This window comes from Acomys minous (genome assembly GCF_964271855.1).
Source record: "Acomys minous genome assembly, chromosome: 6".
Classification (NCBI taxonomy): domain Eukaryota; kingdom Metazoa; phylum Chordata; class Mammalia; order Rodentia; family Muridae; genus Acomys; species Acomys minous.
The window spans coordinates 93,515,571-94,003,911 of record NC_140487.1 but is presented as its reverse complement, the minus strand read 5'-3'; the positions used below and the strand labels follow the sequence as shown (position 1 = coordinate 94,003,911).

At 43.2% G+C, this 488,341-nt stretch overlaps 9 protein-coding genes, 4 long non-coding RNA genes and 4 pseudogenes across 38 annotated transcripts; 7 read left to right on the top strand and 10 right to left on the bottom strand.

Annotated features, from left to right (window-relative positions):
* The first annotated feature begins 25,766 nt into the window (after nt 1–25,766).
* On the top strand, nt 25,767–43,445 carry AKR1A1 (aldo-keto reductase family 1 member A1). Of its 2 annotated transcripts, XM_084786634.1 has the most exons (10): nt 25,767–26,081; nt 32,996–33,085; nt 37,402–37,521; nt 37,962–38,113; nt 39,743–39,938; nt 40,177–40,376; nt 41,302–41,374; nt 41,498–41,584; nt 42,547–42,675; nt 43,287–43,445. In XM_084786634.1, exons 2-9 carry the CDS (start codon nt 33,002–33,004, stop codon nt 42,661–42,663), a joined length of 1,029 nt encoding a protein of 342 aa, XP_084642760.1. In that variant the 5' UTR covers nt 25,767–26,081; nt 32,996–33,001; the 3' UTR covers nt 42,664–42,675; nt 43,287–43,445. The 2 variants fall into 2 exon arrangements, with proteins under 2 accessions (XP_084642760.1, XP_084642761.1); XM_084786635.1 differs by lacking the exon at nt 42,547–42,675 and having other exon boundaries at nt 25,769–26,081.
* LOC311600224 lies at nt 40,237–51,442 on the bottom strand. The gene is made up of 2 exons (XR_014780169.1): nt 51,317–51,442; nt 40,237–40,420 (listed from the first exon to the last, which is right to left on the bottom strand). It is a non-coding gene; the product is annotated as an uncharacterized lncRNA (long non-coding RNA).
* Nucleotides 51,417–78,069, top strand: NASP (nuclear autoantigenic sperm protein). 2 transcript variants are annotated; one of them, XM_084786560.1, is made up of 16 exons: nt 51,417–51,522; nt 51,972–52,069; nt 56,107–56,154; nt 60,654–60,764; nt 64,114–64,194; nt 67,077–67,186; nt 67,940–68,908; nt 74,186–74,265; nt 74,610–74,695; nt 74,807–74,880; nt 75,318–75,506; nt 75,606–75,772; nt 76,553–76,609; nt 76,696–76,773; nt 77,371–77,499; nt 77,885–78,069. In XM_084786560.1, the coding sequence occupies exons 2-16, from the start codon at nt 52,011–52,013 to the stop codon at nt 77,963–77,965; spliced, it is 2,319 nt and encodes a 772-aa protein (XP_084642686.1). In that variant the 5' UTR covers nt 51,417–51,522; nt 51,972–52,010; the 3' UTR covers nt 77,966–78,069. The 2 variants fall into 2 exon arrangements, with proteins under 2 accessions (XP_084642686.1, XP_084642687.1); XM_084786561.1 differs by lacking the exons at nt 51,417–51,522; nt 67,940–68,908 and having other exon boundaries at nt 51,529–52,069.
* On the bottom strand, nt 70,144–74,178 carry LOC311600222. Its single transcript, XR_014780167.1, has 2 exons — nt 72,439–74,178; nt 70,144–71,248 (listed from the first exon to the last, which is right to left on the bottom strand). It is a non-coding gene; the product is annotated as an uncharacterized lncRNA (long non-coding RNA).
* Nucleotides 78,070–79,340: 1,271 nt separating the features above from the next.
* CCDC17 (coiled-coil domain containing 17) lies at nt 79,341–83,262 on the bottom strand. 7 transcript variants are annotated; one of them, XM_084786571.1, is made up of 13 exons: nt 82,812–83,157; nt 82,660–82,731; nt 82,400–82,544; nt 82,161–82,323; nt 82,002–82,085; nt 81,802–81,920; nt 81,464–81,577; nt 81,120–81,247; nt 80,916–81,013; nt 80,602–80,790; nt 80,051–80,255; nt 79,871–79,978; nt 79,341–79,647 (listed from the first exon to the last, which is right to left on the bottom strand). In XM_084786571.1, exons 1-13 carry the CDS (start codon nt 82,983–82,985, stop codon nt 79,513–79,515), a joined length of 1,734 nt encoding a protein of 577 aa, XP_084642697.1. In that variant the 5' UTR covers nt 82,986–83,157; the 3' UTR covers nt 79,341–79,512. The 7 variants fall into 7 exon arrangements, 6 of the variants coding, with proteins under 6 accessions (XP_084642697.1, XP_084642698.1, XP_084642701.1 ...); XM_084786572.1 differs by having other exon boundaries at nt 80,916–81,010; nt 82,812–83,156; XR_014780164.1 differs by having other exon boundaries at nt 79,509–79,647; nt 79,871–79,974; nt 82,812–83,262.
* A 2,484-nt stretch (nt 83,263–85,746) lies between these two features.
* GPBP1L1 (GC-rich promoter binding protein 1 like 1) lies at nt 85,747–128,555 on the bottom strand. 4 transcript variants are annotated; one of them, XM_084786605.1, is made up of 12 exons: nt 128,471–128,555; nt 107,016–108,018; nt 105,857–105,969; nt 104,280–104,409; nt 103,228–103,514; nt 98,479–98,551; nt 95,539–95,732; nt 92,188–92,328; nt 90,892–91,050; nt 89,769–89,893; nt 88,589–88,691; nt 85,747–86,668 (listed from the first exon to the last, which is right to left on the bottom strand). In XM_084786605.1, the coding sequence occupies exons 3-12, from the start codon at nt 105,914–105,916 to the stop codon at nt 86,516–86,518; spliced, it is 1,425 nt and encodes a 474-aa protein (XP_084642731.1). In that variant the 5' UTR covers nt 105,917–105,969; nt 107,016–108,018; nt 128,471–128,555; the 3' UTR covers nt 85,747–86,515. The 4 variants fall into 4 exon arrangements, with proteins under 4 accessions (XP_084642731.1, XP_084642732.1, XP_084642730.1 ...); XM_084786606.1 differs by having other exon boundaries at nt 128,409–128,513; XM_084786604.1 differs by lacking the exon at nt 128,471–128,555 and adding an exon at nt 127,819–127,977.
* LOC311600204 (aldo-keto reductase family 1 member B1-like) lies at nt 118,361–127,358 on the top strand (annotated as a pseudogene). Its single transcript has one exon. The product of its transcript is annotated as an aldo-keto reductase family 1 member B1-like (transcript).
* Nucleotides 128,556–128,703: 148 nt separating the features above from the next.
* Nucleotides 128,704–135,086, top strand: TMEM69 (transmembrane protein 69). Of its 2 annotated transcripts, XM_084786661.1 has the most exons (3): nt 128,704–129,834; nt 130,969–131,102; nt 132,049–135,086. In XM_084786661.1, the coding sequence occupies exons 2-3, from the start codon at nt 131,061–131,063 to the stop codon at nt 132,760–132,762; spliced, it is 756 nt and encodes a 251-aa protein (XP_084642787.1). In that variant the 5' UTR covers nt 128,704–129,834; nt 130,969–131,060; the 3' UTR covers nt 132,763–135,086. The 2 variants fall into 2 exon arrangements, with proteins under 2 accessions (XP_084642787.1, XP_084642788.1); XM_084786662.1 differs by lacking the exon at nt 130,969–131,102.
* A 1,801-nt stretch (nt 135,087–136,887) lies between these two features.
* IPP (intracisternal A particle-promoted polypeptide) lies at nt 136,888–170,680 on the bottom strand. 3 transcript variants are annotated; one of them, XM_084786569.1, is made up of 9 exons: nt 170,603–170,680; nt 165,650–165,991; nt 163,050–163,481; nt 155,331–155,486; nt 152,460–152,627; nt 146,126–146,263; nt 143,818–143,940; nt 142,612–142,832; nt 136,888–140,219 (listed from the first exon to the last, which is right to left on the bottom strand). In XM_084786569.1, exons 2-9 carry the CDS (start codon nt 165,939–165,941, stop codon nt 139,995–139,997), a joined length of 1,755 nt encoding a protein of 584 aa, XP_084642695.1. In that variant the 5' UTR covers nt 165,942–165,991; nt 170,603–170,680; the 3' UTR covers nt 136,888–139,994. The 3 variants fall into 3 exon arrangements, with proteins under 3 accessions (XP_084642695.1, XP_084642694.1, XP_084642696.1); XM_084786568.1 differs by lacking the exon at nt 170,603–170,680 and adding an exon at nt 170,454–170,561; XM_084786570.1 differs by lacking the exon at nt 170,603–170,680 and adding an exon at nt 170,230–170,250.
* A 1,186-nt stretch (nt 170,681–171,866) lies between these two features.
* LOC311600220 (10 kDa heat shock protein, mitochondrial-like) lies at nt 171,867–172,202 on the bottom strand (annotated as a pseudogene). The gene has a single exon. The product of its transcript is annotated as a 10 kDa heat shock protein, mitochondrial-like (transcript).
* Nucleotides 172,203–207,595: 35,393 nt separating this feature from the next.
* On the top strand, nt 207,596–368,986 carry MAST2 (microtubule associated serine/threonine kinase 2). Of its 5 annotated transcripts, XM_084786538.1 has the most exons (31): nt 207,596–208,046; nt 235,717–235,864; nt 240,949–241,091; nt 286,328–286,359; nt 305,096–305,290; nt 323,704–323,795; nt 338,210–338,285; nt 341,804–341,824; nt 345,110–345,188; nt 350,722–350,876; nt 353,000–353,075; nt 353,719–353,928; nt 355,146–355,247; nt 357,166–357,298; nt 358,262–358,323; nt 358,671–358,756; nt 359,196–359,404; nt 360,340–360,478; nt 361,469–361,601; nt 362,236–362,401; nt 362,898–362,999; nt 363,199–363,321; nt 363,446–363,555; nt 363,860–364,014; nt 364,260–364,531; nt 364,625–364,819; nt 365,794–366,020; nt 366,208–366,330; nt 366,719–366,855; nt 366,969–367,159; nt 367,411–368,986. In XM_084786538.1, exons 1-31 carry the CDS (start codon nt 207,873–207,875, stop codon nt 368,931–368,933), a joined length of 5,589 nt encoding a protein of 1,862 aa, XP_084642664.1. In that variant the 5' UTR covers nt 207,596–207,872; the 3' UTR covers nt 368,934–368,986. The 5 variants fall into 5 exon arrangements, with proteins under 5 accessions (XP_084642664.1, XP_084642666.1, XP_084642665.1 ...); XM_084786540.1 differs by lacking the exon at nt 305,096–305,290; XM_084786539.1 differs by lacking the exon at nt 341,804–341,824.
* LOC311600217 (small nuclear ribonucleoprotein E-like) lies at nt 210,840–213,417 on the bottom strand (annotated as a pseudogene). The gene has a single exon. The product of its transcript is annotated as a small nuclear ribonucleoprotein E-like (transcript).
* On the bottom strand, nt 219,770–233,728 carry LOC311600226. Its single transcript, XR_014780171.1, has 2 exons — nt 233,575–233,728; nt 219,770–220,577 (listed from the first exon to the last, which is right to left on the bottom strand). It is a non-coding gene; the product is annotated as an uncharacterized lncRNA (long non-coding RNA).
* LOC311600216 (large ribosomal subunit protein eL34-like) lies at nt 223,798–225,735 on the top strand (annotated as a pseudogene). Its single transcript has one exon. The product of its transcript is annotated as a large ribosomal subunit protein eL34-like (transcript).
* Nucleotides 368,987–372,751: 3,765 nt separating the features above from the next.
* Nucleotides 372,752–446,306, bottom strand: LOC311600182 (phosphatidylinositol 3-kinase regulatory subunit gamma). 4 transcript variants are annotated; one of them, XM_084786602.1, is made up of 11 exons: nt 431,158–431,328; nt 430,048–430,157; nt 407,095–407,203; nt 404,007–404,105; nt 395,303–395,483; nt 393,950–394,075; nt 387,425–387,567; nt 387,168–387,344; nt 384,427–384,498; nt 383,715–383,885; nt 372,752–376,183 (listed from the first exon to the last, which is right to left on the bottom strand). In XM_084786602.1, the coding sequence occupies exons 2-11, from the start codon at nt 430,151–430,153 to the stop codon at nt 375,985–375,987; spliced, it is 1,383 nt and encodes a 460-aa protein (XP_084642728.1). In that variant the 5' UTR covers nt 430,154–430,157; nt 431,158–431,328; the 3' UTR covers nt 372,752–375,984. The 4 variants fall into 4 exon arrangements, with proteins under 4 accessions (XP_084642728.1, XP_084642726.1, XP_084642727.1 ...); XM_084786600.1 differs by lacking the exon at nt 431,158–431,328 and adding an exon at nt 430,398–430,560; XM_084786601.1 differs by lacking the exons at nt 430,048–430,157; nt 431,158–431,328 and adding an exon at nt 446,084–446,306.
* LOC311600225 lies at nt 438,908–453,466 on the top strand. Its single transcript, XR_014780170.1, has 3 exons — nt 438,908–439,097; nt 451,748–451,836; nt 453,186–453,466. It is a non-coding gene; the product is annotated as an uncharacterized lncRNA (long non-coding RNA).
* A 30,333-nt stretch (nt 453,467–483,799) lies between these two features.
* Nucleotides 483,800–484,906, bottom strand: P3R3URF (PIK3R3 upstream open reading frame). The gene is made up of 2 exons (XM_084786678.1): nt 484,634–484,906; nt 483,800–483,955 (listed from the first exon to the last, which is right to left on the bottom strand). The coding sequence occupies exons 1-2, from the start codon at nt 484,863–484,865 to the stop codon at nt 483,912–483,914; spliced, it is 276 nt and encodes a 91-aa protein (XP_084642804.1). The 5' UTR covers nt 484,866–484,906; the 3' UTR covers nt 483,800–483,911.
* Nucleotides 484,907–488,341: the final 3,435 nt, after the last annotated feature.

The following is a 488,341-nucleotide window of genomic DNA, read 5'->3' as shown; positions in this document are numbered from 1 at the left end:
CCTAGACGTATAAACCATTAAAATTAAACCTATAAACTATTAAAGCTAAACACTTTATTTAATTGTAACAACAAGTACAAAAGGAAATCATGGAAGCCAGGACCACAAGATGGCTCTTTTATGAGGTAATCCTGGTGATTCAGAATATGTTTGTGTTAAAGCTGGGCATGACACATCCCTGTAAGAAGGCAAAGGCAAAACCAGAATCTATTACTGCAAATTTGAGACCAATTTGGTTTACATAGTGAGATCCAGGTTAGCTAAGGCAATTATGAGATTTCTTTTTCTTTTCTTCTTTTTTTTTCTTTTTATTTATTTTTTTTGGTTTTTCAAGACGGGGTTTCTCTGTGTAGCCTTGACTGTCCTAGACTCACTTTGTAGACCAGGCTGGCCTCAAACTCCTAGCGATCCACCTGCCTCTGCCTCCCAAGTGCTGGGATTAAAGGTGTGTGCCACTGCTGCCCAGCAGGACTTTTTTTTTTTTTAGGTTGATATTAAATTTCATCTGTGCACCAGAATTAAAACGCACATTTCAAAACCACGTATTTATAAGTAAAAATATTTTTTCTGTTATTTTTCAATCTTGGCACTATTGACACTTAAAATCCTATAATTCCTTATTATGGGGTTGGGGCCTGTCCTGTACATAATAAGATATTTAATAACATCCTGGCCTCTGCCCTCCAAGTTCTATTAGCATACCTGTTACAAAATCATCCTAGGTTGAGAACCACTGAACTAGAGAAAATGAAATAAGTGGCTGGTAGACTTGCAGCCTGTTTTGTCTCCAGCCCATTTAACCTCATGTGTGTAAAGCACGGTTAGTTTTGTTGTCAAGAAGCAAGGAGAAAATATCCTTGTATGCACCTGTATTTTTAGCCCTTTGTTCTTGACACAGCTTCCCAGGAATGCAGGCCTTTCTTGCCAAACCATTACAATTTAAAGAGTAACACTGAGCTAGGACGTGGTGGCGCATGCCTTTAGTCCCAGCACTTGGGAGGCAGAGGCAGGTGGCTCTCTGTGAGTTCGAAGCCAGCCTGGTCTACAGAGGGAGTTCCAGGAGAGCCAGAGCCGTTACACAGAGAAACCTTGTCTCAAAAACCAAATAATAATAATAATAATAATAATAATAATAATAATAATAATAAAAATAAAAGAGTGACAATGAACTAGGGGGTGGTGACACACGCCTTTAATCCCAGCACTTGGGTGGCAGAGTCAGGTGGATCTCTGAGTTTGAGTCCATCCTAGTCTACAGAGTGAGTTCTAGGACAGCCAAGGCTACACCGGGAACTGTGTCTCAAAAAACAAAATAAAACAACAACAACAACAAAATAAAACAGAAAAAAGGAAAAAAAAAAGAGTGATGATGCTGGGACTAGATGCACACTTTATAGTGTCTCTTTGGCTTGCTTCCCCCAACTCACCCACACCACGTCATCCCCACCCTCTTTGGCTTGGTGTGGTGATGTGCACGCCAAGGCTACACAGAGAAACCCTGTCTTGAAAAAACAATAAAACAAAACAAAACAAAACAAAAAGACTGGAAAGCATATGGTTGGAAAAGGAGAGCTTTACCTCTGAGCAAAAATGCCTCAGTAATGCAGTCTTGGTCCCACCACACCTCTAACCAGAAGCAGTGATCTCATCTCCCTTAACGCTTAGTCATTCTCCCTCAGCAGACGACAGACAAGTGGTAATTCTAGAAGCCTCTTTTCCATCCTCTCCTTCCATTTCCCCCTAAGGAATGACAGGACTGACAAATGGACTTTATCTGAAACCAGTAAAACCAAAAAGGGTTCAAAGCAGTCGCGTCATATGGGATACCTGCAAAACAGGCTAGGAGAGGCCTGGGAATCTGTTCCTAAGCCTGCGCATCAGCCCGGCATCCTGCTAACAGGCTAACATCTTTAATCCAAGCACTCTAGAATCAGAGGCAGGCAGACCCTCTGTGAGTTCAAGGCCAGCCTGGTTGAAATAGCATAAGCCAGGAGATGCCCTTTCTAGTTATGTGGTAACAACAACACACACAGAAAACTGTGCACATCAGTGAAGCTGGATTTATATTAAACATTCTATTGTCCCAACTAAACACATGTGACATCATTTTCAAATCTCTACTCCTGCCTCTGGCATTTGCCTCAGCGTCAAGTTCAGCCTCCTTCCTTTTCTTGATACACAAGGCCCTTTACCTTCTGACCCCTTGCCCTCCTCCCTCATCCTGCACACCTGCTGCTGCCCTAGCTATGAAGAACATTTGCATTACCCTGAATGTATTATGACGCTGCAGGCCACTCTGCTGCCCCACATCCTGTTCATTGACTGCTTAAATGCCCTTCAACTCAATAGCTCTTTCTACTTGTAGTGCACATCTCTCTGTCTTCCAGACTTCCTCTCACTCTCTATGTCTTGTTTTGTTTTTTCTTTCTTTCTTTCTTTCTTTCTTTCTTTCTTTCTTTCTTTCTTTCTTTCCTTCTTTTTTTTGGTTTTTCGAGACAGGGTTTCTCTGTGTAGCCTTAGCTGTCCTGGACTCGCTTTGTAGACCAGGTTGGCCTCGAACTCACAGGGATCCACCTGCCTCTCTGCCTCCCGAGTGCTGGGATTAAAGGCGTGCGCCACCATACTGAGCTTTGTTTTTTCTTATGTTCTCTTCCTGTCAATCTGGTTGCCTGCTCTGCCTCTTGACCTAGGGTTAACTTTATTTAATCCTATTTACAGAAAACTCTTGGGTTAGAGGTGTGTGCTAGGGCTGAGCCACACCATAATTACTTGTTTACAGGAAACAGGAAACTCTAGGACCAAGGACTGAGCCACACCACAATTAGAAATAGAAACAGATTTTTTTTTTTTTTTTTTTTTACAGTTTGAAATCTCTGGGCTAACAACGGGATCAAATATCCTACAACAAAATAGCTGAGAAGCAGGTTAAATTCGTAAAGAAAACAGGTTCATTTCATTTAAGTTGTGCACACACCTGTGAAAGCCTCCATTAGCTGTATCACTTCAACAAAACGGCCTTTTCCCTGGCAGTCCTGTGCCGGCAAAGAGCACAATGTGGCGTACTGTCCCTCCTGCTGTTCATCTTATAAAGCCCAAGATTCAATAACTAGTAGTCCTCCCTAATGAACTTACATAAATCTAATAATTTCTAAAAACTACCTCTAAACAAAAAGCCTCAGATTGGCTCATTAGCATATGACTTTAGGTTCAGGGGGCACACCGCATCCAAATCACAGCAGGTTGCTCACTACATATTTGGTGATGTAATTTTTAAGGTGGATGGCATCCTGTCCTGACCCCATTCATCTGTAGTTCTTTCTTTCTTTCTTTTCTTTTCTTTTTTTTTTTTTTGAGACAAGGTTTCTCTGTATAGCCTTGGCTGTCCTGGACTCACTTTGTAGACCATGCTGGCCTCAAACTCACAGCGATCCTCCTGCCTCTGCCTCCCGAGTAAGTGCTGGGATTAAAGGTGTGCACCACCACGCCCGGCCATCTCTTTTTCTTAGATGTGCACAATCCCACACTCTCCAGGCACAAGAAAACACTGACCAAGTATTCACTGAACTCATGTCGTAATTTTCCCGAATGCAAGGACCAAGAAAGCTGCTTTCCTCTCATAGTCTAGGAAGGCAATTAAAATTAAGAAAAAGTACATCTCCCACGAATTTATTACTCCTTTCTCCATTACCAGGCAGCGGAGAGCGTGTGAGCTGCTTAGGTAACCACAGCTATTCTGGACTGGATTGTGGCCCAGAACTGCTGCCAAGACAGAGCTTTACCTTGGCTCCATCACCTGTGATTTCTCTTTTTTTTTTTTTTTTTTTTTTTTTTGGCTTTTTGAGACAGGGTTTCTCTGTGTAGCCTTGGCTGTCCTGGACTCGCTTTGTAGACTCACAGCGATCCGCCTGCCTCTGCCTCCCGAGTGCTGGGATTAAAGGCGTGCGCCACCACGCCCGGCTCACCTGTGATTTCTGAACCCTCTATTTCTCCGGGGGTGGGGGTGGGGAATCCCATAGGAATTTAAGTATGCTAAAAACTGGAACCCAGTATTATAGGTGTGATAACCCAGTACGTAGACGGGTGTGCATGTGTGTGTGTGTGTGTGTGTGTGTGTGTGTGTGCGCGTGCATGTGCATATGCATGTATGCAATGTGCTGAGGACTGCAGGCATGCTAAGCACATACTACTTATTACTACTGACATCCATCCCCAGGTCCCTGTGTGGGGATTTCAGTGTTCCAGGAGTTACAGCCTAAGTTGTCCCCTCCTTCCCTTCTTTCCTCCCTTTAGAGGGAGGCTTGCTACACAGCCCAGACTTCAGACACATTCATGTGTGTTCCACCTGAGCCCGCCTAGGGCAGAGTTTCAGGTTGTGCTGCCACAAGCCACCCCATCCTTAGGATCTACTGTTCTCGTTCTCAAGAGGGTTTCCAGGCAGCACCTGACCAGGGAGTTCCAGAGCTCTAATTACCTACTAATTGCCCACTCAAGAAATAATACCTGCCCAACACTCAGGTCCCAAAAGATTAAGACTAATAAAGAAGCTATTTGGGTTCCTTACCATCTCCCTGAAATCCCAGGCTTATGTGAAACTTAATTAATGTTTCCCTAATACAGTGCCTTAGTTCTTGGGTATCCGAAATTTTCCAAAATAAACTGGCATAGCTCTTCTACAAATGGACAAGATCACAACCAAGCTAAGCAACTTGGTTGTCACTTGGCCTTTAACTGAAAGACTAGCTTCGTAGCTACAGTTTATCGGCTAGATTTCCTTTGAAAAAAAAAAAATAGGTGGGCAGTGGTGGCGCACGCCTTTAATCCCAGCACTCAGGAGGCAGAGGCAGCCAGATCTCTGACAGTTTGAGGCCAGCCTGGTCTACAAAGTGAGTCCAGGACAGGCAAGGCTACACAGAGAAACCCTGTCTTGAAAAAAACAAAGTAATAATAATAACAACAAGAAGAAGAATGATAGAAGAAGAAAAAGATTCAAGAGTCTCAAGGCCCGAGCACCAGCAGAGCTCAGAGAAGTCACCTTCTCCCTAAGGAGTTAGGGAAATTGTCATTAATAAGTGGAGCCTTAACTTTCACCTCCTTTCTGTCTAGACAAGGAAATGCAGGCCGCTCGGCTCAGCCCTGATTGAGACAGAGCTGAGGAAGAAATCCCCACACCCACCCAGGCGAAGGTCAGTCTCCTCCCTCAACTTGCACAATGTCTGTCCAGGGCAGGAACTAGCACCCTGGACTTCTAAAGCTCTTGGACTTTGATCCTTGGAACTGAGTAAACTGAGTATAACTAATACAAAATCCACCCCTGGTCACTGTAACGGTGTGTTTTCTGTTCCCCCCTCTCCACTTAGCATAGCATGGACAGGATTCCATACCAACACTTCCAGATCTATGTGTATTTCCTTTATAGTAAAGAGGAATAATAATTTATTATTAAAAGCATTTAGGTACCTTCCCTCTAATCTAATCAACGCAATAGCTGGGCCTGGTAAAGGCCTGTAGTCCTGTTAGGGAGACTGAAGCAGGAGCATTACAAGTTCAAAGCCAGCTGCAGCAACTTTGGGAGACCGTCTCCAGATAGAAAGTAAAGGAAAAAATAAATAAACAAAAACCATGTTAGTGCTTGTCTGACACATCTAAGGACCTTGGCTCAACCCTAGAGTACAAACAAACACAGTAAACCCTTCAGTTCTCTAATGCTTTCTGTAGATTAAACTCTTAAAAATTGCAGGGTGAGCCGAGTGGTGGCAGCGCACACCTTTAACCCCAGCAGTGGGGAAGCAGAGGCGGGTGGATCACTGTGAGTTCGAAGCCAGCCTGGTCTGCAGAGTGAATTTAGGACAGCCAGGGCTACACAGAGAAAGCCTGTCTCAAAAAAAAAAAAATGCTGGATGAATAGGAAAACATTTAACATGTTAATAACTATTACTAAATTACGCGAAAGAAAGATGGTACTCTATTATTTTTTTCCTTTTTCTCCAAGACAGGGTTTCTCTGTGTAGCTCTAGCTATCTTGGAACTCACTCTGTCTCTGTAGACCAGGCTGGCTTCAAACTCAGAGATCCACCTGCCTCTACCTCCCGAGTGCTGGGATTCAAGGCATATTCCTACTTTAAAAAAATATATTATTATTTATTTTATTTGTATATGTGTGTGAATGCAGAAGTCAGAGGACAACTTACACAAATCAGTTCTCTTCTGGCACCCTGTGGGATCCAGGAATCCAGCCAGGGCGTTTGGCTCCTGCGCAATCTCCCCTCCCAGATAAGCTGCCAATCTGGCTCCTTCTCTCTCTGTCACCAGCTTCATTGAGGATGGAGGGATGGCTTGGTGGGTAAGATCACATGCGGCTCTTGCAGAGGACTCAAGTTCGGATCTCACAACCACCCATAACTCCACTACAAAAGATTCGATTTCCTTTGGCCTCCAAGGCATTTGTACACACAAGCATTTACTCACATGCATGCACGTAACTCAAAAATAAAAATAGAAGCTGGAGAGATGGCTCAGCAGTTAAGAGCACTTGCTGCTCTAGCAGAAGACTCAGGGTTAGCTCTTGGCACCCACATGGCAGCTCACAGCCACCCGTAACTACTGTTCCTGACACCTTCTTCTGGCCTATGGTGCCCATGCCTGCCTGCAGGCAAGACACTCACACACATAGCCCTTTGTTTTTTTGGTTGTCTTTTTTTTTTAGTTGAAGATCATCTTTTAAAAAACAAAAATAGCGAGGGCTGGAGAGATGGCTCAGATGTTAAGGGCACTGTCTGCTCTTCCAGAGGTCCTGAGTTCAATTCCCAGCAACCACATGGTAGCTCACAACCATCTATAATGTGATCTGATGCTCTCTTCAGGCCTGCAGGTGTATGTACAGGCACATTACTGTGTACATAACAGTAAATAAAGATTTAAAAAAAAATAGCGAGGCTGGAGAGATGGCTCAGAGGGTAAGAGCACTGTCTGTTCATTCCAAGGTCCTGAGTTCAATTCCCAGCAACCATATGGTGGCTCACAACCATCTAGAATGAGGTCTGGCGCCCTCTTCTGGCGTGCAGGCAGAATACTGTATAAATAAATAAGTCATTTGTTTAAAAAAAAAAAAATAGCTGCTGGGCATGGTGGCATATGCCTTTAATCCCAGCACTCAGGAGGCAAAAGCAGGTGGATTGCTGTGAATTCGAGGCCAGCCTGGTCTACAAAGCAATTCCAGAACAACCAAGACTAACACAGACAGACTCTGTCTCGAAAAACCAAAAATAAAATAAAATTAATAAAAAACAAAAATAGGAGCCGGGGGCTAGGCGTGGTGGCACACGCCTTTAGTCCCAGCTCTTGGGAGCCAGAGGCGGGCAGATCTCTGAGTTCGAGGCCAGCCTGGTCTATGAAGAGAGTCTAGGATAGCCAAGGCTACACAGAGAAACCCTGTCTCGAAAAAAACAAAACAACAAAAAAGGAGCCGGGCATGGTGGCATATGCCTTTAATCCCAGCACTAGATAGGCAGAGGCAGGTGGATTTCTGTGCATTCGAGGCCAGCCTGGTCTACAGAGCAAGTCCAGGACAGCGAAGGCTACACAGAAAAACCCCATCTCAGAAAAACAAACAAACAAAACAAAAGCAAAATTATTAGCCAGGCATGGTGCCCCATGCCATTAATCCCAACACCCAGGAGGCAGAGGCAGGTGCCTCTCTGTAAATTTGAGGACAGCCTGATCTACAAAGCGAGTTCAGGCTACCCAAGGCTACACGGGGAAACCCTGTCTCGAAAAAACAAAAACACAAAACAAAACAAAATAAACCCAGCCTTCGGGCTGGAGAGATGGCTCAAAGGTTAAGAGCACTGGCTGCTTTTCTAGAGGTGCTGAATTCAATTCCCAGCAACCATATACAAGGTGGCTCACAACCATCTATAATGAGATCTGGCGCCCTCTTCTGGTGTGTAGGCACACATGCAGGCAGAACATTGTATACATAATAAATAAATCTTTTTTTTTTTTTTAAAAGACCAGCCTTATGAGCTATAATGGCTTACAGTAAAAGGTTCCCTTTTACTTCCCCTGCCCTTATTTTGAAACAGAGCCTGCTTGTATGTCTGTGCGCCACATGTGTGTCTGATGTGGTCAAGGTCAGAAGAGGGCTTCGGATCCCTGGAGACTGGAGTTACAGATGGTCGTGAACCACCATGTGGGTGCCGGGAAACAAACAGACCCTCTGAAAGAGCATCCAGTGTTCTTAGGCACTGAACCAACGTTCCAGGTGTGTGTGTGTGTGTGTGTGTGTGTGTGTGTGTGTGTGTGTGTGTGTGCTGGAAATTGGTGTATGTATGGGCAAATCCGTGGATGTATACCTCCATGTGCGTTCGTGTGGAGTCCACAGTGGGATGCTGGGAATCTTCCTTTATCACTCTGTGTCTTATTGCCTTTAGACAGGGTCTCTGGTTTTTTGTTTTGTTTTGTTTTAAGGTTTTTGGAGACAGGGTTTCTCCTGCACTCACTTTGTACACCAGGCCGGCCTCGAACTCACAGTGATCCGCTTGCCTCTGCCTCTGCCTTCTAGAGTGCTGGGATTAAACGTGTGCACCACCACGCCCAGCTTTTGTTTTTGTTTTTTAAATGTAAGATGTACTTATTTTATTCATACTGCTGCTTGTTTTGGCCTACTTGTCTGTCCATACAGTCTGCATGCATGCAGTGCCCCCGAAGGCCAGAAGAGGGCATCTTATACTCTGAAACGGAGCTACTTAGCCCCCTTCTATAGGGGCTGAGAAATGGACTTGGATCCTCTGAAAGAGCAGCTAGTGTTCTTACCACTAAACCTCCTCTCCAGTCCTTCTTCCTTTTCTTTTTTTCTGTTTTTTTTTTCCCCTGTTTTTTCTCTTTTTCATTTTTCTTTTTGAGACAGAAACTCGTGTATCCCAGGCTAGGTTGGAACTTATTACTAAGTAAAAGAATAACATTGGTCTTAATAGGCCGTGGCAGGGTTATTCAGTACCTAAGGGTTTTTTGTTTTGTTTTGTTTTGTTTTTTCGAGACAGGGTCTCTCTGTGTAGCCTTGGCTGTCCTGGACTCACTTTGTAGACCAGGTTGGCCTCGAACTCACAGAGATCCGCCTGCCTCTGCCTCCCAAGTGCTGGGATTAAAGGTGTGCGCCACCACTCCCGGCTTCAGTACCTAAGTTTTAACCCAGGGCCTCATGCATCCTGTGCAGGCAATCTACCAACCAAGCACACTCCCGGTCTCACTCCTGCTTGTTCAACAAGGTGTGGTTCCTGGCTTGTAGGACTCTGTTCTCTTTCTTTTACAAGTTGCCATGTGTTAGTTCTGCCTAGGTTGCTGCTTCCTGGCTTCCTTTAATTCCCTGACTGACAACTGTTTATCCTTCCAGAAAGTGTCCAGCACGTAACATATCATTAAATATACAGAGCGAGTCCAGGACAGCCCAGGCTACACAGAGAAACCCTGTCTCAAAAAAAAAAAAAAGCTGTCAACTGGACAAATAAATTGTACTTCGAGCTTTTATGTCTATGGTACTGAGGAGTGAACTCAAGGTCTTTTTTCTTTTGTTTTGCTTGGAGACAAGGTTTCTCTGTGTAGCCCCGGAAGTCCTGGAACTCACTGAGAACAGGGCAAACACACACACACACACACACACACACACACACACACACACACACGAGCCCCGCATGTGCTCAGTGCTAAGGATGTGCTCCAAGATGCCTGGTGAACTGAGGGTCTTGTTTGTGCTGGGCAAGCACTCTGCTGCTACCTTATATCCCAGCATTTCTCTTTGTTTGTTTGTTTGTTTGTTCGAGACCCAGCACCCCAGCATTTCTTTTAAAAGAGGATTTTACTGTTTATCCCAGGCTGGCCTTGCATTTACAATGTCCTTGGGACTATGGGCAGGCCACAATGCCTGACTAATTCAATCACTCCTACCCACTTCTGACAGAGCATCGTTTGTGGATGGCATTTGCAAGAGAAGTCTGAGAAATCAGGAAATGAAGTTAACAGAGGAAATCAGTACCCACATGACTTGGGCTGTCTGTGCTTCCTCCTGTGGCTTTTCCCCCCTTGCCTTGCCAGCTCCTTCCTCCCCGCCTTCCGGCCACAGGCCAGTGGTTTTAGCTGGCTGAAGTCTCAATCCTACTACCTCTCTTCAGCATTACTCTTCCTGACTGATTCCTGCCGTGATATAACTACATCTTGTATGCCAGCAGCTGTCAATCTCCAGAGAGGCCCGTGCATATTTACATGTGTGAGTGTGCCTGCATGTGTGCGATCATGTAGAGGGAGGGGGAAAGTGTAATCTGCTTAGAGAGTCCTGCATTCCTGATCATCCTGCCCTGTTGGGCTAAACTGCACTTTGAAGGGGGAAGTGGGGGAGGGGAGGTGACAATTCTACCCCAGACTTCTTTGCCGGAGTCTACTCGATGATGAATAATAATAATTATTATTACTCAGTCCCTACTGGTATTCTTGATTGCTTCATTTGTTCCCAACATGACTCAAAAAAGTGTTGTTGGTTTTTTTTTTTTAAATGTCTTATTACTTTATTTATTTTAGGTTTTGGAGACAGGATTTCAAGATTAACACAGGCTGATCTTTATTTCCTATCTTTTATTTTTTCCAAGACAGGGTTTCTCTGTGTAGCCTTGGCTGTCCTGGACTCACTTTGTAGACCAGGCTGGCATTGAACTCATAGAGAGATCTGCCTGCCTCTGACTCGCCAGTGCTGAGATCAAAGTCATGTGTCACCATGTGAGAATTCATATAATATTTTTCTAAGTTTACTCATGTTATGCATATGGGTGTTTTGCCTGAGCGGCTCCCTGTGGATCAATGCATGTAACGCCTCCAGAGGAGAGCATTAGATCCTCTGAAACAGGAGTTACAAATGACTGTCAGCTGTCAGCAGCCAGCCCCCCACCCTCTTTTTTAAAAAACAACCCATTGGGGCTGGAGAGATGGCTCAGTGGTTAAGAGCACTGTCTGTTCTTCCAAAGGTCCCGGGGTCAATTCCCAGCACCCACATGGCAGGCAGCTCACAACTGTCTGTAACTCTAAGATCTGACACCCTCACACCAATTCACATAAATTAAAATTAAATAAAAATATTAAAAAAAAAAAAAAAAGAACAACCCATTGAGTTTCTGCCGCCATACTTATGGGCAGGAGATCATCCCCTGGGATGTGTTAAACGTTTGGAACTGCGCCTTTAAAGGAAACTGACATCCATCCCCTCCCCCAAAAGCTATCCGCTGTCAGTCAGTAATTCCTCAGTTCCGGGTGGATGCTCACAAATCTTTCTCCTCCGAGATAGACTATTGAGTGAGTTGATCACATGCAGATGACCAGGCTGTTGTGGGCTGGTGAGTGGGGCGGTTCCTTCCAGGGCACTCTGCTTTGCTTCTGTCCTCCCCGACTACTTAGCAAGTCCAGGCAAATGCTCCAGAGAGAGAAGGGAGTGGGCTGCCCCGAACTAGGGGTGGTAGCACAGTGGCTGCTGTGTCGTGGATTTTTTATGTGAATATTTATGAAGTAGTGTTGGGGGCAGGCTACATGGCCAATGTTCAGCCATCTTGTCAGAACCTAGGTTCCTATTTCTCCAGAAGTCTGCCATTCTCCAGAAACTAGCTGACCTTGTCATAGGTCGGCAGTTAGACACCTGTTGTGGTTTATTGTGGGGCTGGTCATTCTAGTCTCCTTTTCCAGTGAGACTACTGATAAGATCAGATTAAAGGCCAGCTGCCTGGGAGCAGCAGTTCCGGGAGCTTTTTCCTGACTAAACAGGTCCTTCACGACTTTCCTGGAATTTCTCTCCTGCAATTATAGCAGCTGTAAAGGTAGATACCTACCTGCTGGAGCATTCCAGAGTTAGGTATCCATAGCAACCCTTGCTTACGCAAATACCCATGCCTCTGTGCCTATATAAACTCTGTGAAATTTTTCAATAAACGAGGTTTGATCAGAATGCAGACTTGCCCCCTTCTTCGTGTCTAGTGTTCTGTCTCTATACAGGAAAATTTTCTTCCCGAGCGTTAGTCGAACCCTGGCAGGCCGGGCAAAGTAGGTAGCATATTTATGGGATAAGGAAACATTTTTCCTCTCTCATTTTTTTTGAGACAAGGTTTCTCTGTGTAGCCCTGGCTGTCCTGGAATTGACTCTGTAGACCAGGCTGGTCTTGAACTCAGAGATCTACCTGCCTCTGCCTCCCGAGTGCTGGGATTAAAGGCATCTGTCACCGCAGCCCAGTCTAGATCTCTCTTTTAGGGTATTTTACCTCATGATCCTCTAGGTAGCTCACTAGGGAAGGCTTGGGGGCAAGGTCAGGAAGTAGTGAAGCCAAGGGGTCTCCTACAGTTCCTTCAGGGCACCTGTGGGGACGCGTTGGTACCTGGGTTAAAGACAGTTGTGAGCTGCCATGTAGGTGCTAGGAATTGAACCCAGGTGAGTTACACAATAACCTTATGCCTACCCCCAGATCTTCTGGAAGACTGTCTGTGATGGGGCTGGAACAACCTACGTGCACCTTCAAGGACAGTTAACCAACCTCAGGAGACAGGGCTACTGAGACATAGCTGCAGTGGAACCCACTTAAGGCTACCTGCAGGAATATTCACTAATCTTGTTGGCTCTTCTTGAATCTCTGAGTATAGTTCATGTCTGATGGCATCAACCTTGTATTCCTCCTGGGGCATCTGCGCTGATATAGAACAAACAAACTGCTAATGGTATGCACTTGGTTTTGTTTTGTTTTTGTTTTTTTCTGAGACAGGGTTTCTCTGTGTAGCCTTGGCTGTCCTGGACTCACTTTGTAGACCAGGCTGTCCTCAAACTCACAGTGATCCACCTGCCTCTGCCTCCCTAGTGCTGGGATTAAAGGCGTGTGCTACCATGCCCGGCCTGATGTGCCCTTGTTAAGCAATGAATAAAATCTTCATGCAGAGTCCTTTTTAGAGTATGGAGCACAAATGTATAAAAGTGCCCTTTGGGGGCTGGAGAGATGGCTCAGTGGAAAAGAGGACTGACTACTCTTCCAGAGGACCTGGGTTTAGCGGGGCATGGTGGCACATGCCTTTAATCCCAGCACTGGGGAGGCAGAGGCAGACGGATCACTGTGAGTTTGAGGACAGCCTGGTTCCAGGACAGCCAAGACTACACAGGGAAACTCTGTCTCAAAAACAAAAACAAAAACAAAAACTCCAACAACAGCAAAAACAACACAAAGTGAGTCCAGGACAGCCAAGGTCACACATAGGAAAACCCTGTGTCAAAAAAAAAAAAAAAAGACAAAAAATTTAAAATAGGACATCTCAGCCAGGCTATGGTGATGCACACCTTTAATCTTGGCACTTTGGAGACAGAGGCAGGCAGATCTCTGTGAGTTTGAGGCCAGCCTGGTCTACAGAGTAAGTTACAGGAGAGCCAGGGCTACACAAAGAAGCTCAGTCTCAAAAAACCAAACCAAACAAACAAAAAACCCAAACCAACACACACACACACACACACATCCCTGACTGTCCTGTAACTCATTCTGTAGATCAAGAATCTACCTGCCTCTGCCTTCTGAGTGCTGGGATTAAAGGCATGAGCCAACATCGGCAGGCTTAAAACTGAATGTAATTAGTCAAAGGAGCACCCCCTCTCTCTGTAATGTAACCTGCTTAAAGTCTTTTGCTCTGCTGAGGCCTACTTTAGTTCTTAGCATAGCTCATCTGTTAACACCTGCTTTTTTTTTTTAAGAGTTATTTATTCGCCGGGCGTGGTGGCACACGCCTTTAATCCCAGCACTAGGGAGGCAGAGGCAGGGGGATCGCTGTGAGTTTGAGGCCAGCCTGGTCTACAGAGTGAGTCCAGGACAGCCAAGGCTACACAGAGAGACCCTGTCTGGAAAAAAAAATTCAAAAGAATCATCTTACATTTATTTATTTGTGTGTGTATATGTCTGCAAGTGTGTCACAGTGTACATATGGGGGTTAGAAGACAGCTTCTGGGGGTTGGTTCTTTCCTTCCATAAGGTGTGTCTTGGGAATCAAATTCAGGTCCTCCGTCTTTGCTGTAAGGCTCAGAGGTAGCCCCTTTCCAGTTCCCTCCCCGCCTGTGATCACAAGCCAGCTGGAGTAGTTATCTAAGCCAAAACATTAATAATAAACCTGAATTTCCTAGTTGAACCATTAACACTGTGGCTGACTAGGAAGGAACTCAGCCCCCTCACCTCAGATCTGATTAAAACCCTGGGCTGTTGGAGAGCTGCACTCTTCCCCTTCCCTGATGAGAACCCTTCTCAACTTTATTCTCACTCCTGTAGAGCCGCCTCCTTGTCTTTCTTCTTATATTTGCTGCCCTGTTGGGGGACAGGGGCTGGGACCTCCTTGCAGTCCCAGAAGCCTCAGCAGCTCATCTCAGGCTTACCTCCCGGACCCTGGCTTTCCTTCTGTCCTCCCCGACTCCTTCCTTCTAGCCCCACGGGTGACTGCATGGGAGTTGCTGTCTGCTTGTGGCCACTTCCAGGTCCAGGGCAAGGTCGCTCTGCCAAAACCAAAATCACATGCAGTGTTTAGCAGGTCTTAACCTTGCTGACTTCCCTCTGGGTCATCCATCATGTGATATTTCTCTCTCTCTCTCTCTCTTTTTTTGTTTTTGTTTTTGTTTTTTTTTGAGACAGGGTTTCTCTGTGTAGTCTTGACTGTCCTGACCAGGCCGGCCTTGAACTCACAGCGATCCACCTGCCTCTGCCTCCCAAGTGCTGGGTTTGAAGGCGTGCGCCACCCCCGTTCAGCCAATATTTCTCTCTTTTTCTTCCTGTTCCTCTCCCTTCTTTAGCTTCTGTGGACCTGGGTGTCTTCTTGCTTCTTGTGCTTGTGCCCAACACTGAATTCTTTTTGTTTTTTTTTTTTGTTGTTGTTTTTTGTTTTGTTTTGTTTTTTTGTTTGTTTGTTTTCGAGACAGGGTTTCTCTGTGTAGCCTTGGCTGTCCTGGACTCGCTTTGTAGACCAGGCTGGCCTCGAACTCACAGCGATCCGCCTGCCTCTGCCTCCCGAGTGCTGGGATTAAAGGCGTGCGCCACCATGCCCGGCCTCTGAATTCTTTTTGTTTTTTGTTTTTATTTTTTCAAGACAGGGTTTCTCTGTGTAGCTTTGGCTGTCCTGGACTCGCTCTGTAGACCAGGCTGGCCTCGAACTCATAGCCTCTGCCTACCTAAATGCTGGGATGATGCCCGGCTCCAACATTGGACGTTTATGCACTCCTCCTGTAAGTGACTAGTGATCCCTTCTGTCTGTCTGCTTCTCTTCCGAAAGGCCTGTGAGATTGGTCCCCTGGGCACTGCCTGAGCTAGGAGCTCAGTGTGGTCAAGTTCGGCTGACATTTCTTTTTGTTTTGGTTTGGTTTTGGTTTTTCGAGACAGGGTCTCTCTGTGTAGCCTTGGCTGTCCTGGACTCACTTTGTAGACCAGGCTGGCCTTGAACTCACAGAGATCCGCCTGCCTCTGCCTCCCGAGTGCTGGGATTAAAGGCGTGCGCCACCATTGCACTCAGCCTAGTTCCAGTATAAATTGGTCCAATAGCCTGAAAATGGCATGTTTTCCAGACTCTCAGGGATCTTGATAACATCACTGAGGAGCCCAAAATGACAACTGGCAAGAAGTTCCTTATGTATAAACTCCTTGTATATAGGCCTTTTCTGCTTCTCCTCCTGCTCTCCCCAAGTTCGGATCCAGCTCCCCAGCTTCAGGGCCTCTACATGTTTGTCTTCCTCTTCTCTGCAGGACTTACCAAACCTCTCTGCCCCTTCCTCCCCACATACAGCCGTAGCTTAGCAACCGTGCTTTGATGCTTCAAAGCCAAAACAACTATCTTGCCTCCCTCTGGATAGGCTGAGGCCTCTCTTAGTGGATGGACCACCCCTCTCACCTACAACCCAACCCCTAGAGCCTATGCAAAACAAACAAACAAACAAACAAACAAACAAACAAACCTTGGCTAGTGATCAGTTTAAAACTGGTGTCCCTACTGCCAGCTCAGCCCAGCTGTGCCTGGCTTTTAAAAGCTGCATTTAGTTTCAGTACACTAATCAATCCACAAACTTCCAAACTGCTTCTCTGGCCTGCAGGTGCCTTTCAGGCATAGCCTTTTCTCTCGCCATCCCTGTCCTCTCTTCCCTTTCCTGTCTGCAGTTCAGCTATCAGCCAAGCCACCAAAGCATAGTGAAAATGACCAAAGTAGGGTCTGAGCCATTTAAGAACACTGACTGCTCTTCCAGAGGTCATGAGTTCAATCTCCAGCAACCACATGGTGACTCACAACCATTTATAATGTGATCTGATGCCCTCTTCTGGCCTGCTGGTGTATATGCAGGCAGAGAGCTGTAAAAATCTTAGAAAGAAAATGACCAAAATCACTCCCAGGCACCTGCCCCACCCCTACTCCTTACAGGGAGACTCTTGCTTAAGGCTTATACTATATTCCTAGTACTCATACTAATTTTTTTGCCTTCCATGGTTAAATACAATCATGTTATTTCAACATCTTGCAGTGCTTTTACTCAAGGGGCCATCTTGCTGTCCCCAGCTTGTACATTAAATTGATGTATTGGGGATAAGTTAGCCTAGGTTGTTAGGGCTGCTACGGTCCAGGCTTTTACCTAAAATCTCTGGGAACTCTAAGAGGACAAAAATATAAGTTTTGTTAAAGCAATGACAATTAAAAAAAGATTTATGGGGGGCTGGAGACGTGGCTCAGTGGTTGAGAGCACTGGCTGCTCTTCCAGAGGTCCTGAGTTCAATTCCCGGCAACCACATGGTGGCTCACAACCATCTATAATGAGATCTGGTGCCCTCTTCTAGTAATTAGGTATACCTGCAAATAAAGCATCATATATAATAAATAAAAAAAAAAGATTTATGTATTTATTTTGTGCATATGAGTGCTCTAACTGCATGTACACCTGCATGCCAGAAGAGGGCGTCAGATCCCAGTATGGATGGTTGTGAGCCACCATGAGGTTGTCAGAAATTGAACTCAGGACTTCTGGAAGAGCAGCCGGTGCTCTTAACCTCTGAGCCAAGTGTCTGTGTCTTAATTGATTGCTAACCAGGCCTACAGATAATACAATTTAAAAACAATAGAGGGACCCTCACAGTTGAGGATTTGCCTATATCAGATAGCTTTCTGGGCTTGTCTGTGGGGGCATTTTCTTGATTAATGACTGGTGTGAGGCTACAGCCCAGTGTGCATCCTTGGCCAGGCATTCCTGGGCTGTTTCTGTAAACAAGCTAACAAACCACAGAGACTAAGCCAGTAAGCCATGCTTCTCCATGGTCTCTGAAAGGACCTGCATTGACACAAGGCACCCCAAAACCAAGCTCTCAGCACAAAGGAAATTTATTTTCCCCAGAGGAACAGAGGGTGGGGAATAAGAGGCAGGGACACACATGACGCGTAGAGAAATTTTAATTCAGAATGTGGCCGCTCTGGCAAGAAATCACATCAATCACATCCTAGGTCTGTGTGATCCGGCTGGAATACAGACATGTCTTTAATCCCAGGAGACAGAGACAAGCAGATCTCTGAGTTCAAGGCCAGCCTGGTGTAGAGCAAGTTTCAGGTAAAGGAAAGCTTAGGTCCAGGTGTGGTGATACATGCTTTTATTCCCAGCACTCAGGAGATCTCTGAGTTCTCGTCAGTTCTGTTGAGTCAGTCAGTTGAGAGCCAGCACAATGGAGTTGAATTCATGGAATTCAGAGGCAGTTTTTTTTTTTTTAACCAGGACAGTTTTACAGGGACAGGTTGCAGAAAGAACACGCTAGACACAGGTGAAGACAGAATGAGCCAGAAAATGAGAAAGAGCCAGAAGACGAGAACAGATTTCTAGAGTTAGTATGAGGTCAAGTAGAACAATTCACTCAGAAACTGGAAAGCCAATTTTGAATCAGTCAGCTGGGAAAGCCAGGACAGCTGAGTTGAACCCGTCAGCCAGAATTCAGAAATAGCAGAAAGGGTGAGTTTATTCAGCCGTAAGTCTCGGAGGCTGAAAACATTCTTGGCCTAGATTAGATTGCATGGAGCCTAGAAGCTTCCAGGACTAGGCCTAGATTAGCAGATGGAGGCTGTCAGTCCTGGTGATAACAATTACATCTTTTACAATAGAGGATGAGAGAGAAAGGGGAAGGAACAAGGGGGGAGAGAGAGAGAGAGAGAGAGAGAGAGAGAGAGAGAGAGAGAGAGAGAGAGAGAGAGAGACGTGGTATTTGTCCTGAATGAGGCAAAGGCCTGCCTCTGGATAGAGAGGAGACAAGCCATGAGCCACTGGCAAATGGCAGTTTATAAGTTAAAAGCAGAAACCCATGTGCTAGGAAGAAGGGTCTAATATTAACTAGGGATGTTAATTAGGTGAGCCAAAGAGGGCTTTGATTGTTGGACTGCAATACTTTGATTACTGGACCTTGGTAGGCAGCCTCAGGAGGAGAAAGTGGCCAAATAAGGGGATAGACCTTTAGAAATCTAATGGTTTTCAGCAATGCCAAGGCAATGAGCGAAGGGTAAGGCCAGCCTGTTAGGGCCTGCTCCTTTTGGGTAGCATAATACATATTTCAGGCCCACCAGCCACATCAACTCAACTCCTTGCTGGTGTAAAAGAATCTCTGTACAAGGTCAGGTTGACCATAAACTATGTTTATGATCAACATACCCTATGGCCTTATTAATCAGCAAAAATTCCCCAACTATAAGCCCAGCTGCCCCCAACTGCTAGGAACACTTTCAAGGTTAGCTAGAACTGTTTTTGGGATGAGTGCGAGGGGTTTTCAAGATCTCTCTGTGTTAGCCTTGGCTGTCCTGGAGTTGGCTTTGTAGACCAGGCTTGCCTCGAACTCACAGCGATCCGCCTGCCTCTGCCTCCTGAGTGCTGGGATTAAAGGTATGTGCCACCACACCTGGCTTTCTTTTTTTAAAAAATATTTATTTTTTATTTTATATATATGAGTGTTCTGTCTTCACATACACCAGAAGAGAAAGTCACCACATTACAGATAGTTGTGAGTCACCATATGGTTTCTAGGAATTGAACTCAGGACCTCTGGAAGAGCAGCCAGTGCTCTTAACCTCTGAGCCATTTCTCCAGCCCTACAAATTCTTGTTAGCAAAATACCTTGAGTCACAGCTGACCACCCTGTCCCACCCTCCACCTTCCTGTGTGACTTAATTGCAGTTTTTACCTTTAACTATGCAATACAACTTCTTCTCAAGGCTGTGGTTCAGATCCTGAACTGGCTGTCTCCCTGAGCTCAGAAAATAAAGCTTTCCTTTTAAGCTTCTGTGTCTGAAATGAGTTTTCTTGCTTCCACCTGAACCCTGTCACAGACATGAGGACAAGTTGTAGAGGGTTTGCTTGACAAAGTTCCCGAGATTTCCAGCTGATCACCACTGCCCTTAAATATTATATATGGTCCAGGTGTAATTTTGTCTAAAAATCTGCTTTTTTTTTTCTCCTAAAACTGTCTTTGTCTCTTTATTTCTGCGCCCTAATGAAAATCATACAGGGAAAACTTTTTCTCACAGAGAATGTTGAAAGAGCGCATCTGGCCAAAGGCTTGAGGCAGTGATAGAGTTTTTGGCTTTGACTGTGAGCACCCAAGCAGAAACTGCATGAAAGAAAGTTAAGCCAGGCAGTGGTGGCCCATGCCTTTAATCCCAGCACTCACTCAGGAGGCAGAGGCAGGTGGATCACTGTGAATTCATGGCTAGCCTGGTCTACAAAGCGAGTCCAGGTAGTCAAGGCCACACAGAGAAACCTTGTCTTGAAAAAACAAAAAACAAAACAAAACAAAAGACAGAAAATATGAGGAGGAGAGAGCTAGTAACAATAGACAGCAAGACAGACAGACAAACAGTAAGCATGTGAGAGAGACAGAAAATAAAGTTCTCCTGGGCTTTAAAACCTTCAGCTTGTACTGCATGTGCCTGAGTCCCCCAGTATTTCTTTTTCCTCCATTCCTTAATCACTCCTCAACAGCTAGTTACTATAACTAGTTGGTCCCCAACGGTTGGTTTCCATTAACTAGCTGTTCACTGTCTGCTCAATTCTTCTTACTGTGGATCCACCAAGACTTTCTCTTCTCTCCTCTTTACTGTTCCTGGAGCTGGTCTGCTGGAGGAGTGGAACCCAATAAGCCAGAGCCATGTTTGCCATCCTCGGGCTGGCTAGAGTTCCTTCAGTTCCTGCCTCTAGGTTCCTGCCTCCAGGTTCCTGCCTCCAGGTTCCTGCTTGTGTTCCTGTTGTGACTTCATTCAGTGATAGACTGTGACACGGAAGTGGAAGATGAAATAAGCCTTTTCCTCCCCAAGTTGCTTTTGAGCAGTGTCACATGTACAGGCATAGAAAGCAAACTAGGAGCCAGGTGTGGTGGCACATGCCTTTAATCCCAGCACTCACTTGGGAGGCTGAGGCAGGTGGATCGCTGTGAGTTCCAGGCCAGCCTGGTCTACAACGTGAGTCCAGGACAGCCAAGGCTACACAGAGAGACCCTGTCTCGAAAAACAAAAACAAACAAACAAAAAATCAAACTAGGGTAATGTCCTAAATCATAAACTATAGCATTCAAATTTTTGTTTTTTATTCATTTGTTTTGTGACAGTGTCTCCCATGCCCCACATTTGCCTCTCACTTGTAATACGGCCACGGCTGATCTTGAGCTACTGATCTTGCCTCCTCCACCTGGGATTAGGGACCTGATCCATCACACTCAGCAAACAGATTAGATTTGGAAAACAGTACACATTCTTGGAGGGCTGGGGTTACACTCTGCATGTGACACTTTGTAATCTCAGAATTGGGGAAGGAGGCAGCTGGGTTACAGCAATGACTCAGCAGTTCATTAGTTGGCAAGGTCACTAACGATTGCTGTACTTCAGACTTTCAAGGAGCCAGATTCGGCAGGAAAAAGAACAGAGAGACCATTAGACCTTGCAGCAGGTGGTAGATTTACTAAGATGGGGTATTGTGGGCACAAAGGTCTTCTACTCACAGAGAAGCACAGAGAACCCGGAGTGTTACGTGCAGGGATGTCTCCTCAACGGAGGAGATAAAAACCAAACGCTTGCATTTCCACCCAGAAGGCTGAGAGTGGATTTTGCTAATGCTCTGGTGACCTTTTGCTATCTGTGGAGGCAGACCTCCCAGAATGATTATCCTAGACTCTTTCCTCCCTAGACTGTTACCCATCCTTAGGGGAGATGTACTTTACTGCTTGCTGACCTCTATGCTATTGGCCAGGGACCACACTAGATTCTATACCTTTTAACCATAGAACCAACACTCATGGGGTAGTCAGATCTTAAGCTTTATTATACACCTAGAATTGGCCTTGATTGGCCTCATTGTTGCCTGAAAACCTTTTCCCAAATTGTACTGTGTTTTAAATATTCTGACAGTGAACTGCCTGGCTTTAGACTCCCTGAAGTCTGATGCAAGTTGATGAAGTCAATTGACACAAGGTTTTCTTTTCTTTCTTTCTTTCTTTCTTTTTTTTTTTTTTTTTGAGACAAGGTTTCTCTGTGTAGCCTTGGCTGTCCTGGACTCACTTTGTAGACCAGGCTGGCCTCGAACTCACAGTGATCCGCCTGCCTCTGCCTCCTGAGTGCTGGGATTAAAGGTGTGTGCCACCATGCCTGGCCCAGGGTTTTCATTCTTATCTCTTTGAGGGGTTTCCTTTCCAGTTTGACACCTGCAGGGATTCCCTCAATGGGAGATATAATATGTCTCTTGATGGTAACGCTGCTGTGTTTGAGGGATTCTAATTTCTGATGCAATGAACTGGAATCTGGATTTACTTATTTTTTTTTCCCCAGACAAAGTTTCATTCTAGTTCAGACTGGCCTGCATGATGCTTTGTAGCCCAGCTTAGCTTTAAACCCAAGACAATTCTCCTGCCTCAGCCTTTCTCCCGATCACCCTTTCTATAATAGAGTGACAGGTTGGATGGCTGTGTGGACACCACTCTGGGAAGGGTGGCTGTGCTGAACTATTCTAACCTTAGAAATAAGGCTGCTTAACTTCAAAGTAGGTTGGGCTCGGAGTAGTCCCCTGTTCATTATGACAGCACCAGAAAGAGTTAACCTTAACAATCCCCAGCTGCAGTCTGTCCTGACACTACTGTTGAGAATAAATAAGCAGGCCCAGACTATGAGAAATTTGATACACCACACACACAATGACAAATGCCTGCCCTTGTACAGTCCCTAAAACAGATAACCTACTCTGTAAAACTTATTCCTTGGCAAAATAATGATATGTTCAACTAAAAATCCACATATGAGTGTGCAGTATTATCTAGGTCTAAACAGAGCTCCCCTGACATCAAAACACCACCTGACAGCCCTCACAGAAATGCCTCCAGGAGAGTTGGCTGTTAAAATGCCTCTGCTTCAGTTTCTATTGTCCTGCTCCCTGGGAATGTACCTTAACTCCTTCTCAAAACCAGGAACGTGTTTGATAAGGCCCATGATGGCCTGAAGCCAGGGCCTTGGGAGAGCTGCTACTTCAAATCCTGAGAACCCAACTCTTTCCACTGTATGGGGCTATAGTTATCAGTCCAAAGGCTGCTGTGTGCTTGGTCTATGTTTTTGAGATATCCCGTGTCCTCTTGTGCAACATTGTTTGATTAGCTTTCCTCTAATTTAGTCCCATTGTATGATAGTTTCTGCTGACTATGTCCCATTTCTCCCCTGGAAATAGTATATATGATGCTGTTTTCCCCAGCTGATGCTGTACTTCTTCTTTTTTTACGATTCATTTTTTTTTGAAGATTTATTTATTATTTATACAGTGTTCTGCCTGCGTGTGAGCTTGCACGCCAAAAGAGGGCACCAGATCTTAGTATAGGTGGTTGTGAGCCACCATGTGGTTGTTGGGAATTGAATTCAGGACCTTTGGAAGAGCAGATGGGGCTCTTAACACTGAGCCATCTCTCCAGCCCAAGACTTATTTTTTATTATTATTATATATACAATGCTGTGCCTGCATGTACACCTGCATGACAGAATGAGGCATCAGATCACATTACAGATGGTTGTGAGCCACCATGTGGTTGCTGAGAATTGAACTCAGTACCTCTGGAGGAACAGTCAGTGCTCTTTTTTGTTTTTGTTTTTTGTTTGTTTGTTTGTTTTTAATTTCATGTGCATTGGTGTGAGTGTCAGAATCCCTGGAACTGGAGCTACAGACAGTTGTGAGCCACCATGTGGTTGCTGGGAATTGAACTCAGGACCTTTGGAAGAGCAGACAGTGCTCTTAACCTCTGAGTCATCTCTCCAGCCCCGATGCTGTACTTCTTAATAGACACAGTTTGTGCAAGACCTCCCCATTCCAACCTTTACCTTTCTTCTTACTACAGACTCCAGCTTTTCCAAACCTACTTTATTTGGGGGTTCTTCAAATGCTTATATGTCCCTTCCAACCCACCTACCCTAGATAGGAGAGAAAGGAGGTTTATGGGAACAGGGGAAGTAGACCTTGTTGGATTCAGTTCCCGGGAACGATTCTCCTGGCATAGCTGGCAGGATTTCAGCAGATCAGCAATTCCATCAGAGTTGCTGCTGGAACCTGGAGGAACCCAGAGCCTCAAAGCCTTCCCTGGAGCAGGTCTCTTGGAGCGTCTCGAAGTGGAGCAATGAACAGCCAAACAATACCAAGACCCAAAAAGCCCAGCCTCCTGCTTTGGCTCATATGTATATGTCCTCTCAGAGTCTGTACTATGATGTTTTCAGCTGGCAAAAACCGAGCACCCCCACGAGGTAGCTCGACTTCTAAGTGGATAAACATCACCTGTTTTCTCACAAGTCTGCTCCCCATGCCGTACTTGGGGTCAAAACAAAAACGTGTTTATATCCACTACAGCTTACTTTCTGACCTCCTGGCCCTCTTTCTCAGGACCCTGCCACTGAAGAATGACCCTGCTGGTCCAGGCTACTGCTGACCTCCTCAGGCTCCTGCATGCGTGTGGTTACATAGACACATACTCAGGCGCACACATACACATAGAAATATTTTTTTTTTGTTTTTGTTTTTTGAGACAGGGTTTCTCTGTGTAGCCCTGGCCATCTTGGAACTCACGCTATAGACCATGCTGACATTGAACTCAGAAATCTGCCTGCCTCTAGCTTCTGAGTGCTGGGGTTAATAGCATGTTCCACCACCACCTAGTAATAAAAAGAATTTTTTTTTTCTGAGACAGAGTTTCTCTGTTTTAGTCTTAGCTGTCTTGGCCTTGCTTTGTAGACCAGACTGGCCTCAAACTTAGAATGATAGAGCCCAGTGTGGTGACGCACGCCTTTAATCCCAGCACTCGGGAGACAGAAGCAGGCAGATCCCTGTGAGTTCAAGGCCAGCCTGGTCTACAAAGCGAGTCCAGGACGGCCAAGAGAACATAGAGAAGCCCTGCCTCAAAAAACCAAAACAAACAAAAACAGAAACTCACAGTGATATACCTGGCTCTGCTTCCAGGGTGCTGGGATTAAAGGTATTCGCCACCACGTCCAGCTAATAAAAGAATGTTTTTGTTTTGTTTTGTTTTGAAACAGCGTTTCTCTGTGTAGCCTTGCTTGTCCTGGACTCACTCTGTAGACACACTGTGTGTGTGTGTGTTCTGCATGCAGGTGCTCATGGAGGCCAGAAGAACGTGTTAAATCCTCTGGAGCCCCCCGACATGAGTGCTGGGAACTGAACTTGAGTTCTCTAAAAAAGCAGCAAGTGTTCCTGACACACTGCACCCTACCGCTTACCTTTAGACAGGTTATCATGAATCGCAGACTGGCCTTAAATTCACTGTGAAGGAGGCAAGAAACTTCGACTCTTCTGCTCCTGCTCACCTCCATCTCTCCCGTGTAGGAAAGAATGGCTTTGCACTCCTAGGATTTTTTATTTGTTATTTTTTGACAAGGGTCTCGTGTATCCCAGGCTGGCCTCAAACTCTTTATGTACGTAGGAGAGGATGACCTTGAACTCCTCCTAATTTTCCTGCTCTCACATCCTGAGGGCTCAGATGTAAGTATGTGGCACCATGCCATGCTGAGGTTTGAACCCAGGGCATGATGGGCAAGCACTCTACCAACTGAAGTACATCTTCAGCAGTTTTGAACTTCGGATCTTCCTTGGCTTCCATCTCCCGAGTGGTGGGATCACAACCCGGTTTCATGCAGTGCTGGAAGTCTGAACCCAGAACGTATATCAAGCACGTGCTGTACTAATGTAGCCACACCCTCAGACAATACTTATGAAGTCTCTAGTGCATTGCCAGCGCAAGGTACTGACTGAAACACCAGTAATTTTCTTTCCTTCTTTCTTTTTTTTTTTTTTTTTTTACTTATTTATTTATTTATTATGTATACAGTATTCTGCCTGCAGGCCAGAACAGAGTACCAGATCTCATTACAGATGGTTGTGAGCCACCATGTGGTTGCTGGGAATTGAACTCATGACCTTTGCAAGAGCAGTCAGTGCTCTTAACCTCTGAGCCATCTCTTGCCCCAGTAATTTTCTTGAATGGGGCTTGAAGAGGCGCGATTTCCTGTGTTATGATCAATCTTTGTGTCAGGGCTGCTCTGGGAATCCTTCAAATCCACTTTAGAGAAAGAAGGATGGGCGGCCAGAAGGACCCACCAGGTACCACAGAGGATCGTTTTCTCTAGGAAGCACCGGAATCCATTCCTAGAGAGGTGCCTGCGCGGTGCACTGTGGGCCGGTTGGAGGCGGCGGCCAGCGCCCAGGACTGTCCACGTAGCCTGTGCGCATGCACAGTCTGGGCACTCAGACCCCTTCAGACGTTCGTGGTGGAGCGAGAGGTTCTCGGGAGGAGGGATGTGCAAAGTGCCTGCTCTGGCTTCTACCCCCAGTTCCACTTCGCAGGACAGCGGGGGGCTAGTCCGTCCTGCGCGCGATTCTGGAAGTTGGGCCCTTGCTCCTCCCTGGGGTGGGGCTCCCGCCTCGCCTTCCGACTTAAGCCGAGGCCTGCTGGCCCCGTACTTGAGTGCGGAGCTGAATTCTGGCCACTTTGTCTTCTCCGCAGCCTGCGCTCATTGCCAAGGTGAGTTCTTCCTGCGCCCGGCCCATCTTTTTTTCTTTTTTTTGTGCGAGAGAAGCCGGGGTCCTTCAGGGCCTTGGGGCTGGGCCTCGCGCGGGCCGGGCCCCGGGACTGAGTGGAGAGCGCCTGCGCTTAGAGGGACGCGATGCGGTCTTCGATTTGAGTGCTTCCTCCTAGTCTGTTCCAGATAACGTGTTTCTCTGGACCTGTTTGCTCAGAGTTGCAATGAACAGGCATATCAGTGCTATAGGGAGAACTGGGATAAATCTTTGAATGTGTCTGGTACAAATCAAGTGCTTTGTAAATTTTAGTTGCCATCTCTTTGTTTTCTCTTTTTTATAATTTTTTTTCTCTTTGTTTTCTCTTTTGCACGCTTTTTTTTTTTTTTTAAATGGAGGTGCAGGACTGTTTCCAGGAAGTGGCGTAAATGGAAGCGAGAAATTAGCTTGCTCAAGCCGTTGCCTCTGGTTTGGGAAAACTTGGACATGTTATATAGCCTGTGGCCACGGAGCCCTTTTAAAGTGAAAATACCTGAACCCTTACATCATCGAGCCTGCTATTAATGGACTAACGTTTAGATTGTTTATAGCACTGCAGGACCTGCCTAGGTTCTGATCAGGCCTGTTACTTTTCCAAGGTTCCACTTTCTTCATCTGTAATACAGATTTAATTCCAGCATGATCCTTTCTGGTTTGGTGGAATTGATTATTATTTATATATGCAACAGAGTTTTTTTTCCCCTGAAGATTCACTTGTTTTGTGCTTATTAATGTTTTTGTTTGTGTGTATGTATTTGCATCTTGTGGATGCCTGGTGTCCATGGAGGTCTGAAGAAAGCGACAGATCCCCTGGGACTGGAGTTGTAAGAGGGTTGTGGGTGCTCTGTGCGTGCTCTGCAAGAGAAACAAGAGTTAAGCAGCTGAGTCATCGCTCCAACCTCAGAAGCAGAGCCTCTTGTATCTTAGTCTTGCCTTGAACTGGTGATATGTCGCCAAGGTTACCTTGAATCCCCTGATTTTACTGCCTCCACCTCTGAACCTCTGAGTGCTGGAATTGTAGTCACCATGCAGGGTTTAAGAAGTGCTGGGAGCGCTGGGTGTGGTGGCCCAGCACTTGGGAGGCAGAGGCAGGTGGATCGCTGTGAGTTCGAGGCCAGCCAGGTCTACAAAGTGAGTCCAGAACAGCCAAGGCTACACAGAGAAACCCTGTTTTGAAAAACAAAAATAAATAAATAAACCAAAATAAATAAATAAATAAGTGCTAGGAGTAAAATCTCAGGACAACCACTTTACCAATTGAACTACACCACCAGCCCAGAAGTTTTTTTTTTTCTTCCCCTGAGACAGGGTTTCTCTGTGTAGCCTTAGCTGTTCTAGACTTGCTTTGTAGACTAGGCTGGCTTCGAACTCACAGCAATCTGCCTGTCTCTGCCTCCCAAGTGCTGGGATTAAAGGCTTGTACCACTATGCCCGGCTGATTTATTTTTTATTTTATTTTTTTTAATGCGTGCCAAAGTTAGTAAAATACTAACAGGTGTAGCTTGGTGGTAGAATTGACATGGTTAAGGCATTGGGTTCATTTCCCAGCGTGTGTGTGTACACACACACACACACACACACACATCTGTTTTCCCAAGAAACAATGAAGATGCTGGAATTAGTGGCTTCCTCAGATGCCTCTTCAGCCAGCTAAGTTGCCTAGCTTGCATGGCATGACATCTCATGGCTGCAAAAACAGCACTTGGGTTCTTTTTTTTTTTTTTTTTTTGAGACAGGGTTTCTCTGTGTAGCCCTGGCTGTCCTGGACTCACTTTGTAGACCAGGCTGGCCTCGAACTCACAGTGATCCACCTGCCTCTGCCTCCCGAGTGCTGGGATTAAAGGCATGCGCCACCACGCCCAGCTAAAAACAGCACTTGGAAGGGAAAGGGAGGGAGATTGTGTGTGCAAGGTCATTCTTGTCTACAGACAGTTCAAGACCATCCTGGGCTACATGAGAGCGTAATAAAAAAGAAAATCCCAACATTCAAGGTCTCTCCTTCATTAATTTCTGTGTGCATGGTAAGGGGTTCAGATGAATGACTCAGGTTTTTAGGGGAGACCTTTATATAGACAAAGAGATGCAGTGCCGGGCAGTGGTGGCGCATGCCCAGCACTTGGGAGGCAGAGGCAGGTGGATCGCTGTGAATTTGAGGCCAGCCTGGTCTACAGAGCGAGTCCAGGACAGCCAAGGGTACACAGAGAAACCCTGTCTGGAAAAAACCAAAAAAAGGAAGTTTCAGGGAGGAACTAGAAATTCTAAGTATTAGCTCAGTGGTGAGTAACAGTTAGCTCCGCAAGTGGGAGTTTGGGGAAAGAAAACGTGCAGAGGCCTGGAGTCAAGTGGTGCTCCTTTCACAGAGCCTGAAATGAACCAGCCTGGAGCTACCTCGCACACCTGTAATCCCAGCACTCAGGGAGGCAGAGGCAGGAGGATCTCTGTGAGTTTGAGGCCAACCTGGTCTACAGTCCAGGACAGCTACACAGAGAAACCCTGTCTGGAAAAAACAAAAACAAACAAACAAACAAAACAAAAGAAAGAAATAAAGAAAAAGTGGGGGAATGTCGAGTGTGGGAGCCAAGTTTTAACGGAGTCTGGACTTTAACCTGGGGAGAACTGCAGAACAGTTTGAGCCAAGGAATCACATGATTGAATTTGGTGGATGGATTTTGAATAAGTCCACATTTAATTTTGTTTTAGTTTTTGTTTTTTGAGACAGGGTCTCTCTGTGTAGCCTTGGCTGTCCTGGACTCACTTTGTAGACCAGGCTGGCCTCAAACTCACAGCGATCCGTCTGCCTCTGCCTCCCTAGTGCTGGGATTAGAGGCGTGCGCCACCACTGCTTGGCTCTGTCTGATTAGTTTTAACACTTGCTACCCAGGGCTTTGGGTCTCTAGTGAAGTAGAGGATGCAGAAGGAAGAGACTGAGTCAGGTACTGTGCACACTGCATTAGATGTCATAGGTCTCTTCAAGTGGTGGGGCGGAGGTTCAAGCCCTGGTTTATGCAATTCTGGATCCTGGAGTACTCTGCAGTCTGGCTGATGGATCGATGAGATCATTTTAGTCTCTCTCACAGACACCAGTAGAGCATGCTGATGGAAAGGCTCAGGAGAACTAAACAGCTAACCTGGTGTGGGAAAAGTCAGAGTTTTAGATGGCCCCTGAAAACACAAACTTGACCAAAGGGGAGAAAAGAGGATGTGGAAAAAGCCAAAGGACACCAGCATTGGTAGGAGGCAGGGGAAAGGTTCTCAAAATCCAGGAAACACTTTCCTAAATAGTACTTTCCTTTTGTCTTGTCAGCAGCTCTGCTGGGCTGTGCTGGAAAGCTGTTGCCTAAAGCAGACTACTTAGACAAATCACAAACCAGCCTAGGATTACTTTGTGTCTTGTTGGCAGTCTGTCTCTTCTGTGACCCTTCTCAGAAGTTATTAATTTTTACAGATCTTTGTTCTTCCTGCCTTTTATCCCGTTCCTTTGGTTTTTAGTTTCACCTGCAAAAGGAATGAAGAAACAAGATGAAGGTATCTTCCGTGTTCCCTGTAAGCCAAGGCTTTTGTTCAGTCTCCACCCTGGTAATTTCAGAGCCTTCTCATGTGCTGGGAAAACCTGGGAGAAGTAAACAGGTTATTGTTTGAGATCAAGCCCAGGGACCTAGTCATAGAACCTGCTTGCTTGACCCCTAGGAAATCTGTGGGTACAAAGACCACACCCTCTGCAGTTTGGCTTGCTGCCCGGATTGACCGGTTTTCTGGCAGTTTCAGCAGAAAGAAGACCTTTTATATTCAAGTTTTGCTAGGCTACAAATCCTTTCCATCAGAAAGACCAGGAAAGACAGTCTTGGTGTGTCTGTTTACTCACAACTTAAATAAGTACCTGTCCTCTCACAGATCTTTCAAAATTCGGAAGCAAAGTTCGTATTTATAAAGATATTATTGGCAGTTGGATTAGTCCCAGGAGACTATCTATTGTCCTGATAAAATCAAGGGGAGAGGTTATTTTTACTGGCTCTTGGAGTAAATATTCTCTCTCCCTACTCTTTTTGATAACTGTTCACCTTCCTCCCCACTTACTGGTTATTGACCCTCAAACAGTCTGCTCAGGAGCCTACGTCTTTGTTAGTTACAGAGATGGGAGAAGGACTAGCAACCCAAATCATTATGGCCAAATTAACTAAAGCAAGCGTTTTTTATTCCTGTATACATGCTGTTTCCCCCTGAGGTGGGAAGATAAGTTTTGTTTTTGTTTTTTCCAGACAGGGTTTCTCTGTGTAGCCTTGGCTGTCCTAGACTCACTTTGTAGACCAGACTGGCCTCAAACTCACAGCGATCCACCTGCCTCTGCCTCCTGAGTGCTGGGATTAAAGGCATGCGCCACCACGCCCGGCAAAGATACGTTTCTTATAGCTCAGAGATAGGGGGTTTCAAAATGGGTATTTGGCAGGTCAGTAGGCAGGGTTACACAGCAGAGCGTAACAGGGTAGTCATGGTAACAAAGGTAGGGTTGCAATATGATCATAACACCCTCCTGAGCGCTGGACGTGGTGGCGCACGCCTTTGATTCCAGCGCTCGGGAGGCAGAAGCCAGTTAATCACTGTGAGTTCAAGGCCAGCCTGATCTACAAAGGGAGTCCAGGACAGCCAAGATAACATAGAGAAACTCTGTCTTGAAAAACCAAACAACCAACCTCGTTCAACAAAGGCATGGTTGCCGTTTCCTGGAACAGACAGTACAGAACCATTTGTAGTTAGGTGGAGCGTAGCCTAACCCTTGAGAAAGACAGATTTAATTATAGACAGGAATGATCCAAGCTTGTTGTTATTATAAGATGCCTGTCAAGCCTAAGATGGAGGCAGGGGGTTTTATTATTATATCCCCAGACCTCTTTTTACTCTTTTATTTATTTTGAGCTAAGGTTTCGCTGTATTGCCTAAGCTGCCTTTCAGTTCACTCTGTAGCGCAGGCAGTCCTTGAACTTGCAGTCCTTCTGGCTCATCTTTTCCAGCAGCTGGTATTACAGGCTGGTCACCACTAGGCCTACCTTTTGCTTTGTTTGAGACAGGGTCTTTCTATGCTGTCCTCACTGTGCTTGAACTTGCTATGTAGACCAGGCTGGCCTCAGACTCACAGCGATCCCCCTGCCTCTGCCTTCTGAGTGCTGGGATTAAAAGTGTGCGCCAGAATGCCCAGCAAGGTTATATTTTGTATAGATGTGTTTACCCATCTCCTTCAAAGCTTTTCCTTATGTCCTTAATTCTTCCACTTTGTTGCCTATATGGGGCAAATAAGCCTTCCTTTCTGGTCCTATTTTTTCTTTTCTTTTTTTAAAGATTTATTTATTTATTATGTATACAGTGTTCTGTCTGCATGTAATGACTGTGTGCCAGAAGAGGGCACCAGATCTCATTATAGATGGTTGGGAGCCACCTTGTGGTTGCTGGGAGTTGAACTCATGACCTTTGCAAGAGCAGCCAGTGCTCTTAACCTCTGAGCCGTCTCTCCAGACCTCCAATCCAATTTTTTCATCTGAAAAATGGTCCGTGGCATACTTCGCTTGAAGGAGCCCACTCCAGCCTCTGAACCTGGCCAATCAAACAGACATGTGAGAGGGATTCAGAACGTCTCTGTTATAAAGCTTCAGTTTCTGATGTTGAAATGTTCCTGCTGGGCATGGTGGCACACGCCTTTAATCCCAGCACTTGGGAGACAGGCAGGAGGATCGCTGTGAGTTTGGGGCCAGCCTGGTCTACAAAGCAAGTCTAGAACAGCCAAGGCTACACAGAGAAACCCTGCTTCAAAAAACAAAACAAAACAAAAAAACAAACAAAAAAAGAAAAAGAAAATGTTCCTGCTTTGACATTCATTTCATTTTCAGAGAAGTCCTCCTTTTCTGGGCCTGTTCTGTTATGAAATCTTTGCTTTGTAGTGACCTTTGTCTGTCTTTATTTTTATTTTTTATTTCTTATTTTCCAAGACAAGGTTTCTCTTTGTAGTCCTGGCTGTCTTGCTTCTGCCTCCAAAGTGCTGGAATTAAAGACCTGTGCTCCCACTGCCTGGTGACCTTTGTCTGGCAACATTGGCTTGAGACCTGATTTATTTGTATTTGCTTTGGATATTGGAACTGTTTCTGTTTTGGTTTAGTTTGGGTTGTTTGCTTAATAGCCCTGGCTGTCCTTGAAGACTCAAACTCACAGAGAAGTACCACCAGCCTCCTCTGTTTCCTGAGTGCTAGGAAAGGTTTTGGTTTCTCTTTTTGTTGTTGTTGTTTTGTTTGTTTTTGTTTTTTGCTTTTTGTTTTGTTTTGTTTTGTTTTGTTTTGTTTTTGAAACAGGGTTTCCCTGTGTAGCCTTGGGTATCCTGAACTCACTTTGTAGACCAGGCTGGCTTTGAACTCACAGAGATCTGCCTGCCTCTGCCTCCCTGAGTGCTGGGATTACATGCATGTGCCATCTTGAGACAAGCTGGCTTGGTGCATTTGGTCCTCCTGCCTCAGCTTCCTGATTGCTGCATTCTACACTGTATCTCTATGCTGGGTTTGTAGTTTGTGTGTGTTCCTAGGGATGACATCCAGGGCCTTGTGCATACTAGGCAAGTGTTGTACCGCTGAGCTCTCTCAACCTCAGAAATTGGGGCTTTTGAACACTGGTCTTTAACTTGCTGTGTGAGGGGCAGCCAGGCTAGCAGTCTGTTTGCTTGATTTCAGGTACCTTGTCTCTGTCTCTGCTCACAGGCACTTGTATAATAAGGTGTTTGTTTCCCACATCTGACACCACTCCTCTCTACACCCCTTTTCTGGGCCATGTTTGCAGAAGTAGATGGCTAAGGCTCATGGCAGCACTGACCTCCTCACCGTTTTTTTTTTCTTGTTTGTATTTTAGGGGACAATGACGGCCTCCTGTGTCCTCCTGCACACTGGACAGAAGATGCCTCTGATTGGGCTGGGGACATGGAAGAGTGAGCCTGGCCAGGTGAGGGGTTGGGAAAAGCAGGGAGACTTCTTGAGTCTCTGTCAGGGAGTGGGAGAGGTTTGCAAGAAGGGCCCTGTATTTTCTTCAGTAACCCCCAATTTTGTTTCTGCTAAGGATAAGGGTAGTGAAGCAATGAGGGAAGAAGGGGCGACCACGACGAGCCCTTAGTTTCCCAGCTAGCTCAGGACAGGCTGAGGGCCTAGAGAGCATCTCTACAGAGTGATACGGCCAAGTTGGAGACACTGTTTCTAGGCCTGGGCTCTGGGTCCCAGTACATTACATACCAGCCTGTGTTGTGATCACATCTGCTCTCCTGACACTGGGCTTATTGAGAACTGGGCCTTTCCTAAGTGCATATTTTAGAGTTATGAGCATAGTCCAAAGCTTATGAAGTTACAAGGGTCAACTGCATAGACAAGAATTAGGAAAAAGCTTTTAACTGAATTTTTAAAATTAAGTTAATTCAGGCTGGAGAGATGGCTCAGAGGTTAAGAACAGGGACTATTCTTCCAGAGGTCATGAGTTCAATTCCCAGGAACCACATGGTGACTCACAACCATCTGATGCCCTCTTCTGGTGTGCAGGTGTACATGCAGACAGAACATAATAAAATACATCTTACTTAAAAATTAAATTGATTCTTTGACACTTTCATACATGTAGATAATACAGACTGATCACACTTATCTCCTCTCTCTTTTTTATATACTTTTTTTTTTATTATTTATTTATTTGAGACAAAGCCTTACTTTGTAGCCATGTTGATCTGGAATTCACCAGGCAGCTCAGGCAGTGATGCTAGATGTAGACTACTATGCTTGAAAAATTTTTCTTTTTTCTGATGATTTCGTTTGATGTGTGTGTGTGTGTGTGTGTGTGCGTGCGCGCGTGCGCTTGGAGGCCAGAAGAGATTCCCTGGAGCTAGAGTTACATGTATTTGTGAGCCATCTGATGTCAGTGCTGGGAACTGAACTCCTGTTCTCTGCAGGAGTAACAGGCAGTCTTTTTTGTTTTTGTTTTTGTTTTTGTTTTGTTTTTTGTTTTTTTTTTGAGACAGGGCTTCTCTGTGTGTTCTTAGTTGTCCTGAACTCGCTTTGTAGACCAGGCTGGTCTCGAATTTGCAGAGATCCACCTGCCTCTGCCTCCCAAGTGCTGGGATTAAAGATGTGCACCACCACACCTGGCTGCAACAGGCACTCTTAATTCCTGAGCCATCTCAGTAACTCCCCAAAAAACATTTTGTTTTTCCTCTTTTTTTCTTCGAGACAGGGTTTCCCTGTGTAGCCTTGGCTGTCCTGGACTCACTCACTCTGCTTTCCACCACTGCCCAGCAAAGTTTTTTCTTAATGAACCACATGATTAATATTTTAATTTTGTTAAATGAGAATTAAAATGGAGGATTCTTATTCTTATTGTTGAGACTGCCTTCTTGTGTGGCTGAGGTTGGCCAAAGTGAGGCCTTTCTTTATCCTTTCAAGGGCTGGGCTTGCAGGCCTGTTTCACGATTCCTAGCTGATTTTTTTTTTCTTTTGGGTTTTTTGTTTTGGTTTCTCTGTGTAGCCTTGGCTGTCCTGGACTCACTTTGTAGACCAGGCTGTCCTCAAATGCATAACAATCCTTCTGCCTCTGCCTCCTGAGTACTGGGATTAAAGGTGTGTGCCACCACGCCCAGCCTTCTGATTGTATTCTTTTATTTATTTGTTTGTTTGTTTATTTATTTATTTATTTATTATGATACAGTGCTCTGTCTGCATGTACATCTGCAGGGCAGAAGAAGGCATCAGATCACATTATAGATAGTTGTGAGCCACCATGTGGTGCTGGGAATTGAACTCAGGACCTTTGGAAGGGCAGTCAGTGCTCTTAACCTCTGAGCCACCTCTCCAGCCCCTGATTGTACTCTTATATACATTTAATAGGTAATCATTTAAAAATACCAACCCTGTTTGGCTCATGCCTGTTATCTCAGCACTTGGGAGTGTTGTGTGCTATGTATCCTGGGCTACCTAGCGAGTTCCAAGCCAACTTGGCTACTGAATGAGAACGTGTCTCAGAAAAGCCCCCAAATGAAAATAAAGTAGAAGTCTTAGCTGAGTGTGTAGTTACATGACCATACGTCTCTGCTTTTCCCTTCTTCCTTAGAAATCTGAGTTAGAGTTAATACAGACTTCAGGATTAAGTTTGGGAACTCAGGCCTCCTAGCTATAAGCTAATATCTCCACTGTGGTTGGATAATATCTGCCTTGTTTTTTGCATTCCTTACCATAGATTCCTAGGGCCCTGGAGTATAGTCAGGGTCTCTGTGCTCTAAGTAGGTGCTTGACACAGCCTAGGGATAAGGAACTGGTTGAGGTAGGGGTCTCTCCACCAGGGTTAAGCAGGCGAGAGCAGCAGGAGCCTGGGGAGGGGCATGAGAAAGTGTATGTGTCAGAGAGCCGGATTCTGGTGTAGCCTTTCCTTTTGAGAAGAGGTCTCATGTCATCCAGTTAGGCATTGAGTTTTCAGTGCAGCTGAGAGCAACCTTGAATTTCTGATCCGCCCACCTCTACGTCTAGAGTCCTGCTTGGATTATAGAATACGTCACCATGGCTAGTTCATTTAGGGAACTGAACTTGGACTTCAGGACTTTGTACTTGCTAGGCAAGCACTCTACCAACTAAGCTGTCTTCTCAGCATTTTGTTGTTGTTGTTGAGACAGGGTCCAGTTGAACAGCCTTGGCTGACCTGGTACTCACTTCACTGTGCAGTGAAGGGTATATTTGTATTTTTGGCAATCCTCTTGCCTCAGCCACCTCAGTGGTAGGATTAGTCTGTTGTTTTTGCAGATTAACTGACCTATTCTACTTGGTGTCTCTCTGTCTCTCTCTTTGTCTCTCTCTCTCTCTCTCTCTCTCTCTCTCTCTCTTTTTTTTTTTTTTAAACCAGGCTGGCCTTGAACTCAAAACAATTCACCTGCCTCTGCCTCCCCAGTGCTGGGGTTAAAGGCATGCACCACCACACCCGGCTTTCTCTTGCTGTTTGTTTGTTTGTTTTTTAACAATGTTTTTCTTTTCTTTTCCTCTTTTTTTATGATTTATTTATTATGTATACAGTGTCCTGCTTGCACATACGCCTGCATGCCAGAAGAGGGCACCAGATCTTAGTATAGATGGTTGGGAGCCACCATGTGGTTGCTGGGAATTGAACTCAGGACCTCTGGAAGAGCAGTCAGTGCTCTTAGCTGCTGAGCCATCTCTGCAGCCCCCTCTGGCTGTTTTTTTTAGAAGATTTTTTTAGGAAGCCTGGGAGCAATGTTGGGGAGCTGGAGAGATGGCTCAGCAGTTAAGCGAAGTTGTTGCTTTTGCAGAGGACTGGTTTAATTCCCAGCACCCACACATTGGCTCATAGCATCCATAATTCATCTTTACACTCTACCTCTTTTACCAGTCTGTAGAGCTCACTCTATCTGTGTGGCTCTCTGAGGAACCTCTGCATGGCCTTGGCCCTTAAGCCTAGGGATTGCCTGCCTGCCTTGCCTTTCTCTCACCTTCTCGCCTTCCTTTCTCTTTGTTGTTGTTTCCCTCTCTAACATGCTCTCATTCTGTAGCCCAAGCAGGCCTGGACATCAGTATGTAGTCCAGGATTGCCTTAAACTTGCTGGAAATTCTAAGTGCTGGGATTATAAAATGACCTTGAACTAACTAATTTACTTACTTTCTTTTCAGATTTATTTTACCAGCTGAATGCCTTTAATCCCAACACTTGGGAGACAGAGGCAGGTGGATCTCTGTGAGTTCAAGGCCAGCTTAGTCTACAAATCGAGTCCAGGACAGCCAGGACTATTACAGAGAAACCCTGTCTTAAAAAACAAAACAACAAAAAGATTTATTTTATGTTATGTTCATGAATGTTTTGCCTGTGTGTCTGCATGTGTACCATGTGCATACCTAGTGTCCACAGAAGTCAGAAGACTACATATGGTCCTTTGAAACCAGAGTTTCAGAAGGTTGTGTGCCACCTTGTAGAAGCTGGGAACTGTGCCTACATCCCCTGGAAGAGCAGCCAGGATCTTAGCTGCGCAGCCATCTCTCCAGATTGGAGCTTGGATTTCTGATCCTCCTGCCTTTATCTCTTGATTGTCTGTTTATTCTAGGGACCAAATTCAGGGCTTCATACATGCTAGGCAAGCACTCTACCAACTGAGCTGTCTCCCTGGCCTAGAATCATTTTTCGTCTTCTCACCCCCACCTGCATGGGTGGCCTTCATATAACCTTTCTCCCTTACCAGCTCAGACCAGTGGAACTGAAATCTTTTTTTCCTCCTTTTTTTAATGCAGGTAAAAGCAGCCATTAAATACGCCCTTAGTGTAGGCTACCGCCATATTGATTGTGCTGCTGTCTATGGCAACGAGACTGAGATTGGAGAGGCCCTGAAAGAGAATGTAGGACCAGGCAAGGTGAGAACTGGGGGTACAAAGGAAATGGGGTGTGAGAATTTAGGGCTGAAGCCGGGACTTGGTCTTAGCTATGAAAACTGGCATCAGTTCCCAGTGTGTTGATCCTCCTGGCATTGTTATCTGCAAAGTTCATACTTGAGAATTACATGATGGCATTAAAAAGAAAATCTGGAGGGGTGGTTGTGGTGCACACCTTTAATCCCAGCACTTGGCAGGGAGAGGCAGGCAGATCTCTGAGTTCAAGGCCAGCGTGGGTTATACAGAGAAACCCTGTCTCCAAAAAACAACAAGAAGAAAGAGAGAAACTTGTTACTTTAAGTAAATTTATGGTTTTGCATTGGGTAACATTCCAGGGCACACTCTGTTTCTCTCCCAGAGGTGTGGTAGATAAGCCTGAGTGCTCAGGACTCTCCTTACAGTGGGTTCTGTCTCTGTCACAGGCAGTGCCTCGAGAGGAGCTGTTTGTGACATCCAAGCTGTGGAATACTAAGCACCACCCTGAGGATGTAGAGGCTGCCCTCCGGAAGACACTGGCTGATCTCCAGCTGGAGTATCTGGACCTCTATTTGATGCACTGGCCTTATGCCTTTGAGTAAGCCTTGCCCCTGCGGCCTTTTCTCTAAGTTAAGGTTGGGTGTGGTAGTGTTAGTAATTTATTGTGTTCTAACTGCAGAGCAGTTTACTTCAAATGAGCCTCTTGCCTTTTCTGCAGCCAGGTGTGTAGGTATATGAAGAGGCTAGCACCCAGTGTGAGTGTCCCCTAGCGCTCTGTTGCTCACTCAGGAAACATGCTGCTCTTCTTCTGAAGTCGACCCCAAGGTTTTGGCCATGAGTTTCACAGCAGAGGGTGTGAGAAGTCTTACATCAGATGGATAGAAACCCACCTGAAGAAAGTGGCATTATGGAAGCCGTGCTAGAGAGGAGATCGAATCTGGGCCTTTGAGCAATCGTGGTGGTGCATGTCTCTACTCCCAGCACCTGGGAGGCAGAGGCAGGCTCTGAGCTCAAAGCCAGGCTGCTCTACAGAGCTGATTTAGGACATTCAGGGCCGATATAGAGAAACCCTGGCTTTTTTTTTTTCTAAGATGTATTTATTAATTATGTATACAGTGTTTTGCCTGCATGTACACCTTCATGCCAGAAGAGGGCAACAGATCTCATTATAGATGGTTATGAGGGCACCATGTGGTTGCTGGGGATTGAACTCGAGACCTTTGGAAGAACAGCCAGTGCTCTTAACCTCTGAGCCATCTCTCCAGCTCCCCTTTTTTTTTTTGAGACAGGGTTTCTCTGTGTAGCCCTTGCTGTCCTGGAATTCTTTGTAGACCAGGCTGGCCTCGAACTCAGAGATCTGCCTGCCTCTGCCTCCCAAGTGCTGGGATTAAAGGCGTTTCTGCCTCTTTTCTTTTCTTCTTCTTCTTCTTCTTCTTCTTCTTCTTCTTCTTCTTTGTGTTTTTTTGTTTTGTTTTTTGTTTGTTTTTTGAGACAAGGTCTCTCTATGTTGCCTTGGCTGTCCTGGACTTGCTTTGTAGACCAGGCTGGCCTTGAACTCACAGCAATCCACCTGCCTCTGCCAACCTGCCTCCCGAGTGCTGGAATTAAAGGCAGGTGCCACCATGCCTGGCTTCTTTTCTTTTCTTTTTTTTTTTTTTAAGACTTATTTACTTATTATGTATACAGTGCTCTGCCTTCATGTACACCTGCCCACCAGAAGAGGGCACCAGAAAAAAAATCTGCCTATGAAAAGAAAGGCAACCATGCCATACAGAGAAATACCTGAGTTATAAACTAGAAGAATAGGAAAGCATTGCTGTTTCCAATTCTTGTCACTTTGTCGCTGGTCTTAGGCACATGGAATAGCCAGATGAGCCATAGAGCAGAAGCCTGGCTTGGTTTGTTGTTGTTTACTTATTTACTTATTATGTATACAGTGCTCTGCCTGCATGTACACCTGCCCACCAGAAGAGGGCACCAGAAAAAAATCTGCCTATGAAAAGAAAGGCAACCATGCCATACAGAGAAATACCTGAGTTATAAACTAGAAGAATAGGAAAGCATTGCTGTTTCCAATTCTTGTCACTTTGTCCCTGGTCTTATGGTATGGCACATGGAATAGCCAGATGAGCCATAGAGCAGAAGCCTGGCTTGGTTTGTTGTTGTTGTTGTTGTTGTTGTTGTTGGGTTTTTTTTGCTGACACTTGTGGGGCTCTGTTGCACTCAGGCGGGGAGACAATCCCTTTCCCAAGAATGCCGATGGAACAGTCCGATATGACTCCACCCACTATAAGGAAACCTGGAAGGCTCTGGAGGCTCTGGTGGCAAAGGGGCTGGTGAGAGCCCTCGGCTTGTCCAACTTCAGCAGTCGGCAGATTGACGATGTCCTCAGTGTGGCCTCTGTGCGCCCAGCTGTCTTGCAGGTGAGCACCACAAAGAGACGAGTGGAAGATGTCTTGCAGTCTCTTTAATGACAATCTCTCTGTCAGAGTGTTGTTGAAGGAGTGCTCTGTAAAGGTGGATCTGCAGTCCTGGAAGAGCAGTGCACTCCCAGTGACAACAAGTGGGCTTCGAGGCAGTCGGGGTCAGCAGCGGCGGGTTAGTGGACCCAGAGTTTAGAAGGGCCAGGGAGCCATGCTGGAGGGCTGTTGCTTGTTTCAGGTGGAATGCCATCCGTACCTGGCTCAAAGTGAGCTCATTGCCCACTGTCAAGCTCGAGGCTTAGAAGTGACTGCTTATAGCCCCTTGGGTTCATCTGACCGTGCTTGGCGCCATCCCGATGAGCCAGTCCTGCTTGAGGAACCAGTGGTCTTGGCACTAGCTGAAAAACATGGCCGATCTCCAGCTCAAATCTTGCTCAGGTATGGGACACTTTGGAGAAACATGCCTCTGGTATGGGAAAGACCTGGTTGGGAGGCAAAGAAAGAGGGAATTATTTGTTTGAGATAGTCTGGCCTAGAACTCTATTTAGACAAGGCAACCAGGAACTCACAGATCTACTTGCTTCTGCCTCCAGAGTGCTAGGATTAAAGGTATGAGCCATCATACCCAGCTCAGGGTTTTTTTTGTTTTTTGTTTTGTTTGTTTGTTTGTTTCTTGAGACGTGGCTTCTCTGTTAGACAGAGCCCTAGCTATCCTGGACTCCCCTTGTTTTATTTTGTTTTTGTTTTTGGAGGCAGGGTTTCTCTGTGTGGCCTTGGCTGTCCTAGACTTGCTTTGTAGACCAGGCTGTCTTCGAACTCACAGCAATCTGCTTGCCTCTGCCTCTCGAGTGCTGGGATTAAAGGCGTGCGCCACCAGGCCCTGCCTGGACTCTCTTTGTAGACCAGGCTGATCTCAAACTCACAGCGATCTGCCTGCTTCTGCCTCCCTAGTGCTGGCATTAAAAGTGCACTACCATGCCCAACAGGGCTTTTTGTTTTTAAAAGTTTATTATTTATACAGTATTTTGCCTGCATGTGTGCAGAAGAGGGCATCAGATCTCATGTAGATGGTTGTGAGCCACCATGTGGTTTCTGGGATTTGAACCCAAGACCTTTGGAAGAACAGTCAGCGCTCTTAACCTCTGAGCCATTTCTTCAGGGCTCCCCCCCCTCCTTTTTTTTTTTTTTTTGCCAGAGTAAGGCTGAACACTTTGCCATGTAGTCTAGAGTGAGGCTACCCTGAGGCACCTGTTGCCTATTCCAGTGATGCTCAGGTGTTCTAGCAGTTAGAGAGGGTTGCATTAAGCTTAAGATAATGTTTCTGAGTGCTAACTCCTTTTCCTTGTCTTCCTCCTCCACCTAGATGGCAGGTTCAGCGGAAAGTAATCTGCATCCCCAAAAGCATCACTCCTTCCCGCATCCTTCAGAACATTCAGGTACTTGGCCATTAGGCTCTGTCTTCTTTAGTCTGTTGAGATGTGTTCTGGCCCTGATTCTGCTAAGAAGCCAGCATGGGGGGCTCCAGCTACTACTCACAGGCTGATGTTTCTATCCCCCAGGTGTTTGATTTCACCTTTAGCCCAGAGGAAATGAAGCAATTAGATGCTCTAAACAAAAATTGGCGGTATATCGTGCCCATGATTACGGTAAGGATGTGTAACCGTTTAAAGTTAAGGAGCAGGGAATAGGTGACATGCTTGGGCCTACTTCAGTAGGAGCCTCTTGAGTAAGAGGCTTGGAGTGTGGTGGCCCAGGTCTGGCCTCGGGCTTGCTGGTTGGAAAAGCGACAGAATGTTGGTGGGATTGCTACCCAAAATGTAGTGCTTCTTTTTTTCTTTACTTCCTCCTTCCCTGTCTTCCTTCCTTTCTTCCTTGTTTTATTTTATTCTTTTGAGACAGAGTCTTAACTCTATTGCCTTGACTGCCCAGTCGAGGTGCTGAGTCCATTCTCCCAAATGCTGTAGCCTCTGAAGGACTGGCAAGCTCTCCCACTGTCACATCCTCACCCTCAGGGCTACTCACCAGTGCCTTCGCCAGCATGGCCAGCTCCACTGTACTGCCTAGACAGGGTGCAGGGCCCACACTCTCCTGCGAGCTGCAGCCAGTGAGGGGGAAGGGCTAGCTCTCTTGCTCTCATGGCCCCAGGAGCAGCTCTCCTGGCTGCTGCATGTGGGGAGAGGGTGTTATCCTGCACCCATGCCGCCTCAGGCCAGCTCTTCTGTGTCCCCTCCACCAGCAGCTCTGCTATGCTGTCCAAACAAGGTACAGGGCTCACTCTCCTGAGTGTTGCCGTGGGTGAGGGACAGGGCTCACTCTCCTGAGTGTTGCCGTGGGTGAGGGACAGGGCTCACTCTCCTGAGTGTTGCCGTGGGTGAGGGACAGGGCCAATTCACCCACTCATGACCTCAGGGCCAGTTCTTCTGATTGCCACAGGTGTGATGGGTGAGAGGGGCTCTTTTACCTTTTTTAAGATGATGAATTACACTGTAGTTCATACTTTTGTGGAACTCACTATGTATCTAAGGCTGGTTTTGAACTCCTGCCATTCCTTCTGCCTGATTTCTCTCTCTTTCCTTTTGCCTTTGTCTTTCCCTTTCCTTCCTTTTAGGCATTCTTCATTCTCCATTCTCTTGCCTCAGCCTACCAAGTTCTGGGTTACATCAAGCTCTGCTCCAATGATCTTGTTCTCTTGAAGTTGGAGAAAATTAGTATGGCTCAGGTGTAATGTATATAACCTGTGAGTCTTAGTCCTGCCTCTTGATATTCTTATAACCTATTTTATTTGCCCAGTTAAATAATAAGAGCTCAAAGGGCTGGAGAGACGGCTCAGAGGTTAGGAGCGCCGTCTGCTGTTCCAGAGGTCCTGAGTTCAATCCCCAGCAACCACATGGTGGCTCACAACCATCTATAATGAGATCTGGCGCCCTCTTCTGGTGGGCAGGTGCACAGGCAGGCAGAACATTGTATACATCAATCTTTAAAAACAAACAAACAAACAAAGAAACCTTACCTGCCTTCTATAAAAATAATAATAATAATAATAAGAGCTCAAAAAGCATCTTTGATCTTGTTGAAGTCTGCTACATATAAGGAAGTAAGCAGATTCTGTGCACATTATTCCAGTTGATACTGTGAAATCTTAAGAGCTGGGTCAACCATGTACCAGTCTGTATGTTTGATGCTGGAGATTGTCTTGATGTGACATTGAGCCTTGGGTCCCGCTGATGTCACTTGGCATCACCATATAGATAGGTGAAATTCTTCAGAAGAGTTGGAGGTAATTCTCTGCATCTTTGGAATGTCAGTCAGTGCTTGCTAATGAGTTTATTTATTTGTCTTGCCTTTCAGGTCGATGGAAAGAGGGTCCCCAGAGATGCTGGACACCCTCTGTATCCCTTTAATGACCCATACTGAGGCCATAGTTTCTCAGCCTCCCTTTCAGCTCTCCTGCAAAGTGTTGCCTGCTACACCTGAGAAAGATAAAGTCAATAAAGCTATTGAAGTATATACATTGTTTGCTTGACTTACTTGTCTGGTTAGGTGTGGGGACAGAAGTTGTGCTCAGAGACAACACAGACTTAGCTGCTGGATGTGACTTGCCCTTACCTTTATTGGCTTTAGAGGGACTGTTAGCTGGATTCAGGGAGTTCCATCTAACAGCTTTTTACTTTATATCTATCTACCTATATCTATATCTACATACATAGATACACATATACATGTATAAATATATATATGCGCATATGTGTGTATGTGTATGGTCATATATATTTGAAGCTCTACATGCTTCCCTAGCACTCTACAAAAAAGCCAGAAATGTAACACCTTCGAATTGATATACTGGTACTGACTGAAGTTTTGTTTTTTGTTTTTTAAGATTTTATTTATTATGTGTACAGTGTTTTGCCTGCATGTGTGCCTGCAGGACAGAAGAGGGCATCAGTATAGATGGTTGTGAGCCACCATGTGGTTGCTGGGAATTGAACTCAGGACCTCTGGAAGAGCAGGCAGTGCTCCCAACCTCCGAGCCACCATCTCTGCAGCCCTGCTTACTGAAGTTTAAAGCAAACTCAGATCCTTATTATTTACCTTTCCTGCTCTACTCAGTGCCTACATTTAAGAATAGGAAGGATGCTGTCGTGCGTGTATTAGTAGATGTTTAGGAATCTCAGCTTACAGAATTAGGGAAGGGAGGGGTGGCCTTTTTTCTCTTGGGGACTGCAGTGAGTGTGCATAGGCTATCTGGAGGAGGCAGGTATCAGGTCCAAAGCCCATTACTTAAAGCCTTTACCTAAGATGATAAGTTCCTTATCATCCCATCAGAGGTCACTAATAAATTGTAGGAAGGTTTTTGGTGACTCTCTGTCTTTCAACTCTATATGGTGCCTCCAAATTAAAGCATTTATTTAATATTTATGAGTCCAGGGGGATGAAGTGTAGTGCTTCCCTGGGGATACAGTATAACTAAGACAAACAGGTCCCTGTAGTCTACTTGAAGAGACAGACTTTAAGTAATTGCATAATTAGTTTAATTACAGTTAGGAGAAGTGCATCATGTGAAGCCTACTTATTTAATTAGTTGAGATCTTAAGGATGGATAGAGATTAAAGGCGGCGAGAGTGGGAACCAGTTGCAGATTGGACAGCTTGGGGGAAAGCTTTGAAATTGGAAGGTCTTGGAAAAACCTAAAGAAGATACGACAGAAACTAAAAGTGAGTACAGAGTGTGAACCAGTGATGATGCCAAAATGTAGGAGCCTGTTACTAAAGGGCTTGGTTGGTTAAATTGTGCCAGAGAAGCTGGGAATGCAGTTCAGTCAGTGCCTTGTCTGCCTAGCAAGTTTGAAACCCGGAGTTCGTTAGTGTGTGGATGAGTTTATGTAATCCTAGCACTAGGGAGGTGGAGGCAGGAGGATCAGGTTCGTGGCCATTTGTAGTTACATCGTCATATTTGAGGCCATCCTGAGACTCTGTAAGATTCCTCAAAAAGCAAGCAAAACCTAACAGGCTGTCAAGACGCTTAATGAGGGCCAGTGAGGGAGTTCAACAGTTAAGAGCACATAGTGGCTGGCTGTGGTGCCGCACGCCTGTAACATGTATAGTGTTCTGCCTGCATATATGCCTGCACGCCAGAAGGGGGCATCAGATCTCATTATAGATGGTTCTCAGCCACCATGTGGTTACTGGAAATTCAATTAGAAAAGACTTTAGAAGAACAGCCAGTGCCTTAACCTTTGAGCCATCTCTCCAGCCCTTTATTTTAATTTTTCTGTTTTCTTGTTTTTTTTGTTTTTCGAGACAGGGTCTCTCTGTGTTAGCCTGGGCTGTCCTGGACTCACTTTGTAGACCAGGCTGGCCTCGAACTCACAGTGATCCTCCTGCTTCTGCCTCCCAAGTGCTGGGAATAAAGGCGTGTGCCACCACTGCCTGGCTATTTTCATTGTTCTAGGAAGAAAATTGGCCCCAGATGTATATAAAAGGAAAACAAAGCAGCGTGAAGAAACAGGAAGAAGATGCCCATCTCTCTTAGTTATTGTTTCATTGCAGCCTATAAAAGGAAGTCTCGGGCTGGAGAGATGGCTCAGTGGTTAAGAGCGTCTCCTGCTCTTCTGGAGGTCCTGAGTTCAATTCCCAGCAACCATATGGTGGTTCACAACCATCTAGAGTGAGATCTGATGCCCTCTTCTGGTGAGCAGGTGTACATGCAGGCAGAACACTGTATATGTAATAAATAAATCTTAAAAAAAAAATAAAAATAAAAAAAGGAAGTCTCCAGTTGGGGGCTGGCTTACAGTTTAGAGGACGTGTCCAAGATCATGGTGGTATGGCAGCAGGCAGGCAGAGCAGTTACAGCTTATCAGCAAGCTGGAGGCAGAGAAATAATGAGGCTGGTCCTGGCTTGGGCTTTTAAATCTCAAAGCCCACTTCTAGTGATACAGGTTCATCAATAAGGCCATACTCCCAAAAAACAGTCCCACAAACTAAATCTAAGCATTCAAATAATACGAGCCTATTCAAACCACCACACTAGCTGTATTAGCTACTTTTTGCTGTGTCCAAATACCTGATAAGGAGGGATGTATTTCAACTCATATTTTGGGGGGAAGTGGGGAAGACATGGTGGTAGCACGGTGATAGGAAAATGGGGCAGTTTGCTGACTTCTGAAAGATTAGAAAGTGCCAATAAGACATCAAATGGAGCTGGCTATAAACCTTAAGGTCAAACCAGCAGTGGTAGCACACACCTTTGAACCCAGCACTTGCAAGGTCTCGCAGGGTGGATCTTCTATGAGTTCGAGGCCAGCCTGGTCTACAGAGTGAGTTCCAGGATAGTCAGAACTGTACAGAGAAAACTGTCTGGAAAACCCAAAAAGAAACAAAACCTTAAGGTCCTCCTACAATCACCCACTTCCTCAGGTGCCACTTTCTAAAAATCACTAACTGCTGGCCTCAGTGACCTAGGCCTCTAATCCCAGCACTCAGGAGGCAGAGGCAGGCTGATCGCTGTGAGTTCAAGGCCAGCCTGGTCTACGAAGCAAGTCCAGGACAGCCAGGGCTACATAGGCTACATACCCTGTCTCAGAAAAAACAAAAACAAAAACAAAAACAAAATTGCTGGGCGGTGGTGGCACATGCCTTTAATCCTAGCACTTGGGACCCAGAGGCAGGTGGATTTTCGTGAGTTCGGGGCCAGCAAGTTCCAGGATAGCCAGAGCTATTACACAGAGAAACCCTGTCTCAAAAAACCAGAAACTAAGCTGGGCGTTGTGGTGCACGCCTTTAATCCCAGCACTTGGGAGGCAGAGGCAGGCAGATCGCTGTGAGTTCGAGGACAGCCTGTTCTACAAAGTGAGTCCAGGACAGCCAGGGCCACACAGAGAAACCCTGTTTCGAAAAACCAAAACCAAAAAACAAAATAAAACAAAACAGCAACAACAACAAAAAACCCAGAAACCAAAAACAAAACAAACAAAAAAATCAAAGCCAGGCATGGTGGGCTCATGCCTTTAATCCCAGCACTCGGGAGGCAGAGGCAGGTGGACATATGAGTTCACGGCCAGCCTGGTCTACAAAACCAGTCCAGGACAGCCAAGGCTACACAGAGAAATCCTGTCTTGAACTCCTGCCCCCTAAAAATAATCAAGTCAGGGGGCAGAGATGGAGCTCAATGATAGGGTGCTGTCGAGGTCAGAAGACAATTTCTGGCAGTTAGTTCTCCCTTGACATTTTATGGAATCTGTGGACTGAACTCAGGTCTCTTGCCACATTAACCATATCATCAGCCCTCCCAGTCCCAGTTAATTCCCCCCACCCCATTAGGTCTCACTGCAGGAGCCATTCTGGAACTTGATATGTAGATCATGGTGGCCTTGAACTCACAGCAATCCCCCTGCCTTTGCTTCCTGAGTGCTGGGATTAAAGGTGTGCATGCGCCACCGCACCTGGCCAGCCCCCCCCCCCAATTTCTTTTCTTTTTTTTTTTTCTGAAACAGGGTTTCTCTGTGTAGCCTTGGCTGTCCTGGACTTGCTTTGTAGACCAGGCTGGCCATGAACTCAAACTCACGGCAATCCCCCTGCCTCTGCCTCCTGAGTGCTGGGATTGAAGGTGTTGCACATGCCACCACACCCGGCCAGACCCTCAATTTCTTATCAGCATACCAATCCTAAGATTTAAGAGACATCCTTGTAACTCTGTCTTAACCTTTTTTCTTTTTCATTTTGAGGCAGGGTCTCACTCTGTGTGTCATGCTGACTGTGTGAAAGTTTGCCTCAAAAACCCTAGAAAAGTTGGATGTGATGACACAGCTGTAATCCTAGCACCCGGGAGGGGGAGGCAGGAGGATCAGGACTTCAAGGTCATCTTTGGCTACATAAAGTTGGAAGCTAGGCTCAGCTTTATAAGCCTGCTCAAAAACAATCAAAAGGCATGATGGCACACATCTTTAATCCAGTGCTCAGGAGGCAGAGGCAGAGGCAGGCAGATCTCTGAGTTTGAGGCCAGACTGATCTATATATCAAGTTCTGGTCAGCCAGAGCTACATAATGAGACCTTGTTTTAAAAAAAGAAAGAAACAAACAAAGAAACAGAGAAAGAAACAAAGAAAGAAAGATCACCGGCAAAACAACAACAGAAAAATAAACAAAGCACCTAACTTGGGGAATCTGAGGGCATGGATAGGTTGTAGAATTACTACACAAAACAAAATGCTAGGCACGGTGGTGCATGACTTTAATTACAGCACTCAAAGGCAGAGGAAGGTGAATCCCTGAGTTCAAGGCCAGCCAGAGCTGCATATTGAGACCCTGTCTCAAACAAAACAAAACAACACAGTTTCTAAGAGGCTAATCGGTTCAGTGGTGAATAGGACTTGTTAATCTTGCAGAGGACCTCGGTTTGAGACCCAGCACCCACATATTGGCTTTCAACTGTCGGTAACTCCAGTCTGCAGGGCTCTCACACCCTCCTCTCCTCCATGGGCACCAGGCATAGACATAGCATAAAGTTTTTTTGTTTTTGTTTTTTTTTAAAGACAGGGTTTCTCTGTGTAGCCTTGACTGTTCGGGACTTGCTTTGTAGACCAGGCTGGCCTCAGACTCATAGAGATCTGTCTGCCTCTGCCTCCCAAGTGCTGGGATTAAAGGTGTGTGCCACCACCTCCGGGCCGAAGGTAAAACACTCATAAACATAAAATAAGTAAAAAAAACCAAAAAAACAAAAAAACAAACAAACCAAAATAAGTCAATCTAATTTTTTTTTGAGGCAGGGTTTATCTGTGTAGCCCTGACTGTTTTGAGAACTTGCTTTGTAAACTAGGCTGGCCTCAAACTCAGAGATTCTCCTGCATCCCAAATACTTGGATTAAAGGCATGCACCACCACTACTGGGCCTTAAAATTTTTTATTTTTAAATTCTTGACTCAAATATCTCATCTTGCTTAATATTTAAAAAACACAAACAAATAAACAAAATACAGGTGGCTGGAGAGATGGCTCAGAGGTTAAGAGCACTGGCTGCTCTTCCAAAGTCCTGAGTTCGATTCCCAGCAACCACAAGGTGGTTCATGTTCACCTGTGATGAGATCCAGCGCCCTCTTGTGGAAGGCAGGCCTGCTGTATAAATAAGACGGGGTTTCTCTTTTAGTGCAGGCACACATGCAGGCAGAATACTGTATACATAACAGATAAGCCATTTTTCTTTTTTTGTTTTGATAAATAAATCCTTAAAAACAAAGCAAGGGTCGGGCGTGGTGGCCCACACCTTTAATCCCAGGACTAGGGAAGCAAAGGCAGGCCTATTGCCGTGAGTTCGAGGCCAGCCTCGTCTACAAAGTGAGTTTACGATAATCAAGGCTACATAGAGAAACCCTGTCTCAAAAAGCCAAAAAATAAAAATAAAAGCAAAAAACAAACAAATATACAAACCAAACCAAACAAATAGCCTGGCATGGTGGCCCATGCCTTTTATTCCAGCAGTAGAGGGGCAGAGACAGGTAGATGGCTTTCTGTGAGTTTGAGGACAGCCTGGTCCACAAAGTGAGTCCAGGACAGCCAGTGCTACACAAAGGAAGAAACCTTGATTTGACAAAACACAAACCCTCCCCCAAAACATCCCCAAACCAAACAAAAAAACCAACCAAACAGCCAGGCAATGGTTTAATCCTATCACCTGGGAGGCAGAGGCAGGAGGATCTCTTAAGTTGGAGGCCAGTCTAGTCTATAGAGCAAGTTCAAGGACAGCCAGGGCCATACAGAGAAATACTGTCTTGAAAAACCAGCCAACCACGCTCTGGGCATGGTGGCACACGCCTTTAATTCCAGCATTCAGGAGGCAGAGGCAGGCAGGTTGCTGTGAGTTCCAGGCCAGCCTGGTCTACAAAGTGAGTCCAGGATAGCCAGGGCTACGCACAGGAACTTTGTCTCAAATCAATCGAACACAAACACCCCCCACCTGCAAAAAGAAAAACCAACCAACCAACCAAACCCAAAAGGAAAACTAAGGATCTGACGAACAAAAAAGGGAAAACCTGTTGCTGGAAAAGTGGGTCATCAGTTAGGAACACTTGTTGCATTTCCAGACTTTGGTTCCTAGCTGCTACATCTAGAGGTTCACACCTACCTGTAGAATTCTTGTCTCTGCTTCCCTGCACTCACAATCACAAATCCACACTCAGACACACATTTATATACATAATTTTAAAAATTAAAAATATTTGAGACAGGATCTCACTATGTAGCCTCAGCTGTCTTGGAGCTCCCTATATAGATTAGGCTGCCTCAAACTCAGAGACCCCAACAGCCTCTGCCTTTGGAATGCTGAGACTAAAGGTATTTGTGACCACACTTTGACTTTTATTATTATTGTGATGATTATTTGTTTTGTTTTGTTTTTTTTCAAGACAGTTTCTGTGTATTCCTGGCTGTTCTGGAACTAGCTCTGTAGACCTCATGCTGACCTCAAATTCAAAGAGATAGGCATGTCTCTGCCTCCTAATTGCTGAGATTAAAGGTGTGTGCTAGGGCTGGAGAGATGCCTCAGTGGGTAAAGACCACTGGCTGTTCTCGCAGAGGACCCATATGGCAGCCCACAACTGTCTCTAACTCCTGTTCCAAGGGATCCAACAACCTTTCACAGACATATGCAGGCAAGACACCAATGTACATAAAATACAAATAAATACATTATAAAGACGTGTGCCACCATGCCCCACTAAAAAGTTATTTTTTAAAAAAGAATCCACTTTTTAAAAGATTTATTCCATTTTCTGTAATTAAGTGCTTTACCCAGATATCTATTTGTCTGCCTAAGGAAGTGGTGAGCCTCCATGTAGATGTTGGGAATCGAACCAGTATCCTTTGCAAGAATAACAAGTGCTCTTAACATCTGAGCCAATCTCCAGCCTCATTTACTTTTATTTTACATTTATGAGTGTCTGTTTGAATACATATATGTGTACAATATTGTGTGCATAGTGCTTCTGGAGGCAAGAGGAAGGCATTAAATGCCCTGTAACTGGAGTTACAGACTTTTGTAAAACAAGGTGGGTGTGGTGGTGTTAGTCTGTAATCCTAGCACTTGGGAGACAGAGGAAGGCAGATCTCTGTGAGTTAGAGGTCAGTTCCGACTACATAGCAATTTCCAGGACAACCAGAGATATACTGTGAATTAATATATATATATATACATATAATGATATATATATCATATATACATATGATTAAGTAAAGAAAAAAATAAAGTTAGAGACAGTTATTTAAAGTGTCTTAAGTACAGAGATTTAGCTCAACAACTCACTCGTGGATGTGGGTAGGAAGTGAGATGAGGGCACCACCGGATTGTACCAGTCAAAGGGGGTTAATCTAGAGAGAGGAAATTATTACCCCTCAGAATTTTGAATCAAGCGCGATAGTTTCATCTACAGCCAATCCTGGGCCAGCATCTTCTTTCGTCAGTAGTTGCTAAGGCCCGCAGCCACGCGTCTCTTTGGTCAGTTCTAGCCGTTGCTGTGGTTGGTACTCGTGCTCAGCTCTTGCGTTTCCATCCGTTAAGACTGAGAAGACACAGGGAAGACCCGTCACCTTCTCGGGTATTTCCATCAGAAAGAAACCCTCGGGGCCACTTTTTCCACACTCGCGGAGACTCCCTGCCTCCACCTAATGTGGAAGCCCTAGGCTGCCTCCCATTCAGAAGTTGCAGTACCAAGATTCTGGTGCTTCTAACACCACTAGCTACAAAAGCAGAAAGCTATTTGATTTTCGTTTTCTTTTTCCTTTTTTCTTTCTTCTCCTTTCTTAAGGAAAAACGGGCTAGGGCGGGAAGATACCCAAACGGGAACGGTTCCGGGGAAGTGCCCTTGTGACAGAAAGGTGTTGAGTACTGGCCCTTTAAACCCGAGGAGGAGGATCCGGAAGTCGATGGGCGGGACAAGGGGCCCTGGTATATAAGAGGGCCTCATTGGCGCGGGGTCTCCAATCTGCCATTTTCTGCAGCCGGGGAGGTGTGTGGCGTGCCGAGTTCTCTGTTTTTCCCTCGCAGGCAGTGTTCTTCCCACTGGCCCACCACCCCAGGGGGACGATGGCCACAGATTCCACAGCCGCTGCTGCCGTCGCCGCGGAGCTGGCTTCCGCTGACAAGTAAGCGGGACCCGTGGCGAGCTTGAGGCACTGGCCAGTCCGCAGGGAGAGCTGGCGGACTGGGCTCCGCGGGCGGGACGGACCGGAGGGCGGGACTGTTGCCTTCCCCTCGGCAAGCCGCGGGCGCTCGGAGAGGGTTGGCCTGTGGAGAAGCCCCGCTGGGGAAGAGCCGGCGCCCTAGCGCTAACGGCGGGTGGCTGGCGCCCCCTGCCCGGCTTTTCGCGGCCGCCATCTTGCCGGGGGCTGCGGCGGCGGCGGCGGCTGTCTCCATCGCCTGCCCCTTTTTCTTCCTCCCCCGGTCCCGGGGTGCCGGTAGGAAGGAAGGAAGGCGGGGCTCTCTGGTCCCAGTCAGCTCTCGAGCACCTACTACCCTCGCACTCCCAGCATGGGCCTCTGTAAAGAGTCGGTAGACGAACCTAGGAAAAAAAAAAAATGTCCAACAGATTTGGCGCCAAAAAAAAAAAAAAAAAAAAAAGCCCTACACACGAGGAAGAGGGCTTGGAACGGGGAGGGCGGAGTGGGCGGGGCTTCCCCGAGGGCGGGACTTTGCAAGCGTGCTTTTCACGTCTAGGTTCGGGAAGAGGGGGCGGGGCCTCGAGGAGGCGGGAAAACTCCATTGTTTGGGATTCCGGCAGCTCACGCGTGAGCAATAGGGCGCAGTAAGGTTTATTCAGTACACCTGCTCGTTTACAGTAATTCGGGGGACGTTACGGGCCTGAATCTCTGTGACCCTCAACCTTTGGGGGAAAAGTGTCGTGGCTCTTGAGGTTTTCGGTGTGGGTCAAAGATTCTGTTGTTTCAAGAGACATTTTTACTCTTAGCGTCTTTTGTAAAGGCGGCATGGCGCTTTCAGTCTTAAGCAGTGTTTACTTGCTAATGAGTCCGCCAAGCGAAAGAACCCCAAAGAAGGAAGGAATTGAAAGCTTTACAGTGCTAACCAAACATGAGCTACTATTTTGGATAGTGCACAGACTCATCCGATTAGTTCGAGGAAACAAATGTTTTCCATACCAATGGGCTTGATTTTACAATTTTTCCTGGCCATTTTTAGCCGTCTGCTTCTTATTTTTTTCCGGTCCTTGTGCACTTTAGAAGTTTTGCCTTGCAGCCGGGCGTGGTGGCTCACGCCTTTAGTCCCAGCACTCGGGAGACAGAGGCAGGCGCATCGCTGTGAGTTTGAGGCCAGCCTGGTTTACAATGTGAGTCTAGGACAGCCAAGGCTAGCACAGAGAAGCCTGTCTCGAAAAACAAACAAACAACAACAAGTTTTGCTTTTGGGGCTTGTGATATTTTTTGTTTTGCACTCCTTTTTAGACCAGGCTGGCCTCCAACTCAGAGAGTTGCTCCTTCCTCTGTCTCCCAGTGCTGGAAATAAAGGTGTGCACCACCCCACCCAGCTTATGGCATTTCTCCTATTTATTTATTTATTTATTTATTTATTTATTTTGAGACACGCCCTGCCCGGCTTATGGTTTTTTTGTTTGTTTGGTTTTTTTTTTCAATTACTATTTGTATAATTTTTGAAAAAGGGTTTTACTACATAGTCCTGTCTAGCCTGGAACTCACAATGTAGACAAAGCTGGCTTCAAAGGCAAAGATAGACCTACCTCTGCTTCCCAAGGACTGGAATTAAAAGCAAGGACCATCATGCCAGCCCTGATAATTTATTTAATAAGCTTATTTTAAGCCAGGTGGTGGTGGTGCACACTCCCTTCCTGGCCCGGGTCGTCCCCCTCCCCCAATACCCCCATGGTTTCTGTCTGTGGCCTTGGCTGTTCTGGATTTGTAGAAGAGGCTTGCATTGACCTCAACAGAGACCCACCTGCCTCTGCCTCCTGAGTGCTGGAATTACAGGTGTGCCACCATACCTGGCTGTGGTGGTTCATACCTTTAATCCTAGCACTAGGGAGGCAGAAGTAGGGGGAATCTTTTATGTGTTTGAGGCCAGCCTGGTGTACAGAGATAGTTCCAGGACTGCCAAGGCTACACAGAAACCATGTATCCAAAAAGTATATTTTTGAAAAATATTAAAGTTATTTATTGTTGTGTATATGTGTGTAAGTGGTGCCAGAGCAGTCATGTGGTCAGGGACAACTTTCAGGAGTGAGCTCTGGGGAATCAAACTTAGGTTATCAGTCCTGCACAACCTGTATTGCTGCTTGTTGAGACATCTTGCCAGCCTCACCTCCTGAGTGTTGGGATTACAGCATGAGCCACTAAATTTCTTGCCTCTTCTAGTGATTAAGTTTTAATTACTTGGACTGGAGAGATGGCTTAGAGGTTAAGAGCACTGTCTGTTCTTCCAGAGGTCCTGAGTTCAATTCCCAGCAACCACATGGTGGCTCACAACCATCTATAATGAGATCTGATGCCCTCTTCTGGAGGGCAGGCACACATGCAGGGAGAACATTGTATACATATTGAATAGTAAATTAAAAAAAAAGTTTCAGTCACTTAAAATTATTATTATTGTTGTTATTATTATTATTATTATTATTTTTGGTTTTTTGAGACAAGGTCTCTCTGTGTAGCCTTGGCTGTCCTGGAGTCACTTTGTAGACCAGGCTGGCCTCGAACTCACAGCGATCCACCTGCCTCTGCCTCCCGAGTGCTGGGATTACAGACGTGCGCCACCACACCCGGCTTCAGTCACTTAAAATTAAACACACAATTAGGGATAGATGTGGCACATATGTTTATTAATTCCAGCACTTGGGTGGCAGAGGTAAATTCATAGTGTTTTGTCAACTGTTAATGCCATAAAATGCAACGTGCAAAGCTTTAGTGTATTTAGAAATATGGTGCAATCTGACATTGCCATGTTATATATCTTTTATTTCATCTGTTACATATTAGAAATAAAAACCTAGTCCTTTAATCATGGTAGTTAAATAAATAAATAAATAAACCGGTAGTACCGGTTCCATTGGACCAGTATAATTAAATAGTCCTGAAGGTAGACAGTAGAGGTAATATCTCAGTGGTAGAGCACTTAAAGTATAGCATGTGCAAGACTTTGTTTACTGTCTGTGGAACATAATCAGTGGGAATATAACTAGCTGCTGTAGAGTTTATACATAAGGATCTAAAAGGCCGTTCTTGGATCTGGTAGATAGCCTGCTTTGGTCTATCTTCTACTTGAAAGTACTGCCTTTTATTTTTTCAATTTAATTTTTTAAAAAGGTTTTCTTATTATGTACACAGTGTTTTGCCTGCATGTACACCAGAAGAAGGCACCAGATCCTCATTAGAGATGGTTGTGGCTGTTGGGAATTGAACTCAGGACTTCTGGAAGAGCAGGCAGTGCTCTTAACCTCTGAGCCATCTCTCCAGCCCTGAAAGTACTGCCTTTTAAATTGTGACTGGTTTATTTCCCCCTTCTGGGTTTTGCTATGAAAGTTGCTGCTTATTTCAGTGGTTTGGAATTTTATTTATTAGGCTGCATTTGTTCAATTTTGTATAGCAGTAGGGGGAGCATGTGAGTTGAGGTCAGGAGACAACAGAGTCATTGTTCTCTCATACCATTGGATTCCAGTGATCAGACTTAGGTTGTCAGGCCTGGCAGCAGCTATGTCATTAACCACTAAGCCATCTCTCTGACCCAAGAATTGAATAATGTGTATGATAAACACCTGGCGGGATTGTGTACACCTTTAATCCCAGCAGTTGGGAGGTAGAGGCAGGGGGAATCTCTGAGTTCAAGGCCAGCTTGGTCTACAAATCCAGACAAACTAGGCTACACAGAAACCCTGTGTTGAAAAAACCAAAGAAAAAGAAAGAAAAAAAGTGGGGTGGGGGTGGGGGTTTCCCCTGTGTAGCCCTGGTTGTCCTGGAATTCAGTCTGTAGACCAGGCTGGCCTTGAACTCAGAGTCTCTTGCCTGTGCTGAGATTGAATGTGTGTGCCACCACTATCGGGCTCAGTGTTTAAAACATGAAAATTAATGTTTTATGATTTTGTATTTTTTTATTTTTCTGACATCGCTTAACATCCAACCTAAAATTGCCCTCCATTTTAATTTTTTATTTTTTATTATAGAATTGAAGATGCTCCTGCTCCTTCTACCTCTGCAGATAAAATGGAGAGGTAAGATTATATGGTATAATTGTGTTCGTATCTGGAACAGAAGTGAAGTAATGTACTTGAGGGCAGTTTGCTCATTGTGGATGGAATCCAAGGCCTTACTCATGGTAGTCAAACACTGTCACTGGAACTGTGCCTTTTGCCTCTGAAGTTTTCTTCTTAGATACCTCTAGGGTCTGCAAAACCTTTTCACGGATTCATTTAGATCATTTTTATAAAGAAAATCTGAGCCAGGTGGCAGTGGCGCATGCCTTTGAGTTTGAGGCCAGCCTGGTCTACAAAGCAAGTCCAGAGCAGCTTTTAGGTGAATCAAATGACAGTGACTGTTTAATAGAATTTGAGCTAAATGAAAATTAAGATTTTTGAGGATTGGCTATAGCTTAGTGTTAGTATGCTTTCTTAGCATTCACGAGAACCTAGGTTCAGGGCGGTAGTGGAGCAAGCAGTTAGGAGGAGGCAGTTAGGTGGATCTTTGTGATTTTGAGGCCTGTCTGGTCTACAGAGTGTGTCCAGGATAGCCAGGGCTATTTCACAGAGAAACCCTGTCTGGAAAAACAAACAATAACAAAAACACGATCTAGGTGTCATCTCCAGTAACAGAAAAAGACATTTTTGAGCTTACATTTTGTGATGTAAGCCCAGTTATCTTAGTTTCTTTTCTGCTGGGTATTATAAAACATGGACCAAAGGCAACCTGGGGAAGAAAAGATTTATTTGGCTTAACACTTCAAGTGTCAATAAGGGAAATCACTGGGAGTCATGGAAACACTCCTGGTTCCCTTTGGTTTCCTTATAGGCTCATGCTCAGATAGGTGTTTTTGTAGAGATCTACCTTTTTAGGGAGGGGTACTGCCCTCAGTGGGCTGTCCTACAGGCCAGTCTGATCCTGTGCTATTCTCAATTGTACTCAAATGACTCTAGGGTATGTCTAATTGGCAGAACATGGAATGCTGAGACTGGAGTTATCCTGGTTTATAGAATGAGGCCATATCTCAAAACAACAAAAAACCCCACCACCATCAAAAGCAAAATACCAACCAACCAAAAAACAGCCAGTCAACAAACAAAACTTAAGAATTTAAAATTTGGAAGAGTTTTTTGACCATGGTGAATTTGGTCCCAATACATAAAGTGTTCTGATGAGATTGGAGGTGACTTTAAAGAACTGGTAAGAGATAAGCATAATAATAGCACATCACTGCAATCTTAGCTATTCTAGGAGTTAAAACAGGAAGGTGATTGTCTGTTCATGGCCTGTCTGAAGGTCTTACTTTGTGAGACCCACATCCTATTTTCTACTAAGGATCACAAGCATGCACCACCAACCATGGCTAACTTAAGTTGGTCTTTAACTTGCTATGTAGCTGAAGATTTATACCACCACACCTGGTTTTATGCTATTCTAGCCTTTAAACCTAAGGATTCATACATAGGCAAGCATTTTTCCAACTTTGGCCACATCCCATTCCTAGTGAGGGCACACCTTTAAAACATTTAAAAATAATAATATAACAACAATAATATTGTTGTTATTTATTTTGATTTATTTATTTATTTAGACTGTGTTTCTCTGTGTAGCTTTGGCTGTCTTGGACTTACTTTTGTAGACCAGGCTGGCCTCGAACTCACAGAGATCCGTTTGACTCTGCCTCCTGAGTGCTGGGATTAAAATACACAGCTAAAATTTATTTTTTGAGGGCTGGAGAGATGGCTCAGAGTTAAGAGCACTGTCTGCTCTTTGAAAGTTCCTGAGTTCCATTCCCAGCTACCGCATGGTAGCTCAAAACCATCTATAAAGACATCTGGTGCCCTCTTCTGGTGTGCAGGTGTACATGCAGGCAAGACACTATACATAATAAAATCATTTTTAAAAATATTTTTATATGTATAGGTGTTCTGCCTACATGTATATTTATGTACCACCTGTGTACCTGGTGTCCCTTGGAAGCCAAAATAGGACATTGGATCCTCTAGAACTAAGTTGTGAGATGGCCATGTAGGCACTGGGAATTGAGTGTAGATCCAGTGCTCTTATTGAGCCCTCTCTGGCCTCCTGTATCCCATCCATGTCCCCATGCACTCTTTTTTTTTTCCCTCATGAGAACAGTCTTATTTTATCCCTGGCTGAACTGGAATACAATATATAGACCATGCTGACCTTAAACTTTGAGATTTACTTGCCTCTGCCTCCCAGTGTTGGGATTAAAGACTGCACCACCATACTTTAATTTAAAAAAGAAAAGAAAAAAAATTATGTTTGTGATATGAGTGCCTACTTCTACATGTGCTTGTAAGCTGTGGTTTTTTTTTTTTCTTCCTTCGACACAGGGTTTTTCTGTGTAACAGACCTGTCTGTCCTGGACTCTAGACCAGGCTGTCCTTGAACTCATGAGATCTACCTGCCTCTGCCTCCTGAGTGCTGGGATTAAAGGTGTTCATCACCATGCCCAGCTTTTTAAAAACATTTATTTATTATTATGTATACAGTGTTTGCCTGCATTAGTACCTGCAGGCCAGAAGAGGGCATCAGATCACATTATAGATGGTTGTGAGCCACCATGTGGTTGCTGGGAATTGATCTCAGGACCTCTGGAAGAGCAGACAGTGCTCTTAACCTCTGAGCCATCTCTCCAGCCCCCCTAGACTCACTTTTTATACCAGGCTGGACTCAAACTCACAGAGACCTGCCTGCCTCTTCCTCCCTGATGACAGGCATGCATAACTGCACCTGGCTTGCTTGTAAGCTATCATGTGTACGTGCATGTTCCCTTCATTGAATAAAGTATCTCAATTGAACCCAGATCTTGCTGAGTAGGATCCTTTCTCTGAAGTACATATGCATCTACCCTGCATTTAAGAGGGTACTAAGGAGCTTTATCCGCTGCGTTGATATCCCAGCCTTTTATTTATTTAGTTCTTCCCCCTTCATCTAGAGTCTCTCTGTATAACAGCCCTGCTTTTTTTCTGTGTTGGGTTCAAAGACATGCGCCACCACACCCAGCTTACTTAGATTATTTATTTATTACTATGTTTTGAGAGAGAAGGTTTCACAAAACACTGGTTGGTCTCAATCTCCCAGCATTTCCTGTGATGATCATGAACTTTTAATTCTCTTCCCTCTTAACAGCTAAGATTACAAGTCTATGCTGCTTTACCTGTTTCTATGCACTACTGGAGATTGAACCCAGAGATTTTTGTGTTTGCATACTAGGTAAACACTATCAACTGAGCTATATCCATCCATCCTTTATTCTTTATTTCTTGAGACAGTCTCACAGAGCCCTAGCCATCTTTGAATTTTCAGAGATCAACTTGACTATCTCTCAAATCTGGGATTAAAGTCATACAGCACTCCACTGGTTCTCCTTTTGGTTTTTAAAAGATGTATTTATTACTTATACAATATTGTGCCCACATGTGTATCCGCCCTCTGCAAGAAGGCACCAGATCTCATTACCACCATGTGGGTGCTGGGAATTGAACTCAGGACTTCTGGAAGAGCAGGCAGTGCTCTTAACCGCTGAGCCATCTCCAGCTCCTCCCTTTTGGGTTTATTTATTTATGATTTTTTTTTTTGAGACAAGGTTTCTCTGTATCCTTGGCTATCTTGGAGTTGCTTTATAGACTTTGTAGACCAGGCTGGCCTTAAACTCACAGAGATCCACCTGCCTCTGCCTCCCAGAGTGCTGGGATTACAGGCATATGCTACCATACCTGGCTCAGACAATTTTTAAAAAATGTTTATTCTGGGATTGTTTGCTGTAAAAATTAAACATTTTCCATTGATTGTTTGGTGCCTTTGTCAAATATTTAATTGAATTATGTGAATCTATTTTGTGGTCCGATCTGGTCTGTTTACCTTTATTTATGGCAGTACCATATTGTTTTAATCACCATTTCTTACCTAAGTTTTTTTGTTTGTTTTTTGTCTTTAGCATAGTGCTTTGTAAACCAGAAAGGCCTTGAACTCAGATATGGATCCCAGTAAATATTGTATTTCTAATTCTTGGGGTTTTTGTTTTTGTTTTTTTTCCTTTTTTTAAAAAAATAGTGGTAAATAAGTGTGACGTAGCTAGGGTTTTTTTGTTTTTGTTTTTTCCAGACAGGGTTTCTCTGTGTAACAGAACCCTGGCTGTCCTGGACTCTTTGTAGACCAGACACTGGGCTCGAACTCACAGGCCTGCCTGTGCCTGTGCCTCTGCCTCCCATGTGCTGGGATTAAAGGTGTACTCCACCACCGCCCGGCTTTAGCTAGGTTTTTATCTTTCTTTTTTATATAGGATCTTGGTGTGTAGTTCAAGCAGGCCTCACTCTCAAGTCATCCTACTTTTGCCTTTAGAGTGTTGGGATTATGGGTGGGTGTATGCTTTCATGTCTGGTTAATTTGCTAGGTCTTCCATAGCAGTCCAAACTTAAAACTATTATGGTTTATGTACTTTGTATTATGTATCCAGTGAGTATTGATTTAATATCTGACACTAAATAAAATATTTTTCTTGCAGTTTGGATGTGGATAGTGAAGCTAAGAAACTTCTGGGATTAGGACAGAAACATCTGGTGATGGGAGACATTCCCTCAGCTGTTAATGCATTCCAGGAAGCAGCTAGTCTTTTGTAAGTATATGATTTATTGTAAAGCAGTAATATATTGTAACAAAATTTTAAAAGGTTTTCTATGGGGAGGAAGAAGGAAGAATGAGGGTAGGTATATATAAGGAGTACAGTGGAGGGGTACTTGCCTAATATATGTGTCCAGTTCTTTGGACCACAAAAACAACTCTGGCTTTTTATTTTCTGTGGGTGAGTTAGACTTGTAATTTTAAAACCTAAGTATCACTAGGCAATTTCAGTCTTTAATTTTTTTTAATAAGGTGATTTTTTTTTATCCTAGTCATTAATGATCAAGAAGGGAAAAAACTTGTTTTTTTACTTTTATTGTATAAAATATGCTTGGGAGCCAAGTGGTAGTGGTGCATGCCTTTAATCCCAGTACTTGGGAGGCAGAGGCTAGCAGATCAATTACCAGGACACCCACGGCTACAGAGAGAAATCCTGTCTTGAAAAACAAAAATCAAAACAAACATTATACTTGGGTTCAATTCTAAGACCTTTCACATGGATAGCAAGTTCATTACCATTAAGCTATACCCATAGTCTCCTGGGACTATCAGTTGGTTTTATTTTTTAAAAAGAGTTATTTATTTATTATGTATACAGTATTCTGCCTGTAAGCCGGAAGAGGGCACCAGATTTCATCATAGATGGTTGTGAGCCACCATGTGGTTGCTGTGAGTTGAACTCAGGACCTCTGGAAGAACAGACAGTGCTCTTAACCTCTGAGCCATCTCTCCAGCTCCCAGAGTAGCATTTTTCAAACATTAACATTCATATTTGCTGATGCAACTGACTGGAATATGATGGGAACTGTGAGGTGGACATATATACTTGTATCTTATCGAAACAGGTTAGTTTTATGTATTGCCTTATAGGTGTTTTATTTTTGCCGTAGATTTCAATACTTCTAGAAGTCTTGGAAAAGTGTGAGTCTGACCCGGGCGTGGTGGTGTACTCTTTTAATCCTAGCACTCGGGAGGCAGAGGCAGGGGGATCGCTGTGAGTTCCAGGCCAGCCTGGTCTACAGAGTGAGTCCAGGACAGCCAAGGCTACACAGAGAGACCCTGTCTCTGTGTGAGTCTCCAAACTGTAGTTTTTCCTATAATCACTTTTTGAACTAGTTTTCTTGATGATAGTTAGTAAAATAGAAATTGAAGGTTAGTCATGATTTACATTGCATTTACACTAGGAAAAAAATCTTACAAAAAATTAGAATGAGAATGAAACCTTTTGTAGCTTTCAGGGTTAGTTTTTGCCCACCCCCAATTCCTTCTCACAGCATGCAGAACAGAATGCTATTTCTGGATGTAGACAGCAATCTCTGGGCCGGCCTTTGTTCTTTTCTGTCTGGACTTAATGAATTTGGTGTTATGGTATTTAGTTCTGTGCTATGAATGAAGATCAAATATGTTCTGGTGTCCTAGTTCATTTGTATTGATACACACCATGCCCCACCCGAATCTACTTTAGGTAGGTAGAGAGGGTTTATTTGGTTTACGTGTCCTGATTGTACTCCCGTCATTGGGGGTGTTCAGGGTAGGAAGCTGGATGCAGGGACTTAAGATGGAGACCATGAAGGAACACCACCTACTAGCTTGTTCTCTATGTTTTGCTTAGCTGCTTACTTGGCTTGCTTCCTTCTTGGTTTTACAAATCACGGTTTCTCTGTGTAGATTTGGCTGTCCTGGACTCTGTAGACCAGGTTGCTTGAACTAAGAGATCCCCCTGCCTTTGCCTCCCAGAGTGCAGGAGCCACCACGCCCAGTTTACCCTGTTTTCTTTTTCTTTTTGGTTTTTTTGAGGAAAGGTTTCTCTGTGTAGCCTTGGCTGTCTTGGACTTGCTTTGTAGACCAGGCTGGCCTCGAACTCACAGTGATCCACCTGCTTCTGCCTCCTTACCCTACTGTCGTGACTACCTGCTTAGAGGTGGCACTTCCTATAGTGGGTTGGGCCCTCCCATATTAATCATTAATGCAGAAAATGTCCCACAGACTACAGGTGGTCTGATAGAGGCATTTCACAGTGGAGGTTCCGCTTCGTAGATAACTCTAGCTTGTGTCAAGAAGCCAAAAACTAATCAGTGTAAACTGGTTAAGTATTAGGGGAAATATTTTAAAAGAAAGATTTATTTATTAATTATTAGGTATATAGTGTTCTGCCTGCGTGCATGCCTGTCCTCCAGAAGGGGGCATCAGATCTCATTATAAATGGTTGTGAGCCACCATGAGGTTTCTGGGAATTGAACTCAGGACCTCTGGAAGAGCAGGCAGTGCAGCTCTTAACCACTCATGTTTTTCCAGCCACCTTTTTGTTTTTGCTTTTCAAGACATGGTTTCTCTATTTTCTTGGCCGTGCTGGAACTAATTCTGTAGACCTGGCTGACTGAACTCAAGAGCTTCACTAGCGTGGGATTAAAGGTGGCTGCTTCTCCAGCCACCTTTTTAGTTCTGTTTCTTTTGTTTTTGTTTCTGGAGACAGAGTCTCTCTGTATAATCCTGGTTGTCCTGGAACTTGGCTCTGTAGACTAGGTTGGCCTTGAACTCACAGAGATCCTTCTGCCTCTGCCTCCCAAGTGGTGGGATTAAAGGCACGTGCTAACCATACTGGGCTACCTTTTTAGTTCTTCAATAGCTCTGAGCAGTTAATATTTTCATTTTATTAAAAAAGAAAATTCAAGGACAGGCAGTGGTGGCACACTTCTTTAATCCCAGCACTCAAGAGGCAGAGCTAGGCCAATCTGTTCAAGGCTGTCCTGTCTATAGAGTGAGTTTCAGGGCAGCCAAGGCTACAGAGAGAAACCCTGTTTCAAGGAAGAAAAAAAAAATTTAAGGCACTAAGAAGAATTTGTGTTATAGCTAGTTATGGTTTAAAGATAGGTATCAGTTTAGGTACCTGGTTTCTGAGTTAATGCATTAGGGGGCTCAAAAGATGGTTCAGCAGTTAAGAATACTGGCTGCTCTTCTAGAGTGCCCAGGGTACAATTCCCAGCACCCACGCGGCAGCTTGCAGCTGTCTGTAACTATACTTTTAGGGCTTATGACACCATTATTTAGACACATACATGTAAGCAAAACACCAATGAACAGAAAATACAAATTAAAACCGAATCCAGAAATGATGCTCTATTTCAGTATGGTTCTTTTTCTTCGTGTAAGTCACAACCAAAGGTCTTCTACCTGTTCTAGTCAACAATGGTATTTGTAATGTGGCAGGAAGAATAGTTCTACTTAGTTGGTGGCACTTAAAATATACATTATATATAGATGAAGAACGTTGATGTAACATTAACTTTATGTGCTGTTTACTACCAATTAACAATGTTCAGACTAGGTATTTACTTTCTTTGTAGAGGTAAGAAGTATGGAGAAACAGCTAATGAGTGTGGAGAAGCCTTCTTTTTTTATGGGAAGTCACTTTTGGAGTTGGCCAGGTATGTCTTGGAAAACCTCATTTTATGAATAGAATGTTTTATATCGCTTTGGTCTCTTTAAAGAATTAAAGCTTCCTTGTTAGCTAAAATTATGCAAGAAATAAGTTGAGGTTTTGAATTAGTGGAACAATGATCTTTTCAATAATAGTCAATGGTCAATCAGAATTTAATACAGGGATATGAATATTATGTACTATGAGCTAGCTTTACAGTTACTCAGCAAGAACTTTATAGAGTACAATTTGAATAAGTGATACATGAAAATATCTAGTAAATAAGATTTTCTGTTTGGAATTAAATTTCCCAAAACCTGGGGAAGTCTGAAGGAGAAGGACCAAGTTCAAGTTTTGTAGCCTAACTTGCAAAAGGAGACTTGTCCCAATCCCATATGCCCTTCTCTCCAGTTAAAAAGACTTACTATTAACATTCATGGGGACTGTTCGACAAATCTATTACGTAAGTCAACAAATCTATTACATAAATAATATTTAATTTGTTAATTTACTAATGAGCAGTATTCAGTTATAACTATTCTAAATAAACTATTTTGAGGATATGCAAAATAATAAATTATGAGTCTTTACGCATAATTCTGTTAAGTTTCCTAATTTTGTGATTATTCAGAGCACTTAATGACTTGTATGAAAATGTTGACAGACTGTCACTGGCCATTTAGGGAAATGGGAATGGAGGAGTAGAATTTATGTTTAGAAAACATAGTATTCCTGTTATTAATATAAATGGATAGATGTTTTATTCTGCTGGTGATAATTACTATTTGTACTTTTCAGGGTGACAATTTGCTTTCTCTTAAAATCTTTATTTTTACTTTTCGAGACAGGGTTTCTGTATGTTATCTTGGCTGTCCTGGACTCGCTTTGTAGACCAGGCTGGCCTCGAACATACAGAGATCCTCCTACCTCTGCCTCCCAAGTTGAACATCTTACAGCATTAATTTATGTTACAAGTTATAATGGTTTCATTAGTATATTTTAATTGTTCATAATGGGCTTCATTAGGACATTTTCATACATTGCATCATTTTTACCCACATTCACCCTCATGCCTCTCCCATTCCTGTTAATACTTTTCTTTCCAACTATGTCCTCACTTATGCATTGCTGTATGGTGAGTTTGATTAGGGTTGTTTACTAGCATGGTAGCTCATCAGCGCTCTGGCTTTCCCATCAGTTGTCTGTAGGTAGACAAATTTTAAAGAAGTGAATGAAGCCTATGAGCACCTCCCTTTTTTATGAATGTTGGCAGGCCCAGTCTTGTGGAGATCTTGAATAGGCTTTAAGCACAGTTGCTCTTGAGCGGAAGAGTCTTGTCATACCTCAAGTCAGTGTCCCTACCTTTCCTTTCCCCAGTTTATACATTCTTTTGTGTCTCTTCCTGATGTTCTGAGAGCAATGAAAAGGGTGATACAGATGTCCCACTTATGGCTGGGCATTCATTATTATTAATGTTTTCATTATTAGTTGTCTTCCTTGAGCGTGTAGTTGAGTTTTTTGTGTTCTGTTTTGGTAATGGTGGTGTTTTAGTTGACCAAGGCAACTTATAGAAATGAGTTTATTGGAGGCTTCCAGTTTCAGAGGGTGAATCCATAACTATCATGGCAGAGAGCATGGCCACACAGGGCTGACAGAGATGGCACTGGAGCAGTAGCCGAGAGCTTAGATAGTGCCACAGCAGCTATAGAGCTAACTGGGAATGTCTTGGGTTTTGAAACAACTTCATTTATTTATTATGTATGCAGTTCTCTGCCTGCATGTACACCTGGAGGCCAGAAGAGGGCACCAGATCTCATTATAGATGGTCATGAGCCACCATGTGCTTGCTGGGAATTGTACTCTAGGACCTTTGGAAGAGCAGTCAGTGCTCTTAACCTCTGAGCCATCTCTTCAGCCCAGCTTTTGAAACTTCAATGTACATTCCCAGCGACATTCCTCTTCTAACAACATTATACCTCAGAATCCTTCCCAAGTAGTTCCACTGGCTGGGGATTAAACACTCTAACATGAGCATATTGGAGCCATTCTCACTCAAACCTACTACAGGGGTTTCACAGAGAACTGCCTGATTCTGATGCCTAAGGTAGGATTATAGGCATGTGGCACAAGGTCCGGCCTAGTGGCTTTTTAGTTTTTTTTTCTGGCCGGGCAGTGATATAATGTGTCTTTATTTCCAGCAGTTAGAGGCAGACAGGCCACCAAGTCAAGGTCAGTCTGGTCTATAGAGCTAGTTCCAGGACAGAAGAGCTAAACAAAGGAACTCTGTCTTGAAAAACAAAAAAGAAAACAACCAAAAAAAATTTTTTTTTCTTCATTTATTTTCATTTGGGTGGGGAGGGGAGTTGAGACAGGGTTTCTCTGTGTAGCCTTGGCTGTACTGGACTCACTTTGTAGACCAGGCTGACCTTGAACTCACAGCGATCTGCCTGCCTCTGCCTCCCAAGTGCTGGGATTAAAGGCGTGCGCCACCACGCCTAGCTCCAAAAGTTTTTCTTATTTATGTGTAGATGTAAATATGTGCACATGAGTGCAAGTGTTCCTCAAGGCCAGAGTCCTCAGAGCCCATGGAGCTTGCGTTACATTTGTGAGCTGTCTGATGTGGATGCTAGCAACTGAACTCAGGTCCTCTGGAAGAGCAGCAAGTGCTGTTAACTACTGAGCAATTTCTTCAGCACTGCCTCGTCCCCCTCTTCCTCTCCCCCCCCCCCCCCTTATTTTTAAAGACGATGTCTTGTTCTGTGGACCTAGCTGGCTGGAACATGTAGAACTCCTGGTTTGAATATGTAGTTTTGTATTCTTTTTTTGGTTCATTTTCTAAAAATACATTGTTAGGAACTAGTTATACTTTTGTGCTTTTTCCTCTTATAGAATGGAGAATGGAGTGTTGGGAAATGCCTTAGAAGGAGTGCATGTAGAAGAGGAAGAAGGAGAAAAAACAGAAGATGAATCTTTGGTAGAGAATAATGATAATGTAGATGGTATGTAGAGTTGCATGCTATATTCAAGAGATGCGACGACCTACATTTTCTTTAGATAAGCTATGGAAATAGGGTTCTCCTTTACAGTGGTTGGTGTCTTCAAAGGTACTTGGGCTGATGCAATGGGTGTAAGCCATTACTAAAGTGATAATGAGCTTCGTTAAGAGAATAAGTAAGTGATAGTATCAAGTAGAGAAGGTCTTTTAAATTGGTATACTAAATATTAAGACAATATTAAACACTTTTTTGATCCATATTTTTATAACAACTTGCACAGCCCAGTTATTTTAATAGGAGTCCTTGGAGTACTTTTGTGCTTTATTCATCTTAGAAAAATAAATATTTTCTAAGTTTGTTAGAGCTTTACAAATCAAATAAATATCTATAATGTATAAGAGAAGAAGGAACTCAGGGGCCGAGGCATAGGCAGGGGCTGAGTTGAGGCCAGCCTGGTCTACAAAGAATTCCAGGACAGCCAAGACTACACAGAGAAACTCTGTCTCGGGAAAAAAAAGAGAGAGAGAGAGGGAGGAAAGCTTGATACTTCTTTTCCGACCTGATGTGAAATACACATTTCTTTTGCAAAAAGTTGCTTTGCTAGCTTGGACTCTCCTTTTGCTTTTCTCTTGGGTGGGTATCTGCTAAAATTTAGGCTACTTGAGGGCTTAAAGGGAATGTATTTCTAGTTTTCATTTATGCTTTTATCATTAAACTCGGAGACATGCTTATGCTTCATGTTCTTTAACCATGTAGAGGAAGCAAGGGAAGAATTGAGAGAACAGGTTTATGACGCCATGGGAGAAAAAGAAGCCAAAAAAGCAGAAGGCGAGTCTCTGTCAAAGCCTGAAACTGATGCAGAACAGGAAAGTGAAATGGAAAAGGGTGGAAGAGAAGATATGGATGTCAGTGAGCCTTCAGAGAAGCTACAGGAAAAAGTTGAACCAACTTCAAAACAGTTAACTGAATCCTCTGAAGAGGCAAAAGAAGCAGCAATACCAGGACTGAATGAAGCTGAGGTCACTTCTGGGAAGACAGAACAGGAATCATTGTGTACTGAGGAAGAAAAATCAATTTCTGGAGCTTATGTTCAAAACAAAGAATTCAGAGAAACAGTGCACCAGGGGAAGGGAGAGGAAAAAGTAAGCTTTGAGGAAAAGCCAAAAGAAACTTCAGAAGATCAGCCTGTTGGGGCTCCAGACAAGCAGGGCACTTCAGTGAAGGGAGATGCTGAGACAATAGACCCCACGGTCAAGTCAGTGGGTGGGGAGGAACCCAAAGAGCAGGCAGCTGCCTCTGAGAGCGAAGTAGGAAAGGCTGATCTTGAGCAACTGTCAGGGCAAGATGTTGAAGTGTCACCAGTGGTGGCTGCAGAGGCTGGATCAGAAGCCTCTGAGAAGCCAGGGCAGGAAATTACAGTTCTTCCCAACAATGGTTCAGTTGATGGACCATCAGCTGCAGGAGATCAGACTCTTAGTGAATCACAGACTTCTGCAGAAAAACTGACAGAAACTAAAGATGGCTCAAGTGTAGAAGAGGTCAAGGCAGAGCTGGTTCCTGAACAGGAGGAAGACATGCTACCTGTAGAAGAATCTGAGGCAGCTGGAGATGGGGTTGAGACCAAGGTAGCCCAGAGGGCCATGGAGAAAGCACCTGAAGACAAATTTAAGGTAGCTGCTAATGAAGAGACACAAGAGAGAGACGAACAGATGAAAGAGGGTGAAGGTAACTGGGATATGTCAGAGCTGCCGTGGGTGGAGTGTATTCTAGATTTGACTCACTAATCACTGGTAAAGTCAGCCTTCCATTCAGGATTTTCAGTCTGCCTTTGAATTAGGAAAGGGCATAATGAAAATGAGGTTAGTTTAAGAAAACGATGATAGGTTTAACAAATTAAATCAAGACCACCTAGTCTGGTAACCAATTTTTTACTTTTTACTAACTACAGAGTAGGTCTTCCAATTTCTGAAACTTGGCTAGTTTCAATAACTTGTTATGCCATACTAGCCAACGAGGATATGAAGGGTGGATTAGAAATGTGTGGTGGGATAGATAGGGAAATAGGCAAGGCTGGCAGAGAATGCTGAATGGATGTTCAATTGCATGCCTTTAACTTTTAAAATTTACTGTTCACATGGTTTCTGTGTTGTAGGAGGTAGGACCAGAGCAGTAGAATCCACTGAATTGGTGCACTTAAGCAGGCATGCCATTTAAGTGAAGGCAGAATGTCTAGAGGTTTATTCGCATTAATGTCCGTTGTCCCCTTCAGCAGAAAGTACTTAGCCATTATCCCTTTTGTTGCTTGCTTTCTTCATTTCATGCTTGCTTTGGCTGCTAATCAACTGGAGTGTTATTAGCTTAATTGTGATTCAATTTTATCAAGACTTTTAAGCCTCTAATTACTAATTGGCACGTCTGACTTGAGTTGTGCTCAGTTGGGGATTCTACTGTGTGTACGTTTCATCTAACATTGACATTAATATTGCAGGTATATTTCAGTTTCCTGTGTAATCATTAGACTTATTTCAAGAGTTGTCTTAAGTTATGGGTTTTCAGTGAGCCATCTTTACTACTTGACCATTCTGATACACATCTGCCTATGTGCAGGCCCCTGCACGCCAGCCAGCAGACATAGCTAGAAGTGAACTTGCTAAGTGGTAGCACTGTTGGGCTTCTTGAGCTTCAGGAGTTCTTTAATAGAAAGCACAGGATTTAACTCCTCAGTTTTTGAAAACTCTAATGTCTTGATTCTACCCCCCAAGTGTTGATGATTGAACACAGAGCCTTATTTTAGCCAGGCACTCTAGTATTAAACCCAGTGTTGAGCCCCAAATAAGGTGACACTTTTCAGTGTTATTTGGTACATTTTACACATAAGGAATGGGAGAAATCCTTCCTCACCTAAAAAAGAGATGCGTGAACCTGTCTTTAGGATTTAACCATCTTGTATAGTTGGTCCCTTTATATCTGATAAATGCTAATCTTAATGTGTGTAAAAGGACATGCCATTCCAGTGTGAGAACCTGAGTTTGAATGAATCCCCAGAACCCATACAAAAGTGGTTATGTACTACATCTATAATACCAGCGTACCTAAGGGGAGATAGGAGCTACAGACAGGACAGTTTCCTGGAAGCTTGTGGAACAACTAACCTGACACACCAGAGACCCTTCCAGTGTCTGACCAGACTCCTATGCAGATGCCATAATGCCAGTGCACTCATACTCAAATACATGGGTCTCTACACCCCAGTGCATGGGACGACAGTGAGTGCTGGGATGCTTGCCTGGCACTTGCAAACTTTGATCCTAGTATCACAAATAACCCATTTTGTGGTACTTTTTACAATTTCTGATATATCTATATCCCTCACTGTGTTAGTTTAATTGTCATATTAGATGTGGTTGATAACAAAAATTTAAATTGCAATCATAAAGGTTGGCTATACTCAGACGGTCTGTGCTAACTGATCTGTTGGGTATCTGATTTACCTGTAGAAATCTAGAGTCCGCACTGTTTCATTTATTTGTTTTTAAGGCAGGATCTCACTGTAATCCAGACTGGCCTCAAATGTGGCAGTTCCCCTGCCTGAGTGCCCTCTGTGCTGGGTTTAAAGATGTGAGGATTGCATAGTTTATTAATTGTAATATAATTTTTCTTATTTCTAATTTTGGCTTTGGCATAGTTTAAGGATGTCACAAGATCAGATAAATGGTATAAACAGGAAAATGGAATACATATATGACTAGTAATACTCATTTTCAAGAAGCTCAGAAAGTACTTAAGTTTATATTTGCTGAGGTCATTAGGACATTCCTACTATTGTTTGGTTACTGGTTACTAAGTTTGGGAGTTTTCTAGCTACTGGCTTTCTTATCAACCTAGCTCATCTACACTGTTCCTTAGATTTTTCAAGAGAAACCCATTAGCCTCCAACTTTTAATGAATGATCCCCCTGCCTCAGTCTCCCAAGTGCTGGGATTATATGAGGGACCATGTAATGTCTCTTTAATTAACTTTTTTTGTTTTTTGAGATAGGATTTCTCTGTGCTAGCCTTGGCTGTCCTGTACTCATTTTGTAGACCAGGCTGGCCTTGAACTCACAGCAGTCTGCCTGCCCCCTGCCTCTTCAGTTCTGGGATTAAAGGCATGCGCCACCATACCCGGCTAGTTAACATTTTTAAGAGTATTGTTAAAGCATATGTATCTATTTCTGTACTCTTGAATTATTTTTAAAAAAAGATTTATTTAATATGTATAAAATGTTTTACCTGCATGTACACCCACATACCAGAAGAGGTCACCAGATCTCATTGTAGATGGTTGTGAGCCACCATATGGTTGCCGGGAACTGAACTCAGTACCTTTGGAAGAGCAGGCAATGCTCTTAACCTCTTTCCAACTCCCTCTTGAATTATTTTATGAGAATGAAGAAGTCAAGCTGGATAAATGGCTTAGTGGTTAAGAGCATATACTGCTTTAAAAAAGGACCAGAGTTTGCTTCTTACTACTCACATTGGATCTCGCTCTCTCACACACACACACCAGCCCCCCCCCCCCTTAAAAAATATTTTAGAAAATGCTTTGGAAGAGCCAGGGCATGGTGGCACATACCTTAATCCCAGCACTGGGAGGCAGAGGCAGATTTAATATGAGTTCCAGGACAGCCAAGGCTACACAGAGAAACCCTCTTTTGAAAAAAAAAGGGGGGGGGGGAGAAAATGCTTTGGTTTGGTGTTTTGTTTTTCTTAGAGGGTTCCTCTGTATAGTCTTAATTGTCCTGGACTCACTTTGTAGACCTGACTGGCCTCAAATTCACAAAGATCTGCATGTCTCTGCCTCCTGAGTGCTGGGATTAAAGGCATGCGCCACCACGCCCAGCTAGAAAATGCTTTGGTAGCATTATTTCAGAAGCACTGAATTGCATAGACAGGAAAAAAAAAAAAAACAGTCTTTTTATACCCTGGGAACTAGCCAGTTGTGGAGCTCCAGTTTCTGAAAATAAGGTGGAGAATTATATAGGAAGACACATAACATTGACTTATGGACACACACCTTACATACAAAAATGAACCTTGTGATTAATTAAGGCTTACTTTAGTTGTTGTTTGCAAACAGTCCATGTACTGTGGTTAGTTCTAGCAATTGGCAATATATAAGAATTTTCAGCCGGGTATGCTGGCGCGTGCCTTTAATCCCAGCTCTGGGGAGGAAGAGGCAGGCGGATCACTGAGTTCGAGGCCAGCTTGGTCTACAAAGTAAATCCAGGACAGCCAGGGCTACACAGAGAAACCCTGTCTCAAAAAACAAAAAATTTTCTATGTCCCCATTGTGAAACAATTGGTTTGCAGATAAAATTGCTCACATTTAACCTTGGTTAGATAGGCATTGTGTCACACATTTAGTTGGCCCTTGGGAAGCAGAGGCAGCCTTCATGTTATACATCTCAAGTTTAGAACAGTTAAAGCTACACCACTTCTCAATAAAATACTAAGGCACTTATTTATTTATTTATTTATTTATTTATTTATTTATTTATCTTGGTTTTTCGAGACAGGGTCTCTCTGTTTTAGCCTGGGCTGTCCTGGACTCACATTGTAGACCAGGCTGGCCTCAAACTCACAAAGATCCGCCCGCCTCTGCCTCCCAAGTGTTGGGATTAAAGGTGTGCACCACCACGCCCGGCCTAAGGCACATATTTATTTGTTTTGTTTTTTTCAAGACAGTTTCTTTGTTCAGCCCTGGTGTAAAGTTGTGTGCCACCACCACCCAGCTCTAAGGCATACTTTTTTAATATTTGCATTCCCATAATAGGTTGTTGACTAGTGACATTTGTGATTCTTCCCACCCACCACCCAGTTAAAAATGTCGAGCATATTGAGGCCAACCTGGTCTACAGAGTGAGTTCCAGGGTGGCCAAGGCTATATAGAAACCTTGTCTCAAAAAGCCACTCCCCTCTACACCCCCCCCCCACACACACATGTTGAGCATGCTGGCTGCCGTGTACTCCCGTTTAGTTTAATGAAAGATGGCAATGAGTACTTGCTTAATACATGTGAACCAATTGTACCAACTAAAATAGTTGACATGAATTTTAAGTTGTTTTACAATAAAAGTTTTTTATTAGGTGGGCATGGTGGTGCAGGCCTGTAATCCCAACACTCAGGGAGGCAGAGGAAGATGAATCTTTTAGTTCTAGACCAGTCTGGTCTACAAAGTGAGCCTAAGACTGCCAAGGCCACACAGAAACCCAGTCTTGAAATCAAGAAATAAACAAAGCTTGTACTTGAACAACTGATTTGTGACTGTACATGAGAATAATTATGAGTGTGGCTATACATTGAAGTCCTTTTTTTTTTTTTTTTAAGACCCTGAGACAGGGTTTTTCTGTGTAGCCTTGGCTGTCCTGAACTCACTTTGTAGACCAGCCTAGTCTTGAACTCACAGAGATCTATCTGCCTCTGTCCCCGCCTCCCAGTGCCCAAGGTTTATAGGTGTGTGCCACTTTTAAATCTTAAATTTTAAAGTAACTGGTTTCTTTATTCCCAATTTTTTTGAGCTGAACAGTGTGTGGCATGCTCATTGGGGAGGAATTGATGAGGACATCTCTTCCCATGGCTTTCAGTTGTTCTGAAAAGACTGGAATTACTTAGTTTCTTGGTACTTTGGTAGTCTTAACAAATGTCTAAAAAACTGTTTGCTGAGTGAATGAGAGTTTCTAGCAAGAGGTAATGCATAGTTTTCTTTCTTATTCTGAATCACACCAGGTTTATATTTACAATAAAGTCATTAGTCTTTTTAACAATGACACTTAGATGAATAGACTATAAAGTATTCTGGTCTAGGTTAGATTTGAGTTAGATGGTGACCACTGACTTTATCTTCAGATCAGGTGCTAACTGTTCTCTTTTAGAATGTAGGTTGACAGATATTTATCAGAATGAGACCAGACAGAAAATATCTTTAGTTACACTTCAATACTGAGGAATTTTTGTTTATAGAAACTGAAGGCTCAGAGGAAGAAGACAAAGAAAATGACAAGGCTGAAGAAACACCAAATGAATCCGCTCTTGAAAACAAGGTAAGCTGTTATATCTTGAGTACCATTTCAACTGTGTTACTGTAGGGTTATGGGTTACTACTATAGGGCAAGTTATTGTAGATAGCTGGTGCTTGGTTAGGGCTTAAGGTTCCTTTTTTCCATGAAATACAACATCACAATTATATTTCACTGACATAAAGTGATGTAAGTTAGAGGCCTTGTAATGGGAGCCCATTTGGTAGGTTTTAGAGAAGGCCTGCATTTTGAATTGCAACCAGTATTTTTTCCCCCAAATTATAGTAAATTATACATTTAGATTTATTCTCTAAAAAGATGCTTGTCTTATATTTTTGCCTAATGCCAATGATTTGGATATACTTCAGTCTCTTCAAGAAAATGAAGAGGAGGAGATTGGGAATTTAGAGCTTGCCTGGGATATGCTGGATTTAGCCAAGATCATTTTTAAAAGGTAAAAATTCTTGGTGCTTTTGGGCTCGGGTGGGACTTTGTGGTTGAAAATAGAATCAGTTTTAGGATTACACAATTATTTTAAGGCTATACTAATCTTTCTTTCTTTTAGGCAAGAAACAAAAGAAGCCCAGCTTTATGCTGCACAAGCTCATCTTAAACTTGGAGAAGTTAGTGTTGAGTCTGGTAATGGTGTTTTCCATTTTGCTGTCTCCTATCTTTCCCCATGTTCCTACTCTCCTCATTTTCCTAAGAATTGACCTTGAGCAATGAAAAGTAGAAAGGCAGACTTTCCAGCCCTCTGCTGACTAAAGCAGAAATACATGTTAAGAGTTAGCATTGGCTGTCTATAGTACCTGGAGCAGGGAATAGCCTTGTAAATGGTCTGTTCTGACAGTTAATGCGGGCACCCAGGAGGAGAGGCAGAGATCGGTGCATCTCAGCTCAAGGCAAGCATGGTTTGCATAGGCCAGCCAGAGCTATATAGTGAGACCCTGTTTGGAAAGAAGGGGAGAAAGAGAGGAGGGAGGGAGAGAGAAATATAACATGAAAGTTCATTCCTGGACTGAGTTGATAATGAGTGCTGTCCATCCAATTTTTGGTGTTCTGTCTTTATTCACTAGAGAATTACATCCAAGCTGTGGAGGAGTTCCAGGCTTGCCTAAGCCTACAAGAACAATATTTGGAAGCTCACGACCGTCTCCTTGCAGAGACTCACTACCAGTTGGGCTTAGCCTATGGCTACAACTCTCAGTATGATGAGGCAGTGGCACAGTTTGGCAAATCTATTGAGGTCATTGAGAAGAGAATGGGTGAGTGAACAGCAGCTACTTTATGCTAAGATGATGCAGTGATTTACATTATGAAAAAAATGTCCATTCCTATTAATGACTTAAGCTGGTTCTTTGTAGCTGTATTAAATGAGCAGATGAAAGAGGCTGAAGGCTTATTGACTGAATATGAGAAAGAAATTGAGGAGCTGAAAGAACTGCTGCCTGAAATTAGAGAGAAGATAGAAGATGCCAAGGAATCTCAGCGTAGTGGGAATGTAGCTGAACTGGCCCTGAAAGCTACTCTGGTTTGTTGATTTTTATCTTAAAATTTTCTAAATAGGCTTGTACTACATGCAAGCGGTATATATATGCAGACAAAATACTCATTCACATAAAATAAAAATAAGCACAACTTTAAAAATAAACTTATAGCCGGGCGTGGTGGTGCACACGTTAATTCCAGCACACGGGAGGGACAGGCAGGAGGATCTCTGTCAGTTGAGGCCAGCCTGATCTTCAAGTGAGTCCAGGACAGCCAGGGCTGTTACACAGAAAAACCTGTCTTAAAAAACAAAACAAACAAAAAATCTAAATAAATACTTGTGTGATACAATTAATGTTTATAAGCCATTTGCAAGGAACTTTTCCTCATGGCTTGATGTTGAGAGTGTTGACTAGAACAAGAGCTCATCGCACTGGTATCAAATACTACAGTGTTTGGAAAGTATGCTCGCAGGCAGCATGTTCTGGTGTGGATTCTGTCTCTGCTACTTTGTGTGACCTTGAACATTTCTTTGCCTTTCAGTATAAATACTATTACCTGTGTGAAATGCTTTTGACTACATAGAAAAGGCTTAAGTCGTGGAACCTCTTAGCCCTAAATTGCCTGGTTCTGCTCCTAGCCACTGGCCTGCTGGGGAATGCTCTGTGAAGAGCCTATGAGTTTCCCTGGTGTCTGTGTGGAAGATCTTGCTGTGATGCTAAAAACACAGGCATTTCCCCTTTCAGTTAGGTGCTTGTGTTGTGGGTCACTTAAGCCTGTGTGGCTGGGGTTCTGTGCTGCAACTTGTCTGTGTCTCACACAGGTGGAGAGCTCTACTTCAGGTTTCACTCCTAGTGGAGCGGGTGCCTCAGCTTCCATGGTGCGTATTGTGTTTCTGTCAATAGGCCACTGTGATTCTAACAAGGTGTTCGTAACTTGTCAGTAACACAGGCTTATTTTTGCCAGATTGCCAGTAGAAAACCAACAGATGGTGCTTCCTCATCAAATTGTGTGACTGATATTTCCCATCTTGTCAGAAAAAAGGTAGGTAAAATTTACATGTACTTTCCCCCAGTCTGCATTTGAGGGTGAGTTGTTTGAAATAATATGCTAATAAATATATATATAGTACATATAAGTAAATATATACTATACTTCTAAGTGGTAGAGTGACACACTCTTTTTCAAAAGAGCTAACTAAGGCTTTTTGCACCTTACCTGACAAACTCATGGCTCCTTAACTATTTGGAAAGCTGAGCATTCATCAGATAAGCACAATTCAGGAATCTGGCTGTTTTTCTTCATAAATGTCTGCCAATAGTCCTAATCAGTGATTCTTGCCCTGTGGTGTAAGTCTTCGAATCTGTGTTCAATGACCTAAAGCAGTAACCTGTTTTGTCCTTTACTGTTCACTTCTGCACCACTCACCCTCACACAATTCCGTGTACCTCAATGAGGGGAGTTCTGTGATAAAATACATTGGGGCACTCCTCCTTATTCTTTTGTATAGTGGTCAGCATTGTCCTGTAACTAGAAAGCAGATCCATGGGGCCCGTGAGTCTGGATGTTCAAGATCTTGGCATCACAAGGGTTGTATGATTATTTTTCAATCATCTTAAGCTTTTACAATTCTACTTTTAGAGGAAACCAGAGGAAGAGAGTCCCCAGAAAGATGATGCAAAGAAAGCCAAACAAGAGCCCAAGGTGAATGGAGGCAGTGGGGACACTGTTCCCAGTGGAAATGAAGAGTCAGAAAATATGGAAGCTGAGGTGGGTAGTTTAAGACTTGGCCACTTTCCTCACAAGCTGTTCTTAGGGCTGGAAAGCCAGGCCTCCCTAGTGCACATGTGCCTCTCATAGACAATGACCTCACTGAAAGTAAACTGCATATGAAGCTATAGCATATCTAGGAGATGGGCTCTGTTCGTGATTTTCCTAAAGAATATATGGAAAAGCACTAGGTCAGCAATAGTGTTTGATCATGTCTACTTGAGCCTTCCCATGTAATGTGTGAACTACTGCCTTTGTCAGTGTTACTATCTTGTAGGGAAGTACAGGGCACCTCTGTTTAATTATGACTGGTGCCTGCCTGCTTTGTTAAATATGTTGGTGGCTTATGTCAGGGTAAGTTATACCCAGGCTGTTTGTCTTTCAGGCTGAGAATCAGGCCAAAAGCCGGGCAGCAGCAGAGGGGACAGTGGAGTCTGCAGCTACAGTTGGGAGCACTGCATGCTAAGAGCGCAGAACCTTCCTCCTGAGGGAATGTGGTTTTGTACATAATGTATTTTTTCACTTCGGGGGATTCTTTTTGTATAACTTCAATAAAGATTGTAGACCACAGTGGAGGCTTCGATGGCGTTTTTTCTTAATTACTGGTGGAATCTATGCCTTGGGATATTCTAGATTTTTGTTTTTGGTGTGTTTGTTTACTGTGTATTGCTGTTGCACAACCCACTGTCTCATGTGGAAGTGATCAGGTGTGGCTTCGTCTTCTACTGGTGCTATGTTTCTATTTCCAAACACCTGGCTGAGTTCAGTTGTCTGTAAGCTTTCAACCATGCTAGCCCTTGCTGGCGTCTGCCAAACAAGAGCTGGTGGAATTCTGGTGCTGAAATGGATGATGGAATATGAACCAGGTCTTGGGTTGTGCCTGTCTTCTATTTACCTGGTTTCCATTTAAGGCCACAATCCTATCCTGGGAAAACTGGTGGAAACATGGGAAGGAATCCCTGAGGAAAATAGTCATGTTAGACTCGCTCAGATTGACGTGTGAAACAACTAGAAGAATCTGGAGAGAACTTGTCATGTTATATTCTGTATAGAAAGGTTGCAATATGTCAATAATTGGAATTGTTATATTGTCTGCAGTTTTGTCTATAAAAATAAATATGCTAATTTAAAAAAGCCCTTGTTCTGGAATTATACTTTCTAAGAAGGGTCCTGGGCTGCCTGGAGCACCTACTCATTGTGGGATATGGGGTTGAGTGGCAATCCATCAGTTCTGGGTGCCACTGCCATCCTATTGCGCTGAGACAGTTAGGGTACATGCTGGCTCTTTTCTTTTTTTTTTTTTTTAAAGACAGGGTTTGTTTTCTAGTCCTGGCTATTGTGGACTCAAACTTACAGAGATCTGCCTGCATCTGCCTCTGGAATTCTGGGTTCACACTGGCTCTTTAAAAGTCATTGGAACATTGACTACTCTACTCTCATAGCTTTTATAGAGCTTGGTGTCGATCTAGTGTTGTACTGAATAACATTTTCCAGCTTTCTGGGCTGGTTACTAAGCTTGGCTGCAGTCTATCTGGCTCATCCTGACTTTGAACTTTCTTCTTGGAGATTTTGTATTGTTACAATCCACGTCCTAAAGTGTTTCTCTCCGTCTCTGTAATTGGAACACACTTGATAGGATGAGTACAAGATTCCTTGCTGATTGGACCACCCTCTACTTGGGTGGAATATAACTAGGCTGAGGTGTATCCTGTGATCTAATCTGGAGTTCCCTCTGTTGGAATAGACTGTCTTGAGAAAGCCAGGAGCGGAGGGAAGTTTGGCAATAAAGCTGGCTTTAGTAAAGCTTACTAGCCGTTTTCAGAGATTTGAATGCCAGGCAGTTACTGTAAATATCTGAAACCATTTACTCCATCTGCTTTACAAAAGGAAAACAAGTGCAGGAGAAAACCTAGCCAGCTTGGTTGGAGCTTGACACCGCTTCCAGACCTCATTAGAAAAGCTGCAGGTCTTCTAGAAATAGGCCTTATGCCCCAGAAATATGATGTGTTTGGGTCAAAACTGGTAAGGGCTCAAATGCTCATCTTTATCCTTGTTATTGACAAAAGCCTCTTCTTTGGTAGGTGGGAGGTCAGCAAAGCCACACTTGTGGGGGAAGGAACTAGTTTCCAGGGAAGATGAACTGGATACCTGTAGAACATGAAATGGAAGGTTTTTAGCAAAACAGGTAAAAAAGCAACTTTGGAGTTGAGATATCTCTGGACAGTTTAAAGAAAAGCGGGTTCACGTTAAGTGTTCTTTTTCTGCCATAGCACTTAATGGGTACTAATCAAAAGGATTGTTGCAGGGATCAGTGATACTAGCTAACGAAGCTGGGCGGCCAACTGAGCCTCATCAGCTGCAGGGGACTCACCAGTGGTGGGTACCGGTATTCATCACTTGTTGGGTTGATCTCTACCAGTTTCTGAACATCAGTATCTCTTGCGTTCACCAACCTCAGAAAGAGCTCAGCTTGGCCTGCCTGGGAGAGGTGAAGTGGTATTCTTTCCAGCTGAATCTTGTAGTATATCTAGTCCCTACCGTCTGCACTTACCTGTGGAATCTCATTGAGCTGCCCAAGGCTGAGGCTGGGTTTAGGAGGAAGGATCCGAAGTGGGAGGCGCCAACGGCCACTAAGCACCCGCTGATCTTGGTCAAATAGCAATAGTGAGGCCCAAGCCTTTGGTTGCGGCCCCCATGCAACTCCCTGCCAGGCCTGTAGCTCACAGATTAAAGATACCAGTGGTGATGGAGGCAGCCTGTAGAATAACCAAAGCCATGTTGGAAGACTTAAGATGTAGTCCCTTCCTAGGGATTTCATTTATTATTTATTTATTTGGTGGTGGTGGTGGTGGTGGTGGTTTCGAGACAGGGTTTCTCTGTTTTAGCCTTGGCTGTCCTGGACTCACTTTGTAGATCAGGCCGGCCTTGAACTACAGCGATCCACCTGCCTCTGCCTCCTGAGTGCTGGGATTAAAGGCCAGCTTCACCACACCCAGCATCCTAGGGATTTTTTTTGTAGGACTTGGCTCTCAGGGGCCCACCGGCCCCTGTGTTCAGATTAAACAGAATAAGGTGCACCCTTCATGACTTACACCTACTGACCTGGGCACAGGCTGCCTGCTTGCAAGGATGGCACAGTTGCCCACAGGTCCAGGCAAGCAAAGGGCTGGAGGCAATGCTGTGGTCCCTCCTGTATCCTGTCCATCCCGGGCCAAGCTTGTCATTAGCTGCACCCAAATCCAAGAAGCCTCAAGGCCCCGTAGGAAGTCATAGAAAATGACGAGGCCAGCCCTGAAGAAAAAGTACACAGAGCACCAAATGCCTCCACCCAGCCAGTACTACAACTCTGGATGGCTTTTGTGGGTCTTCTAAAGTGGCTAAGTCAAAGAGGCTGGGAAGGAGGGAGCAGTCCTCACCCAGGATCATAGGATGCAGGGCCTAGAACATCAGATGCTGGTAGGAGGAAGTGGTGATCCAGGCCTAAGTGCCTTGTCATGGTTCCATTAAGTATCTGCTGTGGACAAAAGAGTTCAACCATACACAACTGCAAACTTTCCATGCTCCCCAAACTGCGCGTCAGGATCGCCAGCTATCAACCCCGACTCCGCTGACATCCTCACAGCCTTTGAAGTGCCATGGAAGTTCTGGACATTTGTGGAACTTGTAAGTGGAGGCATTGGGGGTGCAACAGGTGGAGGAAGGAGGGAGTTATCGCTTCTACTCATGCGTCGCCAGAGATCCCTGGGTCCTAGGAACAGAAGAAAGTTGGCTTGAGCTGGAGCTCCAGAAGCAGGAAATTGAAATAAGTCAGGGGGAGTACAGGGTCATATATCAAAGAAGGGTAGATGTATGGACACAAGCTGATGATACAGACACGGGCATCATTCTCCTGGCATGGTCCCTTCACCCCTTCTGAACTGGGTTTCCTGGGAGAGGCTAGGGAGAAGTTGGGTTTTTCACTGACCCCGGGGCGCCAGGCTCAGGTCCTTCTGCCTCTGCAAGGCCAGGATTTCTGCCTCCAGGAGCCGATTTTCGGCTTCCACCATTAGAAGCTCCTCAGAGGTGGCACTTGCTTTTTCTGAAGTGAATTAAAGTGACCTGTCATACTTTATATGTAGTTCTCCAACCTTAGGGTTTTCTGCAGAAGCCTGGATTTGTCAGCTGACAATGGGTTTTCCTACCTTGAGCTCAAGTGGCTACCATTCTAGTGGTGCCCTCCCTCACACCCTTCTCTCCTCCCTAGTCTAGGACCACCCGTGTGGAGAGGCCCTCTAGGAAGGCTGGCTCCTTCTTTCTGTTCACCATCGCTGTTCTGCGACCTCCGCAACTCCAGGGCTGATGACTCCACTTGCAGCTGCCATATTTTGTCCAGAACTCCTGGGTCCCGGCCTCCACCGCGCACGTAGGCCTCCCGTAGGGCTCTAGCAAGAAGGCGGCAGAAAGCAGTTTCCTCAGAGTGAGCAGCCTCCCACCCCTGCCCACCCCGTGCCCGGGGCCCTCACCGGATCGCTGCGGCCAGCTTTCCCCGGTTGGCAGGTGGTGGCGTGTAACACAACTCAGCTTCCCTGCAGGCGTCCCGCGGGTAGCTGGTGCGGGGAGATGACGTCACTGACCACACCCAAGGCCGCCCCGCACCCGCGCAGCCACGTCCCGGAGCTCACCTAGGCTGGTGCTGGAGCGCCAGGATCTGTGCTCCCAGGGTTTGCAGCGCGCCCCGCGTCCGACCGGCCTCTGCCCTGAGCTCCCTGAGCTCGCGCTCCAGGCCGAATGGGCGGGACAATCCTCCCCTGGGTCCTGCTACTCCGAGGAGGCGCCGTTTTAGTTCTGAGTGAGAAAACGGGTGTCAGGGTGAGTCCTAGCACAACGTGAAGGCCCAGAGTCTAAGTCTCCCACCTCTCACCTTCGCTGCGGCGGTCCAGGGCCCGGCTTTGTGCTTCTGTCTCGGCCAGGCGCCTAGCGCGGGTTCCCTGCAGCGCCAGCAGCCTGTCTCCAGGGCTTCCAGCAGTCTGGGAGGTGGGACCCTCGGTCGCCCAGGAACCCATTTCCTGTAGGGACAGGCTTGGTTGGCAACTACTTGCTGGTAACCCGGACCCGCTCTTTGTACTGGGTTATCTCCCTCAAGTATCTACAGACGAGTTTGTAGCCATGTTGGGTGTGTACCTCCTCTGTCAACCTCTTTACAACAGATTTTCTGGACTTCTGATCTGAGAGGCTCTGTTCTTGTGCCATAATCTGGGACAGGGAGACGAAGACTTCTGAGAATCTTGCTTATTGGAGAAACCCTACCCCTGGCCACAGGTGGCCCTTATTACCGTGCTGCCCCGTTGTTCCGTGGTTCCTGAAGGTTGTGTTCCAAGTGTCACCTCCGGAGTCAGTCGGCCAATGCAGAATCGCTGGGTGTGGGTAACGAACAAAGCCCAGGAGCGGAAAACCATATCACAGGACTCACAGGATAGGAGTCCCGACTTCCCAGAGTAATCGGCCATAGGATGGGATCTGTTAGAACCAGCGTCCTATAGTGGTTGTGGCAAAAGAGCAGTGAAAGGGCAGGCTCTTTTACATCTCCAAGTTCTTTAAACTTATGTTTATGTTTGGGGAGGTGCTCTAGCTCCCTGGGCTGCAAGTACAGGCCTGGGCAGGCCAGGACAATGTGCCTCGCCACCGTTGGGAGGAAGTCCAGGTGAGAAAGTGTCACAGTCTGTTCCACCAATTGGAGGAGTTTGGCCAAGTCTGTGATAGCAGCTTTTATTTTCAGCCTCCTCGACCAGCTGGGCCTTGTAACTTCGCTCATCTCATAGCATCTGACCGGCAAGTGTTGTCGGTATCACCGTTGATCTCTGAAATGGACAGAATCCAAGCTGGTGCTGTTCTCCACTGCAAGGAACACTTGAAGCTGCATTCTGCCTGGTTGCCATCTTTCCCACACGAAGGTAAAGCTCATGGAAGCAGTATGCCTCTACAGAAACCCTTTACTTTGACAGAACTAACGGGCTACAGAATGTTTCTTTTCTCTTTTTTCCCTCTTTTTATTTAGTTTTTAATCTATGTGCATTGGTGTGAAAGTGTCAGATCTTGGAGTTACAGACAGTTGTGAGCTGCCGTGTGGGGTGCTGGGAATTGAACCCAGGTCCTTTGGAAGAGCAGGCAGTGCTCTTAACCACCGAGCCATCTCTCCAGCCCCCTGGGCTACAGAATGTAGTAGTCTCCCTAACTCCCATTCTGGGACAGAGACAGACCTGAATAGTTCAAATTACGAGACTGGTGGGTAGGTTGGGGTTTATACAATGTGCCAGAGCCTGGTGTGGTGGCCACGTCTTTAATCCCAGCACTTGGGGGGCAGGCTAGTTGGGGGTAAAGCAAGCACTTTCTGCTGCTCAAATTATCTTTACCTTCACACAAACCCATGCCACCTATCAGAATATGAAGCAGCAGTTTTGTTTTCTGTTACATAAAACCCTGGCTGTCCCTAAACTTTTGTCGACCAAACTGGCCTTGAACTCAGAGATCCTCCTGCCTCTGAGAGTGCTGGGATTAAAGGTGTGTGCCACTGGGTCCACTGAGGCAAGTTTTCAAAGTACTCCTCTCTTTCCTAAACAAAACAGGGCCTTGAAGGTATTTGCACCCCTATCCAAGTATGAGAAGCAAGTTATAAAATGTCTCAGATTCTGTGCTTTCATTTCAGTTTAATTCTAACAGAAAAAAATATTCTGAAAACTAGTAAATATCTAAGCTTTAGTTGTTACCTACTTCTTAGCCCCGTTTAATTCCTTCCAACAATGTATTCATTAATTTAAAGATTTAAAGACACTTTTTTGTTGCCTATGGGTGTTTTGCCTGCCTGTATGTCTGTGCACCAAATAAATGTAGTACCCAAGGAGGCTAGAGTGGGCCGTGAGGACTGGAGTTAGGCTGCGGTTGCTAGTTGGATTCAAACCCTGGACCACTGAAAGAGCAGCTAGTGAGTGCTCCCAGTTCCAGCACATACTTTTTAGGGGTTTAAATGAGCATTATACTGACACTGGTAAATTATTTGGGGGGGGGGGGGGAGAGTAGATCTCAGATCCTTGGGAATGCAACGCAAGTGTTCTGCCAATGAGCAACATCCCCAGCTGCAAATTCCTTAACACATCTTTTAATATTTTAACATTTAGTTTGCACATGTATGAATATGCTAAGGTGTGTAAAGTTCGAAGGCAAACTCAAGGGAGTCCCTTGTCTACTTTCATCATGTGGGTCCAAGGAATCAAACCTAAATTCTCAAACTTGGCGGCATTGATAACTTAGTCACGGAGCCATTTTTGTGCCCCGAAAATAGAGACGGGTGTGAAACCAAAATATGACATGCAGCTCCTCCCAGGGAGGAGGTCAGTCAATGATTCTCATAGTTCCTTATGGGAATGGCTGGCTCACCTACACTGTGAGCAGTACAGGCTGTGCCACTTCCGCAGTGGCCATCAGGCTACATTTCCCTCGATTCTCTTCACTGCCTCGCTGAGCCCACACTGCATTTTCTCTCTGAACACTGTGCTCAGGCTTGCTTACATATTATCCATCTTCCTGTCTTAGTATCTAATGGGGCAGCCTAAGCGTGCTAGTGCCAGATGTTTAACTTCTAGCCCATAAAACTTTGGTCTAAGGTTTCATCTTTTCTAAAACACCTACTCCCTTGGTCAGCAGCCACAGTTTGTTCACATCCCATACACCAGTTCTTCTAAGTAGGAAACTTGCATCAGGCCTTTTAAAAACCACTCCTATGGGAGCTGACACATGGCGCAGGAGTTAGAGCTGCTCTTCCAGAGGATTTGAGGTGTAGTTTTGGCCTCTGCTGGCAACGAGTGAAGCATATAGTTCACAGAGACACACACACACACACACACACACATGCAAAACGCCTACATATAAAACAAAAACAAGGGGTAAAAAGAGCCCCCAAACCCATGCATATTGATTGATTGGTAAACCCTAGGCCCTAAAAAATTCCTTCAGGAAACAAAAATTTTTTATTATTTATTGCACAGGTTCTTCTGCATTGAGAGTTCTGCTGAGTGGAGAAACAGGTGGGGCTGAACTCAGATTTCGTTTTTCTTTCCTTGAGACAAGGTTTCTCTGTGTAGCCTTGGCTGTCCTTAAACTCACACCAATCTACCTGCCTCTGCCTCCCAACTGCTGGGACAATAGGCATGCGCCACCATGCCCATCTTCTCCCAGATTTCCAAAAATATTTCCCCTAAAAAAAGGAATCCACTCTAATTTTAAAGAAAATATATTTCTTACACAAGACAATCCAAACTGATGCAAAATATTTATTCCACGTTAGTTATTTTACGCAGTAGTTTTCCCCCTCAACAGACTTGTGATAACCACATCTTTAAAATCTGTAAATAATGTTATCAAAATAATCTTAATCTTTGAAATCTCACAAAAAGTTCATATTTTACAATCCACCCTGAATATCAAGGCTGCAAGAATAACATCTCCTATATCCAAATATTTTACAGCTGTACCCAAAAGGAAAAAAGAAGAAAAACAAAAAACAAAAAAACAAAAAAAACCAACCACATATGCTTGGTTAGGGCTAAGTTACCCGAGCAGCCAAAAATAAAATAAAATATCCAAATTATTAGCATTAATTTAATACAATTATAACTTCAATAGTCACTTTGTCATTGACAATGATTGCTTGAGCACAGGGGTGAGTGCCCAAGGGCTGGTAGCAGGAGCTGCTGAGTGGAGCAGCGTCTTCCCCCTGCATCTCTGCACTGCCAGCTCCTACTTGTGCACGGCCCCACAGGTACTGTGTGTGTGCTTAAAAAAAAAAAATCCCACCACACAAATGTCTATTAAGCAGATAACAGGGAAGAACAAAAAGCTAAGCAAGACAATTGCTCTCTTTGGGATATGATTATTTCCCTTGTGCATGAAGTATTCAACAACGTAAGAAAAGGAAAAGAACACTTTATATTCTCTAAGGACAAGGCTGAGCTCAGTGGGACATGTCAACTGTGAGCATTTGTAACTATTTCCAGGCGTCGTCATCTGACGTCTCACTGCTGCTCGTCTCTGTGTCTGAGTCCGCGCACTCTGCATTCCAAGTGCTTCTCCAAGGAGAGAACAGGCTGGAATTCTGCTTCTGAAAGAAGCCGTTCTTTCCAAACCCATTTCTTCGTAGCTATGGAGCAAAGAGAAAGAAAATAAAAACTCTTCAGTGACCACACTGGTCCACGAGGACAGAACTGTGGAATATGTGGGAGGGGAGTCATAAGATCTAACATCTCTCTCTCTCTTTTTTTTTTTTTTTGAGACAGGTTTTCTCTGTGTATCCTTGGCTGCCTTGGACTCATTTTGTAGACCAGGACTCAAACTCGCACTGATCCATCTGCCTCTGCCTCTCGAGTGCTAGGATTAAAGGTGTGTGCCACCATGCCTGGCGAGACCTAACATCTCTTAAAGGGGAACTTTTCAAATTTAAATGCAGAGATGAGTTTGTTTGTTTGTTTTCCCCCTTTGGTTTTTTGAGACAGAGTCTCTCTGTGTAGTCCTGGCTGTCCTGGCTTTACTTTGTAGACCTCAAACTCACAGCAATCCACCTGCCTCTGCCTCCCGAGTACTGGGTATAAAGGTATGTGCTACCACGCCCGGCTTGTAGAGATGAGTCTTACAGGGATTTCATTTATTTTATTTAGAGACAGGGTCCCTGGACCTCCTTATATAGATCATGCTGGGCCCATAGTCAGAAATCTGTCTGCCTCTACCTCAAGTACTAGGATTAAAGACGTATGCTACCAAATCTGGGTCATCCCAACATGTTTTTCCCTTTCTTATGAATTCGCAATCTGATTCACTATATCTGGTTTCCGGTCTTAAGAGTCCCTATTTCTTTTTTGTTTGTTTTTTCATTTATTTTATTTTACATACATTGGTGTTTTGCCTGTATGTATGTCTGCGTGAGGGTGTCATATCTTGGAGTTATAGACAGTTGTGAGCTGCCATGTGGGTGCTGGGAATTGAACTCAGGTCCTTCAGAAGAGCAGTCAGTGCTCTTAACCACTGAGCCCTCTCTCCAGCCCCTTGTATTTTTTTGAGACAGGATTTCTCTGTGTGGCCTTTGTTGTCCCGGAGTCACTTTGTAGACCAGACTGGCCTCGAACTCACCTGTCTCTGCCTCCTGAGTGCTGGGATTAAAGGCATGCGCCACCATACTTGGCCAGAGCCCCCATTTCTAAGTGGTGAAATCTTAGGCCAGCCTGCATACTGCCCACTATGGACTTGACAGGTGTTTTAAAGACTTTATGTTTAGTTATATGTGTGGTGCCTATGGACGCTGGAGATCTCAAATCTTTCTAAACCAGGGTTCCGTGTACCTGTGAACCAGTATGGGTGCCATCTCAAGCACTGCGCACATCGTTTAGCTGCAGTGGGAAAGCAAATGAGGTCTAACACTTCCCAGACTTTGTTCATTTTTGTAAACCTATAACCTCATGGTAATTTATTTAAAGAACCCAAGCATTAATTGAGTAATTTACATAGGCTACGTAGCTGTGATCAGACTACTAGAAGGAAACCACAGGGCTGGTTTTCATAAAGACTCAGAGTTCATACCTTAATTTTTGGTAAGGTATTAACAGCTACGAGCATGGAACCTGTTCCTTTCTGAATCTGCTGTTCACTGGCCTAGCCTTATCTCCTGCAATTCCTATAGCACAGGCAGGGAGAGTCTGACACCACGCTACAGCTCTGTGGAGGTAACCCAAGGCTTTCCTCTCAGGTCTACTGTTCCCGGCCTGCTATGGTAGCACACGTTGTACTCTACGCAAGCATGAGGGACAGGCAGCACTGGAATGCTGCAGGTTTTGAAGGTAGCCTGTGTAGTCAGGACTACACGAGATCCTGGCTCTCCTAGAACTGGATCTGTACCCGAGGCTCGTATGATTAAAGGCACACATCACCATACCCGGCAAGATTCTGTCATTAAGGTAGCTTTTAGGTAGCAAAAACTGGTTCCCAAGTGCCAAATAAACACTAAATTTCATAAGGTCAAGGAAACTCTCAGTACTTGGGTGTCAGAAAAGGCTTAGGGCTCAGTACACACCTGCTCTGTCTTCATGTGGAACTCCTTGAGCTCATCCTCTGTGAGTGGAAGGCAACTCTCATCATTTTCAGGGTATTCCTGCCATCCCATTGCTTTTAGTAACCTTGAGGAGGCAAAAGGATAGCAGAGAAAACAAATGCTAAGTAAGCGTGACTGTATAGCCCGGTAGCATCGGTAGGAAATGCCTGCTCAAGGCCAATGGATGTTACAGGAGGATTCTGTCTCTAGTGAGACAAGTTACTCAGTTGTTCATGCTCTGAATGGTTAAAGGGAAAATGACCTATTAGAAAGGAAACCAAAAATAAAATGGCACAAATAAAATCCCAATATCCTCATTGCAAGGAACCTTTCACAGACCCAAAGAATAGGAGGAAGAACTTCCTTTTAAACAAATTTAGCACATTTCTCTGTGTTCCATAGCTTGTTCAGTTTCACAGCACTGATCTGACTAACCTCTGGACCAGTGGTTCTCAACCCGTGGGTCGGGACCCCATTGGGACTTTGAATGGCTCTTTCACAAGGGTCACATGTTTATGTTATGATTCATAACAGTAAGGAAATTACAGTTATGAGATAGCAACAAAAATAATTTTATGGTTGGGGGTCACCATAACATAAGGACTGTATTAAAGGGTCACAGCATTAGGAAAGTTGAGAGCCACAAACTTCCTTTGAGGAAGTACTGCCATACTTGGTAGGTACCATCCGCTAAGCTGCTGTAGAATGCAGATTATTCTCTTTATATGCAAGGCCTTCAGTTAAACAGTCGGTTCCATATATAGAATTCCTGAAGCCTCTTTAAAGATAGTTGCAGTAACTGCTCAGTTGGGCCAGCAACACATCTGTGGAAAATGTCCCCTCCCCTGACGATGTCCCTAAAACTGAGTCTGAGGGGGCTGGAGAGATGGCTCAGTGGTTCAGTGTCTGCTCTTCCAGAGGTCCTGAGTTCAATTCCCAATAACCACATGGTAGTTTACAACCATCTGGCCTGCAGTTTACATGCAAACAGAGCACTCATTTACATAAAATAAATGAATAGATCTTTTTAAAAATTAATAAATCTAAAAACAAAATGAAAAAACTGAGTCTGAAATTAAACTTTACAAAAACTTTGGGGATTTTGAAAAAGTATACAAACGAGAGAATGCCCAGTGGGTAATAGGTTATTTCTTGTCCTTACCTATGTTCTGCTTCCAGTGAGTGGGACAGGACCTCCTCCCCTCCTACCATGGGTAGAGAAAGGCCATTCTGAAGACAAGCCTGCTCTCTGTTTTCCTTTGGTTCAGGTGTGTGGCTGCCCTCCAACTGTAATAAAGCAGCAGATTAAGGCGTGGTGGCGCATGCCTTTAATCCCAGCACTCAGGAGGCAGAGGGAGGTGGATTGCTCTGAGTTCAAGGCTAGCCTGGTCTACAGAGTGACTCTGGGACAGCAAAGGCTACACAAAGAGACTCTGTCTTGAAAAAAAAAAAAGAAAGAAAGAAAAGAAAAAGAAAAAGACTTCGCTCAATCAATCCTTTGTGGCAAGATAAGCAACCACCAATATTGAGTGAGAACACGAATCACTTATCCAAATCTAAAGTGCACAGCACAACTGAAAAAGAGCAGGAGACAACACCAGTCCAGAAAAACCTTAATTGAGCATTGTTAAAACTAGTTTTTGTTGTTGCCACTGTTTGGAGGATGATACAGCATGGTAGCACATGCCGATAATCCCAGTGCTGATGCTAAAGCCAGCAGGGGTCGTTCAGCAAGACACAGTCAGTACCTTATGCTCCAAAAAGGAGGAGATAGGGGAAGACCTATGTGTAAAATCTCATCTATTGAGGAATTATTCTCTATGATATACAATCAACACTTAAAAATTAAGAGTACAGTCAATTATTCTTACCAAATGCTAAAAATTAATGTAAAAATGCTTTCCATTCAAATGTTCCTTGTATACACTAAAGTCTCAAGGCTGGGCTGGATTTTGTGTTGCACACCTCTACTCCCAGCTCTCATGAGGGAAAAGCAGAGAGAGCTATACAAGTTGAGGATAGCCTGCTCTAACAGTGAGATCCAGGGCAGCCTGGGGTGACTGAGACCCTGTTTCAGAAAAACAAAAAGAAAAAAAGAAAGAGGGCTGCTGAAATTGTTCAGTGGATAGAGGCACTTGCAACCAAACCTGGCACAAGTTTCTGACATCCACCAGTTGACTGTGGCACATGGATATACAGCCACATTAAAGAAAAGTTAAAAAAGAAAGTTAACAATACATATAATAAAGAGTTACACAATACAGTAGGAAACCCCACACTCTTACCCCCTCCAGCTTGTCACAGTCTCTACTTTCTGAGCAGTCTCCATTTCGTTCGTCCTTTAGAGTCTTCAGGAACTCACTTTTCCTGTCCGTGGTTCTTCGGGTCAGTTTGGTCAGTCGAGAGGAGCTGATCTCAATCGGAGGGGTAGTACTGGAGGGACTCTGGGAAAACACCACAAATACATTACTCCTACCAGCAAGGGCAAGAGCTATAGGGATCCTGAGTTACCTTCGCTACCATTTTAATTTGTCTTTTGTCTTATAAAAAAAGGGGAGGAGAGGGTTGAAGAGTTGGCTTAGTGGTCAAGAGTACTGGCTATTCTTCTGAAGGACCCAGGTTCAATTCTCAAAACCCATGGAGCAATTCACAACTTTCTGGAACTCTGTGGATCTGAGATACATACACAAGCAAAACACCCATTCAGTAAAATAAACAACAAAAATCTCCTACAAACCGGTTCATTTAAAAATGTCAGTTTTGCCGGGTGGTGGTGGCACATGCCTTTAATCCCAGCACTTGGGAGGAAGGGGCAGGTGGATCACTGTGAGTTCAAGGCCAGCCTGGTCTACAAACGGAATCCAGGACAGCCAAGGCTACACAGAGAGACCCTGTCTCAAAAAACCAAAGAAAAACAAAACCAAAAATCATCAGTTTTAGCTGGGCAGAGGCAGAGGCAGAGGCAGAGGCAGGCAGAGTCCAGGATAGCCAGGACTGCACAGAGAAACCTTGTCTTGAAAAATAACAAAACAACAACCAAAAAACCCTCACCAGTTTTGTAGGATTTTTAGAATACAGGCTCCAGGTTTTTTCCTGAAGAAAGCAGGGGAACACCAACTGTGATCTACTGCATAGACCTGGGTTTGGTTTCCAGCACCCACATAAAACTGTCTGTCACTCCAGAGCCAGGGGATGTGAAAACCTCTTCTGACCTCCAAAGAAACCCGAAAATCATGGGGTTCACACATGCACATCCATGTAAAACACTCATACAAACAAATGGATCTTTTAAAAAGAAAGTCAAGAGAGAGAAATTCCAACTTTGGACTGCAGATGTGACTCAGTGGACAAAGTGCCCACCTACCACCATAAAGGACACCCTGGGTTTGATGCCCAGCAACGCATAAAATTGATCATAGTGGTGTATTTATGTAATCCCAGTACCTGTGAGCTAGGGGCATGGGCAGGAGGATTACTTGTTGAAGGTCATCTTCATAGGCCACACAATGTCATGTCTTTTTTAAAAAAGGAAAAAAGCAGTATGTGAAAAGGCCGTCCTACAGTTAGCTATTCTCACTCACCTCTTTGGGAGAGTTCAGAACCGCACCAGCAGCTAGGACCACTGGTTTAGGAACAGAAACTGGATTGGTAAAAGCAGACTCCCGGCTAGAGGACAGGGATCCTGACTTGTGTTCCATTCTGTTAGCTTTCCATGCGTTGGGCTATATGGGAATAAAAAACATATCAGTCAAAAGTAGCACACAGATAGGAGCTTAGCTTGCAAAATCAAAGGCAAAGTGTGAACCGTGAGGTGGGAATATAAACTCACAGAGCTTCCCATCAGCACACATGTGCTCTTCCTCAACTCAGGTGACAGGCGGGAGCAGAGATCATGAGCTGTGCTGAGTAGGCTCAACAGTTTTATTAAAAAAAAAAATAAAAATAAAAATAAAAAAAAAAAATAAAAAAAAATATGTGTGTGTGTGTGTGTATATATATATATATATATATATATATATATATATATATTTTTTTTTTTTTTTTTTTTTTTTTTTTGTGTTGTCTGTATGTCTATATGACAGTGTTGGATGATCCTGGAGCTACAGACAGTTGTGAGCTGCCATGTAGGTGCTGGGAATTGAACCTGGGTCCTCTGAAAGGGCAGTCAGTTTTTAACTGCTGAGCCATCTCTTCAGCTCCTCAACAGCTATCTTTACCATGTTATTTTTCAAAGAACTTAATTGCATACAAAGCAGAATATTCACTCATTTACAACCCCAACCTCTGTAATTAAAAAAAAAAATGTGTACGATGGTTAATTTCCACAAAGAGCCAGGCAGTGGTGTCGCACGCCTTTAATCCCAGCACTCGGGAGGCAGAGGCAGGCAGATCGCTGTGAGTTCAAGGCCAGCCTGGTCTAAAAAATGAGTCCAGGACAGCCAAGGCTACACAGAGAAACCCTGTCTCAAAAAACAAAACAAAACAAAAATAATTTCCACAAAGCACGTCAGAAAAACTAGTTTTCTAAAGGTTTTGATAGTGCCAGGCTAGTTCTATGCTAGGATGCATATTGTGAATGGCACGAAGTCCTTGTTTAAATCCAAAGGCCCTTCTCTGGCTCAGTTTTGTGGGGTCTGGCCATGGCTATAACAGCTACAGTGTAGCTGGAATGTAATTTAACCAATCACGCTGTCTACACAGACCACAGAAGGCTGGGCATAGTGGCACACACCTTTAATTTGCCTCCCCTTGTCTGCTACTCTCACATCCTGCCTTGCTCAATTCACCTTCCTGACTAGGGCAGAAGCAGGCAGATCTCTGTTAAGATGGAGGCCAGGAATGGTGGCGCACGCCTTTAATCCCAGCACTTGGGAGGCAGAGGCAGGCAGATCTCTGTGAGTTCGAGGCCAGCCTGGTCTACAAAGCGAGTCCAGGACAGCCAAGGCTAATACAGAGAGACCCTGTCTCGAAAACCCAAAAAAGAGATGGAGGATAGATAGCCAGGGCTACACAGAGAAACTCTGTCTTGAAAAACAAAGAATGTGGTAGCCTATGCCTTTAATCCTAGCATCCTAGCATTTGCGAGGCCAACCAAAAAGGATGAGAAAGGTCAACAGAGTGGAAGAGAAGTTAAGCACAAAACCACTTATTTTCGAAGAACAAAACAGTAGCAAGAGACCCACAAGAAACGAGCAGCATGAGTGAATTTTCCTTGTGTTTATGTACATACTCACGGAATTTAGTCTTCAAGGATCAACATGCTCTTACCTTTTAAAATATTATTTATTTTTGGTTTTTCTTGAGAACAGGTTTCTCTGTGTAGCCTTGGCTGTCCTGGAACTCTGTAGTCCAGGCTGGCCTCGAACTCACTGAGATCTGCCTGCCTCTGCCTCCCAAGTGTTGGGATCAAAGGCGTGCACCATCACTGGCTGGCTAATTACTCCAAACCTCAAGGCCAGCCTGGTCTACAGAACAATTAGAGCTACACAGAGAAACTCTGTCTTGATAAACCAATATAAACAAAACCCAAACCTAACCAAAAAAAAAAAAAAAAAAAAAAAAAACAACAACAGCAGCAGCAACAAACAAACAAGAGCCAGGGCATGGTGGCACACACCTTTAATTCCAGCACTCAGGAGGCAGATTGATGTGAGTTTGAGGCCAGTCTGGTCTACAAAGCAAGTCCAGGACAGCCAAGGCTAACATAGAGACCCTGTCTCAAAAAACCAAAAGTAACCAAACAACCAAACAAAAAAGGCAGCTGCAGTAGGGGTGGTAGGGAGGGGGAGAGACGGCTTAGTAGTTAGTAGGGCTGAGTGTTCTGCAGGAGGAGCTCAGCCCCCAGCACCATGTGCATGGCTCACAACTGTCTGTCAGTCCAGCTCCAGGAGCTCTGGTGCCTCTGGCCTCCCAAGGCATGTGTACTCACTACACAGATACAAATGCGTGTGCATAATTAAAACAATAAAAATAGCTCGTTATCACTGATTGCTGACAGGTATAATTCTTCACAGCCTAAGTGGGAGGTTTAAAGGCATGCACCTCTGTGGCTTGTTTTTATAGTTTTAAAGAGACTTAAAAATGAGCAGCAGCAGGACTAATATGTAACAAAGGACAGAACAGACTAAAGCATCTGTGTGGCTCTTCAAAGAAAAAGATTTACCAATCTGATACAGTTTGAAGCCACTGGACAAATTTAGGAGTGCAAGGATACACTACCCCCCTCATACCTCTGTTAGAGATGGAGTTTCTTGATATGTTCCCTAGACCTGAACTCTGAGGCTCAACTGATTTTCCTAAGCCTCAAAACTAGCTGGTGCTACATGTGTATGACAATGTGCCCAACTGTATTACACTATTAAGGATGATTATTTTAGTAGTTCTGTGAAATATGGTGATGAAAAAATACAAGTGTATACATCAACGTAAAAAGTGACTAAGTCCTAAACAAGAACAAAACAAAACAAACCTCATAGGGATCTTGTAATTGCTTGGCTGAGGGAATTAGAGAAGCTGAAGCCAAGTACTCGGCTTGACTGTTCAGACACATGTTCATGCTATTAGAGGAAATGACAATTAAGAAGGGTCAAGCTTACAAAAATGAAGCTAGTGACTTGGCACTGGCAGAGTCGGCTGGGAGTAAAACTCTATAAATAAAACAGACACTGAAGCCGGGCGTGGTGGCGCACGTCTTTAATCCCAGCACTCGGGAGGCAGAGATAGGTGGATCGCTGTGAGTTCGAAGCCAGCCTGGTCTACAAAGTGAGTCCAGGACGGCCAAGGCTACACAGAGAGACCCTATCTCGAAAAACCAAAAACAGACACTGAGTAAATATCTAATGAATAATTTGTCAAAAAATAAAAATATATTAAATGTCCGACTTATTACCAACTCAGCGTTTCAAAGTTCATTTAACGACTGCAACTCATACCTTAGAGGGAGGTGGGGCAGGCTTAGGGACCAAGTTCTTGTAGACACTTGGGACCATGGTTGACACTTTGTTCCCATTTGCATGGTGGGATCCTGATGAGGTGAATGCAGCAGAGAAGGCGGCAGCAGAGTCCTCTTTGGAAACTTTTTTGATGACTAGCATCTTTGAGGGTTGCTTGGCACTAGGTGGATTTTCTGTGAAATGAGTGGAGACATAAAAGAATGACACCTTTGATAAGCAACACAACAGTTTAAACAATAGCCTCACCTTCAACACACATTACTTTGTATTCATTTAACAAATATCCTGGAAAAAATAAAACACAAACCTGAGACTATGGGTGGGGTACACAGACCATGAAAGCGTGAGTATGTGAGCTAACCCCCAGAACCCATGGTTTAAAAAAGCAGGTGCAGCACTGGACAGAGAAATAGGTGAGCCCTAGGATTTCCTGTGAGCCAGTGTAGCATCCTCAGGGGGCATCCAGTGAACGAGACTGTTTCAAATATAAGGTAGATGGCTCCGAAAGACCACCAACCAAGGCTGACCTTCTGCCTTTGTTTATGCATTTGTGTTCACCCCCAAAACTGTCTACCAAGACAAAGAAATATAATATTAAAAAAGTAACCAAAGATTTCAAAATTTCTTTTATTTTCAAAATGTATGTATTTAATGTGCATGAATATTTTCTCTGTATACGACATGCATACCTAGTACCCATGGAGGCCAGAGAAGAATGTGGGATACCCTGGAATTTCAGATGTTGTGAGCTGCCATGTGGGTTTTGGGGATCAAATCCTGGTCTTCTAGTATAGGACCACCAAGAACATCTTCCCCCCCACCCCAAGACAGGGTTTCTCTTGTAGTCATGGCTGGCCTCGAACTCACAAAGATCAGCCTGCCTCTGACTCCTGAATGCTGGGATTACAGGCATACACCACCACGTTGGACCCACCAAGCCAGCTTTCCAAACCCTTCATTTTATTTTTTGAAGACAGGGTCTCACACTGTATAGCTCTGGCTAGCCTGGAAAATCACTGAGGAGAACAGACTGTCACTGACTTCACAGAGATCTAGCCTCCAGCCACGACTATGCTTCTCACGTACTAGGATTAAAGATACATTTTTAAAAATTAACTAATTCATTTTTACTTTGTGTGTACTGGTGTTTTGCCTGCATGAGTGTCTGTGTGATGGTGTCAGATCCCCTGGAACAGGAGTTACAGACAACTGTAAGCAGCCATGTGGGTGTGACAAATTGAACTTGGGTCCTCTGGAAGAACAGTCAGTGCTCTTAACTACTGAGTGAGCCATCTCTCCAGCCCCTACTTTTTTTTTTTAAAGATACTATATGGTAACTGTATGGAAAAAAGCAGCATATGAATTACTGTGTTTATAAAACCAGTCTTGATCCACAAAGATTACCAGTACTTCTGGGCTTTAGCTTGTAAGATGGATAGGATGATCATCAGGCACAACCAAGTAAGAATGCATACTTGTCAGGAAGGTAGGTATCTGTGGTAGAGCATGACTTTAATCCCAGCGAGGCAGAGGCAGAGGCAGAGGCAGAGACAGGTGGATTTCTGAGGCCCTGTCTCTAAAAACCACCACCAACAAAAATCATCAGGCCTAGTGAGATCTCTCAGCGTCTACTGCTCTAGCAGAAGACCTCCTTTCAGGTGGCCAGGACCCATGCCACTTGTCACTCTAGCTCCAGAGGGTCTACTGTCCTAGTCTGAACTTCAATACTATCTGAACTCACAGGCATCTACATACACATGCATGCTCACACACACCTCTCTCCTCAATATGAAAAAAAAAAAACTTAAAAAACAAAACAAAACAAAACCCAAAACCAAAACAAAAACCTTGCAGGGGCGGGAGAAATGGCTCAGTGGTTAAGAACACTGAGTACTGTATGCTCTTCCAGAGGTTCTGAGTTCAATTCCCAGGAAGCAGTTGGTGGCTCATCTATAACGAGATCTGATGCCCTCTTCTGGCATGCAGGGGTACATACTGAGCATTCAAATACATAAAATAAATAAACAAAAACAAATCTTTTAAAAAATAGTTTCTTTAAAACAATAAACTTGCGAAAAAACAAACCGACAACTCAAGCTAAAATTATTAAAACTGCCAGAAAAACCACCTAGTAACAAAAACCCAAGGTTTTGTTAGGGTCCCACAAGCTTTCTATGGTCTATATTCTGTCTCTACCACAATGATTATGCTTGGATGGTTTTATGGGAATAAAATAATCTATTTTACAGATGCTTAGTGAAAAGCTAACAGGTTTAGCTACTCTAGGCAAAGGGATAAAATGAGATACAAGAACTGTATTAATAACAGAAACAAAGCTCGGCATGGTCGTACACATCTTTAATGCTAGCACTTGGGAGGCAGAGGCAGGTGGATCGTTGTGAGTTCGAGGCTAACCTGGTCTACAAATCGAGTATAGGACAGCCAGGGCTACACAGAGAAACCCTGTCTCGAAAAAAACAAAACAAACAAACAAACAAACAAAAAAGGTAAAAAAGATTTATTTATTTATTATTTATATAGTGTTCTGCTTGCCTGTACACCTGGACACCAGAAGAGGGCACTAGATCTCACTATAGATGGTTGTGAGCCACCATGTGGTTGCTGGGAATTGAACTCAGGACCTTCAATGGCGGCCAGTGCTCTTAACCTCTGAGCCACCTCTCTAACCCCTGGCGCACACCTTTAATCCCATCACTTAGGGAAGCAGAGGCAGCTGGATCTGAGTTTGAGGCCAGCCTGGTCTACAGAATGAGTTCCAGAATAGCTGAAGCTACACACAGAGAGACCTTGTCTTAAAAAACAAAACAACAAAAAACTCAAAAAACAAAAACAAAACAAAACAACAACAACAAAAAAAGGATTTCAAGCTGTGCTTTTAAGAGAGCAAAATGTACCTACCCCACACTCCAGAAGGGGTCCCAACAGGTCTGCATGGCTTGTTCTGTTTGCCAGCTTCTGGATTCAAAGAAGGCTAGGAAAAATGAGATATGAACGGCAATACAGAAAGCTCATCAATTTCGAAGTTTTCAAAGTAGCCATCACCATAGAAGCTACTAACTACACTTTATCAGTTCCAACTAATTTAAAAATATTAAAAAATATATCAATATGTTGAAATATAAAATCAATAGGCATTATGTTATTTGTAGCTTGAGTTTTATTTCCTTTGTCATAGGATTTCTTCTTATGCACTTACATATAGTATAAATATACGGCTTGCCATTTTTGTAAAGGGTACATATAGAAAACCACAGAAGAATGTGGGTTGTTTTCCTCAGAATCAAGGAGACTAAAGTAGTAAGTGAAATGCACAGTATTCAGTGAAATTCTAAGACTTCATTAGAGTAGAAGAAAGCCATATTCCAAGCATTGTATGAGGAATACAAAGAAAACTAAAATAGCCCTCATCCTCACAGATTTTCACAAAGATAAAACCAGTAGCCAAGTACGTATCATACCCCATCTCGAAAAAACAAACAAACAAACAAACAAACAAACAAACAAACAAACATAACATCTTCAAATGCCAGATAGAGTTTCACTGGCTGGCTTTGAGATCACAGAGATCCGCTGCTCCTACAGACCAGCTCCGGGAACAGTGAAGAGGAGAGAAGAGCAAAGTCTTGGTGGATCCTTGATAGGGAGAACTGAGCAGGCAGTGAACAGCTGGTTACGAGAAACCAACCACTGGGGACGAACTAGCTAGAGGAACCAGCTGTTGAGGAGGGAGGAGGCACGGTGGGAAAGGAAACACAGGAGACCCCGGCATATGGATACAAACTGAAGGCTTTAAAGCCCAGCAGAGCTTTCTTTTTCTCTCTCACATGCTGCCTCTGTTCCTGTCTCGTTTGCTCTCTGTTTGTCCCTTCTTGCTATCACCTTTACTTTTCTGTGTCTGTCACTTGCTTGCTATTCTCTTTGGGCCAACCCCAGTATTTTATTAAGGTGAAGTTCAACTTTTTTCATTACAGATTACATCATGATTTTTCTCATCTTTTACAATTAATAGAACATTCAAAAATCAACAAAGCAAGAGAACAGTCTAGCAAGGAAATACAAAAAGTTTTGTATAACCTACAATAAAGCATACAGTAAAAATCAATCAATTTCCAAGCAATGATCAGCATAACCTGATTATTATTTCTTAAAAATAATCGGGAAACTTTAATCATAAAATTCCCCATGCTAAAACCATTGTGTTTACAAGATTGTCATAGCAACATAGCTTGAGCTAAATGTTCTCTTAATAAAGAAAAAACTTGACTTACTCCTAGTCCTAAACCACCAGGTGTGCTATCGAAGCCTAGGCTAACTGCCAAGGTCGTCTATTGTAAAATATCTGTAAAGCACTATGTGCCAAGCCTACCTTCCACTGCTCTCAAAGAAGATTCTAAAGAATCTTTTCTACTCTAGCCAGGTACTGTTGTGTCAAGGTCCTAACTTCTTTTCAAGCAGTTTCTGCTTGGGTGCTCACAGTCAGAGCCAAGAACTCTATCATTCATTGTCTCAAGCCTTTGGCCAGATGTCTTCCTTCAACATTCTCTGTTAGAAAAAGTTTTTCCTGTATGACTTTCATAAGGGCTCAGAAATAAAGAGAAAAGGGCAGTTTTAGGAGAAAAGTGAAGATTTTTAGACAGAATTACACCTGGACCATATATAGTATTTATGGGCAGTGGTGATCAGCCAGAGATCTTTGGACCTTTGTCAAGCAAAGCCTCAATAGCCATTCTGAATGTCTAGAGATCATGCTGGACGGTCGGAGGTCTCATGTCTGTGACAGAGATCCACCTGCCTATGCCTCCCCCATGCTAGCATTAGAGGTTTGGCTACTATCGATGCCCTATATTAAATCTTTTTGTTTTGTTTTGTTTTGTTTTTGATCTTTGAGACAGGGTTTCTCAGCATAGCCCTGGCTGTCCTGGACTCACCTTGTAGACCAGGCTGGCCTCTAACTCAGAGAGATCCCCCTCCCTCTGCCTCCTGAGGCTTTTGGTTTTTGTTTGTTTTTCATGAAAGAACAAAAAGGATACTGGATATGTACCTCAGTGGTGAGTGTTCATCTAGCACGTGTGAGGCCTTGAGTTCAGTCCCCAGCACGGGAGGGAAGGAGAGACGATAGAATTTTTTTTTTTTAATCTGATAAAACAGTTTCTACTTTGGACATCACTGTGATTGATCCCTTCTACCCTCTGTACAGTTAGTTAAGTCTAGGCTAAACTTAGCTTAATGAATTTATGGAGCTTTCAGTTCTTGGAATCATCTTACAGCTTTGGAATTAGTCTTTGAGGATAATGTCTGTCTTCACCTGTAGTGAACTGCTCTTTTCTCTTCCTAGGAAGTGCCCTGCCAGTACAGTAGTCCTTCCCCAGTATCAATTTTTGTCATAGCAGACCTTTTTTTTTTTTTTGAGTTTTTTCGAGACAGGGTCTTTGTGTTAGCTTTGGCTGTCCTGGGCTCGCTTTGTAGATGAAGCTGGCCTCGAACTCACAGAGATCCACCTGCTTCTGCCTCCCAAGTGCAGGGGTTAAAGGCTTGTGCCACCATGCCCGGCTCTTTTGTGGTTTTTAAAGTTTAATCTTCATTCTTTCCAAAAATCTCTAATCATTAAGAATGCTACATGTGGGCTGGAGAGATGGCTCGGTGGTTAAGAGCACTGACTGCTCCTCCAGAGGTCCTGAGTTCAATTCCTAGCAACCACATGGTGGCTCACAACCATCTGTAATGTAATCTGATGCCCTCTTCTGGCCTGCAGGTGTATATGCAGGCAGAGCACTGTATACATAGTATTAATAAATTAAAAAAAAAAAAAAAGAAAAACAAAGAATGCTACATTTCTAGCCATTTTCTAAGTAATATTAAATGGGCCAGAAGGCATTGGGTCATCTGAAGCTGAAATCATAAGCAGGTGTGAGATATTTGACATTTGTGTTGGGATTTGAACTCACATCCTCTGAAAGAGACAGAGTGCTCTTAACCAATGAGCTATCTCTCCAGCCCAGTTATATTACTTTTTAAGACAGATTGTACTTTTATGTGCGTGAGTATTTTGCCTGCATGTAAATATGCATGCCACATGGGTGCCCAGTGCCCAGGAAGGTCAGAGACTGTGTTATGTCCCAGAACTGGGTTAGGATGGTTGTGATCCACAATGCAACTGAACCTAGATTTTCTATAAAAGCAAGTCTTCTTAACAGCTGAGCCATTCATCACTCCAGTCCCCATGGACACATCTTACAGGTGTACTTTGCATTGTGCATTAGGATATTACTATGCACTCACCCCTCATTTATAAAAAGGCTGTAGGGGTAGGACTTTGATTTTAAGATTTAATTTTAATCATGTTGTGTATTTACATATTTGAGCGCAGGTGCTCTCAAAAGGCTAGGTTCTTGTGAGCTGCCCGAGCAAGGTGCTGGATCAAAACTGCAATTCCCTGGAGGAGAATTATATGCTCTTAGCCACTGAGCCATCTCTCTAGACCTAAAAAGAAAACCTTGATTCTTCTCAAATCTGACTTTACTTTCTTTAAATCTGCTTCACTTTTATCTGCACTTTTCCACTGTCTATTGTTTCTGTCATGGTGCAGCTCAATCTATTAGTCCTTAGTGAGATGCTTTGTTCTAGACCACAATACTAGGTGATGGTATATAGACCATGCAGGTCTCTAGGTTAGAGATTTGCCTGCTTCTGCCTCCTGGTGTAGCATCAGAGATATGTGCCATCAGGTGTGGTTTGTATTTAAACTAAAACTAAAAATAAAAATGGAAATTACTGGATAAAGATGACAGCAATTTTATGCTAAAAAGATAATACGGTAGATATATTTATTTAAATTAGATCTATTTTTAAAGTTCCTAAGAGGGGTCCAGAGAGATGACTCTGTGGATAAAGGCACTTGCCTAGTGTTCTGAGTTCAACCTCTGGAACTCAAGTGAAGGCAGAAGAACATATGAATTTGTACTTAGACCTGATGTCCTATTTGTACGTGTGCCCCCACACATATACCACCTGTGCACTCAGTTTCAGATGATAATATATACATAATAATATTTTTTTGTTTTGATTTTAGAGACAGGGGTTCTCCGTATAGCCTTGGCTGTTCTGGATCTCACTCTGTATAGATCAGCCTGGCCTCCGAACTCACAGAGTTCCACCTGCCTTTACCTCCCTGAGTGTTGGGATTAAAGGCTTGTGCTACCATGCCCATCTACAATATATAATTTTTAAGGGTGCTCTTGGAACCAGCAAGATGTCTCAGTAGGTAAGGGTCTATGACATCAAGCTTAATGACTTATTACAATCCCCAAGATCCACATGGTAGATTGCTGTCCTCTGATCTCGACACATGTTCATTCACAGAAATAGAATAAGCAGAGTCTATATCCTAAGCATCAAATTTCACTGACTACAGTTTTAATAGAGAAATCATAGCTATTTTATGAAGAGTAAAATCTGCAGAAAACTTTTATGATAAAGGAAACTGAACACAGAAATAAATTCAAATGGGTCCTAGGCTGAGCATACTGGTGCACGACTTTAATCCCAGCACCATGTTGCAAATAAATTATTTAAATTAAATAGGGTCCTGTATTTTTTAAAGATATTATTTGTTTCTTTTAACAGCATGTTTTAAAGCTTCATACTTACAAAGTCTTCCTCTTCAAACTGCAACTTTTCTACTTTATCCTCTTTTTTTTCTTCCCTAATCTCTGTTGGTGGTTTTTCTTGAAAGGTACAGCCTTTCCGGGAGTGGAAGCTGCCATTCCAGTGCCGATGGTTTCCTGTACTCCCTCCACTACGTTGGCTTATGCCATCATGACCTCGAGAGGCGCCATGCCAACCAGATAGATTGCCTGTGGTTCCAGCATATGCTCCCTTAGAGACACCAGAGTCCACAGAATCATGGCGGAATAAGGAGGGTTGGTGCCAAGAATCTAAAAGAACAAAGAAAAGGAAGGTATTAGTTGTTTCTTATAAATTCAGAGATATCTGGGTCACATGCTTCTTGATTGGGCCCAAGTTACTGCCAAAATGGCTTAAGGCAACCTTTTAAAGAAAAATTCCACACAAAGTCGGGCAGAGTGGTTAACGCCTGTGATCCTAGCATTCTGGGAGGCAGAGGCAGGCGGGTCTCTGTGAGTTTCAGGTCAGCCTGGTCTACAAAGTGAGTTCCAGACAGCCAGGGCTACACAGAGAAGCCCTGTCTAGAAAAACCAAAACCAAAAACAGAAAAAAGAAAGAAAAGAAATGCACACTAAGAAACCAATAAATGCATGGTTCTTTGTGAGGCAATTCTCCCAGCCTCCTAGTGTTGGAGGTCCAACTGAGGGCCCTGCTGTAGTACACATACTACCAAGCTAACTAATTCCCCAGCTAGATTAGTTCTTCAACTGAAAAGATAGCTCGTAAAAACATGTAAAGTGTAGAAAATGGGCAATGGCTACTTCTGGATTATGCACATAAACCCAGCCTGAGTTTGGACTAAAGAACAATTTATTGGGTTTTTTTTGGGGGTGGAGTGGGGTGATCTCAATTTTTACCCTTGTCTGTCTTGGAAATAGGTACACTAGGCTGGCCTCAAACTCACCAAGATACACTTGCCCCTGTCTCCTGAGTGCTGGGATTAACAGTGTACACCACCATGCCTGGCTCTTAACAGTCGCTTAAATATACGGTCACAACAGCTGGATATGACTTACCTCCTGTGGTCCGAAGAGGTCCATTGTTAAAAAAGCCATCAGAGGAATTATGCCGACGACGGCTTATTCCAAATCTCCCTTCTCCACGGGACAGGTGCTCTCCGTGTTTGTCGAAGGTGGCTGAAGATGACTAACATTATAAATACAGAGGCAAAAATTCAGTTCCTTTCAATACCTTACTGGGTTCTAAATCAAGTAACAATCAAGTTAGTCAAAACAGGCAACAAATCTGTTGTGGTGCTACAGTGTCTGCAAGGCAGTACTAGGAAGACTGAGACACAACTGCCATGAATTCAAGCCCAGCTCGACAGGTAGACCCAGACAAAAAGTGTATTATAGATGTGAGCTATCAATTTTTGTCTTTTGCGTCAAGGCCTCATTCTGTAACCCAGAACAGCCTACAGTACATTAGCTAACCCAGGATTGCATCAGACCTGGGGCAATTCTCCTACCGTAGCTTCTAGAGTACTGGGATTAGAGCCGTGATCCACCACTTCTGTGTTACCATGGTTTTAAAATACTTCTAAACACTGTTTTCATATCTGTGGCAATACTGTAATGTTAGTATCAGCCCCATTTACTTATTTATACATGAGAGGGAAAAATCAGTCTTTAAATTTATATAAACAAAAGAAAGAAGTTTTTTATTGTTAGTGTCCTCTAAAAGAGCATCACATGACCTTAACTGCTGTTGCCATCTCTCCAGCCCTAACTACTGAATCCTTCTTAATAGACTGGGAAGTCTATGAAGATGTTTAAAATCCCAAGGAAAAGTGGGAGGTATATGAAAAGCAAAACTCTCCCTCTTCAAAATAACCAAAAGAAGAACAGCAACACAGCCTGAAACACAAAACAGAAGTCACACACCAGTCAAGATAAAAAGAACTAGTATGTTTGAGTAGTTACTGCAGGAATGGAAGACAGTAGTAACATTTTTGAGAATTTTGGTTTCTTTAAAATACAGGAAATAAGCCAGGTGGTGGTGGCGCACGCCTTTAATCCCAGCACTTGGGAGGCAGAGGCAGGCAGATCGCTGTGAGTTCAAGGCCTGGTCTACAAAGAGAGTCAGGACAGCCAAGGCTACACAGAGAAACCATGTCTTGAAAAACCAAAAAAAAAAAAAAAAAAAAAAAAAAAAAAAGGAAATATTTTAAGAATGTGTTTTCGTTTTAATCCCAGGTGTAGAAATGTGAGGCTGCTTTGGACTGTCTGCAGCAGAAAGCCCAAAGCAACCGACCATGATTTGCCTTGTGCTCTAGCAGAAGTGATTTTGCCAGTTGCAGACAGTTTCTGTGATTGTGATGTTTGGAGTTCTGGGAACTTTTCAGAGGGTACATAAATGCAAGGGCTCCCACGAGAGGCGGGTGGGCGGGCTTGCTGGTTGTTTAGGAAGGTTGGTGGCAATCTGTTAGTAGCCACAGTCAAAGAAGAAACAAAAGGGAAGGAATTAGATTCAGGGGTTTTCCTAATTCCTCTCTCCCATCTGGTATTAGGAGGTGAAAGGAGGAGGGGGAATAGAGGGGAAATATAAGGTGGGAAAATGAAGAACCCACAAAGTAGCAAAGACCAGCTAGTACCTTAGCTGACTGTGGCGTTGAGAAATTTAGCCAAGCAGGAACAAAGTCATGCTGCGCCATTTAGGTCCAGTGTCTTTTCAGCAAGATGAGGCATCCAACCTCATGGCCAGGATCTACAACAGAGAACACAATCACTCATGCTTAACATTATGTCATCAGTGTGTAAAGGAGTCTGTGATTAATATACAATCCTTATAACAGTATAACAGACCTATGCCCTGAACCTCTCTACAGATTTTTTTTTGGTTGTTGTTGTTTTTTTTTTTTTTTTTAGGTTTAAAGGACAGGGTCTCTCTGTGTAACATCTTGGACTCACTTTGTAGACCAGGCTGGCCTTGACTCACAGAGATCCACCTGCCTCTGTCTCCTGAGTGCTGGGATTAAAGGTGTGCGCTACCATGCCCAGCTAAGACTACTTTCAAGATTCCAAATCTCAGCCAAGATTTGGAGATTGGAAATACACAAGATTACGTGGGAAGGAAGCAAATTCCTTCTTTTTGTTTGAAAGATTTATTTTATTATTATGTATACAGCACTCTGCCTGCATGTACACCTGCAGGCCAGAAGAGGACATCAGATCACACTATAGATGGTTGTGAGCCACTATGTGGTTGTTGGAAATTGAACTCATGACCTCTAGAAGAACAGACAGTGCTCTTAACCTCTGAGCCATCTCTCCAGCCCCGCAAATTCATTCTTAAGTTTTTGTCTAACAATTAAAAAACACAATAAAACAAACACCTACCACAGATACAGAACAGTGGTTCTCAACCTCTGGGTCAGAAGACCCTTCCTTTCACACGGGTTGCATATCAGATAGTTATATTACAATTCACAATAGCAGCAAAATTAGTAATAAAGTAGCAGTGAGAATTTTATAGTTGGAGGGCACCACATGAGGAACTGTATTAGAGTCGACGAAGCACTAAGAAGGTTGAGAATAACTGCTACAGAACGTCTCAAGAGCTTTTCTATTTTCCTTAGGAACACTTCTTTCCACATCAACTTGTGTGTTAAGTTTTCCTGAGATTCATTGGGGCACCCAAATCATTGAAATTCTCCAAAGTTAAAACTTCACAGCATAACAAAACCAATGTTTTCCACAACATATACTCTTGTATATTTTCTCCAAAAGTTAAGACACATGGATGATAGTTACCCTCAGAGTCACCTCTGTGGTCCTGTTTCCAAAGTTGCCAGCTGTATCTTCCACGAGGTTTTCTGGTAAAAAGGGTGCTTAAGTAGCCTGGCCAGCAGCACGCCTTGTGATGAAGCACAAAGAAGCCCAGCTCTGTGTAGCCCACCCTCTCAATCCTCTCAATTGCTCATCCTGAATGCCTAGTTCCTGACACTTTTCCACAGGGGGAAAGGGGTAGGGGAAGGGGGAAGGGGAACATAAAAAAGTTATTTGTTACATTTAAAAAGGGGGGGAAAGGGGGAAAAGCTATGTCTCCGTTCACCTCATTCAACTTCCTTGAGTAATGGCACTATGATGTCGCTTAACTAGGCAAACCATAGACATTTGCACGGTGAGTGCAAATCCTATTCATAACAAGGCCATAACTAGAAAGACAAGTGATGTCTGGTGTGGGCAGGAAATGTCATCAAGGTGGTAGACCAAAAATGCAACAGTAAAGCGCAGTAAGAGATCTTCTGGGCAATCAGTGTCAGTGGGAAAATATCCACACAAACAGCTTTCAAAACACAAATTTCACAACTGCTTAAAACTGTGGGCAGATATATCCTTATATCTGTCTTAGCCTTCAAAATTTAACGATTTAAGAAATCTTGTTTTGTTTTTTGAAAAAGGAATCCAACAGAAACTTGATATATTTTCCCTGCCACACACCAGCAGCTTTCAAGGCAAATTTTTTGGTCTAAAGCTCTTAAATGTATATTCTATTTCTTTGGTCTTTACTATTTATAAATTCAAAGCAAAATTATAAGTAGAAAAGGGTCAAGGAGAAAGAGAATTCCAAAATGAGGGTTTCTTCTTATTAATTTTCTGTATTTCACTTGTTCTCCTCCTTCCCAAAAACTGAACTGAGCTTCCAGAAGTGATATGAAGAATCTTCTATTGCTTTATTGAAGAAATCACTTTCTAATTTGGGTCCATCTCCATCATTACTCAATCATTAAAAAGGCCACTTGAGTCTGCCAATCTATAAATGAGGGAAAACAAACACATAATTAGAGAAGGCAAAACCAGTCATACCTAAATGTTAACAAATATCAAAACAAAAATCTTAAGTTCAATTTACGTATTATTTTTTTGTCACTACTTAAAACAACATTGCTACAAGTTCTTCTATTCAGACAAGGAAATTAGTATGCTGCCCAGTACTTTCTCTGACCTCAACAGCCCCCTGTATCAGTCTTCTAAGCAGCTCAGACTACAGGTATATTCTACCACACCAAACCTTCGTAAGCCCTATTTTATAACCATCACCTGAACATAGGTTTGGTTTGGTTTTTCACTACAACCATTTCTCCAGGTAACCATCAAAGGTAATTCAGAAATACCAATTACTGGGTCTTTTTATATCTAGATTTCCAACTTACCAAATTGGCTGAACCATATAGTGTGTGGAAATACTACCAATGTCATCACTACCTAATTATTAGGTATCACCCAAAGGTAGATCCTTAAGACAACCTGTCTGCCTCATGTATTTAAATTATACATATTTTAAATAACTATCAATTTAGAGGCAAATAAATTTCTTCTGATCTAACTTGGTATGTTCTAAGAGGACACATATATTTCTTTGGCCAATTCCCAACCTTCTTCCAGGAACTACAGACTGCTTTTTCAGACAGGGTTTCACTGTGTAGCCTCAGCTGTCCCTAACTCACTCTGTAGACCAGGCTGGCCTCGACCCACCTGCTTCTGCCTTCCATGGGCTGGGATTCAAGGTATGTGCCACATGTCTATCACAAACTTTGTTGATAGGAGAACTTTTTTATTTTGGGGTAGGTTATGCTTTGCTGACAAATTCTATGCATTACTGTGTTAAAACTGCATGGACTACCAAATACCAACTTCAAGACAATAGACATATCTGTGGGGAAATGAAGAGAAAAGAAGTGCTGGAGGTATTTAACTGTGTAAGGGCTGCTTCTCAGACTAAGTGTTAAGTAAAAGACATTTACTTAGTCTCTTCTTTTTCTATGTGCTTCTAATACTTGAGTATTAAAACAAGTATATATACCACATATTCTTTGAATGTATGTGGAACAGGTCAAAAACTGGAAGGTAGATGGATCTCTGTGAGGTGCAAACCAGATAGGGATACATAATGGGACCTCGTCTCAAGAAGCAAAAACAAATAACAAGACCCACTGGTTGCCTGGCACAGTGGCTCATGCTCCTAATCACAGCACTTGGGAGGCAGAGGCAGGCAGATCTCTTTGAGTTCTAGGCCAGCCTGGTCTACAAAGCAAGAACAGGCCAGACAAGGTACAGAAACCCCGTCTTCAGAAAAACAAAAAACAAGCCGGCTGGTGGTGGGGGTGGGGGTGGGGGTGGTACCAGCGGCGCACACCTTTAATCCCAACACTCGGGAGGCAGAGGCAGGCGGATCACTGTGAGTTTGAGGCCAGCCTGGTCTACAAAGCGAGTCCAGGACAGCCAAGGCTACATAGAGAAAGCCTGTTTCAAAAAACTGAATAAAACAAAAATAAAGTAAACAAATAAAAAAAAAAACCCAAAACAAACCCTCAAACCAAACAAAAACCCCACTGATCATATACTAGTTGGAGAAAACCTCAACCACTTCTAAAGAATATTTACTTTACTATATAGAAATCACAAAATGTCTTGTTCTTGTGCCTTCTACTCTCCTCTTCTTCCTGAAAAAGTTCTGTCAAAAGTCATTAGACAGGTTCCAGCAAGGTCAAGATGTATATTCAGGTGGCAAAAAATGAAGCTGCAAAAACCAGGTGTGGTAGTGTACACCTTTAATCCCAGCATTTGGGAGGCAGAGGCAGGTGGATTTCTGTGAGTTCCAGGCCAGCCTGGTCTATATAGAGTCCAGGACAGCCAAAGCTACACAGAGAAACCCTGTCTCAAAAAAACCAAAAGAAGAAACTTTAAAAAACACTTGTCAGAGAAACTTTGTCTCAAAATAAATAAATAAACAATAAAATAGAAGCGTGCGCGCGCGCGCGCGCGCGCGCACACACACACACACACACACACACACACACACACACACACACACACACACACACACGTCTTAGGCAGGAGTGGTGGCACATGCCTTCAGTCCCAGCACTCAGGAGGCAGAGGTAAGGAACTCATCAGGTAAAGGCACCACCCAACAATCTACATGTTTTTTTGTTTGCTTGCTTGCTTGCTTGTTTGTTTTCTGCTTTTTCCAAACAGGGCTTCTCTGTGTAGCCTTGTCCTGAAATTCACTCCGTACACCAAGCTGGCCTCGAACTCAGAGATCTACCTGCCTCTGACCTGCTGCGGGCAGCGATTATAGGCATGCACATCTCATCTCACTTGCATTCTACAGTTTTCTAAAAAAGATTTGGGGAAAATTACTCTGAAAATATTTTGGTGTTCCAGGCTAGCTAGGGCAACATATTAAGTTTCAAAAGAACTTTTATTTTTATTTATCTGTATGAAGGTGGGGTGTGCATGACTTCCATGCCAGAGGATCTCCCAGAATGAAGTCACAGACCCTCTGTGAGCTGTCTGACATGTTGCTGAGAACTGAACTCCTGTTCTTTACAAAAGGACTTAGCCACTGAGCCCTCGCTCTTGTCCTGAAAGACCACATTTCAATACAAAGAAATTAAAAGCTTACAAAATGTTTATGAAATAAAATTGGCACGGCCATGTGAAACAGAGGCAAGAACAGGATTTTTAAGGTCATCCTTAAAACTTAAGACCCTGCCTCAAACCTTCTCCTTCCAGTCTCCAACAAGTAAAAAGTGGTGGGATCTGACAATTGATGGTATATAGAATAATTAAAGATAAACATAGCCAGTAACAGCTAGGCAGTGCACACCTTTAATCCAGCACTTGGGAGGCCTGGTCTACAAAGCCAGTTAGTTCTAAGATAGCCAGGGTTGAACAGAAGCACTATGTCTCAAAAAACAAAACAACAACAAAAAACATAGCCAGTAATTCCTAGCTTATTCAATTAGGAAAATAAAATTAGTAATAAATTCTGATTGGACACTAGTTCTTCTGTATTAAGTAAAGAATAATTCTTTTTAAATTGTTTTTTATTTATCTGTTCTGTGTATGATGGGTGATGTTGCCACCGCTCACATGTGGAGGTCAGAGTACAAGTTGCTGAAATTGATTCATACTTGTTCTGTTATATAGGTCTCAGGGATGCAGTTAATAAGCCCATAGCAGTTCTTTCACTTTACTTATTTATTTAGTGAAGCTTGGATGTCACTATGTATCTCTAGCTGGCCTGGAGCTCCTTATGTAGACCTCAAATTCACAAAAATTTGCCTGCTTCTGTTTTGAGAGTGCTAATACTAAAGAGTGCTAGGATTAAAGATGATCACCCCCAAACATGGCTGTAACAGTTTCTTTAGAAAAAAGTAACCAAAATGATATCTTTTGCAGAGAAAATTTAATTCAGAATATCTTGCTGCTCTGGCAAGAGATCACAGCCAAAGACCGTCTAGATCTGGCTAGAATACAAACACGCCTTTAACTCTAGGAGACAGAGGCAGTTTTAGCAGGACAGTAAGTAATAAGGTTGCAGAGACATCTCAGTTGAAGACTAAATGAGGCAGAGAATGAGAAGAAGCTGGAAGATTAGAATAGAGTCGGTGGTGGTGCACACCTTTAATCCCAGGTGGATCCCTGTGAGTCCAGGACAGCCAAGGCTATAGAGAAACCCTGTCTCAAAAAACAAACAAAATCCAAACCCCCCCCCCCCAAAAAAAAAATTAGAGTAGATTGCTGGAATTAGTTTGAGGCCAAGCAGAGCAATTAATTCAGGGGCCAAGAGAGAAGCCAGACTGAATAAGTTAGCAGGCAGAGAGGGCTGAGCCAGAACAGCTGAGGTGAACCAGCCAGCCCAGAGCCCAGTAAGTACAAGAAAGGGTGAGTATTAAGCAGTAAGTCTCAGAGGTTGAGACTTAGGCATAGGTTGGCAGACAGTGGCAGTAATGCTGAGACAGCAATTGAACCAGGCAAATATTCCTTTTTACAATGCCATATGGAATAAACATAATTATTATTTTCCCCCCCACTAAGAATTCTGACCAAAATTACAAGAACCTGAAGTTCAAGGCAGGTAAATGAATAACCTTTATAAACACTAAAGTAAACACAAAAGAAAATTCAACTTAAAACATCAATAATCACTGGGTGGTTGTGGCACACACCTTTAATCCCAGGCCTTGGGAGGCAGAGGCAGGTGATCTGGTCTATAGAGCCAGTTCTAGAATAGCCAGGGCTACATAGAGAAACTCTGTCTCAAAAAATAGAAAGGAAAAAAAAAAATCAATAATCTTTCTTTTTAAATAGTTGGCTAGCACTTTACAGAAGACACACAGCAAGCTTTCAGTCCTTTATAGACCTAATCCTAAGATTTTGTAGCCGAGTCCCAGCATGAAAGGCATAAAACTCAAAGTATCTAATAATTACTATTTACCACTTCATTATACAAACTGAACTGGGAGATTCTGGGGGCTAGGAACAAAAGTTTTCAAGAGCAGCAAGCCATTTCTTCAGTCCCTACTTCTTCTGCCTTGTTTTTAAAAAAGTTTTGATCTCGGTATAGTAGTACAGGCCTATAATCCCAGCACTCTGGGAGGCAGATCGCTCTGAGTTCGAGGCCAGCCTGGTCTACAAAGTGAGTCCAAGACAGCAAAGGCAACACAGAGAAACCCTGTCTTGACACCACCACCACTACCAAAAAATAAAAACAAAACAAAAACAAAAAGTTTGGGTTTTTTTAATGCATAGGAATGCTCTGCCTATCACACGCATACCTGGTCAGATCCCTGGAACCAGAGTTACAGTTGAAAGCAAGCTGCCATATATGAATGCTAGGTACTGAACCAAGGTCCTCTGGAAGAGCAACAACTGCTCGTCACTGCTGAGCCATCTCTCTAGCCCTGTTTTGGTATGTATGTATGTATGTATGTATGTATGTATGTATTTATATTTTTTTGGGGGGGGCGAGGCGCACACACTGTTTTGTTTTATAAATTTTATTTTGTTTGTTTTTTGAGACATGGTTCTTCTGTGCAGCTTTGGCTGTCCTATACTCACTTTGTAGACCAGGCTGGCTTCAAACTCAAGAAATCTGACTGCCTCTGCCTCCAGAGTGCTGGAATTAAAAGTGTACTGCCCAGCTTTGTAGTGTAAATTTTTTTTTCTTTCTTTTTCCTAGGTAGGGCTTCTCGGTGCAGCTTTGGCTGTCCTATACTCACTTTGTAGACCAGGCTGGCCTCAAACACACAGCAATCCACCTGCCTCTGCTGGGATTAAAAGCGCATGCCACAATGCCAGCTTGTAATTTAATTTTAACAGAGATACTCTACATGGATAAATGTTTCCCCCACAAGACATGGGTAATTTAATAAAAATCCCGATGCTAATAACTCCATATGAGTTATTGTTCAGGGAGACCAACAGAACCACACAAGCTATTGCTAGTGACATTGTCCACTATTAACTAGATCTTAAGATGCTATTGCTTGTGGAATTCTGTTGGATAAGGCTGAAGTCTGACATCAGTCATTTGCCCTTGGTCTATGATGGTGGACTCCTTTTCTCCCAGATCCTCTAAGGAGTGTCACAAAGCCCTCAGGGAAGATCACAGGCCTGATCCTTTCCTAATATAAACACCTGGGGAGTCCTGGAGTACCCCACCCTATGCTAAGGAGATCCTAGCCTCCAGTAAATGACCTTTAACCATATCTAGAAGTTCTTCCCCTACCCATAGGATAATTAAGTACTGCACCACTGCATGTAGATTAAGTAACCTGACACCCCTATCCCCAGCGAATCAGATACATTCACCCTCAAACCCCTTCCCACTGCCCGAGGACTATAAATGACGCTGGCTGGCTGGAGCTCTCTTGTGCTTGCCATTTCTCTACAATGACCCTCTGAGACTCCATTTATTCTGGGGAAGAATGGCTGGTGCTCAGGCAGCGATGGCAGAACTGTATCTGCAGCTGCTGGAGCCTGCTCCATCACCACCACTAGCTCAGTGCTGACTGCCAGTGAAGCACTGGCCCAGCCTGTGTCTCACAGGAGCTGCCAGCAGCCGGGTGGTTTCAGACATCCACCTACTTCCTCTGCAGTGCTCAGCACAGCAGCTAAGACAAAAGGCTGTTTAACACTTTTGGTATCATTGCAGGCTTGGGGAGCTCCTGAGTCTCCACAGCCATTTGATGCTGGAAATTTCATCCTAAAAGAGCTAACGTTTATCCCTCCCCCACCCACCCTAAGACCTGACCCAGCCCTGGGCCTCGGGGCCTTTGATCTCAATGTCCGTCTACTCTCATCTGGAAGCAAGCAGCACCTCAACCAACTGCTGAAGTGGAACCCAGACTACCTGCCAGATGCTGACAGCTGCTGCAAACACAGTGTACTTTGGTTGCAACATATGGAAAAACCAAATATCTGCACAAAAGCTAGAGCTCAGAGTCTCTAGAGGTAGAGTTACAGGCAGTTGCACAACACCTTTTTGGATGCTAACTCCAGTTAGAATTCTAGAGAAAAGAAGAAATTGTTCTTAACTACTGAGCCAACTTTCCAGCACCAACAGATTATTTCTTTGTCCCAAATATGAAAAGTAGGAAAAGTATGAGTTTGTATTGGTCCTTACGGATTTGCACATGGTGGGAGAAGAATGTCAGAGTTTAAATTCTGGGAAGGTGGAGAAAGGTGGGGGTTCAGAGAGTACTTAAAGGCTGGTCCACAGGGACTTAAAGGGGAAATATCCATTTTGGTTTACAGTTTGTTTCCACTATATGCGGCTATAGTCTTTTAAGTGCAGCAAGTTTTTTCACAGAGCAGTATAATTTGAAAAGTCTTAAGTGCCTGGCAAAGATAGGGGTGATTACCAAGACAGAGAAAAGCACTTGTGAAGTTCTGAACACTTCCCACAATGTTAGTATATCAAGTTTTCCAAATGCCATTTTTCTGGCCACTGGCTATTATTATCAAGTTTGTATTGTGACCACATAGTATTTCTTTTGTGGTTTTTTGTTTTGTTTTTGTTTTTTGGCTTGATCTCACTTTCCCCTAAAGAAAGTAAAGGTTCTGAGTAAGAGAGCCCAATGGGGAGTACAAGGGTTGGTTAATATCACTGGAATGTTTAGTTGACTCTAAGAAAGAAAGAAAAGCCCAGACATCTCTGAGGTCTTTTATACTTACCTTTAAAAGTTAATATTAGAAATGACATATCAGCAAGACAAGTTGACGTAAAAAGTGAGTTCTGTGAATAATCTGTGCTTAAGGAAAGAAAACTCCACAGTTCTAGGCTATACTGTCTTCAAAAGTTCACACAGTAACCATGAACAGGGTTTCTAGGAACCTCAGCATAAGAATTTAAGTTTGTCAATGAGCAACCAAAAGTAAGGCCCTGCCTACTACACACATTTGTGCACGCACACATGAATAAATTAAGGGGCATGGGTAAAGTATAGAGGTCCCTGGTGGTGGTGGGTGTAGGGTGGCTAGAGACACTCTCCCCACAAATCCAGGTCAGTGTACCTTTCATGTACCAGGGTTCAGTACTGTACATTTTAAATATTAAAAAAAAAAAAAGGCTAGGTGTGGCGGTACACACCTTTAATCTCAGCACTTGGGAGGCAGAGAAACTGTGTCTTAAAAAATAAATTCTTTCCAGGAGAGATGTGTTGGCAAGCATTTAGTTTATTAGCTCTTAAATAATGCCCGGCACTCAAAGCAGAATAAACTAGAATATTGTAGACACTTAGCAACAACTCACAAAAAAGTAAAATCTTTATATTTATAGACTTTAGAGACAGGGATCTCTGGTTTTTTGTTGTTTTAAAAGACAAGATCAGTTTGATCACCAGCTGACCTTGGAACTCTGTATGTAGCAGACTAGGACCAGGCTACCCTCCTGAGACAAAGGGTGTGTGTGCGCCACCTCACCTTGCCTAGAGGGGTGTGTGGTCTCTGATCATAAAAGACAAGGATCTCTGGGTTTAACAGATCAGTGAAGGTACAAAGTAAGATACAGTAAGTTAGAAGCAGTAATTTAGGAAGTTAATCCTATTGTCCCAACCTACCTTGGTTTTTTTTTTTTTGAAACAGAGTTTCTCTGTGTAGTCTTGGCTGTACTAGACTCTCTTTGTAGACCAGGCTGGCCTGGAACTCACAGAAATCCACCTGCTTCTGCCTCCTGAGTGCTGGGATTAAAGGTGTGCGCCACCATGCAAGGCTCCCACCCTACCTTGGGACAGCTTCCTACTAGAAATTTAGTTTAGAGGGCTGGAGAGATGGCTCAGAGGTTAAGAGCATTGGTTGTTCTTCCAAAGGTTCTGAGTTCAATTCCCAGCAACCACATGGTGGCTCACCACCACCTATTATGAGATCTAATGCCCTCTTCTGGTGTGTAGGCACACATGCGAGCAAAATACTGTATAAATAATAAATCTTTAAAAAAAAGAAAGAAAGAAAGGAAGAAGGAAAGAAGGAAAGAAAGAAATGTCATTAGAGAAGGTACTAGATAAGCTATAAGGTGTGGCCAATTCCCTCTACTCTGGCAGCCTCTGTGATCTAAAAGATACATTGTAAACATCTATTAATGGTCAAAAGCAAAAGCAAAAAACCTGCCATGGTAGTATGTTTTTATAAAAGGTGCACTTGGGCTGGTAGAAGCAAGTAGACTCCTGGAGCTGATTTACCTGAGTAGTCTATTTGGCCAGTCCCAGGTCAGTGAGACACTCTTGTCCTTTTATTTTATATTTTAATTAATTAATTAATTAATTTATTTATTTATTTTTAAAGAAAAAGGTAGGTAATAGCAACACCTGAGAGCTAGGCGCAGGCACATGCCTGTAATCCCAGCACTAAGGAGGAAAAACCAGGCAGCTCACTGAGTTCAAGGCCAGCCTGGACTACAAAGCAAGTCCAGGACAGCCAAGGCTACATACAGAAACCCTGTCTCAAAAACAAAAAACAAAACAAAACAACAACAACAACAAAAAACAAATGGAAAAAAAAATCCAACACCTGAAGAACAATAGCCAAAGTTGTCCTCTGTCCCCAGCACTCAGGAAGCAGAGGCTGTTGGATTGCTGTGAGTTCGAGGCCAGTCTGGTCTACATAGTGAGTTCAGGACAGCCAGCCGAACAGTCAAAGCTACACAGAGAAACAAAAACAAAACAAAAAACCCCAACCAACCAACCAAACAAACAAACCAAAAAAAAAAAAAAAGGGGGGGGGGGGACGACACAACTCTACATATTTAACAAATACTCCTCAAATAATCTGGCTGTTATATCGTATAACTGCAGTAGCAAGGCCATGCTAGGTTACAACATAAGAACTTATCTCAACATCAAAATGAAGGCTGGTGACATGGCTCAGCAGTAAAGGTGCCTCCCTGCCCGCCAAAGACAGGATTCTCAGGGCAGCACTGGCTGTACTGGAACTTACTATGTAGACACGCTGTCTTGGAACCTGGAGATCTGCCTGCCTCTGCCTCCAGAGTGCTGGATTATGAGCATGGTACTTAATGCTGGACAATACAAATGCAAGTTTGATGACTGACCAGAGTTCAATCCCTGGGACCCATGTCAAAGGAGGGAACCAGATACATTATCTGATTACCTCCACACATGTAAACAAAAACAACAACAACAACAAACAAAAAACCCTAAAATAAAAAAAATCTTTTAAAATTAAAACTCAAATATTTCAAGTGCAATCTAGAAATAAAATGTCTCATACTTAAAAATCCTTCACCCAAGTTTGCCCCTTGGGTGTTGATATGCCATTTTCATTCTGTTAAAAGTATTTTTAAAAATATTTATTTATTACATATACAGTGTTCTGCCTCCATATATACCTGCTCATGAGAAGAGATATCATTATAAATGGTGGTGAGCCACTATGTGGTTGCTGGGAACTGAACTCAGGACCCCTGGAAGAGCAGACAGTGCTCTTAACCTCTGAGCCATCTCTCCAGCTCTGTTAAAAGCATTTCGGCACACTTTCAATCATAAAATCTTTAATTATTAAATGAAATGTCTATTTTATCTCCACTATTGAAATGCTGAAATTTGCCTGCAATGTAGGGATCTTCTTTTAATAAAATATTAGAAAGGTAAACATAGAGTGTTTTCTAGCTAATCTTATCTAAAATTAGCTTTACAAACAAAAAGTCTGTTAAGTGTAAGAATAATAGATATAATTTGGTTGTTGGAGAAATCTTCAGTGAAGACTTCTCAGTAAATTCTAGAACAGCTGTTCTCAACCCTTGGGTAGCACCCCCGAGCGTGCGTGCGTGCGTGCGTGCGTGTGTGTGTGTGTGTGTGTGTGTGTGTGTATTAAACGCCCTTTCACAGGAGTTACTTAGGACCATGGGAAACACAGGTATTTACATTACAATTCCTAATGGTAGCAAAATTAAGTTATAAAGTAACAATGAAAATTATTTTATTGGGGCGTCACAACAACTTTTTTTTGGGGGGGGGGGGAGTTTCGAGACAAGGTCTCTCTGTAGCCTTGGCTGTCCTGGACTTGCTTTATAGACCAGGCTGGCCTCGAACTCACAGCAATCCACCTGCCTCTGCCTCCCGAGTGCTGGGATTAAAGGCGTGCGCCACCACGCCCGCCTACAGCAACATTAATTGTACTCAGGAGGCAGAGGCAGGAGTGCCTAAACAGCTAAGGCCAAAAACCTTGTCTCAAACAAACAAACAAACAAAACATATACAAAAACCTTCAATTTCACGTATTATCGAGAGTACCATAAACAGAAGTAATAAAACTGGGGCCAGAGAGACGGCTAGGCAGTAAAGAACACTGGTTTGCCATTCCAGAAGACATGGGTTCAATTCCCAGAACCCACAATTATCTGTAACTCCTGTTCCAGGAGATCTGACACTCATTCAGGCAAAATACCAATGCACATAAAATAAGTTTTAAAAGTAATAAAACTTACTAGAGAAAGCAAGTTGTACAAATCAAGACCCTTAGCTGGGGGGGAAAAAAAAAGAAAAAGAAAAAAGAAAAAAAAAGAAAAAAAAAAAAAAAAAAAAAGAAACGAAATTTAGGTAACTTAACCAGAAAAGGAATTTACCAAAACACTACTGGAGTTCAGAGAATTATGAGACTTTGATTTGGCAAATATATAAAACAATAGAAACTAAGCAGTTGAAACCAATGCCATCGTCACAACACAGGAAGAGCTGGCTTTGGAAACTGCCTGAGCTAGCAATGCAACCAACTGTCAAAGGAATGAATTCTCAATTGTCTTTACTTTTTGTACCTCAATGGCACAGCCTGGGAATGCATGTTCACGTACACAGCCTCTTCAGCATTCTCCCAGTAAGATTCATGAAAAGCCCATATAAAAGGGCTAAACTGGACAGTTGCCGGTCAGCGTGTGTAGTGTGCAGTGCTCAGGGCTAGCCACCTGGAACTCAACAATGGTGCCAAGATGACCACCCTGGGCCTGGGCACTTGGAAGTCCCCTCCTGGCCAGGTGATTGTGGCCATGAAGGTTGCCTTTGACACTGGGCACTGCGCCCAGGTATACCAGAATGAGGAGGAGGTGGGAGTGGCCCTCCAGGAGAAGCTCAAGGAGCAGGTGGGGAAGCGCCAGGAGCTCTTAATCATCAGCAAGCTGCAGCGCACATTGCCCAACAAGAGCACAGTAAAAGCAGCCTGCCAGAAGGCACTCAGTGACCTGCAGCGGCACTACCTTATTCACTGGCCAACAGGCTTCAAGCTCAGGTCTGACTGTTTCCCACTGGATGCATCAGGGAACGTGATTCCTAGTGACACAGATTTTGTGGACACTTGGATGGACATGGAACAACTAGTGAAGGTTTGGTAAAAGCAATTGGTATCTCCAACTTCAACCCTCTTCAGATTGAGAGAATCCTAAGCAAACGTGGCTTAAAATATGTCTTTGGTTAACCAGACTGAGTGCCACCCATACCTAACTCAAGAGAAGCTGACTGAGTCAGTACTGCCATTCCAAAGGCATCGTGGCGACTGTGTCCAGTCCCCTTGGCTCTCCTGACAGGCCCTGGGCCAAGCCTGAAGATCCTTCTCTCCGGGAGGATCCCAGGATCAAGGCAATTTCAGCCCAAGTTCACCAAGTGGTGGTGATCCCCGCGTCTGTGACACCAGCATGCACTGCTGAGAACTTTAAGGACTTAGATTTTGAGCTGAGCAGCGAGGCTGTGACCATTCTACTCAGCCACAGCAAGAACTGGAGGATGTGCGCCTTGATGAGCTTCCGTGCAGAAGTCTGACGCTTTGGATCCCTGTTCTTCCCCAGTGACTTACACTTGTTCTTCCTGCCTCATCTGTCCTTGCTAGTGTCCTGTGTCCTCTGCACTGGGTGGCACCTTGCAGAGTTTGTTAGTTTGGTGTGGGCTCTGGAGAGCAGTGTTGGTAGCTGAGGTGTTTCTTCCAGCCTTTCTTGGTCTTTCTTCTTCCCCATCTTGCAGCCAAAGAGAACAAGACTTACAGCCCAGGTAGTGCCACTTACAGCCAAGTAGTTTTGAGTGTTTAGATCTGTTATCCTTTGGGTCACACTTCTCTTTGCCTCAAATAAAAACTCCTTTTGTGGGGGGAAAAAGGGGGGGGGCGCTAAAATGGCAGAGACAAAACAAATACTATGGACTAGTAAACCGGCTCTGAGGTTAGAGTCTGATACCAAGCCTAATTTAAGTGAGTGTGATCCCTAGAACCCATAAAGTGAAAAAAGAAAACAGACTTCCAACACACACACACACACACACATACACACACACACACACACACACACTGCCACCATGTGACGTTAGGAAATCATATTTGAGTCCTGTGCTCTTCACTCCTGAGCCCCAGCTCTGTTTGCTTTTTTTAGTACAGGCTGTCCTCAAACTAACTTACTACATATGTGGAAGAGGATGAGTGTGAACCTGGTCCTCCTGCGAGTTACCTGCCTGTTCTGTTTATGAAATTGTAAGGCTATTCACTTTTACTTTTTACAGTGCTGAAAAATGAGCCCAGGATCAAGAATTCTAATATTATGTTAACCCCCCCAAATCTAAATATTAAAATTCTCAAGATCTTAAAACAAGGGGGAAATATGTTTTTGTTTTGACAGCTGCTCCAAAAGTCACTATGCTAAATACATTACAGACAACCAAATTATTCGATAAAAGATTACCTTTTCCCCCCACTCAAACATGTTGGCTCATGCCTGTAGGTCTGCACAAAAGCTGAGGCAAGAGGATTATCAAGAGTCCCTGGCCAGCCTAGACCACACAGTGAAAACTCTGTCACAAACAAACAAACAGAACTAACTTTTACCAATAATCTCAAACTTCATCTACTTTGAAAGGGTATATTTATGTATGAGATGTTTTTAACTTAAGCCGGGTGTGTATAAGACATTTTTACCTCATGTGAAATTTTCTATTTATTCATTCATTCAGTATTCTACCTGCATGCCAGAAGAGGCCACCAGATTTTATGTATACATGGTTATGAGCCACCATGTGGTTGCTGGGAAGTTGAACTCAGGATCTTTGAAAGAGCAGCCAGTGCTAGTAACCACGAGCCAACTCTCCATCCCCGACAGACTTTATAGCTAAAGGAGTTCAGTGAAGGGCCAGGAAGCTGGCTCAGTGAACAGACACACCTGCTGGCAAGCCCAGCAACCTGAGCTCCATGTTTGGGACCCACATGCTAGAAGGAAAGAACTGCTCCCAAAAGTTGTTTTCTGACCTCAACATATGTGCCAAGACATGCATATGACCAAACAAATAAATAAACATAAAAAAATTTAAGAGTCCAATGTGTCGAGGCGGGTGGATCTTTTGAGTTCGAGACCAGTCTGGTCTACAAGTGAGCCCAGGACAGCTGAGGCTACACAGAGAAAAACCCTGTGGGGTGGGGGTGTAAAGGGGGGACAGGACACAAACAAACAAAAAAACACCATAAATAAATAAAGAGTCCAATATGTCAGGCGTAGTAGCAACATGCATTTAATCCCAGCACTGGGAGGCAGAGGCAGGTGGATTTCTGTGAGTCCAGGATAACCACGGCTACCCAGAGGAACCCTGTCTTGAAACAATTCCCCCAAATTCTATAAATGTACATCTACAGATTCCGAGAAAGTATATAAAAATTTAAACAACTAAGTATGATCAAGAGTTTTCAAGCCAAATTAAAAATATAGTCATCTTCAGAAGGGGAAAAAGTACTGACAATCTTAAACCTCATGTTCAATTTTTTTTTCATCCAAGTGCTTTGGCTTTTAGTATTAATTAGTAGTCTGGCTGTTCCCATAAAAGGAAGGTAAACTTAAAGAACATTTTAAAATCAGTTTCTTTCTTTCTTTTTTTTTTTGGTGTTTTGAGACAGGGTTTCTCTGTGTAGCCTTGGCTGTCCTGGACTCCCTTTGTAGACCAGGCTGGCCTCAAACTCACAGCGATCCGCCTGCCTCTGCCTCCTGAATGCTGCGATTAAAGGTGTGCGCCACCACAGCCAGCCTTAAAATCAGTTTCTTTAAGAAAGACTACCGGGCTGCTGGTGTGTCATTCATTGGTAGTGTGTCATATACAAAGCCCTGGGCTTGATCCCCAGAACCAACCCATGCTCCCTCGTCCACCTCCCCCCAACAGGGAACTATAGCTATGCTATTAGCCTGTTTTTTCCTACTTCATCTGGCAAACTGTAAAGTTCTTTGGTTGTGAAAGAATGTTTTATGGTCTACCAGATGCTCCCAGCCACCAGTAACCTAAACTGCCACTAATATTACTGCCTCCTGAGTCTGTTTTGCTGAAAAATTTGCTTGTCAAACAAATCAGTTAAGGGCTGATGATTGCTTTATTAAAGGAAAATAAAGTAATAGTTCCCTTCCTATATCTTTTAGTGTGTTTGAAATCACGTATAAAATTCAATTTACATTACATTAGGCAATGAACCTTACAATTAAAGTATACTTATGGACAAAAGTTCAGCTTCCCTTATAGAACCATCTTAATATTTTGAATGTGGCTAGTTTTGTTTGAGGCAGACTTCAAATAAAACAGAAGTCATTGAGTTTGATTTAGAAGTAACTTAGGGTGTTAGATCTCCAGCTCAAACCACCCCATGCTAAATTCCAGACCACCCCAGCTACAGTACTTATAAAGTAAGTATCATCTGATTGTATATATACTAAGATCCTCCCACAATATAAATCCAAATGTGCCTTTTCATTTTTAAATAATCTGTGTATATGTCGTGTGTGTGTGTGCGCACGCGCGCGTGTGTGTGTATGTATTCTTGTGAATGCAGGTAAACAAATGCCACTTCACACTGGCGTTAAGAGGACAATTCCCAATGTCAAGTTCACTGTATTGAGACACAGGCTCATTTGCTGTTGTGCATGCCAGGCTAATAGGTCCGTCCATGTGCTCCCGGGGACTCTACTGTCTTTGCTTTCACAGGAGCTCTGGCAACACAAATCCAAGTCCCCATGCTTGTGATGCCCTGAGCATTTCCACAACTCAAATTTGCCTTTCTTTTCTTTTTTATGCACAGCACATGTGGAGATCAAAGGACAGTTTACTGGAGTCGGCTCTCTCCTAACAACTATATGGATCTCAGGGATCAAGCTCAGATCCTCTCTGGCTTGGCAGCAAATACCTTTAACCCAACGGAGCTATCTTGCCCACCCTTAATTTGCCTTTTCTATGAACCATTTTTTGTTAGGATACCTTAAAATGGGCTTATGACTCTTAATGTTACAACAGTTTAACTTTCATGGTTAAAGGCAGTCAGGACTGGGAGCAGTTCAATCTCGTCATTGCAAAAATTAAACCAACTAGCTGAGGCCAGATGTGGCACAGGCCTTTACCTTAAGCATTAGAGACAGAAGCAGATCTCTACTGAGTTTGATGCAACTATATCTACACAGCAAATTCCAGGCCAACCAAAGCTACAGGTCTGAAAACAAAACACAACAGAACAAAACCCCTCAACTAACCACACAAGCACAATCACAACAAAAACAAATACACAGCCTGGCATGGTGCATGCTTTAATCCCAGCACTTGGGAGGCAGAGACAGGAAGATTTCTCACATAGAGAAAACCTGTCTCAAAAAAAGTAATATATGATATATTAATTATATTATATACACTCAGCATCCCAGTTAAAGGCAGCAAGCAGTCAAGCACTGTGACAGTTCACTTAGGCTTGAATGCATACTCAATTGTGTAGTAGCCAAATGAGTCCTAGATTCATTTTTCTCAACTATAAAGTAAGGAATAAAAAGTCTGCTTAGCAAAGGACGATGTTACACACATGCAATCATAGCTACTTGAGAAGAGGCGAGGCAGGAGGTTCACAGTTCAGGGCCTGGCATGGCACCTTAGAGACCTTGTCTCATATGACATTAGTGATTCATTAAGGTGTAAAAGCGCTTAATATCCATGAGGTGCTCAGTTCAATCAATCCCCAGTACCAGGAAGGTTAAAAAAAAAAATCACAACATAACGAAGTTAAAAAATAGAAAGTACTCTGAGGTGGTGGCACACACCTTTAGTCCCAGCCCTAGGAAGGCAGAGGCAGGCAGATCTCTTAATTTGAAGCCAGCATGGTCCACATAGCAAGTTCCAGGGCAGCCAGAACTAGTCTTAAAGGAAAAAAAAAAAAAAGCATTTTGTACAACATTCTCTCCCTGGCATATTAGTCTTAAACCATAAAATTAAGATACGCCAAACTGGTTATGGTGGTGTACGCCTATAATCCTAGCACTCTAGGAGGCAGAGGCAGGTGTGTCGCTGTGAGTTCGAGGCCAGCCTGGTCTACAAAGTGAGTTCAGGACAGTCAAGGCTACACAGAGAAACCTTGTCTCAAAAAACCAAAGAAGAAAGAAAAAAAGGAAAAAGAAAAATACTATCTTCTGAAAGAAGATTGAGAACTGTGTTTAAATGAGGATTTTAAAATATATTATAGAGCTAGGCAGTGGTGATACATGACTTTGATCCCAGCACCCGGTAAGCTTCAGATCTCTGAGTTCAAGGCCAGCAGTCTACAAATGGAGTTACAGGACAGTCAGGACTATACAGAGAAACCCTGTCTGGAAATGCCATAAATAAATAAGTAAATTATAGGGGCTGGAGATTTGGCTCAGTGGTTAAGAGAACTTGTTCTCAACCTGTGGGTCATAGGAGTTTGCACATCAGATATTTACAGTTCCTAATAGTAGCAAAATTACAGCTTTAAAGAAGCAACAAAATAATTTTATGGCTGAAGATGACAACATAAAGTGACATACATTAAAGGATCGAAGCTAAGGCTGAGAACCACTGCTCTACAATGAGACCATGTCTAAAACAACCGGTGTGTGCATACATAGGCACACACTACACTGCCAGATTTCTTATCCTGAACAAATTAAAATTATTGAAATGGTTGAATGTACCCTCCTCTTCAACTAAGATTTTAAACAATCAAAGTGTTAAATTAGCAGTACTCTAAAAACCAAAGAAAATAAAACAAAAACAAAGGCCAGGCTTGGTGGTGCATCCTTTAATCCTAGCAATCAAGAGAGGTAAGCAATCTCAAGCTCCAGCACAGCCTGGTCTACAGTGTATGTTCCAAGGCAGCCAGGGATAACAAAAGAATTGTTAAATTAATTAAATATAAAGGCTTTCCATTCCCTCTCCCCAATTTCAAGAATTCTGAAAGCACAGTTCCACAATCAGCTGAAAAACTGGTTAGAGCAACAAATGCAAGCCATTTTGAGACCCCTCAGAAAAAAAAGTGAAATAGTGAATTTAAAGTACGGTCTCTCCCAAATACTGTAATAATGTCAAAACAGAAAGCAATTAACTTGTACTTTCCAGAAAGAACTTTAAATGATTTTCTTCGAAGACCAACGACAAAAACAATTCCTGGGGCTGTAGAGATGGCTCAGAGGTTAAGACAACTGAGCAGCCCAGACTTGAGTCCCAGCACTCCCATGGCAGCTCACAACTGTCTCTTCTAACTCCAGTTCCAGGGGTTCCAATGGCGTCTCTGGGGTCCCTGCACACCCATGCACACAGTTATACATGCAGGCACAATATCCATACACATAAGAAAATAAGATTGCCAGAACAGACAAAAACTTCCCTGTTTAAAAGGATGTATGAAAATAAAAAGGATGTATGAAAACCAACTCTATGAAAGGTGACAGTTTATCCTGTGAATGGATCCACAGATCCACTTTCAACTCGCATTCTATTTTATCTTTTGAATAGACAGCAACTTCAACTCCATCATACTTTTTCCAAAACTTTTCCAAACTTGGATATTGCTTCTGTTACACCTCGTTTTCTTTTAACAGGTTGTCCTTTGTTTAAAAAAAAAAAAAGACACAATCACCTGGCACTTAATTTCTGAAGATGTTTTCACTTGCAAAACTGTGTTTTTATTTTGTAAATATCTAAACTTCATGGAACTTGAGATAAAAAACTACCTTTAGAAAGCCAGCAGTGGTGGTGGAGGCCTTTAATCTCAGCACTCAGGGAGGGATGCAGAGGCAGGTGGATCGCTGTGAGTTCAAGGCCAGCCTGGTCTACAAATCGAGTCCAGGACAGCTAAGGCTACATAGAGAAACCCTGTCTCAAAAATAAAACACAAACAGAAAGACCTTAAAAAAAAAAAATGAGACTTCCAATTACAATTTCTGTCTACAGAATGACTCTACCTTTAGTTTTCGATGAGACTTACAGAGGAAAGGGGCATATTGCTAAACAAAAAACTTAAGCCACCACTAAATACAGGCTTTCCAAGGAAAAAAAAGAAGAATCAAAGTATTCAACATATTATACTAAAGTTACAAAAGCCATAGACAAAATTGACACCACCGCACAGTTTCATAACTATTCACAACTACCAAAACAAAAAACAAAACAAAAACAAAAAAACCGCACCCATTCTTATGTAAACTTCCTGAGTCTCACCTTTGTTTTCACCTATCCTCTCCAAAGTCACCAATACCAAAAACTCCGAAAAGCTCACGTCCCATTGGGAAAACCGACTGAAATGTTATATATAAGCATTTAAACAGGGTACTTCTCCCAGACTACAGCCATTTTATATTCAGCATTTCTTTTTAATGTTACGGGTTGGGGAGATTTAGGATAGAATAAAAAACGACTAGTTAAGCCACTTCAAGACCAATCAAACCTCCTCCCCAATGGGACGGGACTCTGGTAGATTAACTGGTAAAGACAATCGGAAGGAAAAGGTCTCACTATCCCAGAGAGAACCCCGACTCCGGGCGTGGAAGTTCCCTTTCCCCCAGATATCCCACATTTGACTTACAACGACTTTTTCCTCGTTAAGTTTCTCTTAAATGGAAAACAAACTCTTTCGGCTCTTTAAAATAAATAAATAAATAAAATAAAGTAAACCAAGTCACTCAACCACTATCAAGCCGGAGCTTTCGGAAAGGAGCCGGTGCCGGAGCCGCCGCAGGTGAGCGTTTCCGACCGAGAACCGAAGTTGTAGTCGGGCGAGCTCTGGAACCGCCGCGGCGACGACGCCAGTGTGCAAGGCTCCTCCCGCTGGAGGGGGGAGGGGGGAAGGGGGGGGACGTTCCAACCCGGCGACTCCCGGATCCTCCTGCCCACCCTAGGCGGACCGACACCCCAAACACCTGAGCAAGACTTTCTTCCAACTACTTTTCGCAGACGGCCAGTCGAGTCACCCGCGGAGCCCTTGCCGAGGGCCGCTCGGGGTCCCCCCTTTCCGCTCCGTGTCCAGAGCTCGCACTTACCCGGCAAGCGACGCGGCTACGGTCAAGGACGAGTCGCGGAGTCTAAAGGACGCGTCCCCCCAGCTTCGCCGACCAGCAGAGGTGACTAGCCCACAACCATAACAAAGCTCTTCCCAAAATGGCTGCCCGGCCCACAAGGCACAGGAGGCGGGGGGAGGGTGGGGGGTGGGGCGGACAGAGCGGGCGGAGGAGGAGCAACCACCAGCCGGGCCCTCCCTCTGCCGCTCGGGCCCCGCCTCCCGCACGCCCACGAGCCCGAAGCGCGCGCGCATGCGCACGACGACCCAGCCCGGGCGCCCGCGGCTCGCTCGCTCGCTCGCTAGTTCGTTCGCTCGGTCGGTCGGTAAACGTTGGGGCCGAGGCGGCGGCGGCGGCAGCAGCGGTTAGTCCCCTGCCCCAACCCCCGGCGCCCTTCCGCGAAGCCATTCGCCTCTCCTCGCGCCGCTCCTGAGGCAAGGACCAGCCGAATTTCAGCACTCCCCCCCCAATTCAAGCTCCCAGCCGGTCCTCCGGCCCCCGGGAGCGCGAGAATGTGGCGGGCATCCTTGTGCCGGTTCTTGCCCGCCCATTCTTTGTTCGCCTTCTCGCACCTCGCCAACCACCAGAATTAGCAAACCAGTTACGGAGAGCCGGTTTTCCGACCCCTGCACACCTTTCGCTCCTCCTCTCACGTGCGCGCGTCGTTGAGACTACAGCCCTCGGAGTGCCGTAGCCTCCCTCCTTCCACCGCCCCCCAGACCCCCCCCAGCGCTAGAAGGCATGCGCGGCGGTGTCGGGCGCGCTACCTGCCGGGAGTTGTAGTTTTCTTGGGCATCAGAGGCGTCAGGGCGCCGCCCCGGGTTGCAGGGTGGATTTCAGGTTCAAAGATTTCCAAGGAGTCTATCTGCAGTCCATTGGGTATTGCGTGACAGGAAGGGGCGGTACAGCCGCACCAGGGAAGTGAGGAAAAGTGAAAGCTTGGTGGCGGCGAGCCGCGTGTTCCAGAAGCGAACGCTTCTTCGAGTTTTACTACCTAACGAGGAGGAACTGGCTAGAGATGGCCCCTACGTAAATGAGCTCTCCTGTTAGTCTTCGGCTTCTTGCTGGTAGACACTGAAGTTGCTCGGTGCCTGTTCTTTTGGCAAGCGGACGGCAGACGAAGGGTGGGGTGGGAGTAGGAAAACGTAAACACTGACTCGCAGAATGGTGTGGTTTCCTGAATGACCTCCAAGCCCAAGGTCCTTAACGCCACACCTTGATTCGCAGAATTGTAAATTTTGCTCCTGGGGTTCTGTATTTTCTCAATGTAATTTCTAGGTAATAGACTGGAAGTAAAAACAGAATTATCCCTCCATTCCCGCCCAGTAGTATTAATAAAGGATTCAAGTGGGAGAAAGATGTGTCCACGCGACTCAGTCCTGTTGTTTTGCGAAGTTACGAATTGCAGGCCAGCAGTATAGAATGAGATCTTGTCTTAAAAAAAAAAAAAGTTACGTAGACTAATGCGGCCAAATAACATTGGTCTAGCTACAACTTTCCTAGCTTATTACACTACCATTAGTAGGATTGTTTCAGAAATTGTACTCTACCTTCCTGAACTATATATTCTGCTGGTTAGGAATCCTGGAATAGAGACTAGAGAGATACCTTAAAGCCGACTTCAATTAGAATTGATATTTTAGACTAGCCACCAGGGCTGCAGAGGTGGTTCTGTGGTTAAAGGCGCTTACTGCTTTTACAGAGAACCCCAGTTTAGCTCCCAGCGCCTATACTGAGGGGAGATCCAGGCCTCTGACCTCAGTGGGCACATGCACGCAACTGTATGAAGACACACATAAAAATAATATAAAAATAACTGAGGGGCGGAAGTGCCCAAAAACAGAAAGAGGAGAGTCGGAACTTGCTACTGTAAGTTCCCACCCGGACTCATTTTTCGGTTCTCAGGAAGTGGGGGATTACGTGGGTCCAGTTGCCGGAAGTGCTGTTTCTGTGTTTCTGGTTGAAGTTGTCGTTCAGCTTTTCCGCGGCGTGATGGTGGTAAGTACGTGTCGGGGCTGTTAAGGGTACATTTTGGGAAGGAAGTGGTGGGGATCGCTAAGGGCTGGTAAGTAGGAGGCGTATCGTCAGCTCCGGCGTCTCAAGGACCCTTGCGCCTAAATTCCGCTCCTATCTAAAATGTCGGCTTCAGGTTTCCCAGTGTGTGGTTGTTGAGTTGGTGAAATGAAAATATTTGAGCCTTTTCACATAGATTGGGGGGATTGACCGTGGGCTTTCGGCCCCTTGTTTCCGCATCACCCTCAGTCTCAGGGCTCCCGTGGATCACTTTCTTTTAAATACTCCCACAGACGAAACATGTGCAACAAGTTACACAGAGTTGCAAAAGATGGAGAATTATTATATGGAGGACATACCGTTACGTTGCCTGGTTCACACACACACACACACACACACACACACACACACACACACACACACACAAGGCTGTCTCGGTGGCTGCTGTCATCAAGTGTAAAAATTACTGCCCGGCGTGGTGGCGCACGCCTTTAATCCCAGCACTCGGGAGGCAGAGGCAGGCGGATCGCTGTGAGTTCAAGGCCAGCCTGGTCTACAAAGTGAGTCCAGGTCGGCCAAGGCTACACAGAAAGACCCTGTCTCGAAAAACAAACAAACAAAAAATAATAAAAATAAAAATAAATAAATAAAAATAAAAATAAAAATTACTAAGCCCCGAAGTAGACAATAACTAAAGAGGATAGTAGATACTGGGAACCAAAGGTATGACCATCTCATTGATTGATTGATTGGAAAACTAGTGCCTAAACATGTGCGGTAGAAGCCGGGCACACGCCTTTCATCCCAGCACCTGGGAGGCAGAGGCAGGAAGATCGATGTGAGTCTGAGGCCAGCCTGGTGTACAAATTGAGTCCAGGGCAACCAAGGAGACACAGAGAACCCTGTGTTGGGGGGGGGGGGAAAGGATGAGAGATGTTTGCTAAGTACAGATGTTTCTGTGCATTGCTCTGTTGTTAAACCAAACAGGTGTTACTCTTTGGGGGGGTAAATTATTTTTAAGATAAATCATGTTTCATCGAAGAGGTTCTCATGAGTCTATTACTTTTGTAAAATGCATATATAAAATGAGAATTAAGCGATCTCTTCTTTTCTGTATAGCACCTTTGCTTCAAATTCAGCCACCACAGTTAGGTCTTAAAATATATGAATCAGAGTTGCGTCTCCGTGAACAAAACGGAGTAGAGACCAGTATGCTTCACTTCATCCGGAAATCCTCTGGAGCGGCCTCAAAGGTTAGTTGAGTCCTCTCTGTCAGTAACCCTCTGCCTACAGCGGTAGCCGTTTCATATACACACGGCGAGTCATGTATTCAAGTGAAGAAGAACAGTGGGTAAATTATAAATAAGTAGACCCAGGACAGCCAAGGCTACACAGAGAAACCCTGCCCCAAAAAACCAAATAAATAAAAAAAGTAGAATGTTTACTGTGTCGAGTAGTAACTGCTGTGGAGCACTATACATGAGGGAAAGAGAGCAGGGACTATGAAGACGAGAGAGGCCCAGGAGAGAGAGCTCAGCCTTGTTGAGACTGCATGCCTTGCTGAGGCCTCGGTTTGATCCCAGCACCCATGTTTGGGAGCTCACAACCACTTACTCCAGCTTCAGAGGACTTGAAGCACCCTGAGAGCACCCACACACACTTAAGTGAGAACAAGCCCTGCCGTTAAGTAATAGACGGGACTGTACAACATAAATAGAAGGGTCAGAAATGAAGGCCATGTAGGGAGCCGAAGGAAAATCATTCTCACCGGGTACCAAAGGAGTAAAGGCCAACATGGGACCGTTCCCAGCATGTTTTAAGGGCTCACCATGACTCTTAAACAGCCATATTCCTTTTTAATTTCAAAATAACTTTTTTAGGTTTATTTCTTATTTGTGTGGGTGTTTTGTCTGCCTACGTGTGTGTGCGCCACCTGCAGGCAGTGTGTGTGGGGTTTAGAAGAAAGTGTAAGCTCTTTGTGGAACTGGAAATAAAGCCAGTTATAAGCCAGTGTGTGTGGGGGGGGGCAGGGGGGAATCAAACCTGCATCCTCTGAAAGAACAGCCAGTGGCCTTGATCACTCCGCTGTCTCTTCAGCTCCAAAATATTTTATGTATATGTGGTTTTGCCTGCACGTATGTCAGTGCACCATATGTTCTTATTTTTAAACTTTGTCTCCTGGTTCTGTGTCCCTGACAGATGCTGCAGTGCCCTTTTCCAGTGAGACTCAGAGCCAGCAGAATAGATACACTTTCTCCCAAGACATCGCTTCCGCAGAACCTTTTCCCTTTGCCTCCAAGGACTTGGCTGTCCACATCATTTCAAGTGTGTATGAGGAAGATACAGTGCTATCACACATCACCGTGCAACTTTAAAAAGAAGCAGGAGGAGGCAGCCCTTCCCTCCCGGAAACCAAACGCCATGACTTACCTACCTGACAGCCCGAAGCCAGCCTTATATGTCACTCTGGGGGGGTTGCTGCCCTTTGTTGGCCCACCACTCATCATGGTGACTACAAAGTCTTATATCCCTATACTAGCTTATGCGCAGATGGCTTACGGAGCCAGTTTCCTAGCTTTCTTGGGAGGGGTCAGATGGGGCTTTGCTCTGCCAGAAAGCAGTCCAGCCAAACCAGACTACATGAATTTAGCTACTAGTATGAGTCCTGTTCTGTTTTCGTGGGTAGCCATCTTATTTTCTGAGAGACTCAATGAAGCCATAGTCACAGTGATACTAGGCTTAGGGATAGCTTTACACAATGAACTCTTCCTCTTGCCACAATATCCTAACTGGTTCAGAGCCTTAAGGATCATAAGTACTTTAGTAGCTTTTGCCTCATTTGTAGTCACTTTAACATTGACAAATATTTATCCAGAAAAAGGGCCCAAGAGACTTAGTCAAGTAGAAATATAAAACTGCTTGGTATTATTTACATATTGGCTATAAATCTTGTAAACTTGCTTTTGTTTTAAAGATAAAAAGATTGTTGTTATGTTGCGGGAAAGACGTGCACAGAGTGCGGTGTGTGGAGGCAAGAAGAGGGTGTGGAGCTCCCGGAGCTAGAGCTGCAGGTGTTCTGAGCTGCCCAGGGTCTGGGCCGGGAACTAAACTCAGCTCTGCACCAATGCATGGACCACTGAGTCCTCTGTCTCTAGCCTGTTAAGTTGCATTTTAGTATCACGCTTTTTTTTGTTTTTGTTTTTGTTTTTCGAGACAGGGTCTCTCTATGTAGTCTTAGCTATCCTGGGCTCGCTTTGTAGACCAGGCTGGCCTTGAACTCACTGCGATCCATCTGCCTCTACCTCCTGAGTATGGGGATTAAAGGCATGCGCCACCACGCCCGGCCCTAATATCACATTTTTGTTCCTCTTGTTTGGCTCTTTTTTTTTTTTTTTTACTTCCACTGGCAGGAATTTAATCTTCATAACTAGATTTTTTTTTCATTTCTAAAAATTATTTTTTTAGCCAGATGGTGGTGGTACATTACTTTTATCCCAACACTTAGGGAGCAGAAGCATGTGGATCTCTGAGTTTAAAGTCAGCTTGGGCTACAGATGGAGTTCCAGAACAGCAGGGCTACACAGAGAAAGCCTTTCTTGAAAAACCAAACACAAAAAACAAAAGCAAAAGAAAGAAAAAGTTACAGACATCTACCTCCCTCTGGCTCCTGAGTGCTGGAATTGTAAAAATTATTTCTTAGTAATTCATCTTGAAAAAAAATTCTAAGCTGGTTGTGGTGGTACATGCCTGTAATCCCAGCACTCCAGGAGGCAGAGGCAGGCAGATCTCTGTAAATTTGAGGCCAGCCTGGTCTACAAAGCAAGTCTAGGACAGCCAAGGGTACACAGAGAAACCCTGTCTCAAAAAATAAAAATAAAAAAATAAAATAAAATAAATCTAAGTCCTTATTGTTTCATATAAGGTTATTTTACATCATCTTTTTGTGAATTGTATAGTTATGTACTTAAACATTTTAGTGTTTAGCCGGGTGTGGTGGCGCACGCCTTTAATCCCAGCACTCAGGGATGCAGAGGCAGGTGTATCACTATGAGTTCGAGGCCAGCCTGGTATTCAAATTGAGTCCAGGACAGCCAAGGCTACACAGGGAAACCCTGTCTCAAAAAACCAAAACATACAAATATACAACAGCAACAACAACAAAAAAACACATTTTAGTGTTTTGATTATATTGAGAATAGTAAAAGACAAGATAAAAAAAATCCTACTAGAGTCTAGCATCATGAAGTCATATTACGTGAAAAGAATCCTATTTCACTAGGAAGTACACAACACCTTGAAAATATAGGTATTTCTGTCAAGTTTTTATAACTTTTGTTTGGTGTTTCTGAACACACTTAGCCTACAGAAGCTTTTAAAATAATAGCAAAAAGGCTAGAGGAATAGCTAGTGTTCAGGAGCACTCCCTTGTTACAGAACCTGTGTTCAATTGCCAGTACCTACCCTGAACTAACAAGTATGACTACAGTTTCAGGGGTTTGAATGCAGCCTCCTTAGGCATAAGGCACATATGTGGTACACAGACATACACGAAGGCAAAACACCCATAAACATAAAAGTAAAATGTTGTAAATGTTAAAACATGACCAGGTCTGGTGGATTACGTAGATCAGCCTGATCTACTTAGCAAGTCCAGCACTGCCAGTACTACTCTCTCAAATAAGTAAAACAATGGCAAAGCATTGCTTTGGAATTGAACCTAGTGCCTCATGCATTCTATACAAGCTACTGAGCAACACATCCCTGGCCTGACACTTGGAGTTGAGGATGAAAGCTTAGTCTGGGGCTGAGTGCAGTGGCCCAGGCCTGTAATCCCAGCACTCAGGGAGGCAGAGGCAGGTGGATCTCTTAGGTCAAGGCCACACAGAGAAACCTGTCTCAAAAACAAAAACTCGCTTATCATGCACAGAGCCCTCAGTTTGGTCCCTAGTACCCCCACTGACTGGGAGTGGTAACACAAATGTTGAATCCTAGCCCTTGGGAGGTCAAGTCAGGAAGATCAGAGGGAATTATGTCACTTTGAATGTTTTAATAGGGGCTGGAGAGAGAATTCAAAGGCAAAGAGCACTGACTGCCCTTCCAGAGGTCCTGAGTTCAGTTCCCAGCAACCACATGGTGGCTCACAACCATCTGTAATGTGATCTGATGCCCTCGTCATGTAGGTATACATGCAGGCAGAGCACTGTATACATAATAAATAAATCTTTTTTTTAATGTTATAGAGTTTTTTAATTAAATGAGCATGGGGAGAGAAGAAGAGGGGGAAGGAGTACCCTGGGGTAGGGGGAGCAGAGAGCAATAAATAAATCTTAAATGGGAAAAAAAAAGGAATTTTACCTCTGATGATTTTAAGTAGTCACGTTTACAACTGTTACATAAGTTATATATGTAATCACAGACATATAGTCTATTCATTCCTTCTATGAAGATATCTATCATTACAGTGACTGCTTTTGAGAGATGCTTTTAATGTTATGCTAGAACCTATTCCAGCTGTTGATTTAAAAACTAATAAAAATGTAACAGGTGTAACAGTAACAGAACTTTGATGTTCTCTGGGATTTGTTTGTTTTTCGAGACAGGGTTTCTCTGTGTAACAGCTCTGGCTGTCCTGGAACTCAGGCTCTGTAGCCCAGGCTGGCCTCGAACTCACAGAGATCCTCCTGCCCCTGCCTCCCGAGTGCTGGGATTAAAGGCGTGTGCTACCACCGCCCAGCTGTTCTCTGGGATTTTTAATGGAACATGTAGTATGTCTCTATATTTTATTCAGGTGACAGTGGAGCCAAGAAAAGACATTGTTGCTACTGATACTATTATTGGTCATATATAGATATAGATGTATATACATACATACATACATACACATTTGAACCTTTGTTTTGATTTGGTTTTTTCGAGACAGGGTTTCTCTGTGTAGCCTTGGTTGTCCTGGACTCGCTTTATAGACCAGGCTGGCCTGGAACTCACAATGATCCACCTGCCCCTGCCTACCGAGTGCTGGGATTAAAGGTGTGCATCAACTTTGGGAAAGTGTATTTACATGGTAAGTTGGTATAGAACATAAATAAATAGTAATACTGGTGCATATGTATTAATTTTTCCCCACTTGCTCAAGGTTAACACACTGTAGTAAAGTCTATCCTATGTGGGTCTGTTGGGAAACCCTGCTTCTCTGGTCATAGTGTGCCATTACCAGAAAGCCCTGAGGTCAGTGCTAAATGGGGACTCCCTTTGCCAAAGAGGCTTCCTCTTCTCTGCCTGGAAAGCCTTAGGGAAATCACAGGTCTAACTCCCTTTCTCCTGATAAGAACCTGTTCAATACCTGTAATCCCAGCACTCAGGAGGCAGGGGTAGGTGGATCTCCGTGAGTTCCAGGACAGCCAAGGCTACAGAGCAAGTTCCAGGACAGCCAAGGCTACAGAGAGAAGCCATGTGCTCGTGTGTGTGTGTGTGTGTGTGTGTGTGTGTGTGTGTGTGTGTGTGTGTGTGTGTGTGTAGAGAGAGAGCCTGTTCAACAAGCACCTGGAATTCCTGTACTCTCTCTCCATGTTAATGAGGCATCTCAGTACCTTAGCCCTTCAGCCAGTGACATCTGGCCACTCTGGACATCCCACCTCCTCTCCAATGTCTACATAACCCTGTTCACTCCGAATAAAGTTGGTCAGCCTCCCTAGAGCTGATCCCAGAAGGTCATTTCTGTTTGTACTCATGGGCCACTGAACCTTTAGTTCATAGCTTCTGTTCCCTTGTTCCTACGGAGCAGTGGCCAGTGACCTCATTTTTGGGAACTGGTGATCCAAAGAAGGTCCCATTATAATTGGTACCCATGTTACAACAGGTATCTGCCACTACATATAAAATGGACAGAGTATTTAAAAGCATACTGAAACTGCCAAACATTTTGGAGAAAAATCACTTTAAGTTCTCTGATTATATAAGCAAATGTGTACATTTCTAAAGTTAAAAACAAAACCAGGGTAATCCTATTATGGTTTGGTAATTCAAAGAAAAGAATTCAAATTCAAAGAAAAGGAAAAATAGAACTTTATTAGAACATTCTTTCAAAAACAATGTTATCACTTGAGAAATAATACAGAGATAGTTAACTTTTCAGGGGGCTTCTGAATTAATCATACCTATCCAAATACTGAATGTCTTGACATTAGATTTCTCCTAACTATAACATTTAGACTTTCAGGATATTGTATAGAAGGATACACAGCTTTCTGTCTGTGCTGTATGACTAATGTTTCACGCTGATCAAAGATTTTCTACCTAATTAAGGTGTTGCTGCTTCTAACAATACACTGAAAGACCTTAGTTTAAAAAAAAGAGAAATCAGCCAGGCGGTGGTGGCGCACACCTTTAATCCCAGCACTCAGGAGGCAGAGGGAGGTGGATCGACGTGAGTTCGAGGCCAGCCTGGTCTACAAAGTGAGTCCAGGACAGCCAAGGTTACACAGAGAAACACTGTCTCGAAAAACCAGAGAGAGAAGGGAAGGGAGAGAGGGAGAGAGAGAGGGAGAGAAAGAGGGAGAGAAAGAGGGAGAGGGAGAGAAAGAGGGAGAGAGAGAGAGAGAGAGAGAGAGAGAGAGAGAGAGAGATCATAACCTTGAGGCAGCCAGTTAAACCTAAAATATGCAAAACCTCAATGATGTGGCTCTAACTAGCAAAAGCAAAACAGTGATCATAAACTTCAGAGCTATCACAGGGCAACTGTTTATAATGATTGTCAGTGAAAACAAGCTTTAGAAGCAGTTTTAGATCCAAGGGAGTTACAACTCACAATTTTTGTCTATAAAAAAAAAAGTCACATGTACAAGTTAAATCCTTGATAAAGATCTGAAATGCTTGGGACTAGAAGTGTTTGGATTCAGAGTCCACCAGAATTTAGAAGAGTTCTGGAGCATTCATCAGCTGAGCAACCCTAGCCCTAACATCAGAAACCCAAAATTACCCAAAATGTCAAACTTTTTATTTTTATTTTTTATTTTTTGTATTGGATGTCAGCATTCAAAAACTGTGATTTCAGACTAAGGATCAAAACTATACCCACAGGGCCAAGTACGGTGGCTCATGCCTGTTATTCCAGCACTTGGAAGGCTCAAGTGGGAAGACTGTTGAGAGGTCAAAGATAACCTGCTATATACTGAGGCTCTCAAAAACAAAAACAATCAAAACCACAACAACAACAAAGCGAAAGTTGTAACTTCACTTCAGCCTTTTCCAAGGCAGGCAGTAGTGTTATACTAAGCTATTACATAGGCTTACCCAAGTCCAGGTAAACTAAACAAAGCTTGATAATCTAACAAAAGTTGTTCTTCCTAAAGCTAAACAGCTAATTCTGGTGACTATGTAGAAAATAAAGAAGACTCTCATTACATACTGTTTCTTTTCTTTTCTTTTCTTTTTTTTTTTTTTTTTTTTGAGACAGGGTTTCTCTGTGTAGCCCTGGCTGTCCTGGACTCACTTTGTAGACCAGGCTGGCCTCGAACTCACAGCGATCCGCCTGCCTCTGCCTCCCGAGTGCTGGGATTACATACTATTTCAATCAAGAACTGTCATTGAGGGGCTGGAGAGATCGGTCAGCGGTTAGGAGTGCTGGCTGCTCTTCCAGAAGACTCCACACTCCCATGGCAGTTCAAAACCAGCTGTAATGCCAGATCCCAGACAAAACTGCAGGTAACACACACATACACACACACACACACACACACACATTTTTTTTAAAAAACTGTCATCAGAGGGACTAGAGAGATGGCTCAGACGTTAAGAGCACTTGGCATTCTTTCTAAGGACCTGAGGTTCAGCTCCCAGCACAGTATCAGGCAGCTCACAGCACCTGTCACTCCAGTTTCAGGGAATATTACACCTTCTTCTGGCCTCAGCAGGCATCTGCATACACATGGGACACATACATGCACATACACACACACACATACACATCCATGTAAATAAAAGTAAGTAAACTTTTAAAAAAAGAACTTTCACCAAGAACCTATCAATTCCTTTCTTGCATTCTCATATTCAAAACAAAATATTCTCTTAGACTCTCGAAAGCGCAAGCTTACCTCTCTCATTAGCTAGATACTGCTGGGCATAGTGACGCGGGCCTTTAATCCCAGTACTCGGGAAGCAAGGGCAGACAGATCTCTCTGAGTTTCAGGCCAGCTTGGTCTACATAGAAAGTTCCACAACAGTCAGAGCTGCATAGAGAGAGACCCCATCTCAGAAAATAAAAAGGCTGGTTAGATGCTCAGAGGTTAAGAGCACTGGCTGCTCTTCCACAGGTCCTGGGTTCAATTCTCAGCAACCACGTGGTGGCTCATAACAATCTATAAAGGGGTCTGATGCCCTCTTCTGGCCTGCAGGTGTATATGCAGGCAGAACACTCAAATTTAAAAACAGACAAAAACCTAGATATTTACTATATGCCCTTTGCAATATTCTGCTATCAATAAAATATGCGGGGGTAGTGAAAACCCCTGCCACTGAGGGACAGTTTCACTGGCTTTTCTCTGTAGGTTAAATGATACCATAGAAACTACGTTCTGGACCAAATCGTGTATTATAGAAATGTTTAAACTATCTCATGGAGATTATCCTTACATTATACAGGCTTTGTTACAACTTGACTTGCACTGGAGAATCAGGTTTTACAATTAACAATCTATTGAGAACTGAATAACCTTAAGGCATAAATACTGTTTCTATTGTTGCTAAGCTTTACAAACTTTGTATGAATCTATTAATTTAAGATATATTCCATATCCATTCTAACTCAAATTTTTAGAAAAATCACCTAGGCTGGGCGGTGGTGGCGCACACCTTTAATCCCAGCACTCGGGAGGCAGAGGCAGGCGGATCGCTGTGAGTTCGAGGCCAGCCTGGTCTACAGAGTGAGTCGAGGACAGCCAAGGCTACACAGAGAAACCCTGTCTCAAAAAAACAAAACAAAAAAGAAGAAAGAAAGAAAGAAAAAGTAAAATCACTCGTCACTCATCTACCTATTCGATACATGGAATATTCGAAATAATTAGAGGGTCAAATCACAAATATATGTTTGATCTACAAAAGGTCAGAACCTACGTTTTCAAAATGTCCCTTGTGCTTTTGTGCTTTCTGCGTCATAGGACAGCAACACCCCCATCACAACGACTAGTGATCATATTACCAATTTCCGTCCAAGTATCAGAATGAGGGTTGTAAACTTCAACTGAGTCCAAGGTACCCGGGGCCAAGAAATCGTGGCTGAAAGATCGGCCTCCGGAAACATACAGGAGGCCGTTGACTGCTGCCACAGACATGCCTGCTCTGGGCACTTTCATTGGAGCAACTTCAACCCACTTTTCCTAGAAAAGTGAGAAAAGAATTAACATGAGTGGTATCATAAAATGATAATAAAATCTCGGAGAAATCATATATCCTAGACTTTACATATTTAAATTCGGACAACCCAATTAAGTAAATATATAAAACATTCTCAATGTTTGGGTAGGCATGACAAAACAGAGAGAAATAATAGTTAAACCATCTGACTATAAATTTTGATCAGGTGATGACCTAGAAGGCCTGTAGATGGGCTGGAGAGAGGTTTAAGGCACTGGTTAGCCTTGCAGAGGACGGAGGCTCAGTCCCCAGCACCTACATGGTGGCTAACAACTGTCTGCTACTCTAGTTCCAGAAAACCTAACACCCTCTTCTGCACTCTGCAGGCAGTGTATACATGTGGTGCAAGACATGCATGCAGGCAAAACATGCATACAAATGAGGTAAAAATAAAAATGATAGGTTTAAAGGAACAATTCCAGGACAGCCAAGGTTATACAGAGAAACCCTGTCTTGAAAAAAAACAAAAACAAAAACAAAAAGACAGCTGGAAAATCACATATTGGTAAATTAAGTAATATATTCAAATATATACTTATATGTTTTCATGTTATTGCTGTGGATTGGACCCAGAGACTCACAGTGGCTAAGAGTGGGTAACTACTAATTAGTTAACACTCCAAAACTAACGAGATATTTATAACAACACACTGGTCCAAATAAAAATTACTAGAGAAATTAGAAAATATTTTATGTTAGCCGGGTGGGGGTGGTGGCGCACACCTTTAATCCCAACACTTGGGGAGCAGAGGCAGGTGGATCGCTGTGAATTCAAGGACAGCCTGATCTACAAAACAAGTCCAGGGCAGTCAAGGCTGCACAGAGAAACCCTGTCTCGAAAACAAAACAAAGCAAAAAGAAACTATTTTAAGGTAAATATTAATTAGAATACCGCAAGGCCTGAAAAGATAGGTCATTCTCACTACTCTTAAAGAAGACCAAGCTTTGATTCCTAGTACCCACGTTTGACCCCCTGCAACTGTCTATAACAGAAGTTTTAAGGGATCCATTGTTCAGTGGTCTCCAAAGGCATCTACATTCATATGGTACACGCAAACTCATGCAGCCTCAACATACATACACGTACACATACATAAAAAATAAAGGTTTAGGGGCTGGAAAGATGGCTCCAAGGTTAAGAGCACTGGCTGCTCTTCCACAGGTCCTGAGTTCAATGCCCAGAAACCACATGGTGGTTCACAACTATTGATAATGAGACCTGGTGCCCTCTTCTGGCAGAACATTGTATACATAATAAATAAATCTTTAAAAAAATATTTTAAAAATTAAAACATAATCAAATATTGCATATTTGCAATTAAAGTGGTAGCTAAAGAAAATTTACAGGTCTGGCAATGTAGCAGTGTTTAGAGCACTAGCACATACAACCCAACAAAAATTGAATAAATTTAAAAACAATTTTATGCGTATTGTTGTGCCTTCTTGTATGCCTTGCATCACATGTGTGCCCAATAAAGCAAAAAGAAGAGGCTGGATGCCCTGAAGCCGGACCTACAGACAGTGGGAGCCACCACACAAGTGCTAGAAATTGAACCTAGGTTACCCCTGTAAGAACAACTAGTGTTCTTGACCACTAAGGAATCTCTCCACCCCACACCACAATTTAAAATAACATTTATAGTTATAAAAGATAAGAAAATGAGCCAGGAGTGGTGGTGCAGTTTTAATTCCAGACAGAGGCAGGAGGATTACTGTGTTTTCAAGGCCAGCCTGGTCTGCAAAGTGAGTCCAGAACATCGAAAATAGCACAGAGAAACCCTGTCTCAAAAACCTTTTTAAAAAAGAAAAGAAAAGAAAGATTTATAGTCTGTCATCTCAGTTTCTAATTTAATGAACTAGAAAAAGGCAAAAAACCAAAATACATAATAAAACAATGAAAATAGAAATAATTCAATAGAAAACAGAAAGCAATTAACAACAACAAAATAGTAATGCCAAGCCTGGCATGGTGGCACACACCTTTAATCCCAGTACTTGGGAGGCAGAGGCAGGTGGATCTCTATGAGTTGGAGACCAGCCTGGTCTACAGAGTGAGTTCCAGGACAGCCAGACCTATACAGAGAAACCCTGTCTCGAAAAAAAAAAAAAAGTAGTGATGCCTAAAGTTGATTCTTTTTTTAAAAAGAGAGAGAAGCCAGGCGTGGTGGCGCACGCCTTTAATCGCAGCACTCTGGGAGGCAGAGGCAGGAGGATCACTGTGAGTTCGAGGCCAGCCTGTTCTACAGAGTGAGTCCAGGACAGCCAAGGCTACACAGGAAAACCCCGTCTCAAAAAAACCTAAATAAATAAATTAATTAAATAAAATAAATAAACATTTGAAGTCATCCAACCTACCTCTTCAAAGGAGTACTTTTCTACAGTATGAAGAACATCCTGTGTCTCGTTCCACCCCCCAACGGAATAGATGCAGTCATTGAGTGCTGCCACCCCAAGATATGCTCTTCTGGTCCCCATGGGAGGAAGTGGAGACCAGCGCTTGGAAAGTGGATCATAAACTTCAAAAGAACGAAGCTCTAGTCCCTCGTTGTTGATTCCTCCAACTATATAAATTGAACCTGAAAAATAGGAGAGTTATGCTCGGCTTCTACTGAACAGGTATAGACCAACGACGGTGGCGCATGACTTTGATCCCAGCACAGGAGACAGAGGCAGTGCAGTCTCTCTGCGTTCAAGGCCAGCCTGGTCTACTTAGTGGGTTCCAGAACAACAGCTAGAGCTACATAGTGAGACGTATTTAAAAAGTTAATTAAGAAACAATGTTTCATACTCTTTCTCTACTTGTGGAAAAATAACCTAGGTATTGATGTGAGAGAAAATAACAATAATAGAAGAAGACACATCAAATACTTATTTTAAATAAATAGCTACTTCTGATGAAAACAAAAACCAAAAGTCCTTTACCTCCTGAGCCATCTTGTCTACCTTTCAAACTGTTTTATAAATAGCTTTACACACACACACACACACACACACACACACACACACACACACACACAACCACACTCTGCCTCCTGAGTGCTGGAATTAAAGGTATGCACCACCATACCAAGCTCACCAAAAACGACTTTTTTTTTTTTTTTTTTTGGTTTTTTTCGAGACAGGGTCTCTCTGTAGCCTTGGCTGTCCTGGACTCACTTTGTCGACCAGGACGACTTTTTTTTAAAATAAATCTTTTTTGTTGTTGTTTGGTTTTCTTTTTCTCTTTTAAATATTTATTTATCATTATGTATACAGTGCTCTGCCTGCATGTACACCTGCCCGCCAGAAGAGGGCATCAGATCACATTATAGATGGCTGTGAGCCACCATGTGGTTGCTGGGAATTGAACTCAGGACCTCTGGAAGAGCAGGCAGTGCTCTTAACCTCTGAGCTATCTCTCCAGACCCCCAAACTACTTTTTAACATAACTTCTGTATCTTCAAAATTATTATACTAATGATGGTCAATTCTAAGCAAACACACATACATATGTACATAGCAAATGATAAATACTGTATTGCTAATAACTGAACAGAAAAAAATAGTTTATAAAAGCATTACCTTGTATTTCACAGCATCCAAAGTAGTACCGTGACACTCCCATGTTGCCAACAACTTCCCATGTATTTTCATCAGGATCAAATCGTTCAATGGTGTTGCCAATCTCACCTCCAACCCACCCACCTGAAACAAAACAAAAAAATAATCATTTCTGAGACAAAGGAATCTTATTTATGACAAAGGCTTTACAAACCACCTAATTCAACTATTTCATACTACAGAGAAGTCCACATGGACCAGAGAGGTGATCTGTCCAAGTTGACATGAAAATTCAGAATATAATTATAAGTAAAGTTCAGATGTATTCATTACAGAATAAAACAAACATAGAAACAATTAGTAAATTGTATGGGAAATATGATTTTTCCTTAAACCTTTTTTATTTTTTGTCTTTGGAATAGTTGCACAACATAACCCTGGCTATTCTGGAACTCACAGAAATTTGTCCACATCTGCCTCCAGAGTGCTGGGACTGAAGGTGTGCACTAACAGTCAGGTGGTGGCGGCCCGTGACATTAAGCCCAGTACTCAGGAGGCAGATCTCTGAGTGTGAGGAAAGTCTGGTCTATACAGGATACACAGAGAAATCTTGTCTTGAAAAACCTAAAAAACAAAGACAAAAACCACTAATACACTGACCCCAAACCTTTTTTTTCTATATTTTTTTCTTTTTTCTTTCTTTTTTCTTTTTTTGACAAGGTCTCACTAATTAGACCTGGCCTTGAACTCAGAGGCATCCTCCTGCCTCTACCTCCTACACCCCACGCCTCCAAACTTATCAAGGCAAATTCTAAGCCAAATCACAGTACGTTATCTATTTAGGATGAATTTAGGGATTTCAAAAAGGCTTCTCATCCTCAAGTATCATTTTTAAAATATTCTCCAGGGTTGTTTGTTTGAGACCAGTATCACTGTGAATCCATGGCTTCCCTGACACTCACCATGCAGATCAGGCTGGCCTTGAACTCGGAAACATCTGCCTGCCTCTGCCTCCTGTCCAATTATACTTTTTTTTGTTTCTTAAGTTGGTTTATGGATTGTTTTTATTATTTATTTTATTAGCCGAGGTCATAATTACATCATCTCTTCTCTTTTCTTCCTTCAAACTCTAGCGTGTATTCCTCGATCTCTTTAAATGCATGGCCTCTTTTTTCATTAATTACTGTTACATACATATATGTACATGTATTCCTGTGTATACAAATTCCTAAATAAGTACAACCTGTTCAATCTCTATGTTACTTGTAGGTATGTGTTCAGGGCTGACCAGTTGGTATTACATAACCAACTGCTGTGCTTTTTCCTGGAGAAGACTGTTCCTCAGTTGCCTTCTAGGCTTCCCTGCATCCATGTTAGCATGTCCACTGCTGCTGTCCTAAACATGTTCGGCTCATGTATAGGCAGCCATGTTGGTAAGACTTTCTGGGGTATCTTCTGACATTCCCTAGAAGGCAGTCTCATAGCCGACTGACCTATATTTTTCCAATCTCTTCTTTTTCAATGATCACTGAGTATTAGGTGCTGGTGTTTTTGTTTTTGAGACGGGGTTTCTCTGTGTAGCCTTGGCTGTCTTAGAATTCACTGTGGCTGGGTGGTGGTGGGGCACACCTTCAACCCCAGCACTCGGGAGGCAGAGGCAGGTGGATCTCTGTGAGTTCCAGGACAGCCATGACAGCCAGAGCTGTTACACAGAAAAACCCTGTCTCAAAAAAAAAAAAAAAAAAAATCAATCTGTAGACCAGGCTGGCCTTGAACTCACAAAGATCTGTCTTCCTCTTCCTCCCAAATGCTGGGATTAAAGGTGTGTGTGCCACCACCACGTGGCCGGTGTTTTATGTTCTAAGAGAAGGTTTTAGTGTATCCCAGGCTGGCCTAGAACTTTTTGCAGTAATCCTCCAGAGTGCTGGCCCATTCTCCAATTTTTGGAGTTAAAAATATTCTCTTCACCCACGTTATCACAGCCAACACTTACAGTTATAAGCACCGGGAAGGAGAGGCAGTAGGATGGCGAGCTCAGGGATGATAAGGTAGCATTTTTAGGTAGCTACAAAATGAGACTCAAAAAATAAAAAAAAGAATTTCTACAGCTAAAAAGATACACTGTTTGTGTTTGTCTGTTTCCAAAACAAGGCCTTACTATGCAGTCCTTTCTGTCCTGGAACTTACTGTGTGAACCAGCCCAGAGATTCACCCTGCCTCTTCCATCCAGCCCTACATCTTATGTCGTCAGTAAGAACCATCTCTAAAGTTGTCAGATCCCAAGAATTTAATTAATATCAGTTGTTCTTAAATCAAACAGCATAATTACCCAGAGCATAGATAGCCCCGTAACACACGCACACGCCCAGGCCACAGCGGGGGTGGTTCATGGAAGCCACGATTGTCCACTGTTTAGTAACTGGATCGTAACACTCAGTACAGTCAAAAATCATCGAATCCTTTTCACCTGATGTGAAAAAAAGAGGTTTAGTGATGCTAACAGCATAGAATTATAACACAACATTCAGTAGCATTGGCATTTTCTGTTTTCAGAAACCAACCATTACGTCTAATTTAAAAATAGCCATTAAAATCTTTGCCTAGCAAGCAACATTTTAAATTCAAAACACTGTAATTTATTAAAGACCATTTAAGGAACAAAGGCACATGACTTTCTAACTATTTACTCTAATTCTTTTTTTTTTTTTTTTTTTTTTTTTTTGGTTTTTTGAGATAGGGTTTCTCTGTGTAGCCTTGGCTGTCCTGGACTCACTTTGTAGACCAGGCTGGCCTCGAACTCACAGCGATCCGCCTGCCTCTGCCTCCCGAGTGCTGGGATTAAAGGCGTGCACCACCACGCCTGGCTTATTTACTCTAATTCTACCACCTAAACAATTCATATAAACTTTGAGGAAATAATTTTCATCTAACAGTCTCATTACTTTTCAGGTAATAATTTGGATTTATGGCCTGGTACAATTTGAATTTTAATATAATTATAATCCATTTGTAGCAACAAACAGAAATTAAAACTTTAGAAATTATATACTCAAAAAAGAATTTTAAGAGCCAGCCGTGGTGGCACGCCCCTTTAACCCCAGCCCTAGGGAGGCAGAGACAGGTGGATCTTTGAGTTCGAGGCCACCCTTGTCTACAAAGTGAGTTCCAGGACAGCCAGGGCTACACAGAGAAACCCTGTCTCAAAACAACAACAACAACAAAATGGTTTTTTGGTTTCTCGAGACAAGGTCTCTCTGTGTAGCCTTGACTGTCCTGGACTCACTTTGTAGACCAGGCTGGCCTCGAACTCACAGCGATCCACGTGCCTCTGCCTCCCAAGTGCTGGGATTAAAGGCGTGCGCCACCACGCCCGGCTACCAACAACAAAATGTTAATGCACTATACTTAGTATCCTAGGGTAGGGGAAAGTTGTTTTCTTCGATGGTTTAAACACTGGAATATCTATACTCCAGGAAATAACCCATACCTATGTACATTCAAGTGGCTAATTAAACTCAGCAGCCATCCCACACACACCAAAACAAACCAACAAAGCAAAAGAATTAGGTAGGGATTGGTTGGGAAGAAGGAGTATGCGTACCATGCATCCGTGAAGCCTTACGCTCATACATAGACACACACACACACACACACAGACACACACACACACACACACACACACACACACACAGAGACACACACACAGACACACATACACACACACACACACATACAGACACACACACACACACAGACACACACACACACACAGACACACACACAGACACACACATGCACACAGACACACACACATGTACACAGACATACACACACACACACACACACACACACACACTCCATAAATCTCACATAGAATGACAAAGCTCCAATTGACAGAATTTATATACTGAGATATCTGGACATGATGGAACACTACTTTATTCTCAGTATTTGGGAGGTAGAACACTGTGGGTTCAAGGCATGCCTGGTCTACATATTCAGACCTTGTCCCAAAATAAATAAAGTTATTAAAATAAGCTTAGGTGCCAGGCATGGTGACACACACCTGTAACCCCAATACTCGGGTGGCAAAGGTAGGCGGATCTCTGTGCGTTTAAGGCCAGGCTGGTCTACAAAGCAAGTCCAGTACAGCCAAGGGTATACAGAGAAGCCCTGGTTTTTTTTGTTTTTTGTTTGTTTGGGTTTTTTGTTGGTTTTTTGTTTTTTTGTTTTTTGTTTTTTGTTTTTGTGTGTGTGTGTGTGTGTGTGTGTGTGTTTGTTTTTTTGTTTTTGGTTTTTCGAGACAGGGTCTGTGTTAGCCTTGGTTGTCCTGGAGTAGCTTTGTAGACCAGGCTGGACTCGAACTCACAGTGATCCACCTGCCTCTGCCTCCCAAGTGCTGGGATTAAAGGCATATGCCACCACACCCCACTGAGAAACCCTGTTTTGAAAGACCAAAATAAATAAATAAATTTAAAAAATAAACATATAAAATTCTAAACTAAGGAACATCTGAAAAAAAATGAAGGTGTTATCATGTTTATGAACTGCAAGATTCAGTGTGGAGCTGGAGAGATGGATCAACAGTTAAGAACACTTGCTGTTCTTGCAAAGGACTAGGGTTCAGTTGCCAACAGCCACAGGATGGCTCACAAGCATCCATCACTCCAGTTCCAAAGGACTCCACCCTGTGCTGACCTCCTCGGGCACTGCAAACATATGGTGCAATATATATACATATAAGCTAAACACTTACATACAAACAATAAAATAAACAAACCTTTAAAAAACTGTCAATGTAACTCTGAGAGGGAGAAAGAGACTTTAAGCAAGAAGGAAAAAAAAGAAGGGTAATGGAATACATGTGAAATAAAAACAGAGGGAGGACTACTTGGGGATGAAGGAGATCAGCAAGAAGATGGAGGAGAATACTAGAGGAGGAAGTAAAATGCCGTAATGAAATGTAACTGTACGTCAACTTAAAAAAAAATCAACTTGGGGGTCTGGAGAGATGCCTCAGTGATTAAGAGCACCATCTGCTCTTCCAGAAGTCCAGAGTTCAATCCCCAGAAACCTCATGGTGGCTCACAACCATCTATCCTACGATCTGATGCATGCAGGTGAACATGCAGATAAAGCACTCATCATATACATAAAAAGTAAGTAAATAAATCTTTTAAAAAATGAAATTGAAAACACCAATTTAAAGATGACAATTTTCCTTAAACTAATATATAGATCTAACCAATCCCATTTTTATTTTGTGATTTAGCATAACATGTATAAATTTAAATAAAAGTATATGGAAATTGGGGGGGAAAAATGATGCAACCAACCAAGAACTGTCAGAGCCTAACAGAAAAGAATCACGAGAGAAAAAGGGCTCTACCATGTGTTAAGTTGTGTTTTTCCTGTGCAGGAGTAGGAACTTTCAGAGGACAACTTTCAGGAGTTGGTTCTCTTCTTCAACAATGTGGGGAACACGGTGTCTCAGGGCTTCTTTTGATGTGATAAAACACCATGAGTATAGCAACTGGGGGAGGGAACGGGTTTAGCTGATATTACAGTTTGCAGTTTATCGCTGAGGGAAGAAGTCAGAACAGGAACCAGAAGGCAGGAGCTGATATAGAGGCCAGTGTGGTCTAGACTGTCTGAGTTCCAGGGTAGCCAGGATGGTTATAGAGAAATCCTGTCATGAAAAAAAAAAACAAAACAAAACCCAAAGACTACCTATCCTTAGAGAGTTATTTGCAAAGTTGACCCTTGGCTGGAATCTGGAAATATGGCTGATAAACAGTGAAATAAAATAATGAGTGGCTTGCTGTGCCTAAACTGTTTATATCAACAGTGTGGTTTATGCTGAACATGCTTTTCTTTTTTTTTTTTTTTTTTTTTTTGGTTTTTCGAGACAGAGTCTCTCTGTGTAGCCTTGGCTGTCCTGGACTCACTTTGTAGACCAGGCTGGCCTCGAACTCACAGCGATCCACCTGCCTCTGCCTCCCGAGTGCTGGGATTAAAGGCATGCGCCACCACGCCCGGCCCGAACATGCTTTTCATTTACTCATCTATCTATCTAGTTATTTATTTATTTTTGTTTTGTTTTGTTTTGTTTTGGAACAAGGTCTTTCTATTTAGCCCAGGCTATCCCAGATTCCCTTATGTAGACCAAGTGGCCTGCTGGGATAATCTCTTGTGCAGTGTGTAAAGGTTGTCTTTGGAAAGGCAGAGCCAGGTGGATTGCTGTTGAGTTCAAGGCCAGCCTGGTCTACAGAGTGAGTTCCAAGACAGCCAAGGCTACACAGAGAAACCGTGTCTCGAAAAACCAAAAAAAAAAAAAAAAAAAAAAAAAAAAAAAGCAAAGTTAATAATTTGTTATTTATTTATGTACACAAATAAATAATGAAGAAAGTGTGAAAAGAAAGATTCTCATACATGGATCTAACTAGGAACAATTTGCCATTCTTTGTTAAAATTTTAGCCACCACTAAGTATTTAAATTCGTCTTTATGCAATCTTTCTTTCTTTCTTTTTTTCTTTTTCTTTCTTTTTTTTTTTTTTTGCAGGGGTGTGTGTGTGTGTGTGTGTGTGTGTGTGTGTGTGTGTGTTCCAAGACAAGGTCTCTCTGTGTAGCCTTGCCTGTCCTGGACTCACTTTGTAGACCAGGCTGGCCCGGCACTCAGACAGCTGCCTGACTCGGCCTCCCTGAGTGCTGGGATCACAGGCCTGCGCCACAGTCCCTGGCTTACAATCTTTCTTTTACAGCTGGGAAAACTGAAGCAACTAAACTAGAATATGGGTATCTTGTCTGAGAAAAAAAGAAAAAAGTTGGGAAAAGATAAATACAATGAGAGAGAAGATGACAGACAGTGAGATTTTCTTGAAAAACAAAACCAGTATGTATAGAACATGGGAGTTTGTAATGAAAACTGGACTTTTTCCTTTTCTTCTTTCTTTTTTCTTTTTTATTATTATTATTATTATTATTATTATTATTATTATTATTATTATTATTATTATTATTATTATTTTGTTTTTGCTTTTTGTTTTTGAGACAGGATTTCACTGTATAGTCCTGGCTGTCATGGAACTTGCTCTGTAGACCAGGCTGGCCTTGAACTCACAGAGATCCACCTGCCTCCACTTCCTGACTCTTGGGATTAAAGGCATGAACCTCTAGACCTGGCTCTGAATTTTTCTTTTTGTAATTTTTTTTTTTAGAATTTATTTTTATTTTATGTGTGTTTGTATTTGCCTTCATGAACACCTTGAACTACATGTGTGCAGTGTCTGCAGAGGCCAGTAGAGGATGTCAGATCCTCCGGAAATGGAATTACAGAAGGTTGTTAGCCACCATGTGGATGCTGGGAACAGAACCTGGGTCTCCTGGAACAGCAGCCAGTTCTTTTAACTGCCAAGCCATCTCTTTGGTTCCTCCCTCTTTCTTTTTTCTTTTTTTTTTTTTAAAGACTTATTTCTTGATTATTATACAATGTTCTGCCTGCATGTACACCTACACACCTGGAGAGGACCCCACATCTCATTAGAGATGGCTGTGAGCCACCATGTGGTTGCTGGGAATTGAACTCAGGACCTTTGGAAGAACAGCCAGTGCTCTTAACCTCTGAGCCATCTCTCCAGCCTCCCTCCCTCTTTCTTGAGATAGGTCTCACGTATAGCCTTGGCTGGCCTTAAACTACGGGTGTGCTGAGAAAGACTTTGAACTTCTGACCTCCCACCTCTACCTCTTGAGTGTTGTGACTAGAGCCAAGTACTACCACCTGAGATTTATGTAATTAATGCTGAGATGCGAACCTGGGGCCTCCTGCATGTTAAACAAGCACCGTATCAACTAAGCTACATCTTTAGCCTCCAAAATTAGATTTTACCTTCAATAGCAAACAGGGAGCCATTCTAGAGTTGAGAATAGGACAATAAGATCAGATTCATAATGTAAGAACAGACTTCAGAGATTAAAAACAAACATCAAGATTGGCGTGTTAGGGCTGGAGAGATGTCTCAGAGGTTAAGAGCTTTTCCAAAGGTCCTGAGTTCAATTCCCACCAACCACATTATGGCTCATAACCATGTATAATGAGATCTGGTGCCCTCTTCTGGTGTGCGGGCAGAACACTGTATACATAATAAATAAATAAATCTTTAAAAAGAGACTGGGGTGTTATAATGTTGAAGTAGATCTATTTACATAAATACTAGCAGCCTGGATATAGATGTGAAAGAAAGACAGGGAGGAGGATGACTAAGGTTTTGAGGGGGTCTTTACGTCAGTGGCAGTGCTTGCCTTACTTACACGAGGCCACAGGATCAATCACACTGAAGGAACAAAACAGTATGATTACCACTTTGTTCTAACCCACTAAGTAAATCATTGTTACCATCCAGTATATGGCAAATCACGGAAAGAAAATACAGATTTTGGTGTAGACAATATAAAGTACATATTGCATATAGGTCAAGTCCAAAGAGATGGTTATTATATCTTATAAATAAATAATTTTTCATTAAAGACACCTAAGGGAGAGGGGAGAAAACAACAGTGAAGGTGATCAAAGCACATTATTTAACAGGGGAGGGGGGCACATACACAAACACAAACAATGTAGCCAAGTAGTCTAATGAGAGAAGTTAGCTATTTTTATTGTTACCTCCAATAGCGTAGACCATCCCTCCCAAAACTGCTACTCCAAGTCCACACCGAGCCTGATGAAGTGAAGATACAGTGGTCCAGTACTGGCTAAAGGTATCAAAACGTTCCACACAGCTAAGGGCTCTGCAATCACTCCATCGGCCCCCCTGCAGCCGTGTATATCCACCTAAACACAGAAAGGAAAAACACACAGCAAACCACTTATTGCTAAATATGGAGATGTTAGTAATGAAAAAAATTTAGGCCTCTGTATCTAACACTTATATAGCTTAGAAACTGTCACCTCTATAAAAATGGTATATAAAATATGTAACTCAATTATGCCAAGTCCTAGACAATTATAGCTTATATGCAATGAGAATGTTAATCTCAGTGTTTTACTACATAATCTCAGTTATAATAGAAAGCTATCTAAAATATAAGTTGGCGGAAGCCATACATGCAGAAAGGGTCAATGGCAAGCAAGTGAGCTTTTGCAATGAAAGACAGATAAAAATGTTACTTTGAACTTGTGGAGCTAAGAGATAGATAAATGGCCAGGTGTGGTGGTGCACGCCTTAAATGCCAGGACTCAGAGAGGCAGAGGCAGGAGGATCTCTGTGAGTACAAGGCTAGCAAGTGGTCTACAATATCAGTCCAGGACACTCAGGGCTACACAGAGAAACCCTGTCAGAAAAACAAGAGAGAGAGAGAGAGAGAGAGAGAGAGAGAGAGAGAGAGAGAGAGAGAGAGAGAAGTGGGGGAGGTCGGGTTTAGTCAGGTGCTAGTCTTAACGGAGGAACATGTAAACAGTAATCCTGTCATAACTCCTCAAAACTTGACCATCTTAAACCTTGCTAACTATGACATGAAAAATTTTTGCTTTGAACTTACAATGAACTTGAAGAATGAGGAGAGAGATACAATAATGTTTAGTTAGCCACAAATAATCAATAATCCTGCTGTGTAATGACTTTATAATTGCTTTTGTGGCCATGAGGTAATTTTTCTTCTGACGTACAGGACGTTGCTTTAGAGGGTATAAAAGGAACCAAGAAATAATAAATGGTGTTCACTAGACCCTGCTCCTCAGTACTTTGCTTTATCCATCAAATATGTGTCTTTCTGTCTGAATGTTTGTGTGTGTGTGTGTATGTGTGTATGTGTGTGTGTATGTGTGTGCGCGCTTGCGCGCGTGTATGCATGTATGTATGTATGTGGGACGCCCGGCACAAATACACTTTATTTTAATTTAAATTTTTTTGAAAAACAAAGGTCTTGGGCCGGGCGTAGTGGAGCATGCCTTTAATCTCAGCACTCGGGAGGTAGAGGCAGGTGGATCAATGTGAGTTCGAGGCCAGCCTGGCCTACAAAGTGAGTCCAGGACAGCCAAGGCTACACAGAGAAACCCTGTCTCGAAAAACCAAAAAACAAAAAGAAAAAAGAAAGGAAAAAGGTCTCTCTACATAGCCCTATGTACAAGCCTCAAATTCACAGAGATCCTCCTGTCTCTGCCTTCCTAGTGTGGAGACTAAAGTCTTGTAGTACCACGCCTGGCCTAAAAATTCACTTTTCTTTATTTTTCACTAGTTTAAATCTGGGAGGGATACAGCATCACACGGATTCTGGGTCCAATAGCCTTTTTTGGAAGGTTGCTTCGGAATTTGACAGGAATTGTGCCACTGTTCCCATGGACCTGAGTTGCCTTTTCCCTAGGTCACTGTGGCTTGGTTTGGCTTGCCTCCAGGGGTCAGTGTTGTTTTGTGCTTTACTCACATAGACACATCTCTGGCCTGAGTAGAGCTCAGTTTCATCTCAAGTCATAAACACCTTCAGTTTTAAGAAGAGCTGTGTGCAAGGCTGGAGAGATGGCTCAGCGGTTAAGAGCACTGACTGCTCCTCCAGAGGTCCTGAGATCAATTCCCAGCAACCGTATGGTGGCTCACAACCATCTGTAATGTGATCTGATGCCCTCTTCTGGCCTGTAGGTGTACATGCAGGTAGAGCACTGTATACATAATAAATAAATAAATCTTGAAAAAAAGAAAAGAAAAGAACTGTGTGCTCTTTGGTGGTGGAGCCCTTGCTTACAGCCAGCAAAAGTGGCCTTACACCACAGCCTCCTGGACACATTTGCCTTTTAGAACTTTTGCTGCCAGCAGGACTCTACAGGTTCCAAGATGGCAGAAAGAGTCCTCTGATACTATGGATCATGCTGCCAAGGACACTTTGGAAACTACTTATTTTATCATCCCTAATGACTACCTAAGACATTATGAACAGTTTAGTTTTGAGATATATTTCCCTTGTTTTTCATTTGAATTTAAGATTTTTTTGTTTGTTTGTTTGGTTGGTTGGTTTTTCGAGACAGGGTTTCTCTGTGTAGCCTTGGCTGTCCTGGACTCCCTTTGTAGACCAGGCTGGCCTTGAACCTACAGAGATCTGCCTGCCTCTGCCTCTGCCTCTGCCTCTGCCTCTGTGCAGCCTGATGACCTGAATTCAATCCCTCAGCCCTACAGAGTGGGAGGAGTGAACCAGTGCCCATAGACTGTCCTGTCATACACACACACACACACACACACACACACACACACACACGATGGCTCATGGATGTGCATATACACAATAAATAAACCTGTAGACAGTCATTGGAATGGTAACTAATCAGAGACCAAAGATTTAGAACATAGAATAAAATGTTGAATGAAAAGCCAGTAAGTTTTAAATGCATTCATCCTATTATGTAAATTCAATTCACTAATCTTAAGTCTAAACGTGAAATTAATTATGCTTCTTCTGATAGGTTTGCATATTAGTAATACCTGCATAGTAATAAGACCAAAAGCCCTTATCCTAAAAATGAGTTCTCTTATTTTTCAGAGCTTCTTACCTACTGCATACAGGTACTTTCTTGCTTTCTTCCGAGGTCGAACTTTAGATGTCTGCAGAAAACTACAAAACTTGTTCTCTTTGGGAGACTTGCAGACCTCACAGTACTCTTTCAGAAGTGTTTGCAGTGCAACGCGAAGGTTAAAATCAGACAGTCCTGAACAGCAGTTGAAAAGACAATGTTTTAAATGACTTTCAAATAGTACTAAAAAGACACATTTCCTCATCAGTCATAATAGCACATGCTTTAAATCCCAGCATTCAGGAGACAGAGGCAGGAGGATCTCTGTGAGTTCCAGACCAGCCTGGTCTAAATAGTGAGACCCAATCTCAAAAAAGATAAAAAAAAATAAATAAATAAAAATAAAAAAATAAAAGAGAGAGAGAGAAAGAAAGAAAGAGCCCAGCAACCAGCCAGGCATGATGGTACACGCCTTTAATCCCAGCACTTGGGAGACAGGCAAGTGGATCTCTGTTAGTTTGAGGCCAACTTGGTCTACAAAGCAAGTCCAGGACAGCCAAAACTATGGAGAAACCTTGTCTGGGGAAAAAAAAAAAGCTATAACCAAAACTGAGAAAAATACCCTTATCACTGGTGTTGAAGAGAGGGTTAAGAAGTGTAATGCTCTCACAGAGGACGCAGGTTCAGGCCCCAGGACCCATACCTGTAATTTCAGCTCAAAGGCACCCACATCCATGAGCATCCACACCCTGGAGGTACCCAGACTCACATGCACATACCCACACACAGACATATACATTAAGATAAAATAAATCCTTTAAAAAAAAAAAACCCTATCTTATTATGGAACAATGATATGTTTCTTACAATAGAAAAAACATTTAATCACTGCTAAGGAATATACTTCCCTTAAATCTATCCAAAAGTTGTTTTGTTTTGTTTTGGTGTCAGAGACACGAGGGCAAGTCATATAGGCTTTGCCTTACAAACTTCCGAAGACCTCCGACTGCCCAGCACGGTCTTTAGACATCCAGAGTAGCTGTTGAGACTTTGCTTGACAAAGTTCCAGAGATCTCTGGCTGATGACCACTGTCCTTAAATAATATTATCTGTGGTCCATGTTTAATTTTTGCCTAAAAACAACTTTAAAATCTACTTTTTCTCCTAAAACTGCCTTTTTCTCTCTCTCTACTTCTTACTTTTGAGTCCAGCCCTAATGAAATTTATACTAGAAGTTTTCCCCAGAGAGAATGTTGAAAGAAGGCATCTGGCCAAAGGCTTGAGATAAGGAGAGAGTCTTGTCAGCCAGGCAGAGACTACTTGAAAAGAAAGTTAGGACTTTGATATAACAGTACCTGGTTAGAAAAAGAGTCTGCTTTGAGAGCAATAGAAGGTGGTGTTGGAAGGTTATGCTTTACAGACATTTCACAGTAGAGGAGCCCTTGGCAGTTAGCGTAGGCTTGGACAGAGATGGCTAGCACACCTGTTGGTTTGGGATTGGAAGTAAATCAAGTTTTTCCTGTGTTAAGGATATTTAGTTTCAAGCTATGTTGCTAGGACAATGATGTAAACACAATGGGGGTAAAGGCTGGGGCGATTTATGATTAAACTTTCCCTAGTATTGTTTAAGAATTAATAATCAGGTCATGCTGACCATTGCTTGGATATTGACTGATTCTGCTATTGTAGTTATACAGAACTGTTTGTATTTCTTTGTTAGATTGTTTTCCTGCTGTGTTGATTTTTAAATGCTCTGTTGATTATAAAAGATAAAAAAAATCATCATGTGCTGGCATGGTGGCGCACATCTGTGAGTTCAAGGCCAGCCTGGTGTACGTAGTGTATCTAGCACAGCCAAGGTTACACAGAGAAACCCTGTCTCAAAAAACCAAAAGCCAAACAAACAAACAACCCCCCCCCAAAAAAATCATGATGTAATCTATAATGAAAAAATTGAACTTCACTTTATTTGTTTGTTTGGTTTGGTTTTTTTGAAACAGGGTTTCTTTGTGTTAGCCTTGGCTGTCCTGGACTCGCTTTGTAGACCAGGCTGGCCTCAAACAAACAGCAATCCACCTGCCTCTGCCTCCCGAGTGCTGGGATTAAAGGCATGCACCACCACCACCTGACTGAACTTCATTTTAAATAAAGTGCTGGGGTTGGCCCAAGGAGAAATAGAGGAATAGAAGAAAACCAAAGTTCTCCTGGGATAGAAGGCCTTTCAGTTTGGCACTGCAAATTATGCCTGGGCCTCTATTTCTTTTCCCCTCTGTTTCTCAATCTCTCCTCAACAATTGATTCCTTTAACTGTTCCCCACCAGCTCAATTCTCCCCACCATGGAATCACCAAGAAAGTCTCTTATCTAATCCTGAAGCTGCTCCACAGGATTTCTGTTTTTTGTGATAGGGTTTCTCTGTGTAGGCTTGGCTGTCCTGGACTTGCTTTGTAGACCAGGCTGGTCTCAAGCTCATAGCAATCTGCCTGCCTCTGCTGGGATTACAGGCATGCACCATCACCACTGTGCCCGGCTCTATCTAAATGTTTTAAAGGGGCCAATGAGATGGCTTAACAGGTAAAGGCATTTGCCGCCAAGCCTGATAGATGTTCTTAATTTGATTCCTGAGACCTATGTGGTGAAAGAAGAAAACCAACTCCCTCAACTTGTCTGCTGACCTCTATTCACGTGAGGTATGCTCATACACACACACACACACACACACACACACACACACACACACGCAATTTTGAATTTTTAAAAACATTTTAAAAGCCAGGTGGTGGTGGTGGTGCACGCTTTAATCCTAGCACTTGGAAGGCAGAGGCAGGTGGATCGCTGTGAGTTCAAGGCCAGCCAGGTCTACAAAGCGAATCCTACACAGAGAAACCCTGTCTTGAAAAACCAACCAGCCAAACAGAAAAACAAAAAATATTTTAAAAAACGATACTAAAGCCCAGAGGTGGTGGCACCCAGGGGGCAGAGGCAGGTGGATCTCTGAGTTAAAGGGCAGCCTGGTCTACAGAGCAAGTTCCAGGACAGACAGGGCTACACAGAGAAACCCTCTATCTTGAAAGACCAAACAAAACAAAACAAGCAAACAAACAAAACTCCCAAAGATGCTAAAATTGCAGATACATTTATGATGTTTTCTGAATAAAGATGGCGAAGTGAACCACGTTTACAATGATCAGGCTAGGCCCAGTGGGAAGGCACCTGCCCTAGCACATGTGAGTACCTTAGTCCAATACCCAACATTTAAAAAAATTATCTACGAAAACATTTTGAAAGTCACAAGTTCTATACATAAAATCTAATAAAAAAAATACATCTACTGGGGCTGGAGAGATGGCTCAGCGGTTAAGAGCACTATCTGCTCTTCCAAAGGATCTAGGTTCAGTTCCCAGCCACCACATGGCAGCTCACAGCTGTCTGTAATTCCAGTTCCAATGGCTCTGACACCCTCACGCTAAAATAAAATTAAATAAATTATTTTTAAAAAATACATCTACTATGAACCTTCAAAAATGATAAGACAAAGCAAGAAACAAATTAAAATTGTTAAAAAAATTTTTTTACAATTCATTTTACTTATAAGTGGGTATTTTGTCTGCATGTGTGTCTATGCACCATGCATATGCCTTTCTACAGGATATTAATACTGATGTTTCAATTCTCACTGTTTTCTTATTAGTGCATCTCCTCCTGCCCTAATGCTTTATGAAGCGTGTGCGCGTGCACACACACACGCACTTTTTTTTAGTTTTCCTAGACAGGGTTTCTCTGTGTTGCCCTGGTTATCCTGAAACTCACTCTGTAGACCAGGCTGACCTTGAATTTACAGCTATGCACCTGCCTTTGCCTCCTGAGTGCTGAGATTAAAGGCGTGCGCCACCACCACCTGGCTAAATCATATGTTTTTAAAGATTCTACTGTCTGAATTTCGAGAGGAGTGTTATCTGTTCACGGCTAACCCCTGCCGCCTCCCCACCCAGGCTCAACTCCTCCGTTTCTTTCTTTTCTTTTCCCTGGGATCTACTTCAATAGATGCATTTCCCCCCCCCCCCCATCTGTATCTTGTTTCAAACCCTGCTCAGACAAAGAGCTAATTCTCCTTCTCACTCTTTTTATCTTGGTACAATTACTTTGTGTTCTCCAGGAGAAAATTTGAAACAGACATGTGTTCTCGCTGTATCTTTCTAGCATGGAGCAAGAGGGTGGTGGACTAGAGCCCCACCAGGCTCATGTGCTTACTCTGGATCTACCCAGTGCCGCATATAAAGCCGGGCAAGACCCCACTGAGCTCTACGCAGCCAACACGCTGTAATCATTATGTTTGTTCCTCAACTTCCTCTGCTTTGCTTTTCAATTGTTCATTCTGCCTCTAAATTCCAAGATTTTACTAATTAACCTTTCCTCCACATTGTCTCTTGGGATGCAGAGACAAGGCTAGAAGTATATTGATAAGGCTAGGAGACAGTCCCATACTAGTTCTTTATAAAAGTCAGAAAATACTGCTCTTTCAGGGAAGACAAGATGTACTAACAGGGGCTGGAGAGACGGCTCAGTGGGTAAGAGCGCCACTTGCTCTTCCAGAGGTCCTGAGTTCAATTCCCAGCAACCACATGGTGGCTCACAACCATCTATAATGTGATCTGATGCCCTCTTCTGGCCTGCAGGGTACATGCAGACAGAACACTGTTATACATAATAATAAATAAAATCTTAAAAAAAAAAAAAAGGTGTCCTAACAGGCCACTGGTTGGCTTAAATCTCAAGCACACCATCCTTGAGCGGCAACCTACTCAGTCATACCTAAGGGACTTTTAGAAAATTCTCCTCAGGCTGTCAGAATATTTTGTCCCTACACTGGTCATGGCGGTGCCCACCCTGTAAAACTACCACTTGGGAGGTGGAGGCAGGAGGATCAGAAGATCCAGGTTATCCTTGGTTATATGAGATTAAGGCCTGCCCAGGGTACACGAGACCTTATCGCAGAAAGAGGGTGGAATGGAGGGATGGCTCAGTGGCTAAGAGCACTGGCTGCTCTTCCAAAGGAACCAGGTTCGATTCCCAGCACCCACACGGCAGCTCACAACTGTCTGTAACTCCAATTCCAGGGGATATGGCATGTTTTTCTGGCTTCCAAGCGAACAGACATATATGCAAGCAAAACAAAAACAAAAACAAAAACAAAACACAAATTCAATATTTTTTTAAAAAAAGGATATATGAAAGTGTTCAATAATTGCGCATAAAAGTGCTTCCCAAAAAGTGAGAGAAAAATTAAACTTATTGCCGGGGGTAGGTGGGGGTGGTGCACATCTTTAATCCCAGCACTTGGGAGGCAGAGGCAGGTGGATCACTGTGAGTTCGAGGCCAGCCTGGTCTACAAAGTGAGTCCAGGACAGCCAAGGCTACACAGAGAAACCCTGTCTTGAAAAACCAAAAAACAAGAAAAGCAGGAACACCATCATAATTAATTTTCAAATAGGAAAGGGTTCAGGAACTAAAAGATAGTAGAAGTGGTGCACGACCTTAATCCCAGAACTCAGGATGCGGAGGCAGGTGGATTTCTGTGAGCTACAGGCTAGCCTGATCCTCATAGGGAATTCCAGGACAGCCAGAGCTACATAGAGAGACCCTGTCTCAAAGACCAGGCCAAACTAAACAAAAGAAAGAGGTGCTTGATAAAATCTAGCCAAAAAAACCAAAAAACAAACAAAACAAAACAACAACAACAAAACAAAAAATAAAACATAAAAAGCAATACAGCAAACCTATGGGGCTGGAGAGATGGCTCAGCATTTAAGTACACTTACTATTTTTGCAGAAAATCAAGTTCAGTTCCTACAACCTATATGGGGGCTCATAAGCATTCTGTCACTCATGATCCAGAGGATCTGACCCCCTCTTATTGCCTCCTTGGGCACCAGGCATACACATAGACACACATACAGGCAAAATACATGCATTAAAATTTAAAATAAAGGAGCTGGAGAGATGGCTCCGTGGTTAAAGAGCACTGTCTGCTCTTCCAGAGGTTCTGAGTTCAATTCCCGGCACCCAACATGGTGGCTCATAACCATCTGTAATGTGATCTAATGCCCTCTTCTGGCATGTGAGTTCGAGGCCAGCCTGGTCTCCAAAGAGAATCTAGGGCAGCCAAGATAACACAGAGAAACCCTGTCTCAAAAACTGAGCAAAACAAAACAAAAGAAACCTTGTCCAACCCAAACAATCTATTAAAAGAAAAGAAAATTTGGTAATAAAAATAACATACTTGAAGCTGTGTCTGTTACCATATACCTACAACCCAGCACTTGTGAGATACTAGTAGTGTCAGGAGGAGTGGAAGCGTGAGGTCACTCTTGGCTCTATACTGAGTTAATGACCAACCCCAGGTACAGGTCTCCTTGTATATCCCTGGTTGTCCTGGAACTCACTCTATAGGCCAGGCTGGCCTCAAACTCAGAGATCTGTCTGCCTTTGCCTCCCAAGTGCTGGGAATAAAGGCATGTGCCACTACCACCCTGCCAAGAGCCTGTCTTTTTTTTTTTTTTTTTTTTTTTTTTAAGTTTTCTAAGACAAGGTTTCTCTGTGTAGCCTTGGCTGTCCTGGACTCACTTTGTAGACCAGGACGGCCTCGAACTCACAGCGATCCACCTGCCTCTGCCTCCCTGAGTGCTGGAACTACAAGCATGTGCCACCATGCCTGGCAAGATCCTGTCTTAAACACATTAACTACAGCTGAAAATCTGTTAGCGAGCATCAAAATCATCTGAATATAAAGATAAAGGCATGGAGCCAAGGGACTCACGATTGTAAGCATAAATGTAAATAATGGCTATAAACCTTGAAGACTCTGACAGAAAAAGTAGATGGAAAGAAAAGTGAAATACCCAGGGCCTAATTTTTCCTAGCAGAGAGATAACACTGTTTAAAATTGCAACTATAATTTTATTTTTAATGATATTCAACCTTTGTCCTTCATGTTAAAAAAAACAAAACAAAACTGTAAGGTGGCCTGGTGCATGCCTTTAATCCTAGCAGTTGGGAGGCAGAGGCAGGCAGATAGATCTCTGGGTTCATTGCCAGCCTGATCTCCATAGTGAGTTCCAGGACAGCTGGGGCTATCAGAGAAACTCTGTCTTGAAAACAAAACAAAACACCCAAAACCCAAAAGCAAACCAAACCAATCAACCAACCAAAAGTTCATTTTATTTATAATCGTGTGTGTGTGTGTGTGTGTGTGTGTGTGTGTGTGTGTGTGTATGTTTCTGCTGTTAATTCAGAACTAGAAATCCCTTTGGTTGTGGTAGTACACACAGAGAAAATTGTGAATCTGAGCCAGCCCAGACTACACATTAAAACAAACAAACAAAAAAAAACCCCAACTATTAAAAAAATAAAACCGAGACTTGATACCCTATGAGCATACACAGGGGGAGGAGGTCCCCCTCAGTCACAGTCATGTGAAATGCCCAGCATGTGGCATGAGCCTGAAAGTAAGATCCCTGCGGCTTGTTAGCTGGCCAGGCTAGATGAAGCAGCAAGCTCCAGGTTCAGTGGGAGAGCCTGTCTCAAAAAACAAGGCGAAGAGCAATGGAAGAAGAAGACATCTGAGGTCAACCTCTAGCCTTTACGCGCTTGCACACACACCTTCTTCACACTTATTTGCACACGTGTGCACGCACACACACAACACACAAAAGAAAACACTGGTTGGAGATTAACTAGCTTGACATACAGTAAGAGTTACCTTCTATGTACTTTAAGAGCCTCTGAGACGGTAATAAAGGGAACCGAATTGGATCTAATACTTCCACCACGTATTTCCTTCTCCTTCCCAGATCCTTCAGCACCCACTGCATTGCAGCTAAGAAGACCTGGTATTCATCCTCAATGCTGAGCTCCTCACTTCGTAGGATCTTGATCAGCTGATCTTTTGTAAGTGCCAGGAACTCTTCCCCACTGTGAACCTCCAAGAAATGCACATGAATATAGTTTTCCGTAAACTCCAAAAGATCATGGCAAGCTATTTGCTCAGAGAACTGAAAGAGTCCGATGCAGTTCTGTGGGTCGATTTGTCCTTTCAGGAAATCACAGCAAAGGTTAACAACTTCAGTCAGCTGTAGCATGTCGGCTGCGACAATCAGCTCCTGAACGTTAGTCACAGCTATGCTCACTAATCCTAGGGAAGCAGAAAGGTAAAACAGTCAATAAATCAAAACAAGCATTTCGCTTAATAGTTTACTTGACTTCAATAATAGCTTAATTTTTGCAGAGTAGAAACTAAGTAAACAGAATATATGGGAAAAACACAAAACGCAAATGACAACGTATTTAACATTTATGGTATGAGACCTGGTGTGGTGGCAAATCTCGGGAGGCAGAGGCAGGAGGATCTCTGGGTTCAAGGCCAGCCTGGTCTACAGAGTTTCAGGACAGCCAGGACTACACAGGGGAACCCTATCACAAACAAAACAAAACACAGCCCAACAACATGTATAGAACAGCTACAGTAATCCAGGCACTGTCTTAGTTGCTTTATACTCAATTAACATTCATTATGCTCCTAGCTAGCAGTTATCAGTTTTCTTATTATTATATTAAGCAACCAGAATTAGGAAATTTAAATAACTCTTCTCCAGATTATATGACTGAGAGGCTAGAGAGATGGCTAAGCACCTCAGAGCACTTGCTGCTCTTGCAGAAGACCCCAGGTTTATTTCCCAGAATCTACAGGAGGACTCACAGTGATCCATAACTCCAACTCCCGTAGGAATCCAAAGCCCTTTTTGGCCACTGCAGGCAATGCACACACACGTGATGCACATACAGACATGCAGGTAAAAATTCATGCACAGAATATAAAAATGAATAATTCTTGAAAAAATGTTTTGAAAAAAACTGTATGACTGAACAAGTTGCAGATTAGAGTCCGGCATCAAAGCCAACACTCTGCTTGCTGGCTGAAACAAAATCTCATTATCTAGGGCAAGCTGGTCTCCAACTTCCAATCTTCTTGTCTCTGCTTCCAGGTACTGGGATTAAAGGAGTGCATAGTACATCCAGAAAAAAATCCATACTTTTAACATAGATTATATGTATGTAAAAAATTTACTGAGGTACTGGTGAGGGGAAGAAAGCAGTTTTATTATTCATTTATGATATAATGTCATTCTGTGTTAGTTTTGGTTTTGTTGTTGTTGTTTTTGGCTTTTCGAGACAGGATTTCTCTGTGTAGCCTTGGCTGTCCTAGACTCGCTTTGTAGACCAGGCTGGCCTCGAACTCACAGAGATGCACCAGCCTCTGCCCCCTACGTTCTGGGATTAAAGGCGGGTGCCACCACCGCCCGGCCAGTGTTAGTTTTTTTTTTTTTTTATATTTATTTATATGTATACAGTGTTCTGCCTGCATGTACACCTGCGTGCCAGAAGAGGGCATCAGATCACATCATAGACGGTTGTGAGCCATCATGTGGTTGCTGCGAACTGAACTCAGGACCTCTGGAAGAGCATGCAGTGCTCTTAACCACTGAGCCATCTCTCCAGCCCATTCTTTTCTTTTCTAAGGCAGGGTCTCTGTAGCTCAGACTGACCTCAAACTCACTATGTAGCTGAGGATGACTTGAATTCCTGATTCTTCTGCCTCTACCTCCAGCCTGATCCACATGGGAAGTCCAGGACAGCCAAGGCTACATTAAGAAACCCTGTCTCAAAACAAAACTTAACTGAATCTCATAACAATTTTTCCCAAGTAGTTTCTTTTGTAGTTTTTTTTATACTACCCCTGACTCTGACGCCATGTGTGTCTGTGTGTATATACACATCACTATGTCATGCACAGAGGTCAGAGAAGAAGTTCTTGGAGTTAGTTCTTTTCTCCCACCATGCGGGTGTCAAGGATTGAACTAAGGTCATGAGGCTTTGGTAACAGGCACCTTTACCCACTGAGCCATGTCACCAGACCCCTCTGATAATTCCTTTAGGAGAACGTAGTATATTCTCAAAACTATACTAAATAAAGTATGTTTCCTTTTTTATCCCTAACTACAAGCGTAATTAAGGACTGGAGAGATGGTACAGAAGTTAAAAGCAGTGGCCGCTGCATTTCCCGAGGACACGTCTTCAGTTCGCAGCACACACAGTGACACATAACCATCTATAACTCAGTTTGGGGCGCAGGGGGAGGGGGTGTCCAATGCCCTCTTTTGACCTCCATAGGTACTACATGCAAGTGGTACACTTACACATATGCAGACACGTAAAAATAAGCACACCTTTAAAAATAAACTTATATAAGTTACTTTGGTCATGATATGTTATTGCAGCAACAGGAAACCAATTCGGATATACCTGTGTAAATGAAATCTAGAAGTAACTGAAAGATTTCAGGTTCAACTCCTAGAATCTGTACCACATCTTTTGAGGACTCTTTCATTCCTCCGGTGAACAAAGCTGCAAAGTATGGGCTACTGGCAGCCAGAACCAGCCGATGAACTTGAAAGGTTTCCTTCCCAACTTGTAGCTGCACATCACAGAAATGCTGTCCATCTCTCATTTTGTTGATCTGGGCCAAGATGAGCTGGGCATGTTTATCAGAGGAAAATGAACTATCACCAGCCTTGACATCCTCCTCCTTAGACATGATGCGCACAGATAAACTGAAGAGACTGTTGCCTCGTATCTGCTTCTACCCTGAGAAACAAAACACAAAGATCAAACAACATTATCTTTTTGTTAACATATGTCCTATTCACATATAGATGAAACATTCTCTATAATTTATTTAGTACCATAAAACACACAGCAAGCCAGGCACGGTGACGCACGCCTTTAATCCCAGCACTCGGGAGACAGAGGCAGGCGGCTTGATGTGAGTTCGAGGCCAGTCTGGTCTACAAAGTGAGTCCAGGACAGCCAAGGCTACACAGAGAAACCCTGTCTCGAAAACAGAAACAAAAACAAACAAACAAATAAAAACACACACCAAACAAATACGGGCTAAACTCTATGGCAGGGCGTCTAATTTGCTTTCGGACAATGGAATAGGGAGTATGAACCAAAGGATGCTTCATGGAAGAAATACGCACTGAATCGGGCAGTAAAGATAAACAGCAGTAAGGTATGAAGAACGGCCATAGACCCCTCCTCGGGTAAAGAAAATAAGGTGTAAAGGCGTAAAGTTTTACCACTACAGTTAAGAAGTAGACACCTTAGGCAGGTTGAACTTCTAAAGATCAACTGTGACCAGCTCAAATGTCTGCTTAACATCTTTCAATCTGTATCCTTCCCCTAACACACAAAGCCTTTGTGGATCTTTGTTATAACCCAAGACTCTGTCCAAGTATAGCTTTCCCAGACAACACTTTCCTCTAGACTTGTTGGCTACCCTAACCTTACCTATGTTGTAGTCTATATCACATTCAACCGTATTAGGACCCACCAGGACCGGGGGCTGGAGAGATGGCTCAGCAGTTAAGAGCACTGTCTGTTCTTCCAGAGGTCCTGAGTTCAATTCCCAGCAACCACATGGTGGCTCACGACCATCTATAACGTGATCTAATGTGCACTGTATACATAATAAATAAATAAATCTTTTAAAAAAAGAGAACCCACCAGGACCTTAATCTCTGTCTGTCTGTCTGTCTGTCTCTGTCTCTCTCTCTCTCTCTCTCACACACACACACACACACACACATACACACATACAAACACACACATACACACACACATACACACACACACACACATACACACACACACACACACATACACACACACACACATACACATACACACACATACAGAGCTCTCGATAGTCACCTCATGGCAGGAACTAGCTTCCTATGGGATCAGTCTCTAACTCATAGCAGCATTTCAAATGTTTGTGAGATAAGAAATAATAAAAGGCTTGGGTTTTTGTTTCATGGGACAAGGGTCTCAAACGTGTCACGACCCGCCTGCCCCCTGTTACCATGTGCTGGTACTGCAGGCATGGGCCACCATACCTGCCACAAATGCAAGCTTCTCCACAAAACCATGCCATTTGTGGTCTTTGGCTTGTTTGTTTGTTTGTCTGTTTGTAGATCAGGCTGCCCTCAAACTCAAAAACATCCACCTGCCTCTGCCCTCTGAGAGCTGGGGTTAAAGTCCTGTGCCACCATACCTCATCCTCAGTTGTAATTTTTAAAAAAATAACTTATCTAATTTTATGTGCATTGGTGTGAGGGTGTCAGAATCCCTTGGAACTGGACTTGCAGACAGCTCTGAGCTGCCATGTGGGTGCTGGGAATTGAACCCAGGTCCTTTGGAAGAACAGACAGTGCTCTTACCCACCAAGCCATCTCTCTAGCCCCCTCAATTACACTTTTTATGAGAAGAAAATATAATCTCTAAGGTCACAGAAAAGGAGACTATCAAGGTTGCCCCAGCATTAGTATACTGAAAATCTCGGGTTTATTCTAAACCTAGGCTTTTTCCTACCATATCACATAACATAGAAATTATCAGACCATGGGCTGGAGAGATGGCTCAGAGGTTAAGAGCACTGGCTGCTCTTCCAGAGGTCCCGAGTTCAATTCCCAGCACCCACACGGTGACTCACAACCATCTGTAATATGATCTAATGCCCTCTCCTGGAGTGCAGGTGTACATGCAGGCAGAGCACTGTATACATAATAATAAATAAATCTTAAAAAGAAAGAAAGAAATTATCAAACCAGGTTATTGAGCATGAAACCCATGTACAGATTCTTGGACCTAAATCTTTATAGGGTTAACAAAAATAAACATGTCAATAGTCATTTTAGAATTCTTGGGTTCCAGCACTGGGGAGGCATAGGCAGGCAGATCACTGTGAGTTCGAGGGCAGCCAAGGCTACACAGAGAGAGATCCTGTCACGAGAAAAAAAAAAAAAGAACTCTTGGGTTCAAGTAGGCATGAAGTAGGAGATAACAAAAATCTAATCCTTTCATTATTTTTTAAAATGTTATATACACTGGTGTTTTGCCTGCATGTATGTCTGTGTGAGGGTGACAGATGCCCTGGAACAAGAGTTACAGACAGCTGTGAGCTGCCATGTGGGTGCTGGGAATTGAACCCAGGTCCTCTGGAAGAGCAGCCAGTGCTCTCAACTGCTGAGCCATCTCTCCAGCCCCCTCATTATTTATTTCAGAAGCAAAAGTTGAAAATGAGCAACATGATAAATTGCAATAAGAATAAAAGGGATGGGGCTGGAGAGATGGCTCAGAGGTTAAGAACCCTGTCTGTTCTTCCCAAGGTCATGAGTTCAATTCCCAGCAACCACATGGTGACTCACAACCATCTATAATGAAATCTAATGTCCCCTTCTAGTGTGAAAGCTCACATGCGGGCAGAATACTGTATAAATAATAAATAAGTAAATTTAAGAAAAGAATAAAAGGGATATATATATATATATATATATATATATATATATATATATATATATATTCAAGTTACTGAATAAAGAAACCATGAATTCTTGCAAAATAAGATAAAGCAGAGAAAATGTTTGATTAAAGTCTTATAATTTAAGCATCAAAGAAAACTAGCAATAAAATTGAAGAACTAGCCAGGTTCGGTGGCACACACCTGTAATCCCAGCTCTCAGGGAGGCAGAGACAGGCGGATCTCTGTAGTTCGAGGCTAGCCTAGTCTACAAATTAATTCCAGGACAGCCAAGGCTACAGAGAAACCCTGTCTCCAAAAAGAACAACAACAAAAACAAAACAAAACAAAGCCAAACCAAACCAAACAAACAAATTGGAGAACTGCTGTATGCTGACATTAAAAAACAGCTCATTAGCCGGGCCTAGTGGCGCACGCCTTTAATCCCAGCGCTCCGGAGGCAGAGGCAGGCGGATCTCTGTGAATTCGAGGCCAGCCTCGAACAAAGCGAGTCCAGGACAGCCAAGGCTACACAGAGAGACTCTGTCTTGAAAAACCAAACCAACCAAACAACCAAACAAACAACCCCAGTTCATTATATAGCATTCCATCAAAATTATCAGTAAAAACAGGCTGGGGCTGGGCGTGGTGGTGCAGAGGCAGCCAAGACTACATAGTGAGACTTTCTCTTAATAATAACAACAACAATAAAGACGACAGTCGTGGTTACCTAGAGACTAACTTTTTGAGTCTTGAAAGAAGCCACTAAAATCTCAGCTCAGCATGTACATGATACCAACATCTTACAAGGAAACGGCGCATAAACACAACCTATTTCCCTCTCTGTGGCTGTTATTAACCCTGGCAGCAGATTCTGAACCCCGGTGGTGGTGGTGATTCCAGGTTACTTGTGTTTGTCTCTTATTCAAGGTATCAAAACACAACCTACTCTACAGAGGGAGTTCCAAGACAGCCAGGGCTACACTGAGAAACAAAAGCAAAAACAAAACAGAACAAGAAACAGTTCGCGTAATATTCCCTCTGGCAACAGAGAACCGAATCGTTTGGTAACATCCTTCTCAGTAAATGGTGATACTATGCCACTGCCAGCGGAGTACCCCATCCCAAAACGCGGCACGGGGAAATTGTAGTACATAATAGGAAAAGCATAGTTCTGGGATAACGCATAGGGATCCAAGGACTATGCCTCAAAAGATCCAGCTTGGAAGGCAGTTTATTGGCTAAGGATGAAGAAGATCAGAGGAACTAAAGAGGATCTATGCTTTGGTGGCCTCGACTTCCCTCTTAAGAGCATCTGAAAGTTGACTCAGGAAGGGCGCCAGAACTCCAGCTGAGCACCAAAACAACAGAGACTCTTTGTGCCTGAGCTGCAGGCTTCAGCTAGAGTTCTGCCTAAACTGGTCGACACTAAAGGCCGAAAATCAACTCGGTGCTACTGACGGCTCAAGAAGGGAAGACTTTCAGACCACCGAGCAGGCAGAAATCAGGGACAGGGACCGGCCTTGGGTTTCCCGAGTGGGGTCGGGGAGAGTAGAGGCCGCGGCGCTGCAGACGGGAGGAAGCGCCGGTGATGGCGACAACACTTGGACGATCAGAGCACCTCCGGAGGTGGCAGGAGTTAAGCCGAAGCACTGTGCGTTCCAAAGCGCCAGTTACTCGCATCGGACGCAAGGAAGTTCCCAACCCTGTGAGAAACACACAGACGGGGACGCAGTCCCCGCTTACCAGCCACGTCCCTTGCCGCCGGCGCCCTCGCAGGCTCTGCGCGCGCAGTCGCAGGAGCAGCGGAGGGGGCAGGGACAGCCCGTGGTGACCCGCGCAGTTGGGGGCGGGGATGGGGGGGGGGGACGGTGGGGGGAGGGCGGGGTACCTACTGCGCGTGCTCGGCTCCTTCGCCCGCCTCCTCACAGCCGCGGGCGCTGAAGACCTGGGTAGCCGCTAGCCCCGCGCAGGAGCGGGTTGTGCAAGCCTCCTTCCCGCCTTGGGTTGGTGGGCTCCCCTGTCCGTGGCGCGCACTTTTTCCATTCTAGAGAAGTCCCAGGCGGGGCACCGTACGCGAGCACAATGCTTCTCTACCAGTTTCGTTAGATCGTTTCCTGAGCCTCTGTTTGATAGACAGTGTAGAGCATCGTACTGTGTCTCATTAGTGATTTCCGAACTCTTTTTTTAAGATTTTATTTTTAAAACTGCAGGTTTGTGCATGGAAGTGCAGTCAGTGCCCATGGAGGCCAGAGGAGGGTGCTAGATCCGTTGATGCTGAAGTTTCAGGGCAGGGAACAACTCAGGTCCTCCCCAAGCAAAGTGGGTTCTTTGCCAGGAGTTGTGGTGCACACTTGTGATCCCAGCACTCAGGAGGCAGAGGCAGAGGCAGAAGCAGGAGGATCTCTGCGAGCTCATGGCCAGTCCAGTCCACATAGTGCTATGAGTTCCAGGATAGCCAGGGCTATGTAGAGACACCCTTTCTCAAAAATAACATTATCTCTCTAACCCTCAAACTTTTTGTTCTCGTTTTTAAGTCCTAATCTATAGTACGTAAACATAATTTACATTAAACCCAAACCACATATTTGTATATACAGATTATAGCTAAGACAAAAACTTCACAAAAATATGGTTATATTTACTCCTCATCCCTTCGATTTCTATTTAAAATGTCATTATGGGGCTGGAGAGATGGCTCAGCGGTTAAGAGCACTGTCTGCTCTTCCAGAGGTCCTGAGTTCAATTCCCAGCAACCACATGGTGGCTCACAACCATCTATAATGTGATCTGTGCCCTCTTCTGGTCTGCAGGTGTACATACAGGCAGAGCATTGTATTCATAATAATTAATAAATATTTCTTAAAAAATAACTAAAATGTCATTATGAAAAATGCAAAAAATTCTGCAAAAAGTCGCAAAACTCATATTGAGGACATAGAAGCAAGTAAAAGGGCTTCCCGGAGTCCTGTTCAGCGTAAGGCTCGGCACTGGCTGGCCAGTACTGGGAGTCTAGTTCCGTGGGGAGCTCTGACCTATTTCTTTTGTCGTCAATTTCGGCATCACCAGTTTATTATAAAAGGGGAGAAATGGGATTATTTACACGATGAAATAGTTGAGAGCACCAGCAGAGTGGGCAGCTTCATGTGACACCATTTCAACAGTGATCTCAGTCCACACCCTTTCCAAGAATGTCACTATCTCTAAATAAGAAATAATCCTTGTCGTCTAGAACTACTGCGCTGCCTCCAGGTTCCGGAAGAAGAACTTTGTATCCAACTTTCACGCTGACCGGCTGAATCTCTCCACCCTTTCCTTTCGCGCCTGATCCCACAGCCACTACTATTGTTTGCCACCTTTGGTAACAGTTTCGGCGGCACTCCTTTCAACCAATACTTGGTCAAAGAGCGGAAAAAACTTTCTAAACGCTTGTCCGGGCATGACTTGCCGCCATAGCACCGGACTCTGCACTCAGGCCACTGCTGCAAGCTGAGTCCTCCGACCTTCTATCAACTAAGCTAGTTTATGAAGAAGAAAAAAAGGTGGGGGCTAGAGAGATTGCTCAGCGGTTGAGAGCACTGGCTTACCCTCCCAGAGGACGTGAGTTCAGTTCCCAGCACCCACATGGCAGCTCACAGCTGTCTGTAATCCCAGCTGCAGAGTATCTGACAGCCTCATGCAGACATACATGTAGGTAAAACACCAATGCACGTGACATAAAAATAAATACAAATTTAAAAATGCTAACACTTAACCCTTTCACCTCGTAAAAGATACCAAAACACTATTTTACTGATACCAAGGCACTTTTGTCCCTCTAAACACATTCATTTTGATATTCCAGGTTCTTAGAAAATACAACATTCCTGCAATGTTTTACTGATGAAATTGTAAAGTGGTGCAGCTACTGTGCAAATACTCTGGCAGCTCCTCAAAAGGTTAAATAAGCACACACCTGTAATCCCAGCACTCAGGGAGGCAGAGGCAGGCAGATCTCTGTGAGTTTGAAGCCAGCCAGTTTTTCTTTGGTTTTTGAGACAGGCTCTCTCTGTGTAGCCTTGGTTGTCCTGGACTCGGTTTGTAGACCAGGCTGTCTCAATTAAGCCAGGCATGGTGACACATGCTTTTAATCCTAGGACTCGGGAGGCAGAGGCAGGTGGATCTCTGTGAGTTCGAGGCCAGCCTGGTCTACATATCGAGTCCAGGACAGCCAAGCCTACACAGAGAAACCCTGTCTTGAAAAACAAAACAAAACAAAAAAACAAAAACCAGTTTGAACTGTGCTCCCAGGTTTATATCTAATAACTGTGCTCTCGGGTATATGTATCCTAAAGAAATGAAAATAGATGATTATGCAAAACTTGATTATAGAAATGATATAAGCTGATCATCATAATTCATTACACCCACCAAGTGGAAATGAACTTAATGAATACCAACTAATGGATGAATAAACTAAATGTAAATAAAATGTGTGTATATAAAACAGAAAATGATTTGACAATAAAAGGAAGGATAAAAGAGGCAGGCATGGTGGCACACACCTGGAATCTCAGTAGCTAGGGAGGTAGAGGAAGGCGGATCTCCATGAGTTCGAGGTCAGCCTGGTTTACAGAGCGAGTCCAGAACAGCCAGTGCTTCACAGAGAAACCCCGACTTAAAAAACAAAAACAAAGAAAGGATAAGCACGTTTACTGCTGCTTTATTTACTAGATCAAAGAATTGGAACCAACGTAGAGGATCAACAAATGAATGAATAATGAAAATTTGGCATATACAGAAAATGAAATACTATTCAGCCCTAAAGAAGAATGAAATTGCAAAATTTGAAAAAAAAAAAAAAAGGGGTAAACTTAGAATATATGATATTAAGCAAAAATCATACGATCTCAGAAGGGAAAAAGTCAGATTTTCCCCTCATATGCAGAATCTAACCAATAATATATCTTATATGTAAAAACTGTACATATGGGTAAAGTATAAATATAACATATAAAAGAGAATAAAAAGGCTAACTATCAGGGGATAAGAAAGGACTGAATGGACACCGGCTTTGAAGGAGGATATAAAGCTGGCTCTATGCCAGGCAGTGGTGGCACATGCCTTTAATCCCAGCACTCGGGAGGCAGAGGCAGGCGGATCTTTGTGAGTTCGAGGCCAGCCTGGTCTACAAGGTGAGTCTAGGACAGCCAAGGCTAACACAGAGAAACCCTGTCTTGAAAATTAAAAAAAAAAAAAGGAAAGCTAGGTCATTTTCTTGTTCTAATTCTGTCATAGATTTTTTTTTTCACTTTTTGAAAATGAAACTCCACAGGTACAGAATAGCTACTCTAACTGTATAGAAGTCACTGAGAGCCGGCTGGTGGCACACACTGGTAATCCCAGCACTTAGGGAGGCAGAGGCAGGCGGATCTCTGTGAGTTCCAGGACAGCTTGGTCTACAGAGCAGAGTCCAGGCCAGCCAAGGCTACACAGAAAAACCCTGTCTTGCGGGGGTAAAGTCACTGAGATGTTAGACTTTGGGTCTGCTTTGGTTTATTTATATATATATTTTTTTCAAGACAGAGTTTCCCTGTGTAGCCCTGGCTGTCCTTGAACTTGCTTTGTAGATCAGGCTGGCCTCGAACTCACAGAGATCGGCCTGCCTCTGCCTCCCTAGTGCGCCACCACACTTGGTTCGGGTGTGCTTCATTTTAATGTATGATGTTTATTTGCAAAGTTTTTTATTATAAGTTTATAAAATTTAAAAAAGGATGATGGACAGGTACATTCTATAATATGTATGAAAACTTTAAAACTAAATGCTAAAGTTTATGTACTATATATATGTATATACTTTATACAGTATATAGACTATATACTGAAGTATATGCTAAACCCTTATACTACTTTCTACTACAAGCACATCATGAAGAAACATACATTGTATAATTACATTAATATGAAATATTTAGAATAGGCAAATGAACAGAAATAGAAATGAAATTTATGGTTACAAAGGACTGAGCAGGGGCTGGAGAGATGGCTCAGAGGTTAAGAGCACTGTCTGCTCTTCTAGAGGTCCTGAGTTCAATTCCCGGCAACCACATCGTGGCTCCCAACCATCTGTAATGAGATCTGGTGCCCTCTTCTGGCCTGCAGGTGTACACGCAGGCAAGACAGTGTATATATAATAAATAAATTTAAAAAAAAAAGACTGTAGCAGGGAGTCAGAGAGAGAGAGAGAGAGAGAGAGAGAGAGAGAGAGAGAGAGAGAGAGAGAGAGAGAGAGAGAGAGAGAGAGAGAGAGCGCTTAGTGCCCTAGCGCTGGGATTAAAGGTGTGCGCTACCGCCACCGCCGCCGCCACCACCGCCACCACCACCACGACTGCCCGGCTTCTTTCTAGTTTCCTGTTGGAGCTTTTTCCATGCTATAAGCAAACACTCCTGCATGGCAAGCTCTCCTGCCATTTCGTTCAGATCTGTTTCTTCAGATTTTACCTTCTCAGTGAGGCCATCCTGGTATTCTCATTTTAATATATAATATATCTCCCCATGTTCTCATCTATATTTCCCTTCATAAACTTATTGTCTTAGCGTTACTGTTTCTGCGATGAAGCAACATGAGCAAAAGCAAGTTGGGGAGGAAAGGTTTTATTTTGCTCACAGTTCCATATAACAGTTCATTAAAGGCAGTGAGGGTGGGAACTCAAGACAGGGCAGGAACATTGAGGCAGGAGCCAATGCTGAGGCCATGGAGGAGTGCTGCTTACTGGCTTGCTTCCCATGACTTGCTCAGCCTCTTTTTTTTTCCTCTCCAGACAGGGTTTCTCTGTGTAGCCTTGGCTGTCCTGGACTCTCTCTGTAGATCAGACTGGCCTCAAACTCATAGAGATTCACCTGAGTGCTGGGATTACAGGCATGTGCCACTGCAACTGGCTTTCTTTGCATGTACTTTTTTTGAAGATGTACATATGTATGTATGTATGTATGTATGTATGTATGTATGTATGTATGTATGTATAGTGTTCAGAAGGGGGCATCAGATTTCGTTATAAATAGTTTGTTTTTCTTTTTTTTTTTTTTTTTTTGCTTTTTTGAGACAGGGTTTCTCTGTGTAGCCTTGGCTGTCCTGGACTCGCTTTGTAGACCAGGCTGGCCTCGAACTCACAGCGACTCACCTGCCTCTGCCTCCCGAGTGCTGGGATTAAAGGCGTGCGCCACCACGCCCGGCTTCATTATAAATAGTTGTAAGCAACATGTGGTTGCTGGGAATTGAACTCAGGACCTCTGGAAGAATTCTTAACCTATAAGCCATTACTTCTCCAGCCCAGCCTTTTTTTTTTATTTAATAAAATGCTAAATTAAATACTAGCCTGGAATACACGCCTGCATGCATGGTGGTGTACATCTTTAATCCCAGTGCTAGGGAGGTGAGGCAGGCACATCAATGTGAGTTCCAGGCCAGCCTGGTCTACAAAGTCCAAGACAGCCAGGACTACACAGAGAAACCCTGTCTCAAAACAAAACAAAACAAAACAAAACAAAAAATAAGTATACATAAAAGATATTGTTTTTAGGTTTGGATGCAAATTTTGCTGTAAAACTATCAGAGGCAGAGGTGCAGGCAAAACAAAAGAGTTTGAATTGGCCAAAGAAATGTCCAACCCTGAAGTGCAGAGCTGTGGTGGTTTCTAGAGAAGATGACTAAGAAATTAAACCTTCTGTTTTGGGTGCTGAGCCCAGAAATACTCAACCGCTCTGCAGACTTGTTTGAGAAATAAGTCAACAGAAAATCCGAGGACAAGGAACTTCTTTGCTGCAGCAGAACTGAGGTCAAAGTTCCTCGTACACCTCTGTCTTACTTCCCTCATTCCTCAGCCATCCCAGAATAAGTCAGGGCAAGAAAGGCTGGCTTCAGTTTTATGAAACACTCATGGTTTTGTTTTGGTTAACAAGAGAGAGTTAGATGCTGGCTGGATTACATTTCCTGGGGATCTGAGGTCAGTTCCAGTACTTCCAGAAGTTGGGCTTAGCCAGGAATTCACAGTCCAAATGAGCCACAAAGTGCTTTCCAAAGACAATTATCTATTGCAGTGGGCATTGGTTCTCAGCCTTGGCTGCCTGTTAGACTCACCTGGCTTTTTCTCTTTCCTTTTCTTTTCTTTCTTTCTTTCTTTCTTTTTTTTTTTTTTTTTTGGTTTGATTTGGGTTTTTGAGACAGGGTTTCTCTGTGTAGCCCTAGCCCTAGCTGTCCTGGACTCCCTTTGTAGACCAGGCTGGCCTCGAACTCACAGCGATCTGCCTGTATGATAGCCAGTCAAAAATGAGCAGATGGGAACTGGTTAAGAGCACTGGGTGCTCTTGCAGAGGGTCTGGGTTCAGCTCCTGGTGTCCATATGGTGGCTATGACTACCCATAGCTCCAGCTCCAGGGGGCTCTGACACCTTCTCTGACCTCCAAGGGCATCGGGCATGTACATGTAGCACAGTTACACATGCTCGCAAAACATTCATACATATAAACTAAAATAAATTAATCTTTTTTGAAAATTAAAATGATAGGGAATGCAATCAAGCAAGGAATGAAACCTACAATGGAAAAAAAACCCAGCAACTGGACAATAAATCCAGAAATTACACTAGCCTAGGCAATTAAATGACTGTTATAACTCCATTTTATACTTTCAAAATGGTAGATGAACCTGGGACTGGTGACAACTGCTTGTACCCCAGCTAGACAGGAAGCAAGGGGGAATCACAAGTTCACATCCAGCTTATGAAGCAGAATAAGCTCTAGGACACCTCGGGACAATTTAGCAGAGCCTCGTGTCAAATTAAAAGGCGAAAATAGAAATGTAAGGATGCAGCTCGGGGGTAAAGTGTTGGTCTAGCCTGCACTAGGTTCAATCTCCTGCATACCGAAAATAAACGAAAAGAGATAGCTGGACGATACTATTAAAACTGACTCCCAAAACCCGGTACCAAGACTTGTGATACAACTCAAGGGTACAGGGCTTGCCTAGCACACAAGAGGCACCAGGATTGGCCTCCACCACCACAAAAAAAGAAGAAATAAACAAAAACAGAGAGAGAAAGAGAAAGAGAAAAAATGTGTTAGATGGGGCTAACAGCAAATTAACCAGTTAGCCGTAGAGACAATCTGAAAGGAATCATGGGATGAGCAACTCGGAAAAATAATTGCTACAAATACATATGCCTGTAACTGCAGGTGGAACCTACATCATATAATACCCTGTCTGAAAAATAACAGTAAAAAATAAGAGCTTCAAGGACAAGCTAGATGCCTTATGATAGTTACCCTGTATCAGAAAAACTTGTGTCAGTTCCGTTGTCTCTGACCTTTCTAATATCTGTATCAAACCGGAATACTTGAATGACACTATCAACCTTATTACCTAAATGGCACGTAGAAAACCCTAATTCAAGCCAGGCATAGTGGTGAATACCTGGAATCCCACACAGGATTTCTCTGTGTAACAGCCTTGGATGTCCTAGACTCACCAGGCTGGACTTGAACTCACAGAGATCCTCCTGCCTCTGCCTCCTGAGTGCTGGGATTAAAAGTGTACACACCATGCCAGGCTGTGTGTGTTGTATTATACTAAGGATTTAACCTAGAGTTTTGTGCTTGCTAGGAAAGTACTCTACAACTATATCCTGAGCCCTTCACCCCGGCAACAGCAACGGTTTCTTCTCCTCCTCCTCCTCCTCCTCCTCCTCCTTCTCTTCCTCTTCCTGTTTCCCCTCTCTCTCCTACTCCTCCCCTCTTTTCCTCCCCCTCCTCCTCTCTTCCTCCTTCTCCTCCCTCCTTTTGCTGCCCCCTCCTCCTTCTCTCCTCCTCTTCTTCCTCTTCTTCCTCTTCTGGCTTTTCAAGACAGAGTTTCTCTGTGTAGCCCTGGCTGAAACTCATTCAGCTGACCAGGCTAACCTCAAACTCACAAAGATCTTTCTGCCTCTGCCTCCCAAGTTGCTGGGATTAAAAAAGTGCACAAGATCAGCTGGGCGGTGGTGGCGCTCGCCTTTAATCCCAGCACTTGGGAGGCAGAGGCAGGTGGATCTCTGTGAGTTCAAGGCCAGCCTGGTCTACAAAGTGAGTCCAGATAGCCAAGGCTACATAGAGAAACCTTGTCTCAAAAAAAACAAACAAAAAAAGTGCACAAGACCGCAGCCAGGAAATTTAAATTTGTTTATTATTCTATGTTTGCCTGCATATAAATCTGAATACCATGTGCATGTCGTAGGCCCTCAGGGTCACTGGATCCCGTGGGACTGGAGTTACAGACAGTTGTGAGCTGCCATGTGGGTGCTGGGAATTGAACCTGTGACCATCACTCCAGTCCCACCTCAGCTTCTGTAGGTCAGTTCTCTTAGATCATTCATACTGTATCCAGAGATCTAGACCTTTCTGTTGCTGTTATAACTTGCTAGGACCACAAGAAACTCTGGGGCTTTCTGTGACCATTTGACATTTCTATATGACTCTGGGGAACAGTAGAATCTTGTTACTTCCTCTCTGGAGACCCCGGAAATAGGGTGTGCAGAGGCCACAGACTTGTCTCCCCCAAGAACACCACCAAAGCATCTCTATTGAGGCTTGCTGCCTTTTGTATCCTCTATCTAAAAGGATGCCAAGGTTCACGTGGCAACTGGATTCTCTCCAGAACTGAAGGCTCTGCTACAACCACACCCCACCGAGCAAGCCTGGACTCAAGCCATTCTCCCTGCTTCCCCTCAACTCTTTTCTACTTCCTCTACCCAAGCTGGTCTTAGGCATGGGAAGCTTGTTCTTTGCCATCATATGCACTTGCCGTCCAAAGTTTTAACTTCAGAAAGCCAAGGTACAAATTTTTTGATATGCCATGTCATCTCTTTCCAGCAGTAATAAGCGAAGCTATGAGTTCACTGAACTGTTGGAGGAAAAAAAAAAAAAAAAAGACAGGGGAAGGGACTGAAATGAAAAGAGATTGTTTATGCACTCTGGTGCCCATGATTTGGTCACTGCCTCTAGGCAAGACGGCCTTGCGGGCACACAGAGGAAGGGCATGCAGCCTATCCTGATGAGACCTAATAGGCTGTAGCCAGACAGTGGGGTAGGAAGCCCAGCCGCCCCCATCAGAGGTCTAGGGGAGGAGAATAGGGCAGAATGGGGAGGGAGGGAAGGAACGAAAAGATAAGAGCGTGCGGATAATTAATCAGGGTGTAAGATGAATAAATTACAATTAAGAAAAAAGAAAAGAAAAGAGACTGTCTAATTTACTTATTCTCCTATAAATTAGGGTAAATAATATTAGTAATCTAAGACTCTTTAAGAAGAAAACTTGATTTTTTTCTTTTTTTAATTTTATTTTTATTTCATTTTAAAAATAATATTTATTATTTATACAGTATTCTGCCCCTATGTGTGCCTGCCCACCAGATCTTGCTATAGGTGGTTGTGAGCCACCTTGTGGTTGCTGGGAATTGAACTCAGGACCTTTGGAAGAGCCAACGGTGCTCTTAACCTCTGAGCCATATCTCCATCCCTGAAAACTTGATATTTTCATGACCAGGTACTGAGGACATTCAGGTCCCTTCCTGGGATGAGGGATGCAGTACTTGATTCTGATGGAGGATACTAGAGTCACTTTTGCCTTCTCTACCTGAGCTGAAATGAACCAGGACTTGACTATATATAGTCAAGATATCTATCTATCTATCTATCTATCTATCTATCTATCCACATCTATCTATATCTATCTCTGTATCTCTATATATAGACATATATAGAGAGATAAAGGGAGAGAGCAAGATTCCTCACACATCTGAAACTTTCTGTTTACAAATCTTTTGCTTTGCCCAGCTCATACAAGTTTCCCTGGGTAAACATCCAGAAAGAGAGAGAATTGTGTGTGTGAATTGAGGGCAACGTACTTAGACTCACTTGAAAGAGAACCCTGTTTTTCTAGAGGACCCCATGTGTTTCCACAAAGGGAGCAATGAAAAGACCAACGTATGGAAGGGAACAAAAAAGCCAAAAACAAACAAACAAAAAACCCCCCAGATCTCTCTGGCTTTGGAGATACACATCTAAATTCCACTTTCAGCTGTGTCACCAACCAGTTACATAAACACGGGAAACCACTTAACCACTATGCATCGTTTGATCTATCTGTAGGTAGGGCATTGTCTCCAAGGAAACTGAATAAGGTTCAAAAGGGATAATAGGGCTGCCAAGATTGTTCAGTGGGTAAAGGCAAATGACAAACCTCGTGACCTGAGCAACGGAAGAGAGACCTTACTCCTGGAAGCCGTCCTCTGATCTTCACATGCGCACCATGACACGTGTGTGACCTCTACTCCCCGCCCCCCCCCCCCCCCCCCGCCCCACATAAGTAAGCACATTAGAAAGGAAAGTGTGATAACGTAGTTAAAGCACCTCATGCTCTGTTTGTCCCTGTGTAAACACAGCATTGTTACCGCGAGTGTGATTGTTTCCTGTATGGTCAAATAGGTTAATGGATTTCCTGTGCGTGGGGCCTGCATCTGCTCGGGCTCTAGCTGCTATGGAGCTCCCTGGAGAGCCAAGCTCAGTTTCCTCCTTCATGCAAATGGTTTATTTTGCGATGTGGCCCTGCTTCAGCTTGGGCTGGCATTGACCAGACTGCATCCAGGAAGTTCTGCCCGGCGGATTGGCGTATCCTGAGGCAAGCCATTGGAAACTCATTATCTGGATCCTGTGCATCGGAGATAAGGGCTTTGCTGCTCTTGATCTTTAGCTCTAGTTCCCCCCCCCGTCCCCCCCCCCGTCCCCCCCCCCCGTCTCCCCCGAGGCCCCCCCCCCTCCTTTGGAGACAGGATTTCCCTGTAGTAGCCTTGGCTGTCCTGGACTCGCTTTGTAGACCAGGCTGGCCTCGAACTCACAATCATCCCCGCCTGCCTCTGCCTCCCGAGTGCTGGGATTAAAGGCGTGCGCGCCACCAACGCCAGGCTCTTAGCTCTAGTTTTTATGCTGCCTCACCTACCACTGCTTTCCCTGTTTTCTGTTTCTGTTTTCCTGCTCATGCTTATTAATGTGTCCCTATACTCCGGCCCGAGGCTTGGGCCTCTCTCCAGACATAATCAATTTAACCCAATCATCTACTTAGACATTTACCTAGTCTATATTTAGTTGGTTGCAAGCAGAAAGCCTGTTGGGTAATTTACCTCTATACCTTCTTGCCAATATACAGCCATAGGGAAGCTTTGAAGTAGAACCCACTGGCATTGGTAGAAACGATGGAGGAAAGTGGGGGCAATACCGAAATCATGCCTGTCACACATGGACCGACACTCGTGTGCCCTCAGACACGCACATCCCTCACGCGTATTATGCGTATGTATCGAAGATATCTACGGACATGCACACACCTACATAATGACAGAACCCAGCACATACACACGTATACACAAACATGTATACACAGACGCACACTCCTTAGATCAGAGGGTCTCACTCAGTGAAAAGGCAAAGTGATTGTCTCCGATTCGTTTCTATTCCCCACAACTCTGAGCCAGAATAGGAAAGAATTTTACCCAGGAAAAGACCTGGGTGTTTGAAGGATATAACCTCTGTCTTTGTTGACAACCTGTGAATGTTCTGAGATCATACAGAAAAGATGCCCTTTTTTGAATGTGTCTCTGTGCCTTTGTTGCTTTATCCCCTTGGTATATGCTACCTCGAGTACTCACCGAGCTTTGCACGCTGAGAACACTCTTGTCCTTACCAGTTGTAAGATTACGCTAACATGCCTATGCAGTCACTGAGATAGTCACTGCTGATTCATCTAGGACCCTAGTCTTCCTCAGCCGTTCCAAGAGCCTCGGGGGCATCGCTCACACTCAGTGGCGTCTCTCAGTTATTGCTTACTATTGTGTCCCTGTGACTAAATTCCGGACAGAAACATGATGGGGGAATGCAGTGAGAATTTTTGGGGTGTTTTGTTTTGTTTTTTTCAAGACAGGGTTTCTCTGTGTAATAGCCCCACCTGTCCTGGACTTGCTTTGTAGACCAGGCTGGCCTTGAACTCACAGAGATCCGCCTGCCTCTGCCTCCCCAAGTGCTGGGGCTAAAGGTGTGCACCACCACGCCTGGCTCAATTTTTGGTTTCTTTAAAAACACAGAAAAATTTCTAGGCACACCCCTGTAATCCCAGCACTCAGGGAGGCAGAGGCAGGCAGATCTCTGAGAGGCCAGCTTGGTGTACAAAGCGAGTCCAGGACAGCCAAGGCTACACAGAGAACCCCTGTGTCGAAATAACAAACCAACAAGAACCCCACAGAAATGGTATGGAACTATGTTTTTGTTTTAGTCCTAGGTTTGAGAGATGGGGCTGCTCACTATGATTTTGCCTCATGCTCTGGCAGGGGTGTGAAGATAGTTTACCTTTGGAATTCTGGGAACATTTTCAGAGAATAGATAAATGCTAGAGCCCTGAAAAGGGCCTGAGGTGGCTGCTGCTCCCCTTGCTGCTGCTCCCCTTGCTGCTGTTTGCTCCTGCTGTTTCTGGTTGGACATATCCTGATGACAAAGATCAAACTAGCCCCAAGGAACTCGAAGTCCCTAATCAGCAGGAAGTAGTGTAACAATATTGACACCCGCTTCTCCCTCTAACCTTTCTCTTCTACTTAGCATTGGGGGTTGGTAGGGACAGGCATGGTGTAGGGAGGTAGGAAAAATACCCAATAAAATGGCTAAAAGTTTCAGTTACAGGGGAACAAGTTATTTTAGATGACAATTTTAGAGGTGACAGTCGGTGTTGGAAAAGAGGGGCATGGTAGGGCAGAGCAGTTCACGTCCGCATCATTGCATCCAAGAAGTCGAGAAAAGGCATATAGGACCGGGCTAGGATAAGACATACCCCTTAAGGGGCTGGAGAGATGGCTCAGCGGTTAAGAGCACTGACTGCTCCTCCAGAGGTCCTGAGTTCAATTCCCAGCAACCACATGGTGGCTCACAACCATCCGCAATGAGATCTGATGCCCTCTTCTGGCCTGCAGGTGTACATGCAAGCAGAACACTATACATAATTAAATATTAAAAAAAAAAGATATGCCCCTTAAGGACACACCCCTAGTGACCTGCTTCCCCCAGGTAGGACCTACTCCTGTGTTTTACCATCTTCCTGTAACCAGACGTTTTAGGATATAAACCTGGGCTCCAGCAGCCCTAACAAGCTAAGCTTGACCATCCAACCTCAATACTCCAACTGAAGGTAGAGAAAGGAGATTTTCCCACGTTGGGAAAAATGAACAATGGACCTTTCAAGTCCGTCTTTAGGGTTTGGTCATTAAGTTTAGGTTTAAAAAGAGGGCAAGAGGGTGCCTACCCTAGGAGTCCTGGTTAAGGTTGGTTCCACCTTCACCATGAACACATCACCATCTCTACTGCGGTCTGTCCTGCAAATTGATTTCATAAGTTGGCAAAAACTGTGAAATCTCTTCCTGGAAGACAAGTTCCTTCCTCCGGCTACTGCCAGGGATTCCAGTTTTCCCTTGCCTGATCATAAGATTCCTGGAGACATTCCAATTCTTTGGGGTCCTTTGCTCGAGTAATCTGATAGACAAAGGGAGGGGCACGTGTCTTTAGAATATCTTTGCTCCTGCCAAGACCATTTCGGGTAACATCCTTATAATGCCGTGGTATTAGAAATCTGTCAAGGAGTTAATTTGTTCGTTAAGTCAGAATCTTCATGATTTAATTGGTTCTAGGGACGTCCTCACAGATCTACTCAGAGGTTGGCTTTAACACTCTTCCAGGCATTCCTCACCCCGATCAGGCTGACAGTTGAGGCTAAGCATCATACTCAGAAATAAGGGGACTTGTTTCTACTCCTATGCACTAGTCACCTCTTCTGGGAATGTTGTCTTTACCCGGCATGCTTTGCCAGAACTCTCCAGGAGGCACAGGCATTCTCCTGCCTGTTTATAGTCGGGAAGGGAAAGAGGACAATCAATTATCTGTTCCTCAGCTCTGTCACTGGAGCCCCAATGATTCCCCAAGCATGTCACAAATCACACAAATATTTAATTCTCTCTCTCTCTCTCTCTCTCTCTCTCTCTCTCTCTCTCTCTCTCTTCTCTCTCTCTCTCTCTCTTCCTTCCTTCCTTCCTTCCTTTCCTTGCTGTTTGTTTTGTTACTTGGGTTTTTTTTTTCTGTTTGTTTTTGGAGACAGGGTTTCTCTGTGTAGCCTTGGCTGTCCTGGAATTCACTCTGTAGACCAGGCTGGCTTCAAACTTGCAGGGATCCACCTGCCTCTGCCACCCCACCTCCCCTGGCTCTTTGCATATTTTTTGAGACTAGGTCTCACATAGTCCAGGCTGGTTTGGAATTCACTATGTAGCTGAGGATGACCTTGGATTTCTTGTCTTACTGTTTCCACCTCCCTAGAAGTGGAATTAGAGATGAGCACCATTAGGCCAGGTTTAATTCTAGAGATTAAACCCAGGGCTTCACACACATTAAGAACACTGTCTCAGCTGGGCGTGGTGGCGCACACCTTTAATCCCAGCACTTGGGAGACAGAGGCAAGTGGATTGATGTGAGTTCAGGGCCAGCCTGGTCTACAAAGTGAGCCCAGGACAACCAAGGCTACACAGAGAAACCCTGTCTCGAAAAACAAAAACAAAACAAAAAACAAGAACACCGTCTCCTGACCAAGGTACCTCCTTCACCCCATGTCAGTCCATTTCTGCCCTTCCTTTTTTCCTTCTTCCATTCCAAACTCAACTATCTTTTGTTTGTTTGGTTGTTTGGTTGTAGTTGTTGTTGTTTTTGTTTTTTTCAAGATAGGATTTCTCTGTGTAGCCTTAGCTATCCTGGACTCACTTTGTAGACTAGACTGACCTGGAACTCACAGCAATCCACCTTCTCTGCCTCCCTAAGTCTGGGAGTACAGGCGTCCACCACCGTGCCCAGCTAGATCTCAACTCTCCTAATAAACCACTTGCTTTTCGATTCTCTGTTAGTTGTTGTTGTTGTTTTGTCCTAAACTCACCTTGTAGACCAGGCTGGCCTCAAACTCACAGCAATCCACCTGCCTCTGCCTCCTGAGTGCTGGGATTAAAAACATGTGCCACCGTGCCCGGCTGTTTTTGAATTCTTATTTCAGGATCTATTTCTAGGGAATCCAAGTGAAAGTATACACTTTCTAGAGAGAAACTGACCCCTGTGGCATACATAGGAGTGAACCAGGGGTACCTTCCTCCCATCTACCACTCTTGCCTCCTTCCAGGAACACCCTCCTGTGTCTCCTGTGTGTTAACTTAATACACAAAGAACACACATCAGCCCATTGATGAACCGTAATTCAGGTTCTGAGTTCAGTTCAGCCTTATCGGAGACATCCTGCTACATCCCCCAGAGGAAGGACCTGAGGGTTAAGAGGAAGTTGCCTATGTTTGTTGAGGTTTGGTACATATGATATTGGTTGAGAGTATGGGGCTTTATGTTCCTGGATAGGCATTTACATGTGGATGTTAGATGGTGTCATAATGTTGTCATTGGTACCAGTAACATGGTAACATGAGACTAGGACTTTAAGAAGATTTTTCTAAAAAGAAGAAGAAAAAAGAAGAACAAGAACAAGAAGAACAAGAGGAAGAAAGGAAAAATGAAAAGTTTATAAACCAGACTTCCTAATATTTCCACCTATAAACCATTTGTCTCAGAAAATTTTATCTGACCCTGAGTATGTTGGTATGTAAAACAGACATACAAATCAAACATTTACTGATAATAAATCCCAAAGAATTCTATTTTAAAATTTAATTTTGGCCCATTGTGGTGGTGCATGCCTTTAATCCCAGCACTCAGGGGGTGAAAGCAGGCAGATCTTTGTGAGTTTGAGGCTATCCTGGTCTTCAAAGTGAGTCCAGAACAGGCAGGGCTACACAGAGAAACCCTGTCTCAAAAAACAAAAAACAACAAAAAAAATTTTTTTTGTTTTTTCTTTCTTTCTTTCCTTCCTTCTTTCTTTCTTTTTAATTTGAGACAGGGGAGATGGCTTATCAGGTTAAGAACACTTGCTGCTCTTCCAAAGGACCTGAGTTCAGTTCCTAGCACCCATGTTCTGTAACTGTAGCTCCAGGGGATCTGACTTTCTCTTCTGGCCTGCACAGGTGTAGTAGTTTGAATAGGAATGGCCCCCTGGGCTCATCTATTTGAATGTGTGGTCATTAGGGAGTGGCCCTAATGTTCTTGAGAGAGATTAGGAAGCGTGGCCCTGTTGGAGCAGGTGTGGCATTGTGGGAGGAAATGCATGATGGGAGGCAGGACTTGGGGTTACAAAAGCTGAATATCTCATATTGCTTAATGCAAACTATCATCTTCAAACAATTTTAGAGTTGATCAATATGCCAGGTATGGTGACAACATGCCTTTATTTCCATCACTCAGAAAGCAGAGGCAGATAAATTTCTGTGAGTTTGAGGCCACCCTGGTCTATATAGTGAGTTTCAGGGGAAAAAAGTTGATCAATATTTTGAATTTCTTTTTTTTTTTTCTTTTCTGGTTTTTCAAGACAGGGGTTTTCTGTGCTGTCCTGGTCTCAGTTTGTAGACTAGGGTGGTCTTGAACTCACAGTGATCTATCTGCCAGCCTCTGCCACCCAAGTGCTGGGATTAAAGGCACGCGCCACCATTGCCTGGCAATATTTTGAGTTTTTAGTTGTCAATGCTGAGAACATCACTCTGCTTAAATATGTAGCACAAGATGACAGAAGTATGTTCAGTGTTATTTCAGAAAGTGTTGGAAAATTTGTCCCAATCCTCGGCCCATATTCATGTAATGACTTTTTGTTTTTGTTTTTCAAGACAGGGTTTCTCTTTGTAGCTTTGGCTGCCCTAGACTCACTTTGTAGACCAGGCTGGCTTCTAACTCACGGTGATCCTCCTGCTTCTGCCTTCTAAGTGCTGAGATTAAAGGCACGACCATGCCTGGCTCATGTAATGATATATATATATATATATATATATATATATATATATATATATATATATATATATATTATGTTTGTGGGGCCTGGGATCGAGTGTGCCATGGTGCCTTTGTAGACTTCAGAGGACTGCCTGTGGGAGCTGGTTCTTTTCCTTTCACCATGTGAGGCCAAGGGAAAGAACCCAAAAGATCAAGGTTGGTGGTAAACCATTTTGCTGGCCCTCAAGCAGCCAACTTTCTAACACAAACCAATTCAAGGGCATATACTAATTTTATGCATATATGCTGACGATTATGGTAGCAAAATATTAAGAAGATTTTGTTTTCTTTTATTTAACTATTATGTTTCTATAAAAGAACAAAACTTTGTACCTAGCATAAAAACTCCAATCCATAATATATTATGATATAATATATTGAGATATAGCATGTCTCAAATCAGAGCTGATGTGCTTTAGGCAGGCTCATTGCTGGTGTGTAGTAGGATGGCATGTGCAGTGGGAAATGAGCATATCGTATGTTCCAAACCAAGGTCATACTGAAGTTGCATGATACAACACAGTGAACATGCCCAACACACTGAGCATGCCCAAAACAGTGAGCATGCCCAAAACAGTGAGCATGCCCCACACAGTGAGCATGCCCCACACAGTGAGCATGCCCCACACAGTGAGCATGCCCCACACAGTGAGCATGCCCCACACACTGAGCATGCCCCACACAGTGAGCATGCCCCACACAGTGAGCATGCCCCACACACTGAGCATGCCCCACACAGTGAGCATGCCCCACACAGTGAGCATGCCCCACACACTGAGCATGCCCAAAACAGTGAGCATGCCCAACACCGTGAGCATGCCCCACACAGTGAGCATGCCCCACACAGTGAGCATGCCCCACACAGTGAGCATGCCCCACACAGTGAGCATGCCCCACACAGTGAGCATGCCCCACACACTGAGCATGCCCCACACAGTGAGCATGCCCCACACAGTGAGCATGCCCCACACAGTGAGCATGCCCCACACAGTGAGCATGCCCCACACAGTGAGCATGGCTCTTAACCTCTGGGCCATCTCTTCAGCCTGCTTGGCCCACAAGTTAACAGGCTGGGAAGTAGCAGGTTCAAGGCTACTTCCACCAAATACCAGGGCATTATCTCTCGTCTTCCAACCTGCCTGATGTTGGGCTGCAGAGTTTTCATCTCCTGAACACTAGGATTCCTACTCCCCCAAAATATGTGTTGAGCTAGGCTTGGGATTACAGGCCTGTAATTCCAGCACTCAGGAGAGAGAGAGGGAGAGAGAGAGAGAGAGAGAGAGAGAGAGAGAGAGAGAGAGAGAGAATGTGTGTGTGTGTGTGTGTGTGTGTGTGTGTGTGTGTGTGTGTGTGTGTGTGATTTTTGTCTCCTCTGATTCCCATTTGGAGCTTGGGACTGAACCCAGGACCCTGTGCTTGCTAGGCAAGTATTCTACCAACTTGACAAATTCCTAACCCTTTGTCTCCTCTAACAAGGTTTTAGATGTTTTGAAGGCTTTAATTTTGAAGACTGTCTGGTCAACCAGTTGCAACTGTAAACTGTAACACAGAGAGATCCAAGCCAGGTTTGAGAATTCACCAAGTCCTAGGAGAGTCTAGAGAGCACTGCATCTCTGTTTTAAATCATCCAATACCTCTTAACTCTTATCAGCTTTTATTATTCATATAGCCCCATGGTAGCTAGGGAGTAGATTACTCTAGGCAGGAGAAATCAATTTTACTACTTTGTCTGGAAACAGAAGAGAGATAAAGAAGCCCAGGGGACCTATTTGGCTTTACTAAGGAGCCATGGTTGTCAGAGGTACCCGGAGCAACTGGCCTGGGACCTGCCTTGTTATTACTGCTGTTGCTAAGTTATAGAGAGAAACTGTCAGCTGTGCAGACAGCTGCTGAAGTCAGGACCATCCAGCCAAAGAGGATGCTAAATACACATGCTCACACATGCTAAATTAGATCTAGAGAACACGTTCAGAAAAATACTTCTTTTCCAAGCCCCTGGTTGTTAGATAGGTCTATTTATTTGTTTGACTGAAAAAAAGTATTCTGTATTTTTCTTCTTTTGTTTATTTGTTTGTTTGTTTTTTGGTTTTTCGAGACAGGGTTTCTCTGTGTAGCCTTGCCTGTCCTGGACTCATTTGTAGACCACGCTGGCCTCGAACTCATAGCGATCTATCTGCCTCTGCCTCCCGAGTGCTGGGATTAAAGGTGTGTGCACCACCGTGCCCAGCCAGTATTCTGTATTTTTCATGTGACTGAATTTTAAAAGGATTAATGTGGGACAGTAGGACACCACATCACCTAGTGTAAAAATCAGCATTTTCCAGAGAAACAGAGGGTAAAAATACTTACTAACCAAGCCTGACACCCTGTGGGCCATCCCTAGAATCCATTGTAGGAGAAAATTGACTTCTGAACATTATCATTGGCACTGGAGAGATGGCTCAGCAGTTAAGAGCACTGACTGCTTTTCCAAAGGACACAGGTTCAATTTCCAGCACCCACATGGCAGCTCACAACAGTCTGTAGTTCCAATTGTAGGGGGGTATGACACCCTCATACAGACATGCATTCAGGCAGAACACCAATGCACATAAAACCAAAAATATGAAAAGAAGTTTGAAAGTTATCCTTTGGAGCTGGGCGTGGTGGCACACACCTTTAATCCCAGCACTCGGGAGGCAAAGGCAGGCGGATCGCTGTGAGTTCAAGGCCAGCCTGGTCTACAAAGCAAGTCCAGGACAGCCAAGGCTACACAGAGAAACCCTGTCTTGAAAAACCAAAAAAAAAAAAAGAAAGAAAGAAAGAAAGAAATTTATCCTTTGACCTCCACAAGTGCACCTGTGCATATATATACATACATATACATAATATATAATATGTATTTATTTAGAGAGTGGGTTTCACTATGTGGCTCTGGCTGGCTTGGAGCACATACAAACCAGGCTACCCCCAAACTCACAGAAATCTGCCTGCTTCTGTTTGCTAAGCTTTCATACATATGCCACCCCAACTGAGAATAAGTCTATTTGTAAAAGTAAATAGGGAGCTAGAGAGATGGATCAGTTGTTAAGAGCACTTGGTGCTCTTGCAGAGGACCCAAGTTCACTTCCCAGCTCCTACACTATGTCTCAAATACTCTGTGACACATGGGCCACCCCTGCCCACGCCACATTCTCTCTCACTCACAATAAATAAACATTTTTGTTGTTATTGTTGTCATTGTTTTGAGACAGAGTTTCTCTGTGTAGCATTGATTATCTTGGATTTGCTCTGTAGATCAGGCTGGCCTTGAGCTCACAGAGATCCACCTGCCTCTGCCTCCCTGAGTGCTGGGATTACAAGGGTGCACCACCATGCCCAGCTCTATAAATGTTTTTTATTTTAAAGTAAGTGGAGAAAATAGAGGGGAAATCAGTGTAAAGGATCAAGTAATCATGTGTGTGTGTGTGTGTGTGTGTGTCTGTGTGTGTAAAGAGAAGTGAGAAGGAAGTAGGTCACATAAATGGAGTGTGACTGTGTTTTGTCTCAAAACAATCCCAGTTGCTTGGGGACTGATGATTCTGTCTGGGCTTAACATTTCCTGTCTGTCCTAACACCAGTTCTGAAGATCTGGCAACTAGGTTTACTAGCAGATCCAACTAGGTTTACTAACTGTCCTTTCTGCTGGTCTGTTTTGAGATGGAGGACTCTCTATGTTACATAAGCTGGCCTAAAATCTGGTCTGAGAGGATTTTCCTGCCTCAGTCTCCTAAGTGATTGGGATCACAAGCATATACCATCAAACCCAGAATTATTATTATTAGCTTACACAGCCCTAAGGACTAAACCCAGTGACTCATGCATGCTAGACAAATGCTTTCCCCTTAGCCTGAGAGTGGTGGTTTCCGCCTCCTCCTCTTCCTCCTCATCTTTCTCTTTCCCTTTTCTTCTCCTCCTCCTCCTCCTCCTCCCCTTCCTCCATCATTTCCTCCTTCTTTTCCAAACATTCATTTTTCAGGAGCTGGTGAGACATCTCCCATAAGTGTGGAAGTCAGAAGTCAACTTGCAGGATTCAGTTCAGTTCTTCAATCATTCTCGGTTCTCGAGATTGAGCTCAGGTTGTCAGGCTTGCTGCCTTTACCTGTCGAGCCACGTCACTGCTAACAGAGTGTCCTTTTTAACTGTAGTTTCTGAGAGAATGTAAGTCGCCTGGGGATCCTGACTGCTCTCTTTCCCATAGGCAGAGGAGGGGGGAAAAAAACCAACAACCAACCAACCAGCCAACCAGAGCGAGTGGAAGAGAAAGGAACAACACAAATGGCTAGCACTTTGTAATTGGAAAATGTTAGTTTCCCCTTACTTGTTCTTCAGCTTTTTGTATGACAAATAGTCTTTCTTTTTTGTTTTGTTTTGTTTTTTGTTTGTTTGTTTTTGTTTTTGTTTTTCGAGACAGGGTTTCTCTGTGTAGCCTTGACTGTCCTGGACTCACTTTGTATTCCAGGCTAGCCTCGAACTCACAGCGATCCACCTGCCTCTGCCTCCCGAGTACTGGGATTAAAAGCGTGCGCCACCACGCCCGGCCAAATAGTCTTTCTTAGCCTCGTCTTCTCTACCAGGAGTTATCTAAGGGGGCCTGAGCGGTGCTGTCTGTGAAAACTTTGTAGGAGAGTATTCCAGCACTGAGCACAGGAGATAAGCGGCAGGTCAGAGGCAGTCTCTGGCCTTCTGCAGTTGATACTCTGCTGCAGTGGGGCAGAGTTGGAATAAAAGCACAGTGATAGCACAGTGTACCAAGTACACTAGGGGCTGTGGACTGGATGGGCGGGCTTTCATGGAGGGATGCAGGGCAGGGGATGAAGGGTTGGTCTGTGTTCACACTGTCAATATGGATAGGTTCTCCAGGCAGCAGATGGCTCTGGGAGTACAGATAAGAACTCAGCTTCTGTGCTGAACGATAGAATTGCTATATTCTTGACTCTTCCCAATCGCGAATAGAGTTAGGAGATCAGGACAAACACAGCCACGGCTCCTGGGCAAGAGGGAAGGTGGCAGGGGTGGGGCGTGGAACCAGGCAAGAGCCGGTGATGTCTGGAGAGCAGGTATGAACACCCTGGGAGAAACACTGACAGAGGCACAGCTGCTCCACTGGCCCTATCCAGTCGCCTGTCCTATCAGAAATCCAAATTCTGACAGACATTTCTATCAGAAAGCCTTGTAAGGGAGAACTTTAAGGTCTTTGCCAACAGTGTTGGAAGAATAGTTCTAGAACTTGTGTTCATCCGAAGTGTCAGGACACAAAGCTCTGACGAAGCGTTCAATAGTACTAGTGGTTTTTAAAAGTGCAAATTAAGGGCTGGAGAGATGGCTCAGTGGTTAAGGTCATTTACTGATTTTGCAGAGGACCCAGGGCCAGAACCATCTACAACCCTGGTTCCAGGGGAACCAACAGATGCATTCATGCAGGCCCAACACCGTACCCCTAAATAAAAACAAATCTTTTTTGTTGTTTTTGTTTTTGTTTGTTTGTTTTTGAGACAGGGTCTTTCTACATAGCTCTTGCTATTCTGGAATTAGTTATATAGTCCAGGCTGGCCTTGAACTCACAGAGATCTGCCTGTCTGTAACCTCTCCGAGTGCTGGAACCATAGGTGTGCACCACCACGCCAACTCTTTTTTGGAAAAGATTTATTTATTTATTTATTTATTTATTTATTTTTGGTTTTTTCGAGACAGGGTTTCTCTGTGTAGCCTTGGCCGTCCTGGACTCACTTTGTAGACCAGGCTGGCCTCGAACTCACAGCGATCCGCCTGCCTCTGTCTCCCGAGTGCTGGGATTAAAGGCGTGCGCCACCATGCCCGGCAAGATTTATTTTTTTATACGCATTTGGCATTTTACCTACATGTATGTCTGTGTGAGGGTGACAGATCCTCTAGAACTGGAGTTACAGACAGTTGTGAGCTGCTGTGTAGGTCCTGGGAGTTGAACCTGGGTCATTTGGAAGAACGGCCAGTGCTCTAACCACTGAACTATCTTTCCAGGCCCACACTTGCCATAATTTTAATGATTATATAGTTGTTGCATAAGTGGACATCATAACTTGTTAAGCTAGTACTATTAGCATACATATGTACTTATACATGTATGCTTTATATATATATATATATATATATATATATATATATATATATATATTCTTGTTACTATGTTGCAGGATATTTGATCATACTGTGAACTCCTACATTGTGTTGTTTACTGGAAATAAATAAAATACAATCAAGCTTTGCAGGTTATTTTTAAAAAATATCTTATTTAATTTATGTGCATTGGTGTGGGGGTGTCAGATCTTGGAGTTACAGACAGTTATGAGCTGCCATGTGGGTGCTGGGAATTGAACCCGAGTCCTTTGGAAGAGCAGGCACTGCTCTTAACCACTGAGCTGTCTCTCCAGCCCCACAATCAAGCTTTGTATCCAAGTGATCCCCATGTGTATCCTATACTCTCTTTTCTACCAGAGCCAATTTTCTCTCAGCCTTACCTGATAATTTTCTTGGACTTTTAAAGTCCTTATCACTTTGTAAGGTTTCGAAATAAATTACTTAGCTCTTGAAGAGTTAGTCCAATTGTGGGCTGTAGCCTGTGGGGCTCTGCTGCAGCAGTGGAAGTCTGGTGTTTTTGGATAGCCTCTGAGCTACCAGCAACAGCACTCCCTTTCTCAGTGGGGTCTGCTCTCAACCCTAGAAACTCTAAGGAGCATCACATAGCCCTCAGGGAAGATTACAGGCCTGAACCCTTTCCCGATAGAACCTGCTCAGCAAGGCCCTGGGGATTCCTGGAAATAGCCTTCCCTGAACTAATGAGATTCTAGCCTCCAGCAAATGATCATTAATCATACCGGGAAGTTCTTCCCCCACCCATAGAATAATTAGTACTGTTGTTTTTGTGATGTAAATGAAGTACTATGCCACTGCATATAAATCAAGTATCCCTAGCACCCGAGCCCCAGCGATCAGACACATTCACCCTCCTCAAACCCCTTCCCCCTGCCCTGAACCACTGGCAGCAGAAGGAAATTGTGTCCTACTCTGGCTATTCCTTGAGCATATATGACCTCAAAGCCTACCTCCACAGTGACATACTTGCTCCAACAAGAACACAATTAAACTAACAATGCAACACTTCTTAATAGTGCAATTTCCAATCAAGAGGTTTACAAATCCCTGATTCATGAAAATAAAGGCTGGCTGGCTTGTTCTCTCACTCCATAACTCCGCCATGACTGTCTGAGCCTCGTCGTTTACGCTGGGGATGAATCGCCTCTGGACACCCGGGGCTTGACTGCTGGGCAAGGCAGTCAAGGCATCTATGGCAGAGCTGCCTTGGCAGTCGCCGAAGCCCGCTCCATCACCACGGCTAGCTGGGTGCTGACCGCTGCGTCTCGCCACACCTGCCTTTCGGACGGTTCCAGGCATCCGTCTTTCGCTATCCTCTGCCCATGCTCAGCACTGCAGCTTAACCAAGGAGCTGTAACACTTTGGTATCGCCACAGGCCTGTGGAATGCCCACGTTTCCACTGCCATTTATACTCTGTGGAAAACTCTTTCCACCTCCCCGGCTGAGAGTGGGGAACCTGGCCTAGCTCACAGGCCTCACTCTGAGTGCTCTAAGAGTCTTAAGAGCAGAAATGGGACCTTTGATCTTGAGGTTCATCTGTTTTCGTCCAGAAGCAAGCAGTGCCTGGAACCAGCTGCGGAACCTAAAACCCAGGCCACCTGCTGGACGATGAATGATAGTAGCCAGTAATATCTCCCAGCAATTTTTGAAAACCATTAAGAGTTTGTAATTGATCTCTCCTGATTTGTATTTTCTGTATAACTTATCTTGTTGCCTAGATAAGTGATAGGACCTCTTTTTTGTATTTTTTTTTCAGGAGCAATTTGTAATCCTCAACAAAGCAAAATTCTCTTTATTTCATCAAACATTTTTTCCCCTAAGGTTTCTGCATCTGAATCAGCCAATAAGATATCACCCATATAATGATAAATTACAGATTGAGGAAACTGTTCACAAATTATTTCTAGTGGCTGTTGTACAAAATATTGGCACAAGGAAGGACCGTTTAACATTCCTTGTGGTAAGACTCTCCGATGACAGCACTTTATTGCCAACTATTATTATAAGTAGGTGCTGAGAAAGCAAACCTTTCCCTAGCGTACTCATGCAGAGGGATTGTGAAGAAGCGATTTTAAAAAGTCAATTACTATCAAAGGTCACGACTTAGATAATAAAGAAGGCAACAGGATTCCAGGCTATAAAGGCTCATTGGCTCTTATCTATGGCTCTTAAATCTGTTAACATCCTCCATTTTCCTGACTTCTTTTTTAAGACAAGCACGTGGGGGGGGGGGGGGGAGGGGATTCCCTGGATTGGTAGATTCCCGGATGTGTCGAGCAGTTAGCTGCTCCTGTGTCAGCTGCTCTAGTACCTGACATTTTTCTTTTGTCATAGGTCATTGTTGCACTCATACAGACTTGTTAGTTAACCATTTTAAGGGCAGGGCAGTTGGTACTTTTGAGAGACCAACAGCTGTTGTGTCCTGTTTATGTACAACTTGGATAGTCTGTGGTTGTTCTTAGTAATACCTTTTAATATTTTTCTCAGAAGCACTTTTTATTTTATTTTATGGTTTGTTTCTGAGATTGGAGGAATGTTAATCCGTGTTTTCCATTATTGCAACATATCACATCCCTATAAATTCATGTCTATATCAGCCACATATGGTTTTAACTTTCCTATTTGTCCTTCTGGCCCTATACGCGCGCTCAACCCATCTTGCAGTTTGCTTTACCTGAGATTAAAGTTCCAATCCCTAGAGGCTGAGTATTTACCTCCTGAAGAGGGCAATCTGGAGGCCAAGATTTTCATAAAATTATTGTTATACCTGCTCCTGTGTCTATCAAATCTTCGATTTCAATATCATTTATTTGTAGTTTTAGCTTAGGTCTCTGATCATTTATAGCAGTTTGCCAAAATACTTGTTTTCTGGTCTCTTCTGAATCTGTTCTGTCCTTGATTTCATCCAGAGCAGTGTTGTTTTTAACAACAGGCATTAAAAATCTTTTAACTGCTCTGTGGATGAGTTTCTCCAGCTCTGACAGGGACCGACTGAATCAAGTTGGGGCCTGCAGAAAGCCGCCCAGGGCATTTCCTGATGATAAAGGGTTTCCTTGTTTGTCACTTGTTGGTCTGCAGCCATTAGTCCAATACCGGCCTTTGCCAAACCTCCTGCATACTCCAGAAAGCTGGGGCCTTCCTTTCGGATTATCTCTAGAAAAAAAAATTATTTCTAGGAATGCCTTGCCCACAATCCTTTTCAAATTACCTAGTTTACCACAATTAAAACATCTGACATTTGGATTATTCTTTTTTTTTTTTTTTTTTTTTTTTTTTTTTTTTTTTACAGATTTGTTTATTATGTATAGAATTTTCTGCCTGCACATGTGCCTGGCCATCAGAAAAGGGCACCAGATCTCACTGTAGATGGTTGTGAGCCACCATGTAGTTGCTGGGAATTGAACTCAGGACCTCTGGAGGAGCTGTCAGTGCTCTTAACTGCTGAGCCATCTCTCCAGCCCCCTCTACTAAAAAAAAAAAAACTTTACAGTTGTCTCCATGATAATTCAGATCAAAGATGACTTACTTTGCCCTATAAGACTGTCTGTAATCTGGCTGTGTACTGCTGATTTTCTCTTTTCGTTCATGTCTGTTGAGATAATACTTCTTAAAGAAGTCTTTCTTAGGCTGGGCATGGTGGCACATGCCTTTAGTCCCAGCACGTGGGAGGCAGAGGCAGGCACATCGCTGTGAGTTCGGGGTGGGGGCGGGGAGCTGCTAAATGACATAGCATCAATACGTGCTCATCAAATTCAAGCTGCCTACGTAACTCAGCATACGGCCTTCACCTAGTGACTGATCCCGGCAAATGCTAATGCCTCTCGCCCTGTTTTGTTCTTCTAAGGCCCTAGATTCCTCTTTCCACCATGAGTGCCACTGTAACTGAGGACCAGCTTCTAATATTGCTATTGCCAAATCTTTCCAGTCTTGGGGGATAATTCTGTTCTGAGTTGCCAATGAATTTAATATCTGCTTCGCACTGGGTAAAATTCATACCCTATGAAATGATTGTTTCCTCAAATCTCCTCAAATCTAATATTTCTATAGGATTCTACTTAACGTCTTCATAATCTTGGAGGTGACTATCCTCTTCTGGCAGGTCTTATATAGTAACTGGATAAACTAAGGTGGGCTTTCTTTCTTTCTTTCTTTCTTTCTTTTTTTTTTTTTGAGACAGGGTTTCTCTGTGTAGCCTTGGCTGTCCTGGACTCATTCTGTAGATCAGGCTGCCTTGAACTCAGAGATCTGCCTGCCTTGGCCTCCTGAGTGCTGTGTAGGTGGGTTTTCTTTTTTTTTTTTTTAAAGATTTATTTATTACATATACAGTGTTCTACCTGCATTTATGGCTGCAGGCCAGAAGAGGGCGGCAGATCTCACTCTAGATGGTTGTGAGCCACCATGTGGTTGCTGGGTATTGAACTCAGGACCTCTGGAAGAACAGTCAGTGCTCTTAACCTCTGAGCCATCTCTCCAGCCCGTAGGTGGGTTTTCTAACAACCATGGGCCGCCTCCTCTTCAGCTTCATCACGCAGTGCCATGGTAGGTTCTTGTTTACACTCTCCTGTCTGTGTCTGAATATTTTTCTCACTTTTATTTATAAAATCTCTCTAATTTTTCTTCTACGACTTGTATCTTTTTGTTTTCTTTTTCTTTTTAAGATTTATTTATTCGTTATGTATATGGTGTTCTGCCTGCATGTATGCATGCACACCAGAAGAGGGCATTAAGTCACGTTGTAGATGGTTGTGAGCCACCATGTGGTTGCTGGGGATTGAACTCAGGACCTCTGGAAGAGAAGTCAGTGCTCTTAACCTCTGAGCCATCTCTCCAGCCTTGCCACCCCCCCCCCCTTTTTATTTTCGAGACAGGGTTTCTCTGTGTAGTCTTGGCTGTTCTGGTCTCGCTGTGTAGACCAAGCTAGCCTTGAACTCACAGCAATCTGCATGCCTCTGCCTCCTGAGTGCTGGGATTAAAGGCCACTATGCCTGGCCCTTGTATCTTTTTAAAATAGGATTTATTTATTATGTATACAATTTTCTCCCTGCATGTACACCTGCACATCAGAAGAGGGCGCCAGATCTCATTATAGGTGGTTATGAGCCACTATGTGGTTGTGGGAATTGAACTCAGCATATAGTGCTCTTAACCTCTGGGCTATCTCTCCAGCCCTAAGTATCTTATCAACCCACTTTTTACATTTTTCTTTTTTCCTGTATCTCTAAAATTCTTTTCTTTGAGAGGGCACAGAAATCCACTATGGCTATTAAGGATAAAATAGTATATCCCAAAATGATAATAGTCATAATCGGTACTAATCTAATTTCAGTTCCGTCATTTAGATTTTCATTTTCTGCTTCTGTTCCAAGCCACATAAAGTAGTACTATACAGGGGCCTAACGCCGTGTATTATGGTATTTCTCACCCTTAGCTCTCGCCTTGAGGACGTCCCAGGTGACTTACCAAATCCGATTTCTTCTCAGTTTGTCCGCAGCTGAAGTGATTTCTCTGTTCCTGTTTTTGTGTCATGCATTGCAGTGCCTTTTAAAAAACAAAACAAAACAAAATCTCAGTAGGTTGACTTTAGCAATGAAGACTCGGGGGGCAGATGCTGGAGTGAAATCCCGCTAGCTCAGAGAGGCAGGGAGAGCGCCCAGCTGGCATTCCTCCTCAGCTGATGTCCCAAAAGAAGGAAGCCTCCTGTAAAACGCAGTAGTTTTTTTTTTTCTATGCCCACCCTTGCTTTTTGTTTGTTTGTCTTAATTTAATTCTGTTCAAGCAGAAAGCTCTTGGATTAAAGATGTGTGCTAGGGCTGACCTACACCATAACTAGAAACAAGGTTTTTCCAGTAAATAACATAATCTTGGAGGTCATAGTGTGATCAAATATCTTGCAACAATATATTTAAAAATAATTTACATTTATTTATGTGTGGGTTGGGGGGAGTGTGGGCACTGTGTGGCAGCCAGAGAGAACAATCTCGGGAGTCAGTTTTTCACCTTTCACGATGTGCAGTGGTTCTTTCTCAACATGCCCTTCCACAGGGATTTGTATCCTAAATGCCAAGTATTTACACTACAATTCATAACAGTAGCAAAATTAGAGTTATGAAGTAGCAACAAAAATAACTTCATGGTTGTGGGTCACTGCAACATAAGGCATGGTGTTAAAGGGCCACAGCGTTAGGGTGTTGAGACTGCTGATTATGTGGGTTCCAGATAACCAGGGCACCAGGCTTACTGGTTGGCATTTCTGTGTAGCCCTGGCTGTCCTGGAATGTGCTCTGTAGACCAGGCTGGCTTTGAACTCACAGAGATCTGCCTGTGTCTTCCTCCTGAGTGCTAGGATTAAAGGCATGTACCACCACCACCTACCAACAATTTTTGCCTTTTTCCAGACAGGGTTTCTCTGTGTAGCCCTGGCTGTCCTGGACTCACTTTGTAGACTAGACTGGTCTCGAACTCACAAGTTATCTGGCTGCCTCCGCCCCCTCCCCTTCCCCCCCCCCCCCCCCCCGAGTGCTGGGATTAAAGGTGTGTGCCACGATGGTCTGTGAGAGTTTCTTTTTCTTTTTTCTTTTTTAAATATTTTATTTATTTAAGTTTTCTTAATGTATGTGCATTGGTGTGAGGGTGTCAGATCATAGAGTTACAGACAGTTGTGAGCTGCCATGTGGGTGCTGGGAATTGAACCCGGGTCCTTTGGAAGAACAGGCAGTGCTTTTAACCACTGAGCCATTGCTCCAGCCCCCGAGAATTTCTTAAGTTTGATACTCACAGAGCTTCTTAGATCTGGCCACATCCATCTATAGTCCTCATTGCTTTCAGGCTCATATGGCTCTTACTAAACTAAAACACCATTTCACGTCAAACGCCTGTGTTTTCCTAAGGCTGTTTTCGTTGCTGTTGTTGACGATGCTGACGCTGTTGCTTTCATAGCTCTAAACATTGGAATAGGTCAAGGCTAATGGCATATTCTTGAGGTTATTTTGAACTCACAGCTGCAAGTTATCTGCTCTTCCTTTGAGCGCTCACAAAACAGGTGACGCCTATTTCTGATCACTTGCACATGTTTCTCTTCCTGTGCTAGACTCTGGTACCCTTGACTACAAGTACTTGACCTCTTTCCTTTTTTGTGCCTGCCTGGAATACGGCATGAACAACGCTCAAGAACTGAAATATAGAATTCATGATTGAACACTAAAGGAGCGTTTCTACTAGGGAGTTAGCCTAGCTTCCAGCTCCAGAGAGGCATTGTGGGAACAACTCCTGCCTAGTTGCCGGGGCTGGCTCCAGGAGCTCTTCAGTCCTAATGTTCTTCCTTGTACTTCGATGGCTGATGGAGGGGCATTCATTCTTACGGTCTCTTTGTTCTACTTAGTTTAATTATATCTGTCATGTTCTAGTCAGAAAAGCAGAGGCCATGGCGTTGTAGCTAATTTAGATAGCAGGAATTTTACACACACACACACACACACACACACACACACACACACACACACAGTATTCCTTCCAGCGTTTCTAAATCTCAAATTTACAATATAAGCCTTAGACATCAGGCCTTGGTTTGGCATCCTATGATGGCGCAGGAGGATTTAGGGTACAAGGCAAGTGTCTGGGCTATGTACAAAGAGCCTGTCTCAAAGCCAAAAACAAAGGTCAAATGAGGATTCTAATGATAAGGTTATTAAAGTTGTGAATATAAGGCATAAGAGTAGATTTGTAGGTGGTGGTAGAGATTAGCAAAGTACACTGAAGAAATGAGATGCTTCTTTTTTTGGTTTATATGTGGGGGTCCAGACAGGGATTTCTCTCTCTCTCTCTTTTTTCTCTTCAGTTTGTTTGTTTGGTTGTTTTTGAGACAGGGTTTCTCCATGTAGCCCCGGCTGTCCTGGACTTGCTTTGTAGACCAGGCTGGCTTGGAACTCACAGAGATTCACCTGCCTCTGTCCCCTGAGTGCTGGGATTAAAGGCGTGTGCCACCACACCCAGCTTGAATCTCTTATTCTTATTGTTATCATGTGCTTCCTTTAATAATTACTTTTATTTTATGTACATTGGTGTTTTGAGTACATGTATGTCTGTGTGAGGGTGTCAGATCCTACTGGAACAGGAGTTACAGACAGTTGTGAGCTGCCATGTGGATACTGGGCATTGAACCAGGGTTCTCTGGAAGAGCAGTCAGCACTCCTAACCACGGAGCCATCTCTCCAGACTCTACTGCGTGCTTCTTAATATGGGGCACCAGGAAGTACCCAACACCATGTATGGAATATTCCTGCAAAGGAAAACATGTCTATTCTTGTATGGTGATACCTGCCTGTAATCCCAGTATTTGGGACTAAATTAGTTAATTGAGTCTTGTGATAGCTATTCTTGATTTTCAACTTGATTACATCTGGAATTAACTAACACCTCCAAATGGAGGCGTATACTTGTGAAGGCTTTTTGCTTAATTTGAAGTGGAAAAGCACACTTTTAATCCAGATCTTTTGAGGTGGAAAGGATCTGTACTGCAGGCCACACTTTCTAATGGAAGCCTATGTTAGGACATGGAAGAAGGAAGATTTTGCTATGTGTCTGCTTGCTTTCACCTCGCTAGCAAGTCCATTCCTTCACTGGCACGAGAGCCTGCTTCTCTGGGATTCTGGTGTATGCGGAAGACCAGCTGAGGCAGCCAGCCTCATGGACTGAACAACTACTGGATTCTTGGACCTGCTATTCATAGTTAGCTATTGCAGGATTATCTGGACTACAGCCTGTAAGTCATTCTAATACCCACACCCCCCTCTCTCTCTGTATATATATACTGTTATTTTAGAGAACCCTGACTAATGCAGGTCTTATGACATCATTCTTCCCTTCCTAGTGTTTAATAGTATCTAAATGTGTGATGAGATTTAGATTGTTTTCTGGGTCTGGATCTCCCTAAAGTAGCATTCAGCTGGCTTGGAATCATGATCCTTATGCTCACTCTCCCAAGTACTGAGATGTCTGACTTCAACGTGTACATCTTGGAGTAGCACAAACATCTGATCCATAATATAGTTTCAGGAGACAAAAGCTATAATAGGCTCATTCAGTTATGTCTGGACTCAGATTTCAGGGAGAGTCACAGATTTGTCCCTTCCCTCAATCCTCTTTGACACGTAACTTTAGCTCCTTCCCAAAGGACTGTCTTTGGCAGTGACACAGTTGCCAATGTGGAACCAACAGAGACTTGAAATGTACTTTCTTCATAAGTCAAGCTTTCTTCTTGGGATTCCTACTACTGTTGCCATGTGAAGAAGCTCATAGATGCCTAATGGATGGTGCAGCATGTATGCCCTGTTAGCTTTCACTGCTATAACCAATTGCCAGATGTGTGAGAGAGGCCTGATGATCTAGTCATCAGCCGGATCATCCTCAGCTGCCTGCAGAAATATGTGCAAGGCCAGCAACAACCATACAGTTGGCCCACATAAGTGCCAACTAAATAACTATTTGGGAGGGGGGATTTGTAGATGGCTCAGTGGGTTTTGTCGATGCTCAGTACTTCCTATGAAAAATATGAGGACCTAAATTTGAACCCCTAGAACCCAAGCAAAAAGCAAAAAATGGTTATATGTGCTTATAAGCCCAGCATTTGGCAGGGCGTGGGGGGCAGCAAAGATAGGCTGATCCTAGGAATGTGCTGGCTAGCAAGCCAGCCTATCATAAACAGCAAGCTTCTGATTTTATGAGAGACCTTAACTCTGGGGAATAAGAAAGAAAGTGATAGAGAAAGACATCCAAAGTCCTTTGGCCGCTGCATGTAAATGTGAATCCACATACTCACATTCAAGCACCGTATACACATACACATTAAAGAGAAAGAGAGAGAGAGAGAGAGAGAGAGAGAGAGAGAGAGAGAGAGAGAGAAAGTATTTGTTGTTTTCAGACAATTACCTTAATCTCAATCTCTCTCCCTCTCTCTCTCTCTCTCTCTCTCTCCCTGTTCACCAAGTCCGCCTCCTGAATGCTGAGACTAAAAGCATGTGCCACTATATATGCTTGGTTGCATTAAAAAAAATTCTTAGGCTGTGTGGTGGTGGCACGTGCCTTTAATTCCAGCACTTGGGAGGCAGAGGCAGGAGGATAGCTGTGAGTTCAAGGCCAGCATGGTCTACAAAAGTAAGTCCAGGACAGTAAAGACTATATAGAGAAACCCTCTCTCAACAAACAAACAAACAAACAAACAGACAAAAATTCTTATATATGTGTATGAATTTGTGAGTGTGTGTGCACACGTGCGTGCAGGTGCACAGGTGGCCAGAAGAGGGCACGGAATCCCCTGGAGCTGTTATTATAGGTGGTTGTCATTGTCCTGACATGGGTGCTGGGAATCAAACCCAGGTCCTTTACAAGTGCACCAAGTGTTCTTTTTTTTTTTTTTTTTTTTTTTGGTTTTTCGAGACAAGGTTTCTCTGTGTAGCCTTGGCCATCCTGGACTTACTTTGTAGACCAGGCTGGCCTCGAACTCACAGCGATCCGCCTGCCTCTGCCTCCCGAGTGCTGGGATTAAAGGCGTGCGCCACCACGCCCGGCGCACCAAGTGTTCTTAACCACTCCACCACCTCTCTAGCTCTGCTCTAGTTTTTTTTTTTCTTTCTAGTTTGTTCTATATAGTATTGTGATAAAACATCATAACCAAAAGCAACCCGGGGGAGAAAAGGTTTATTTGGATTACACATTCCAATCACAGTCTGTCATGAAAGGGAGTCAGGGCAGGGACTCAAGACAGGAACCTAGAGGCAGGAACAGAAGCAGAGGCCATGGAGGGGTGCTGCATTCTGGCTTGCTTCTCCTGGCTTGCTCAGCCTGCCTTCTTATACAACCCAGGACCGCCTTTCAAGGCATCATTGTACTGCAGTATGTTGGACCCAATCATATCAATCATTAATCAAGAAAATGCCCCGAAGACTTGATCTATATGCCAGTCTGATAGAGGCAACTTTCCAGTTGAGGTTCCCTCTTTCCAGGATACTCAAACTGACCAACAAAACTGACTGGCACAATCTCCTGGGATTATCTCATGGTTCTGGTGGGTTGCAGGTCTGCTTCTGCCTTTGCTGGGTTCTCTGTCTCAGGATCTCGACAGGCTCACCAGGCTTCCATCGAAGCAATGGCTAGGCTTTGTTTTCACTTGGAGAAACAATTGGAAGATGGCTTATTTTCAAACTAACTCTCAATATTGGGCTGTTGGGCACCAGCTATTCCTAATAGTCGAAGATGAGAAATTATGATGCAGTTCTGGTCTCAAGGTTGAGTCAGTGGATTATCTTTGTGGAGATGAATTGGCCTAAGCCTAGAGGAATTTATTTTCTTTTTTTAAAGATGTATTTAGTTCTTATGTATACAACATTGTGCCTGCATGTACACTGCAGGTCAGAAGAGGGCACCAGATCTCATTATAGATGGTTGTGAGCCACCATATGATTGCTGGGAATTGAACTCAGGACCTCTGGAAGAGCAGCCAGTGTTTTTAACCTCTGAGCCATCTCTCCAGCCCAAGGAATTTTTTTTAGAAAAGACCACAGAATCAAACAGAGGTTGCAGAATCAGCCTTATGAAACATCAGCAACAAACCCAGGATACTGTTTGTTTTTGTTTTTTTCCCTTTCCCCCTAGACAGGGGGTTACACTGCTTTGCAGGGGTGCATGGTAATGAATTTTTCTTTCATTTTGTTTTGAGAAGGTCTCCTATCTCTCTTGAATTCTCTTGCCACACTGTTCATGTAGTTCTGGGATCAGACTCAGGACGGTGCATATGCTGGCCAAACGCTCTACCAAGTGAGGTACATTTCCAGGCCCCAAACAAAACTTTTTTTTTTTTTTTTAAAGATTCTAGGGATTGAACTTGAGACCTTGTTCAAGATAGCCAAGCACTCTAGCACTCAGCTATATCTCTAGCCCCTAGGCAGGGGAATTCTAATCTTGTATGGCCATTCTAGATTCCGCATGTGTTTCTGTTGTTTGTCAGCAAGAATGTGCAGGCCCTATCATGTAGCAGGGGTAGCTATAAATAGTGCTAACAGCATGTGCTAGTAGAAGAAAGAGGTAGGCAGAGACTAGAGTTTGGAAAGTATACATTTCATCTTGAGATTTATTTTACGATTCTAAGCAAGACGGTATTACGAAGGGTCCTCTTCTTTTTTTAAAGATTTGTTTGTTTATTATGTGTACAATGTTCTGCCTGCATGTGTGCCTGCTGGCCAGAAGAGGGCACCAGATCTCGTTATAGATGGTTGTGAGCCACCACTGTGGTGGCTGGGAATTGAACTCAGGACCTCTGGAAGAGCAGACAGTGCTCTTAACCTCTGAGCCATCTCTCCAGCCCTTATGAAGGTTCTTATGAGAGTTCTTTGGGAAGGTGGCTCCTAACAGAATAGGACTCGATGCACAGGAACTAGTCTGGAAGAGTTTCCCAGTCAAACAGGTGATGGAAGGTAAAACTGGGCGAGCTAGTGCCAATGGGACGACAAGAGGCGGCTGACTGGACAGATAGTGAGGTTACAGAGCAACAGGCCTTCTTCGTTATTAGATATGAGAGAACCAGAAGGAAGGAGCCAAGGATGGCTTTCTGTTTCTACTTGAGGTAACCGGATGCATGGGGAGGACCTGGGACAGGGAGTGCAGAAGCAAACTGCATGTGTTGTACAACACACAGATTATGTATGTGTGTGGGTTCTGGTATCTCACAGACATATGTTTGTGTCTTCTTTGCTGTTTTCTCAGCTGTAAAATGGAAACTGTAACAACTGACCTCTTTTGTCTGGAATCCAGTAAGCTCCACTGCACTAAGCGGTTATTACTACTTAAGAAAGGATTCAGGGAGGAGGCCAATGACAAACGGATGGAACAGGCAGGAAAGGCTTCTGGAAATGAACTCCGCTTAGGTCAAGGAGGAAAAACAGCGTTGTGGCAGACCAGCTGAAGCCAGGGGGCCAGGCATGGCTGATCTGTCTGCCACGTGTTGTTAAAGCAGATGAGTCATTGGAAGGGGCAGGTCAGGCTGCCCAGGCCGCAGCGGGCTGGACCGTGGCTACAAGATGACTTCATTGTCAGTGAGAAGCTCAGATCTTCCGGAAGCCTTTTTAGTCTCCGCATCCCAAAGAAATACATCATTTTTTTAACCATTTTTTTTTAAAACAGGACTTTACATATACTGTCTCACTATCTGGAAGGGTCAAAGTCAGTGTAAACAAGACAGAACGACAAGAATTGGAATCCTCTCTTATGTGACTGGGTTCGTTTCCCTACACCTCAGTCTGTAACATGAGGGATGAGCTAACTTGTCTCTGAGGCGGGAGGCGACTTCCAGGTGAGCGTCTGCTGGCAAATAGTCTGCTGGCCTCGCCCGTCCCGTTGGAAGTCATTTTCGGATCCCGAGCCTGGCCAGCGCTCGGTCCCGCAGGCACACACTTAAGACCAAAGGGATGAATGGAAGAATCAATGGGGCGTGCCGCGGGGGCAGCGGGCGCGTCGGGAGCCCCGAGCCCCGCCCCCTTCCGTTTCAGACCGCTCGGCGCGGCCGCGGGCGGATCTTCGCGACCGTTCGCCAGCGCGTGCGCGGCAGGCGGGCCGGCGGGCAGGCGGGCGGGCGGGCTCGTCGTGTGCGCGCGCGCGCGCGCGCGCGAGGGGCGGGGCGGGGCGCGGCGGGCAGGCGGGCTGGCGGGCCGGCAGCTGGCGGCGGAGCCCGCGGCGGCGGCGGCGGCGGTGGCGGCGGCGGAGGGTGGCGAGCCGAGCGTGTGCCGTGCGGCAGAGGGCGCGGCGGCGGCGGTGGCGGCTATGTTGCCTCCGTGAGGCGCGCCGGGAAGGTCTCGGCGCCTTGAGCCCACAGGAAGCGCGGAGACGCCGCGGGCCGGGTGCGGGTGGCTTCGAGTGCCCGCCCGGGCCATGGTGGCTGCGGACCGGGCTTGCCGCGGCAGCGCTGCGGCCGGGGGCCGAGCCAGGCCGGCGCAGTCGCGGTGCTGACCGACTCCCCGCGGGGCCCAGACGCGGAGATGAAGCGGAGCCGCTGTCGCGAGCGGCCGCAGCCGCCGCCTGCCCGCCGGGAGGATGCGGCTCCGCGGGCGGCCGAGTTGCCCCAGCCCTTGCCCCCGCGCCGGCGAGCGCCGCCCGGGAGGCAGCGACTGGAGGAGCGGAGCGGGCCTACGGGGCACGACAGCAGGGAGCAGGTAAGGCGGGCAGGGGTCGGCGGGCGAGGGTGGGCGCGGTGGGGGAAGGGACCTCGGGGGGGGGAGGACCGGGCTGCGGCAGAGAGGGGTGGGGACTGAGTCGGTTAGGAGGAGCGGGAGGCCTGAAGAGGTTGAGAAAAGGGGAGTGGAGAAATGAAGGTGGGGGCCTGGGGTTGCAGTGGGCATGGGTAGGGCGGATCGGAGGAATGAATAAAATGTTTTTTTCGGGGGGGGGGGCATTTTTAGTCCGGAGTTCTGGATGGAGAGAAGCAGTGCTGGAATGTAGGCAGGGTGAATGAGCAGCAAAGAGTTAAGTAGTCTTACTAAATTGAGTTATCTCGAGGATAGTTTAAGGAATGCCAGGTTGATAGTGTTGACTGTTTTTAGAGTTAAATCCGCACAGTTATAAAAACGGGGCTTTCCTGAGCATTCAGATTTGGTGGTCATTTTACTTTTTTATAGACACGTGCTCGGAATCGTTAACATTCTCCTCAGTAACCATCTATTTAACGGCAAACCGCTTGTAAAAAGTACCTGCAAAAGTGCAATCTCAAGGCCAGTGATAACATAGATGAAGGCTCTGTCTTCTAGTTTACCTTTAACGGGAAAAGAGAGAGAAACCTAAAAGTACTCGTAGGACTTCGGAATGTACAGGATGTGTTTATATAATTTATTAGACGATAGTGTATTTATGAGTAGGGAATAAAGGTCAGTAATATCAGAAAGGATAAACTGCCACTCACAGCGGTAGGAAGTTCAGTGAAAGGAGATTGGCAAAGGACGTTGGAAGATCCTTGATCTTGGATTTGTAGGAAAAAAAAAGTTGTGTAGTAATGAACTCCAGGCACCGCGTTGCTTTTTATACAGCCCTGCGTCAGACCCGGTTGAGATCCCATCTTTGAGCCTTCAGAGTTCCAGGTCTCCTATCTTGTTTCTCACATAAAATCAACTTTCCTAGGCATCACTTGAGTTAGATGTTAGGCTGTGGTTTTTAATTTTTTTCCACCGCCCCTACTTCCCCGCTTTTTATTATCTGAGCCATGGCTTCTACACTACTGATTTGTGTCAATTGTCTTCTCTTAGTCCCTGTTCTAAACTTCTGAAATGTGTTTCTTCTGGCTTAGTTTACCTGGTGCAGTTGACCTTATTGCATGCTTCTGTGAAGTGCTCAAGGCTACTGGACACTCCCCCCTCCCTTTTTTTCCCTTAAATATGTTTTAATGACTTATTATCAGTTTGTATGTGCATTGGTGTTTTGTCTTCCGATATCTCTGTGTCAGGGTGTCAGATTACCTGGAACTGGAGATACAGTTGGAGCTCCCCTGTAGGTGCTGGGAATTGAACCCCAGTGCTCTGGACGAGCAGCCAGAAGCTGAGCCACCTCTTTAGCCCCCGTTTCCTTCTTTTAAAAAAAGGTCTTGTTTTTATTTTATTTATTTATTAAATTTTATTTATTGCATATGAGTGCTTTATCTCCAGAAGAGGGCATCGGATCACGTTATAGATGGTTGTGAGCCACCATGTGGTTGTTGGAAATTGAACTCAGGACCTCTGGAAGACCAGGCAGTGCTCTTAACCACTCAGCCATCTCTCCAGCCCCCCCCCCCTTTTTTTTTATTTTATTTTTTTTACATATATGTGTTTGCCTGCATGTGTTGGCAGAAGAGGGTTGGAACTAAAGTTACAGACAGTTGTGAGCTGCTGGTGGCTGCTGGGAATTGAACCCATTGAGAATGGCAAGTACTCTTTAATTGTCCCGCTATCTCTGCAGCCAGTTTCCCCCCCCCCCCCTTTCTTTTTGAGGCAGGGTTTCTCTGTAACAGAGCCCTGGCTGTCCTGGACTCTCTTTGTGGACCAGGATGGTCTCAAACTCAGAAATCATGGTGCCTCTGCCTCCGGAGTGCTGGGATTATAGTGTGCACCACCACAGCCTGTCAGTCCCCTCTTTTCAAATGTAAATTTTATGTTCATCTGTAGCAGTTACGGAGGAAGGAGTGTTTATCCTTCTCTCTGAGGCTACATCCTTGATATACATACCCTTTGTATGTTGTAAAAATCTTAGTTATGGGGCTGGAGAGATTGCTCAGTGGTTAAGGGCACTGCTTGTTCTTCCAGAGGTCCTGAATTTAATTCCCAGCAACTACATGGTGGCTCACAACCATCTATAATGTGATCTGAAGCCCTCTTCTGGCATGCAGGTTTACATGCAGATAGAACACTCATGTACATTTAAAAAAAAATCTTAAAAAAGAATCTTAGGATAACCATTGAGATGTAACAAGAATAAATTAAAAAGAAAAAGAAAATAAATAAATAAATAAATGTAAATCAGGAAAAAAGAATCTTAGTTATATTGTTCTCATACCTCAAATAAAATAAAATTAAAATTTTCCTGAAATGTGTAATTCCTTCTCTTCTAATACGCCTTATCTTATTGTCTTACCAGCAACCTTCTTGAAGTTTTCTGTCTCAATTTCTTCACCTTTTATATATAATCCTAATATTATGGTTTGTCTTGGATACTTAACACTTTCCCCAAACTGCCTTTAAGGTCATGAGTTACTTCTTATTATGACTTGCGCTCTCTATCTGTCTGTCTGTCTGCCTGCCTTTTGTATGCATTGGTGTTTTGCCTGCATTTTCTATGTGTGTGTGTGAGGGTGTTGGATTCCCAGGATTGGAGTTAACAGATAGTTGTGAGCTACCATGTGTTTACTGGGGGGGGTGGGAATTGAACTTGGATCCTCTTGAAGAGCAGCCAGTGGTCTTAACTGCTGAGCCATTTCACTAAATGACAGGGTCTCTGTGTAGCCTGTCCTGTCCTGGACTCGGTTTGTAGACCAGGGGATTACAGGTGTGTGCCACCATGCCTGACCTCTTGGCTTGCTTTCTTTGTTTGTTTTTTGAGACAGAGTTTCTCTGCATAGCCTTGGCTGTCCCGGACTCACTTTGTAGACCAGGCTGGCCTTGAACTCACAGAGATCCACCTGCCTTCTGAGTGCTGGGATTACAGACATGCACCACCACGTTCAGCTCTGGCTTGCTTTTTAAATTAAGATTTGAGTTACTTAGTTTAGTGCATACATTTAAGGTTCATTCAACTCATGAATTTTTTTTTTCCCCCAAGACTGGGTTCCTTTGTGTAGCCTTGGCTGTCATGGAGCTCTATTTGTAGACCAGACTGGCCTCAAACTCAGAGATCCACCTGCCTCTGATGGGATTAGAGGTTGTGCCATCACTGCCTGGCCAGCCCATGAACTTTTACAGACTATTATACGCATGTCCATTACTCAGGTTAAGGTGGAGAACATTTCCAGTTCCCAAAATGTTCCCTTGTTCTTTGTCTTGCTTACTACCCTTCTCCAAAGTAAACCACTGCTCCCACCCCTAGCACCACAGATTATTTTTTTAGCTAATGCCTCATATAATAAGATAATGAAGCCGGGCGTGGTGGTGCACACTTTTAGTCTCAGCAGTCGGGAGGCAGAGGCAGGTGGATCACTGTGAGTTCAAGGCCAGCCTGGTCTATAAAGCGGGTCTAGGACAGCCAAAGCTACACAGAGAAACCCTGTCTTGAAAAACCAAGGGAAAAAAAAGATAATGAAGTTTGTGCGATATTACTGAATTACTTCATTCAATTAATTTCTGTGTATTCTTCTGTGTTGTATAATTTTCCACAATGTAGCCATACTAAAATTTATTTTGCAACATAAAATAGGGTGTGGGTACTTGTGAAAAGAGTCATTGTAAAAGAATTACAAAGAGAATCCTGTGAATGGCTCAGAGAACTTTTTTTTTTAATATAATTAAATCTGATTATTTTTCCTTAGTCCTTATCTTCGCAAGCTATGTGACCTATTTGCTACTGTTGACCATGTGTTCTCTTCTTGTCATCCTCCTCCCTCCTCGGCAGACTCATTTCACTGTTGTTTCTTGGATTCTCCCGTGTCTTCTTCTTGTTCTTAAAACATTTCTAGCTGAGTGTGATGGCGCCAGCCTTTAATCCCAGGACTTGGGAGGCAGAGGCAAGTCAATCGCTGCGAATTCGAGGCTAGTGTGGTCTACAAAGTGAGTCCAGGACCATCAAGGCTACACAGGAACACTGTCTTGGAAAAACAAAAACAAAAACAAAACAAATTCCTTGAAGACATGGCCTTGGTTTCACCTTGCTTCTTATTTGTACTCCATTCTGTAGCAAGTGCTAGGGTGCAGAGCAAAGGTCTGTAGTCTTTCATTCATACATTGCATTATAGACCCTTCTGGCAGTTATTTGAGTCTTTAGGCTTGGCTTTCTTTTTAGATCTACCTTGTTAACTTTGTGCTTAGTGTTTCAACCAAAACTCAGTGAGTGAGTGTGTGTGTGTGTGTGAGAGAGAGAGAGAGAGAGAGAGAGAGGGAGGGAGGGAGAGGGAGAGGGAGAAGGGGAGAGTGTGTTTATGTAGAGACAGAGGACACCTTTGGATAGTGCCTCAGGTACCATCTACCTTTTCTCTTTTCTTTTTTTCTTTTATTTTACTTTTAACAAAAACAATCTCACAGCATTTATTATCACTAGATAAGGGGCACTAAACAATACAAATAAACATTTCAGGCTGTTCTTGGAGCAGAAGACACTTTTAAAACCACTGAACTGCCTTCTCAACTTCTCCGGTGCGTGACCATTTCTAGTTGGAAACACTCTGGAGCAGAGTAATGTTATCTCCCTTTAGCATGATCTGACCCAGTTGTTTTCTTGACTTTGTTTTTGAATGAATCTTTTTGCATCATCTAATACGAGGTTCATATACTCATCAAAGCCAACAATACAACCCTCTGTCTGCATGTTCACTTGCTCATCAGCCACACCTGAATCCGAGATCTGTTTTGCAAGTATCTGACGATGAGGTTGATGCGCTGCACCGTCACCTTCTGCGCCTTCTGGCCCTGCCCGCAATACGCCATGGTGGAAGGCACAAAGACCACACGAGTAAGAAGGCCCTACCTTTTCTTTTTAAAAGTTTTTTTTTTCCTTCAGTTTTTTGAGACAGGGTTTCTCTGTGTAGTGCTGTCCCGGAACTCACTCTTTAGACCAGGCTGGCCTCAAACTCAGAGATCTGTCTGTATCTGCCTCCCTAGTGCTGTTATTAAAGGCATATACCACCACTGCCCTGGCTTATTTCATTTTTAAAAGTGAATATCTATACATGTGTGTGTTGCATGTGGGTATGTGTATGGGAATGCAGGTGCCCGTCAAGGTCAGTGAAGGTGTTGGATCTCCCGGAACTGCAGTAATAGGCAGGTGTAAACCACATAGTGAGTGCTGGAAATTCAGTTCAGGCCATCAGAAAGAACAGTGAGCACTTTTAACAGCTGAGCCATTTTTCCAGTTTCTACTTTGTTTTTTGAGACAGGATTCCTCACTGTACTAGAACTGACCAAGTAGGCAGTGTTAGCCAGTGAGCCCTTGAGATGTGCTTCGCTTTGCCCCCCCCCTTTTTTTTTTAATTTTAAAAGGAAAAAAAAAAAGCCTTACCGTATGGCCCTGCCTGGCCTAGTAAATCAGGTTGGAGTCAGACACAGAGATCTGCCAGCCTTTGCCTCCTAAGTGTTGGGATTAAAGGTGTGTGCCATCATGCTTTTTTTTTAAGCTTAAAAAAAAAGCCATTTATATATTTACTTATTTATCTACCTAGCTACCTGTCTCTGTGTGTGTATGTGTATGTGATGTGTATGTGCAGCACCATGTGTTACTGTGCATGTGGCCTAATACACACGTGGAGGTCAGAGGACAACTGTGGAGTTGGTTCTCTCCTTCCACTGTGTGTCTCTTGGTGCTCAAACTCAGGTTGTCAGGCTCAGCAGCAAGTGCCTTAACCCGCTGACCCATCTCACTAGTCTGTGTTTGTGTTGTTATTTTTGATTTCTTTATTTTGGTTTTCTTTCTTTCTTTCTTTCTTTTTTTTTTTTTTTTTTAAGATTTATTTATTGCATGTGAGTGCTTTATCTGTAGAAGAGGATATCAGATCACATTACAGATGGTTGTGAGCCACCATGTGGTTGCTGGGAATTGAACTCAGGACCTCTGGAAGAGCAGGCGGTGCTCTTAACCTCTGAGCCATCTCTCCAGCCCCCTTGTTTTGGTTTTCGAGACAGGGGTTTCTTTGTGTAACAGAGCCCTGCCTGTCCTGGAACTCACTCTGTAGACCAGGCTGTCCTCAAACTCACAGAGATGTGTCTGCCTCTGCCTCCTGCGATCAAAGGTGATAGTGACTGTGAGAGTTTATAACTTGCAAGAACTTAAGAGTTTGAAAAGACACATGTTTCAGGTAAGTATGTTAACAGGCTAGATGGATCCTGTTCATTAATACAATAAATGACACCCTGTCCCCACCTTGACAGGGTCTCATTTAGCCTAGGCTGGCCTTGGACCTCTGTAGGGAGCTGAGGATGATTTTGAACTACCCATCCTGCTTCTACCACCTAAGTGCTTGGCAAATGACCTGCATAGAAGGTGGGTAGGCAGGTGTCATGAAATGCATGTGGAAGTTAGAAGCCGGTCCTGAGTGTCTGTCCTTGCCGTCTACTTAGAGATAGAGTCTCTTGGTGGTTTTCCCACTGTGTATGAGCCTGTCTGTCTGTCTGTCTTAGTCTTTGTTCTGTTGCTGTGAAGAGACACCAAGGTCAAGGCAACTCTTATAAGAGGAAGCAGTTAATTGGAGGCTTTCATGTAGTTTCTTTTGTTTTTTTGTTTTCTTTTTTTAGTTTTTTTTTCTAGATAAGGTTTCTCTGTGTAGTCTTGGCTGCCCTGGATTCTTTGTAGACCAGGCTGGCCTCGAACTCACAGCTATCCGCCTGCCTCTGCCTCCTGAGTGCTGGGATTAAAGGCGTGCGCCACCACTGCCTGGTTCAGTTTCAGAGGTTTACCAGTCCACTATGGCAGGGAGCATAGTGATAAATATGGCAGCATGGTGCTGGAATAATTTCTGAGGGGGGGTATTGAGATTGGGATATTAAAGCCCATTTCCAGTTACACACTTCCTTTAACGAGACGGCACCTGTATGACATTATAGGGGCTTGTCTTGCTCTTCCAGTGATTTTTGTCCTTCATCCAGTAGAAGTAGAGAGATTACAGACTCCGGTCCTGAGTGCCCAGTTCTACGGGTTCTGAGGATTTGCGCTCAGGTCTTTATACTTGCACAGCAGCGTTTTACCCAACTGAACCATCTTCCCAGCAGTACATGTTATACTTCAATTACTGAATATTTATCTTTAGAAGTAAGTGAGGGCTCTCAGAGGCCAATGGCTTATTAGATAATTAAAGTAGATGTGTAGCATTGTTTCTCCTTTGAAATATGCTCCTCTCCATCTGGTCTTTGCCATCTTCTATTCCCTTGTCCTAAGTCAGTCACCTGTTAGGCTATGCTTTCTTCTCCTTTTTGTTTTCTCCAGAGACAGGGTTTCTCTGTGTAGCCCTGGCTGTCCTGGACTTGCCTTGTAGGCCAGGCTGGCCTCGAACTCACAGTGACTCACCTGCCTCTGCTTCCCAAGTGTTGGGATTAAATGTGTGAGCTACCATGCCTGCAGGCTATGCTTTCTTACCTTTTAACCCTTTACCCACTGTCCCTACCTCAGCACATACATATTTCTTGCTTGTTGCAATGGTTTAACTGAATTTATTCAATTGTTTGTTTGCCTTTTTGTTTGTTTATTGAGACAGGGTTTCTCTGTGTAGCCCTGGTTGTCTTCAGACTTGGAGATTTGCCTGCCTTTGCTTGCTTTGTGCTAGGATTAAAGGTGTGTGTCAGCCACCACTGTCTGTCTCACAAATCCACTTTTATTCATTTGCTCTCCATTAGTTTAAATCTCTGTGAAGTACAGCATCGCATGGATTCTGTGTCCAGTGGCTGTTACAAGAGGCTGCTTCGGAATTTGGCAAGAACTATGTTACTGTTCCCATAAGTGGAGCCTCCTTTGGTTTAGTTGGGATCATCTCGGGTATAAACACCTTCAGTTTTGAGAAGAGCTTTAGACCTGGCTGTCTTGGACTCTCTTTGTAGACCAGGCTGGCCTTGAACTTATGGAGATCTGCCTGCCTGTCTTCTGAGTGCTGACCCCAGTTGACAAGTTGATCATTTGTTCAGTTGACTTTTGGCATTAGGATCCGTTGGTTTTCGTCCTGTCTCATTGGGAGTGTTTCCGGGTGGCCAGTGCTAATCTGATTCTTTTATTCTTGTTGTTGATGTCATCAGGCTCTTCTGGCTTGACAGTTCCACATTGATTTCTCTGTTCTTGATCTTTCTCTTGAGGTCAAGATTTATGTTTCTAGGGGTCTAGAGAAATGGCTCAGAGGTTAAGAACACTGGCTGTTCTTCCAGAGGACCCAGGTTCAGTTCCTAGCACCGACACGGCATCTCACAACTGTTTGTAACTCCAGTTCCAGTAGACTTGACACGTACACAGACATACATTCAGGCAAAACACCAGTGTATGTAAAACAAGTTATTACAATAAGATTTATGTTTATAGTTTACTCTACATTTCTTTTTTATTTTTTTTATTTTTTTATTTTTATTTTATTTTTATTTTTTTTATTTTATTTTATTTTTTTATTTTTATTTTATTTTATTTTTTTAACTCTACATTTCTATTTGAATAGTTTTTAGATCTTTTTTTTTTTTTTTTGTTTTTGTTTTTTTGAGACAAGGTTTCTCTGTGTAGCCTTGACTGTCCTGGACTCACTTTGTAGACCAGGCTGGCCTCGAACTCACAGCGATCCGCCTGCCTCTGCCTCCCGAGTGCTGGGATTAAAGGCGTGCGCCACCACGCCCGGCCCAGTTTTTAGATCTTTTAAGCCTAATATTTCCCTAAACTAAACTTTGTTTTAAAGATTTTTTTTTTTTTTTTTTTTTTGGTTTTTCGAGACAAGGTTTCTCTGTGTAGCCTTGCCTGTCCTGGACTAACTTTGTAGACCAGGCTGGCCTTGAACTCACAGCGATCCACCTGCCTCTGCCTCCCGAGTGCTGGGATTAAAGGTGTGGACCACCACCGCCCGGCTGATTTTTTTTTTTCTTTTTATATTTATTTATTTTTGTGTATGGGTGTTTTGCTTGCATATGTGTCTGTGTGTCATATGCGTGCTTGGTTCCCACAGAGGCCAGAAGAGGACATTAGATTTCTTGGAACTGGAGTTACAGATGTTTGTGTGCCACCATGTGGGTACTGGGAATCAAACCCTGGTCCTTTGCAAGAGCCCAAACTAAACTCTTGATGTTCACTTTCCAGTCTGTGTCTTTCCTATTTATATATTTATTTCAGGTACATGTGGAGTTTGTCCTGTTGGGTATTGAACTCCATTCCTCTGGAAGAGCAGTAAGAACTAACAGATGAGCCATTTTTCCATAAATTTTGTTGTTGTATGGGCTGGGAGGTGGTCGCGCACGCCTTTAATCCCAGCGCTTGGGAGGCAGAGGCAGGCAGATCGCTGTGAGTTTGAGGCCAGCCTGGTCTACAAAGCGAGTCCAGGGTAGTCAAGGCAACACAGAGAAACTCTGTCTCGAGAAACAAAACAAATTAAAAAAATTTGTTGTTGTTGATGCAAGGTCTCACTATGTAGCCCAGGGAGGCCAGAGAATCATAATTCTCCTGCCTAAACCTAAAAAGTACTGATTTGATTCATTCCTTTTCTTGTTATAAGACTTCGTTTCTCCTTTTGTTTTTTTGGTTTTTGGAGACAGGGCTTCTTTGTGTAGTCTTGGCTGTCCTGGACCTGATTTGTAGACCAGGCTAGCCTCGAACTCACAGAGATCTGCCTGCCTCTGCCTTCCAGAGTGCTGGGATTACAGGCGTGCGCCACCACACCCCACTTATAAAATTACTTTATTGTGTATCTGTGTGTGTTAGTTAGGGTTTTATCCTGTGAAGAAACACTATGACTATGGCAACTCTTTTTTTTAAAAAAAAATATTTATTTTATTTATTATTTATACACATTCTGCTCGCATGTATGCCTGCATACCAGAAGAGGGTACCAGATCTCATTGTAGGTGGTTGTGAGGCACCATGTGGTTGCTGGGAATTGACTCCGGACCTTTGGAAGAGCAGACAGTGCTCTTAACCTCTGAGCCATCTCCCCAGTCCCAACTATGGCAACTCTTATAAAGGAAAACATTTAATTGAGGCTGGCTTGTAGTTTCAAGGGTTTAGTCCATTGTCGTCATGATGGGAGGCATAGAAGCATGCAGGACAGACATGGTGCTGGAGAGGAGCTGAGAGCTCTACATGGGATCCACAGGCTGAATGAAGGGAGAATGAAATCTCAAAGCCCACCCTCAGTGATACACTTCTTCCAACAAGGCCACACCTCCCAATGGTGCCTATGAGCCTATGAGGGTCCGTTTTCATTGAAAGTATCACAGTGTGTGTGTATGTATGTGTATGGGTGTGCTTGTACCTCTGCACACATGTGAAGGTCACAGGACAAGTTGAAAGAGTTGATTTGCTCCTACTTTGCAGATTTTAAAGATGGAACTCGGTTATCAAGCTGTGTGACAAGCGCCTTTACCCACTGAGCCAATCTGTTATCGTATGATTCTGTTTTTAACCTTTTATTTTACATTCAGTCCCCCATTTCTTTTAGGTACTACATTCAGGTTGAGGAAGCTGCTCTATTTGTTTCCACCATTCTCTATACTATAAGACCAGTTGCTGGTGGCCCCCATGCCTTTAATACCATCACTTAAGAGGGAGAGGCAGGTGGATCTCTGAGTTTGAGGACAGCCAGGGCTACATAGAGAGATCCTATCTCAAAAAAACCAAAACCACCCACCCACCCATCCACCCACCCAAAAAAACCACCAGCACCTTCTCCCCCAAAGACTATAGAGTCTATGGTCTTACCCTATTTTATCTTTCATGTAAGTTACTGTAAGTCTCCTGATTCCTCTGGTTCTAATCTTATTGGTCTCTTCCACATAGAGAATGAACTCTGTAAAACCTAACATATGAGCATGTCAGTTATCTACTAAAAAAACTTAAAAAAAAAAAAAAGATTTATTTATTATGTGTACAGTGCTCTGCCTGCATGTACATTGCAGGTCAGAAGAGGGCATCAGATCACATTATAATTGATGGTTGTGAGCCACCATGTAGTTGCTGGGAATTGAACTCAGGACCTCTGGAGGAGCAGTCAGTGCTCTTAACTCTGAGCCATCTCTACAGCCCCCTCTATTAAAAAACTTTACAGTTGTTTCCATCATAATTTAGATCAAAATCCAAAGTGCTGATCACTTACTTTGCCCTATAAGACTGTCTGTAATCTGGCTGTGTACTGCTGATTTTCTCTTTTCATTCATGTCTGTTGAGATAATACTTCTTAAAGAAGTCTTTCTTGTTGGTTGGTGGCGGCGCACACCTTTAATCCCAGCACTTGGGAGGCAGAGGCAGGTGGATCACTGGGCGTTTGAGGCCAGCCTGGTCTACAATGTGTGTAGGCTCAATTTTCTTTTCTTCCTCCTCCTCCTCCTCCTCCTCCTCCTCCTCCTCCTCCTCCTCCTCCTCCTCCTCTTCTTCTTCTTCTTCTTCTTCTTCTTTTTGGTTTTTTGAGACAGGGTTTCTCTGTGTAGCCTTGGCTGTCCTGGACTCACTTTGTAGACCAGGCTGGCCTCGAACTCACAGCGATCCACCTGCCTCTGCCTCCCGAGTGCTGGGATTAAAGGCGTGCGCCACCACGCCCGGCTCCGGCTCACTTTTCTTTTCTTTTTTCTTTTTTTTTTTTGATTCTTTTGAGACAGGGTTTCTCTGTGTAGTCTTGGCTGTCCTAGACTTGCTTTGTAGTCCAGGCTGGCCTCGAACTCATAGCGATCCGCCTGCCTCTGCCTCCCGAGTGCTGGGATTAAAGGCGTGCGCCACCACGCCCGGCCCCCGGCACATTTTTCTTAACCAATATATTTTATTAACAACTTAGTGACCTAGCATATGTCACTTATAACCCGACTAACCAAAACAATGGGAAATGAGGATTAATGGACACAATAACAAAACCTTAAGGATATCAGTTCGAGGAATGATTCTCTGGGTGTGAGCCACAGGATTTCTTCTGCTGGAACCTGGGGTAACCAGAATCCAGAACCTCAGCAGGAGCCGGAGCCCCTAAGTCTTCCCTTGAGTGGTTTTCTCTAGGAGCGTCTTGAAGTATCATGATGAACAGCCGAATCTATTTCAAGTCTCCAAAAAGCCCCCGCCTCCAATTCTGGGCTCATTTATATATCTCCTCCCAGAGTCAGTTCACGGCATCTTTTCAGCTGGCAACAATTAAGCTCCTGCACGAGGTGGTTGCTCTTCTAGTGAATTAACATCACCTGTTCTCTCACGAGACTGTTCCAATCCCACACTTGGGATCCTAAAAAACAGGTTTATCTCTCCTTCAAATGTGAGTCCGGGACCGTCAAGGCTTCACAGAGAAACCCTGTCTTGAAAAACCAAAAAGAAAAAAAGAAAAGAAAAGAAAAGAAAAAAAGAGAAGTATTTCTTAGGCCGTGCATGGTGGCACATGCCTTTAATCCCAGCACTTGGGAGGCAGAGGCAGGTGGATCACTGTGAGTTCGAGGACAGCCAAGGCTAACACAGAGAGACCCTGTCTTGGGGGGGGGGGTGGTTGTGGGGGGGAGGGGAAAAAGTCTTTCTTGACCATTTTTTCTAAAGTTACTCTTGTCACTCTCTCTTCTCTTTGTCTTCTTATCATGGTATTTATTACTTTTTTTCCACATTAGAACATTTGCTTCTTGAGAGTAGTAATTTGTGTCTGTTTTTCTGAACTCCAGATGTCCATGCTTTTTGAATTCTATTCTTTACAAAAGGTAATAAATATTTCACGGTTGACTATCCAGTGAATGGGATAACAGTCAGGCGCTGGGCTGCTGAGATGGCTCCTATAGGTAGGTGCTTGCTGTGCAAGTCTGGTGACTGGAGTTAGATAACCTGGAGCCAATGTAAAATGCAAACCTGTAATTCTAGCCCTTCTGTGGGCAAGAGGGGATGTGGAAATAGGAGAATGAACCAGAAGCTCATGGTCCATCTAGCGTGAAGAATAAGTTACTGCAGAAACAGCAAGAGAGATCCGCCTTAAAAAAAAAAAGATGGAAGGAGAGAACCAATTCTTGAAAAGTTTTCTCTGACTTTCACACATGCATTGTGGTGAGAGTGTGCCTGCACTTGAAATGGAGGCTTTAATTTGTACATTTTTCCCTTTGGGGAAATGTACAGTTTTCTTTACTAAGAAACTGTCTTAAAATGGGATGTATCTCCATTGATTTGAGAATGTAATTAAGTTCAGAGCTCTAGAGGCCCTCCTGTCTAAATTCTGAGGTATGCTGTGACATCAGTAGCGTTAGGAGGGCTCACCGAGGGGGAAGTTGAGCTGTTGCAAAATCCTTTAATATTTAATCAAAGGAGATTAATTCACTACATAGTACCTCTTGCCTATTTTTCACCAAAGTAGAGCTACTTTCTAGTATTGTTAGGCTTTCTGTTAGGTATTTAGGAATGATTTATGAAGCAGAGCATTTAGATATAGTTGGTAATGGTTTTAAAAGTTATTTCAAAGGGATGTTATTAATATGATTTTGTTCAGGTAACCCTGGATATTTAGTTCCTGCCTTTGACCAGTAAAAGAAAAGGGACAGGCCGGGTGTGGTGGCGCACACCTTTAATCTCAGCACTCGGGAGGCAGAGGCAGGTGGATCACTGTGAGTTTGAGGCCAGCCTGGTCTACAAAACGAGTCCAGGACAGCCAAGGCTACACAGAGAAACCCTGTCTCGAAAAACCAAAAAAAAAAAAAAAAGGGACGTTGTTATTCTAGCGCAGTCTTTTGTCTTTATGTTAGGGAACACTGGTTCCCGTAACAGATGCATTCAGAGTGACCTAGACTGATACACACTTTCCCAGTTTCTGTCCAGGTTCTTGCAAGGTCAGCTGAGGAAAGTGGATGACGGGCCAGCACAATCACTTTCACTTGTGTTTTACTTCTCAGCTCAGTTACAGGCCTATAGCTCAGTGATGGAGAGCTAAAAACATCCAAGAGGAAGGGATATCGTGTTTTATGGACTTCTAGCTACTCTCTGCTGTGGACCTCTAACCCCACTGTATTGGTAGAATTTTAGGTTTTTCTTTTATTCCTTCAGAGCCCACAGAATTTTGAGTCACAGCCATTTTAGGTATATAAAAAAAAAGCCTTACCCCAAAGCCTGCTAGAAATTCTGAAACCGCTTCTTTCCCTTTGTTTTTGGTATAGTAGATCTTTGACACCCCGCCCATGAGCCCTTGATTTTAATCTTTATCCAGTGTTAAATTGTGATAGTCCTATAAAATAATGTCGATGGATTATCTTATAAGAGCTGGGAGGTAACTCAGTATTTAGGGTACTTGCGTAGCATATGTGTGAAGCCCTGGGCTCAATCCCTAGCACTGCAAAAACAGATGTGATGGTGTACTATAATCAGGAGACGGAGACAGGACCATCAGAAATCCAGAGTCATAGAGAGTTTGAGGCCAGCTTGGGAATACATGAGGCCCCATCTTAAAAAAGAAAGGAACAAAAGAAAAAAAAAGTGTTAACTGATCCAGTACATTACATAGTGCCCCTGAAGTTGGAATTTCATGTAACTTCTAAATTTTTCACATTGATAATATTTCATGAAGTAGTATTTTTATTTGCTTTTCAACTTTTAAAACATAAAAAAATACTTTGAGCTTCTTGCCTGGGCCTGATAGGTAGGTTTTGGTTTGCCAGTCCTGTTTTATGTTACTATATTCAAATCAGTTTCTTTAATTTGTAGTAATACTTTGATTGATTCATATTCTCTCCGTCCTTCCCTCTTTCCCTCCCTCTCTCCCTATTTCTTTTTGAGACAAAGTCTTTATACCCTTGGCTAACCTGGAACTCTGTATAGACCAGGGTTGCCTGTCAAGTGCTGGGATTAGAGATGTGCTGCCGGGTGGCGGAGTCACACGCCTTTAATCCCAGCACTTGGGAGGCACTCACCTATGCGCTCCTTTGCCACCATACCACACAGCATGGACAGAGGATGTCACCCAGGGGCTTTCCAATTGCATGGCCAGCCTATAGCTGAACCACCACAGTGTACAAATATATGGTGGACCAATGGGAGCAGCTTGAGCATTATGAAGAGAGATGGAACTGGAGACTGAGGGTGGAGAGGAGTAGCCTGTGGTGAGTGGCCAGCCCCTCCACCAGGGGCCAGGGTGAGGTCCCACCCCAAACTGCTGCTGAGGACCATGTCTAGGTCTGTGGCTGTGAAGCAGCAGCAGAGGTTGGTGCCGATGTCTGTGGCTCATATGACCACTAGAGAACATGGGGATGTCCTTGGTTGGGGCAGCTGCCAAGGACTATGTGGATGTCCAGGGGATGTGCAGAGCTGGCCCCATCCCTCACTGGCTGCAGAACTTTGGAGAACTGGCTACACCTCTCACTGGCAGCAGAACTTGGAAGCGCTGGCGCTTTGCCTCAATGAGGCAGTACAATGGAGCTGGCCCTGGTGGCAGTGGTATGGGAGAGCTGAGTCCAGCAGTTGGGAAAGCTGACCACAGAGTTATAAGCATGGGAGAGCTAGCTTTGCTCTCACCAGCTGCAGCACTCCGGAAGCCACCTTGCCTGGGCAGTACAGTAGTGCTGGCTGTGGTCAAGGAGGTGCAGGTTTGCCAGCCCTGAGGGCAAGAGCCAGGGAGAGCTGGCCCCGCCACTCATCTGCCTTGAGGTGGCATGGTGTAGGTGTATGTGTATGTGTGAGAGAGAGGGAGAGGGAGGGAGGGAGAGAGAGAGAGGGAGAGAGAGAGAGAGAGAGATGCCCCCTCTCCCTTACCCTTCATTACCTTTGGTAGTTGGGACAGCTGGCCCTAGATTTATGAGAGCAGATGAGCTGGCCCTGCCCCTTCCTGGCTGCAGCACTCAGGAGAGCCAGGGTGGGGTGGGGGGCTGTGGGTTTAGTTTGGAGTACTGGCCATGAGAGCAGGAGAGCTATTCCCGCTCCCTCACTGGCTGTAGCACTTAGGAGAGTGGGCTGTGAGCATCTCACCTGGGCAACACAGTGGAGCTGGCCCTGATGGTGAAGGCTTGGTTGTGAGAGCAGGAGAGCTAGTCCAGTCCCTCACAGGTTGCAACACTTTGCACCTTGATTAGAGCTGGCTCTGGAGGTATGGGTGAGGGTGAGCTGCCCTGAGGGCGTGAGAACGGGAGAGCTGACCCTGCTTCCTGCTGATGGTGGCATTAGGTGGCCTAGCTGGAGCAGTGCTAGAGAGCTTGCTCTGGTGGTTTGGCTAGGGGAGAGCAGCTGTGTGGGTGATTGATATGGGTTATGGGAGCACTGTTCCAGTAGACCAAGGAGCATGTCATTTGCTGAGTAGGGCCAGTCCTTGCCTGCTGAGAGGCCTGGGCTACCACCAGCCACTGCTGTTGCCACCCAGTAGCTGGCCTATTTGCCCTGCTGTGGTTAAGAGAGGGAGGCCCTACAGTGTTGCAAGCACAGTGGTCTTACTAGGGAACCATTGGTGTGGCTGGTGCTATGAGGGCAGGGAGGCATACAAAGGCCTGGAACTCTCAAAGCGCTGCCTAGCTGCAAGGTCACCCTGATACTAGCCAACTACAGGATACCCAAAGATGAGTCTCAGTGATAGTCCAGTATTACTTTAGAAACCTTGAACCAGCTCTTCCGGGGATGGTGCTTAGAGGCACTCAGAATGCTCCAGCGTTGGACATACCGTCATAGGCTCCCCTACAGTACAGCCTCTAACAAAACTAGGCTGTCTTGAACCCCCCCGGCAACAGAATTTACCTGTATACCAAGAAGGTTGGGAAAGCACCTAAATCCGCATGTGAGGGGTTCGTGCTGTGAGGCCTAAAGTCCTGATAAGACTGTCCAAGACAAAGAAGCACATCAGCAGGGCCTACGGTGGCTCCATGTGTGCCAAGTGTGTCTGAGACAGATCAAGCAGGCTTTCCTTATTGAGGAGCAGAAAATCGTGAAAGTGTTGAAGGCACAAGCACAGAGTCAGAAAGCAAAATAAATATGCTTTTTTAAGTAGTAAAAGTCAAGGCTTGGTCTATGGTTCTGTTAAAAACAAACAAACAAACAAAAACCTTGAACCAGACCAATGACTTGTTGCGTTAAATATATGTGTGTAAAGATGCTTAGGCAAAAACCAAAAACCAAAACCCCAGAAAGTGTGTGATACATAGCAGTTTGCTATGCTACTTTAAATCATGAGTGTGTGATAGAGAGATGGAAAGATGGTGGAGTGGGTGGGGGAAGCAGCGTGAATGCCTGAGGCAGAGAAGGGTGACAGGTATGGGAGTGTGGCCAGCGGACACAGGAGCATGTCATTGCCAAGTCGTGCAGAGTGGTGTACAGCAGCCAGGAGCTTGAGCAGCTTCTGCCCCCTAACTCTCTGCCCCTCCGTGCTATCACCTTGGCTCTGAGCAGTGACAAGATACCTTGGATGAAGAACGGTTCATCTTCTGGATTAAGCCTCCTCAAAAGACCTCCACGCTGATGTCTGTGGTCCCTGGTGCTACCTTGAGCTGTGTTGATGTCTGTGCTGCTGCCAGAGGACATTTTTTATGTTGATTGACAGAACAGAGCCTCAGGAATCCACCTATCTCTTTCCCTGTCTGTCCCACCCAATACTGGGGTTTCTAATCTTGGAGCCTGGGTTATTTGTTTGTTTTTTTTTAGAGATAGGGTTTCTCTGTGTAGTCTTGGCTGTCCTGGAACTCCCTCTGTAGATCAGGCTGGCCTTGGACTCAGAAATTGACCTGCCTTTGTCTCCCAAGTATTGGGAGTAAAGGAGTGTACCTCCAACTGGCCGAAGCCTCTTTTTTTATATGAGTTTTGGGAATTGGAACTCATAGCATCATGCTTGTGTGGCAGGCACTTTGCCAATTAAGCTAGCTTCCCAGGACACCTTTTAATAAAATTTAAAACCATAGATTACAGAAGGAAAGGCTAATATATTTATTTATCTATGTTATTTTTTTTCCTGATATTCCATGGTTTATTCTTGTATTGTTTTTCTTTTGTTCAGAGAAATTCTCTTAGTTAACTATTAGGCTAAGTCTGCATTAAATTAATTCTCTTATCTTTTCAAAAGATATTTTCATGTGTCTTGCTTCTGGGCTGATTTTTTTTCTTCAACATTTTATAAGTATTCTCCTTCCTCTGGTCTCAACAGTTTTTAATGAGAAATTTGTCATTCAGATGATTTCCCCCTAGAGTGTGATTTTCTTCCAGCTGTTTCATTCTTTTCTCTTTGTTTACATCTGTCTTAGTCAGGGTTTATGTTGTTGTGATGAAAACATCATGACCAAAGAGTTAGTTGGGGAGGAAAGGTTTATTTGGCTTACACTTCCAGATCATGGTCCATCACTGGAGGAAAAGAGGACAGGAACTGAAGCTGGACAAGAACCTGGAGACAGGAACTGATGCAGAAGCCTTGGAAAGTGCTACTTACTGGCCTGCTCCTCATGGCTTCCTTAAAGAACCCAGGATCTCAAGAATGGCTCCACCCACCATGGGCTAGGCCCTAACTTGTGTCAAGTTGACACACAAAGCCAGTCAGTACATGCTTTTTCAGATTTTTTTATTTTATTATTTATTTATTTATTTTTATTTTTATTTTTTAGGCAGGGTTTCTCTGTGTAGCTTTGGCTGTCCTGGACTTGCTTTGTAGACCAGGCTGGCCTCGAACTCACAGCGATCCACCTGCCTCTGCCTCCCGAGTGCTGGGATTAAAGGCGTGTGCCACCACGCCCGGCTTCAGATTTTTTTTTTTTAATTTTAAGACAGGTCTCTCTGGGTAGCCTTGGCTATCCTGGACTCACTTTGTGCATCAGGCTGGCCTCAAACTCACAGAGCTCTGCCTGCCTCTGCCTCCCAGAGTACTGTGATTACAGGTGTGGACCACTATTCCCAGCTGGAATTTTTATTGTGTATCTATCTTTTAAAAAAATTTTATTTATTATTATGTATACAGTGCTCTATCTGCATGTGCACCTGCCTGCCAGAAGAGGGCATCAGATCTCTTTATAGATGGTTGTGAGCCACCATGTAGTTGCTGGAAATTGAACTCAGGACCTCTGGAAGAGCAGCCAGTGTTCTTAACCTCTGAGCCATCTCTCCAGCCCCTATTATTTATCTTTTATGTATTTCTTTAAGTTTTGTTTTTGTTTGATGTTCACTTATCTTCTTTGATTGGTAGGTTTGTGGGTCTTTGGTACATTTGGAGAAAGTAACTTTTTACTCTAGTACCATAAAGCTTGTCTGTTCTTTCCTTTGAAGCTGGAATAATGTGGACTTTAATTTTGTTAATTCTGCAGGTTCTCGAATCTCTTTTAAGTTTTCAATCTTTTCTTTTTCTTTCTTTCTTTTTTTTAATTGTTCTTTTAGAGACAGGGTTTCTCTGTGAAGCCTTGGCTGTCTTGGACTCACTTTGTAGACCAGGTTTGCCTCGAACTCAGAGATCACCTGCTTCTGCCTCCCCCCCCCCCCAGCAAGCTAGGATTAAAAGTGTGGGACACCACTACCCACTAATCTTATTTTTCTCGATTGATCATACTGAATATCTTCTATTCTGTGTTTTCTCAGTGCCCTGCTGATTTTTTTTTTAAAGATGTATTTATTTATTATTATGTATACAGTACTCTGCCTGCATGTACACCTGCAGGCCAGAAGAGGGCATCAGATCACATCACAGATGGTTGTGAGCCACCATGTGGTTGCTGGGAATTGAACTCAGGACCTTTGGAGCAGCAGTCAGTGCCCTTAACCTCTGAGCTATCTCTCCAGCCCCACCCTGCTGATTTTTTAAAAGTATTGTCTTTCTGGTCACTGTGGAGATTATGTATAACATTCTAACTGTATTTGTTTTTATTTTTTGCTGTGCTGGGAATCAAATCCATCATCTTAGATATGCTAGGCAAATGCTGTACCACTGACTTACACTCCTAATCCTTACATTTCTAACAGTCAAAGTTGGATTGGTATCAATTTAACTTTGATTGTATGTAAAACCTACCTCCTTCCTTCCTTTCTTCCTTCCTTCCAAGATTTCTCTGTGCAACAACTCTGGCTGTTTTGGAATCTGCTGTAGACCAGGCTGGCCTCAAACTAGAAGAGATCCACCTGCCTCTGCCTCCTCAGTGCTGGGATTAAAGCTGTGTGCCACCACCATCTGGCAAACTTTTATTTCTTTTCCTTTTGGCTTTTTGAGACAGTTTCTTTGTGTACTAGTCCTGGCTGTCCTGGAACTCTGGCCTGCTGGCATTAAAAGCATGTGTCACCACACTGGTTCCAAAACTTTTAGTTCTATATAGCTTCTTTTCTACCCACGCACATAGGATTTATTTATTTTTTTTGCAAGTTACATTTTTATACATTTATGTCCAATAACATAAATTTCTAATCTTTGAAATGCTCTGCTCTTTAATAATGTAGTTTTTAAAAGTTCTCTGGTATTCTCTTTGGCAGCACGTATACTCAAATTGCAACAATACAGAGATCAGCATGGCCCTTGCACAAGGATGACCTGCAAATTCATGAAGCATTCCATAGTTAAAAAAAAGTTGTCTAGTGCCATAATTGTAGCAGTAAGTACCTGTCTAGTCCCAGTTTCTTAGGGGCTGAAGCAGGAAGATAGTGAGTTTGAGGCCAGCCCAGGCAATATAAGAACCCTTGTCTCGGGGGCTGGAGAGATGGCTCAGAGCTTAAGAGCACTGTCTGCTCTTCTGGAGGTCCTGAGCTCAATTCCCAGCAACCACACGGTAGCTCACAACCATCTGTAATGTGATCTGGTTCCCTCTTCTGGTGTGCATAAAGACAGTGTACTTGTATACATAAAATAAATAAATCTTAAAAAAAAAAAAGAAACCTTAGCCAGGCGTGGTGGCGCACGCCTTTAATCCCAGCACTCGGGAGGCAGAGGCAGGTGGATCGCTGTGAGTTGGAGGCCAGCCCGGTCTACAGAGTGAGTCTAGGACAGCCACGGCTACACAGAGAAACCTTGTCTCAAAAACCCAAAAAACCAAAACCAAACAACAAAAACCCTTTTACTTTCTGAGTTTTGGAGGTGTAATGTATGTAGGCTTGGCTAAGATAATGACTTTGAAAAATATATTTTTTTATTTTTTTGAGACAGGGTTTCTCTGTGTACCCCTGGGTGCTCTGGAACTCACTCTGTAGACCAGGCTGGCCTTGGTGGCACACAGCTTTAATCCCAACACTTAGGAGGCAGAGGCAGGTGGCCAGCCTGGTCAAGAAAGCATGTCCAGGACAGCCAGGCCCATACAGAGAAACCCTGTCTTGAAAAACTAAAATACTAACCACACCACACCACACCACACCACACCACACCACCCCCCAAACCCCTAACCTCTGAGTCAACTCTCTAGTCCTCACCTAGAATTCCCTCTGTAGACCAGGCTGGCTGTAAACTCAGATTAATCTGACTGGGGTGAGAGTGGCAGTGCTGAGACTAGAGGTATGCACCATCAACCACCATGCCTGCCTCAGCCCTCTTAAGTTTTTTTGTCTTCTGAGACAATGTTTCTCTGTTTTCAACAATTTCTTCTTCCTCTGACAGTCTGTAGGCCAGGCTGGCCTTGAACTCACAGAGATCCACTTGCTCCTGATGCTGAGATTAAAGGAATGTGCACCACTGCTGGCCTTTTTTTTTTTTTTTTAAAGATTTATTTATTGTGTATAATGTTCTACTGCATGTGAGCCAGCAGGCCAGAAGAGGGCACCAGATCTCATTATAGATGGCTGTGAGCCAGCACGTGGTTGCTGGGAACTGGGAATTGAACTCTGGTTTTTTGGAAGAGCAGGCAGTGCTCTTAACCTCTCGTCCATCTCTCCAGCCCCTCAGTTTTGTTCTGTGAGAGAGGAAGAAGGGAGACGTAAGGTTCGAGAAGGTAGATTGGAATAGGAGGAAAGCTGGGTACCTGAGAATGTCCCTGTAGTTACAGCCTAGCCCTGGCTACCTGAGAATGTCCCTGTAGTTACAGCCCAGCCCTGGCTACCTGAGAATGTCCCTGTAGTTACAGCCTAGCCCTGGCTACCTGAGAATGTCCCTGTAGTTACAGCCTAGCCCTGGCTACCTGAGAATGTCCCTGTAGTTACAGCCTAGCCCTGGCTACCTGAGAATGTCCCTGTAGTTACAGCCCAGCCCTGGCTACCTGAGAATGTCCCTGTAGTTACAGCCTAGCCCTGGCTACCTGAGAATGTCCCTGTAGTTACAGCCCAGCCCTGGCTACCTGAGAATGTCCCTGTAGTTACAGCCCAGCCCTGGCTACCTGAGAATGTCCCTGTAGTTACAGCCCAGCCCTGGCTACCTGAGAATGTCCCTGTAGTTACAGCCTAGCCCTGGCTACCTGAGAATGTCCCTGTAGTTACAGCCTAGCCCTGGCTACCTGAGAATGTCCCTGTAGTTACAGCCTAGCCCTGGCTACCTGAGAATGTCCCTGTAGTTACAGCCTAGCCCTGGCTACCTGAGAATGTCCCTGTAGTTACAGCCTAGCCCTGGCTACCTGAGAATGTCCCTGTAGTTACAGCCTAGCCCTGGCTACCTGAGAATGTCCCTGTAGTTACAGCCCAGCCCTGGCTACCTGAGAATGTCCCTGTAGTTACAGCCCAGCCCTGGCTACCTGAGAATGTCCCTGTAGTTACAGCCCAGCCCTGGCTACCTGAGAATGTCCCTGTAGTTACAGCCTAGCCCTGGCTACCTGAGAATGTCCCTGTAGTTACAGCCTAGCCCTGGCTACCTGAGAATGTCCCTGTAGTTACAGCCTAGCCCTGGCTACCTGAGAATGTCCCTGTAGTTACAGCCCAGCCCTGGCTACCTGAGAATGTCCCTGTAGTTACAGCCCAGCCCTGGCTACCTGAGAATGTCCCTGTAGTTACAGCCTAGCCCTGGCTACCTGAGAATGTCCCTGTAGTTACAGCCTAGCCCTGGCTACCTGAGAATGTCCCTGTAGTTACAGCCCAGCCCTGGCTACCTGAGAATGTCCCTGTAGTTACAGCCCAGCCCTGGCTACCTGAGAATGTCCCTGTAGTTACAGCCCAGCCCTGGCTACCTGAGAATGTCCCTGTAGTTACAGCCCAGCCCTGGCTACCTGAGAATGTCCCTGTAGTTACAGCCCAGCCCTGGCTACCTGAGAATGTCCCTGTAGTTACAGCCTAGCCCTGGCTACCTGAGAATGTCCCTGTAGTTACAGCCTAGCCCTGGCTACCTGAGAATGTCCCTGTAGTTACAGCCTAGCCCTGGCTACCTGAGAATGTCCCTGTAGTTACAGCCTAGCCCTGGCTACCTGAGAATGTCCCTGTAGTTACAGCCTAGCCCTGGCTACCTGAGAATGTCCCTGTAGTTACAGCCCAGCCCTGGCTACCTGAGAATGTCCCTGTAGTTACAGCCCAGCCCTGGCTACCTGAGAATGTCCCTGTAGTTACAGCCTAGCCCTGGCTACCTGAGAATGTCCCTGTAGTTACAGCCTAGCCCTGGCTACCTGAGAATGTCCCTGTAGTTACAGCCCAGCCCTGGCTACCTGAGAATGTCCCTGTAGTTACAGCCTAGCCCTGGCTACCTGAGAATGTCCCTGTAGTTACAGCCTAGCCCTGGCTACCTGAGAATGTCCCTGTAGTTACAGCCCAGCCCTGGCTACCTGAGAATGTCCCTGTAGTTACAGCCCAGCCCTGGCTACCTGAGAATGTCCCTGTAGTTACAGCCTAGCCCTGGCTACCTGAGAATGTCCCTGTAGTTACAGCCTAGCCCTGGCTACCTGAGAATGTCCCTGTAGTTACAGCCTAGCCCTGGCTACCTGAGAATGTCCCTGTAGTTACAGCCTAGCCCTGGCTACCTGAGAATGTCCCTGTAGTTACAGCCTAGCCCTGGCTACCTGAGAATGTCCCTGTAGTTACAGCCTAGCCCTGGCTACCTGAGAATGTCCCTGTAGTTACAGCCTAGCCCTGGCTACCTGAGAATGTCCCTGTAGTTACAGCCCAGCCCTGGCTACCTGAGAATGTCCCTGTAGTTACAGCCTAGCCCTGGCTACCTGAGAATGTCCCTGTAGTTACAGCCCAGCCCTGGCTACCTGAGAATGTCCCTGTAGTTACAGCCCAGCCCTGGCTACCTGAGAATGTCCCTGTAGTTACAGCCTAGCCCTGGCTACCTGAGAATGTCCCTGTAGTTACAGCCCAGCCCTGGCTACCTGAGAATGTCCCTGTAGTTACAGCCCAGCCCTGGCTACCTGAGAATGTCCCTGTAGTTACAGCCTAGCCCTGGCTACCTGAGAATGTCCCTGTAGTTACAGCCTAGCCCTGGCTACCTGAGAATGTCCCTGTAGTTACAGCCCAGCCCTGGCTACCTGAGAATGTCCCTGTAGTTACAGCCTAGCCCTGGCTACCTGAGAATGTCCCTGTAGTTACAGCCCAGCCCTGGCTACCTGAGAATGTCCCTGTAGTTACAGCCCAGCCCTGGCTACCTGAGAATGTCCCTGTAGTTACAGCCTAGCCCTGGCTACCTGAGAATGTCCCTGTAGTTACAGCCTAGCCCTGGCTACCTGAGAATGTCCCTGTAGTTACAGCCTAGCCCTGGCTACCTGAGAATGTCCCTGTAGTTACAGCCTAGCCCTGGCTACCTGAGAATGTCCCTGTAGTTACAGCCTAGCCCTGGCTACCTGAGAATGTCCCTGTAGTTACAGCCTAGCCCTGGCTACCTGAGAATGTCCCTGTAGTTACAGCCCAGCCCTGGCTACCTGAGAATGTCCCTGTAGTTACAGCCCAGCCCTGGCTACCTGAGAATGTCCCTGTAGTTACAGCCTAGCCCTGGCTACCTGAGAATGTCCCTGTAGTTACAGCCCAGCCCTGGCTACCTGAGAATGTCCCTGTAGTTACAGCCTAGCCCTGGCTACCTGAGAATGTCCCTGTAGTTACAGCCCAGCCCTGGCTACCTGAGAATGTCCCTGTAGGTACAGCCTAGCCCTGGCTACCTGAGAATGTCCCTGTAGTTACAGCCCAGCCTTGGCTATCCTGAATCTCATTCTGCAGATTAGGAAGGCCTCGAACTTAAAAGATCTGCCTACCTCGGCCCCTTGAGTGCTGGGAATAAAGGTATGTGCCATCATACTCGGAAAAGTTTTCGTATTTCCTAGGTATTTTTAACATCTCTTAATCTAGATGTAATTTTAAAAACTCTTGGGTCTGGGGAAATGGTTGAGTGGTTAAGAGCACTGCCTGCTCTTCCGTAGGACCTACATTCCATTCCCAGCACCTACATGGCAGGTTACAGCTATTTGCAACTCCACTTGCAGGGGACCAACACTCTGACACATACATATATGTAGGAAGACACCAGTGCACATAAAGAATGAGACAAGTAAAATTCTTAATTAACGGGGTGGTTTTTTTTGTTTTTGTTTTTGTAGTCCTGGCTGTCCTGGACTTGCTTTGTAAATCATGCTGACTTTGAACCCCCAGAGATCCATCTGCCTTTGCCTCCCAAGTGCTGAGATTAAAGGTGTGCACCACCATCTCTGGCTTTATTAAATACTTTTTATAAATTACCAGTTTTATGATTTTTTAGATGCTTTTGAATTAAAGTAGATTGTCTATACATGATAGCAAAATAGCAGCAGGAATAAAAACCCCACAAAGCCTAATTCAGAAATATCAGTATTTCCCACAGAAGAAAATCTACAGCCAGATTATCTTTAAGTAGATTTTTGTTTGTTTGTTTTTTGTTTTTCGAGACAGGGTTTCTCTGTGTAGCCTTGACTGTCCTGGACTCACTTTGTAGACCAGGCTGGCCTTGAACTCACAGTGATCTACCTGCCTCTGCCTCCCGAGTGCTGGGATTAAAGGCGTGCGCCACCACGCCTGGCTGATTTTTTTCTATTTTTGCAAATATTTGCAACTTTAATCAGTACAACTGTTATATATAAAATCAGCTGGAGTACCAACTGACAGACTTTTTTTTTTTCAAAAATTTCTACTTCCTCTGTTTTATACTTAGAAAAATTAATAGTTCTCTCATTTCCTGAACTCTAGGGTTGCTTCTTTTCACTGAATCTTGGGCTTGTGCTGCACATTTCTGCGAACATGAGGAGGCTGAAGACATTAATTTACTCTTATATGCGTCTTTCTGGCTGAGCCAATAAAGTTCCTGCATCCCTTGAACAGTGGCCTATGTTTTATAGATTTTCTGGTGAGGCAATTACTGTCACCCTGTTGGGATGAATGGGACAAGTGTCTCTTCAGCATCTTCATGATCAGACAGTCAAAAATCTCCTAAACTAAGAAACATTGTAGTAAGCAGCAGCCACAGGAAAATACAGAATTAAATACTGGACCAGGGGCAGAAGAAAAAGACTAGCAAATTAACAAACTGCACGTTTTGAATGCTCTGAAAACATATGACTGGGGTGGTTTATTTTAAAACAAGATTCTGTGTGTGAGCTGGCTCATTGGGTCAAGGCATTTGCCGCCAAGCCTGATGGCCTGAGTTTGAGTCCTGGGACTCACATGGTGGAAGATGAAAACTGACTCTTGCAAGTTTTCCTTTGACTCCTCATGTTTCCATGGTGCCTGTGAGTGTTGGGACCTACACCTGAGCACTCTGCAAGCCCAGTAACTGTACTTAACTGCTGGGGGTTCACTCTGTAGCCCCAAACCTTCTGTTTGGGTTGCTATCACAAAATACCTTAAACCAGTTAGCTTATAAACAGTATAAATTTTTTTTTAAACAGTTCTGGAGACTGGGATGTCTGAGCTCAAAGCGTTGGCAGATTTGGTGTCTGGTGAGGACACTTCTTGCTGTGTACTCATGTAATAGAAGTGGTGATGGGGGCAGGGGTGAGAGAATAAAAAGAGAAGTAAATTAAGTAGACAGAATTGACTTGTATATCAAAATGTTGTAAGCTGTCTTGTGAGCTGATTCTTCCATTGTTCCCTTTGGCATTTTGTGGTTAATACTTCAGGTTCTTGAATAGCACACTAAGCTTTATTTAAGAAATATATTTCTGATTTAGCTGTATCATTCCTAGGTATTTGCCTAAAAGACTTCATATTAGTCTCTCAGGTATTTGGCCACTAGTGTTTATTGTAGTGCTTTTGGGGTCAGCAAGAGGGGTCTGCAAGTAAAGGCACTCGCTGCTCAGCCTGATGACCTGAGTTCTGTTTTTTCCTACCCACACAATGGAAAGAGCGAATAGGTTCCTGAAAGTTGTCTTCTGACGTCTACACTTGTACTGTGTATATGCATAGCCCCTCCAATAACTGAATAAATGTTTTTAAAAATTGATACTTTTAAAATTTATGTTTATTTTATATGTATGAGTCTTTTGCCTACATTTATGTAATGTGCATGCAGTTCCTATGAGGACAGATGAGGGCATTGGATCTTCTGGGTGTGGAGTTACAGCAGGTTGTGAGCTGCCATTTGGATGCTGGCAATTGAATTCCGGTCCTCTGGAAGAGCAGCTAGTGTTTGTGTTCTTAGCTGCGGAGCCATCTCTCTCCGTCTTGCTCTCATGCTCCCTTTTTTATTGGAATGAGTGTTGCATGCATGTTTAATATACAGTTCTTTAGAGAAGATACTAAAGATTCACGTTTTACTCCTTTTTTTCATTGAAGGATATGGTTGCTGGACTTAGTCCCCTGCTCTTCAGGAAGCTTAGTAACCCTGACATATTTTCACCTCCTGGGAAAGCTAAACTCCAGCGACAGCTTAGTCAGGATGACTGTAAGTTACGGAGAGGAAGCCTGGCCAGTTCTCTGTCAGGTAAGTACCAGACTTATTTTTTAATGGAATGTGGGGGAATGAGCATATTAGTATGTGGGGCATAGTGCTTAGCATGCACAGAACCTGCTGGGTTCAAGTTCCAGAACCAAAAAGTGGAGATGGGGATGATTGTGGGACTGTGTTGTTAATACATAAAGAGACATCAGTCGACTTGGCGTCTTGACAGCCTCTTTGATGGAATCACACAGGATACGGTGGGAGAGCCTGTTACCTTTCTACTACGTTATAGATGATCTGAGTGCTAACCACCTGAGCATCATAGGTGGTTGTCAGCTAACTAGTACTCTTGGCTATTCCAGTGTGATTTATGCTCCTTTTGCAACTTTGTAGATCTCACCTCCCTTTCTTCTCACCCCATTGCTCCAGTCCCTGTCTACCCCTACCCAACCGGCCCCCCCCAAGCCATGCTGGAAAACCTGAGGGTCTTGTATATGCTAGGCATGTGCTCTGCTACTGCGCTATAACCCTAGCAAAATCCCATAATTATCTTCTTAATTCATCCAGAGAAAAGGCGATTATCCAAGATACAAAGTTGTAAAAGTCCTGGTCTAAATAGAATTCAGTTAAGATACAGTATAATTTTAATCAATCAATAGACTATGGACTATGAAAAAAAAAAGTATGACCAGTAGTGAAGATCAGTAGAGAAAAAATGTCCTGCTGTGCTTCTTCCCCAATAGTAAACCATTATCAATTCTTTTCTTTTTCTTTTAGATCCTTTTCAGTGATATTCCTCTTGGCTTTATTATCTCATTGTTGCACTGTCATTTTTATTTTGTTATTTCTGCTTTTATTTTTCATAGAGCTTTATTTATCTTTTAAGAGCAGGATTATCTTCTGACTGTTCCTGATAAATTGAACTTTTAACAATCTTACTGATTGGTGTGTGTTTAGGGGTATGTGCCATAGCTTGCGTGTAGAGAGCAGAGGACAATTTTTAGTCATTTCTACCGTGTTCTCTCTCCCATGCTGATCTGGAGGATCATTGAAGTTATCAGTCTTGGCCACAATACCTTTACCCCGAGAGCCATTTCAATAATCCTATAAATTGAGTTTTGAATCAAGAATTAAAAAGAAAAACAAGCTGGGCAGTGGTGGCACACTTCTTTAATTTCAGTACTTGGGGAGGCAGAGTCCAGCAGATCTCTGTGAGTTCGAGGCCAGCCTTGTCTACAAATTGAGTGTAGTCCAGGACAGCCAAGGCTACACAGAAAAACCCGGTCTCAGAAACAAAACAACAGAGCGGGTTGGCGGTGGCACACACGTTTAATCTCAGCATTTGTGAGGTAGAGGCAGGCAGATCTGGCCAGCTTGGTCTGCAGAGTGAGTTCCAGGACAGCCAAGGCTACACAGAGAAACCCTGTTTCAAAATACCAAAAATATATAGAGAAAAAAAGAATATATAATAAATTAATAAATATATTATATAAACAATAACATAATAAATAACACATAAAATATAATAAATATATAAAGAAAAACACAACAAAATAAAACTGGAGTTGAATAGGTAGTGCAGCTGTTAAGCACACTTGTGGCTCTATTTGATTCCCAACACCACATGTTGCTTCATGACCATCTGTAGCTCCACTTTGAGGGAGTCTGACTCTTCTGACTTTTGCAGGCACCAGGCATGCATACACACACACATGCAGGCAAAACACTCATACATTTAGAGTAAATACATTAAAAAATACTTTAAGAAGGAAGAAGACTGTAAGTGTTGGGATAACTGAGTTGATTAGGTCATGTGTGATGGCGTCACTTAGAATCCATGCCAATGTGGAGGTTCCTAGAATTTACTGAACTGTCCAGCACACAGCCCAGCCTATTCAATGAGGTCCAGGTCACTGAGAGACCTTTTCTGTGTCTCACACAAAAGAACCTCCAAAGTTGTCCTCTGTTTTCCACACACATGTATACCTTCATACACACATGCATTTCTATACATAGGCAGGTTTTTTTTTTTTTTTTAAATATAAGACTGGCCTCGAACTCACAGATTCCCACCCCACACCCCTTTCCGAGTTATGAGGATAAAGTATGAGTTACCATGTCTGGGTGGTGGTTTTGTTTTTGTTTTTTTGTTTTGTTTTGTTTTTCTGGGTGTTTTATTTTTTAAGTGGTTAAAATACCTACTCCAAGTGGGTGTCAGGAAGGGAACAAAACTCTGGTCCTCTGAAAGAGCAGCAAGTAGTCTTAGTCATTGAGCCATCTCTTCAGCCCCATTTATTTGTTTGTTTATTGCTTATTTTTTAGAGACAGGGTCTTCGTAGCCCTTGCTAGCCTGGAACTAGCTACATAGACCAGGCTGGCAGCAAACTCACAGTGATCCACCTGCCTTTATCCTTCAAGTGCTGGAATTAAAGGTGTTTACCTCCATACTGGGCTTTTTTTCTTTAGATTAAAAAACATTTTTTTTTCCAAGTCAAGGTTTCTCTGTGTAACCTTCATTGTCCTAGACTCACTTTGTAGACCAGGTTGGCCTTGAACTCACAGAGATCCGCCTGCCTTTGCCTCCCGAGAGCTGGATTACAGGCATGTGTTACCTTGCCTGGCTAGATTTAAATTTTTTATTTTATATGTATGAATGTTTTTCTTGCATGTATGTTTGTCACTTGTGTGCCTGGTTGCTAAGGAGGTCAGAAGTGGGCTGGGTCCCTCAGAAGTTGACTTACAGTTAGTTGTGAGCTGCCCTATAGGTACGAGGAATCAAATTTGGGTTCTCTACAAGAGCAGCAAGTGCTCTTAACTGTTGAACTATCTCTTTAGCCCCTTAACTTTTCTTTTAATTACTTAAGCAACTCTAGTTCATATGTTGTGATTGTAATGTTTGTCACTTCTGTTCTGTGTGGAAGAGTGTTCTAAAATGTGGAAATTGTTTGACTATTCTATTTGTGATATTTTTAGTTAACTTGATTTCAGCCTTGTATCTGTTGTAAAAATGTATTTATGTTCGAGTGTTTTGACTATGTATGTCTGTGCGCCATGTGTATATACTGCCCATAGAGGCTAGAAGAGGCCTTTGAGCTGGACTACAATGTTAGCCGCCATGTAGTTTCTGGGAGTCAAACTGTGGCCTTGACTAGTGTGCCATCTTTTCATTCCCTCAGCCTGCCTCTTGCTTTATGCCTTAGGTGTTTTCATTTTTTTCTCCTTTTCTTTTTGTTTTTGGTTGTTGTTGTTTTGTTTTGTTTTGAGACAGGGTTTGTGTATCCTTGGCTGCTCCAGACTTGATTTTTTCGTTTTAAAAAGCAAAGCAAAATAGTTATAAAAATTTGAGTATAATCCTGGGTGGTGGTGCATGCCTTCAATCTCAACACTCTGGAGGCAGAGGCAGAGTTCATCCCTCCAGGGTGACACAGAGTGACCCTGTCTTGAAAAACTAAACAAAAAGTTTGAATATAAAATAAGTATCATGGGCTGAAGAGATGGATCAGAGGTCAAGAGTACTAACCGTTCTTCCAGAGGTCCTGAGTTCAATTCTCAGCAACCGCATGGTGGCTCACAACCATCTATGATGTGATCTGATGCCCTCTTCTGGTGGGCAGAGCAATGTGTACATAATAATAAATAAAATCTTTATAAAAAAATAAGTATCATGTCAAAGTGAAATCATTTTTTTCCTTTTTAATATATAATTTACTCTTTTATGTGCATTGGTGTTTTGCCTGCATGTATGTCTGTGTGAGGGTGTCAGAAGCCCAGGGACTGGAGAGACAAACAGCTGTGAGCTGTGATGTGGGTGCTGGGAATTGAACCTGGGTCCTTTGGAAGAATAGCTAGTGCTTTAACCACTCAGCCATCTCTCCAGCCCTTGAAGTCATTCTTTTGAAATAGTATTTTTGTTTTGTTTGTGGTGCTGGTTTGGTATAGGGCTTTGATATAGCTAATGCTGTTCTCAAGCTCACTGTGAAGCCCACGTTGGCCTCAGACAGGTCTTGTGCTTTCTCTTTCTCAGTGTTGGGATTATAGCTATTTGCCATCATGCCAAGTAGATTGTAGTCATTCTGAATCTTTATTTTCTCCTGCATTTTAATTTTCTTTGTTTGGTTTTACCAGGTTGCTATTCAAATGAATTGCATCATATTTTGTTTGCAACAAATACAAGAAAAACTCTAAATAGCTGAGATTGTGTCAGGTATAGGAAGAGTTTTCAAGTGAACCGAGTAATCAAGATAAAGCCAATGGAAAGTGCACGGCAAAACAGTCAAGTTAGATAAGGGAAGAATGTGAAATGAGTAGGAGATGAGGCCAGAAATATAATCTGAATTTTGGAGTTCTTTTTAGAATCATTAAATGTTAGGCTTAATTCTTTTAAACATTGGGGAAAGCCATCAGATGGCCTTTAAGGGAAATAAAGGACACAGTCACATTGATTTTTGGTTATCAGCATTATGAAGGATGTGAAGAAAAGGGGGAAAATGGGACATGACATCTCCCGCAAAATCATGGAAATTCTAGGTACTTTGTCTTTATAGGTGACTTTCACTTAGTTGCCCGTCCCCACCCCTAAGATAGGATCTTACTGTATTTTCCTGACTGGCTTGATACTTGGCTGTGTAGCCCAAGCTGGGCCTGAACTCACGTCTCTACTACTGTGTCTAGCTTGACTTTCGTTTATATTTCAGTGAATTAATGTAGTGGGTAAGCCTGGAATGAGCACGTGGAGTCTGCTAGAACGGAATAGGTTCAGAATCTGCCTTCCGGAATCACACTGCTCAAGCTTGTTTTGAATAATATTTCTGCGCCACTCGTTGCCCTTCCTCAGGGTTGCAGAAGGGTTTAGAAAGCTCTTAGACTGCTAGGTGAAGTGTTCAGCTGTGAGGCTGGCATGGTGCTGACTGTTCCCGAGAACTGAATATACCCAACTTGCTTTAGTGTCCCACTTGCACTTCTCATCACTAAGACATTTAGCCCTTTCAAATTCTAACGTGGGTACGGATGAACCTCTTTTGGTTTGGGTCAATATTATTTTGTCTACCTGACACCAGTGTGTTTGTATTTTTTCATTCATTTGCCAACATATAATTACATTAATGTTTTCTGCCTTGTGTTTGAAGGTAAGCAGCTGCTCCCTTTGTCCAGCAGTGTACACAGCAGTGTGGGACAGGTAACTTGGCAGTCTACAGGAGAAGCATCAAATCTGGTTCGAATGAGAAACCAATCCCTTGGACAGTCTGCACCTTCCCTTACGGCTGGCTTGGTAAGTGTAAAGCTATGGGTTGCTCTAGGAATGATTCTTTGACCTTCATTTATCATTGATGTTTGTTCTCTTTTCATTTTTAGGGTTTTTAGTAATTCTTCCAATTGAATAAGATTGACATAATAAAAAAATGTTCTGATCTCTTGATTAGTGATTAACAAGAGAGTAATTGAGTATGGTTGTAACTTTTGTTTGGTTTTTAGAGTCAGAGTTTCTCTGTGCAGCCTTTAGACCAGGCTGGCCTTGAACTCAGAGATCCACCTGCCTCTGCCTCCCAAGTGCTGGGATTAAAGGCGTGCGCCACCACCGCCTAGTTATATTTTGTATATTTATCATTTGTTAGGTACTTCGTCTGCTTCCACCTTTTGACAATTATGAATAACGTTGCTATATTAATAGATTTTTATGTGGACACATGTTTTTATGCTCTTTGTGTGTGCATGAAATTACTGTTTATAAGGTTTAATCATTGAGAATTTTGGTTTCTTGTCATTTTTAGCTATCATTTTGATTTTAGTCATTCATATGAGAGTTAAGTAGTATTTTGTTACTTTGCTTATCTGTTATAACTGATGATGTTCATTGTCTTTCATGTATTTATTGGACAATATATCTTCTTTGAAGTGTCTGAATTCTTTGCAAATTTTAAAAACTGAATACTCTCATTATATTTATTTTCACATTGACTTGATTTTTGTTATTGTTGGCTCTCTGAATTCATGAGAATTCCAGAAGTTTAAAAGATATTCAACTTGAATTTGCTGCATACCAAGCGCTACCCTAACCCCGCTTGAGTGAAGTGATGAGTTGTGGGCACACACAGTTCTTATCTGACCATAATAAACAGTTATATAGCATTGATGTTATAGTAGACATTATAAATAATCTAGAGCTTATTTAAAGTATATGGAGGGATGCGGTTAGGTCCCTTAAACGTAAAAGGTTTTTAAAGATGTTTTTATAGCTGGGTGGTGGTGGTGCATGCTTTTAATCCTAGCATTCAGGAAGCAGAGGCAGGCAGATTGCAGTGAGTTCGAGGCCAGCCTGGTCTACAAAGCAAGTCCAAGACAGTTAAGGCGATACAGAGAAACCCTGTCTCAAAAAAAAAACAAAAACAAAAACAAAAAAAAACAAAAAAGGGGGGAAAAAAGGGATGTTTTTATTTTATATGTATAGTAAATGTTTGCCTGCATGCATGTATATGGCATCACATGTGTGCATGGTGCTGAAGGAGGCTGGAAGAGGATTTTGGATCCTCTGGAACTGGAGTTATTAGATGGTTGTAAACCACTATGTACGTGCTGGGAACTGAACCCAGGAACTCTGCCAAAGCAACAACTACTCTTACGTGCTAAGCCATCTCTCTACTATGTGGAATTTTCTAAAAGGAGTTTAAACCGTCCTCTGATTTTAATATCACTGGGAGATTTTGTAATCAGTGGATGTCTCAAGGAAAGAGTTAATTATTTTATCCAAGCAATCTGCCTTTTATTTTCCCTGGTGCTCTTCTCTTAGTTGTTTACTCATCCACTGTATCCTCAGGCAAGCTTGTTTGATTTCATTGCTTAAAAATTTCCAGTTGGACATTTATGTTTGTTGACACATTTACCTGTTTGTATTCATCTTCTTTCTGCTTTCCTATTGTATATTGAGATGTATGCTCTGGCTGTTATACATCTGAAAATAATCTAAATGAAAATTTATTAGAGTCATTATATATAGAACCAGAGAGCTTTTAGGTTATACATAACAAGATCATATAGAATAAACATCCAATTTCAAAGTAATAAAATGTAACCGTTACAGAAATTATGTGTTGATTATGATTTCAAAAGTGGCTAAAGGGTGGCTGGGGATCTACCTCAGTTGGTAGAGTCCTTCTCTAGCATGCACAGAGTCCTAGGTTGACTCCCAGGCCCTCCATAAACCTGGTGTTGTAGCACGTTTGTATTCCTGCACTCAGGAGATGAAGGCAGAACTTCAGGGTCATCCTTAGCTGTATGATTATAAGCCAGGTTGGGATACATAAGATTCTGTCTCAAAACAAACAAAATTCCTAGACCTAAAAAGTATCCAAAGGCAATCAAGAATCATTCTGGCTATAATTATCTGGGAGGTAACATGGCAAAAGTTAGACCTAATTAGAGTCTGGAAAACAGGGAAGCAAAAGCCTTTAATGAAGCAAACATTTTAATTTTTAGGCCAACTACATGATGCAGCGGTTCTCAAGCTGTGGGTCTTGATCCCTTTGGAGGTCTCACATCAGACATCCTGCTTGCCAGATATTTACATTATGATTCATAACAATAGCAAAACAGTTAAGAAGTAGCAATGAAATGATCTTATGGTTGGGGATCACCACACCATTAGGAACTGTATTAAAAGGTTGAAGCATTAGGAAGGTTGAAAACCACTGATATAATGTGTTTATCAAGTGATATTTGGATGTCTCTCTCATCTAATATTTTAAGCATATATTAAAGGGGACTTGTTGAAGTGTGTGTGTGTGTGTGTGTGTGTGTGTGTGTGTGTGTGTGTGTGTGTGTTTGCATGCATATTTACCATCATGCTTGTAAGGAGGTCCCAAGATTCCAAGATAGCTTCTGAGAACTGGTTCTTTCCTTCCTTAGTGTGGGTCTGGGGGAACAAACATAGGTCATCATCAGGCGTGACAGCAAGCACCTTTACCTACCCTGAGCTGTCGTCACTGCTTCCCCTCTCCTTTTATTTTTTGAGACAAGGTTTCTTTATGTAGCCTTGGCTGTCCTGGACTTGCTTTGTAGACCAGGCTGGCCTTGAACTCACAGCGATCTCCCTGCCTCTGCCTCCCGAGTGCTGGGATTATAGGTGTGCGCCAACCATGCCTGACCACTGGCTCTTTCTTGTTTTGAGAAGACTCCCTTTTTTATAGGTATGATCATTTGTAAGGAGTATGCCTTTCCATTGTTACGTTTCTAGTAACATGAATGTATCTGGCACATAATAATTGTGTTGTTATTAATGGAGTAAAGAACTTTTAGGATATGAATTAAGTATGTGTTATATCTGATTGGGTTTATAAAAGTTGCTTGAAGTATCATGTCCATATAAGAAGGTTGCTTCAGTATGTCCTTACCAGCCTGATATGATGTCACACAGACCTCTCTATTTTCCTTTTACTAATCACTACTTTATAAACTTGCTGAATAATGCATTCTACATGATAAATTTTGTAAAAAATAGTGGTTTAAAAAATGCCCCCTCCCCAAATTACCCTCAGCAATGGGACTAGGACTATAATTTCAGTGGTAGAACTCTTGCTTAATCTATACATACTGAATATGATATGTTATTTCAGAAACCATGTTATTTTGAATTTTTTTTATTAATGTGAAATTGCTAAAGGAAAATTCATTTCAGTTTCTCCTACTATGTATCACAACATAGACTGCTCCTGTGATCCTAGACCGTTTGAAGATCCTACATTTTGAAGGTTCCGTTTAAGACATTAGTTGCCTATCTGGACTCCTGTAATTTCTGATTGACTGGATACAAATTTACATTTTTATGACTGTCTGATTAGGGTTGGTTAATTTGCTAGTCTTGTGGAAGCCAGGGAACTACATATTGTCTGGTTTATTATAAAGGGCATTTAAAGGATAAAATACAAGCTGATAAGAACTAGGTCAGGTGAGGTTTGGAAGAGTCTTGAGTGTAGGAGCTTCTGTCCTTGTGAGTTGGGTGCGCCCTCCTCATGGCACATGGATGAATTCTTGTTGGACTACCTGTAAGCCAGGCCTCCATGTCTTCAGCCATTCAGAAACAGTGGAAACTTTTGGGTTTTAGGGTTTTTATTGAGACTTTATTGCATAGGTGTGATTGAAGAGTCTATAGTTGGTATATAAGTGGTATTATCTGGTGCTAATAGTTTGTGGAAACCCAGCTAAGTTTGTCTGTTTGGATTCTTAGTTTCTTTGTACAGCATTTCTTCTTCTCATATATAAAGCAAAATTCCTTTCAGGGTGGTGGTAGTGGTGGGCTATTACCATTACACAAAGGTGGTCAGACTCTTCATTGGTTCTGTGAATTAGATAATCTCTAATAAGTCTTAGAACATGAACCCCTTGAAATCTGCCTGGGCACATACCACATGTAAATTTTGGTGCTTTGCGAATCTTGGTATAAAGGTAAACAACCCTATTACCAGGGGTTCAAAGACAGTCTAGTTTTGTTAAAGCCTGTATTGTAGGAAAGTTTACAGCAATATGTCTGTAGGGCTTTTTGTTGCCATGGCAGCAGCTGTGGTGCAGATGGTGGCCCACCCCTCTAAGCCCTCTGCCCCTCTGCCTCAAGACATGGTTATTTGCTGCCACACCCACCCTGCCCCCACCTCGGTCATAGTGGCCCGATACACCTCTCCCCTCCTAAGAGCTGTGTCTAGCCCCTGAGCAGCCGCCCACTATAGCTTTAAGTGGCAAGCGGCCAGCCCCTTTTTCCTTCCTTGACACTTGTCAGCCCCTGGTTTGTGCCCTGAGACAGTGGAGACAGGAGACAAAATGACTCCTCCGTGGGAGCTGTCCTTAGTGACCTTTCCTGCCTGGCTTACTGCTATGATGGGGCCCTACACCTTTCCTGCTTCAGAATGCCTACTGCGGCCATGGGAGCTGTCCATGGTAGCAACAGCTTTTCCTGCTTCAGCCTACTGCCTTCACTGGAGCTGTCCACAAGGGCACCATCTCCTCTTCAGTCTGTCAGCTAGTCAGTCATGCTGCAGAAAAAGGCTTCCCTGCTCTGGACTCTCTGTAAATTTTGTATCAGGGTGACTCATTTCCTTCCTTTTGGACACTGGGGCCATTTTTTCTGTTCTGAGTAGTTTTGGGAACCCACTTCTCCTTCTTGTTCCCCTGTTGTCCGAGCAGAGGGACAGCCTTATTGATCCCATATTGTCTCACCACTTAGCTGCAGTTTTAAAGGTTTCCCCTTTACTCACCCCTTTCTAATGATGCCAACCTGTCTTGTTCCTTTATGGGGAAGGGATCTTTTAGCCAAAATGGGAGCCTCTACTATTTCCTTTGCTCACCACATCTGCTTAACTCCAGCCTTCCCAGCTGTTTCTCTCTGTCTTTTCCAAACCATACAACATGACACACTTTTCCTTTACCAGCTTCCCAGGAGGATTTCCAGATATGGAACACCCAAAACCTCTCCATAGCCAAGCACCATCTCCCTTCCATCATTCAATTACAAAGTACCTGTGCTCAATACCCACTCTTTCTCCAAAGCCTCAGGGCACTTATCTTTGACCTTTTAAGAAAAACTGTTCTATGCCCCACATCTTTCCCCTTTAGCACCCATACTTGCAATTAAAAAACCCAGTGGAACCTACCACTTGGTTCAGGATCTCCGGCTTATTAACTCTACAGTGGTTCCTCTTCACCCTGTGGTACCAAACCCCTATACCCTTCTCTCTACCATCCCCTCACAGACTACTCATTTCTACATCACAGCCTCAGGGATATCTTCTTCTCCGTTCCTCGTTACCCACAGTCACACGTTATACTTGCTTTCCTCTGGATCTACCCAGATAATCATCTATCTATCCAAATCACTTGGACTGTCCTATCCCAGGGGTTCTGGGCAGCCCACATTTATTTGGTCTGGCTCTGGCCTCTGACTTTTCCAAAATCCAAGTTTATTCAATGCGTAGATGATCTTCTCCTTTGTAGTCTGACCTTACAAGTTAGTCAGACAGACACCTCTACCTTATTAAACTTTCTGTCCAGCTGGAGATAGAGGGTCTCACCCACCAAGGTCCAGTTGTCCACCTCTCAGGTTACTTATCTGGGACTATATATTACTTCCACTCACAAGGCCGTTACCCTAGATAGAAAACATCTAATCTAGTCACTCACAGTCCCCACCACTAAGGACAAAATTCTATCATTCTTAGGGATGCCTGGTCTCTAATGCTCTTGGATTCGGCCCTTATATGAGGTGGCCCATCGCTCCTCTCATGAACCACTCCTTTCGCCCATTACCAAGCCCTTTCATAGGCTTCAGCAGGCCCTCTTCCAGGCCCCAGCCCTACATCTTCCAGATCCTTTCCCCCCTCTGTTACGGAGAAGGAAGGGTATATCCTGGGAGTCTGTGTCACCACCCAGGACCTTCCTTTGCACCTGTCGCATACCTTTCGGAAAAATTAGACCACACTATGCAAGGATGGGCACCTTGTCTGCAAGCTGAACTTCTTATACGTGAATCAAAGAAGTTAACCTTTGGATTGCCTATCACTGTCTTATCTCCTCACCACCTCTGCCATCTCCTGACATGCAAGGGTCTCCAAACACTGCTACAATCCTTCCTTCCTTCCTTCCTTCCTTCCTTCCATCCATCCATCCATCCATCCATCCTTCCTTCCAGAGTTTCTCTGTGTCACAGCTCTGGCTGTCCTGGCCTTCTCACAGAGGTCCACCTGCCTCTGCCTCCCAAGTGCTGGGATTAAAGGTGTGCGCCACCACCACCCCTGAGTTCTTTCTCTTCAGGTAGCATTAGTGAGGATACCACACTCACCTATCAGCTATGTCCACCTCTGGACATTTCAGATCTTCTTCCCCCACCAATTCTGGAATTTCCCCCATCCCACTCCTGCATTGAAACCCTAGAAGAACTGCTTTCTCATCCCATACACATACATGAGGGATCACTGCCTCAGCCAACCACACATGGTACACAGATGGCCGCTCCTTCCTACATGAAGGAGTATGCAAAGCAGGACGTGCTATTGCTGCAGACACTATGGTGTTTGACGCACAGGCCCTTCTAGCCTGAAGTAGAAACCAATAGGCCAGACTGATAGCTCTTACTCATGCCTTCCAACTAGCAAAGGGACAGTCCCTAAACCTTTAGACAGACTCCAAATATGCTTCCCACATTCTCTTGTCACGTGCAGCTATTTGGAAGGAGTGTGGACTACCAACAGCCAGAGGAGGATCCAAAACCAATTCAGAACAGATTATGGCCCTGATAGAGGCCTCTCCTCTTCCCACAGCCACAGGAATTGTACACTGCCCATCACGCCAAAGGAAACAACGGAGCTGATGAGGCATCTAGAATTGTAGCTCTTAGAAGCTTGAATCTCTCTCACATACCACAAGGCTCCAGAGCTTTCACCCTATTAGCCAGCCTTGCCTCCCTTTATTAAAACTTATTTAGAGTCTACCTCTGAAGATTTATCCTTCCTTAAAACTATCACTGCTTCTTGTAAAAATGGCCAAACCTCTAATGCTACTTCTGGGCTTAGGGAGTCCACCTTTCCCCACTCATCAAGCCAGGGGATCCCTACCTGTGTCAGACTGGCAGCTCGACCTTACCCACATGCCCACAGAGGTTTCAAATACTTCTTGGTCCTGGTATGCACATTCTCGGGATGGGTAGAGGCATTCCCCACCACTAATTAAAGATCACAAACAGTTTCTGATTTTTTTTCAGTGATTGTTCCCTATTTAGGAGTTCCAGCCTCCCTTCAATCAGACAGTGACCCTGGATTTACCTCTCAAATTTCTAGCCAAAGCCCTTAACATCCCATGTCCCTTATCACCTCCAGTCTTCAGGCAAGGTTGAACAAACACCAATTGCTTTCTCAAAAACACTCATTAAACTTTCCCAAGAACTTCATACAGATCGGGCAAAACTACTGTTAGCTCGCCTGCAATTTGGAGCCCTCCCAAAGAAACTCCTCATCTCCCCTTTCGAACTCATGTATGGACAACCTGTTCTGCCTCCTGGCCTCACACCGCAACCGCCACCTCTCCCTAAACCTTCTCAACTCCCTATTATGCTACCTTCGCACTTTCCTTTAGAACTTTCCCCACCACCATTTGTCTCAGCCTCATCCTGATCCTTTTCCCTCTTCAGCCAGTGTTGGAGACTTAGTCTTCCTTTCTCCTCCTGGTCATAATCCTCCCTCCCCCATGGAAGGGCCCTTTAAGGTTGTTCTGACTACCTCAGCGGCTGCCAAGCTCAATGGTTTTCCTCACTGGATTCAACTTTCTCATATCAAGTCCTTTATACTATCATCTCAAAATATTTTTCCTTACATTTCCACCCCAACATGACCTTGTTCTCTCTTGGAAGACACCAAGGTTGACCAGCCTGTTCCTAGTCTCGTACATCTGCTGAAAACCAACCCCGACCCTATTGGGTCATGTTATGCCTCTTTTCATACCTCCTCTTGCTCACAGCCATCGGTAGTGACTATGTACGGATATTTCAGGTTCAGAGAACCTGTACTCAGCAGTTTAAGCAGACCACTCATGTGATGGGGCCTGGAGACTGCTCACTAACCGGTTGCCAAAGGGGACAATTATCCCTTTAACCCCCAAATACATTTCTAGAGCACCTGTCCCCTATGCTTGCTTTCTCTATGATCAAACTAAACCTTACTGTCAACACTGGCCTGAGAGTTATGGAGGCTGTCCCTATTAGTCCTGTGAAGGCACAGTGCATACTTGGTAAGGCAATCTGCCTTAAGGGCTACATAGCTCTTGGGAGTGGTGATAGTGTTAGGCATTCTGGGCCCAAGGACTGGGGGTTGGGGTGGGGGCAGTGGGCTCCCCTCAGCTTGGGGAAGGTATCCTGTCACAGGGCTGGGGTGTGGTGGTGGTTGGTAGTGTTAGGCACAGAGAAATCCCTAAGAGTGTGTGTGTGTGTGTGTGTGTGTGTGTGTGTGTGTGTGTGTGTGTGTTTTGATGGCTGCGATGGCACCTCAGGACTGTCAACCCCTCCTTCCCACCCTACGGTTTTGGAGACCTGAGGAGACAAAATGGCAGCTTCTGTTAGCTTCTCAGCGGGAAACGGCTATGGTTACCTTTCCTGCCTCAGCCTACTGTTAAGATGGGAGCTGACACTTTTCCTACCTCAGAATGCCTTCTGTTGCCATGGGAGGTGTCCATTGTAGCACGAACTTTCCTGCCTCAGCTTACTGCCTTTACTGGAGCTGGGCAGCCTTTATCAGAGGCTGAAATTATGACACTTCCTGATCTTGGACTTTTGGCTCCATTAAGATTGAGCTAAACCTCTTTCTTATATACTATCTAATCTTAGAATCTTAGCTAATAAAGATATATAGGATAGGGGCTGGAGAGATTTTAATTGTAACTTTGATTGGAAAGGTATCATGGCAGTCTGAGAGCCAAGGAATACCACAAAGTGACACTGCACAACCAAACCTCACGAGAGATTTATTGGGAGGAAAAACCCAGGAGGGTGGCTACCTGTTTGGGTGGGAAATAGCAGGGAACTGAGCAGACATAGTATTACATAGGGATTTTTCTGGGGGGCAGAGTGCAGAGCCTTTCCAGTGTGGAGATTCCCAGGGAGAGGATTAGTAGTATTTCAAGCCTTGAGCTTCTGGGAGTTCAGGCTTCGTGCGTTTTCCTGTTTTAGGATTGGTGGATTTCTCTGACAAGCCCAGGTATTCGTGGATTTTTTGTTCAGGGATTGGTTGGATTTTTTTCCCCCTTAGGGCAGGGCCTGGCCATCTCCTGCCTCAGGGTTGGGAATGGCCATTACAGCCATTAGAAAATGACAGTTATGGCCATTAATGAAGTCTTAGCTAGGTCCTGGCTGGAGCTCCTCAGATGGAGGGTGGGTGAGGACCTACTTACTTTTCTGCCTTGAGGGTTTACAAAGGGAGTTCACAACAGAAAGGCTTTCTCTGATACTTAAATGGGAGTAAATAGCCAACAGATGATTCAGTGGTTCAGAGTACTGGCTGTTCACAGAGGACCTGGGTCCAGTTCCCAGCACCTACAAGGTGGTTCACAACTTTCTGTAACTGCAGTTCCAGGGTGTCCAACATATTCTTCTGTGTACCAGGCAGAACATGGTGCACAGACATTCATTATGCAAAATAGCGATACATAGAAGATGAAATAAAATAAAAACACAATTTAAAACATATATACTGTATATATACTGTCCTTCCTGCTATTCCGGTAGAAAGGTGTCCTGGTACTTGGGAGCCCAGGAACAGCACAGCTTGAGTCCACAGCCCTGTGCCTCCTTCTCATTTCCAGCTTCCAGAAGAGAGTTTTCCCCTGCTGAGCTGAGGCGCTCAGGAGCCTCAGGCCCCCACTCCTCCTCCCTACAGCTCCCAGAGGAGGGGCATCTCCAGCTGAGCTGAGGAGCCCAAGAGCTGTAGCCCTGCTTCTCCTCCGGTGTCTTCTTTTTGCTTCTTCCAATGAGTGAGTCATACTAGGCAGTAAATCTCTTAGCAGTAAATCTCTTAAAAGAAAAGTAAGGAGAAATCCACGTGTGGCTGCCTCTGCTCCCTGGAGAAGGCAGAGGGAACTGCGCAGACACAGCCTTTATATAGGACTTCTTAGGGGGCAGAGCTTTCTAAGGCAGTGATTTTCAGAGTGAGGATTGGTGGGATTTCAAGTCCTGAGTTTGAGGAGCTCAGGGATTGGTGTGTTTTTGTCCAGACTTTCAGACTTTTCACCTCAAATTAGCATAATCTCAGGTGGGTCTTGCTGAAGGGCTGGAGATGACCTCAGCGGCAGTTGCAGAGATCTGGGGTAGGGACTAGGCTGCTGGAGCTTCCCTAGGAAGGAGTCTGGCCATTTTCCTGCCTTGAGGGTTTACAAAATTTGTAAAGTTTACAAAGGAAGTCTATGACAATAGGCCGAGGCAGGAAAGGCCACCATGGACATCTCCCGCTGAGGAGGCATCACTCTTTTGACAGGAGATGTCATTTTCTCTGCTCCTGTCTCAGCAGCCTGGTTGGGGAAGAGGGTCTCTGACAGCCTTGAGGCAGGAAAGGAGGGTTTGACAGCCCTGGCAGCACACTGCTTAAAGCCTTTGTGGTGCGCTGCTCAAGGACTACACTAACAGTTCTTGTGGAGGAGGTATGGCGGGCTGCCACATGCTTGCTTTGACTGATCACTGCCACAGCAGCGGTGTTGGGAATATATAGGATTTGGTGCCGTCCATAGTCTTAGCTGTCCACTGGACGTCTTGGAACATAGAGTAGGGGGGAGAGTTATAGTATCGGATTTTACGTATCAGTTTGTCACTTGATGGACTTTTGGATTGCTTTCACTTTTTGGCTGGCTGTCATGAAATAGTACTGCAGTGAGCATGTGCTTTTAGCACTTATGAGTAGATACCTAGGAGTGAAATTGCTAGCTTGTCTGATAATTCTGTGTTTAACTTTCTAAAGAATAACACAGCTAAAAAAAAAAAATAAAGAATTAACACAGCTATGGATTGTCATACCATTTACATTCCTACTAAAATGTAAGTATTTCAATATATATTTGTAAGAATTTCTTACAAATTCATTCTTTCTTTCTTTCTTTCTTTCTTTCTTTCTTTCTTTCTTTCTTTCTTTCTTTCTTTCTTTTTTAGGTCATTAGTGTCACGACTGCTTTGCTCAGTGGAAGGCCAGATCTGAAGCATAGGGAGACCCTATTTAATTTTTGTTTGTTTTCTTTTTCAAGATATGGTTTCTCTGTGTAGCTTTAGGATAGGCTGGCCTCGAACTCACAGAGATCCTCCTGCCTCTGCCTCTCCCGGTGCTGGGATTACAGATGTGTTCCACCATGCTTGGCTGATTTTGTTTTTTTGAGTGAGTATGAATGTCTGTCTCATGAGTGCTCATATGTGGATTCATGTGTGTGGGTGCATGTGGAAATCTGTACCTGGGCTGTTTGACCACTCTACTGGGCTCCTGTATCCACCACCCTTCTCCACTCCCATTTTTTTCCAACCCCCCAACACTAGGTAGATAAGTAAGAAGGTTAGAGGGCAAAGGAGGTGTATTCCCCTCTAGATAAATTCCTGCTGATTAGGGGCATTGAGTTTTATGGGGCAAGTGTAATCTTCATCATCAGGAAACCAGCAACCAGCAATCCAGCAATAGCAAAAGCATCAGCAGAGACCACCAGCTAGGGAAGTAGCAGCTACACAGGCCTTTTCCATTGCTTACATATGCCTTCCAGGAGTCCCCAGAATTCCAAATGTAAACTATCTGTAGCTGGCAAAAATCACACCTCTCCTTGACCATGAGACAAATAGTTAACAGCTCTGGACAATCTGAAGTAGCCACATACCCTACACCTGTGATTAAAAACAAAAACATATTCATATAACACAACTGGTTTTTTGGGGTGTGTTGTTTAAGACAGTTTCTCTGTGTAGTCTTGGATATCCTGGACTCTCTTTGTAGACAGGGCTGGCCCATAACTGGATTTTTAAAGAAACCAAAATTTGTACCTAAATGACTTTCTTATCATAACTTGCATTTACCACCTTTAAAACATCTTAGGCCCTAAAACACTTCCTTAGAGCCTTCACAACTCAAGTTTTTATGTCTTATAAACTGACACCTCTTTTGTGAGTTTTCTTTTTGTATCTGATAACAAGGAAAACTGTGAGACTATAATTGTCTAATCTTCAACCCCATCAGAGACGGAGAAGGATACATTTTATCTGAATTAACAGAAGTCCAGGGCAAGCAGCTTCCATAACTATAGAAATGACAGAGACTGTTGGCTATCTGAACAGTCACTCAAGGTTTCTCTGTATCAGTGAAGGATTCAATCTTTGGCTGACAGGCCCAAAGTATCTGGCAGATTGCTGTGAAGCAGGAATTTTGAAGGACTGGCCTACCTTGTCTCAGCAGCATGTCTAGGCAGCATGCTGTCAGTAGTCTAGGCAAGAACAGTTTTTGGCCCAGTGGCTAGCTTCGCCACATATGAAGCAAACTCCATGTGGAGTTTCTTCATTACCCATTGTCATCTTTGAAGTAGATTGGGGCGCTTCCAGGAGCTCATGTGTCTCTCTTGTCAATCATCATCATCATCATCATCACTGTCATCATTATTATTATTATATCTTAAATGCCATATTCTATAGATCTTTGGAATGTTTGAGGATCACCTATTTATCTCAGTATATCTAAATAGACAAACATTGCTTGTTTGTAGCTATTTACTTCTGCTTAACTTCAAAAACGTACACAGGAGACTAAATAAAGCTTATTTCTGTAATTAACTAAACTAGTACCTAACAAGCCTACTAGTTTGATTATATATTACATTTAAAAAGAAGTTGCATATGTACAATACCTTAAACAAAAGTATGGTATATTATAGCAAATATAACCTTAAATTTCTATCAGTATACAATAATCTATACCAATATAAAATGTTTGAGACTTCCTTCTTTCTTTCTTTCTTTCTTTCTTTCTTTCTTTCTTTCTTTCTTTCTTTCTTTCAGTTTTTGGTGTTTGGTTTTTCGAGACAGGGTTTCTCTGTGTAGCCTTGACTGTCCTGGACTTGCTTTGTAGACCAGGCTGGCCTCAAACTCACAGCGATCCTCCTGTCTCTGCTTCCTGAGTGCTGGGATTAAAGGCGTGCGCCACCACCACCCGGTGACTTGTTGCTTTCTTAATCTCAAAGGAGATGCAGTATTCCACCTTTATTTTTCTTTTTCAAGGAGATGCAATAATTTATCATCCTTCGTTCTTCTATCCCAATATTTCCTCTTTTCCTTTCATCTCTTTTCACCACCCCCACACTAAACAGGAGAGAAAGAAAGATAGAAGGGAGAGTGGGAAAGAGATTCCTAAATCTAATCTGTTTTACTTTGTTTCTTCCATGACCAAGGACATTAAAAACTTGTAGCCAACCCCCTTAAATGATGGTAAACATCCATAACCCACCACATGACCAAAACCCACCACCCCATCTCTTAGGAATGAGACCACCATTTTTTAAAAAACGATTTATTTATTATGTATACAGTGTTGTGTCTGCATGTACAACTGCACACCAGAAAAGGGCACCAGCTCTCATTATAGATGGGTGTAAGCCACCATGTGGTTGTTGGGAATTGAATGAACTCAGGACCTTTGGAAGAGCAGCCAGGGCTTTTAATCTCTCAGTCATCTCTCCAGCCCGAGACCGTCATGTTTTTAAAATTGTTTCCTACTGTCTGGGGGCAAAGGCGTCTTTTGGGAACCTTAAGAAAATTTGGATATTGGCCAAGCTCTGGGAGAGCTAGCTGTTTCACTTGCTTTTCAGTCTTTGTCTGATAGGAACATGCAGGGCTTGATTAAATTTCTGACTGAAGCAGTCTGTGAGGCTGGACCATTTCAGTTGGCCACTTTGAAGTTTTTTGAAGTTTTAAAGGAAACAGCACCTGAGGCAGTCTCTGAGACTGGATCATCTGGGCTACTTGTCTTCATTGGTGTCTGGTTCTTACATTCTGTAAACACACAAACATTTTCATGTAATATTGTATGGGCATTCTGCATTAACACATGTTTGGAATGTGTGATGTGCACAAATTAGTTAATAATGATTCTCTATTCTATGTCTGAGCAGATGAAAAGGCATCTGTGAATATTATAAGTCTGTTTAGATTGCATAACCAAACTAATATAAATCTCCATCCATGCCTATGAAAGGATGGCATGTAATAAATAATACATCATGAGAAGCAGGTAATGAAAAAGATGTATTAGCTGTGTAGAGAGATTCATGTCTCAGCCAGTCTCCTGAGCTGTTCCCATATGAGGGAATTAGCGTTTGTGTCCTCTGTTTTGTTGTACTTCTGGGTCTCTTCTTTCACATCTGGAGCAAAGATTTTCAGGAAATCTTTCCTGATCAAATCTAATCTAAGTTTTTATGGTATCCATAGCTTTTCATTCTCTATAGAAATGAAAGCAAAACAGTGTCCCCAATTGAAAACTATTTCTGGCTTCCACTCTGATATTAGCACAACCTTATTGTATATAGGCTGATTTTATGCTACAGCCTTTTGTATAACCCAGTGTCCCTTAGCTGCTGTTGTTCCTTTTTTATTAACAATAAGAAAATTTAAAGTTAACAAAGCACTATTTAGTCTGTCCTTGGTGGTTTTCACTCTCCCTTTTTGTTTTATAAGCATTTCTTTTAAAGTTCAGTTAGATCTTTCTACAACTGCTCATTTTGTAAGATTCTCTGGTATACCTTTATTGTTCAGAATTGTTTCATCTTACTGTAGACATATGTAGTGGCATTATCAGTCTTAATTTGTGCAAATATTATAATTGCCATTATTTCCAATAATTGTGTAATTGCAGAATCTGGTTTTTCAGAATTAAAAGCAGTTGCCGATTGAAACACCAAACGTATCAATGGTATGGTATATAAACGTTAGTTTTTCAAATTCTGCAAAATGAAATAATCCACCTGCCAGATTTTTTTTTTTTCCCAAGACTGGGTTTCTCTGTGTAGCCTTAGCTGGCCTAGACTCACTTTGTAGTCCAGGCTGGCCTTGAACTCACAGTGATCCACCAGCCTCGGCCTCCCAAGTGCTAGGATTAAAGGCGTGCACCACCACCGCCCAGCCTTCTTTTCTTTTTTTTTTTTTTTCTTTTTTCTTTTCTTTTTTTCTTTTTTTGGTAGCCATTGGGTTACTTCTGGGGGCAATGAAGTTTGGTTATACAGGATCAAGTAGCTACTTTTTCTTACAGTTTCCTTGGCTTGTTGCCAAGTGATAGAAAAAAAATGCCATTACTGTTAACATGGTATTTTTCATGAAATTTTAAATCTTCTATCACATTTTCTAATACCAATTGATGAATTTCCTCATTTTCTTGGGCCAATAGACCTGGCAAACCTCTATGAGACTGAATATGAGTTATTTCTGATTGCCTGTGCAGTAGCATAAATAACAACGCTAATTCTGGAGTATTAGGAATAAATGCAGCATTTTTTTTGTTTTTGTTTTTAAAGATTTATTTATTATGTATACAGTGCTCTGCCTGTGTGCATACCTGACGTCAGAAGAGGGCACCAGATCACCTTATAGATGGTTGTGAGCCACCACATCATTGCTGGGAATTGAACTCAGAAGAGCAGCCCGTGTTCTCCTGAGTGCTGGGATTAAAGGCGTGTATCATTCCAGGACCTAAGCTTTTCTATACCTGGAACTTGCTGTGTACCTGGCTGCCTTTGAACTCAGAGATCTGCTTGCCTCTGTCCCACGGGATTAAAGACTTGTCTATATTCCAGCCCCATCTCATAGACCTAGGTCTTCAAATATGATCCCTAAGAAGATCAGAAGCATTGGATCCTTTTGAATGGCTGTGAGCTATTTGACGTGGGTGCTAGGAACTAGGCTTTTGTTCTCTGGAAGAGCAAGAAATGTTTATTAATCATTGAGCCATTTCTCTTTTTAAATAAACAATTTATCTTTATTTTATGTGCATTGGTGTTTTGCCTGCATTGTATGTATATGTGAGGATTTCAGATCCCCTGGAGCTGAAGTTACAATTGTGAGCTGCCATGTGGATAGTGGGAATTACCTTCTGGGAGAGCAGCCAGTGCTCTTAACTGCTGAGCCATCTCTCGTACCCATGAGCCATCTCTTCAGTTCTTGTTTTGATTCTCATAACAACAGCCTTTAAAGAATAAACGTTCTTAATTTTCTTTCTTTAAAAATTGTTTTTCTATAGCTGGAGAAATGGTTCAGAGATTAAGAACACTGGCTGTTCTTTCAGAAGTTCTGAGTTCAATTCCCAGCAACCACATGGTGGATCATAACCATTTATAGTGAGACCTGATGCTCTCTTCTGGTGTGCAGGCACACATGTAGGCAGCACACTTTATAAATAATAAATAAATTATTATTAAAATTTCCTAGCCAGGCACTGTGGCTCATGCCTGTAATCCCAGCACTGGACTTGGGTGGGGGACAGAGGCAGGCAGATCGGTGTGAGTTTGAGGCCAGCCTGGTCTACAGAGTCCAGGAGTCCAGGATAGCTAAGGCTATACAGAGAAAACCTGTCTTGAAAAAATTTCCCCTTTATTATTGTTGTTGCTACTGTTGTTTTATGTGTACGGGTGTCTTACCTGAATGTATGCATGCATACCACAAGTGTGTCCATGAGGGGTAAGGGACTGGATTTACAGATAGTTGTGAACTGCTGTGCTTGTGCTGGGAATTACCTGGCCCACTGACAGAGCAGCCGGTTCTCTTAACTGTTAAGCCATCTCTTTAGCCCTTTAAAACCTCCACAATTTTCAAATCAAATATATAACTTTTAAAATTTTCTGGTTTGTGCTTTTGATATGTCAAAGATGTCCTTGCCTAATCAAAATTCTATCTGTAACTCCAGCCAAGGGACCTGACACCCTCTTCTTGGCCTCTTTGAGTATCAGGTGTATGTGTGGCTACACAGATACATGTATGTAAAACACTCATACACATTAAATAAATAGATATTTCTTACTCTAAATCATAAAATCATAGTGAGCTTAATGAAAATTGCATTTTACACGTAAGCACTTTTCTGTTTGTTTAGATCTTTGACTTTTTATTTTGAGACAGAGTTTCTACGTAATCTTGGCTCTTCTGGAGCTTACTCTGTATACCTCCAGCTCACAGAGATCTTCCTGCCTCTGCTTCCTGAGTGCTGGGATTAAAGATGTGAGTTACCATACCTAGCAGATAATTGATTTTAAAAAGAGAGAGAGAGGGAGAGAGAAAGTGAGTGAGTGTGTGTGTGTGTGTGTGTGTGTGTGTGTGTGAGAGAGAGAGAGAGAGAGAGAGAGAGAGAGAGAGAGAGAGAGAGAGAGAGAGACAGACAGACAGACAGAGACAGACAGAGACGGACACAGACACAGAGAGACAGAAAGTTTGCTTGCATGCATGTCTATCACTTGTGTGCCTGGTATCTGCTGATGCCAAAGAGGGCATTGGGCCACCTGTACCAGGAGTTTTTGGACCTGCAGTATGGGTGCTGAAAATCAAACTCAGCTGAGCCATCTCTCCAGTCCCACAATGATTATTTTTTTCTCTTCTGAGGCTGGGTGTCTTGAGGGACACATACATACACATAGGCAAAATACCCCTATATATAAAATGATAAATGATAAATTAGTAAAATTTAAAAACTCAGTTAAAGCTGTCTAGATAATTTTATTTACTCTCTTAATTTTCTCATTTTGTACTCATTATGTAGCCCACTGTTTCTGGACTTTGGTTCCTACCACTGACCCAGCCCTTAAATCACTATTATAAAGACACTAGTAGCTTCCAAAACTATTAATTCAAAGGATCTTCTTTGGCAGTGGGCCCCTCTGCAGCTTCTCTTAACTGTTCACTATGCTTATTTTTTATACTATTCAGTCTTGAGTTTCTTCCTACTTCTTTGATAACTCATGTTCAGTTTCCTGTGGTTTAATCAGTAATTACAAATACTATTTTAATACTAAATGTTTATTAGGAGGCTGCAGAGTTTAAAAAAATAAACTTTAACAAAATGTTAGGTTGTAAAGACTCCTGTTGTTCTTACTAAATGTCAATCGTTTGATTTTACCAGTAAAGATTCAGGAGCCAGTTGCTGGAGTGAAAGCCTGCTGGCTCAGAGAGGCAGAGAGGGTACCCAGCTGACCTTCCTCCTCAGTGGGCATCCCCAAAAGATTTCCATGCCATCTCAAAGACACCTCAAACTCAGTGCTCCTCCCTTCTACTTCCTGTGCATCTCTGTCCTGACTCCCTCTTACTCTCTATGGTTTGTTTTTTTTTCAATGTTCACTCCATGTCCACTGGTTGCTAGCTCCGCCTCTTGAGCTATGGTTGATTTTGTTTAATTCAAGCAGAAAACTCCTGGATTAAAGATGTGTGCTAGGGCTGAGCCACACCACAACTAAAACCAGGCTTTTCCAGTAAGCAACACAATCTCAGTGTTCACAGTGTGATCAAACATCTAGTAACAGAATCCAAGTTGTAAGAGGAAATTTTCATCAGCGTGTACACTCTATGCTGTTAGATACTCAAAAAGTTTAAGAAGCATCTGTAAGATGGTTCAGTAAATGGAGGTTCTTACTGCTGCACCTAACAGTGATCTGAGCTTAATGTCCAGAGTCTACATGGTAGAAGGAGATAACCTATTCAGGCAGTCACATGACACATCCCCTCTCACACACAACATAAATGTTTAAAAAAAAAAGGAGCTGGAGAGATGGTTCATTGGTTAAAAGTGCTCAACTGCTCTTGCTGAAGACTTTGGTTTAGTTCCCAGCAGCCATGTGGCAGCTCACAAACAACTCTTACTCTAATTACAGGGTATTTGGCAACTCTGGCCCCTGTGAGCACCTGCACAAACATGGTGCACATAAACTCAATAGGCACACACATACATGAATAAAAGATAAATCTCAAAAAAGAACTTTTTTTTTTTAAAAAAAGGTATTTATAATTTCATTGACCCTTTCTAGCAACCTTATAGGGCAAGCAGCTGAATTCCTGTTTAGTCAAAACGTATTTGAGGGGGATTATGTTCAGAAACAATGTTCTTTCTGATTGAAAAACTAGGTTCCAGTAAGGGATAGAGTTAAACTCCTTTGTGTTGTGGGGCTCTGAGTACCCAGGGAAGGAGCTGTTACTTAGCATGCTTAGGTAGATAGGTGGTGTTTAGACGGTAAGTTGCTTTTATTTTTCAAATCAAAACCCTAACAGGCTCTTACTGTGTAGTCCTGGTTTGTTTGTAACTCTGTAGACTGTGCTGTCTTCAAACTCAGAGGGTTCTACCTGCCTCAGTCCACTGAGAGCTGGGACTAAAGGCATGTGCCGCCATGCCCAATTAAAAGATTTTACATCCTTAAATATGAAGTTCTTTTATAAGCAAGCACTGGTATTTCTATAATATTAAGCATTCAGTAATCAGATGACATTTTCCTTGGAGTCTTTTTGCAGCTTCCCCCATGTAATGAACTAACTCCTCTTACCCCCTGTAGCACTTTGTTTTACTTGTGTTAGTTCATTACTTACTTCTCTTTGGCTTCCACTGTGTATTTGAGCTTTTCTAGAATATACTCAAAAGCTTGTTAGTAATTGGTGTTATAATCTTTTCCATCCCTATTCTAGGAATTAGCATTATATAAATTATTCTTTAGTAAATGAGGAGATGTTTTGAATCTTTGATTTGAACAGCTTATCAGAATGTACTTCAAAAATGTTTCTATAGAGCTGGAGAGATGGCTCAGAGGGTAAGAACACTTACTGTCTGTTCTTCCAAAGGTCCTGAGTTCAGTTCCCAGTAACCATATAGTAGCTTAAAAACATGTATAATGAGATCTGGTGCCCTCTTCTGGCATGCAGGCACACGTGTGGGCAGAATACTGTTTAAATAAATCTTTAAAACAATTTCTGTAAATTGGATTTGAATGAATTAGATATTATTCTTCCTTGATTTCTGCTCATATATGTATGTTTTGGTTAGCAAAGTTATTTTTGATAGATTCTGTGGCTTTCAAAGTCAGTGACTTTGTAGATAGTAATATACCATGTTGCATACCTTATACCAACCAGCTGTCTGCTCAGGTCTTGTTTGTTTTCCACATAGACATACTCTAGTTGTTTAAAAAGCAGCAGATGGACGAAGGGGATTAGAGTTATTAGCTTTCCCAATGAATGGCTACACTAGTTGTGTTAAAGGACTTAAATTTTTTTTCGTGAATGAAAGAGATACACGTTTTGCTTTCTGTGCTATTTTCAGCAGTGAGGATAACTCTTGTTCCTGTGGTCAGCTATAAGAGAACCAGAAAAAGATCTTTAAAATAGAGCTTCCGTTTAAGCCCCAGACTAGGTTGCAGCTGGCATAGCTTTAGGAGGGGCAGCTTTTTCTACTTGCGGGATACATACTGAATCTGCCCTACAGCTATTGCCATGTTTACTCCTTAGGGAATATAAAAGGTTGATTTAGGTGTTCTGTACATACCTTTTTCTGTCAATATAGGAAATTTGGGTAATGGAATCCTTTTGGGCTTAATAACTTAGCAGTATAGCCTATAGTTTAAAAAAACAATGGTTGTAAATTAAAAGGTATTTATTAATCATCTTGATAATGTAATCCTACTTTCATGAATTTCCATATGACTTATTAGAAGAATTACTAATTTGCTTCAGTTTTCTACTTTCTTAGGATTTTTACCATTTTTACAATGTTAGAAAATCTAAACACTTATGAATATTTAAGTGACAGACTCCGATCATAAGAGCTAACCTTTTTGCTCTTGAAATCTAAAAAGATGTGTTTTGATCCATGAGTTAAGGAATTGACATCTTAAACTTGGCTACTTTGAGTATGGCAGGCAGTGACCAAATAAATAATTCTGAGCTTATTATAGCTTGGTGAAGCTAAGCTTTTGCTTGCTGTGTCCTTTTAGACATCTGGTGGAATAGGGAGTGTTTTCTGTGGCAGCACTGTCAGCGATGAATAGATGAATGAATTCATCCATGCTCAGAACTCATAACACGTGTACTTTCTTCTCCCAAGGACATAAAAGAGCCGTGAGACCAACCTTAGCAGTGGTCCAGGCTTCTGGGTGGGGGGTGGGGGAAGAGGCTTTGGGATTGTCCAAGAAGGGAAGATCTGCGTATCTAGCGGTAAAGAAACAAAAGAGCCTGTGACAGTATCGAAAGAATCTGACATTTGCTTTGTCTATACAAAGGATGAAAGGAATTTTGCCGATTTAGCCAAAACAATAACTGGTTTTGTATCATTTTGAGCCTGAAAACAGGCAACAGAATAATATGGGGTTTTTTTTGTTGTTGTTTTTATATTTCTGAAGATTTTTTACCCTAAGAAATGGATGTAGAACAGTTTTATTTTTGGAAAGGAAAACGGGGCACTGAATTTATGGGCTTAGTAGCTATAGGTGGAGATTCTTGTTTGCCAAACCTTTTTATTAATAAGCAGTGAAGTCTAGATAGAAAAGATTGGAATTGTTTTTCCTGGGACCTTTGTTCTTTTCTTGGTATTTAAGATAATTTCAGACAAAGGAGCGCATGTTTGGAAAAGAAAAGCAAATATCAAGTATTTTCTCGGTTTCTGCTTTGATTCTAGTGAGAGCCTTCTGTATTTTTTAGCATTAGGCATAATTGTGTCCTGACGCTGGCTGGGTTAGCAGTGTGCTGGGTTACTAGTCACAGCCTGCTGTTCTGAACGGGCTGTTTACCTCTTTATTCAGCAGCAAGTAGGTGCCAGTAGTTGGTGTCTGGGGAGCCGCCTTTTTTTGGGGGTGTGTGTGTCTGATATTTGCTATGGATGATTCCAGTATTCTGAGAAGGAGAGGGTTACAGGTGAGTAAAAGAAAGCCTCCTTTTTAATACTATTAGTGCCTTTTGAAGATGTTTCAGATTGTTGCAATTTTATTCAGTGAATGGGGGAAGGGAATATCACTAAGTACTTTATTCTTTTATATATGCTTAAGACTAGAAAATCTTTGTTAAAATCTTGTTACTTTGTTTCTTTTGTTTTGTCTTGAAATGGGGTCTTGCTATGTTGATCTCCAACTCCTGGGCTCAAGAGATCCTCCTTTCCCAAGCTTCCCGAATAGCTGGCACTACAGGGAGTGTTACCACACCTTGCTTAGCTATTACTACTTTTGATAGAAAATGCTGCTTGTGTTAAATGAGTGGATCAATTGAGTCAAACCTATGTAGGATACAAATCTAATTTTTAAACATTAGATATGCAAATATTCTGTTTCTGACCATCATGTTTATCCCTACCTCATAATGAAGTCATATGTGTGTGCGTGTGTGTGCCATTTGATTTTGTGTAAAATATTAAGAACTTTTCTGAATCTTTGCTTTGCATTTATGCCATCCATTTATATCTTCCTGCTTCTATGTCTGTCTTTCTAGCCATCTGCCCATCTATTCTTCCATCTTTTTCACTTTCTAGATGTTTAGTACATGAAGAGGCACATAAGGTATTTAAGAATGAGAGGAAATACAGAGACTGACAGGCAACCTAAATCGAATTTTAATCAATACATTTAACATTAAAATAACTTGTCAAATATGGGCTGTAAATCAGATCTTCTTGCCCTATTCTTATTTGTAAAGAACAAGCTTAGCACTGAATGTTTTTGAGAACTGACACAATGAAGGTTCCAGTATAAATTCGAGCTAATCAACCAACTTAGGATGGTCTATCTATGTGAAACATAACAGTTTCTCTTGTTTTTGTTTGGCTTATTTGACAGTGGTAAAACTATTTCCAACCCTCCCCAAAAGCATCTTGACTCCTCTTAAGTCCAATGAATTATTGTTGTTATTATTATTATTATTATTATTATTATTATTATTATTATTATTATTTTATTTCATAAGTATGTTCAGAATGAGTATGTGTAGGATAGGATTAGTAAACTTAAAGCTTAAGGTGGAACAAATGCTACTTGTAGTTATGATTATACTTTTTATTTATTTTTTTCTGTGAGAGTGAGAGAGAGAGAGAGAGAGAGAGAGAGAGAGAGAGAGAGAGAGAGAGTGTGTGTGTGTGTGTGTGTGTGTGTGTGTGTGTGTGAGACTAGTGGAGGCAGACATCAGAGGTCCCTTGGAACTGGAATTGTAGGCATTTGTGAGCCACTGGATGGTGCCAGGATCCAAACTCCAGTCCTCTTAATGGAGCAGTAAATGCTTTTAACCACTGAGCCATCTCTTGACCTCATGCCTGTTTGTGCCTCACTAATATTTTCATATTGCAAACACTCAAAAACCAAGAGGAGCACCTCCTGAGCTCTTCAGCGACGACGATCCAGCATGGCTGGAAGTTGAAGTCATCACAAAGCCTAGCAGGTTATATTGTGTCCTTCTGGTACAGTGGGTTCAGTGACTTGAAGTATAGCTGCTAATTAAAAAGGACTGGTTCTAGAAGCATGTTTAATTGTATTTCCTAATATAAATGCATTTCTCTTTAGTTGCTGGGATTCAAAAATGGAATCTTATTCCTCTGGTGATAAATTTTAGGTTTTTGTTGTTGTTTGTTTTGTTTTGCCTACTTTGTGTTAAATCAAACATCTTTTTTTCCCCCTCTACTGACTAAAGCATTTTCAGGATCTGTTACTTTGTTTATTGATGCCCTCTCTTTTGAATCTATTTTTGTCTAGTAGGAGTACCAAACTGTCAGCTTATATAGCTGGAGGGTGGGTTTGTTTTGTCTTAAATAGCTGTATTATTTTTTTAAAACCTTAAGGTTTATTTTCTAGAAGACAGCACTGGCAGGTTCTGAAATAGAAGCAAATATTTGAAAAGCAGTAGTTAAGATTGTTTAGTTGTACAAAGAAATAAAACTTTCAAGACAAGTGTTAGGTTTATGTCCCTAAGCATACAAAAATTGACTTAATTTTTTCTTTCTTTCTTTCTCTCTTTCTTTCTTTCTTTCTTTTTCTTTTTTGAGACAGGGTTTCTCTGTGTAGCCTTGGCCTAGACTCACTTTGTAGATCAGGCTAGCCTCAAACTCACAGAGATCGCCTGCCTCTGCCTCCCAAGTGCTGGGATTACAGGCCTGCGCCACGGCACCTGCCATAATGCAACCAGTGTTGGTACACACTGGTTTTTGGTTTTGTTTTGTTTTTCAAGACAGGGTTTCTCTGTGTAGCCTTGGCTGTCCTGGACTTACTTTGTAGACCAGGCTGGTCTTGAGCTCACAGCGATCATCTGCCTGCCTCTGCCTCTGAAGTGCTGGGATTAAAGGCGGGTGCCACCACGCCTGGCTCTAAAGTAACTGTGTGCCTAGCTAAGCAAGTACTCATGCTATTTTACAAAATAAGTTAGAGTACCTAAAAGTTTTCCAGAAAAATCAGCCAAGATACAAGCTGTTTTCAACCTACCAGCTTCCTTTACCAAGTTTTTTGGAAGCAGCAACATAGTAAATATTTAGCCAAGAGAAGGGGACATGTCTAATTAGTTTGCCATTCTATAGCCAATGATGAGAATTGGCCAAGTACAAAGCTACATTTGCGGAATGCATGAATAAACACAACATTGACTATCGCTTTTTACCATTGTTACTAATTTTTGTTTGTTTGTTTTTGTTTTTCGAGACAGGCTTTCTCTGTGTATCCTTGGCTGTTCTGACTCAGTGTGTAGACCAGGCTGGCCTCGAACTCACAGAGATCCACCTGCCTCTGTCTCCCAAGTGCTGGGATTAAAGGCGTGCGCCACCACTACCTGGCGTTAACTAAAATTTTAAAAGAGTTCTAGATGGTTGGAAGGTGGTGGCACACTCCTTTAATCCCAGCACGTGAGAGGCAGAGGATGCAGAGGCAGGCGGATCTTAGTTTGAGGCTAGCTCCTCTCCTCTACAGAGTGAGTTCCAGGACAGCCAGGGCTACATAGAAAAACTTGTTTCAGGGTGGTGTTGGTGTTGGTGGTTTTAGACAAGATAATACATGAAAAATAAAGCAATGCATAAATATTGATTAAAAAGAAAAAAGTTCTAATAGATACCATTGAGGTAACTACTGGAAATGTCGAAGGAGTTAACTAAAAGTTATTAAAGTAAAAAGTTCAAGTCTTGATCAGGTACATAGTTCAGCTGGCAGAGTACCTTCTAGGATTCATGTGGCCTTGGGTTGGACCCCAGTACATATAAACTAGGCGTGACTCTCGTGCCTGTAACCAGGAGATGTTAGATGTCCAAAGTATCTTAGCTGTATAGTGAGTTTGTGAGACCAGTCTGGGAAACATGCGATCCTTTTTCAGAAGGAAGATGGGGGAGTTTAGGATAGGAGTGGTGTAATTCCTGCACTGAGGAGGCAGAGGCAGGAATTTCAGAAGTTTATGGGCAGCCCCAGCTATGTAATGAATTTGAGACAGGCCTGAACTACATGAGACTGGTATCAAACAGCTGATGGAAACAGTGCGTACTACTCTTGTGGAAGACCTGAGTTCAGGTTCTAACACCCTTTTAAGATGGCTCACTGTTGTCTTTAACTTTAGCTTTAGGGGGATCTGATGCCTTTGGCCTCTTTGGGCATCTGCACTCATGCTTACATACCCACACACATATACACATAATTAATAATGGTGGTGGTGCTGGTGGTGGTGGTAGTAGTAGTAAATTTTTAAGAATTAAAGAACAACAACAATAACAAAAACCCCGTCAATTATGAGTAAAGGCAGCCTTTGCCAGATCAGCTGCTTTGAAAGTAAAAGAACTAAACCACTATAATCTTGGTACAAAATAGTGATAATAAATACTGAGTAGAAACACACTGGGTTATTTAATCACTTAATATGAAAGAAGACACAAGATGGGAGAATAATAGCTTGGCATTATTGTTCTGTGTTGACCTTATTCTCAGGCTGGAAAATGAAGAGGATAAAAAAGTCATACACTGCACATCCGTGCTTCTTACTGGTAAAAGATGCCTGGAGCTAGTATATCAGCATCTTTTCTAGAGGTATTGGGATTGACTATTTTGCATGAAAAGCAATTTAGACTTAAGTTTTATAGTAAAACTTGACTTTCACCCCCTATTTCTGCTTTCGGAACAGCTGCAACATTTGATGTCAGAGTTCTTTGTGAATTGAAAAGGGTGTTTTTATAGTGCCCTATTTCCCGTTCACTTTGTTGGAAATAATTTTATTTGAACTTTGGAAGTTCAACTGACTTGTCACCACAAACATACATTTTGTTATCAACTCTCAGCATCATCCTTTCCACATCAGATATTTGCCCATAAAGTCTTTATTACATAGAGATTCTAGCTTCAGGCTCTAAATTGAGAATATTTATTGTAGGTGAAATTATTGGCCTCTGGTAAAGATTAACTTGTCACCTCTCGGTCTTTTTCTGCCTGTGCTACTCAGAAATGAGAGTTTTTAAAAGTGCTGTTGTTCAGAAGTATTTAATACTTAGGGCATACTGGGAAACATTACTGCTGCTGAAACTTAATTGGGATTTTTTTTTTTTTTTTTTGAGTTTTTGAGACAGGGTTTCTCTATGTATGTAGCCTTGGCTGTCCTGGACTCACTCTGTAGACCAGGCTGGCCTTGAACTCACAGCGATCTGCCTGCCTCTGCCTCCCAAGTGCTGGGATTAAAGGCGTGCGCCACCACGCCCGGCTTTGGGATTTTTATTTAATAACTTATGGTCATAATATAAAAGGTGATTCAGTTTTCATCCTTAAAAACAAACTCAAGAGGCACAGAATACCAAACATTCTTTTTCTTTTTTTCTTTCTTTGAGATAGGGTTTCTCTGTGTAGCCCTGGCTGTCCTGGAACTCTGTAGACCAGGCTAGCCTCAAACTTAGAAATCCACCTGCCTCTACCTCCTCAGTACTGGGATTAAAGGCGTGTACCACCACTATTTGGCTTCCTTCTATTTTTGCTTTTTAATTATTTTTTTCTTTTCCTGAAAATAGATTCTCAGCAGGGCAGAGGCAGTGCACACCTTTAAACTCAGCACTCAGGCAGAGGCAGATGGATCTCCGAGTTTGAGGCCAGCCTGGTTTACAAAGTGAGTTTCAGGACAGCCAGGAATACACAGTGAAACCCTGTCTCAGGACAAAAAGAAAAGAAAATAGATTCTTTTTCATACAAAGTAAGACCTGATTATAGTTTTCCATCCCTCTACTCCTCCCAGTTCTCCCCACCTCTTCTTCTCTGCATCCACTCCCTTTCTGTCCTTCAGTAGAAAAGAATAGGCTTCTAAAAGATAACTAAACATGACAAAATAAAATAATAGTACGAAGGGAAAACTAAATTAGACACCAGTTTGTATCCTGGGTGCCTAGGTGGAAGGAATAAATAAGGAAGAAGGAAGCTCACTAACACTGAAGTTTGTCTCTATTTCCTGGACACATGATGTGAGTTCTTCTGTATGTCAACCTCTTGCGAGACACCGAAGCCTGTGAAACCCTGAACAGAGGAAATCTTTCCTTAAGATATTTTCTTCCTTCCTTCCTTCCTTCCTTCCTTCCTTCCTTCCTTCCTTCCTTCCTTCTCTCCCACCCCCCACCCCCCGTTTGTCTCTGTCTCCCCTCCCCCCTAGTTGTTTAGGTATTTGGTCACAGGCACAGACATACACAAACCTGCACACTGAGAAGTCTTTAGGAAGTCCTGGGCCGTTCAGGGTGGGAACTGCCTCAGCCAGAAACAGCTTAATTTATAGACCTGAGCTGAACTGAATTGTAGTTTAGAAAGAGAGTGAAGCCCTGGTTTCAGTCTCTAGCACTGGGGGGATAAAACCCAAACCAAACTAAACCCAATCACAAGTCAACCTACCCCTAACTGGTGACTATGGACATAAGGACAAACACCAGCCTATTACTTTTGCTCACATATTGTGGGAGTAATGGATATTATAGCCTTTAGACTGTTGGCTTTTGTCCTTTCTTTGAAAATATTTTAAAGGTGTAAGTATTTCAGTACTGAGTAATGCATATATAGGCAGTGATTCTTTATTGATCTGTCTGGCATCATTTAATGTGTTGTGTAATACCATTAGAGATTTGCTTTATGGGTAGGTAAATGGAATTAAGTGATTTTTTAGGATTTAGTGTGTGTAGTCTGCTCTACAACTTCAGAATATACTTCATGGACTTTTGCTTTATTCAGATGTAATCAGAAAGCTTCCTCCCCCCTGTGGGAAGTATGCAAATGCATGAGTTTGAAGGACTTAAAAGGGTATGAAACTTTAGACTCTTCAGACAATATGTTAGAGTTTTGGGGATAGCAATCGTTTTTAGAGACTAGCATTTTGTTTGCTAGAGTTCGATCTTTTCTAAAAATGTTTAACATATTTTTAGTTATTAAAGTGTGTGTGTGTGTGTGTGTGTGTGTGTGTGTGTAGGCTATATATAGGCATGGGCTCCTCGCAGAGTTTGAGTTACAGGCTACTTAAACCTCCTGGTAGGGCGTGAAAATTGAACTTTGGTACTGAAAAAGTAGCGCCAGCCTTTAACTACTTAGCAGTCCGTCAGTCATGTTAGTCAGATTAGAAAACTTAACTTCTCGTCAGTTATAGTAATTTAAAATGTCTAACTTTAAACTTTTAAAGTACAGTTTCTCATTCTATTTTTGGAAATAATTTGAATATGATTGTTGTTCTTTTGAGGCAGGATCTTTGTCTGTATTGCTGGCTGTCCTGGAACAGTTACATAGACCAGACTAGCCTCGCAGAAATCCTCCTGCCTCTGCCTCCCAAGTGCTGAGATTAAAGGTGTGAGCCATCATGCTTGGCTGTTGCTTTTTATTTCAGCTACGTAGAAAGGAAAAATAAAGTTTAGAAAAGCTTAATTACTACTAAAATTTTATGGAGCATATCAGTAACAGAACTTACTATTTCCTTTGGTTTTGAGCCCTGTGACCTTAATAGCATGTAGAAATAACCTGTTAGGACCATCACACTGTTTCCAAAACTCACCCAAGAGTGACAAGTCTACCACTTATCCATTAAGGTACTTTCATATGCACTGATTGATTTGACTTTTATAAACATTGTTTCTGAGCCTTGGAGATTAATGCAATCCCAGGTTAAATTTTATTAAGCCACGACATGAACCTAATTGAATCATATTCTTCCACTCACTGTGTGTGTGTGTGTGTGTGTGTGTGTGTGTGTGTGTGTGTGTGTGTGTAAATGAAGTCTCCCCGTATAGCCATGGATGTCCTTGAACTCACTTTGCAGACCAGGCTGGCCTCAAACTCACAGAGATCTGTCCGCCGTTGCCTCCTGAATGCTAAGATTAAAGGCCCGGCCTATATGCTTGTGTTCTTAACCACAATTTATTATTTTTTTTCCAAGACAGGGTTTCTCTGAGTTGGTTACCCTGGATTCTCTTGTAGACTAGGCTGGCTTTGAATTCACAGAGTTTTGCCTGTCTCTGCCTCCCAAGTGCTGGGATTAAATGTGTGCACCACCACACCCGGCCTTAACCACATTTAAAAATATTTTTATATACTATAACTTCTCTATATTTTTGTCTTAGTTATTTTTAATTACTGTGATAAGTACTATGACCAAGACAACTTACAGAAGAGTTTATTTTGGACTATTTTTAGAATCCATAATGGCTGGTCAGAGGCAGCAGGCAGCTGAGAGCTTATATTTTGAACCACAAGCAGGAGGCAGAGAGCACTAAATTGAAATGGCAGGAGTCTTTTTGTTTGTTTGTTTTTGTTGTTTTTCAAGACAGGGTCTCTCTATGTAGCCTTGATTGTCCTGGACTCGATTTGTAGACCAGGGTAGCCTTGAACTCACAAAGATCCACCTGCCTCTGCCTCCCAAGTGCTGAGATTAAAGGTGTGTGCCAGCACCACCGGCCGAAATGGCAGGAGTCTTAAGTCCTCAAAGCTTCTCCCCCAGCAAGGCCACACTTCTAATTCTCCCCAAACAGCCACCAAATGGAGACACGGTATTCAAATACTCTCAATTTATAGGTGATATCTTATTCCAAGGAGTGCATCTTGAAACCTGTCTTCAGGATAATACCATGGAGATTTAATGGAGAAAGCAAATGATCAAGAAAAGTAAAATTCATTAGAATTTCAGAGGTTCCATAGCTGCAAATACATTGGCTTCTATCTTGGCCGCTGTCCTCAAGATAGACTTGTTTTAAGCTGTGAATAAGTGAAGCTGTAACACCGCAGTGCTCAGAGCAGGCATGTGGTAAATTATTACATAAAAAAGACAGGCTTTGAGTCATTAAGCAGATTTACTTGCTTCCAAAGCTGAGGAATGCCTATATTTGAAGTAATCATCTGGTTTGTTTGTTTGTTTTTTCTTTCCTTTCTTTCTTTCTTTTTTTTTTCAAGACAGAGTTTCTCTTTGTCGCCTTGGCTGTTCTGGACTAGCTTTGTGGACCAGGCTGGCCTTGAACTCACAGCGATCCGCCTGCCTCTACCTCCCGAGTGCTGGGAGTAAAGGTGTGCGCCTCCACGCCCAGCCTGAGGTAATCATCTTTTAAAGGCCACTTAATAAATGGCATTATAGATTTCCTTGCTAGCTGTTTTTCCTTAAAACATTATTTCTGATGCCTACTATGATAAGTACTAGCAACAAAACTCTGTTATATAGAGATGTGCTGGCTAGTTAATTGTCAACTTGATATAAGCTAGAGTCGTCTTATAAGAAGAAAGCATAATGGAGATTAAGCTGGTGCCCCCAGCAGATTGGCAAATGAACAAGCCTCAGTACATTGTCTTAATTGATGATTGTTTTTTGGAGGTCCCAGCTCAATGTAGGGGAATGTAGAAGGTGTAGATGGTGCCACATCTAGACTGATAGTACTGGGTGCTGTAACAAAACAGGTTGAGTAAGCTGTGAGGAACAAGCCAGTAAGCAGCAGTTCACCACGTCTAGGTTTTTGCCTTGAGTTCCTGTCTTGACATCCCTCAGTGATGGACTTTTGCCTGGAAGTGTAAGCAGAATAAACCCTTTGCTTCCCAAGTTACTTCTGGTTATAGTGTTTTAAGACACGAATAGAAACCCTAACTAAGCCATGTGATAATAATTTTGTTCTTTTGCCAGTGAAGTTTCTTGGTAATCTTAACTGCAGCTGAGAATTCTCATAAATATAACTCCAAATTGGCAGATAGGATCCTATTATGATTCTTAGAATAATGGTGATAATAGCAAGTACCATCAGCTTGTCTATTTATTTATTTATTTGTTGTGCTACTTGGCGCCCATCACTGTAACAAAGTGCTTGAGATAAATCAGTTTATACAGGAGAGTAATTTCACTCAACTGGTCTTCAGGCTTCTGTGGTTCCATTGCTTTTGAGACTGTGGTGAAGCAGCTTATCGTGTAAGCTGAGGGTGGAGAGGGAGCTTGTTGCTCTTCTCATAGTGGCCAAGCCGCAGACAAAGCGTCCAGTGGTTTCTGTCAAGGGACCTAACTTCTTTCTACTTTCACGAGTAATTCAAGATGGAAGAGTAAATAACATTGAATGCTGCGTAGGAGTCAAACATAAGAACTGTGAGCTATAAAGTACATGGCACCTTTAGACTGTTGGTAACTTGGCAGCCTTGTTCCAATGGTGTGTAAGGTGTCTGTTGAGGAATGTGTAGGAAGTGAGAAGCTGGAGACTATGGATATAGATAACATTCAAAAATATGGCATTGAAGGAAGTTGATGAGGTAGTTCTTGAAAAAGGTATATAGGAAGATTTTGCTTTCTTATTTCAAGAGGGATAGGTATTTGGAATGCTAATTGAAAGGTTAAAAAGAATAAGGAGAGTTTGAAGTAATGGGGACAATTCATAGATCAGAGAACGCTGTGGTGAGCTTCTTCTGATATTATAGTGTATTATCAGATAATTCTTACTTTTTTTCTAAGAGAAGATAATCAATCAGAGAATTTGTGGTTAATTACCTAAACGGAAGTGCTGTTAATTCATCCAGGTTTCTGATTATGTAGCTTTTTTTTTTTTAAACCATATGTTCTATTCATATTCCCTGGGATAGGGAAGATGGGGAAGTCATTGATCCTTTTCTTGCCTTTACCAGATTGGAGGCGATTTCTTGTTCTACTAGAATTTAGTCCTTTTATGTACCCAAGACTTTGGCTCAGAATGTGGTAATCCAGAGCGCCAAGCGTGACACGTAGGACTTATGGTACAAGGAATGATAAGGAAAATGGATCGGGAAGGTCAATTTTTATGTATTCATTCTATGGATACATTCTTCTTTATCCCACAAGGGGTTTCATTTTATATTGTTGTGTTTATCACTGTTAACCTAAAATTATGCCCCATGATACCCAGTGAAATTAATTTTTAAAAAGTCAGAAAGTTGCCAGGCATGGTGGTGCACACCTTTAATCCCAGCACTCGGGGGGCAGAAGCAGGCAGATTGCTGTGAGTTCGAGACCAGCCTGGTCTACAAAGTGAGTCTAGGACAGTCAAGACTATATAGAGAAACCCTGTCTCAAAACACCCCCCCCCCCCAAAAAAGTTAGTGTTTTGCAATATTTTGTGTAGATTATTTTAGATGCTAGGAAAAAGGAATATACTTCCCAAGCATTTTCTGAATATCTTTTTCCATTCATGCTGCTATAACAAAATGCCACGGACTGTATAATTTGTAAAAATGAGACATTTTTGTGAGACAGCAATGGTGCATGCCTTTAATCCCAGCACGTGGGAGACAGAGTCAGGGGGAGGATTGCTGAGTTAAGAGGCCAGCCTGGCCTATAGTGTAAGTTCCAGGACAGGCAGGGCTACACAGAGAAACCCTGTCTTGTGGGGGTGGGGAGAGAAGAAGAAGAGGGAGACAGAGGAGAGAGGAGATCCTGAGTTAGGCCTCTAATAAAGGTGTTAATCTCATTTAGGAAGGTAGGACCCCCTATGAGCTATTCCCTTCTGAAGATCCGAGTTTGTATATTGTCACATTGGAGTTTAGCTCAAACATGAATCATGAAAATGAATAGCATAGCAAATGAGGTTAATATAAATAAGAGATAGACAAGAACAATTTGAGAAGAGGAATAATCCATCACTTAGTACAGAGGCCAAAATGCTAAATGTAAAGCTTCCAAGCCTAGATAATTATATATCAAAGTCTAGCTTTGACAGGGTCAAGGAAAACTGAGGCAGGTCGATGTAGAGTCCACGCATGGGGCCAGGGGCTAGTAGCTCCTGGCATCTGGAGTTGGATATTTTCTGTATCCTGACTTTGCCTTAGCTTGAAGTAACAGGCAGTTTAACTCTTTAGGGGCCAGGACTTTACAATTGAAACTCTTCTGAGGTCAGAGTTACAGAACCCCTCCTACTGATTATCAGCAGGTGGCTAAGAAAAGAACCTTAATTACCCAAGCCACCAAAAGACTGTGGCCTCTTTTTCTCAGAGACCAGAGGCCTGGAGCAGGCTGAGAGGAAGAGAAAGAAAAACAAAAACAAAAAAAAGACTGTGCACACACACGCACATTCAGTGGATGAAGCAGAGCAGGCTCCAACACTTCACACATACACCATGCGTACATAAAGAACAAGAAGTACATAGACATGCAGACTTATACACAGTTACACATTGCGTGGAGCAAAGCCCAAACCATTTTACGTGTGTGTGTGTGTGTGTGTGTGTGTGTATATACACGTGTATACACACACGAGCTTATATCTGGGTAGACAGAGCAAAATCAGACAAGCAAGCTCTAACAGTTTCATACACACACACACACAGCATATATACATCTCTATATAAACACATCTGTTGGATAGAGTCAGCTTGAGTGGCTTTAGCAGTCTTTTATTTTTGTCCATGGGCTTATGTACGTGTCACACAGCATTCTTAATGTAAGAAGAAAAATTGCCTCATGGCCATAAAAGCCATGTGTTTACCGATAAGAATCCTATCTAACTAAACATTATCTTTGTCTTCATTCCACAGGTTTATTGTGATTTAAAGCAACTGTTTTTCATGTTATAGATTAGCAACACTTAAGGTTAACAGGACTCAAGGGGTTAAGCAGGATCATTGTTTATATGTCTTTCCATTAAGACTCTGACCAAATGTTCTTCAGCTATCCACGAGTTCATTGAAAGTTCAAAACAACAGGTGTTTTTTTTTGTTGTTGTTGTTGTTGTTGTTTTTTAAATGTCACAGGTTAACAAGGTTTACAAATCTGCTTTATAACAAGAAACGGGTCATCTTTTTGTTTGTTTGGTTTTGGTTTTGGTTTTTCGAGACAGGTTTCTCTGTGTAGCCTTGGCTGTCCTGCTCTGGACTCACTTTGTAGACCAGGCTGGCCTCAAACTCACAGAGATCTGCCTGCCTCTGCCTCTCAAGTGCTGGGATTGAAGGCATGTACCACTATGCCCAGTGAAACAGGTTATCTTATGTCTTATTTTTGAGGTTTTATATAGCATCTTATCTAATTTTCTATTCATGGGTCTCTTACCATGGTGCATGCTGAGACCTGTGACTTTATTTCTGGACCTAGAAGAGTGCATGTTTACTTTTGGTCATAAGTCTGTCCCAAACCTATTATTCCTAGTGCATTTTATGTGCTAGTGACATGTGAAAATTCACAGGCTCTTTATGCAGCCTTTGCTATTCTGCAGGGGGTGGGGGGCTTAAAGTTATTTAAATCAGGAATTCTACAAAATCATTATGAGGAATTATAAAATCAGCAGCAAGAAGCCATCTGGAGAGAAAGTCCCTGAGGCAATGTCTCACCCATTTATCAGCTGTGCAAAAAACAGTGGGCTGCCTCCAGGAAGCTCACTTGCTTGCCACAGGACCTTATCGCATGGTAGTTTTGTTTGTGAGAACAGTTATAATTTAACAAATACATTTTATACAAGTTCATTCAGACAATAGGGAAACCAGCATAATTATAATGCAAAATGTGACAGATCTTATAAAAAAGAAGCTAGATACTATTCTGCATTATCAAAATCAAGGTATAAGCAAGACATGATGCAAACCTAGAATCCTGGTAGTTAGGAGACTTGGGGAGCAGGAAGCTGGCCTGTACAGGAAAATTCTACCTCTGAAATGACAAACATTTCTAAGCAAATGATGCGGTTTTGTTTTGAAAAACTTCTAGCTATCTTAATATTTAGTGGCAACATAATTGAATACTCTCTCTGAGATTAAATGAGAAACAATGCAAGATGTCTGCAGTCATATTCATTTTATAGCAATTACCAAAAGTAGAAAGATGCACAATACTCAGTCTTCATAGAAAACAAGATTGCTTATACAGTAAAATTCTGAAGAATTTACAAAGTAGTTATGATAATGAATTCACCTCATCTGGTAGCATTTTTGTTATTTTGTTTTAACTCCTTCCTTCTCTTTTCTTTTTCCAACCTTGTTTTGTTTAGGCTGGTCTGGAATCTTCTATGTAATCCAGACCAGCTTCAAATTTGCATTCCTCCTGCCTTGATTTCTTAAGTGCTAAAGTTACAAGTGTGTGACTGTCACTATGCCTGGCTATATGATGTTTAATCTTAATTACTAGTTGGTTGAATTGAGAACCATTGAAGAGATTAGTATAGCACATGTTTAGGGAAAGCTGTGGTGGCATGCAAGAGAAAATTACATTAAAATCCTGGTTTAATCATAGTAGAGTCATAATATAATGGCAAAACATATATGACAAAAAGCCTGTATCTACTATACAAGGAAACAATTTTAAAATACTTTACATATGTACTGATGACTAATTATTAACACATGAAAAGAAGATGCCTTGTAGAACCAGCCACAGTCAGATACCATTCTATATCTAATAGATATGTAAGAGTAGCTGAAGTGTATAGGACTATATATTTTATTGGCATGAATATAAAATAGTCAACATTTAACATTCTTACATTAGTAATGTAAGTACAGCAGGTTTTAGCTAGGATATAGAACAGTTAACATTCATGCATTGTTGGTGCTGGAGAGATGGCGCAGAGGTTAAGAGCACTGCCTACTCTTCCAAAGGTCCTGAGTTCAATTCCCAGCAACCACATGGTGGCTCCCAACCATCTTTAATGAGATCTGGTGCCCCCTTCTGGTGTGCAGGAGTACATGCAGGCAAAACACTGTATACGTTATAAATAAATCTTTTTTTAAAACCTCATGCATTGTTAATGAGAATATTACATGTTTGAGTCACTTTAAAAATACTCCTAGTCTCATATAAAACCTCACCTATATAACCAACTAATTCCACATTCTTATATATTTTCCTGAGACAAAACATAATTTATGAAAACATTTGTCAAATAGACCCAAACTGGGAATAACTCAAATGTCTATCAGAAAGAGAAAGCAGTATAATTTGTTACTATTATATGCAGCAACATAGATAATACACTGTGCTAAGTGCGATACAAAACCCTACAAAAAAACTTCCTACACCGAGAAGCTGGGGTGTGCAGAGGAGGAGTGCAAGACACTGGGTTACACAGTAAGGTCCTGCAGGGCAAGGAGGCGTGTCATAGTCCATTCATACAGAATGTCCACGCAGGCAGGACAGGGTCTACAGTAAAAATAGCTGTAGTAGGAAAGTCTTCTCTTTGAGCAGAGGAATGTTGGGGATGGTTATTTACCAAGAAAAGACATGACAGAACTTTCTGATTTGATAGATTTGTTCTGCATTTTAATAGAAATTTTAGTTATAGCATAGTGTGGTGGTGCACGCCTTTAATCCCAGCACTTGGGAGGCAGAGGCAGGTGGATCACTGAGGGTTCAAGGCCAGCCTGGTCTACAAAGTGAGTCCAGGACAGCCAAGGCTACACAGAGAGACCCTGTCACAAACAAACAAACAAACAAACAAACAAACAAACATTTCAGTTGTTATCTGAGTGTGTGCATTTATCAAAGTAACTGATTGACATATTTAACATTTGTTAAGGTCACTATTTGTATGTTGATGAGGCACAGAATCATAGGCACTTACTGAACTTTGCTAATAAATACTTGCTATGGGTATAGAAGTTTACAATCTACTGCAAGATGTATTAACAGATGAGTAGATATGTAATAAGAAAGCAAATATAAGAAACATTAGTTGTACCATTTGGGTTCTATACATAAGTATTACATATAACACAAGGATACACACACTTGCTTATTTGTTTGTTGCTATTGGTGGTATAATGGAATGCAACACAAGTTAATTATAACTTGTAAAAAGATACTATAATTGCTACATATATATACACTAACCTGAAACCAACAGGATTTATATAATATTTATCTGGCAGGTATGAAGCAAATTTTATTAAACAGTAGTTGTTGAGCTAGGATGATGATGGCAGACCCTCCCACTGCCACAAGCTATCAAAGAACAAATAAATGTTATACATATTGAAAAAAATCTAAACAACAATTTAATATGTTCTTTGTTAAGCACTCTCTGTGTTGTAAATATTTGAGCTCTGTCAAGGTCACCTTTAGATTGAGCATGTTGTCAATCAAAGTATATGTCTACAAGGTAATTTGAAAGTGTATATGCAAGAGCTGAGCCTTAAGAGGAGCTCCTATAATTTTGATTAGTAATAAAGAGGTAGGATGGACATTGCCTTATTAGTATAAACATGTAAAGCCAGATTATAGCACTTGAACCATGCGGTGTAGCAGTGTCCGACAGCCCAGTGAGATAGCCAGATTCCTGCACATGATGTGTGATGCTGCGTGTCACTTAAAAATTGGAACATTTGAGGGTAATTGATTTTCTTATAGAAACAAATAGAATGGCATTTCTATCTTTCATATTTCAAAATGTTTCAAGATATTAACAGACTAGGTATATCTTCATGTCTTAGATAGAGAATTGGTTTCTTGCATATACAAAAGATTGTAATATAAAGAAAAGTCTGATACATTTTGAATAGACAAAACCAAAACTTTCCATGGCAACAATTTGATGAGTGCAAAGATTGAGAAAATGTTTTCAATGATTATAACGTACAATAATTATTTAATATTTTATTAGTAATAAAATAAAAATTATTTGGCAATAGTTATTTAATATTTTACCTTTTTAATTGATAGGTTATAAGTGTGCATATTTAAGAATACTAAATGTGCCTGGGGTGGTGGCACACACCTTTAATCCCAGTACTGGGAGGCAGAGAGAGGCAGGTGGAGTTTGAGGCCAACCTGGTCTACAGTGTGAGCTCCAGCACAGCAGGAACTATAGTAAGACCCTGTCTACGAGCAGCCCCCTCTCATTTATACATTACGTGGCAATCAATCTAGAATATTAGGTTATTCATTATACATTATATAAATACATACCATTTCTTTGTAATGAGAAAATTAAAAATCTTAGGTGGCTCAGTGGTTAAGAGCACTTGTTGCTCTTTCAGAGTCTCAGAGTTTGGTTCCTAGTACCCACATCAAGTGACTCGCAACTTCCTGTAACTCTAGCTCCACAGCTTCTGGTGATGCCTTCTGTCTGCTGAGGCATCTGCGTGGGTGTACACACACACACACACACACACACAATAAATCTTAAAAATACTTCTGTAATTATTTTGAATTACACAATTCAAGATTATTGGCTATATACCCGTTTATAATTATTCACTACCACCATTTCTGAAACAGAACAAATAAACTTTTCTATAACTGTAGCTCAGTCTCTTCTCCCCTCTCTTTTTAAACCTGTGATAACCACTGTTCTTCTCTTTACTTGATAAACTTTGCATTTTTAGATTTTGCACGTGTAAAATCACTATGTTTCTATGTCTGGCTTATTTCAGCTAGCATGATTTGTTGTCACAAGTGACAGGATTTTCAGTTTTCATAACTCAATAGTGTTTCTTTGTATGGTTTGTATGTGTTTGTGATTGCATTTTCTTTATCCATTTTCTGTTGATTGATACTTAGGTTGAGCTGGACGTGGTGCCACACGCCTTTAATCCCAGCACATGGGAGGCAGAGACAGAAGCAGGAGGATTGCTGTGAGTTCGAGGCCAGCCTGGTCTACAAAGCAAGTCTAGGATAGCCAAGACTACACAGAGAAAACCTGTTAAAAAAAAAAAAGACACTTAGTTTGATATATGTTTTGGCTATTGTATGGGTTTTAGGAATTAAAATAATGTGGCCAGGGTTGTGCTTTTAGCATCTGAAGCCGTTCTCACCAGACTGCGGATACCATTTCACATACTGATTTTGTATCCTTTGGATGCTACATACCCAGAAATGGGATTGCTGGAGCATATGCTGCCTCTACATTTGTTTTGTTTTGTTTTGTTTTGTTTTGTTTTGTTTTGTTGTTCGAGACAGGGTTTCTCTGTGTAGCTTTGACTGTCCTGGACTCACTTTGTAGACCAGGCTGACCCCAAACTCACAGCGATCCACCTGCCTCTGCCTCCCAAGTGCTGGGATTAAAGGCGTGCGCCACCACCACCCGGCCTATGGTTCTACTTTTAATTAATTTTTGGAGGGGACATTATAATGTTTTCCAGTGGCTGTACTAATTTATATTCATATGAACAATATTTAAGAGTTTACCCTGCTCAACATTCTTAATAGCAGCTGGGTTGTTGGTTTTTGGTTTTTGGTAATTGAGTGTTAACTAAAGACTGATTTTATTTGCCTCTAATAATAATATTGTAAAATTTCTCATGCATTTGTTGGCCATTTGTAAGTCTTTTATTTTAGTTTTCTGCTACTGTGATGTTATTTAGTGTAGTAACATGACCAGAAGCAACTTTAGAAAGAAAGGCTTAATTTATTTTATTTTTTAAAAATTTTAAAATTTAATTTTAATTTATGTGTGAGGGTGTCAGATCTTAAAGTTACAGACAGTTGTGAGTTGCCATGTGGGTGCTGGGAATTGAACCCAGGTCCTTTGGAAAAGCAGGCAGTGCTCTTAACCACTGAGCCTTCTCTCCAGCCTGAAAGGGCTTAATTTAGATAACAATTACAGGTTAGAGTTAGGGAAAAAGTGGCAGGACTTACATCTATGTCTGTCATCGAGAACAGAGAGAAGTCAATTGATTCATGCTTTTTACTTAGCTCGCTTCATTGGCTGCTTGCTATACAGTACGGAACTCAGACTCAGGGAATGATGCAGAACCACAGAAGCTGGTTCTCCCCATATTAAAGTAATCAAGAAAATCCCTCAGACCTGCCCATAGGCCAACTCAACCTTTATTGAGATTCAGTTCCCAGGTAATGCTAGGTTGTATCAAGTTGATGAAATCAATCATTGCAGTTTTTTCAAGTGGTACCTATTTGTTTTAATTCAGATTATAATAATATTTGGCATTTTTTATGTTGAGTTCATTATGCACTCTTTGTCAGATATAGAGATTATGACTGCTCTCATTTGCAGGATGGTAGTAAAGGCCAGGCTGTTAATTTACTCTGTTGCTTTTTTTGTAAAGAATCTTTTAAATTTGATATCCCATTTGTGTATAATTTTCTGTTGTTATATCTCATTCAAATATTCCCCTACCTAGGAAGGCGTGGCATGTACTTTTAGTCCCCACAACTTGAGAGGCTGAGGTGGGAGGATCAGTGGTCCTGAGTTTTAGAGCATCACGGGGAACTGAGCATGACATTATTTCAAACAATTATTTCCCATACCAATATGTAGAACACTTTATGTTTTCTCTTGGTAGTACATACAGTTACATTACCTGAGATGGGATGAAAGACTTAGGGGTAGAATCTGGCTTGATTTTTTAAAAAAAGTTGATTATTGGAAGTTTTAGCCTTGAGATATTATATAGGCAAGTAGTTAGAAGTGTTTAGGATTAGAACTAAGTCGGAGAATGAAGAATGTGCAATGTGTTGGAAGTGGAGGGTTATTTGTCCAGTGATTCTTTGGGAAAATTTGTAATACTGATACTTTATGACTTAACAATACCACATCTGAGTGGGTAATTATTTCTAAGAAACCCTTTTTTTTCCTTTCTTTTTTTTTTTTTTTAGATAGGATCTGATGTAGCCCATGTTGACCTCAGATTTACTATGTATCTGAGGGTTACTTTGAACTCTACTCCTCCTGCCTCTACATTTCCAATGCTGATATTATAAGTTTGCAGCACTTTGCCCAGTATAAGAAATGTTTGGTAGGGCTGGAGAGATGACTCAGTGGTTAAGAGCACTGGCTGATTTTCCAGAGGTCCTGAGTTCAATTCCCAGCAACCACATGGTGGCTCACAACCTTCAACAGTGAGATCTGGTGTCCTGGTGTGCAGCTGTATAGGCAAAACACAACATTGTATACATAATAAATAAATTTTAAAAAAGAAATGTTTTGTAGATGTATCCTAGGAAATAAATACAAGATTTTTTTTAATAGGAGTGTATGGAACTCTGTTGGATAAGGTTGAAGTCTGATGTCTCCAGATAACTGTTTTGTGCTTGGTCTATAATGGGGGACTCCCTTTTTTCAGTGGGGTTCCCACTCCACCTGATCTGGTAACCCCAGATTTGTAAGGAGCCCTCAAACATAGCCTTTAAGGAAGATTACAGGCCAGGCCCCTTCCTGATAAGGAACTTACTCAGCAAGCACAGGGAATTCCTGGAAGTACTTCACCATATGCTAAGGAGATCCTAGCCTCAGCAAATGACCTTTAATAGGACTTAGAAGTTATTCCCTTATCCTTAGGATAATTAAATACTTTGTTTTCCTTCTTGTGATAGGACCCCAGCTACTGCATGTAAATGAGGTACTGTGCCACTGCATGTAGATTAAGTATTCTGGCACCCTTAGCCCAAGCGAATCAGACACATTCTTCCACAAACCCCTCCCCACTGCCCAAGGTTTATAAATAAATGCTGGACATCTTGCTCGCTTGCTCTTGCTTGCCATTCCTTAACTGTGACTGCCTGAGACTCCATTTATTCTGGGGAAGAATCACCTCTGGGCGCCCGGTGTTCAGTCAGTGATGGTGGAACTACCTTGACACGCACTTTGTTGCTGCTAGCTAGGTGGGACCTGTGGTGAAGCACTTTGGGCCTGCATCTCACTGGACCTGCCTTTCGGAGGGGTTGGTTTTGGGCTTCCACCTACTTCCTCTGCTTAGCAGGGCAGAAAGGGTTGTAACACTGATATCAGTTCAGGCTTGTGGAGCTCCTGAGGCTCCACTGCTGTCTGATACTAGCCATCTCATATATTCTCTCTCTTCTCCCCCCCCCCCCCCCCGCACGCCTCTCTCTCTCTCTCTCTCTTCCTCTCCTCTCCTCCCCTCCCCTCCCCTCCCCTCCCCTCCCCTCCCCTCCCCTCCCCTCCCCTCCCCTCCCCTCCCCTCTCCTCTCCTCTCCTCTCCTCTCCTCTCCTTAAATAGCCTTAGTTAACCTGGGGCAGGGCAGATATTAATCCTCTAAACTACTTCCCATTGTGGGGCAGGTATGGGATGCCTGCCCCTAATAATTTCTATCAAGCTACTTCCCATCCATAATCCCAAATACTTGCTAATTATCATCATCTGGGCCAAGTCTCCATCCATGCTGGCCATGTGCTTCACCTCCACCTAACCATGGCCCAGCCTTCTTCTCCTTCCCTCTCCCACCCAAGATTCTCTCTGTCTCCCCAAGTCCTGGAACCTTAGCCACGCCTATTCCATTTGCCCTGCCCAGGTGTGATGGCCTTTTATTGGTCAAACAGGTTATGCTCTTAGGCAAGGTACAGGTGGGGACACAGAGACAGCAAGCTGTAATTAGCATCAATATATACCAGGCCAACCTCCAACAATTCCCCCTTTCTGTGTAAATAAAAAGGCCAGTTTTAAAAATAAATAGTAAGAACAAGTATGAAAAATTATAAAAACCAGTAGGTAGGACTTACATACACAATGTCTAATTGTATTTGGCAACCTTGAAGAAAATATTATCTATTCTAACTTGGTGAGTCAAAAGTTTTGAACCTAAGTCAATATCTATCAAAGCTCCTATTTATCTAGATCTAAAAGTATCTTCTTAACTCCTAAACAAGTAAGCTTAATTTTAAAACTATCTAGTCTTCAACCCCAGCAGACTTGAGAAGGAATAAATTTACCTACCTGAGTAAACAGGAAGTGTAGGTTGGCAGCTTCCAAAACGGAAAAAAAAAAAAATGACAGAGACAGTTTGCTGCCTGAGCAGTCACCCAAAACTGTTGGAGCATCATCTTCAGCCTTCTGGCCTAACATATCTGACAGACATATTTATGAAGCAGGAACTATTGAGGACTTGTTTACCCTGTCTGGCAGAGTTTGGCTGTCGACTCTGCCTGCATTTAAGCTTGCCCATTTTAGGCAGAATTCTGTCTGTGGGAGAAATAAGGACATTTTTTTGCCCAGTGGCTGCTTTGCCATACTCAAAGCCATCTCCACAAGGAGTTTCTTTGATGCTCATCATCTTCTTTGAGGTAGGCTGGTTGTTGCCAAGAGTTAACCTGTGTTAGAGTTGTCAAAGAATCCTTAAAGTAATAAAAACATCTTTAAATGCCATATTCTGTAGGTCTCTGAGGATTTTGAAGACCTTATCTATTTTATCTTATTTATCTATAAAATCATATCTATCTGTTAAACCTAGGATGTATATTCCAATACTTTGATAGTACTATTGCAAGCTGTTTTGGATAATTAAGTAATACAAGTCAATTGTTAGTTGATCAACTCATGGTCAGCTATCTCATTCTAAAAGATCTAAACTGTAACACTGGTGAAAACTCATTTTCCACCTCCTCAGTAAGACCAGGAACCTGGCTTGTCACCCAGGTCATGGGCCTCACATTGAGCTCTCCAAGATGCCCCTAAGTAAGAAATGGGACCTTGAGACCTTTGATCTTAAGGTCCGGACGTGGGACCCAGGCCACCTGCTGAACACTGACCAACAGCAGTGTAGTTCTGATGGGGAATAGAAAGAGAATTAAAGAAAATAATCTTATATTTGAGAATGGATAAATACATATTGGCCTATGTACAAATCAGACTATATGCATAATAATAAGACACATAAAATAACAAAGGAATTATAGTTCTAGTTACTCCACATGACTCAGCTCTGTAATCTAGCTTTCTGGAGATTGAGGCAGAGGATTGCAAGTCTGAAGCCTGCCTGGGCCACAGAATGGTTCAAGGCTGGCACGGACAACTCAATGAGACCCTGCCGTGAAATAAAAAGTAAACTGTGACCTGGGGATATAACTTACTAGCATGTACAAGACCCTAGGTTCAGTTTCTGGACTAGTCAGGGGGATATGGGAGGAATTCTTTTTTTAACAGTTTTTTAAAATTTAAACATTTTTTAATGTATATTTTAATCATATTCTTTCCTGATCCCAGTTTCCTCCTAGGTTCTTCCAGCTTCCAACCCAACCAACTTTATGTTCTCATTGTTGGCTCTGTTTCTTAACAATTAGACTTTATTATACAACCCAGCTGTCCTATATAGGAGGGAAAGAAAAAAGGTTAAATGGAAATAAGAATAAATCTCCTGGGTATCAGCTCCATGGAACGGATCCCTAGGTGTCTCCAGGCCTGCACGCTGATCCTCTCCCTGGCTTAATGAGTACTTTCAAAGCAACATTTTAAGTCTTAGCAATTCATTTGAAATGGAGAGCCTTTGAAGTCCTTAAGTTCTCAATTTTTGTTTTATATTGTTATTTTATTGTTATCTGTATTTTAGCAAAACAGTAAATCTCTTCTGAATGTAAAACATGGCTGAGCATTTGTGTAATGGAGGAATATTTATGAACTAGTACGGACAAGTGAATGGTCAGAACCTTGTGCATCCCTGGCTGGCCTGGAAGTGACTGTTTAGATCAGGCTGGCTTGAAACTCACACAGATCTGCATGTCTTTTTCCTGACTGCAGGAGGAAAAGGCTTGCACCACCATACTTGGCTCTCATAGACTCTTACAGGCAAAGGAAAAGATTACTAAATAGAAACATTTAAATGTGCTATTATTAAGATGATGCTGTAAATTTCTTAGACCATTTAGGCAAGCTCACAGTATTCAAATGCACCTTTATTTGTCTAACTTGTTTATGTGTTTTGTTTTTCAGAAGGAATTGAGCCTTCCAAGGAGAGGCAGCTTGTAAGTAGATGGCCCTTACCATTATGATTTTGTCTATGATGATCTCCTTAAGAACTATTGTTAATGAACTTTCTTAAGAATCTATTGTTAATATCCATTGTATAAATTTCATTTAAGAGTCTTGTTCTCTGGGTGCTGGAAAGATAGATGGCTCAGTGATTTAGAGAAGAGGACCTGTGTTCAATGTCCAGAACCCACACAGTGCCTCACAGCCCCCCACAATTCGAGGGCTAAGGGATCTGATGCCTTTCTCTAACTCCAGAGGCAATAGACATACTCAGGCACACATGTGGTATATAAACATACACACAGATAAAACATTCATATCCATTTAAGAAAAAAAGAATCTTATCTTCTGCTTATGTTTCTCATGAGGTCAGACACTTTTTCCTGAGTAACCTGTGGGAAGGATTGTAAGCATTGTCACAGGTGAAAGCAGTCTTGGCGGGTTTTGCCCTTGGACACACCACAGATACTCCCTGAGATTAACCTTGAGATAGACTGGGTGGAGTCCCCTGGTCGCTTCCTGAATTCCAGGCCCAGGATGGCTCCACCCAGTCTATCTCAAGGTTAATCTCAGGGAGTATCTGTGGTGTGTCCAAGGGCAAAGCCCGCCAAGACTGCTTTCACCTGTGACAATGCTTACAATCCTTCCCACAGTAACCTCCATCACCAAGTCCTCTTCTCTGACCCAAAATTTGCCTAACAGTTTGGTAGAAATGCTGTCACTTAGATACCTGTTACAATTATATTCTTCTGGGGATTTACTTTTTGTAGATTTATTAAGCTAAGAATGTTGGGGTATCATCATCAAATCTGAAATTCTTTGTGTCTGTATTACACAATATTACTACGCTAAGGAGAAGGATTCTTCTAAGTTGGAGCAGGGTAACCATATTTAAAGAGCAAACTGAAATAGGTCACCTCCTCTGTTCTATTCTGAATTCAGGGTTAGTGGAAATTGGAAAGTAATTTTTGTCCTTGGATCTTAATTTCAAGAAATGTCTTATTTTGCTACCTTTTTCCCAAATAATTCTTGGGGGAATTCATTACTGATTTGGCTAATTAGAATCTGTGGAATGTTGTTAAAACCATACTCTGGTGTTGGAGAATTTCTCCGTATTAGCACAGTGTATGTTTAACTGGGGCGTGGCTTGTGTATACAGTTCCATTTCTGGCCGTGCAGAGAAAGAAACTATAGAACGTGAATGCATTGAATAAGAATTGCCATGCTAAGGTCCATCAAGTATCATTTGATGCACCTTTACTAAACTTAAACTCATACCAACATCTACTATGGTTGACTAATAATCAAAATTTGGAAACCACCAGTCTGAGGATACGTCTCAGTGGACAGTGTGCTTGTGACAGAAGCATCACGACCTGATTTCCAGTCTTGCAAACCTATCTAAAGCTGAGTTTGGTACCATGTATGTGTATCCCAGGGTTCTTGTGGGAGACGAGAGGTGAAGGCAAGAGAAGGCCTAGAAAAATGGGGACTTGCTGAGCATGTGTAGTGGTGAACAGTGATTCTGTCAAACACTGGAGGTGGTCCACTGACCTCCACATGTGTTGTTAGATATGTGTGTGCGTTCACACTTACACAGACGTGCATGTACATACACACACACCTATTAAAACACATACATGTACACATATATACAATTTTGGGAACTTTTAAAGAAATAGAACTGCGATAAAACAAGGGGTTTGAAACTTTTTAAATGAAAACATTTAAGTGGGCACAGTGCTATTGTTTATTAAATTACTAAAGACATTTATTTAATGTATGTGTGGATGAATATGCTTATGCCACAGTATGTATGCAGACCAGAAGACAACTAGCGAGAGCCCATTCTCTTCCTGTGGGTTCTGAGGCTTGAACTCAGGTAGTCAGTGTTGAGGGCAAATACCTTTACTTGTTGGCCCACTTGCTAGCCCTTAAGTGTGTGTGTGTGTGTGTGTAAGATAGATAGATAATATACCCCTCCACACACCTTTTAAATGAATTGGTTTAATTCAAGGTGATTCAGAAGTCAGTACAGCAAAGGTGAAGTGGTAGGCTCTGACAGGATTGTGAATTGGGTTTGCCCTGTGTTCACAGCTGAGGGAGGAGCAGCTGAATGAGAACTATAGACAGTAGCCACTTTGGTTTTTTTTTTTAACAGAAGTTAATTAAAATGTACAACAGACTCCATGACAACAGTTCATTCTAACTGTAGATGTTTTGTTGCTGTTTGATGTAGTAACTGACATTTAAACAACTGATCATTCAGTAGATGTTCACTGATAATCCACTGTATGCTGGAAGCCAACTGAGATGATCTGGCTAGAGCTTTGAAGTAGATGCATTGCCTTGAAGGGTTTGCAGGGTTGGCTAAGGCAGACGTTCTTTACTTTCTCACTAGAAACAATATCTGTGTATCAATATCAGCACATGTATGGGCAGGTATTCTTGTATTGTGTATGAGCAGTTATGTGTGCATCTTCATGAGTTGCATGTGCATTTGGAGGCCAGCAGTCAACTTTTGGTGTCATTCAGATTTTTTAAATTTTATGACGAGCTTGCACTTCACCAGTAGACAAGACTATTGGCCAGCGAGCCCCTGAAGTCTATTTTACACTTGTTGTGCTTAAATGTGCAGGCCATCAACCCGGGCTTCTTTGTGTAAATTTTGAGGGTCAGAATCAGATCCATGTTTATACAGTGACCAGTTTACCCACTGATCTGTGTTTCCCAGCCCAGAGTGGCTTTTTGGCTTTTTAAATCTTTAGCTTTGAGATATTACTGTTTTTCTTGTTTTGCTTTCCTGAAAAGAAGAGGAAACATAAATACTGTTTCAAAGAATTGTTGTTGTTGTTGTTGTTGTTGTTGTTGTTGTTGTTGTTCTTCTTCTTCTTCTTCTTCTTCTTCTTCTTGCAATATCTGAGACTGGCTTATTTACAAAGAATAGGATTTTAATTTGGGTTGTTTGTTTGTTTGTTTAAAAACTCGTGCCAACCTCTGCTCAGTTAGCTGTGTAGACTTATGCTACTTCACCTCAGCCCAGGAAGAAGCAGTACTAAGAGTCACATGGAAAAAAGCTTACATAGGAGTGACAGCCTTGTTCCTTTTGAAGTAACTAAATTTAGTGCTAGGATTAATTCTTAGTAACCCAATCATTTTCTGAAAGCCCTCCATAATGTACCTTGGAAATCACATTTCAACATTGGTTTTGTAGGGGATAAGCCATATTTAGACTATAAGAGACACAAATCTGGGCTTTGGCCATTAACAGGTTTTTAAAATACCTTTAAATAAGAATTGTTATCTCAGCATCTTAATTGCCTTACATGAATTGAAATGAATAGTTGCCAGATCTTGGTTCCTGGTTATCTCCTCAGACAACTGAAGCTTCATGGAACTTTTTTTTTTTTTAAAGACAGGGTTTCTCTGTGTAGCCTTGGCTGTCCCAGACTCACTTTGTAGACTAGGCTGGCCTTGAACTCACAGTGATCCACCTGTCTCTGCCTCCTGAGTGCTAGGATTAAAGGTGTGCGCCACCACGCCCAGCCCATGGAACCTTTTTTATACACAGAACTTGACAAAGCTTTTTAGGCAGTGTGTTGTTAGAGGCAAAGTGCTACATAGCATTTTTAGTAAAGAAGCTAGAAAAGTAAGAACCCTAAGACATGAATATAGTGAAAATTTTGTAATTTTGGTTTCTTTGAAAAATAGGTGGGGGGGGATGGGGGACAGGGAGAGGGAGGGAGGATGGGACTGGAAGAAGACAAGGCTGGAGCGGGAGGAGCGGGGAGGCTACAATCACTGTGTAAAGTGAACAAATTAAAAATAAAAACAAAGTAAAGCTGGACATGGTCGTGCACGCCTTTTATCCCAGCACTCGGGAGGCAGAGGCAAGCAGATCTGAGTTCCAAGCCAGCCTGGTCTACATAGAGAGTCTAGGACAGCCAGAACTCTGTATAACAGAGAAACCATGTCTCAAAAAAGCAAAAGCCAAAAACAAAATACAGAAATATTATGGGAATATGTTTTCATTTTAATCCCAGGGGTTATGAGGCTGCTTCACAGCAGCTGACTGTGATTTACCTCATGCTCTTAGCAAAGTCATGATTTTGCCAGCTATAGATAGTTTCTGTAACCATGGGACATCTGGAATTCTGGGGACTTTTCAGAGTGTATATAAATACTAGGGCCCTGAGAGGCAGTGTGGGATGCTGGTTAGTGGTTGGATGCTGTTGGTTGCTGTTTGTTAAGTAGTTGTCCACAATAAATAAACAACAAGACGAAATTAGATGTCCTGACAATGAAGATTAAACTTGCCCCAAGGAGCTCAATACCCCAATCAGCAGGAAGTAGTCACCCCCTTTCCTCTTTATCCTTTTTTCTCTCCTAGTTAGTGTTAGGGGGTTGAAAGGGAAGAAGAAAAGGGGCAGAGAAGGGCGGAAGAAAAGGGAACCTACAAAGTAGGAAACACCGGCTGCACATATACTTTGGTTCAGCTCAGTTAGTACTCAGTTTATAAAAAGTGTAGAGAAACTGATGTCATTGAAGAGTGATTTACAATTTGCTCATTGCTTTGTATCCTTATAACCTCAAATGGAAAGTTTTAGAAGGATTGTACTATTGTCCTCACGAGTTTGTCAGAAGGAGAAGTGTATTGTTTTTGTGTCTTTGTTTGTGTTTTTCCCGTAGTGGTGCTACTGTGTCCCATTTTTATGTGGAACTGTCAGTCTAGATCAGGTTTCATGCTTGCATAGTAGACAGTGTACTCACTGAGCTGTCTCCTTAGCCCTCTCTTTCTACAATGTATACCTCGGTAGTTTTTATATAAATTCAGCTTAATATTTTATTGTATTGTGAAAGGCTTTTCTGACCTCATCACACTTAGACCCTAGACAATTCAGACTAAGTCGAATTTCCTATAATATATCTTTCATGGCTCCTTTTTTGTTGTTTTTTGAGATAGAGTTTTTCTGTGTAGCCTGACTGACCTGAAACTTTTTTGTAAACCAAGCTGGTCTTTCTCCTTCTCCTTTAAGGCAGGGTCGCCTGAAACTCACTATATAATAGACCAGGCTGTGCTCAGACTCATCCATCATTGTTCGGAAGACAAATGTCAAAAAAGAGTTATATTGTATTAGCCTATCGGCTGGATGGCCTAAGCAACAAAATTAGACCATAGTTTTGGAGGCTAGAAGTACAAGATTAAAGTGCATCAGTTTTGGCTTCTTGTAAGGACTCTCTGACGCCATCTGCTTACTTAGCCTTTTAAAAATATAGATGCTGAGAGGTGGAGGGATATATCTTTCCTTTCTTGCTTGATTAGCTTTTAAGTTAAGGTGCTGGAGAGATAATTTAGCATTTAAAAGCACTTATTGCTGTTGTACAGGATCTGGGCCCTGAGATGGCAGCTCTTAGCCACTGTAATTCTAAATCCAAAGGAGCCTGCATCATTGTTGGGACTCTGTCAGCTCCAGGCATGCATATGATGGACATACATGCACAAGACACTTTCATATAAAAATAAACCTTTTTTCATTAAAAGAAAAATATTATACGTATGGGAGTTTTTGCCTGCATGTGTATTTGTGCAGCACTTGTGTGCCTGGTGCCAGGAGAGAGTGCTAGATTACCTGGAGCTGGAGTTATAGATGGTTGCCATGTGAATGCTGAGAATTGAACTGGGTCCTAAAATAGAGTAATACTGTTTTTTTTTTAAACCGAAAATGTATTTTTTCATATAATATACAATGGCTCCCCCTTCCCTAACTCTTCCCAGATCTACCCACCCACCAAAACTCATAACTTTTCTTTCTCTTATTAGAAAACCGACATCTAAAAATAATAATAAAATAAAATAAAACCAAACCAGAACAGAACAAAACAAACAAGAAAAAAAAGTGCCAAAGAAAAAAGTACAAACATACTCTTCCCCCATATATACACATTCCCACATACAGAAATCCCATAAAAACACAAAATCAGAAAACATAACTGACCTCGGTAGGGTTTCTATAGCTGTGAGGACCTGAACTGTGGCGTCCCTTATAAAGGAAAACATTTCATTGGGACTGGCTTAGAGTTTCAGAGGGTTAGTTCATTATCGGTATAGCGGGGAAGCATGGCAGCATGCAGACAGACACAGTGCTGGAGAAGGAGCCGAGAGTTCTCCATGTGGATCCACAGGCAGCAGAAAGAGAGAGTAAGCCATGCACATTTGAAACCTCAAAGCTCACTTCCAGTAACACATTTCCTCCAACAAGGCCACACCTCCTAATAGTGCCACTTGTTGGTGATCAAGCATTCAAATCTATGAGCCTATGGGAGATGTTCCTATTCAAACCACCACATCTTACTCCTTGCCCGGCACCCTAGGCTTGTAGCCATATCATAATGCAGAAATGCATCAGTCCCACCTCAAAAGTCCCCGTAGTCTATAACAGTATCAACACTGTTTAAAAGTCTCTTCTGAGACTCATGGCGATCTTGAAACCCCTGTAAAATCCCCTGTAAAATCAAAACAAAAAGGCAGCTCACATGCATCCAACATACACAATGGCACAGAATATATATTATCCATTTAAAAGGGAAGAAATGGAGCATAGTGAGGAAATACGGGACTAATACTAAAAATCCAGCTGGGCAACCTTCAAACTCTGCATCTCCATGTATGGTGTTCAAAGCATTCCTCAGATCTCCAACTCCTTTCAGCTTTGTTGACTATAACACTCTTCTTTCTCTTGCATTGTGTAGTGACAATTCTGGAATTTTGGTTTCTTTAAAAAACAGTTGTTATAAGAATATATTTTTATTTTAATCTCCCAGTATAGGGATGTTGCGCTGCTTTGAACTGTTCATAGAGGCTGACTGATTTGCCTCATGCTTTAGCACAGGCGTGGTTTTGCCAGCTGCGGATAGTTTTTGTGATTGTGTGACTTTGGAATTCTGGGAACTTTTCAGAGGGTATGTTAATGATAGAGCCCTGATAAAAATAAGGTGGTGATTGTTGGTCATTCAGGACTGTTGGTTGTGATTTGTTAACAGTCATGCTAAAAAACAAAACAAAACAAAAACCCAAAAACCTATTTCTCTCTTGTTGTTTGGTTTGTTTTTTTCAAGATAGAGTCTCTCTGTGTAGCCTTGGCTGTCTTAGACTCGCTTTGTAGACCAGGCTGGCCTCGAACTCAAAGCCTGCCTCTGCCTCCCAATTGCTCGGATTAAAGGCGTGTGCCACCACGACCAGCCCCCTGTTGTTTTTTAACCAACCAAAAATCTCAAACTTAATTTTACCAATGAAGACTCAGGAGCCAGATGCTGGGGTGTAAGCCCATTACCTCAGAGAGGTAGAGAAAGCACCCAGATAACCTTCTTCCACAGTCTCCCAAAAGGAAAAAGCTCCTTTTCCTTCTCCACATTGTCTTAAATACCCTTCAACTCAATGTCCTTCCTTCCTTCCTTCCTGTGTTTACTTAGGTTCACTCTTTGTCAGCTGGTTGCTTGCTCCACCTCTTGACATATGGTTGGCTTTGTTCAGCTCTTGCTTACAGAAAGAAAGCTCTTGTTAAAGGTGTGTGCTAGGGCTGAGCCACACCACAAGAAACAGGTTTTTACAGTTCACAATCTCAGGGTTCACAGTGTGATCAAATATTCTGCAAAACTCTCCTCTATACTCCTTTCTCTCCTAACTGGTGGGTGTGGGAGGAAAAGAACTCACAAAGTATCAAAGACCAACTACAGGGTTACCTGGTGGTTTGACTGAAACTGGCTGTAGAGAGTGGTACTATTAGAAAGTGTGGCCTTGTTGGAGGAAGGGTGTTTTTGCGGGTGGGCTTTAAGGTTTCAGAAGCTCAAGCCAGGCCCAGTGGCTCTTTCTGCTGCCTACCAATTCAGAGGTAGAGCTCGCAGCTGCTTCTCCAGCACCATGTCTGCCAGTTCGCTGTCATGCTTCCTGCCATGATGATAATGGACTAAACCTCTCGAGATGTAAGCCAGCCCCAATTAAATGTTTTCATTTATGACAAGAGCCATAGTTGTGGTGTGTCTCCACAGCAATAAAAGCCCTAACCAAGACAGGTTTGACGCACACCATGTTAGCAGCTCTCCTTGGCAGGAGCCACACAACTATGATTTCTCCAACATCTTGGTGTCTCCGGGGCAATCCAGGCTTCACTTTCACAGCTTCACACAGTGGCCTCCCTTGCCTTCATGCAGGGACACCCCTGTCACACATCTGGCCTTGGCTTGACTCTAAAGCCAGAATTACGTGGTAAAAACTGCCAAGACCTTTTGCTTGCTGAGGCTGGAACATGGCTCCCTTATTTAAATCATTTTCACCAGCTTTATGTTTTCAATGGTTTCCTTCACTGCCTAATCATGGCGAAAGACCTGTAAGGTTAAGTAAATAAATAATTATATAAATAGCCCAGAGAAGGCATTGAGAAAAAAACTTTCAAAAATACCATTGAATTTATCTTGTGTCGGCCACCTACTGCTGGGGATGGGAAATGCCCTTAAGGGTGTTTTGTAGATCCATATACCCAGTGAGACTGTTGGAGAAAACAATTTTTTCTCTGTTAGAGGTTATCAATTGGCCTTAGCTTCTGGGTTATGCATGGGGACTTGTGCCCCTCTCAGTGCTGGGACCCCATCTTAGCCAATATTTTTAACAACTGAGCCATCTCTCCAGCTTCCATATAAATCTTTTTTAAAAAGAAATGTTTTAAATTAAGCTAACAGACTCTAAAGTGCATGTCCTGTGCCTGTATCATGAGAAATATGATCTCAATTCTATACAGAAAAACCCAGCTTTGCAAAATCTTGTAACATAGTAACAAATACAAATGAAATATTCATAAAGGTACTGACTTAAAAGGCAATTTAATTATTTTATCCAATTAATAAGGGAGACAGATACGTTTAACAGTACAAAGAAGTTAAAGAAGTTGATTTATATAAATTGAAGATTAAAATAATGTACAAGTCAAAACTGGGTTCTTGTATGGAAAAGAGAAGTAATTGAATCTTTACAGAACTTATTTGCATATATGTAGACAATATTTTTATTGCCATCAGTTATGTGTAGCTTATGAGTTATAAAAACTAGCTTAAATGCAATAAAAGACTAGAATCAAATAAACAAAAGAATGATTTCTCAACAACACATAGCTTTCCTTTGGAAATAACTAATTTGATTCTTTCCTTTCCTCCTCTCCTTTCTGATCCTCTTTCCTCCTTTACCCTGTTCTTTCCCCACCTTTTTAAAAAATCTAAAATCTTGATTTTCTTGCACGCACGCAGGCACGCACGCACGCCCAGGCTGATTCTTGGTAAATTTAGCCCTTTCATAGATTAGCAATAATATTAGCTTACTATAGTTCTTTTAAAATTTGTTGTAGCTTTTAACAAATCGCAGGTTCTTTGGCTGAAGAGATGTCTTAGTGATTAAGAGCACTTGCAGCTCCAGCTGAAGACTCAAGGTTCTCAAACCCACATGAGGTGGCTCACCACCACCTGTAACTACACTCTCAGAGGATCTGACGCGCGTCTGGCCTCCAAGGACATGTGCGTGTACATGGTGCACAGATAGACAAACAGGCACATACACAAAAATAAAAGTAAATAATTAATCAATTTTTAAAAATCCCACAAAAATGTGAAAACTTCTGGGTTTTTTTTTGTGATTTGAGGCCAGGAAGCCACATCTAAGAAATTTTCCATCAGACTGGGGAGTTTGTCTCCTTTCAAGATCTCAGTTATGTTACAAACCATGGACATTCCAGGAAAAGAACTTTCTGTAAGATTTGACCCTATAAGCCAAGTACCAGGTCAGTTTTCCTGGGAGGATTTTATTTGAACATGCCACACAAAATTATCTGTAATTCCTTAAAAGTGTCTTGTTAAACCTAATTGAATGAATATCATTCTCAAATTGGACATCAGAGACGAGTCCTTGGCTACATAACTTTTTTACAGTTATATTTTAGTGTTAAGAAAAAGAAGAGACTTGTATTACATCTATTCAGATAACTATATTGCTTTGAAAATTGAGGAGACTTAGTAAGCCTTTCTCAATCCTGGATGGAGGTGGGCCAAAGAGAATGAGAAGTGATTTATCAGTGTTTCATTACACAAGAGTTGAGGCTACCAACTTAAGGATTATAAATAGCCTAGGGAGGAAGATAACAGGCTTCTTTTATATATTAGAAAAATAAGCATTAGAAGAATATTGTAACAACTACAATCTTTACTCCTCAGCTTATTCAGTCTTGTATATTCATTTTCATTTTACTAGTTCAGACATTAGCAGTCCTCTTCTCTACCAAAAAGAGTTTTGGAAATTGTGACTCAGCCCACTGGAATGGTCTGGAAGTTCTCCAGTTGTCCTAGTGATACCACAGGAAGCTTGTGCCCAGGAGTCTATTCTTTGACACGTCAATAGTTTTAAAACCCTGCTGACTCCTTTGCAGTGTAGCTCTAAGATAAACTTTCTCTGTTGGAAACACAGACTCTGGCTACTAATTGATTGCATAGCTTTGAAACAAGCATCACTGTGAAGGAAGCTCTCTGTAGATAACAGAGATGTGAAATTATAGTTATTTTATTTTGAAAGGTAATTTTCATATGTGAGCATTCTGTTAAAAATTCATTAAGAGAATACAATTAACAGGTGAATTAACTTGTTTAACACCGTCTAAAGGCAAAACAGCTGGGTAATGGTGGCACATGTATTTAACCAGCACTGAAGAGGCAAATGCAGGCCTTATCCATAGAGAAAGTTCCAGGACAACCAGGATCATACAAAGAAACATAAAGCCAACCCTAGATTTGAGCAAAATGCTTATAGAGTAGTTCTTTCTGAAGATGGTGAATGATGTATCTGATTTACAAAACATGATTATATAGTTATAGCAGAGGAAACAAACCTAATATATGACATGTAGTCTTGTGATACAGTATGTGCACTAAAAGGAACTAGGAATTATCATGTAAAAAGAATCAGGATTGGGGCTGGAGAGATGTTTCAGTGGTTGGAAGCGTTGGATGCTCTTTCAGACGTCGTGGGTTGGTTCCTATCCCCTACATGAGTCAGTTCTCAACCTTCCTCGTGCTGCAGCCCTTTAGAACTGCGTTCCTAGTGTTGTGGTTACCCCCAAACATGAATTATTTCTGTTGCTACTTTTTTGCTGTAATCTTGCTACTGTTATGAATCATAATTAAATATCTGATATCCAGAATATCTGATGTGATCTCAAATTGGTCAAGACCCACAGTTTGAGAACTGTGGGGTCAAAGAGCTGTGTGACTTGGGGATCCAGCTTAGAGCAAGAGCGAGGTTGAGGTGTGTCCAAACCCCGTATTGAGACTGGTGGGAGTAGGACCATTTCCTCCCTGTTCTGACGCTGCATGTCCCAGTATATGTGGTACATGGAGCCTTATGTTCCCCTACCTCTGCCACCCTTGAGGTCTCATAGGCTGGTGGCCAGGTTATGGGTTACACTTCTTCTCTCCTTATTAGGGCATATCCAGCAAGTACCTGGAATTCCTTTTCATGCAAATATGACATTCCCAGTACCTTGGTACCACCCAATGATGTACACTCATCCCGAAAGCTTCTGCCAGCCCCCAAACATTTAAGTAGTGTTTGTTCCCTCCAATAAAGAGCTGTCTCACTGAAGCTGTCTCCAGAGAAGTCAGTTTCTCAGGCGTGCTCACCAGCTCCTGAGGTTTCCATTCCCAGGCCTTTCCTGCCTTGTTCCCCTTCCAAGATCTACCAGTTGTGATCCTGGGTGGTCAGGCCGTTACAAGGAAGCATGCAGGGAAGAGGTGCCAGGAACAGCAGAGAACCTCCATCCTCCATGATGAATAACAACCATTTGAAACTCCAGTTCCAGGATACTTGACATTTGTTTGGCCTCCATAAGCACTGCATGCATGTGGTGCATAGATGTGCATGCAGGCAAAATGCCCATACACATGAAATAAAAATAAATCTTAAAAAGAAAAAAAAAGAGTGATCTAGGAGTCTGGAATAAATATTAGACATCAGTATTTTTATAAAACTTTTATAAAACAAAAATGTTGATCCATTAGATATTTGATGACAAATTTTAAAGCAATGTCATTACTAAATGAGTATATTTATTTATTTATTTATTTATTTATTTATTTATTTATTTTTGAGGCAGGGTTTCTCTATGTAGCCTTAGCTGTCCTGGACTCGCTTTGTAGACCAGGCTGGCCTCGAACTCACAGCGATCCACCTGCCTCTGCCTCCCGAGTGCTGGGATTAAAGGCGTGCACCACCACCGCCCGGCTAAATGAGTATTTTAGACAACTGAAGTCAATATTGAAGATACCGAACTGTTATTTCCTAGTATGATATGACAAGGCACGTTCAGGACATTGGATACCATTCTTCTAACTATATTACAATACGTATAGTTTTGTACAGATATAAACTTCATCATAGACTGCCTGTACTGGTTTACTGAAATAACTGTCCATTTTGGGGAAAGCCTAGGTGTGATAGTTAATGTAGATTGTAAAACCAACAGAATGTAGAATTGCCTCAGAAAACAAGCTTCTGGGCATGCCTGGGAGGGAGTTTCTAGGCACACCTACCCTAAATGTGGGTGGCACATTCCATGGACTGGGCCGCCAGACTGAGTTGTTTTGTTTTTTTTTTAAGAAGCAAGTAGGCGAAACATTAGCATTCTTCTTTCTCTGACTGTGGTTGTGACATGACACTTAATTTTTACTTCTGTGCCATGACTTCTCTGTCATGCTGGACTGTGCTCTCAAACTGTGAGCCTTTCCTTCCTTGGCTGGGTATTTGATTATAACAATGAGAAAAAGTAACTATTAACACTGGGTGAAAAGGAACTTAGAGTAGCTTCTTCTAGGCTTTACAAGGGTAATGTATAGTTGATAGCAGAAAATAGCTAGCATTGTCTTTTTGTTTTGGTTTGTTTTCAAGACAGGGTTTCTCTGTGTAGCCTTGGCTGTCCTGGATTCACTTTGTATGCCAGGCTGGCTTGAAACTTGCAGCAATTCACCTGCCCTTGCCTCCTGAGTGCTGGGATTAAAGTGTGCCCCCATGCCTTACTGGATTATCTTTTTTTTTTTTTTTTTAAACCACAAGGAAATGAATTCTTTCAATGAACTGAGTTTAGAATTGGAATTGTTGTTTCGAGACAGGGTTTCTTTGTGTAGCCTTAGCTGTAGATCAGGCTGGCTTTGACTCACAGAGGTCTGCCAGCCTCTGCCTCCTGAGTGCTGGGCTTAAAGGCATATGCTACCACTGCTCAGCCTAGAATTGTTTTTTTTTTTTTTAATCAAGATTCTTGTGGAGGGAAAAATGTTTAGATAACATCTTTTTAAAAATATTTTTAATTAATTAATTATGTATACTGTGTTCTGCCTGCACATACAACTGCATGCCAGAAGAGGACATCAGATCACATTATAGATGGTTGTGAGCCACCATGTAGTTGCTGGGAATTGAACTCAGGACCTTTGGAAGAACAACCAGTGCTCTTAACCTCTGAGCCATCTCTCCAGCCCTAGATAACATCTTGATTACAGAGTTTTGAGACACTGAATAAGAAACCTAGCTAGGCTGCATTTGCTAATAAATATATGCTGCTTTAAGTGGCCAAGTTTGTAGTCATTTATTATGCAGTAGAAAACCACAGGCATTGATTTTGATTCTTTAAATTATTCATTCATTCATTTATTTACTTAAGGCAGAGTCTTATGTTTCCTAATCAGGCTTTGACCTCTTTGTAGTAGAAGGTGGCTTAAACTACTGATCCTTTTGCCCTCACCTTCTGAGATCTTGGCTTGCAGGTGTGTGCTGACACACCTGGTCAGCTTCAGTTTTTCTGCCCAAATTGTCATTATTCTCAGACAGAGTTCTCTTTCTGGAGTTTCCAATTTCATAGCACATTACTGGCATTCTGACAGTTTTCCCTCCATACCTTTAAGGAAAGAAGAAGAAAGATGTAGTCATCTTCCTGGGTTCTGAATTATAGGTTCTTGGGTGGAATTTTAGCGTTCCATTTTGCCAGTGTAGGTGGCCAGGTCTTGTGACAGAGGCAGCTTCATTTCTTTAAGGAGCTTAGTTTTTGTTTGTAATGTTTAACAGATGTATAACGTGAGTGATGTATTTCACAGGCTCTTTCCCCTGCCTCTGATAACATAGTCCACAAATATTTCTGCAAACGAATAGTGAAAGTTGGATGTCTCATTTGCCATACTACTAAGTAGTAAGCCTTGTTATTAGTTCAGTAAAGCATTAAGCCTTTCCTGTGCTGGCAAATGCACAGGGATAGCACATAGACTCCAGTGCCAATAGATTTACAGTACTCTGTCTGGAGAAGTGTCAGATTCTGGAGGTAGAAGTAGTATCCTCTTTGATGTTAGATAAAAGATATAAGATACGACTTAATCTTTAAAAATCATGTATTTTCCATCTTCAGAATTATTGAAGAAACCATATTGTGCCAGTTTTCCTGCACTAGAGAAAGATCACTTTGCTGCTGTTGTCAGAAATTCGTACTGAAAAGTATAGGTCAGAAAATTCTAACATGGATTCTAGAGATAGAATCTCTGACTCAGCAATTTGGCTGAAGATAGGGATACTTTGGACTAAGAAAATTCATATGAAGGGAAACAAGCATAAATACTGAGAAGACTGATTTTCAGTTTACCAATATGGTTTACTTTCTTTTGTTTGGTTTTAGGTGGTTGTTGTTGCTGTACACAATGGGGGTTTATTTTTTTTTTTTAAGATTTATTTATTATATATACAATGTTCTGCCTGCATGTGTGCCTGCCTGCCAGAAGAGGGCACCAGATCTCATTATAAATGGCTATGAGCCACCATGTGGTTGCTGGGAATTGAACTCAGGACCTCAGGAAAAGCAGCCAGTGCTCTTAACCTCTGAGCCATCTCTCTAGCCCTATAATAAGAATATTAATAGCACATATTTTACAGGGCTACTATGAGTATGGGTATTGCCTGGGAAGAACTTAGGTTTTAACTTACTAGCTAAGCACTTAATAAAGATTGGTTTGGTTTGGTTTGGTTTTTCGAGACAAGGTTTCTCTGTGTAGCCTTGGCTGTCCTGGACTCATTTTGTAGACCAGGCTGGCTTGAACTCACAGAGATCTGTCTGCCTCTGCCTCCCGAGTGCTAGGATTAAAGGCATGTACCACCATGCCTGTCCCTAAAGATTGGTTTTTATGTCATTACTTGTTATTAACCTTGGTTTAGATATTGCAGGACTGGAAAATAACTGGGCAGAAGTGTAAAGCATTTCCATAATAGTAAGCTGAATCTAGGAATGGGGTAGTTTAAGGCTGTGGCTCTTGTGACTGATCCTGATATGGGACCATACTTGTTGAGATTTCTGAGAGCATTCAATTAATTTTAAGATTTGGAGAGAAAATGTGAAGGCCAAGAAATTGAGCTAATATATGGTGGCAAAGTATGTACCTATTGCTACTAGGTGGGGTGGATTTGCCTGGGTGATTAAAACTGAACAGTGGCTTTCAAGTGTTTTAGATTGTTAGTAACAAATAGATTTTGTATTGTGTCTCATCACACATGTTTCACACATATTTTATGTATTCATTATAATTGTAATAAACTAATTTCATAAAACAGCATTTAACCTCACTATGTGTAAATACTCTGACATACTATACTTTTGTTTCTCTTTTTAAAAAAGTGTTGATCCTGCCTTCCTCACTTGCTTTAATGATTTACTAAATGTGTAGTTGCAGAAACGCTGGTTGGAGTACAAATTAATCTTTTGTTGTTCACCTAGAAAGCAGTTGGACATACTTGCTGTGTACGTGAGTGAAGCGCCTGTCACCGTTGGCTGGTTTGCTGTGGCAAGGGCTGAGACTTCTTACTCTTTAGCCCCTGCACACTTTCCTTTGGTTGCTTAGCTTTCTACAGATCAGGCTGGTTTTCTCAGATGATTGCCTGTTACCTAGATGCATCTCCTTTAAAATAGGAAGATATATAATAGCACCCAGCATTTCCATAGTACCTCCTCTGTGCTGTGTGCTTTTATGTTTTACATGTTATTCATCTATATCAGGTACCTTAGTTATCTTCATCTTACAGATGGGAAACTAAAGCATACTCAAGTAGCTTACATTAAAGCCTAGAGTGTCTTTCATGTAAATGGTTTCTGTGATAGTCACTGGATCAAATGTCATTAGTGTCTTGTCTTGCAGTTGTTTGTATGGTTTCATGTATCCCCAGGTGGGCTCAGTTTTCTGTGTAGGAAAAGATGACCTTGAATCTGATCTTTTTGCCACACCTGACTCTTCTGGACTGCTTTTCTTACTGCTTTTCTCAGCACAGGTTATTTAAATGGTAAGAGGATAATGGAATTGAATAAGATTGATGTCAAAATCCTAAGAAATGTAGATTATTTAAATTGGTCAGTTTTAGAATTTGAATAATGGCTACACTTGGAGTCTTAAAATTAATGTCCCGTTATCTTCTACCAGGCCTTGGTCTGAGAATGAATAATGTTGCAGGAATATCTACTTATTCTTAGCTCGTTAATTTACCAATTTGGGATCTGTGAGAGGCTTTTATCCAATCCCTGCCCACTGCAACAGCTGTTTGTATCCTGGCCCATGGCTCCTGGGTTAATAGTATTTCTGACACAGTGTGAGTTTTCAAGTTGGTATGTATAATTTCTGCCAGAGCCTTTGCTGCTGCCAAGTCAGAGGGTGGGAAGGTACAGCTGATTTGTGGGGGAGGGTGCTGTGACTCTGCGGGAACAAGGTGCTCTCTGGGTCTCTGATTTGCTGCAGGCTGAGTGTGAATGATGTCAGGCAGATCAGAGGACAGCTGGTTCATTTAGGATCTGGAACTTTTCGCTCTCTTGTGCTCTTAGTTTTTGTGAGGGGATTCTGACGGTCGTGCTGGTTACTTCTTTCTTCTTTTTTTAGAAAAATACCTTAATGTTCCCCCTGAGTTTTGGGAACGTTTCTAAGTTTTCACTGGCTGAAATGCCCCTTACATAAGAGAAATGTCTGCTGAGATTCCAGTGTGAGAGGGCAGATCTTGAATAGTCAGGAGAATGATGAAACGGAGGAGAGAGAGACTGGGAGCACCATGCCTGCGGATTCAGTAAGGAGGCGGGGGTCTCTGACTTCAAACTGGCAAATGCCAGAAAAGAACTAATGCCACGTAACTCCTTCATTTGCGTGAATGTTAGGAAGAGGGCATACCTGACTTTTGTCAATTCAAGGTCAAAAGAGTGGTCCCTGGTAGGGCTCTATTGTGTTTCCAATTCTGGAAACTGAGTTAGGTGTAATTTTAGAAGTTCCTAGGTGCTTGGGGAAGCTGGGTCAATAATAAACATGGCTTTCCCCTTGTGGAAAGCAAGTTTTTAAAGTTATTGTCAAAGGTGGAAATATAAAAGCCTCAAGACGATGAGGAAGAAGAAATAAAAAGCAAGCCTTCTTTGCCTCAGGCTGTGGAGGGTCACATTTCTGCCCTTGGCCTGTCAGTTCCTAGCCTTAGGTGGCTCTTGCAGATCCTAGTGAGTGGGCCATCTTAAATTTGTTTCTCCTTTGGTTTAAACAGAAACTGTTAGTGAAGATTTCAAGGCTGGGAGGTGAGGAAGGGGGTTCTATCTTCAGGGTAGTTTATCCAAGATCTGCTCAGGTTTATTTAATAAAGAAATGTTGAAAAATTGTTGAGTAAACCATGGACGAGGGGGAGAATTCTAGTGCCCACGTCTCCTCAGTATGTCTTGAGCGGTGCCTTAAGTTTCAGAGTGGAGGGAGCACACTTTCTTCCTGGGTGTTTGTGCTCACAGTGATTTTCTGTAGGTTGGAGCCCTTAACATGCTCGTTAACTGAATTACTAATTATGTCAGTACAAAATATTATTCATTTGAGGGGGGAAAAAGACTGACACTAAAGTGAAAAAAAGTAAAAGGAAGCATAATCAATTGAAGTAGTATTTAATAAGTAACCATGACTTAGCTGAGCATGGATTTTATGTGGTAGTTGTAAGCTTACAAAAATATAAGTGGTCAACAGTAACGATCTTTGAACATTTGTGTACTATGTTGGGAATTGTATATCTGTTTAGAGATGATACCTAAAGTATCAATCAGTATAGCTAGATTATTTTTAGGGATAAGGGGAGCTGAGACACTAAAGTTTTAAGTAGAATCAAAATGTGTTATGCTGCATTAAAAGCTGTTATTAAAACTGCATTAACAGCTAGGCATGGTGTTGGCTTTAATAATCCCAGCACCTGGGAAGCAGAGGTAGGTGGAACTCTTAGTTAGAGGCCAGCCTGGTTTACAGGGTGAGTTCCAGGACAGACAGCCAGGGCTACACAGAGAAACCCTGTCTCAAAAAACAAAACAAAAAGCTGTTACTTGACTCATTAACTGGGGAAAGTTTGCTAAATATACTAGAGTCATGGTAGATGCTACAATTTGTAAACTTTACGAAGTTTAAAAGTACTTTGTCTGAATCCAGTTCTAAACACTTTAAGTAGACAAAGCTGATTTTATTCTCTATGCTGTTTACCAACTGGAGTAGAATAGTTGAGAATGGTTTTTGACTACTTTTCTTAAGCATCTTGAACTAACTCACTTTGAATATGCTTCTTTTTGGTGGAGAAATTAACATGACTTTTTTGTTTTTGTTTTTTGTTTTTTTACTGTGATACCTTGTCAGAATCTCTACTCTTTGCCGAGGAGCCGACGTAAATCAGCACATGTTCTCACCCTCATCGGCTCCAGCCCTCTCCCTGGCTAAAGTCCCATTTAGTGCTGATTGTGTGCTGTCTACTTCTCCTCTTGTCTTTTTCTTGAACCCTCAAGCCCACAGCAGTCCCTGCAGTCCCTGCTCCAGCCGTACACTGCAGTGGAGGTAAGGAAGCCTGCAATGAATTGATTGGGCTACTGGCAGTTTCTTCTAGTTTCATAGATGAAGTCTGTACCTTGCTCCTTAATAATGAGAAGAATTCTGTAAGAAGCTGTAAAAGTGTTTCATGAGTCCCTGTTATATTCCAATTTTCTGAAGTAGGATAGCATATTGGTACTAAGATAGTTTTGTGGACATCCTAACCCTGGGACTATGGCTACCTCAAACCCATGCATATTTTATATAACAGAAGTATCTAAATATAGGGCCTAGAGGGGTGGCTTAGCAGTTGAGAGCACTTGTTCTTGTGGGGGACCTTGGTTTGATTCCTGGCACCCACATAGTAGCTTACAACTGTCAGTAAACCCAGTTATGCAGGCAAAAGATTCATAAAAATAAAGTAAAAGAAGTAAGTGTTTAAAGACCTACTACTATGTCTAAAAGCAAGCTGAATGATTTGATCCAACAGATAAAAATAGCTCTTCTTTTATTTTTTTCTACTTTCCTTTTCATATATCCAGCATTGTTTGATTATATGCTGTCTTTAGGCACTGCATTTGATGCAGAAGACAAAGCAGTGACCACAAAATGATGAAGTCAAGTCCCTATCCTCAGAGAACTTTAGATACAGTGGAAGGAGACAGAGTTAGTGAGTAAATATATAACATAAAAGCAGGATAGAAACATTAGAAATATGAGGATCAAAGATCAGTTGACATTGAGAAAAGACCTGAAAGAAGTACGGTCAGACAGTGGTAGCACACTCCTTTAATCCCACCAGTCAGGAGGCAAGGCAGGTAGATCTCTGTGAGTTCGAGGCCAGCCTGGTCTACAAAGCAAGTTCTAGCCAGAACTGTTACACAGAGAAACCCTGTCTCAAAACAAAACAAAAAGCATAGAAAAATATATATTTCCTCATGATATGGTAACCCTCGGTCATAAAAGTATTCCATTGCTGCTTCATAACTGTAATTTTACTACTATTATGAGTTGTATTATAAATATCTGATATGCAGGATATCTGGTATGCTACCCCTGTGAGGCACTTGTTTGACCCCTGAAGGGTTTGCAACCCGTAGGTTAAGAACCATGGCCTAGGAGCTCCCTTCCTCTGTGATCTGCGCAGTACTCTGGGGAGTGCTGGGAAATGAGATCAGCCAGATTAAGTGGAGGTTTGAAGCCATTGGATGCAGATCTGTTCTTAGCAGGGTGAGGTGAGTAGACGTTGACGTGTTTAAAGCACAAGAATTTATGGATATAAAAGTTCCTCTAATTACCCAGCTGCACAGCTGTTACATGTATGCAGAGGGCATAGGTCCATCCCATACGTGATCTCTGGTTGGCACTTTAGTCTCTATGAGACCTATGGTCCCAGGTTAGTTGATATTTGTGATTTTCTTGTGGTGTTCTTATCTCTCTGGTTCCCTCAATCCTACCTCCCCCTCTTTCACAGGATTCCCCATCTTAATGTTTGGCTGTTGGTTTCTGTAATCTTGGCTAAATATATATAAACTAAAATTTCCATGTATGAAGCTGTGAATTGAAGTTAGCATAACATTTTTCTCCATTTTGTTCAAAACTTTACAAAGTTGTGTCCTGTGTTGATTTTAAATGCATCAGGTCCTAACATCATAAATTTAAAGCGATTATATACACATTTCTATGGCAATACAAGTTTGTGGGGAATTGTGCCTGTATTAGTATATTGTGTATTCACCTATAATAAATTACCTTGCATTTTTAAAAAGTTCCTCTGAAACAGGCATGATGGCATAATTCTGAAATCTCAGCACTTCAGAAGTGGAAGCAAAGAGGGTCAGTAGTTCAAGGCCAACCTGGATACATAGTGTATACATACAAGCCACTCTAGACTACTTTGTCTCAAATGTGATTGAAAGAGGGCTGCATCAATGGCTCAGTGTGTAAATCTAGATAAGATATACTTGTTCTTTGAACCTATGACAGTAGTGATCTTTGAGAACTTATTATTACTTTTAAAATATTTTTAAAAGTTTTTTATTGATTTTTTGGGGGGCATGTATATTTCTGATCATGCATCCTAGTCCCACTCATCTTCCAGCCCCTTCATGGCTGCCTCTGCCCTTGCAACTTACCCCCAAAAACAACAGCAACAAAAACATCTCACAGTGGAAGCTGTAATGTTGTCACAGTGTGTCAACCCTTTTGCCCAAAGAGGTTTACTTACAAAAGCTCATTGCAATGAGCCACTGGTCTCTAGTTTGAGACCTCTGGCTTCTGCTACACCATCAATACTAGACCTTCAACGAGTCTCCTCTCGGATGTACTGTTGTTGCCCCGTGTCATGAAGATCCTGCACCTTTTGTTCTGCAGGACTGGCCCCTTCACACACTCCAGCGGTTCATACATGGGGTAGATGTTGGGGTAGACCAGCTCAAAGCCCTGGTCTCCCAGACTGCTGGGGCTAGCTCTCCCAAGTGGGGCTGGGGGAAGGCAGCTCTCCAGCACTGCCCAGGAGAGGGCCAGGCCAGCTCAGCTCAGCCCTCAGACACCAACATGGTCCTAGGCAGCATCCCAGATCACAGATGTTTGCATGGCCTTTGGTGGTAACATGGGCCTTGGACATCTATACAGACCCGTGCATGGCCCTCGGAGGGAGCACGGGCCTGGATATCACCATGGCCTCAGGTGGCAGGGTAGGCTACTCAGAGCATGCTGTTCCTCACCGATGTTATATCTCCAGTTCTGCCCCTCTTCATAGTGTACAAACTGTTTTCTGCTTTTCTTTCTCTTGCATTTTTCCATTACTTCATCATAGAAGTATGGATGAGTTCCAGAGATCTTCCTGGCTCCATCTTTCCAGCAGTGAGATTACAAGTGCGTGCTGCCATACCTGGGCTTTGCATAGGGTTGCTAGAAACCAGAACTCAGGTCTTCATGCTCACATAAGCACTTTACCCATTGAGCCATCTCCTTAGCCCCAATATGTAATTTTAAAGGTAAAATTGATAGGATTCGCCATTTGTTTAATGGAGTCAGTGTGGGATTTGAGAAAAGGGTAAGTTAGGAATGGCTAAAAACTTTTAGACTTAATAGCCAGAAAATTGGAGTTAAATAACAACAGATTGGAAAAATGCAGGATAACTAATTACATAGTCAGTGAGAAAGAAGCAAAGTGTGGGTTATGAGTAATCTAGTTAGAAACTGAGAGCACAATAGACTTATGAAGTAATCCCTGAGTTTCCATTGATAGAACATGAAAGCATGGCGCAGGACTGAGTGGCCAGTCTGACTTGTAAAAGGTAGGGAGATACGAAGAACCAGAAGAGTAAAGATGGGGAATATAACTTCTCAGAAAGAACCAAGAAGGTATCTTGGAAGCCAGCTGTAGGTAAAAAGAAGATTGTTTAAAAGGTTTTATATTAGGAAAAAAAAAGCAACTGAGAGGTCCAAAGGCTAAGTAATGTTTACTTACAGGGTATTCAGATTTAAACGACATAATTTGATTTTGGAAATCAAAATCTGCAGGTCACTTGGGATAGTGTTAGATACTGGACAGTGCCAGGAGCTTGGTTGTACCTTCAGGCAGCTCTTCATTTGTGAGGTTGACACAAAGAGTTGAATAGCACACACAGGCTGATATGGGTCTAGTCTTGGCACACTGCTTGGATTAGTAGCACCCCTTAATTCTGTAGTTTAGATCACACAACGTTGAGCATTGACAGACATAAACATGTGAAATTTGCAGTTGTTTCCTGATAACCTTGTTTGCATGTTTATTCATTGTATTAGTGTCTTATTTCTTCCCTTTTTTCTATTCAGTACAAAATACTAACTAGTTCAATGTATGACAAAATGGTTTTGATTGTTTACATATTATTTTTGTATTTCTTTAGACAGTCTTAAGATTCTAGGGTGTACTTATTAAACTATTTGATCCTTTGGGGGATTACTTTTAATCTTTGGTATAACTTAAACAGAATATGGAACTCGTTTCCCTGTTTTTTGAGGAAATACTCTGTGCCTAGTTGACCTGGTTTCTGTATATTGTAAGCTCTGAAGTCAGGCTGCTGCCCTGAGTGAGGTGGAGGAGTACACCATCTGCTCAGTTCCCCGGCAGCTTTCTTATCCTCATTCAGTAATACTCAGCCAAGACCTTGGAGGCTGCCGCTGTGCTTTGCAGATTCCATAGTTCTTTCTGTAGTCTTCTCCTTTTGGTACTCTGTCTTGAAACTTGTGGCAGCCTCCGCCTCTCCAAATGTATGTGCTTGATTCAGAGAGCTTTGGGCTCTTTGTGTATCCTCTTTATCTGTTGTTTCCTAGAAATAGTCTCTAGGTGGTGAGCTGGAGCAGTCTTAGTGTTCTTTCTGTGAGTTTCCCTTCTGCTGTATGTCTGCTGTTTTACATACTCTCCCTGATTTTATTTTAAATGAGGTCTGGCTATGTTGCCCAGCCTGGCCTAAAACTAACGTGGTTAAGTGATCCTTCAGCCGCAGCATTCTGAGTGCTTGGAAGTATAGCTACAGACTACCATACCTGGCTGATTGTTGCTTTCTTGATTGGTGGTTGGTTTTAAAGACACAAAAGTAAATCTGGTTAGTTCCCTCATTATCTTGGAGAAGAAAAAATCTAATATTCTTAATATTTGAGCTTATGTTTCTGCTATCTGAAATTGATGTTGACTGATTCACACATTTCTTAAATCTAGTAGAAATGTAACAGATTTTTAAAAATTGCATTTTATCCTGCTTTATCAAGAAAAGTTGTGAGGTGGACATAGTGGTACATGCCTATAATTTCCAATACTCGGGACGTAAGGCCAAGAGGATTGGAGTTCAAGGCTAGCCCAGCCTATATGATATATGAGTCCTTGTCATACACACACAAAAAAAGCAAGAAAAGGTTGAAAAATGAAATTAAGTGGCTTATATATATTGATTTATTTAATCTTTACCAGGATAGATAATACAAGGTGATATTACCAAAGTGGTCATTATGTTTCTGTTCAGTCACTAGCCCAGCTCTAAATCAAAATAGAAGTTTGTTAATAGCAACCTTGTGGGACACAGAACTGTGAGTCAGTTTTTAATTGCTTCAGCAGGTTTGCAGCAAGAAATCTTTGTGGTATTTAAAGGACTCCAGCTTTAGCTCACCTTCTGTTGCATAGTAATTCTTTTCATATAGTGTCTAACAAAATCTCTTCAGTTTTCAATTTCATCAACAGGTAGTTTCTTTCTGAAGCTGCAGGCATTGGTACCATTTCAGTCCACTGGCCCCTCTTCTGCCCCAAGTGAAAGAGACTTCCTGTAGACTTACATGGCAAAAGGATAGGTGCTCTTGTGGGCTTCCTCCAAAATTTTTGAAGCCTCTATTTTGATATTCTTCAAAGACAGTATTACCCTGATAACCAAGCTGAATAAGAATACCAAAAAAAAAAAAAAAAGAAAGAAAGAAAGAAAAGAGAAAAGCACAGACAAATTTCTTTGAGCATAGATACAAGAAAATTGTGATAAAATTCTTTTCGTTTATTTTGTTGTTTTTGAGACAGGGTCTCACTGTATAGCCTTATCTGGCCTGACATCAAAGTCATATGTAGGCGAGGCTGGTTTCAAACTCATAGAGATGTACCTGCTTCAGCCTCCTAGGGGGTGGGATTAAAGGCGTACCACCAAGACCCAACTGCTTACATCTCAGGACTCAAGCTTGACTTGACATACAGAAATTAACAAAGACAATAAAACATGTACATCAGGTTAAGGACAGAAAACACATAGTCATCTCAATAAATGCAGATAAAGCTTTTAACAGAGTTCCATATCCCTTCATGATAAAATCCCTGAAAAGACTTTAAATAGATGGAACATACTTCAACCTACTGAAGACCACATGTGACCCGCCATTAGCCAGCATTGTACTAAATGGGGGGAAACAGAAAGTTTTCCTCTAAAATGAGGGATACCACAAGGATGTCCATCCACTTCTCTGCTCTTAATAAACCATTTATTTTATCTAGAGACAAGAGAGATAAAGGGATATAGATAAATAAGTATAATTATCCTTCTTCACACACGTCATGATCCTAATTTCCTTCACCATTCTTTTGTGTGTGCTTGTGTATGTGTGATAGTATGTCCCATTGCACATATATACTTAAGACAAAACAAAATAAGGAGCATGTAATACAGACTATGTGCAACCTACTAAAGCCAAAACACACTTAAAGAGCAAGCAAGCTCGCAAATACTGCCACCTAACTCACAACCTTAATTCATACTTAAGCTTTTGTCCCCGTAAGGTCTTGCGACACAGAGATCTGATCCAGTATAACCCAAAAAGCAAAGGGAATGAAAACAAAAATAGGTAAGGAGTGTTAAATGAAAAAGCTATAAAGCACAGAAAACAATCCAACAAGAGAAATTATATAATGAGTACAAAAGTAATATAAAAAATACACAAGAAAAACTGGAGAGATGGCTCAGATTTAAGAACACTGGCTTCTCTTTCAGAGGACCTGCATTCAATTTCCAACAGCCATGTGGCAGCTCACAATTATTTGTAACTTTAGTTTCAGGGGACCCAATTACCCTCTTCTGGCCTCTGTGGGAACCAGGCACACGTATGGTACACACCCATACATATAAATTTACATTTTTAATTGAAAATACATATACACAAGGAACTCAAACTACCCCATAACAATAAAGCATTTCACTTTGTTTTGTTTTAAGTTAGTGAAGGACAGCTGGGCGTGTAGCCCAAAGGTAAAGTGCTTGTGTAAAGCCTGAAGTTCAGTCTCTACCGGGCTGAATTATGTATTAACTAGCCTATTAAGTCAGCTGAATAATAATACTTATGTAGGTTTTTTTTTTAAAGACATACAAATTGGCCAATTGATATTTTAAAATATTTTTTAGCCAGGTGTGGTGGAGCACTCCTGTAATCCCAGCACTCGGGAGGCAGAGGCAGGCAGATCTCTATCTCTGTGAGTTCGAGGCCAGCCTGGTCTACAAAATGAGTCTAAGACAGCCAAGGCTACACAGAGAAACCCTGTCTCGAAAAGCAAAAAAATAAAATATGTGTATATATTATCAGCATCTCTATTAGAGAAGTGCAAATAAAAACCACAGTGGCTCTCATCTCACATTTGCTATGCTGATTATAATCAGAAAGATGAGATTTTGTAAAGATTAAAAGACTGAATGGTATCCGCATTGCTGACCACGTGCGCCAGCCAGCTTTTTCACACAGTGCCTGGGAGAAGAGTCAGGATCTAATCTCTACAGCCTTAGCTTTGTGAGAACCCTTACTGTCAAAGACACTGGCTAGTAAAGTCCCCGAGAAGATAGACCCTTGTGGTTCTTCTTGGAATCCCGACATTCTTGAACTAAAGAGGTATGGTATAGAGTCAGCTGTCTTGAAGTAAGGCAGACTCGTGGTTTCTGTGTTCATCTAATATGCTAATGAGAAATACCTGAGCCAACGGCCCAGGAGGTAATAGTAGAACGGTTGCTGAGCAGGATTTAAATATTATGTTTACTGACAAGCCAAAAGCAGGTTAAGGAAGTGCTCTGCGGTGGAGATACAGGACTCTCCTTTTGACTTGGACTATGATCCCAGTGCGATTGTTACGATAAAGGTGTACAGTTACCTAGCACGGGTAGCACCTTTCCTTTTGCTCAGATGATGGTGTCCTTAAACATCAGTGCACACTGGAAAACACCATATGAAGGGCCAAGATAGTTTAATTTCTAAGTGGGGATCTTCCAAGTTTGAAGACTTGAAAGTAGATGACCTAAGGCCAGTAAGAAGCTGACTCAGATAAAACTAAAAGTGGAAAAAACTGGAAAACACTTGAAAAGAACTAACTAGGGGAATGGAGTGGTTGCTCGGTGGTTAAGAACTCTTGCTACTCTTGGAGAGGGTGTGGATTTAGTTCACAGTACCCACGTGGTGGCTCACAACCATCAGTAGCTCCCTGGGAGTTTAATGCCTCTTCTGACCTCCAGAAGTACCAGGCACACAGATGATATACCTTTACTCACAGGCAAAACCCTTGCATACATAAAATTAAATAAAGTAAAAAAAAATTTTTTTAAAGAGCAAACAAGCAATAGTGATGAAGAATGGTAAGTTGTAGAGGACCAGAACAACAGCTTGCTTCCCAAAGAAAGATGAGCCTGCTGTGAAGATGGATTCTGAGGCAGATGCAGATGACTGCTGAGGAGGGAGCCGTGTTGGGGGGTGAGCAGCCTAGAGATAATCAAGATGACGGAAAGAGGCCAAGGAAATAGAGGACAGCTCTTAAGCACAGTGGGTTTAGAAACTGTATCCCATCATTCTTCCTCTTCCCTACTGTCTTCAGCACATGCTATTGTTCTCCTTATCTTTGTCCTCCTCACGTTCATGAGTTCTATTGCTCTGGGCTTGGCTCCTTGTTTATTCTCTTGAACACTTCTGATAAGTACTTAAGTCTTATTCGGTTCTTTTTTGTTTTTATATTTGATGACTTGTTATTACTTAACAATAAAAAGACTTTTGAAAATTAACTGCCTCTAAGATAATCTCTTGTCATTCGCGAAAAACTTTTTTTCTAATAATTTCAGTTGTTGCTTTCTTGGCTGCAAAAGTAATCTCATTTAGTTATAACTCCAAAGAGCAGCTCTGAACTAGAGACTTGTTATACCCTACATATGTTATGGGCCTGATCAACACAACACAATTGTTATAATGGATTTTTGTGAATTAGTTGGTATTTCAATGCATCTTCTAGAAAAATAACTTTAAGGGAAAAACAAAAGAAAGATGAAAATAATGTAGATTAAGAGAATCCTTGGTGTATATACTGTTGGTGGGAATGGACAGTTGGATCAGCTATTTTAAAAACATTGGTCTTGTGTTAGAGAGATGGCTCAGCAGTTAAGAGGACTGACTTCTCTATCAGAGGACCTGGGTTTGATTCGGAGTAGCCATATGGTGATTCACAACTGCTTGTTTTTAACAAACAAGACAAAAAACCAAAACCAAAACATTTTTTAAAACTAATTAAAACAAAAACAAACCCTATGAAAAATAAAAATTGAGACAAAGCTACCAGTTAGTAGAGTACTTAGCTAGTGTCTTAGTTACTTTTCTTCTGTGACAAAGCACCACGACCAAGGCAACTTACAAAAGAAAGTATTTGTTTGGGGCTACAGTTCCATAGTGTTAGGGTCTGTAACCATCGTGGTAGCTGAGAGCTCACATCTGATTCACAAGCAGGGTATTGGGGTGGGGAGAGGGAGGAGGACAGCAAGCATGCTAACTGGGAATGGCCTGGGTTTTTGAAACCTTGAAGCCCACCCCCCAGTGATACCAGCTCCAACAAGGCTAACCTCCTAATCCTTCCCAAACAGTTCCATGCACTGGGGGTGAAACATTCAAATATATGAGCCTATAAGGGTCAGTCTCAGCTAAGCCACCCCAGCTAGCATGAATTAAGCCCGGGGTTGGATTTTCAGCACTGTATAAAAACAGGTGTGGTACAGGTCTAGAACTCGGGAGATAGAGGCAAGAAGATCAGAACGGAGTTTAAAGTCATGCTTGGTTACCTAGCAAGTTTGAGGGCAGGGCTCCCTCCTCCCAAAAAAGTAGCATTATCATTTGAAAGATTAGGGGTTTAACCCAGTTCGGTGGTAGAGCAACTGCCTAGTATATATGGCCTTAATTTATTTCAGAGTTTTATGCATACATCAAAACATCACATTGCACTCTAGAAATACATACAATGTTAAAAGTCTGCTGTGTTGTGGATTTTATCATCTCTGTATTCTCTTATCTGGAGCAACTTTGCTTTCTCCGTGTTCCTTGACCCTTTAGAAAACCAACAACCAGGCCAGAAGGCCAGATGGTGGTGGCGCATGCCTTTAATCCCAGCACTTAGCAGCAGAGGCAGAGCTCTGTGTGTTCAAGACCAGCCTGGTCTACAGAATGAACTCCACCACAAGACTGCACACAGAGAGCCCTGCCTTGAAAAAGCAAAACACAAACCAAAAAAAGAAAAAAGAAAAGAAAGAAAATTACAACCAGTTATTTGAAAGAACATTCATCTGTTCATGTTTGTCTAATACTTCATTACTATTAGATTCAGGTAGGAATGCCATCCAATCAGGTAACAACAGGCTTCATTTTTATACCATTATTTATGAAGTCAGCCTTGATTTGAATAAGGTGATGGCTGCTTGTTTTCAATGTAGTTACCTTTAAAAAAAAAAAAAACTTTGTTTATTTGGCTGGCCATTTATGCAACACCACATATATGGAGGTCAGAGTTCAACTTGGGGGGGTTGGTTCTGGCTTTCTCCATCTTGCTGGTTCTAGAGATAAAATCCAGATCATTAGGCTGAGCAGCAAAGTTCTCTGTCCATGGAACCATCTTACAAGTGCTTTTAAATCTTTCCTAATTGACAGATATCTTGTGAGAATGTTCTTGTAATTACCTGTACCCTATCAAATTTTTAAAATTTAGATTATCTTCATTAATATTTTACCCACTGAGCTGGTGATATCACCCAGTAGCAGAATGTCTGGCCTAGCATGTTCAAGGCGCTGAGCTTGGGACCCAGAATCAATGAAGGATAGATAATAGATAAATAGACAGACAGACAGACACACACACACACACAGAGAGAGAGACAAAAAGACAGATAAATACATAGAAACATAGAATAATAACTTTGCCCACTGATTTTTAGTGTCCACTGATGATTGATGGCATTAAGTGTATTATTATATTACTTGGGTTGCTAAATAATACTTTTCCACTTTAAAAAAGTTTTTCGGGCCAGGCGTGTTGGCGCACACCTTTAATCCCAGCAGTTAGGAGGCAGAGGGAGGCGGATCTCTGTGAGTTCAAGGCCAGCCTGGTCTACAAAGTGAGTCCAGGACAGCAAAGGCTACACGGAGAAACCCTGTCTTGGAAAAACCAAAAATAAATTAATTAATTAAAAAATAAAAAATGTTTTCCTAGCTGGGTGTGGTGGCACAGGCCTTTAATCCCAGCACTCGGGAGGCAGAGGCAGGTGGATCACTGTGAGTTCAAGGCCAGCCTGGTTTAGAAAAGGAGTCCAGTACAGCCAGGGCTACACAGAGGAACCTTGCCTCAAAAAACAAACAAAAAGGATTCTTTTTGTTAATTTTTTTTCACTTGCTATATCACACAAACCCAACAGATTGATACTTTACTCAATATGGTATGATTTGTTTTAAAATTTATTCTCGTTTCTTTGTTTTAGTTTTTCAAGACAGGGTTTCTCTGTGTAGCCTTTGCTGTCCTATACTCACTTTATAGACCAGGCTGGCCCTGAACTCACAGAGATCTGCCTGCCTCTGCCTCCTAAGTGCTGGGATTAAAGGTGTGCACCACCACCACCCGATTCTTAAAATTTATTCTTTTTTTTACATATGTGGATGTTTTGCCTGTGTTTTTGTCTGTGTATCATATGAGGCCAGAAGAAAGTGTCAAACCCCCAGGAACTGACATTAAAGATAGTTGTTAACTGCCATGTAGGTACAGGTAATCAAATCTGGATCCTGTTAACTGCTAAACCATCTCTCAGCCCCATAATCTGTTAATATCCTTATATGTGATGGTGCTGAAGTTATACCATTTGGTCCAGAGGAGTTTCTTCATGTTGGCTTCTATGTCGCTTTGATGTATCATTCTTGGGTAACTTCCTTTTTGGCCCCATAATGTATTCCTGTATGGCTTATCTTTTACATTCCCTTCACTAGCCCTTCGACTAGCATTTCTGTAGAATACATAGTTCTTGTCAGTGGGGAATGTTATTAAAAGAAGTTGCTGATACTTGTATACATAGTTTTTAGGTAATATGTGCATGTATTACACTCCCTTAAAATTCTTGGGGTAGTTCATTTTAGTTTTCTGCTTGTAATTTCTGTTTTTGTAAACCCCCCCCCCCTTTTTTTTTGCTAGTGAGAACCCTGATTCCAATTATCCTCAATATTGTCACTTAACTTATTATTTTTTTCAGTTTACAACTAATCTTTTGTACCCACTGACAATGTGTGGATACAAAAGCTTTTTTTTTTTTTGAACTGTGTTGGTTGTCCAGCACCTTATGACACACCAACACCACTGTTCTTTAAGTATATAACATCTCAACATCTCTGTCAACTCATGCCAAGAACCTCACCACCTACTCTCATCCACATGGCCACCACAAGTATCTAATGGTCTCTACATTGAATTATTAAGGAAGGGAAGGAAAAAGAATCCGTAAGTACACTGAATATACCACAAATAAGTAGGGATGTGGCTTAGTAGTAGAGAGCTTGGAAAAAGGCTTTTAAAATATAATTTGCATATTATTTAGCACAGCAATTAAAGGTGACCTGGTTGCGACATTTAGAGAAATATGCTATTGTTGCCATAATATTCGGTGAGATCATTTCCTTCTCTTGGGAAGTTCCCTTTTACCCATTGTATTTAGTCCTTGTGTTAGTCCTAGCCTTAGACAACAGCTGGCCTGATCTTTTATTATTTTATTTTATTTATTTTGAGATTGGATCTCACAATGTAGTCTTGGCTAGCCTGGAGCTTACCATGTAAACCAAGCTGGGATGACACTCATAGGGATATCTCTGCCTCTGGAATGCTGGGAGTAAAGATACACACCAACACACACAACTTAAACATTTTACATACATGTAATTGTTGCAGTGTTTTGATTCTGGCTTCTTTCATTTGATGTAGTGATTCTGCGGTTTAATCATGTTTGAACATTATTCCTTTTTTGGATAGATAGTATTTTGTTTAGTCACCAGGTGATAGGCATTTGGATTGTTTCCAATTAGGACTATCCCATATGATAACATACGATGTTCCTGTGACCATTTGTATATACCTGTTTCTATCTTCTCTCCCTGCTTTCCAGACCAATTCATACCTTTAAAAACAATTCTATCCTGTCATTTTGAGTGTTGTGGAGGGAGTGTACATGAGTGCAAGGTGCCTGCAGAGGTCAGTACTGGATAGCAGAACCCGCTGGAACTGATAGGGGTGCTGGGAACCAAACTCTTGTCCTGTGCAACAGTAGTAAGTACTGATTGCTGAGCCATCTTTCCAGCCCCTGTCAGAAAAAGGATGAAGAGGCTAGTTAACCTCACACTTTGTTAAGACAAGAATGCAGTTTAATTTTAGGAGAGTTGCTGCTAGCCTTGAAGCAAAGGAATTTTGGACTTCTCTCCAGAGCTCCTGCTAGGTAGTGGGGAGGACTCTGGCTACCCGTGGCTATGGAAATACAGTCATTTGTTGACGATTAGAAGCATTAGTCTGGCACAGTGGCACACTCCTGTAATCCTACCAACTCAGGAAGGCAGAGTCAGGTGGATCTCGTGAGTTCAAGACCAGGTCTACAGAATGAGTGAGTCCAGGACAGCCAAGACCACAAAGAGAAACCCTGTATCAAGAAACAGAAACAAAAAGGGATGTGGTAGTGGAGGAGAAATGGCTCAGTGGTTAAGAGCCCTGTCTGCTCCTCTAAAGGATTGGGGTTCAATTCCCAGCGCCCACGTGGCAGCTCACAACTGTCTGTAGCTCCAGTTCCAGGGGTTCTGACACTGTCATACCAATATATGTAGAATAAAGTTAAATAATTTTTTAAAGTTAAAAAAAAAAAATTAGAAGCATTGACCATGCTGCAGACACTATTTCTGAGTGACAGGGATATCTTTTGGGAATTATTGTAGGAGAAGAAATAGACATTATTCCAATGAATTAGTTTATAATATGTCAGAAGATTATAAGTGCTTCTTGGGAGTAAAGATAAAAGAAAACAGATCCTGGTATCATATAGGGAAATGGGGAAGGTAGCATTTGAATAGTTTTAAAGGAGTAAGAAGTTTTTGCCTTTTATTATTGAAAAAGAAGGGCATCGTAGGTAAAGGGAAAAATTAGTTAACACATTGCACCTAGTAGCAACTTATTTCTATGTAGAATCAATACCCTTGGGAAGATTTTGACTGGAGGAATGAAGTTACGTAATTTAAGAGGATCGCTAGTGGGCTGCTTGTGGGAACAAGTAAGAAAAGAGAATAAATATGAGAGGGAGGGAAATGATCTTTGTAAGAGAAACAGGATGCATCAGTGATGATTACTATTTAATGTTTAAGTAAATGCCTCTTTATGGGCCACAAGTAGCATATTTTCTACTATGTTTATATTTTAGTCTTAACAAAGGCACGATCTTGGTTATTACTCCAGTGTCTGGAAATGCTTGGCCTAAATTGCTCCAGGTTCTCTATCTTATTTACACTGAATGAAACAGATGTGGTCTTTTCCTGACCTTAAAGGAACTAGCCAAGTGCTTAAACAAGAGTTGGACCTCTGAGATTGGAAATTCAGAGATGCTTAAGGGTTCCACAGCAGAGCGTCCTGTCCACACTATGTCGTTTCACAATTCAGTGATGTTTCAGAGACTGCACGGGATGCCTGAGACCCTGGTCACACTGCCCATTGAAATGGCCACAGTGAGGCATGTAAGATGAAATGCCAGGCCTCACTCTGACTGACCACATATTTGTAGTTAGCAGCAGAGCGTCAGCTCACAGAAATTTCAGGTTACTTGCCATTAGTTGATTTAGTATACCTGGCTGTTAGGACACCAAGTACTTTGTTTTCATTGAGATGAAAGAATGAAGCCGTGATCCTCCCTGGTCCTGGGGAAGTGGCTAGAGCCTATTGAAAGGGAAATGCTAGCCAGCTCCTTGTTTTGGATCTCAGCTGATCACAGCGTCTGTACCAAAGCATCTGACCTTTCTTCTCCCTCTGGGAGCTGTTACAGATTAGCCAAGTGAGATTATGTGTACCTTTGTTAAAAGGCATGTGGCCTAGAAATATGATCTTCAGTGTTCTATATTTTAAAGTTTAAAGAAGCAAATGAGTTCAATTATTGATCCCTTAAGTTTCATGGGAGTTTCACTTTATACAATAGTAAGTTTAGATATAATAATTTGATTTACATGTAAATCATACAGGTAAACATGTATTATCTTTATTTTAGTTCTTATAGCAAATCATACTCATGAATTTATTCATTTAGCAAACATTTGAGAGCCTGCCTTACATTGTTGCAGGCCTTTAGCAACCTGCAGTAAGCAAAGCAAGCATAAAAGCCACTGTCCTTCAGGCTCCAATGGGAAAACAGATAGCAAAATGGGTGTGTAAAATAGTGTTGTGATGATGTAGAGAAACTGTAGTGGGAAAGGAGGATAGAGTTGGGGGGGGGGTAGAGTTTTAAATAAAATGCTTAGGGCAGTGGTTCTATACCTGTGGTTTACAACCCTTTTGGTCAAACGGCCCCTACACAGGGGTCACCTAAAGCCTTCGGAAAACAGATATTTAAATTATGATTCATAGCAGTTATGGAAATCAAAATTACATTATAGCAATGAAATAATTTTATAGCTGGGAGGGAGTCACCACAATGAGGAACTGTATTAGAGGGTTGCAGCCCTAGGAAGGTTGAGAACCACTGGCTTATGGAGAAAAAAATTTTTAAAAGCTTGGGAGCCAGGCGCGGTGGCATGCGCCTGTAATCCCAGCACTTTGGGAGGCAGAGGCCAACCTGGTCTACAAAGCGAGTTATAGCACAGCCAAGGCTGTGCCCATGAAGGCTCATAGAGACTGAACCACCAACCAAAGAGCTAGCATAGGATGGACCTAGGACCTCACCATATATATGTAGCAGATGTGCAGCTTGGTCACCATGTGGGTCCCCTAGCAATGGGAGTAGGGGCTGTCTCTGACTCTGTTGCGTGCCCCTGGATCCCTTTCCCCTAGCTAGGCTGCCTTGTCAAGCCTCAGTGGGAGAGGATGTACTTAGTCCTACTGTAACTTGAGCTACCAGAGTGGGTTGGTATCTTTTGAGGGCTTTCCCTTCTCTAAGATGAAGGACAAGGGGAAACGGGGGAGTGTGTGTGAGGGTGGGACTAGGAGGAGAGGAGAGGGAGCGAGATGGGACTGGGCTGTAAAGAGATTAAATAAATAAATAAATAAATAAAGCAAGGGAAATGTCCTTTTAAAGTATTAGAATAGGAGCATGAGGTTTGTATTTATGCCTATTTCTAATGGCTTCTTTTTGTAGTCATCCAGATTTGTATCTGCTATAACTTTCCTTTGGTCTAAGGGGCTACATTTAAGTAATTGTGTATTTGTTTGCTTTAATTTATTTTGAGAAAGAGTCCCCCCCCCCCAACACACACACAAATTTGTTTGTGTGTCTACAATGCCACAAGTGCACAGGTTTTTTCAGAGGCCTGAAGAAGGCATTGCATTCTACTTGGAATTGGAGTTAGGTAGTTAAGAACCATCTGATGTGGGTGGTGAGAATTGAACTCAGGACCTCTAGATGGACAACAACATGGTTTCAACCACTTTCCTGTCTCACCAGCCCAAGGAAGGGCCTTGTGATCTAGCCCAGGTTGCCTGTAACTTCTGCCTGGTGGAAATTTTTTAGGTATCAGAGCAAAAGCTCAGTCCACAAAAGCAAAAATAAGAAATGGAGGTCCACAAACTGTGAAAAGCTCCTGTATAGCAAATGGTTTTTCAAGACAGGGTTTGTCTGTGTAACCTTGGCTGTCCTGGACTCGCTTTGTAGACCAAGCTGGCCTCGAACTCAGCGATCCGCCTGCCTCTGCCTCCTGAGATGAATTCAGTTTTTGAAGAGATTATTCAACAGTATTTAAGCATAGCAAATAGCGTTTTTCTCCATACCTTTACCATTTTTTGGAATCTTGTGTCTGTCATTCAGATTTCTGTTCAAATCTCCTCTCAGGAGTCAAGCTTGCCCTGAGTACAACTCTGCTGCCACTCCCAGCACAGTCTCATTTCCTTTTTCTTTCTCTCTTCTGTACCACTTCTTCCTTATTCTCTTTGGTTGATTGGTTACCTATTTTTTTGTTTTGCTTTGGTTTTTTCCCCCTTTCCATAGCTCTATTCATTCCAGTTACATACTTTATTTCTTACTACCTTCCTAGCACCTGGAACAGTGCCTAGTGTGTAAGAGATTGTCTACTCAGTAAACTCAATGGCACACTTCCCTGCCTTTTTTTTTTTTTTTTTTGGTTTTTTTGAGACAGGGTTTCTCTGTGTAGCCTTGGCTGTCCTGGACTCGCTTTGTAGACCAGGCTGGCCTTGAACTCACAGCGATCCGCCTGCGTCTGCCTCCTGAGTACTGGGATTAAAGACGTGCGCCACCATGCCCGGCTTGTCTTTTTTTTTTAATTGACAAATTCATTTACTAAGTAATGCCAACAATCTGTGCAGAAAAGTTGCAGGCATCTAACCTCACGGAATGTAGTACTTCTCGTGCTTCTCAGACCCATCAGCTTCTTCCAAGTCCTTTCCACTCTCTGGTGTCGGTCGAATATGTCGATATGCGTCCTCCAACCTTCTCTGGCACTCTAGGGTCGTCAGGATTCTGGCATGATTGATCACTGGCTGCTTTTAAATGCCATAATTTTCAGCATCTTCAGCTCTCCTCCCCCCCCCCCCCCCCCAGTCTTTTTATCCTGTTGCTTTGCTTCTTTTCATCTATCGCGTTCTTGTTGGCCATGGTGCTCTTGATCTTGCTCCTCTTCACATGAGGATCTGGTCAGCCTTGAGGGTGGGGGATGGGGTGTGGGGGAAGGGTAGTTGGACACAGGCCGGCCAGCAGGGGCAGCAGAGTTCTTAATGCCTTTTTGTTTTGTGTTTTAAATATATAAAATATAGGCTGGCTTTAAAATAAATTTGTAAATTCTTTTTAGTAACAAATGTGGCCTAAAATGGCGTTTCATCATGATTTGGTTTTCTCTGATCATTGGAAAAACAAGGCTAAGAAAATTTAGTTTTATAGAAAAAACTCCCAATGAGGATGTTAGGTAATTCATCAATTAGCTATTTCACTTAACAGGCTGTGTTAACTAGGTTTATTTTTTTTTTTATGACAGAACATTGAATTTAAGGTAAAAGTGACATCTTTTTTATGTCTTTGCTTGTTTATGCTGACACCAAACTCAGAGGCTTGTTTGCATGTGCTTGACAAGTACCCTGTACCAGCCAAGATAAAGTAGTGTTTTAACACATGCTAAGTTTCCAGATTAAGTTTACAATTTAGAATAGATTGTTGCCTCTAGAGATGCTCTTGGGTTATTTCCAGAAGCAAACTTAATTAACACTGGAAAAATGCAAGTCAGTACAAAAGTCAGGGCACCAGCAACAGATATTCCAAGTAGACCGCATTGAATTATGAAGTCTAAGTGGTTCACATAGTAATTGCTGAGCAGTGACGTTTAAAACACTCCGACGTTCAACCCAGGGGAGCATGCTACTCATGTGCCTCCACAGCCAGCCATTCAGAGCCCTGTGTACAGTTATAACTGACATTTTGTTTTTATTGCAGTTGTCGGACAAGTAACCGCAAGAGCTTGATTGTAACCTCTAGTACATCACCTACACTACCACGGCCACACTCCCCACTCCATGGCCTCACAGGTGAGTGCTTGCATATTTTTAAAAGGTTTGATAAAAACATTTCCACAGACACCAGGTTTCTTTACTGCTCACGTTGTGGGTTCATCATTGTCTAACTAATGCATATTATTAGGATAAAGAGGCAAAATGTACCTTGGCCAGTTGGAGCCAAGGAACACTATGCAGCAGATCTAGTGCAAGAGAGATTTACTGGCTAAGGAGAGAGGGCAAAAGGCCATCTTGGTGTGGGGACATGAGAGAGGGATAGAGGCAGACAGACAGAGAGACCAAGCAACAGAAAGAACGAACAAGACAGAAAGGGGGAGCAGGCGTCCAATGGTATCCAAAGGGACCTTTGAAGAAGTGAGTGCTCATGTTGCTAGCTACTCCTAGTGGGCTGATGACGTAAGCTGCTGCCACTGAGTTGAGACTGGCGGAGCACCAAGTTTACCTCACATAGAGTTCATAGACTTGCTTGCTTTCTATGGAGAATGTGTACAGTAGGCTTTTGACTCCTTACAGTGAACATTACTTCTAGTCTTGTACGTCTCCTGAAGCCACTGTGTCTTCTGATCCGTAGCCTCTGTTCTAATGTTTCCTACCACATACGGCTCGATCTTGGTTCATATGAGGACCATCCAGTAACATTTTGTCCTACTATTGTGTGACAAATTTTTTTCTGGGGAGACACAACACATACACACGTGTACTAACTCCAGATAAAGATCCCCTGACAGACCAAAGTACAGAGACCACCAAAGTCTGCTTGGGGGTGAGCCAATGAATTGTACTGGGGTTACTTACAGGAGTAGAAGTGGCTCACAGACAGCTGCACCACAAAGCTCCACCCCAGCAGAGTAGACGGCTCACAGACGCTGGGAACCTGGAGCGCACTAGACAGCCGCAGGCAGCTCAGCAGGTGGAGAGCACCCTTCCAGTGACTCTGTTTGTTTAAACCTCTTTCAAGCAGCTCTGCTGGCTTGTTTCTTTAACTAGTGAGGTCTCAGAGTCGTTTTCATGGATTGACCAGTTTGAGAATCTTATTATATAACTTGGTTTTGTTTGAGGGACTTTGAGCTCTTATTGTTTACTCTGGCAAAAGGGGCCCTAGAGGAACTGATCAGTTTCAGGGATGTCCTGAAGATATTTTGAGTTGTTCACCTTCCTGTCTAAGGAGCTTCCATTCGGGCTGGAATGTTTTGATTTTTTGAGGAAACTGCTCCACAACACCTACCATGCCCAGGAATAAAGTCTCACAGAGGATTTTCCTACCTTGTGTGACTCATTAATTTTTCCTAGTGAGAGTCAAAGGAAACAAAAATGTGAGAGATGTTTGCTTCATATTGACATTGATTTTACATACTAGAACTTAAGCCCCCATCACTTTGTGTAATCAGTCTTAGCTCCATATAGAATAAGAACATTTTGTTTGTTTGTTTGTTTTTCAAGACACGGTTTCTATGTGTGTAGCTTTGGCTGTCCTGGACTCCCTTTGTAGACCAGGCTGACCTCGAACTCACAGAGGTCCACCTGCTGGGATTAAAGGCATGTGCCACCACGCCAGGCTCAAAATATGAACTTTTATAATGCAAGAATTGATTTATTTGCTTCTGATTAAGGGAGATAAATATTTATAGTGGTGTTTGCACTAACTCGGTCCTGGATTACTTCCTAGGAGAGAAACAGAGACCTTATTTGACTTGGCCAGGTATTTAGTTCTAGGCTTGTGTCATGGGAAGGAACTGCTACAGCACCCTTTTTACAGCAGAGCCTCTTCACATAGGGTTAATGGTAGCAGAGCTTGGAATGATAGGAAATCATTGAAGGATTGCTTCCTGGATTTCCTAATCCCTGGGTCCCCTTATCCTAAGCCTGGCCTTTGCTTGTCTTTGAATAATAAAAAAGAACATTGAGTGAAATAGGTGCATCAGACTCTTAAGACTTGTCTAGTCTTGTTGGTTTGTCTTTTTGCTAGCAGTTAACTGAATCTGATTAAATATCAATACTCTTGAGAGGGATTCTGATTAAATTTCATCTTTGGAGAAGGGGCTTATCACTTTAGAAGACACCACCAGCAATAAAAGGTTTCCATGGAATTAAATATATATTTGACCTTTAAAACAAAGATCTTATTTTTCTTACATAATTCCGTGTGTGTGTGTGTGTGTGTGTGTGTGTGTGTGTGTGTGTGTGTGTTTATTAATGGCTTCTGGCTTTGCTTAAATAGTACCCCTACCCTAGAATTTTGTAAAATTTCAGCATATGTCTGATCTGGATTTTCTTTTTGGTTTTTTTGAGACAGAGTTTCTCTGTGTAGCTTTCTGTGTCCTGGACTTCCTTTTATAGACCAGGCCGGCCTTGAACTCATAGAGATCCGCCTGCCTCTGCTTCCCTAGTGCTGCATTTACAGGCATGCACCAACCACGTCTGGCTTCTAGCCTGGATTTTCATTATAGAGAAATAAATCTGGCTCATCTAGACCCCATACATAGCAATAGAGTGAGTACTGGGCAGTGCTCACTACTGGCTACTTCTCTCTGAGATGAATATCTCTAGATTTCTGACAGAGTTTAGGACTTAAATCTTCCTTATTAGAGTGGCTTTGACTGAGAACACGGCATGGTCTTTTCTGCCTGCTTGGGTCTTTGAACCTTAACTCAATAAGGCAGTATTTACAACATGTCTAGCACTTCATAAATATTTGCGTCATCATCTTTCAGCAAACCACAGCAGAAAACCCAGAGAGGAAGAATTGACACGAAGCCCAGTCGTGGTTGAATGTAGACAGACTTAACCGGCTGTGGGCATCAAACCTGACATCAGTTAGATTGTCAAATCTTAAACATCTAAAGTTTCTAAGTCCTTTTTGCTTTGCTCTTAATATTTGAATTGTTGAATAATAAAAGATCTGTTAATTTGAACGTACATAAATTTTGTACAGTTCAATTTAGTATTAAGTATCTTTTTCTTTTAAATTATGTATCTAAGTATGTGTATATGAGTACAGGTGCTCAAGGAAGCCAGAGCTGTTGGAGTCCCCCTGTAGCTGGAGTTTAAAAACCCATGTGCCACCACCCCCTGAGTATTCTGAACTGAACTGTGGTCCTGGAAGAACAGTATTAGCTCGTAACTGCTGAGCCATCTCTCCAGACCATAGTATTAAACATTTTATAAACAGGTACAGTTTTAGTAAGATTGGTTCAATAGGCATTTAACTATTCTGGAAATGGGCATGTCTTAGTTCTGTTTTATTTTGGGTTATTTTTTTATTGTGTATATATGAGACACACACACACTCTCACACACACACACTCACTCACTCACTCACTCACTCACTATGGGGTTTAATTCCAGTGCCTTCTGCATACTATACCTCCTAGTCTTTTTTCTTTTTTTCTTTTTTAAGTAATCCTTATATTTTAGATTAGTTTTAGGCTAATAGCAAAATTCAACAAGATACATACTCTCTGTCCTGATACATGAAAAGGCTCTCTATTATCAGTATCCTTTACCAGAATGGTACATTTGTTGCACTTGGTAAACCTACACATATATCATTATTATCCAAACAACAGTTTTGCATTTGAGTTTACTACTGATGATACACATTAGACACACTTACAATAATATATGTTCCCCTTTGTAGTACCACACAAAACTATGCTATGCCTATTTTGTTGAATTAGCTTGCGTTACTGAGGTAAGTCCTACTTGGTCATGATGTATAGTTCTTTTTAAGTTAGCTTTGCTAGACTCAACTTGTTAATGCTGTATTGATAATTTTTGCAACTCTTCATGAAAGATAATAGTCTGTGGTTTCTATTTTTGTGTTTGTCTGATTTGGGTATTAAGGTAGATGCTCGCTTTAGAATACATGGGGGTGTAGTCCTTCCACTTCTTTCTTCTGGAAGAACTTGTGAAGAATGGGTGTGTGTATATATACTTGTTGTTGGGGATTGGTGCTTTCTGTCTTGAAAGGTTATTAATTATTGATTCAATTTTTAATAGATTGAGACCTGTTCATATTACCTATTTTTAAATGAATAGTTTTGTCAAATTATGTCTTCTATAAAATTAGTCCATTTTAATTACATTATGATATTTGGGGGCATAGAATTATTCATAGTATTTCCTTTTTAATGCTTTTATTATATGAGATCTTTAGTGATAGCCAACACTTAATTTCTGATATTAGTAATGTGTGTGTTGTTGTCCCCTCCTTCTTGTGTCTCTCACATGCTGTTCTTTAACCTTATTTTGACAAGAGGGTGATCGGTTTCTCTTTTCAAATAACCAGCTTTAGGTCGTACTGGTTTTTCTCTATTTTCTTATTTTTAACTTATTTATATCTCTGAATTTTATTTTCTTCTGCCTAAATAGTCAATAACTTAATTTCCCTTCTTTCCTAGTTTTGAAAAGTGTAAACCTAGAATATGAGTTTGGACTATCTGTTTGATACATGCATTGATGCTCTCAAGCGCTGACTTCACTGCTTCTCACAGTCTGAAACATTGTGTCTTCATTTTTATTTTGTTCTGAATATTTTCTAATGCTTTTGAGGGTATGATTAATATTGTAGACTTTTCCAGCTATCTTTCTTTTACTGAATTTTTTTAACTTAGTTTATTTTGTTCTAAGCAGATAGAAAAGGATTCCGGTTCTTAAAGCTTCGTGAGGTATATTTAGTGGCCAGGAATGTGGTCTGTTTTGATGGCTTTTTCATATGAACATGAAAAAGTATATGTACAATAGACAGTAATGTCCACTATATCCGTATGATTTACTATGATAAGCTCAACTAAATTCAGTAGTTTTCTGCTGAAATAGGATCTGCTGTTTCTGTTGAAAGGACATTAAAATTTCCAACTATTACATCATATTCTGTCAGTCCTGATTCTGTTCATTTTTGCCTTATGCATTTTGATGCTCTGTTGTTTGGCAAATACACTTTAAGACTTGGCATACTCAAGCTGGAGAGATGGCTGCATAGTTTAAGAGCACGTGCTGTGCACTGGGCGTGGTGCCGTGCGCCTTTAATCCCAGCACTTGGGAGGCAGAGGCAGGTGAATCGCTGTAAGTTTGAGGCCAGCCTGGTCTACAAACTGAGTCCAGGACAGCCAAAGCTACACAGAGAAACCCTATCTTGAGAAACAAAACAAACAAACAAAAGTTAGAGAGTAGTTCAGAGTGCCAGCTGCTCTTGCAGAGTACCTGCGTTTGGTTCTCAGCACCCGCGTAACAGCACATAACATCTGTAACTAGTTTCAGGAGATCAGATGCCCGTTGAGCCGTCTCTCCATCCCTGGAGTGTAGTTCATAACCACCACCAGCCCCCCACCCCCTACCCCAATGTAGCCTTGGCTGTCCTGGACATGCTCTGTAGACCAGGCTGGCCTCAAATTCACAGAGATCCACCTGCCTCCGCCTCTGCAAGTACAGGGATTACAGGAGTGTGCCGCTGCGCCCAGCTGGTCCTTACGCCTCACGATAACCTATGCTGCGCTTTGCACAAGTCACCCATTGCATTCAGGCCGTCCTACTTCCTCCACTGCTTCCCATAGAACAGTGGCGTTCTAGTCTTTAAATTCAGATTTTTGTGCATCTGCTTCTTTGTCTCCTCTTGGGGGAGCAGTATTTGTCCTATAACTTCAATTTCTCTGGTAATCTGAGGTTCTTATTTTGTAACCAAACCAAACAAAACATATAGCACTTGACTTATTATATTCTCCTCAGTTCCATTCCTTTGCTATTGGTCATTTCAGTATGCTCATAATTTTAAGCTTCCCAGTTTTGCACCATTCAGCTTTATTTTTTCTACTTTTAACTTTGCAGTGAGCTACCCTCCTCTTGTACTCTAAGCCTATTATTTGGTTTAGACTCTGCCTCCATAGTTTGAGTTCCCTTCGCTGTGCTCTGTAGACACTACCTCCAAGCGCTCTAGTCCTGTCTCCCTGAAACTCCACCTCTGGTCCCAGCACCTCTGGTCCTGTGGTCCTTCTAGTGACATGTCTTCTGTGTTTTTATGTAAGCAGTTGAATGTTTATCTTATTTACATGGAAGACGTAAACAAACATTGCAGATAAGAAGATTGGAAAGCTGTAAGGCTCGATGAGACCCTGGGATAATGAGCAGAAACTGAAAAGATGAAAGGTACATAACGCAGCTGAGGGACATTCTAGTTCTTGAGGCCAAAGAACAGGGAAAGCACAAGGAGAAAAGAAGAATGCTGAGAAACACTAGTGTCCTGGAGCCAACATTAAAAAGAGCAAGTATTTCAAGTGGACATAGAGTGATCCGATGTCTGAGAACGCCCATCCGGAAGGAGCAGTATAAAGGCAGTGTTGGTGTTTGTTAGCTGTTCTGATGTAATACTAGGGGCCACGGCCTGGCTAGGCAGTCAAGAAGAAAGAAAAAGAAAACAACAGTCATAAGTGTAGAAGTATTGCTGTAAAAAGTAGGAAGCACTCTAACTCAAGCGTGTAGAACCCTTACTTTGTATGAACAAGACCCTAGGTGAGTCCCGTAGCACAAAGGGGGAGAGTAGAAATGCGATGTATTGTGTGCAGATGGAAGTCATTCCATACAGAGAGGAAACATGGCTGTCCGTGAGAAGGGGAATGGCTGCCACAGTCCTTACGTGACTGAAAGGAGATGAGATCTAGGATAGAAGCAGAAGATTGGCCTTAACTAGGAAGGAGTGGGAAGATAGCACAGACATTAAAAAGTATAGCCGTAATAAGAGCTTATTGAAGGTGTTTCCTGATTACTATCTGCGGTCGAAAGTGAGGGGATTATCTGAGAGCCGGAGGACAGGAGTAAACTATAGTGTTCGAAACCAACAGGAGAAGCAACATAATAAAGCTTGCTCTAAATCAGAGCCAGTGGGGTCAGTGGATCAGAAGTGTAACACAAAACTGGTCAGCTTCATTGTGTGACGTTCTCTAGAACCTTCCCGAGGCTGGCGTGGTGAACGATTATCTGTGAGGGTGTTGGAATCATTCTTGTCAGAGTCATGATAAGGAGAATGTCAGGGACTTAGGAGTAAAGTCTTTACAATGGAGGACATGGAGAGCTGTGTGTAGTGTGGTTAGCTGACGCCCAGACAGAGGAGTTTCTAATGACATGCTTTCAAACCTGGGCATTCTTATGTCAAAGGAAGGAGAATGCCTAAAAGAGGAAATGGAAGGCTAGCAAGATATTTAGGTCCAGTGTGAGGAGGGCTGTCTGAAAGGAGAGCTGCAGAGGAAGCTGTCACAGGGGACAGCCGAGGTTCAGCCTAAAATCTTAAGGGCTCTATTAAACCTATGCTTATTTAAAAATCCTTCTTTTGATCATTTGTTTGTTTTCCTCGGAATGGGGTTTCTCTGTGTAGCCTTAGTTGTGCGGACTCGCTTTGTAGACCAGGCTGGCCTTGAACTCACAGAGATCCGCTTGCCTCTGCCTCCATGAGTGCTGAGGTTACAGGGGGCTGCCACTGCGCCAGGCTGGTAATGCCTTCTAAAATAGTCGTGAATAAGCAAGGTGTTTACAGAGTTAGCTCAAGCAGATCTGTAAGTATCGAATAGATTGCTATACTTAGGAAATTAAAAATGTAAGCCTTCGTGGTGTATGTTTCCAGATTTTAAAAATGCCAACTGAATTTGGGTAAGAGGGTAAACAGGAAGTTAAGAGTTAAGACATTAATATCTTGTGGCATTTATTTCTTTTACCTAATATCTGTGGACTATGCGTATTTTTATGAAGTCTGTAAGTGTCCTAAGGTTGTATTGCCAGTTTTATACTTACACCTATGTTCATTCTCCTGGAAGGAGAGCTTATGAAATTTTCCAAAGGTTGTTGCTTAATCTAAAAATTGAGCCTGTCATAGTTGCTCATGCCTGTAATCCCGGCACTTGGCGAGGCAGAGGCAGGTGGATTGCTGTGAGTTCGAGGCCAGCCTGGTCTACAAAGCGAGTCCAGGACAGCTAAGGCTACACAGAGAAACCCTGTCTCAAAAAAAAAATTTTAAATTTAATAAAGAAAGTGAGTGTAACTTTAAGGCTTAAATCACAAAGTTGAAGGTTTACATACTTAAATTCCTTTATAGAACTATATAGGAAATAGATTTAATAGGAATGCAAACAAAAGTCTAGAAGAACCGAACCATATTGTCCTAAAAGTGAGCATTTACCACATTAGCAGAAAGATAAAAGCTTTCTGGGCCTTGGAGAGATGTTAAGATCCATTGCTGTCCAGTCCTTGAGGAGAGGACTGAAGTTCAGGTCCTGCCACTCTTGTTCAGTGATTCACAGAGAACCCAGTGCCCTCTTGTGGCTTCTGCAGATGGATGCACATACACACTTTTTGTTGTTGTTGTTGTTGTTGTTATTGTTGTTGTTGTTGCTGTTGTTTTCGAGACAGAGTTTCTCTGTGTAGCCTTAGCTGTCCTAGACTCGCTTTGTAGACCAGGCTGGCCTCAAACTCATAGTGATCTGCCTGCCTCTGCCTCTCGAGTGCTGGGATTAAAGGCGTGCACCACAACGCCTGGCCTATAAAATATTTTTTCAAAAAGAAAAACTGTCTAAGTTACCTGGCAATTGGAAAAAGAGGCCATTACTATTATCCAGGTATAAGAGGTTATTGGAAATGGAGAAATATATGAACACAAGAAAAATGTAAGTGGCTAAAGCAACTAGTGTGCAGTGACTCCATATTTCCTGCTTGGGTAATTACTGGATAAGGATGCCAGTAATTGAGACAAGGAATAATAAGAGAAAGAATAGACGTAAGCTCTTCTTTCAGTGTCCACATAGACACTGACTTATGCCAAAAGTCTCCTTTTTTCTTTTTCTATCTTTCTTTTTTTAATTAATTAATTATTTATTATTTATACAATATTCTGCCCACTTGTGTGCCTGCATGCCAGAAGAGGGCTCCAGATCTCATTATAGGTGGCTGTGAGCCACCATGTGGTTGCTGGGAACCGAACTCAGTCTGGAAGAATAGATTGTGCTCTTAACCTCTGAGCTATTTCTTCAGCCCCAACAAAAGATTTTTTGTTTTGTTTTGTTTTTTGTTTTTCGAGACAGGGTCTCTCTGTGTAGCCTTGGCTGTCCTGGACTCACTTTGTAGACCAGGCTGGCCTTGAACTCACAGTGATCCACCTGCCTCTGCCTCCCGAGTAAAAGATTCTTGTAAAGCAATAACAGAAAGATTGCTTTCATTAAGTGGTGCTGGGATGGTTGAATGTCCATATCAAGAAATATTAAAACTCAGGGCCGAGGAGATGGCTCAGTGAGTACAGTACTTGGTCAGGCAAGCATCTTGAGCCCCAAAACCTACATCAAGGCCTGGCAGTCAAGGCAGCCTGCCTGTAATTCCTGCACTCCCTGCATTCCCTGCAGAACCTGGCTAGCTAGAAAGTTGGAATTGTTGAATGCAAGAGACCCTCCTTCAGCTGGGCATGGTGGAGCACACTTTTAATCCCAGCATTCTGGAGGCAGAGGCAGGCGAGTTCGAGGCCAGCCTAGCCTATAAAGCAAGTCCAGGACAGCTAAGGTTACACAGAGAAACCTTCTCGAAAAACCAGAGAGAGAGAGAGACAGACAGACAGACAGACAGACAGACAGACACTCCTTCAGTAAGTGAAATGGGAAACAATTAAGGAAGACATCCACGCCTACTTTGGGCCTACATATATGATAGAGGGACTGAGTTACATAGTAATCAGAAACTGGGGAGTAGAGGCTTAGCTCCTGCGCTGGAGAAGTTTAGGGTAGAACCAGGATGAGAAGTTCAGCCATAGGTACTGATTAAGACTTGTCCCAACTTTCTTTAGGACTTCACAATAAAAAGATTGATAATTTGACTACTTGAAAATTAAGAATTTTTAGTTATTAAAAGATACTCCAAAGACAAGTGAAACAGAAGATAATTGTGACACATGTGACAATGAGCTCTCTATTCAGAACACTTGTAAATAATAGTATAATTGAGAAATAGCTAAAGGCATGTATGAAAAGATACATTAATTTCATTGATAATTGTGAAATTAAAAAATAGTGTCACAAGATGATTCTCTTATGTGACTCCCTTACTGGCTTACTGAATGGTTGGGGGAGGGGGAGGGGTGGGAAGGAGAGAGAATGGCCCTGATGGTGGGAGTATAAATTGATGACTCTTTTTTTTTTTAAACACAAAGTTGAAAAAATGGACAAATTAGAACACAAAGGCCACTTATATAATTCCATTTCCATGTCCAGGATAGGCATTCTGTAGGAACAGAAAAGAGCCTAGACATTGCCAGAGGTAGAGAGGATTAAAGAATGACTACTGTAGGGGCTGGAGAGATGGCTCAGAGGGTAAGAGCACTGTCTGCCCTTCCAGAGGTCCTGAGTTCAGTTCCCAGCAGCCACACGGTGGCTCACAACCATCTGTAATGTGATCTGGTCCCCTCTTCTGGCATGCACACTGCAGGCTGAGAACTGTATACGTAATAAGTAAATAAATCTTAAAAAAAAAAAAGAATGACTGCTGCAGCAGGCAGAGTTGTAAAAGAGTGAGTTTTATAATACAGTTAGTTTTTTGTTTTATGTGTTTTGTTTTGTTTCGTTTTGTTTTGTTTCGTTTTTGAGATAGGTCTCTCTTTGTAGTCCTGGCTTCCTGGAACTTTCTCTGTAGATGTCTACTTAGTAAAGCTAAAGTGAGGAAGTATTTAAAATCAGGATAATGTTGGCCTTTAGTGGGGAGGGAAAGAGGACTGATTGAGAGTGACTGTGTAGACAGCTTTGGAAGGCAGCGTTGTTACTCTTGCTGCTTTCTACGTGGGTAAGGGAAGCAGCTGATTCAAGGTCAGTTGACTGTTCCTGTTTTGTATGTGGCTGTTATTTCATTATAACTTCTTATGGTTACTTCTCTTTGAACCCTCTTTCCCACCCACTAAATTGCTTGCTAAAGTCCAAAAAACATGTTTCTGTTCTAGATTTTCTTTTTTTCTTTAAAACATTAACATTCTAACATGTTAATCATCCCCAAGATAAGTCTGATTTAAATTATTGATTTTTTGTTATTCTGTTGTAAACTTAAAAATATTCACAACCTTTTAGTTTTTAAGGTAAAATATATATTTGAAAAATAGAGAACTACAATAAAAGTAGTTATACAAATATTCTGTTGGACTTTTGACATGTATAGTATACTAAAATAAATTCCTGGCCGGGCGTGGTGGTACACGCCCATAATCCCAGCACTCATGTAGTTAGAGGCAGGTTCTAGGCAATCCCCGGCACAGGAATGCTTATTTTGTTAAAGTGATGACTCATGGTGAACCCCTAAGTTAGTTTCAGGCGAAGGGCTGGTCACCAGAGAGACTAACCATGTTGTTACAGAGTTGGGACTGTAAGCCATCCTGACCTCCAGGAAAGAGACTGAGCCTCAAGATTGAGTTTAACTATGTAATGAAACCCCAATTTAAAACAAGCAAACTCTGGACACAGAAGCTCAGAGGGGCTTCCTGATTTGTCAGCCCGCTATGTGCTGATAGGCACTGTCTTATTTCACAATACAGGTACTGCAGCTCTGATTTCCCTCACAGACCCTCCCCTCCCCTAGTGTATTCTTTATAGTTTAACCAGAATAAATATATTGCTTTCTTGAGTTGTTCTAGTGACTTATTGAATCCTTAAGGGAAACTATGGGGACTCACAAATTTGTGGCCAGTCAGTTAGAAACACAGGTAGTTGGGACTGTTTTAGAAGCATGGAAGTCTTCTTGAAGAATTTGTTGTTAAATCTCCGCTAAGACCTTAAGCTGCATTATAGTACCTCCCATCAGAAGTGGAGCAGAACAGCTTTGGGAACATACCTTGGCCATCAAAAGGTATGTTTATAATCTCTTAGTCTACCAGGCTATAGGGATGAATCATTTCTGAGTTTGTTTGTTTATTTATTTAGCCAAAAACTTTAGCAGGCCCCCCACACCTACTGCATAACACGATATCTTCTCACTAATTAATAAAAAACAAATCCCAGCTGATCTGTGGTGGCTTATACCTTTAATCCCAGCATTCAGTAGGCAAAGACAGGCAGATCTGAGTTTGAGGACAAACCTGGTCTACAGAGTGAGTTCCAGAACAGCCAGGTCTGAACAGAGAAACCCTGTCTCAAAACAACAACAACAACAACAACAACAACAACAACAAAAAACCAGAGATTTCTCTTATTGTTTCTTTTACTAATTTATCATTAAATTTCAGGATGTTCAAAAATATTTTATATCATTTAAGTTTTTAATGTATTGCATTTTATTATGGCCCTGAGTATGATAATCTTTAATAAACTTTTTCTGCCATTGAAAAGAATGTATAGTCCACTATTGCAGTGTTCTGTGGCAATGAGGTGAAATTGGTTGGTAGTGTTTAAGTTGTCTGTATATTTATTGGTCTTCTTCCACTTGTTAATCAATTTGATTAGTATGAACTAATAGGTATTTAGTGTCTAGTTTGAATCTTATTTACTTATCCGTTTAAAATGTTGTAGCTTTGGCCATTGCAGGGAAGGCCCTTCATTTGCTTCCTGTTCTCCTGTGACACACCTCATCAGTGCTGTTCGGTTTCTGCTTTTGCTTTTTAGTTGGTTGTGACTTCTAACATTATGAAATGCTCACTGCTCATCTTTATTTATTATATCAGTCTTAGAGTCAGTTATTTCTTCAAGAAGCTTGAATTCTTTTTGGAAGGGAGGGTAGTATTAGAAACCAAGACCTGAGTAACAGCTTTGTTGCTGGAGTGTCATCTTTCTTTTAGGCACAGTTTTATTATGCACTCTAAGCATAACCACTGTAAGTGGTTGTGAGCAGGCATCTGTATTTGTTTGAAGCACGAGTTCTTCCTGATGTTTCCGACTCCGCCACAGTGACATGGATCATCACAGTTTCTTCTCTGACCTGGAGATTTACATTCTAACAATGAGAAACCTGGCTCCTACCATCTGCCATCCATACGTAATCACTCATTTACAGTGCACATGTATAGTAATGCCAGAATCTTTAACCTGTACCCTCTAAGAAACTGCTTTGTCAACCTGAATCAGTACTTCGTTTTGTAGTTCCTTTTCCCCTTAGTCTTATAGATTCGTTTCTTTTTTTTTTTTAATGATTTATTTATTCCATGTGCATTGGTGTTTTGCCTACATGAATATGTCTATGTGAGGGTGTAGGATTCCCTAGAATTGGAGTTACAGACGCTATGATCTGCCATGTGGGTGCTAGGAATTGAACCCAGGTTCTGGGAGGTGGTCTTAACTCTGAGCCATCTCTCTAGCCCCCTACAGACTCCATTTCTAAAGTTTCTTATGTCAGCAGTTTTTCCTTCACTCTTTCAGTGATGTTGCTTCATGCATCTGTAATGTGGTTAGATTCCCTTGTCAGTCTGCATTCTTTCTTGGGATCCTCTGACATGATACACAATTTTTTTTGAAATTTGCATATCTTCCTTGGATGGGTAGCAACCTGTAGTCCCAGGTACTTGGAAGGCTGAGCTGGAGGATCACTGAAGCTGAAGAGTTTTAGGCCACCTTAGACATCTTAGTGAGACAAACACACCTCATTTCAAAAATAAAACCTAGCCGGGCGTGGTGGCACATGCCTTTAATCCCAGCACTTGGGAGACAGAGGCTGGCAGATCTCTGAGTTCAAGGCCAGCCTGGTCTACAAAGTGAGTCCAGGACAGCCAAGGCTACACAGAGAAGCCCTGACTCGGGGGGTGGGGTGGGGAGGGGATGAAAACCTCAGGTTATGAATGAATCCCATGCTGAGGCAGAACAACTGAGTTCAGCCTGGGCTTCTGTCTCAAACACTAGTAACTAGCATAAATGAAAACAGCATTTTGTTCAGAGGTTCTGAATTTCTTAGTTACAAAGTTAATGGGAATATGTAAGAACTAATTGAGAAAATGGTAGTTGAGGAGACTGACCATGCTTTATAGACCTCAGAGTTTGGAGTACAAGGCATTTTATGCTATACTTCTATCCTGAATTCCTGGGAAAGAACCTCTGTTTACCCTTCAAGAATGTACATTTTTATTTAGCACTTTAGATGTAGTGTAACTTTCAGACCAGGTGTTCTGTTGTCTTTAAGAAAATCTTTAAGCATTTGAAATAGTGTAACTTGATCTGTTCCTGGGAGGGCAAGAAGCATGTAAATTAGGGCTACATCTAGAATGCATGCCCTTGATACAGCTGTAGTCATAGGCACCTTGAGAGTAACAGAGAAAATCTCTGGGCTGTCAAGCTTTTATCAAGAGTCATAAACTGATGACTGACCTGAGAAAATAATTAAATATACCAGATTAATAATGGGGAAAAGTTTCCTATCAGAAATTAATACCAATTCTACCCAGCCCTCACCCCTCATTCTCAAAGCAAACCTCAAAGAGGTTTCTTTTCCTTTCTCCATCACAGGAAACAGTCCCTTGGACAGCCCCCGGAATTTCTCTCCGAATGCTCCTGCTCACTTTTCCTTTGTTCCTGCCCGTAGGTAAGTTGCTTGAGAACCTCCTATGTGACTGACTGGCATCTGTGTGCGTTGTTGTTGTTGTTGTTGTTGTTTCCCTGGCTGTCATGGAACTTACTCTATACACCAGGCTGGCCTTGAACTCAGAGCTGAGTGCTGGGATTTGGGTGTGCACTGCTGCCACTTGGCTCCTACATGTGCATGTTAGATGACAGAGCCCTACTTTAAATCAGTGCTCTTCCATGGGGATTGGGTTGCCTTGGACTACCAGCTGTCAAAACTCCTTTCTTTCTGTCTTCTCCCAGATTACAACTATCTTCCTCAAGTTTTCCGTTCTAAGTGACTGTGTGTTTGCAGCTGAACAGAAACATAGAAGTATGTTCAGTGGTGCCCTAAGAATATATTCCACAGCACTGTACCTTAATTGAGAGTTATCCTCAGGTGACAGAAGAGAAGATGGACTCTGGTTCCAGGAAGGATCCAAAGTAACACTCTACCTTGTATCCCATTTAGTTCCAAGAAGCTGAAACAGCCTAGTATACCTCTCTTTCTTCTCAGATTTTGTTGGAGTTTTTTATTCTTGCTTTGTTTTGTTTTAAAGACTTGGTCTCGCTATGTAGCCCTGGCTGGCATATGAACTCACTAAGTAGACTATACAGGCTGCCTTATTCACAGAGGTCCACCTTGTCTCTGCCTCCCAAATGCTAGGATTATAAATCTCAGTTTTGAGTTGGGGGTCCAAGTGTGGGTTTAAAAAGACTATACAGTCTTCACTTATTACCTGAGCTTAGAAGGATTCGCTAAGTCCCATTTCTCTCCTGTCTAAAAGTAATACAGTATTGTTTGTGGCTTCTTCTACTTAGCATCCCTGACAGCTCCATAAATGGCAAGGGCACATTAAGTGGCCTCTGGAGAAGTCCATGCTGACAGTCTCTTCAAACCTTTTGCTAAGGCTCTCTATGTATTGTGGCTTCTTTTCAAAACTTTAGAACTCTCTCTTAGCTAAAGCTCAAGTTTGTGAGACTTTTGTTTTTTGTTTTCTTGCTTGTTGTTTAGCTTTGAGATGTTGTTGTTAGAGTTGTCTTTAGTTCTAAATGGGAAAGCCCATTCAAAATAAATAATAAGTCTCTGGCATTGTAACTGTTAATTGCTAGAGAATATAATAATACATCTTGGAATAAGTGCGTTCTTGACCAGGTAGCCATGGCGCATGCATTTAGTCCCAGCAATCAGGAGGCAGAGGCAGGTAAATCTCTGAGTTTGAGGCCAGCCTGGTCTACAGAGCAAGTTCAGGACATTTGGGCTACACAGAGAAACCCAGTTTGGGGGGAGCGGTGTTGTTGGTTGGAAGGACTTCTTTCCTAAAAAGTATAGCAGAAGGCTGGAGCTCAGTTGGTAAAGGACTTGTCTAACATACACAGAACACCACATAAACAATGTGGTGTACTCATACCTGTAATCCCAACACACGAGAGGTAAGAACAAGAGGAAAAGACATTAAAAATCATCCTCAACTACATACTGAATTTGAAGATAGCCTGGGTGATCCTGTCTCAAAAGTATTAAAATAAAATAATAAAAACAAAAAATAAAGGAGAAGGCTGGAGAGTTGGCTCAGAGGTTAAGAGCATTTGTTGTTGTTGCAAAGGACCTGGGTTCGATCCCCAGAACCACATGGAGGCTCACCATCTCCAAAAATATAAATAGAAGTAAAGCAGAAACAGGAGATTGCTGGGACTAGCACTTACTATTCCATTTCAAGCGAGAAGAAATGCATCCCATTCTTCCCTAGAATTCTGTGTGGCTAAAAAGGACAGCAAGGAGGGTCTTGATGGCTAATTTTGGTGCTTTTCCTCACTTAGTAGTTGCCTTACTCTAAAGAAACCTCATGTGGGTTTGTTCTGTGAACTTAGGTCTGTCTCATAGTTCTTCCATCCGGTTAATGAAGGGCTGTGTGTAAACTTAGGATCAGATTAAGTATGAGCTGGAACAATAAAACCTGTTACCAAGCTAGGCAGTGGTGGCACACGCCTTTAATCCCAGTGCTCGAGAGGCAGAGGCAAGTGGATTGCTGTGAGTTCAAGACCAGCCTGGTCTACAAAGTGAGTCCAGGACAGCCAAGGCTACGTAGAAAAACCCTGTCTTAAAAAAACAAAGCAAAGCTGGGCGTGGTGGCGCACGCCTTTAGTCCCAGCACTTAGGAGGCAGAAGCAGGTGGATTGTTGTGAGTTCGAGGCTAGCCTGGTCTACAAAGTGAGTCCAGGGCAGCCAAGGCTAACACAGAAAGACCCTGTCTCGAAAAAACAAAAACAAAAACAAAAAAAAACAAAAACAAAAAGACCCACATAGGTGGCATTGGGTCATTTCCTATTTGTTCAATAAATATTTACTGAGAATAAACTTTGAGCCAGGCTCTTTGGATACTTAGTTATTCCATGGTAGCACAGTGGACATACACTCAGCTTTCTCCAAGTTTCAGTCTTACTAGACAGTTTATTTACTTGTCCTGGCATAAGGAAACTGCTTTAACTTAGTGGACTCATTCATGTCCTTCATATCTCACCTTAAATATTATCTCCTTAGAGAGACCTTTTTTTTTTTTTTTGGTGTGTAGTCTTGGCTGTCCTGGAGAAAGACCTTTTTAACCACACGTTCTTTCTCAGATCATCCCATTTCATCTTCAGTACTTTCTAGTGTGTGATACTTCCTTGTTTTCATGTTTTCTATCTTGCCTGACCTAGAATCAAATCATCTTTTAATTAGAGGTTCCTTAAATATATTAAAAATTGCTGCCTAGTAAATAATAAGCCCTTAGTGCCTATTGGTCCAATGTGTGGTTCAAGTAAGACAGTAAGTGAAGAAGCAAAGGATTGCATAGTTATAAACTGGAGGTTGGAGGTTTAGCTCGGTGAAGGATCTGATTCCATCCTCAACTTTGAATAAAAGGACTGGGAAGACAAAATTATAAACCAATGATTACCATAGAGGGAAGGAACATGATGTTTCATGAAAAAAAAAAAAGAAAAAGAACAGGGTCCCCACTGGGTGGATACACACGGCCCCTCTGAAGACCAAGACATAGCTACTATTGGGCATGAGGACAAAGGCAGAGGGAATGTTCTAAGCAGAGGCATGGCAGGTACTGTTGATGCCCGAGTAACCGCTGCGTTTAGACTTGAAATAGGGACAGCCAACGGCTTTGAAGCCTGGTATCAGCCAGTGTAACCCAAACCTGTCCTGTCTAGGGAGTATGGCATTTGAGTTGTAGTCATGGAATAAGAGCCCCCAGCCTATCCTTTTGTAGAACATACATGAAAAATGGCCACGTGTGTAGAGTAAGGATCCCTTCAGGATCAAAACAACAGCTTTAATGGAATCCTAAGTATAGACCATCTGTAGTACAGTTCCACTTCAAACGGCCACTTATTCTTGAACAAAACATTTGTCTTTGCCAAGCTATACAAAATCTGGGCAGGGGAGGCGGGTTGAATTGCTCACACTGGTTCCCTTTGGTTCTCATAATGTATGTCTTTTCACTACAGCCATGGCCACAGAGCAGACAGGTAATAATGGGTGTGTTGGGGGCATGGGCTGGGCTGCTGCTCTGCATGATCAATCAATATATCTTGTGATTTTTGTGTTTGGTGGGAGAACTGGTTGTTATGATTTTTTTTTTCCTGAACGTGGTTGTGAAAATTGAGCCTTTGCATAAAGAGGCCATATGGGATCTCAGTGCTCTATTTCAATCTGTTCTCACATACTTCCTCAGTCTCTGAGTGAGATGAACAGAGGAAACAGACATCTAGTGATTGCATTTTATACTGGCTTTGGTCTCTGCCCATCAGTCTATACAGAAAAGTAGCTGTCTTACAAGTGGTTTCCTTTTTCATCTAGAGCAGTGGTTCTTAGCCTTCCTAAAGCTGCCAGACTTTAATACAGCTCCTCATGTTGTGGTGACCCCAATTATAACAGTTTTCCATTGCTACTTTATAAACTGCAATTTGCTACTGTTATGAGCATAATGTAAATATCTGTGTTTTTCAGTGGTCTTAGGTGACCCCTGTGAAAGGGTCTTTTACCCCAAAGGGGGTTACAACCCACAGTTTGAGAAATACTGATCTAAAGACTTGAACATCAGCTGTGAAAAAAAATTTGACAAGGGCATAGAAAATCTATCCCAGAGTTATATTTGACTAATCTTTGTTCAGCTTCTCTTCTGGACTTGAGTGACTTTCTTAGAGATCAAAGAGGTAAGAAAGAAAATCATTTTTTTAGCACTCTCTTGGACACAGTTTTGCCTCAGAGTGTGAGTTACAGCAGAGTTCTTACTTACGTGAGCTGGCTGGGCGTGTGAGGTTGCATGTGACATGGAGCTGCCAGCGCTTCCCTTTACACATCATGGTAGAAATGCTAGATAATATTGGGGAGGAAGACTTGAAAATGAAAAGTCCTGCCAGGATTTCTTCTTCTTTTCTTCTTCTCCTTCTCCTCCTCCTCCTCTTCCTCCTCTTCCTCCTCCTCCTTCTTCTTCAATCCCTTGATATAACTAAGACCTTGAACAAATAGACAAATCTATGCAAATCATTGTAATTTGCATCTTAGCTTCTAAAGATCCTATATTGTTGATGGTTTAAGATTCTGTGATTCTGTGGAGGTACATGCCTTTAATCCCAGCACTCAGGAGACAGACAAGTGGATCTCTATGAGTTCAAGACCAGCTTGGTATACAAAGCAGTCTAGAACAGGCAAAGATACAACACAGAGAAACCCTGTCTCAGAAAAACAAAAAAGATTCTGTGGTTCTGCACTGGAGATTTGGATTATTGGTTAATAGCAGTGGCTGCCTTTCTAAAAGAAAAAGATTCAGTTCCCAGCACCCATGTGGCTTCTCTCAACCTTGGTAATTCCAGTCCCAGGGAATCTATACACACACACACACACACACACACACACACACACACACACACACACACACACACGTAAATACCTATACACCTAAAAATAAAATTAAAAATCTAAAAAGTATCCAGTAAATAGTAGCAAACTTGTTTTTATTTAACTTCAACTTGAGAAGGATATGCCACCAAGCTCTGAAAAAAGAATGCTTAGCTGGGTGTGGTGGTGCAGGCCTGCAATCCGGTACTCAGGAGGCAGGGGCAGGGGCAGGTGGATTGCTGTGAGGTCAAGGCCAACCTGGTCTACAAAGTGAGTCTAGGACAGCAGGGCTACACAGAGAAACCTTGTCTCGAAAAACCAAAACCAAACAAACAAACTTTAGAACCAACAACATGGCACAGCAGGTAATGCTACTTGTTGCCAAACTTGACAACGTGAGTTTAATCACCGTAACCCATGCAGTGAAAGGAGAGAACCAACTCCCTCAAGGCTTTCTTGATTTCCATATGCAAACCCCTTAAAGTACCTTTGGTCTTCTCTAGGCCAGTGGGTTGACAGAGGTAGACACTATTTGAGTGTCTGAAATGAGTATCAGTTAATAGCAAATAGTAATAGGCCCTCTAGGATTCATTAGGATCCATTGACTGGCTTCAACAATTTTTTTCCCAAAGAACAGCAATAACCTTGTGAAAGAATAGGGAAGTGACTGTTGGCTATTTATAACTTTGGGGGAGGCTTCCTGCTGGTTTATTCTCCTAAAGCTCTCAACACAAAGAATACAGTTCTTTGCTTTCTGGAAATGGCAGGTTTCTGAGCTGAAGCTTTTATAACATGGATGTGTAATTATTTGTTTGGGTGGTGGGATGTGGCATAAAGTATTTTTTATGTTCCTTACATTTATTTACCAGATGTGCATCTGTGCACGCATGTATGCCACAGAGCACAAGTGGAGGCCAGAGAACAGTCCATATGCTTTAGTTGTCTCTTTCTACCATGTGAGTCCCTGGCATCACACTCAGGCCATCAAGCTTGGTGGCAAGCGCCTTTATTCCATGAGTCATCTCACCAACAGTGTAGCATATGTTCCTTTAAAACATTTTTTTGTTGTTCAGACAAGTTCTCATTTTATAGCCTAGGTTGGCCTGGAACTAACTTGCTTTGTAGACCAGGCTGCCCTCCAACTCACAGAGATCCTCTCCTGCCTCTGCTTCCTGAGTGCTGACATTAAGGTGTGTGCCACCCTGCCCATATTTTTTTTTAATAGTTTTTCTGAGCTATCAAGATGGCTTAGCAGATGTAGGTGCTTATTGACTGTTCAAAGTTTGATCCCTGGGCACTATGTGGTAGAAAGAATCTGTTCCTGCATATTGCCCTCTTATTTCCACGTGCATGCTGTATAGCATAGGGGCTCACACATAGACACACATGCATACAATATAAACTAAATTACAGTCTTTAAAAAAAAAGCTAGAGAGAGAGTGCATGCTGTGTACAGAGGGCAACTTCAGGATCTTCTTCCAGTATATGGATACTGCGTTCAAACTTGGGGTTTGAGTTGTCAGGCTTGGTACCAAACACCTTTACCTACTGAGCCATCTGGCTTATCTATAACTGATGCTGTCATTCAAAGTAGCTATCTCTGAAATAAAAATCACACAGTGGGGCCCACACCGTAGAGAATTGTGAGAACTCATGCCAGACAGACAACATGTCTTGTGTTTTGAGACAGTGAATTAACTGCCTAAAAATGTTAATGGACACAATTAGGCAGGCCTTGAAGTTCAGAGTGTGACATAACATTACTTTTTTTTTTTAAAGTAATTTATTCAGATTACATCTCAATTGTTATCCCCTCACTTGTATCTTCCCGTTCCCTCCTCCCTCTTTCATCCTCTTCCTCTCTAGGTCTGTGATAGATCTTATAGTGGGGCAACATTCCTTTTTTTATGTAGGACTGATGGACGGCGCTGGTCTTTGGCCTCTTTGCCTTCTTCAGGCTATGGAACCAACACGCCTAGCTCCACTGTCTCGGTAAGTAGCCAGAGCTGTAACTAGATGTGGTAATTTGAGTAGGACTGGCCCCCTAGACTCATTTGTTTGAATGCTTGATCCGTAAAGAGTGGCACTTTGAGGAGGTGCGGTCTCACTGAAGGAAGCGTGTCCCTAGGGGCTGACCTTGGAGGTCTCAGAAACTCAGGCTGGGTCTGATTGCTCAGTCTTCCTTCTGCTGCCTACGGCACTAAGACACCACACCGTCTTCACTCTAAAAGTATTTTATTTTATTTATTTATTTATTTATTTATTTATTTATTTATTTATTTATTATGTGCACAGTGCTCTGACTGCATGTACATCTGCAGGCAGAGGAGGACATCAGATCACATTATAGATGGTTGTGAGCCACCATGTGGTTGCTGGGAATTGAACTCATGACCTCTGGAAGAGCAGACAGTGTTTTTAACTGCTGAGCCATCTCTCCAGCCCCCTAAAAGTATTTTCTTACACTTGTTCTCCATCCAGTCCTGGAAATGATACTTCAGCTTTCCTTCCAAATTCAGCTTCTTGAATTTGGTTTCTTGAGTATAGGAGAGGATTTTGTGAGGGGAAGAGCCTTGGTAACTTTCACCTCCATAATATTTATAAGGTCTTCAGAGGATTCGCCAGTTCTCGCCCCAATTTCTCCAAGTGAACTCAGAAAAGAGCTCTCTCTCCCAGTGAGATGAGGTGTCAGAGCTCGTAGGCATGGCTACCTGTCTCCCTCTACTTTATTTGTAGGAGTGCAATAAAGAGTTTATAATTTTTCCGTGTCCCAAAGGCTTGGTAGCCTTCATCATTGTTAAAAACCTTTCAGAAAGGACGAGTGGTTATATGCTGCTTGTTATGTCAACAGAGAGCTGGACCTGTCTCTAAAATGGTTGTTCTAGTGAGCGTTTCAGTTTTTAGACAGTTGTTCTTTCTGATACGCGTTTAAGTTGCCCTCTGTACACATGCATGCACTCTCTCTCTAGCTTTTTTTTTTAAAGACTGAGTATGTACAATGGATCCTGAAATATAGCCTCCTCTTGGAGCAGCTTTTCATCAAAGCTGGGATTACAGAGCTGACAAAAGTTGTCAGCAAACAAACAAGTGATGTCTTAGGATTTGCAACTCATATGCATGATGACTCCATCCTCATTTCTTCTATGGGTCTTTATGTCTTCTCTGCTCCGTTTATCTATAGTCACGAATCACATGGAAAAAACAAACAAACAAACAAAAAAGGACTTTACTTCTTCCATTGGCCCAGTCACTTTAGTCCAGAGGTCTTAGTGGCCTTTGGTAGTTAAAGCTTAAAATTTTTCCCTATAAGCACCCCCCTTAGTCATAATCCTTCACTCAAACAAGTGGTATTTTGTAAACTCTAAAGGAGAGTCATAATTATGTGTCTTTCTGTTGCAGTTAATCTATCTGTAAGGCCTAGGAAGCCAGTAACTGACACAATGAGACTGAAATGTAATTCAAAGCTGTAAGCACGACACTGGGCAGAATCTAAACTGCTACTAATCTACTAGTAAACTAAAATAAACTACTCCAATCCTGTGTCCTCATAACCTACTACATCCCAAGCAGTTGCCAATTTGATCCTCCTAGGGCAGCTTCTCTCCACCAACTGTTCACTTTCAACTGTCAACTCCCAGCTCCTCGGTCTCTCCTTGAAGCCCCGCCTTCCATTTCCTGTCCTTCTGCCCAGCTGATTGGCTAAACAGTGCTTTATTGACAACTGCTACATCCACTCAAGGCATTCCTCCACAATTCCCCTTTTTTAGGCTAATTTAAAAAATTAAAAAGCCTTTATACATTTCTATTATTCACCAATATACAACACACACACACACACACACATATATCAAAAAGAGCCATGAAACAATCATATTCATGTTATACTCATAGTGTTTGCCTGTCCTCAACCCCATCAGAGACTTGAGAAGGAATAAAATTAATTACCTGAGTAAACAGGAAGTGCAGGTTAACAACTTCCTAAATGAAAAAATGACAGAAACACTTTGCTGCCTGAACAGTCACTCAAAACTCTCTTAACACATTGGAGCATCATCTTCAGCCTTCTAGTCCACTATATCTGACAGACATGTTTGTGAAGCAGGGACTATTGAGGACTGGCCTACCCTGTCTTGGCAGAGTTTGGCCATCAACTCCATCTGCATCCAAGCCTGCCCATTTCAGGTAGAAATCTGTCTGTGGCAGAAAACAAGGACATTTTTGCCCAGTGGCTGGCTTTGCCACATCTGAAGCCATCTCCATAAGGAGGTTCCTTGATGCTCATTACCTTCTTTGAGTCAGGCTGGGTGTTGCCAGGAGTCAACTTGTCTAATTTTCAAAAAATCCTCAAAACAGTAAAAAAAAAAAAAAAAAAAAAAAATCTTTAAATGCCATATTCTGTAGGTCTCTGAGGTTTTTGATGACCTTATCTAAATATTTTACCTTATCTATCTATTGAATCTAGGATGTATATTCTTGTGATAAAATTGAGTAGTACTTGACATGACCATGAATTAATCAACCAAAAATTAACTTGTATTACTAATTATCCTAAACAGCCTACAATAGTATCTTCAAAGTATTGAAAATAAACCTTGTATCATAATCGAGTTGTAAGAGAACTATACCTCATATTAGAGTAGAAATATATAATAATCTTAAGTTAGATTTTATACCAATGAATTAAAAATAACCTTGTGAATTACAAATAAGGCCTTAAGTTGAAGAGTAGATTCAATAAACTACCTTTTGTCCTATCATCCCTATATATTTCTATATTTTCAGAGGGAAATCCCTGAGTCCAATCTCATTCTCTCTCTGAATAAGACCAATAATAACGTAACCAACTCACAATGAAAATAAGCATCCATAGCCCAAAACCTTACCCAACCCCCTTAAGGGAAGTGCGCCATCCTTCTCTTTTTAAGGCTTCTTCTGACTGACTTGGGATGAATAATACTTATGTAGGAGCCCAGATGAAAATGGGAAAATGGTTAAACAAACTAGAGATAGCATTTGTGTTCCAGTCTCTAGATGTTGAGAAATTCCAGGCTTAATAAAAGCCTTGTGTCTGAAATGCTGGACCAATTGGAATCAGGAGCTTTCTTGGAAGCTGTCCTGCGAGCGGTTCTGTTCTGATGACAAACAGCAACCGAAGCATGTGACTGGAACATGAAGAATGCCGCTGTCAGCATCTCAGCACACTGGAGGATGAGTCCTGTCGGGTCTGATCCAGCTTCAGTGTCCAGTTCTTTTGTTCTGAAAATGTATAATTTCTCACAAGCATTATACAGTCTAAAACTATAAATGCATGAGGTGTACAGGATGCACACAACAATCAAGGCTGGTTCTCTGCTCCTTGTATGAGCAGAAGACAGACATCTATAATTCTTCACTCGTGCCATGCAAAGAATGGCATGTAATAATATGTCACGGGCATGCTGTAACTAGTAAGAAGCATGGCTATGCATAAATTTTCATGTCACAGTCAGTCTCAGAGTTATTCCCATGTAATGAAATTAGCAATACATGTTACTGCTTGTTGTATAGTTTGGATTCATGTACATATTGACTGACTTCAGTTAGCAGTCTCCCTTTCATCCAGGTCGGTTTCATTCTGAGCTCTTTCAAAGAGGAAGTATAATATTACCATTACCAAAGAACACACAATCATTATCTAATTGAAATCAAAACAGGATTGTATAGTTGTAAATATCCTTTTCTAGGCTCTATGGTGCCTGATGTGCCTGATGGTGCCAGGCCACTTCTGTTTCCCGAGAAAATGTATCTCATTTTAGAGACAAGCCTGTTGCCCTGAGCAAAAGGAAAGGCATTAAACTTAAACACATTTATGCGTACCCTAGGCATCTTGTGCCTGGGTTTTTACATTTGTTGCAGGTTTTGTCTCACTCCTCTCCATAGGGTATGACACATCCCCCTTTTAAACCTTATATAAACTCCCATTTTATTTTAGGGTTTATGCGTACCCTAGGCATCTTGTGCCCGGGTTTTTACGTTTGTTGTGGGTGTTTTTGTCTCGCCCCTTCTCTCCTTAGGGGACGGTCACTTTCACCTTTTAGTTCTGAATGTCCTTCTCTAGGCTCTGTGGCGCCTGATGTACAGGTCAGGCCGCTACCTGTTTCCTGAGAGAATCTATCTCATTTTAGAGACAAGCCGGTTGCCCTAAGAAAAAGAAAAGGCATTAAGCTTAATAGACTCAACCTACATACTCCCTCCACCTAAAACTTTGAAACAGTATCTCAATTTCACTGTGTATTAGGCTGCAGTTAAACATACACCACCACACACAGCTATTGAAATACCGTTTTTTCCAGCGTATAAGATGACCCCAACTTTAACTTTAACCTTTCCACAGGGTGTGCATTGGAAGAGGGGTAGTCTTATACAGCGAGTATATTGCAAATTCTGTATTTTAACTGGGAAAGTTAAAATTGGGGATCATCTTATACTCTGGAAAATACAGTACTTTAAAGTATCAGCTTTGCACACTGTAGCTTACTACATTGCCCACTAGATTCATATCAGCTGTGGTTGAGTGAGTATTCGATTTGCAACTTACTTACAAATCAATCAAAACCCTATAAAAACCACACTAGCTATTTATGACCCCTGCATTAGGAGCTGGCGAGATGGCTCAGGCCTTCAGAGCACTTACTTCTCTTGCAGAAGATCTGTGTTTAGTTTTGAGAGCCCCCATGGCAGTTCACAACTGCCTGCACAGAGCTCATTTCTCCCTTGATGATCCTGCAACAGTAGCTCTAGTGCTAAATAGAGTTAGATGAGTAAACCCCAAGCCCTTGGTTGACTGGTATGTGAAGGTTGGGCCAGTAATGTCTGACATCCCTACTCTTGGGGCCTAGTAAAGGAAGAACTCTGGAGTCCTAAAATCTTGTGTCTTGCCACAGAGTAGCTACATGTGTGGGATTCCCACCATAGGACCAGCTTGCTCCCTCAGATTATTGTGAATAGTGGGCTCTTGTCAGAAATTCTTAGGTTTTAAGCCCTGTTGAGAACTTGAGATTGCTTTTCGTACCAGGTCTAATCTTTAAGCCTAGATCTAAATGCAATTTTCTTTTCTGTTGGATTTTCCTGCTTTATAATGTCCCTGGCATCTCACTACAGTCTTCCTAACCTCAGCAAAACTATTTTTCCTCTGGATAACAAAGAAACAACTAAAAGAAAACATTGCTGGACTGTCAGTAGGGTGGTGCTCCCTGGGTTATGAAAGGGCAAACAAGAGGTACCTCTGCACCTGAACATGCCTGGAATATTTACAGAGCTAGGAAGCGTGGCTGATGAACTGCTATCCCAGCTAGCTAGGAGCTGTATTGAATGAGGCAAAGAGTTTATGTAGAAAAATCTGCTTTACTGACCCGGCTTATTGATTGGCTGCTGAGATCTGAACTCTGGTCCGTATGATAGTGTCACAAGTACTCTTAACCACTGAGCTATTTCTCCAGATCCCTTGCATGTGTCTTTAATGCTGGTGGGTTTGTTTGTTTTCTAGTCATCATGTTCCTCACAAGAAAAGCTTCATCAGTTGCCTTTCCAGCCTACAGCTGATGAACTACACTTTCTGACAAAGCATTTTAGCACAGAGAATGTACCTGATGAGGAAGGGCGACAGTCCCCAGCCATGCGGCCCCGTTCCCGCAGCCTCAGGTAAGGAGTGGTCCAGCCTACTGCCCTAGTACCTGTGGGCCCCAATGTATTTGTACAGAGCAGGGCTCAGTACATATGTCCTGTGGAGAGCTGAGATGGTACGTGCATTAGGTTTTGCTGTCAACTCATTTCTATCACAACTGTGTCACTTTACTGTTGCAGTGCAGTTAACTTGCTTGGGTAATGTCCTTAGACTCGTTCTTTACAAAAACCATGATTTGCTGACTCTTGGTCAGACACAACGGAAGCTTGAGTCAAGTACAGTAACACTTGACTGTTTTGGCTCCAAGTGCAAGGTAGCTGAGTCTTTTCTTCTCTCCAGACTGTACTCAGTAAAGGAGAATCATAGTGTTACCAGTTCTGAAAATGAGTGTGGCTTTAATGACTTAGTTCAGCTTTCCTTGAGTTTCTGGAAAATGATAAACTGCTAAAGTATAGGTTGCAATTCCAGAGGAGTTGTACCTCCCAGGAAGAATCCCATCAAGTAATGTTAGCACCGGGAGTGACACGGGGTTGTTGGCCAGATCTCAAAGGCATAATTCAGACTCACGGACTGATGAAAATGTAACTGGGGCTTCAGTCCAAAGCATCAGGAATGCAATGAAAGTGTGGGTTGTAGGCTCAATTTCCTTAACAATTATACTTTATTATGAACTTATACCTCCCTCACAACCTGACTAGCCTAAACAAGAGGGAAAGGAGATTAAGGAAAACAAGAGTGAAACCTTCTGGGTTCCTAGGAACGATTCTCCTGGGGTAGTCAGCAGGATTTCAGCAGACCAGCAACTCCACCAAGGTTGCTGTTGGAACCTGGAACAACCAGAACTGGAGCCTCAGTGGCAGCGCAAGGCAAAAGCCCAAAGCCTTGAAGCCTTCCCTGGAGCCTAGGAGCGTCTCCAAGTGGAGCAATGAACAGCCACCAATACCAAGTCCCAAAAAAGCCTCCTGTTTGGGGCTGATATATATATATCTCCTCTCAGAGTCTGTACTAGGATGTTTTTCAGCTGACAACAACCAAGCCCCCGAAGTGGTTCAACTTCTAAGTGGATAAACATTACCTGTTCTCTCACAAGTCTATTCCCCATCCCACACTTGGGATCAAAACAAAAGGATGTTTAGCCCCCTACAGTGGACCCCAGGGATTTACTTGATTTCATAAAGGGACACCTAAGTGACAGTGGTCTAACAGCTCTCAGGAACTATGGGTACCTTTTAAGCTAGTTGAGGTTGTAAGGGTCATAGTGACGTTCAGGAAATCCTTAAAACAGGGCCAGAGGACAGTTGGTTTTTGGTTGGTTGGTTTTGGTTTTTCAACACAGGGTTTCTCTGTGTAGTTTTCACTGTCCTAGACTCGCTTTGTAGACCAGGCTGGCCTCGGAACTCACAGCGATCCGCCTGCCTCTGCCTCCCGAGTGCTGGGATTAAAGGCGTGCGCCACCACGCCTGGCTCAAAGGAAAATTCCAAAACCTAAACTAGCTGAAACTGGGTCATGAGTCGGCACCAAACTTGATGTTCAGCTGTTTGACTCAAGATTTGAAATGTCTAAGGAGATGTGTTCACAGTGTGCTGTGTGGAAAGATGCAGGACGGAGAATAATGAAAAAGCTGGAAAGTTACTGTCTACTTTCAATAAAACATCCGGACTTAGACCTCATTATTGCTTTTGTATTCTCTAGGTGACAACCAAAGTAGCCTATTGGCTGTAGCTTGTTTTAGAAATGAAAATTTAAAAAAAAAAATGAAATGAAATTAGATATATGTAGGTTTTCTTTGGTTGCGTGTTTGGTTTGATTCCTAGGACATATCCCACTAACCAAAGCTTGTAAGAACAGGGAGTCATTTGCTGGGAAAGGTTATCCTAGGGAGCCAGTGACTGAATTGACTGGCAAGTTGACTTTTCAGCCATGGCCAGGAAGATAGCTTATTTTCATGTAGCACGATTTTAAAACTATAAACAAGTGCACTAAGAGCTCTAAGAATAAAGAGCTCTTTAGCTTTCATAAATACAGGAATATGTGAGATACTGAAGGCAAGTAGGGCTGAGGGGCTCAAAGAATAGCCATATTTCTCCCTGATTTTTTTCTATGGCACTAAAATAATATGGTTGTTTCTCTTTTATTTAGTCCTGGACGGTCCCCAGTTTCCTACGACAGTGAAATAATAATGATGAATCATGTGTACAAAGAAAGATTCCCCAAGGTAAGGATTTATTTTAAAGGAGAAAATAGTATCCAAGGGCGGCTACCTACAGCCAGCTCAGGAGGACGACTTCAAAATGGAGGGTTCAACTGCAGAGTAACCAGAAAGATCGCCAGCGTTAAAAGCACCTAGAGGGGTCTTTCCTTGCGGAGCGTTCGCTTCTGCCCGCCAGAGCAAGAGGAGTAGAGGAGAAGATCACATTATTTGTTAAAGAGAAAGATCCAGAGGCCTGGCTTCTTACTATGCACATTGCGTCTCTGACCCAAGGCTCTCTGCAGCCTCCCCCCTTTCCCTTTGACATGATTTGCCCTCTGGTCACACCTTCGTGATGCTTGGGGGACATGAGGAGCAATAAGAACGTATAAGGAAGGCCACCCCCAGAGAAGGCTGTAATAAAACGATGGCAAGTACTACCTCAACCCTTGTATGTCACATGTAGCAAGAGACAGGCAAAAGGGTGATAGAGGACCTTGGATCTGTCTTGGAGCTGTCTGACTTACCTGAAGAGATCCCTTTATGCCTTCAGTCTTAGGTTTCCCAATGTAACATGAGGCAGTCAGGCACATGGAGATCTTATCCTTAAGAATTTGCTGCAGCTAAGCTGGGACTGAAAGGAAAATTTTAACTTTCTTATTATTTTCAGGCCACTGCACAGATGGAAGAGCGACTAGCCGAATTCATTTCCTGTAACACTCCAGATAGTGTGTTGCCCTTGGCAGATGGAGCCCTAAGCTTTATTCATCATCAGGTGATTGAGATGGCCCGAGACTGCCTGGATAAGTCTCGGAGTGGCCTCATTACATCACACTATTTCTACGAACTTCAAGAGAATTTGGAAAAGCTTCTGCAAGACGTAAGTGTCTTGATGAGGGGACTGGTGAAACTTCCACGAGGCAGTCTCAGGGATAGCAGTGAACCCACTTTTCCCAACTCCTGGCCACCACCAGCTCTCCTTGCTAGTGTGTAGGAATTTCCAAATTTACTGCCAATGAGCTGGTATCCCTCTCTAGAACTTTACATCACTAAGAGAAGTCAGAGGAACTCAGTTCTGGGAATGGTTTTCTCCTCCTCCTCCTCCTCCTCTTCCTCCTCCTCCTCCTCCTCCTCCTCCTCCTCCTCCAGGCATTTCAAGAGACCATTGATCTACAGACAATGATTCAAACTGATGATGATTATTACTTTCAAATACCAGATCAGTCTTTATGCCCTTGAAGATAGAACTCAGTAGGCAGTAGTTACAGTGAGAAAGTTTTCTTTAAATATGTATTTTAAATTAATTTTATCTATAAAAAATTCTTCCTCTGATTTTGAAGTGAATACTTAAATATAAATGTTGTATAAGAGCAACTTGAAGATGCCAAATCCCCATGAAAAGCAACTGTTTGTTTCTGTACAAAATGAAGTTTGGCGTTGGTAAGATGACTCATCAGATTAAGGAGCCTGCTGCCAGGCCTGACAACAAAGTATGATCCCCAGGGCATACACAAGGGAAGGAGGAGGACCCTTCACACGCACAGCATGGCACAAGCGTGTCCACATGCACACAAAATGAATTAAGTACAAGTGTACCCTCCGAGTGGTATGAGGCTCTAGTAATCCTTAGCACTAGGGCATGGAGATTTCTAACCACAAAACAAAACATGACTGCATGTGGTGGCACCCACCTATAATCCCAGAACTTGGGAGACTGTGTGGTCTGCCCAGGCGACATAGTAAGACTCTATCTTTAAAGAAGAGAAAATGTCATGGGGCTGAGGAGACGGGCCAGTCAGTGAAGTGGCTGCCACATGAGCATGAGGGCCTGATGAGTTTGGACCCCACTGCCCAGGTGTGGCACGTGTTTCTACACCCCTTAGGGGAGGGAGGAGACCCCAGGAGCTCACTGGCTAGCCAGGACAGCCAATCAGTGAATGAAAGGCTCAGTGAGAGACCCAGTCTTAAAAAAAATAAGTTTGAAGTTGACTCTTCAACGTACACTTTCGTATTTCTTTCTTAAGTCTGTACAGTCTGGTTCTGTTTAACCCAACCACATTAGGATAATGGTTTAAGCAGCCCTTCTCTTCTGTGTAGGCTCATGAGCGCTCAGAAAGCTCAGATGTAGCCTTCGTGATACAGCTGGTAAAAAAGTTGATGATTGTCATTGCCCGCCCAGCTCGTCTCCTGGAGTGCCTGGTGAGTCAGCGCGGAAGATCGGGTGTTCTGGCGGGGATTAGGGGATGTAGAGGAAGCAGCTTGCCCAAAACTGGCAGTACAATTAATGTTTTTATTGGTAAATTGTTTATTTAAATATGATTTGCAAGCCCTTGGGGTGGTAATAAATATTAGTCTGGCCTACCTCTGGCTAAGTCAGCATACCTCGTACCCTCACACCCCCAAGTCATGGGAACCTTGTGCAAAGAGCATAAACAGAGCATAGTCCAGTTTAGTTCACATGGGTCCTTCATGTAAGTCTTTCAGTGCACATCACTGAATGCCTACCTTATGTTGGCCACTCAGGGTCCTAATAGTAAAAGCTTCCTGTGCCATAAGCAAGTATAGGGCATGCAGATGTGTGCGTGATGATACTGTTATGAGAAGAGTCGCATCTAGTTAACACAGGGTATAGTGGGAACCTGGTGGAGGACATGTTTCCATTCTCAAAATGAACACGCGTGAAAGGTCCCTGGGAAACCTGGAGTTTATTCAGCAACTTGAGTGCAAACTGCCCAGTGAGGGCCATGAACACAGTAGTGTATTTGGGAAAGTGGTGAGACTGAGGCTGGACAGTAAGCTCTGCAAGATCATGGAGAATGGTAAGCCGTTTGGAGCTGCCAAAAAAGTGAGGCGAGAATGTGGCATGGTCAGATCTATTTTGTTATTTGAGACAGTGTCTCAGGTAACCCCAGCTGGCCTCAGATTCACTGTGTAGCTGAGGCTTTGAACTCCTGATCCTACTATCTCTATCTTCCAAGTACTAAGATTATAAGCATGTATCCATAGATAAGCTTTTTTTTTTATTAATTGACATAAAATACATACTTTTGAGGCATGCCATCCATTGAGTTTTAACAAACATTGAGATATAACTATATGGGCTGGAGAGATGGTTAGAGAAGTGTTTATGATGTAGATGTTCTGATCAGATGGAGCCTGAGAAAGAACAGGAAGTAGAAGGATGCTAGGTGTTAGATTTTACCCTGATTATAATAGTGCAGTCCTCAAATACAGAGACCAGAGAGAATGAAGACAAGCATAAGGAAAGGGCTGCAGATCCAGTCTCTCTTCATAGGAAAGAGTGTGAAGTCTGATCCAGGAATAGCAGTGCACACCTTTAATCCCAACCCTTAGGAGGCAGAGGCAGGAGGATATCTGTGAGTTCAAGACAAGCCTGGTCTACATAGTGAGTTCTAGGACAGCCAGGGCTTTGTAGGAAGACCCTATTCTCCTACCCCCTCAAAAAAGTGTGTGGTCTGTACTAAGGTGTGGGCTTGTAGCCAGCAGCCAGGAGGGTTTGCCTGCTGGATTTCTACTTCTCCCTACCTGTGTGACCATGAGTCAGTGGCAGGTCAGCATACCCTATACAGCTTCGTTTCCGCTCTGAAGTCAAAGAATGGGTAGTGTAGCCCAGAGTGTAACCTAGGGCAGGCAACCAGAAGTAAGTTCCTTATTGTTGTTTGCAAATCATGTTTCATCAACATTAGTACTCCCGGCCTTGCACGTAAGTGCTCAGCAGTGTTTAAAGGCTGTGGGCCAAAGCTCTTGTGAGCTACGATATGCCTGCCAGTGCTCCAAACTGATTGCTAGAACATACCTCGCATAGCTCCCTGGGTAAAAGAATCTGACTTGGAAACAGGTGACTAGGCTAAACTGTCTTAAAGCTAAAAACTCTTGTGCTTGTTACTAGAAAGACTATACTATACTTAGGAAGTCATCTGGAGGTGCTGTGGTAAGGCAGCTGTGTTCTATTATCTATAAATCGTGTTTCTGAATCTTTAGGGACCATCACAAAGAAGTTTAATTTCTTTCTTTCTGGTATGTGCCTTAAATCCAAGAAAGGCAGCAGCATTCACTTGTATCTCAACCCCCTGACCACTTCTTTTCTCTGGCACAGGAGTTTGACCCTGAAGAATTTTACCATCTGTTAGAAGCAGCTGAGGGTCATGCCAAAGAAGGACATGGAATTAAATGTGATATTCCCCGCTACATCGTTAGCCAGCTGGGCCTCACACGGGACCCCCTAGAGGGTGAGCATGCTGCTTAGCAGCTATAAAGAAGAGATTTAGCCTAGACGTAGACATAACGACATAACGTGACCTCAGGGGTCTCAGGCCTACAGAAGATGCTCTCTGGTCTCCACTATTACACAGCCTTTCCTTTGCCTTTGGCCCAGCTAGGTTGCATTCAGAGCCTCAGATCAAACAAGGCCCGTAAGGACCGTAATCACATTGTTTTAAAATGGTCACCTTTCAGAGGCTGGAGAGATGGCTCAGAGGTTAAGAACGTTGTGTTTCTTCCAGAGATTCAGAGTTCAATTTCCCAGCAACCATATGGTGGCTCACAACCATCTATAACGAGATCTGGTGCCCTCTTCTGGTAGGCATGCACACATGCAGGCAGAACACTGTATACATAATAAATAGATAAATCTTTTTTTTTTTTTAAAAGAAAGAAGAAAGCCCACACTTGTCTTTAAAAACAAAACAAAACAAAAAGGTCACCCTCTGTATGTTTTCCCTCTCCGCTGGCCTCCATACAGGCCTTTCTGTTTGCGGCTTGTTCCGTTCTGCTTTAGAGTTTCACTTTAGTCTTCTGAACTCCATGATGAGCCGGTGCATGTCTAGCTCTGTACTTGTTCTGCTCCTGTCTGCTCTCTTCCCTGCCCCAACCCTAAAGGAGGGGTTCCAGAAGCCTCCCTTAGCCCTGTCAGCCAGGAAATGCCCCAAGTTTGAGAGTTTTTCTAGACAGTACCAGGCCTTGTAAATGGCATTGAACTTCTAGAAATAGTCAAGTATCGGCACTTGGATTTATTTCCCTGTCTGAAATCTGTGCCATACTCGGGATAGAGCCATATGACTAGATTTACATCTCAGGCTTATGTAGGAAGTATTCCTCCCCGCCCCACGTGGACCTGTCTGTGACATGAGGATGTTAGCAGAATGCCTACTATTGCTGTGCAATTTTCTCTGGTGTGCTTGCTGTGTTTCTAGAAATGGCCCAGTTGAGCAGCTATGACAGTCCTGATACTCCGGAAACAGATGATTCAGTTGAGGTAAAGATCCTGTGCTCCTGCCTGAATCTTTGAGACCCACACTGGTGACCACAACTACCTGGAACTCTAGTTCCAAGAAATCCAGTGCCCTCCTCTGACCTTCACGGGCACCAGTCACATATCACATGCATGTGGAAAAATATTCAAACACATAAAATAGCATTGAAAGTCTTTTTTTTTTTTTTTTAAGGACCATTTGGGGAATGGGGAGTTGGTGCTACCAACATTAAAAAGTGTCTTTCTCTCTCAGGAGAGAAAGAGTGGGCAGGAGCTGGGGCTACACAGCTTCCCCACGCATACATGCTCTGGAAGCTTACCCACTTCCTTCCTTTTTCTTTGTCTCCCAGGGTCGTGGGGCATCTCAGCAGTCTAAAAAGACTCCCTCTGAAGAGGACTTTGAAACCATTAAGCTCATCAGCAATGGAGCCTATGGGTAAAGGCATGGGTCATGTTTTGTCCAAGACTAGAACTAAATCTTCAGTTCTCTTCCTTAACGTGTATGGTTCCCAATCCCCTGGACCAAAGATAACCCAAGGCAGACCCACTCCCTCCCTGAATTCTCCTGGAATGTCAAGAGTACAGTTTCCCCTGGCATCTGAGCATTTCTTCTTTGCGCAGGCAGATTCCCACCTGTCTTAGTAGCACTCTCTTAGTTCTAGAAATACTGAACGAGGTCCTCAGGACCTAGTCTGCCAGGAAACTAAAGAGTTAATGGGCCAGAAGCCTAGTTCTTCTTAGTAGTAGGCACAGACCCAAGGTCTTTGTTGTCCTGTGCCCCTGTGTGGGATGGAGAGGCAGTTTGGGGCTATGGGATGTACAGCTGAGATGCTGAGAGCCCCTGGGTGCTGGGCTGAGCTGGCTGTCTTTCCCAGGGCTGTCTTTCTGGTGCGGCACAAGTCTACTCGGCAGCGCTTTGCTATGAAGAAGATTAATAAGCAGAATCTGATCCTGCGGAACCAGATCCAGCAGGCCTTTGTGGAGCGCGACATCCTGACTTTCGCTGAAAATCCCTTTGTGGTCAGCATGTTCTGCTCCTTTGAGACCAAGCGTCACTTATGCATGGTGATGGAATATGTTGAAGGTACTGGGGGAAAGGTGGCCTGTGTGGAAGTCAAAGTGCAGTCTGAGACTTAGGCCTAGATAGGGACTGGCTTCTTTGTATGGTAGTGAAGTTTCAGGTTCCAGCTTCCAAGGCCTCTTTGTCATCAATTTCTGCTTAGGAACTCGGAGACCATTGGTCACAGTGAGCTCATAGCTCCACAGTGAGAATGGTGCCCCACTATGAGGCACTCTGGGACTGATGTGGCAGCCCAGCCCTATAGAGTCTTCCCCAGAGTCCGCAAACCCTCAGACAGGGACAGAGGCTTTAGGTGGTAGCCACAAAGCCCAAGATGGGGCTCTGAGAAGATTGCGTCCGGCTGATGACTTGTAAAGGGGCCACCCCAAAACCCAGTCAAATACTCTAGGAATAGACTAGAAGAACAGCATGTGCAGAGCTCTAGAGAAGGGCAGCAGCCTTGTAGTGGCTCTCCCTGTGACGAACACACACACACACACACACACACACTGTGTACAGCTCCAAACATATTTTCCTACGGCTTAAAGTCGAACAGAGCCACACTTTTACTTCAGTGGAAAAGTGACTCTATAGGGCTTTTACTTCCTGGAAAAAAGGAAGTAAGTGAAAAAGCGCGAGTGTTTCAGCAGATGCATTTGTTGTATATGGTATTCCCATCCTAAAAGCCTAAGTCTTATTTCTGTAAGTCATGATGAACGTATGAGCCTGGATTCCTTCCTTCTGCCATCTAAGATATAGTCTTAAAAGCCACTGGCAAATGGCTTCCTAGTAGCAGTCTCCCACCCCTGCTAGTAACAGAAGGGCTGGAGTCACAGGCTCCAACATCAGCTGTTCTGTGAGGCTGTTTCCTTGGGTACTGCAAAGCCTGAGAACTGGTGGGGAGCAGGACCCTATCATGAAGGCCTGCCTTTCTTCATAGTAGCCTGGGCTTTTCACAGGGGGAGACTGTGCCACTCTGCTCAAGAACATCGGGGCCCTGCCTGTAGACATGGTGCGTCTGTACTTTGCGGAAACTGTGCTGGCTTTGGAGTACTTACACAACTATGGCATTGTGCACCGAGACCTCAAGCCTGACAAGTATGCCCGCTGTCTGTGTCTGTTGTTGAAGACTTCCTCTTTAAGTCCCTTGATGAGTGGGACAGACACGTTCGTATCACCTTAGAATGGCAACTAGGAGACAGAAGAAACCAAGCAAAACAAAAGAATCAGCACATGTAGTAATGACTACACGAAATAGCTTTGATATTATGCAGGACCTGTGTTGAGATGGCCACTGGTGCTTGTTAATTCTGAGTCTTTTAACTAAAGTTTTGAGCATCAAATCCCTTCCTTCTAAATTGAAAATGGCTCATTCGCTATCCTTAGTATTCTAGAAATAGGCCCCCTTTTTCCTTCTTTGGTACTGTTTACTAAAGCCAAGGTTGTATGCATACTAGGGAGGTACTGTGCCACTGAACTGCATCTCCAGTTCAGAACAGTGTGGAGACCATCACAGAACTCAGTATGTCAGAACATGTCTCACTCAGGTGATAAGCCAGGCAGGAAACCGGACTTGGGGAGAGTTTGAGTTTATGGCCTGGGCAGCTGGACAGACATGAAACCCATTAAAGAAATCAGGACCTGAGAAAGTAATTTGGGAATCAGTAGAAGAGGGGTGGCAGGGTGAAGCCCTTAGCACCAAATAGAAGGCCCAGGCCGAATATGTAAGGAAGTCTCTGATTTCTGGTTCCTTCCTCCGAAGACATCCGAGGGCATGGAAAAAGATTCTGTTAGTTTTCCTTCTCCCTGAGATGGATAGTGTAAGCCCCTCAGCTTAGGGCAGGATTGTCAGTGACTGCAGCAACTGCTTCAGGACGACTGATCTCAACCCTGAAGGAGGAAGTCTCTTCTACCAGTTCAGTTACAGAATTCAGGCAGAACAACAAAGAGATGCAGTTGCAAGGAGGGACTTGATAGCTGCCCAACTCCCCATTTGTGTCTCTTGGTACCATGCAGAGGCTAACACTAGATCAGCACTAAAGGACAACTGAGAAATAACCCCATGGTTTTATTTCTGTGGTCTCACAGCCTTCTGATTACATCCATGGGGCACATCAAACTCACTGACTTTGGACTTTCCAAAATTGGCCTCATGAGTTTGACAACCAACTTGTATGAGGGCCACATAGAAAAGGATGCCCGGGAGTTCCTAGACAAGCAGGTAAGGAAGTGTGGGGACACCTCAGAGAGTGAAACCCAGGCCTCAGAACAAAGCCTTGGAATCACTTGCTTACCCTGTGCCTGAGTATTAACATGATGACGCCATGGTTTTGCCTTTAGTTCCAGGCAACCATTGAAATAGGTAGCACATTTGGAAAACAGGATGAGCTCTGAGAAAAAGGGAGTACAATTTTTCATGAGGTTTGGATGAAATAGGTGTTTAACTGCTGATGCAGCATCCTGTGAGATCAGCCCGAGGCACAGCTCTCCTGGGCTAGTTGTCCGTGTTTACATTGGATGCTGTGCCATTTTCTAGAGAGCAGCCCCTGGATGTGCTCTGACTTGATATTTCAGGTTATGATGTCCATAGGTGACTGGTAAGCTCTGTTCTGGGGGCAGGAGACAATTCTAAGACCAGATCCAGAAGAGAGTGATAGGCTTGGGTAACTGGTTCCCTGGGATTGCCGTAGGTCCTGTGTATTAGTTAAGATAGGCTGCCTAAAACAAAAAACAAAACAAAACAAAAAAAAGATAAGCTGCCTCTTATTCTCTGCCCCAGCAGTAGGAACATCCCCTACTGCCATGCCAGCAAGCTGTCCTAGGATACTAAGCCAGCCTGGCTTCTCTGTGCTCAGGTATGCGGGACTCCGGAATACATAGCACCTGAGGTGATTCTGCGTCAGGGATATGGGAAGCCGGTGGACTGGTGGGCCATGGGCATAATCCTGTATGAGTTCCTGGTGGGTTGCGTCCCTTTCTTTGGAGACACTCCGGAGGAGCTCTTTGGGCAAGTGATCAGTGGTAGGTACTGTGCCCCGGATCAGTGTATAGTCAGGCTGGGGGGCTCTTCAGCTCTTTTTCCACCCAATGAGTATATGTGTCTGGTAGGCTTCCTGCTTTGGGTACATGTGTGTGTTTGTGCATGCATGCATGAGCACACATCCTTTGTGTCCTACTGGGGCTTTGTCTGTGGTCATGTCACTCTTGTGCCACTGTGCTCTATGCTGTGCTTCTGTCTGCCAGAGTGAGTTCTGTGTCCAGAATAGAACGGCAGGTGGGCTGCAGCTTGAGGAGTGGGGAGTCCCTATCTGCAGCGCCCACACTGGATCGTGGATCAAGCTATGTAGGGACTGTGAGATTGCACTAGGGGTGGGGAACCTATAGGACTTAAGGAACGGGGGTCCCAGACAAGGCTTTGAGGAGCTCTAGCCGGCTTTCCCCTTCCGTATTCTATGCTTCTCTGCATCCCCCATTCTACCCACAGTTTTTCCTTTCTCTCTCACCCATGATATTTCAGATGAGATTGTGTGGCCTGAGGGTGACGATGCCCTGCCCCCCGATGCCCAAGACCTCACGTCTAAACTGCTTCACCAGAACCCACTAGAAAGACTGGGCACAAGTAAGTTGGGCCCCTCTCCTTTTTCTCACCACTTGAAAAAGGGACAGAGATGCTGAGTCTTACGTACCCGGAGGTCTTGATCCCGAAACTCCCCTATTCCTGTAGTCAAAGGAGGAGGAGTACTTGAACTGAGATTCCCAGGCCTGCCTTCCTCTCACAAGACGCCCCCATTCCCTGTCCCCACCCACTCTGTCTGCAGGCAGTGCCTGTGAAGTGAAACAGCACCCGTTCTTCACGGGTCTGGACTGGACAGGACTTCTTCGCCAGAAGGCTGAGTTTATCCCTCAGCTAGAGTCAGAGGATGATACCAGCTACTTTGACAGTAAGACTTCTGGTGGGGTGAAGTGGAACGTGGACTGAATGTGCCCAGAAATGCGTCTGCATCCCTGGGTCAGGATTACACCAACAATGGCACTAAAGCTGACTAAACTGTGTGTTTGGTCCAGCCCGTTCAGAGCGATACCACCATATGGACTCTGAGGATGAAGAGGAAGTGAGTGAGGATGGCTGCCTTGAGATCCGCCAGTTTTCTTCCTGCTCTCCAAGGTTCAGCAAGGTATGACTAAGGAAGCCCAAGCTGCTGGGGAATTGAGAGAAGAGAACCTGTCAAGGGACAGGCCTGAGGCCAGCTCAAGGAATTTTGATAGGACCACTTCCAGAAAATGAGATCAGCAGGCTAGGGTCACCCTAGGTCCTGCCAGGGTCAGGTCAGCAGAGCAGCTTTTGAAGATACGCAGCTTAGATGGAGGGGCCAAAAGGAGGGGCTCCCTCAAATCCCGACTGTCAGACCCCAAAGAGACACCTTGTTCCTCAGAAGGTGTACCTGTCAGAACCATCCCATGTGTTTCCTGTGCCCACAGGTTTATAGTAGCATGGAGCGGCTTTCCCTGCTTGAAGAACGCCGGACACCACCCCCAACCAAGCGCAGCCTGAGTGAGGAGAAGGAAGATCGCTCAGATGGCTTGGCAGGGCTGAAGGGCCGAGACCGCACCTGGGTGATTGGTTCCCCTGAGATGTAAGCATCCAGGGCTCACGCGGGTGGGTAGTGGGTCAGTCATCCTTTAGCTGTTGCGTCACGGGGGAAATTTAGATGCAGGGTGGGGGTGGGTATTGGTAGTTAAATGACACTCTCCAGGGAAGTCTGGCAAAATGTCTAAAGAGGTCTGTGACTGTAATTGTGCTCTTAGGTACCCTCAGCAGAGACAGGAAAGGGCGACCACCTGGGTCAGCTCATCCAGTACCTGGGTCCTCTTTTCACAGATTACGGAAGCGGTTGTCTGTGTCTGAGTCATCCCACACAGAGAGTGATTCAAGTCCTCCAATGACAGTACGACACCGTTGTTCAGGCCTCCCAGATGTGCCTCGTCCTGAGGAAACCAGTAGCACCCCTCGGAGGCAACAGCAGGAGGGTATATGGGTCCTCTCACCCCCATCCGGAGAGGGCTCATCTGGGCCTGGCCCTGAACGACCAGTGGAGAGGCAGCTCAAGCTGGAGGAGGAACCTCCTGGCCACAGCAGCGGGTCTTGTCCAGGTACGGTGGCCCAGATGGTGCTGAAAGGCTGGGGTATAGGACAGGGAGGGCAGCCCAGCTGCATTGCACGTCTCACTGTGCTTGGGCCCACAGCCATGGATACACGAGGCCGGGAGACTGCACAGCTAGCTGAAGAAGCTGCGGCCAAAGCCATCAGTGACCTAGCTGTGCGCAGAGCCCGTCACCGGCTGCTCTCTGGGGATTCTATAGAGAAGCGCACCAGTCGCCCTGCCAACAAAGTAATCAAGTCGGCTTCAGCTACAGCCCTTTCCCTCCTCATTCCTTCAGGTAAGGCCACCAAGGAACTAAGCTAAAACTCTACATGACAAGCTGGAGCTGGCAGGGGTCTCCTGGGTAAAGGAGGAATCTGAGAGGCTGCCTCCTTTCCATGCAAGTGAGGTCTCTGAAGATTGGCTTGATGTCTATGGTGTGCATGCACGTGCAGCAGAGGGCAGGATTGTAGTGGCATAAGGAGTCCGGGCTCTGAGGCAAACAGCTATAGCCAAATCATCAGTGCTAAAGGCTCTTGACCTTGAATACATTGTCTGACATTTTAAACTTTTTGTTTGTTTGTTTTTTGTTTTGTTTTTCATGACAGGGTTTCTCTGTGAAGCCTTGGCTGTCCTGGACACACTTTGTAGACCAGGCTGTCCTCGAACTCACAGAGATCTGCCTGCCTCTGCCTCCCGAGTGCTGGGATTAAAGGCGAGCGCCACCACACTTGGCCTTATGGGTTTTGTTTTGTTCTCTTAAGTTCTTATTTTTAAAATATGCTTATATTTGGGGCTGGAGAGATGGGTCAGTGGGCCCAGGTTAAATTCCCAGCACCCACATAGCAGCTCACAGTTGTCTGTAACTCCAGTTCCAGAGGATCGCTCCAACACCTTCATACAGACATACGTGCAGGCAAGACACCAGTTCCCATAAAATCAAAATAAATCATTAAAAAATTTTAAATTGTATATAAATAATGAGCTCACAGGATAACTGTGATGTTTAAATGCTTATGGTATGTTTACATAGCCTACTACATACACATAAGTGCTAGCTACACCGTTTCCTATCACCTGTACCCCAATCTAGAGCCCAAACAGCTCTGTGCAGATAAGGGTATTTTGTAAATCAAGTCCTGTGGAGAAGATGCCCCTCAGCCCTAGCTCCGTCCATGACAGGAGTGGGCTGGGATCAGAAGCCTGGACTAGGCTGGGATTGTGGCCAGGCCAAGGCCTCTGAAGACTAAGTCTTGGTCTCTGTTTCTCCAGAACACCATGCCTGCTCACCATTGGCCAGCCCCATGTCCCCACATTCCCAGTCATCTAATCCATCATCCAGGGACTCCTCTCCAAGCAGGGACTTCTTGCCAGCCCTTGGCAGCTTGAGGCCTCCCATCATCATCCACCGAGCTGGCAAGAAGTATGGCTTTACCCTGCGGGCCATTCGTGTCTACATGGGTGACTCAGATGTCTACACTGTCCACCATATGGTGTGGGTATGTCTGGCCAGGCAGAGCTGTTGTTGCCCTCCAGCTTTGTTACCCCCACCCTCCCCTCCCCAGAGCCTACCTGCCCTTTCTTTGGTCACTGCCCGCTTTACTCAGAGAAACTAAATTGTGGTGGTCAAGGGTCACAGCAGCAGACCCAGGCTCCAAATTAAAGACTCTTCTCTTCCTGGGGCAGCATGTAGAGGATGGTGGTCCAGCCAGCGAGGCAGGGCTTCGTCAGGGTGACCTCATCACCCATGTCAACGGTGAGCCTGTGCATGGGCTAGTCCATACGGAAGTGGTGGAGCTGGTTCTGAAGGTTAGTGCTGGGTTTGTTCTGTGTAGTGCATGATTGACCCTACACTTGAGAGCCTGGACTAGCCGTAAGGGGAGTGGGATGGTCAAGGACACATACATCTAGCGTTAAGGATAGATGTAGGGACATGGCAGAATTTGAATGTGCAGTACAGGAGATTTTCTCCATGTGGCAATTAACCTTCGTTAGCCAAACCCCAGTGGCCCTTCTAAACTGCAAGTTAGACTGATGAGCAGGGCAGGAGAGGCGCTGCTGTCTTCCCATTGCTAAACCACTGTGGGGTACCACTTGGAACCATTTTTCTATCCTGTGAGGGGAAAACAGCACTTGTAGATGTACTTGTTGGTGTGGAAGAGCAAAGGTTCATGCTTTTCTCTGCTGGGCTTCCCAGAGTGGAAACAAGGTATCAATTTCAACAACTCCCCTGGAGAACACATCCATCAAAGTGGGGCCAGCTAGGAAGGGCAGCTACAAAGCCAAGATGGCCCGAAGGAGCAAACGGAACCGGGGCAAGGATGGGCAAGAAAGGTGAGACAGACTCAGTCCAGAGGTCCCCTGAGGACCTGGGTGCTTGCTTCTGCTCCAGGCCTAGAGTATGATGTCCCCTGTGCAACTCAGCCTGGCCCCTATCTCCACAACAGGAAAAGAACCTCCCTGTTCCGGAAGATCACCAAGCAGGCCTCTCTGCTACACACCAGCCGCAGCCTTTCTTCCCTTAACCGCTCCTTGTCATCGGGGGAGAGTGGTCCAGGATCTCCCACACACAGCCACAGCCTCTCTCCCCGATCTCCTCCTCAGGGCTACCGCGTAGCCCCTGATGCTGTGCACTCAGGTACAGGGGGAACCCTGCAGCCCAGGAACCATCCCTTGGGAAATGGGGCCCTCTGGTTCCCGTAGGGAGGAATTGATGGGCCTGGGATGGATTAAGTGGACTCTAGTCCACTAGTAGCATAAAATAGATGGTCTTTGGGCATTTCCAGGGCTAATTCTACCTTGCCACTCAGTCTCTTCTAACAGCTAACACTAGTGTGCTTTTTTTTTTTTCTGTTTTTCTGTCCATCCATTCATGCCAACTATCCAAAGTGGGAGGGAATTCATCGCAGAGCAGCTCTCCAAGCTCCAGTGTGCCCAGCTCTCCTGCGGGCTCAGGACATACACGGCCCAGCTCCCTACATGGTCTGGCACCCAAGCTCCAGCGCCAGTACCGCTCTCCACGGCGCAAGTCAGCCGGCAGCATCCCGCTGTCACCATTGGCCCACACCCCTTCTCCACCCGCAGCAGCAGCTTCCCCTCAGCGGTCCCCATCACCCTTGTCTGGACATGGATCTCAGGCCTTTCCTACCAAACTTCACTTATCTCCTCCACTAGGTAGGCAACTCTCTCGGCCCAAGAGTGCGGAGCCACCCCGCTCCCCACTACTTAAGAGGGTGCAGTCTGCTGAGAAGCTGGCTGCTGCACTGGCAGCTGCTGAGAAGAAGTTAGCACCTTCCCGCAAACACAGTCTTGACCTGCCCCACGGGGAGCTCAAGAAGGAGCTGCCACCCAGGGAAGCCAGCCCTCTGGAGGTAGTTGGAACCAGAAGTGTGTTGTCTGGGAAAGGGCCTCTTCCAGGAAAGGCAGTGCTGCAGCCTGCTCCCTCAAGGGCCCTTGGGACCCTCCGGCAGGATCGAGCTGAACGCCGAGAGTCACTGCAAAAACAAGAAGCTATCCGGGAAGTGGACTCCTCAGAAGATGACACTGATGAGGAGCCTGAGAACAGCCAGGCCACCCTGGAACCGAGATTGGGCCCCCACCCAGGAGCAGGCCAGAATCTACCCACTAAAGGTTCAGGAGAGGGTAGAGAAGAGGACACTTTCCTGCACAGGGATCTAAAGAACCAGGGTCCTGCACACGCAGGCCTATTAACAGGAGTCATACTAGGTTCCCCCCGAATAGAAGTTCCTGGGTTCTCCCAGAGGAGACTCTGGCGGCCACAAGCCTTTGAGGAAGCTACCAACTCGTTACAAGCCCCTAGCCTGAGTAGGTCTGGGCCCACAAGCCCCACCCCCTCTGAAGGTTGCTGGAAGGCCCAGCACCTCCACACACCGGCACTAGTTGCACTTTGTCCCACCTCTTCAGAACTTACCCCTGCCAGTTGTGCTGCTGCCACCTCCACCTCTGGAAGCCCAGGGACATGGTCCTGGAGACTCCTTACTGAAGGTCCAGACAGGGCATCCCCAAACAAGAAGATAACAAGGCCAGGTGAACCAGCTAGCTCTCAACATGTAGAAACCATAGTTCGAGCTCTGCCTAAGAACCTATCTCCTGAGCGGGAGAAGACACAGCCACCGAGTGTCCCTGGACTGACCTATCCACTTCATGAGGTCCCTAGCCAAAACTGGCTATGGGAGTCTGAATGTGAACAAATGGAGAAAAAGGAACCAGCCCTGAGCATCACCGAAGTGCCTGATGCCTCAGGCGACAGGAAGCAGGACATTCCATGCAGAGCCCACTCCCTGAGCCCAGAAACTGGGCCCAGCCTGCACTGGAGAAGCCAACAACATGGGGGCCAGCAAAAGCACCAAGACTTAGCACTGACATCAGATGAGCTTTTAAAGCAAACATAGCAGTTGTTTGCTTTCCTTGCATTCACCTGTGTAATACACCCTCCTGGAGACTATCTTGGCCTTTGTTTGCTTCTTTCCATTGGTCGGGGGCCTTTTGCTACAGGGACTGCACTAAGTTCCCACTCAGGAAGAGAACTTAATCCAGTTGCATTTCTCAGATCATTAAATACCTGAGCTCAGATCTAAATGGATGCTGGATAGTAAGTTTTCTGGGTATAAGAGTAGGGAGTGACGTAGGAAGGAATGGCCATAATGTAGCACACACAATATACCTGCTATGTTCAAGGAACAAAAAAACAAAACAAAACTCTATAAAGTGGAGCTAGGCCTGCCAGTTTAGGACAGACTGTGGCTTACAGCCCTTCTGCATAGCCATCAATGTACACAAGGAACAAAGCAGGGTCCAGCTCTGAGCCTGTAAGTTATGGAGTGCTGAAAGAGGATTTATGGCTGCTAATATTCCTGCTTACTAGATAAGGAATTGAGCCTTTTTGTTCAAGCAAATACAGTTTGCGCAGAGTTGGAATTAGAATTTGGGCCTCTGATTCTAGAACCTTTACCTCCTAACTTAGTGTCTTGGCCAGTAAGTTGTAAAAAAAAAAAAAAGAAGGAAGTGGTGAGTTTAACATTGGGTGTATTTACTTTGAGCTATATATGGGGTATTCAGAAGGTAATAAAGTATACGGAAATGAGAGCTAACATCTTAATCACAGCGTTTCTGGCACAGCAACATTAAAGGCAAGGAGTTGGGAGACATAGCTCAGTGGTAGAATTGTCTAACCTGAAAAAAGGTCCAGAGTTAAATCAGTTACACACATTCCAGAACACAAGAGCCAAGAGAGGAAAGAGCTTCAAAATAGAAGGCATAGTGGCTTGTTAAAATGCTGAGAGGTGAGATAAGATGAAAACACAATTACCTATTTAGTGACAGAGCATTCCTGGGCTGTTGTAGGTTAGGACTTATGATGGCAGATAGTGCAGTGAGCAGCCCTTGATGATTAGAAATGTAGTGTTTGGGAGGAAAAGAAAGCGGAAACATACAAGGACCCAGGAGTAGATAGAGGATGGTAACATCACAGTGCAGGAACCAGGCTTGGTAGTGTGGTAGAGAATCTGGAAGATTCTCCATGGTTATGCTGTCTGCCCCATAATCTAATGCCTACCTCTTAGAGAAGTCCTGGGAGGCCTGGAGACCAAAGTCAGTACTTCTGGGATACTACAGCTTTGTCATTCTGCATGGTAAGACAGTGACCACCAAAAATTAGACATTAACAGGTTCCTGTAAACATGCACGAGAGCTATAGGGTTATGTATGCTTTACTCCTGTTTTGGAATAGAAGTAGATCAGGCGCTATGATCAGAGTTAGTAGCATCACAGGACAGAGAACCAGACTTGGCATGTCAAGGCTACAAGGGTCCATATTGGATGCCTTCTTGACTCTTTACTTCTGATAGTTCTGTAACTTATGTATTAGCTGCAGAGCCTGGGCTGCTGCACTGGGTCCTGAAAACAGGTCATAGGTTATTATTGCTTTGGAAGATCACCGGATGGCTAAGGAGGTAGTGATTGTCTCACGTCAAGATCTGGTAATAAGCACCATAGCATAGGTGAAGGGAGTGGATGGGAGGAAGGAAGCATTTCAGTTTACTGGAAACAGCCCTAGGAGGTTGGAAGGAAGCACAGCCACCAAGCATCTAGTGACAAGGGCATCAAACCAAATGCAGTAGTACTCCCTTAAGAAACACTGCTGGAGCTGGGCATGGTGGCGCACACCTTTAATCCCAGCACTCGGGAGGCAGAGGCAGGTGGATTGCTATGAGTTCAAGGCCAGCCTGGTCTACAAAGCGAGTCCAGGACAGCCAAGATAACATAAACTCTCAAAAACAAAAACAAACAAAAAATAAACACTGCTGGGTGTGAGAAGTTTCTCAAGGATAACTTCAGGTAAGTGGTACCAGGTTTGCTTTAGCTTTTCTCTGGCTGTAATATAGACAGGCTACAGTGGTTCGTGTAAGCCAGGGAAGAGTGCATGAACCTGTCAACAAGGAACTATGAGAAGATGGATGGTAATTAAAACTATCTAAGGATTGCCTGAGGGACATACAGAATGAAATGAGAAATGAAACCCGAAAGGCCCCATAACATTTAGTAGATACAGCAAGTGCAAACAAAACACAAAACTAGAACAAGGAATGAGATCCTCAGTCAGAAGTTAGACCCACCACGTATGGCAGAGCACACTTGGGGAAGCAGAAGCAGGAGGACCTCTGTGTTTGAGGCCAGCTTGGTAGCTTGGTTTACGTCGTATGCTCCAGGACAGCCATGGCTACACCAACCCTATCTTTAAAAAAAAAAAAAAAAAAAAGCTGACCGGAGCAACTTTTAAAAGTGTTTAATTGGGTTTATGGTTTCAGAAGATTAAGGTCAATGATGGTGGAGCAAGGCAACGCTACAGGAAGAGCTGAAACCGCACATCTTGGTCCTCAAGCAGGCCACAGAAGGAATACTGGGAATGGCAGGAGCCTTGAAGCCTCAAAGCCCACGGCTACTGGCACACCTCCTGTCCTTCCCAAAAGTTCCACCACCTGGGACCGAGTACTTAGAAAGAAGCCTGTTGGGGCCATTCTCACTCAGCACCACAGCCTGCGCTCCTGTGCTACGTTCAGTACATGCTGAGAATGAGATCTCTTACAGTAGAGATCTAGGCAAGAGATTGCCTAGACATAGGTGAATTCAGTGACGGGGGCAAAATATAGGTAGAGGTGAGTCTAGAAAAGCCAGAGAGATGAAACATGTCAGAAGAAAATAGGCGAATGGGTTGTAATGGAGTGGATTTAGTGAAAACACAGCATTGGTTACTTAATACTTCAGAGGGTACAGTTTTGAGTAATAACCAATAAGAAAATTTCAGATGAGGAAATAGACACTGAGGTGGCTCTTGTTGTGAAGAAAGGAAGATGAGGGAAGGGTATGAATACAGTTTAAGAGTAGAATGAGGCTGCCCAAATCTGTTCTGTAAAAAAATTAAGTGTGGGGGTGTTTTGTTTGTAAATCTATGCACCATGACATTCAGTGTCAAGAGGCCACAGGATGTTAGGTCCTTTGGAACTGGATTGTGGGTGTTTGTGATCTGCCACACAGGTGCTGGGACTGAACTCTCTAGTGCCGTACACCCAGCCATTTTAAATGTAGGGTAGGTATGATCTGCCTTAAGAAAACAGTGAACAAAAGATTCCAGAGATGAGAGGAAATAGAATCCAAAATGTACATGAAGGATGGCACCAATCGGAAGAGGGCTGCCTATTGCGATTTAACAAAAAGGAAGCTGGTAGTCAGCCTTTCTATGTTCTCTAAATCCAAAATGCCTATGAGATGCTATGTCCTAGTGGAGATTTCCAAGGACAGGTGGACAGGAGGTAATTTTGACCGGGGATTAAACATCATTCATGACAGTTCACGACAGGAAAGAAGTGTACAAAACAGGCATTCCCTCAACATGCAACATGGATAAAGTGCCTTGGAGAGGGACAAACTGCGAGACTATGTTCATTTCTCCTAACCCCAGAGTATGATGAGATGCTTATTTCAGGGCATGAGAACCAATAAATACACTTATTGGAATGAGTATTAAGGGGAAGAAAAGGTATTTGATATGCTTGTGTCCTCTTTGGGGTAGATAGGTGTTGAGAGTTGATTTCCTCTTAACAGGAGAGAGAACTCAGGTGTCCCGAGTTTAGCCGCCAAGACTGCAGAACCACTTACCTTCCTCCCTAACTGCCGTAAGCCCATTGCCCTCCATGCAAAGACGACAAAAAGGTGCTTCACTGCAATGTCTTTATTGCATCTGGAGCAATCAGTCAGACCATCCAATCTTGGAGAAGGTGCTTTAAAAAAAAAAAAAAAAGGCCCCAATGTTCTGGCCTTACCTTCCCCCTGCCCCTTCCCACAACTGCACAACAATGTCTGAACACATTTGGTGACGAGAACAATTTGCAAGAGTAATCTAGGAACTACATTATGAATTGTCCCAACACAAGACACAACTGGCTTCCTTCTGAGTTGTTTTTACATAAACTACATGAACTTTTTATTACATCAAAGACAACAGAATAAACTCTTCACAAGAAACAACTGTGTACCAAAGTTACATGCGCAAGGATTTGTAAGGAAACAAGGTTGGTTGTCACAAATGGCTAGAGCTAAGTCAAGACTGAGCAGTTGGCAGCAAAGGAGCGAGCATGGACCCTCTGGTTTGTGCCATGGAAACCTCACAGAGAGCTACTCTGGTGTCCTAACTAGCAGCAGAGATCATCCTAGAAACCAGAGATTTCTCGGATACATTTTTTAAGCTCAAAAGAATGCATGGAGCTGGTACCTTGCAGCAACAAGAGACAGGGAAGATGCTGCACTGGATCGAGGAGTCTGAAATAAATGTGGAGATCCTATGTCTCATTATAGGATGTCTTCATCCATGGCTGGAGCAGTGACAAGAACACAGACAACCTACCGGTGCTTGAACTATAACAGGTGGAAACAGCACTGTTATTTTAAAAAAAAAAAAAAAGGATCTAGCCAACCCGAAGCTGCTTTCATGTTGAGGACTGGCTGTTCTGTCTCTACACTCTGCTTCAGTCAGTGAGGCTACAGTTAAGATGCCAAAATAGACTCTCAGGGACCCAAATTATGGGACAGAACATTGAGCTAGACTTGGGAAGACCAATACCTGCTTCCAGGCCATGGAGCAATAGCATGTTGACTCAGACACCAGGGCCATGACAGGAGACTGGTCCTTATGCCATTTCCACAGCTCAGGATCAAGTACATCATGTGGCAAACATGTCAGAAAAAGGTAACTTCCAAGTTTTTAAATGATCCACTGGTCTCAGATTACACAAAGCAATCACTTAAAGGGAAAGGAATTCAGAGCTGAAAACCAGCCTTTCTTCAGTCTAGCCCAAGTATAGATGCTAAGATGCTGCTTGCTCTCTCCTGCGCATCTTCCATATCTGCCTACAAAGTAATGACAATATTCAACACTAAAGTAGTATATCCTATTCCATGTTGACTCAGTTGGGAAAAAAAGAACTCAGGACATACCAAAATTTTAGTGCTTGATCGGAGGCATTCCTCATACCTAATCTTGAGACGGTAACTTAACTGCCTCAGCAGGTTCAACATCAGGTGCAAAATCACACAGGCATGCCAATCGGCAAATAGCCTGGCATTTCTTGGTAAACTGAGCAAGATTTCAAGCTGGCAATTTTGAGAAAGGCAGGGCCCTCAACAGTGGCTGCTCATTCCATACTGGAGCATGAACAGAAAAGGCAGCATAATATACCCTTTCCTTCCTGTCCTCACTGTGATGGTTTTCCAAAACTTACTGACATATCTCTATACTGCAGTTCGTTCTAGACATGGTCACCAGAGTAAGTGCACGGGGAAAGTCATCTTTGTCTTTATTTTGGCCCCCAAACTCTTATCTTCCCTGATCGTAGGCCTCATGAGCCAAGACCCAGGCACAGGTTGCTTATCTTGTTCAGCGGGAAGGCCTGACTGCATGCACATCACTGCACTCAGCAGCTGAGTCATGAGCCTGCTATGGCTCCACGATTGGCTCTGAAGCAGCTGGACTCACTTAACGGCGTGTGAAGCCAGGAACAGATGCTTGCCTTCTACCTAGCTTCACTTAGCTGGAGGGCCTAAACCACACGGAGCACAAAATTCCTGGCCTGAAATCACAGCCACTGAGGCATGAGAGCAGGCTGTGCACAGTGCCTTAATGGCTCGCTCACAAAAAAGGCAAATAGGAAAGCCTCAGATACACTGAACTCCATGCTATCCCCTCTCCTGTCAGAAGTTCCAACTACAATATGGAGTAACATGCAATGTGATGGGGCCCTTCACCCTGGACACCAGGGCCCATGTGCCTGTGATTTACTGAGATCTCTGACACAAACTGAGTCCTCCCTTAACTACCTATGGCTCCCTAAACCCCACCCAGAAAAGGAAGGGGAAATGAAGGCAAATTAACCCTCGTATAGTTTTGGCAAGGCTTTTTTAACCCTGGGGAAGCACACAACAATGTTGTTCTCTATCATTATTTGGTATATCAAGCCATCTAAAAGCACTGGATCGCACCTTTTCTTTACTCATAAAACAACTTAGAAAGGTCTCAAACATCATTCTTTAGACTAAACAAACACCACACAAGCACCAACTTCATTATGACTCAAAGCTCACTATCCCCACAAAATAATTCTATTCCTCATTTCTGAGAAATGAGGCCAGAGCAAAAGGAAACACACTGACCAATTTTAGTGTTTGTTGAAACTCACATTTCTAGTTTTCTTTCAAGTTTTGGAACAGAAGTGCACATTCAGCTACGACTGTCCTCCCCTTCAGCCTTGGTCTGGCAATGCTGCTCTGTTGGTTTATGAACACAGTGCTTTAGAGGGAGGAGATGGTAAGATGCTGAAGCCTAAACTTCATTGGTAAAATTGAAGTAACATCGACTGCAGGAGTCTTTTGCCTCCTTCGTTAGATTCTGTAAATGAAGCCCCATACCTCCCTATTTTCCTTTGGTTTTTTTTTTTTCCTTTAAACCCCAAATCCCATTTTACCACAGTGCCAAAGTCGGCTTCATATTGGGGGGGGGGGGGGGGAGACTATTGAAGCAAAACAGCTCCTGACAGAACCATGACCTACTACATTCTCAGAGTTGAAGACAAGAAGACATGGGCTCTTCAGAGGCTTCCATGTGAAAGCCCCGCCCCACCCCCACCAAGTTAACTGCTCTTTTAAAGGTGCCTGACAACAAAACCAAACCCCCATGAAACCAGTATCTGCTTCCAGCTTAGTACGTCAGTGCAGCAGCACAACTGAGTCCAGAGACCCTGGGCAAGTGGCCAGCTACTGCTTGGCCTCTCCACCTCACATTCACAGAATCACTTGTGCAAAACAAGCAGTCTCCGTAGAAAGAATGCCCTCATCGTAGTCTAATATAAACACCTTAGGCAAAAACTGCTAGAGAGCGTGTCTCTGCCACTCTGCTTATCTGCAGAGCGAGGGCATCTGTGCGTGGACAGGGTAGGCGAGCCTGACGTTGAGGGAGTCATTGTGCTGAACCAGGGACGTCTGTTGGTAATGGAGTACCAGCTCCTTCAGCGAGCTGTACAGGTTGTAGGGCTCTGCAAAGCCGTATCCTCGAGCAGTGCTGTAGATCACACAGTGCTTCACTTCTCCATCCGCACTGCAAGACACCGTGGGAAAACGATAAGGTGGGACACAGTAGGCAGGAAGTTCAGAACAACTGTTATACAAAGGATCCCATGCAGAAGCATCCTGTCAATCAAACAGAACTCTTAAAGGCTTGACTTCGACTCTTAAAACAACCACCAATCTCTCAGCCCTCGATTCCTGTCACTCCACATACATGTCTATTCTATGTTAATTTCTCATGGGTGTCGGTTGCTATAGCTTAAAATTGTGAATTCTGAAACCAAAGTGGTAGTGTTACAGCTTACATACTTATTTTCTTGAAATTGTTTTGGTTATTTTGGGTCTCTTGCACTTCTTAGAAATTTTAGAACAATCTTGTTTATTACTGCCGGATATTCAGCTAGGACTTAGGATTTTGTTTGATAACTGCATAGATCAACTTTATGAAGTACTGATAGTTCAAGTTTATTACATCTCAAGGAGCTGAGTAGGTGTGACAGTAACAGGAAAACTCTAGACCAGCAGTTCTCAACTTGTGGGTCATGACCCCTTTGGAGGTTGATTGACTCTTTCACAGGGGTCACTTAAGACCATTGGAAAACACAGATACTTACATTATGAATCATAACGATAAGTAGCAAAGTTACAGTTATGAAGAAGCAACAAAAACAATTTTATGGTTGCGGGGTCACCACAACATCAACTGTATTAAAGGGTCTCAGTATTAGGAAGGTTGAGAACCACTGCTCTAGATATTAACATTTTCAATCACGTTTCTCAGATATCACTATACAACTCTCATTTGTTTAGCTCCTAGGCAATTCATAATTTTAAATGGCATGCCACCTCATTTTTGAATTTTCATTACTAGTACAAAGAAATACACTTAAAAAAAGAATAAACTAGGCATGGAAGCACCCAACACTTGGGAAATAGAAGCCTGAGTACCAGAAGCTCAGGGTAACAATCAGACAGATACACAACAGGCTCAAGGGCTGCCTGGAGTACATGAGACCCTATCCAAAATTAAATATATACTAAGAGTAATTATATACACACACACACACAGACTGGTGTCGCCCGTGACCTCGGTAAGTCCAGTTTTCCTCTTCTTTTCCAATCGTGAGTCTTTTTTTTTTTTTTTAAGACAGGGCCTCACATTATACCACAGGCTGGCTACTCCCTACATAGGCCAGGCTGGCCTGGAGCTCACAGAGATCACCTGCCTCTGCTGCTGAGCACTGGGCAGGCTTACAGCATGTGCCGCCATTCCTGCTTCAGTCACAAAGCCTTTCAGAGTAGACAGAGTGCTCTTAGAGGAAGGCGTCCAAACTTTTCTATCAATTAAGTATGACACCTTTTATCTGGTAACAAACTCTCCCCTACTCCTAGGAAATGAAAGTATTTGCATTTTGCAAATACTATTTGTGAATATGTTGAGCATATAATGTGATTCCTTTAGGGAGGTTCCTTTCCTAATATGACATTAATTGGCTTTTCTGTGTTAAACATACTTTCTTGAAATGAATCCTATTTAATCATGATACATAATGCTTTTTCTGTGTGCCTGAAGCTGCCTTCTTGGTGTTTTGGTTTCTTGTTGTTTTTTTGTTTTGTTTTGTTCCTTTTATTGAAAATAGAATTAAAAAGTTTCTTCTTACATAATATATCCTGATCACAGTCTCCCTTCCCTCTACCCCTCCCACCCCTCCCCACCTCTCCTCCATGTGCATCCACTCCCTTTCTGTCTTGCATTAGAAAATAAACCAACTACTAAGAGATAATAATAAAGTAAGATAAAACAAAAATTAACACATGGAATTGGAAAAAACAAACAGAAGGAAAAGAGCTCGAGAAAAGGCACAAGAAACAGAGTCATTGTTCATACCAGGAATCCCCAAAAACACTAAACTGGAAGCCATAATATATTCAAAGAGGCCCTGTGCATGCTGCCTCAGGCTCTCTGAGCTCATATAAACTTTGCCCTTGTTGATTTAGAGGGCTTTGTTTCCTTACCCTCCGGCTTTTACACTCTTTCCACTTCCTCTTCCCTGAGTCCTGAGGGGAGGAATCTGATGGAGGGTTAAGTGTTCCAAGGTCTCTCATTCTCTGAATCTGAATAATGTCTCGATATGGGTCTTTGTATTTGCTCCCCTCTGCTACAGAAGAAAAATTCTTTGCGGGGAAGGGATTGAAACAAGGTTTCCCTGTGTGGTTCTAGCTGTCCTGGAAATTGATTTGTGGACCAGGCTGGCCTTGAACTCTGAGAGATCCACCTGCCTCTGACCAAGTGCTAGGATTAAAGGCATGCGAATCCACCACGAAGCCAGGAAGGGGGGGGGGTTTGTTTGCTTGTTTTTTGTTTTTTTGTTTGGTTGGTTTTTTGTTTTTGTTTTTAAGACAGGGTTTCTCTGTGTAGCTTTGGCTGTCCTAGACTCACTTTGTAGACCAGGCTGGCCTCGAACTCAGCAATCCGCCTGCCTCTGCCTCCTGAGTGCTGGGATTAAAGGTGTGCGCCACCAACCCCAACTCAGGAAGATTCTTTAATGATGGCTAAGCAAGGCACTGATCTGTAGTGCACAGCAGAATGTCATTAGAGATCATTTTATTGCTTTTTTTTTTCTTTTTTTAAGATTTATTTATTTAATGTGAGTGTACTATCTGCATGTACACCTGCAGGCCAGAAGAGGGCATCAGATCCTATTATTGATGGTTGTGAGGCACATGTAGTTGCTGGGAATTAAACTGAGTATCTCTGGAAGAGCAGCCAGAGCTTATAACCTCTGACCCATCTCTCCAGTCCTTTATTGCTCTTTAAAAAAAAAAAAAAAAAAGAACGGTAGTATTTGTTTCACCCTAGGTCCTTAAGCTACAGTCTGGTTCTTGATCACCCAAGCAGTGTCAGGTATGGTTTCTACCTCGTGGAGTGGGCTTTATGTCAAATCACACATTGGTTGGTTACTTCCACAAGTTTTGTGTCACCACTGCAGCAGCATATCTTACAGGCAGACCACCATTGTCAATCTCAAGGGTTTGTGGCTGGGTTAGTGTTTCGTTTCTTTCTTTCTTTCTTTCTTTCTTTCTTTCTTTCTTTCTTTCTCTGTGTAACAGCTCTGGCTGTCCTGGAACTCGTTCTGTAGTCCAGGCTAGCCTCGAATTCACGGAGATCCACCTGCCTCTGCCTCCCAGCAGTGTTTCTTTTAGTGGCATATGGAATAACTTTCAGTACCAAAGACACTGAAACAATAGGAGTAAAGGCTCTATGTAAGCACCAATTTAATTTCTCCATATTCAATGAGTTGTATAGGTGTTGTCAACAATAGGGCCTTGCTGTCAGTTTGTGGAAAACAACCTATAGCCTTGGCAACAGCCTGAGTTGTTTGGAGATTCTCCGTGGGATCCCTCTGGCCAACAACTCAATTAGTGTGACATAATCCTGTAGCTTTCAGGATTTGGTGATAAGACACAGCCAGTTGGAGCTTTGTCTCCCCAATTATGTGGCTATTTCAGTTAGATCATCTCATGCATGTATGTATTTTAGGATACTTGTACTGTATTAGGTTTCCATATGACGCCTCAAATGGCTCTTAACTTTAGCTGTCTCTCTCCCTCCCCATCCCTACTTGGTCCTCCTGTTCCAGCACACATACTCCCATCTATCCATAACTACTCTATTTCCTTTCCCTAATGACATCTATCTGTCCTCCCTGGTCCCTTAGTCTCTGGTTCTATGGACTATAGCTTGGTTATCATTGATTTGCCTACAATTCCCCCACCCCCCACCCCAGACAGGGTTTCTTTCTTTTTTTGCTTATTGCTTTGTTTTGTTTTTTGATTTTTTTCAAGACAGAGTTTCTCTGTATAACAGAGTCCTGACTGTCCTGAACTTGCTTTGTAGACAAGGCTGGCCTTGAACTCGCAGAGATCCACCTGCCTCTGTTTCCTTGCTGCTGGGATTTCAGGCCTGTGCCACCATGCCAGGCTATTTCATTTTCTTAACAGCTGAGTAATACTCCACTGTATAAGCATACCACATTTTCTTTATCCATTCTTCTGCTGAGGAACTTCAAAGTTGTTTCCAATTTCTAGCTATTATAAACAGAGCAGCAATGGACATGGTTGAGCAAGTGTTTCTGTATAGGACGAAGCATCCTTTGGATATTTGCTTAAGAGTGGAAACTTTAGTTTCTTTTTAAACTCACTTATGTTGTGTAAATGTTTTTGTTTTAATCCTAAGTGTGGGTTTTAGTTTGAGCTTTAGTTTGTCCACAGCTGACAACTGTCTCATGCAAGACATGGTCTTTGCCAGCTGGTAACAGCCTGCATCCGAAGCATGGAGAGGGGCGTGGTCTAGGACTCTGATCTGAGGAGGATGAACAGCAAGGAGGGAGAGAGAAATGTGGGGTGCTGTGGTGGTGTGAAGCATGCAGCAGTTTGGAGAGACCAGACACGGACAGTGTGGCTGATGGAGAGAAATGTTTCAGTGCAGCGGCTTGGAGGAGACTGCTTGCTGCATTTGCTGTTGACAGAGATTGGTATTGACCCTAAACAACCAGAGTAAAGGGGTCTGTGCCCTCTCTCCCCACTAACCTTTCTCATACCCAGGGCTAAGGGGTTGGTGGAAGGGAGGTAGAGGCTTCAATACCCCAGATAAAATAGGGTTTAAAAAGCAAGTGTCGACAGGTATAGCTGGATCTTGAGGTAGATAATTCCCATCTTCCCCTCACTGATTTCCACAGTGGCTGTATAAGCTTGCACTCCACCAGCAATGGAGGAGTGTTCCTCTCACTCCACATCCTCACCGGCATGTGCTGTCACTTACTACTTCAGCCATTCTGACAGGTGTAAAATGCACTCTTAAAGTAGTTTGGGTTTATATTTTCCCAGATGACTAAGGATGTTGAACATTTGTTTCATTGTTTCACAGCCATTTGAGATTCCTCTTTTGATGGTTCTTTGTTTAGATTTTTACCCCATTTTAAAACTGGGTTATGTGTTTCCTTGCTCTCTAGTTTTTCAGTTCTTCTTTATATTTTGGACAGTAGCCCTCTATTGGATGTGTAGTTGGTAAAAACCTTTTTCCCATTCTGTAGGCTGCTGCTCTGTCCAAATGATGGTGTCCTTTGCCATGCAGAAGCTGCTCAGTCTCATGAGGTGCCACTTATTATTGGTGATCTTAGAGCCTGTGCCAGCAGAGTTCTGCTCAGAAAGTCTCCTGTGCCAGTGAGCTCAGGGTTACTCCACACTTTCTCTTCTGTCAGGTTCAGTGTTATTTGGTTTTATGTTGAGGTTTGGTTTTCCGAGAAAGAGTTTCTCTCTGTGTAGCCTTGGCTGTCTTGGACTCGCTCTGTAGACCAGGCTGGCCTTGAACTCAGGGAGATCCTCCTGCCTCTGCCTCCCGAGTGCTGGGATTACAAGTGTGCACCACCAGGCCCAGCTTTATGCTGAAGGGCTTTGATCCACCTGGAGTTGAGTTTTCTGCAGGTTTATTTGGACTAAGTATGGGTTTATTTGGATTCTTCTACATGGAATCATCCAATTTGCCCAGCACCATTTGTTAAAGATATTTTCTGTTTTCCATTGTGTCTTTAGGGACACCTGACTCTGTTTTTTTAATAAAAAAGCCAGAGTGTCCAGAGGTATTCAGATTCACATATGAGTCTTCAATTCAATTCCAAAGATCAACGTGTCTGTTTTTATGCCAATACCATGCAGTTTTTATTATTATTTCTCTGTAGTACAGCTTGAAATCAGGTATGGTGACACATCTAGCATTTTCTTCATTGTTCAGGATTGGTTTAGCTATCCTGGTTTTGTGTCTCCATATGAAACTAAAAATTGTCCTTTCAAGATCTGAAAAGGATTGTGTTGGAATTTTAATGGGGATGGCTTAGATTGCTTTTGGTAGAATGGCCATGTTTACTACCCTAATAATCCATAAGCATGGGGGATCTTCTGAGATCATCTCAATTTCTATCTTAAATCACTTGAATGAAGCTTTTATCATACAGGTCTTTCACTTGCTTGGTTAATTACTCCAAGATACTTTAAATTATTTGAGGCTATTGTGAAGGTTGTTTCCCTTATTTCTCAATCTACTTATCATTTGTGTGAGTTAATTTTGTATCCAGCCACTTTGCTGAAAGTGTTTATCAGCTGTGGGAGACACGCTGCCACCTTCCTTTCCTTGTTCTTATAAGACTTAAAAGTCTGGGTTGTTTAAAAACAAAAGGTTTGAAGCCTGGCACTGCCCTCTCTGTCATTTTCACTCAAACAACTTAAGCCATGTAAATCAAACAAAAGTGGGATGCTGTACGTAGCCCTGCCTTTAGAGGGCAGCAGTGCAGGCGTACAGTGTGCTTCTCAGTTCTGCCTTCCTTTTCTTCCATGGACAGCATCCATGCTTTAGGACCCAGCTCTAACGCCTTTTCTACAAACCTCAAATTCTCTTTTTCCCAACCAGAACACATATTTCCACACATGAAAGAGCTATTGATGATAGCTATGCCACAGTGATCTTATTTATCTTAGATACTGTAGGAAATGAAGCCTGGGAGCGGAGTGTGACAGCTCATCTTATCTTGTAGTACCACTCCGTGAACCCCTTTTATTTATCCTTTCTTCCTGGCCCTCCTATTTTTTTACGTTAACACACAAAATAATGGGTTTCAATGTGACTTTTTAAAGGGTTTTAAAGTTACACTAATTTTTCATTTTTGTTTTAGTGTATTTTGAGTCAGGGTTTCTGTGCAGCCTTGGCTGTCTTGGACTCAGTTTGGTAGACTAGGCTGGCCTCGAACTCACAGAGATCCTCCTGCCTCTGCCATCTCGAGTGCTGGGACTAAAGGCGTGCGCCACCATACCTGTCATATTTCTTTCTTTATGTTGGGGCACACATACATGTGAAAATCAGTAAACAAACTGAAGGAGTTGGTGTTCTCCTTCTACTGTGGCAGCCTGGAACACTGGTCATCAAATCTGACAAGTGCCTTTACCTACTGATTCCCATTATGACTTTTGAGACATATGTGCCATTGTACCTCAATCATACTATATTCCCCTAGCTACCTGCTGTTCCCCTTGATTCTCCCAAATAATGACAGGGTTTCTCTATGTAGCCTTGGCGGTCCCTCTTCTGCTATTGTGCTGTTTATATTTATTCTTATATTCTGTGTGTGAAAGAAAACAGCCATCGTTGTCTAACCCTTGCTCTCTTTGACAGCAGTCACCTGGTTACCTTCCTTTGCTTTCTACCCCGTCTTACAGTGGCATTATTATCCTAACAATATTAACAGGTAGCATTTACCTCAGAGCAAGTATTATTATTACCTTTGCTTTACATGTAAGACTAGACATGGGACAGGTAAGCTATGTACCTACGTTACACAGCAAGTACGCAGCAGGGCCAGACTCAAATCCGTTACATCCTAAAGCCATTAGATAACCACTGGTAGTAGACCATAATTTATCACACTATGCGCTAATTCCATCTCAATTTTATGATAATGACTTTCACTAATTAATATAGATTTGAAAAGGTCATATCCCCAGAGTCGACTTACACAACAGAACAAGCGTAACATCCTTTCTTGCTGCTCTCACGAATTAAGAATGCACCATCTGGTTTCCCATAAAGCAAGTCCTCTGCTTGTACTCGGTTGATATCCTCCACAAACCAGGTTTTCTCATCATAATGCGGCAAGTTCTCATCTTCTTCATTGATAAAATAGCTTCTAAAAATTAAATATTTGAAATATTATTCTAGCAATCAGTTTTCTTATATCTAAAAGCTAATAAAATGTTGTTCTAGGTCTTTATAAAATTAGGTGAGTATTTAGTTTTAAACAACTTTACTACTTATTACGTTGCAAAAACTACAGAACTCATTCAGTAAGCTAAGACACTGGAATAGCAGTGTGCACATGCAGGTTTGGGGGCTTTCTACACTCAAGTGTGGACAACTCAGTTCAAAAGAGGCTCAAAGTCCTCTGTTCTACAAGTGACCCTGGAGCCACCTTCCCACGTGCATAATGTGGGGGAGCCTTACACGGAGAACAACGCCCTGGAGCCACCTTCCCACGTGCATGATCTGGGGGAGCCTTACACGGAGAACAAAGCCCTGGGAGCCACCTTCCCACGTGCATGATGTGGGGGAGCCTTACACGGAGAACAAAGCCCTGGGAGCCACCTTCCCACGTGCATGATGTGGGGGAGCCTTACACGGAGAACAAAGCCCTGGAGCCACCTTCCCACGTGCATGATGGGAGGACTTACTCAGCATCCTCACTGTTGATCCCCAGCCAGGCGTTCAGGCGCTTCTGCCTCACTCCTTTGTGACTGAGCCATCTGCCAAGAGGGAAGACACTGTGAGAGTCTGCCTGCCTAGATAAAGGAAATATGTTGAAACCAGCCAAGCTCTGAAAGATTGGGAACCTCCTATTTTTTTCCTAGTCTCAAAAAGAGTGGCCAGAGTTTTCCCTAAATTAATCTCTCCATTACTTTTCCTTTAATTAATACCACAATCAGTTTCCCTGCAAAAAGGAAAAAATAGAAAAGCACTTGAAATTAGGGATGTGCCTTATTTTCTTTCTTCTCATTTCTAAAAGTACACACATACTTGCATTCAAACATAGTAAAGGCTCACGGTCTAAAACAAGAGTGTACAAGCGAAGTATAAAAACACTCATGAGCCAGGCGTGGTGACGCACACCTTTAATCCCAGCACTCAGGGAAGCAGAGGCAGGAGGATTCTGAATTTGAGGCTAGAGTGAGTTCCAGAACAGTCAAGGCTAAAACAGAGAAACTGTCTCGAAAAACTAAAAAACAAACAAACAAACAACACTTGTTCATCACAAACCAAGGCTCCTTTCCTTAATATTCACTATCATAAACATCATCTCAAAGCTAACTATTCACAAAAACATGTATGTGAGTGTTTGTAGCCACATTATTAATAACAACCAAAAGACAAAACAACCCAATAATTGATATCGTTAAATAAAATGATATGTCCAAATAATAGAAACTGTCATAAAAAGAAATGCAGAGGCTGGAGAGATGGCTTAGAGATTAAAAGCACTGTCTGCTCTTCCAGAGGTCCTGAGTTCAATTCCTAGCAACCACATGGCTCACAACCATCTATTATGAGATCTGGTGCCTCTTCTGGCCTGCAGGCACACATGCAGGCAAGACACTGTATACATAAGGCATAAATAAATCTTTAAATTTAAAAAAAAGGAACACAGTACTTATATATATGCTATAAAATGGAAGAACCTAAAGCCATCATGCCAAGAGTAAGATGCCAGTCATAGAAGAGTGCACATTATATGTTTTGTTTTCATGAAATGTTCTGAATGGCAAGACTATACAGGAGGATAAAGTAGCTTAGTAGTTGCTTATGGCCAAGAAGAAAAGGATAATAGGTAAGACAGGTAAAGAGCATGCGATTTCTGTTTATAGTGATAAAAAAGTTATTAAATATGTTGTGATGATTACAAATACTTTGTATATGCTAAAAGTACTGAATTATACTTTTTTTTTCTTTTTGGTTCTTCAAGACAGGGTTTCTCTGTGCAGCTCTGGCTGTCTTAGAACTTGCTCTAAACCAGGCTGGCCTTGAACGCTAAGATTCACACACACACACACACACACACACACACACACACACACACACCCTGCCTCCTGAGTGCTGGGACTAAAGGCGTGTGCCACCACCACCCAGCATATTTTTATACTTAAAATTCTTGGGGCTAGAGAGATGGTTCAGTGGTTAAGAGCACTGGCTGCTCTTCCAGAGGTCCTGAGTTCAATTCCCAGCAACCACATGGTGGCTCACAACCATCTGCAATAGGATCTGATGCCCTCCGATATACTCTGATACATAAAATAAATAAATGTTTAAAAGAAAAGTTCTTAGCTGGGCATGGTGGCACACGCCTTTAATACCAGCACTCAGGAGGCGGAAGCAGGCAGATTGCTGTGAGTTCGAGGCCAGCCTGGTCTACAAAGTGAGTCCAGGATGGCCAAGGCTACACAGAGAAACTCTGTCTCAAAAAACAAAACAAAACAAAACAAAACAAAAAACAAAGAAATGTTCTTAATGTATTTACTGAGTTACAATACACATAAAGCATGTTGATCGTACATATACAAATTGATAAACCAATATATATGTATAAACACATCTAACCACAGTCATATCAAAAATCAAAGCATTTTTAAGGACCCCAAAACATTTTTTATTTATTTATTTTTTTTTTGGTTTTTCGAGACAGGGTTTCTCTGTGTAGCCTTGGCTGTCCTGGACTCACTCTGTAGACCAAGTTGGCCTCGAACTCACAGCGATCCACCTACCTCTGCCTCCTGAGAGCTGGTATTAAAGGCGTGCACCACCACTGCCTGGCCAAATTTCATTTCTTAAACATTAAATTTCTTTAAGGGACACCTGTTCTATTTACTTATTTGTAGAATTTACCTTGAGAGAATAATTCTACTTCTGTGATTCTACCATAAAACCACAGTTTCTAGTTTTTATGTTTTAAGAAAACATCAACATAGGCTTTTAATTTTTTTATCTTATGACTATCTTGCCTGCATGTGTGTCTGTGCATCATGAACCTGATACCCACAGATTTCAGAAGAGGGCATCAGATCCCTTGGAATTGGGGTTACAGATGGTTGTGAGCCACCATGTCAGTGCTGAGAACCAAACCTGGGAAAAACAGTATGTAGACTTAACCACTGAGCCATCTCTTGAGCCCCAACATGTACTTTTTACTGTGTAACATTTTGCTAATTTTACCTGAGAGTTCCCAATTATTTGCACGAAGTAGAGTACTATGTTCTAACTTGATTTGTGCCATTCTGGGACCTCCTACTACAAAGGGCCACATTCCTAAATTCTTAAATATCACCTTCTAGTTTTCAAGTTCTTCTCCCATTGGTGACAATTCTAGTTCCAGTAACAACCTGAGGCTGCTGAGTCCCTCAGCATTCAGCCCCAGATTACTCACACAAGGTGCTGATCTCGGATCTTACGCAGCTGGATCAGATCAGGTTTGATGCTATTCATTTTTTTATCTATTTCCCGGTTGTCCAAAGCTTGTTTCTTCAAATCCTGCTCTAGACGTACTTTACTATCATGAATCTCACCAAGACGTGATTTCAATTTATCGTAATTCATCATAATCCTGTGAAAATGTATGACATATTAAGGCTAAAGTAGTGACAGTCTCATTCAGTATTCACTTGGAGTATTAAGTACACTCACCGTTCAATCTCCTTTTCATTCCCCTCTCGACGAAATCGCTCAATATATTCTTTACTGTGTTGTTCTTGGGTATGACACTGCTCCTCAAATATTTTAATTGTTTCGTTAAAGGCTTCAATTGCAGTCCTCTTCATCTGTATCTCCTACAGAAGGAAAAATAAAAATATACACTTTATAACTAGGCATGGTGGCTCTTGACTGTAATCCCAACACTCAAGAAGAAAGAAATAGGAGGAGCAGGAGTTCAAGGGCAGCATCACCAAGGGCAAGCTTAAGACCAGCATCAGGGTTAGGGTTAGGGTTAGGGTAGGGTTCTGCTTTTGTCTTTGCAGGAGAACAAAATCATCCAACTGAAGAATATGGAGACCACTGGACAAATAAAACATCTGAAGAAAAAGGACTAGACACCAAAGAAGACAAGTAGCCCAGATGATGCAGCCTCACAAACTGCCTCAATAGCTGTTTCTTCAAAAATCTGCATCCAGAACAACCTCAAAACGGCTAGCTAAGATGGGCCTGCCTCATAGACTGGTCCAGTCAGGACTTCATTTTCACAGCATATAGAGACTAGACAGCAAATATTATAGCTAGACTTGACCATTTTCCCAATTTCTTGGTCCCCCAAAAGGAAACTATGTCTCAAATCAACAGGAAGCAATTTTAAGAGAGTGTTGCCCCATTACCAAGAGATGGGGTGGCTGGTTTTTGGTCTTTCAATGGGTGATGGATGTTTGCTGTCATTGTAAGGGATTGGTTCTAAGTTATTAACAGCATTGGTCAGGGAGGAAACAAAGTATAAGTATAGAAGGTTAGATTCAGGGATATATATATTCATATTCTCTCTCTCTCTCTCTCTCTCTCTCTCTCTCTCTCTCTCTCTCTCTCTCTCTCTCTCTCTCTCTCTCTCTCTGGGTTTCTCTGTGTAGCCTTGGCTGTCCTGGACTCATTTTGTAGACTAGGCTGGCCTGAAACTCACAGCGATCTGCCTGCCTCTGCCTCCCGAGTGCTGGGATTAAAGGTGTGTGCCACCACTGCCTGGCTTTTTCTCTCTTTTTCTTTCCTCTATTCTTCTTTCTCTCCTATCCAGGAAAGAAAGGGGGAGAGGAGATGGGTAGGAAAGAAAAAAGGAGGAATATAGAAATAATATCAGAATAATAGTGGGGAAAGGATAGATTATTCAATCTACTCTTCTAGATCTTTGTATACTGATACAAAGTTAAGGTTATATTTGGTTACATTTGATATAGATCTTTGTATATTGATACAAAATTAAGGTTCTATCTTGGTCACAACATACTATGTACCAACTCTTTTTTAAGGTATTATACTGATGTTAATTCTTAAAAATTCAATGTGAAGTTCCAGTCCTTTTGAAAGCTACTGTCACAAACCATTTAGGATAATTAAGAAATGCAAGTTAATAATCAAACTTGTGGTTTTGTTATGTTCTAGTTTAAACAGGTGGTTTATTTTGTTTTATTTTTAAGATTTATTTTATTACATATACAGTGTTCTGCTTGCATGTACACCTGCACACCAGAAGAGGGAACCAGATCTCTTGATAGATGGTTGTGAGCCATCATGAGGCTGCTGAGAATTGAACTCATGACCTCTGGAAGAGCAGACAGTGCTCTTAACCACTGAGCCATCTCTCCAGCCCCCTAAAGAGGTATTTTTTAAAGTTAATCAGATACTAAATAGCTAGAGACAAGCAACATTTGCCTATTAAAATATACTGAGATAAATAATCTTTAAAAACTCAAAAAACTACAGCATATGGCCTTTAAAGATGTGTTATTAATTTAAGACTTTTCGGTGAGACACGTCAATCCCTGGCAACATCCCATACACTACTTCAGAAAAGATGGTGAGCATCAAAGAACCTTATGGAGTTTGCTTCATTTGTGGCAAACCAGCCACTGGGAATAAAATGTCCTTACTTTAACTTCAGACAGAATACTGGACAAACTGGACACAGGGAAGTCAACTGCCAAACTTTGCAAGGACAGGGTAGGCAAGTCCTTTATAATTCCTGCTTCACAGGAAAAAAGATCTATTAGATATTCGGGGCCATTAGGCCAAAGATATTGATGCTCCAAAGTTGCAGAAGCAATCTCTTGTCATTTCTAGTTTTTAAAGCTGTTTGTTCAGGCTGGAGAGATAGCTCAGTGGTTAAGAGCGCTGCCTGCTCTTCCATAGGTCCTGAGTTCAATTCCCAGCAACCACCTGGTGCCCTCTTCTACAGATAAAGCACTCATATACAATAAATAAAATAAATCAATCTTAATTTTTAAAAAATCTGCTTGTTCTGTGCTTCCTCTTTATTCAGATAATATTTATCCTTCTCAGGTCTCTAATGAGGTTAAAGACTAGATAGTTATAGTCTCACAGTTAAGCTTAAATTTTTTTTAGAAGTTTAGAAAATTGTTTTAAGGTCTAAAAAGATGTTTTTAGGTTGATAAATACAAGTTATGATAGAAAGTGATTTAGGTACAGAACTTTGAACTCACCAACACAGGATAGATAACAGAGTACTTTCTCCAAGGTTGCTAAATACATATGGACTAGACATTTTGAGTGTAATTCTTCCCAGATAGTATATAGTTTATTGATGTTAGAGAAAGGATCTTTTATTTAGACAAAAAGGAGGAAATGTTGCAGGCTATTTGATCCCATTGTGAACTATAAAAAACCTGTTTTGAATTGTGCTATGATTCAATCTGTAACCCAAGAACTATCTGTTTATTGTTTTTTAAAAAAAGTGGTTGTGGTGTGGCTCAGTCCTAACACATACCTTTAATCCAGGAGCTTCTATAAATATAAGTAAATAAGGTTAACACTAGGTCAAGAGGTGGGGCAAGCAACCAGCTGACAGGGACTAAAGAGATTGGAGGGACATTGAAGAGGAAGGTAAAGACAGTGTGAGAAGAGAGGCCTTTTGGCTTTCCTGTTCTGGCATGTGAGCTGAGTACGAGGTCCGCTGGGTGCTTTCTCTGCCTCTCTGAGTTAGCAGGTTTTCACCCTAGCATCTGGCTCCTGAGTCATTATAGGTTGGTTCCACCCATTGATGCTTACTTTTAAACTCTATTTTATTTGGGGGTATGTTCTCTATGTCTTGGTTATCCATTATTGGCTTATAAATTATTGAGTATGGTTAAAAATCTGTAACACAGGAGATGGGCACAACGATGCACTCCTGCAGTCCCAGCCCTCGGGGAGGCAGAGGCAGGCAGGTGTCTGGGTCCAGCCTCGTCTGCTGGGATTAAAGGCAGGCACCACCACATGTGGCTCTGTGCTCTGTGTCTTTACTCTTTAAAAACTATTTATTTTGATATTGAAAAAACACACAATTGAGAGATTTTGAAGTTTTACAGAAAATTAAACACTGGATATTTAAAAACAGCTTTTAAAGATCTTTTAATTTATAAGCTATGGGACATTTTATAGTTTATCAGATATTGTACTATAATGTCTTAATCAATATATGATCTTACTAAATAAATAAGTAAAAGACTAAAAATTAAAACACCAGAATCTGAAAAATTCCTATCTTATGATGAAATAAAACAATGGCCTTAGGCAATCTGACAAAGACCTTGGATATTAGATGGTTACAACATTGAAAAAGAATAACTGGTTTAAAAATATGTCTCTCCTTACCTAAGGTCCCCTCAGGCTAACAGAGACCGACCTAAAGATCTATGTCTAACCTCCTTGCTTTTACTAGCATTGTTCAGCTATAGCTATTTTAGTAAACTGAGTCATATAAAAAAGCTGTTATGTTCTATAACAGTATACCATATTAGGATTAAGAAAGTTCCCAGTCTCTATATTTAAAAGTCTTGTTTTGATACTGAAAGAGCTTTAGTTTAGAAGCTGTCATTTAATTATAAACTGTTAAGGATAATTTTTTAAAATACAAGCTAGTAGTCAGCCACCTTATATGTTCAGAACTATATTTGTAGTCATGCTAAATACTAATGTAATTAACTACAGGAATAAGCCTTATTTAGTCTCCTATTTTATGTTTTCAAGGTATAATTTAAAGCAAATAACTAAAAGCAGACAAGAATTGCTTAACTCAAATATGCTTGATAGATACTAGACCTCAAACCCATCAGAGATCTGCTAAATATGGTATTTACAATATTTAAGCTTACTATGACAGACAGACTCTCATATCCTAGTAATGACCTTCAGGGCCTCCAAGAAGAAAATGGACACTGTGACAAAGGACTCCACCAGAATTAACACTAACCACTGGGTGAGACTGCTCCAGTACCTCACCCACTGCTAGGCCCTAGCCTGAACTGTGGATAAGCAGGACACTGGAGAACTGACTACCCTACTTTGTCTAGACAAGATGAGGTCAGCCCCTCCCATGCGCCTCCAACACAAGAATGTCTCTGATGCTATCCTGATACCTCTGCCTCCATCACCATGGAGACCACAGGAGCCTGGGATGACTGTCTAGGTAATGGACTATGGACTAATCTTTGTCATTTTATAGTTATTTATTTATTTAGCTAGCTAGCTAGCTAGTTAGTTTTTTTCAAGACATAGTTTCTCCGTGTAGCCCTGAGGAAGAGTCAGAAGGACCCAGAATGTAGCATCACCTGCAACTACGCTGGGCTAAATGAGGCCAGGCCTCAAACAGACAGACCAAGAGAGGAGGAGGGAAAGGGAAGAAGGGTATCAGGAGGGGAAATCAACAAAAGCAAAAATTGTTCTTGAAAAAGATCAATAAAGTCAATAAAACTTTAGAGTAAGCATAAAAAAAAAAGACTCAAAAAAGAGACATTACTACCAACTTTATAAAAATAAATAGGAGTCAGGTGGTGGTGGCACACACCTTTAATCCCAGCACTCGGGAGGCAGAGGCAGGTGGATCATTGTGTGTTCAAGCCCAGCCTGGTCTACAAAGCGAGTCCAGGACAGCCAAGGCTACACAGAGAAACCCTGTCTCGAGAAACCAATAAATAAATAAATAATAAACATAAACAGGAAGCCACTTTAAAGCAGAAAACCTCAGGCTGGAGAGATGGCTCAGTGGCTAAGACCATTTACTAGGGCTGGAGAGATGGCTCAGCGGTTAAGAGCACTGACTGCTCTTCTAGAGGTCCTGAGTTCAATTCCCAGCAACCACATGGTGGCTCACAATCATCTGTAATATGATCAGATACCCTCTTCTGGTCTGTGGGTGCACATGCAGGCAAAACACTGTATACATAATAAATAAATCTTGGGTCTTGCAGAAGACCCAAAAAGCACACGATGGCTCCCAACCATCTGTAACTCTAGTTCTAATGGCCTCTTCTGACCTCCATGGGCACCAGGCATGCACCTGGTGCACAGACAAACAATCACAACACTCAACATTTAATAAATAAACAAATTTGTCTTAAAAAGCATAAAACCAGCTGGACAAGGTGGCACACAGCTTTAATCCCAGTGCTTGGGAGGCAGAGGCTGCTGGATCTCTGAGCTTGAGGTTTGCCTGATCTATAGAGTAAGTTCCAGGCCAGCCAAGGCTACATAGAGAAGTCCAGGTGTGGGAGGGTCTTTCTTTTTCTCTTTTTTCCTGTTCTTCCTTTCTTTAGAAATGTAGTGATGGCTCCTGTTAAATAAGAAGAGCAGGGGCTGGAGAGATGGCGCAGAGGGGCTGACTGCTCTTCCAAGGGTCATGAGTTTAGTTCCTGGCAACCACATGGCAGCTCACAACCATCTGTAACGAGATCTGGTGCCCTCTTCTGGTGTGCAGGCAAATGCTGTATACATAATAAATAAATAAATCTTTAAAAAAAAATAAGAAGAGCATAAAACAGGGAAATCTAAGAATCATGATGACAGTGGTGCTGCTCACACAGCCCTGTACTGCCCATTTGGACAAAAATTAATTTAGATCTCAAAAATTTGTCATTTTGCTAATTTTTATCATTTACAACTGTTTAATATTACCTAAGTTTTAAAAAGTTTCTTGGGGCTGAAGAGATGGTGCAGAGGTTAAGAGCACTGTCTGCTGTTCCAGAAGTGCTGAGTTCAATTCCCAGCAACCACATGGTGGCTCACAACCATCTATAATGAGACCTGGTGCCCTCTTCTGGACTGCAGGCTCAAATGCAGGCAGAACACTGTATAAATAATAAATAAATAAATCTTTTTGTTTGTTTGTTTGTTTGTTTGTTTTTGTTTTTTGTTTTTTTGAGACAGGGTTTCTCTATGTAGCCTTGGCCGTCCTGGACTCCTTTTGTAGACCAGGCTGGCCTCGAACTCACAGCGATCCGCCTGCCTCTGCCTCTCGAGTGCTGGGATTAAAGGCGTGCGCCACCACGCCCGGCAAATCTTTTTTTTTTAAAGGTTTTTGGAAGCAGGGCGTGGTGGTGCACATCATTAATCCCGACCCTCAGTGAGGCAGAGGCAGATGGATCTCTGTGAGTTTGAGGACAGCCAAACAAAACAAAACAAAACAAAAACAGTGCAGCTAGGGCATGAGCACAGCAGGCCAGCTAGCTGCCCCGCCCTCACCTGGGACGTCCTGGTGTACTCTTCGTACAGCCTGTCGTACTCCCTACTCTTCTCCTGGTACTGAGAGTGGAACTCTTGCAGGTTTTTACCCACGGCATCAATGTTATCTTCTTTTACCAACTGATCCTACACAGGCAGACAAAAATAAAATGAAGCAACGTTATTGATTCTCACATGTTTTTCCAGGCCTATTTACATTCAAATTATATTTCAACTTTAGAAATGCTGTTTTAATAGCAAACACCAAGACCACTTTGAATTTATAACAATTTTGTTCTTTCTTTTAAGGCAAGGTTCTCAGCCTGTAGACCAGGCTGACCTGAGACTCAGCATAATCCTCTGCCTCTCTAGTGCTGGGATAAAAGGCATGAAACACCAACCCGTAAAGAAAAACACTTTTTAGTAACAGATTTTAAGTCAGATAAAAATAGTATTTTTTAAATTAAGAAATATGGGGCTACAGAGATGGCTCAGCTGCTCTTCCAGAGAACTTGGGCTTGATTTTCAGCACCGACATGGTGTCTGTAACTCCAAGAGATGTGATGTCATGTCTTCTGGCCTTTACACGCGCGCGCCCTAGTTCAAAAAAACAAAACAAAACAAACAAACAAAACTAAACTAAACTAAAATAGTTAAAATGTTACTTAAGAAATGTAACCTTGTCTTTTTGAGATAGGGTCTCACATAGCCCTGACTGGCCTAGAATTCACAGAGATCCACCTGCTTCTGCTTGGATTAAAGGAGTGTACCACCACACTCAGGATTAATTAGGAAAACAAATATAAAGTAGACCAAAAAAAAAAAAAAAAAAAAAAAGCCAGGCAGTGGTGGTGCACACTTGTAATCCCAGCACTTGGGAGGCAGAGGCAGGTGGATCCCTGTGAGTTCGAAGCCAGCCTGGTCTACAAAGTGAGTCCAGGACAGCCAAGGTTACACAGAGAGACCCTGTCTCGAAAAACCAAAAAATAAATAAATAAATAATAAAAATAAAAATTACTAAGCCCCAAAGTAGACAATAACTAAAGAGGATAGTAGATACTGGGAACCAAAGGTATGACCATCTCATTGATTGATTGATTGGAAAACTAGCGCCTAAAGATGTGCAGTAGAAGCCGGGCGCTCGCCTTTAATCCCAGCACTCGGGAGGCAGAGGCAGGTGGATCCCTGTGAGTTCGAAGCCAGCCTGGTCTACAAAGTGAGTCCAGGACAGCCAAGGCTACACAGAGAAACCCTGTCTCGAAAAACAAAAACAAAAAAACAAAAACCAAAACAACAACAACAAAAGCCAACCAATAAGCCAGATAAAAGAAGACATGCTATGAAGTAAGGCTGTGACAACACCTGTGGCCATACCTGCTGGTGTCTGGACACTGGGTACATCAGCTTCACATCCAGTTTGGGATTGTACTGAGCAAGTGACTCATGATGATAGTGGCTGATGAGCTCCACCACAGAATTAAATGTCAAGGGGTCAGAAAAGCCGTATTTACCATCCCGATGATAGATCTTTATTAGTTTATTATTTCCTCCCTTCCTGTGAACAACAAAGCAATAGCTGTAGCATTTTCCCCAAAATTCTATTAAAACACTAATTTCATTTGGAGATATAAAAACTTAGTTCACATAAAGTAAATATATGCTAGTAAGATGAGAGGTGATAAAACATCATATATAATTATGTGTTTAAAAATATCTATTATTTCATGTTATTTTCTTACCTATTTTTCTTTCTTTTTTGTTTTGTTTTTCAGACAAGGTCTCTGTGTAGCCATGGCTGGCCTAGAACCTGTTCTGTGGATCAGACTGGTCTTAAACAGCAGAGATCCCCCTGCCCCTGCCTCCAAGGAAAAGGCCATCACACCTGGCCTATTTCTCTCTTTTGTTTTGTTTTGTTTTGTTTTTTCTCCTACTTGTTTTGTCCATAAAATACCTTAGTTATTAAAAATCAACACATCTGGGATGGCTGTGGTGGTGCACACCTTTAATCCCAGGCAGAGTCAGGAGAATCTCTGTGACTCTGAGGCCATCCTGGTCTATAAGGTTCAGGACAGCCAGGACTATAGAGAGAGACCCTGTCTCAAAAACAAAACAAAACAAAAAACTCAAACCTATGTAATATTCATTATCAACAAATTTAGTCCAAAATATTACTTAAAAATAACTGAAACATAAATAAATTATTTCCTTTGGTTATTTTGTGAAATTTTAAAAATTTGTCATGGAGGACAGAGGCAGCATCTTTAGGACTTCCCCATCTTTGCGCAGAAGCAGAGATCATCTCCGTATAAAGGAATCAGAAACATTTATCTCAGTATCACCAATACCCTCAGGGTTTTCAGATATAATTTGATTGGTTTCGTTGTTGTTGTTGTTTGGGGGTTGTTTTTGTTGTTGTTTTCAAGACAGCGTTTCTCTGTGTAGCCCTGACTGTCCTGGAACTCGCTCTGTAGACCAGGCTGGCCCCGAACACATTCCCTGCCTCTGCCTCCGGAGTGCTGAGACTAAAGGCGTGCGCCACCTCTGCCTGGCTTTATAATTTTATGTTTCAGTATCTCAGAGCACCTTTATCAGATCATTTATAGGACCAAGTGTGGCAGCCCATAACCATAGCACTTTGAAGGAGGACCACAAGTGTGAGGACAGTACATCTGGGTTACAAGGCAAGACCCTGCCCCAGAAGAGAAAATCAAAGAGAAGAAAAGAAAGGTGGGGAGGGAATAAGTAAGAAGAAAAAATGTATAACAAAAATTTAAATAGCAATGTTTTGTAGGCTCCACAAAGTATAATCTAACCCCACATCAGGTTGATTCGTTATCAACAGCAAAATACTATGTTATTCCCATTCAATTTTTCTAATAACACCATGAAATGGGGGAAGGGCATATGTACTTTATGCTGTGCATTTATTACACATGACAAATAACCCACTGGACTTGTGAAAGACTAAACAAGATAGGTCTAAATCTATAGACTGGTTGAAATTCAAATTACATAAGGCTTAGAAGTCAATATTTAGATGATGAACTAGTCCTATAAAATACATGTTAGAAGGACCACTTAATAGTGTATGATTAGTATAAATGTATGTATGTATGTGTGTATATATACATATACATACAAACATATATTTACAATAAATCCAAGATGGTCTCTTAAAATTCATTCAAATTAATGGCTTAACATCTACAGAAGGCATGAAGTCCTTATACCCACAGGTAAGTAATAGGGAAGCCAGGAATGTTCCACAGACAGGATTCTCCTCAACTGGGAAGTATATGCCTATTTTCCACCCAGAAGGCTTATTAGTTATTAGTAACCTGGTGGGGTCTGAATAAGAATGACCCCACAGGCTCACAGATTGGAATGCCTGGTCACCAAGGAGTAGCACTATTTAAAAGGATTCAGAGGCGTGGCCTTGTTGGAGGAAGTGTGTCATTGAGGGTGGGCTTTGAGGTTTCAGAAACCCATGCCAAGCCCAAAGTCTCTTTCTTTGCTGCCCTGGGAAGCAGATGTAGAGCTCTCAGCTGCCTTCTCCAGCACCGTATCTGCCTGCATGCTACCGTGCTCCTACCATGGTGAAAATGGCCTAAGCCTCTCACACTGTAAGAAAGCCCATTGACACTGTTGACCTTTGCTATCTGTAGGGCTAGTCTGTATTTATTTTTTTAGACTTACTTACTTATGTATATGAGTGCTCTGTCTGCATACTAGAAGAGGGCATTGTTCTATTACAGATGGTTGTGGGCCACCATGTGGTTACTGGGAATTAAACTCAGGGTCTCTGGAACAGCAGCAGTGCTCTTAACTACTGAGCCATCTCTCCAGCCGCTGTAGAGCCAAGGGTTCACCCAAATCCCCTAGACTATTTTGTTTGTTTATCCCAGACTCTGCCTCTCAGTAAATAAAACCCATCCTTATCAAAGATGTCACCTGTACTTTACAACTGCCTAGGGCCAGGCCATGACCCCCACAGACTATTATGTTTACCTCAGTCATTCTCCCTAGGCCCTTATCTTGAGTGTTGTTTCTGAGTCAACAGAACCCATCTTCATGTAGGGAGACTATACGTACTTTGTAAAGCGCTTCAACATAAATGTGTCTTAAACTTTATTTACACATAAGATTGAATTAATTGTCATCAAGACACTTTTTTTCTATAATTGTACTGTGTTTAAATATGGCTAAAATAAACTCTCCCAGGGTCACATACTACAAGTTTGAACCAACACTGGCTAGCTAAATTGTATTGAACAGGATTTCCTTCTTGCCTCACTCACATTGTTACTCTGACAGGACTGGTGTTTGCAGACCCCCCACAAGCATGTACTATGTACCAAGAACTACACCAAGTGCTACAGACACAATGACAGAGAAGCCAGATACAGTCCATGCTCTCACAGACTTCAAAAGAGCATATGTGCATTTCACAGGACTCAGGTTTAAGGAGGGAGAGGGTTGCATTCTGATTTTTAGACTGGGAGGCTTTTTGATGTTTGGGTTTTGGCTTGAGACAGAGTTTACACTGTAGCCAAAGTTGGCCTGAAACTTGCTGTGTAAATCAAACTGGCCTCAAACTTGTAGCAATCCTCTTGTTTCAGGCCAAAAATAGAAAATTAAAGAAGGGCTACAGAGATAGCTCATCAGGTAAGGGACCTTGCCACCAATGCGGACAACGTCAGTTCAAGCCATAGAACCTACTTTCTTTTTTCTTTTTTCTGTCTGTGTAGCCTTGGCTGTCCTAGACTCGATTTGTAGACCAGGCTGGCCTCGAAATCACAGGGATTCCCTTGACTCTGTCCCCTGAGTGTTGGGATTAAAGGCGTGCACCACCACGCCAAGCTGAACATACTTAAGAGAAGGAAAAAGCCAGCACCCATAAATTGCTCTCTGACCTCCACAAGCATACTATGACACACATGTAAGCCAGCAGGCAGGCAGGCAAGCAGACAGACAGACAGAAAAAAAGTAAATAAAGTAAAAATACAAATAACAATAAAGGATAGTGAGTAGTGGTGCACACCCTTAATCCCAGTACTCAGGAAGCAAAAGCAGGCAGAGATTTATGAGTTTAAAGCCACCCTGTTCTACACGGAAAGTTCCCGGCCAGCCAAGGCTACATAGTGATACCATCTTTAAAAAAGACAGCATGGGGGCTGGAGAGATGGCTCAGTGGTTAAGAGCACTGTCTGCTCTTCCAAAGGACCCGGGTTCAATTCCCAGCACCCACATGGCAGCTCACAACCGTCTGTAACTCCAAGATCTGACACTCTCACACCAACACCCGTAAATTATAATTAAATTTAAAATATTTAAAAAAAAAAAGACGGCATGAGCAGGGAAGGCGTGGTGGCGCATCCCTTTAATCCCAGCACTTAGGAGGCAGAGGCAGGCAGACCACTCTGAGTTTGAGGCCAGTCTAGTCTACAAAGTGAGTCCAAGACAGCCAAGGCTACACAGAGAAACCCTGTCTCAAAAAACTAAAAAAACAAAACAAACAAACAACAAAAAACAAAAATTATAAAAAGCAGCATGAAGGCAAGTAATTTGGGGACTGAATAACCAAAGGAGAGAACAGTAAGTGCTGTAAGAGGAGGCAGAAGATCACGAAGCAGCTTGTAGACTATAGTAAGGCTTTATTTCTTTGGTAATATTTTATTTTTTTAAATAATTTATTCAGATTAGATCCCAATTGTTATCCCCTCACTTGTATCTTCCTGTTCCCCCTCCCTCTTTCACCCTATTCCCTTCCCCTAGCTTTACTTGCAGGTGTCTGATAAGGCCATAGGCTTCTTGGAGCTAAACCTACAGGTGTTTGTGAGCTGCCAGAAAGAGGTGTTGGGAACTGAATTCAGGTCCTCTGCCCCATTTCGGGGAGCCCACAATCACCTATAACTCCAAATCAGTTGCCTCTTCTGCATCCACAGGCACTTGCATTCAAATGCACTTACCCACACAAAACACATAATTAAAAATAAGTCTTTTTTGGGCTGGAGAGATGGCTCAGTGGTTAAAAGCACAGTCTGCTCTTCCAGAGGTCATGAGTTCAATTCCCAGCAACCACATGGTGGCTCACAACCATCTATAATGTGATCTGATATCCCCCTCTGCCTGCAGATGTACATGCAGGCAGAGCACTGTATACATAATAATAAATAAATAAATCTTTAAAAAAAATAAGTCTTTTTTAAAAATAGCATTTCAAAAGTTTTCAAAATAAGATTATCAACAAATATAATAAGCATTGGGTTTGGCAAAGTAAGACCTTGAATGAAGTCTTAAATTGTTACAGCTAATGATATGTACACGAATCCAACTCAAATGAATTGAAGATAAGGGCAAGTTTGGTGTCACGTATCTTTGATGACAGCAAAGATGTGAATTTGAGGTCAGCCTGGTCTATGCAGAGAGTTTGAGGCCAGTCAGGCTACATAGGGAACCCAGCATTTGTTTGTTTGGTTTGTTTGGTTTTTTGTTTGTTTGCTTTAAGAAGAAGAGGAGGAAGAAGAGAGGAAAAAGGGAATAGGATAATTATTTGGAGGATAGGATGAGGCAACACTAGGGACTGAGCCGAAGGCTTCATTCATGCTCTACCACTGAGCTGTAGTCCTAAAACTTAGATAAAATAATCTGTAGAGTGCTGGACATCAGCACATTAGTGAGATGACCAGCAGCTATTCCACAATAGAGATGTAGCCGCAGACCGAAATGGTCATTCACCAGACAAGGAGAAAGGCAAAGTGTTCTCCCTACTGACAGCTATGGCAATGAGAGTATGAGGAAACCCTCATGTGCATACATTTCCACTGAAACAGGAAGTAAGTTCTTTAGCTAACAAGGAGAATTGCAGATCTGAGCTGGAAACACAGACCATGTAAGACTGTCTTCTAGGAGAGTGGGAAAATAAAGGGATTACTAGATGCAGAGATGGAGTTGGATGCTAACAGAGATCCATTTATGGCCAGTAGTCAATCCATTTATGGCCAGTAGTCAATGTGAGCTCAGGGGATCTGATGCTCTCTTCTGGCCTCGTCAGGCACCTGCACACAGGTTGTATTCACACACATACACATAAAGAAAAATCAACATCTGATCCAATTTCCTACTTCCGCAAATGGCATACATGGTCTAAGCCTAGAAAGTTCAAACCACTCTCTCTTTCAACTTCTACCAATTCTGTCACCGAGCTCCTTTGGGTCTTAATGCTCCACAACCTTTTATCTTAGGACTGCCTTAGGACAGTGTGTAATCATGGCTGGACTGGACCTCTCCTTTACACCTAGAAATAAAATTCAAATTCCTTCCTGCGGGTCATTAAGTTTCCATTCTAATCTCAACGTCATCACTTGCTCTGCTTGATAAACGTGAGCCAACCACAAAATGGTCCTTGCGCTCATCATAGCCATTAAATCTTCCTCCAAATCCCTGCTTTTGTGGTTTTTGTTCTCTCCCCTGGGACACTGCTCTGGCTGGTGATGTCTAATCATCTTTCAGAGGTCATCACCTCAGAAGCCCTTCGGGAACTCCTCACACCAACACTCCCCGGCCAGGCAGGCTCCCTTGTGCACAACTCACAGGCTATGGAGTTATCTCGTTTCTTTTTGTTTTTTGTTTTGTTTTTTGGTGTTTTCGAGGCAACGTTTCTCTGCGTAGGCTTGGCACCTAGACACCAGGCTGGCCTCGAATTCACAGGGATCCACCTGCCTCTGCCTCCCAAGTGCTGGGATTAAAGGCGTGCGCCACCACACCCGGCTTCATTTCTTTTTTTAATGTGCTTATTGTGTCTTCCTTTCTTCACTCCCTTCCTCTCACCAAGAATAAAAACACCAGAAGGGAAAGGCCACACTACATTGTCACGTTCTTTGCGTAGAAGAGTATTGAACACTGTTAGTACTCAATAACTGTTAAATGATCAAGCAATAAATCCTAAATTCAATCATGACTCCCTCTCACTTTGTCAAAGCTTCCTAAGTAACTCTCTTTATTTCTCTAATTGTTTTGTTGTTTTAAGACAGGGTCTCCTATGGCCAGGGCTGGCCTCATACTCATTATATAGCAGGGTATGGCCTTGAATTTAAGGATCCTCCTGAGATCCTGCTGAGATTACAGGCATGTGTCAGCACACCTGATCCTAAGAATCAAACTCAGTGTCTCTCAAATGCTAGAAAACTACTTTTCAACTGAGATGGAACCCCACCCTGTTTTTCCTTTGTCTCCTGAATGCTGGGCATGGTGGCATTCCTAATTCCTTTGAGAGTGAGTGAGTGAGAGAGAGAGAGAGAGAGAGAGAGAGAGAGAGAGAGAGAGAGAGTGTGTGTGTGTGTGTGTGTGTGTGTGTGTGTACATGCTCCTGAGTCTGTAGGAGTCAGTTCCCTCCTTCTACCAAGTGTGTCCCGGCCATTACTGCTGAACCATCTCGCTAGCCCTGTTATGTAACATGTACAGGCTTTTCTCTTGTGCATAACATAAATAACTGCTATTTTTAGGTAGGTATGACTAAGAATTTGGGGATAAAATAGCATCTCAGTGAGATTAAAAACATCTAAGGGCTAGAGAGATGGTTCAGTGGTTAAGAGCACTGGCCACTCTTCCAGAGGTCCTGAGTTCAATTCCCAGCACCCACAGGACAGCACACAACTGTCTGTAACTCCAGTTCTCACAGACAAACATGCAGGCAAAACACCAATGCAAATAAAATAAATAAATAAATAAAACATTTTCTAGAACCTGGTATGGTGGCACATGTCTTTAATCACAGCACTCACGAGGCACAGGCAGATGGATTTCTGAGTTCAAGGCCTGCAAGTTCCAGAACAGCCAGGACTACACAGAGAAATGTGTGCTGTGGCATGTGTTCCCACACGCACATCTCATATGCATCTTTAATCGTTTAATTCTGGTACAGGGATGCAGAGGCAAGTGGATCTCTTGAGGTCAAGGCCAGCCTGATCTAAATAGTGAGTTCCAGGTTACCCAGAGCTAAACAGTACGTAAGAACCCTGTTTCAATAAAGAAATAAGGGCCAGGGATGTAGTGGTAGAGTTCTTGTCTGGTACAATAAAGCCTCTAATGAATAAGTGAATAAGTCACTAATATTATACAAAATTTTAAAAAACCTTATTAGAACTAGGTGATTTTAACATCTTATTTTTATTTAAAATTATACATATGTGTTCATAGGTCAGAAGAGGGCATCAGATCTTTTGGAGCTGCAGTTACATGCAGTTGTGGCACCTGATGTGGGTGTAAAGACCCCCCAAAGTCAGGTCCTCAGGAGCTATATACATTCTTAAACGCTGAGCCGTCTCTCCAGCCTACAACTGTATGAGTCTAATGACTAAAATTAAATGTTAAAATAGATAATGAAGTTTCTCTTCACCTGTTTTTAATGTTTGTCCCATCCTTCTAAGTACAAAATATCATCTCTACCATTTATAAAATAATATGTCCACATGGAAGGTAAAGCACAGGCTAGAACTGTTTTATCCTCTCCATATCCTAATCTGTCAAAATTATACTGAGTTTTACTTCCTAAAGCCCACATTAAGGAAAAATAGTTTTTAGAGAATTAGGCCCATTAATAACTTTGAGGTACCCCCATGACTTTTACTTCATTAATAAAGTAAGAAAATAAGATAATATATTCTTTATTCACTAACATTTAGGAATTTCAGCCTTTTAATTTTATTGCTACATATATTTAAAATATAAAAATAAAATAGGTGCCATTTTTTAATTTAAAAAATTTATTAACAGCTAGTAACTAGCAGCCAGCTAGTAACCACAGAGCTTAAACATAAATACTTCCCGTAGCTGCTCAGAGAACTGTGACTTTCACAGTTAGTCCAAAGGTGTCCTGAGAAATGGCATCACTGAAGAATGGGTGCCATTTTATGTTTGAATATTTTATGTACAGGAAAGGGATTTTAAAGTTAAAATGTTAGCCAAACTAAAAAGTATGTATCAAAATTTAATATATATATATTAGAGATCTAAATACAGAACTCGCTATATATACTCATGCTAGGAAGATCCTTGCCAAAAGCAGAAAAGCACTTACCTCAAGGTCAAGGTGTAGTCCCCCTGCATTTTTGTTGAGGCATCACGAACTAAGAAGGTACCATCTGGCATATCCCGTAATTTGTCATTTACCTCTTCCCTGAGAAGCAAAATTATAGGAAACATTTGAAAAAGAAAAAAAAAAAATCTTAAACAACAGTTGTCTCCACATATTATTATCAAGGCATGCTGGAAGGTTACAGTCCCCTTAAGTCTCCAGCGGTCGCCCAGTCCTCCCCACGGGAACGCTGTCTGTTTTTATTGCTGGTATTATGTAATCTAGGGTAAGAGTACTCGATGCTTAACTCCTCCAGCTTGCAACTGTCTATACAGATGTGTTTCTAATAAGCTCTTAGGGCTTTCCTAGGCAGGTCTGAGCATGAACAGCTTCAAGAAAACCCACTGCTTTAAGCAGCAGTGGCAGCTGGTACCAAGCAGAGGGGACATCACTGGAGCTCACAGCTATCAATGCAATGCTCTCTAATTTGAATTAATGTTAGCAACAAATTCTTTCTGCAGTTCAGTAATTTCAGAACCATTATTCAGTGGAACGTAAAACAGAAAAGATCCTTGAATTACAGTAGAGCATTATTTTAAATTATAGTTTAAATGACATTTAAATATTTAAAAACACTTTTATTGTATAATACTAAAAATTGGTCTACTGAATTTTAATATAAAGTGTATTAAGTCCATCTCAAAAGTTAAACAAAATGGGAGGGAGGGAGGAATGAGAGGATACAAGGGAGGGGATAACCACTGAGATGTAATATGAATAAATTAATAAAGTAAAATTTTTAAAAAGTTAAACAAATTAACAAATAATCTAGCAGCCCTACTTTTGGGTAAATATCCAAAATCATCAAAGGCAATAACTCAAGCAGATTTTTATAAATAATATATCCATTTATAACAGCACAAAAGGTAAAAAGAATAAATAACCTAAATGTCCACCAAATCTTTATAATTTAGATGAATATACAAAATATGATGCTTATAAATACTGGAATATATTTAGACTTAAAAAAAAAATGACTGCCAGGCAGTGGTGGCCCACACCTTTAATCCCAGCACTCAGGAGGCAGAGGTAGGCGGATCTCTGTAAGTTCAAGGCCAACCTGGTCTACAAAATGAGTCCAGGACAGCCAAGGCTACACAGAGAGACCCTGTCTCGAGAAAATAAAAAATAATAATAATAAATAAATAAAAATTAAAAAAGAAAGAAAGAAAGTAAAATGAAATTCTGGCACATCAGTGAACTATGATGACATCTGAAATAAGTGAAAATCCAGAAACAAATGCAGATTATCATATAATCTCTCTATCTACAGTAGCTACAGACAGAAAAGAGAAGCCTGGTTAGGAAGGATACATTCTGTCTGTCTTTCAGTTAGAAAGATGTAAATGCAGATGGTAATTATGTGGGTGACAGTGTGAATATACCTAATACCAATGAAAAGACACCCTTAAAATGGTATGGGTAATCAGTGCTCAGGAGGCAGAGGCAGGCGGATCTCTCTGAGTTTGAGGCCATCCTGGTCTATAAAGTGAGTCCAGGACAGCCAAGGCTACACAGAGAGACCCTGTCTCAAAAAAGACAAACAAACAAACAAACAAACAAACAAAAATGATATGGGTAAAAAAGAAATGGCTATCATTTGGTAGTAGCAGCAGGACAAGTGAGAGAAGGAAGGAAGGAAGGACTAAGGCACTGCAGCATCAAACTGGAGCCTGCTTGATATAAAGAGATAAAGAGCTGAGGTTTAAAAAGGAAAAGAACACTGAACATTTCTTGAAGTGCTTCTCAACCATGTGAGATTCCTCTGTTGAAAATTCTGTTTAGCTCTGTACCCCACTTTTTTATTGGGTTATTTTGTTTGTTGGTGTTTACTGTTTTAAGTTCTTTATATACTTTGGACATTAGTCCTTTGTCAGATGTAGGATTGGTGATCTTTTTGTTCTATTGACAGTATTCTTGACCTTCTAGAAGCTTTTCAGTTTTAAGAAGTCCCATACATTAATGGGACAGGGAGAACCCTGTCTGGAAAAATGAAAAAACAAAACAAAAAACCCAAAAAAACAACAAAAGAAAAGAAAGAAAAGTACAATCACACACATAAGCCAAACATCTCCCTGTCATTTTGTCATGAGAATGAGTGATGTTTTTGTTTTAAAAGAATTTTAAGAATATATGGGTGGTTTTCCTGTACATATCTATTCACTACATGCATGCAGGACCTATGAAGGCCAGAAGAGGATGTCATATCCTCTGAAACCGGAATTACAGATGTTTGTGAGCCTCCATGTGGGAACTGGGACTCAAACCCACGTCCCCTAGAACAGTAACAAGTGCTCTTTAACCGCTGAGTCCTCACTCCCGCTCCTGAAGATATTTTAATTTTTTTTTCGTGTGTGTGTGTGTGTGTGTGTGTGTGTGTGTGTGTGTGTGTGTCTCACACGTGCCACACTACATGTGAGGGGTCGGGGCCAACTTGTATAGTCAGTTCTCTTCTTCCACATGGAGATCCACAGGACTGAACTCAGGTAATCAAGTTTGGCCACAAGAACCTTTAAATCCTGAGCCATCTTACCAGCCCCTAAATACACTTTTGGAGGGGTCTCACACACAACTTTCTGTTTTGTTTTGTTTTGTTTTGTTGTTTTGGAGACAGGGTTTCTCTGTATATCCTTGGCTGTGCTGGACTTGTTTTGTAAACCAGCTGGCTTCAAACTCACAAAGATCCGCCTGCCTCTGCCTCTTTGAGTGCTGGGATTATAGGCATGTGCCACACACACAATTTTTAAAATGGTAATCTTTAAATAAAAACCAATAGATTATTAAAATGTTTAACCGTGGGCTAGAGAGATGGCTCAGAGGTTAAGAGCACCACCTGTTCACCCAGAGGTCCTGAGTTAAATTCCCAGGAACCACATGGTGGCTCACAACCACCTATAATGAGATCTGGTGCCCTCTTCTGGCCTGCAGATATAAAGCGCTTATATGCATTTAGAAAAAGAAAGAGAAAAAGAAAAAAAAGTTTAACCGCTAACTCATTAACTGTATTTAATTATGGTAGCATTTTAGTTACCTGGAAATATCTCCCCAGTACCATTCTGCATCTTGAAGAGAAATGAAATTGTCCTTCATGCCATTTGTAACTGCTGAAGTCAATGGTTTAGGTGGCTTTGGTGGAAGAGCTAGAAGAGAATTTTGTTATTTTGTACATGAAAATTATTAATTTTCTAATTTCCTCATCTAATAATAGCTCCTTAACCAATGTAAAACAAGATTCCAACAACTGCCAGTTAAATCAGCTGCCGTGTTAGTGTTAGCCACAGTGCACTTTTGAAATGTTACCAATAGTTGCATGAAAGGTAAAGGTTTTTCCTCCTCAAATGATCCTTTTACTTAAGGAAATTTCACATCTTTAAAACACAAGTAAAGCTCCAACCTGAGCAATTCATCCCAAAAGCTACTAAGTGACTAATACAACAAAAATACTCAAACTAATACTATTATATTGGATATTGGCAATGTGACACCATATCAGAGTTTAGGTTTTCTTTTTTTCTTGAGATGGGGTCTCACGTGTAATCCTAGCTGTCCTGGAATGTTCTACGTAGACCAGGATGACTTCCAGGTAATGTGTGAGTTAAGCTAGCCTGGTGACCTAAGTTCAAGTCACCAGGGTCCACATAAAGGTGAAGGGAGCCATCTTTGGACTACATACACATTGTGACTTACACATACGTACACACTTTTTAAAAGGATACACACACACACACACACACACACACACACACACACACACACACACACACAAGGATATACACATGGCCAAAGCAAGCATACAAAAAGACGCTCACCATCATCAGTCATCAAGGAAATGCAAATCAAAATTAGAGAGACAGGGCAATATGTGCATTTCTGTACTCCCAGCACTCGGGAAACTGAGTAAGAGTTTGAGGTCAGCCTGAGATACACAAACCAGTCTGAGGCATACGGTTCTTAAGAAATGATCTTCAAGAAGGGGGCTGGAGAGATGGCTCAGTGGTTAAGAGCACTGACTGCTCTTCCAGAGGTCCTGAGTTCAATTCCCAGCAACCACATGGTGGCTCACAACCATCTATAATGTGATCTGATCATACTGTATACATAATAAATAAAATATTAAAAAAAAAAGAAATGATCTTCAAAAACAAACAAAATATTCCATAGTGAGCAAAGCAGTAGTGGCGCACACCTTTAATCCCAGCTCTCAGAGGAAAGTGGATCTCTGAGTTCAAGGCCAGCCTGGTCCACAGACCAAGTTCCAGGACAGCCAGAGCTACACAGAGAAACCCTGTCTTGAAAATTAAAACAAAACAAAAAAATCTATAATGAGACACTATTTTATACTCAATAAAGTAAGTTTAATTCAAAGACAGACTAGTAAGTGAGAAGATAGAAAGAAGGCACTCCCCTATACTTATGCTAGGGAAATGAAATAATCAATTTCTTAAACAACAGCCTGTCATCCTCAAAGGCTAAACAGTCACCTGATGGCTCAACAATTTTACATATTCAAGAAAAATAAAATATTGTTTCCACAGAAAAACCTGTATATAATGTTCAAAGCTGAACAACTTGTAATAGCCAAAAAGTGGAAATAATAAGAGTTTATATTGGGAGACGAGACAAGCTGTGATTTATATCTGTCTAATACAATGTTATTCAATAATAAAAGTAATGAAGTAGTGATACAGAGTAGAACATAGATGGGCTGAGAACATTATGATCGACATAAAAAGCCAATCATGACCACATATATCACCGTCTGGAGCAAAGGGAACTCCCATTTCCCCAAACTCCAAAAAACAGAAGGAACAAACCAAAGTGCATGCTGGCCTCCGGGCCCCCTCAGTACCACAAGTACCTGTTACACACGTCAGGGTCTACACTGGCATCCTAGCTCTTCTCACCTCATGCCTATGCTAAACTCTCTCCAGCTCAGCAGCTTCCCTCCCCACAACTATTCATTCTCCTTATAATCCTTCTATCTGAGCTCTCTTCTTCTTCTCCTTCTTCTTCTTCTTCTTCTTCTTCTCTTCCTCCTCCTCTTCTTCCTCCTCCCCCTCTTCCTCCTCCTCCCCCTCCTCCTCCTTCTCTTTTGGTTTTTCCAAACAGGGTTTCTCTATGTTATCTTGGCTGTTCTGGACTCTCTTTGTAGACCAAGCTGGCCTTGAACTCACAGTGGTCCGCCTGCCTCTGCCTCCCAAGTACTGAGATTAAAGGCGTGCGCCACCACACCCAGCTTCCCTCTTCTTTTTGATCCTTTCCTGTCTCTGTCTCCCTTCTCCTCTCTCTCTGCTCTCCCACCTCCACTCCCCCTCACCTGCTCCTGCTTCTCTCATGGTCAGGTCCAGTCGGCTGGATATGTGGACTTTACTACTTTTCTCTCTCTCTGTTTTTCCAGATGCATCTGGTCTTCCTCCCTTCCTCCCTCCCACCTCCCTCCCCCTCCGTGTCTCTCTCTCTCTCCTATCTACTACAAAAATCTTTCACTTAATTATATGTAAAGCCAAGACACCCAGCAGGGGCATAAGTAGACCTTTCCCAAGGATCCCAGCCTCTCCTAACTAAGCCAAACTGATTTGACTCTCCTGAGGTATGGATCATTTGTTTTTGCCAGCTTCTGCCACCCTCCAAATTTCAGAGTATGCCTCTTCAAGTGCTTCCTCCCTCCACCTGCTCTCTCCTGTAATCAGGTACTCTGGTGCCACCTCAGAGTTGCCATCTCTGTCTCTGTCAGCTCCTGGAGCCTTCTGCTATTGCCTCCTTGCTCATCTTCCTCCAGCAGCTTCCTCTGTCTCTACAGAAGTCACTCTGATTCTCCAGGCAGCTTCTTTTGCCCGGATGGGCACCCATCACATGGAAAGGGACATCTCTCCTTTATGGTATGAGACATTTTTCTCTGACAAGTCTCTAGGTCCACTTGGGGATACCAGATAGAAAGTCTTGTCACCAGGACTCTTACCCTTCTCTCTCCCATCCTTGCTGCCCCTCCTCATATGTGCTCAGCACTCTCTCGGAGCTTGCTCTGTCTCTCTTGCCTATCCTCTTACTCTGCTCCTGGGCTGCCTCCTCAAATCTCTTTTCCTAAAAGATTCCATTAAGCCCAAACGTCTTACTGCAAACAGCTTGGCCTCAATAGCTTAACAGCCAAAAATGGCACACTAGATCTCCACATTCTTAGATTGTAATTGCTTCTTCTACTGCACAAACAAATCTCTTATCTCTAAACTTTCTCTGCTCTCCACTCTCAAAAATCTCTTTCCTCTATGTCTTCTTTACCCTGCTTGTTCATCTCTCCCTCTGCTTGCTAAATTCAGTTTTCTGTATATCCCTGGCTGTCCTAGAACTCACTTTAAAGCTGGATGTGGTGGCGCACTCCTTTAATCCCAGTACTCAGGAGGCAGAGGTAGGCGGATTGCTGTGAGTTTGAGGCCAGCCTGGTCTACAAAGTGAGTCCAGGACAGCCAAGGCTACACAGAGAGACCCTGTCTCAAAAAAAACAAAAACAAAAAAAAAGGGGGAGGCTGGAAAGAAAGCTCAGCAATTAATAACACTGGCTGTTCTCCCAGAGGTCCTGAGTTCAATTCCCAGCAACCACACGGTGGTTCACAACCATCTATAATGAGGTCTAATTCCAGCTTCTAATGTGCAGGTGTACATGCAGGCAGAGCACTGTATACATAATAAATAAATCTTTTTTAAAAAATCATTCTTTTATTACAATCAAAATAAAAAACACAAAGTAAAATACACAACACAATTTGCTGGGTCTGGGTCGGGGCCTAGAAGTCTGCATTTCTACCAAGTTCCCAGGTGATGCAATTGCTTCTGTTCTAATTTTTACAGAAGTTTACTTTAGAAAACAACAAAGTATCCTGCACACAGTGGGTAAAATGTAGGGGGAAAGCTACATGTAGTTCTTTATTTCTTCTATTAATCAACCCCAAGTGGCAATAAAACACATTTTGCAGATTTAAACACAGCAGAGTTAAGAGATTTAGAGAAGAGACAAAACAAAACTAATAAAGGAAAAGAAACAAGACAAATTGGTAGGGCTCAAAAAATTAAACGCCTAAAGGAAAAAGCACCTAAAGAAAAAAATTCAGTCAAAGGCAACATGATATTGTACCCTGCAGGAATTAAGAGGTATAATGTATCTCTGAAGGAAAAATTCAAAAACAGCCCCCTAGGGCTGCAGAGTGGCTCAGTTGTTAAGGGCACTGGCTGCTCTTGCCGAGGTCCTGTTTCAATTCCCAGGAAACGTAAGTATAGTGGCTCACAATCATCTATAATGGGATCTGATGCCCTCTTCTGGCATGTAGACAGAGCATTCTTATACATAGAACACATAAATAAATCTAAAAAATAAAGGATGGCCGCCAAATAGAACTGGCTCAGTGTCTACTCAAAGAATAGTTAGACCTTGGGTTCTTTTCCCAGTTCCACCAAGTAGCCAGGCAGTTACCTTCCTCTCCCCACATCCCACACAAGGTCTGCGTGACGGTTAGCTTGGTTATGTTAAGATGTTATTTTATTGATGGAAGCGGAGGCAGGGAGGAGGATCTCTGTGCGTCTGAGGCCAGCCTGTACATAGAGAGTTCCAAAACAGCCAGGGGGCCACACAGAGAAACCTTATCTCAAAAATATTTTTTTTGCTTATGTGTAGGTGTGTGTTTATTTGCGTGTGTGCCACACATGTACAGGGGCTCCTGGAGGCCAGAAGAGGAAACTAAATCCCCTCAGCTGTTATGAGCTGCCTGATGTGAGTGCTAGGAACTGAAATAGGGTCTTCTGGAAGAGCAGCAAGCACTGATGGTTAACTTAATTGTCAGGTTGATGTACCAGAATCATTGGGAGGAGCCTCAGTGAACGATGGACTACACTGACCTGGCCTGTGGGCATGTCTGTGAGAGACTATGTAAGCTAATGGGAGTGGGGAGGCCCAGCCCGATGTGAGTGGCACCACTCCCTAGATAGGGACTGCACTGCCTATGAACGGAGACATCGGTCTGAGTGTGTGCATTTGCTTCTCCTTGCTCTCAGCTACAGATGTGCCGTGACTAACCGCTTCAAGTTCCTGTCTTGACTTCTCAGCAATAATGAACTGTACCCTGGAACTGTGGGCCAGTACTCTGGTTTTTGTCATCATGGCAACAGAAATGAAACAAGAACAGATGTCAATTCCCACGTTCCCATAAATAACTAACGAGCTATTTATTTTTGAGTCTCTGGACTCAAAGACACCTAAGAAGAGAAGTGAATCCTCTGCTGAAAACAGCAGAAATAAGTGAAAGTCTAAAACAGGCAGATATCATGCTAAATTTAAATCCCCCAGGAGAAATGGGGGAGAAGTTTTTCTCTACAGAAACAAACAGGATTTTAAAAAGAAAATCTTAAAAATACAAACATTTGGGAATTACCCAATAAAAAAGATATCTGTCATTTTATCTTTAATCAGCAAGATTTCCAACAACAAGTTTTGTTCATTCACGCAGAGTAGGTTATTTTATTTTATTATTTTTTTTGTTTTTTGAGACAGTATTTCTCTGTGTTAACTTTGCTGTCCTGGACTCACTTTTGTAGACCAGGCTGGCCTCAAACTCACAACGATCCACCTGCCTCTGCCTCACGAGTGTAGGGATTAAAGGCATGTGCCACCATGTCCGGCCTATTTTGTTATGCTTTTAGAGACAAGCTACTCCATAGCCTTGGCTGTCCTGGAACTCTGTAGACCAGGCTGGCCTTAAATCCAGAGATCCACCTACCTCTTCCTCCTGAGTGCAGGGAACCAAAGTCGGGCCCCACCACCACCGGGCTCAGCTTTTTAAAGTAAAGAATAAAGCCAGTGTGCCTGCTCACCTGGTTCAGGTTGCTGTGTAGCCTTGGTTCCCTTTTAAGATACTTTTAACCCATACCACCAGGATGAATGAACACATTACACCAAGTGAAACAGTCACAAAAAGATAAACATCTAATTCCTTTTACATCAGGTTCCTAGAGTGGCTGAATCCACACAGACATAAAGCAAAAGGGTGCTTCCTAGAGCCTAGCAGGAGTGAGGATAGAAGTTAATATTCAATTGCGACAGAGTTTCAAATGGGCAAGAATAAGGCATACTTTGGTGATACAGTGAGTTTATATCTAATTCTCCACATCAAGTAAGCATGGCAATAAAGCATGTCATGCTAGGCTTTTTGATTCATCAGTGTTTTACTAAGTTAAGCTTATACTATACTACGATATGCCAAAACCACATTCATGTATTTTAAAAAGTATATTACTATTAAAAATGCTAATGATACCCAAGGCTTTTCAACAAGTCATCATCCCAGATGAGAAGCTTGATGTGGACAGCTCTGACTGGTCAGGGTCCTGATTCTGAAGGCCAGTGTCAATTTCTAAAGTCTGCCATACTGAGGAAAGCCTTCTCTGCAGCATATGATGATGCTGAACTGTATTTTACCAGAGTACAACTTTTACAAATAAGAAAAGGCCTGGCGTGGTATTCCACATCTGTGATCACAGCACTCAGGAAAGTCAAAGCAAGAGGATCAAGAGTCTGAAGCTAGCAGGAGCTACATAGTATAAAACAAGGCTGATTACATAGAAAGACCTTAGCTCAACATACAAAAGATAAAAATAAAATTCACAGTGAAGCCTCTCAAACTGTGCTTTACCAGCTAAGAGTATATAATTCTAAATTCTTTGTATCACTTCATCAATGACCACAGTATCTCTAATTAACAGATTCCACCTCAATAAACCAATTCTAATTCAAATTCTCTTGTGACTTCTACCACAGCTGCAGTTTTTAACCTTTCAATGTTATGTCTAATCAAACCAAATTCCTACAAGTGCTTATTAATGTTAGTATTCTGATTATCTTCCACGACTCACTTTTTTTTCTTTTTTGAGAGAAAGTCTCCTTACGTAGCCCAGGCTGCCCTCAAATGTGCAGTCGTCCCACTTCAACCTCCTGCACTCTGGGATGGCAGGGATGCACCACTGCCCAGCCACATGTTTTTTGTTTATTTTTTTCTTTGGGGTATCTGTAACAGTGATTCCTTTCTAGAGGATTTACCATTTCCCTCACTCATTTATATCCATCACAGGAATCACTATGGTAGCTATCACCATTAAAAACGCAATCACTGGGTTTACTGTATAAGCCTGGTGACCTGAGCCTAATCCACAGAACCTACGTAAAGGTGAAAGGAACAAATAGACTCCACAAAAAAAATGCAGTCACTTTTTGATCCATGAGCTACAGAATGGATGTTACATTAGCAGGCAGGCATAAAAACAGTATTTATGTTATGTTTCTATCAGGGCTCTCAGGTAACCATGTATATTGTGAACAAGCAGCATTTTGAAAAAAATATATTTTCTGAGCAGACTTCAGTGTTTTCAGTAAGACCCATTATACACAGATTTACTGCCTCACTAGTAGGAATTTATTAGTTTCAGATTAAATTCAACAACCACATTTACTCCTAACAAGAAAGTGAGCCTGTCCTTTCATGTCAGAGACTGACTTCTCCATAGCTATAGAACCATAGGTGACACCATCGCAACAGCAGCTCCGTTTACACTGAATCTCTGCTTACTACAGCCAGCTTCATCATCTCTCTCCACCTGATCGTGTTCGTGGCTGCTACAGCAGCACAGGCTGTGGCACGCTGTTTTGGTTAGAGACAGTTCTTTCCTAAATCTGTGTGAATCTCCACCACCTTCACACCTCTCTCATCCTTCACAGAACCCAAGTTAGGGACTTGCTCTGGATTAGGTCTTGGCTTATAGGAATGCAATGATCAGTCCAATCTCCCATCCAGACCAGTCTAATTTTCTCCTATCAATTTGAAGTCTATTTTGTTTTCTTATCATTCATAATGTTCAAAGGGCAGCACACTTAATTTCCTTCCACAGTATTCCTCTGAATTCGCTCTTTGGCTGCTTGGCAGAGGAAGACTATCGTTTGGCCTATTTCAGCTTTCTTGAAATGCCATCCTTACTAAATTTACTCATTTCTAGTATTTGCATTAAAGTGAGACTTGGAGCCAGGTGTGGTGAAAACGGGCCTCTCATGGAAGCATCAAGGGAGTGGAAGCAGGAGGATCAAGAGTTCAAGGTTACCCTCTGCTACACAGCAAGAGTGGAGCTAGTCTGAGCTAGACAAGAACGTGTTCCAAGAAAAAAATCTACATAACACTAAGAAGACGGCTCAAGAAGTGCAAACTCAAAGACCTAAGTTTGATTCCTAGAATCAACATGAATCCTGCCTAGGATCAAGAAATCCTGCCCTGACACACACACACACACACACACACACACACAAAATTAATGGTGATACAGACTGAATAATAGCCCTTATCCAAAAGCCTAGGACTATGAGGCAGATTTTGGAATGTTCACATTCACATAAAAAGACATCTAAACATACAATTCATCTAAACACACAATTCATTCATGCTCCACATACATTTAACCTAAAAGTAATTTTATACAACATTTTTACTGTATCTGTCTTAATTGTGAACCATCACATGAAGTCAGGTGTGAGATTTCTACTTTTGGTATATGAACACTAAAAAATGTTGGGATTTGAATATAGTGTGGTAGCACACGCCTGCATTCTTTAGCACTATGGAAGCTGAACTCTTAGGAGGACCTAAGCGTTCAAAGCCAGCCTGGGCTATATGTGAAACAGAGGTTAGCCTGTGCTACATAGTAAGACTTTATTTCTAATACAAAACGGCTGGGCAAAGTGACTCATGTCTGTAATCTTAGCACTTAGACGGCTGAGGCTAGAGAACAGCACAACATGCATTACATAGTGAATACCAGGCCCGCCTGGGACACAGATCAAGAACTCTGTCTCAAAAAAGACAAAGGCCTGAGATTTCAGACTTGGGTCTTCAAATAAGGGATAATCAATTTGTACTAACATGGTTGTTTAATAGTACACAATGAAAGGCAGAAACAGCTGTAAGATATCTGTGGTGTCTGAATGAGACTGACCCCCATAGGCTCATATATATGAATACTTGTCCCCCAGTTGGTGAAACTATGTCGGAAGGATTAGGAGGTATGGCCTTGCTGGAGAAGGTGTGTCACTTTAAAGTTACAAAAGCCAACGGTCGTGGTGGGGCACACTTGTAATCCTAGAACTCAGGGAGGCAGAGGCAGGAGGATCTATATGAGTTCAAGGACAGCCTGATCTACAAAGTAAGTCCAGGACAGCCAAGGCTACACAGAGAAACCCTGTCTCAAAACAAAACAACAACAACAAAATGTAATCCCAGCACTGAGGAGGAGAGGCAGGCAGATCTCTGTGAATTCAAGGACAGCCTGGTCTACAAAGTTGAGTCCAGGACAGCCAAGGCTATTACACAGAGAAACCCTGTCTCAAAAAAAAAAAAAAAGTTTAAAAATAAAAATAAATAAATAAAAGTTTCAAAAGCCCACACTCTTCCCAGTTAGCACTCACTCTATTTCCTGTTTGTGGATGGGACATAAGGTCTTATCTACTGCTCCAGTGCCATGTCGGCCTGCCTGCTCCATGCTCCTCACCATGATAAACATGAATCTACCTTCTGAAACTGTGAGCCCCAAGTAAACTCTTTCTTCTCTACGTTGCCTTGGACATGATGCCTTCACAGCAACAGAAAAGTAACTAAGACAATGTGTCAATATTTTCAAAGAGCTATATGCATAATATTACAAAGTCATGCATGAGTAAGAGGTGTTTTCAAAGTACAAAGCAAATCAATGATTTTTTTTAATATTGTGTGTGTATGTGTGCCTGGGTGTGTATAGGTATACCACATGGGTGAAGAAGCCTGCACAGGTTAGGAGAGAGATTGGGTCCCTGGAACTGAAGTGATATCAACCTGCAGCTGGCCTAAAGGCAGTGAAGAACAGTTGACCAACAGCAACCACATGGTGGCTCACAATCATCTACAATGTGATCTGATGCCTTCTTCTGACCTGCTGGTGTACGTGCAGGCAGAGAACTGTATACATAATAATAAATAAATAAATATTTTTAAAAAGATTATCAGTAAGGTATAATGGAAATTGTGACAGCTGCCTCAGGTCCCACAATCCTACTTCTAAGAGATGGGACATTCCAAGTACCAGCAGAGATGTCACTAAACCAACAATGCTTTCAGAAAACGTGCTGTTGGTCAACTGTTCTTCACTGCCTTTAGGCCAGCTGTAAATTGATATCACACTGAGGAGAAACTGCTGTATCAGATGACTTCCTTAACCTCTCACTGGCACATCCCCACCTCTGCTGAATAATTGAGCTCACACACAGGTGATGTCAAGCCCCTCCACAGTGAGGCTATCGCCCAGTATTAAAGCTGAAGAATGGAGTCACGGAGGAGAGACTTGGCTTCACGTTGCTTCTATTAAAGGTGATATACCTTCTGTTGGATACCTTTTGCAAAATGAAAACAGCCCAAATATAGACCACGCTGGATGAACACCATTGCCTGAAGCCTGTAGTCACGGGCACCTGAAAGTAGTGGAAGTGCTGCTCCAGCATAATGCTCTGCTGACCACCACTGGTTATCAGAGTGACTCACCACTCCACGATGTGACCAAGAATGAGCACATAGATATAGTCAGGGAGTTACTGTCCTATGGTGCCTTCAGGAACGCTGTTAACAATGTGGTTATGTGGCCTGTGCGTCACACACACAGTGAGAATGTAAGATCATTGTTGCTGCTACCAGAGAAGAATGAATCATTCTCAACTACCCAGGGCTCAACCAAAATGCTGGGCAGCAGAAGAATGGGCTGCTGGTGCTTACAGGCAGAGGGCTTTCATAGCAACAAGATGCTCAGCAAACCAGATAGTTCTCTTTTTTTTCTGTTTTTTTTGTTGTTGTTGTTGTTTTTTGTTTGTTTGTTTGTTTGTTTGTTTGTTTTGAGACAGGGTTTCTCTGTGTAGCCTTGGCTGTCCTGGACTCACTTTGCAGACCAGGCTGGCCTCAAACTCACAGTGATCCACCTGCCTCTGCCTCCCAAGTGCTGGGATTAAAGGAGTGCGCCACCACGCATGGCTGATCATTCACATTCTGTTTTCATTTTTATGTAAATCGGTGGCCTGTCTGTACTCTTGTCTGTGTGAGGGTGCTGGATCCTAGAGTTACAGACAGCTATAAACTGCCACGTGGGTGCCGGGAACTGAACTCGGATCCTCTGGCAGAACAACCAGTGCTCATGACCACTAAGCCGTCTCTCAGCTCTGATCACTCACATTTCCGTGAAAAAGTAGAATCATTTACATTTCCCCCTTTGTACTGAAAAATAAAAAGTGGTACTAGATTAGGAATTTATTTAGATGCTTAAACTGCTTTTAAGATTTTTTGGTATTGTTGTTCTTTTTAAGGTTGGGCTATAACTCAGTGGTAGAGTCTCCGTGAACCATGCATGATGCACAGGGTTCCACACTGGGAACTGCAAAGAAGTTTTCATTTCATAAGTAGCTTGTAGTTCTTTATTGATCATGTCTTTCAGTTTGATCAGCATCTATCAAAGATTAGATTAGATTTGTAAGTAGGCATCAGAACTACTTGTTAAATCCATGTGTTCTATCATTAATTTAGCATTCCTTAGTAAACATATCACCAGACGAGTGATTCTGCCTCTGTTATGATAATAGAGCTTACATTGTATTTTAGCTTATTTTTTTAGTCTGACTTCACATTTACTCATTTTTAAAATCTTGTGTGTGCATTAGGAAAAGCTTGACTTGAACATTGGGTGTTGGTGAAAACAGGCTCGTGGTGCATGCTTTCATCGTGCACCTTTGCTATCTGTCTGCTATGTATCTGTGCATACCTCAGCTTTCTGTAACTTACTTTAGTGTCATTATTTTGTTTGTTTCTCAAGACAGGGTTTCTCTGTGTAGCCTTGGCTGTCCTGGGCTCCCTTTGTAGACCAGGCTGGCCTGGAACTCAGAGATCCGCCTGCCTCTCCCTCCCAAGTGCTAGGTTAGTGGGTAGTCAAAAGGTGGAGACTTCTCAATTCATAACACTTTCACCACACCCTACACAAAGGCCATAGCAATGAATACACAGGCGTGAGTGAGAAGATACTTGATAGTGAAGCAACCAAGGCAGAGAAGTAGGGAGGACACCTAAGCATGAGGGCCGCTCATCCTGTCTGTCCTGCAATTTCTCATCATGAATGGACAGGACCTACAGTGCTTTTTAACAAACCCTTGAAGTAGTTCTAATAACTACTGTCTAGACAAGAAGGCTACCCAGATTCTAAAACAGTGATCCTTCAGAACATGGAGATGGTCCAGTTACTGTCAAGATCAAGCTTTTGGTGTTATCTTTAGCTCCTATGAAGGAGGACACTTGTAATTCCAGGGGCCCAAGCCAGCACTCACTTTATCACCAGGAAAGCCAGCTTGAGAAAAAAGCTGACAACGATTCTTAAATGCAAGAGAACTGGAGAAAAACAATGCCAAAGCTTAATACCATCGATCATCATATGCCAAATGCCCTCACCCTCTCTGGTCTTTTCAATTTCATAAGCTGTACGTCTCTTGCTTTAGTGAATTTCTCCTGAATTTTCTTTCAGATATCTACTGTACCAAGTTACACATCACTGTACAGAAAGTATACTAGAAAATGTGGTCTAGTTAACTAACAGCCTCTCACTAAATTAAGATTGCCAGATTTAACATATACAAATATAACACCCAGCTAAATTTGAATTTCAAATGAACAATAATTTTTTAGTGTAGTATGTCCCACATACTGTGTGAGACACATAGTACACATGCTTTCTCACTACTCTAAAGTTCCATTGCTGAACCCTAGGAACCAAAGGACAGCTCAGATCCATCCCAATCAGACTCTCTTACAGTTAATGATTATTTGGAAAAAGATGAACCCCCAAGTTCTGAATTAATATCCCAAACTCTAAATCACCCAGTGGTACTTTTTAAATTAAGCAAAAAAACTTTCTAAAAGCCAAACATAGCAGCTAAACGGAACATGAATGAAAGTGCTGCTGTGCAGTATTTCACAGACGCAGGAATGTGAGTCTCTGGGATTGGGTTCAGGTCATTAGGCTGTGCAACAAGTACCTTTATCTCTGAGCCATCTTCTGGTCCACCTCTTTAAATTACCTATAGTTATTATTAGTAATTTAGCTTACTCCTTATTAGGCTATAAATTCCATTAGGATATGGACTGAATCAATAATTTCTCAATCTCCAATACCTAGCTCTGTTAGTAACTAGTGGTTGACCAAATGTTTGAATCATACTAAATGAAAGTCATATAAGCAGGAGGAGGAATGTATGTATTACTGGTGAAACCATGAAGAAGCACCAGAATCAGTACATGTGTAGGTTAATGTACCTTAAGTTTTATTGAAACATATGTAATGAGGGAAGTGTGTTAGATGTGTCTGATAGGCAAATGAGATCCAAACCACGGAAGGCCCCAATACACTTGGGGTTAGACTGCTGAGCTCACCAGCAGCTGTGTAGCACCATTTAACTGATTGCCAAATGAAAAATACTTTCAACCCTAGCACTCATGAGTTTGAGGCTAGCCTGCTCTACATAGTGAGTTCTAGGCCATCCAAGGATACAAAGTCAGACCTTGCCTCAAAAAATAAATAAATAAATAAAATAAAAATTCTGGCCAGAGGTGGTAGTGCACTCAGGGGAGGCAGACGGATCTCTTGGAATTCGAGACCAACTTGGTCTACAAAGTGAGTCCAGAACAGCTAAGGCTACACAGAAAAATCCTGTCTCAAAAAAAAAACTGGAGCTGGAGAGATAGCTCAGAGGTTAAGAGCACTGGCTGCTCTTCCAAAGGTCCTGAGTTCAATTCCCAGCAACCACATGGTGGCTTACAACTATCTGTAATGTGATATGATGCCCTCTTCTAACATGTAGGCAGAGCACTGTATACATAATAAGCAAACAAACAAACAAATAAATAAATATTTTTAAATGGTTAAAAAGTTGTTTTAGTATAAATGAGGAGTTTATGAAAGCTTAAAGGTTAACAGCAGTAAGTTTATTGGGTTTATGGAGTGTCTATGCAGTGTGTGTAAAAGAATTCAAATCATAGCACTTATATAAAGCCAAAAGGACAACAATACAAAGTCAGTTCTCTCCTTCCACCTGTACGTGGGTCCTAGAAATCAAAATGTCACCAGGCCAGCACAGCAGCGCTTTATGCACTGAGCAATCTTGTGGTGCCCCTCCTTTTTGTTCCCCGATCCGTTTATTTATTCGTGAGTTCTCAAGCCACAGCACAAGTGTGGGAGTTGGAGGGTAACTCTCTCTACCATGTGGATCCCAGGGGGGAACCTTTAATTTGTATTATCTGGCCTTGTGAACTCCAACTTAGAAAGTGAAATGGGGTTCCCATCAATAACTTTTAGTTCTAAAAAAGGAGAACAAATAACTTTCTAATATTTTATGTACAAATACAAGAATAATCTTGAGGAAAGCTATGGTTTTCCAAATCACAGCACTGTTGTTGATTGCTCACCTGGCATCCATTTCCTTCTCTTCCTAATAGAGTCCCTCCAGGTTACAGTCAGCGCGCCTTAGGGGAAACCAACACCATTCCACTTTCAGGAACAAAGGTAGAGCAACGGTAATCCACTATGATTGGCTCAGGAACTAGCATAGGACCTGACTCTAGGCAAAAAGACATGAAAGAAGTCTGGGAAAGGTTCCTGGAGTCCCCTCGCTGAAAACTGAGGCGCAGAAGCAGACGTCTGAATTCTTCTAGAAGCCGCGCATGAGTCTGTGTGGAATCACTGTAACCACTTTACTGCCAGACTGATGACGAGGCTAATCTCAAGCACGGAACATCTGAGCCGTGTATGAGCTGAAAATAAGAGGGTTTTTGTTTGTTTGTTTGCTCTTCGAGACAGGGTTTCTCCATGTTAGCCTTGGCTGTCCTGGACTCACTTTGTAGACCAGGCTGGCCTCGACTCACAGTGATCTGCCTGCCTCTGCCTCCCGAGTGCTGGCATTAAAGCCACCGCTCCCAGCTAAAATAAGAGTGTTCTTTTTTTACTATTAAGCTGCTAAAATCAACAAACCCTGAAGCCTGCTAAATGGAAAAATAAAATTTGGGTTTTTGTTTTGTTTTGTTTGAGGTGGTTGGGGGTACAGTTCAAGACAGAGTCTCTCTGTATAACAGCCCTGAAACTCATTGTAGACCGGGCTGGCCTTGAACTCACAGAGACCTGGCTGTCTCTGCCTCCCAAGTGCTGGGATTAAAGGCGTGTGCCACCATGTCTGGCAAATTTTAGTTCTTATGCCATTTTGAATCAGTGTTACAACATGTCCCTGAAAACAGTAACTACTATTTTATGAAACATATCCCAATAGCAGAAAATGCTTATTAATAAATTATACCACACTGAGTATCCTCACTACAAAACTGAAATTCAAAACATCTAATACAGAGCTGGGTATGGTGGTGTATGCTTTTAATCCCAGCACTGGGGAGGCAGAAGCAGGTAGATCTCCGTGAGATCGAGGCCAGCCTGGTCTACAAAACAAGTCCAGGACAGCCAGGGCTATAGTACAGACTGGCCATGGTGATGAACGCCTTTATGCTAGCATTCAGGAGGCAAGGCAGAGACAGGCAATCTCGGTGAGTATGAGGATAGCCCAGTCTTTGCAGCAAACTCCAGACCAATTAAGACTGTATAATAAAACTCTGTCTGGGAAAAAAAAAGTAAAATACATATTAAAAACAAGCTCTAGGGACAGAGAAATGGATCAATGCCACCAAGCCTGGTGACCTGAGTTCAATCCCAGAATACACATAGTGCAAGGAGAGATTCCTGAACGCTGCCCTCTGGCCTCCCCGTATGAACACATACACACCACACACACACACACACACACAAACAAAATAACAACAGCAACAAAAACAAAGTAAAACAAATATAGGACAAAAAGTATAGACTCTAAAGCAATTTATTTCAATAAGATTTTTCTCAAAACTTATAATCACTATAAATTTTGAGTCATGGCAGGTTTATCATACATTTAAAAATAAAAATTTTAGTTGAGCATGGTGGCACACGCTTTTAATCCCAGCACTTAGGAGGCAGAGGCAGGTGGATATCTGAGTTTGAGGCCAGCCTAGTCTACACAGTCCAAGATAGCCAGGACTCCATAGAGAGCAAAAACAATGACAATAATATCGATAAATTAAATTTTTTAAAGATTTATTTATTATTATCATACAGTGTTCTGCCTCCATGTACACCTGCACACTAGAAGAGGACATCAGATCACATTATAGATGGCTGTGAGCCACCATGTGGTTGCTGCGAATTCAACTCAGGACCTCTGGAAGAGCAGGTGGTGCTCTTAACCTCTGAGCCATCTCTCCAGCCCCCAATAATTAAATTTTTAATACAATTCAAGAGCTAGACAATGGTGGGTGGCACTTACTTCGGCTCTGTCCTCACTCCTCACCAGGGGACCACAGGGTAGATTTCACAGTGATACGGGACATGCACAGTGGCATGACTTCACAGGTTGAACTTACACTACTATTACCTCTTTTATTAGAATAAATGATCTTTATAAAAACTTATGAGCATGCACAATCATGGACTGGAGAGGTAGCTCAATGGTTAAAAGCACTGGCTGCTCTTCCAGAGGGCCTGGGTCTGATTCCCAGCACTCACACGGCAGTTCTGTAACTCCAGCTCCTCTGGTCTCTGAGACATGCACACATGTGGTGCACAGACACGTATTTAGGCAAAGCATCCATACAGACAAAAACAAATAAATCATTAAATATAAAAATAACAACAAATATTCCACATAACAGGCAAAAAAATTGGAAAATGATCTTTTTTTTTTTTTTTTTCTTTTTTTTTTGAGACAGGGTTTCTCCATGTAGCGCCTTGGCTGTCCTGGACTCGCTTTGGTAGACCAGGCTGGCCTCAAACTCACAAAGATCTGCCTGTCTCTGGAAAATGATCTTTAATAGGGCTTAATAGTTGATTTTATGTTATCACATGTCAAGTTCTACATATTCTAACTGTATAATAAGCTAACTGGCATAATAATATATTTGGTAACATAAGCTTCCATTTGGCCATGTGCATTATAAAACTAAGCTAACAACTCCAAAAAGCATACTCATTTCTAATTTCTCAGTTCCAAAAATAAACTTTAATCTAATCTGGAAAATGTTAATAAAAGTAATGTATATTTTATTTCCTTTATTAAAATAAATATCCACTACAATATCAACATTTTAAAATTTAAGCCACAAAATGAAACTGGTTGAATACAAAAGATTTAACAAGATACTCTGGCACAGGATATTGAGACAAGAGACACAAATAAGACCCAAATGCCAGAGAGATGGTGCAGTCACTTAAGGAACCTGCATATAAGCATAATGAGTTCAGATTCCTAGCAACTATATAAAAGCTGGGAGCAGCAGCTGAACTCTGTAACCCCAGGAGCAGGGAAGATGACGTGTCCACCCAACGAGTGGGCTCCAAGTTCATTAAGAAAGGAAAGAACTCTTTACTCTTCTTCTTTTACAATTATTTATTTAGTGTGTACGTCCCCACATGTGTGTGCCAGAGAGCACAGGTATTAGCCGGAGACAACTTATGGAGGTTTCTCCTTCTGTCATGTGGATTCTGGGGATCAAACTCAGTTTACCAGGCTGGATACTGTTAGCAAGAGCGTTTACCTAATGAGCCATCTTGCCGGCCCAGCCCACAACCCTAACTCTTGATATTATTTTTTCTCTTCTTTTGGAAACAGATCTCATATCCCAAGCTGGCCTCAATTCACTGTGTGGCTATGAACTTCCTGACAACCAGACTCTCTGCCTCTACCTGGAATTACAGACGTGCATCACCACACCCAGTTTACCGTGTGTTAGGGATCAAACCTGGGTCCCTTGTATACCAGACAAGCACTCTAACAACTGAATTATGTTTCTAACTCCAATCTTAACGTTTCAAAGGTAGTTTTACATTTCATGCAAACAGTATCTCTACAGATGCCAGATAATAGAGGAACATTAAAACACGAAACCAGACAGCTCACGCTGCCAAGCCTGATGCCCTGAGTTTGATCTCCAGGGTTCACGTGGTGAGAAAAAGAACCAACTCCTGTAAATTATCATCTAATTGCCACAAGCACACCATGCCACTCCTGCTCCCACACATACAAATAAATAAATAAATGGATGGACAGATGACTAGATAGATAGATAGATAAAATTAATTTCCCAGGACTAGAGAGATGGCTCAGCCATTAAAGGCTAGGCTCACAACCAAAATTAATTTTCCAAAAAAGATATTGAGCTCCCATTTAGATTCAATTCTTTTCCTTTTTCTTTCTCCCTTTTTCTTCTCATTCATGCATTCATTGTTTGCTTGTTTGTGTGTTTGTTTTGGAGACAAGGACTTTTTATTAAGTAGCTCTGGCTGCAGCCAGTGCTCTTGACTGGTGGGTCATCTCCCCAGCCCCCTCAGACGAAGAGTCTAACCAGGCAGTGGTGGTACACATCTTTCATCCCAATGGATCTCTGAGTTCCAGGCCAGCCTGGGCAACAGAGCAAGTTCCAGAGCAGCCAGGGCTACACAGAGAAACCCTGTCTTGGGGTGGGGGGGGTGGGGGGTGGGGGGGCAGGGACAAGAAAGAGAACTATGAAATGAAGGATAGCAGTTGAAAAGATAGTTTTTAAGACAATAACAGGTAACAACTTTTATTATATTTATAGTTCACATGTAAATCAATATAATACACAAAAATATTGATAATGTTCCAATTAAGGACCCTAATAAAGAAACTAACTCAAAAGTTAGGCAACTACAATAGCCAAGGAATGAGGTGACCAAAGACCTTAAGCAAAAAGCACCTAAAACTAGAAAGAAACAATGATCTTAGTTATCTACTAATTCAACATACATTTGATTAAATTGTCTACTACTTCCAAGACGCTAAACAAGCTAAGAAACTTCCAACCAAGTAGGAAGATAATTCCATAGGACAAAATATACACAAACGCACGCAGTCGCTGCTCTAAACATGGACATGAGTCCATCTAAGAAGGACTCAATAAATAAGAAGGGACCGGGGACTTCTAACAAAGATGTCAAGGGAATGTATATTCTGGGGGGGAAAGGCATCTGATGTGAGTTCAAAACATACATAACATTTTGACAAGTGACCATTAGAAGAGATAGGAAGACAGGAGTGTACGTTCAAGTAACGGGGCTGGGGGAAGCTTATCTAGAAGTTATAATGGACCCCAGGAGAAAAATGGACTAGAAAATTAGGAATAAAAGAAGGATGGATTTATATGCAAGGGTAAGCAATAAGGGGCTTTTTTTAAACAGGCAAAAGAAGCCATTGGATAATTTTTTTTTCCTTCCGAGACAGGATTTTTCTGTGTAGCCTTGGCTGTTCCGTAACTCACTCTGTAGACCAGGCTGGCCTCCAACTCTTGGCTATTCCGTAACTCACTCTGTAGACCAGGCTGGCCTCCAACTCACAGAGATCCACCTGCCTCTGCCTCCAGAGTGCTGGGATTAAAGGCATGCGCTGCCACTGCTGCCACTGCTGCCGCCGCCTCCATACCCCACCACCCAGGGCCACTACAAGATTTTTTTCTTAATTAGAAGATTTATCATTTTATCATTGTAAGCTAAATCATCACACGATATTGTAACAATAACACTGTAGACTGGGGACTAGAGAGATGATGGCTCAGCAATTAAGAGACCTTTTTGCTCTTCCAGAGGACCAGGGGTTCAATTCCCAGCACCCACATCATGGCTCATAACTGTACCTCCAGTTTGAGGGGATCCAGTACCCTCTGAGGGCCTCTGAGGGCCCCAGGCATGCATGTAGTGCACAGACGTACACTAAGCCAAACACCCACAAACAAAAACTATACACTGGACAGAACAAAAATGGGAAAACAGTAAGTTTTCACTCAGTCCAAGAAGGGAGAATTTTTGTTAGTGTTGCAGGCTAGGAAGAAGACAAGACAAAAACATGCTGCCAATCATCTCGCTGATAATTTACTCATAGTTTAACATATTATAAACCTTCACTTATCACACCAAACAAGGGGGCATTCAATTATTTCCATTAAAAATTATTCAAAAAAGGATAAAAAGTTGGTAGGTAGGAAAGGCGGGTGGTTGGAAGTGGGAAGAGTTGGTTCAAGACATGTTGTATAAAACTCTTAAAGAAAAAAGTAAGTATTTTGTTTGTTTGTTTTTGGTTTTTTGAGACAGGGTTTCTCTGTATAACCTTGGCTGTCCTGGATTCACGCTGTAGACCAGGCTGGCCTCAAACTCACATAGCTCTGCCTGCCTCTGCCTCCCGAGTGCTGGGATTACAGGCATGCGCCACCACACCTAGCATGAAAAGAGTAAATGTCATTGTGTCTTGGTTTTGCCAAGAAGAGGTATGCCTTATTTAGCTCTTTTTGTTTCCTCCCTGGTAACTGAAGAACTGTTCTGTAGTCATTATTATGGTGTCTGATACTTTAAATAAATTATGATCTGGCACAAAAAAATATTTTAAATAAAGAGAAAATATAATGCACATGCAAAAAGTTATATAATTTTACTTTAGGCCAGGTGTGGTGGCTCACCCCTTTAACCTCATCACTTGGCAGGCAGAGGCAAGTGGATCGCTATGAGTTCAAGGACAACCTGGTCTACATGGTGAGTTCCTGCCTAGTGCCTGCCTCTCCCGCCCACGCCCCCCCCCAAAAAAAAGAAAGAAGAGAAATTCACTTAATACTCAATGTTTCAGCATTATTTAAAAGCAATTTCTTTTTGAAATACTATTAGGAACAATTATATTCTACAGTAAGAATGCAAAACAAAAGATAACAGTATAAATGTATTTTCAATATTCTGAATATTTAGCATACAGAATTTTATTCACGAATAAACATCTTAAACTCAAAAGTTTATTTCAGTGAAAAATAAAGTCTGGATCAGAATTTTCTATCCATCCATATTAAAACCCACATTTTACATAATTATAATAGCTTTCTGAAAAATTATTTTTGGGTGGCACATGCCTGTAATCTTAGCACTTTCAGAAGATGAGACAGGAGGAATGCAAGTGTGAGAGCCCAGCCTAGACCACACAGAGTTATAGGCCAGCCTGAGTTATACTGTTTAATTTAGTCTCAAAAATAAATAAATAATATATATATTCAACTCAAGTTGGCCAATATTTTTCTACAAGATTAAAATGTTTCAATCATTAGTACCTTCTTCATTTTCTACCCTCCTCCCTACTCAACTCCCCGCCCAACAAATTCCCTTTGTATGTCTGGAAAGCATGATCCTCTATGATCTAGCATGATTCTAAGGCAATGTGAATATATAATTCTCACAGACACAGATATATAGCACTATCTACTCTCCACAGCAGAGAGGCCAGTGACACACTGGATTTCTGAACATGTGAATGACAGATGTGTCTAACAGAAGCTGTGCTTTACCATGGGGGGAAACAAAGGAGAAAACACACAATAGATGGGTGGCAAATCTTACAAACTTTACAAAACACTGGAAAGCTGCATCTGGGTTACAATCACAATTACAAAAGTAAACCAAGACAGCTCTAAGACAAAGGAGAAAAGCACAACTGTTAGTGATCATTGAGAGTTTCCTAAAATGGGTTATTTTCAATAGTAGTATTAGTTTTTAACACTATCACTAAATTTTAAAGAAGATAAGTTTCCATTCACGAGGACACAAGAAATAAATACCTTCTACAAGATATTTATACTTCATTATACTTGCTGCACTCCATTTTTTCAAATGTTTCCAAAAATACATAGTCCCTATGACAAACACTTTATTCTGTAGGATTAACTATAACACATTTTAAAAGACAACAAATTCATCCTGCATTAAAAAGAAAGAATCACAAAGGCCCTCTACTTATTCAAAATCATTACATAAAGCACTCCATGTAAATGCAAAGAGGGTTTTAATATCTGGCAGCTACAATAACCATAAAATAAGCCACACTTTAAAGAACAAAAAAACTTGTTTCCCTTTCTTTTTCCTTCCCTTATCAGAGAACAAAATATCTCAGCCTCAGACAAAGCTCTCAACTAAAAATATATTTATATGTACACTTCACATGTACATGTATAGAAACCTATCACATATATGTATATATCCTATTCACAGGAAAGAGAAAGGTTCTTTATTTGTAAGAATCGAAATTATATCAATCCTATGCCCCAAATTGAGTTAAATCACCATAAATTAATTAACGAGTAATAAAATACTGCATGCAGACCTAAGAGGCTATATACATAAAAGGGGAGGAAAAAACCCTCAGACTAAGGCCATGAATGAATAAGACCGCCCAATCCCTGAAAATCACTAACCGGCATTCGGTTTCTATGAGAGAGACAAGGAGTCTCAAAATGAATAATCACAAAGGCAACTCAGTTTCTGAAGTTAACCAAGGTAAAACACAACGAACCAAATCAGACAATTGCATTAAAGTATAAACTAAGGAATTCCCACAAAGAGAAAGACTGTCTTCAAGCACGGATTATAAAACATCCCTTGCACGTAGAAATCTTGGATTATTTAAAAAAAAAAAAAAAAAGTGGAGGGCCGTCAAAAACCTGAATGACACGCAAAGGCAAAACCGAACTCGGGTCTTTCCTTCCACCACCACCCCCCACTCCAGTCCCCCACCCCCACCTTCTGAGGACAATGGGATCAGGGTCCTAACTGCAAACTTTAAAGGTGTAAACTAGAACAGATTTACTGCAGCTGTAAACTGCAATCGGCCCCTCATCCCGAACCTGGCGCACCCAAGAATACTTCTGGCCTGAAAAACATCACCGGGGTTTTGTTAAGCACAAATGAGACCCATCCAAAAAAAAGAAGAAGAAGAAGAAATAAGAAGTTTGCTCCCAAATACCTGGAGGATCCATTTCAATATAAAAGATCAGTTCTGTCGAATAGGGCATCACCACCTCCCGCCAGTCTGCGTCATCGCGGTCCATACTCCACACCGTATTGTACATCGCGCTGTCAGGGGCAGGTCGTCAGGAAATATATAGAAAGCATATATATATCTTTTATCTGATATGTAAAAATCTAAATAGATATATATTTGCAAAAGTTCCACACGGAAATGAATGTACTTGGGGCTTTCCAACGGCCAGAACAAGTCCAGCCAACTACTGGGATGAGGACAAGGTCCTCTCCTACTCTCCTCTTACAGCACCCAACAAAACGCCCCGAACTTTCAAGCTACGGGGTTTTTACCTCAAAGGGTAACTGGGACGCTCGGAAAGCAGAGAGCCGTGGTGGTTTAAAAAAAAATAAAAATACAAATTACAAATTACAAAAAAAAAAGCGGCTTCCCGAAAATCCTTCCTACAATTGCTCTCCAAAGGGAAAAGCTCCCACCGCCTCCTAATCTTTCAGCGGAAGCCACTTTTGTGTGTCCTTCGGGGGGTGGGGGAGTGGGGGAGGGAAGAGAGAGAGGGAGAGAGAGAGAGAGAGAGAGAGAGAGAGAGAGAGAGAGAGAGAGAGAGAGAGAGAGAGAGAGAGAGAGAGAATGAATATGGAGAGGAGGGGGAGAAAAAAAAAGATCGCGCTGGGAGAAAGCTGGGGAAGTGACAAAGGCTTGAAAAGGGGGGGTTGCGTTCAAGTTTCGGGGTCCCACTGGTCTGCTGAGAGCGATCCCCCTCTGGGACGGGGACTCGGGCTCTGTTGGCGTCAGGCTGGGGACCCCAAGCGTCCGCAGCTTCGGGACGGCGACCGGCCGGTGAGTCCACTCAGCTCGGCGGCGCGGGTAGCAAAGGTAAGCCCGACAGCGCCGGCTCCCTTCACGCTCTGCCCAGGCTCCAACCACTAGAGTTTCATTTTAACTGCGCTGAGGGGACCTCCTCCTCCTCCTCCCTCCCCACGTCTCCCCCACCCCCTTCTTCCCACCCCCGCTGAGGCGCCACCCAACCGTGCCGGGGTTGGGGGGGGGGCAAGGGGAGCAGCCGGTAGCGCGGCCGCCCTTTCCACTCCGTACCATCTGAACGTGCAGAGGAATGTCAAGCGCCTGAAGGGGAACCGCAGCCACCGCCCTCCACTCTGACTTTTAACTCTCCCTGTCGCCCCGTCAGGCGCGACTCTTTCCTCAGACTTTGCCTGTACCCCCCTAGGCTCACTCCGAGTGGTGCGGGCCGGGCGCTGGCCGCTCGCCAGGAGTCGGAGCCCGGCGCACGCGAGCTCAGCCGGGGGCGGGAGGGTGGGCGCTGATTGGCTGCTCCCGGTTGCCGGAGCCCGAGCCTGCGTCTTTTGTCTGCCCTGCTCCAGCTGAGGAGCGGAGACGGCTGCGCGCTCCGAGCGGGCCAATCAGGAGGCAGCCGGCGCCGGCCGGTAAGGCGGTGATTGGTCGGACCTCAGTTACTAAGCGGGACAAAGGCAGAAGGGGTGGGGGAAGAGGAGGAAGAGGAGGGGGTGGTGTGGAGAAAGAAAGAAGGCGCAAACGGCGGTTACTGACAGGCTGGGCGAGCGCTCGGGGGGCTCAAGCTGCCCGGAGACTGGCGGGGCTCCCGCTGTGGCTCGGTCCGCCCGGACTAGTGACGGGGAGGGGAGAGAAGGACGGGCTGGCGCGAGACTCTTCTGCCTGGAGACTGGCCGCGGGGGAGGGGGAGCGGTGGTAGCGGGGCGTGCTGTCACTTGGCGGGGCGCACACTCTTCTGCTCCATTGGAAGTCTCTGGGCAGAGTTCCTCCTCACAGACCTCCTCACCTTGCCTGCGTTCGCTCTCCCCTACCCAGGTGTTAAATCATCGGACATGGCAGAGGTCGCCAAGCCTACTTGCAGGACTGTTCCCGTGCAGATGAGATGCCCATCGACACCCCCACCCCCACCCCGCAACTCCCTGCGGGTACCTGAACCTTGGGTATTTTGGGGGGAGTCATTTTCCCGCTACTCTGCTTCCCACTGAAGGACTTTTGAACCCGCAGTAACTCAACGCTCAAGTAAATAGTGAGACATCTCAGCAAGCCTTGCAGTTCCATTACTCAAACCAGGAAGAAAAAAAAAAAATAGGGACGGGGTGGATTACAGGGCCTGTGTGATTTCTGAGATAAATCACAGGTGATGGATTCTCTCGCCAAAAAAAAAAAAAAGCGCTAATTCTGTTTACTAACAGACCCCCTTCCTCACACACAGTCCCCTCCCTCCAAGCTTAAAGCTCTGAGACTGTCTTCAGTATAAAAATGCTGAACACTTCCACGCATTTCAGAAACAATTAACTTGCTGGGGGAACCCTGAAATAGCTAACCTGTGCCTGGAATTGCCATCCTGCCCTACAATACAGTCCGAGAAGGCCAAAAACTGCTGTTTCCTCTTTACTCTGGAGTAACAAAGCCCATTGTGTTTGAATGACACCCTGATTTAAGCCCCAGCAAAACCTATCCTGAGGAGTTCTGTTCTTGAGTGGCCTCTGGTAGGGTCGCCACTTTTCATCTTCTACCTCCTAAGGGAGTTCTGCTTTTCTTAAAAACATTCTGAGCTATGCCAGGCAAGGGGGCCCATTCCTTTGGTCCCAGCACTCTGGAGACAGAGACAGGCACATCTCTGAGTTTGCAGCCTGGGTTTGAGGCCAGCTTGGTCTACAGAGCTAGCTCCAGGATAGCCAGGACTACCCAGAGAAACCCTAAATCGGGGAAAGAAAAAAAAAAAAAAGGAATTTAGACAGGTACAGAAAACACAATCAGAATGCCTACAGACTAGACACAAAGTAAAGGGATAAAAAAAATCCAGAAAATCCAGACATGGTGAAGCTTTAAAGGAAACAAATTTGAAAATAATTGTTTTTAGAACCCTGGCGGACACTTCTGTCTGTTGAGTTAAAATATATTTCGAAAGCTGGAGCAGCTCTGGGGCAGGGCTCATTAATTTTAATCTCCTAAACTGCTCCTTCAGGTAGAAGACGTTGGAAGATCGGCTCTAATTTGTGGCTGGCTTCCCAGCAGTCTCTACTTCACCATAGCTGAGTGCCAAAAGTAGTCACATTTGATAAGTCAAAAGGCTGAACAACCAGTCAGGAGCAAGGAGGTGTACACAGATGTCCGTGTGCATTCCCTAACAGAATGAAAGTGAAGAGACAAAAGTGTGGAAAAGATAACGGCTTTCATGTTTCCACAGCGGCGGCTTTTACCTGGACCACTTCTCAGCAGTTAGTAATGGGGTTTCAGTTTCTGACTTACAGAATAATCACCTAGGCCGTTCCCATAGTTAAGGCTTGGTTGGGGGTGGAGTGAAAAAGTAACATAGTATAAAGCCAAGTGCTCAAGGTTGATATATGGCATAAAGCAGTTGTGCTGGATAGGGTTTGGTTTGGTTTAGTTTGGTTGGTTGTTTTGATGTTTTGGGGTTTGTTTGCTTGTTGGTTTTCTGGTTTGTTTTTGTTTTTGTTTTTGGCCGAGACAGGGTTTCTCTGTATAGCCTTGGCTTTTGGCTTTCCCGGACTCACTTTGCAGACCAGGCTGGCCTCGAACTCACAGGATTACAGGCCTGCAACACCCATCCTGCCTGTATTGGATAGCTTTATGTCAATTTGAAGCAGCTAACATCATCTAAAAGAAGGGAACCTCAATTAAGAAAATGTCTTTAAGCAGGGCAGTGATGGTACACACCTTTAATCCTAGCACCTGGGAGGCAGAGGCACGTGGGTCTCTGAGTTTGAGGCCAGCCTGGTCTACGGAGTGAGTTCCAAGACAGCCAGGGCTCCAGGGAGAAACTGTTTCAAAAAACAGAGAGAGGGAGAGAGAGAAAGAGAGAGAGAGAAATAGAGAAAGAGAAAGAGAGAAAGAGAGAGAGAGAGAAGAAAACAAAGAACACAAAGGCCTTCATAAGATCGCCCATTGTGGGTGGTACCATCTCTGGGCTGGTGGTCCTGGGTTCTAAAAGAAAGCAGGCTGAGCAAGCCAGGGGGAGCACCCATCCATGGCCTCTGCCTCAGCTCCTGCCTCCAGGTTCCTGCCCTGCGTGAGTTCCTGCCCTCAGTGCTTTCCGTGATCAACTGTGAATGAAATAAGTCCTTGCCCCCCCAAGTTGCTTTTGATAATAGTGTTTCATCACAGTGATAGTGACCCTAAGACAACAATGAATCAACCTTGCTTTGTCTGACTCAAAGCTCCAATTTAAATAGACCTTTGACTTCCAAGGGATGAGTGGCACACGAGGCTATGAGGATGTCCAGAACAAGAGCGTTCCTTTAAGATGGGCTTACGTCAGTGGCCTACCATGGTGGGAAGTGCCTGTCACATGATGTTGGCTTTTTTTCAGTTGAGAAACAGAACCAAGGTTCTGATTGCATGTCATTTCACTGCTTCTGGCTCTTTGGCAAAGGTAGAAATTGTTAGCTCTGGTGTCCTGGACCGCTTCCATACTGGAGGATTATATTTGGCCTGAGTGTGGATTAAATTCAGCCTCAAGAGCTCAGACTCCTGGGTCACAACCTGCTAGTTTGGGAGGTGCTTTTTTTCTTTTGCCTCTTTTCTTTCTTAATTTAAATTAGCCCTAGGTAAATCACAAAATCTATGTGTCTTCATTTATATATTTGGAATAGGAGATTGCCTTTCGACTTATGCAAGCTACTTAATCTATTATGAAACACTCTGAGAATGAAAAAGAAATGTCACTTAATAGTTAAAATAGCACCTTTCTACAATCCAAATAAAAGGCCGGGCTTGGTGGCTCACTCCTTTGAATCCAGCACTTAGGAGGCAGAGGCAGGGGATCTCTGTGAGTTCCAGGACAGCCTGGTCTACAAAGCAAGTCCAGGACAGCCAGGACTAGGACAAACCCGGTCTCGAAGGGGGGGAAAAAATCCAAATAGATAGGACACACTTCCTTTTTTTAACCCTGGCGTGGTTTGTTACAAAGCTGTTCAGATATGCTCCATGCCCTTCATTCTCTAGATTTCAGAAATGGATGAAATTTTTCTTCTGTGCTCTGAATGTAGTGCATGATGTCACGGCTCTCTGTGCCAGCAGAACCTGCCTGGAACTCAGCCAAAAGTTACTCATGATTAAAGGTACCATCTGAACACAATTCTATTTTTTTTTTTTTTTTTTAGCTTGGCAAAATGAAAACCTACCTTTTTCCCTGAGGTCATCAGCTTTAACATCAGGACTGACTTTAGCCTTTGAGGAAGAATTCCCCTGGCCTCCATCTCCTCCTCCACCCCCACCCCATCATCTTCCCCTGACCATTTATCTCCTGAGACCTAGTCCATGCAGCTAAATAAATTTACTTAATAAACGTAAAGCAAAGAAAAACCACTTAAAATGATCGCTTACAGCTTCTAGGGCCTGCGTAAGCCACGTGCTTTTGGATGGAAAAGTTCCCCTTACATTGCAAAAAGATCAATGGTGGCAAACCTTCTAGAAAGTCATTTCACCTGGGAACTGATAGACATATCTTTTTTTTTTTTTAAGTTTTTCCAAACAGGGTTTCTCTGTGTAGCCTTGGCTGTCCTGGACTCACTTTGTAGACCAGGCTGGCCTCGAACTCACAGAGATCTGCCTGTCTCTGCTTCCTAAGTGTTGGCATTCAAGGCCTGCGCCACTACGCCAAGCAATAGACATCTCTTGAGATAACTGTGCCCAAAGTCATTCTGAAGAGCATCTCTCTTAAATGGCGTTTACAATATTTTTTAACTTCCCCTCATCTTTTTTTAATACTTGAATAGTCATGATACAGTTAATCATCTTAGCTTAAGGCCCTGAGGTATTATGACAGGAGATGAATGAGAGGGCTTTCGAGAAGCAGCGTTTGCCCAAATGTTGAAGTCCTGGGCTTAGGGGGCTTAGACCCATCAGCACATGGTGGAGATCTGCTCTGCCTTATTCTCCCCATCCTGGATCCTCCTTCAGCTGTAAGGGATATAAAAGTGCATCTCTCTGTAGCCTGGCATGTTCCTCTTCTAGCAGCGCAGAGGTCACTGGATGATATGTATGCCACTTCTACAAATGTCCCCTCCAACAAGGCAACAGATTTCAGTTTGGCTCTCACCAGGAGACAGAGCAAAATGAGATCCAAATGACAGGAACAATAGGCCAGGCTGTTTTGCTAGGGCAGGGCACAAACGGGGCAAGCAGCTGGCGAGCTCTGTTACCACGTTTAACCTCCATAACCCTGGGGAAGAGGCTTGTGCTTTTATTCTCATTCTAGATGAAGAAATCGAGACCCAAAGCAGTGGAGGAACTTGTTGAAAGTCATGCGATCACTTAGGAACAGCAACACAGGAGCCCCAGGTCTCCACTCCAGGCCCACGGCATTCTCTGTGACATCACGGTTTCACCTCTTTATTTGTTTTTACCTGGAGATACAAAGGTGAGTAAGAAAGAAACTGTAACATTGAATTCTCCAGACTCATAGAGGAGGGCCAACAAAGGAATAAATAATGGCATGGAAAGTGAAATTGACAGAATGCTGTGGGAGCCCCAAAGAAGTTATAGCCGGGACACACATGCAGGTGAATAGAAGCTTTTGAGTGGCTAGGATTCCTTGAACTTTTTTTTTTTTTGTAAAGATTTATTTATTATGTATACAGTATGCATCAGATCACATTATAGATGGTTGTGAGCCACCATGTGGTTGCTGGGAATTGAACTTAGGACCTCTGGAAGAGCAGTCAGTGCTCTTAACCGCTGAGCCCTCTCTCCAGGCTCCATGGATACCTTGAACTTTTTACATACCTGATTTAAACATGTGCTCTCAGGCCGGGCGTGGTGGCGCACGCCTTTAGTCCCAGCACTCTGGAGGCAGAGGCAGGCAGATCGCTGTGAGTTCGAGGCCAGCCTGGTCTACAAAGCGAGTCCAGGACAGCCAAGGCTACATAGAGAAACCCTGTCTCGAAAAAACAAAAAACAAAAAAAAAAACATGTGCTCTCTTTATTTCTGTTTCTTCAATACATATAATTAGCTTCAAGCCTGAAAACGTTTCATGGAGGGGCTGGAGAGATGGCTCAGCAGCAAGGACCACTGGCTACTCTTTTAGAGAGTCCCCAAACCCTCATGGTGGCTCACGGTCATCTGTACTTCTGGTTGTAGGGGATCTGTAGGCACCAGAGTTTGTGTGGTACACAGACATATATACAGACAAAGCATTCATACACATAAAATAAAATAATTGAAAGACATAGCTTAAGCCAAAATGGCGGTGCGTGCCAAGAGTCACAGCACTCAGGAGGCAGAGCAGAAGCAGTCAGTTTTAGCTTAGTCTGCTCTACATAGCAAGTTTCAGGGCAGCCAGAGATCGTGTGTGTGTGTGTGTGTGTGTGTGTGTGTGTGTGTGTGTGTGTGTGTGTGTGTGTGTGTGTGTGTGTGTGTGTTCTACTGACAAAGCTAGCCCAAGTTGCAGCTTGCCAGAATCCTTTAAATTTCCCTTTTGTTCTATTTTATGTACACAGGGTAAGTTCCCAGGTAGCCCAGTTGGCCTTTACTTCCTATGTAGGCAAGGATGACCTTGCACTTCTGATCTTCCTGCCTCCACTCCCTCAGTGCTGGGATGACAGCATGTGCCGCTATATAGGTTGTGTGTAGTGCTGGGGACTGAACACAGGGCTTCGTACATACTAGGCAAATGCCCTACCAATCAAGCTCTGTCCTGAGTCCCTGGAATCCCTCAATTTCTTGAATGACATTTGAACAGCTTCTTTCTAATCTCCTCGCCTTCTTTAATCCACACAGCACACAGCTAGAGTGATGGCCCTAAATAATAACAATGACAAGGACAGAACAAACCCTAACACAGGCAAGGCTCTGGGTTCAATCTCTGGCCCTGGGAAGAAAGGAAAGCAAGCCCACATGTCCTTCTCTTCCGATTAACCCAGGTGGTTCCTCTTGCCCTCTGGAAAATGGGTTGTTCTCTTAGCCTAGCAGTCAGGCATCTGATGCGCTACTTCCTGCCACCATCTCTTCTCACATAGGTCTTCCTGTCTCCTAAGAACTATCAATAATAGGCCAACTGTAAGAATGAATTCCTCAAACACACACACAAAAAGAATGAATTCCTCACAGGTAGGGTACAAGGACACTCTCAGCTACATAGTGAACTCAAGGTCAGCCTGAACTAATGAGACCATGTCTCAAAACTAAAATAAGAATTGACTGTAGTAAAGTACTTGCAGTTATCAGAACAGTACAAACGTAGCCTCCATATGACATACCACAGTACTAGGTTGCCAACTGCCCCTTCCCTGTGGTTGTTCCAGCCCCTCTAATCGGCCTTCGGCTGTGTGTGAAAGCATATGTGGTTAGATATAGGTCTCCAACGTTCTTAAAAATCCTCTGGGGTGGGGCTGGAGAGACGGCTCAGCAGTTAAGAGCCTTGGCCACTCTCCCAAGGGCCCAGGGTTCATTCCAGCACCCACATGGTGGCTCACAACTGACCTGAGCTCTAGTTCCAGGGGATCCAGTGCCGCCTTCTGGCTTCTGTGAGCACCAGGCATGCACATGCTATACAGACATACATGCAGGAAGAACACATCCATACACAGAAAATAATATTTGTAAAAATGTTTTAAGGTTTGTTATTTATGTACCTGCATGCCAGTAGAGGGGACCAGGTCTCATTATAGGTGGTTGTGAGCCACCATGTGGTTGGTGGGAATTGAACCCAGGACCTTTGGAAAAATAGACAGTGTTCTTAACCTCTAAGCCATCTCTCCACCCCATAAAATAATATTTTAAGCTTTCTTAAAAAAAAAAAAGCCAGCCAGGCAATGATGGCACCTGCCTTTAATCTCAGCACTCAGGAGGCAGAGGCAGGCAGATCTCTGAGTTCGAAGCCAACCTGATGTACACAGCAAGCTCCACAACATCCAGGGCAACACAGCAAAACACTATCTCTGAAAACCAAAAGAAAAAAAAGAAAAAGAAAAGAATTTCTTGTGGGTGGAGAGCACATCCTTGAATCATCCATGCCCAGCCAAGGACAAAGCACACAGTAAGTGGTCAGCAAATGTTCTTTGAGTGAACAAGCAAACATTGCAAGTAAGCCTTGCAAGGAGGTTCTTCAGCATTCTAAATCCAGATTGCCCTGGTCATTCTTTCGGTAGCTCCTCAGCTGATTTGAAAGTACAAAAAGAAAAAAAGAAGTGCAGTTCTTCGGTTACAGGAACCGAGAGAGACAGCCAGTGACCTTCTCCTGCTGGCTGCCCCAGGGTCTTCACCACAGACACTCAGTCCCTCCATTCTTCTGTTTTATCAGCTGTGAATTGTTTGAAAAATCCCAAGCAGTGTGTAGGAAATTCAGGAAAGCTCAGCAGCTAGAAAAGGAATGGGTTTCGTTTTTCAGCCCAGCTCATTTCTGAAATGTAACTTCATGTAGGGCTTTAAAATCTGCTCACTTCCTGCGCCATTTCTTCAGCAGTTCTGAGCAACCTGTAGATTGTGCCACCTTCCTAGACTATGTCTAGTTGTACTATGATGCCACAAGTTTCAAATGCAGAATTCATTTTATATGTTGCATCGTTTGAGGAGAAAACCAGTTTGTTTGTTTGGTTTTTTTCAGTTTTTTTTTTTAACTAGACAGTCCAAGTTTAAGAGTGGGGATAACAGTTTTCTTTGCAAGCAGCAGGAAGCAGTCAAGTGGTTTATATAATATGTGTATTAAAACAAAAGGCCTGCCGGGTGTGGTGGTGCGTGCCTTTAATCCCAGCACTCAGGAGGCAGAGGCAGGTGGATCGCTGTGAGTTCGAGGCCAGCCTGGTCTACAAACTGAGTCCAGGACAGCCAAGGCTACACAGAGAGAAACCCTGTCTCAAAAAACAAAAAACAAAAAAACCCACAAAGAAACAAAAACAAAAAACAAAACAAAAGGCCTTCAGCAGCCTCCACATTGGTCTTTCCAGGGGCATCATCTTGGAGATGTGGTGGAGTGAGGTAGCTGAAAGATCCTATTGAGGGGACAGAGAGATGGCTTAGTAGTTCCCAGCACTTGCTCCTCTTGCACATCCCCAGCACCCATACGGTGGCCCACAATCATCTTTTATACAATGCCCTCCTCTTGCCAGCACTGTACATGGTGAACATACATACATACAGTCAAAACATTCAGACACATAAAATAAAATAAATCTAAACAAATAAAATATTTTTTAAAAAAGATCTCTGAGTAAGGAAAGTACAAACATTAAATACAAAAAGCATGTTCATCATGCCTTTAATCCCAGCACTGGAGAACCAGAGGCAGGTGGATCTCTGAGTTCGAGGCCAGCCTGGTCTACAGAGTGATTCCAGGACACCCAGGGGTACACACAGAGAAGCCCTGTCTCAAAAAAATAAAAATAAAAAAAGACACACTATTACACACAAAACTTCATTTAGGATCTTTTTTCTTTTTAGAGTGCCAGTGTATAAAATTCTAAATTACATCATTTTCAGGATTAAGGTTTCAAGGTACTGAGAAATGTGTATTGAAAAGCAATGCAGCCAGGCGGTGGTGGCACATGCCTTTAATCCCAGCACTCGGGAGGCAGAGACAGGTGGATTGCTGTAAATGAGGCCAGCCTGGTCTACAAAGTTAGTCCAGGACAGCCAACGCTCACAGAGAAACCCTGTCTTGAAAAACCAAAAACCAAAAAAAAAAAAAGAAAGAAAGAAAGAAAGAAAGAAAAGCAATGCATATGGTCAGGTGGTGGTAGCACACACCTTTCTTTAAGTCTGTCCTCAAGTCTGTTCTCATTTTTAAAAAACATTTATGTTTTTAAAGATTTATTTAATGTATATGTGTGCTCTGTTTTCATGCATACCAGAAGACAAAATCATATGATTGTGAGTCACTATGTGTTTGCTGGGAATTGAACTCAGGACCTATGAAAGAGGAGCCAATGCTCTTAACTGTGTCCTTTCTCCAGCCCAGTGGCACACATCCCAGAACCCTTTAGGCAAGGGCAGGTAGATCTCTGCATTTGAGGCCAGCCTGATCTACAGAGTTAAATTCCAGGACAGCCAGGGATACATAGAGAAACTCTGTCTCAAAAACCAAAAGAAGAAAGAGGAGAAAGAAAAGGAAGAAGAGGAGGTGGCAAGAAAAACCAGGCACAATGGCACTGGTTCAGCCAGGCTACCTAGAGATTTCTGTACCAACATGGGCTACACAGCAAAAGCTGTGAACCCATCTTATGCTGAGCACTCTGGAAGACACTGTCCCACCATTTCATAAGGGAGAGTTTTAGAAACAAGTAATAACAGTTTTCATGACCCTTGTACTTTCAAACTAACTCATTCTCCCTGAGGTCTGAAAACATAGCATCCTTTGTTGACCCTCTCCGCTTTCCCTCAACAGTCTCTCTCTTCTCTCTCTCTCTCTCTCCCTCTCCCTCTCCCTCTCTCTCTCTGCCTCTTCCTGACCTCTTTCACTGCTGAGCCTCAACCTCATGATTCTGTTCTTGTGGAATTCACTGCAGCCTTTATTCCCCAACCACAGCTGAAACTTGTCCCTTGGATTATGTCTTCTTTTCCAAGACAATAGAGGAATTGAGCCTGGAACACTCACTTGATAACTGACTTTGTGGTTGCTGCTTCTGCACTGGTCTCCTAGGACCCTGCAAATAAGAACCAGGCAGACATCTCTGAAATGTTTAACTCAGTAACAGACCACTAGGACTTCTCTCATTTTGTTATGTTTTGACCAAGTAATATATTGGGGAAAATGATTATACCCTAATAACATTTCAGCCAGGTCTGTCTAAGAATCTGTATAAGCTTTAAGTCCAAAAGCTCTAAATACAGCCTTATTTGGAAGTCTTCAAAGATATAATTAAAGATCTTTCAATGAGATCATTCTGGATTTAAGGCGGGTTCTAGATCCAATGACAAATGTCTTTATAAGAAATGAAGATCTGAGGGGCTGGAGAGATGGCTCAGTGGTTAAGAGCACCACCTACTCTTTCAAAGGTCCTGAGTTCAATTCCCAGCAACCACATGGTAGTTCATAACCACCTGTAATGTGATCTGATGCCCTCTTCTGGCTTACATGCAGACAGAACATTGTATACATAATAATAAATAAATAAATATTTTTTAAAAAAAAGATTTTTAAAAAGAAGAAATGAAGATCTGAGACAGCCGTACGTGGAAAGCTGTTTGAAGGCAATGGCAGGTATGGAATAATACCTCTACAAGCCCCAAACACCAAGAACTGCATGCTACCCCCAGAGTCTAGAACGGTGTGGGTTTTCCCTTAGAATCTCCAGAAAGCACTAGTCCTGCTGGCATCTTGACTTTGAACCTTTGGTCTTCAGCCCTCCAGTGTTATGAAAGAATCATTGTTTTAAGCCAGCCACTTGTGGCAACACACTATCGCAATCCTAGGAAAGGAGTACCACAAATACGAGGCCTTCTTCTTCCTCTTTTTTTTTTTTTAAAGGTTTTGAGGCCAGCTCTTACTCTGGAGCCCAAGCTTGCTGGCTCCTGTGTCAGTCTTCCAAGTGCTGGCGTGAACCATCACACTCAGCTCCATAACTTTTATCTTAATATTTTCCCATTTTATTCATTTGTTTACTTTTAAATGGTTTCGTGGTCTGTCAATGCTAGTGCACACCTTTAATCCCAGTACTGGGGAATCAGAAGCAGGTGGATCTCCGCGAGTTCTAGGCCAGTTTGGTCTAATTGAGTTCAACATAGTGAGGTCCTGCGCACTTTTATTGGAGAATGTTTTATTTTCTTCTGTGTAGCTGAATGAGTCATTCATTTCGAGGACCCTACCAGCTGAAGCGGGTAGCCCAAAGAGTGTTGCTTGTGGCTTATGTTCTGACCGTGTGTAAAGGCTGTTGTCCTAGGCTGGTGAGTGGATTATCTCATTGTAGTAGTGCCCTCTAGTCACCGCGCCCCGCCCCCCCCCCCCCCCCCCCCGTGACTTCACACTGAAATCTCCCTCCTCAATTTGTACAGGACTTTGCTCCTGGCCATAAGTGACCTCACCCAAGTCAAGTTAATTAGCATTCCTTTCATAAATATTTGGAAATAGTGCCCCACCACCACCAAAAAAAAATTAGACTCTTTGGCCAGGCACAGTGGTGCACACCTGTAATCCCAGCACTCAAAGAGGCAGAGGCAGGTGTATCTCTGTAAGGCCAGCCTGGTCTACAAAGTGAGTCCAGGACAGCCAAGGATATACAGAGAAACCCTGTCTTGAAAAACCAAAAAATAAGAATTAAAAATTAAAGCTAAGATTTAAAAAAATTAGGGACTTTAAAAGTTTGGACTTGTAGCTCTTTCTCTTCTGGTCCCAGGCGCTGCGGGAGCTGGGGGTTACCGTACACACATAGCCAAGTCCAAGAACCACACCACACACAACCAGTCTCACAAACGGCACAGAAGTGGCATCAAGAAACCTCAGTCACAAAGATACTAATCTCTTAAGGGGGCCAACCCCAAGGTCCTGAGGAACAGGCGCTTTGCCAAGAAGCATAACAAGAAAGGCCTGAAAGGGGGCTGGAGAGATGGCTCAGAGGGTAAGAGCACTGGCGGCTCTTCCAGAGGTCCTGAGTTCAATTCCCAGCAACCACAAGATGGCTCATAACCATCTATAATGAGATCTGGTGCCCTCTTCTGGTTGCAGGTGTACATGCAGACAGAACACTGTATACAGAATAAATAAATCTTAAAAAAAAAAAAAAAAAGGCCTGAAGAAGATGCAGGCAAACAGCGCAAAGGCAATGAGTGCCTGTGTAGAGGCTGTTTGTTAAGGCCCTTGTGAAGTCTAAGGCCGTTAAACCCAGGATGCCGAAGGTTCCCAGCCAGCAAACTCGGCGGCTTGCTTTCATCGCTCATCCCAAGCTTGGGAAGCGGATTCGAAGCTACATGGCCAAGTGTAGACTCTGCCAACCAAAGCCTGAGGTTTAAACCAAGGCAGAGGCCACAGATCCAGCCAAGGCCCAGGCTTCAGTCCCATCTCAGGCTCCCAAAGGTGCCCAGGTCCTTGTGAAGGCCCCATAGAAAAGGCTTCTGCCAATGTGAAGACAGATGGACTGGTGTGACACACCTACCTACACACTATTTACAGATGACCAGTGACTATGCTGTTTTTACAAATAAACCCAAAGCAAGGGAAAAAAAAAAAAGTCAACCTCCGGAGCTGGCTATGGGACCATTCACCCAAACTCTGAATTTCAACGGAAACCAAAGAATCAGGACCTGGTAGCAAACCTACATTTCCAGACAGAGATCACAAGGTCAAGGACTTCCTGGGCTACAGAGTGAACTCAAGGCCAGTCTGGTCCAGTGAGAGCCTGTCTCAAAATAAAGTAAAAAGAAGGCCTTTAGGAGTTCAGGACCTGGTCTACACAGAGAGTTCCATACCAGCCAGGATACATAGTGAGACTCTGTCTCAAAAAAAAAAAAGGTGCTGGGAATGTAGTTCTAAGACAGAGTGTGTATCTAGCATGCACAAAGCCCTGGGTTCAACCCCCAATGCTGAAAATAGAAAGAGGGAAGGAAATAATCTGAATGCAATATTGTTAAAGGATGGGATGAATACAAAGAGTAATCAATTTCCTAGAGTAATCAATTTCCTGAGTTGCTATCATTTGACTACGACTGTCTCTTCAAAGTTCTCTGGCTGGAAGTCAGGCTCGGTGGAGCACGCCTGTAATCTCAGCACTTGGAGAGGCAGAGACAAGGGGACCTCCGTGAGCTCAAGGACAGCCTGGTCTACAAAGTGAGTCCAGGACAGCCAAGGCTACACAGAGAAACCCCATCTGGGGTGGGGGGGAGCATAAACAACAAAGTTCTCCTGCTGGGACCCATATTTATTATGACACTATTCTTTTCTTTTTGGGTGGGGATGGGAGTGCTGGGATTAAAGGCGTGTGCCACCACACCAGCCCAGCATGTGACACTATTATCAATAGCCAAGTTATGGAATCAGCCTAGGTGCCCATGGTAATATTGACAGTCAACTTACCTTCAGTTCCAGGAGTTGCCATGCTCTCTTCTGGCTTCTGAAGGTGCCAGGCAGACATGTAATGTACAGACATACATGCAGGCTAACACTTCATGTACACAGAATAAAAATAAATCCTAAATTAAAATTTTGAGACAGAGTCTCACTATGTAGTCCCAGTTGGCCTCAACAGAGATCCACTTGCCTCTGCTTCACTGGGGCTAGCGTTAAAGGTCTATACCACCATGCCACATCTCCTTAAAAAATAAATTTTTAAAAATTGGATGGAGCTTGCTATTATATTAAGTGAAATAATCCAGAGTGAGAAAGAAAAATATAAGTCTTTTTTTCTTTTCTTTTTTTTCCTCTCTTATATGTGGAATCTAGAGTTTTACAAAAACACAGGAGAATTTAAAAGGGGACCAACAGGAAATAAAAAGGGAAAAAAAGTAATGAGAAGATGATATGATTGAGTATGGTATATACTTGTATGAAAATGTTCATAATAAAACAAGCTCATGGCGGCTGGAGAGATGGCTCAGCGGTTAAGAGCACTGACTGCTCTTCCAGAGGTCCTGAGTTCAATTCCCAGCAACCACATGGTGGCTCACAACCATCTATAATGAGATTTTGTACCCTCTCCTGGCTGGAAGGCACACATGTAGGCAGAACACTACTGTATATTAAATAAATAAATAAATAAATAAATAGCCACGCGTGGTGGTGCACGCCTTTAATCCCAGCACTAGGGAGGCAGAGGCAGGAGAATCGCTGTCAGTTTGAGGCCAGCCTGGTCTACAAAGGGAGTCTAGAACAGCCAAGGCTACACAGAAAAACCTTGCCTTGAAAAACCAAAAATAAATAAACAAACAAGCAATAAGATCGTGTGCTGGAAACTTGATCCACAATGTAATTGGGAGATAGTGGAACCTTTTAGAGTAAGGTCCAGTGGAAAAGAATTGCATCATGGGTACCACTCTGAGGGCGGGATTAAAGCCCATCTCCAGGGAGTCCATTAGATCTCAAGAGGCTGGATTAATTACCTTGAGTATGAGTTGATTCATTGTTGAGTACAGTTTCCTAGGTTTCCCCTCCCGTAGGCTCACACTCCCATAGACGCTTGTACTATGTGATGATGCCTCTGTTCCACATACCACGTGATGCTCTCTGTCCTGTTATACGCTAGAAAGGTCTTAGCAGGCTAGTAATGCTGTCACCTTTGGTCAGAGAAGATTCTTTTTAAACTGGTCAAAATTCTGAGACTAAGTGACCACTGAATGTGCAGTCCGAAATGGAACGTCTATATTATGCCAAGGCTCAGGGAACGTCACAGAAGTGGCTGCAAAACCAACCTAAGAGCCCAAGGAAGGGCTGGAGGGCTGCAGAGTACTTTCTCCTCTGCCTGTCACCGCCATGGCACTCTCCAACTCCTGGCAGTTGTGACTACAGGAATAGGACCTGCACACGCTTTGGCTGGCCCACATTCTGTCCCGGAGGTGGAGGGGTTCTCCAGTCCCCACCCCTCTTTAAAGATTTATAGACAGTTAACTGCTATTTGTAAGGAGTGACTCACGGGGCCTCACCCCTCCTGGAGAATCTATAAGCAATTAGTGTTGCTGTGGTGGGAGAGACATTTTCTTCAGTGATGCGGCCACTGGTAAATTGCCCGTGCTCCTATAAATAACACTTCATCCTTCGCAAAACCCTAATACACACACACACAGAGACATGAGAGCAGAAAGGGAACTAGTTGAGGAGAATGTAAGAACGTAAGAGGGATAAGACAGGGTAATGAGAGGTGAACATGATCAAAATACATTATATACATTCATGAAAATGACACAGTGAGGCCCAGTCTTATGTATAATTAAAATATGCTAATTAAAAACTTTTAAAAATAGATCTTTATCAGACGTGACTGCCAGAGCTTGAACTTTTCAGCCTTCAAAACCATGAGGCAAGGTAAATCTTCTTTATAAGGTGCCCACCCTTGGGTATTTTGTTATAGCAATCTATAAACAGATGTTATAACATCTGTTTCGAGCTTCCTGACACCTGACTGTGTTCCTATATAAACACTAGTAGGACCTGGGGCAAGAGTATTAACGGAGACCCACATGTCATTTCTCAAAAATAAAAAGAAAAAGAAAAAAGAAAAATAAGTCCCCTTATCATACCAAATACATCTTCATGAAAACCCAGGAGACAGCGATGACCTCTTGCCTTCTTAGCTGTGGCTTCATCTGGTATAAGAGTGGCCCTTGCGCATATGTCCAAGCTCTTTCTACACATCCCTTCCCAAACGCTGTTTTTTAACCACCTTTAGGTCTAAAGGAACTGACACTATGTAGAGGAATGTTAATTCAGAACATGGCTGTTCTGGCAAGAGACCTCCCCTTCGTCTAGGTCTATGTGATCCGGCTGGCAAGAGATCACATCCAAAGATCTGTGTAATGTAGCTGGAATACAAATATGCCTTTAATCCAGAAGATAGAAGCAAACAGATCTGGGTTCAAGGCCAGCCTGTTCTAGAACAAGTATCAAGTAAAGAAAAACTTAGGTCCAGGCCTTTAATCTCAAACGAAGGTAAAGTTAGTTTGTAGAAGGAAGCACTCATGTTTGAAAGTGATGTCTAGTTGAGTGGAAGAAAAGTGACAAATCAGAGATTTGACAGAATAGGATACCACCCAACTCTCAAAAGGAGAGGAAAAGGAAGCTACTTAAGAGGCAGTTTTACAGAGAGAGGGGGCAGGACAGTAATAGACAGACTGCAGAGAGAGAACTCAGGTGAAGATGGAACAAGCCAGAAAATGAGAAGAAGCCCAGAAATTAGAGCAGATTGCTGAGTTAGTTTGAGGCCAAGCAGAGTAATTCCAGGCTGAGAGAGGAGCCAGAGATAGGAGAATAAAAGTTACTTTTCTTTCCTTTTTTTAACTTTTATTTTTTTATTTTTGGGTTTTCAAGACAGGGTCCCTCTGTGTTAGTGTTGTTGTCCTGAACTCACTTTGTAGACCAGGCTGGCCTCAAACTCACAGCGATCCACCTGCCTCTGCCTCCTGAGTGCTGGGATTAAAGGCGTGCAAAAAGTTACTTTTATAAGACTATGCTTTTTGTGAAGTCGAGACCAGCTTGGTCTGTAGAGTTCCAGGACAGCCAGGGCTAACCAGAGAAACTCTATCTTGAAAAAACAGAGGGGGGAGGGGGAGGGAGGGGAGAGAGAGAGAGAGAGAGAGAGAGAGAGAGAGAGAGAGAGAGAGAGAGAGAGAGAGAGAACACAACCAAGGGAAGGGCCTGTGCAGTTCTTGGAAGCAAGCTGAGGCTTTGGGGGCAGGAAGTTCCAGAGACTGAAGATCGTCCAAAAGTGAGAGGCAAGGGCTTTGGGTAAATAAGTCCCTTTGGCCCCCATGGTTTCTCATCCTAAGGAGAGAAGTTGGCTCAGAAAGGGGCCCAAGCTAGACCCTCTAGGCACAGGGTCCAAACCCTGAAAACTGTTTACACAAATATTTATATATAAATTATGATCCAACTAGATTCTGTTACTTGCAATTCAGGAATCCCAAAGCCCCTGACTTTATACACTGTCCAGTTTTTATTCTCTCCTCCCCAGTGGGCTAGAGTAGTGCCTGGTACAAGCCCTAATGTCTACCAGATGTGCCAGAAGCAAGGAAGTGGCTTTTGCCATAAGTTCTGCCATCTGTAGAAAGTTATTTTGATTAGTCATTGTGACTTTACTTTCCCCACTTAAGTATGTATACTATAGCTCTAAATAGAGATTTTTTTTTTTAGCTTAATAGCCCAAATCCTAAAACACTACCTTATTTCTGGAACTATATTCAATATATGAGAGTTTATGGATTCTGCCTCTCATCTAGCTTGGGGAGGGACTCCAAAATGAGAACAACGTTCAGATATTAGGGAACAAAGACTGTAAAATGTTCCCTATAATCCCATCAGTCAGGTCTTGAAGCAGTCCTTCTTGGAGGAAATTATGGTCGTCTTCCTTGGAAAGCCTTTAGTGTTTCTCTGGGGATGGTGTGTAGACACCGTGTGAGTCCTGCCTGCTACCCATCCATCCATCTTCACACTCATAGGGTGACTAATAACCATCTGTACGGGACCATACAGTCAAAGGCCACCATGAGCATGGTATCTAAGACAGACTGGAACTTCCTGCTAGACCTGCCTCACAGCTTGACTCTCAGGAGCCAGTGAAAAGGATGCATCATCGTGCTCACAAAACAACTGAGTGTTGTGGTGCATATCTGTGTTCCCGGCTGCTCTGCAACAGGAAGTAGGAAGACCACCCTAACCCAGTGATTTGACATGAGCATGGACAACACGGTGACATCCTATTTCCTTAAGAAGGAAAGAGGGGGAAGAAGAAAGAGAGGGAGGAATGTAGGCTCAATTTTCTTAATATATTTTATTACGAACTTATTAAGCCAGAGTACCTCACTTATAACCCGACTAACCTAAACAATAGGAAAAGGAGATTAAAGAACACAATAATGAAACCGTAAGGATATCAGTTCTGAGGAACGATTCTCCTGGAGTAATCAGCAGTATTTCTTCTCTAGAACCTGGAGCAACCAGAACCCAGAACCTCAGCCTGAGCCAGCAGCCCCGAAGCCTTCCCTCAAGCAGTTCTCTCTAGGAGCAGCTCAAAGTGGAGTGACGCATAGCCAAGACTATCGCACGTCTGCAAAAGCCCCGCCTCTTGTTTTTGGCTCATTTTTATACCTCCTCTCAGAATTTGCTCAAGGATGTTTTTCAGCTGGTTAACAACCAATCTCCCCCACATGGTGGTTGGACTTCTAAGGGGATAAACATCACCTGCTCTCTCACATATCTTTTTCTCATCCCCCACTTGTGATCTAAACAAAAAACATGTTTATCTCTCCTTCAGAGGAAGGAAAGAAGGAAGGAAGAAAGGAAGGAAGGAAAGGGAAGAGAGGGAAGGGAAAGACAACAGCAAAATAGACCTACAGTGGCCAGTTACCAGAAACAACCCACCAGGCCTCAAGAAGTACAAAAATAAACAGGGTGTAGTCTAAATTTACTTGTGATTTCCCACTTTAAAGAAAACAACAACTTTTGTTTTGTTTTGAGACAGGGTTTCTCTGTGTAGCCTTGGCTGCTCTGGAACTCACTACGCAGACCAGGCTGGCCTCTGACTCACAGAGACCTGCTTGCTTCTTCCTCCCCAAGTGCTGGGATTGAAGGAATGTGCCACCACACCTGGCTGTGATTTTCCACTTTTTTAGGAAAACTACACCTTATAATCTGGTATGCTTCTATAAACAAAAGCTTTTTTTTTTTTCAGTTTTCTAATAGTATATTTGATAGCATGGGTCTTAAGTGTCTTTCAAAGGCCCATAGGGTTTTTTGTTTTGTTTGTTTGTTTGTTTGTTTGAGACAGGGTTTTCCTGTGTAGCCTTGGCTGTCCTGAACTCACTTTGTAGACCAGGCTGGCTTTGAACTCACAGAGATCCACCTACCTCTGCCTCCCAAGTGCTGGGATTAAAGGCGTGCGCCACCCTTCTGGATCTTCTTCTTCTTCTTCTTCTTCTTCTTCTTCTTCTTCTTCTTCTTCTTCTTCTTCTTCTTCTTCTTTTTTTTCTTCTTCTTCTTTTTAAGTTATTCCTCTGTTGAGGATGTGTTTATTTGCACAACGAAAGAGGAAATCAGATCACATTATAGACGGTTGTGAGCTACCATATGGTTGCTGGGAATTGAACTCAGGACCTCTGGAAGAGCAGTCAGTGCTCTTAACCACTGAGCCATCTCTCTAGCCCACCCTTCTGGACCTTAAACTTCTGATTTGGTACCTGGATCGGCCCTGACAATGTCAAATACAAAGCTAGAACACTCAAGACTTTTAGGAGCCTGGAAGAATTGCTCATTAACATTGTGATTGTTTTTCATTTCCTGTGGTTTGTAAGAGGGAGCAGTTATCTGGGGATCTTCTCGGCCTGAGGGTACAGCTCAGTCACAGACCGCACACTTACCTTGCCTGAGGCTGTGGGTTCAATTCCCTAGAACCAATAATACTAACAACAACAACAACAATAACATAGATCTTTTCATAGCCTGTGTTTATGTCCTATGTAGTACTTTATGTCACCAACTTTTATGGAGATTAAGCAAAATTGTTGCAGTTATAAAGGGACACCTTCAAGCTTGAGTCTTTCATAGGGCTCAGTACCACTGTTGTCACAACACGACTTGAGTTGTGACTAAAACCCAGCTTAAGCCAGATAAAGGCAAGTGTTGACTTCAGGAAGAGCGTGTAGGAGTGCTCAAACCATGTATGATGGCTAATCTTGGCTGTCAACAACATATCTGGGAGAGGGAGCCATTGAAAAATGTCCTTATTATTACATTAGTCAGGTCTGTGGGGGCATTTTCTTGATGTAGGACTGTCCAACCCACAATGGGCAGGGTCACCCCTAGGCAGGTAAGCTATGTAAGTTAAAGGTAAGTTTTGGAACAAGCCAGTAAGCAGCACTCCTCCATGATTTCTGTTTCCGTTCTTGCTTGAGCTTTTGCCCTGACTTTCCTCCCTGATGGTCTGTAACCTGTAAAATGAAATTAACCCTTTCCTCCCCCAGTTGCTTTTGGTCAAGGTGTTTGTCATAGCAACAGAAAAGTAACTAAAACACAGTGTTAGCAAGAATCTGACTCATTCTCAGTTCTCTTTCCCTTAGATGCTTCCCCAAGGATGGATCCAGAAGGTCAGGTTTACATTCCACCCAAGAAGCAATTCCATTCAGCAGAATATAAATTTTGCCATATGGTAAGAGAAAATTTCTGGGGAACAGGTTTGTCCCATTGGGTCACGTAATCACCCTGGAACATCACTGAGTCTAATTAAAGAGAATGTTTTGATTTTTTTTTTTTTTTTGGTTTTGGTTTTGGTTTTTTGAGACAGTGTTTCTCTGTGAGGCCTGGCTGTCCTGGAACTCACTTTGTAGACTAGGCTGGCCTCAAACTCACAGAGATCTACCTGCCTCACCTCCCATTAAAACCATGCCTTAATCACCAGTGGCTTCCTTTCATTAGAACTCAATCATTTTCTTTTTCTTTAAAATCATTTATTTTAAAAATAATAGTAACGCCAGGCATGGGGGTGCACGCCTTTAATCCCAGCACTCAGGAGGCAGAGGCAGGCAAATCACTGTGAGTTTGAGGCCAGCCTGGTCTACAAAGTAAGTCCAGGTCAGCCAGGGCTACACAGAGAAACCTTGTCTCAAAAAAACAAAACAAACAAAACAAAAAAATCATAATCATAATCATAATAATAGTAACGTGGGAACTGGTGAGGTGACTTCACTTGTGAACTCTGACAACCCAAGTTCGTTCCCAGAACCCTCATAGCAGGCCAGAAACAATTCAAGTTGTCCTCTAACCCTGAAACAGCACCACAGCATGTAATCATACACAATAAATGGGCCTGTGAGGGCCTGGAGAGATGGCTTGGCATTTTAGAGTGCCTGTTGCTATTATAGAAGACCCAGGTTCAAATCCTAGCATCCACATAGTGACTCACAACTATCCTTAAATATAGTTCTGAGGGGCAGGAGTACTAATGCTCTCTTCTGACCTCTGCAGGCACCAGTCATGTGTACATAAATGCAGGCAAAACATTCATACCCATAAAAAAATTAAATCAAATCTATGGTGTAGAGAACCCAGAGACAATAAGGTTAAGAAATGGGTCCTTAAGGTGATTTCAAAATCCTCTCAGTTAATACAGACTTCCTGGTTATTTCCTAGAGTCTGAATTTTCAAACTATATCTTGTACTTACCCTAAGTCGCATTCCAATCTTGGAACAAAAAGACAACAACAACAAAAAGAGAGAGAGAGAGAGAGAGAGAGAGAGAGAGAGAGAGAGAGAGAGAGAGAGGAAGGAAGGAAGGAAACTGTTGCCTTAGCCTTTCAATGAGCAATAGCTTCTTTTTGTACATTTTGAACTTTGAACAATTTGAACCAAACTAAACTTTAAGTTGGAGGACCCCAAGTAGAAGCATAGAGAATGGAAGTGTTTGGCTTTTTCCTGCCTTTACTTACTTTTCTGTGGCGTCTATACCCAGATGGAGATAGGACATTCATACACCCTGACCCTGTGCTCTTCACTTTGCAGTCTGACCTTGATCCCCAGCAGTGTGCCGTCTTCTCCTGCACACCGCCGAGATCTACAACCACAGAAGTCTCGTTCCTCTTCACCAGCTGCGCAGGGAGCCCAAGGCCCTGTGTGATGGGAGATGCCTTGGGTGCTTTCTACGTATAAAGTTTTCCATTACAAACCTCAGGAAAATGGACTTAGTGATAGCATGCTTGCAGTTTCAGCAGTAGAGGAAGTGGAGGAGGAGGATCATAAATCTGAAGCCGTCTGGAGCTATGTAGCAAGACTCCTGTCTTTAACATAATGACAACAAGGACAGATTCTTGGGGGGCTGGTGATTTTCTGTCTGCCACCCCCTCTTCCCAGGATTCTCCGTCCACCGGACAAAGCTGAACTCTTCCTGGCTGCAGCCTCCTCTTGTGAGAGCTAAACATAGCTAAAGCTCCAGCCCTTTTTCTTTGATGTGCTTCAACCTTGAATGCTATAGCTAGAATTTCTTTTTAGCTAGGAGTCCTGCTTACCCATAACCTCCTTCAGTGCTTTTTTTTTTTTTTTTTAAGGTAGGGTCTCAGGCACTCCATGCTACCATAGAACTCTTTCTTTAGCCAAAGATGACCTTGAATTTCGATATCTTCCTGCTTCCATCTCCGAGGTACTGGGATAAGAGGCATGTGCCCCTGCACCTAATGTTGTATTTGTATATATACTTATGCGTGTAGGTACACATGCAATGGCCGGAGTTTGACATCTGGTGTGTTCCTGTTTCCTCTCTACCTTATTTTTATTTCTTATTTTTTTGAAACAGTGTCTCTACCTGAACCTAGAGCCCACCAGCTCAGCCAGACTGTCTGACCAGTGAGCCCTAAGACTCCACCTGTCTCTAGCCATCTACTTCCGGCACTGGGGTTATGGACTTGCTGCTGAGCCCAGCTTTTACGTGGGTGCTGGAGTCTTTATGTTTGTGTGGCAAGCACTTTGCCGACTAAGCCATCTCTATACCCCATGCTTGATTTTAAGCAGTAGTGGAGATTGAACCCATGGCTTCCTGCGTAGTAAGTAAATAGTCTGCCAACTAAGCTACACCACCAGCCTCCGTGTCCCGCCTTTTAGTTTCTATTCTTTCTCTGGCTTCCCTCCCTGGAACTTAAAGATCTACTATTAGATCCCCCATCAGGGCCTAGAGAGATAGATAGCTCATTGGTTAAGAGTTATTGCTGCTTCAGAAGACCAGAGTTGAGATTCTAACATTTCATAAATGCCTCTAACTCCATACTCAAGGGATCTGATGCCTTCTGCTGGACGCTGCACACATAGGTACGCATATATGCATGCAGACATACACATAAGTGAAGTAATAAAATTAAATATTTGAGAAGATCCGCTGTTAGATCTTTAAAGTTGTGGCTCATTGGAATCCTTGATGGGCATCTACAATCACTTCTGTTGAATGATTCTCACTTTCTCTCTCTCTCTCTCTCTCTCTCTCTCTCTCTCTCTCTCTCTCTCTCTCTCTCTTTCTCTCTGTATTTCTTGTTTGTTTTTCGAGACAGAGTTTTCTCTTAGTGTTTTTAAGAGCTGGTGTCTCACTGTGTTGACCAGCCTGGTCCTGAACTCCTAGGTTCAAGAGAACCTGTGGCCTCAGCCTCATGAGCAGCTGAGACTACGGGCACATGGCATGGCCTGAGTTTTTCTTTACTTAGTGGTCTGACTGGTCTTCCCTTTCTTCCTTGTATTATTTTCAACAATTAGGTTATTTTAGACAACCATCCATCTTGGCAGCTGGAGTTCCTCTCAAAACTTTATCCTAGGAAAGATCTATTATACAGAGGATCTAATTTCTATCGATTGGACCTCTGACTACTGGACTTTCTGCCTTCCATGAGAATGTATCCAGACACAGTTCCTACGTAGATATACTTAGTCTCACTCCCTGACAGAGGAAAATATCTGAATAGCCCCGTAGTTACCTTTTTCAGAGCACTCAGCTCTTTGGCCAACTAACCCTGAGACCTTGAAGCCTCCCTTCCCCACCCTGAGAGGCTCCTCCATTGCACTGTTTATCTCGTACTCATCACCCTCAGCGTCTCAGTAGAACGCCCTGAGCAAGGAATCTCTTTCCTCACATTCTGAGTGACTTTTCCCCCAAATACCATCAACGTTCAGATTCTCCCAAGTCTCTAAGTTAACTGAACGGCCTTTCCTCTTACCTGTCCTCAGCAAGTAGACCGGAGACTTCTTGTTTGGGGCTACGATGTGGTTTTGGCATGCTGAACACATTCAAGAATATATCTTATGAGCTGGGCAGTAGTGGCTCATACTTTTAATTCCAACACTTGGGAGTCAGAGGGAGGCAGATCTCTGAGTTCGAGCTCAGCCTGGTCTATGGAGTGAATTCCAGGACAGCCAGGGCTACACAGAGAAATCCTGTCTTGAAAAACCAAAATATTAAAAAGAAGGCTGTATCTTATACACCATCAAGGGCTGGTGGGATAGCCTAGTGGTGAAGGGCACTGGTAGACCTTCCATCTCTAGCACCCACATGACGGCTGACAACTGTCTGTAACTGCAGTCTCAGAGGAATCCAACGCCCTCTTCTGTCCTCTATTGGCATTGCACAGACATACATTCAGACAAAACACCGAAACACATGAAATAAAGATTTTAAACTTTTTTTTTGGGGGGGGGGCTTTTTGAGACAGGGTTTCTCTGTGTAGCCTTGGCTATCCTGGACTCACATTGTAAGCCAGGCTGGCCTCGAACTCACAGCGATCCACCTGCCTCTGCCTCCCGAGTGCTGGGATTAAAGGCCTGAGCCCCCACATCCAGCCTTAAAACTTTTTAAAATGTTATTTTACCACCTGATAAAGGTTGCCAGTTAGTGTCTGTCAGTGTGCTCCTGAGTCTGGCTTTTGACCACCAGGCTGCACACAGAGGTCCTGACCTCAGATTCACAATGAGAAATTAACATTTTGTGTTTTGTAATAAATCCTTAATTTATATTCAAAAAAGGATGTGATTTTTGTTGTTGTTGTTTGAGACAGAGTGTGTTGCCCTGGCTGGAACTCCATCTGTAGACTAGGCTGACCTCAAACTCAGAGATCCATCTGCCTCTGCCTCCCAAGTGCTGGTATTAAAGATGTGCACCACCACCTTTAGATTATGATATTTTTAAAACACAAAACTTGGGCCGGGCATGGTGATGCAGGCCTTTAATCCCAGCACTCGGGAAGCCGAGGCAGGGGGATTGCTGTGAGTTCGAGACCAACCTGGTCTACAAAGCAATTCCAGAACAGCCAAGGCTACACAGAGAAACCCTGTCTCAAAAAACCAGCAAAAGAAAACACCCGTTTTGGTGGAAATCTTGTATCAAAGTTGTAAGGTGCCAGAACTGACAAGTTCAAAGAGTTTGAAGATACCTACTGAACAATAAAGCAAAGCATCGTGACAAATAGCAGAACCTCAGTTCCCTGTCCCCTCCTGGGACTGCAGGCTCGTTAGCATGCTTAGTGAGGCTACACTGTCTTCCCTCCTGAGTTCTCTTTATCTGTTCAAAGATATAGCCCGAGTTTTCACAGTGGCTTCTGTTTCTTACTATTCTTTTGGATTTTTAATTTTTATTTTATTTTATTTTTTTGGTTTTTCAAGACAGGTTTTCTTTCTGTAGCCTTGACTGTCCTGGACTCACTTTGTAGACCAGGCTGGCCTTGAACTCACAGTGATCCACCTGCCTCTGCCTCCCAAGTGCTGGGATTAAAGGCGTGCACCACCACCACCGCCCGGCTTCTCTTGGATCTTTTAATTAAGGCTACCAGAAATCTATACACCTACATCTATGTGCAAATTACCCAATATTATCTTGGTTGTTGTAGTTGTTGCATTCAATATTGACATACTTTCTCTCTCTCCCTCTCTCTCTCTCTCTCTCTCTGTATGTGTGTGTGTGTGTGTGTGTGTGTGTGTGTGTGTGTGTGTGTCGCTCTCAATCAATCTTTCTTTCTTTCTTTCTTTCTTTCAAGACAGGGTTTCTCTGGTTGTGCTGGAACTTGCTCTGTGGACCAAGTTGGCCTTGAACTCACAGAGATCCACCTGCCTCTGCTGGGATTAAAAGTGTGTACTACTATGCCCGATGACAATATGCTTTCTTTCTAGAGGTAGTGAGTTCATGGACCAAATATAATCTTCAGTAGACCCCAGACAGTGCCTGGAGAGATGGCCGAAACCTTAAGCATGTGTACAGGAGCTCAAAACAGCTCACTTCTTCAGCTCCAGAGGTTCCAACACACTCCCCTGACCTCTTCAGGCACCTGCACTCATGTGCACACACTCCAACACATAATTAGCATAAAATAAAGGTTTTTTAAAAAAAAATTCCAGATAGAACTTCCAATGTATAGCCTATATATCCGTGGTCCATTTTTCTGTATCTACTTAGACTGTTTAACAACTTTTTTTTTTAAGCCAAAGTTATTCCAGAATGAACAAATCCTTCTCTACTCGGAAGGATCAACTGTCCTGTGATTCTCAAGTCAAGAATAAGTCCTTCGGCGGCTGCTCACCTTGCAGCTCCACTCCTTTTCATCCTCAGTGGTAGAGGCTGCAAAGACCTTGCCCCATCTCCAGTTGTGACCACATGCAGCAAATGATGTGGGCTTCCAGGAGCAATGGTTCCTTCTGTCCTGCTGGGGCTGGAAAGCTCCTCCTTCCGGTGAGTGTAATTGTAGCTGCTGTCCCGCCACTCCCTACCTCTTGCCCGTTGTGCTAGTTTCTCACAATCTGGGTTGTACAGGCTTCTCCATTCCTTGCTGCACATGGGAGCTGAAGAGGAAGGAAGAAGGAAGGATGGGTACCCTGACCTCCAGCTCATGTCTCACAGAAAACGTATTATGACCACTACACAATTATTTTGCCCCATGTCTGTCTTTCCTTGTAGACTACAAACTCTTCAGTTACCACAGTGCATGACATTTTATTAGCCTCTTAGGCAATAGTCATTGAGTAGGCTACTAGGATAGCTTTACACACAAAGTACAGTAAAGACAGAATAGGTCATTAAATGAAGGGACGAAACTTCCCCTTAGAGAGCACAGGAAAAGTGATACTTAGAGCTTGGTCTTGGCAGATCAAAGTGAGAATTCACAAGGCAAGGCAAACATGATAGTAGCTACTTATAATCACAGCAATCAGGAGGCTGAGCAATCAGGATTCAAGGCCAGCCTGGGATACAGACCCCATCAAGAAAAAAAAAGAAAAAAAAAAGAAAAGAAAAGAAAGAAATGAAAATTGGGAATGATAGCTATTTGACACTGGCTTCTTTTGGTGGTAATGAAAGTGTTATAAAAGTGATTGTGGTGATGTTTTTCACAACATTGGTAATATAGTAAAAGACATTTAATTCCACAGTTATCACGAATGAATCATGTGGGATATGAATCACATTTCAATAAAGTTGATACAAATGAAAAAAAAAGAAAGAAATGAAGAAAAAGAAAGAAAGAGTCTGTTTTCAACCTGAGGCTGGCCTCAAACTCACATAGATCCTCCTGCCTCTGCTTGGGATCAAAGGTGTACACCACCATGCCCGACTACAAAATTCTATTACTGAAATAAGCAGAGCATGCTTATAGCCATGAATCCCAGCTTGTGGGAGCAATCTGAACAGAACTCAATCACATAAAAAGAGAACAGCTTGTTCGAAGAACAAAAAAGTTCACATTTGCCTAAAATGTAGAGTGTAAATGTTGTAGCACAAGAATTGCCACACAAACCACTTGAGTACCAGTCTCAGAGAGATGTTGATGGTCTGTTGAGTGCAAGGCTGATTGCACTCAGGGCCACAGAAAGGACTCGGGAGCCTAACTGTGATGTCATCCTGTTTCTAAGGAAAACCATAACCAGGTAACCAGGTAGAAAGCAACAATAGGACAGCATTACATCTTGATTAGCTAAACACAAGAAGAATCCCTTTTGTTCTGAATACATTGTATCCAGGGAGCTAGACAGAGCATTTTGAGCTGATTGGTTAGGATATAGACTTGGGGACTTTCCAGTTCCCCACCATTTGGGAGAAAGAAACATAGCAGGGTATCGTGGTTTTGTTTACCTAGAAATATATCATTCATTTGAGCAGAACGTTCAACAAGTATTGAATTGTAAGTAAAAGGCTATTCAAGCTCCCAGGACAGTAGAGCCTGAGAACTTTAACTTAATCTCACCTTATGATCAAAATGGAGACTTAAAGATAAAATGGCTTCTGCTATGCTAAAGATGAAAGCAGGTGTTAACCGAGGAGCTAAGGTTGAAAGCAAGTTACAACATAAGCAGCTGACAGTGCCAGGAAATGAGAGAGGCAAGTGGAGGCCTGATCATAAAGACATCCATGTCTCTCATTCACTTCCTAACCACTCTCAGTGCACACCCATCCTTCCACCTTGCTTCCGCCCTTCGTCAGAGAACTGGCTCAGAGAGGCCTCAGGACCCTTATATATTCGTCTTTCCTCCCCCTAGAATGCCGCTTTTCCCAGGTAGTAATCCACTGCCTTCCTTTCCTTTGAGTCTCAGTTCAAGTGTCAGGTCCTCGAAATGGTCTTCCCTTGCTTTGTTAGCCAAAGCACTGCGCGCCACATCAACGTTTACTGTGAAATCTCTTGTTGTTGCTTGTTGTTGAGACAGGGCCTCACTGTGTAGCTCTGGCTGTCCAGGAACTCCCCATGTAGACCAATCTCGTCCAGAAAAGCCAAGACTACACAGAGAAACCCTGTCTCAAAAAAATAATATATGAGCCGGGCGTGGTGGTGCACGCCTTTAATCCTAGCACTTGGGAGGCAGAGGCAGGTGGATCGCTGTGAGTTCGAGGCCAGCCTGGTCTACAAAGTGAGTCTAGGACAGCCAAGGCTACATAGAGAAATCCTGTCTCAAAAAAACAACAAAACAAAACAAAACAAAAAAACTATATGAAGCTTATGAAGTTACTTCTTTCCTTCAGCTTTGTGTGGCTCCAGTGACCAACTCAAGGTATCAGGCTTGCCCTCCCGCTGCCCTTCTGCTCATGCTCACTCAGGGACTGCAGTGCAGGGGCGTCAGCATTCCTGAGTTCCTCCATGTTAATAAAAGCTTTCTGTGACCAGAAAAAAAAAAAGTTATCAGGCTTGTATGACAAAGGCTTTTGCCCACTGAACCATCTTTCCAGCCCTACCCATCTTATTTTTTCTTGTTTTGACACAGGGTCTCACTGTGTAGCCCTGGCTGTCCTAGAACTCATTATGTAGACCAGGCTAACCTCTAACTCAAAGAGATCTACTTGCCTCCTACCTCTTGAGTGCTGGAATGAAAGAGACGCACCACCATGCCTGGCTCTTTCCATCTTTTGTTGTTGCTACTGTTTTCATTTAGTTTTCTTTTTTTTAATGAGTGTTTTGCCTACATCTGTATGTCTGCACTAAACGCATGCCTAGTGCCCTTGGAATCCAGAAGATGGTGTCAAACCCTCTGCAACTGGAAAAAACAAAAACAAAAACAAACAAACAAACAAACAAAAAACCCTCTGCAACTGAAGTTAGGAATGATCGTGGCTACAGTGTGGGTGTTGGGAATCAAAACTCTGATCTTCTGCAAGAGAAACCACCATTGAGCCGTCTCTACAACTGTCCCTTCCCCATCCATCTTGATTTTTCGAGACAAGATTTCTCCCTGAACCTGGAGTCATTGGTTCAACCAGCTGGCCAGTGAGTTCCCAGGATTCATCTGTTCTACCATTACCCTCTAACCCTCCACCCTCCCAGGGCCATGGTTACAGACAGATGTGTGGTGCCTGGACTTGATGTAAGTGCTAACAGTCTGAACTCAGGTACCCACACCCATACTGCAAGAACATTCCAACCGGGCCGGCATCTGGCCCCTGGTACCACATTTTCATTTTTATAAGCACTTGTCACTATCTAAAATAAACTCACTTACTTAAACAAATCCTTTTTCGTTTCATATGTGCATGTGCCATGGTGTTCATGTAGAGGTCACAAGACAACTTTCTGGATTTGGATCTCCCCTTTATCATGTAAGTCCCAGGAATTGAACTCAAGTCCTTGGGTTTGGTGGCAGGCACTTTTACTCACTCATCCTCTTCACCAGCCCCCATTACTTCTCTTTTTGTGCTCTTTGTTGTAGTTGTTTGTTTGTTTGTTTTGTTGTTGTTGTTGTTGATTGTCTATCTCCCTAGCTGAGAACTAAGTTCCACAATGTCAGACATACAACTTTGATTTCTGCTCTACAGATGTTTGTTCTTTCTGGCAGGGGCTTGGGGTAAATGGAGACTTGAGACAAGGTTTCACCTAACCCAGGTTGGCCTCAGATTTGCTATATAGCCAAGACTGGCCTTGAATTCCTTGATCCTCATGTCTCTGCCTCTGGAATTTTGGGATCACAGGACTGCACTGTCATACTAGGCTGGCTGCTGCTTTGTTTTTGTTGTGTTTAGACAGAGTCTCTTATATCTCAGGCTCAAAGTATCTGTGGTTGACCTTGGACTCCTGGTCCTCCTGTGCTGGGATCCCTTCCAAGCCATGACAATCCCTACAATCTCATTTTAAATTGTTTTTTTAAAAGCAGGACGTGGTGGTGTACACCTATAATCCCAGCACTCAGGAGGCAGAGGCAGGCAGATCTCTGTGAGTTGGAGGCCAGCCTGGTCTACAAAGAACAGCCAGGGCTACACAGGGAAGCCCTGTCTCAGAAAACCAAAAAAAAAAAAAAAAAAAAAAAAAAAAAAAAGGAAAAAAATTAAATGGTCTATTTAAGCTAGGAGTGGGTATCAAATGCTTTTAATCCAAGCACTTGGGTGGCAGAAGCAGGCAGGTCTCTGTGAGTTTGAGGGCCAGGACAGCCAGGGCTACACACAGAGAAGCCCTGTCTTGAAAAACAAAAATTTTAAAAAGTGGGGGCTGGAGAGATGGCTCAGTTGTTAAAAGCACTGGTTGCTCTTCCAGAGGACCTGGTTTCAATTCCCAGGACCCACATGACAGCTCACTACTGTCTGTAGCTCCAGTTCCAGAGGGACCTGGCACCTTCACAGGCATACACGTAAGCAAAACAGAACTACACATAAAATAAAAATAGAGGGGCTGGAGAGATGGCTCAGTGGTTAAGAGCACTGACTGCTGTTCCAGAGGTCCTGAGTTCAATTCCCAGCAACCACATGATGGCTCACAACCATCTATAATGAGATCTTCTGGCCTGTGGGTGTATATGCAGGCAGAGCACTGTATATATAATAAAAAATAAAATAAAATAAAAATAGAAAAATTTGAAAAGTTTATTTGAGGCAGAGTCTCACTCTGCAGCCCTTACTGGCCTGGAACACCTATACAGACCAGGCTGAGCTGAAACTCACAGGGATTCTCTTGCTTCTGCCTTCCACATCCTGGCAACACTATGTATGCCAACATTCCCGGCCTTTTTCCCCCCCAATTACATGTTTATTTTGTTTGACTGTCAGTATCCCTGTACCACAGTGCACATTCAGAGCTCAGAGGACAATTTGAAGGTCTTGGTTTTGTGCTTCTACAGTGTCGGTCCAGGGTATTGAACTCAGGTGGTCAGAGAGGCACCTTTAAACCCCTAAGCCATCTTATTGCTTACTGGACTGTAACTCTGTGGATGTGTGTTTGTGTCAGCATCCACACACAAGCACATCTACCACAGCATGTTATGAAACTAAAAGGATAATTTTAACTTAATTTTATTTTATTCTTATTCACGTCTGTATGTGTATTACACACATATATGGGGTGCCCAAAAAATCCAAAGTCCCTTGGGACTAGGGCTTCAGGTGGTTATGAGCTGCTTGATTTGGGTGCTTGGAAATAAATTCCAGTCCTCTAGAAGAGAAGCAAGTGCCCTTGGCCACTGAGCCATCTCTCCAGCCCCAAAGTAAAGTGTTCAGGAGCTGGGTTTCTCTTTCTACTCTGTGAGTGATGAGGATTGAACTTAGTCAACAGGCTTACCAGCCAGTGCCCTCAGCTCCTGCATCATCTCCTGCACCCTGTTGCTATGCAACAGTGTATTCCAGGCTAGCTGGTCCATGAGCTTCCCTAACACTTACACGGTGCCTCACGACTGTCTGCAACTCCAGTCCCAGGATTTGGACACCCTCTTATGGCCTCCTTAGGCACAAGGCACACATGGGGTATACAGATACACATGCAGGCAAAATACCCGTACACATAAAATAATCTCTAAGCTTCGTTTCTGTTGAATTTTTAAGTATTTATTTGAACATGCATGTGTGTGAGGCTGAGTGTCACAGTAGGTGTGTGGAGGTCAGAGGATAATTCGGAGGAGTGGGTTCTCTCCTCCTACCGTGTAAACCCCAGGGAGCGAACGCAGGGCATCAGGCTTGGAGGCAAGTAGTTTTACCCGATGATTATCTCAGCCAACAGTGTCTGCTTGGGTTGTTTGTTTGTTTTGTTGAGACTGATTTTCATGCAGCCTAAACTGGCCTGGAACTTAGTATGTGGTCAGGAATGATCTTGAGCTTCTGATCCTCCTGCCTCTTTTTCCGCCCCCTCAAAACAAGGTTTCTCTGTGTAGCCTTTGCTGTCCTGGACTATTTTTATAAACCAGGCTGGCCTTGAACTCACAGAGATCCACCTGCCTCTGCCTCCTGGTTGTTGGGATATTATAGGCCTGCGCCACCACGCTGAGCTTGTCTCCACTTATTTTTTTTTTTCCAAGACAGGGTTTCTCTTTGTAGCCCTGGCTGTCCTGGACTAGTAGTGTTGTAGACCAGGCTGGCCTCGAACTCACAGAGATCCACCCACCTCTGCCTCCTGAGTGCTAGGATTAAAGGCCAACATGCCTGGCTTTGCCTCCACTTTTTCAAGTGTTAGGAGTACATGTGTATACCACCATGGTCAGCTTTTTTATTTTGAGGGTGTTTTGAGACAGTAGCGGGGTTAGGGATTTAGCTCAGTGGCAGAGTGCTTGTCTAGCAAGCTCAAGGCCCTGGGTTCGGTCCTCAGCTCTGGAAAAAAAAGAAAAAGAAGACAGTAGCTTGCCTCAAGATCACATACTCCTGCCTTAGCCTTCTGAGTGTTGTAACACCATGCCAAGTTCATTTAAACCATGCCAAGTTAATTTAAACCACTGTTTTTTGGTTGTTGTTTTTTTTGTTTGTTTGTTTTAGATTTATTTATTATGTATACAATGTTTTGTCTGCATGTATGCCTGCAAGCCAGAAGAGGGCATCAGATCAGATATTATATTGAAGCCAGCCTGGCCTACAAATCAAGTCCAGGACAGCCAAGGCTAAAAAAAAAAAAAAAAAAAGAATTTTAAAGCTGCCCCCCGCCACACCACCGTCTCTTTTTCTCTGTGTAGCCCTGACTGTTGTGGACTCATTTTGTATCCTAGGCTGGCCTTGAACTCACAGAGATCTACCTGCCTCTGCCTCTGGAGTCCACCACACCTGGCTCTTTAAAGCTATCTCAAATCATTAAAGAGGATATGATGAAGTTTGAGTGAATGTTAAGAAGCAGTACAGAAACATGGTCCCAGCTTCATTGGGATATTTTTAAATTTTTATTATTTATACAATATGTGTGCCTGCATAGCAGAAGAGGGCATCAGATCTCATTATAGATGCTTATGAGCCACCGTGTGGTTGCTGGGAATTGAACTCAGGACCTTTGGAAGGCCAGACAGTGCTCTTAACCTCTGAGCCACCTCTCCAGCCTTCCATTGGAATATTAATGCCAGATAAGATATTATCTATATCAGGCAGAGCTGGCAAGCCTTTGATTCCATCACCTTGGGAAGCAAAGACAGGAAGATCTCTGAGTTTGGAGCCAGTCTAGTCTACAGAGCAGGTTCCAGGACAGCCAAGACTACACAGAGAAACCCTATCTTATAGAAGAAAAAAAAAGTTATCTACTTCCTAGCACTTGGGAAGCTGAGGTAAGCAGATCATGACTTCAAGGCTAGCTTGGCTACAGAACAAGTTTGGGAGAAGCTTGTGCAATATATCTAGACATATATATGTACATGCATGCATATATATATCCTGCCTAAAAAAACAACAACAAAGCAAACCCAGAATTGCATATACTTAAGCAACACAACTTGATATGGTTCAGTCTTTCAGCATCTCAGACTTGAGTCATCAGTTTTGCCCTTCTACTTTGATACACAGTTTCCATCAATGCTTGAGTTTAAAGTTTTAAATACTTCACATTGTTTTGTTTTATTTTTTAATTATTTCACCTATTTCTTTTCTTTTTGTGTGTGTGGTTTTTGTTAGTTTGGCTGGTTGATTGGTTTTGTTTTGTTTTGTTCTGTTTTGGAGACAGGGTTTCTGTGTAGCCCTGGATGTCCCGGGCTCCCTTTGTAGACAGACCATGCTGGCTTCAGACTCACAGAGATCCGCCTGCCTCTGCCTCCCTGAGTTACTCCCTGATTACAGGCATGCACCACCACACCCAGCTAATTTCACCTAGTTCTTTTGAGAGTGTGTATGCTATGGTGCATGTGTTCAGGTTAAAAAAACACCTTGAAGCCAGGCGTGATAGTACACGCCTGTAATCCTAGCACTCGGGAGGCAGAGGCAGGTGGATCGCTGTGAGTTTGAGGCCTGCCTGGTCTACACAGCGAGTCCAGGGCAGCCAAGGCTACACAGAGAAAGCCTGTCACGAAAACCAACAAAACAAAAACAACAACAAAAAGAAAGAAAGGAAGGAAGGAAGGAAGAAAAACAAAACCACCTTGAGTTAGTTCTCTCATTCCACCATGTCCCTCAATCATGTGGATCTACAGGATCAAAATCAGGTCCACCAGGCTTGGCAGCAAATGCCTATACCAACTGAGCCATCCCACCAGTCCTATAGTCTTTTTTGTTTTCCTTAAATGATTGGGAGGGGCCAGTGGGTGTACATGCTACACACACAATAGTAAAGAAAATAAACTTTTTTTTTTTTTTTTTTTGGTTTTTCGAGACAGGGTTTCTCGGTGTAGTCTTGGCTGTCCTAGACTCGCTTTGTAGTCCAGGCTGGCCTCGAACTCACAGCAATCCGTCTATCTCTGCCTCCCGAGTGCTGGGATTAAAGGCGTGCGCCACCACGCCCGGCCAAAATAAACTTTTTAAATGGTTGGATTCTAAGGAAAGGAAGCCAAGATTCTGTTTCATTTTGTTGTGTTATGTTTTTCCAGACATGGTTTCCCTGTGTAGTCCCGGCTGCCCTGGAACTCACTCTGTAGACCAGGCTGGCCCCAAACTTGAGATCTGCCTGCTTCTGTCTCCAGAGTTCTGGTATTAAAGACTTGTGCCACCAAGCCTGGCTAAGATATTTTTTAAATTTTACTCATTTTTATTTTCAGTAAGTATTTTCTTTCACTTGAGCAAAATTATTTATTAGTGTGTATGTGTGTGTATGACGGTGGGGCGTGTGTGAAGGCCACAAGATCCCCAGTAGGTTTGGGCAGTTCTGTGGGTGTTAAAAGACAAACTGGACTTCTGCAAAAGCAAGTGCTCTTAGCCGCTAAGCAGCAGTCTCTCTGGGCCCTGCTTTTTGTTTTGTTTTGAGACAAGGTCTCATTCTGTAGCCCAGGCTGAGTTGAAACGCGCTCACTTCAAACTTCTGGCAATTCTCCTGCCTCAGTCTCCAAAATGCTGACATTCTACACATGAGCCATCATGATTGCTGTCTTTTTAATTTAAAAAAAAAAAATTGGCAACAGCAAGAATTCATTGCGCGATCTCCTACGACGTGGAGATTTCCTCTATGGAAAAATGGATCACGAGTGACATTTCTGACCGTGAAGAATCACATTCTGTGTCCTGAATAGAGACCACTCTGCAGAGGACACATCTGTGGTGAAGCAGCCACTGCCCTGTGCACTTGTGCTCAGCTCAGCAACAGAGGCTCTCTGGGTCTCTGAGCCGTGACTGCCCCTGCCCTGAATGGGGCATTTATCACACTGTTGTAGACAGATCAGCTGACCGTCATGCACAGGGCCCAAGAGCCTATCCATTAGCTCCTGTTTGTTTGTTCGCACTGTCCAAACACACAAACGCTCTGGCTCTGGCACTGCAGTCACGTTATCAGTCTCCTCCAGCCTCTGGGAGGGTGATACAGGCAGGAGCTCGCTGTCATCTACCATCCCTCGTCTCCGCTTGGAAAAACAGTCAGTTAACCAGCTAATGAGAATAAAAATGTCTGAAGCTGGGGGGGGGGGGACAGGGGGGGGGGGAGGTAGGAGCTCAGCTAGGCTGTTTTAATAACAAGCTACTGGGCCCCTCCCAGCAATTCCTTCTATTCCCAAGTCCACCCACAAGATCCTCCTTCAGTCTGTCAATCAGAAAACTACACAAGGGACCAGTGAGTTGGCTCAGCAAGGAAGGGAAGCCTGACCAGTTTGATACCCAGGGCCCACATGGTGGAGGGCGAAGACCAACTTTTCAGTTGTTCTCTGTCCTTCACACGGTGCTGTGACACATGTGTGCTAATACTCAAACACACCCAATAAGTAAGAATATGATAAAGAAAAAAATGAAAGCAACATACAAACAGTTTAACAGATTAACCACTCCCCCAAATTATCAAAATTTGGATGAGCTTCGATCACTTTTTTTGAGAGATTAAACGGGTCATTTACAGTGTCAACCAGCGTTTTGAAATGACTGTGTGGGAGTCATCACTTTTTCTGCTGCCTGTTCACAGACGTTCCGAGTGCTAACACCCAGTCCCCTGCCTCTCCTTCCGGAAGAAATCTCTCTTCAGAAAGCCAATCCCCAAAGGAAGTCATGATGGCTAAAATGCCCAAACCTGCAGAAATTCCCAGCAGTGTGTCTGCTGTCAAAACAGGAAGGTGCCCAAGACAAATGTCCCTCCTGTCTACCTCCAAGGGATACAACTGAAAATAGCTGACCTCAGCCGGGTGTGGTGGCACCCGCATCAGCACTCAGGAGGCAGAGGCAGGTGGATCTCTGTGAGTTGGAGGACAGCCTGGTCTACAAAGCAAATTCTAGGACAGCCAAGGCTGTCTCAGAAAAACAAAGAATGAAGAAGAAGAAGAAGAAGAAGAGGAGGAGGAGGAGGAGGAGGAGGAAGAAAGAGGAGGAGGAGGAGGAAAAAAAAAGAAAGGAAGGAAGAAAGCAAGCAAGCCCACTTTCAGGGCCACATTTGGGCAATTCCTCTATGCTCCCCTGAGTAGCTGGCAGCATCCTTTTCCCTTGCCATCCTCTCCATTTGCATCCCTAGGGCTCCATCAGCAGCCACTCAGTCAGCTCTTACTGATTCCTAGATTGTCCCACTCCAATCTTTCCCCTCCCCCAAACCAGCTGCAGCCCGAGGGATCACTTGAAGATATAATTATGACAGACTCCTTTGCTTCCTGCCTGAAAGTGTTTGACGGCGCTAACAAAGTAAATCCGAACTGCCTAACTTCACCGGGGACCCCATGCCGACCATCTCAGGCGTCCCCTCTTTCCTCCACTGTGACTTCTGTGAGTGTCTGTGTCCCAGCTCACACCATTTCCTTCCTCCTGCATTCATAAAAGGCCTTTCCTTGGGGCCGGAGAGATGGTTTAGTGCTTAAGAGCACTGGCCACTCTTCAGAGGACCTAGGTTCTATTTTTTAAGTTTTATTTATTTTACATATGAGTGCTCTGTCTTGATGCACATCAGAAAAGGACATCAGATTCCATTACAGATGGTTGTGAGCCACCATGTGGCTGCTGGGAATTGAACTCAGGACCTCTGGAAGAGCAGCCAGGGCTCTTAACCACTGAGCCGTCTCTCCAGCCCCCTATTTTTTTTTTAAGCCTTTTTTTTCAAAGGTCTGCCTAGCTGTGACCTCTTCCAGCAAACTCACCTTTGAGCTTCCACGACATTTTGCTGGTTATTCCCTTGGGCCTACTCTGCTTTAAATGGTGACTATTGTTGCATAGGGTTGTTGTTGTTTTGTTTTGTTTTGTTTTTTCCATAGACAACCAGCATCTTAAGAACATTGTAACTGCTGGGGCATGGTGGCACCGGCCTTTAATCCAAGCACTTAGGGAGGCAGAGGCAGGCGGATCAAAGTGATCTCAAGGCCAGCCTGGTCTACAAAGTGAGTCCAGGACAGCCAAACAGCCAAGGCTATACAGAGAGAAATCCTGTCTCAAAATAAAACAACGACGAAAGCATTGTAGCTGCTGTCTGTGATGGCACATGCCTTTAATCTCATCACCTGGGAGGTAGAGGCCAGTGGATCTTTGTGAGTTGAAGTGGTCAACAGAGCAAGTTCCAGGTCAGCCAGAGCTATTACAAAGAAACCTTGTCCCAAACAAACAAAAAACATTCTAGCCAAGAATGGTAGCACAGTATTCAAGGAAACAGAAGCAGGTAAATCTATACAGTCAAGCTTTATTTTTATTTATTTATTCTATTTTACTTTATTTTATTTTGTTTTTTTGAGACAGGGTCTCTCTGTGTAGCCTTGGCTGTCCTGGACTCGCTTTGTAGAACAGGTTGGCCTGGAACTCACAGCTATCCACCTGCCTCTGCCTCCTAAGTGCTGGGATTGCAGGCGTGTACCACTGAGCCTGGCTTCTAATAGTTTTTGTTGTTGTTTTTTAAAGATTATTAATGTGGGGAGGCAACGTGGGTTTGTTGTGGCACACGTGTGGATGTCAGAAGACTTTGCAGGAGTCAGTTCTCTCCTTTCTTGTTTTTAAGGCAGGATCTGTTTTTGTCATTGCAGTTGTGTATGGTTTTTTTGTTTTTTGTTTTCGTTTTTTTGTTTTTGTTTTTTTTGGTTTGTTTGTTTGTTTGGCTTAGATTCCAGGGACCAAACTTGCAATCTCAACAGTCTGAACTTTTTGCTTTTTGTTTTTTTTGAGAGGAGATGTGTCTATGTTTTCTTTTCTCTCTCTCTCTCTCTCTCTCTCTCTCTCTCTCTCTCTCTTTCTCTTTTTTTTTTTGTTTTTGTTTTTGGTTTTTTTTTTTTTTGGTGGTTTTTTTTTTTTTTTTTTTTGGTTTTTTTGAGACAGTGTTTCTCTATGTAGCCTTGACTGTCCTGGACTCATTTTGTAGACCAGGCTGGTGGTCTCTTTGAACTCACAGAGATCAGTCTGCCTCTGTCTCCCAAGTGCTGGGATTAAAGGGTTTGCCACCACTGCCCGGCATATCTCTGTTTTCTAAGGTGCCCTTGAATTCTTTCACTTATGGGAACCTCCTGCTTCAGCCTCCTAAAAATTAGAACTATAGGGGCTGGAGAGATGGCTCAGAGGTTGAGAGTACTGCCTGCTCTTCCAGAGGTCCTGAGTTCAATTCCCAGCAACCACATTGTGGCTCACAACCATCTATAATTGTGATATGATGCCCTTTTCTGCTGAAGGTATACATGCAGAAAGAGCACTCTACCTAATAATAAATAAATATTTTTAAAATTGGATTACACCAGCCTAGTCTACAAAGCAAGTCCAGGACAGCCAAGGCTATACAGAGAAACCCTGTCTCAAAAAACCAAAAGCCCCCCCCCCAAAAAAAAAAAACCTGGAATTACAATCCCAGCATTCGGGAGACAGAGGCAGCTGGATCTCTGTAAGTTTGAGGCCAGCCTAAACTACAAAGCAAGTCCAGGACAGCCACGAATACAAAAGAAACCCTGTCACAAAAAAACAAAACAAAAATTGGAATTACACCAGGCAGTGGTGGCACACACCCCTTAATCCCAGCAATGGGGAGGCAGAGGCAGGCAGATCTGAGTTCAAAAAGACCAGCCTGGTCTACAAAGTGAGTCTAGGACAGCCAAGGCTACACAGAGAAACCCTGTCTCGAAAAAAGAAAAAACAAAACAAAAACAAAAAATTGGAATTACAACCATGTATCACCACAGTTGGCTCTTATAGAATATTTATTTATTTATTTATTTATTATTTTTGAAACAAGGTCTCATTGAATATCCCTGGTTGGCCTAGAACTAGCTATGTAGACCAGGCTGGCTTCAAGTTCACAGAGTCCTGCCTGCCTCTTCCTTCCGAGTGCTGAGATTAAAGGTGTGCACCACCATGCCTGGCAATCATCACAGCATTTTTATAATAGCAAAAACAAAACAAGTATTACATGCTTAAGGGTAAGAATTTGATTTAAAAAAAAAAAGATATTAGGGCTGGAAAGATGGCCCAGAGGTTAAGAGCACTGGCTGCTTTTCCAAAGGTCCTGAATTCAATTCCGAGCAACCGCATGGTGGCTCACAACCATCTATAATGAGATCTGGTGTCTTCTTCTGGTATGCAGGTGTACAAACAGGCAGATGACTGTATACATAATAAATAAGTATGTCTTTTAAAAAAGAAAAGAGAAAACGGATAATAACATAGAGTAAAAGTCATTAGGACTTGAAAAAAATAATTTTAAATGGTATTAAACAGCTTCTGTTGTTGTTTTTTCAAGACAGGGTTTCACTGTGTAGCCTTGGTGTCCTGGAACTCACTTTGTAGACCAGGCTGGCCTCAAACTTACAATGATCCACCTGCCTCTACCTCCCGAGTGCTGGGGTTAAAGGCATATGTGACTGGGGCTAAAGAAATGGCTCAGCAGTTAAGAGCACTATCTGCTCTTCCAGAGATCCTAAATCCAATCCCAGCAACCACATGGTGGCTCACAACCATCTATATAGGGATCTGATGCCCTCTTCTGGCTGGCAGGTGTACATACAGACAGAGTACTCATATACATAAAATAAATAAGTCTTTGCTGGACGTGGCTGCGCACACCTTTAATTCCAGCACTCAGAAGGCAGAGGCAGGCAGATCGATGTTAGTTTCGAGGCCAGCCTGGTCTACAAAGTGAGTCCAGGGCAGCTAAGGCTACACAGAGAAACACTGTCTTGAAAAACTAAAAAAAAAACATTGTTCATCAGTGGGGAGAAGTAGCTCAAGTGCTAAGGCACACATGGAGGTCAGGGGTGTCCCTGCCTGTTGTCATCCTTCACACCCAACCGCTATACACCCCCCACTCCACCCCCACCCCACATACACCTTTTAAAGTAAAATAAAACCCTAGGAGGGCTGGAGAGATGGCTCAGAGGTTAAGAGCACTGTCTGCTCTTCCAGGGGTCCTGAGTTCAATTTCCAGCAACCACATGGTGGCTCACAACCATCTATGATGTGATCTGATGCCCTCATCTGACCTGTAGGTATACATGCAGGTAGAGCACTGTATACATAATAAATAAATCTTTTTAAAAATATAAAATTAAAAATTAAAGAATAAAGCCCTAGGAAACGAGTATAATCTTGTGCTGAACCTGTAGGCTCAATTTTCTTTCTTTTTTTTTTTTTTAAGGTTTATTTATTATGTACACACTGTTTTGCCTGTGTATTTGCCTGTGTGTGTCAGAAGAGGGCACCAGATCTCACCATAGATGGTTGTGAGCCACCATGTGGTTGCTGGGAACTGAACTCAGGACCTCTGGAAGAGCAACCAGTGCTCTTAACCTCTGAGCCACCTCTCCAGCCCAGGCTCAATTTTCCTAACCAATATATTTTATTAACAACTTAGTGACCGAGCATATGTCACTTATAACCCAACTAACCAAAACAATAGGAAATGAGGATTAATGGACACAGCAACAAAACCATAAGGATATCAGTTCCGAGGAACAATTCTCCTGGCACAATCAGCAGGATTTCTTCTGCTGGAACCTAGAGTAACCAGAACCCAGAACCACAGCAGGAGACGGAACCCCGAAGCCTTCCCTCGAGCAGTTCTCTCTAGGAGCGTCTTGAAGTGCAGCGATGAACAGCCAAAACTATCTCAAGTCTCCAAAAAGCCCCGCCTCCAGTTCTGGGCTCATTTATATATCTCCTCCCAGAGTCTGTTCACGGGATCTTTTCAGCTGGCAACAATTAAGCTCCCGCACGAGGTGGTTGCTCTTCTAGTGGATTAACCTCACCTGTTCTCTCACGAGACTGTTCCGATCCCGCACTTGGAATCCTAAAAAACAGGTTTATCTCTCCTTCAGAACCCTGATATGAAAATGAACCAGCACCAGCTTCCAACTGTCAGTGTTGAAACAGTGCACCCAAATCCTGAGATGACCAATGGCAGAACCATGGCCTGTCTGAAGGAAGCCTGCCCTTGTGGAGGCTCTGTGGGCACATTCTGCCTACATGCCCCTTAGATAACTACATTTTCCTTGCTGCAGGCAGCCGGCTGCTTTTCCTATTCTCTTAGTGCAAATGTCAGCTGACATTGTGAGAGTACATTACACACAGACCTTTAAGCCTGAGCCTCAATTTTCTCAGCTGTAAGGTGGCATAGAGTATTGTATTCCTCTCCTGACAACCCAGTCCTTGAGTTAATATAATATGACTCCAGCCTAAGAAACAGTCTGGCACTCAAAAACAATACCTAGGGATACATCTAGCTGGCCCCGCCCCATGGTGACATTAGCCTCACCACACACAGCATCCCCTTTCAGACGTCCAATCAGCCAAAGCCAGGGAACAGCCAATCAGCAACAGGTGATGATGATACTCCACCGCATGTCCGGATCCACTAATTGCCAGGTAAGATTAAAAGGCCCTGATTATTAAGGATCTGTCTTCTGCTATGGCCCCACGCACGTTCAGAACTGCAGCCTTTCACCAAATGTGTTCCTCTTCCTATTTCCTAGCTCCAAAAACAGCAGCACCGGAGACCCAAGATGGAAATAAGCACAGCATCCTCCACTTCCCGCCAGAGTGTGGAGGTCCCCCAGAGGTCCATGTGTTGAAGGCTTGGTTTCCAGCCTGTGGCACTATCGGCAATGATGAAACTTAGGCACGCTCTTAAAGGAGACAATAGGACCTCAGTCCCTAACCCCCTTTCTCCACTTGTACTTCTGGAAGCCTTGACGTAAACAGCCTTCCACTGAGCCGCCATGAATTCAAAGCAGCAGGACCAAGCCCCATGCACTGAAAACTCTTAAAACTGTGATCCAGACCTTTCTTCTTTTTAAGTGTATTGCCTTGGGTATTGTGTCACAGTAACAGAAAGCTGACTGACCATCCCCTCACTTTTGTCTTCTATTCAGTCTATTACAAAGACCTGTCACTTCTCTCTCTCTCTCTCTCTCTCTCTCTCTCTCTCTCTCTCTCTCTCTCTGACCTATCCATTCCTTTTCATCCAGAGCCCACCACTGTAGCTCTTTCTATTACTCCCTGTCGTTATGTCACTGCCACACCATCCTCCTTTACAGCTCACCCCGCCTTTACAAGGTATTTCAGGGAAACTAACTTTTGCTTTTACTAAAAAAAAACCCTCTAGGGCTGTCAGAATAAAAACTAGCCTTGGTAATTTTTATTTATTTATTTATTTTGGAGACAGGGTTTCTCTGTGTAGCCTTGGCTGTCCTGGACTTGCTTTGTAGACCAGGCTGGCCTCGAACTCACAGTGATCCGCCTGCCTATGCCTCCCTGAGTAAATACTATTCTTAAATACCTTTCTTCCTCACAATAAATCTTGCGTCTACTTATTCCTATTATTTGTATTTTATGATAAGAAAAATAAGATTTGTCAAAGTTGAAAAATTGTCCAAGGCTAAACAGTAAGTAGCTAAAGCAGAGCTGAAAGCCAAGTTGGCTTAATTTTTGTTAATGGAAAAGAACCGTATTGTTTTAAATTTGTTTTATTCTCTGTGTATGAGTATTTTGCTTGCATGCATGTCTATGCACCAGATATCAAAGGACAGAAGAGGGCACTGGAGCCCCTGGAATTGGAATGACAGATGATTGTGAGCTGCCGTGTGGGTGCTGGGAATTGAACTTGGCTCCTCTGTTTGTTTGCTTGCAAAGGAGTTTCACCATGTTGCCCAGGCTGGCCCTTAAACTCCTGTGCTCAAATAACCTGTCCTTAGCCTCAGCCTCCAGGAGCCCAGCTGTGAGCAGATGGATGCCTCTGCTCGCCCACGTCCTTGGCTACAAAGCTTGGTCTGGCCTGCTGTAGACAATCCGTGTGCCGCATGCTTATACACAGCACTCTCCACCACAGACTGGTACACAGTTCTGGCAGTTTTGTTTCCTGAAATTGGAGCTCCATGCATTCCCTTCTGCCTGCTCTCAGCAGGCCCCTGTGAGAGATGAGGAAGTCCTCAGAACAAGGGTGGGTCCAGTCAGTTCTCTGTAGCCAAACATGGGCTTGGGGCAGCCCCTCTGCATCTGAGGACTCCAGAATCCTCCACTCCTTCAAGCCTTCACATTCTCCCTAGGAAAACCTGTCACAGACCCCCTAGACCAGTGTCCTGCATGCTCACTGTATCTGTCACTCCTACTTGGCTCTGCGTCTGAAGGGTTTGCTAGACACGTTTTTCTTCTCCCCGCCCCACATTAATTATTCCGCTAAGGAATTCCCATCTTCTGTCCTTCCCCCAGACCCTGGCTGGAGCCGAGTGATTCCTAACTAAGAGGGAACTCCCATCTCAGGCCCTGCTGCCCTTAGGTCAGGGCCAGCAGGAAGCAGCACTTCCAGCCGGGGCACTGGCGCCTATGCGCCTGCTTCAGGGAAAGAAAGCCTTTAATAAATCCGGAACGGATTTGCATCACTGAAGCAAGAGAAGGGCTCAGGGAACTCACAAAGCTCTAAAGTTGAGCTGAGGGTGCGGGATCTGCTGAAAGGCAGTGAGGAGATGTGCACACTGGCCTTGAAATGAGGGCTGTGATGGTTGCTACTCACCTCCTCCTGTGTTTCAACCAGACCTCAAGTTGGCCTAGGAGAGGAGAGGGAGGAGGTGAGGGGTGTGTGTGTGTGTGTGTGTGTGTGTGTGTGTGTGTGTGTGCCAGGGATGGGGGGATGGAGGGAGGGGAGGGGCATGCCTGTAATCCCAGAACTCCAGGAGGCAGAGGCAGGTACATCTCTGTGAATTTGAGGCCATCCTGGTCTACAAAGTGAGTCCAGGACAGCTAAGGCTACACAGAGAAACCCTTTCTTGGGGAAAAAAAAAATCTTCTATGGAGTCTGGCAATGGTGGAGCACACCTTTAATCCCAGTACTTGGAATGCAGAGGCAGATGGATCTCCAAGTTTGAGGTTTATAGAGTCCAGGACAGCTGGGGCTACACAGAGAAACCTTGTCTTCAAAAATCAGAAAAAGCAGCCGGGCGGTAGTGGTTCATGCCTTTAATCCCAGTACTCGGGAGGCAGAGGCAGGCGAATCTCTGTGAGCTCAAGGCCAGCCTGGTCCACAAAGTGAGTCCAGGACAGCCAAGGCTACACAGAGAAACCCTGTCTCCAAAAACAAAACGAAACAGAAAATCAGAAAAAACCAGGCATGGTGGCATACAACTTTAATCCCAGCACTCAGGAGGCAGAAACAGGCAGATTGCTGTGAGTTTGAGGCCAGCCTGGTCTACAAAGTTAAGTCCAGGACAGGCAAAATAACGTAAAGAGACTCTGTCTAGAAAAACCATAAAACAAAACAAGCAAACAAATAAAAAAACAGAAAAAAAAGAAAAGAAAGCTGAGCCCTAAGTGTGCATATATTAGAATCATCTAGCTGTGTGGTCTTCTAGGGGGTGGGGTGGGGGTAGGGCATGCATCTTAGTGACTATTACTATGCTCCCAAAGCACTCACAGCGCAGACTCTGAGTCTCAGCCTCGGCTCTCTGCATGCCTCAGAATTCTACTCTCCTCACGCTGTTTCTTAGGAAAGGCTTTCCCATGCTGCGTCAGCTAAACTCTTGCCAGTTCTTTAAGCCTCTCCTGAAAGCCGCCTCTGCTCTGGGCTTGGTGGCGCACACCTGTAATCCCAGCCCTTGAAAGAGTGAGGTAGGAGGATTTGCATTCAAGACCAACCTGCGTTTATATAAACCTGGCAAGTTCCAGGCCAGCCAAGACGACGTAGTAAGACTACGTAGTGAGACCTTGTCATCAGGATCAAGACCAGAGTCCACTCCTGGAGATAGCAGTGGCTGTTGTGTGGCCTTCGTCAGGTCCCACTCCCTCTACAGTTACCTCTCTCGCTCTCAGAGGGGTCTGCATGAGATGACACCCCAGGGCTGCCTTCAGCCCCAACCCTGTAACGCTAGTGATTTCTTGCATCTCTCAGCCTCTTTGGATGACCCAACCTTGGGCAGGTGTCAGAGCATATGTGAAATCCTCCTTCGAATCGGCTAACTGAGCCAATTGTGCAAAGATACCAGGAACCTCAGAGTGATAGGTCTAGATTCAATACAACACGATGCTATCGCAGTGGGAAAGTCCCACCGCCCCAGTATACCGAGAACCAGACCCGGTCAGAAAGCCTCTTTTCTTTTCCTTTTTCTTTTTCTTCTTCTCCTTCTCCTTCTCCTTCTCCTTCTCCTTCTCCTTCTCCTTCTCCTTCTTCTTCTTCTTCTTCTTCTTCTTCCCCAGAGCTGAGGACCAAACTCAGGGCCTTGCGCTTGCTAGGCAAGTGCTTTACCACTGAGCTAAATCCCCTACCCCCAAAGCCTCTTTTCAACACGACCATAAACTGTCTTACTAACGCCGGAGGACTAGCTTCCAGGTCACCCCATTTTCTACTCCAGTCTCCAGCCATCTCCGATAAACAATTTGTTCCCCTCCCCCACATACTAGGACCTGAGGACCTATCACGTACGTACAGGACTGAGTAGCTTCACCTTTCAAGCTGGCCACTTGGACCACTGCTCCCTGAGACGTCCACCCATGGGCTCTCTGGGCTCTTGTTACCCACTGAAGCCACACGGAATTAATGCTAATCTGAAGCCAAGGTCCTCAGCTTCAGATAGAATCGGAAGTTGCAATTCCAGTTCTGTCACACGCTAGGCAGGTAATCTTAGACATGCTATTTACCCTCCTCGAGCTTCTGTCCATTAATCTATTAGCAGAGCAACGAGCACAGGAGGAGGGAGGGGCAGCTAGCTCCCTGCAAAGTGCACACTTAGCATGTTCCAGAGGCCCTGAGTTCAAGCTGCAGCACCAAACCACACCAAATACCACACACTCAGGCAAGAATGTCATTGTTTCTGTTTGCTGTTCGCCTTCGTTCTCTCAGGAAGCCGCTTAATGTATTCTTTGAAAGCCAGGTGCAGAGATCTCTGTGGCAGAATTTCTCTAAACAAAATTAGGACTAAATAGTATTAAGTGCAGCCAGGTGTAGTCGTGCATACATTCCCCACCCCCCGCCACCCCCCCACCCCCCCCCCCCCAGCACTCAGGAGGCGGAGGCAGACAGATCTCGGTGAGGTTGAGGCTGGCCTGAATTTCAGGACAGCCAGTGCTACATAGTGAGACACCCCTCAATAATGTACATAATATTAATGCTGCCCTAAGGACCCAATTATAGACTTCAAAAAGCACAAAGAGGGTTTGAGGCCCAGAGAGGCCAAAGGTAACACTGTAGGTGTAAATATAAAGAACGGCAGAGGGGCCAGGGCAAGGTATGATAGAGCGGAGGTCAGCGTAGGGATACTGAGCCGAATCCACGGACAGGCAGCTGAATCCGAGGACGTGCAGTTGACGCCGCCCCATTTCTCATGCCCAGCTGGGCCCGGCATCTGCCTGTCTTTGGAACTGCTCCTTCTGGGTTCTTGAGTTTGCAGTAGCTTCCCAGAAGCACTGGGTAAATATGTCTATTGTTAACCAGTAACCAGCCCCAGAGCGCCACACTGTGTCGCACACCTGTAATCTCAGCACTCAGGAGGCAGAGGCAGAAGGAAGGTCGCTGTGAGTTCGAGGCCAGCCTGGTATACAAGGCAGTCCGGGACAGCCAAGGCTACACAGAGAGATCCTGTCTTGAAAACCAAACAAACACATGAAAGTCTCCTTTCTCATTTAACATCAATTTATTTTTATTGTTTTTGTGGTTCTGAGGGTCAAAACATTGAACTACTTGAGCTATATATATTCCAAGCTTCGGGTGGGATCGCTCCTTCTTTTGATGTCCAGCTCCTCCAAGAACCACCTCAGACAGATGCCCTCAACAAGGTTCTCTCTCAGGACCTTGCTGTGGGGACTCTGAACCTCGTTGCATGGCGTAAGTCATTGCATGTGTTGACGTAAGTCAATGATCAGAATCTTTGAATGCTGCCTGCTCCTAACAGAGACGCTAAGAAAAGCCTGAAGTATGTTTTGTTTAGTGTCTTTTCAAAGAAAATAGTCTGACATGGGTTGTTGACCTGCAATGTAGTAAGGGGTGTCCGCTAACCTTTAGGAAATGCTTTTTATTCTGTTTTGACGGATTTGGGTTTTTTTAGACAGGGTCTCACTATGTAGCCCTGGCAGGCTTGGAACTTGTTACAGACCCCAGACTGGCTTCAAACTATGCCTTCCGAGGGCCGGGATTGGAGGGGTATGCCACCACACCAGGCTTGGTTTGTTTTCAAACAGGTTCTCATCTAGCTCAGGCTTGCCTCAAATTCAGTATGTAGCCGAGGCTGCCCTTGAACTCCTGATTCACTCGCTGCACCCTGCTAACCCTCAGAAATGTCCTTGGCTGAGGATAACCCCAATCATGAGAAAGCTGGAGGTACTAGGAACGGTCTGTCCGGTATGTTAAGCCACTTGGTGATACCCCAACTTTTTTTTTTCCTTTTTCCTTTTTTGAGATGAGGGTCTTGCTATGTAGCTCCGGCTGGTGTTAGCCGCATGAATTGAAGTGGTTTTTTTTTTTCCCCCCTCAAGCCTCCTGAGTCCTGGGTGTGCCACCACACCCACGCATGTTTCTTTCTTTAGGCTGTTCCATTGTTTTTATAGTTCCAACTCTGTCTCCACCTATAACTCCCTTTCCCGGTGCTCAGAAATGCGTCTTCATGGACAAAGTCTGTCCCTGTCCAGTTTATTGCAGGGTTATTGTTTCAAGCTAACCTCATGCACCCAAGGCTATCTTTGTCTGCCTCTCCCACTGAGCACACGCATGGGGTGTAGCAGAAAATATGGAGTGTGGGACTCCATTGACACACTTCTCAAACTTTTAACTTAAGCACATTCTAACTTTGTGGTCTGGGATTCAGTAGATGCCACCATTCGAGACTCACCGGCTTCTAAAGTTTTACAGTAAAACCCCGTGATGTCAAGATCCTGTGACTGTGGACTCCATGAATCCAGAATTTCATGACTTTTTTTTTTTTTTTATGTTTAATGCAATTTTGTTGTCGACATGGTAACAACAACCAGTGCACACTTGGCCTGAGTTTTTGTGTTTATTTTTCTACAAGTTGCAAGTCTCAACTCTGGCCTTTCTTCTGTGGGTTCCAGAAAAGGCAAAAGATGGCTAGGGGGACAGAGGGATTTCCGTTCTTGGGGGGAGGAGGGGCTACAGGGCACCCCACTGCTAAACCCCAGCACTCAGTCTACCCTAGCTCCATTTAAGCTCCAGAACCCCAGGCCATCAGGAGAAGCCATCTCCTTTACAGTCCTTTCTCCCTGACTTGCTGCAGTGGAGTCCAGTGGAAGAATTTAGTGGGAGACTGGTGTTGCTGGATGGGTAACCGCAGAGGGAGGGGTTAAGCGGAGGGCAAGGCAAGGGGGTGGGGGGGGCAGGGTGAGGGGATAGGGGTGTGGGGAACACAGTGATTCCCTAGGGAGCTCTGTAGCTTTCCCCGGAGATGAGGAAGGAACAGAGGCCGGAAGTGGGGGTGGGTGGGTAAGGGCACTGGTAAGGGTGGGGTGACCAGTACTGCATTGTGGGCCTGGAGCTAGGTTTCCTGTGATTGACCCATTAGTAGTGACTAGGAGGGAACTCCGGCCCCGTGCTCCAGGGACTGTCTGGTTCTGCAGACCCTGTCCTTTGACTGTTTGTCCCCCTGCCTGAGTCAGACTCCCAGAGGGGTTAAAAAAAAAAAAAAGCCCTTTCCTGTGTGGGCTCTCTGGCCAGGAAAGAAAGAAACCAGGGTTGTCAAAGCATCGCATTAGGGTTTAGGGTAAAACAGGACTTCCAGTCCAGGACTATTCTTCCTACATTCCAAAAGATCCCAGAATGTTCCCTGAACTTCATCGTTACAGAAAAGGATGGCGTGCCTCAGGCCACCTCCCAGGAGCAATCTGGACCCCCCCCCCCGCACCCCCCTCCGCGCCCTTCCGGCAGAACAGTTCAGCACAGCACTGGGCTGAAGCTGCCAAACCCGATTTTCCGGTGGCTGCCCAAGGCTGGCTAGAGCAGGAAGCCCTCCTCAGGGCATGGACCCCTCGGGCTCCCGTTCTCCTCCCCCTCACCTGATTCCCTGCCTGGACTGTGCCTTCTGCACCTGTGCCAGCTGCCCAGTGTGCCACCACTTCCTCCTCTCCCCTGGGCTGCTTCCCCGCAGCACCATAAGGTGTGGGCCAGTGCTGCCAGCCTCTGGGCTTCAGTCTTCTCATCTCCAGATGGAGAACAGCCACCTTCCCACAGAGCAACTCAGGGGGAGGGGTCCAAACGTGGAAGTGAAAAGCAGAGGGCCCGTGGTTTGCCTGGCGGGTTGGTGTGGGGTTGGGAGCACAGCTAGGGAGTGAGAAGGAAGCGCTGCTTGTGGAAATCTCTAGGTAGAATTGAAGAAACGAAGGGTGTGAGGTAAGCGGGTGTGCTCCCTCCGGATCCCTTATGTTGCCTAACCTTTGGAAGCTGGAAGAGAAGAGAGAGTGAGGGAGACAGACGTCATCCCTGAAGCCGCCAGGTGCCCAGTGTTCTGTCCCCCTCATTGTCTTCACCTGTCCCGTCTGCCTTAAACGCAGCAGCTGAATCAGAGCTACAGACTGAGAGGCACAGGCACGCGAGGAGTTGCAGGCTGCCTAGCAAGGTCTGTCACCTCGCCCAGGTGCCTGCACCGGCTGCCCCCCAGCTCATGCCCCGCCCCCTCCCCAGTCTGGAAATCAGCCCTGTGTTCTCAGCCTCCAAAGAACTCTGGTGGGGTGAGAGAGAGTGAAGTGCACCCAGTCATTCCGGGGCGGGGGCCGCCTAAACAGAAAGAGTGGGTACCCTCTGGCTGTTGCTATCTCTGGGAGCCTGGGGGAGGAGGAGAACTGGAAACCTGGAGGAGGAGGGGTAACGGAGGAGAACTCATTGCAGATGGAGCTAAAAATAGCTAGAAGAGATGATGTCATCGAGTTCCCTGTGCTTGTCACCCGCCCCATACACATACATAGAAACACATACGCTCAGAGACACGGATACACAGAGACATAAGCAAAGGCATGTAAACACACACACACACACACACACACACACACACACACACACACACACGAGTGATACTGGGGAGGGAGGCATCTGGGCCTCGGGGATGAAAGGGCAGGGAAGTCTAATGAGTGTGTCCAGGTGTGTGTTTGAGTTTGCATGAGTCTGACTGCACCAGTCTAATGCTTGTGAACTTGTGTCTGTGTGTATGTATGTTTGTGTCTGTGTAGGGGCATGTTTCCTGCAAAGGGGTGGGTGGGTGTCTATTGCGTTCTTGTTAGTGCTGATCTCTGTTTCTAGCATGTGCCTGGGTGCATGCATTTGCTTATTATCCTTGTATACCTGTGAGTCCCTGATATTTATATATCTGCATCTGTTTGTGGACTATGTCATGTGTTTGTATGTACAGACCCGTTTGTGGGCCTTGGACACCACATCAGCCATCTTCTGGCTGATACAAATGTCCAGCAGCCTGTTCCCATACCCAGGAGCCCTGGCACTCTCTAGACCCTGTGTGACTGTGACTTCTCTGCCTCAGCCCTTCCCTCAGGGTCCCACACTCATAGTAGGTGTGCTTAACTCATTTTCCTCTCACAAGAGGCAAATGATAATGTTAAGCAGACTTCTTAAACCCCAGAGGATAGGCCACCAAAGGTATTAGTGATTAGTTCCTTCCCCCACCCCCACCCCACCCCCATCCCGCAACCCTCACACTAGCCCATGCACAAATTAACACATCAGAGACAAAGACCCTCATAATGTTACTACCACTAGACACAGCCCCACAGAAACCTAGTTAAACCCGGTGACACATGGGCACGGCATTCAGAAATCCAAATGGAAAATCCCCGGGCCAGACAGAGCGCAACACCCTCCCCTATTCCTTGCCCCACCCCCAAGTGCCCCAGCTCAGCTGGCAGTCCTGGAAACCGCTGACCTCGGAGGATGGCTGGGGCTGAAGGTGACATGTCCTCCTCACACACTAGCCATTCTGCACACACACACACACACACACACACACACCCTTCCATTGCAGGCCGCCCCTCCCCCTCCTGACCTTCATCCTTAGCGGAGCCAATGCTGCTCTCTTTGGTTTGCCTCTGCCCTCACAAGCAAGCGCCCCTTGACTCTCAGAAGTACACTCAGGCACAAAGGCGTGTCTAGTCACATGTGCCTTAATGCTCCCATTCTCCTGTCACACCTAGGAGCAGCCACACCTACACACTGACCAGCCCAGGCGTACCCCAGTACCTCAGACTAGAGTACTTGTGGGGTTTCTGTCTCTCATCCGGTCTCTCTCTTGTCTGTGCCTTCTTAGTCTTTGCAAGGTGCCTTGTGCCCAGGGGAGCGTAAGGCAGGAGAACCCCTTATCACAAGGCAGATCAAAATGCTGAGGACAAAGATGGGTTTGTCTGACTGACCTTGCCCTGTCCTTCCACTGTCACCGTGGCCCACAGTGATCCTTGTTGCTGTCTGTCCGTTTATCCCTGAGTAGCCAGCCCCAACCCTACCCTCATGTCCTGCATGGTTGGAACGCTTTGGAATGGGGTCGGACAGCTTAAGCAGAGTGTGACTGTATTTGTTGTTCACCACCAACGATCCTCTAGAGCAGCAGGTCCAGGGTAAGGCAAGCTTCTGAGCATTTCTAGAGGATCAGAAAGCCCCTAGGTTGACAGAGGTGTCTGATAACTGCAGAGAGAGAGAGAGAAAAAAGGAGAATATTCTTTTAAAAGATGGCATTTGTCGAGATAACTCAGTAAGTAAGGTGCTAGCTAGTCTCACAAGGTCCTGAGGTCCCAGAATCCAGAATCCAGGTGAAAAACCCAGAATCCAGGTGAAAATCCCAGAATCCAGGTGAAAATCCCAGAATCCAGGTGAAAAACCTGGGCATGACACATGCTGATTTAGTGCCCCCACTGGGGAGGCAGAGACATGCGGATGCTTCGGTCCGATGGTCAGCCAGCCTAGCCTACTTCACAAATTCCAGGCTACTGAGAGGCCCTCTCTCCAAAAATGGTGGATGGCATCCAAAGATGTCTGATTTTTGGCCTACATGCATACACACACACACACACACACACACACACACACACACACACACACACAGGCACACACAAAGAAAACAGGTGCTTGTGAAAACCCCACTGACCCTTGGACTCACCCATCTCCCTCTGTTTCACTCACAGTCATGTCACTTTTCATTAAAGCCCTTATTTGATGGTGCGCCTTCAAAACCTCGCCATACCCTTGGGGTGGGTTTTCACAAAGTGTCCTTTAGAGTGCAGAAGCAGGACAGGAGAATACTCCTGTTTTACAAAATTCCCACGCTGGGTCACAGACTGTCCAACCCTATATTCCCCCACTAACCTTGAGGTGAGAAGATCCACACCCTGGTGGCAGTAGCGTTGGTGTCATTGCTGTTTGTGGACCTAGTGTTAAGATTGGTAGCAGCTGGGCCTCGGGGTTTCTGCCGGTATGTTCTGCGGCTGTATTTGAACATCCTGGTAGAGCGGCGGCGGGACCCACCCATACCTGGCCTTCGGTAGGGAGAACTCAGGCCCCGAGGCCGAGGGGCTCGGACAAGTTGAGAGGGCCCCATGGATCGCAAAGAGCTTCTGAGGGGGCTCTGCTGGACAAGACAGCTGAGGTCTCTATGACATATGGAGCCTACCTAAGGGTGGAGCTTTGTTACAGGTCTGTCCCATCCCCCACCCAGACATCACTCAGACTTCCTCACAATCCCCTTCATGGAGTCTAGACCAAAAGCCAGGCAACCCCAGCATGGTCCCTTGGGGGAAAAGGGCAAGGAGGGAGCAGAACTCTGGTAGGATTAAAAAAAAAAACAACAGATTTTCTTTGGGGGGAGGGGTTTTGAGACAGGGTTTCCCTGTATAGCCTTGGCTGTCCTGGACTCACTTTGTAGACCAGGCTGGCCTTGAACTCACAGTGACCCGCCTGCCTTTGCCTCCCGAGAAAAAACAGATTTTTAAAAAATTTGTCCACATTAACAGTACTAATGGACTGGGCATGGTGGTGCACACAGCTTTAATCCCAGCACTCCGGAGGCAGAGGCAGAGGCAGAGGCAGGCGATCACTGAGTTCAAGGCCAGCCTGGTCTACAAAGCGAGTCCAGGACAGCCAAGATAACATGGAGAGACCCTGTCTCGAAAAACCAAAAAAAACCCAAAACAAAACAAAAAACAACAACAACCAAAAAACCAATACTAACAATGTTTATTGAGCACCTACTGTGTGCCAGCCACTACTTAGTACTTTTCAACCAAGATTTCACTGAATCCCACCACAGGCCTGTGCAGATTCTAAGGTTAATCCTACTTGTAGAAGTCAATTCTCAGTCTTCCCAGTAGCTGGAGGTTTACAGAGTCACCGTAAACATAGAATTAACAAACACTGAAGATGGTTGTGGTGGCGCACGCCTTTAATCCCAGTACTTGGGAGACAGAGGCAGGAGGATCTCTGTGAGTCTAAGGCCAGCCTGGTCTATAGGAGTGTGTTCCAGGACAGCCAGGGATACCCAGAGAAAACCTGTTTCAAAAAACCAAAGCAAAACAAAAAGAAAAAACCAACCAACAAACAAAAGAGGGAGGCAGAAGGGGTATTTAGCACAAACATTTCCTCTCAAATGTACCACAGCTTTCTTCCTTCCTTCCTTCCTTTCTTCCTTTCTTTTTAAATTTATTTATTATGGATACAGTACACCTGCAGGCCAGAAGAGGGAATCAGATCACATTATAGATGGTTGTGAGCCGCCATGTGGTTGCTGGGAATTGAACTCAGGACCTCTGGAAGAGCAGGCAGTGCTCTTAACCTCTGAGCCATCTCTCCAGCCCCCACCACAGCTTTCTTGTGCTTAGGAGTGTTAGGTAATGTTCGGCACAACGGGAACCACTGGGGCCAGCAACATCATCGCCGTCAACGACAACAAAACCTAAAGTCCTAAGAGATTCAGATAAAAAATACTGAAATTAGACTGCTGGAAAAACATTGGCTTCTAAGAGCTAAAACACGTTTGTGAGGGCAAAAAACACACAGCTAAAAACATGTGTTAGGATGGCCGGGCACGGTGGGGCAAGCTTTTAATCCCAGCACTGGGGAGGCAGAGGCAGGTGGATCACTGTGAGTTCAAGGCCAGTCTGGTCTACAAAGTGAGTCTAGGACAGTCAGGACTGTTACATAGAGAAACCTTGTCTCAAAAAACAAAACAAAACAAAAACAAAACTTAAGAAAGAAAGAAACCCTGTGTTAGGCACTCAGAACTTTTACTTCTGTGTACATGCTCTGCGAATAATTGCAAAAGTGACACAAGAGTTGGTCCTGTGGTTACAAATGAATGTGGTGACCAGGTGAACTCACAGATAGAGCATCTGAATAATGAAGCTTGACATAAGGGAACCACCTCGTGAGGTGTAGTCGTAGAGTCAGGGGCAGCCCTGAGTTCAAACTTGATAACTGCCAAGATGAAAAGCCCAGAGTGTTCATCTTTTGCTGTTCTATGGTCATTTATTTGTTTACTTAGGGATGAGGAAGAATGTGACCTCCCAGGAAAGAGAAAGCCCCGTGGAGAAGGGGGAAGCTGCACCAACTCTGGCTTCACTGGTCTTGTAGGAAGCAGACAGGAGAGGCAGTGTCCACCCTGCCCTGTGCAGAGCCCTTCTGTCACCCTTCCTGCACCTTCAGCCACTAAGGAATCTTACCAGATTACGAGGCCTCACCATCCACACTTTGCCCCCCTTCGCTTTTAGCCACTGTGCTTCTCCGTCCTTATTCAGGCTCTGGGCCAGAGCTGCCTCCCTCCCTGGCTCTGTGGAAGTCACTCTGCCTGCCTCCTTAGAGATAGACTCACAGGTTGAGTCTGGCTCTACCTCTCAAGTTATGCGACCCTAACAAGTCCTCACACTCTCTGGTCTTTTGTTTTTACCCACGTTTAAAAGAAAGATTGAAAAGAAAGTCTAAAATGGGCACGGCAGCCTACACCTGTAATCCTAGCATGTGGGAGGTGGAGGCCAGGAGGGTCACAGCTTCAAGGTCACCTTTAGCTTCACAGAGAGTCAGTGGCCATGCTGGCCTACGTGGAACTGACAACAGCAACAACAAAAACCCCAAACTAACCAAATAAGCACACAAAAACAACCTAGAACAGATAGACAAAACAGAAAATCTATTTTATAAGGACTGTTGTGGAGAAAAAGAAAAACAAACAAACAAAAATCCAAAACATGTTGCACATTTAAGGCATGTTTTGTTAGGGTAGTCTGGTAATAGCTCGGGCTGGCCTGCAACTCACAGAGATCCACACACCTCTCCCGCTGTATGCTGGGATCATGGACATTGACCACCAAACTCAGCCCCGTTTGTTTCAACTTTGAGATGGGAATCTCACTATCTCTTGCCCAGAAGGGTTTTAAACTTGAAGGATTAAATGATCCTCTTGCCTCAGCCTCCAGATACAGGCGTGTCCTGTTGGCTTATTACCTGTAACATTACTACCCACTTTCTCTCTGTCTATACAGCTGCCTCCTTCCATTCAAGAATTACAAACTAAAAAAAAAAAAAAAAAAAAAAAATCCACTTCCGGGATGCAGAGATGGCTCAGCACTTAGGAATGCTTATTGCTCTGGCAGAAGACATCCAGCGCCTACGTTGGGTCAATCGCAACCAGGTGTAACTCCAGCTCCATGTGATCTGACACTGCTTTCTTCTGGCTTCTGTAGACACCTGCATACAAGTGAACACCACACACACACACACACACACACACACACACACACACACACACACACTCTACCACCACCTTGCCCTTATGTCCATGCCACAATCACTCTAGCAGTGCTCTCTGCTCTGACCTCTTGGTGCTCACTGCTCAGGGAGGGGAACTGACTTTAAAACCCCATAACTGTTCTCTTACACAGACCAGGAAACGAAGACTGAAAAACAAATCTCAGAAATGACGGAGTAGCAGGGTGTGATGATGCTGATTGCCCGGAACTGGCACTAGGGAAGCTGAGGCAGGAAGACCAAGAATTCACGCTAGCTGGGTGTGGTGGTTCGAACCTG

Coding starts and splice junctions, on each gene's coding strand:
- AKR1A1 (XM_084786634.1), top strand. CDS start 33,002: ATGACGGCCTCCTGTGTCCTCCTGCACACTGGACAGAAGATGCCTCTG. Junction 33,086..37,401: donor GGAAGAGTGAGCCTGGCCAG/GTGAGGGGTTGG, acceptor TTTTTAATGCAG/GTAAAAGCAGCCATTAAATA. Junction 37,522..37,961: donor AGAATGTAGGACCAGGCAAG/GTGAGAACTGGG, acceptor TCTCTGTCACAG/GCAGTGCCTCGAGAGGAGCT.
- NASP (XM_084786560.1), top strand. CDS start 52,011: ATGGCCACAGATTCCACAGCCGCTGCTGCCGTCGCCGCGGAGCTGGCT. Junction 52,070..56,106: donor GAGCTGGCTTCCGCTGACAA/GTAAGCGGGACC, acceptor TTTTTATTATAG/AATTGAAGATGCTCCTGCTC. Junction 67,187..67,939: donor GAATAATGATAATGTAGATG/GTATGTAGAGTT, acceptor TTAACCATGTAG/AGGAAGCAAGGGAAGAATTG.
- CCDC17 (XM_084786571.1), bottom strand. CDS start 82,985: ATGGCCGATTACTCTGGGAAGTCGGGACTCCTATCCTGTGAGTCCTGT. Junction 80,256..80,601: donor AGCAGGCAGCCTGTGCCCAG/GTCAGTAGGTGT, acceptor GTTATTCTACAG/GCTGCCTCCATCACCACTGG. Junction 79,648..79,870: donor AATACCGGTACCCACCACTG/GTGAGTCCCCTG, acceptor CATGTTCTACAG/GTATCCAGTTCATCTTCCCT.
- GPBP1L1 (XM_084786605.1), bottom strand. CDS start 105,916: ATGGCGCAGCATGACTTTGTTCCTGCTTGGCTAAATTTCTCAACGCCA. Junction 95,733..98,478: donor GACCCCTTCTGGAGTGTGGG/GTAGGTACATTT, acceptor CTCATTTCACAG/AAAATCCACCTAGTGCCAAG. Junction 92,329..95,538: donor CTGCCCCACCTCCCTCTAAG/GTATGAGTTGCA, acceptor ATTCCCATATAG/CCCAACGCATGGAAAGCTAA.
- TMEM69 (XM_084786661.1), top strand. CDS start 131,061: ATGCTTCACTTCATCCGGAAATCCTCTGGAGCGGCCTCAAAG. Junction 131,103..132,048: donor CCTCTGGAGCGGCCTCAAAG/GTTAGTTGAGTC, acceptor TGTCCCTGACAG/ATGCTGCAGTGCCCTTTTCC.
- IPP (XM_084786569.1), bottom strand. CDS start 165,941: ATGTCTAAGGAGGAGGATGTCAAGGCTGGTGATAGTTCATTTTCCTCT. Junction 152,628..155,330: donor AAAGTACCTGTATGCAGTAG/GTAAGAAGCTCT, acceptor TTCTGTGTTTAG/GTGGATATACACGGCTGCAG. Junction 140,220..142,611: donor AAAAGTACTCCTTTGAAGAG/GTAGGTTGGATG, acceptor TCACTTTTCTAG/GAAAAGTGGGTTGAAGTTGC.
- MAST2 (XM_084786538.1), top strand. CDS start 207,873: ATGAAGCGGAGCCGCTGTCGCGAGCGGCCGCAGCCGCCGCCTGCCCGC. Junction 235,865..240,948: donor CCTGGCCAGTTCTCTGTCAG/GTAAGTACCAGA, acceptor TTGTGTTTGAAG/GTAAGCAGCTGCTCCCTTTG. Junction 363,556..363,859: donor GCTCTCCAAGGTTCAGCAAG/GTATGACTAAGG, acceptor CTGTGCCCACAG/GTTTATAGTAGCATGGAGCG.
- LOC311600182 (XM_084786599.1), bottom strand. CDS start 436,313: ATGAGAATAAAAGCACAAGCCTCTTCCCCAGGGTTATGGAGGTTAAAC. Junction 404,106..407,094: donor TACTGGGGAGATATTTCCAG/GTAACTAAAATG, acceptor TTTGCTTCTCAG/GGAAGAGGTAAATGACAAAT. Junction 376,184..383,714: donor TGTTACGCTTGTTCTGTTGT/GTAAGTCGACTC, acceptor GGTGTCTTGCAG/TGCGGATGGAGAAGTGAAGC.
- P3R3URF (XM_084786678.1), bottom strand. CDS start 484,865: ATGGGGCCCTCTCAACTTGTCCGAGCCCCTCGGCCTCGGGGCCTGAGT. Junction 483,956..484,633: donor GTGGATCTTCTCACCTCAAG/GTTAGTGGGGGA, acceptor CTCTCTCTGCAG/TTATCAGACACCTCTGTCAA.